Here is a 576,716-nt window from a genome sequence, read left to right as displayed (position 1 = left end):
CACCCCACGCTTCCAGAAGCAGCTCCCACAAGTTGGATTGGTTGGATGGGCACTTCTTGCGTACCATACGGTCAAGCTGCTCCCACAACAGCTCAATGGGGTTCAGATCTGGTGACTGCGCTGGCCACTCCATTACCGATAGAATACCAGCTGCCTGCTTCTGCTCTAAATAGTTCTTGCACAATTTGGAGGTGTGTTTAGGGTCATTGTCCTGTTGTAGGATGAAATTGGCTCCAATCAAGCGCTGTCCACTGGGTATGGCATGGCGTTGCAAAATGGAGTGATAGCCTTCCTTATTCAGAATCCCTTTTACCCTGTACAAATCTCCCACCTTACCAGCACCAAAGCAACCCCAGACCATCACATTACCTCCACCATGCTTAACAGATGGCGTCAGGCATTCTTCCAGCATCTTTTCATTTGTTCTGCGTCTCACAAACGTTCTTCTTTGTGATCCAAACACCTCAAACTTGGATTCATCCGTCCACAACACTTTTTTCCAGTCTTCCTCTGTCCAATGTCTGTGTTCTTTTGCCCATCTTAATCTTTTTCTTTTATTGGTCAGTTTCAGATATGGCTTTTTCTTTGCCACTCTGCCCTGAAGCCCAGAATCCCGCAGCCGCCTCTTCACTGTAGATGTTGACACTGGTGTTTTGCGGGTACTATTTAATGAAGATGCCAGTTGGGGACCTGTGAGGCGTCTGTTTCTCAAACTAGAGACTCTAATGTACTTATCTTCTTGCTCAGTTGTGCAACGCGGCCTCCCACTTCTTTTTCTACTCTGGTTAGAGCCTGTTTGTGCTGTCCTCTGAAGGGAGTAGTACACACCGGTGTAGGAAATCTTCAATTTCTTAGCAATTTCTCGCATGGAATAGCCTTCATTTCTAAGAACAAGAATAGACTGTCGAGTTTCAGATGAAAGTTCTCTTTTTCTGGCCATTTTGAGCGTTTAATTGACCCCACAAATGTGATGCTCCAGAAACTCAATCTGCTCAAAGGAAGGTCAGTTTTGTAGCTTCTGTAACGAGCTAAACTGTTTTCAGATGTGTGAACATGATTGCACAAGGGTTTTCTAATCATCAATTAGCCTTCTGAGCCAATGAGCAAACACATTGTACCATTAGAACACTGGAGTGATAGTTGCTTGAAATGGGCCTCTATACACCTATGTAGATATTGCACCAAAAACCAGACATTTGCAGCTAGAATAGTCATTTACCACATTAGCAATGTATAGAGCAGCGGTCGGGAACCTATGGCTCGCGAGCCATATATGGCTCTTCCGGTGACGGCATATGGCTCCCAGACAATTTTGAGTTGAAAAAAAATCAGTTTGGAACTGATTTTAAAATACTTGTGATATTTCTTAATAATACTGTGTCATTTTAAAGTAAACAGAAATTAGTTTTGAAGATAAATTTCACGGGTCACGGGTCACGGGTCACCCGTGGGTCGGGTCGGGAACCAATGGCTCGCGAGCATGTCCGGGTCATTGTAAAGGTGAAGAAATCAATTTGATCAGATAGCCAACTAGTTTATCCGCTTCAACCCTTGTAAGGGAAAAGAGGGCGAAAAGAAAAAAAGACGGTGGTTGCCGTGCATTCCAGGCTGCGTGCGCAGAGGAATCTGCATTTGTGGAGAGAGCAGGATCTGCCGTATGTCTCATATGCAATGATAACATTGCATCGATGAAACGGTCAAATATAAAGCGGCACTTCGATACGCCATGCAGCACCAGAAGTCGCATTAAAAGTAAGACATATTTCATTTATTATACGTTAAAAATACTATATGGCTCTCAATGAAATATATTTAGAAATATTTGGCTTTTATGGCTCTCCCAGTCAAAAAGGTTCCTGACCCCTGGTATAGAGTGTATTTCTTTAAAGTTAAGACTAGTTTAAAGTTATCTTCATTGAACAGTACAGTGCTTTTCCTTCAAAAATATGGACATTTCAATGTGATCCCAAACTTTTGAACGGTAGTGTATATATATATATATATATATATATATATATATATATATATAAACAGAAATACCAGTTCAAATTTGGTTAAAATTAATTGAGTGTGTTATTGAACCAATTGCACTGACAGGAAGAAGTGGAAACGGATGAGCCACTGAGGCGACCCCTAACGGGAGCAGCCGAAAGTAGTAGTAGTAATGGTAGATTGAACCAATTGCACTCTATGGCAGTGAGGTGTGGGGTCCACTTAAAAACAAGACTTTACTCAATGGGATAAACACCCCATTGAGACCTTGCATGCAGAGTTCTGTCAGCTCCTCCTACATGTCCAGAGAAAAGGTACAAACAATGCATGCAGGGCAGAATTAGGCCAATACCCACTAATACTAAAAACACAAAAAAGCAATTAACTTCTGGACACATCTAACACTAAGTGACCCCCTCTCATATCATCACCAGGCCCTGCAGTGCCAAGAGCTGAATAGTAATAAGAACCCCCTTACCCAACTGGTCCTGAGGCTGAGAGCACAAACCTGCTCTGTTAACACACCTCAGGGACAGAACACATCACCAATCAGACCCAATCAAATTACGAAACAGTTAAAAGAAAACTACATCACCCATTGGCACAAAAACACAAAGCAAAATGCAGTGCTATCTGGCTATAAATGGACAGTACACCATAGCAGATTATTTGAGCATGGTGACTGATCAACAACTAAAAAGAAGCTTGACTGTGTGCAGACTGAGTGAGCACAGCCTTGCTGTTGAAAAGGGGAGACACAGGACGACCTGGCTCCCTGCAGAGCAAAGGCTGTGCTGTCACGGCACCCTCAGTGAGCCTGAAACAGAGCTACACTTCCTCACCACATGTGGAAAATGTAAACATCTTAGAGAAGCACATTTTAAAACAATTCCAACTAATAACAAAAGGTTTTCTTAACCTATCAGATGAAGAAAAACTACCAGTCCTACTCGGGGAAGACCCAAAGAGCTGTAAGTTTGCAGCAGTCTATGTTGCTGCCTGCCATAAAGTGAGGGACAGTGAGTATAAGTTAGCAGCAGTCTTTGTTGCTGCCTGCCATAAGGTGACTGTCACTCACTGAGGGACAGTGAGTGACAGTCACCTGACACACATTATTTCTGTTCTATTTTATGACAGTATAGTCTTTTGTTTAGTACTATGTTTCCTTGCTGTAATATGTTTCTTCAAAGGTGATATAAAACAGTGTACCATGCTGGACAAACAGCCCAAAACGAAATAGAGCAGCACTGCACACTTTTTTTGTAGCTTAGGCTAAATTTGGAGGTTTGTGGGTTGGGTCGGGTTCGGGTGGTTAATTAATGCATAATTTAGTAGGTCAGGTGGTGCAGCTTGGTTCTCATAATGGGTTAGGTGGGTGTGGATATTAAAAAACCCTGACCCACGCATTACTACCACACATGCAACACCCCTTAAAAAACACTCGTAGACACTTGTAGACAGTGCTCAGGCCTGCTTACCTACATACTATTTCAAATTAAATGGAGGGGTGTTTATCCTATGCAAATTTAGTTGGTAAAAAAAAAAGAAGCTCAATGCGAGGGTGAAAGTCTTTTGGAGGACAGGAGAGTTGAGGGTGAAATTCTACACATTAATAGCATCCCACCAGAGGAGAATGAGGGACTGAAATCCTATTTGGACATTCAATACCGTTATCCCCCTTCCTTGTTTCTCGCTCTTTAAATCTACGCCTTCTGGTCTATTGCATGCTGGAGCTTGTATCATTAATTCTGCAGAATGGGGCGAAGAACAGAAAGGCACAAAGTCACAATCGTCATAGGCTCTTATATGGAGTCTAATCATTTTTCATCTTGCACAGACAAAACACAAAGATACTATATCCCATGCCTGAAACTCATTTCTCTGTAGTATTGGGATCTGAAATGGGGGTCTATCGGAGGAGTTTTGGGCAGGGAATAATCAAAGCCTGTGTATTACTGTGTGAAGAACCTACTGGAGTGTTTTCTGCTCAATCTGGGTGACAAGCAAAGAGGCTAAAAATAGACAGATCCCCAGAGACCAGCAACCCTTTAGGGTATACAGATAAGGTAGAATACGAACCAACATGAATAAATATATTTCAGGCTCATGCAAACCAAGTATAAAAGTAGAATGAAAGTGACATATACAAATAACATGATGTGAATTTCAACAGCCCAGTTTTGGCGGAGATATTATACCTGCACCTGCTCATTACAACATAACTTAAAAGTGTCACAACGGGAGGAGGAATTGAGGACACAAATGCAGATGCGGTAACAGGCGAAACAAAAGGTTTACTGTTGGGAAATATGAGAATATCTGGAACACACATGACAGAACCATGGTACAGACATGATGACATGGTACAGGTGTGGTGACATAGTACAGGTGTGGTGATATAGTACGGGCGTGGTGACATGATACAGCTGTGGTGACATGTTACAGACATGGTGACATGGTACAGGCGTCGTGACATGGTACAGATGTGGTGACATGGTACAGACATGGTGACATGGTACAGGCGTGGTGACATGGTACAGACGTGGTGACATGTACAGACATGATGACATGGTACAGATATGGTGACATGGTACAGATGTGGTGACATTGTAAAGACATGATGATATGGTACAGATGTGGTGATATGGTACAGACATGATGACATGGTACAGATGTGGTGACATGGTACAGACGTGGTGACATATTACAGATATGGTGACATAGTACAGATGTAGTGACATGGTAAAGCCATGATGAATGTGGTGTCATGGTACAGACATGGTGACATGATACAGATGTGATGACAAGGTACAGACGTGGTGAGATGGTACAGACATGGTGACATGATACAGATGTGGTGACATGGTACAGACGTGGTGACATGGTACAGATGTGGTGACATGGTACAGATGTGGAACACTCTGACAATGAACAAACTAAACAGCCAAACATGAATACACAGAAACTTAATTGAATAATGGGCAACATCTTTGGGGTAAAGGGGTAACAGAGAAAAACTGGACAGGAGTCCGGACTGGGATAGTGTTTCCAGAGCAGGATAGGACATGACTCACACCAGGGCTGGAGTGGCCATGACAGAATTCTTTAATAACGCTTTCATTTTTAAGAGATATTCTGCATCATAATTAAAATTATTAAAAGGGCTAATGGAACAAAAGTGTTTTCCAAGCCTACGTTAATCTGGGTTCTCTAAGCGTGACTGTTGCACTCATATGAGGCATTTCCCAGCTTAGCTGTAATATGAATATTCTGATACTCGTGTCCTCATTGAAGACCTGTCTATTGTGCACCTACACTATTTGAGCTTGATATGACATGCATGCTTGGTTATGATATGACTTGTATTCAGTGCACGAAGAGGCCCGTGGGTTGACATGTGAATATATATATATATATATATATATATGGTAATGGCTTATTCTCTTGTAAGTTGCTTTAAATAGAAGTGTATGTTAAATGAGAAAATAAAAAATGTAGTGGAACACGCCTCTACCTGAGCAGGACTCATGTAGACATTTATTTGTTAACTTTCAAATAGCAGAGAAAAAAAAAGAAAAAACACAAGACTTAATCAATATGTGGCAGACATAGAGGAAATTACTTGTTCTCATGGAGGGGAGGAGAAAGAGGATGGTAGTGTTTCATCCAGTCTTGGAGCCAGCCCTTTTTTCACTGCGGGAAGTGCTGCTAATGCTGTGGTGTGTTCCACATGACTGCCCACCTTCAGTGAACTGACAGCCATAAAAATGAGTGTTTACTGCTCTCTGGTAGTGTAGGTTAAGTCAACAGATAGGCCTACTCTGTCCAAATAGTGGAGAGGAGAACCATTTCCCAGTTGCAGAGAGCTGGGTAAGGACGGAGTGGGTAAGTCAGGGTGATAGAAGGGCAGGCCAAGGTAGAGGGAGATTCGGAGCATGTCAGAACTCTCAGAGGACTATATCTTGATGTTTCATCCAGTAAAGGATCGACCCAACAGCTGTGACTGAAACATCTACATCTTTGGTAATGTGCCTGGTGTAGCTGGACATTATTTGCACTTGCTGCCGTAATTTTTGTAATGCTTTAGTCATGCTCATCTACATCTGTGTCATAGGCATCATAAACCTCAAAGATTATACAATAAAAAAAGACATCAATTATTCTTAAAACATCTCAATGATTATGCAATGATAAACGGACCTTCAAAATTTTCAGACTTCTCGGCATATCGCCAAATCAAGCACAGCAGGTCTAAAGCTCTCCTTAGTATTCTGTTCATTAAATCTTGAGCACTATAGTTCTACATGACAATCAGCCTGGTAGATTTAAAGAAAAAAAAAACAAAAAACATCTAGTATAAATATCTCTTGCCAATCCTCAAGACAAATTTGGCTTTTTGCTTTACAGTTTAGCATTTCTGAGAAAGAAAAATATTGAAAACAAATGCTTTACAAATGTGTGAGGAGTCAGTAAATGCAGTTTGCACTGAGATGCACTCTTGCTCTCGAGGGATCAAGCGCTTAAGGAGTGTGGAATTTGAGTGAAATCAGTGGAGTGGAACGGAAGTGACTGTCAACACTTGACAACTTGGCGAGAGGAAGGATGAAACACTGACAATAAAAGACCTTTGATCTTAAGATAGGGGGGCATTGCTGGCAACAAAGGCCCTCAACAAAGAAAATAGACTACACGTTCTTCTGTTACATGGTTTCATTTTTGTTTCACCAGCTAGAACCGAGTTAAGCCTTGATTTCCCAAGAGCAAGTTTAATAACTGAAGCAAAAGAGAAGGAATGTCTGCAAGGATTAATCTTTTGGGGGGGGGGGGCAGGGAGAAAGAAAAAAAAGCAAACAAGCAAGTTGAATGTCCTGGTTGAATTGAAGCATCATCTACAAATAGTGGGCAATTACAGCAGTCTGGGTAGAAGCAGAATGCAAGAGGAAATATTTCAGTCCGATATGATTAAAACCCTCCCCCATTTGCAATCTGCATATCAGTGCAGTGACTGAAATATTTCAAATATTTAAATTAGGTCCACAGAGTGAGCAGAGATTACATTTGAATTAACATGGGGGGCGAAAGCAGAGGGAGACAGCGCAATATTTTTTGCTTTTGTTTGATAGAATCCTGTCTGTAGCAGTGTTTATTGTGCACAGTGGCTGGTACCTGTCTGTCTCATTGCAGTGGGAGACAAGCCAAACCAGCAGGACCTGGCTATCATTCCGACACATCTAGATAACCACAGCAAGCACTGATTCAGTTAGAGTTGGGAATGCAATCTTGCCACCTTAAGATCATCTTCTTTTTGCAAAAACAGCAATGATTGGAGAAAGCAGGTAGAGAAAGGGAGGCCTTGAAACCATGTTCTCAATGATGACCTCTGATTGCATTATTTCCCAAGGATACTTGCACACAATGTGTGTATGTATGGACATTAACAGGCTGTTCAAGAGACAGAACCCCTACAAAGCTGCTGGACCAGACTCTGTCTCTCCTTCCACCCTGAAGCACTGGGTCAATCAGCTGTCTTCGGTGTTCACAGACATTTTTATCACCTCACTGGAGACATGCCATGTACCAGCCTGCTTCAAGACCTCCCCCATCATCCCTGTTCCCAAAAAAACAAGGACCACAAGACTCAATGACTACAGAGCTGTCGCCTTGACCTCTGTAGTAATGAAGCCTTTTGAGCTACTTGTTCATTCCCACCTTAAAAAAATCACCAACCCACACCTAGACTCCCTGCAGTTCACCTACAGAGCCAACAAGTTGGTGGATGATGTAGTAAACATGGTGCTCCACTTCACTCTCCAGCACCTGGACTCTGCAGGGACCTACGCCAGGATCCTGTTTGTGTATTTCAGCTCTACCTTCAACACCATCTTCCCCGGATCTGCTGCAGGAGAAGCTCTTCCAGCTGCACATGCCTGTCTCCACCTACAGTTGGATCACCAACTCCCTATCTGACAGGAAGCCACACGTGAAGCTGGGGGAACATGTATCTGACTCTCAGACCATCAACATCGGTTCCTCTCAAGGCTGTGTCCTTTCACCTCTACTCTTCTCCCTGTATACATAAAGCTGCACCTCCAGTCACCAGTCAGTCAAGCTCCTGAAGTTTGCTGAGGACACCACCCTTAATGGGCTCATCTCTGGTGAGGATGAGTTTGCCTATAGGTGGTAGATTGACCATCTGGTGTCCTGATGCAGCCAAAACAACTTGGAGCTCAGTGCTTTAAAGACAGTGAGGTGGTTGTGGACTTCAGAAAGTACCCAGCCCCACACCCAAGACCTCAAGTGGTTGCTGAAAATCAGCTCCCTCACCAAGAAGGCACAGCAATAGATGTACTTCCTGCAGCAGTTGAAATTTTCATTCTGCCAAAGCCAATGGTGGTGAACTTTTGAAGTGCCATCATTGAATCCATCCTCACCTCCTCCATCACTATCCGGTATGCTGCTGCCACTGCCAAGGACAAGGGCAGACTGTGGTGTATCATTCACTCTGCTGGGAGGGTGATTGGCTTCAACCTGCCATCCCTCCATGACCTGTACGCCTCCAGAACAATGTGGCAAGCAGGAAAGATCATGGCCGACCCTTCTCACCCGGGCCATGGTCTCTTCAAAAAACTCCCCTCTGGCAAGAGTCTAAGGCCTATAAGATCCAGAACATCACACCACAAGAACAGCTTCTTCGGTACAACAGTAGGCCTTTCTAACAAGCCCCCGGACACCCACATATCCTGACATTGCCACCTACCCAGGCCCCACCCCTTTTTACCTTCCCTACTGTGTTCTGCCAATGCCAAGGACAATGGTAGCCTGCAGCATATGAGTCGCTCTGCTGAGAAAGTGATCGGCTGCCATCTGCCATCCCTCCATGACCTGTACACCTCCAGGACACTGAGGCAAGCAGGAAAGTTCATAGCCGACCTTTCCCACCCAGGCCATGGTCTCTTCAAAACACTCCCCTCTGGCAAGAGACTAAGGTGTATAAGAACCAGAACCTCACACCGCTAGAACAGCTTCTTCCCTACAATAGTAGGCCTTTCTAACAAGCCCCTAGACACCCACAGATCCTTCCTGACATTGCCGCCCACCCCCTTTTATCCTCCCAACTATGCTCTCTTTATATGGACACCCTGCATAAAACCTGCACTACCCTGTAAATAACTCGTATTCTTTAAATAACTTTTAAAAATTCTAATTAAACATTTTGTAAATACAGCTCCTGGCACCAAGTGCCAGACATCAGGGGCTGCCATGTGGTCTCATGTTGAACTCTGAACTGGTGTTGACTGCACATTACCTTCATTTTAATTTTATTCTATCTTGTATATATATACATATATATACACTACCGTTCAAAAGTTTGGGATCACCCAAACAATTTCGTGTTTTCCATGAAAAGTCACACTTATTCACCACCATATGTTGTGAAATGAATAGAAAATAGAGTCAAGACATTGACAAGGTTAGAAATAATGATTTGTATTTGAAATAAGATTTTTTTTACATCAAACTTTGCTTTCGTCAAAGAATCCTCCATTTGCAGCAATTACAGCATTGCAGACCTTTGGCATTCTAGCTGTTAATTTGTTGAGGTAATCTGGAGAAATTGCACCCCACGCTTCCAGAAGCAGCTCCCACAAGTTGGATTGGTTGGATGGGCACTTCTTTGAGCAGATTGAGTTTCTGGAGCATCACATTTGTGGGATCAATTAAACGCTCAAAATGGCCAGAAAAAGAGAACTTTCATCTGAAACTCGACAGTCTATTCTTGTTCTTAGAAATGAAGGCTATTCCATGCGAGAAATTGCTAAGAAATTGAAGATTTCCTACACCGGTGTGTACTACTCCCTTCAGAGGACAGCACAAACAGGCTCTAACCAGAGTAGAAAAAGAAGTGGGAGGCCGCGTTGCACAACTGAGCAAGAAGATAAGTACATTAGAGTCTCTAGTTTGAGAAACAGACGCCTCACAGGTCCCCAACTGGCATCTTCATTAAATAGTACCCGCAGAACACCAGTGTCAACATCTACAGTGAAGAGGCGGCTGCGGGATTCTGGGCTTCAGGGCAGAGTGGCAAAGAAAAAGCCATATCTGAGACTGACCAATAAAAGAAAAAGATTAAGATGGGCAAAAGAACACAGACATTGGACAGAGGAAGACTGGAAAAAGGTGTTGTGGACGGATGAATCCAAGTTTGAGGTGTTTGGATCACAAAGAAGAACGTTTGTGAGATGCAGAACAAATGAAAAGATGCTGGAAGAATGCCTGACGCCATCTGTTAAGCATGGTGGAGGTAATGTGATGGTCTGGGGTTGCTTTGGTGCTGGTAAGGTGGGAGATTTGTACAGGGTAAAAGGGATTCTGAATAAGGAAGGCTATCACTCCATTTTGCAACGCCATGCCATACCCAGTGGACAGCGCTTGATTGGAGCCAATTTCATCCTACAACAGGACAATGACCCTAAACACACCTCCAAATTGTGCAAGAACTATTTAGAGCAGAAGCAGGCAGCTGGTATTCTATCGGTAATGGAGTGGCCAGCGCAGTCACCAGATCTGAACCCCATTGAGCTGTTGTGGGAGCAGCTTGACCGTATGGTACGCAAGAAGTGCCCATCCAACCAATCCAACTTGTGGGAGCTGCTTCTGGAAGCGTGGGGTGCAATTTCTCCAGATTACCTCAACAAATTAACAGCTAGAATGCCAAAGGTCTGCAATGCTGTAATTGCTGCAAATGGAGGATTCTTTGACGAAAGCAAAGTTTGATGTAAAAAAAATCTTATTTCAAATATAAATCATTATTTCTAACCTTGTCAGTGTTTTGACTCTATTTTCTATTCATTTCACAACATATGGTGGTGAATAAGTGTGACTTTTCATGGAAAACACAAAATTGTTTGGGTGATCCCAAACTTTTGAACGGTAGTGTATATAATAATAATAATCATTACATTTATATAGCACTTTTCTAGACACCCAAAGCACTTCACAGTGAAGGGAGTAACTCACTTCAACCACCACCAATGTGTAGCAGCCACCTGGGTGATGCACGGCAGCCATTTTGCACCAGAACACTCACCACACAGCAGCTTGAGGTGGAGAGGGAGGAATCATTGAGCCAATTACATGGGGGGATGATTATGTGGCCAGATGGAGAGAACCAGGTTGGGCATTTTGCCAGGACACTGGGAGACCCCTACTCTTTGTGATAAGTACCATGGGATCTTTAATGACCACAGTGAGTCAGGACCTCGGTTTAATGTCTCATCTGAAAGACGGCATCTCCTACAACACAATGTCCCTGTCACTGCACTGGGGCGTTGGGATTTGATATTTGTTGTTTTTATTAGGACCAGAGGGAAGACTGCTCCCTACTGGCCCACCAACACCACTTCCGGCAGCAATTAAGTTTTCCTGGGAGGTCTCCGATCCAAGTACTTGCGAAGCCCATACCTGCTTAGGTTCTGTCGTTTGACAGAGCCAGGGTATATGTAGGTATGGCTGCTGACAAATTCCTTGTATGTTCTTGTACTTGGCACTAATTCTGAGTCTGATTCTGATTATTTAGCGTTGATATTTCAGACCCTGACAAATGCCAGCAGGGGCACTGTGATGATGCATGGCAATCCACAGGGCAAATGTTTGAAATGCGTCATTAAATACATGATATACTGTGGACTACCATTTTCCATTGTTGAAGAACAATTTCTGTTTTTAGTGTGATATCCAGGTGGATCCCAAGCAAATGAATATTTCAAAAATATTAACAGTACCCATCTCTGATAGTTAGCGATTTCCCAGTGTTGTGTGAATCAAGCATCATTTTAGTCATTGGGATTGTTAATCCTGAAGTTGTTCAGCTGTTCATAAAGTCTACATAAAAAAAAACTTTAAAAAAACCTTAAAATAACACAAAGAAGAAAACTGCCCTTTTCTTGCTGTCATATTGGTTTTTCTATACAAAAAAATGACCTCACATCAGACAATTTTACATTATGGCAACATGGTAATACTCTGCTACAATAGCAATCTTTCTTTCAAGCTGGCAAGTTTTGGGTCTGGCTCAAGAAAACAAACACAATTACTGAATCCATTATGCTCTGCTGATTAGTCTTGATTTATAATTACTGAGCTTGGAGCTAGTTTGCTTTTTAACATTAATTCAATAAGCTTGTTTGTGTGCGGCACTGGCTTGTGACTGCTGATTGGCAGTTGGGAGGCAGTAGGGTGCAGTGGGTCTTTGGCTCTGTTCCACACAGTCTTCTTCTGGCTGATTCACAAAAACCCACTTCAACTCACGCACAGTGTGGGCTGTGGGAAAAACTCCACAGCCCACACGGAGACTTCAGAGACACTACTCATGCTACATGTCTAAAATTTTAAAGATGAAAAATTAGCCTTGGCACAATAAGGTTGCTAGAATGAGGTAGGGAGATATCTTGATGAAATGGAGTGATGTGATGTGATGTGATGTGATGCGATGAAGGAGTGGTACGTGGAGCAAGAGAACATTACCTTATAGTTATTTCAAACAGCCTTCTGTTAATATACCCTTCAAGGCAGCATATGAATTTGCTGAAAGTTGGCGGTTGAAAATATGTGTGGATTGGATTAGATTAGATTAGATTAGGTTAGATTATATTAGATTTTATCAATCCACACAAGGAAAATTGATTTTTTAAAGTGGGAGAAAAATGTACATAGTACTTGGGATAAAAATAAAAAAAGAATACAATTCTAAAAGTGTATGAAATGAAAAAATATATCATGTGTTGGTGGTAGCAATAGTATGCAACATGTTGATCAGATGATGTTAGTTTAAGTGTGTGGACAAGGACGAGGATAACTCCTGTAAAAATGTTATCTTTTTGAGGCTGCAAACTGCAGCAGCATCACACCACCAGCATTATGGAAAAGTCTACTGCTACTACTACTACTACTTTCGGCTGTTCCCATTAGGGGTCGCCACAGTGGATCATCCATTTCCATTTCTTCTGTCCACTGCGTCTTCCTCTGTCACACCAGCCACCTGCATGTCCTCTCTCACCACATCCATAAACCCTCTCTTTGGCCTTCCTCTTTTCCTCTTCTCTGGCAGCTCCATATTCAGCATCCTTCTCCCAATATACCCAGCATCTCTCCTCCACACATGTCCAAACCATCTCAATCTTGTCTCTCTTGCTTTGTCTCCAAACCGTCCAGCCTGAGCTGTCCCTCTAATATACTCGTTCTTAATCCTGTCCTTCTTCGTCACTCCCAATGAAAATCATAGCATCTTCAACTCTGCCACCTCCAGCTCCCCCTCCTGTCTTTTCGTCACTGCCACTGTCTCCAAACCATACAACATAGCTGGTCTCACAAACATCTTGTAAACCTTTCCTTTAACTCTTGCTGGAACCCTTGTCGCAAATCACTCCTGACACTCTTCTCCACCCACTCCACCCTGCCTGCACTATCTTCTTCACCTCTCTTCTGCACTCCCTGTTACTTTGGACAGTTGACCCCAAGTATTTAAATTCATATGCTTTTGTCAGCTCTACTCCTTGCATCCTCACCAGTCTGATGTCCTCCCTCTCATTCATGCATAGGTATTCCATCTTGCTCCTACTGACTTTCATTCGTCTTCTCTCCAGTGCATACCTCCACCTCTCCAGGCTCTCCTCAGCCTGCACCCTACTCTTGCTACAGATCACAATGTCATCCACAAACATCATCGTCCACACAGACTCCTGCCTGATCTTCTCTGTCAATCTGTCCATCACCATTGCAAACAAGAAAGATGATGTAATCCCACCTCCACCTTGAACCCATCTGTCATTCCAACTGCACACCTCACCACTGTCATACTCCCCTCATACATATCTTACACCACTCCTACATACTTCCTCCTGACTTCCTCATACAATACCACACCCCCTCTCTCAGCACCCTGTCATATGCTTTCTCTAAATCCACAAAGACACAATGTAACTCCTTCTGGCCTTCTCTATACTTCTCAGTCAACATTCTCAAAGCAAACATTGCGTCTGTAGTGCTCTTTTGTGGCATGAAACCATACTGCTGCTCTCTGATCATCACCTCTCCTCTTAACCTAGCTTCTATTACTCTTTCCCATATCTTCATGCTGTGGTGGATCAACTTTATACCTCTGTAGTTGCTACAGATCTGCACATTGCCCTTATTCCTGAAAATCGGCACCAGTATACTTCTTCTCCACTCCTCAGGCACGCTCTCACTTTCCAAGATTGTGTTAAACAATCTGGTTAAAAACTCCACTGCCATCTCTCCTAAACATCTCCATGCCTCCACATGTATTTCATGATGGAATTATGGATCATTATGGAAAAATAAACAAGGGAAATTGAGGTATTATATATTGGATATCATAAAGCAGCAGAATTGCATATTATAGTATAAATATGGAAAATAGGTGTAAATAAGTATAAACAGTACAATATAACATACTACAGTCAATATAAAAATATAACAATATATCATTAATTATAAAACCTAACATTATCAATAAATGTGTAGGAAACTGCAGACCATGTTAGGCCAGAATACTAAATGAATGAAAAGGACCAAAGGGTAAGGGTATAATCTTAGAGCGTGAATAGAGGTGTGCACAATAGAACGGTAAAACCAACCACCGACATAGACCTGACTGTTGTTTCATTATATGCAACAGCATATGCAAATGAGTACCTCACATACTATATGCATTAGTATAGAGATAAAGTGATCATGTGCAATGTACAAACACGTTATGGTCTATTCAAACATTTAGATTGCCCATTTGCCGTTAGGATTATTCAACATTGTAAAGGCACCCTGCTTGGGAACCCTGTTAGTAGAAGCCATGTGGCAGAGGAACTGTGTGGTCTGAGGGCAGTTTGCACAAAGGAGTCCACCATTATGTATCTTAGTGAGATGAAAGTGTTCAGCAGCTGAATCAGTTCACTGGAGAGGAGATGTGAGCAGAGAAGAAACTACCATATATGCAGGTAATGCATACCTACTGTAAGAGTAACACTGGTATGATTACTTCACCCCAACAGTACCTTCCTGTATACATTATATCACATCATTCTGCCAAAGCAGCAGACATGAGCCCTTAAACAGTTTCTCTGAGAAGTTGGTTTTGCTTTCTCTCATCAGTATTGGATAGCACAAGCAAAGCACAAGAGATGCACGTCAAGTGTTGTTCATTTAGCGGCGTCCGGGTAGCGTAGCGATCGCTGGTTGGAATCCCCATGTTACCTCTGGCTTGGTCGGGTGTCCCTACAGAAACAATTGGCCGTGTCTGCGGGTGGGAAGCCAGATGTGGGTATGTGTCCAGGTCGCTACACTAGCGCCTCCTCTGGTCGGTCGGGGCGCCTGTTTGGGGGGGGGGAACTGGGGGGAATAGCGTAATCCTCCCACGCACTACGTCCCCTTGGTGAAACTCCTCACTGTCGGGTGAAAAGAAGCGGCTGGTGACTTCACATGTATTGGAGGAGGCGTGTGGTAGTCTGCAGCACTCCCCGGATCAGCAGAGGGGGTGGAGCAGAGACCGGGACGACTCGGAAGAGTGGGGTTATTGGCCAAGTACAATTGGGGAGAAAAAGAAGGGGGGAGAAAATCCAAAAAAACAAGACAAAACCAAAAAAGGTTGTCCATTTACAACTAATGTGAAAAATTAAGTGATCCTAGTCTACAAGACACAGAACACCTAATGTGGAATGAGAGAGAGAATACATTTTTTCACAGCAGTAATAAAGTAGATTAGGAATTAAGAATTAAAATAGTGGCATAAGTGAAGTAGATTTTATAATCCAAACTGACACAGGCGATTTGGAAAATTTCAAGACCAGTTGTTTTTATTTAATTTAATTTGATTTTTTTTCCCTTTTCATCCCTATTTGGCATGTCCATATTCCATATTCTGCTAAATTCCCACCATTGCATAAACTCCTATGCTGGATCCTAAGCTTCCTCATGCATCTGCTGAGCCACACAAAGCAAGCTGCTTCTTTACACCTTCCAGCTGCAGGTTTCTCTGGGGGATGAAAAGCGTGCAGATGCTCACGCTGTTTTCTGCAGAATCAATTATCTGGTCATGTGCAATCAAACAATACAATTAATTATAAGTTAGACATATATAGGGGATTTGAGGGAATATGAAATTGGGGGGGGGACTATTTCAGATTAATGACACTGATTTTGGCCAGTACAAGAAGGCAACGATTAATAAAGAGAAAGGCAGCTACTGTACAGTATAAAGAAAGGGCTCAGTACTGCTTTGCCAGCACAGTTTTTAACTTTAGATCAGTCTTTTAGCTGCTGCACACTAACATGCATTAGCTTGTGCAGAATTGTTTTATGAAAATATGTTTGCACATGCATGTAACTAAACAGACAGCAACCAAGGGCAGCCATACAATAATTATTCATGGATCTTGACAGGGGTTTAGCAAATGTATACACATTAAATTCTAATGTAAAATCTCCATGCCAACATCTGATTTTTACATGACCATGTAAATCATTCAACAGTGCACAAGACAGAGAAGGGAAAGAACAAATATTCTTCTGTGTGCCGCCCTCCAGAACACACTTTTCCCATTAACCATGTAACAATCCTTCTCCTCTGATTAAGCTCAACAGAACAAATGTTATTATTCTCATTGGCTTTATCAATTCTGTTATTGTATCAATTGCCACCCCATAAAGAAATGGCTGTATTAAAATATAAAAAGTCAGAATTTACTGGTGATGCTCAAAAATAAGTGTTCTTTGTGCGCCCTAGCAAAAGGTATACAGACTGGCACATCCATACACAAAGCCCATGTTGATTCATATTTAGACCTACCCACCAGCACAGCTCTTATGAGTATCCCACATTTCTAGACATATTATGCACTGATGGCGAAGATGGCGGCGCAAACTCATGTTTGCAGCAGCCTCACCCAGTGTGTCCCCTCACCGGTGTGGGAAGATGGCAGCCCGAACTTGGGTTTGTGGCGGCCTCACCCAGTGCTGTCCATGCAGTGTCTTTGTCCGCATCTGCGTCTGGGTTTGTGTCTTCATCTGATGGCTGGGAGAGCTTGGTCTGCTGCGTCCTGTGGGCCCAGGGACAATGGCCCTGCCCGGCAGGCTAAGCTAACTCGTAGTCCATTCAGACCAGCAGTTCTGACAGTCATCCTGGCTGGCGTTCACTCTCTTGGACAGTGATTTTTTTCTTTTTTGGATATGTTGGATATATGTGTTTTTGTAGTTTTGTAGTTTTTGTAGTTTTTTGTAGTTTGGATATATGTGTTCTTGTAGGTTTTGGATATGTGTTTTTGTCTTTGTGTTGCACTACTCTGGGCTGGGGGAAACAATATTTCATTTCATTTCATGTCCACAAGCGCATGAAATGAAATGACAAATAAATGTTCCTGATTCCTAATCGGTTCATGTGTTTTTGTTTTTACAAACTGGACCAGCAGACAGCATTAGACCAAGGTCTGAGATGTTCACACAGCATATCGAGTCAACCTTTCCCCTGATGCAGAACACTGGATATTGCAAGTTAGTTAGGGTTACAACTAAGCTCTGGAATCTGGCAAATTATTCGAATTCCAAACATGGCACAGCTCAGTGACCAAAGACCTATCTGCAAAGAATTTCATCTGCCAAACTCAGCACATTTGCACAATTTGATGGCCCCCTCCATTTATCTTGGTGCGATCTTCTTTCATAGTCGCTTAAAAACAGGCTGATAAATTTCAGGTCCCATCTTGAATTGCTTGATATGAGGGATTTTAGAGATTTGTTATTTTGCTTAAAGTCAAATATGAGACCAATCAATAGAGCATAGCCTTTTGCTTTCAAAGGTGTTGGTAAATTGTTGGATTTCTGGTGGAGGTTTTCAGATTGGTCAGATGGCCACATATTGTGGTGTGAAAATGAATACATTTATTTACATATTCATCAGTTCAACATTGCATCTTGCAGTAGGCTACTTAGCTCCCTAGCATGACTGCTATATTAGGGCATCTGAGGTAGGGCATCTCCCTACTTTTCAGCCTGGGTATGTTTTGATAGGCGCCAGTCCATTCTGACCCTGACAAGCAGTAAAAAGATGATGGATTGAAAGAAGATGGATGGATGGATGGATGGATGGATGGAAAGCCATCCAACTAATTTTTTCCAGAGAGCCATTCATTTCCATTCATTTCAGAACATTCAACTTGCAGAGAAATGAAGCTTGATTGAGATGGGTAATCCATCCCAGTGAACATTTAGTCACCTTTAACTTTGACAAAAAATAAAGGTTGGACTTTAGAGTATAAATGTTGGACTATAGAGTATGTTGGACTATAGAGTATGAATGTTGGACTATATGTTGGACTGTAGATAATGTTGGACTATAGAGTACAAAAATCAAATAACGAATTTCTACATTGGGTTTTTACTTCAAACAGTTCAACAACAGGCATGTATAGGCATAGGACAAGCCACAAGGAACAGGCCCATGTGGAAAAAAAAAATTCCTTCGACAAAAGAGCCCCGCACAACTGCATTGACAAAACAATAACAGAGATTTAATTCCTAAAGGTAAAGTGTGTAAAATTTTGTAAAATTTTGGGTTTTTTGTGGTGTCTGGCAAATGAGGCACATTACAACAATGATTAACCCGTCCACCCCATCCACCTCCTCACTTCCATAGTGCCTCTCCAGAAACTACGGTGACCTGCATAGTACATAAAGGATGGCGTTGTCATGCACAGTGTCAAGGGATGAGACAGCTTTAGACAGAAACATTTTAAGCTGACTCAAGACACATGTGGCTGCACCCACTCGCCACATGGAGAAAAATATCAAAACTCTATATAATGTTAACTACCTGCTAGCAACGTTATAGCCACCAAACAACTTTACTTCCCCCTGGTACTCCAAAATAAAAGAGTAAAGGACATAAGGCAAGTTTATTACTTTATTTTAACTAAATTAATTGTTTAACATTCATGATAAAACAAACTGCCAAAAATATTCGGTGATAGAAAGCATGGCCCACAACTGTAACTTGAACTTTCATACTACAGGTTTTATTTGTCATAAAATTCACTTCTGAAATAGCTTATGGCAAGAAATTAATAATTTGAATTTCAAAATGCTGCCCTATTTGGAAAAGTAATGCCAATTTGACAATTGCACTGACTTTTTCCGAGCTAGGAAGTCCTCCTAGGTCAAGATATTGCTCAATACTGGTGTTGTATTAGAATCTGTGACACATCATATCCTGTGACCCTTTAATTAACTAATGCTTCATACCTTGTTAATTATTGGATTAATGTATTAACCACCTATACATTTGAAAAGGTGTGTGAAATCATTATTGTGAAATATCCAGTTGGCTTTCTAGAAGGCAGACTGCATGGCAAAGATAGGCTCAGCTTTTACAAACCGTTTATTTTACCACATGACATACAGAGTAAGAAAGCTTAGGGTCTATGTATATTATAGGTCAATCTGACAATTAACATTACAGAAGGCAACTTTAATCATCTTTAATCATCTTTAATCATAGGGTCACAGAAGGCAAAGGATCATAGGTTTTGGTGTGATACCTCAGCAAGTCTCACATTGTAATTTGTAACGGTTTTTTTAGGGAGTTTTCCTTATCTGATGAGAGAGTCTAAGGACAGGATGTTGTGTTGCTGTTAAGCCCACTGAGGCAAATTTGTAATTTGTGATATTGGGCTATACAAATAAAATTGAATTGAACTGAATTGAATTAATTTTAGTAAATTGGGTGCTTACGAGTTTGTGGCCCCAAATACAATTAAAAAAACTAATTGCTAAAGAATGAGAGTTCATACTTAGAGCATACAAAATCAAGAAATGCCCAGTGTATGAGGCTACTGATAGTCATACACAGTGTGAGGAATGAGCAAAATAAAATGTTGGAAATTTCAGTATTTTTATTAACCCCAGCTCGACCAATATCTTAAACCTCAAAGAAGACATGTCCTGAAAAAAAAGAAAAGAATTATGTTCAGCCTACCATTCCTCTTTCTCACTACACAACAAGCGTTCAGGTTCAAGGATAGCTGCAGCAGCCTCCATACACAAGTGCTTTTTTTTTCAAGCACCTTGCCCCTATGCATGCAGCTTCGGCCTTGTCGGCCACTGCAGAAATATAGTGGTGCAACATGTGTTGCAAAATGATAATCTACAGAGGAGGGACCCCTCCTGTGCAGATATATTACTGTACGATCACATTATGAGTCTCTATATTAGGTGATTATACACTATAAAAAACATAGTTATGAATGTTGTATTTCATTTCGTTTCATTTTGAAACAAACTAAATCACACATTAAGTACCTTTAACTCTACGCTGAGTTTGCATTTCTAAAAAAGTGATTTAACATTTCAATTAAATGCTTGTCGCCCCTCATCTTAAGGGTCTTGGGTAAAACAGATGTGGTGGAATTTGTAGAATACTTGATGATATGTAATTAAAGATAATGGCCTATTTCTAGAAAACTATGTTGTGTTATTTTTGAATTGACTAAAACCACAATGGCTCAACAATGTTCGGATCACAAGCTAAACCAGAGGTTGTGATCTCACCAGTAACTTCAATGATGTCATTATTCTGCATTTGTGGAGCAGAGTGAAGACTTTTTACTCTGATATTTGTTCACAAGCAAACATGTTTGTTTAGCATGTCGATTGAGTTGCACTATAAACACACAAGAAAATTAGGCAGCTCGTATTGGTCATGTGTATGAGAGAAAGTGTGTACAGTGCTAAACATAAGCTGGTGGTGGGAAGTGGACTGAAAATAGAGACGTGATGTTCTTACAATCAAACATCAGAACTGTCAGTGAATTTTGTCATCGTTCTCTGCCAGTCTTTCTTGGTTCATTCAAGTCCTGGTTAAGCAGCTCATCAAACAGCATCCTCCTAATGCTGAAGGTGATGAAGTGCCTTTCAGTAAGAAAGGGTGCATAAGTGCAGTGCAGTCCTCTATAACAAAAATAAATAAATACATAAATAAATAAACTCAGGGTAGGTTAAAATGGAGGTTTTGGGCCTGCTCAAAGAGATTTACATAGAATTAGTGACTATATTTGGGACAAAAATTACTTTTAATTGGGATGAACTCCTCTTTGGACTATTACATGCAACACCCACAAACATTAATGCAAGTTACTTATTTGGAATATTGAGTGTAGCTGCCAGAAAAGCAATTACAAAGAAATGGCTTAAGTCAGTCAGCCCATCTATAGAGGACTGGTATGATGTCATTTATGACATTTTTGTGATGGAAAGAATCATCTTCTCCATGAGGCTTGGGGAAACTAAATTTGAGGACAATTGAGAGAAGTGGAAATTGTAAATTTTCCCAAAGCGTCCTTTTGTTTAAATTGGTTTATGTAAGTATGGATTTTGTACTTTTTTTTTCTTTTATCTCAAATGGAAAAACATCCCATGTTCTATTTTTGTGTTCCATAATTACTCTGTAACATCCAGAAAAGATGGATCACTTTGTAAACATATCTAACTAAAGATGGTTATGTAAAAATGCTGTTAATATGTGATTCAAAATAAATAAAATAAAATAAAAAATAAAATTGAGTTTTTATTTCAGAATGGCCAAATGTAGGATAATGCAAGTCAATAAACTCTTGCTGTAAATAATTCTGCATGACCTTTTGAGCAAAATATTTTTGCAAATACAAGTGCAATGCTTATAATTTGTTAGCCATCTAAAATACAAACTTAAGTGTTTAAGCCATGCAGAGGAGCCAATTGCTTTCAGTAACCAAGCTGAATTTATGTATTTTAATTTGCATAATTAATCTCCGATGAGTTCTATCTCCCAATATATTTATTTATTTATTTTATGTTACTCATTTATTACATATGTGCTGACAGCAGTGTGATCAATTTAACCTTTTTTATCCAGCTTCAGGGGCTGGTGAAACACACAGATTCATCTGAAGTTTAGCTGTCAAATGTATTGGCTTACATTAGCATCTTTGATCAAAACTTGTTATCTGAATGATGGGGCCTCACTGTAATACCTGTCAACATTTAACCGAACACACGTTACAATATTTGACTAGTTTCATCCTTTTCATTTCATTACATGGCCCTCAGTAGAGCACTGATATCAACACGTTTCATGCAGCCCTCGTGTCAGGAACAGAATGAGCATTAACACCTGCATTGATAGAAATAATGATACAAAGCTAATTGACTCAGCAATCCAATATTGCTATAAGTAACCACAAGTCTAAAAAAATATATTTAATTTTCATGTGACATTCATTGTTTGAATTCTGTCATATGATGAAACAGGTTAAAATAATATTAAGGAAATAATATTACAGCCAGTCAGCATAAATCCCAATTGCCATAAACATCTAAGTAAACACATGAAGCTTATTGGAATTTTACAATTATCCTCTGAGGACAGATACAACAAATCTCCCAACATCTCTTTGGGCAGGACTAGACTGTTAATAAAAGGTAGGCTTGAGATATTTGATGGAGATCTGACTCACGCTGAGAACCTTACTGGAGAAACTGATGGAGGGTCAGCATCTCTGTGCTCTCTGAACATGGAAATATATTTACCTCAACCAAAATGAGAAGCTGTCTGTCAAGATGTACAGTAGGAAAAATAAGAGGGTAAAGGTTTGCTTCTGTATTCACCTTTTTATTATATTTATGTGTCAACTTTCAGCATAGACAACTCATGTCCTTTTTATGGAATACAACAATAGAGACACTGATGGATCTCATAAACAATACATGCTTACAATTACACACCAGGTCTACTGTTTAGAGTAGCCCTCTAAACACAATGACCTGAATGTCAGAAATAAAACCAACAAAAGCTTTAACGTTTACCGTGGTATTTGTAATGATAATAATAATAATAATAATAATAACAATAATAATAAATAATAAACTGACCCACCTGTTCTACATTGACGACCTCAAGATGTTTACCAAGGACGACAGTCAGCAGAAAGGCCTACTCAACATCGTCAAGACCTTCAGCGATGACATCTAGATGAAATTCGGAATCGACAAGTGTGCCAAAGCCACTTTCAAGAAAGGAAGACTTACCAAGACTGCAGACTTAGACCTTGACACTGACATCGTAATCAAAGAGCTAGACCAAGATAGCACATACAAGTACCAAGGAGTGAATGAAGGAGATGGCATACAACACTCAACCATGAAGGAGAAGATCCAGAAAGACTACCACAGGTGAGTGCGTATGGTACTGAAGAGTGAACTCAATGTGGCTAACAGAATTGAAGCTATCAACACCCTAGTGACATCTGTAGTGACGTACAGCTTCAAGATCATCATTTGGAAACTGAACGACATCAAGAGACTAGACACCAAGACAAGAAAGATGCTGACCATGGAGAAGATGCGCCATCCAAAAGCAGATGTCGACAGGCTGTACCTACCAAGAGCTTCAGGAGGACAAGGCCTAGTCCAACTCGAACTGACCTTCAAGTCTACCGCTATCGGGCTGGATGCATAGCTGACTGTTACAACCCCTGGCTCTACAGGGTGCAACCAAAAAGGGGGACACACCAAAACCATTCAATAAATCACAATTTATTATAAAATAAAGAACACACTTAATACAATAAAGTATGGATGTGTGTGTCAGTAAGTCAGTGGTGTAAGGCAGTGCATGTGTGGGTGTATTGGCTGATGTGGTGCGTGTTGTCAAGTGCAAAACAAAACCAACACTCTTCTTGAAGTTTCTCCTATTTTTTTCTTGAAAGGATTTTTTTTTCCCTGTGGTGTTTTTTCCTCCTCTGAATCGAGGGTCTAAGGATAGGGAGTGTCATACATTGTACAGAATGTAATTGTGATTGTAAAGTCCTCTGGAATTGAAATGCAATTTTGGGCTATACAAATAAAAATTTGCTTTACTAAAGAATGGGTGTGACACCCTACTATGGGCTTATTTCAGTAAAATCTGATCAGAGGTAATGCACAGGAAACATGATAGAACAAAAAAACATAGCATCACTCCCTGAATAATGAATGTTATTTCAAACATCAAAATTTGCTGAAATGCATTATTTCCCCAATATTTGCAAATCCCCATTGGTGAGTGAGATTTGAAAACTTGGGCTAAAAAAAACAAGCAATTAATATATTGTAATGCTCTAATTGTGCCAATCAGTAGTATTTTAGAATTGTTATAACGCATAAAGATTCCTCACCCTCCCCATTTCCTTACCAATTGGCCAGTGTTGTCTGTGGTATTGCATGTGACAAATGACAAAACAAGTCAAGTCAATTTTATTTGCATAGCCCAATATCTCAAATTACAGATTTGCCTCAGTGGGCAACACAACATCCTGCCTTTAGACCCTCTCATCGGATAAGGAACAACTCCCTAAAAAAAAAAAAAAAAACCTTTTAACAAGGAGAACAAATAGGAAGAAACCTCAGGGAGAGCAACCGTCTCAAGATGGACAACATGCACTAATGTTGTGTTTACACAATTTACACAATACAACATTGAAAGAGGATAAACAGAATTATAATGGACTTAAATGGACATAAAATTTATGAAAAATATGATGCACAGGATGCCAAGCGGTGTCCAGACACCACCAGAACAGTCCAGGACCCAAGCCACACAACCAGCATCATCATGTAAAAGAAAAATTATATGGATTTATAAGATATATAAAAAGAAAATGTGATGAGGGGAATGCCAGCCAGCATCCAAGTGGCGACCACCATCACCACAGAGACCTGGGAGGAGAACCGACTGCACGTGCACACAAGGGAGACTCACATGACACCGTTCAAAGTCAAAGTCAAAGATAGCATCAGCACAACTGAAATCCAGTCAGCGGTATTGAGCTGTGTCTAGGTTGCTTCAGTTAAGCCCTCTATATCCATGTGACATGCAATGATTCTCTTTAACCAAAGAGTCTACTGAGCTTACTGGAGGCATTGAGAGATGCTTCACTGGAACCACTGAGCTCAGAAAGTCAAACATCAGCCCAAGTCAAATGTCTTTAGAATCAATGAGCCCAGACCAACCTTTTCCCAAGTAGCACCCAGTGAGTCTGGAGGGACTGGTCAGACCAATACTGAACCTGAAATATCCGGGTCCAATCTCTGCCGTATTAAACCACAAGGTTTAATGGCGGGTGAGATTAAGTTACACCTCTCATTCAGTTGCACCTCTCACTACCAGACTGAGGAGACTAAAGAGGCCTACACCCTGGTTTAATGATGAGACATGCTCTTAAACGGGCTTGCAGGAGACTGGGATGTAAACTGTGAAAATCAAAATTGGATGTGTTTAACCGATCTAGGCATGAGTGTTTATTCTCCTAAATTTATTTCTGATTTTTCCCTCTTTCTTCCAATTTAGTGGCCAATCGATCCCTATTTTAGTTCAAACACCCACCATCGTACTGCATGCGTTCACCAACTGCATCTCTTCGGCCGGCAGTCTCGAAGGAGACGCCTCACCACTTTCGTGACAAGGCGAATCCAGGCAGAACCACTGCTTTTTCCGACACATGCATTCATATGACGAACACAAGCCGACTCCGCCCCCCTCTCGAAGACAGCGTTGCCCATTATTGCTGCTACATCGAGTCCGGCCATAGTTGGATCTGATGAGACCGGGGTGCGAACCCTGGTCCCCAGGCATGAGTGTTTATTGAAATACAAACTTGCTTTAGCTGCTACTTTCGCAGCAGCTATAGCAGTTTTAGCTGACTCGCTTGCTTAGTCAATATTAATGAACATAATCCCAAATTTCTCTTTGACTCTGTAGATAAAATTTACTGAAAATCAGCCGTCTAAGAGCTACTCACCATTCACGACCCATGAGTTTCTAGACTTTTTCTGCAATAAGGTTGTTGAGATCATGAACAAAATTATGTCTTCAACTCCAGCTACTCCTGCAGATCCTGTCTTACCAAATTCATATATGTACAATGAGTCACTGGTAGTCCCTGTCAAAAGTCAGCTTTTGAGACTATTTCTCTTGATACGTTGACTAAGCTCATGACAGCTTCTGAACCAAATATTTGCCTACTTGACCCCTTACCAGCAAAACCTTTTAAAGACCTCTGACTTTTCTTGGGACCTACAATGCTAGACAATGTTAATTTATCACTTACGCCTGGCACTGTTCCCAGTAGTTTTAAGACAGATGTGGTCAAACCTCTACTTAATAAATAATAATAATAATAATAATATTATAATAATAATAATACATTATATTTGTGGGAGCCTTTCAGAGCACTCAAGGACACCTTACAGAGCACAGTTAAAAAACAAGCAGCACTGTATCAGTCAACATAAAATCAAAACAAAGCAGGGTAGACAATAAAAAGTTTAAGAAACAGCACCTCGGTCCAGGGTCTCTTAATAACTATCGACCAATCTCTAATCTTTCATTATTTTCTAAATTACTAGAGATAGTTGTGTATCAACAACTTTTGATCCATATAGAAGAAAACAACCTATATGAACCTTTTCAGCTGGCTTTCAGGGCCTGTCACTCCACTGAAACAGCTCTGACCAGACTGGTGAATGATCTTCTACGAGCTATGGACTCTGATACCACTTCTGTGCTTCAACTACTGGACCTCGGTGCAACCTTTGACACCACTGATCACTGTAAATGACAGAATATAGAATCAATATCGATATTATATATACTAGATATAGGTAACAGACAGATAATATATAATGACAGAATAAATTGTAATTTTGGTGTCTCTGGCTTATCTCTCTCTTGCCTCAAGTCCTACTTATCTGGAAGAACACATTGTGTCTGCTATAATAATATTACATCAAAATGATCTGCCATTAAATATGGCATACCTCAGGGCTCGGTTCTTGGCCCTCTACTCTGCTCTCTTTATATTTCACCTCTTGGCCAAATTATACGTAGTCATGGAAGAAATTTTCAGTGTTTTTCACTTACCAGCTTATACTTTTAACTTAATAGCTAAAAGTCAGTCTTTCCTGTCTATGGCTGATGCAGAGACTCTAAAACATGCATTTGTTTCACCCAGACTTGATTATTTCAATGTTCTGTTTTCAGGTCTGCCACATGCTAGTACTAACAGTCTTCAGATGCTTCAAAATACGGCAGCTAGAATCCTAACTAACACTAGAAAATTTGACCATATTACACCAATATGTTCTCCCTTCATTGGCTTCCTAGCCATATTAGATCAGACTTCAAGGTACTTCTGCTGACTTATGAAATCATAAATGGGCTTGACCCATCTTACCTGTCTGATCTCCTTAAACCGCACATTGCATCTCAAGCTCTTCACTCTCAAAATACAGGGCTCCTGTATGTAACCAAAGTTAAAAAGAAGTCAGCTGGCAGCAGAGCCTTTTCCTATTGGGCCTTGTTCTTGTGGAATAACCTGCCTGCTCCCGTCAGACAATCAAAGTCTGTTAAGTCATTTCAATCCAACCTTAAAACTCATATTTTTTGCCTTAAAATAAAATTATTTTCCTTTTAATTGAGTACTTCACAACATGTACTGCATAGCAGGTCGGTTTCTCTCTCAGTGAATTCACCAAGCACTGTTCTGCTGATGAGATTATAATGTATAATTGTCTTTTCTCTCTCTCTCTCTGAATGATGTCTTCTCCTTTCTCTTCCCGTGTATGTGAATGGTGTAATGTGAGTCTCCCCTGTGTGCATGTGCAGTCTGTCCTCCACCCAGGTTTCCATGGTGACGGTGGTCACCACCTGGACACTGCTTGGCATCCTCCTCATCACATTTTTTTAATATCTTATAAATCCATATCATTTTGTTATCCTGTTTCCATGTACTATATACTTCTCTCACTCTGATATGTGACTAATGTTTTGTTTTTTGTTTCTTTGTCTCTTCTCTCGTGTATGTGAATGGTGTGATGTAAGTCTCCTCTGTGTGCATGTGTAGTCTGTCATCCTGTCAAGTCTACATGGTGATGGTGGTCGTGTGGCTCAGGTCCTGGGCTGTTCTGGTGGCATCTGGACACTGCTTGGCATCCTCCTCATCATATTTTTCATATTAAATCCCATTATAATTCTGTTATCCCCTTTCAATGTTGTATTGTGTAAAGTGTGTAAACACAACATCCATTGCAAGTTGTCCGTCTTGGGCAAATTTGTAATTTGTGATAATAGGCTATACAAATAAAATTGACTTGACTTTATTTATTCTTTCAGGGTACAGGAAAACTGTGAAGACTGCTTTTTGGAGCTGACTATAAGCAAGACACTATTCAGACACTGCCAAGAGACAGTAAGCCAACAGGGAAATAGAAGGATGGTTTAACTTGCTATTGGGGATCAAGGAACATATTGTCAGAACCAGAGCATACTGCTTACTATCCCAGAGGATATGGATGAAACGGTGCTATGGCAAAGACATCCTTGTCTCCTTCAACCCACCCTGTATGTTTTAGTCAGTGTGGCCTCCAGAGAGACCGCTTGACATATTGAGTAGATTGAAATAATGTGTCGGCTTAAGGCCAAGAAGACATTTTACTTTTTTAATGCTTTTTGTGAGTAATGGTTGAGCATTACTCATTAATGTAAGTGACAGACATTAGGAAAGGGTTGATAGTGTCTCCTGCAATCTACTCTCCTAAACTGGTAATACGTTTACATCAAACATCACATACACATAATAGTCTGGCACAGATATTTGAGTAAATTTGCAAATACTTGTCCAGAGTGACTACAGCCTAAAGATTTCCGGAAGAAATAAATATCCTTGGAAAAAGGTTGCCCCCGAGTCAATGAAAATGATGACCTGTCCAACAGAGTGAGCTGATGGTGAAGCCCCCTCTCTTTCTCTTTCTATGGCACCAAGCTTGTTTCCAGTGCCAGGTGGAGCGCTGAGACAGGAATTTATCAGCGCTAATATGCCAGACCAAACTGATCAATACCAATGTACTGAATGTGAGCTAGAAGAAGGACTTCTTGAATCAGTGTAAGCCTCCTTGCAGCAAATGCCCCCAGGAAAAGGTATTTGATTTATATCTTATGCTTAGAGTAATTTTTGACTGAAATTCTTCTCTGGAGGGAATAAAGTCTAGATCAGACTAAAGCTGATCAAATATTTTCAAGGTATCAAAAGAAAACCTTCTGCGGAGCGTCCGAGTAGCATGGCGGGCGATTCCATTGCCTTCCAACATAGGGATTGCCAGTTCAAATCCCCGTGTTACCTCCGCCTTGGTCAGGCGTCCCTACAGACACAATTGGCCATGTCTGCGGGTGGGAAGCCGGATGTGGGTATGTGTCCTGGTCGCTGCACTAGCGCCTCCTCTGGTTGGTCGGGGCGCCTGTTCGGAGGGGAGGGGGAACTGGGGGGAATAGCGTGATCCCCCTATGCGCTACGTCCCCCTGTTGAAACTCCTCACTGCCAGGTGAAAAGAAGCAGCTGGTGACTCCACATGTACCGGAGGAGGCATGCGTTAGTCTGCAGCCCTCCCCAGATAGGCAGAGGGGATAGAGCAGAGACCGCAGCTCGGTAGAGCGGGGTAATTGGCTAAGTACAATTTGGGAGAAAAATGGGGGAAAATCCAAAACAAAACAAAAAAAGAAAAGAAAACCTGCTGCTGCAAATTGTCTAAGATGAACACACCATTGCTGCTGTAGGAAGTCGTGTTTCTGAGTAAGGCTCATCTCCAATCAACTTTAATGATGTTTTCCTCAAAACATCCAACAACAGAGTAATTTTAAGCCTGTAGCTATAATAAAGAGAATGGTTGATGGTAATTGTGATGGCATTAGCACCGCACCACCAATCATAATCAAGACGTTGCTGATTAACATGTGCTGTGCTCCTGCATAAACAAACACCTGCCCCTGGCCAAGGACAGAAAATGTTGTGGGACAAACAAAAGTCATGTTTATTCCCATTTGTTCAGCTGTGTTTTATAACTTTTCCAACATTATGAAATAGCAGGTTTCTACATCACAAAAACTGTTATATGACGTATCACATGTACTTGGGGACCGGCACTAAGAATGCACTGGCTTGTGGATCCTCAGTGGCTAGGTTGAAGTATCACATCTACTATATTTCATAATTGCTTCTCCCCTTACTTGTCTATTTAATCCTCAATTATAGCAATTCACCACTGTGTCTAGAAATAAATACATTTAGCTGTCAGGAGGTCCAGGAAATATAAATAAGCGTCTCACTTGGGCTCCTCTCCTAACTTTCACTTCGAAACAACTGACTGATTCTTTTACCTGGCTGATCCTCTCCTGCTTACAGCGAACTTTCCTTTGAAAAAACAGATCCAGGAGCAGGTACCACAACGAAAGATACTACAGGCACTACAATGAAATATACTACAGGAACTACAATGAAAGATACTACAGGTACTACAATGAAAGATACTACAGGTACTACAATGAAAGGTACTACAGGTACTACAACGAAAAATACGACAGGTCTTACAATGAAAGGTACTACAGGTACTACAATGAGTGCAAAGAGTAAAAGCTAAATCCCTAGTAGATACATTCAAATGTGTGTAAATGTTACTAATATATTGGGCGTCCAGGTGGCGTGGCGGTCTATTCCGTTGCCTACCAACATGGGGATCGCCAGTTCGAGTCCCTGTGTTACCTCTGGCTTGATCAGGTGTCCCTACAGACACAATTGGCCGTGTCTGCGGGTGGGAAAACGGCTGGGGTGTCGCAGCCTTGGGTGTTATGGGTGATGTGACGCCCGCACTTTCACAAAAACATGATTCCACCCCCATTTTTTCGTGACTATCCATCTGTTTGAAGACAGATCAGTGCAGTGTCAGCATCTCCACATGTCCGTAAGCCAATTCAATGTTTTAACGGTTGTGCTCCTGCACATGTACATGCATGCCCCTCTGAGTACTACAGAACAGAGTTTTACAAAGTTCTTGATGTGGTGGATATGCAGATTAGAGAACGATTTGAGCAGGAAGGAATGAGAATGATCAGAAATCTGGAGCAAGTCCTCTTAACTGGAGAGGTACACGATGTTGTGCAGAAGTACCCAGGGCTCAATCCTGAATGCCCGAAGACACAACTAGCAATGCTCAGAACCAGGTATAATTTCCAGTCCAGCAGTGACGTTGTTGGTATTCACCAGGGGATGTGTCCGGAGGTCCCCGGCCTCTTTGATCAAGTTGAAACACTTGTGAGTTTGCTTATTGTGGTCCCAGTGTCATCATCTGAAGCGGAGAGAGGATTCAGTGGGCTCCGGAGGCTCCAGAGGCTCCAGAGGCTGAAGACATGGCTCCTGAGCACTATGACACAAGCACGCCTGAACAGTGCGGCTGAGTGCCATATTCACAAGGAAACTCTGACATGTTGGACAGGAAGACAATTGCCAAAGAATTTGTTTCTCGTAGAGAAAAAAGAAGGGGCACCTTTGGATGTTTTGAGCAGATGTAGGCAATTTGGGCAATTTTTGCCTTTACTTACTTCAAAATTCAGGGGCAGGTTCTTACTAAGTCATTTTCCGCCATCATTGTGTTTTAAGGGTCAACAATAGGCAAAAAGGACAATTTTCCCTTTGTTATTTCTGACACTAGATTTGCGTATTTGTAATTTGTAATGTGAAAGGTGCTGCGTTCTTGCCAGTTTCACCCACTGACTGGTTTTAAGTATTGGGTACGGTCGAGTTGGACAGTGTAGCTCAGTTTTCATCTTGTTGTGTATCATGGATTAAATAAGAAAAAGGGGAATTGAAGTCTTATTCTTTATATTTTTGTGAAAAACGTGTTTTTTAACAGACACTTAAAAGCCTAAAGTCATTGCTTAAAACTATGATATGTGAATGCTGGTGAATATAGTATCTCGGGGTGAAGGGGGTGGTGCTACTACAATGTATGTTTTGAACTCAATATTATTTGCATATGACGATGAAGCAAATGTAGAAATGCATGGCATTCATTTTGATTTGGCATGTTGTGGAGACTGGAACAGGGGCCTAAGGCGGGGGGTTGCAGTGCTCATATCCCACCCCTAGAACACCCACACTTTTCAAATCGCTGCTCCGCCTTTGGAAGCCGGGTGTGGGTATGTGTACTGGTCGCTGCACTAGCGCCTCCTCTGGTCGGTTGGGGCGCCTGTTCGGGGGGGGGGGGGGCTGGAGGGAATAGTGTGATCCTCCCACGTGCTATGTCCCCCTGGCGAAACTCCTCACTGTCAGGTGAAAAGAAGCAGCTGGCGACTCCACATGTATCGGAGGAGGCATGTGGTAGTCTACAACCCTCCCCAGATCGGCAGAGGGGGTGGAGCAGTGACTGGGATGGCTCAGAAGAGTGGGGTAACTGGCTGGATACAATTGGGGAGAAAAAGGAGTAACCCCCCCCCCCCCCAAAAAAGTTACTAATATATCAAACAATGCAACGCATATGAATTGTATGCATATGCGTTGCACTCATAACATTATTCCAGTTAAGGTGAATTTCAGTCTGCAGCATATGGATAACATGTTTATGGACAACAGAAATGCTCATTTAGCAGTCAGAAAAGAGTGATATCGCTGGATTTACTGATAAAGCAACATCTTGTCTACCACTTCTAATATGGATAACAGCAACACTTCTGCTGATGTTCATTTGGTTTACCATAGTACTGTAGAAGAGCTGTTGAGTTGTCGCCAGCTGTACACAGTTTGAGTTGTCGCCAGTTGTCGCCAGCTATACACAGTTTAAGTTGTCACCAGCTATACACAGGCCAACTAACATGGAGGCAAGCAACACTTTATAATAGCTCTTGGCTAGAAAAAAAAAAACAATTTAATTACATCGCAAAAATTGTACCGTTTTTTCTCCTTTCCACGGTCATCCTAGCATGCGTATGATAAGCGGTAGTAACCGGGGTTAGACAGATCATTGGCTTTGGTCTAATGACATTTTAATGGGAAACTAATGGGGGCTCTTTGGGAATGAACTCAATGGGTTTAGGAACTCTGTGGGAGTGGATCCCTGCTGTGTCAACATGGAAGTAAATGAGGCATGAGAAAGAGACTAATTGTCGTTTCATATGGCTGCATGTATGAAAAAGTTATTGTTCAGCTCGATCTTCTCCAAGAAATGTTTTGCTCCAAGCTGCACACACAACACCAGAATGATTTCTACTGGTAAGGAAGTCAGTGTATTTTAAATAATACTCATGGTGTTAGCTGGGGACTGATTTGTTCTCATCTGAATGGCCGAGTTCTTTTAGCACAAACAGTTCTGACGGTCATTACGGTTGTGCAGAGTTGCTCTTACCTGTACCCGTATATGTTTATTCAAGAAATGTATATACCTTCAAACTGATCCAGAGACTCAGCACAACCCAAAAAATAATTACATTATGACAATTGATTCTAGCCTGATTCTAGCCATCACCTCTCTTTCTGACAAGGGCATACTAAAAAATAAATCACAGTTTTAAGAAGTTAGAAAGTAAAGATTTTGATATCTTAATAATTTATAGGAAAAACTATTTTGATCCCTTACCCCTAACTACTACTACTACTACTACCACTACTACTACTACTACTGCTACTACTTTTGGCTGCCCCCATTAGGGGTCACCTCAGCAGATCATCCATTTCCATTTCTTCCTGTCCTCTGCATCTTCCTCTGTCACACCAGCCACCTGCATGTCCTCCCTCACCACATCCATAAACCTCCTCTTTGGCCTTCCTCCTTTCCTCTTCCCTGGCAGTTCCATATTCAGCATCCTTCTCCCAATATACCCAGCATCTCTCCTCCACACATGTCCAAGCCATCTCAATCTTGCCTCTCTTGCTTTGTCTCCAAACCGCCCAACCTGAGCTGTCCCTCTAATATACTTGTTCCTAATCCTGTCCTTCTTCATCACTTCCAATGAAAACTGGGATGTATGTAACCCAGAATTCTTTCTCTCTCGCCCTCCTAGTCTATAGGGATCTCTCTTGCACGCCCTGGTTAAGATTAGTGTCTCTGCGTTGTGTTAAGGGTGGGTGTGTCTGGTGAGAGAGAAATGGAGCCAGTTTTTCTCGCTGCTGTAGAGACTTTTATGTCCAGCCACACGGGCATCACAGGTACGGAGCAAGTCTGATTTGAGTAGGTTTATTGTTAATAATCCACAAAAGGATACGACAATATATCGAGCTGGTCCACAGAGGAACTGAGGATACACAAGCCAGGGCTTGGGGGGGGGGTGCATCAAGAAGGGCATCCAGTGTAAAATCTTTGCCAAATCAAATATGCGGATCATAAATAAGATTTCCCTTGCCCCTGACTACACTTCCCATCCTTTCAGACTGCAGACAAGTTACGATGAGGGATTAAAGATAGAGTATATGAAAGAAAGCTCAAAGCTCAACCCACTGCGGCACAGTAGCTCTCACTTAATCCCTCAATACCAGGTCAGAACATGCAGAAGGTGACTGTAAAGACCACAACCGCCATATGATTAGGATGGAGCGCTGCTTTGCCATTAGGTTTCTAATCTTTCATTCAGTACTGATGCACATTAATATTGCTTGGGAGACACAGTGTCAAAGCAGTGTGCTTCTACATGCAGGTGATTCCATATCCGGTTAGATAGCGGAGTCATACAGCCATAAACTATGTGTCAAGATGCTGTGCTCTAAGTCCCTCCAACAATCCCTGATGTGAAAAAAATCCAAAGCACATCCCAACTCCCTGCAAAGTCTTATTTTACATGCAAATGTTAAACCAATCAATGGTGCATGAGCTAGAGAAGAGATAACATGAGCTTAATTCCTCAACAATGCTGCCCTGGCAAACCCAGCCCCCAGTATATTGTTGTTTTCCCCATAGCCTGCACTTCCTCAGCAGCTTTATAAATTGTGCTAGCATCCTGTTTGCATTTCTGTTAAGGCACCGCTGTATTCAAATGTAAAACGTATAAATACAACTGATGATATTTGGAGACACAATAGCATGTTTTAAATTTAGTATCTCTGTTTTTGGAAACATTCAGATTCATGCACATTTGTAGTCACCATCTTCAGTCTACCCAGGTGAAATTAGGGTAGTTTCATTGGAAGGTCATCGTTGCATTCTGGCATTCACAGCATAGCCTGTGGTACTTCCCTCTTCTATGAGAGGTCAATAGGTTTGACTCCCAGAGGGTGTGTGTGTGTGTGTGTGTGTGTGTGTGTGTGTGTGTGTGTGTGTGTGTGTGTGTGTGTGTGTGTGTGTGTGTTCTAGCATGCAGTACCTACTCCAGCCAGAAGATGCAGAGCTGGAGTGTGGGGTCAGAGGCCAGGTCATGGTTAACACTGCTCTAAATTGCCTCTCCTCCAGAATCTTCCATAATCAGGCCTCAGAGAGGGGTGATAAGGTCACGTAATAACAGGGTAAAGTTGTGCAGGGGTCTTAGAGAAACACTTGCCAGGCCTGTTAACCTGTCCCCTACCCTAAAAGACTGAGTTACTTTAGACTGAATCACAGTGAAGTGAACCTGCAGCATGTTCCTCAAATGTCAGTCCTTTGTGTAGGAGACACTCAAGGAGCAATGCTATTGGTCATTCTCACCTTCTTTACCTCCTACTTTGTCTCTGGTCCTTGAAAAAATTACGGCCTGAGGGTGAGTGCCCTCTCCATTAACATTAAAGGACAATTGTGGTGTTATTTTTGAAGATTTTGCCAGTGGGCGGTGCTCTTTCTGGTTGTTGCTTTGTTGTGTCAGTTAAAGCGATCACAAAGTAACAAGGCACTCGTTAGAATTCTGGAGTTCAAGCAACCGGCTAATTGTATGAAAGCTCGGCGGACCTATCCACATGGATCCACATCCATGCAAAGACAGTCCCTCCTGAACACAGCTGATACGTGTGAAAGCCTTGTAAGAAGTTGCATCCTGTGTGGGAAGGCATCTGAACCAATGTTCACCCTCGTCTTGCACCATCTCACAGACTTTGTTGACGTTTTTCAAAAGGCCAACCATGGCCAATCGAGCGGCAGGGTTGCACCCAGACACTCAACCTACATTTCTCCATAATAAAGTATAGAAAGCGTCTACAAACGCAACAAATATTCCAGTGTTTTCGACTTTAACCTTACTTCATCAAACAGGTGAATGTCATCGCAACTTATCAATATAAAAAGTTACTGATTCACTTTTAAAGTGGTCTATATTCCCGTTTGTTTGTTTCTGTCCTCAGTGTTCATTTGCTTTGATATTGTACCTCTCAGTGTATTTTGGGAGGTGTTGTGAGGGCATGAAATGGTTCACAGATTGCCTCCATAAAAGCATCGGCATGTTTCGGGGCTTGAGTGGGCCAGTGCTCCAATATTTTTACATCAATTGGAGAATCAACGTGTATTATATTGAAATGCAAAATTAAGTTCAGTTAGGGAATAAGACATTTTCTGTGGTTCCCATCTCACGATGATCGGCATTAACATCATTTTCAACAATCTTCTTAGCATTTGCAACTAACACATACATTCAGCTGCATTTTTTTTAATCTGCCATAAACAAGTAAACTACATTTGGTACCTTCTGCAGTTCTACACCCCAAAAAAAAAAAAAACAATGGTATATCATTGAACCAAACTAAGTCAGTTTTTATCAACAATAATACAATCATGTGTTACCAAATTGTTTGGCTTACAATGTAGAAATGATTGAAGCTATAATGGTGGGTGCAGATGTGTGGTGTCATATACTAAGTGGTGGGGCGATATAAAGGATAACAAAATGCTTAGGTATTAGAAGATGGGTAAATTATGGCCATGTAATGATGCACATGGTCAGCAACAATACTCAAATATGCTGTGGCATTCAGGTGATGATTGACTGGTATTAACGGACACAAAGTGTGTCAAGAAAACATTCTCCACACCGTTACACCACCACCAGCAGCCTGAACTGTTGACACAGTACAGGTTGGGTCCATGGTTTCATGCTGTTGGCACAAAATCCTGACCCTCCCATCTGTGTGCCTCAGCAGAAATCGAGATTCGTCAGCTCACCAAAACTGGACTGCCCAATTTTGGTGAGCCTGTGGCCACTGCAGCCTCAGCTTTGTGTTCTTGGCTGACCAAAGTGGAACCTGATGTGGTTTTCCAATGTTGTAGCCCATCTGCCTCAAGGTTCAACCTGTTGTGCATTCTCTTCTGAGATGCTTTTTTTCTCACCACAATTGTACAGAGTGGTTATGTGAGTTTTCATAGCCTTTCTGTCAGTGCGACGGAGTCTGGCCATTCTCCATTCTCTCATCAACAAGACGTTTCAGTGTGCAGAACACCCCCTCACTGGATTTTTTTTCACACCATTCCGAGTAAACTCTAGAGAATGTGTATGAAAATCACAGGAGATCAGCAGTTACAGAAATACTCAAACTGTTGGTACCGTCTGGTACCAACAATCATGCCACAGTCAAAATCACTGAGATCACGTTTGTTACCCATTCTGAAGGTTGGTGTGAACATTAACAGGAGCTCCTGACCCATATCGGCATGATTTTGCACATTGCACTGCTGCTGCATGATTGGCTGATTAGATAATTGCTTGAATAAATACAGGGGCACGTCCAATCTGAAAACGGTGTGCAAAATGTTGCTATGGTTCCCGGGTTGAACGTCATGTTTCCGCAACATGGTGTGAAATGGTGTGCAATGGGCTTTGAGGTGCATTTTCTCTCGTTTAGTGGGTGTGTCAGAGGTGTTACCCAATCTACAGTGACGTGTATATAAACACCACCATATTAAAAAGGCAGTGTGCACAATGGTGACGGGAACTCCATCTCTTTGTAGTGAGCCAGATCATTTGGCTCAGCTCAGCAATAAGAGCCAGCTCTTTTGGGTCGAAAATGGCTCTTCATTTAGTAAACCTTGCTTTCATAATTCCGCCAAATTTAGCAATATGATTGGTGTGTGTTCACATCTATCACTTAAAGTATTCAATATACTTATACTAAACCTTATAATTTCCAGAATACCATAATTTTACATTATTTTTGGTATAAAAACCTTCAATAATGTAAAAACATCAAACACTATTACACGTGAATTGAGCATTTTATTTATACTGAACTATGTTTTGTATGTTGGCAACCAGCACAACATCTTAGAGTCTCAACATGCTTGTTATTACCAAAGTTATTGGCAAAGTTGGACCTTTCTGGGTCATATTTAATAAATATTTTATAGGATCGTCCTATTATTCTATCCTGTCTTCATTTACAAAAGGAAAAAGAAAGAATAAAAGAACTGCTCTCAGGCGGGAGCCGGCGTTCTGACGATGTATGCTGCCTTGTTGAAAAATGCTACTGTAGTGTGAATCGATAGCAGTCTAACCTCAACCCTAACCTCTCCTACCATGCACTAACTGCTAAGTAGCACATCCTGATAGGCAGCACATATCGACACACGACTGGCTCGCGTAGTTCACTTAAGTGAGCTCATAGAGCTGACTCGTTCATGACCGACTCGTCACCAGGATCCAACTAAACTGAAGTCCCGTAGAGATGCACCCACTGCAGCTTGGTGTAGGCAACAACTGAAGACATTTGTCATAAGTACTGTATAGTATTGAAAATGTATTTAAACAGATTCATCAGACTCCAAACACTTTTGAAAAGAAAGCAAAGAATGGCCTTCTCAGCTGTCATAACTGCAATGCCTGCATAACACAAAGGGATGTTCAATGTGCCACCGTTCTGACTAAACAAATGTTTTGCTACATTTTTTCAGGGCTGAACACGCCCCAAATGTTCCTAATAAAGTGCTGAGTGAGTGTAGATGTGTGTGTGTGTGTGTGTGTGTGTGTGCCATTTATTTTTTCTGTTGCCGTTTACTTGTTTGCTTGTTCTCTTGTTTGTGTTATGTGTCTATTTGCAGTTAAAGATAGGTTTATTCAAAATCAGGGGAGAAACGTTGAGCTGTGAGACATCAAAATAAATCATTTGTTTATACAAGAAATGAAAATACAAGAGTAAATTCTTTGCAAACCACCTGTTGACAAGTTTGAATGCACCTGTGATAAAAATGTTGGGCATTTGCACAAGTGTCATATGCAAGACAGAAGAAAAAAAATTCGCAACACTCTATGAAGCTTGCATCTATAACGCCCTATAAGCATCTATAACGCCCTATAAGTGTAGCTATAAGTCATTGTAAGATTCATTATAACCATGTATACGCCCTCACAACACCTCATAACCACCTTTATGATACATTGTCAATTTAAAACGGATTTATGCATTATAAATGTCATCATTAGCCTGTTTATCTGTCAAATGTCATAATGCATTATAACCAACTTGTTTTGCTGAAGTTTGTAGAGATGTATAATGACACTTCAGTGCTATTTCACAGTCTTTAGCCATAGCCATTAGTCATTGTAATACACATTATAGGAAAGTATGGGCGTTGTAGATGCAATACTAGATGCTTATAGGGCGTTATAGATGCAAGCTTCATAGAAATTGTTATGCACAAAATGACACAATTCCTTCTAGACAATTTTATTCCTTTTGAACACCCACTCAGCCAATTATTGCTTCCTATTTCATGACTCATTCTGCCTCACTCTTTCCAGGGAGACACTGACTTTTGTAACATTGATTGAAAAGGCTGTCTCTCAACGGGGTTGATGCTGAATGATTGGCAGCACTACAGCCTATAATGACTACTGCGCTACAGCAGCAGGTACTTTCCACACCATTCTTCTCAACCTTTTAATTTATAATCTCCACAGATTGCACAAATGATCAATGTTAATGTCTGTTATTCATCTCTAAAGCTACAAGGTTAGATGCAATATCAGTTTGCAGTACTTTTGTAATCCACTGAGCACGTTGCCAGGTTTGTAGGTATATCTAAGTGTCGCCAGGTTTGCAGGTATATCTAAGTGTCACCAGGTTTGCAGGTATATCCAAGTGTCGCCAGGTATATCTAAGTGTCTAGGTTCTAAGCGAAGACTGGCCGATGATGAAGTAGTTGTTAGGGTTTGCACCCGACCCCAAGAGCACAAACACAGAAGGCACAATATAGCGGGACCAACAGGCTAATTTATTGAAGAGAAAACTCAGGAAGTCCACTCTCACCAGGAAACGCGAAGTCCACCTTTAAGCCGGGAACCGTGGAGTCGCCCTTTAATCCGGGAACAGTGGAGTCGGCCCTTAATCCAGGCAGGAGGGGGGGGGGGTAAACCGGAGGATACCAAAGGAGAACGGAAAATCACAGCAACGCTGGAGTGAAGAAATCCTCTTCGTAAACGGAAAGCAGCGCACAGGGGAGCAACGAGGAAGGTCCAACAGAGAAATCTCCAGGGAAGATCCAGGTAAGTAAACAAACTTCGATGAGCAGGACAAGCACAAGTACTCTCCCAGGGAACGGCACGAACTGGCAACAAGCTGAGAGTGACACAGCCAGATATAGGGAGGTGATTGCCAACAGGTGAGTGGAGGGGTAACGAGGAAACAGGCATCAGGTGGAGTTGGCAGAGCTCCGGGTACGCTTACACTGCAGAGCGGGTGTGGAGCGGGGAGACGTTGAGCCTTGGCCAAGGTTACACTGCAGAGCGGGTGTGGAGCGGCGAGACGTAACAGTACCCCCCCCTCTACGGGAGCCACCTGGCGACTGACCTGGCGCCCCCGGGTGGGCACGGTAGAAGTCGGCGAGGAGAGAGGGATCCATAATGAGCTTCCGCGAAATCCAACTGCGCTCCTCAGGTCCATAACCTGCCCAGTCCGCGAGATACTGGAACCCGCGGCCGCAGCGCCGGACTTTAAGCAGCCGGCGGACCTTCCATTGAGGATGACCATCTACAAATTCCGGAGGCGGAGGCTCAGGAACCGGGGGCATAAGAGGACTGCTGGAGACGGGCTTAACTCGAGAGACGTGGAAGACAGGATGAATGTGCATGGAGGAAGGCAGCTTCAGCCGAACAGCTGCCGGGCTCAGGACTTTCTGGACTTCAAAAGGACCAATGAAGCGGGGCGAGAGTTTCTTGTCGGTTGTCTGGAGGGGAACGTCCTTCGTGGACAGCCAGACCCTCTGTCCCTTCTTGTACTCCGGCGCAGGGGTACGTCGCCGGTCAGCCCCTCTGCGAGCGCGCTCCCTAGCCTTGAGCAGTGCTGTCCGGATGGTCCTCCAGACACGCTGACAGCGTCGCAAGTGGAGCTGTACGGAGGGAACGGCCACTTCATCCTGCTGTGGGTCGAACAGGGGAGGTCGATACCCCAGGGATGCCTCGAATGGAGAAAGTCCAGATGCAGAGCTGACCAGGGAATTGGTGGCGTACTCTACCCACGGTAGGTAGTCACTCCAGGTGGAGGGCTTGCTGTTACATACACAACGCAACGCTGTCTCCATGCTCTGGTTTGCCCTCTCGGTCTGACCATTTGTTTGGGGGTGGTAGCCAGAAGACAGACTTACTGTGGCTCCGATGCCTTTACAAAATGCACGCCACACTTGTGAGGTGAACTGAGGACCTCTATCGGAGACTACATCTGATGGCAGGCCATGAAGCCGGAAGACATGTTGCATCAAGAGGTCCGCGGTCTCAGCAGCCGAAGGAAGTTTGGGAAGGGCTGTCAGATGGACGCCCTTGCTGAAACGGTCTATGACGGTGAGAACCAGTGTTTCCCCGAGAAGGTGGTAGTCCGGAAACGAAATCCAAAGCCAGTGAGACCAGGGGCGGCTAGGAATAGGGAGTGGCTGCAACAGACCAGATGGCGCCTGGTGAGAGGCCTTGCTGCTGGCGCAAACAGTGCAGGCCGCTACAAAGCTCTTGACATCCTCCCGCATAGTTGGCCACCAGAAGCGCCGAGCGATGAACGACTGGGTACGACTAACTCCTGGGTGACAGGAGAAACGACTGCTATGACCCCACTGAAGAACTCGAGACCGAACAGCATCTGGGACGAAGAGGCGACGGGGTGGCACGTTACTCGGAGCGGGTTGAGCACGTTGGGCAGTGCGAAGAGCCGACTCAAGACCAAAAGGGACCACACCGACCACTCTAGCCGCAGGGAGGATGGGTTCAGGCTCTTCAAACGCGCCTTCCTTCGGGTGTAGCCGAGACAGGATGTCAGCCTTTACGTTGCGTGTCCCAGGACGGTAAGTCAGAACATAGTTGAAACGACTAAGGAAGCCAGCCCACCGAGCCTGACGACTGTTGAGACGTTTGGCTGCCCTCAGGTGAGTCAAGTTCTTGTGGTCCGTCCAGATGAGAAACGGGTGCTCAGCGCCCTCGAGCCAGTGGCGCCATTCCTCCAGAGCAGCCCCTACAGCCAGTAACTCCCGGTTTCCAACGTCATAATTCTGCTCGGCCGGCAGAAATCGGCGGGAGAAAAAGGCGCAAGGATGGAGTTTCTGGTCCTCAGCCGACCGCTGGGAGAGCACCCCCCCTACGCCTGAATCCGAGGCATCAACCTCTACCACGAATTGTCTCTTGGGGTCAGGATGGAGCAGCACTGGGGCCGAGGTGAACCTTGTCTTGAGGACTTGGAAAGCAGAGCTGGCAGCAGGAGACCAGATGAAGGGTTTGGCTGGGGAGGTCAACGCAGTAAGCGGTTCTGCCAGCTGGCTGTAGTTGCGAATGAATCTCCGGTAGAAATTTGCGAACCCTAGAAAACTCTGCAGCTCCTTACGGTTGGTAGGTTCCGGCCAGTCCACCACTGTCTGGACCTTGCGGGGATCTGCTCTGGTCCGTCCCTTCTCTACGATGAATCCCAAGTAATCCACAGAGGGGGAGTGAAACAGGCACTTCTCCGCCTTGACGTAGAGTTGGTTCTGGAGGAGGCGCTCCAGTACCCTGCGAACATGCTGGACGTGTTCCTCAAGAGAAAATGAGGATGTCGTCCAGGTAAACGACGACAAACACATCCAACATGTCACGGAGTACGTCGTTCATAAACGCCTGAAACACTGCTGGTGCGTTTGTGAGTCCGAACGGCATCACCAAGTACTCATAGTGGCCTCGGGGTGTTTTGAAGGCGGTCTTCCACTCATCGCCTTCCCTGATTCGCACGAGGTGGTAAGCGCTCCTCAGGTCTAGCTTGGTGAAGATGGTTGCCTGTGAGAGAGGCTCAAAAGTCGAACTCATAAGTGGAAGCGGGTACTTGTTCTTAATGGTGATTGCGTTCAGTTGCCGGTAGTCAATACAAGGTCGAAGTCCCCCGTCCTTCTTCTTCACAAAAAAGAACCCTGCAGCAACAGAGGAAGACGAGGGCTTGATGAGACCTGCAGCAAGGGACTCGGTGATGTACTCATTCATGGCCGCCTTCTCAGGGAGTGACAAGTTGTAGAGGCGGCTACTGGGAAGAGTAGCCCCAGGACGGAGATCAATGGCGCAATCATACGGGCGGTGAGGCGGGAGTGACTTAGCACGGGTCTTGCTAAATACCTCACCAAGGTCATGATACACAGGGGGCACGGAGGAGAGATCAGGAGGCAGGGGAGTAGGCGAGCTCAAAGGCGTAGCACTAGGAGCTGCACGAAGGCATTGGGCATGGCAAGTAGAGCCCCATCCAAGGACTGTGCCTGTGGACCAAGAGATGTGGGGTTCATGGTGTCTGAGCCAGGGGCGTCCCAAGATAACTGGATTAAGCGGGGAACGTATGATGTAAAATTGCATTGTCTCTGTGTGGTTACCTGCAACGGTGAGAGTAACGGGGACGGTCCGCTGTGTGATACAGGCTAATCTCCGGTCATCCAAGGCAAACGCATCAATGGGGGTCCCAAGAGACTCAAGGGGAATGTCTGCCTGCGAGGCAAAGTCAAGGTCCATAAAACTATCATCTGCTCCGGAATCAATCAGGGCTCCAAGGGAAAGTCTCTGGCCCGCCCAGACTAAAGCAATAGGAACAAGATGGCCGCGAGATTCGGACCCACGGGAGAAGGAAAGGCGGCTTACTAGGATCTCCCTTGGTCCTGGTAAGCCTAATCTTTTGGCCGTGAGGGACAGTCGCGGAGTCGGTGCCCCTTAAGACCACAGTACAGACAAAGACCTGCCTTGAATCGGCTCTCCCGTTCAGCAGGAGTAAGTCTAGCACGTCCTACCTCCATCCGCTCTTCTACATCCCCAGGTGGCGTTGTCGCGAAAGAGTCAGAGGAGGGATTGGCCGGGGAAACGGGAACAGCGGTTCGGTCTGACGCAGAGGTAGTTCTGGGATTGAAGGAAGTTCCACGCAAGGCCTTCTCACGCTTTCTCTCCCGGATACGTCCATCAATGCGGATAGCGAGAGCAATGAGGTCATCCAGAGATGAGGGTTCTTCTCGGGTAGCAAGTTGATCCTTCACCGCCTCGCTCAATCCTCTACGAAAAGTGGCACGCAGGGCCTGGTCATTCCATCCGCTCTCAGCGGCAGCCAGGCGGAAGTCGACGGAGTAATCTGTGACGCTGGCGCCGCCCTGCTGGATGTTATTCAGTCGTTAGTCAGAATCCCGACCGCTTACCGGATGGTGGAAAACCTTACGTAGCTCTGCGACAAAGTCTCTATAAGAGTTACAGTAGCTGGCCCCCATGGACCAAGAAGACGTAGCCCACTGCGCTGCTCGACCACTGAGCAGGTTGGTCACGTAAGCGATCTTAACAGCATCACTGGAGAACACGGTGGGCTGGTGTGTGAAAACAAGCTCACACTGCATAATGAAGGTAGAGCAAGTTTCAAAGTTACCGTCAAATGGGCGTGGACTGGTAATGATGGTTCCACGGGGTAAATAAACAGGAACCGGAGGATCTACTGGAGCGGCGGCCACAGGGGGCGCACTTGCTGGCGGTACAGGCTGGTTCAGCTGCTGGTTGGCAAGAGCTGCTGAAATGGTCTGCAGTTGTTGCATGATCTCTGCCTGCTGACTCGCCATCGCCGCCTGCTGGACAGCTAAAGCTTCCACAGAAGCTTGCAGGGGTTGAACTTGAGACTGGAGACCCTGCACAGCAACCGAAGCCTCTTGTAATTGCTGGGAATGGGCGTTGGTAATCTGAATTTGTTTTACTAGGGCTGCTTGCACCGGATTGGTTGTGGGTGTGCCGTCTGTGCTGGCTGGGGTCGTCATGGCCAGTTCGTACTGTTAGGGTTTGCACCCGACCCCAAGAGCACAAACACAGAAGGCACAATATAGCGGGACCAACAGGCTAATTTATTGAAGAGAAAACTCAGGAAGTCCACTCTCACCAGGAAACGCGAAGTCCACCTTTAAACCGGGAACCGTGGAGTCGCCCTTTAATCCGGGAACAGTGGAGTCGGCCCTTAATCCAGGCAGGAGGGGGGGGGGTAAACCGGAGGATACCAAAGGAGAACGGAAAATCACAGCAACGCTGGAGTGAAGAAATCCTCTTCGTAAACGGAAAGCAGCGCACAGGGGAAGGGGAGCAACGAGGAAGGTCCAACAGAGAAATCTCCAGGGAAGATCCAGGTAAGTAAACAAACTTCGATGAGCAGGACAAGCACAAGTACTCTCCCAGGGAACGGCACGAACTGGCAACAAGCTGAGAGTGACACAGCCAGATATAGGGAGGTGATTGCCAACAGGTGAGTGGAGGGGTAACGAGGAAACAGGCATCAGGTGGAGTTGGCAGAGCTCCGGGTACGCTTACACTGCAGAGCGGGTGTGGAGCGGGGAGACGTTGAGCCTTGGCCAAGGTTACACTGCAGAGCGGGTGTGGAGCGGCGAGACGTAACAGTAGTGAAATACACAATGACATTACTTAATACAATGATGGATGGGACTGTTAATGTTAGATTTGAAATTCTGTTTTAATGATTTTGTGTTCATGTTGCAGTTATTGTTCTGTTATTTGTTTGGGGTTTTGACTCGGACTAAGGGGGCGGAATCGTCATGTTGTTGTCGGTTTTGGCTATTGTGTGAATAAAAAGAGCACTCCCGGGGTCGTGTGGTGTATGGGGCATGGGTGCTGCCATTGAAAAGAGATCTCTGCCTCTCGACTCATTCTTCAACGCCAGATTGCCACAACATAAAGCATTGTTTCTGCCCGTAGCTGAATTAACGAACCACTAACTTAACATGTTTCCTAAATCCACAGTATTCAAAAAATTTCAAGTGAAACCATACCATAACCTTCATTAGGTTATTAGTCATCCCGACTGTTTTTTAAGATAATAATAATAATTATAATAAATTAAACTTATATAGCGCTTTTCTAACACTCAAAGTCGCTTTACAATAAATGGGGTGAAACAAGACAACAAATAAACATAACACATACTTACAGGGGTGGATGGGAAGGGGGGCTACGAGAGGGAGAAGCGGCAGCCACACACGATGTCAGCAGTACTCTCTGACTTAAACACATACAAAAGGGCAAGAAAACCAAAAAAAACAACAGCACTGTGGACGTAGATTTTATGTAGGAGTTGACTCCCGTAGCTTATTCCTTCCCCGAGCTATCCACCAGGCAGTATTTAAGCCATAGCTGGGGGCTGGTTCGTGAGCATCAGGGAATATCCACACACCGGTGGGCCTGCCTACCGCAGGTCTGGGGCCAGACCTACTCCAAGTCCCTTATAGATCAGCCAAGGTCCAAGGTGTACCCTGTTACCATGTGTGGCCATATTGTAACGATCCACCTGATTTGACTGTTATCAGTCCATTGAATAGGAGTTATTGAACGATCACGGATGGATCGACTCGCTAGCCCTTGGCTAAAGGGTCGGACCCTTTAGTCGACTGGTTAATGTAATTGCCCGTGGTGCGGGAGACCAGGTTCGTGTCCTGGGTGTGGCAGTTCCCGGCTGCCCAAGTGTACTGATGAATGTTATCAGTGCATATGCCCCGCAAGTTGGGTGTGAGATGGAAGAGAAAGAAGAATTCTGGAGTGAGTTGGATGACATGGTGGAGAGTGTACCCAGGGAGGAGAGAGTGGTGATTGGAGTGGACTTCAATGGGCACATTGGTGAAGGGAACAGAGGTGATGAGGAGATATGGTATCAAGGAGAGAAATGTGGAAGGACGGATGGTGGTGGATTTTGTGAAAAGGATGGAAATGGCTGTGGTGAATACATATTTCAAGAAGAGGGAGGAACACAGGGTGACTGAAGTACAAGAGTGGAGGAAAGTGTACACAGGTGGACTATATCTTATGTAGAAGGCGCAATCTGAAAGGGATTGGAGACTGCAAGGTGGTGACAGGGGAGAACGTAGCTAGGCAGCATCGGATGGTGGTCTGTAGGATGACTCTGGAGACCAAGAAGAGGAAGCGAGTAAAGGCAGAGCCGAAGATCAAAGGGTGGAAGTTGAAGACAGAAGACTGTTGTGTGGAGTGTTAAGATGGGCACTGGGTGGTAGTGAAGAGTTGCTGGATGGCTGGGCAAGCACTGCAGAAATAGTGAGGGAGACAGCTAGGAGGTATTTGGTGTGTCATCAGAACAGAAGAAGGAAGACAAGGAGACTTGGTAGTGAAATGAAGAAGTACAGCATAGTATACAGAGGAAGAGGTTAGCAAAGAAGAAGTGGGATAGTCAGAGAGATGAAGAAAGTAGACAGGAGTACAAGGAGATGCAGTGTAAAGTGAAGAGAGAGGTGGCAAAGACAAAGGAAAAGGCGTATGGTGAATTGTATGAAAGTTTAGACACTAAGGAAGGAGAGGCTCCAACGGGATGACTATACAACTCAGCACCCTAAATGGCCACCCAGTAGGCAGGAGATACATTAGGACAGACCACAACTAGATGAAAAAAATCCTACCATCCATGACAGCTGAAGCTATGGAGGTTCAAATAAGAATCATGGCCAGACTAAAGACAGGCACGGCTTCCACGACTCAGTGACTACCATCACGAACCCTGCTTGCAGATGTGAGCACAGCCTTATGCAATATTTCGACTACCACCATAACAGAGACCAACGAGCTTGTATATGCCACTGCAACTATAACCCTGGAGATGTTTGGGTACAGGATTAAAAACACAGGTTACCAACAGTACCCTCCATTGAAGAGAAAGCTGGAAGCCAAGATTTAAGCAGCACAGAGAGATTTTAGCCAGTTAACAGAGGTGCAGAAAGTTGTGATGAAAGACAGGTACTGGTTAAGGGACAACAGCAAGCTGTCCATAATTGAGGTCCTGGAAACTGCCAAAAAAAAGAGGCTCACAGCTCTGGCCGCCAGACTGGAGAGAAACACTAGAAAAGTAGAAGCAAAAAGAGTAAATGGCCTGTTCCTCAAAGAATCATCCAAAGTGTACTCCCAGCTGTAGAGTAACAAGGGAAAAACATCAGGCCCACCCAGAGAAGAGACCGAGCAATACTGGAAGGCTATATGTGAAAAAGAGTCATCAAACAACACCAATGCCCTGTGGCTGGTGGACCAAAGAGCAAACCACAACAATAACCCAGAACAAGAACCAGTTATGATCACAGTGACCAACATCCAACGACAAGTCTCAAATATGAAGAGCTGGACTGTACCAGGGCCTGACATGATTCATGCCTACTGGCCGAAGAAGCTAACGGTACTCCATGAATGCCTGGTGAAACAAATGAACTAGCTGCTAACATCAGGGTCTCACCCTAATTGGCTAACACAGGGGAGAACAATACTGATCATGAAGGATCCCCACAGGGGTACAACACATTCAACTACTGGCAAATAACCTGCCTGTCAACAACATGGAAGATCCTGTCGGGCATCATAGCAGCTAAGCTAAATGGGCACATGAGTTACTATGAGTAAAAATCAGAAAGGGATTGGGAGCAACACCAGAGGGTCAAAGCATCGGCTACTGGTTGATACAGCAGTCACCCAAGACTCTAGGACCAGACAGATCAAACTGAGCAAAGCCCAAGTTGAGTACAAGAAATCTTATGATTCAATGCCCCACACCTGGTTACTGGAGTGCTTGGCACTATACAAAGCCAATGGTACACTAATAGCCTTCACTGAGAATTCAATGTGACAGTGGAAAACAACACTAGAGGCCAACTCAAAGACAATCACAAAGGTAACATCAAATGTTTCATATACTAAGGTGATGCACTATCCCCACTACTGCTCTGTATAGGCCTGAACCCCTTCAGTCAGATCATCAAAAGGAGTGGATGTGTGTTCAGGTTCAGAAGTTGAGTTGCCGTCTGCCACCTCCTATGCATGGATGACATCAAGCTGCATGCCAAGAATGAGCGAGACATTGACTCACTGATCCACCTCACCAGGATCTACAGCAACGACATTGGGATGTCATTCGAACTGGACTGTTGAGTTACCAGATGGCAAGATAACAGACATACAGGACAGTTACAAGTACCTGGGTATTCCACAGGCAAATGGAAACCATGAGGAGGCAACAAGGAGGTCAGCATCAGCCAAACACCTCCAGAGAGTGAGGCCAGGTCCTGAGGGATCAGCTCATTAGGAAAAATAATCTCCAAGCCATCAACACATATGCCCTACCAGTCATCAGATACCCAGCTGGAATAATAAGTTGACCAAAGGAGGAGATAAAGGACAAAGTTATCAGGACACCTCAAAATGCACGGAGGGTTCCACGTTAAGTCAAGCAGCCGGAGACTGTACGATAAGCAAAAAGATGGGTGGGGTCCGCGGTGGTGTAGCGGTCTAAGTATTGGCTTTGTGTCGATGCAGTTGCCCACTGGGGACCGGGGTTCGCGCCTCGGTCTCGTCAGATCCGACTATGGCCGGACTCGATGAAGCAGCAATTATTGGCAACGCTGTCTTCGGGAGGGGGGCGGAGTCGGCTTGTGTTCGTCACATGAATGCGTCAATGGGTGTGTCGGAAAAAGCGGTGGTTCGGCCTGGAGTCACCTTGTCACAAAAGTGAGGAGGTGTCTCCTTCGAGACTGCCTGCCAGAGAGATGCAGTTGGTGAATGCATACAGTACGAGGGTGGGAGTTTCAACTAAAATAGGGATCGACTGGCCACTAAAATGGGAGAAAAAGGGGAAAATCAGAAATAAATGTAAAAAAAGAAAAGCAAAAAGATGGGGGCCGAGGGTCAGTGAGTGTCAGAGTCACTATCCAAGATGAAACAAGGAACATCCATGAGTATATCAGAAAGAGCCCCCCCCCCCAGGACAAACTGCTGAGTGAGTACCTCAGGCAGAAGAAGACAGAGTATGGAGGAGGAAGAAGAAGAGGTGGTATCATGGAAGCTCAAGCCACTCCATGGGATGTACCATCAACAGATAGAAGACATGGCTGATATTGAGGAATCCCTCCAGTGGCTAGAAAAGCCTTGACTGAAGGACATCACAGAGACTCTGATCATAGCAGCACAAGAACAGGCACTCGGGACCAGATCAGTTCAGGCAAGGGTCTACCACACCAGATAAGACCCAATATGCAGGCTGTGCAAAGATGCCCCCGAGACAATCCAGCACTTAGTAGCAGGGTATAAAATGCTAGCTAGGAAAGCACACACTGAAAGGCATATCTAAGTACCTGGGATAGTGTACAATAATATATGCAATGAATACAGACTGGAAGTCCCCAAGTCCAAATGGGAGAAACCACCAAAGGTGGTTGAGAATGGCAGAGCTAAGATCCTGTGGGACTTCAATTTCCAGAATGAAAGGCAGGTGCTGGCTATTGTGGTGGTCAACAAGGAACAAAAGACAGCAGTAGTGATCGATGTAGCAATCCCAAGCGGCAACAACATCAGAAAGAAAGAGCATGAGAAGCTAGAGAAATACCAAGGGCTGAAGGAAGAACTACATCGGATGTGGAAGGTGAAATCCACAGTAGCCCCAGTGGTAATAGGAGCACTAAGGGCTGTGACCCCCAACTGGGAAAGTTGCTCCAGCAGATTCCAAGAACAACATCTGACGTCTCTGTCCAGAAGAGTGCTGTCCTAGGAACAGCCAAGATACTGCACAGAACCCTCAAACTTCCAGGCCTCTGGTAGATGACCAGAGCTTGAGGAAGACACTCACAACCTGAAAAAGGGTGAGAGGGTGATTTTTTATCATATACACTACCGTTCAAAAGTTTGGGATCACCCAAACAATTTTGTGTTTTCCATGAAAAGTCACACTTATTCACCACCATATGTTGTGAAATGAATAGAAAATAGAGTCAAGACATTGACAAGGTTAGAAATAATGATTTGTATTTGAAATAAGATTTTTTTTACATCAAACTTTGCTTTCGTCAAAGAATCCTCCATTTGCAGCAATTACAGCATTGCAGACCTTTGGCATTCTAGCTGTTAATTTGTTGAGGTAATCTGGAGAAATTGCACCCCACGCTTCCAGAAGCAGCTCCCACAAGTTGGATTGGTTGGATGGGCACTTCTTGCATACCATACGGTCAAGCTGCTCCCACAACAGCTCAATGGGGTTCAGATCTGGTGACTGCGCTGGCCACTCCATTACCGATAGAATACCAGCTGCCTGCTTCTGCTCTAAATAATTCTTGCACAATTTGGAGGTGTGTTTAGGGTCATTGTCCTGTTGTAGGATGAAATTGGCTCCAATCAAGCGCTGTCCACTGGGTATGGCATGGCGTTGCAAAATGGAGTGATAGCCTTCCTTATTCAGAATCCCTTTTACCCTGTACAAATCTCCCACCTTACCAGCACCAAAGCAACCCCAGACCATCACATTACCTCCACCATGCTTAACAGATGGCGTCTGCATTCTTCCAGCATCTTTTCATTTGTTCTGCGTCTCACAAACGTTCTTCTTTGTGATCCAAACACCTCAAACTTGGATTCATCCGTCCACAACACTTTTTTCCAGTCTTCCTCTGTCCAATGTCTGTGTTCTTTTGCCCATCTTAATCTTTTTCTTTTATTGGTCAGTCTCAGATATGGCTTTTTCTTTGCCACTCTGCCCTGAAGCCCAGAATCCCGCAGCCGCCTCTTCACTGTAGATGTTGACACTGGTGTTTTGCGGGTACTATTTAATGAAGATGCCAGTTGGGGACCTGTGAGGCGTCTGTTTCTCAAACTAGAGACTCTAATGTACTTATCTTCTTGCTCAGTTGTGCAACGCGGCCTCCCACTTCTTTTTCTACTCTGGTTGGAGCCTGTTTGTGCTGTCCTCTGAAGGGAGTAGTACACACCGGTGTAGGAAATCTTCAATTTCTTAGCAATTTCTCGCATGGAATAGCCTTCATTTCTAAGAACAAGAATAGACTGTCGAGTTTCAGATGAAAGTTCTCTTTTTCTGGCCATTTTGAGCGTTGAATTGACCCCACAAATGTGATGCTCCAGAAACTCAATCTGCTCAAAGGAAGGTCAGTTTTGTAGCTTCTGTAATGAGCTAAACTGTTTTCAGATGTGTGAACATGATTGCACAAGGGTTTTCTAATCATCAATTAGCCTTCTGAGCCAATGAGCAAACACATTGTACCATTAGAACACTGGAGTGATAGTTGCTTGAAATGGGCCTCTATACACCTATGTAGATATTGCACCAAAAACCAGACATTTGCAGCTAGAATAGTCATTTACCACATTAGCAATGTATAGAGTGTATTTCTTTAAAGTTAAGACTAGTTTAAAGTTATCTTCATTGAAAAGTACAGTGCTTTTCCTTCAAAAATATGGACATTTCAATGTGATCCCAAACTTTTGAACGGTAGTGTAGGTGAAAACAGGTAGTGTTCTGAGAAAACGCTTAAAAGTTTCTGTTGAAGTGGCTTTTGTCAGTTCAAATGAGATGCTATTCCACAGTGTAGGACCACATACACAAAACGTTGCTTCACCATGAGCCTTCATTCACCTTCTTGGAATAGTTAGGAGAAGAATGACTGTGGATCTGAGGACCCTGCCAGAAACATATTCATGCAGGCTATTGTTTATGTAGATAGGAGCAAGTCCATTAAATGATTTAGAAATAAGTAACTTGAAATTTATTCTACCACTAAGTGGCAGCCAGTGAAAAGATTTCAGAATAGGAGTGATGCAGAATTTTTCCTTTGTTCCTGTTGTTACTCTAGCTACAGGGTTCTGGACCAGCTGTAGCTGTCCTATGGTTTTCTACTACTACTACTAATTTTGGCTGCTTCCGTTAGGGGTCGCAACAGCGGATCATCCGTTTCCATTTCTTCCTGTCTTCTGCATCTCCCTCTGTCACAACCGGGCACCTGCATGTCCTCTCTCACCACATCCATAAACCTTCTCTTTGGCCTTCCTCTTTTCCTCTTCCCTGGCAGCTCCACATTCAGCGTCCTATGGTTTTCTCGGGTAATCTAATAAACCCCTCCCTACTTGTTGAAAATATTGTGAAATGCATTATTTTCATAAAGTAGTTTTACTAGATGATTTGGAGGATTCTAGATTATATAAACACTTCGTAGACACTTTCAAAATGATTGAATTTTGAAAAAAAATAGGATTTTTTTTTTTTTTTTTTTTTTTTTTTTTTTTAGTCCAAAAGGGAAAAGGGCAATGTTGTCAATGCAATTGATGTCTAGTGGTTTGATTAATTCTGGCAGAACACAGAGGTCTGAATTACTGCACAGGCTCAGTGCCTAAACCATAACTGCAGTGTAAGGCTACTGAAGATGCTGTTGAGATGGTGAAAATTACACAAAATAACAACCTTGGAATAACCTCAGAAACCGAAATTAGTACTACACACACATTTATAGTGTGATGAAAAATAGCTGATCAAAGTAGCAATAAAGCCAACTTCTCCCTCGACAAGAATTTCAAGTAGATTAATAAAAGACAACAGAATCCTGGCTCTTTCTGGCAAGCATCTGTTATCGCTTTCTCTGTATTGCACACATTAACACACACACACACACACACACACACAAACACACACACACACACACACACACACACACACACACACACACACACACACACACACACACACACACACACACACACACAATTTAAGAGAACAAAAACTGAACGATTTCCATTTTTCCTGTTATTTTGGTTAGACAAAGAGATACAAGTCTTTTCATTTGTACAACTCCCACCCGACGCGAACGGCCCAGCAGTTGTGAGATGGCAGTCTAAAAAAGAGTCTGGCCTGTCAAAGTCCTAATCGTTCCGGAAAGGCCCTTGGCTCAGCATGCACAGCAGATGCCAGCGCCAATTAGACAGGTGTCTACAGTGTGCCAGTCCTTGAGAGGAGAGCAGATAAGCCACATTCACTGTGCTCACACTACTTCTGCACTGCTGCGTCTGAATCGATGGAGCTTTGGGACGATGGGACTTTGGGACTCAGAGAGTTGGAACAGAACATCTGCAGCAGGGGTTCTGCTGCTGAAAATAAGTCAAATAAAAAGGACTTTGTTGAGAGATGAGTTCCGAATAAAATGCCCTTTGCTGATGTCTATGTCACTAGCAAATGAACTGTGTTGTGTGACTCCTGTTTAGACGAGTGAAACAGAGAGGACGAGCAAAGGCACAGATATTGGTTATTGATTTGCAATGAATATCACTTGATCCTCTGGACAAGATGTTTAGTAAAATGTAATGCTTAATCATCAACCAATTTCATCATGCAAAATAATGATGTATGTCCTGGTCGCTGCACTAGCGACTCCTCTGGTCGGTCGGGCGCCTGTTCGGGGTGAGGAGGAACTGGGGGGGAATAGCTTGATCCTCCCATGTGCTACGTCCTCCTGGTGAACTCCTCACTGTTAGGTCAAAAGAAGCGGCTGGTGACTACACATGTATAGGAGGAGGCATGTGGTCTGCAACCCTCCCCGGATCGGCAGAGGTTGTGGAGCAGTGACTGGGATGACCCGGAAGAGTGGGGTAATTGGCCAAGTACAATTGGAGAGAAAATGGGGAGAGAAAAAAAATATTGACGTAATTTAATGCAACAGGCCTCAGCTTTATCTGCAGAATCAGGAAATAATTACTTTGTTGGCGAAAAAGAAAAGAACTGTCAAATATAGAGCCAGACAAGAGGTTGCATGTGTCTGTACGACAAACCATGTCAGAGAATGTCATGAAAAGATAAGAATACACAGGCTGAAAAGGTATCAGGAGATGCCACTATGTGGGATGCTGGTGACGACGCGTGAAGCAGGTGCAGTTCAAAGCACGTCAGATCCAACTTGTCCCTAATGCAACTGTGATGTTGTGACATGAACAATCTCAAAAGGAGAGGGGGGAAAAAAAGAGAGAGAGAGAGAGAGAGAGAGAGTGTAAAGCAGATGAATGCCACCTTCAGGGAACCAGCTTTATCAGCAGAAGAGAAGGTAAACACTTGACAACATATTGATTCAATGCAGAGAAAGTGCTATGAAGAAGAGGGGATGAATGGGAGAGAGACGAAAATGAGAATGTTCCATCCTCCACCCCCTCAGCAGCACTCAGGAAGTGTCAGAGGCTTTGTGTTGAGAAGCTGCGCCCTGTTCCTTTGAGATAGTGCGGCTGAATCTCGATAACACTCACTTCCAGCTGAGCGCTTCGAGAAGAGAAGGCCGGAGACAATAAAACGAGGGCGCTGCTGCAGCACGCCGAATAGCTGCGGATGAGAGTAAGGGCTGGGTTTGGGTAGGTTAATCAACCGTAATTGGAGAGCAGGTGCTGAACATATACACTGCTCCCCCCCTAAATTATATAATTGTCTTTTAATTAAGCAGCGCGTCCTCCGCCTTGTCTCCTCCTTTTTCAGGCGTGTGAAGCAGCACTGATTCCATCAGATCACTGACACCAAGAACAAATTGCTTTTCTACAGTGGCAAAGATGATGAGGGGCTGGAGGCTGAATGGGGAGAGAGCTTTGCTGCTCACTGGACAGCCACAATAATTACTTTAAACCAAAGACGAATGGTGAAATGACCAACAAGGTGCTACTGTGGTACTCAAGACAAACATCGTGTTTTAAAGGATGGAAAATGTACTCTAGTATTCATGATTATTTTTTTTAACTTTCAATTATACATATTTTGGAAAGATTCTATCAGTTTATCACCATTTCTGAATGTTTCTAAATCTATTTGACAGAGTTATGTTCATGCCCTTTTATCTTACACCAACATTACTATGACCGTGTACTTGTCTCGGATGATAGGGACACTTATTCTTCTGTTTGTTGTTTTGATATTCCTCTTAACGCAACCTCAAACACCATTCAGTTCTACACAAAGTCAAGAGGACGAACTGATAAAATGATTTTACGATATTTTTGGAAACCATTTATGTATGGGGATGGTATATATATATGTGTGTGTGTGTGTGTGTGTGTGTGTGTGTGTATAGGAAAATATATTGTATGTCTGCAACTGCTGCAGACATAGATATAAGCATCTATTTTGTAATTATAAATAAATCATGCCAATAGACAAATACCACACACACACCCCCATTGGACAGCTAGCGATCACGTGTTTCTGAATTTTTGAATGTCGCACCTCTCCCTTCCCCATTGGTCGTTGTGCACGTGATGTGCATGACGAGGCAGTAAATGGTATGTCCTTTCCCCGAGTAGCTTTATTGACAGCTGATCATTGCTTATGGCAGGAAACAGGCTGGTACTGTCTCATAAAGAATTTACTTGACTCACTGGATTGTTTTGCCCCTTATTTGTTGAGCACTTTCCCTACTGTTGAGTGTTTCTTTTAACAAAGTTATATATATATATATATATATATATGTGTTCACATTGTATCACACTGTATCACATCGTATCACATTGTATCACATTTGACCAGTGAGAATGGATAATTTTGTAGTGGTTCATCGGAGCTAAATTTTGCTCATCTAAATTGTATTTTAAGCTAAAAAAAACTGAAAAGTAAACAGACACATTAGAAGGACCTTTATCAGTTTTACCTTAGAGACACTGTAACCGGTTATTTTCTTGCCCGGTGCGTTATTCGATATGGCGTGTACTGCACCACAAGACGACGTCACTAACCGCTCGGCTAAAGGGTCAGATCCGTTAGCTCGGGGCTAACGTGTGTTATTAGTAGTTTACAGTCGTCACCCTCCCCGGAAGCGCGCCCTCGCGTTTTGTTATTCCCGCGCTCCGAAGAGACTTCTGAGGATCTGCACACTTCCGGATCCCACCGCTGCCACCAATGTAACCGGTTATTGTCTTGCGCGGTGCGGGATTCGATACGGATGTACTGCACCACAAGGCGACGTCACTAACCGCTCGGCTAAAGGGTCAGACTACTAATAAGACCCGTTAGCCCCTAGCTAACGGGTCTTATTAGTAGTTTACAACACTTTTGTCTGAAGGTTGATTTGTTTGAGCAGGTTAGAGGTGATAGAGGACGCCTCACTTCCATCTCTGTGAAACCCTACCTGGATGACGCCACACGGCCAGTGCCCAGTGACAGAATGCAAGAGAGAGGCTGAGAGGGAGTAGAGGTGGGGTGCGGTTTAACTATATTGTGCCATTTTCCTACCAGTGATAATTTTAACGTAAACAAGGGAAATCGTTCACATCCAACACCAGTATATAATTCTACATGCACTCACAAATATTTTCGGAGGAGTCGCAACCCCCCCCCCGCCCCCATCCAAATCTACACAATTGTACAGCTAAATATTAGACTATTGCTTCGTCCGAAATCACATACTAATTACTACATAGTACATATGAGTACTGTCTTCCAGTGTACTGTCAGTATATGAGTAAGAAGTACAACCGGATGTTCACGCATGCTAGTTGCTTGATAACACGCTGTGCATAAACGTCTACTGGTGTGGTGACCCGTATGTTGTTTTTAAGTAAAAAAAAAAAAACCCGATGACTTTAATTGGTTTGGGCTTAGCATGGTGAAAAGTAATAGTTACTTACATTTAAGCTGTTCCACTGTTCTGCCCCTTGGAGTTTGTATTGCCCTTTGCCTTTGTTGTCATGAAATATGGCAATGCGTTGTGGGATATTGATGCCAGCATCGTGTCCAGCGGTTGCACACTCTGAAATGTCTCCAGGATGACATCTGATGGGTATTTCTCACATACTCTTTAATGCATGGTTTCTGACATACTAAAACACTCACATACTAGTTCGGTCTACCAAATAGTATGTTAGTATGAGACCTCCGTTACAGCCCATATCACGCTATGAGGAAGTGCGCTACAAGCCAGGTTCCTGAAGTGCTTTGAATCTAAAAAAAATAAAAAATAAATCCCACCACAATCTACTCTTTTCTGAAAAACTGTCCCATCAGCTCAGCACAGGGTCCGGCACAGATCCAGGCCTAGATAAACCACCACCGTGGCCAGTTCCACAACCTCCCCTTGGATTTTGTGACAGAGATGTAATCTGGGGAGAGAATTTTCCTAACCCCACGGTGACCTGGACCCATATATAACTGTATTCAATTCCCCCTTTACCTTTCTAACAGCTCAGATGCCGGCATTCAGATGGGCTCTTCGTCGCTGTCAATATGAAAAACCTATTTCATGTGAAAAGCCTGCAGGAGGAAAAGGGGTCTCAGTGTTTTGGCGCACTAGTCGATGTGCCCCTCTCTCTTTCTATCATGTCAGGGGTTAAATGTAATGTACCACCCTACACCAAGAAGCAAAACAATACTAAAGAGCCCTGATTCCTACCAGTAGGATCCTCACATTACTTTTCTCCATCGCTCCTCAAGCTTGGCTTTTTAAAAGGGATTTGTGGTTGTTGGACAAACCGTCTCCCTGTGCTTTTATTTCACCAAGGGCTTCATAAGTCTTGGGGCTTCTTGAAAAGCTGACGCATGTAATTGATCTTGCCACTTCTACTCTTGCACCTGAAAGAAAAGTCACTGTCATCTTCAAACTAAAGAGGGCCATGTCTTACACTTTTCCAATCAATTCTCCCCCCCTTTTTTTTCTCCTCAGTTGTATCTGGCCAATTACCCCACTCTTCTGAGCCGTCCCGGTCGCTGCTCCACCCCTCCACTGATCCAGGGAGGGCTGCAGACTACCACATGCCTCCTCTGATACATGTGGAGTCGCCAGCCGCTTCTTTTCACTTGACAGTGAGGAGTTTCACCAGGGGGACGTAGCGCGTGAGGGGGGTCATGCTATAGTTCCCCCTCCCCCCTGAACAGGCGCCCCGACTGACCAGAGGAGGCGCTAGTGCAGAGGCCAGGACACATACCCACATCCGGCTTCCCACCCGCAGACACGGCCAATTGTGTCTGTAAGGACACCCGACCAAGCCGGAGGTAACACGTGGATTCGAACTGGCGATCCCTGTGTTGGTAGGCAATGGAATAGACCGCCACGCTACCCGGGCGCCTCCAATCAATTTTACATACATCCACATCCCCTCAAACAAAAATCCCACGTTGATCTAAATTTCAAGCAGCATTTCTGTACAGTGGAAAATGCTACACGGAAGCAATGTCCTTGTGTACAGGAACACATGTGTGTATGTGCCACTGAGAGGGTTGTGCACATCTGTGTTCATAGTCGCCCAGACATGCACATTTCTACCTCTGGCCAACATAACTGAGTATACAGTTGTACCGTTGCTGCAACCTTTGCTGACATTTCAGCACAATAGCCAGTGCCCCTTGCAAGGGCTGGGGATTTGAGGGAACGGCGACAGAAGACCTTTGCCAATAACATCACAATTGCAAATGCAAGCTGGCAAGGGCAGGGCCCCCGAGACACCTCTTCCTCTGCGTTAAGATAAATAAGAGATCAATAATCTAAAATAAGAGGACAGACAACTTGACACAGACCTCGGAGACATCATCAACAAGATTCTATTTCCAGCCTGCCCACGGTCCCTGGCGTCGCCAGCCGCACCACTCGTCAGCGGGACCACTCCTTCCTGCAGAAGTGGAGCAGGAGCAAGTAATGCATAACAAAGCAGCAGCAGCGTGGATGAGAGCAGTAAGGGTAAACTGTGGAGGGAATGCAAGATTGATCACATCTGGATCGGAAGACCCGTCTGGGAGAACACTTCCCCACGGGGATTTATATGACTGGAAGTGTCTTTTCCTTTTGGAGTTAATCACCTGAGCTTTTGATAACACCTGAAAGCCAAACATAGGTTTTATATACAGCTTAAGGCCTTAAAGCCTTTTTAAAACTTGCTTTGTATATGAGCATTGGAATAAAATCGGTCTGTATCAGGTTTTTCCATCTTTTAACCTCAAATGCAATGGTTACAAGCTCTAAAATGATAATTTTACATCTGCTAATAGAGCTCTTCAGCAATCAGGAATACTTTGTCATTTCACTTCATGCACTGAAATGAAACAAAATGCCGTTTTCCCCAGCCAGCCCACAGCAGTACAACACAACAACAAAAACACATCCAAAAACTACAAGAACTAACTAACACATATATCCAAAATAAAACAAAAATAATAATAATTAAAAATAAATCACTGTACAAGGGAACAAACGCCAGCCAGGATGACTGTCGGAACCTCCTGTCTCCATGGGCTATCAGTTAGCTTAGCCTGCCCCGCTTCCGCATCCTGTCAGAACGCTGTCAGCGTTTCCTCCTCGGATGCAGCTCCAGGCCTTGCCGTGGTCCCGGGGCCTACCGGATGAAGAAGACGAAGCTCTCTCAGCCAATCCAGGGCCAGCTCTCCCAGCCAGACACCCTCGACACACCTCCCTGCACTCCTCACGACCACATCAAAAACGCCACAGTCAACACCAGGTGAGACCGCCGCCAAAGCGTCTTCGGTGTTATCGGTACTGCCGGTCTGCATAGGCTAGCAGGTAGCTTAGCCTGCCCCGCTCCCGCAGCCGTCAAACGAACACAAAACGTAGACACAAACGTGGACAGACACTGCATGGATGGTACTGGGTGAGGCCGCCGCAAATGTGAATTTGCGCCGCCATCTTCCGACACCAGAAGCGGTGACAATATGTATGAGCTAATATCAAATTTAGAAGATCAAATGATTTTGGTTTTCCTTCTAAAAAAATCAATTTTACTTTTCTGATTCCTGTTGAGACCCTATCCAAGGAGTTCAGCACAGGATCGGCTAGAAAACAGCTCTCCTGCAACTGGTAGAGGATCAGCTAGAGAACAGCTCTTCTCTAGCTGGTAGAGGATCAGCTCCAGAACAGCTATTCTGTAGCTGGTAGAGGATCAGCTTCCAGTTGAGAAACACCTGAGCCTCATGCTTTTCATCCTGTGAGCCCAAACATGGCTCGTCTGGGTCCTTCTGCCTCTTCAAACAGACCATATTACTTCTGGTGTGTCCAAAGGAATTGAATCAAGTGCAACTGGACTTGGTATATATTCTGGTGTGTCTTACACTGGGTAAGGATGACTCTCAAAGTGCAGGTTGTTTTTGTGGATTATCAGAGCAACAAGATTAGCTCCCTCAACAGTATTGATATTAGTGAGACTTCAGAGAGCTCAAAGCTGTGTAGAAATGATAGAGTTGTTGGAAATCATGACTGTATTTTAATCAGACGGTGGCATTAGAGACAGAAGGACGTTATACTAGTAACAAAATATCATCCCATGTTGTATATTTTAGACATCTATGAAGATTAGCTATAATATTATCTCAAACTATGGATGATGGATGCAACTATAATAGTGACGAGCCAACCTACTGACTTGAATTTTAAAAAATATATATATATTTCAAATCAGATGCTTTACATACTCATAAATGTATCTCTAATGTCTCCAGTTGTAGAAAGATCAAGACCTTGAATGATCCATCTTAAATCAACAGTCTAGATTTTATTTAGAACTGAACTGTATTTTCTGTACTTACATAGGGCCTTATTGAGGACGTGTATGGAAAACTAAAGCCTGACCTACATACTTACTCCAACAGCCTACTGCTGTAAGTCTAACACAAGATCCAGGTCAACACAACACAAGGTCCAACACCTGTAGGTCTAACACAAGCTGCAGGTCAACACAACACAAGGTCCAACAGCTGTAGGTCTGACACAAGCTGCAGGTCAACACAACACAAAGTCCAACAGCTGTAGGTCTAACACAAGCTGCAGCTCAACACAACACAAGGTCCAACACCTGTAGGACTAACACAAGCTGCAAGTCAACACAACACAAAGTCCAACAGCTGTAGGTCTAACATAAGCTGCAGGTCAACACAACACAAGGTCCAACACCTTTAGGTCTAACATAAGCTGCATGTCAACACAACACAAGGTCCAACAGCTGTAGTTCTAACACAAGCTGCAGGTCAACACAACACAAGGTCCAACAGTTGTAGGTCCGACACAAGATCCAAGTCAACACAACACAAAGTCCAACACCTGTAGGTCTAACACAAATTGCAGGTCAACACAACACAAGGTCCAACAGCTATAGGTCTAACACAAGCTGCAGGTCAACACAACACAAGGTCCAACAGCTGTAGCTCTAACACAAGCTGCAGGTCAACACAACACAAGGTCCAACAGTTGTAGGTCTGACACAAGATCCAGGTCAACACAACACAAAGTCCAACACCTGTAGGTCTAACACGAGCTGCAGGTCAACACAACACAAGGTCCAACAGCTATAGGTCTAACACAAGCTGCAGGTCAACACAACACAAGGTCCAACAGCTGTAGGTCTGACACAAGATCCAGGTCAACACAACACAAGGTCCAACAGCTATAGGTCTAACATGAGCTGCAGGTCAACACAACACAAGGTCCAACAGCTATAGGTCTAACACAAGCTGCAGGTCAACACAACACAAGGTCCAACAGCTGTAGTTCTAACACAAGCTGCAGGTCAACACAACACAAGGTCCAACAGTTGTAGGTCTGACACAAGATCCAGGTCAACACAACACAAAGTCCAACACCTGTAGGTCTAACACAAGCTGGAGGTCAACACAACACAAAGTCCAACAGCTATAGGTCTGACACAAGCTGCAGGTCAACACAACACAAGGTCCAACACCTGTAGTTCTAACACAAGCTGCAGGTCAACACAACACAAGGTCCAACACCTGTAGGTCTAAGACAAGCTGCAGGTCAACACAACACAAGGTCCAACACCTGTAGGTCTAACACAAGCTGCAGGTCAACACAACACAAGGTCCAACAGCTGTAGGTCTAACACAAGCTGCAGGTCAACACAACACAAAGTCCAACACCTGTAGGTCTAACACAAGCAAGCTGCAGGTCAGCACAACACAAGGTCCAACAGCTGTAGGTCTAACACAAGCTGCAGGTCAACACAACACAAGGTCCAACACCTGTAGGTCTAAGACAAGCTGCAGGTCAACACAACACAAGGTCCAACACCTGTAGGTCTAACACAAGCTGCAGGTCAACACAACACAAGGTCCAACAGCTGTAGGTCTAACACAAGCTGCAGGTCAACACAACACAAAGTCCAACACCTGTAGGTCTAACACAAGCTGCAGGTCAACACAACACAAGGTCCAACACCTGTAGGTCTAACACAAGCTGCAAGTCAACACAACACAAGGTCCAACAGCTGTAGGTCTAACACAAGCTGCAGGTCAACACAACACAGGGTCCAACACCTGTAGGTCTAACACAAGCTGCAAGTCAACACAACACAAGGTCCAACAGCTGTAGGTCTAACACAAGCAAGCTGCAGGTTAACACAACACAAGGTCCAACAGCTGTAGGTCTAACACAAGCAAGCTGCAGGTCAACACAACACAAGGTCCAACACCTGTAGGTCTAACACAAGCAAGCTGCAGGTCAACACAACACAAGGTCCAACAGCTGTAGGTCTAACACAAGCTGCAGGTCAACACAACACAAGGTCCAACAGCTGTAGGTCTAACACAAGCTGCAGGTCAACACAACACAAGGTCCAACAGCTGTAGGTCTAACACAAGCTGCAGGTCAACACAACACAAGGTCCAACAGCTGTAGGTCTAACACAAGCAAGCTGCAGGTCAGCACAACACAAGGTCCAACAGCTGTAGGTCTAACACGAGCTGCAGGTCAACACAACACAAGGTCCAACAGCTGTAGGTCTAACACAAGCTGCAGGTCAACACAACACAAAGTCCAACAGCTGTAGGTCTAACACAAGCAAGCTGCAGGTCAGCACAACACAAGGTCCAACAGCTGTAGGTCTAACACAAGCTGCAGCTCAACACAACACAAGGTCCAACAGCTGTAGGTCTAACACAAGCTGCAGGTCAACACAACACAAGGTCCAACACCTGTAGGTCTAACACAAGCTGCAAGTCAACACAACACAAGGTCCAAACAGCTGTAGGTCTAACACAAGCAAGCTGCAGGTTAACACAACACAAGGTCCAACACCTGTAGGTCTAACACAAGCAAGCTGCAGGTCAACACAACACAAGGTCCAACAGCTGTAGGTCTAACACAAGCTGCAGGTCAACACAACACAAGGTCCAACAGCTGTAGGTCTAACACAAGCTGCAGGTCAACACAACACAAGGTCCAACAGCTGTAGGTCTAACACAAGCTGCAGGTCAACACAACACAAGGTCCAACAGCTGTAGGTCTAACACAAGCAAGCTGCAGGTCAGCACAACACAAGGTCCAACAGCTGTAGGTCTAACACAAGCTGCAGGTCAACACAACACAAGGTCCAACAGCTGTAGGTCTAACACAAGCTGCAGGTCAACACAACACAAAGTCCAACAGCTGTAGGTCTAACACAAGCAAGCTGCAGGTCAGCACAACACAAGGTCCAACAGCTGTAGGTCTAACACAAGCTTCAGGTCAACACAACACAAGGTCCAACAGCTGTAGGTCTAACACAAGCTGCAGGTCAACACAACACAAGGTCCAACACCTGTAGGTCTAACACAAGCTGCAAGTCAACACAACACAAGGTCCAACAGCTGTAGGTCTAACACAAGCAAGCTGCAGGTTAACACAACACAAGGTCCAACACCTGTAGGTCTAACACAAGCAAGCTGCAGGTCAGCACAACACAAGGTCCAACAGCTGTAGGTCTAACACAAGCTGCAGGTCAACACAACACAAGGTCCAACAGCTGTAGGTCTAACACAAGCTGCAGGTCAACACAACACAAAGTCCAACAGCTGTAGGTCTAACACAAGCAAGCTGCAGGTCAACCCAAGGTCCAACAGCTGTAGGTCTAACACAAGCTGCAGGTCAACACAACACAAGGTCCAACAGCTGTAGGTCTAACACAAGCTGCAGGTCAACACAACACAAGGTCCAACACCTGTAGGTCTAACACAAGCAAGCTGCAGGTCAACACAACACAAGGTCCAACACCTGTAGGTCTAACACAAGCAAGCTGCAGGTCAGCACAACACAAGGTCCAACAGCTGTAGGTCTAACACAAGCTGCAGGTCAACACAACACAAGGTCCAACAGCTGTAGGTCTAACACAAGCTGCAGGTCAACACAACACAAAGTCCAACAGCTGTAGGTCTAACACAAGCAAGCTGCAGGTCAGCACAACACAAGGTCCAACAGCTGTAGGTCTAACACAAGCTGCAGGTCAACACAACACAAGGTCCAACAGCTGTAGGTCTAACACAAGCTGCAGGTCAACACAACACAAGGTCCAACACCTGTAGGTCTAACACAAGCTGCAAGTCAACACAACACAAGGTCCAACAGCTGTAGGTCTAACACAAGCAAGCTGCAGGTCAGCACAACACAAGGTCCAACAGCTGTAGGTCTAACACAAGATCACTACTTTACTAGCGATTAGGCCTGTAATCACCTCCAAATCTGACTCCATACTAAGGCTCTCGTGTGTGTGTGTGTGTGTGTGTGTGTGTGTGTGTGTGTGTGTGTGTGTGTGTGTGTGTGTGTGTGTGTGTGTGTGTGTGTGTGTGTGGTCAGTAAAGTGCTAATGTGGAGGCACAGTGCTACTGAGTACAACCTACAGGAACCCCCAATCATTTAACTTAATAAGAACTAAAAGAGCTTTCAAAATTATGTCAAATTTGCAAACTGGTTATCAGTACTTGGATATTCTTAAAATTGTCATAATTTCCATTTGCTGACTGTAGTTTTTACGTTTTCAATACAAATAGTATGCATGCTAGTGCTGCCTTTTTACTTGCTATATCAGTTGTTTACCACTATTAGTGTTGTTGCAGATGACATGAGCACTTCACATGGCAGAGGCAGTAAAGACATGTTATATAAAGACATGTTAGATGGTGTCTCTGCATCCCAGGCTGCATATGCATGAATGTGCACGCTCACCAACACAAACAACCAAACACAACGATCCATCTGACGTATCCTACATGTCCGCACTTTTCTTAAGACATCATGCGAAAGTGGGACGGTAGGAATGATCTATTCCAAGCATTCATATGCAAGAAGAGGCGGGAAATTGTAGCTAAAGACACGTTGTGTTTTGAAATATCACTTATTGAGTGATCATGTCCTTCCTCGAGTCTTCTCGTGCAGACTAGTTGTGGTGAAACGACGCAGAGGGGATATGGAGGCTGCGCTTCTGGTTGGTGATAACTGCATTGTGTAGTGGGCAGACCTTGCGACGTGTGGGATAACTTGGTTATTTGGAGTAATGTGGCACATCACAACTGTTATGGCGAAAAGAAAAGACCGGTGGTTATAACGTGTCTAAACTATCTAGGTAAGGCAGCTCTCGGACATCGTTCATGTTTCCCAGCCTGGTCTGCTGTGCCAGGGAATGAAGGTAACGTAAGATAACGCAGAGAGGCTGCAAAACAGAAGCCCACAGTAGTGACGGGCCGACAGAGACGGGCAGCATCCTTCTGATGCAGCTGGAGGAATTTTTTTTCCCCCTCCGAGACCCTAAATTATGTTTTCAAAGTCTTTAGTCTCGGTGTAGTTGTGTTATCTGAAGACAAGGACGGTGAAGGTGTACGTGAGAACAACATGGGAAGTCTTAAACTATTCGCCACACTGTAGCACACTTCGTAACTTGTGTGACCGTCACCGTGAGATTTATGTGACGGTGTTCGCACATCTGAGTTGACTCTTCATCACCGTATGTGATGAAGACGCATGCAGACGCAGGGCACGGGCAGTTATAATCTCGGGTGATTTCTTTCAGAACTGTGTTTTCAGAAGACCATGCAAGGGTCTTTTCAGACCGCGGGCGGGGGACACGACTATAGCTGAAAGCAACCGAGACGTTTTAAAACGCTCGTTTAAAAAGCCTCCCCGACCAGCAAGGACGGCGCTGGGCACAACGCCGCGCAGTCGAGCGCTGGAAAAACGCCTCGCATATTATCCAGGCTCGCCAGGGTTGGACAGAAATGGCAGTAACTGTTTGAAATGATTTTAAAAAAAATACAGTCTTACCTTCGGCGTACACGTCCGCCGCCGCTGTTAGGAGACCCAGCAGGAAAGAAAACCCGCCTCCGGTGGGATTCATGTTGCCCGCTCTCCGTTTGGCGCCGCTCTGAGCGCGCAGATTACAGGACGTCCTTGGGATTCAACACTTTCTTTTCCGTCTGCGGAGTGAAACACATAGCCCACTGAGTCTGTCGTCAGACCCCCCCCCCTCAACACACACACACACTCACTCACTCACTCACTCACTCACTCTCTCTCTCTCACACACACACACACACGCACACACACACACACACACACACACACACACACACACACACACACACACACACACCGAGCCCCTCAACTCGCTCTGATTTGCGGGGGGATTTGTTGGCGGCTGACACAGTAGGCTTCACTTGTTCAGTTTCACTCGTCCGCCCCGTGCGTGTTGACGTGCGTGTTGTGGGTGTTGATGTGTGTGTTGACGTGTGTGTTGATGTGTGTGTTGATCTGCGTGTTGACGTGTGTTGATTTGGGTGTTGATGTGTGTGTTGATGTGTGTTGATGTGTGTGTTGATGTAGGTGTTGATGTGTGTGTTGACGTGTGTGTTGACGTGAGTGTTGATGTTCGTGTTGATGTGTGTGTTGATGTGTGTTGATGTACGTGTTGATGTGTGTGTTGGTGTGCGTATTGATGTGCGTGTTGACGTGTGTTGATGTGGGTATTGATGTGCGTGTTGACGTGTGTGTTGACGTGAGTGTTGATGTTCGTGTTGATGTGTGTGTTGACGTGTGTTGTGTGTATTGATGTGTGTGTTGTGTGTTGACTTGTGTGTATTGATGTGTGTGCTGATGTGTGTTGACGTGAGTGTTGATGTTCGTGTTGATTTGTGTGTTGACGTGTGTTGATGTGTGTGTTGACGTGTGTTGATGTGCGTGTTGACGTGCGTGTTGAAGTGTGTGTTGACTTGCGTGTTGACGATTTGCGTTGCTTTGCGTGTTGATGTGTGCGTTGACGTGCGTGATGCGCGTGTTGACGGAAGCCGTCAAACTGCTTCAGCACCACGGACAGCTCCTCGCGTCAGCGCCTGGAGCTTCTTGAGCGGCGCGATGGGAAGTTGTGGCCGGCCACCTCTCTATTTAGTAGTTAGCGCTGTTCCACAAACAAGCCAAACCAACACCCTGATGTGCAGCCCTGATGTGCAGCCCTGATGCGCAGCCCTGATGTGCAGTCCTTATGTGCAGCCCTGATGTGCATCCCTGATGGTGCAGCCCTGATGGTGCAGTCCTGATGTGCAGTCCTTATGTGCAAGCCCTGATGTGCAGCCCTGATGTGCAGTCCTGATGTGCAGCTCCCTCTGACAGCAATACACGTGTTTTAACTGTGCGTTGACTTGGACTTGGACGGACTGCGTAACGCAGGGAGCACGCCGTTTGATGTCATGGTACACGATGAATACAGCCTTCTGGAAAACCTGCATTGTTTGATAACACCATATATTTTGCTACTGCTTAAGAAGAACAAAAAATGGAAGGAAATAAAACAGTCCAGTGAGTATTTTACTGAGATTAACCATACAGTGACCTCGTCATAAACATGCTTGCCGCATGGAGGCAGCTTAATTTGCATAACAGAGAAGACATACTAATGAATCAAACATGAGGGTGGACACAGCTCCTTTGGACCATTATGTGGACTTGTTAAACAGGATTCTGTGCCGTCAAAAATGTTATTTCTTTACATTTGTTTTGGGGTTTTTATCGTCTGTCATATCCGTTTCTGAGTTAAATTTATTTGGCATAAGGTTTATTAAAACTGTTAAGGCAGCTGGTCATGAATTTACTGGATATACCAGCATGTTTTTACCCAACATATTTCATTGAGAATACAGGGTTGTAGGTATATAGCTCAGGTCAGTGAGATCCCAGGTTCTACTGGTTTTCTATTTTCTTCATTACATTCAGCTGCTGTGTCAGCTGTTGAACCAAGTGACTGTGATGAAGAATCTACCAGAAGATAAACCCTGCAGTAGTGCAGCTCCCTGAGGACTGGATAGAGATCCACTCTTCCAGATGACCGTTGTGCGTGATGGGTGGAGAGAAGGCCTCTGTTGGTGACTCATCTCACCAGCAGAGGCCTATAGAGGCATCACATCCACCCGGCGTGTGACCAACCCAGATATATCTATCCAGGACAATATCTAAACCCGAATACCAATAGCAAAGTCTCAGCTCACCACATCAGCGCCTCATTTATGTACATTTGCTTCACGGTCACCAAACTTCACAGTAAATGATGGCCACCGGTCACACAGTTTATGGTAGATGCATAATTCATCAAAATCAAGTCATATGAATAGCATAGCGTTCAAATTATGGGTTTGTATCATTTTCTGAATTCAGTGATGACGTCCAAAGGTAGCAAATAAATTACCCCCACGTTCCAGTTCCTCTTCCTTCCTGGGCACGGCCCAGAAAACCTGCATGTGGCGTCAACGCCTTTTAATACTCAAAAGGTTTCACCTGCTTCCCACTGAGCTGATTTATGTTTCTCTTTGGCCCTGATTTATAGCTGGAAACATCATGGGTACTTGTTTAATGTGTAGATGGAGATATACTGGAGAACTACAGGTTCCAGTGAAAATTGGGTTGCTGGGGGAGAAGCTCAGACTGGAGGTAAAGCTGAGCTTCATCTCTTACATCTGCCGATACGGGCCATGGGTTGGCCTTCGTTCAGGGATGTGATGAGAGCTTTCTCACAGTCAGTCGGGAGTCGGTGTCGTGTGTTATCTGCTGCGCCGAGGGTGAACGGTCTCAGCCAGCCTGCCCTCTGACTCCTGTGGAGGATTCTTCTCCTGAGGAGTCTCATGATGCCACCTTGCACATCGCACTTGTCCAAGTCAGACTGAGTTATGAAACTAGAACCAAAACAACACGACACAACAACTGGTTCAAAAAAAAAAGCTGCAGGGAAATTATTTTGCAGCCAACGCATCATAACCCAGTGTGTTGTCACTAGTTTGTTGTCTTGTCACTAGTTTGTTGTCGTGTCACTCAGGGCAGGGAAAGACAACAAACTGGATAATGGATAACGTTTGAGCTGGCTGGCCTTTCACGCAGATATGCGTTGGTGATGTGCTACCTGTTATGACTGGCAAATTTTCAACCCCCACAAAAACCAGCCAACAGAGCCGAAGATCTGTTGTGTTGCCCTTGATCAAAGTCCCCTTGGACAGATTTGGCAGTGACTTGGTTGGGGTGTTGGACTGCGGTGCACAAGATGTTTACTGTGGTTTCATCATGACTGATTATGCAGTGTAGTGTTTTAGACCAGGGGCTTTGTGTAACGTATCAAAGGGTATTTCAGAGGGCAAGTTGAATATCTCCCTCATCAGATTCCTGAAATAGTTTCTTGCTGACCAAGGAACATTATTTACATCTTGTACACTTCACAAACTACACGGGATCCAGGCCATTCAGACAGCAGTGAGAGAGGCTGCGTTTTGTTTACTGCTTTAAAAAAAAAACAAGGTTAGCTGGAGTTGGGTGTGGTGTTCTCTCCTGTTGTGTTGTGGTGTGGTGTGGTGTGGTGCGATGTGCATGGTACTTTCTCTTCTCTCATGTAGAGACTTCAACAGGCCTTCCAAGGGTTTTCCTCCTCTGAGCTGCGTGACAGCACAAATTGGCATTTCTTGGGTGTATTCAAACTTCCAAAAGAAGGTGAATGTTAATTCAATGTTTGTGAGCAGAGCTGTGTTCACTGTGGTGAGTTGCAGAGAGGATGTTTCTCCGGGCGTAAGAATCTAAACAACATATAACAAGCCTCCACTTCAGGAGATGAAGTGCTCGTACCTCTTCTTGCTCGAACTTACTTGCCGAGTGGTAGTTTGCCGTTCAAGGTCACACGGTGGGCAGGGGAGGTGATGCCATGTTGCAGGAGAGTTTTGTTTCCCAGTATTGCTGGGACACATGGATTATACACACCAACACAGTGGAGCTCACCCTGGGGTTGATATGTGAACTCTCCCTGGTCACTTGCTGGACCCACAAGTAAGACGTTGTACAGGTGGAACTGATGCCCATTCAGGAGACGAGTGTAACAGAGTCCACCAGTGACTTGGTCAAGAACTATACTTGGTCCGTATGGACGATTGCAAGGTGTGTGCAGTGGCAAACATCGGCACTGGATTTGACCAAAGGCTAGCTGGCAGATTTCATTGTCACCAGAATCCAAGGACGACATGACCATCCTCCTTCTATCCGAGCGATACCAGCTTCCTATAAGACTCGTTTGTCTTCTTACTTAGCTCCTTCATATCTTTCCGAACTCCTTCATATCCGCACGCCCTTCCGCACTCTCAGATCTTCTTCTGCTCTCCAACTCACTACATCATCGGCCCGCTTGACTACCATGGGGTCTAGAGCCTTCAGTCGTTCTGCCCCCCGCCTATGGACCTCTCTCCCCTGAGACATTCACAACACTGACTCTCTTTCAACCTTCAAATCCCATCTCAAAACGCACCTTTTCAAACTGGCATATTCAGCCTGATCTACGCTTCATTGAGTTTTGTGCAGATGGTGATTTTATACTTATTTGTTGTGTTAATTTTTGTCTACGCTGTTTTGTTTTGATTTTATGCTGTCTGATACAGTGCTGCTTGTTTTTTTGTTTTTTTACTATGTTGTGTAAGGTGCCCTTGAGTGTTTTCAAAGGCGCCCACAAATAAAATGCATTATTATTATTATTATTATTATTACTAGGAGGACATTGTCAACTACAACCATAGTGCAACCCTGGAGCCCTGGAGGTTGGTGGTTCTCATAGTTACTCTGAATAATGAATGAATGGTTTGTGACTGGATGCCTTGAGGTACAGTATCTGGGGTTCCACTTGGGCTGTAGACCATAAACTGTACAAATTCATTATTATGTGTTTGTGTGACAGTGTTTACATTGTGTGTGCGTGTGTGTGCGTGTGTGTGTGTGCGTGTGTGCTTATTTGAGATTGTGGAGTGAACGAGATTCAGAACTGGGTCTTTAGCAGCATGAGTACTTGTGAGTAAGACTATCTCTCTGGATAAGTTGGTGCTATTCTCCATCCATCCATCCATTATCCAAACTGCTTAGCCTGCTCTCAAGGTTGCGGGGATAATGAACTTTCTAACATACATAAATCTTATCAATATTGGAGCCAAAAAGCTTTAAACAATTTATTATTATTTGGATATTCTATATTATTCAGTGAACTCAGTTTTCCCAGCAGGCTCATTTCGTTACAGCGCTGATGGGAATGAGCAGGCGCGAGCCAGTGAGCAGGAGTTACCAGAAAACAAGAAAAGGGTAAAAAGTCACATACACACCAATTCCACAACAGTGGCTAAGACTTTAATGAGTATAATGAATATAATGCTGTGCAGGACATGTCTCAGCTCTCCTAACTCCTTCCAACAGCACCACACTGCCGCTGCTCCGAGGCTTCGCTCAGCTTTTCAGGCTCGTTTATTTCAATAAGCTGAAGTGTCCAGGCTGCTTCTATTAGTTCTATTAGTTCTATTAGACAATAAACCCCACAGCCGCCGTGCCACATCTCCCCGTGTTCTTCTGATTGTGTAGGTCTGTTTAACAGAACGGGAAAATTAGGAGAAATATCTAATCAAGGTGTTGTTGTGCACAGTGTACGCCAGTTAGAGCATCGCCAATTTGCTTTCTTTCTGCCTCAGCGGAAACTGTTGTCTTGTAAAATGAAAGAGGCTTGTGGATGGGACAACAGAGCGAGGTAAGAAAAAAAATTGTGCTTGTAGAGATGGTAATGTTTTTGGTCACGGCTTGCAAACCGAAACACTTGCTGTGCCTTTTGCTCAAACAGCACATCACCATTATAGCTCAACATGACTTTGAATTAGTTTCCCAGTGTATGCATATCTAAGCTACATAAATGAATTTTTGATAAGTTCTTATAAAAATGGGCTCCCCGCTGCATCCACAGCAGGCAACCAACCCGTGATGAGTTGACTTCAGACTCCCGCCACAATCAGCCACGCCGTGCTCTCGCTCACTGAAGGAGGATCCACTCAGTTGCGTCTCTCTTAGCATAAAGACACCAGCCTTCATATGCAAATTTGTCTGCTGACCTGCCAGATATCCACACCATCTCCAGGTGCAAATTAATCTTGCATGAGCTTTTCCCCCCCTGACTGATTGGTTGGTATCCCATGTAATTGCAAGTGGAAGCAGAAATCCTTTAGCCTGAAGGAAATAGAGTACCCGGATACAAAGCAACACATTTCTCAGAGAATAACTGGTTCACGTGGCGCCTACATGGGTTCACATCGTCCACATGTGTGAGGCTGCAACTTGACTGCCCAAACCTCTTCTGTGTTGCTTTGACCAATACGTCACAGGTAAACAATCTGCTAAAGGCTGTTTGACAATTATTTTACTTATTTGTTACTTCTCAGAACAGTTTTGTTTCACAATGCCATCATGATCGGCCCCTGATTAAGACAGAGCAATCTGGTAAGATTCTGCCCAGAAGCAGTTGTAAATTCAGTTGGTGAAATATGAAACCCAGGGATCTCAGTCATTGACACTTGCCATGTTTTTCCCCCCAATCATCTTTACAGTCGTCATCTGAAGATTAATTTATGACTACCCCATGCAGAAGTTGCACAATCTTATTTTATATATTACATCTTATATATTACACATATTTCAGTGGATAGATGGCACATTTCGCTTGTGTGCTTTCAGATAGAAAAGCAAGAACCACCATTAGAGTATACAGACTCATGGCAAACATAATAAATTCCAGCGTTAAAGTACAAAAGTCCTGCTTATAACAAACATTGCATCAGATCCATCCAGGTCTCCTGTGCATGATGTTTGCAAAGCCTGGATTGATCAAAATAGACATTTTTATTGTTGCTGTATTACATGTGATGGTTGGTGTAGGAGGCTCGCCTTGTAATAAATAGCCTGATGTCCATCAGAGTTTCTGCAATCACAGTGGAAGTCTCCTGGCAACCATGACTGCTGCCACCGTCAGAGACTTGATTGAAGAACTGATCATTTCTAATAATGTCTATCAGTATTGCACTGTGTGACGACCACAAGAGAGAGCAGTCTAAAAATGATGGGGGTGTGGATGCCGACCTACATGGTAATGATGTGGCTTGTGCCCTCCCCTCCTCCATAGCATGCTGGAGAAGCTTGAGAAGGGTCAGCTCAGTTAAGCTTCACACAAACCAGCTATTTTACTGAAGTCACGGTTTTGGGTTTGTGGCTCAACAACTAACCAAAGACACTGAGGATAACGTTATTCTATAATACTGGTCACCTCTACTTGATAGGTGCTTGCAAATGTGAATACAGTTCTTCATAGTTGTTTTCAATGCATGATGGTGAGAAAGCTAACTAAAATCTCACATGACCAAAACATGAAATTGTCTATATATATATAATATTAAAAAAAAAAGAAGTGATGTTCAAGGTGAAGAATCGTAATCAGCTGCCTTCATCTTCTGTTGAAGGTTGCTGACCTCCACCGTGCTCACCAGTGTGCCTGTTAGGTCATGTAGCAACTCTCTTAACCAATGCTGTACATCCTTATCTTGAGCAACTTCTCTGAGAATACATATGAAACTGGGCGGCACGGTGGCCCAGTGGTTAGCATTGTCGCCTCACAGCAAGGAGGTCCTGGGTTCGAACCCCGGGGTTATCCAACCTTGGGGGTCATCCCAGATCGTCCTCTGTGTGGAGTCTGCATGTTCTCCCTGTGTGTGCGGTGAGCGTGCTCCGGTTTCTCCCACCATCAAAAAGACATGCATGTTAGGGTTGCTACTCCTGTCTGTGCCCCTGACCGAGGCATGGCAAGACGAAATGGAGGTGGTCCCCAGGTGCTGCACGGCAGCTGCCCACTTCTCCTAGCTACACATGTAGGATGGATTAAATTCAGAGCATGAATTTCCCTGCAGGGATCATTAAAGTATATAAATAAATAAATAAAAAACAGCCGTACCACATGTGATTTAAGAAGTTCAGAATGGGTAGTACAATTACAAAATAAATCTAATTTGGTTATGTAAGTTCAAATAAACGTTCTGAGTACACTATATAGTTATTTCATTTAGTATCAACCTGGTGTGTCTTTGACATCATTATCTGGAGATGGAGAGAGAGAGAGAGAGAGAGAGAGAGAGAGAGAGAGAGAGAGAGAGAGAGAGAGAGAGAGAGAGAGCAAGAGAAAGACAAAGAAGGGGAAAGAAAAACCCAGAAAATAAAGCAGTCTGAGCCCTTATCCAACAATAACCTCCTGAGGTAAAAATAATCCTGTTCTCCCTCAGTGGGCCCACATCTATCTGGACAGCAAAGAGCAGCCAATGAAACTGGCAGCAATAGGGGCCACTGAGGGAAAATGAGCCACTAAATCCTCCCCAGCAATTCATGTGCAGAAGAAAGCAGTCAGCAAGAGTCATTAAAAAAGCAGTAGAAAAGTAGCTAGATTATTCTACTGGTCAGAAACCAGTAAAGATAGTTTACTATTGTCACTGCCATGTATGTTTAGTGTGTATTATCACACATACCAGGAGGCTGCTGTTTGGCGCTACTCCCCCACCTGCCTGGTAGAGCTCCTATCTGAGACTGAATCGGTGAGCCAAAAGAGGAAAAGAGTACAAGCTGTTCAATATTCATAAGTCCTCAGTTATTCGTTAGACCTTTTCATGAGCATACTCTTGTACTGTTGGTATGGGACATCATCTTGAATTTACAAGAGGTGCTTGATATTTAAACATGACTTACAATATTCATAGTTTCTAGCAGTAAACACCAGGTAAATAGCACTAGACTGGTACTTGAGGGTTGGAAGCGATGTTTCTTCTATGAGCTATTCCAATATGAAGCTAGCTACAGCTTCAGGCTTGGTTGTTGTGACTGATGGTACTCTGACCGCCAAAAGACAAAAAGACAGCTGTCCACATGAGGTATACAGATTAGTATAGATAGATTCAATGAAAGACGCTTGTGACTCATCATCTGCGGTTGAATTATGCTCTCGATTTTTTTCTATGCTGAGTTTAAGATAACCCTAAAACAAAATAAAATATCCATAAATTTTTTCTATTTGAAAAAAAATCATCAAAAACAGCTCAAGGTGAAATCTTGTTCTAGAGTTAAAACATTTTTTTTCTGAGTGTGCCCAAGATTTCTGATGTTAAGAGAGCATCTCTGGAAATTACCCAACACTATTTTATCCACTGCAGCAGAGAAGAATGGTATTTTAGAATGCAAGGAGGCACATTGTTCATCATTATTATATATGGGGGATGAAAACAGCCTTCTGGGGTCTCTGCAAAAATCCTTTGTCATGTATTCAGAAGGTAATAAAACTTTACTGCCAACAGATGGTAATTTTAGAGTCCCTATAAGCCTACTGAGTCATGCATATTACAGTGACATCTCATTTTATCTCTGCACAATGTATAGAATGGTCTTTGAACACTTCCATTTGTGCCCACACTCAAACGAAACGTGAACTGAAAGCATTCACCCATCTTAAGCAGTTTAACACAGATGTTGTCTTTCTGCAGGAGACACTTGTGCGTTCCTCAGAGCACTCCAGACTTACGGCAGGCTGGGCGGGGCAGCACTTCTATTCTGCTTTCCAGGCCAAGGCAAGAGGGGCCTCCATCCTAGTAGCTAAATATATACTCTTCGGACCAACCAAAAACACAGCTGATAAGAATGGGAGGTTTATAATTGTCTCAGGGAAACTAATTAACATATATGTTGTCCTGGCCAACGTATATGCCCTGAACGTGGACGATGGTGGGTTCTTTGATCACCTGTTTTCTCTTCTTCCTGACCTGGGCACACACTACTTCATACTTGGTGGAGACTTCAACTGTTGGTTGGACCTGATCCTGATTCCACCAAACCTGGAGTAGTGAGTAAACCTGCCTCATATATTCAGTCTTTTCTTTTTGAGCTTGGAATTTCAGATATTTGGCGGTTCCTTCACCTCAATGTACATCACACATACTCCGGAATAGACTATATTTTCATTGACAACAGATGAATCCCCCAAATACATTCCTGTACATACCGAATGTAACACCCGTCCCATGTAGTAGCTACATAAAAATCTGCTATGTGTAGTAGTACTGTGGGCGGGGCCTGGGTACGGTTTCAAACTAAATGGCGCTATTACCTGTATGCTTTTAAACTATTTTAATGCTACTCTATTTTAAACTAAAATAACTGGCGGTGCCTCCAAATAATTTTATGATATATAACAAAGATATATCACTTGGCGTTTGGTTTTGTTTCTTCTCCTAATTTTATCTATCCTTTTAACATTAATTCAACATGAATTACCTATGAGCTATGACACAACAATGTTTCTGTTATAGCTTGTAGTTGGTCCGCCGCCCACTGGGGGGGGGCAGTAGAAGAGAGAAGGAATAAAATGACGTAAAAAAGCAGTAAGGAAAATAAACAGAGCCGATGTAGACGGTTACTGAGTAGTCGTGTCATTTCTGCTGTCTGATATGTGGATAAATATAATAACATTGGCGAGGAGGTAAAAGCAACACTATGAAATAACTGACCATATCGTGAACTACGTGAGCGACGCGAAGGCAAAGTGACATCACGCGTGAGTAGGCGGCGTAGCCACAGAGAGTGAAACCAAGTGAAGCATCGACGACAAAACGATACTAACGATGTCGGCCTTTGGAAAAGTGGATGCATTTGATCCAACTTCAGAAAACCGGAGTAGATACATGGACAGACGGGTAACGGAAGGAAAGACACAACGGGCCATTCTTCTTTCTGCGTGCGGCAGCGCACTGCACGGGCTAATGGTGGATCTGATTGCGCCACTGAAACTTACTGAAGTCGCGTTTGCGGTCCTAGTTAAACCGCTGTGGAGATCCACACACAGCTGACAACCGCGGGTTTAAAGACTTACGAGTGCCATTACTGTAAAAAACGGGGTCATATCGCCTGTGTGTGTAGGCAGCAGATAAAGGGCAAAGGCAAGCAGACTCACGCTGGGCTCAAGGAAAGCTCATCTCATGTCACGAGTGTTCTCCATCGTCGGCTGTAGAGGAAGGGGAGGAACAGGCTGATTACCTTTTGGCGCTGAAAGAGAGACCACATAGTCCACTAGTGATAACAGTGGTGCTGAACAACTGCCCAGTGCATTTTGAAGTGGACACGGGAGCATCTCATACAGTCATAGGTGAGGAATGTTTTACCAGACTACAAGCCACAGTCCCAGGGTTGGAGTTGCAGCCTTCCGCAGTCGTGCTGAGGTCTTTCACGGGGGAGAAGGTCGATGTCCAAGGCAAAACTAAGGTGAATGTGCACTATAAGGGCCAGACATTGCAGCTGAACGTGCCGGTAGCCCGCAGCCGAGGTCCGAATCTGCTGGGATGGGACTGGATGGGTGTGTTGTGGCTTGACTGGGAAGAGCTTTTCAAGCCAATTTTCAGGGTCAGAGACGGCGAGCTGCAACATGTTCTCTTCAAACATGATGATATCTTCAAAGATTAACTTGGGACATTAAAAGGGATGGACGTGCGTTTCCATATTGATCAGACTATAAACCCTCGCTATTGTAAGGCCAGACCCATGCCATTTGCCATGCGATCAAAGATTGAAGCGGAGCTAGACCGACTACAAGCAACAGGGGTCATTGAACCTGTGACACTCAGACTGGGCTGCACCCATCATTTCTGTACTGAAGCCAGACAATACAGTCAGAATTTGTGGAGACTACAAGCTGACTGCAAACTTAGCTTCAAGACTGGAGCAATACCCCTTGCCACGAATCGAGGATCTTTTTGCCAAACTGGCAGGAGGCAGAAGCTACTCCAAACTAGACATGTCCCATGCCTACCAACAGTTGGTGTTGACGGAAGACTCATGCAAGCTGGTGACGATTAACACTCACAAGGGGTAATTTCAGTACTCACGTCTCCCTTTTGGGGTTTCATCAGCCTGTGCAATTTTTCAGAGGACAATGGAGAACTTACTGGCCGGGATCCCATACACAACGGTATACCTGGATGATATGCTCATCACGGGAGCAACAGAAGAAGATACTTTCGAAATCTGGACCTGGTCTGAACACGACTAGAGGAAGCAGGACTTAGGCTGAAAAAGCCCAAATGTGAGTTCATGGCTCCAGCAGTTGAATATCTTGGAAACAGGGTATCTGCTGCCGGTCTCCAGCCCCTGGAGAAGAAAGTAAGAGCCATCAAAGAGGCCCCAGAGCCCAAAAATGTGACAGAGCTGCGGGCTTACTTAGGAATGATTAATTACTATGGGCGGTTTCTTCAGGATTTGTCATCAGTTTTAGCTTCACTTCATTACCTCCTCAAGACAGGAGTAAAATGGTTGTGGGGATGTCAACATCATGTAGCATTCCAGAGGTCCAAGGACCTACTGTCAGCATCGACATGCTGGCACATTATGACCCAGAGTTGCCCCTGATCATAACATGTGACAGCTCCCCATACGGAGTTGGAGCAGTTTTGTCACATAGGATGAAGGACAACTCTGAGAGGCCCATCTGTTTTGCATCCCGCTCTTTGTCGCCAGCAGAAAAGAACTACTCTCAGCTGGAGAGAGAAGTGCTAGCTGTAATTTTTGCTGTGAAGTAGTTCCACCAATATGGCCTTAACTGCACCATCCAAACTGACCACAAGCCCCTACTGGGTCTACTAGGTAAGCTAAAAAACATTCAGCCAGCTGCATCACTGCGCCTTCAACGCTGGGCACTACTACTGGCTCAATATCAGTACATCCTCAGATACAGGCCAGGACCCTCCACTGCAAACGCTGATGGCCTCAGCAGGCTTACCCTCCCAGAAATGCCAAAGGGCACACACAGGCCAACCGAGCTGACATGCTTATTGAAACAGATTCAGACTGCTCCTATTGCCAGTCATCAGCTGAAGCAGTGGACTTGTAGGGATCCTTTGCTTGCTAAAGTGTGTTGCTTCATCAAAGAGGGATGGCCTGCCACCTGCCCAGCTGGGGTTTTACATCGGTTCTTCAGAAGGCAGGCTGAGCTCTGTGTAGAAGATGGTATTCTACTCTGTGGGCTCCGTGTTGTGGTGCCACCACAAGCTCGTGAAACCCTGCTGGAGGAGCTTCATGAACCACACCCAGGAATCTCGAGAATGAAGGCAACAGCCAGAGCTCATATGTGGCGGCCTGGATTGGATAATGAAATAGAATTTAAAGTGCAAGCCTGTACCACATGTCAACAGGTACGCAACACCCCTCCCCAAGCATCAGTCTCACCTTGGGAATGGCCTGGCAAACCATGGACACGCATTCACAGACTATGCAGGTCCATTTCTGGGGGAAATTTTCCTAATAGCAGTAGACGCGCATTCGAAATGGCTTGAAGTTTACCCTGTCCGAATAGCCATGTCAGCAGCAACAATTGAGCACCTAAGGGAGATGTTCAGCACTCATGGCCTTCCCCATATGGTCGTGTCAGTCAATGCAGCAATTTTCATGGCATAAGACACATAACATCTGCCCCCTACAAGCCTTCCACAAATGGGTTAGTTGAAAGAGCTGTCCGAACAGTTAAGAAGGCCCTGAAGAAAACCGTGGGATCAGGAGGATCGCTAAAGATGTGCATTTCAAGGTCCTTGGGGGCATACAGATCAACACCACATGCAACAACAGGCAGGTCACCAGCAGAGATGTTATTCGGCCGTCCTGTCAGAACCAGGTTTGACCTGCTAAGACCGAATGCCCATGCTAAAGTATTCCAGAACCAAGAGCACATGATCTGTAGAAAAAACAGCACCAGGCCAACCAGAATACTGGCATCAGGTGCAGATGTGTGGGTAAGGGATTTCACAAGCCATAAGAAATGGCTACCCGGGGTGGTGATCACCAACACAGGTCCTCTCTCCTACAGAGTGGAGGTGGAAGTCCAGTTGCTTGGATGTCATGTGGACCACCTATTATTAAGAAGAGAGTCAGACAGATGCCACCTTCTCAAGGAAGACCAGCGGCAAATCCCCGAGACCGACTGGGACACTGATGGCTATCGAGCTGAGCAGTCAACTCAACCACCGTATACAGAGCCTGGGGACCAGGTACAACGACCACAAGCTGTCGGGGGGGATGGTGGAAGTGAAGCTGAGCAGCCGCCTCAGCTGCCTGATACTGAGGCTGATGTTAGGGAGCAGGAAATAGGGTACGAGGGCCCTCACCATTCCTGTAGGTCAGTGTTACTCTTTACACGGCTCGCGAGCCGCATGTGGCTCGTGAGACTTTGTTTTGCGCCTCATATACTAGATCCACTGATAACAATAAGAACATAGCTATAACTTACTTCTATAGGTTCTGTTTGTGTCCTGATTTAGCGCATTGAAATGAATTATCCAGCAGATGGCAGCATACTAAAGATACGTCAAAGAACGTAGGCTACATAACAGCATGGGATCATGGGTAGACGTATAGCCTATGTGTGTAGCTTTGTATTTCCGAAACATTTTTTTCATGTTGATAATGCTTATGTATAATTGCATATGTACATGCATACATAAGATGGGTTCCACTCCCAGCCTTACAAACTCACAAACAAGTATTATATATTTTAATAATGCAATGTAATTATTAATTGAGAACAAAAAGAGATGGAAAGATGGAAAGCATGGTACTATATTTTTTTTTAAACATACACAAAGATGGTAAATATCTTGTGAGTGATGATAAAAAACACCTGCAATATCTGCAATCTCTGTGGCTCTTTGAGGAATGGTCTTACTCATAAGTGGCTCTCCTAAGAAAATTAGTGAGTACCACTGCTGTACGTAGAGGAAGCCCCCTGACAAACTTGGTTTGTAGTTAGAGTGGCCAGAACTTGTTGGGGCACAATAATCCCTGTTCTGAGTCCACCAGAGCTGGGGCAGTCTACCCTCACTCTGAGTTAGCTGCTTTCAGTGAATATGATGTTATTTGGTTAGATCCATATTTACTCATCTGTGAGTGCTCGTGGGAGTTTATTTCAAAATAATGGTTATGCTCAATGAGGGGTAGAGGGATGTTATATCTTGTAGTTAGTCTGCCGCCCACTGGGAGGGGGGCAGTAGAAGGGAGAAGTAAGAAAATTACATGTAAAAAAGCAGTGAGGAAAATAAACATAGCTGAGGTAAATGGTTACTGAGCGAGGTAGATGGTTACTGAGCAGTCGTGTCGTTTCTGCTGCCTGATATGTGAATAAATAACAGTTTCTTTAAATGTAATACCAAATTATGGTATGAATGCCTTTATTTGTCATTGCACAGCTGTACAATGATAAGTGCAACTCTCACAAATAAATAAATATACAAATAGTCAAAATACAAATAGACACACATATGCAGCAAAACCAACATATAATGTATGCATAAGTGTAAAAGTAAGTGTAATATATATTACACTAGATAAATTTGGTAGGCTATTTATTTATATAAAACCACTACTACTACTACTTTCGGCTGCTCCCGTTAGGGGTCGCCACAGCGGATAATCCGTTCCATTTCTTCCTGTCTTCTGCATCTTCCTCTGTCACACCAGCCACCTACATGTCCTCCCTCACCACATCCATAAACCTCCTCTTTGGCCTTCCTCTTTTCCTCTTCCCTGGCAGCTCCATATTCAGTATCCTTCTCCCAATATACCCAGCATCTCTCCTCCATACACGTCCAAGCCATCTCAAGCTTGCCTCTCTTGCTTTGTCTCCAAACCGTCCAACTTGAGCGGTCCCTCTAATATAATCGTTTCTAATCCTGTCCTTCTTCATTACTCCCAGTGAAAATCCTAGCATCTTCAACTCTGCCACCTCCAGCTCTGCCTCCTGTCTTTTCATCAGTGCCACTGTCGCCAAACCATATAACATAACTGGTCTCACAACCATCTTGTAGACCTTCCCTTTAACTCTTGCTGGTACCCTTCTGTCGCAAATCACTCCTGACACTCTTATCCACCCACTCCACCCTGCCTGCACTCTCTTCATTACCTCTCTACTGCACTCCCTATTACTTTGGACAGTTGACCCAAAATATTTAAACTCATATGCCTTCGTCACCTCTACTCCTTGTATCCTGACCATTCCACTGTCCTCCCTCTCATTCACGCATAGGTATTCTGTCTTGCTCCTACTGACTTTCATTCCTCTTCTCCCCAGTGCATACCTCCACCTCTCCAGGCTCTCCTCAACCTGTACCCTACTCTTGCTACACATCATAATGTCATCCGCGAACATCATCATCCATGGAGACTCCTGCCTGATCTTGAAACCTGTCCATCACCATTGCAAACAAGAAACGGCTCAGAGCTGATCCTTGATGTAATCCCACCTCCACCTTGAACCCATCTGTCATTCCAACCGCACACCTCACCATAGTCACAGTTCCCTCATACATATCCTGCACCAATCCTACATACTTCTCTACAACTCCCGACTTCCTCATACAATACCACACCTCCTCTCTCGGCACCCTGTCGTATGCTTTCTCTAAATCTACAAAGACACAATGCAACTCTTTCTGGCCTTCTCTATACTTCTCGATCAACATTCTCAAAGCAAACATCGCATCTGTGGTGCTCTTTTGTGGCATGAAACCATACTGCTGCTCGCTAATCGTCACCTCTCCACTTAACCTAGCTTCTATTACTCTTTCCCAAATCTTCATGCTGTGGCTGATCAACTTTATCCCTCTGTAGTTGCTACAGTTCTGCACATTGCCCTTGTTCTTGAAAATCGGTACCAGTATGTTTCTTCTCCACATCTCAGGCATCCTCTCACTTTCCAAAATTATGTTAAACAATCTAATTAAAAACTCCACTGCCATCTCGCCTAAACATCTCCATGCCTCCACAGGTATGTCATCAGGACCAACTGCCTTTCCACTCTTCATCCTCTTCATAGCTGCCCTCACTTCCACCTTGCTAATCCACTGAACTTCCTGATTCACTATCCCCACATCATCCAACTTTCTCTCTCTCATTTTCTTTATTCATCAGCCCCTCAAAGTATTCCTTCCACCTTCTCAGCAAACTCTCCTCGCTTGTCAGCACATTTCTATGTCTATCCTTGATTGCCCTAACTTGCTGCACATCCTTTGCAGCTCGGTCCCTCTGTTTAGCCAATTGGTACGTACAAGTCCTTTTCTCCTTCCTTAGTGTCTAACCTGTCATGTAACTCACCATAAGCCTTTTAATTTTCCTTTGCCACCTCTCTCTTTGCTTTACGCTGCATCTCCTTGTACTCCTGTCTACTTTCTTCATCTCTCTGGCGATCCCACTTCTTCTTTGCTAACCTCTTCCTCTGTATTATTTTGCTGTACTTCTTCATTACACCACCAAGTCTCCTTGTCTTCCTTCCTCTGTCCTGATGACACCCCAAGTACCTTCCTAGCTGTGTCCATCACTATTTCTCCAGTGCCTGCCCAGCCATACGGCAAGTTTTCACTACCACCCAGCGCCTGTTTTAACTCCTCCCTGAACTCCACACAACAGTCTTCCTTCTTCAACTTCCACCATTTGATCTTTGGCTCAGCCTTCACTCGCTTCCTCTTCTTGGTCTCCAAAGTCATCCTACAGACCACCATCCGATGCTGCCTAGCTACGTTCTCCCCTGTCACCACCTTGCAGTCTCCAACCCCTTTTAGGTCGTGCCTTCTACATAAGATGTGATCCACCTGTGTGCACTTTCCTCCACTCTCGTACATCACCCTGTGTTCCTCCCGCTTCTTGAAATATGTCTTCACCACAGCCATTTCCATCCTTTTCGCAAATTCCACCACCATCTGTCCTTCCACATTTCTCTCCTTGACACAATACCTACCCATCACCTCCCCATCACCTCTGTTCCCTTCACCAACATGTCCATTGAAGTCCGCTCCAATCACCACTCTCTCCTCCTTGGGTACACTCGCCACCACATCATCCAACTCACTCCAGAATTCTTCTTTCTCTTCCATCTCACACCCAACTTGTGGGGCATATGTGCTGATAACATTCAGTATACTCTTCCTTCAGAATTACCCCTACCCCATTTCTCCTCCCATTCGCGCCATGGTAGAAGAGTTTGAACCCATCTCCGATACTCCTGCCTTACTCCCTTTCCACCTGGTCTCTTGCACACACAGTATGCCTGCCTTTCTTCTTTCCATCATATCAGCCAGCTCTCTCCCATAGTGCCAAAATTCAAAGTTCCGACTCTCACCTCCACACTCCTACCCTCCCTCCTCTCTCGTTGCCTCTGGACATGCCTTCCCCCTCTTCTTCACCCAACAGTAGCATAGTTTCCACTGGCACCCTGCTGGTTAACAGTACCAGTGGCGGTTGTTGGTAACCCGGGCCTCGACTGGTCCGGTATGTAAATCTTATTTATGATCTGCATATTTGATTTGGCAAAGATTTTACACCAGATGCCCTTCCTGATCCAACCCTCCCCATTTATCCGGGCTTGGGACCGGCACTAAGAATGCACTGGCTTCTGCATCCTCAGTGGCTGGGTTCATCCCACTTCCCACTTCTGACACCAATGTAGCGAATTCGGGGGGCAGCCCGAGAACTGCCGCAGCCAGGATGCGAACCCGGATCTCCCGCACCACGGGCGACAACGTTAACCAGTCGACTAAAAGGTCCGATCCATTACCCAAGGCCTAGCGAGTCTGTTTATCCGTGCACGTTACATCAAGTTGCGTCCGAACATCTCACCCATTTGCTGGTAGGTGCAGATGAAAGTTTGTCGACAGTTCTGTGCATGTCGTTGACATTTATCCATGGTAAATCTTGCACTCATCACGAAAAATATGCCATTGTCAATAGCACACGCCAACAAACAGGAAACTTATGACCGCTGCAGTAGAAACCGGAAGTCTGTGGACTTACGCACAGGGCAGATTCTAACGACAACAAAGGATTAATTAGCCTACCAGTGGCATCGCTGTAGACGGCCAGCAAAGTGAAGCTCTCCCCACTCCAATTTTGGTTTAACTGGGACTAGTAGCACCAGTCTGCAGCTCACGTCACACTCTCCGTCTCTCCCGTCATTAGCGCCTTTTATCTTTCTTCTTTTTCGTGAATGATTTTTTTCTTCTTCGTGGCCTATACACGACAACCGCCAAACTCAACTTCCTTCCGTGTCAAAATAAAAGCCGTCGTTCATTGAGGATCTGGCAGCACACCCAACTATGATGGTTAGAGATTTGCCAGTGTTATGTGACTCAAATGTCATTTCAGTTATTGGGGGAGTATTAATACTGGAGATGTTCAGCTTTTGGCATAAAGTCTACATAAAAAAAACATTAAAAAATTTCTTGCAAAAAAATCTTAGAGCTTGTGAATATATTGTAGTTCGGAGGTAACAAACCTTTCCAATATCTCAGGGTAGGTTGTTGGGCCCAAAAAGTTAGGCTAATTTTAATGGAAATGATTGAAAATGCCGATGCAACCTTGATCAGTCTTTTGATTTTGCTGAATGAGACAGAGGCACTGCAGCAGACTAAAAGAAGTACGACCTCACTTGATGTCAAACAGACAATGCAGAAAATTTAGATGATCACAGTTGTAAAAATGGTACACAATTCTGGGAGAAACGAACTTTGTGTGCCGTTTTTCAGCTCTGCGTTTGATTAGTTAGTTATATACCTAAATCTGTCGCTATGACAGAGGGGTAAGACATGGCGTCTGAGATTAACATGGTGTGATATGGCAGGACGGAGGCTGTGGGGAGGCTCACACTTCATTTGTGTGTGACAGGGTAGAACAGTGAGAAGTGTGACCATCTGAGCCTCTCCAAATCTGCTAAGGCCCAGGATCCATCTGCTCTCCCTGCTGTCCAAGGACCCCTGTGGAAGATACAAAAGAAATATTTTATATCTATCCCTCATTTTTTTTCCAAAACCCATCTTATTACCTCTCAGCCTTGATGTTCTGTTGACAGTTGTAATCACATGCAATCAGACATCTCAGTAAGACACATGCATAGTAATGTGTGACATATACTGACCTGTTCACATTGGCAAACATTTGTACCACAACCACTTAAACCTGAGTCACAAAGCACAGCAAGACAAGATAAACTGAATAACTGAAGTGATTGTGTTGTTGCAGAAATCACATGTGAGAGGAGAGGGCAATTTAAAGGCATGGTGTCTGGCTGATTCTCTATAACTGGACAGCAAGTGCCCCACTTTCTTTGGTGGGGCACTTACTGCTTCATTTGGGTGTGCTCTTTTCCTCTCTGAGGTCGTCTTTCTCATCTGACATGGCTGAAATTCTTTCCTTGGCAGCAAAAGTGAAAATATCACTTGCTACAACAGTAAGAGAGTGGTTTGCACACATTTTACCTAGCAGCCAATAATTGTGAATTTGCATCCTAAATGTGCAACAAATAATTTAGCTCGCTGGCCTCTAATTCAATGGCATTTGAGAGCTGAATGTAGTTAGGACTGTTAAGTAACTGTATCTGTTCTTTTGGTAAAATTATCTTTTTTTTCTGTGTTAGTATTTGGAAAAGCCAGGTGTGGGCATAGCCTAAATCATAATTATATATTTGATGCTTTTGCCAAACATTTTTTACTTAACTGCACATGCAGTAAAAGTGAACCAAACCTAATATTTTCAAAATGTTTTAGCAACTTGAAATTTAAATGTTGGGAAAGCTATATCTATTATTATTTCTGGCTCCTCCCGTTAGGGGTCGCCACAGCAGATCATCCGTTTCCATTTCTTCCTGTCCTCTGCATCTTCCTCTGTCACACCAGCCACCTGCATGTCCTCCCTCACCACATCCATAAACCTCCTCTTTGGCCTTCCTCTTTTCCTCTTCCCTGGCAGCTCCATATTCAGCATCCTTCTCCCAATATACCCAGCACCTCTCCTCCACACGTGTCCAAACCATCTCAATCTTGTCTCTCTTGCCTTGTCTCTAAACCGTCCAACCTGAGCTGTCCCTCTAATATACTCGTTCCTAATCCTGTCCTTCTTCGTCACCCCCAATACTGGAATGCTTTGGAAATCAATATGTCATTAGAAAATAATCCCCTTATATAAGCTCTCTGAAACCAGACTACCTCAGCAGGGGGACACAGACCGATCAGGCACAAAGTGAAAGCCTGTTGGAGGAGAATGTGGCTGTTTAAAAAGACTAAAGGAAATTCTGCTGAAAAGTAGTAATTATTGAAAGACGTGTTTGTGACATGTTCAGGCACACTAGGAGGAAGGACAAAAAAGACTGTGCTCCATTAATTTGCAATGCCGCACTCAGTAAATGCACATAAAAAAAAAATCCTATATTATAGAAAACAGACTTTTCCTTATCTTTGCATTAAGTGAGCAGTGTGAAAAGATATCTATGTGTGCTTGGAAATCACAAAGTTTCGTGTCACACATGGGCCCCCAGTGAAATCAGCCAATCGCTATTGGATTAGTAATTCTTAAAAACTCACCCCTTGTACTACCAGCCAGATAATGCCTGTCATATCACATCTATCTTTAGCCTTGCTTTACCAATATGACAAGTAAAGTTGGTCATGTCAAATGTGTCATCTCTGGATGACATGTTTGTTGTCAGCAAACAAATATTAACACAGTAGGTTCTAATATGTATTAATATATACGGTGCTAGGAAGAAGTGGTTGAAATTTAGAACAAACACTATGCAGAAGTTATCCTGCACCCTATGGTTTTCTCAGCTAACTTCTCTCCTGACTGCCTTCTGAATGAGGCACAGTTCAACACATAGGGCTCTATCTTGGCGCTGGCGCAGAGCCGGCAGAGGTGCAAAGCAACCTGATTGGCAATTTCCTCCAGTGCAAAGTGCTTTTGTTTCCGCCTGCGTACATTTGGTAATTTCATGGCTCAAAAGGAACCCACCCTCACTAAGACGGTGTGGTGGTGAAGCTGGGGGTGTGTTGGTGTACAATTTTGATTTCCGTTTTGGCTTGAAATGTAGCTAACGCATACATCAGCTCAAACCACGTTTAAGCGCATCTGCCACCTTAAAGACGTACCACACAATGAAACGTGTTTTTTAAGGTGTAAAAATAGCTAAATAAGTAGATTAAAAGAACTTTTTTAAGATAAGGCGGAGGAACACTCCTGTCCAGGATCCCCCTCCCCTTACCCCTTATTTAAAGGTAGAACGAGTAGGATTTTGCTAAAAATCAATGTATAGACTCATACAAAAAGAATCCCTTTCAATCATCACTTGTGACACACGAGACATGTGTGGCGGTGTCTGTCTGCAGGGACCCTGTCCTCTGTCTATATTTTCTTATTTTCTGGGCATTAACCTTTGGGCAGCAGAACTCTATGAAAACGTAGCGACCAGGTGCCAGATCAAGATCGTAAGTACACACCCAAGAGGAAGCTACGACAATGGCGGACAGATGAAACGCCAGCGGATACAACTCGTTCCAAAATGGGAGTGACTCTGGGGTTGGCTTTCACCCGCTGGTGACCACTGAAGGACAGGATGGGGATGAAGAACGACGCGGAGTTGGCCTGTACAGTGGGCTGTGTTCTGGCAGCTGCGGTAAAGGGGCGTGGCCTTCTGGTTACATTGAGCCAGGAAGAAGAGGCCAACATTGAATGTTGTATTTACAAACCACAACTGCCATATCCTACTGTTCTACCTTTAAAAAAATCACATTTGTCCCAAGTAGGACATAAGCTTTGTGTAATGGTATAATTTATATAACATTTATCTATGTTATCATTGTACTTTTTATTTACTCTACACAGTGTACATGTACTACGACTACCACCTTAGGCTGTTCCCGTTAGGGGTCGCCCAGCGGATCATCAATTTCCATTTCTTCCTTTCCTCTGCATCTTCCTCTGTCACACCAGCCACCTGCATATCCTCTCTCACCACACCCATAAACCTCCTCTTTGGCCTTCCTCTGCTCCTCTCCCCTGGCAGCTTCATATTCAGCATCCTTCTCCCAATATACCCAGCATCTCTCCTCCACACATGTCCAAGCCATCTCAATCTTGCCTCTCTTGCGTTGTCTCCAAACTGTCCAACCTGAGCTGTCCCTCTAATATTTTCATTCCTAATTCTGTCCTTCTTCATCACTACCAATAAAAAATCTTAGCATCTTCATCTCTGCCACCTCCAGCTCTGCCTCCTGTCTTTTCATCAGTGCCACTGTCTCCAAACTATATAACATAGCTGGTCTCACTACCATCTTGTAAACCTTCCCTTTCAATCTTGCTGGTACCCTTCTATCACAAAGCACTCCTGACACTCTTCTCCACCCACTTTCACCCTGCCTGCATCCTCTTCTTCACCTCTCTTCTGCACTCCCCGTTACTTTGGACAGTTGACCCCAAGTATTTAAACTCATACACCTTCATCACCTCTACTCTTTTCCTCCTTACCGTTCCACTGTCCTCCCTCTCATTCACGCATATCTATTCTTGCTCCTACTAACTTTCATTCATCTTCTCTCCACTGCATACCTCCATCTCTCCAGGCTCTCCTCAACCTGCATCCTACTCTCGCTACAGATCACAATGTCATCCGCAAACATCATAGTCCATGGAGACTCCTGCCTGATCTCATCCGTCAACCTGTCCATCACCACTGCAAACAAGAAAGGGCTCAGAGCCGATCCTTGATGTAATCCCACCTTCACCTTGAACCCATCTGTCATTCCAAACACATACCTCACCACTGTCAATGGGTGGTAATGCGGTGCAAATCTCGAGACTGAGTCGAGTCTCAAGTCTTTGGAGGGCGAGTCTCAAGTTAAGTCTCAAGTTGCTGTGTGTGTGACTTAAGTGCGACTCGAGTCCAAGTTGCAAACTCAATCCCCATCTCTGAGTAGTAGTAGTATGGTATTTACAAATGGGTGGGGTACCATTGGTTTTCCTCTCTGTTGTTCATTTAGAAACATAACAGATGATTTATTATTTTTCACATTAAAACCAGAGAAATGTCCAAATTGACTTATCAACTTTAAGAGGGATGGTGTTGATTTTCGAAGACCTGATAGAAATATTATGGTATCATCTGCATAAAATGAGATATGATGCTCTAGATCCCGTCTTGATACCACGAATTGAAGGATGTGATCTTATTGCTATTGCCAATCTTTACATTAAACAGATATTTAGTCATGTACAAACATCACGAGTTCATGTCTGTCTTCCAGCTGGCTGGATACACAAATTGCCTGGAGTGAACTAGAGGTGGATATCCAAGGCCATGTTCAGGTGGACAGCACAGGAGCATCCTGAGCTGGAATTTAGCAGGGTTGACAAACATTGGCGGTATCCTTCACATGTGCCACTGAAGACCAGTAACCCTCCTCTGAAAATTGAGCTGAAAAAAATCTCTGGGGGAAATCACTTTGGCCATACCCTGCAGCTCTGGATGCCACGAACGCTGTGGTGAGTCCAGCTGACCTGTCCACGTCCAGACTGTCATAAAGAACCTCTGACCTCAGCTAGCCTCCATCAGAAGATCAGGCAGTTAGTTGCTGGATCTAACTCTAAATTTAAAGAGGGCTTAAAAAAAGAGAAAGAACACAGTAACATTAACTATTTACATAAATGGTGCGAAAAAGGGGTAGTATGGAAACACAAGAAGTGCAGAAGCTTAAACCAGGGGTTGGGTCCGTTTTGGTACACGTGTGTGTGTGTGTGTGTGTGTGTGTGTGTGTGTGTGTAGGGTGAGGATGGTGGTGGGAGTTGTTTTTAGGGTTTGTATGTGTATTATTGATTTGTTCATTTTGTTATTTGTCTTACACTATATTTCATTACATTCTTTTGCACTTACATCATTATTTATGTTGCACGTTATTATCATCATCATCATTATTCTCAGCAGAAGTTAAGGATCGAGTGAAACGGCTGCTTCTGACTATGCTGGAGGGTGAGACCGGACACGCACCTAAGGAACCTGTTTTTTCAGTGTATGCTACCCGGACGCCCCTCACATTTCTGTTATTTTATTGGCTGCCATGCATATCTATACACGCTCAGGCCTTGTTGGATTAATACAGTATTATTTCTACTACTATGCTGCTGCTACTTTTACTACTACTACTACTACTACTACTACTGAGATTCTCTTTATGCATGTTAGTATTGCAGGATCAAGTACGTGCCAGCAGCAGAACCGAAAAGTTGCAACCCCTTACCACAGTGCCATAACTGGAAGTCCATGCATGTCCATATTGATGTTTACTTTACAAGGGATTAGCTTGTTTTATAATAACTGAAAGACTAGTGTGTGACCAATGTGGGTAAAAGACGTTGCTCCTGCTCCCATACAATAGGATGTGTTAAATGCAGAGAACAAATTCATTGTAATTCGTTATAAGAACACAATATCAAATAAAGTGGCTTTCATTAATTCATTTGTTAAGAAGTTACATGCATAAATATTGTGATTTTTTTTTCAAAAGCATGATCCGTTAACAGGATTATGCATGAGTTATCCCTTGTTTGTGTCCAGTTTGGGCTTAAGGGGAGATTCTATCTCACCCCTTTAGGTCTCCTCGTGAGCTATATCAGTAGCTATTGATTGCAAATGACATCCATTTAGAGGGAGGCTCGGGCTATAAACAGAAAAAAAAGGGAAGGGGGGGGGGATCAGTCAGTGAATGATTGAGTCCCTGAACATACGTCAGAGATTAAAGCCTTTTTCGAGCAGGGAAGATGAAATGTTTGTACATCCACAAAAATGTTGAGTCACAACTTTCCCCACAATTTAAATTGCTGCAAGCAAACTGATAATCTACTGTAGTGAATTTCCACTTAGGATTTATATTGAATATGGGCTCATACAAAGCAACAAAAAAAGATGCATTTATTTGACTCAGAGGACATCTTTTGAGATGTACAATAAGTGCCTATTCTCACAGCTGTTTCTTTTAATTAGTCCCTGCAGAGTTCGACGTACCACATCCATCCCACACTGCTCCTTTGCTTTCATCACTGATCTGACCTACACTCTCGTACACCACACTTACGCTGAAATTGCACCGACACTTACACAGACCCCATTTCATGTTATCTCTCTTGTGGTTAAACAATTTATTGGTGAGGAGAATCTATGACACTTTTAGGCCGTTTCTAGATAGATAGGATGCCTTTATATTCATTGCACATTGTGCAACAAAATTTGCTGTGCAGCTCCTAAAACAGTTAATTTTACATTGCACACGCACACGCACACGCACACACACACACCTGCCCATACAAATAAAGAAGAGAAAAATGTACCAAATGCTATTGCATCTTGTAAAAATATTAGTGTGCATTATACACAAGTATTTACAGATGTTGTGATGATGTTGGGGGGGTAGTGTTTTGTGGAGTTCAGTTCAGTGATGACTCTTGGGTGAACGCTGTTTTTGAGCCTGGAGGTGCAGGTCTTTAAGGCCCTGTAGCGCCTTCCAGATGGCAGCAGAGAGAAAAGATGATGACAGGGGTGGGTTGCATCCTTCAGAATGCTGCTGGATCTGCGGAGGCAGCTTTATATGAAGGTGTCTTCCAATGAGGGCAAGAGCAGTCCAATTATTTTCTGGGCGGTGCTTGTGACTCTCTGGAGAGCTCTCTTTCTGCTGCTGAGCAGTTGTCATACCATGCTGTAAATACAATATGTCAGTACACTCTCTATCAAGCAGTGATAGAAGGACACGAGCAGCTCCACAGACAGGTTGGTTTTCGGAAGTGTCCTTAAAAAGTTGAGCCGCTGTTGAGCCTTTTTTTTTTATCAGAGCAGTGGAGTTGATTGTCCATGTGAGGTCTTCTGTGATGTGGGTTCCTAGAAACTTGAAGCTGGAGACCCTCTCCACCTCTTCTCCTTTGATGTTTAGAGGAGAGAGGCCATTGTGTGTCTCCTGAAGTCTATGATGAGTTTCACAGTTTCTTTGATGTTCAGTGATATATTATTTTCGGCACACCATCCTGCCATTTTGCAGACTTCGTCTCGCTAGGCTGACTGTGGTAATGCTAAGGGACCACTCCATGACACACTTCTGTTAGCATACACTTTACTTGAACAACCACGTCACACTCCTTCTCCCCGCTTACATTCATTTACATCCCATCTTGTCCTCTCGCTCCCCCTACTGTCTTCCAACTGCATCAACTCAAGACGTCACATATCCCCTTTGCAAAAGATAACATTTACATCACCAACTATACAATCACTGCGGTCCTTATGCTGAACTGTATAAGCTATGAACAGTCTTACAATAACAACAGAATGCCTTGACCACAAAAAAAAAATCAGTTTCGAAATAACAGCCTCATGCAGACAATACTACATCATTCAAAAAATAACAGTTTTGAAATAACCATTTCATACAGACAATACTACGTCTATAAGAAATATCTGTCTCGAAATAACAGTTTCATACCAACAATAGGCTACTCTTGTTTTAGTTTACCATCCTCACAACAACATAGTCCTGTGCCCAAGCGGGCGGCCTCCTGACCCTGACCTCTCGCAGAGGGGGCTGAGCATGTAGTGGGTCAGGCTGGACTCGGCTACAGTCTATGTCAGGCCCCTCGGGAGGAAGGGCCTGCCCAGGGTCCGCGTGACCCTGAAGGGGTAGGACTGGCGCAAGATAGGATGCATTCCATGTGCACCCATCAGACAGTCTGTAAGTGTACTGGCCTCTTTGCTCATGCACCTGAAGAGGGCGAGAGTACTTTGACTGTCTCTTGCATAGTATACCTGGTCTCCTAACTCTGACCCAAGATCCAGGAGGAAAGTGCACTGCTTTTGACCCGCTCTTCTTGTCTGCATACTCCTTCATCTTCCTCTGCTTCTCTTTCACTATTTGTGCTGTGTTTTGTGCTTGTAGGGATGTGACAGGCTGTGGTTTGTGGAGGCCTGTCACATGGAGTTTGGTGTGCATCTGACGTCCCTGCAACAGCTCTGCAGGGGAGCATTGAGTGGTGGCATGCCTGGTTGGCCTGTAGACCTGGAGAAAGTCTCTGGTTGATGCTGTCCACTCCTTTCCTTCTATTTTTGCAGTCAGTAGACTATCCTTCAGACATCGATTATATCTCTCAATTTCCCCATTGGCATGGGGGTAGTACAGTGAGGAGCGTTTGTGTGCAATTCCCCTGTCCTTGAGAAAGGATTCCATTTCCTGTGAAATCGGTTGACCAACATTGTCTGAGATTAACTCTTTTGGGTTTCCTTCCCTGCTGAACACTGTAGACAGGAAGTGGACCACTGATGCAGAAGTAACTTGGGACGTGAATGCAACCTCAGGCCACTTGCTAAAGTAATCTATGAGGGTAATAGCAAAACGGCAACCAGGGGCTGTGGACTCAAAAGGGCCTACAATGTCTATCGCTACTTTTTTCCCAAGCAGCATCTGGGAATGGAACAGGTTGCATAGGCATAGTATGTGTAACAGCTGTCTTGTCATGCTGCTGACATGTGAGGCAAGATTTGATTGTGGCTTCGACTTGTGCATTCATCCCAGGCCACGAGTAGAGGTCCCTGACACGTTGTTTTGTTCTGACGATGCCTTGATGTGTCTCGTGAGCCAGTCATATCAGTTGCGGCTGCAGTTGCTGTGGCACCAGTAGACGGTGGTCTCCCCGCAGGACACATCCATCCACTATGGACAGTTCTGCTCTCAGTCTGTAGTAGGGTGTCATTGTTGGATCCAGACCTGAGTGTGGCTATCTTGTGGCGATGAACTCACGCAGCTGTGACTGAACAGGGCATGTTTGACAGGACTCCTTGAAGTCATCTGCAGACACAGCTGAGAAGCTGCCAAAGAGTGCCACCACCTCCAGCTCGTCCTCCTGTCCCTGATCAGCAGTTAGCAACAGGAGCCTGGACAGACAGTCAGCTGTGACATTTTCTGTGCCAGGTCTGTACTGCATGTCATAATTAAATGACAGTAACCTAGCCGACCACCTAGCTATATGCATACCAGCTCTGTCCAGCCCCTTAGAGGAGAGTAGTGTAGTTAGGGGGCTGTGGTCTGTATGTAACGTGAAGCATCTGCCCCACAGGTAGGTCCCCCATTTCTCTGTAGCCCAGACACACCCCAAAGCTTCTTTCTCCACCGTGGAGTACTTCCACTCTGCTGATGAAAGCATGCGTGATGCGAACGCCACTGTTCTCTCGGAGTTGTCTGGGTGTATTTGAGTCAGCACAGCCCAAACCCCATAATCTGAAGCGTCAGTGGTTAAAATGGTGGGCAGTTCAGGGTCAAACAAGGTCAGTGCGGGACTGTGTAAAATCAACTGTTTCACTGTTTCAAAGCTCTGCTGTGCACTTGCGGTCCAGACATATTCAGCTTCTCCTCACAACAGGCTGCGCATAGGCTCCACCACTGAGGAGTAGTTGGGAATGAACTTTGCATACCATGAAGTGAGCCCCAGAAAGGAGCAGAGGCCAGAGGCATCCTTGGGTGCAGGTGCCTGCAACACTGCCTCCACATGACAGGGGTCTGCTGTATCCCTTGGGCTGACACCCTGTGGCCCAGAAAGCCAAGCTCTTCCTGCCTGAATTTTCACTTTGCCATGTTCAGTTTCAGTCCTGATGCATTGATAGCCTGGAGTACTGCTCGGAGATGGGCATCGTGTTGTTCACTGGTTTTCCCATGGATGATCACATCATCCAAGTAGCACTGGCACCCGGTAAGTCTTTCAGTATGGTCGTCATCATCCGCTGGAAGCAGCTAGGCCCTGAAGCCAGTCCATATGGGCCACGTTTAATCCTGAAGAGACCCTCGTGTGTGATGAAAGCTGTGAGATTTCTGCTGTCATCATGGAGCAGCACCTGATGATATGCACTCTGCAGGTCCAGTGTGGAGAAAACAGTTCCCCCTCTGAGCTCTGAAAACATTTCCTCCATGTGTGGGAGAGGGTAGCTGTCCACCGCTATAGAGGTATGCTGGTGCACATTTAAATGCTACTCAGGCAAACCTGTTAGCCTAAACTCTATTAGCTAGGAGAGTCAAACAAAGCATTGTTTGATTGGTTTATGTTTGAAAATTGAAAAACCCAGCCAGTGAGGATGCAAAAGCCAGTGCATTCTTAGTGCTGGTCCCAAGCTCGGATAAATGGGGAGGGTTGCGGCAGGAAGGGCATCTGGCATAAAACCTTTGCCAAATCAAATATGCGGATCATAAATCAGATTTCCATATCGCATCGGCCAAGGCCCGGGTTACAAAAACAGCCACCGGAACGGTTGGCCAGCAGGGTGCCGGTGGAAACTATGCTACTGTTGGGCAAAGAAGAAGAAGAGGGGTAAGGCATGTGCAGAGGTAGCGGGAGAGGAGGAAGGATAAGAGTGTGGAGATGAGAGTCAGAACTTTGAACGTTGGCACTATGACTGGTAAAGGGAGAGAGCTGGCTGATATGATGGAGAGAAGAAAGGTAGGTACACTGTGTGTGCAAGAAACCAGGTGGAAGGGGAGTAAGGCCAGGAGCATCGGGGGTGGGTTCAAACTCTTCTACCATGGTGCGAATGGGAGGAGAAATGTGATACGGGTTATTCTGAAGGAAGAGTATGTCAAGAGTGTGTGGGAGGTGAAGAGGGTGTTGGACAGAGTGATGCGTATGAAGCTGGAAATTGAAGGTGTGTTAATTAATGTTATCAGTGTATATGCCCCACAAGTTGGGTGTGAGATGGAAGAGAAGAATAATTCTGGAGTGAAATTGCGTCGGCCTCACTCAGTACAGTTGATGCAGTGTCTTTGTCCACGTCTGCGTCTAAACGTTTTGCCTTCGCTTGTTGGCTGCGAGAGCTTCTGTGCTGTGAGCCCAGGGACGACGGCCTTGCCTGGAGCCGCACCCGAGGAGGTAACCGAGGAGGATTTGATGCCATCATGTGGAGTGTGGGGAGGTGTGTCAAGGGTGTCTGGCTGGGAGAGCTGGTGCTGGTGGTGCTGGATCGGCTGGGGGGGCTTGGTCTGCTTCGTCCAGTTATCAAGCTGCGCCTGAGGAGGAAACACGGAGGGCAGTCTGACAGCACGTGTAATCGGAGCAGGATAGGCTAACTACTAGCCCATGCAGACCGACTGTTCTGACAGTCATCTGGCTGGTGTTTGTTCCCTTTGACAGCGATTTTTTAAAATTATTTTTTGTATATATGTCTTAGTTTGAATATATGTGTTTTTGTAGTTCTTAAATGTGTTTTTGTCTGTATGTTGCACTGCTGTGGGCTGGGGGAAATGACATTTCCTTTCACGTCTTGTGTGCAAGTACATGAGGTGAAATGACAAATAAAGTGTTCCTGATTCCTGAGTGTTCCTGATTCCTGAGTTGAATGAAGTGGTAGAGAGTGTATTCAAGGAGGAGAGAGTGGTGATTGGAGTGGACTTCAATTGACCTGCTGGTGAAAGGAACAGAGGTGATGAGGAGGTGATGGATAAGTATGGTGTTAAGGAGGGTAATGTGGAGGACAGATGTTGGTGGATTTTGCGAAAAGGATGAAAATGGCTCTGGTGAATACATATTTCAAGAAGAGGAAAGAACACAGGGTGCTGTATAAGAGTGGAGAAAAGTGCATACAGGTGGACTATATCTTATGTAGGAGGCGTGATCTGAAAGGGATTGGAGACTACAAAGTGGTTACAGGGAGTACTGTAGCTACGTTACTCCCTGTCACCATCTGATGCTGCCTAGCTAGGCAGCATCAGATGGTGGTCTGTGGGATGACTTTGGAGACCAAGAAGAGGAGAGTGAAGACAGAGCCAAAGAGCGAGTGGTGGAAATTGAAGAAGGAAGACTGTTGTGTGGAGTTCAGAGAGGAGTTAAGACAGGCACTTGGTGGTAGTGAAGAGTTGCCGGATGGCTGGGCAACCACTGCAGAAATAGTGAGGGAGACAGCTAGGAAGGTACATGGTGTGTCATCTGGACAGAGGAAGACAAGGACACTTGGTGGTGGAATGAGGAAGTACATGTAACCCAGTCACACAATGGGTTATTAATAATATCTGGTTAGATGTGATCCAGTTATCCCAGCAAAGGGTTAATATTGTGTTTTGATTGATTTGTGCAGAACTACTCAAGAATCGTGAAGCCTCTCACCAATCTCACCGCTGGCTATCCACCATCTCGAAAAGGATTCAGGGCAACACCGAGTGATGGCTACTACAATCCCAAGGAGCCGTTTGCTGAGCGCTGGACGACCGCCTGTCAGCAAGCCTTCGAACTTATCATCGATAAGCTAACTTCACCTCCTGTTCTGGGATTTGCCAACCCAAAGTTACCTTACATTCTTCATACGGATGCCAGTACTACGGGCTTGGGAGCGGCGTGGTACGAGGAACAAGATGGACAAAGTCGCGTCATCGCCTACGCAAATCGAGGATTGTCCCGTAGCGAAGCTCGATACCCCGCTCACAAGTTGGAGTTTTTAGCTTTAAAATGGGCCGTAACAGAAAAATTCCAAGACTACTTATACGGAAACACTTTCACAGCCGTGACCGACAACAATCCATTGAGATATGTCTTGACAACTGCAAAACTGGATGCCGCCAGCTATCGGTGGTTAGCTGCCCTTTCTACATTCAGTTTTGACATCAAGTACCGAGCTGGTAAACAAAACCAGAATGCAGACGGTCTTTCAAGACGACCCCATGGTGCCCTAGCAAATGACAGCGTCGCACAGGAGGAAGATGCTAGGATCCATCATTTCGCTTCTCATCACCTCATACCACCAGAAGACAGTCCTTTTACTATGGATGTAGTTAAAGCTACCTGTCAAAAGCACACTGTAAGTCAAGTGTCTGAGAAACTCCCTTCTTTCTGCTATGTCGAGTCTATAGCCATACATCCCGGGGCTATCCCTGCTGTATTTGAGGAAGAGGAGTATCAAGAAGGTCTCATCACCGTCCCAAAGTATAGTGATGAAGATCTAGTCAACTTCCAGAGAACAGATCCTGTCATCAGTCGAGTCATTAACCTGTTAGAGTCAGGAGAAAAGCCAGATGCCAGTCTCAAGGCCGAGTCATATGAGCTAAGCTTAATGCTCAAGGAGGGGAGCCGTCTAGAACTAACCGACCGCCTGTTGTACAGGAACCGTCAATGTGACAATCGAGCAGTGTGTCAGTTAGTCCTTCCCCAAGAACTGAGACAGCCCGTTCTTCAAACTCTTCATAATAACATGGGGCATATGGGGATAGAACGCACCCTTGAGCTGGTCAGATCGAGGTTCTATTGGCCAAAGATGGCCGCAGACGTAGAAAACAAGGTGAAAACCTGTGGAAGATGTGTACACCGAAAGAGGCAACCAGAGAAAGCAGCTCCTTCGGTTAACATCCAGACCAGCAGACCGATGGAATTGGTCTGTATGGACTTCTTGTCTCTCGAGTCAGATAGCCATAACACAAAAGATATTCTAGTTATCACAGACCACTTTACAAAGTATGCCATCGCTATACCAGTAGCTAAATGCCTCTGGGACCTGTTCCTTATCTTTTATGGTTTCCCAGAGCGTCTCCATAGTGATCAGGGTAGGGATTTTGAATCTAAGACGATCAAAGAACTTTGCGCATTAGCTGGTATACGTAAAGTCAGAACTAGTCCTTATCACCCTAGGGGAAATCCGGTTGAGCGCTTTAATTGTACTTTGTTAGGTATGTTGGGCACTCTAAGCGACAAAGAGAAGTCAAAGTGGCGTGATCATGTCAAACCCCTCACACACGCCTATAACTGTACACGAAATGAAGTTACCGGGTTTTCGCCATACGATCTTATGTTTGGCCACCAGCCAAGGTTGCCCATTGATATTGCCTTTGGTTTACCTGTCAGGGGGGACTGTTCATCAACATTACACTCACAGTATGTAAAAAACCTGAAGTCTCACTTAGAAGTGTTAAGGTTTGTAGAACGAACCCAATAGCGACAACACAAGACAAAGTAAAGCACCAACCTGGCAGGACTCGTAGAGGAGAGCCGGCCGGGCCTGGACAGAAGGGGGAGGCGCTTCAGGCGGAACTTGAGAATAGCTTCTTAAAAATGGGAAAACGTAAACTGCCCCCTTAATCCGAAAAGGAAAAAAAGTAAACTGCTCCTTTAAAGTCCGAAAGGGAAAAAACGTAAACTGCTCCTTTAAAGTCCGAAAGGGAAAAAACACAAACTGCTCCTTTAAAGTCCGAAAGGGGAAAAAACACAAACTGCTCCTTTAAGGTAGAAGTCCAACCGAGTAATAAGATCCACAGTGAGAGAGGAGAAATTAGAATATCAAAAACTTGATCTCAACTAGAAAATCACGATGGGAAAATCCAATGGGGAAAACACAAAGAGAGTTCTTCTCCGAACAAGCTCTCAAGGAGAACTGACACAAGGGAATAATCAAACAAGCAAAAACACGGAGAATACTACAATCTGTACTCCACCGGGAGACACAGAAATGTCACAAAACTCGAGACGAAGAATTTACTCACGGGACTGTTCAGGACGAACTCGCGACGAGTTCTGGAAAGCAAACAAACTTATACTAGAGTGGTTAACGAGGAGGTAGGCTGCAGGTGTTTCAGACGCGCCCTTCACCCGCTCTCATTGCTGGTTGCCAGGTTGGTCAACAGACCGAGCCCTAACAAGAAGAGAGCTATCAACTTGCTGTTGAAAATGCCAAGAAAGTCGCAAACAAGAACAAACAGCGTTTTGACAAGCATGTGAGAGAGTCTACTCTAGAAGTAGGTGACTGAGTCCTTGTGCGAAATCTCCGTCCCCGCGGCAAACACAAACTTGCTGACCGGTGGGAGTCTACAGTCTATATTGTAAAGAAGAGAGCAGGAGACCTACCCATCTATGTAGTGTGTCCAGAAGGTCAAGAATCACCCACACGGACGCTGCACCGTGATCTCCTACTTCCCGGTGGTTTCTTGTCTGAGACAGAAGAGGAGGAAACAGTCATACTAGTTCGCAAGCCTAGGACTAGGCAGGATCCTATCCAAACAGAGGAGGAAACCGACGAGTCGGATGAAGCTGACAACTCTCAGTGGTTCCACACTCCTGTAAATCCTGTGGAGGAGAGAAGATTTACTACAGAGTTCCATATCCCCAAGAGAATGGAAGAGACTAAGGACGTAGCCAGTCCTATTGAAGCGATGGAGTACTCACCTATGAGTTACACTACTGAGGTTGTCCAGTCTACTCAAGTCCTGCCGGAAACAGAGAACCTACCTGATGTGTCTTCTCAGGAGGCTGGAAAAGAAGAGCAACACGTTGAAAGGCCTTCTGACATATCCATGCCTGAGGAGTCTCCAACTGAGGAGGATGGAAATATTCCAAACTTCCCTGCAGAAGTGCCTACAGAAACTGTTGAAGATGATGATGATATTCCGATGCTCGACTTGTCCAGTCCAGAAGACGAAGTTCCAATGGAAGGGGTCACAACCAATGATATCCCTCCAGCAGAGATCGAAGCAACCAATCTTCAGTCCAGTGAACGAACTGATGATGATCCTCGGAGATCCGAGCGTTCTAGAAGAGCACCTGGATGCTTAACTTATCTAAAGCTTGGGAATCCACTTGTTTCCTTTGCTCATAGTCTGTTAGAAGGGTTCAGCAAAGTGCTTGTTGATGTTTTTGAGAGTCATGAAAACCCTTATCTTGAGCCGAAAGCACTTGTTTAAGAACATGAAGGGACTCATGTTAATTTAGAAGGGGAGGATGTAACCCAGTCACACAATGGGTTATTAATAATATCTGGTTAGATGTGATCCAGTTATCCCAGCAAAGGGTTAATATTGTGTTTTGATTGATTTGTGTAGAGCTATGCTTTCTAGCCAATGAGAAGCGTCTGCCTATCTGGAAGTCCCGCCTACATTGCAGTAAACTGCTGTGTGCGCGAGATTGTTAGAACGCACCATAGAAAACACACATGCGATCTCTCGAGCTAAAAGTGAGAGGGAAAAAAAGTGAACGAAAGAATTCGCCATTGTCCATCAGCGGGGAGACAATCGTCATGTCTTCTCGTGTCTTTTGAATGATTGATTGTTCCTGACGAGGAACTGGCGAGCCACCGCTCGGAAACAAGAAAAAAAGAAGATTCTCCACCTACTATCTTCCACACGTCTGGTGTGGTAGGACACTGAATCTAACCCCACAAATCTCCCACACGCCTGGTGTGGTAGGACTCTGAAAAACACACACACACTTTCATTTTTATTTTCTTTATTGAACCAAAAGCACTTACTGTATTAGGACCCGGGTCATTGAGGGATTATTGTATATTGTATTGTATAATTGTATGTGTACCTTTGAGTGTTGCAACTACAACACTAAATATTTCTACTTACCATTTTATCCTGGTTGTCCGGCTCCTATCATTTCTCAGTCCAGTTAATCACGACTCCTACGAACCTAGTAAAGAGGTGTACTTACCCTATGGTTACTACTACTTACCTTAGATCAGCGGTCGGGAACCTATGGCTCGCGAGCCATATATGGCTCTTCCGGTGACGGCATATGGCTCCCAGACAATTTTGAGTTGAAAATTATTTTTTTTTCAAAAAAATCAGTTTGGAACTGATTTTAAAATACTTGTGATATTTCTTAATAATACTGTGTCATTTTAAAGTAAACAGAAATTAGTTTTGAAGATAAATTTCACGGGTCACGGGTCACCCGTGGGTCGGGTCGGGAACCAATGGCTCGCGAGCATGTCCGGGTCATTGTAAAGGTGAAGAAATCAATTTTATCAGATAGCCAACTAGTTTATCCGCTTCAACCCTTGTAACGGAAAAGATGGCGAAAAGAAAAAAAGACGATGATTACCGTGCATTCCAGGCTGCGTGGACAGAGGAATTTGCATTTGTGGAGAGAGCAGGATCTGCGGTATGTCTAATATGCAATGATAAAATTGCATCGATGAAACGGTCAAATATAAAGCGGCACTTCGATACGCACCATGCTTCATTTGCATCGAAATATCCAGCGGGGGACAGCAGGAAAAGGGCATGCGAGGAGCTACAGCGGAGAGTGCAGACGAGTCAGCAGCAACTACGTGTGTGGACCAAGCAAGGTGACGGGAATTCCGCTAGCTTTGCGGGGGCTTTGGCAATAGTAAGTCTTATTTGGCAATAGTAAGGAATGGAAAGTCATTCACAGATGGCGAGTATGCCAAAACATTCATGCTTGATGTGGCCAATGAACTGTTTGATGACTTCCCAAATAAAGACAAGATAATCAAACGAATAAAAGACATGCCCCTGTCAGCAAGAACTGTGCACGATCGTAGCATCATGATGGCAAATCAAGTCGAGGAAACACAAATTAAGGACATAAACGCCGGGACATACTTTTCTCTCGCGTTAGATGAGTCAACAGACGTTAGCCATCTATCTCAGTGCAGTATCATTGCCAGGTATGCTGCAGGTGACACACTGCGTGAGGAAAGCTTGGCTGTTTTGCCAATGAAAGGGACAACAAGAGGAGAGGATTTATTCATGTCTTTCATGGAGTTTGCTCAAGAAAAAAAACTACCGATGAATAAACTTATTTCTGTCTGTACTGATGGTGCACCCTGTATGTTGGGGAAGAACAAAGGATTTGTAGCGCTTCTCCGTGAACATGAAAAGAGAGCCATCCTAAGTTTTCATTGCATCCTGCACCAGGAGGCGCTTTGCGCTCAGACGTGTGGCCAGGAGCTTGGCGAGGTGATGTCTCTGGTCATTCGAGTGGTCAACTTTATTGTTGCCCGAGCTTTAAATGATCGCCAGTTTAAAGCTCTGTTAGAAGAAGTTGGGAATCATTATCCCGGTCTGCTTTTACACAGCAACGTGCGTTGGTTGTCAAGGGGGAAGGTGCTCAGCCGTTTTGCAGCTTGCCTGAGTGAAATCCGGACTTTTCTTGAAATGAAAGGCGTCAAGCATCCTGAGCTAGACAACACTGACTGGCTCCTGCAGTTTCACTATCTCGTGGACATAACTGGCCATCTGAACCAGCTCAATGTGAAAATGCAAGGTATTGGAAATACAATCTCATCCCTTCAACAAGCAGTGTTTGCATTTGAAAGCAAGCTGGAAGTCTTTCTCAGGGACATTGAAACAGGTCGTCTTCTGCACTTTGAAAGACTGCAACAATTTAGAGATGCATGCTTAGCAAGTGACTCCACTCAACATCTGGATCTCCAGCAGCTAGCTGGCTTTACGTTCAATCTCCTGCAGTCATTAAAAGCACGTTTTGGAGAATTTCGTGCGCGCACTGGTCTTTTCAAGTTCATCACTCATCCACATGAGTGTGCAGTGGACAAAATCGACCTGACATGCATCCCCGGGGTCTCTATCGGAGACTTTGAGCTGGAAGTTGCTGACCTGAAGGCATCAGACATGTGGATGAGTAAGTTCAAGTCACTTAATGGAGAGTTGGAAAGTCTTGCGCGACAGCGAGCAGAGCTGGCGAGGGAACACAAGTGGACAGAAATTAAAAATCTTCAACCTGAAGACCAGTTGATTCTTAAAACTTGGAACGAGCTTCCTGTGACATACCACACAATGCAGCGTGTGAGTATTGCCGTATTGACCATGTTTGGCTCTACATATGCATGTGAACAGTCTTTCTCGCATATGAGGAACATTAAGACCAACCTACGCTCACGTTTAACTGATGGAAGCCTCAACGCCTGCATGAAGCTCAACCTCACCACGTATGAACCAGACTACAAGGCCATCAGCAAAACCATGCAGCACCAGAAGTCGCATTAAAAGTAAGACATATTTAATTTATTATACGTTAAAAATACTATATGGCTCTCAATGAAATATATTTAGAAATATTTGGCTTTTATGGCTCTCCCAGTCAAAAAGGTTCCCGACCCCTGCCTTAGATGGTTATTAATCATCCTTGCAGGTTATTCCTTATCCAAGTGGGTTACATACAGCAAAGTATACAGAGGAAGAGGTTGGCAAAGAAGAAGTGGGATAGTCAGAGAGATGAAGAAAGTAGACAGAAGTACAAGGAGATGCAGTGTAAAGTGAAGAGAAAGGTGGCAAAGGCAAAGGAAAAAGCATATGGTGAGTTATATGACAGGTTATACCATAAGGAAGAAGAAAAGTAGTTGTACCAATTGTCTAGACAAAGGGACAGAACTGGGAAGGATATGCACCAGGTTAGGGCAATGAAGGATAGAAATTGAAATGTGCTGACAACCGAGGGGAGCGTGCTGAGAAGGTGAAAGGAGTGATTTGAGGGGCTGATGAATGAAGAAAATGAGAGAGAAGGTTGGTTGATGTGGGGATAGTGAATCAGGAAGTGTGGTGAATTAGCAAGGGGGAAGTGAGGGAAGCTATCAAGAAGATGAAGAATGGAAAGGCAGTGGGTCCAGGTGACATACCTGTGGAGACATGGAAGTGTTTAGGAGAGATGGCAGTGGAATTTTTAACTAGATTGTTTAACATAATCTTGGAAAGTGAGAGGATGTCTGAGGAGTGGAGTAGAAGTATACTGGTAAAAAATAAGGGTGATGTGCAGAGCTATAGTAAATACAGAAGTATAAAGTTGATCAGCCACTGCATGAAGGTATGGGAAAGAGTAATAGAAGCTAGGTTAAGAGGAGAGGAGATGATTAGTGAGCAGCAGTATGGTTTCATGCCACGAAAGAGCACCACAGATGTGATGTTTGCTTTGAGAATGTTGATGGAGAAGTATAGAGAAGGCCAGAAGGAGTTACATTGTGTCTTTGTAGATTTGGAGAAAGCATATGACAGGGTGCTGAGAGAGGAGGCGTGGTATTGTTTGAGGAAGTTGGGTGTTGTAGAGAAGTATGTAGGAGTGGTGCAGGATATGTATGAGGGAAGGGTGACAATGGTGAGGTGTGCGGTTGGAATGACAGATGGGTTCAAGGTGGAGGTGGGATTACATCAAGGATCGGCTCTGAGCCCTTTCTTGCTTGCAACGGTGATGGACAGGTTGACAGATGAGATCGGGTAGGAGTCTCCATGGACTATGATGTTTGCACATAATATTGTGATCTGTAGCGAGAGTAGGATGCAGGTTGAGGAGAGCCTGGAGAGGTGGAGGTATGCACTGGAGAGAAGAGGAATGGAAGTCAGTAGGAGCAAGACGGAATACCTATGCGTGAATGAGAGGGAGGACAGTGGAATGGCGAAGATGTAAGGGGTAGAGGTGACGAAGGCATATGAGTTTAAATACTTGGGGTCAACTGTCCAAAGTAACTGGGAGTGCCGAAGAGAGGTGAAGAAGAGAGTGCAGACAGGGTGGAGTAGGTGGAGAAGTGTGGCATGAGTGATTGCGACAGAAGGGTACCAGCAAGAGTTAAAGGGAAGGTTTACAAGATGGTTGTGAGACCAGCTATGTTATATGGTTTGGAGACAGTGGCACTGATGAAAAGACAGGAGGTGGAGCTGGAGGTGGCAGAGTTGAAGATGCTAAGATTTGATTGGAAGTGACAAAGAAGGACAGGATTAGGAACGAGTACATCAGGAGGGACAGGTCAGGTTGGACAGTTTGGAGACAAAGCAAGAGAGGCGAGATTGAGATGGCTTGTGCATGTGTGGAGGAGAGATGCTGGGTATATTGGGAGAAGGATGCTGAATATGGAGCTGCCAGGGAAAGGAGAAGAGGAAGGCCAAAGAGGCAACCCCGTTAGGCGACCCCTAACAGAAGCAGTTGAAAGTAGTAATAGTAGTAGTAGTAGGAAGGTAAATGTAATTTTTGTGGGAAAGATGAGGAAACTATTTCACATATATTTCGTGAATGCAAATTTATTCAAGCTTTTTGGCATGGCCTTAATTGGCACTTCATTTTTTTCTGAAGAAAATGAATGTATTCACAATGAAAAATGTAATCTGCTATTTTATCCGTGAGAACCATTTAATATGTTATTAATGTCTTTCACCATGGCAATGGAGCTCGTCATCCATGCATCTCGATGGGTGGTGGGAGGCGAAAGGTCCAGGAATGGCCTGCGTCTTCCACCAATCCGGGCGTACATGGATGACTTGACCACCATAGCAACAACGAAACCATGCACCAGGCGCCTGCTGCAGAAACTCCAGGAGAACATCAAGTGGGCACGAATGGAGTTTAAACCAAGTAAATCTCGCAGCATCTCCATTGTCAAAGGCCAACTAGCAGATGAACGGTTCTGCATTGGTGATCAACCAATCCCCACAGTCCGGGAGAAGCCCATCAAGAGCCTCGGACGGTGGTACAATGCAGACCTCAAAGACACCCAGCAACTGGAGCAACTTCGCCAGGATACAATCAGTGGCCTCAGGCAAATCAACAACACTGCACTGCCCGGGAAGTTGAAGCTTTGGTGCTTTCAGTTTGGGCTGCTACCCCGACTCATGTGGCCAATAACCATGTACGAAGTCTCACTATCTCATGCCAATCGCTTGGAGAGGCTAGTGAACTCGCAGGTGAGGAAGTGGCTTGGACTGCCAAGGTGCCTCAGCAGTGTTGGACTCTACGGCAATGGAGCCCTCGCACTGCCAATTTCCAGCCTGGTTGAGGAATTCAAATGTGCCAAAGTGAGGCTGGACATGTCCCTCACAGAATCCCGAGACCCAGTAGTGAGAGGAGTTGCTCCAACCCTAGCAACAGGGAAGAAATGGACCCCGGCTGCAGCTGTACTGGAGGCGAAATCTGCCCTCCGCCACCGAGACGTAGTAGGCCATGTTCAACAAGGCAGGGAATATGCCTGGGAATAAAAACACCTACCTGGCAAAAGACGACTACTACCGAACGGCAGACTATGGTGGTTGAGGAGGTTCGCCGACAGGAAGAAGCAGCCAGATGTGCTAAAGCCGTAGCACAAGCCAAACAGGGTCGCTGGATGAGGTGGGAGGGTGTTGAAAAGAGGAAACTCACATGGAGTGAGCTCTGGAGCATGGAATCAAACAGGCTGAGTTTCATCATCAAGGCCACATATGATGCCCTACCCTCTCCCATAAATCTAAATCTCTGGTTTGGAGAGAATCCATCTTGCTCCCCGTGTACAGCCCCAGCAACCCTCAAGCATATCTTGGTTGGCTGCAAGACCAGCCTTACCCAAGGCAGATACACCTGGTGACACAATCAGGTGCTCAGGTGCTTGGCAGCTGAACTCGATTGCAAGAGGGTTTCCATCAATGCCCAACCCTTCAACAACCAGGAAGGGCCCCGGCGGTTTCCAGCTTTCATTCGAGAGGGGGATAAACTGAAGGCCAACCCTTCACTTCCCAACTTAGGCTCACTAAACTCAGCCAGGGATTGGGAAATGCGAGTGGACTTAGGCCAGAAGCTCATCTTCCCGACAGAGATCGCAACAACCACCTTGCGACCAGACCTCGTCCTCTGGTCCAATTCTAACCAGCTCGCTTACATCATTGAGCTCACAGTCCCCTGGGAGGATGCAGTCGATGAAGCGTACGAGCGTAAGAAGCTGCGGTACGCCAACCTAGCAGCCGAAGCAGAGGACAGAGGCTGGAAGGTGAAGGTGCGCCCTGTGGAGGTGGGTTGTAGGGGCTTTGTTGCCAGCTCCACAGCAAAACTCCTGAGGGAACTAGGAGTCAGGGGGCAGGCCCACAGGAGAGTGATCAAAGAGCTAGCCAACATTGCTGAGAGGACTAGCCACTAGATCTGGCTCAAAAGGAGAGATGCCGTCTGGGCTGCCAGGGTGAACAGCTAACCACAGGTCACGCACCCAGGACCGATCAACCTGTGGTGGGCCTGCCTCAGCGGAGGGTGTCTTGTGATAAAAGGCCGAAACACCCTGTGATGCTGAGGTACACAACTGATGATGTGTGCTGGTGGTGGCAATGTCACCTTGGCAGACATCTCCAGTTTGATCTCCACTGAATCTGTTGCAGTGCAAACACTAGGGATTTTAACAACCAGTCCTTTTTTGAATCTTGTGTGTGGCAGAATCTTTATACATAAAAACAGATACGGAAAATATATTCCAAAATGTAATGCATTTTTGATTGAATTATCTTAGTAAATCACTTAAAATAGTGAATAGCAAAAATATCTATTCCTGAAATATTACGACAATCTTTTGACATAACCCCTGACCCTTATTTACTTTTTTGTCATCTCCCTTTCTTTTCTTCTTCTATTCTTATATCTTATTCATGTATTGTATTTCTGTTATCTGCTTACACACTTTCCAGCGTAGCGATGTTTTATTTTACTGTTGTATGTAATGGCATGGTTCACATTTGTTTTTTGCCACTTACATATGTCAAAAAGTTTGTTTAAAAGAGAAGAAGAAGAAGAAGAAGAAGAAGAAGAAGAAGAAGAAGAAGAAGAAGAAGAAGAAGAAGAAGAAGAAGAAGAAGACCGGTCATCGTCGTTTTAGGTAGATCTTATCGTAATTTGTTTTTTTGGTTTTTTTTGTGCAATGGATCAAAAACTCAATTTAATGCAAATATATGCAACTTTAGGAGAATTAAGGGAGCGGCAGGTCTGTATTTTGTTTTGCCCCACAAAGTTATTAATTAAACTGAAAATCCAAGACGGGGAAAGGCTTAAGTCTGAAGACAAGTCATTACATGGCTGCGGCGCTCTCGCTCCCGCCGGCTGAGCTGCACGCCGTGTGTGTGTGTGTGTGTGTGTGTGCAGTTACGTAAGCGCATCGGCGGAACTTTGAGCCACGTCAGAGTAACAACGTTTGTAAAGGGGACGGGGTAAAGTGCCCGGCGAGCCTAACACACTGAACATGTCGACCACACAGGACTGGGACTGCATCGTGATCGGAGCGGGTGTTCAGGGGTCTTTCACCGCATATCAACTGGCATCAAAGAAAAAGAAGACTCTTCTGCTGGAGCAGGTGTGTAGCACACACACACGCGACCGGGCATCTGTTCTGTGACATTTAAGACTCGCAGTCAATGGCACGAGAGACTGTGTTCGAAAAAACACGTGGGCTATTGCTTTTTACACGTGAAACATCTGAATTATAGATTACTGACACGCTTGCGGCCACACTACCATGACCATCTATGAACATGTTACCATGCAGGATAATGACAGAATAATATATTTAAATATATCAACACGGATACAGGAACAAAGATTGTAATGCATAGCAGTGCAGGCCCGTTTTCGTGCGTCTCACACTCATCAGCTGCTGTTTTTTTTTGGCAAAGAATCAGACAGTTACGTTGCCAAGCGTCACGCCCCTAATTTCGGTTGGACGGCGACCAGTCGAGTGCGAGACGCGCCAAACAGGCCTGTACTGCACTGCTATGCGTTACAATCCTTTTTCCTGTATCCGTGTTGATATTCCGCTCCTCATTAGTCGAGCACTCACAACACCATTGACGGTTTCAGAAAAAAACTATACATATATATAGAGAGAGAGAGAGAGAGAGAGAGAGAGATAGATATAGATATATACATACACACACACATATACACTCACCGGCCACTTTATTAGGCACACCTGTCCAACTGCTCGTTAACGCAAATTTCTAATCAGCCAATCACATGGCAGCAACTCAATGCATTTAGGCATGTAGACATGGTCAAGACGATCTGCTGCAGTTCAAACCGAGCATCAGAATGGGGAAGAAAGGTGATTTAAGTGACTTTGAACGTGGCATGGTTGTTGGTGCCAGACGGGCTGGTCTGAGTATTTCAGAAACTGCTGATCTACTGGGATTTTCACGCACAACCATCTCTAGGGTTTACAGAGAATGGTCCGAAAAAGAGAAAATATCCAGTGGGCGGCCGTTCTGTGGGCGAAAATGCCTTGTTGATGCCAGAGGTCAGAGGTGAATGGCCAGACTGGTTCGAGCTGATAGAAAGGCAACAGTAACTCAAATAACCACTCATTACAACTGAGGTATGCAGAAGAGCATCTCTGAACGCACAACAAGTCGAACCTTGAGGCAGATGGGCTACAGCGGCAGAAGACCACACCGGGTGCCACTCCTGTCAGCTAAGAACAGGAAACTGAGGCTACAATTCGCACAGGCTCACCAAAATTGGACAATAGAAGATTGGAAAAACGTTGCCTGGTCTGATGAGTCTCGATTTCTGCTGCGACATTCGGATGGTAGGGTCAGAATTTGGCGTCAACAACATGAAAGCATGGATCCATCCTGCCTTGTATCAACGGTTCAGGCTGGTGGTGGTGGTGTAATGGTGTGGGGGATATTTTCTTGGCAAACTTTGTGCCCCTTAGTACCAATTGAGCATCGTGTTAACGCCACAGCCTACCTGAGTATTGTTGCTGACCATGTCCATCTCTTTATGACCACAGTGTTCCCATCTTCTGATGGCTACTTCCAGCAGGATGACGTGCCATGTCATAAAGCTCGAATCATCTCAGACTGGTTTCTTGAACATGACAATGAGTTCACTGTACTCAGATGGCCTCCACAGTCACCAGATCTCAATCCAATAGAGCACCTTTGGGATGTGGTGGACCGGGAGATTCACATCATGGATGTGCAGCCGACAAATCTGCAGCAACTGCGTGATGCTATCATGTCAATATGGACCAAACTCTCTGAGGAATGTTTCCAGTACCTTGTTGAATCTATGCCTCGAAGGATTAAGGCAGTTCTGCAGGCAAAAGGGGGTCCAACCCGGTACTAGCAAGGTGTACCTAATAAAGTGGCCAGTGAGTGTATATATATATATATATATATATATATATATATATATATATGTATGTATATGTAGTAGAGGATAAAAGAAAGGACTGAATACTCTCTCTCTCTCTCTCTCTCTCTCTCTTTATATATATACTGCTCAAAAAAATAAAGGGAACACCTAAAAACACGATATAGACCTCGATGAATGAAATATTTCAGCTGAAAATCTTTATTTATTAGACAGAGGAATATGTTTAGAGCAAAATAACCTAAGAATGATCAATGGAATCAAAATCATCAGCCCATTAAGGTCTGGATTCAGAATCATACTCAAAATCAAAGTGGAAAATGAGAACATAGGCTGATCCAACTTCTGTGGAAATTCTTCAAGACGATTCAAAATGAGGCTCAGTAGTGTGTGTGGCCTCCACGTGCCTGTATGCACTCCCTACAACGTCTGGGCATGCTCCTGATGAGACGACGGATGGTCTCCTGAGGGATCTCCTCCCAGACCTGGATCAGGGCATCGGTCAACTCCTGGACAGTCTGCAGTAAGACATCGCGTTGGCGGATGGTACGAGACATGATGTCCCAGAGGTGCTCGATTGGATTCAGGTCTGGGGAACGTGCAGGCCAGTCCATAGCATCAATGCCCTCGACATACAGGAACTGCTGACACACTCTGGCCACATGAGGACGAGCATTGTCATGCATGAGCAGGAACCCAGGGCCCACTGCACCAGCATATGGTCTGACAATGGGTCTGAGGATCTCATCCCAGTACCTAATGGCAGTCATGGTACCTCTGGCTAGCACGTAGAGGTCTGTGCGGCCCTCCAAGGATATGCCTACCCAGACCATCACTGACCCACCGCCAAACCGGTCATGCTGGAGGATGTTGCAGGCAGCAGAACGTTCTCCACAGCGTCTCCAGGCTCTCTCACGTCTGTCACATGTGTTCAGTGTGAACCTGCTCTCATCTGTGAAGAGCACAGGGCGCCAATGGCGAATCTGCCAACCAAGACGTTCTCTGGCAAAGGTCAATCGGGCTGCACGGTGTTGGGCTGTGAGCACAGGCCCCAATTGTGGACGTCGGGCCCTCATACCATCCTCATGCATTCCGTTTCTCACTGTTTGAGCAGAAACCTGCACATTAGTGGCCTGTTGAAGGTCGTTTTGTAGGGCTCCGGCAGTGCTCCTCCTGTTCCTCCTTGCACAAAGGACCAGATAGCGGTCCTGCTGCGGGGTTGTTGTCCTCCTGCGGCCCCCTCCACGTCTCCTGGTGTACTGGCCTGTCTCCTGGTACCTCCTCCATGCTCTGGACACTGTGCTGGGAGACACATCAAATCTTCTTGCCACAGCACGCATTGATGTGCCATCCTGGATGAGCTGCACTACCTGAGCAACTTCTGTAGGTTGCAGATACCGCCTCATGCCACCTCTAGTGGTGAGGGCAGTAGCAAAATGAAAAACTAACCAAATATCGGCCAGAAAAGATGACAGGCAAATGGTCTGTGGCCACCACCTGCAAATCCATTCCTTTTATAGGGGTTGTCTTGCAAATTGTCTAATTTCCACCTGGTGGAAATTAGACAATTTACCAACAGGTGAAATTGATTCACAAATCAGTGTTGCTTCCTAACTGGACAGGTTGATATCTCAAAAGTGTGATTGACTTGGAGCTACATTGCATTGCTTATGTGTTCCCTTTATTTTTTTGAGCAGTTATATATATATATATATATATATAGCGCTTTTTCCGAAACCGTCAATGGTGTTGTAAGTGCTCAACTAATGAGGAGCGGAATATCTATCTATCTATCTATCTATCTATCTATCTATCTATCTATCTATCTATCTATCTATCTATCTATCTATCTATCTATCTATCTATCTATCTATCTATATATATATTGTAACGATCACGGATGAATAGGCTCGGTAGCCCTTGGCTAACGACTCGGATCCTTTAGTCGAGCGGTTAGCGATGTCTCCCGCGGTGCGGGAAGTACGCGTTCGCGTCCCGGCTGCGGCGGTTCCTGCCCCCCCGAATTCGCTACACTGGTCGGACCCTTCATTCGAGCGGTTAAAGTTGTCGATTGCGGTGAGGGAGACACGGGTTCGGATTCGTGTCACCAATACTTCTGACACCGATGTAGCGAATTCGGGGGGCAACCACAGGAACTGCCACAGCCGGGACGCGAACCCGTATTTGTGCGTGCATGTGCGATTTGTTGAATCAAAGCAAAGTAGCGTTATCCGCTGTTTCCTGTTTTAGTTTGTCCTGCCTCACTCTCGAGGGAGCTCCCATGGTCAGACCCGTATCATCCGTAAGGCCTATGACCATGACATCTACACCCACATGATGGAGGAGTCCTATCAGCTGTGGGCTCAGCTGGAGAAGGAAGCCAACGTCAAACTCTACAGGTAAGAAAGAGTGAAAGGCGATAAATGGTCACCTAACAAAGCTTTCCGAGGTGATTGAGACATGTCAGACTTGATGGGAGATATGCACCAAGTAAAATTCCATGACTTTCTCCTTTCCCATCACTTGTGCCAATGAATCAGCCCAACTCCCATACCTTTGAATGGGGAGTGAGGATTTCACCGTGCTTCTGATTTGTATTCCTGTATCAGCGAGGTACACTGTGTATCTTTAAATACATGACAGTCGTATCAAGATGCGTGCAACACTTAAGGATTTCCACCAGTATCTGCATTGTGAGACCCCATTTGTTTCATTTTCCAACAAGCTGAACAACAAACAGTGCAATTGTGGAGCTAATTAAGGATACCCAGCCCATCCACATAATGTTCTTGAAGGACAATTCCAGTTTCAACCTGTCTTGTTTTTCATAATCCCTGTCGATTGTAGTAGTATTTTGCATACCTGCCTCAACGTGGAAGTTTTAGGAGATGGGTTAAGTCAAACCTCTTATTTGCAAGTGAAAACGAAGTTGACATTTTTAATTTATTATCCAAAATTAAAAGTATGATCATTTCATTTAAATAGCTGCACACAAAATTTGCTTTGGCTACACTGGTGAGTCTCAAGTGGAAAATACAAATGTTAAACCTGCAGTGCGTGCAGAATAGGTAAAGTGTGATACCTTGTTTCTGCAAGTTGTATTCAATTAAATATTTCTTTATGTAATAATATAGGTTAGAAAATCAAAGAAAGTTGCATCAGTTCATCTGGGCACAACATTTATTGACAGAAACGTTTCTGTCAATGACAGAGACAATCGTAACACTTTGATGAGGTAGAGACACAAAAAGGAACAATGAACAAACTGACACAGTGCAGCTTGGTCTAACTGACTCATAGACCGGATGTATAAATCAAAATATTTAAAAAATCTCTAGGCAGTAAACTGAGTAGGTGTCAAAAGCAATTCTAAGCAGATATAGAGAGATCTGGTAGCCTATTACAGAGACACGTTTCAAACCAACAGTCTGCATTTACACAGGAATATCTGAAGCAACTGTTTTTTTTTTTAATACTTGCCTTCACAAAGTCCATTGCAGTCTTTCGGTCCTCAAAGGTGTGTGCAGCACCGTTTGGCAGGGTAATCCGCAGAGTAGCTGGGAACAACAGCCCAAATTTGATGCCAGGGCGGCCATGCAGCTGATGTTTCACTCCCCCAAAAGTCGCTTTCAACGCAATTTGCGCTTCGCTCGCTACCGGGTTCGGCATACATCCTTCACATACTACAAAAAACTCACTGGCCACTCGCCAAGGTATCGGTACTCCTTAGCCGAGGGCGGTTAGCGATGTCGCCTTGTAGAGCAGTAAACTCCGGATCGAATCCCGCACCGGGCGAGAAAATAGCTCGGTTACATTTGGTGGCAGCGGTGGGATCGCGAGGGCGTGCTTCCGGGAGAGGGTGACTACTGTAAATCGACACCCTGATCCGTTGGGCTTGGAGGGGATACGGGTGTCCTCAATTCAACAAACTGAAATTTCACTAAGCTTTCTCTGCTAAGCAACATCTCCTCCTTTGAATACAATGCAATCATGGTTACTGCTCCTATTAAGCTATTCATATACCACCCACCAGGGTGTCAACTGGGGAACTATGTAGTCGAACTAGACATGTTACTCACAGCCATTCCTGACGATGACGCACCACTGATTGTCATGGGAGACATGATTATCCATACTGAAAAACCCCCAAGGGACTGACTTCCTGCCTCTTCTGTCCTCTTTTGACCTCAGACAGGTCCCCACCCCTCCCACACACAACGCGGGCAATACTCGATCTGATTTTGACTCGGAACTACTCCTACACAACCCTACATCTGTCAGACCACTTCCTTATTCAATTCACGGCCTCCTTACTGGAACATCCTTACGTTCCTCCACGATCTGAGTGCCTCTCCATCTTCAAGAAGAAGCTAAAGACCCAGCTCTTTCACAAACACCTCCACACCTGATGGTTTTTTTTTTAATAATTTTGCTTCTATGCACCCTATGTATGCATTGTCTTTGTGCTCTGTCTGTTGACACCTATATACTATAGGACTTGAACCTAGTTTTTTGGCGCTTACTTGCGTTGTTGCCTGCTGACTAGATCCCTGCTTGTGTTGTATTAACTCTTAGATGTACGTCGCTTTGGATAAAAGTGTCTGCTAAATGAAACAGTAACATTGTCTATAGAGCTATTGAGGGGGAACACTTTGTACGCCGTATAACAGACCTAAGCTATGTTTATCATATAGGCTACACATATTGCCTACCTACAAGCTACTATATTATACTGTATTGAAATATTAACTTTTCTTTGATTTTGCCTTCTGTGCCTGACTGGCTACCTCATATCTATTGGCAGTGTGGGTATCCAGCGCAAAGTTGGGCGCAGGCATTGCTCGATGCTGCGAAAAGCCATCATGGTGCGGCAGAAGCCATTGGAAATAATGGGTTTTGAGCACAGCGGTGCCGTTGTTGCGTTGTGTCTGAAAGTCCCTAAATGCAGCCCGCTTCCTTGCGATGGAGGAGGTGTAGTTCGGTGTGACAAAGAGGGTGAGAACACGCCATTTGTCCCATCATCTTAATCATTACCAGGTGTTGGCTTTCCCTGCCACAGTGGTGCAGCCTGAACTCATGTGCTGCTGATCAACTCCACGATTATTTAAGCAGTAGCTTTGGAGTTGTTAGTTGGATGCTTATTTCAGTTCAGTTGTTATATGAGTTGAGTTTTGTTCACTTGATGTTAATTTAAGCTCAAATATTGGGAGTTGAGTTTTGTTCAGTTAACTGTTAATTTGTTCGTTTGCTTTGTTTATTCTTTCGTTTTACATGTAGCGACACTCTGTAAATAAATCACTTTTATTTGCCGGAAACTGTTTTTGAGTCTGCCTTCTACATTTTAGTCACTCAGGCCAGGCTTCCCCACATTCGGAAAGATGAAAATTGTCTTATGTTATAGCAGAGGAGATGTGCAGGATGCTTCACTTGCCTGGTGCAGAATCTCATTGCTTCCTTCTCATTGCTTGACCATAGTGTCATCCGCAAACTTCACAAGTTTAACAGCTGGGTCCTTGAAGGTGCAGTCATTGGTGTAGAGGGAGAAGAGCAGTGGGGAGAGTACACATCCCTTGGGAGCACCAGTGCTGACTGTCCGTATACCAGAAGTGACTTTCCTCAGCCTCACCTGCTGTTTCCTGCCTGTCAGAAAGCTGGTGATTCACTGATAGATGGATTGAGTGAGCTGGGAGAGTTTGGATGAGAGCATTTCTGGAATGATGATGTTGAACACAGGACTTTTGCATATATTGCTGGGCAGTCAAGATGTTGCAGGATGTAGTGCAGTCCCATGTTTTCTGCATCATCCACTGATCTGTTTGCCCAATAGGCAAACTGCAGGGGTCCAGCAGTTATCTTGTGATGTTCTTCAGGTGGGCCAACACCAGTCATTCGAAAGACTTAATGACCATAGATGTCAGAGCAACAGGCCAGTAGTCATTCAGTCCTTTGGTGGAGTTTCTTGGGGACTGGGATGATGGTGGAGTGGTTGAAGCAGGAGGGGACTTCACACAGCTCCAGGGATTGATTGATTGATTTATTTATTTTATTACTTTATAGATCCCCATGAGGGAATTCTTCCTCTGCATTTAATCCATCCTAGCTGTGTAACTAGGAGCAGTGGGCAGCCACCGTGCAGCGCCCGGGGACCAACACCAGTTCGTCTTGCCATGCCTCGGTCAGGGACACAGACAGGAGTACTAACCCTAACATGCATGTCTTTTTGATGGTGGGGGAAACCGGAGCACCCGGAGAAAACCCTTGAAATGTTGAAGATCTGCATGAAGATTGGAGCCAGTTGATCAGCACAGGCTTTAAGACAGGATGGGGAGGCACCATCTAGACCCAGTGCTTTCCTGGTCTTCTGTCTCTAGAAAAGCCAGCTCACATCCTCCATCTTGAGTGCAACCTGAGTATCGGTGGGGAGAGTGGGGGGGGGGGGGTTGCCAGAGATGTGATGGGGGCTGTTTTTGTTGGGCTATTATTCCTCCTAACCCACCCCTGTCAGTGAACACTTTCACTTGGGTTGTCAGCATGTTCACGATAAGACTCCAATCCAGTTAGTTGGTTGCTGTGGTCTGTACATGTACGTTCCAGCTCACTAATTGTCTGGTTGTGGTTGCTGACTTTGTGTTGTAAGGACTCAACCATGTTTTTCATCTCTTTTTGGACTGAAGTGATCTCGCCACAGAGCTCGGACAGTAACGAGTCGATTTTTCCATAAATGTCATTTTTCAATAATTCCAGCATGGTTTGCGGTATTCTCAAGTGGGCCTGCACACGTGTTGTCTGTTTTCTGTGCAACAGCTGACATTGTCACTCCCCAAGTACAAAAAAATGTGCTCAATAGTTATGTTATGTAAAATATCCACTCAATAAATGTCATTAGATTGTGCCAGTAAATCTTAATTTGTCAGAGCTTCTCAGAGCAGCCAGGGGAACGCGTCCGCCATATTCTGTGCCAACCCAGAAGTCCCAGCTTTGTGTTTTTTTTTTTTTACCTAGACCTTGCCTTTTGTGTATAACTTTGTTTAAAGTCAGTCTGTCTTTCTAAATGATAAAGCCCAGAGAGAAAACAGGGTCTACTCTCTTTGACATGTTATAAGGGGGTAGCAAAAGCAACTGTGCTGAGCATTTGCGCAGTTTTTTTTACATCTATTTCTTGGACTTTCTGAGCATGCGGAGGCAGACCAAACAGGGATGGGAGGCGTAGGGCCAGGGCAGATCGTCTCCCACCTAATCAATCGGGGATGCCATTTTTACTCAGCTGGATAAAAAAAATTTTTTTTTTGAAATGGAACTTCAAATGTACCTATAAGCAACCCACAAATATCTACCCAGATGGCCCACCCATAAAGCCTATTTGGGGAAAACTGATGATTTTAAAAGGCTTGAACATTTGGGCCTTTTGGCTGCATTTTAGGGCAGCAAGCCTGAGGCAAATCCAAGATTGAAGCTTATTGAGTCCAAGTCACATCAACGACTTTAAGGTGGCAAGTTCAAATCAATACCAATGGGACTAAAATGTATGTAAATACTGACACTAGAAGAGTGCAAGTACAATTAAACACCATGGCTGTAACTGCAGTAGTCTACCATCATAATAAAAAGCAGAATTTCACTACACTGGATTGAAGTAAAAGTAAATGAACGTCTTGTACTTAACTGGTCTTCAAAAATGATCCCATGTCAGTATTGTCCAAAGCGAAGTAAAACCTGAGTCATTCCTGTGAAGTCCGTGACGAGACCGAGGCCTTCAAAATGTGGATTTGAGACTGGATCCATAGTACTGTAACCCTACACTGTCATCTGGGTTAAAAAAAAAAGTGAAAAAGATGAGAAGTGATCCTTAAATGAATACTCTGTTAATGGAAATTAGAACTTTCTCAAAACCCAGTCCTATTTATCTATGGAACAAGCATTAGCACAGGGCCATTGCTTCCCGAGTATGGCCCACAGGCTGATATGATTTTGACTCTTCTGTGATGGCCTGGCAGCCTGTCCAGGGTGTCTCCCTGCCTGCTGCCCAGTGACTGCCGGGATAGGCTCAAGCATCCCCGTGACCCTGAGAGCAGGATAAGCGGTTTGGATAATGGATGGATGGATGATTTAGGTTTTCACAGTAGAACCCTAGAAGTCTTTGCATTAAGCTGATATGTCCCCCATGATAATCGGGCTGTGCATCAAACTCCCGTTTTCGGTTTGGGTTTTTTTGTTGGTTATTTTTTAGTGTTTTTGCTAAGAATTCTTGAAGTGTATAAAAACAGGTCGAAGTATGCTTCTTGTTGGCTTTTTCACATACACATATTGGATATTAAGTCTGGAATTTCTACAGAGACTGAGAGCACTATAGTTCACAACAGATACTGCGTTTCTGCAATAAATAGCACATGGTTTTCAACTGTAGGTTGTAATTGGCAGGTTACAAATAATGACAACATTTTACTGCTACTGGTACAGTCTCTCAAGTGTCAAAGTTTATAGTATATGTATGTATGTATCCATGTTTGCTTGCTATGCAAGTGAGTTCAGTCAAGAGACGTGTTGATAGTAACCTCCCACTTTTGGGTGATTTTCAGGTAAAAATACATCTAGACGTCTCGGCTAAAACTAGGCTGTTGTTAGTTTAAAAGTGAACATTCTTTACTTTCGTTACATATGAGCGATGGTTCAACAGCATCTCAACAAAAAAATATTTCCATGTGAGGCAAGTTTAATAAAGGCAATTAATATACCTCATTTCAACGACCACGAGTCTGCATGTCCAACATCCCATCAACGCTCTGCTCTGATTTGGTGTAGTATAAAAAAGTACACGTCGCCCAACGTCTTTGCTCTCAAGCCACAGAGGCGGAAAACCAGGAGAAAATGTACTTTTTTGGACGTCATCACAACGTCTGCTTATAATGGAGGATTATACTTTTGCTGAAAATAAAAAACAAAACAAAACCATCATTACAGTGTGCCTGTGTGACTGATACGCCATAAGAACTGGAATGTTGTAAGGATTTTCACTGGATTTTCAACAAAAGTATAATCCTCCATTATAAACAGATGATGTGGTGATTGGAATAAGAACATTCTGTACTGTAGCGCTGATAACTGAGCCAGTGATGGAGTCAAAGTTTAAAAGAAATTAAGTAAGGCGATGGGCATAATGACCATCACAGCAATGACAGTTTGCTCATGGCTCAAAGTATCAACCCCAAGCTGTTGTGATGTTATCATATCTCATATGTCTCCCATCTGGATAGAGATTGATGAATCTAATGCACATTTAAGGTGGTTTCCAAGCGATTTTTGAATGAACTGAAGTCACTGGAATAGATCTTTAGGCAAATATTGTTTTCTCCTCCAAGTACACTAACCTGAAGCCCATGACTCATTGCTTCATACCTGAAGGCCACAGTTGCCCTGAGGCAAGCAGGGATGACTATGTGATACGATAAAGATGGCACAACATAGAATGTGTGTGTTTTTTTTTCTATCTTGGGGGTAGACGGGACATGACGACATGTGATAGAGTAAACCTTAAATCTATCCTTATTAACTGTGTGTGTGTGTGTGTGTGTCCCCGCAGCTAATCTCACAAACTACTTTTACTACTTAGTACTTTTCATTTTTTTATTTGTAAAAAATTTTTTAAATCGTGTAATTTTCTTTGTACTTCACAGTTGTGTGCCACTTTGTGTTGGTCTTTCACATAAAATTCCAATAAAATATATTTATGGTTGTGGTCGTAACGTGACAAAATGTGGAAAAGTTCAAGGGGTATGAATACTTTTGCAAGCCACTGTATGTGGCTGATGATCAAAGAAAGTTGTATCAGTTTAGCCGAACATAAAGTTTACTGACAGAAACGTTTCATCACTCCAATGAAACGTTGAAACAATGTAACATTGCTGTCAATAAACTTTGTATCCAGATGAACTGATTTTTTTTCAACCTTGTTTCTTCATGTTTTTCTGGGCAAAGCTTTAAACTGTCCTATGGTGTAACAGATCATATATTCTATAAAAATGTAAAAAGGATTTTTCTAAAGAAACCACACAGCATATTACATTCCAGTCTTGGTCTACTGAACTCAATCTTTTTATTTAGAATATTTATTTGTGCATGTGTTGTTTTTTGTTTGTTTGATAACAGCAGGGATTACATCAACATCACCATTCACATTCAGAATATTTTAGGTTAATTCTGACCGACCAAACTAGAAATAAAAGAAAATTCTTATGAGTGATGGTGACATGACTTCCAACAACACCATTAAGAATTAAATCACAATTAAAACCACATTTTGATTATTAATTTGAATGTCACAACAAATGGGTTTATATCACACCATAGGATAATATCAACAGAAAAGCAGAAAAACACCCTGGATACAAGAATTAAGCCAAAATGTTGACACTAATGAACAATAGGCTTCTGAAAACAGCAGTGCATGATGATGATGATGAAGAAAAAGAAAAAGAAGAAGTAGTAGTAGAAGTAGTAGTAGTAGTAGTAGTAGAAGAAGTAGAAGTATTAGTAGTAGTAGCAGCAGCAGCAGTAGTTTAGTAGTAGTACAAAGACCTGGATGCGGGGAATGAAGACCGAAACAACACCAGTGGTCATCGGAGCTCTAGGACTCATGAAGAAGGGAATGGAAAAGTTCACCAACCGTATCCCAGGAAACATCAACATCCATGCAATCAAGAAGATCGCCCTACTCGGAACGGCCCACATATTACAACAAGTACTGTCAATCAAGTGGCCTCTGCCCTATAGTGCCTCAGGTCCATAGTTTGGACCCGGCTCTACAGGATGTAAAACGGGTAACATGAAAGAAATAATAATAATAGTAATTTTATTTATGCAGCACTTTTCTAAAACAATGCTACAAAGTGCTTCACAAAAACATAAAACCAGACAAGGCAAAAACAAGAGTAAGAGCAAAAACAGCATAAATAAAAACAAACATTTGTAAAATTTAGTCTAATAGTAAATACATTATGAAATATAGCCTACAATTAGAAACATCAGCTTGCACTTTCGAGTCAGCTATATTTGCTGTCCTTTACCAATCTCTCTGATTGACTTCACTTTCTCCTTCTTTCTCTGTGGACTTCTCTCCTTGCAGGGTCGGAGTCGATTTTTTTCCCTGTATTTTCTTGTCATAACTGTACATGGTGTCTCTGCTTGTCTGTATCAAGCTGACAAAAAGAAATAAAAGCTGTAGAGTAGTTGAGATGTGGTGTTAATGCACTGTACATGTTACGGGAATTCTGTGAGGGGAAATTACGTCTAATATACAAAAACCAGGGAAGGTGTTGAAAACTTAACAAAAAATAATACCTATGTGGTTGAAAAAATATTAAATTAACACACTATTTTCTGCGTAGTTGTCTGAAATACAGTCTTTATACTACAGTGTGACTGATGTATCGTACAGTGTGACACACCATATGACACAGTGCTATGTTTGTTTCACAGTTAGGTCAGTATGCCACCTAGCTGAAATAAGCCTGCATCTTCTTGACATACCCACTGCCACATAATGACAATGCTTTTAATGCATTAATGACAAGAAAAACAATAAAAATGTGTTGCATTTTTGTGTATATTGTCACACCAATACACACGAAAAATTGACTATGAACTTGGAGCTCTGAAAGAGTCAATTAATGAAGACGTTAACCCTAACGTCAGCAGCCATACCCACATGTACCCTGGCTCTGCCAAATGACAGAACCTAAGCAGGTATGGGCTTGGCTAGTATTCTGGATGGAAGACCTCTCGGGGAAAAAAAAAAGAGTTGCTGCTGGAAGTGGTGTTGGTGGGCCAGTAGGGGACAGTCTTCCCTCTGGTCCTAATTAAAAAAAACAACAACAACAACAAATATCAAATCCCAATGCTCCAGTGCAGTGACGGGGACACTGTGCTGTAGGAGATGCCGTCTTTCGGATGAGACATTAAACCGAGGTCCTGACTCACTGTGGTCATTAAAGATCCAATGGCACTTATCACAAAGAGTAGGGGGTCTTCCGGTGTCCTGGCAAAATGCCCAACCTGGCTTTCTCCATCTGGCCACATAATCATCCCCCCATGTAATTGGCTCAATGATTCCTCTCTCTCCACCTCAAGCTGATGTGTGGTGAGTGTTCTGGGTAAAAATGGCTGCTGTGCATCACCAAGGTGGTGCTACACATTGGTGATGGTTGAAGTGAGTTACTCCCTTCACTGTGAAGTGCTTTGGGTGTCTAGAAAATTGCTATACAAATGTAATCATTATATTATTATTATTATTAACCCAAAAGTCATCAAATGGCCTTCAGACTTACTTCAGACATGTTATCTGTTCTCACCGGCTAAGCAAGCATCCTTCTAAATGATGGCGTCCAAATAATTGCCTGTTCAAACTTAGAATGTAGTGTCACACCAAATGATACCCATTTCTCAGACAAAAGCTATTTAACCAAAGTGAATCCCAGTATTATGTACATACATTTGAATTTTTAGTGTTGCTAAAAGATATTTATGTTCTAAACTTAAAAAAAATAGACAGTTTAGTTTTTCGCAATGTCTGCCACATAAAAAAATGTCATGTCAACCACCCATCACGTGGGCTCTGCACGAAACTTGAAGTAATGGGATCACACAGACCATTACATCAACCAGTTTTTTCACCATTTTCCTGTGCTAAAGGACACTGTAACTGTACATGATGCCTTCTGAGTCACTTTCCACCATCTTATCTGCAGAAATTGATTTTGACTTGTGCATTATGTCCTGTTATGAGTTTCTCAGTATTGAGTCTATGTGACAGTACACATCACTCTTTCGTCAGACCGCATGGCACCTTCTAGTGGTATTACTGAAGACATGCAAAAACACAGCTTTCACATAAATAGTCAAACATGCCAGTAACTTACAGGTTCCCACTAACATAAGCTACCAACCCACGCCTGTGTTCATGCCACAGTTCTGATCCCTTTTAAAGATAGAATATGTAATGTTATGAAGCAGTGGCTCTATGGTATTTTATGATGATTACAAAAACATCTCTTGGTGTTGGATGGGACCACCGAGTGGAACTCCTTCACCACGACTGAGCGGGGCTCTTACAGCAAGCTGGTAACGTTGTGCACACCGATTTGCCAAGATAAGTAAACAAAGCACACTGTTGCCTACCACTAATGTCAGGGGCAAAATTAAGCTGTAAATTACTTGCACCCTAAAAATGCTGCAAACGCAGCATCATTCATAAGTCCTTCTTTGGTTTTAACTTGATGAAGTTCATTAGGACTCCCTGCATCCAAGGCTGTCTGTCTTTTTTTTTGTGTCACGCCAGGTAAGTTATGGTTGACCAATGTAAGCACACCTAATAGCCCACAAAATGTGTCAAGACTGAGCTCCAGATGGTCACAGGAATCTTAGATATTTTGTTCAGTATATCTTGTGCAAAATATGTTAAAAATCTATCTAAATGGACTTTATTTCTGAGAAGAGGAAGGCTTCCCGAGTTCAGCATTGTCTCATGCGTCTATGTTGGTCTACTATAATTGACATAATAAGCACAACAATAAAAGAAAGGCAGCATTGGATGCCATCAGACCTAAGGCAGTTAATCAGGTTAGCATATTTCATTTCAGGAAAGTATATCCATCATTTTTATTATGAAGAGCAGTCGCGAACTCATAGTTTCGTGTCTGCCATTGCAAAAACGATCCTCCCATTATTGAGATATTAAAGCTCAAGCAAGCGCAATAACCTAGTGAGGCTCATTTGCCTAGAGGTCGCTGTTTGACATCACTACATAGTTTACCTTTAAACTGTTACGAGCGTCTGTAGATAAAATTTCATTTTGGTAATTTCATGGGACTTCCGCCCATCTAACCTCTTTGGATTAATAAGGGTACCCGGTGAGAGGGCTTGTTCATTAGCTCACATTCAGCTCACAATTCCCAGTTTAAAAAAAATCAAACTAACCAACAAACATCAAATAAAGTTGAATCAGTTCATCTGTACACAACACTTATTGAGAGAGAGACGTTTCATCACTCACCTGAGTGACCTCTTCAGTCTAAACTGACTGCAGGTATCCCCACCCTTACAAACAATACAGTACAGAGAGAGTGAAGTGGGATGCTCTGTACTGTCTTGCTGCGTTGGTGTAAGTTGAAGATGATTGAATAAAATACACAAAGAGAAATTGTAGACTGCTTATTAACCATACATCAGAAGAACTGGGGGAATGCTACCAATGCAGAAAAGAAGGGTTAGTCTCTTATGATGTTATGTCTCTCTTCACGTGTGATCCTGTTGATGAAGCAGTGGAGGTAGTCCATATGAAATTACAAAAAGACCCCTACCCTTAGCAATAGGACCACCCTTAACATTGACCAAGTGTGTCTGTTCCTGAAGCTGTGTCTTCAGTCCACGTACTTCACATACACCCGTACTTCACATGGGTCCCTTTTATATAGAGGAAATGGAAAAGAGGGATCTGATGTCCTATCCAGGGACACCACCTAGCCATTGGTTCAGATTTGTGGATGACACCTGGGTTAATATTAAATCTCAGGATGTACCACATTTCACCGACCACATTAACTCTGTGGACAACCACATGAAGTTCACCAGAGAGGATGTGAAAAATGACAGGTTAGCCTTCTTAGACAGTGAAATTGCAGTTGGTGATGGGGACATTTGATTGTTGATGTTTACTGTAAACTAACACATACTGATCAGTACTTAAGGTTTGACTCTCATCACCCACTGGAGCACAAACCAGGACTCATCAGGACGCTGTACCACCGAGCTTACAACATCCCCACTGACACAGCGGCATGGGAAGGGGAGAAATCCCACATTAAGCAGGCCCTGGTTAAGTGTGGCTATCCTAACTGGGCATTTATCAAAGCCAGGAAGACACCCAAACAGTGCACCAGCCGATTGAAGAGAGAAGGACAACAGCTGTCTAAGCATAAACCAGTGGTGATTCTGTATGTGGTGGGAGTGTTGGAACAGTTGATTTGTGTCTCCGTTGCACTCAAACTCCAAAACATGCTGCACCAGAATTGGTCCATCCCAAGGATCAGGTCCCCCGGCACAAACAGAGCAATATAGTGTATGCTGTTAAGTGACAGGAGGATTGCCATGACTAGTACGTTGGGGAAACTAAACAGACGCAGGCCAAGAGGATGGCACAGCACAGGAGAGCTAACACGTCAGGCCAGGACTCCACAGTGTACACCCATCTACAGGCCAGTGGCCACTCTTTCAAGGAAGAGGATGTGCACATCCTTGATAGGGAGGAACACTGGTTTGAACAGGGAGTCAAAGAGGCCATCTATGTTAAGAGGGAACAACCATCCCTGAACCGAGAGGGGGGTGGGGGTGGGGATTGGAGTGGGGGAGATAAGAGTACATCTGTCACCATCTTACAATGCTGTGATTACAACTATTCCCCAATCATCTGTGAAAGCACTAAAGTTTAATTTAAGGATTTGGTTGACTTCAAAACAATTCAAATCATGTCTGTGAATGTTCTCATTCATCCAGGTCATGGTTATCCAAAGGAGTTGAATCAAGTGCAACTGGACTTGGTATACACTCACCGGCCACTTTATTAGGCACACCTGTCCAACTGCTCGTTAACGCAAATTTCTTATCAGCCAATCACATGGCAGCAACTCAATGCATTTAAGCATGTAGACATGGTCAAGACGATCTGCTGCAGTTCAAACCGAGCATCAGAATGGGGAAGAAAGGTGATTTAAGTGACTTTGAACGTGGCATGGTTGTTGGTGCCAGACGGGCTGGTCTGAGTATTTCAGAAACTGCTGATCTACTGGGATTTTCACGCACAACCATCTCTAGGGTTTACAGAGAATGGTCCGAAAAAGAGAAAATATCCAGTGAGCGGCCGTTCTGTGGGCGAAAATGCCTTGTTGATGCTAGAGGTCAGAGGAGAATGGCCAGACTGGTTCGAGCTGATAGAACGGCAACAGTAACTCAAATAACCACTCATTACAACCGAGGTATGCAGAAGAACATCTCTGAACTCACAACACGTCAAACCTTGAGGCAGATGGGCTACAGCAGCAGAAGACCACACCGGGTGCCACTCCTGTCAGCTAAGAACAGGAAACTGAGGCTACAATTCGCACAGGCTCACCAAAATTGGACAATAGAAGATTGGAAAAACGTTGCCTGGTCTGATGAGTCTCGATTTCAGCTGCGACATTCGGATGGTAGGGTCAGAATTTGGCGTCAACAACATGAAAGCATGGATCCATCCTGCCTTGTATCAACAGTTCAGGCTGGTGGTGGTGGTGTAATGGTGTGGGGGATATTTTCTTGGCACACTTTGGGCCCCTTAGTACCAATTGAGCATCGTGTCAACGCCACGGCCTACCTGAGTATTGTTGCTGACCATGTCCATCCCTTTATGACCACAGTGTTCCCATCTTCTGATGGCTACTTCCAGCAGGATAACGCGCCATGTCATAAAGCTCGAATCATCTCAGACTGGTTTCTTGAACATGACAATGAGTTCACTGTACTCAAATGGCCTCCACAGTCACCAGATCTCAATCCAATAGAGCACCTTTGGGATGTGGTGGACCGGGAGATTCGCATCATGGATGTGCAGCCGACAAATCTGCAGCAACTGCGTGATGCTATCATGTCAATATGGACCAAACTCTCTGAGGAATGTTTCCAGTACCTTGTTGAATCTATGCCATGAAGGATTAAGGCAGTTCTGAAGGCAAAAGGGGGTCCAACCTGGTACTAGCAAGGTGTACCTAATAAAGTGGCCAGTGAGTATATATCCGTGAAGACGTTTCGCCTCTCATCCAAGAGGCCTCCTCAGTTCGTGCCTTTCTGACTAGACCAAGCTAGTCTGACTGGCTGGTGATGAGACTCAGAATTTATCCTCTAGGAGTCATTATCGGAGCTATTGATATGCGTGGCTCTCTTGTGCTCCGATGTCCAGCCACGCCCGTCGCCATCGGAGTTATTGATTTGCATTTGTCAATCAATAACTCCGATGGTGACGGGCGCGTCCAAACATCGGTACACAAAAGAGCCACTCATATCTATGGCTCTGTTAGCGACGGGCGTTGGTAAACATCGGGACACAAAGAGCCACGCATATCAATAGCTCTGACAACGACTCCTAGAGGATAAATTCTGAGTCTCATCACCAGCCAGTCAGACTAGCTTGGTCTAGTCAGAAAGGCACAAACTGAGGAAGCCTCTTGGATGAGAGGCGAAACGTCTTCACGGATATATACCAAGTCCAGTTGCACTTGATTCAACTCCTTTGGATAATTCAAATCATGTACAGAGTAAAAAATCAGCAGTTACCAAACAGTGTCCAAAAGTTGTTCCAAATGAGGGAAAGTAAACACGATCTCACAGGAATATGTATATTCAAAAAACAATAAGTGAGGACAAATACAAAACTTCATTGTATATCCACCAAATGAGTTAATCTGTGGAACAACTGTAGAAATGAAAGGAAAATGTGTACATCAATAAGTAAGTTTAAACAACTCTTTAAAAAGTACAGAGCATCCAACTTCTCTCTCTCGGAGTTCCCACTTTAAAATAGCACATATTACTGTCCCTCCTAAACAAGTGCGGGTAGGAAATAATATTCACTCACAGGAAAGGGGACGTGAAATCTACTACTACTACTACTACTTTCGGCTGCTCCCGTTTGGGGTCGCCACAGCAGATCATCCGTTTCCATTTCTTCCTGTCCTCTGTCACACCAGCCACCTGCATGTCCTCCCTCACCATATCCATAAACCTCCTCTTTGGCCTTCCTCTTTTCCTCTTCCCTGGCAGCTCCATATTCAGCATCCTTCTCCCAATTTACCCAGCATCTCTCCTCCACACATGTCCAAGCCATCTCAATCTTGCCTCTCTTGCTTTGTCTCCAAACTGTCCAACCTGAGTGGTCCCTCTAATATATCTTGTAAACCTTCCCTTTAACTCTTACTGGTACCGTTCTGTCATAAATCACTCCTAACACTCTTCTCCACCCACTCCACCCTGCCTGCACTCTCTTCTTCACCTCTCTTCTGCACTCCCCATTACTTTGGACAGTTGACCCCTAGTATTTAAACTAATACACCTTCATCACCTCTACTCCTCACCATTCCACTGTCCTCCCTCTCATTCACACATAGTATGTATTCCGTCTTGCTCCTACTGATTTTCATTCCTCTTCTCTCCAGAGCATACTTCCACCTCTCCAGGCTCTCCTCAGCTGCACCCTGCTCTCGCTACAGATCACAATGTCATCCGCAATAAAGTAAAATAAATCTGAAATAAAATAAAGAAATAAAACTTGGTTTTAAAATAGTTCAATATAAATAAAGTTTTGTGTCTATTGCTATTATTACTATTAATCTTATCAACATTATTATTACCTGAGAATAATGTAGGATGATAGCAATGTTATGCCAAGTGTCTATCATGTTTGCCCCATGTAGACAAACTGGACTCCTGGTAATGGGTGCCGAGTGTGGGCACGAATTCCAGCTCATCAAGAACACCCTGCAGAGGAACAAGGTTCCTACAGTGATTCTGCCACGTGAGGAGTTCGCCAAGCACATCCCCAATGTCAATCTGTCTGATGGGGATGGAGCCCTGGTTGATGTGACGGCTGGAGTGTTGTACGCAGATCGTGCACTCAAAACTGTACAGGTAGGACCATTTTTACCATGGATATTTAGTGACAAAACAGACCATGTATGGGCACTACACATACAGTGCATCCGGAAAGTATTCACACCCCTTCACTTTCCCCACATTTTGTTATGTTACAGCCTTATTCCAAAATGGTTTAAATTCCTTTTTTTTTTCCTCATCAATCTACACACAATACCCCATAATGTCAAAGTGAAAAAGGTTTTGTAGAATTTTTTGCAAATTTATTAAAAATAAAAAACTGAAATATTGCATGTACATAAGTATTCACACCCTTTGCTATGACACTCAAAATTGAGCACAGGTTCATCCTGTTTCCACTGATCATCCTTGAGATGTTTCTACATCTTGATTGGAGTCCACCTGTAGTAAATTCAATTGATTGGACATGATTTGGAAAGGCACACCTGTCTATATAAGGTCCCACTGTTGACAGTGCATGTCAGAGCAGAAACCAAGCCATGAAGTCAAAGGAATTGTCAGTGGACCTCCGAGACAGGATTGTATCGAGGCACAGATCTGGGGAAGGGTACAAAAAAATTTCTACAGCTTTGAAGGTCCCGAAGAGCACAGTGGTCTCCAACATTCATAAATGGAGGAAGTTTGGATCCACCAGGACTCTTCCTAGAGCTGGCCGCCCAGCCAAACTGTGCAATCGCGGGAGAAGGGCCTTGGTCAGGGAGGTGACCAAGAACCCGATGGTCACTCTGACAGAGCTCCAGCATTCCTCTGTGGAGATGGGAGAACCTTCCAGAAGGACAACCATCTCTGCAGCACTCCACCAATCAGGCCTTTATGGTAGAGTGGCCAGACGGAAGCCTCTGCTGAGTAAAAGGCACATGACAGTCCGCTTGGAGTTTGCCAGAAAGCACCTAAAGGACTCTCAGACCATGAGAGAAACAAGATTCTCTGGTCTGATGAAACCAAGATTGAACTCTTTGGCCTGAATGCCAAAGGTCATGTCTGGAGGAAACCAGGCACCTCTCCTCACCTTGCTAATACCATCCCTACAGTGAAGCATGGTGTTGGCAGCATCATGCTGCAGGGATGTTTTTCAGCGGCAGGAACTGGGAGACTAGTCAGGATCGAGGGAAAGATGAATGGAGCAAAGTATAGAGAGATCCTTGATGAAAACCTGCTCCAGAGCGCTCAGGACCTCAGACTGGGGCGAAGGTTTACCTTTCAACACGACAACAACCCTAAGCACACAGCCAAGACAATAAAGAAGTGGCTTCGGGACAAGTCTGTGAATGTCCTTGAGTGACCCAGCCAGAGCCCAGACTTGAACCCCATTGAACATCTCTGGAAAGACCTGAAAACAGCTGTGCAGCGACAATCCCCATCTAACCTTACAGAGCTCGAGAGGATCTGCAGAGAAGAATGGGAGAAATACCCCAAATATGGGTGTGCCAAGCTTGTAGCTTCATACCCAAGAAGACTTGAGGCTGTAATCGCTGCCAAGGGTGCCTCAACCAAGTACTGAGTAAAGGGTGTGAATACTTATGTACATGCAATATTTCAGTTTTTTATTTTTAATACATTTGCAGAAATTTCTACAAAACCTTTTTCGCTTTGTCATTATGGGGTATTGTATGTAGATTGATGACAAAAAAAGGAATTTAAACCAATTTGGAATAAGGCTGTAACATAACAAAATGTGAGGAAAGTGAAGGGGTGTGAATACTTTCCGGATGCACTGTACATGGTTGCATTATGGATTGACACCATTCAGTCTGTCTGTGTCTGAACCACCCAGGATACATAATTCAGTTTCATTGTCGTTATTGTTCTGAGCTGAAAAGACTAGGTTGGCCTTGTAATAGGAGATATGTGGCAGATATTGAATAATGTTGGCCCAGAAGTCTGACCTTGACATGGTTATATATATATATTTTATTCTTCTTTTTTTTTTACCTTTCTTTTACCAGGAAGTCCCATTGGGATTGAATATCTCTTTTGCAAGAGAGACCTGGCCAAGGTAGCAGCCATAGAAAATCACAACATATTAAATGCAACATATACAACATAATATACAAAAAAAATCACAATAAAACAGAAAGACAGCTGTTCAAACTCAGTGGCTTCTCAAGAAAAACAACTACATGCCTCCATCACAACATTCTTTATGATGCCCTTAAATCCATCAATGATTATAAATGTTTCCACTTTTAGAACGTTTTGCAAAGTATTCCATGATAGTAAGAAAATGCAGGTTTCCCCAAGTCAAAATCTGGGGCGCATTAAAAAGCAACAACTTGGAGGAGCGTAGCTACCAGAGCTGAGACAGAGAAAGGTACAGAGATAAGCTGGAAGTTTACCAAGTATCACTTCATAGATCTACTACTGCTACTTTCGGCTGCTCCCGTTAGGGGTCGCCACAGCGGATAATCTATTTCCATTTCTTCCTGTCCTCTGCATCTCCCTCTGTCACACCAGCCACCTGCATGTCTTCCCTCACCACATCCATAAACCTCTTCTTTGGCCTTCCTCTTTTCCTCTTCCCTGAGAGCTCCATATTTAGCATCATTCTCCCAAATATACCCAGCATCTCTCCTCCACACATGTCCAAACCATCTCAATCTTGCCTCTCTTGCTTTGTCTCCAAACCATCCAACTTGAGCGGTCCCTCTAATATAATCATTCCTAATCCTGTCCTACTTCGTCACTCCCAGTGAAAATCTTAGCATCTTCAACTCTGCCACCTCCAGCTCCACCTCCTGTCTTTTCGTCAGTGCCACTGTCTTCAAACCATATAACATAGCTGGTCTCACAACCATCTTGCAAACTTTCCCTTTAACTCTTGCTGGTACCCTTCTGTTGCAAATCACTCCTGACACTCTTCTCCACCCACTCCACCCTGTCTGCACTCTCTTCTTCACCTCTCTCATGCACTCCCCGTTACTTTGGACAGTTGACCCCAAGTATTTAAACTCATATCCCTTCATCACCTCCACTCCTTGCATCCTGACCATTCCACTGTCCTCCCTCTCATTCACGCATAAGTATTCCGTCTTGCTCCTACTGACTTTCATTCCTCTTCTCTCCAGTGCATACCTCCACCTCTCCAGGCTCTCCTCAACCTGCACCCTACTCTCGCTACAGATCACAATGTCATCCGCAAACATCATCGTCCATGGAGACTCCTGCCTGATCTTGTATGTCAACCTGTCCATTACCATTGCAAACAAGAAAGGGCTCAGAGCTGATCCTTGATGTAATCCCACCTCCACCTTGAACCCATCTGTCATTCCAACCGCACACCTCACCATTGTCACACTTCCCTCATACATATTCTGCACCACTCCTACTTACTTCTCTGCAACTCCCGACTTCCTCATACAATACCACACCTCCTCTCTCAGCACCCTGTCATATGCTTTCTCCAAATCTACAAAGACACAATGTAACTCCTTCTGGCTTTCTCTATACTTCTCCATCAACAATCTCAAAGCAAACATTGCATCTGTGGTGCTCTTTCGTGGCATGAAACCATACTGCTGCTCACTAATCATCACCTCTCCTCTTGACCTAGTTTATATTACTTTCCCAAATCTTCATGCTGTGGCTGATCAACTTTATACCTCTGTAGTTGCTACAGTTCTGCACATCGCCCTTGTTCTTGAAAATCGGTACCAGTATGCTTCTTCTCCACTCCTCAGGCATCTTCTCACTTTCCAAGATTGTGTTAAACAATCTAGTTAAAAGCCCCACTGCCATCTCTCCTAAACATATTCATGCCTCCACAGGTCCTCCATCAGGACCTTATATTAAACAACCTAGTTAAAAACCCCACTGCCATCTCTCCTAAACATCTCCATGCCTCCACAGGTATGTCATTAGGACCAACTGCCTTTCCACTCTTCATCCTCTTCAAAGCTTCCCTCACTTCCTCCTTACTAATCCACTGCACCTCCTGATTCACTATCCCCACATCGTCCAACCTTCTCTCTCTCATTTTCTTCATTCATCAGCCCCTCAAAGTACTCCTTCCACCTTCTCAGCACACTCTCCTCGTTTGCCAGCACATTTCCATCTCTATCCTTGATCGCCCTAACTTGCTGCACATCCTTCCCAGCTTGATCCCTCTGTTTAGCCAATCAGTACAAGACCTTTTCTCCTTCCTTTGTGTCTAACCTGTCATATAACTCACCATACGCCCTTTCCTTTGCCACCTCTCTCTTCACTTTATGCTGCATCTCCTTGTACTCCTGTCTACTTTCTTCATCTCTCTGACTATCCCACTTCTTTGCCAACCTCTTCCTCTGTATAATTTGCTGTACTTCCTCATTCCACCACCAAGTCTCCTTGTCTTCCTTCCTCTGTCCTGATGACACATCAAGTACCTTCCTAGCTGTGTTCCTCAATATTTCTGCAGTGGTTGCCCAGCCATCCGACAACTCTTCACTACCACCCAGTGCCTGTCTTAACTCCTCCCTGAACTCCACACAACAGTCTTCCTTCTTCAACTTCCACCACTTGATCTTCGGCTCTGCCTTCACTTGCTTCCTCTTCTTGGTTTCCAAAGTCATTCTACAGACCACAATCGGATGCTGCCTAGCTACATTCTCCCCTGTCACCACCTTGCAGTCTCCAATCCCTTTTAGATCATGCCTTCTACATAAGCTATAGTCCACCAGTGTGCACTTTCCTCCACTCTTGTACGTCACCCTGTGTTCCTCCCTCTTCTTGAAATATGTATTCACCACATTCATTTCCATCCTTTTCGCAAAATCCACCACCATCTGTCCTTCCATATTAATCTCCTTGGCACCATACCTACCCATCACCTCCTCATCACCTCTGTTCCCTTCGCCAACAAGTCCATTGAAGTCCACTCCAATCACCACTATCTCCTCCTTAGGTACACTCTCCACCATGTCATCCAACTCACTCCAGAATTCTTCTTTCTCTTCCATCTCACACCCAACTTGCGGGGCATATGCACTGATAACATTCAGCAATACACCTTCGATTTCCAGCTTCATACTCATGACTCTGTCTGACACTCTCTTCACCTCCAGCACACTCTTGACATACTCTTCCTTCAGAATTACCCCTACCCCATTTCTTCTCCCATTCGCACCATGGTAGGAGAGTTTGAACCCACTTCCGATACTCCTGGCCTTACTCCCCTTCCACCTGGTCTCTTGCACACACAGTATGCCTACCTTTCTTCTTTCCAACATACTGTATTAGCCAGCTCTCCACATGTAACATGTATATATAGGTGTTTTGGTTTTTTTTTTCGGAAACCGTCAATGGTGTTGATAAAAGTGCTCAACTAATGAGGAGCGAAATATCAATATAGATGTAGGAAAAAATACTTTTTATACATAGCAGTACAAGCTTGTTTCGTGTGTCATGCACTCATCAGCTACTAATGAGTGTGTGATGCACGAAACAAGTTTTTTTTTCCTACATCCATCCATCTATCTATCTATCTATCTATCTATCTATCTATCTATCTATCTATCTATCTATCTATCTATCTATCTATCTATCTATCTATCTATCTATCTATCTATCTATCTATCTATCTATCTATCCATATATACATATATAGATGGCCCTGTGATGGCCTGGCAGCCTGTCCAGGGTGTCTCCCCGCCTGCTGCCCAAGGACTGTTGGGAGAGGCTCCAGCATCCTGTGACCCACCCTCACAGCAGGATAAAGCAGTTTGGATAATGCATGGATGGATTTTTTTTTTTCCACACCACTTCTGGTGTGGGAAGATGGCGACGCGAATTCACATTTGTGGAAGCCTCCCTCAGTACCATCCATGCAGTCTTTGTCCACGTCTGCGTCTAACACAAGTGCATGAAGTGAAATGACAAATAAAGGTGTTCTTGATGATTGTTCCTATTTGTTTTTATTTACTCTCTTTTAATTATACTTTATATGGTTGTTCCTTTTCTGTTTTTATTTCTGTAGAGCACACTGAATTGCCCTTTGTATGAAATGTGCTATATATATAAACTTGCTTGCTTATGTACAAGTGATTGAACAAAAAGAACATTTTCACTATTGAACCACTGAACAAAAATTTCTTCAGTAATCCAATGTCTCGTCTCAAATGTAAGTCCAGTGTATGGCTTGAGGAAGTAGCAGGATCACAAACCCTGTGTGGTGGGAGGAACAGCATCACAAACCCTGTGTGGTGGGAGGAGCAGTATCACAAAGCCTGTGCGGTGGGAGGAGCAGTATCACAAACCTTGTGCGGTGGAAGGAGCAGTATCACAAACCCTGTGCGGTGGGAGGAGCAGTGTCAAAAATCCTGTGCAGTGGGAGGAGCAGTATCAAAAACCCTGTGTGGTGGGAGGAGCAGTATCACAAAGCCTGTGCGGTGGGGGGAGCAGTATCAGAAAGCCTGTGTGGTGGGAGGAGTTGAGGGCGTGGAAGTTTCCTTGAATCAAGACTTTTTGACTTGACTGCCATTCGAATGTCAGTCAGGCACAATCTGCCCTCTGACTGTCAGGATGGTCTGTTTTTAACTGTTTTGATATGGCTTACAACTACATGATATGAATATTCCATATTGAATAAATATGATAAATATTGCATGTATGTACAATGACAACATATCTAGGCATAGGCAATATTTCATATTGAATAAAAATGCTTAAACATCTTGTTTTTCAACGGCTTTGGCACATTGTTTGCGTTCTTTGTTGCCAGGGGCAGTTTCAGCAAATGGGTGGAGTTATAAAAGATGGACAGAAGGTCATTAACATTACGCCTGGCTCTGTTGTGACTGTGTCAACCTCTGGGGGAAATTACAAAGCCAGGAGCCTGGTAATAACAGCCGGACCCTGGACTAACACCTTGCTGGCCCATGTTGGACTACAGCTCCCACTACAGGTACAGAACTCAAACGCCTCTGGTGAAGACACCTCGTTCTTAACACGCCTTAGCCTCACAAGGGACCAACAGTTCCATGACAGCACTATGCCAACTCTGAGTGGGACAAGCCAGTGTCACAACTGTTGAAACTATTAAATTAGGGCCAGCAATTGGTGATTTCTCAATTTCCAGCAGCACAAAATTAGTGAACGCTAATAAAGGAGTTTAAAGTGACAACTGGCCAAGGAGAACAGGTGCATCATATTGTCCCTGTAGCTTTGTTGTAGGAGTAATGTAGTAAGAGAGTTATAACATTTATCAGTTATTATTTTTAATTTTACCTCCCAAAACCAAATTAGTGTTGCAACATTTGAATTTGTTATGCTGTAGCTGTGAGGATAAATCAGGTCATGGCTAAAAACAGAACTATGCCTGGCTAACTCATTAGCTTCTTAACTCTCTTGAGTAGGTACTGAGTAACGTCCCATGAAACACTCAATCTGACTCTCTACTGTATACCTTAGAATAAAGGGCACATAATTGGAAAATACATTCTAAACAGGCTTTATAGTTCTACTTTACTACAGACCTCTCTCAGTAACACAAATAACAACAAATGAAAGCAACCAAGACAAATAAATTCAATTATAAAGGTAGCAGATACACAAGCTTGGGTCCAGACCCCTGCATGACTATTCACTAATTATTTTCACCCATCCTGCCCACTTTTCAAATTTTGCTGAGTGAGTCATTATTCGATTGAGTAAAGTAGTGGTGAGGCGACAGATACACAGGATGTTTGCCGACATCTGTCATTTTTAATGCCCTCTGTAGGACTGCTGAGGATTTTGTGTAAGCTTTTTTTTTTTTTCGTGGAGGGGGGGGGTCAAACAACAGCACCACTGTCCCAGTATGTTTCATTTTGAATGCAGAAATCTGGGGTGCGAAGGTCTGTGAGCCATCTGTTTAATATATAGGTTTGGGTTTTGTGCATAGTATAGTGTTGAAATTTGTGTGTGCATACAGTGTCTTTGTCCACGTCGGTGTCTAAGTTTGTCTTCGTGTGATGGGTGGGAGAGCTGGCGCTGGATCGGCTGGGAGAGCTTGGGTCTGCTGGGTCCTGTGGGCCCAGACACCAGAGCCCTGCTTGGAGCTATGCCAGAAGAAGTAACACCGAGGGTGGTCTGACAGGTTGCGGAAGAAGGGCAGGCTAAGCTAACCGCTAGCCCATGCAGTTCTGACTGGTGTTTGTTCCCCTGGACAGTGATTTTTTTTTTTTTTGGCTAGGTTTGGATATTCTTGTAGTTCTTGTAGTTTTTGAATATGTGTTTTTGTCTTTTTGTTGTGGGCCGGGGGAAACAATATTCATTTCATTTCATGTGTGCAAGTGCATGAAATTAAATGACAGCGTTTCTGATTCTGATGCTGTTGAGACTTAAAGCTGCATTAAGCAATATCTTTGATATTAATAGTGAATCAGATCTGTAGGGTAAAAGGACTGCTAGTATTGCTGATCCAACTGAGAATCAACACCCCAGTCTAACATTTAGTAGCCATGTTTGGTTTTGCATAGTGCACCACCCTCTCTTGCTGAGTCGCTCCCTCTTTCATCCAACCCCCACCCCCCCACCCCCAAACACCCATAAAACTGTGGATAAACTGCTCACAAAGGTTGAGAATGCTATGACTGCTGCTGAGTGCAAAATGGTCAAGTCAAACAAAGAGAGTCCTTGGTGAAGAGATTACAACATCTACCAAGCCAAGAGATCTGTGTCTAAGGAACCTAACTCAATATTTTGGCTTGTTTTGTCTAACATTTGTTTGGTCAATGGATTTTTTTTAATATATTTGTTTTTCATATAGATATTGGTGTGAAATTCTAAAAAAAAAAAAAAAAGACATTTGTCAGGCAAGAGTTGGCAATGCCTCTGAGAAGCTTCTATTGGGAAAGGTAACAAAAGCTGTTTTTGAGATGAAACGTAGCAGCCCTGTTTTACTGTTACTGGAAGTTGGGATAATTGTGGTTACCATTGTGAAATATAGCACAGCCAAGGTGAGGGTGTGTGGCCTCATGCAAGAACGTTCTCAATGGACGACCAGGTAATGCAGCATACGCTAGCGACCAAATACTGAGGTTCAAATACTGCTCAGCCAAGCATTGCAGAGAGAAAATTTGACAGTACTCTTTGGCCAGAAGTCTAGGGTGCAAGTCATGTGTAATTGTAAAAAATGAATCCCACAAATGGTGGGATGACTGTACAGCTGGATCTGGAAGAGATAATGTGAGCCTTCCACAACTGTTATCTTCCCCCCAAAAAATCTGCAGCTGGCACATGAAAAGAATTAGTCAGCACATCCACAGGTGTTGGATGACACACACAGAAGCCTGTGCCCTCCCCAACCACTTTTGGGGGTCATACAATGGCAGGACCTCAGGAGAAAAAGAAATTAAGCATGTCAAATAGGGGATGAAAAGTGGAGAACATTTCCATTAACTTTCTCTTAAATCTGTTCTCTGTTCTGTTTTTATGAGAATTATGTAAAAGAATTCAATGTTCAGTGTTCGAACTATACCGTGGCCTTCGGGGAGCCCACTTTTTGTATTTTTTTCACTGACGGGGGGGCTTGTGCGTGCCTCAAAAAGAGGACTTACAATGACTTACCAAGATACAACAGCTGCAAGTGTATGGCCTACTTGCTTTATGCCAGCACATCGTATAGGCTATATAAATATATACTCTTATACTCCCTCTATATAAAATAGGATGTAAACAAAGCACATCAGGCTGCCTACAATCGAGTTCATCAACAACAGTTAAAGTTACCCGTCACAGGCCACAGAAGAACACCATAATTCCTCCATTCTATTAAGACATCGAGGGTCACGTAGACCTATAACAACCCAGCCACAACAGATTGGGAATAACATACCTTACCTTAATACAGAATTGACCAGAGAGACCTGGGGTCAGCTGCCTTTGCTGTTTGTCCAGAAATCCATGATGTGGACGGGCGATGACCTGCCTTAATCCAAGATGTGATAAAGGGCATTGGGTTGAAACTCTCCATTAATATCCAGAAAAAGGAGCAATGAGAGGCTGTTTTCATGCAACCTATTGTGGGTCTTGGTGTCAGTATAATTGATGGCAGAAAATCCCCTCTCACACTCAGCTGAAGTGGGAAGGTATGTTCTACTCACTGTACAAAGCTTTTCCAGCGTTTTGCCTGGTGCTCTGTCTTGTAACTTCCAGTCGCGGAACTCCTCGACCGCCTCTCTGGCTGGTTCTCCAAGCATTTTAGCAAGTGCCCGTACTTCGTTTTCTCCATACAGAATCAAAGCATTCCGATCCTGTGGCCAAAAGTTCTTGTCCAGGGGTTTCAACATCTGTAGGAGGTCTGATTCTGGCATTCGCCTTGTGAGATTGTCAATCACATTGATAAAACTGATTTCAGTTAACCTTGCCTGTGCCCTTAACTAGTTGAACGTCTTTAAACTGCCCCAGGGACGTGCGCTGTTTGGCCTTCTGTGTGGTTTTACCTCCACTTGCTTTCATTGCTTTCAGTATATCAATAAACTGCGGAATGTGGCGACTGGCATCCACTAGAGTGATGTCTCTTTGCTGACATTTCAGTGACTGGCCCTGTAGCTCACGGAGTATGTCTTTCATGCAAGCTAGATCAAGTAAAAACCCAGAGTTTGTGAGGTGTTTGTATAGCGCCAGGAATTTCTTCCTCTCGGGTGTCATTCAGAGATGCATCCTTGCTTGCAGTTTTGAAGTGGTGTGCTAAAGCAGGGCAGTTATTCCAGACTGCTTTTACAGTATTGAAACTCCTCGCCACCCATCTGATGGTGAATATATGTCCAATTCTCAAAATCTGCATATTTAGATTTGCAGCTGCTCCTCAAGCAATCTCACATTCTTTGCAGACTGGTGGTACAAAGAATACAGCTTGGCAATGAAAAACTCGAAATGATTACATCCAGCAACCACTTTCAGAGAATCATGGACAGCCAATTCAAGGCGGTGGGCCAAGCAATGTATGGACTGGATGTTTGGAAAGTCACGCTTAGGCCTTGCAATGACTCCAGTGGTTTTGCCTGTGAGAACTGAAGCCCCATCTGTGATGATGCTGATGAGGTGTTTCCCCAAAAAGTCATCATCTATTCCTGCTGTGCGAAGCACTGTCTCAAACTGTTGTAAATGGATTCTGCATCTGTGCCCTGTGTCAGCTCTACAATGTCTAAAAAAATTTTCCAAAATCTCCTTTGCCACTCATGTCACATCTCATGTATACGATGAGATAGACACGACCGTGTACTGTGCTTTCATCAATGGTGATGCTGATTTTTTAATTAAGCTCTTGAATATTCGAAACAAACTTCTTCCGCATTTGCTGTGCAATATGACCTATAATCTCAGCGCAGGAGTGATCTGATTTATGCGCAGTTCCCACCTTTGCGCCATTAAGCTCCTGAAGCTTCATTAGCTTTCTGTAAGACATGAGCTTTCTGTAAGACAGTCTTTCCTTAGCCACCATATAGGCGGACATGAATGATGCTGCAGTCTCCTCCATTAACTTGGAATTCACCTCAATGCCTTTATTTGGCAGAATCACCTTTTGCTTAGTCAATGCCACTTCAATAGCCCTCTTGTGTGATTCTGTCCCTATGTTTCTATACCTTTTTTCCGCAACTTGTTCTGAGCATTGCTGCTTACTTCCCCGTTAATCCACTCCTCAGACAAGAGCGTGCCAGGTGTCTGAAAAGGTACCTGCCAGGTACCTTTTCAGACAGAAGAAGGGTTTTTGCGTTCCTGCAAGTGGTGCACCCCAAGCTTCCATCCTTAACGAATAGCCATGTATAATGGCTCTTCCAGTCTCTCCATTGCTGGCTGTTTCAGTTTGACGGGAGACAGGAGCAAGAGGGGTTAGGATCGTGACCGGCCGCGGCCTCTTCCTCTGACGAGCTGTTACCTCCACCATCTTCAGCCAGAGAGGACTTTTCTTCAGCTTCTTCCTGCTGCGTTGGCACCCCGGCGGGCGGTGTGCTAACAGCGGTCCCAAGGCTTGCAGCAGGTGACTCGGCCATGCTAACGTCACTAGAACACACGATTTCTTAGTGAAACCAAAGTTAATTAAACTGCCTTGTTTTCTTTTTGACATGGCTATTGATGCTTACTGCAAAAAGAAAATGCTGAGGACTTCACGCGCAGATCAATGGGTCTCAGCCTCAAACGTTTATATTTTTTTCTACGTGAGTGGAGTTTGATTTGCGCCGCAGCGCCGCCACGCCTTGGTGGTCATGACAAGAATAGCATGTGTAGTTATCTTTACTGAAGTGAATTGGTGTTAAATCGCCGTCATGCATGAATGAATGACACATTCGCAATTTTACACATAATAATCCATGATGATGATACACAAAACTGAAATTGCATGTCAAAATAACACATTGTAAATATTTTAGAGACCCCCCAAAATTTCGCAAATCACATTTTAAGGGGAGCCCGTGTCTTATTAAGGGGAGCTCCCCCTGGATCCTCCGTAGTTCTCACCATGTCAGTGTTGGATTCATGAAATATTCCTAAATGACCAAATATGTTCTTTGTTGAATATTGAATGCCCCTTGTTTATAAACTGAATGTGTCTGCCAATGAACCATCAATCAGCATTTTTAATCCCTTAAAATGACCATGAAGGACAACCGTTTGAGAGTGTGTGCAAACGATTTGGAGGAATCTGAACAGCTGAGGCGACCCCTAACGGGAGCAGCCAGAAGTAGTAGTTAGTAGTAGATATATGAGCTAGTTTGGTAATATGTGTTCCTGTAGTTTTTGGACGTGTTTTTGTCTTTGTGTTACACTGCTGTGGGTTGAGGCAAACGATGTTTCGTTTCATTTGATGTGTGCAAGTGTATGAAATGAAATGACCAATAAAGTGTTTCTGATTCTTATCTCTCCTCCACACATGTCCAAACCATCTCAATCTTGACTCTCTTGCTTTGTCTCCAAACTGTCCAACCTGAGCTGTGACAGTACTATTTCAAACACACTGTTTCCAAGCATATGATACCCATCCGATGTCTCACATCTCATAATATGCCACATAGCCTGAAAGAAAAATGTGATGGGGAAAAAACAACTTAGCACTTTTTTGATTGAAGAATTGGAGATGGTATTGGAGTTGCATTATTCAGGCCAGCAGGCTAGGGGGCCTGGGGAATGCCATGCTGGAGTTAACTGGTAGAATAGCTTCCTCCATTCAGCTCATTGGTTCAGTGGAACAGTGCTGCCTGAATATTTATGGTCCCTTGGAATTAGAGTATATCCTGTGAGTTCATTACACCGAAGGCTCCTGAACACTGTATTTTGATTATAACCACTTTTAGATGATAGGATTTTCATGACCATGTTTATTTCTCATTAAATCCTTATTCTTGCCTCACTACCACAGGACTACTTTTTAACTGTACTTGTATTCAGGACCAAAATGATGCTAGATATACTTTGAAATTATGATCGGTTTAAATGTGTTTGCTCACACACACACACACACACACAAGTTTTTTTCATATTTACATGTGCATGTAAATATGAAATATCATCTTTATCGGGTGTTCATAAGAGTCTGATGGTGTTCTTACCCTCATTAGGTGGTTAAGATCAATGTCTGCTACTGGAAAGAGAAGGTTCCTGGGTCATATAACGTGAAACACCGCTTCCCATGCTTCATCCAAGTTGATTGTAAGGAGGGCAAACACCACATTTATGGGCTTCCATCTAATGAGTACCCAGGCCTGATGAAGGTGAGCTAATGAGTACCCAGGCCTGACGAAGGTCAGCTAAAGCCACAGATCTGTCCCACAGGACTTGGCTAGAGCTAAAATCTTCCAATTGATTATGGTGATGCACAGCAAAAAAAAAAGAAAAAAAAAAAACCTGCAGTCACTGCTCTACTTGCTCTGCATCCACAGTTCCAAAACTTGAGATGTAGTTTTGAGTATTAGTTCTGCTTTGGTTGCTATCGTTTGATATTAGATCTTGATTTTCAGTCTGAGCCAGCAGGCACTGGGAGACTAATGGCACCCTCCACACATGCAAAGGAGGGAGGGACAGATGGCGATGCCAAATTACATTATTCACCCTTAGATAGAGTCTTTAGTACTATGCCCTGCGCAGATGTCCACTATTAGGCCCTTTGAATTAAAACGATGAAACCAAACACTCCACACAAAAATAGCAGAATAAGTCAAATAAACCAGAGTGGTTAATTTTGATTAGTCTGCTGTTGTTAACTGCTTTTCTCACAACAGTACACGATTTAAACAGATATATTATGGGAATGATATATGGATCCATGTGTCCAGGTGTGCTACCATATGGGCAGTGAGACAGACCCTGATGAGAGAGACAGACAGACAGACAGATCTGATATCCACATCCTGCAGCGTTACATTGCCCGTTGTTTCCCTGGTCTGATGCCGGTGCCCGCTGTGGTGGAGAGCTGCATGTACACGGTTGGAATCTCTTTCTACCACCTTTCCACAAGCTACCCATTACAGTACTGTGTTACAGTAGTGCTTTAGAAATTGTATGGTTCTAGCTTCTCTACCAATTCCCCACATCACTGATGTTAAGCATTAAGAATTGCATTACATTTAGGACATTCTCCAAAAACTCTTTCTCCATTTAAGGCCCACAGTTTGTCTTTCCTGTTTCTTACCTGATTAGATGATGCTATGCCAAAAAACAGCTCATGACTGAGATAATACTAACTTGACAGAGATGAGAAAATAATTGGTCTTAAAATAATGGAGATGTCAACAGTCAAACATTTGTGTAATCTGGCTTTGTCACGTCACATGACATTCACAAAATTCCCAAAGCTATAATGTTTAGTCTTGTAAATGTGTGTTTCTGTGTGTGTGTTTATATTTACTCAGCATTTCCATGATTTTAAGAATAAAGATCCCAACTAAAGTATGACAGTAAGGTGCAGATGTAGAATCCATAGTTGGCTTAGTTTTTTTAATAAAATTTAAATTCATTTTTACATTTTTATAAGCCCAGGTAGACATGCTGGCATTGTGAACAACTTTAGGACAAGTGGTGATCAAACAGCACCAAAAATAATTGTTGTTTTCAAATGAAAATGCAACGAGTTCAACCTCTCACTCTTTAATATCACTTTCCTGGCTCCTTGTGTACTTTTTTGTTTTTTTGTTTTGTTTTGTTTTGCAGGTAACACCAGACCACCATTTTGTGTTGGACCGCCACCCAAGTTACAGCAACATTGTTATTGGAGCAGGATTCTCAGGTGTGGACATGGAGCAGTATGGTGCATATGATGTTTGATACCAACTGTTCCCTTCAAACAAGTTTTTGAACATTGTATGGACAGGTTTTAAGTGGCATATTATGTTAGAGTACGTTTCCGAAATATAAATCTCCATCAAAAGGTAGCGTAATCTTCTCCCAGTTCTATTGCTTCATCCTGAGAAGCACTAACTAGTAAAATAGAATGAATTAAAACCAAAGTCCAAGTGATTGTACCAGAGGTAGGGGACTCGAATCACATGACTTGACTCGAATCAGACTCGAGTCGCAAATTTGAGGGCTTTGAGACTTGCTTGACTAACAGAATCGACTAGACTTTGACTTGGTATTCATGACTTGAGACTTGACTTAGACTTGAGACAGATGACTCGGAAGGACTTGACTTTTTTTAAATTAAATATTTGACATCTTCTACATATTGAGAACCTACCTTTAAAAAAACGAAAAAACAAAAACATGATCGGATGATGACCGGAGGGTGTGCTCCAAATATCGGGGCATCAGATTGCTCAGCCTCCCTGGGAAAGTCTACTCTAGGGTGCTCAAAAGGAAGCTCCGACCAATTGTCGAACCTCAGATCCAGGAGGAACATTGCGGATTCCGTCCTAGCCGTGGAACAACGGACCAACTCTTTACCCTTGCGGATGCGCTGAGGGGGGCATGGGAGTTTGACCAGCCAGTCTACATGTGTTTTGTGGACTTGGAGAAGGCTTACGACCATGTACCCCGGGCACTCTGTGGGGGGTATTGGGGTACTGGGGCAGTTGCTACAAGCCATCCGGTCCTTGTACAACCAAAGTGAGAGCTGTGTCCGCATGCTTGGCACAAAGTCAAACACATTTTCGGTGAGTGTCGGACTCCGCCAAGGCTGTCCCTTGTCTCCGATTCTGTTTGTGATATTCGTGGACAGGATCTCAAGGCGCAGCCAAGGTGAGGAGTCTGTCCGTTTTGGGAACCTCAGATTGCATCTTGCTCTTCGCAGATGATGTGGTTTTGTTGGCTTCATCAGAACACGACCTCTGGCGTGCACTGGGGCGGTTTGCAACTGAGTGTGAAATGGCCTCACGGTCTTGCCATCCCACTTCTGACACCAGTGTAGCGAATTCGGGGGGCAGCCCGTGAACCGCCGCAGCCGGAACGTGAATCCGGATCTCCCGCACCACAGGTGACAATTTTAACCAGTCGACTAAAGGGTCCGAGCCGTTAGCCAATGGCTACCGAGTCTATTTATCCGTGCATGTTACACAACCCCCTCTTTCGGGAAGCGCGTCCCCATGCTTCAGCATATCAGCTCCTTATGCCTCTCACACCTCTTCCGATGGCCTCACGGTCTCACCATCCCACTTCTGACACCAATGTATCGAATTCGGGGGGCAGGGTCCGACCTGTTAGCCAAGGGCTACCGAGTCTATTTATCCATGCATGTTACACTACCCCCCTCATTCGGGCGCTTCAGCATATCAGCTCCCTATGCCCTCAGGCCTCTGGGCGTATGCGCTTCCGATGGCCTCATGGTCTCACCTGACTAACGGGTCGGACCCTTTAGTCAACTGGTTAATGTTGTCTCCCGTGATGCGGGAGATCTGGGTTCGCGTCCTGGCTGCGGCGGTTCTCGGGCTGCCCCCCGAATTCACTACAATATGTAGGGGCGATTGACTGTTCTTATCCGTTCTCATTACATTACGTTACATTACATTACGGTCATTTAGCCGACGCTTTTATCCAAAGCAACTTACAATAAGCGCATTTAACATAGGAAATCAGGAGAACTATTAGTCATCAGAGGTCATAAGCGCATCTTCTCTCTAAACAAGAATCTAAGAGCAAAACCAGTGCTAAAGTAAAAGCGCGAGAGAGATTTTTTTATTTAATGGGTGAATACAGCAAGCGTTAAGAGCAAGTAACAGGGTAGTAGTTCTTAAAGAGGTAGTTAGTAACAGGGTAGTAGTTCTTAAAGAGATGAGTTTTCAACCTGCGCCGAAAGATGGGCAGCGACTCCGCTGTCCTTACATCAGTGGGGAGTTCATTCCACCACTGTGGGGCCAGGACAGAAAAGAACCGTGACCGGGTCGATCAGCAGCAGGGGCCTCTGAGCGACGGAGCAATGTGTATACCGCCACCTAGAGGTTCTGATTTATTCTGTTTATAGGTTTCAGATCCTTATAGGGTCCATAGGGTTAGTGGTTGTGTCAGGAAGGGCATCAGACATAAAATTTTGCCAGATCATTATGCAGATTGACAAGACCACCATTGATGCTGTGCCCTCACAGGTACCGATGGAAACTATCAAATCCGCTGTGGCGACCCCTGAGAAACAGGGAACAAGCCGAAAGAAGAAGATAGGTTTCAGATCCTTATCATGACTTTGTCACAGCCTCTTGCCCTTGACATCAAAGCGTTTGCTGTCACAGCCTCTCGCCCTTGACATCAAAGCGTTCGCCCCTGACACCTGCTGACCCCCCCCCCCCCCGTCACAGCCTCTCTCCCTTGACTTCAAAGCAATCAGCCTCTCGCCCTTGACATCAAAGCGTTCGCCCCTGACACCAGCTGGCCATCAAAGCAGTCAGCCGCTCTCCCTTGACATCAACGCGATCATCACCCTTAAAAAGTCTCCAATGTGGTCCAGTCTTCGCTGGAACGTCACCATTCATGGACTTCTGCCTGCCTGCCTGCCTACCTGCCACTGAGCCGACTCCTGCTCTACCCCTGAGATCGGTTACTTCAATAAAGACTTGATTCTTCCCTTACCTGGTTGTCCCGTCTGCTTTTGGGTTCTTTCCTGATACGTGACAGTACGTTCCAGCCACTATGGTCCCAGCAGACCATTCCACCACAGACCTGGCCACGGTCTGCCAGGCTGTAGCCAACCAGGAATCAGTCCTCGGCCAGCACAGCCAGGTGCTACAGGGGATGGCTGACGCCCTCCGTGGGCTCAGCTCAAAGATCTCCGGAATCCAGAGCCAACTTAGTGCCTCTGCTAGCCCGGGATCCGCCCCTCCAGCTCCGCCACACCCAGCGCCATCAACTTCGGCTAAGGAACCATGAGTTGCCCCGCTCGATAAGTATGATGGAGATTTTGGACTTTGTCGCCCTTTTTTGATGCAGTGTGAGATTGTGTTTAACCAGCAGCCCCAGTCATATTCCACGGATGGAGCCAAAGTCGCTTACATCATGGGTCTTCTCCGGGGAAGCGCCCTGGATTGGGCTACAGCGGTGTGGGAAATGCGGGCCTCCACGTCCTCATCCTACGCTGAGTTCACCACTGCTTTTCGCCAGTTTTTTGATCATCCCGTGTGGGGAAAGGATGCATCAAAAAGACTGATCTCTCTCCGCCAGGGTTCCCGCAGCGTTGCCGACTACTCAGTTGCGTTCCGTACGCTATCAGCGGAGAGCGGATGGAACAACGAGTCCCTCCAGGCCAGGTTTTCCAACAGGCTAAGCGAATCCATAAAGGACGAATTGGTTTCCTACCCCGAGCCTGGAGGGTTGGAGGAATTGGTTACCCTGGCCATTCGTGTGGACAACCGTCTCCGGGAGTGGAGGCGAGAGAGGACGCGCCGCTTTCCTGGTCACAACAACTTACCACGGGCCACACCTCCAAACTCTGGGGGCCGAGCTCGCTCGCCTGAGGCTGACGTCCTCCGAGAAAGCCCGAGGCGTGACTCTTCCCCAGCTTCGGAGCCGATGCAACTCGGCCGCTTCCGGCTCAACCCGGAGGAGCGACAACGCCGCATCACCGAGAACAACTGCTTGTATTGTGTTCAGCCTGGTCACTTTCTCACCTCCTGCCCTCACCGTCCGTCAAAACTAGCAGGCTCACGAGGGAGGGGGAGGATCCTTGTGAGCCCAACTGTCTGCCCTCTGTCTCCTCGTCCACGTACCCAGTTGCAAGCTACCATCAGTTTTAAAGGTCAGTCCACTAAACTTTTGGCTTTAATTGACTCTGGAGCTGATGAAAGCTTTTTGGATGCAAGTGTTGTGAAGCAGTTAGGTCTTGCCACTGTGAGTCTGGACCAACCTCTTGAAGCTAATGCCCTGGATGGACGTCTCCTGGCCCGGATAACCTCTAAGACCGAGCCTGTGCGCCTCCTGTTGTCGGGAAACCATCAAGAGGAGTTAAGTTTTTTTGTTATCAATTCTCCATTTGCTCCCATTATACTTGGTCATCCTTGGTTGGTTAAGCATAGTCCCCATATTGATTGGTCATCGGCCAGAATTTTAAGTTGGAGTCCCGTCTGTCATGCCTTGATATGCCTCCAGTCTGCTCTGCCTCAGTCTGTCCCCTGTCGGGTGTCAAGCCCTGGCTCCAGGAATGCCAAGCCCGATGCTCTGTCTCATGTGCATGGGAAGGAGTCTGAGCCCAGGCTCCAACCTAACACCATCGTTCCCTCTACCTGTGTGGTTGCGGCTGCGGCTGTGGCTGTCACCTGGAACATTGAAAGGGAGGTCATGGCAGCACAACAGACTCAGCCTGACCCAGGTAACGGTCCCCCTGGGCGCTTGTTTGTTCCAGATGCTGTTAAATCTAGTGTGTTGCAGTGGGCTCACTCTTCCAAACTTACCTGCCATCCTGGAGTAACCCGTACCCTAGCCTTCCTCCGGAGGCGGTTCTGGTGGCCTTCCATGACGGAGGATACTGGGTCTTTTGTTTCTGCCTGTCCTGTTTGTGCCCAGAATAAGCCCTCCACTCGGGCCAGTGCCGGTCTGCTGCTCCCCCTGCCTGTTCCACACTGTCCCTGGTCGCATCTGTCCTTGGATTTCGTCTCTGGTCTGCCCGCCTCCGACAGTAACACCGTTGTACTGACGGTTGTTGATCGCTTCAGTAAATTTGTTCACTTTTTGCCCTTGTCTAAACTGCCTTCGGCCCGAGGGACTGCGGATCTGCTGGTCAGGGAGGTTTTCCAGGTCCACGTCTTCCCCGTGATATAGTGTCTGACCGTGGCCCCCAGTTCACTTCTGCTGTCTGGAAGGCTTTCTGCTCTGCCATCGGTGCCACCGTCAGCCTGTCATCAGGTTTCCATCCTCAGACCAACGGCCAGGCCGAGAGGGCCAACCAGGCATTGGAGACGGTTCTCCGCTGTCTGGTGTCTGCCAACCCATCCTCTTGGTCCTCACAACTCCCCTGGGTAGAATATGCCCATAACACCCTGCCATCGTTTGCTACTGAGTTGTCCCCTTTTCAATGCCTTTACGGCTATCAGCCTCCCCTTTTTCCTTCTCAAGAGGTAGACATTCCGGTTCCGTCTGTCCAGGCCCATGTCCGTTGGTGCTGTCGGACCTGGCGGTGAGCCCGTGCCGCACTGCTCAGGACCTCTGGCCGTTACCAGCGCTTGGCGGATCGTCATCGCACTCCTGCTCCGGACTACTCCCCCGGTGACCAGGTATGGCTCTCTACCAAGGATCTACCCTTGAAATCGGACGCTAAGAAACTGTCCCCCAGGTATATTGGCCCCTTTCCCATTGTCAAAGTCATTAACCCCTCTGTGGTCCGTCTGAAGCTGCCCCGCACTCTCCGGGTTCACCCTTCCTTCCATGTGTCCTGCCTCAAACCTGTCTCTACCAGCCCTCTAGTTCCCCCGCCCCCACCTCCTCGTATGATCAACGATCACCCGGCTTACACCATTCGTCGTCTCCTGGACTCTCGTCGCCGCGGTCACGGCCTGCAGTATCTCATGGACTGGGAGGGATATGGCCCGGAGGAGAGGTGTTGGGTCCCTCGTCGCCTGGCCCTGGACACGAACCTCATCCGGGACTTCCACAGGACACACCCTGACGGGTCTGGTAGGTCGCCCGGTGGCGCCCCTCGGAGGGGGGGGTACTGTGACAGACTTATTCAAACTATTAAAGTATAATGGTTTTAGTATGCCACAAAATGTCATTCTTCAAGCATGCCTTACTTTTATTGGACATGCTATTCATATTATTTTGTCCTGTCCATATCCACAATAGCTAGCACCTTTGTCACAAAGTTAAAGGGATATTTCACTTTAATAGAACTTGTCAAGTTTAAGCAGTCTTACCTCAATCTAAGTGCATCTACAAATAAGCTAGCAACCACTGCTGTCCCTGTGATCCGCCGTCAACACCACCATTCCTCCCAGGTGTCAAGCTCCTCATGGCATGGTCTGATGTAGTATTTAGTAATGTCAATATTTAGTGGCATACTAAAACTATTATATTTAAAATAGTTTGAATAAGTTTTCATGGTTTGATATAATGTCAGTATCTAAAGGCATACTAAAACTATTGTACTTCAATAGTTTGAACAAGTTTTCATGTTTTTGGAGTAATGTTTTGTAATTTCAGTAATGTTTACATTTTAGGCTATATATTCTTATTTATTTGTATATACTTGTTTTTATTTTATACACTATTCAGTTGTATTTGGCTTTGATGCAGAAACGGTTAAGTAGAAAAACAATGACAGTGTCATATGAGAAGCACCTTAGACAGATGCGTTAATAGGCCAAGGAGAAATGGTGTGGCCCCCCTGAAGGGGGTAAGTAAGTAAGTAAGCAATTGAAAGCAGCTTGCAATAGTTAAGCAGTTTTTGTTAATGTTCAAATAAAACTCAGCTTTGCATGACTATTGTCTTTTAACTGATATATATATATGTGGAAACTAGGGTAGATCATCAGAATGTCATATGACTTGACTTGTGACTTGCTTGACCTGAGCAATGACTTGACTTGTCTTGCTTGATTTATAGCAGGGACTCAACTTGACTTGCTTGATTATCACCACAGTAACTTGGGATTTGCTTGAGACTTGTAGGATAAGACTTGAGACTTACTTGTGTTTTGCACTTGTGTAACTTACTCCCACCTCTGGATTGTACTAACAAATTTTAAGGAATTGGTTTTCAAAAGGAATTTTAAAGATGTTGTGACCTTAATGTTCTCAAACAGTGTTGAGGGATGAAGAATATCTGCACAGCCCTGGCTGCACTAACCATTCCTCTAGAGATGTTCTTCAAAGTTAGGAAAGAAAGGCAGGCCACCCATCCACCATCCCTGCATAAACACACACACACACACACACACACACACACACACACACACACACACACACACACACACACACACACACATCCATCATCCACCATCCCTGCATAACACACACACACACACACACACACACACACACACACACACACACACACACACACACACACACACATCCATCATCCACCATCCCTGCATAAACACACACACTACACACCCCACATCAGTGGTTCTCCCCCTGGACTTGCCTTCAGGGTGTCCTGTCCATTTTTCATCTGCTCCCAGAGCCACCTTCTTCAGCTAATAATATCTGTAATTAATTTTTTGCCCATAACTTCCTCCTTTTAGAAGACCAGACTGTGCCTAACATGACAGGGAGTTTATGTTTGAAAAGTTGCTCTGCAGAGCTGGAAAGTCCCTGCAGGACCATGTTATTATCAATATTATTATTAATAGAGTGCTCATACATGTAAGTTTATGAATGAAGTGCCTATGAGGTTCTTTGAAGAATCGGTTCAGCCTCCACTTATGTTATTTATCTTTTTAATTGATTAGTTAGATTTTATCATAACATACCTGCGGCTGCAATATTTATTTTTGTATGCTTGCCTGGATCAGTGTAAATAACACAAGCTCTCTGCTTTGGTAGAGACAAAGCTCAGTGCCACGATGGAGCTTACAGAGTTTATCTGCCATACTTAAAAAATGCCTTCCACGCTGTGCTTCCCTTCTTGCATTTGTCGTCAAAGCTAGACACTAGTGCTTTCAAGCAACTCCTGGGGGGTTGCCATGGTGACAAAGCCACCCTGTGGGTATGGCCAGCTACTGAGATCTTCCCTTCTCCTTCTTCTGCAAAATGAAAACGAATGTGCCCAAACTGTCAGAGCCAAAGCTGTTCTGACTTCAAAGTTAGACACACTGCACACGAGTTCAGAAACCTTTGTCAAATGACAAATGTGCTACAGTCTTCAAGCCTGACTGACATGCAGTTTGCCTCCCATACCTTAGCAACAAAACAGATTATGTTACCTCTCAAAAACAGCTGCCAACTCCTTTCTATCATGGGCATGGGCACTTCCTGAAGTAGAAGAAGAAGAAGCCACAACCAAGGAAAGGGACTGATATCTCATAAATTTAGGCATTTGTTCTTGCTTAACTTATATAGTGTAAACAAATGCAGATGGTGGCTTCCTCAAGTTCAGTGGTATTCAACATATGCCTTGAGGAGCCATGTGTATGCAGGTTTTAATTCCAGCCCAACACTATACCATCTGAGTTCTCTGGTTAGTCCTCTGTCTGATAGATGGTGTGTAAATTAGTGAAATCATTTGGTGTAGTGTTAGGTTGGAATGAAAATCTGCCTACATGGTGGGACACCACTGCCCTAGCCTTTTTCCATGTGTTCACTCATGCAGTGTTCAGGGTCATTTACCAACTCAGACAAAAGGATGCAAGAAGTTTGCTATTTAAAGAGACTCTGGTGTGGATAAGCAAAAGATTGTGAGCTTATATTTCCTCACAATGTTGATTCAGCCAACATGTTTTGAAAAAAAGATACACCCATCATTGTGATTCTTCTCCTTAGGTCATGGTTTCAAGTTTGGACCAATCATTGGCAAGCTGCTATGTGAACTCAGCCAGGAAGAGGTGTCCTCCTATGACCTGTCATTCTTCAGAATTCGGCGCTTCCAGGCACCATCTAAATCAGCTCTGTAGAGGAAGGAAGGCTTGTTTTTATACTCAAATGGAGTACAAATCTATGATTCAAATTAAAAGATTACTCTATTAAATATTACAAATATCTGGCAAAGCCAAATTTAAGTTTTGGCCTTTAACTTAACAATGAACAAAGTCCATACCCTTGCAGGCTGCTTGTCCTTCTGCGGATGCTTATTAAGTCTAACTGGATTTTTAGATTTACATGCAAGTGCCTGCCAAGAAACAATTACTGGAGGAGAAATCTATCTTAGTCAATGGCAAAAAAAGGCGAAAAATGTATCAAGTGCCGATTAAAGGGCTCAAACTCATATGGAGAAAATACTTAGGAAGATGTGTTGAAAGATAAGTTGCACTCCTGACAGAACAAATATCAGTAAGTTGATATCACTTTCCTAATGAAATGCAAGTTCTTTCTTTTCAGACCTAATGCTAACCCAAGTAATTCCAGCCCCATACCTGTGGCAATAAAAATAGTCATTCATGTGTGCAGCGTTTGTGCTGATTTGTGCCACAAGACCTATTGTTTGTGCTGTAATTTTTTGTTTATGTTTGGGTTTTTTTTAGCTATTAAGCATTATATTCCATAGACTGTTACGTCACCAGCACCCCGGTTCGAATAACATGGATCAAATCCCGGTGTTACCTCCAGCTTGGTCAGGCGTCCCAACAGACACAATTGGCCCTGTCTGCGAGTGGTAAGCCGGATGTGGGTATGTGTCCTGGTCGCTGCACTAGCGCCTCCTCTGGTCAGTTGGGGCACCTGTTCGGGGGGGGAGGGGGAACTGGGGGGAATAGCGTGATCCGTTACGTCCCCCTGGTGAAACTCCTCACTGTCAGGTGAAAAGAAGCAGCTGGCGACTCCACATGTATCGAAGGAGGCACGTGGTAGTCTGCAGCCCTTCCCGGATCGGCAGAGGATGGGTAGAGAGGGTGGAACAGTGACCTGGACGGCTCGGAAGAGGGCATGGGCTAAACCAATTAGAGGAGGTGCTAGTGCAGTGACCAGGACACATACCCACATCCTGCTTCCCACCCGCAGACACAGACAATTGTGTCTGTAGGGACGCCCGACCAAGCTGGAGGTAACACGGGGATTCGAACAAGCGATCCCTGTGTTGGTAACGGCAACGGAATAGACTGCTATGTTACCTGGACGCCTGAAACTCAAACTTTTTCATAGGACTAAACCAAATACATCATTGGAAAGGGCTCAACCTGTAGAGTAACATTATGTCAGTCGGAAGATTGTAATGGAAGATTGGTGAAGATTGGTGGCGGCATGTGGCTCAGTAACTAACACTGTTGCCTCACAGCAAGAAGGTCCTGGGTTCGAACCCCAGGCCATCTCAGGTCCTTTCTGGGTGGAGTTTGCATGTTCTCCTCGTGTCTGTGTGGTTTTCCTCCGGGTGTTCCGGTTTCCCCCCACCATCAAAAAGACCTGCATGTTTGGGTTAACACTCCTGTCTATGCCCCTGAGCAAGTCAATAGAAAGAAGAACTGGAGTTGGTCCGCGGGCACTGCAGCTGTCCACTATAAAATAGTGGAGAACACATTTCATTGCATTACAAGCCTATTTTACTGAATAGTTATGAATCATCTTCAGACATGGTGTAAATGTTTTCATCTTGGGATGTCATCCAACATCTCAAGCTAAGATCAAACATTGCTGTGAAAATACTTAATACCCAACCCCTGCTACAAATGGGATTAAATTTAAAAGGAATATTCAGATCCTCATTGGCTTATATGACTTCATGCATTAGTTCATTTCCCTTCCTGCCCGTTTTTCTGAGTTGATCCTTTTTCAAGTTAAGAACAAGGTTTAATAAAAAGGGGCCATTTAGCTATTTATCCATGCGCAGCCTGCTGCATTTTCTGTCTTTACTGGTGAGCCATTCCCTCATGTAACAGTAAATATTTTAATCACTAATCACCATTTCAGAATGCAACGGAATCCATCACTGTGAATGGAAAAATTATGCATCAGCGCACCAGGGATCAGTGGACCATTTGCCCCCTTGCCTGTAAATGACATCATATGGATAGGAAAGGGCCATTATGCAAATTACAAGAATTAAAAGAACATTAAACATGCAAATTTAAGTATTGAGCCACCAATAATTATTGCCCATGGCTAGCTGAAAACAAAATGCACAACTTATATAAACCCCTGAAGTACTTTTCAACCCCCTTCTGTGGCCAAGTCACAATCTAAATTTATAGCAGTGCTGTTTGAATCCGCCACAGAAAAACAGGTTAAATGTTACCAATTCATGCAGTATAATGTTAAGCCGGAGTGCATAACACAAAGAGGCAATGCACTCTCATGTTGTCTTTATCATCAGAAACACAATCAGCTTGTGAGGTTTTTTAAGTGCTGACAGCATATCCACTTCCCTGGAGGGATGGCTTTCCAAGGTATGTCAATATATCCAAGATGTGAACACAGAGAAAAAAGTTACTGTATGGTTGAGCAGTCTTCCAGATCACACATTGCTTGATTGGTGGATTCACTCGCTGTTTTCCCATTCTGTTTCCAATACCACGCTCCTCCTGCTGTGCTGCTTCATGCTTATCATACTATTGTTGTGTTGTCGTGTAGTAATTGTGCTTTAATGGAATCACTGTGATTTTCATGTTATTGGAAAGGAAGCTTTAAGTCAAGTCAATTTTGTTTGTATAGCCCACAACTTACAAATTTACCTCAGGGGGCTTTACAGCAACACAACACCCCCCCCCTTAGAACCCTGCATCAGATAAGGAGCAACTCCCTAAAAAAAAAAAAACAGGAAGAAAACAGGAAAAGAAACAGGAAGAAAAAAATAGGAAGAAAGCTCAGGGAGAGCAACAGAGGAGGGATCTCTCTCTCAAGATGGACAATGAGCAATGGATGTTGTGTTTACACAATTTACACAATACAACATTGAAAGAGGATAACAATTATAACGGAATTACAAAATTTATGAAGAATATAATGAGGAGGATGCCAAGCAGTGTCCAGATGCCACCAGAACAGCCCGGGACCTGAGCCACATGACCAACGTCACCATGTAGCCCTGACAGGAGGACAGACTGCACATGCACACAGACTCACATCACACCATTCACACACACGGGAGAAGAGACAATAAAAAAATATTAGTCCCACATCGAAGTGAGAGAAGGATATAACATTGAAACAGGATGTGGATTTATAGGATATAAAAAAATATGAGGAGGATACCAAACAGTGTCCAGGTGGTGACCACCGTCACCATGGAGACCTGAGAGGACAGACTACACATGCACACAGGGAAGGCTCACATCACACCATTTACACACACACAGGAGGAGAGAAAGGAGAAAACATCATCCAGAGAGAGAAAAGACAAGAGAGAAGAGAACAGTTGCAATAGTCAATAATCTATACTCTATAATCTCGTTGGCAGAACAGTGGTGGGTAAATTCATTGAGACAAAAACCGACCCACCATGCAGTACAGGTCGTGAAGTACTCAACCTAAAGGCACACTGTATGTTAAGGCAAAAAGATGAGTTTTAAGGCTGGATTTAAAGGACTCGGACTCTGATTATCTGACGTCAGCAGGCAGGTAATTCTTTTTTGGGGGGGGGGGGCTTTTTTCTCCCGAATTGTATCCGGCCAATCACCCCATTCTTCCGAGCCGTCCCGGTCACTGCTCCACCCCCTCTGCCGATCCGGGGAGGGATGCAGACTACCACGTGCCGCGTTATTATGAATCCCACGGCACTTCTAGGCAAGACACGCCCCGCGCAGCATTCAAGCGCTAGGATTGGCCAGGCGATCGTGCACGCGCGAGTGTTCCTTATGACAGCCCTGCCACAGCAGCAGAATCACCGCGACGCCCGGCCGGTAGTGTCTACAGGTTCGCTCGTTAGCGCCGATGTTTCGTTTCATCAACCAACTGAATCAGCCTAATATTGATAGATTTTGAAATAAATCATGGTCACATACCTTTCTTAATGTAAAACATGTTAACGTGGTTTATTGGATCAATATCGATCGACTGTGCCTTCATGAAGCCACCATTCATTTGTTCAATATATAACGCAAACCTGAGTTGCTTAGGTGATAAGGTATGATTACCTTGATATGATCCTACCTGCTTGACCATTCCCGATAATTATTAGGAACGCAGGCAATACACTGTTTCAGTACAATCTGTAATCAAAGTAAAATAACCCAAGAATCTGTTTACACCTCCCGGCACAGGGCTGGGTTTAGCAGTTTTGTTTTCCTATAAAAGGATGAAACGTAGAAACAAAGCTTTCTGCGTGTCGTTCTCGATGGTTGTTCTCAGATCTCCTTTCTTTCAAATACAAAAATACATAGGCCTACCATTTCCATTCCATTCAAACTCACGTTTCGTTCTAAACACAATGGGGGGGGGGGCGCCCGGCCAATCCTAGCGCTTGAATGCTACGCGGGGCGTGTCTTGCCCAGAAGTGCCGTGGGATTCATAATGACGCCTACACAGGGGCGTCAATTCACCAGAAGCCAAGGTATGGCAAAGTCAGATGACATCACATCTGACATCACGTGGCATCAAATCAAGTCCCTCAAATTCTCATTCCAGCTTAACCATGTGGCACTGTGCCGGTAGTTACTTACAACCATTTATTTCATTTATACAATCGCATCACCCTAATACAGTCAGAGCCTTGGCTGGATCACCTAGACATTCCTCATCGCCCGCAACGCAATTTGTATCCCCCGCCACAGGTGTAATGCCTTGGCCCTTCTACAGATTATAATATGGCAAGTATGTATTACTGTTTTTCATGTTTTCAAAGTGAAAATTGTTTCCACAAAATTAAAGATGGCTACTAAAAATAAAAATTGGTCACCGGTAAATGGACAAAACCCCACTGGAGAAAACCACACAGTCAACAGTTTATTTTCCCAAGATTATCAACGTTTCAAAATTGCGTTGGAATAAGGGCTGTGGTTATAAATCTATGCCACTGGGAAATCCAACCACGTAGTTTGACTTTCTGATCGGGGGGGGGGGCAGTTGCCAAAAATAGATGATATAGTGAGCGAAAATACATGGCCTGCATGAACACTCTATTGTGCTCCTCTACCTATTCTGTTACAATTAAGATGTCCAATAACGTGCACAGACTATGTTTTAACATTTTAACTACACTTTGTTTACATTAGGCATGCTAATGGCAATTATTATGGAAGTATTTTCCTTTTGCGGTTGCATCCGCAATTAGGCTACAGTGTTATTGTTTGCATTAAATAAAGAACAGTGTAATGTTAGTTTATTGCATCCTCTTGAACACTCTATTGTAACATTTTATAGGTGAATAATAGGGTACGTTTTACTTATCAACCTACATTAATTACATAAATAAAAACAAAAGGCCTACTTGTTAGGGTTTGTGGAAGACCCCAAGCGCACGACACCAGACAGAGATGGGGTTAGCCGAAAACTGGCGTACTTTATTCCTTACGCGTACAAGTAGTCAAACATAGGAAGGCAATGAGCGACAAGGAAAAAAACGGAAAGTCCAAGGGGAAAAAGGCTCGCGGGTAATCCAAACGGGAACACGGCAGGATACTTCCACGGGGAAACTTTGCAAGGGAAAATCATGAACCAAGGGCTGGGATGAGTTCGTAGAGAAAAGGACTGTGAGAGGAGAGTGACCGCTACTGCGGGTGCGGGGAGGTTACAACACAAACTGACAACGGGTACGTGGGAGGCCACCAAACTTAAGCCCAGCCCTGATGACTAAGCCCGGCCCTGACGAGCCGATTGGCTGCCGGCGCGGGGTGGGCAGGCCACGGCGCGGGGTGAGCGAGCCATAAAGGTACCCCCCCTCCACGGGAGCCACCAGGCGACTTGCCCGGCTTGTCAGGATGGGAACGATGGAACTCAGTGAGCAGCCCAGGGTCCAGGATGAGCTGGCGGGAGACCCAGCTGCGTTCCTCCGGACCGTAGCCCTCCCAGTCCACCAAATACTGGAACCCCCGTCCTCGGCGCCGGACGTCCAGCAGCCGGCGGACCTTCCACTGGGGGTGCCCATCCACGATCTCAGGGGGAGGCGGAGCCGGAGGCATCAGAGGACTGTGGGAGACAGGCTTAACCCGAGACACATGAAACACGGGATGGGTCTTCAAGGAAGCCGGAAGCTTAAGACTCACTGCCGCGGGGCTGAGAACCTTCCTGATCTCAAAGGGCCCGACAAACCGCGGGTTCAGCTTCTTCACGGTGGACTGAAGCTGGAGATCCTTCGAGGACAGCCACACCCTTTGGCCTGGTTGGTACGTAGGTGCTCGGGACCGGCGTCGGTTGGCTCCCCGACTGGCGCGCTCAGCTGCCCGGAGCAAAGCAGCTCTGGTCACCTCCCAGACGTGACGACACTGGTTCAGATGGGCCTGCACGGAGGGAACCGCGACTTCCAACTCCTGCGCAGCAAAGAGAGGCGGCTGGTAGCCCAGGGACACCTCAAAAGGTGAGAGGCCGGTGGCAGAGCTGACCAGGGAGTTGATGGCATACTCGACCCAGGGGAGGAACCGGCTCCAGGAGCTGGGCTTCTTGGCAGCCACGCACCAGAGGGCAGACTCCACGCTCTGGTTCATCCTCTCTGTCTGTCCGTTAGTCTGTGGGTGATAGCCAGAGGAGAGACTAACAGAGGCACCCAACCCCTTACAAAAGGCCCGCCATACCTGGGAGACAAACTGGGGCCCTCAGTCCGAGACGACGTCCAGGGGAAGGCTGTGGAGATGGAACACGTGGCTCTTCAGGAGGTCCGCCGTCTCAGAAGCCGATGGGAGTCTGGGGAGGGCCACCAGGTGCACTCCCTTACTGAAGCGGTCCACCACTGTCAGGATTACAGTGTTACCCTGGGAGGGAGGCAGTCCGGAGACAAAATCCAACGCCACATGGGACTAGGGCCGGCTTGGAGTTGGGAGGGGCTGCAGCAGACCCGCGGGTGCCCGGTGAGAGGCCTTGCTGCGAGCACAGACGGAGCAGGCCCCTACGAAGTCCCTGACGTCGTTCCTCATGGTGGGCCACCAGAAACGCCGAGCCAGAAAGGTGAAGGTGCGGTGGACACCCGGGTGGCAAGCAAACTGACTGGCATGGCCCCACTGGAGAACCCGGGGCCGGACTGTGTCCGGGACGAATAGGCGGCGTGGAGGGACGTGGCTCGGGGCGGGATGGGAGCGCAATGCCTGCCTGACCACGGTCTCGATGCCCCAGGTAACCACGCCAACCACCCTGGCCTCAGGAAGGATGGGAGTCGGCTCCTCTGTAGCTGGCTCCCTCCTCGGGTGTTGTCGGGACAGGGAGTCTGCCTTCGTGTTGCGGGACCCGGGGCGATAAGTCAGCGTGAAGTCAAACCGACTGAGGAAGCTGGCCCACCGTGCCTGCCGACCATTGAGGCGCTTGGTTGCCCGGATGAACGTCAAGTTCCTATGATCCGTCCAGATGAACGGCTGTTCCGCCCCCTCCAGCCAATGGCGCCACTCCTCCACAGCAGCCACCACTGCCAGCAGCTCCCGGTTCCCGACATCGTAGTTCTCCTCGGTGGGGAGGAACCGGCGAGAGAAGAAGGCGCATGGGTGGACCTTCTGGTCAGATGCTGACCGCTGGGAGAGGACAGCCCCCAACCTGGTGTCCGAAGCGTCCACCTCTACGATGAACTGCCTCTTGGGGTCGGGGTAGAGCAGGACCGGGGTGCTGGTGAACCTCTCCTTGAGGGACTGGAATGCAGAGCGGGCAGCCGGGGACCAGATGAACGGCTGGGAGGGGGAGGTCAGCCTGGTGAGAGGTTCTGCCACGCAGCTGTAGTTCCGGATGAACCTCCGATAGAAGTTCGCAAACCCGAGGAAGCTCTGTAATTCCTTCCGTGATGTGGGATCGGGCCAGTCCACCACAGCCTGGATCTTGCGGGGGTCGGCCCGGGTCTGTCCCCTCTCAACGACGAAGCCCAGGTAGTCAACGGAAGGGGAATGGAACCGGCACTTCTCTGCCTTGACGAAGAGCTGGTTCCGGAGGAGACGTTCGAGTACCCGGCGGACATGGTGGACATGTTCCTCGAGGGTCCTGGAGAAGATGAGGATGTCATCGAGGTACACCACCACAAACTCATCGAGCATGTCGCGGATAATGTCATTCATGAGAGCCTGGAATACCGCCGGGGCGTTGGTGAGGCCGAACGGCATGACCAGGTACTCATAATGACCCCGGGGCATCTTAAAGGCTGTCTTCCACTCGTCCCCCTTCCGGATCCGGACCAGATGATAGGCACACCGGAGGTCCAGCTTAGTGAAGACTGTAGCCTGGGTGAGGGGCTCAAGGGTGGAACTCATGAGAGGAAGGGGGTACTTGTTCTTGACGGTTATCTCATTGAGTTGGCGATAGTCAATGTAGGGTTGGAGGCCCCCATCCTTCTTCTTCACGAAAAAGAATCCAGCTGCCACCTGGGAGGACGAGGGCCGAATGAGCCCCGCTGCCAAGGACTCGGAGATGTACTCATCCATCGCAGCCTTCTCGGGGATGGTCAGACTGTACAGACGACTGCTGGGAAGGGGTGCCCCAGAGTGGAGGTCGATAGCACAGTCATAAATAAGGCCAATGAGGAGGAAGAGATTGGGCCCGGGTCTTGCTGAAAACCTCACCTAACTCATGGTACTCAGGGGGAACAGAGGAGAGGTCGGGAGGCGGGGTACTAGGGGCACGTCGGGGGGATGGGGCGGGAGCCGCCTGCATAGGTTCCTCCCCCGTCGTGGTCTGGGGCGCGGGGGGAGAAATGGCCACAGGGAAAGTGGGGCGAACAGGAGTAGGGATCCTGTTGGGAGTGCTGGACGACTGGGAAATGGACGGGGATCCATGTAGGGCTTGCTCGCGCCTCCTCTCCCGGAGGCGTCCGTCGATGCGGATGGCGAGCTTGATCAGGTCCTCGAGGGAGGTGGGCTCCTCCCGGGTGGCTAGCTGGTCCTTGACAGCCTCGCTGAGACCTCTCCGGAAGGTGACCCGATGTGAACGGTCGTTCCAGCCGCTCTCAGCTGCGGCCAGCCTAACTCCACCGAGTAGTCTGTGACACTGCCACTGCCCTGCTGGATACTGCTCAGCCGAGCACCAGGGTCCTGGCCACCGACTGGATGGTGGAAAACCTTCCATAGTTCCGCCTCAAAGTCCTCGTAGGTGAGGCAGAAATTGGCCTTCATGGACCAGGAAGTAGTGGCCCACTGAGCTGCTCGGCCTGTGAGCAGGTTGGTCACATAAGTGACCCAGGCAGCATCAGACGTGAACATGCTGGGTTGGTGCAGGAAGACCAGCTCACACTGCATGATGAACGTGGCACAGGTCTCAAAGTCGCCATCAAACGGTCGTGAGCTGGAGAGGCAGGGCTCCCGGGGAACTGGGTTGAGCCCCACAGGGTTAACTGGGGCAGCGGGCCCAGGGGGCGGGTTACCCACGACTCCAGGGGCAGGCTGGCCCGGCGGCTGGATGGTGAGAGCCGCCGTGATGGTTTGCAACTGCCGCAGGATCTCTGCTTGTTGGCTCACCAACGCCGCCTGCTGCCTCGTTAGGTTACCCACACAGGCCTGGAGGGGCGGGACCCGAGTCTGAAGATCTCTCACCGCGGCGGAGGCCGCCTCTAGCTGCTGGGTGTGGGAGTTAGTCAGTTGGATCTGTTCGATGAGAGCCGCTCGAAGCGGGCTGGCCGGTACGCTCTCTGTGTCGGCTGGGGTCGTCATGGTCAGTTCGTACTGTTAGTTTGTGGAAGACCCCAAGCGCACGACACCATACAGAGACGGGGTTAGCCGAAAACTGGCGGACTTTATTCCTTACGTGTACAACTAGTCAAACATAGGAAGGCAATGAGCGACAAGGAAAAAAACGGAAAGTCCAAGGGGGAAAAGGCTCGCGGGTAATCCAAAAGGGAACACGGCAGGATACTTCCACGGGGAAACTTTGCAAGGGAAAAACATAAACTAAGGGCTGGGATGAGTTCGTAGAGAAAAGGACCGTGTGAGGACAGTGGCCGCTACTGCGAGTGCGGGGAGGTTACAACACGAACTGACAACGGGTACGCGGGAGGCCACCAAACTTAAGCCCAGCCCTGATGACTAAGCCCGGCCCTGACGAGCCGATTGGCTGCCGGCGCGGGGTGGGCGGGCCACGGCGCGGGGTGAGCGAGCCATAACACTACTAAAGCTATCCAATTAATGGATTCTGCGAGTTTCTTAAAACATCGTAAACATAGCTTCCTATCAATATGGAACTGCCGTAGCCTATGATCCTATAATCATAAAGCAATACAAACAAGAAATGTTCTAATAAATCAAGGCAATAAAGCTTGGTCAAAAGCTATGTTGCTCTTTGCAAAGCCCATTCTCCTTCACCAACTAAAATGGCTAAGTCAATAATAAACAACATATTATTCTCAGTAATGATATGTATAATTAATAAATTATAATAACCAAATTAAAGATGTATATTTTCAGGATTATGGCTCACCCTGGGCTGTTTAAAAACTTTCAAGACAACGCAGATACAGTCTACAATCAGTGGCGCTGCAAGATGGGGGGGGGGCGCAGTTTCACTCGCTCCATTCATTTTCCCAAGACAGGAGAGAGATTCACGCATTGGAAATAAAAAACACAAAGAAACAAAAATTAAGACTTTTTCATCATTTAGTTTCCTTTTTTTACTGGTCCCTGGGGAAGCTTGGGTTCTATGAATAATCGTCCATTCAATTAGATTCAAAAAAAACTTTATTATTTCTCGCTGAGGGTAAACTAACCACTAACCACAAATATGGCCACGACCAACAGCTATGACAAAATTGGCTTACCACAGTAACCTGGCCTCTTTGAACACAATTTTGTGTACCTTATGTTTATAACATAGTATAAGCAAGAACCGGAATACATGAACTGTCAAACATTTGGCATTGACACATTTTAGAACTTACTTGCGAAAGAGTCAAAAACTTTCAATCTTATACAGAATACATGTTTTGGACGAGTTGCAGTTTACGCCTCTGGACGCTAGGGGGAAGTGACCCCACTTGCCCTAGCCAAACTACGCCCATGAGTCCAACAAAGACCCAGGTTATGATATCAAGAGCGAAATTCCTAGGTGGGAATACAGACATCAAAGCTTCTAAGAGTATTACATTTTAGGGTTATATCAGAAGTTCTAATGCAAGCATTTGTGCAGTATAACTCGATGCATTATAGTTATATACCACTGTATTTTTTCTTGCCCCATTTATTCAAATCGGTGAAGAATTATACCTCGCAGAGCGCTTACAAGCTCCATTAAATAGACCAAAACCACAGCATTGACCCAAACAACAGTCACATATTGAAATAATTTCAAATTTTTCATCTGGCGCCGTGAACTGAACCATATCATATCAGAAGAGTCGTCATGCTCTTGAAATGTGACACTTAACGGCACGAGTTCACTTACATCTTGAGACAGGCTTAGCTAACTAACAACACCCACAACCAGCATACAGAAGTAAAAATAAATCACAGAAAACCAAACCGACTAATTAGGCTACTTCTTACGCAGTGGTCCAAATCAGGCTAGTAGTAGCCTACACACTGCTAGCTAGGCACGGCGGCCATCAGAACAACACAGCAGTAAAATAATAAACCACTTTTCCATCTTACCTGTTCGCAGCGATTCCAATAAAGCAGTGAAACGTCACCCACCGAATAACTTGACATGGCAACGGTTCAATAACCCAGTCTTTGCCAAATGAACATGGCTGAACAGTTCACAAATCATCTTCGCCAACTGAACTTGATCAAGGCAACAGTTAAATTCCATAAATTTCCATAACGACGCATCCCCCGACTTATTTGGGATTTTAAGAAGCTCTCCCTTTGTGAGTTTTCGTTTAATTTCAAAGTCATCCATTGCGTATGCTAGTTATTAGCTAGCTACACGGTACACACGCTCCTCTTCCTCTCTCTTTCTCGCGCCCGCGTCAGTTAGCAACACATGTGACACACACGCAGAGAGAGGGAGAGAGAGGGAGAGAGAGAGAGAAAGACAGCTCCTCTCACTATTGAGTCAGTGACGACCGAAAGACAGGAGTTGAGCCGAGTGAGGTGCCGATTCACTCGATTTTATTCTACTTCGTGCAATGTATGATTTTGCTACGGTAATATGATCATTTAAAACACTGAGAAATGTGTAATTGAAATATAATGTAACGTGCATGGATAACTAGACACGTTGGCCGCCGGTTGACGAGTCTGACCCTTTAGTCGAGCGGTTAGTGATGTCTCCTGCGGTGCGGGCGATACGGGTTCGCTTCCCGGCCGCGGCAGTTCCTGTGGTTGCGTTGTCCCTCGAATTCGCTACGATATTATTTCACGCTGACCATGCAGCCAAGGTATGACAGCTGACACACCTTGCCATACCCAACTGACGCCCCTACGCCTACCTGCCTCCTCCGATACATGTGGAGTCGCCAGACTCTTCTTTTCACCTGACAGTGAGGAGTTTCACCAGGGTAACGAAGCGCATGGGAGGATCACGCTATTCCCCCCGGTCACCCCCCCCCCTGAACAGGTGCCCCGACCGACCAGAGGAGGCGCTAGTGCAGCGACCATGACACATATCCACATCCGGCTTCCCACCCACAGACACGGCCAATTGTGCCTGTAGGGAGGCTCGACCAAGCCAGAGGTAACACGGAGATTCGAACCAGCGATCCCTCGATTGGTAGGCAACGGAATAGACTGCTACGCTACCCGGATCCTGCTGGCAGGTTATTCCACAAGAACGGGGCCTGATAGAGAAGGCCCTGCCACTAGCTGACTTCTTTTTTAAATTTAGATACACAGGAGCCCTGTATTTTGAGAGCGGAGAACTCGAGATGGAATGCACAGTTTAAGGCGATCAGACAGGTATGATGGGGCAAGCCTATTTAGGATTTTATTAGTCAGCAGAAGCACATTGAAGTCTGATCTAACATGGATAGGAAGCCAATGAAGGTAGACGACAATTGGTGTAATATGGTCAAATTTTCTAGTTTTAGTATTGTAGCTGCAGCATTTTGAACCATCTGAAGACTTTTAGTACTAGCATGTGGCAGACCTGAAAACAGAACATTAAAATAATCAAGTCTGGATGAAACAAATGCATTTATTATAGTCTCTGCATCAGCCATAGATAGGAAAGACCAAATTTTAGCTATGTTACACGTGTGAAAAAAGGCAGTCTTGGTGATTTCTTTAATGTGCTTATCAAAGGAAAGGCTGGGATCAAACGTAACACACCAAGATTTGTGTCTGCCACACTTTGTGTAATCACAGAATTGTCGATTGTTACTGTTACTTAATCAAATTGGTGTCTGTGTCTAGCAGGGCCAATGACCAGCATCTCAGTTTTATCTGAATTTACAGGAAATTTAGTGACGTCTATTTTTCTACGGCAGCCAAGCAGGCCTCCTAATTAGTTATATGAGTATGATCATCAGCCCTTATAGGCACATACAGCTGAGTATCACCCACATAGCAATGGAAATGTATTCCATGACTGCATATGATTAGGCCAAGAGGTGAAATATAAAGAGCTATAAGTAGAGGGCCAAGAACTGAGCCCTGAGGTACGTCATATTTAACGTCAGAGAATTTTGATATATTATTATAGCAGACACAATGTGTTCTTCCAGATAAGTAGGACTTAAGCCAAGAGAGAGCTAAACCAGAGACACCAAAATTATAATTTATTCTGTCTAATCGTATACAGTGATCAGTGGTGTCGAAGGCTGCACTAAGGTCCAGTAGTAGAAGCACAGAAGTGGAATCGGAGTCCATAGCTAGAAGAAGATCGTTCATCACTCTGTCAGAGCAGTGTCAGTGGAATGAAAGGTCCTGAAAGCCAATTGAAAAGGTTCATATATATTATTTTCTTCTATATGGGTTGAAAATTGTTGATACATAACTCTCTCTAGTGCTTTAGAAAAGAATGGAAGATTAGAGACTGGTCGATAGTTATTAAGAGGCCCTGAATCAAGGTTTTTTTTTTTAAGTAGAGGTTTAAGTAGACCACAGCTGTTTTTAAACTGCTGGGAACAGTGCCAGTAGATATTGAAAAATTTCTCTCAAAATGTATTTGGCATGGACAGAAATCTAGATTAAAGATGAAGACTTTACAAATGCCAATAAGGGTGGGGGGGTTAAGCCTTTCCCAACTTTTTGTATTATAACTGGGCTTGCCATGCCCGGATAATATCAGGCTGGCTCAAACATTTTCTACATCAATGAGCACCTCCCCACCCCCACACACACACCCTGTGGATGCATGGTATTGTGCCCCGTTCTCTCTTTTCAGCCTTATTTCAACTGACATAGGTGCATTTCCAGCAGAGATTAAAAACAATCATGTCATGTTGAGCATGAAGCCCCAGGTCTGTACTAAACCTGAAAATGATAAGGTTGGTGCAAAAGATACTATTTGGTAATTCTCGCATTAGTGTCATTCATTTGGTGACCTCATTGCACAATATGATGACCAGTCTGTAACACAGACTTTGCCAATAAGGTAGAACTTCAGTCAATGACCTATTGACTGCCACAGCCTCTTCTCACTGTTGAATACCTCAGTTCTATTGGAAGGAGCTTGATGTACTGCACTGGCCTCTGGTTGTCGCCTTCTCCCTGCAGAAAGAAAGGAAGGACCCCAGGAAGGCTTCAAGAACCACCCCAGAGGCTGTATTGTATAATCTGTATTGGGAGATTAAAATCTGGACAGTGCAGTACTGGTTCAATACAAACAGTTTTTCCATGTCTCTGAAAGCAGCCTCACATTCCAGAGTCTATTTGACCTTCACAGCACTGAATTCGTTGGTCAAATTGCTAAGAACTGCAGGTTGGACTGCAGGGGTCAGGGCTGTCCTACAGTCAAACCAGGAAATGCATGAGGGCTCACTCATGGACTTTTTGAGCCCTTAATAAGTACATCCACAGAGCTGCAGACTTTGGCTGAGGGAATAACCCACATTTCATTGCATTGTGACATTTAAAACAGGGATAACGAGGGAATCTGAAAATATATAGCATGTAAACAAATGGTACATGAGACGTTGCTTTGGAAAGAACTGGCAAGAAGAGATGTACATGTAAATATTCTGAAAGGTGAAATATGTTTTGACCTTTCAGTTGTTTTGAAGCTACAAGCATTACTAAATTATATTCATGAACAGGAAACAAACAACAAGTTTGTTTCCTTTATTACCAGTACTCCGGCCACACCACAGCACTGAGACAACTCTTGTTAAGGTCTTTAATGATATCTGCTTAAACACAGACAGTGGCAGAATCTCAGTCCTGGTATTATTGGATCTCAGTGATGCATTTGACACAGTCGACTACAGCGTATTACTAGCCCGATTGGAAAACTGGGTGAGATTTTTTTGAACAGCACTAAACTGGGTTGAATCCTACTTAAAGGACAGGGACTACTTTGTGTCTATAGGTCAATCTAAGCATACAAATGACCTGTGGAGTTCCCCAAGGCCCCATTCTGGGGCTGCTTCTGTTTAACATCTATACAGTCCCACTAGTTCAGATTATGGAAAAAAAAACTTAATATGTTACCATAATTATGCAGATGTCACACAGATTTACATAACCATTTCACCAGGGACTAGAATTAGAATCAGAATCAGAATCATGTTTTTTGGCCATGTAGGTTTGCACAAACATGGGATTTGATTCCGGTTTCATGGTTATCTCAGTTTACTTAACATTGAATCATAACACTACAACACAACAATCTTTCTGAGAACAATCTGTATGATTCAAATCAGTCTAGCTTTAAGTGGGGTCACTCTACCGAGACTGCGCTCCTGTTGGTAATAGAATCACTGCATTTGGCTAGAGCTACTGGTCAGTCCTCGGCATTGTTGCTAGTAGATCTGTCAGCTGCCTTTGACACGGATAAACACCAAATCCTCCGCTCCACACTCACTGAGCTTGATGTCTCGGGATCTGCCCTCCACTGGTTCATGTCCTACCACTCAGGGAGATCTTTTAGAGTACCTTGGAGGGGAAAGCGTTCAAACCGCATGGCTTATCCGCAGGGGTACCTCAAGGGTCAGTGCTTGGCCCCCTTCTCTTCTCAATATACACCTCCTCACTTGGTGCAATCACCTGCTCCCATGGTTTCTCATACCATTGCTATGCTTACGATACCCAGTTCTTCCTATCATTCCCGCCAGATGACCTCACAGTCGCGGCATGGATATCATCGTGCCTTGCTGATATCTCTCCATGGATGAAAAGAACACCACCTTCAGCTTAACCTATCTAAGACTGAGCTCCTTGTCATCCCAGTCAGCCCATCCTTACAGCAACAGATCAATATCCAACTCAGATCAACTCAGCTCATGGCCACAAAGTCTGCCCGAAACCTGGATGTCATGATTAATGACTAATTAACCTTTAAGGTTCACATGGCCTTGATTGCTTGGTCATGCCGATTTGCCCTGTACAACATCAGGAAAATTAGACCCTACCTGTCTGAGCATGCAGCATAACTCCTGGTACAGGCTCTTGTAATATCACACTGCTGCAACTCCTTACTGGCAGGTCTCTCTGCATGCACTTTCAAACCCCTGCAAATGATCCAGAACATGGTGGTGTGTCTGGTCTTCAATCAACCCAAAACAGCACGTCACTCCGCTGTTCATATCCTTCCACTGGCTCACAGTTGCTGCTGACATCAAATTCAAAACCTTAATGCTCGCTTACAAAACAGCAACTACAACGGATCCCTTCTACCTGAACTCCCTCATTCAGGTCGACACTCAGTCCTGCTCACTACACCCTGCCAATGAAAGGTGCTTGGCACTTCCACCACGATGGGGCCCTAAGTCACTAGCCAGACTCTTCTCTTCTGTAGTTCCCTGGTGGTGGAACGAGTTACCAAAATCCATTCGATCTGTTGAGTCCTTCTCCATCTTTAAGAAGAAGCTAAAGACCCAGCTTTTTTACGAACACCTTAACACCTGATGGTATTAATATATATATATAATATATATAGTATATTTTTTTAAATTGCTTCTATGCACCCTATGCATTGCCTTTGTGCACTGCCTGTTGGCAGCTATGTCCTATCGGACTTGAACCAAGATTTTTGGCATTTACTTGTGTTGTCGCCTCCTTGCTTGTGTTGTAGTGCAGTGTCACAGTTACAAATGATGAAGATTTATTCTAAGGATGAAATTTATTGGTCGCAAATCACTCAAGATTAATTACCCATTTACATAGTATTGATGACCATGTATATGGTCAGTTGAGAGTGGAAAATAGCTTTTCTTGCATGAGAGAAAGAGGGAGGCATTTTTATATATAAGACATGTCAACAATGTAAAAACATTTTCAGCCTTGGTAGGAAGACAAACACAAGTTTCATATTCAAATTGGACAATGACCACTGGAATCAAGGCCACACTATATTTCTATTGCTTCTTTCCACTTGTTGGGAACAAGACATTATCAAACAACTCACTTTTCAAAGCAGATAAGTTGCTGACAGTTTATGTAAGATAAGGGTCAGAGGCAACAGTTGCAAAGCAACCAAAAAAAAACAAACAAACAAAAAAACCCACGGAGAAACAACAAAACAAGATGGGCTGTCAGAGGAGCAGCTCACAGGGAAAGAGGTAAATAGAGGTGACATTTGAAAGGGTAATAAGCTCAGCGCGCTGCTGCTGGGAGAAAACACTGAAGGCATTGCATGTTTTTACAGAATCTTTTTGTCACCCCCTCTCTGGGGGAAAGGTGTGATTGCCTTCCCACTATTGTTTCCTCATTCCATCATCCCCATCTCTCCATCGCTACTTCTTTAGCAGCCAGGATAAGCTAGGGGCTGAAAAGGTAATTTTCATCATGCAGCTCATGAATACTGAAACAGCCTCAAGTAGCTTTCATTTGGATGGTTCAAAGGTTGCAGGCAGTCATCTTCAGCTGAGGATTTCTGGGATATCAAGTTGCAGGAATTACCTGACAGATTGGAATAATTCATGTTTCATTTTTTAGCAAAACTAAAAAGGGTAGACATGCTATTTAATACAGGATAGACTGAGTAGATTTTAAAAGGTCATTTTATTTCACTGGAGATCTGAGCAAATTTCTTGAAATTGTCTTTCCCTGCAGAGTTGCTGAGGCAGCAAAACAAATTGTGAAATCCTCAGCTGCCTTGAGCTACTTTGTTCAAGAGGAAATGCTAAATGAGAAATAAGTCCTGCCCTGTAGCAGGGAGACTACTGGGGATATTTCCCCATAGAGCACCCACCCTAAAGGAGGAATCGTAATCATTTGCCAACACTTTTGCAGATTTGACCTTGTCTCCAGTCATGTTCTACTGGCTTCATTGTAATCTGGAATATATCATTGGCAGGAAGTCTCAAACGAATAATTATTCTAACCCATGAAGACAACTTGATGAGACTGACCTCTCCAGCTCTCCATATTTGCCACTGATAATTCTAGGATGGAAATCCCACATGGTAGATTCTCAATGCGCCCTGATTTTGAAAATTGATGGGGTGGCAATTTGATGTATAATTACCTCTGGAAATCATTAAGTATGCAGATTAGAAGGGTGAAATTAATATTTAATTGAATCCATGACCAAGGAGCCATTGCATTACAAGCCAGACATTTTTTGATGAAGGCTATTTTTGATGAATGCCAGCATAACTAAAACCTAAACTAAAACCTAAAGTAAAGGTGATACTACTCTATCACCAGAAATGAGACGTGTTAAAGTCAATCTAACAAAACTACTGAGGAAACTGTCATCAAGTCCAACTGTTGTGCTATTTCAATATGCCCAATTTATGTTTCTAGAAGTGTAAGAATGACGTGAATTTGTACCTTAAGTTGTCTGTTTATTTCCCCACTGAGACAGAAATGAAAGGTAAAGTACATCCCTTATGAATATCTAAATAGGAGACTGAATATGTACTGGGGCAAAGATGAGACCCTGCCTTAAACCCCCCCCCAAAAAAACAACAAAAAAAAACTTTGATTTCAGTGTATCCAATTTCCCCTCAGGGATGAATAAAATATTCTGATTCTGATCAACAGCTGTCAGTGAGACCAAATTAAATAATGCTCCCCATGGATTCCACTGTCCCACGGCTTTCATTTCCAACCCTCACTCTTGTTAGAAATCTATTTTAAGTGTGGATATGGAAAGATGCCACCGCACATATATTAAAACTATGACTTTCACAGTTTGGAAATGAATGCATTTTTCTGTGTGATAGTTTAATGTTTAATGACAGTAATCCAGCACACTTGTGGACCATCACAGCTCTGCTTTCAAGTAGTGTTCAACAGAAAACATTTCTCAAAGTGTGTGAAACATCAAAACATCAAGCATGAAAGAGACAAAGTACAGTAAATGAACATTTTACATTGGCACATGGAAAAAAATCAATTTTGGAGGCACTTTGAAACAGTCACCATCATTTATTTACAATATATTAAATTGTAATGCAAAATTATTACTTGTAACAAGTGGTCAATTCAATGATGAAAATAAATGTGCACTACTTTTTAAGGTAGCATGAATCATACAGATTTTTAAATATAAATATTAATGTATGCAGTAACAGCCGTCTGCTTTTTTGCTTTAATAGCAATAAGTTTACTGGGTGAGGTTTATCAGGGATAAGGTCAAAAACACTCTTCCAAATTTATTTCAAAACTTGTGTTGACTGCATAGAGAATGAGAAGCAAAGACGAAGGTCTATAAAAAAAGCATATAATCACACGTCACCCCTCATACAGAGTGTCAGCAAAAACCATACAGGCCCAATACAATGGAAAGACATTACAGACTTTGGGTACATTGCTAAAATATTTCAATGGTACTTCATAAATACTAGAGAGCTAGCCAAAGGGTTAAATCCAATACTTCGACAATTGAAGAAATGTGGGCTTTTCTTTTCCTGCTGATTATGAGGCAATACTGGGTGGCCCAGGAAGGAAAAACCCACCAAAGTTAACAGGCCTCGGACACTGAACGTAGTTTCACAGTATCAGCTCTGACATGTAGTGCGTCCAATTAAGTAACATCATCCAAAAAGCACATGAACAAACTGACTGAGGATACTGTCTGCTGACTGGCAATACGTTTTGTCAGAAACCAAACCAGGACAGTTGCCAAATGCTGAGAATATTAAAGTAAAGCACAACCAAATCCAAAAATTGGAGCAAGAATGTGAACAACAAACACAAGGACACAGTAAATACAGCTGAGTTAAAGACCTTTTACTCTTAAAGTACTGTAGCAAGCACCAAGTCAAATCAAGTTGGAGCAAAAACAGAAATTTGAGGTATGCTCAAATTTCAATGAATTTCATTTCCTTTATGGCAGTACCCACCAAACAACTTATTCCTCTCTTTTAAACAAAATATAAAAAGGGGGTAAAAATGATTTGCTCTTGGTAGAGAGCAGTTAGTGTTGAAAACCGAGGGAACAAAAACCAAGCCGGTGTGGTGCATGGCATCGCAGTGAATCCCAAGTGCAGAAGCTGAGAAGTCAGTCATAGAGAAACCTACTTAAATAAAATGGCACTTGTTCCAGAAAGAAGTGAAAATAGTAAGTATAAAAAGGCATTCACTACACAGTGTACACAAGTAATTGCATCCAAGGCTTTTGGTAATACATTGTATTACTGTGCACTGATCATGTATAATTGCAACCTCAAGTTCTTTGGCTCAGTTCAGACTATAATGAAAAGCAAGAATAAGGGGAGGGCTGCTAAAGCCAAGCAATTGCTTGAATGCAACCACCAGAAACAAGTCATCATTTGTGAAGCAGCAGTTTTAGGGGTGGGGGTTGGTGGTTGGATGCTGCTGAAAAGAACAAAGGTCTTGCAAACCTGGATCTGATACCATGCTCAAACCCGTGCATGGTGAGGCATAGCAAGCTCTGCGCAAGAATTAGTAACAGTAAGTTTTTATAATGCTAATGCATTGCTCTGGGGCCCAAAGTGATATTGACAGTTAAGTATTTGTATGTGCGATTATTGTGTTTGTGTCTGCTTGTGCACAACGGAGATCAACTTCTCATGCAAAAGAATATTATGAAAGCTGAATGAGTAATTTATGCTGTGCTCTCAGAAGGCTTATCCTCGCCATCGCTATCACTCAGGTAGCTGCTATATTTATATTTTGTGTGATGAGACCCTCGGGATGCCCCCAAGTTTTTTTGCGTTTCCTCCTCCTGGTCAGATCCATCAAAGCAGAAGCGTCGTTGGCTGGTGGGGCTGGAGGAGGGGGGGAAAGCTCATGTTACAATTGTAGACATGATAAGGGCACAACTTAACAGTTAGTAATGATATAGGTAAACCTGACACAAAATCCACTGTTAGACATAACCATGACTGCTCCATTATAATCCATGCCCATGCAATGTTACAGCACAGAAGTACACAAAATAATGTGTTATGATAGGTAATCATGGCATGAAGCTACATCTTATATATATTTCATGGCCGATGAAAAGACAGAACTTCACTCTCTCCAAACAGTGATTTTGTCTGAGTAGGTTGATGGCACACTAGACAGCCAAGATCCAACTTTATATCAAAGCCTAAACCAAATACAATAAAAATACACTACACGTTTTTGTATTGTGTTTTTGATAACCATACAAATACAGTAGGTGATTTATAAATTTTAGTTGAATCAAAACTTCATTAATGTTGGCTTTGCTGCAATATGAACTAAAACAAAATTGTTGGGTGAGGTCAGCAAAAATTCCTACTCAGTCCCTGATCTAAATACAAACTATCGAGAGCTTTCATGTTTTTTTTTGGCTGGACTGTAACAGCGGGGCCAGCCCTACACATGCGGTTGTCCGTGAGTGAACGAGCGAGTGATGGAGTTTCACCATTGGTCGGCCGACCAATGATGTCACTGGTAAACACGGAAGTGGGAGTTTCCCTACCGGCTGCTGTCCAGTACAGCCGCTGTTCACAGAACCGATGTCAAAACAGACGCTTTCTAAATGTAGTCGCGGTCACGCCATATACTAGGTTTTAACCTCAGTCAAGCTGCTGAAAAGTAAGAATACAGGGTTAGTTACTGTTAATCGGCATCTTAAAATTAACTCACTAGTTGTAAATTAGTAAATCAATGCCTAGATTCTAAAAATGCCTGCAGTCTTGGTGCTGGAGGGATACACCTGTGGTGGCCCCTCTAAGTTGACAACTTGTTACTTTAATAATTTTTATCTCTGAATTACAGAGATGTTTGGGTAAAAAACAGTAGCAGTTGGAGCTCAGCTTTGCTGTGCTCCCGGTCCTGGGTGCTGTGTATGCTGGCCGCCTACAGAGGAAAGCCAGCAACATCAGCAAAGATGCAACACACCCAGGTCACTGTCTGTTCGTTCCCTTCCCATCGGAGAAAAGATACCGCACCATCAAAACCCGGACTACCCCCCCCCCCCCACACACACACACACACACACTCACATCTGCCTATAGCTGCTGAGGACTAACTGGTACTAAAGCTGCTGCAATATGGACAACTATGTGCAATAATCCTATGCACTATTTTGAACTTTAAAAGCCGCTGCTATCTTTTATTGTCTTATCATCATTTTAGCTACCTCATTTTTTTTACTACCTCACTTATTTATACTAAATGTTATTCTTGTTTTTTTTTTTTTTTAATCGAACGAAATTTCATTGTGTGTACACAATGACAATAAAGTATCTTATCTTATCTTATCTTTCCAAATGCCAGGCTAATTTGTATGGTGATGAAACTCACAACATGCGCCTACCCATTAGATTGGATTAGAAGTCCCAGATATTACAGAAGTCAAATACCAAAATAAAAGTCATTTAACGGACATAATCCCAATTGCATTAGAGCTAATAAGCTCCATTACCAGCATTTAGCTGGAAAAAAAATGAACTTAGGTATCGAAAAAATGTCCATATCTGCAAGATGATAAGATGAAACCAACACACTGCAGTAAGACTGAAAGGGAGGCATTCATTAATTCTTTGAAAAGATTAAGTTATTTCTTTAGTGGTTAGAATCACACCATGCTTAAAACACACACCTCTAATAAGCCCATTTCAGGCACCACCTACTGCCTGCCTTAGTCACTGTTTGGCCGATACAAGTACTTCATCATCAGGCTGTTTACTTTTTTCTGCCTCTTCTTATCCTTCTTGCCTAATGGCTGTCCTTCATTGAGTAACCCAGGTTCTATCTCTCCTGGGCTGGAGGCCTGTCGACTTGGGGCCCTCTTCACACTGTTGGAGCTACGGTAGGAGACAGTTGAGGCACCAGAACTTGAGTTGGTGTCTGACTCAGATTTTGTATCTGAAGATGATGAAGAAGAGGATGAAGAGGAGGATTCATTCTTCTTCTTGGACCTCTTCTTAGACTTCTTGGCCTTCTTGGAACGGCTCCTACTGTGATGGTTATCACTAGAGTTGTCTGAATCGGAGCTGTAATTCCTCCTCTTTTTCTTGCTCTTCATGCTGCTGTGGTTACGGCTACTGCATCTACTCATGCTTCTGGAGGATTTCTTGCAGTCTACAATAGATGCAGAGCGTCTAAGACTGCTGCTTCTCCCACTCTTTACCCCCTGCATGCTCTTGCCATCAACCCCATCATCATTCTGGGCTTTTCCTCCCTCACCCTCAGAATCTTCCAGGCTGGTGCGCTTGAATTGAATGGGCTTAAAGTTCAGCACCTCATTGATGGCTTTCTCCAGGTCAGGGTCAAGATAGTTGCGATGACTAACTGGTTTGACATCGGACATATCCACTGGCTCACCATCGTCAGCCGGTGATCTAGCTTGTGGCGGTGGCATGGACATGCTACGTCCTGAATAAGGACAGTATGCTGGCTTGTTGCTGGAGGCTGAATTTTCCTGATAGTCAACATCAACACCAAACTCACTGAGGCGGCAGCTGCGGGCTAGTGACATACGAGAATCAACACGGCTTATGCTCCCAGGGCTGTGACTTCCAGACAGTCTACTTGGACATGTTACATTGGAGCTGTGTCCATACAATAACTCCCCAACCCTTCCCCCATCTAAACGGGAGAGGTCTTTATGGCACCCAAGTGTACTGGACCGACCTATGCTAATGGAAGACTTAGCATCATCTTCAGGACTTAACCTACGATGTGAGGAAGACCGACTTGGTGCCATGGGGAAAATGACAGATTCTTTGTCAAAGTCAGCCAAGCGGCTATCCATGCCTTTCCTGGCTTGGTTTGTGGCCTCTGTATAAGCCTGGGAAATAACTGTGCTTCTGTCATCCCCATCTTCCTCAGCCTGTGACTTTCTCCAGCGAGTGACTGAATGGGAGTCCATTTGAGGATCTGAGGCTTTAGATTTAGGCTTACGGAAGGGAGAGAGAGGCTCCTCTGACTCAGACGTCTCTTTGAGGGCAGTGAAAAGAGAGCTGCTGTCCCTTTTGCCTCCAATGGAGTCCTTAAGGACGGAACGTGTTCTGTAGCTAAGGGAACTGGTCACAGACACAGGCCTGTTCAGCTCACCCTCCTTGCCATCTTTTTTTGCCTCTTTCCATTCCTCACTCTCCTTACAATCTTTCCCTTCTTTTATATCTACATTCACAGCAAATCTAGAGAGGAGAAGGGGATATAGAGGAAAGTATGGAGAAATGACAACAAAGAGAGGGCAAAGGACAAAATACAAGATGACATTAAGACATAAGCACAGAGTATACATGGTAAAGGAAGAGTATGAATGATGACCGAGAAAAACACAAATGTGACATGGAGGTATGTCATCAGAAATGTGGAAGAGTTGAAATTCAACATAGAAAAACAATTGAAAATAATTAAGGAAAAGGATTTGGGAATAAACTTTCATAAAGGCTACAGCACTGATTAAAGAAAAATTACACAAAAAACAAAATCATGTGAGAGCTTGATCAGAATTGACTTGTTTTGGAGTGCCTTTTTATGGTTACAGTGCATGCCACATGGTCGCAACTGTCGCCGGTACGCTTCTAGCTGGCAACCTTGGTTGCATGTCATACTCTCTCCCACATCTCTTGTCTCCCACATCACAGTCACTGCCCCCCCCAAAAAAAGAATTGGCTTGTTTTAATACTTCCTGTGAAACATACAGAATTGTGCAAATCTAAGTCCAAACTTATACTGAGGACTACAGTGAACTATGGAGTGGTCAAAATTTAACATAAAAATATATACATTTTAAATAAGTAGGCTTGTCGCAGTGGTCAGCCTTACCTGTGCCATAAGGTTCTGTGATGAATATTGCTGTTATTTACTCCACACCATCAATACCATTTTGTAATGGTATTAAGATAAGTAAATAGTCGAATGAATGAATGAATAAGAGCTTGGGTTTATCAAATAATTACCAGACTATTTCTCATAATTTCTACTGACAAAATTACATCAGTAATAATGTTGAATATTTACATAAATGAAAAACATCTTAATCAACAATGAAAAGCAGGAATAAAGGAATCGGTGGGAATTTGGTGGACTGAGTCACGCAGCTGCAGCAAGGTAAGTAATGACATCCTTCAACTCAAGAAGACTTGCTGGACATGAAGACAAACACGATTAGGGTGCTACTTGTATTTAATCAATGTTCTGAACTAAGCTACACACTGTTTGTTGGGGAAAGCAGGCTAAGCTAATTTCTCTTAAATGAATTTTCAATCTAGTTTGTCACTTTTCTTTCTACTGGTGCCAGCTGGAGGAGCTGCCTGTATGTAACTAGGCTTACGCACACCAGCAGTTTACCCCCACTCTGGAAATGATATAACAACCTCAAGACATTGTTAATTCTGAACTACCATGTTATTAAATGTGCATGTATGAACTGCCTGCACAACGTACGGTCCAAATTTGCAGCACTTTTTTGAATTTGTAGCATGTTGTGTTTTCAACTGCAAGCTACTTTTAATTTGACTTGCCTTGAATTCTATGTTACATTTTTTTATTTGAAAAAAGTTCAAGTCCTTGTGAATTGTGGTGATATATCAAATTCTGAATAATAAGTTGAAAGTTCTATTTTCCCACGTACAGCTATATGCAGTAGTACAGAGCGTCTTCACCTCATTATCCGTTTTGCCTTTGTTATTTTACCTTTTTTTAAGCCATACTCAACTCCACTGAGGACCTGTATGGTCCTAATTAAAGCCGTCACCTGCCAGGCACATCTATTAGTCTGGAGGGGAGGCACAGGTAGACTCTACCAGCTGGCCTGAGCATGTTGCTAAACTTACCAGGGTGGTGGTTCCTTTTTAGAAAAACACTATCCTGTCATCAAGTGACAGTAAAACAAAATAGCTAGAGTGCATTCAAGTAAAATCACCCCTTTAACTCAACCAAGGAACCCTGTTTTTATGTCTTAATGTCCTTTGGGTTGAACTATAAACCTTATCATGTGGTTGGGTTTAAATCCTAAAAGCAGCCAAACGTCCAACTTAACTGCGACCTAAACGTTCTTGAATAGACACTGAAAGGACCATAAACCATACTGTACTACTAACCTGGAGTTCTTGAGACTGCTGTCATCTGAGAGGTTCTTTGCACAACTCTTGTTTTTGGACAGCCAAAACTTCGTCCCATCCACACGGTCCTCTGAGTCTGTGTCTGAGTCCCCCTCACTGGGTAAGGACAAAAAGAGCAAATTAAAGGAAGCATGGGAAAATTACAACGTCAACAGCAGTTATAAAACAAGGATCATTGGAGTATTAGACATGGACAGACAGGAGGAAAGCAAAGAGTGAATTGCAAGAGACTGGAGTCAGCTTAGGAGGCAGAAAACAAGCGGACAGCACTGAGCAGGATTATTTGTTGTATTGAGCAAGACAGGAACAAGAACATATTTTGTAGTTTGAGGATCGAAGTGTTGGTGCCAGTTTGTAACATAGGAAAGAGCTGATTTTAATTTGGGTAAAAAGACAATGTGGGCACATGCAGCCAACTGGAAGGGCTTTCAGAAACCAACATCCAGCGAGTGTATGCATGAGAATCATACACCCATCCACACACTACATGACATCACAGTATTACTCTGGACTGTTATATGTTTTATTACTACTACGATAGCCAACTAACCACATCGGTATGCACCGAGACATACACTCACCGGCCACTTTATTAGGCACACCCGTCCAAATGCTCATTAACGCAAATTTCTAATCAGCCAATCACATGGCAGCAACTCAATGCATTTAGGCATGTAGACATGGTCAAGACGATCTGCTGCAGTTCAAACCGAGCATCAGAATGGGGAAGAAAGGTGATTTAAGTGACTTTGAACGTGGCATGGTTGTTGGTGCCAGACGGGCTGGTCTGAGTATTTCAGAAACTGCTGATCAACTGGGATTTTCACGCACAACCATCTCTAGGGTTTACAGAGAATGGTCCGAAAAAGAGAAAATATCCAGTGAGCGGCAGTTCTGTGGGCGAAAATGCCTTGTTGATGCCAGAGGTCAGAGGAGAATGGCCAGACTGGTTCGAGCTGATAGAAAGGCAACAGTAACTCAAATAACCACTCATTACAACCGAGGCATGCAGAAGAGCATCTCTGAACGCACAACACGTCGAACCTTGAGGCCGATGGGCTACAGCAGCAGAAGACCACACTGGGTGCCACTCCTGTCAGCTAAGAACAGGAAACTGAGGCTACAATTCGCACAGGCTCACCAAAATTGGACAATAGAAGATTGGAAAAACGTTGCCTGGTCTGATGAGTCTCGATTTCTGCTGCGACATTCGGATGGTAGGGTCAGAATTTGGCGTCAACAACATGAAAGCATGGATCCATCCTGCCTTGTATCAACGGTTCAGGCTGGTGGTGGTGGTGTAATGGTGTGGGGGATATTTTCTTGGCACACTTTGGGCCCCTTAGTACCAATTGAGCATCATGTCAACGCCACGGCCTACCTGAGTATTGTTGCTGACCATGTCCATCCCTTTATGACCACAGTGTTCCCATCTTCTGATGGCTACTTCCAGCAGGATAACGCACCATGTCATAAAGCTCGAATCATCTCAGACTGGTTTCTTGACCATGACAATGAGTTCACTGTACTCAAATGGCCTCCACAGTCACCAGATCTCAATCCAATAGAGCACCTTTGGGACGTGGTGGACCGGGAGATTCGCATCATGGATGTGTAGCCGACAAATCTGCAGCAACTGCGTGATGCTATCATGTCAATATGGACCAAACTCTCTGAGGAATGTTTCCAGTACCTTGTTGAATCCATGCCACGAAGGATTAAGGCAGTTCTGAAGGCAAAAGGGGGTCCAACCCGGTACTAGCAAGGTGTACCTAATAAAGTGGCCAGTGAGTGTATATCCAGGGCTTACACACATTAATTTAATAACAGCTAAACCAACTTCAGCAGTAACTAGCCCAAAAATAAAACGAAAAGGCCAACAGAACAGAACGAACGTGGGTGGATTTTATATTTCATACTTTACTTCACAACACACATGTTAACTAGCATGCTTGCCCCCCCCCCCCCCATCCATCCATCCATACAGAATTTCCATTCTTGACAGACTAGTTGGGTAAATAGTTGGACACTGTACTGTTTTATCTCTGTATTACCAGTACACACAGACAAAGCCACTGGAAGGCATAAGGAAATGTGGAGGAACTGTCATAAAATGTGACATGGATAGAAAGAGCATAAGTGCCAGTAGAGACAAGTGCCCCTGTACTGCTAGGATATGGAGTTGTTACTGCTAAATAGCTCTTCAGAGATACATATAAATGAGGGGAAAAATGTCTGCATTTGTTTCGGGAGCCACCTCATCTTAGGGTGGAAGTGGGATGAAAGGTTTTCATCTCCAAGACCCGTTTTAATTCTTCACAAGGCCAATTGTGACCTATGTATAAAATCTCTAACAGACTGTGACAAATGCTCCCAAGAACTGCAAAGGAGGGATACTCAACAATGACTTGACCTGTAAAGTACAAGGGCATACCTTGTTCCCTTTAACGGTGAACAATGATCTTGGACGGTGACGCCGGGATTGCATTTGGTCAGACAAGAAGAAAGGGTTAAAAGGAGGACTTGAGAGGACAGATGAGGGCACCCTCAATGGAAGCAAGTGACTCTGTAAGCCTTGCCTGCATTATTAAGACAATCTGAGGAAATATTGGTGATCACTGTAATGATGATAGAACAACCAAGCTTCCATATATAAACGTGTCAGATAGGTAAACATCAGCCAACAACGCTGCAGGAAAAGTGCAAAGAATAGCTAGCTGACCATGAAACCTTCAAGTGCACCCCCCCCATGATAACAAGATATTCTATTTTTTTTATAAATTTATTTCTGATTTTTCCCTTTTTCTCCCAATTTAGTGGCCACTCAATCCCTATTTTAGTTCAAACACCCACCCTCGTACTGTATGTGTTCGCCAACTGCATCTCTCTGGCCGGCAGTCTCGAAGGAGACGCCTCCCCACTTCTGTGACAAGGCGAATACAGGCCGAACCACTGCTTTTTCCGACACACACAGAGACGCATTCATGTGACGAACACAAGCCGACTCCGCCCCCCTCCCGAAGACAGCGTTGCCAATTATTGCTGCTTCATCGAGTCCGGCCGGCTATAGTCGGTTCTGATGAGACCGAGGCGCAAACCCCGGTCCCCAGTGGGCAACTGCATCGACACAAAGCCGATGCTTAGTGACCACTGATATTCTATTCAATAAAAATAGAATATCAGGGGTCCTACACCACCGCAGACCCCCGATATTCTATTTTTATATTGTATTTTTATACATATTTTTATAGTGCTTTTCCAGAGCCAAAGGAAACTACAGCTAAACTAAAGCATAGTAGCACATAAACCAAAAACAGAAGTGGGCAACAAAAGAATCTGACATTAACCATAAAAACAAAACAAAAATATAACAACAAATGGGCAATTAGATGACAAATTAAAAACACAGCCACAAGCTACAACCCCAGAGTTCAGGCCCTAATGGGAACTGGAAACTTGTGAGAGAACATTTGTATAGCACTATCTGGAAACAAGTTTTTTTGGGGGGGGGGGATTTTCCCCCATTTTTCTTCCTAATTGTATCCGGCCAATTACCCCACTCTTCCGAGCCGTCCCGGTCTCTGCTCCACCCCCTCTGCTGATCCGGGGAGGGCTGCAGACTACCACATGCCTCCTCTGGTACATGTGGAGTCGCCAGCTGCTTCTTTTCACCTGACTGTGACGAGTTTCACCAGGGGGACGTAGCGCGTGGGAGGATCACGCTATTCCCCCCAGTTCCCCCTGCCCCCGAAGAGGCGCCCCAACTGACCAGAGGAGGCGCTAGTGCAGCGACCAGGACACATACCCACATACGGCTTCCCACCTGCAGACACGGCCAATTGTGTTTGTATGGACCCCTGACCAAGCCGGAGGTAACACGGAGATTCGAACCGGCGATCCCCATGTTGGTAGGCAACGGAATAAACCGCTACACCACTGCAGCATCCGGACCCCCCCGCCATGGAAACAAGTTTTTGTAGTAAAAAGGGCTATGATTGTTTTTGTAGTTTTGTCAGCCAAGCATGTCAATATACTGTAAATGCTCTGCATGTATAACCTTTTACAAGTACGGTATCATTGAGTGATTTATGGTTAAGTACTGATTTCCGTTCATTTCAGTGACTGCCTAGAAGGTAGGAAACAAACATTCAAATATTCTCAACACTATGGTATGCTTCCGAACATGGTAAAGAGAAATGTAGTAATTTCAGTGCGGTATGAAAATCAACTTGCAGAAACTTGAAACTTGCTAAATTTGATAAATAATCTATCACAGTGAGGAACCAGGAATAATGCATAAACACTGGTATGGTACCTTAAGATACTTAAGCTCTAAGCATTTCATGTCCACAGCACAATATCAAAAACCAACACTACAGTACATTCACACGTTATGGAGCAAATGGACTTGTCAATGTGGAATAAATTGGTATCCAAAAAGTAAAAAAACAAAACAAAAAAGCCCCCCCCCCAAAAAAAAACAAAAACAAAAAAAACAAAAAACAACTCTGTATTATGGGATTTTGGATTTTCAAAGTTTAATAACTTTGTGGGAAAATAAAAAGATACAGACCTGCTGCTCTCTGAATTCTCCTAAAATTGTATATATTTGCATTTAAAATGAGTTTTAGATCACTTGCATACAAAAAAAAAAAAGTTATGGTAACATCTACCTAAAACGACCATGGACGGTCAACATGACTGTCTCGTAACTTGCGCATGATCGTGCGCGTCATGTCACGATTTATGACGTGTGTTGGTCGCATCACTTCCTTCGCAAAGTTCATGGCTCTGTCCTAGAAACACACTAGCATTCTCCAGGGCAGAGTAATAGTCTAAACTTGATTTTTGATTTTTGCCAACATGTCTGGTTACAGACGCCGTTACAGACGCATCATGGCTACCACCAAGACGTTGCAGTATTTACAGGCGTTGGACAGCGGCCATTTTAAATTGTTTGAAAAATAGTATTAACGTTGTTAAAACGTTAATTTTAGTGTCAGTTAGTTTCAAAACAGACATACTAACATATGTAATGCATTAATATCTCAATTGGGTATTTCTCTTGACAGAATATAGAGTTTAAAAACTGGCGGCCAAAATGACTGCCCACGGTCGTTCTAGTAGTTTTCAAGTCTCGGTCCTTGTTTGGGACTGTTTTAATATTAATTTTCAGTTCTTTCTTTCTTTTTTTTTTACATTTCACGTTTTATAGGCCTTGTTACGTTTGTTAGATTAGCAATATGGGTTTTATACTTTTTTTTTCTGGTAATATTTTCACTTTTTCAATATTACTATTCAAGTTCAACCATGTCTCTCTGGAGTTTAAATTGCTTAAAACTAGTATTACAGTTGTTAAAATGTTAATTTTGGTGCCAGTCGTTTCTTAACAGACATACTAACATGTTGTAACGTGCACGGATAAATAGACTCGTTAGCCCTTGGGTAACGGATCGGACCCTTTAGTCGACTGGTTAACGTTGTCGCCCGTGGTGCGGAAGATCCAGGTTCATGTCCAGGCTGCAGCGGTCTCGGCTGCAGCGGTCCCTGGGACCCCCCCCAAATTTGCTACAATATGCAATGCATTAATATCTCAATTGGGTATTTATCTTGACAGAATATAGAGTTTAAAAACTGGTGGTCATTTAGACGGCCCATGGTCATTTTAGGTAGGAGTGAAATCCCGGTCGTTCTAGTGTGCAACTTCTAAATTAACTGCGAGGTCTTCATGTGCGACTTCGGCCAAGTACATCCTGGCGGGTTAAACTGGCGGAGACGTCTCTGATTATCCCTGTTTCCAGTGTGCCAGCTGAGTAAGGATTCTCTCCAAACCAGAATAAAATTAGCCTCAAGATCGTATCTTCAAGAGGGCAATGTTATGATGCAGATGTGTATGAGGCAGATGTGTATGGGCCGGTGTGTATAGGGCAGATGGGTATAGCGCAGATGTGTATGGCAAGCTGCTCCAAGGAATTGGATAGTTTACATTTCATGGCAGCTGCAGATTATTTTGAGTAGGGACTGGAAGGTACTGTAAGTAAGCTGAAGTATTGTGTTCATTCTTTAACTGCTGTGTTAATAATTAATAATTGAACTAATCATTTCAATGTTCATAGGCCTATCATTTGACTGAAAATGTGTAATTTGAAAAATATATCACATGTGATGATAAAATAAAAAAGTTAACAAAAATATGTTTGGCTGGCATGTGACTGGCATGGGACTGGGCTTGCCAGAGATTAACTTCAACATCAAGTGTACCATTTCATGCATTCATGAGCAAGACAGTTATTTTTTCAGCCTTTAACATGTTTGCATGTTTAGGCAAGTGTCATTTAAAGATTGAGTAAGAACACACCCTTCCTTTTCTACTATCAAGAGGTTGTCGGGACAGAGCTATAGATGCAGTCGCATCTAGCCAAGGAAAAGGGCCAGTGAACAACCACGCATGTCCCGGAAAGAGCGGCAGCTCACAACGATATGTTGTTCAAACAACACTTCAAGTCCAGCAGGATCCTTTTTTAACATCATTATGGAATAAACAAAGCAGGATAAACCAGGTACACCTTGGAAAATGTGAAAGAAAATGATACCGCAAAGAACACTCACTACTTCCACTAGTCCTTTACAGCCGCTCTAAACAGTTAACACATAACTAACTTAAGAAGTTCTTTCATGCTTAGGTTGGAGAAACACATTGTCAATGTTGTTAGTGCAAATTGAGCATGTGACGTCATGCAATTAAAGTGGAGTAAATTAGGGTTATTAGGGAATTGCTAAAAACTGGATGATGCAGTATCACTAAGCCTTCCCAAAATTAAACACCAGTCTTTTTCCTAGGACAGTAAATACCATAGTACTGTACACAACAGCTAGGACAAGCGTGCAGTTTCTCACTAAACCCTCAGCTACTCTTGTATGTTTGAAGACTGTTAAATACTGCATCATTTCCAGAGTGATGAACAACATCAGACAATTCCAGTGTGTTTTAAAAACAAATTGAAAAATTAGTTCAGGTTTCTCACATTCTGTTCTTTCTTTTCTGATACTTAGTCACCATGTCTTGTAAGCTGGTCATGATGATGGATATAGAGGGACAGAAAAAAGACAATAACAGGAAGAAAGAAAACAAAAACATTAGATGAGAATCAGAAATAAAACACATGGATAAGACACTAAATAGTAAATGTTTCAGAAGTTGTAGATGTCTTGGGTGGGTGCTGAGATGACATCAGGTGTTGGACTACGTATATGAACTTGTCTCTCACACACAACATATGACAAAAATGGGCACAGTATAAAAAGACTGTTCACGTGAACAGCACATTATCTCAGAAAATTGGATTTGTTTGAAACCGGGGTGAACAATGCATTTGGCCCAGTCTGATAATTTGTTTGTTCGGCTGTAAGTCACATGCAAAATCCACCACTAATGCAATGTTGATAGAGCTGAAGTACATGATGCATGTCCACAGTCAATGTAGGCATGGTAAAAATATCATTGATTCACTATTCACTTGGTTGGTTCACATTGGTTCACTATTTTAGGGGATAACATATTTATGGTTGCATTGTTTTTGTTTTTTTCCCCCTTTTTCTCCCCAGTTGTATCGGGCCACTCTTCCGAGCCTCCCGGTTGCTACCCCCTCTGCCGATCCGGGGAGGGCTGCAGACTACCACATTCCTCCTCCAATACATGTGGAGTCACCAGCCGCTTCTTTTCACCTGACTGTGAGGAATTTCACCAGGGGGATGTAGCACATGGGAGGATACGCTATTCCCCCCAGTTCCCCCTCCCCCGGAACAGGCGCCCCAACCAACTAGAGAAGGCGTTAGTGCAGCAACTAGGACACATACCCACATCCGGCTTCCCACCCACAGACATGGCCAATTGTGTCTGCAGGGACGCCCGACCAAGCTGAAGGTAACATGGGGATTCGAACTTGCGATCCCTGTGTTGGTAGGCAATGGAATAGACCACCACGTCACCCAGACGCACGATTGCATTGTTTTAACTGGAAAAAAGCACTTTTATGTTTTATGTTTTAGGGGGAGAATGACTTAGCATGTTATCTTACCCTAGTTACAGTCTAACATGCAGGAAGTGGGGAAAAGGCCTCAGCTTCTATTCAAATGAAACCTGACTCAAAGCGCTGTCTGTTGTTGCAAACTCTCCCTACAGGACTGTGCTCAGAAACAAAGAAGACTCTGCAGGCATCAGAGTCAGCAAATAAGTATTCTTATATGCATATAACCGAGTCTGGGGACAATTCCCTTCTGATTGCTTTATCCAAGGATCTCAAACCATCATTCCTTACCCTCCTTTTTTCTGCCTGCTTTTATTCTGTTCTACATCTATTACCTTTCTTAGGCTGTTGCATAATGTTGACAATTGTTGTACGATGTGAAGCCTGATCCTGCAAGCTGGGAGGAGCTTTGCTGTAAATTTATTTGTACCTGTTGATTAGGTCTTCGTTGTCATCACTCTCCAGCTCATCCTCGATGGCTGCCTGAAGATCACCAATCCTCTTGAAGGCTAGTTTGAGGTCTGCCTGCAGGCTCTGGTTAGCAGCCTCTAAACTTTCAATGTCCATTTCCTGTTCAGCAGAAAACAAATGGAAGAAGCCCGTTCAGGCTGACCTGTTCCAAGTCTGAATTAATGTTAAGGAATGTTGTGCTGCCATGCAAACATAAATAAACTTCAGCTCCAGATGGAGTTTCAAATGGCAGCTATTTATAGTCAACACACACTTGCTGTGTAGCAATTACAATTATACACTGAACCATTATACTGCAAGTTACTTAAAACCATCAACTCAAGACTGTATTCTACAAATGCCAATAACATGTGTATCTGTTTCCCACTAGGGATATGCTGGTTTCAAATATCCAACGTACGATTACCAGGGCCAAACATATGTCAGTAAACATTATTACCCTGATCAGGGTTACCGGCAGGGTTATGTGACAGCAAATTTGATTATGTCCAGCCCAGAAGCAAACTGTACACTGTATTTACTACATATATAGACAAAATAACTGAATTTAACAACTTCAGCCACAAACTAGCACTGAGAAGTTTAGCAGCATATCTAATTTCAGTGCTGCGAATTCAAATGTTACTGTTTAATGAAACTAATCATATTAAATTTGCTCTCAATTTGCTGCAAAATAAAGGTAATACTGTCAGCATTTTAAACCTATGCTCATAAATACTCGTGCATACTGGGCATCATGAACTTGATTCTTGAGTAGGGTAGGTCTTAAGAAAATTAGGCCACCTAATGGCTTTATAGGCTGTATTAGTCGCAGTTCGGGTTGGGAATTATCCTGATAATATATGCCAGACATTTTGAAAATGGCCCAGTATCACATCACACTGTGGTAATCATCACAATATGATTTTTATCAACATTTCTCCAAGCTTACACATCTCTTGTTCTCATTGTAGGGTTAGTCTACCTATAGCCTAATAGCCTATGACAGCAGCATATCGGATCTTTTAAATCTGCAACAAACAATAAGCACAGTTATTCTCTATTTCAGCAATATATTGACCAAAGATTCAATCCAGGAGCCCAAGTCTATAGTATAGGCTACCTTTTATTCTAGCCTACAAAGCAGGCTAAATTTACGAGTTGCGGGGGATCAAAGCATTTTCAAAAAAGGATCTTTGAAATAATAAGTCGCAGATCAGCTGACATCTGTTTTCCAATCTTGGGTTCAGTTGCGGTTAGGTTCATTTAAGCTACAAGCAGGTTCGGATGGCTCCAGAATCGACACGCGCATCACTAGCGCAAACTGACCTGGCTGATAAAAATGACCGAAATTCCATAATGTCAAAATTGCAGTGATTGCTAATCAATAATTATTACACAGGTCCATACCAATTCATGTTTTTTGCGGCTGGCCTCTGCTTCCCTCTTGGCCAGTTCACCCATCTCCTCCTTATTGTCCCTGATCTGCCTCTGGAGACGTTTGTTATGTTCCTTCTCACGGTTCTCGCTGGTGCTGCGCTGGTCGCGTTCCTCTGTCAGCTTCTCCAGGTTTTCCTTGAGCCGGGCTACAAGGCCCTGGGGAGCCACAGAGAGGGGCGATTGAGGCTCCAAATCAAGAAGTGCAGATGGTGCACTGATAGATCATAAATAGCTTTGTAAATTCTATATTCATTAATGTTCTATTTCTGTATACATGAGGCGCTGCATAACACACACTACTTTAAAAACATACACTGAAGTATATAACTTTATTCAAAAGGGTAATCCTATTAGTATACAACCTATCCATCCTCAGCACTGATGAAAAACTGTCAGTAGCCTAGTTCCTCCATTAACCGATGACCTTCTCCATGTTTCAGAAGCTGAATGGGTATTGTAGGTTGCCTCCTCATATTAATGGAACTCTGCTATCTTCAGCTCTGATGATTTATACTTCTATGGCAACATGAAATGTTAAGATGTGTGTGTATGTGTGTGTGTGTGTGTGTGTGTGTGTGTGTGTGTGTGTGTGTAAGAAGTAAAGACAAAGCCTTTGAAAACCGTAATAGCAGATCTTTGTAAAGCAATGAACATTTCACATTAGAGAAGAGACACACTGTCGTTGTACTTGCAATAAATTTTATTAGCGATACCACAGAAAGTTGAATCAGTTTATCTGGACATGTTTACTGAAAGAAACATTTCATCACTCATCTAAGTGACTTCTTCAGTCTCGGATTTTTGGTTTCGACTGTATTGTTTATAAGGGTCGGGATACCTGCAGTCAGTTGAGACTGAAGAAGTCACTTAGATGAGTGATGAAATGTTTCTCTCAATAAACGTTGTGTCCAGATGAACTGATTCATCGTTCTGTGATTTTCTTACCTGGATTATTGCACATGCATCAATATACTTATTAGAGATACAACATTTCAGTTCTTAGACGTTCATCAGGCAAAGCAGAGGAACAAAGAACATACCAGACAGATATAGCCTTAATGATGTTCCAGATGATGCTATGCTATTAACCCTAGATGTGGCCAGCCTGCACATCAACATACCACATGAAGGTGGTCTTGAGGACCTTACCTTTTTTTTTACAGAATCGGGACAACACAACTAATCCCCCTAATGAGTTCATCCTTGAGTTGGCGGCTGTCGCTGTGAAAAATAATTACTCTTGTTTTGATCTCCCCATGCTGAGGCAAACAAAGACCTGGCTGACGACCTGTATGTCTTCTACTGCAGATTTGAGAGGGACGAATTCACACCCCTCATCTGCTCCAGCCCAACGACAACAGCCCCCATCACACCTCTGGCAACCTCCTACTCTCCCCCCCGGTACTCAGGCTGCACTCAAGACATGTGTAGAGGATGTGAGCCGGCTTTTCCAGAGACAGAAGACCAGGAAAGCACTGGGTTCAATCCGGTGCTTTCCTGATGTAGTGGTTGACGTAGTAGTTGATGTGTGAGTAGGGGGAGATGGTGTGTCTCCCTACTGTCTTAAAGCTTGTACTGACTAATTGGCTCAAATCTTTATGCAGATCTTCAACAGATCCCTGGACCTGTGTGAAGTCCCCTCCTGCTTCAATGCTCCACCATCATCCCGATCCCCAAGAAACCCTCCATCACAGGACTGAATGACCACAGGGCTGTCGTTCTGACATCTGTGGTCATGAAGTCCTTCGAACGACTGGTGTTCACCCACCTGAAGAACGTCACAGGACACCTGCTGGACTCCCTGCAGTTTGCCTAATGAGCAAACAGGTCAGTGGATGATGCAGTCAACATGGGACTGCACTACATCCTGGAAAATCTTGACTGCCCAGCGACATACTATGCAAGGAACCTGTTTGTGGACTTCAGCTCGGCATTCAACACCATCATTACAGAAATTCTCTCCTCCACACTCCCTCATCTCACTGTATCCTCTGCTATCTGTCAGTGGATGACCAGCTTCCTGACAGGCAGGAAACAGCAGTTGGGGCTGGGGGAAGTCACTTCTGGTATAAGAACAGTCAGCACTGGTGCTCCCAAGGGATGTGTCCTCTTCCCCACTGCTCTTTTCCCTCTACACCAATGGCTGCACCTCCAAGGACCCAGCTGTTTAACTCTTGCAGTTTGCAGATGACACTATGGTCATCGGACTCATCCAGGATGGCGATGGGTCAGCATATCGGTGGGAGGTTGAGCGGCTGGTGCTCTTTTGCAGTCAGAACAACTTGGAGTTGAACATGCTCAAGACCGTGGAGATGACGATGGACTTTAGGAAACACCGCTCAGCACTGCTCCCCCTCACAATATCCAACAGCCCTGTGTAAACTGTGGAGACCTTCAAGTTCCTGGGAACTACCATTTCCAAAGACTTGAAGTGGGAGACCAGCATCAACTCCATCTTCAAAAAGGCCCAGCAGAGGATGTTCTTTCTGCGGCAATTGAGGAAATTTGGTCTGCCACAGGAGCTGTTGAGCCAGTTCTACACCGCAGTCATTGAATCTCTCCTGTGCATATCCATCACGGTCTGGTTCGGAGCAGCAACAAAACAGGATAGGAACTGACGGCAGTGAAGAGTAAGGACAGCAGAAAAAAATCATTGGAGTGCTCCTGCCCACCCTGCAGGACTTGTACACCTCTAGAGCCCGGAAACAGGTGGGCAGAATCAGCATAGACTCCCAAAATCCAGGACACAGTCCGTTTGAACTCCTACCCTCTGGCAAGCGCTACAGAGCAGTGTGCACCAAAACCACCAGACACAGGAACAATTTTTTCCCCACAGGACATCTCTCTCATTAGCAATAATGGATGGATTAGTGCAATAATGGACACTTATTACGTAAATATGACACTTTGTAAATAGCCCCCTCTGGTCAAGATGTCTTACCTACACACCTACGATTTACACTACCTCTTTTTAAACCAGATGTGCAATACAAATGTACAACCGTAAATATACATACAACTGCTGTATACTGGTTACAAACTGTTATTGTTATAATTATAACGTAAGTATATAATATACTATATAATTATATAACATATAGATAAATATACATTACATATTTTAGTATATAATATACAAGTATCTAATATAAGCATACATTTTAAAGTTATATTAGTATATATAAGAAATATAATACATAAGCACAATAAGTTATTAATTATTCAGCCATAACAAAACTCTGATTGTGCATACACACTTAATATTCTATTTATTATTCCATTTATTTCTTTGTTTTTCTTTTTTGATTGTGAGTGATATATGCAAGGACAAGAAGCTGCTGTAAACCGGAGTCAAATTCCTCGTGTGCACAAGCACACTTGGCCAATAAAGTTGATTCTGATTTTAAATCTGATTCTGACGACTACACATTTTAGTCATCCACACACAGGCGAACGGTTCCGTATCAAAAGTGTGATCACCTGCTCTTCCACTCATGTGGTTTACATGTTGCGTTGTCCTTGTGATTTATCGTATGTAAGTAAAACCACTAGCCATTAAAGCAACGCATCAGTGAACACAAGTGCAATACGCAGAAATGACCATGATTATCCTGTTCCTGCGCACCTTAATGATATAAAGCATGCCATCTCTTCCTTACGATTTTATGTTATGTATAGAGAAGGTAAAGGTGCCACCTAGAGGTGATGACCACGACCTGTTACTGAAGAGACATGAAGCTTTGCGGATCTTCACTTTGCAGACATTGGGCTATATTTTAATGATCTAAGCACATGGTCTAAAGCGCATAGTGCAAGTGCATTTAGGGCATGTCCAAATCCACTTTTGTTAGTTTAACGGCAGATAATCTGAGTGCAAAGTAAGGTGCATGGGTTCAATGGGGTTGTACTTAGTCTCTCAATTAATCATAGGTGTGTTTTGGGCTTAACATGAAATAAACCAATTAGTGGTATCTCTCATTCCCTTTAAAAGCCAGGTACACTTGCACCTTGGTGGACTGCTATTATAACAGTGGATTTGCCAATTAGTAGAAAAGAACACTTCTCTCCAAAGGAAAGTGAAAGCATGAAAGTAAAAGCATGAGCAGAACGGTTAGTCTGACTAACCATTATGACATGTTTTTGTTAAATGTAACACGTCGTGCACCTGCCTATGTAGGCACATGTTACTATCTGAATAATTCACCCTTAAAATAACAGTAAAATACTGCACCATTGACTTAAGACCAGGTTTTTGTTGGTCAAGCCCGCAATTGCTTTCCGTTGCCTAAAGATAGCAATGCGCCTGACCACACCTCATTTTAAGACAGCACAAACAGGCTCTAACCAGAGTAGAAAAAGAAGTGGGAGGCCGCGTTGCACAACTGAGCAAGAAGATAAGTACATTAGAGTCTCTAGTTTGAGAAACAGACGCCTCACAGGTCCCCAACTGGCATCTTCATTAAATAGTACCTGTTAGAGCCTGTTTGTGCTGTCCTCTGAAGGGAGTAGTACACACCGGTGTAGGAAATCTTCAATTTCTTAGCAATTTCTCGCATGGAATAGCCTTCATTTCTAAGAACAAGAATAGACTGTCGAGTTTCAGATGAAAGTTCTCTTTTTCTGGCCATTTTGAGCGTTTAATTGACCCCACAAATGTGATGCTCCAGAAACTCAATCTGCTCAAAGAAGTGCCCATCCAACCAATCCAACTTGTGGGAGCTGCTTCTGGAAGCGTGGGGTGCAATTTCTCCAGATTACCTCAACAAATTAACAGCTAGAATGCCAAAGGTCTGCAATGCTGTAATTGCTGCAAATGGAGGATTCTTTGACGAAAGCAAAGTTTGATGTAAAAAAAATCTTATTTCAAATACAAATCATTATTTCTAACCTTGTCAATGTCTTGACTCTATTTTCTATTCATTTCACAACATATGGTGGTGAATAAGTGTGACTTTTCATGGAAAACACGAAATTGTTTGGGTGATCCCAAACTTTTGAACGGTAGTGTACATATACACATAGGCTATAGCCTATATATAATATTCTTTTTTTTAAATTTTATTTTAAATGAACTATGTACAAACGTCCGCGCTCCCGACGGGAGACACTTGAGTATGGCCAGAGCGCATTACGCATCAGTGCGCCTCGCTGTGCCAAGCACAGCACCGGTCACTGTCATAGCAGACTGGTCAGTTAAGTAATGATTAATGAACGAATGTGGCGAAGACCACATCGCCGTTGACATAATAGACTTCATCGCCACACCAGCATAGAGAGCCACCGAAGCAGCTGTGCCCCTCGTGGAGTGCGCTTTAAACCTGGGTACTTCTCTACCAGCCCCCACATAGGCTTGGGAGATCCCGGAGCAAATCCAATGAGAAAGCCTCTGGCTAGACAGCGCCTCTCCTTTCCTGCCTGTCGCCCCGTAGCAGACAAGGACCTGTTTAGTCTTTCTGAAAGGACCACTGCGCTCCAGGTAAACCCGTAGCGCACGAACTGGGCAGAGGAGATGGAGCCTACTCTCCTCCTCCGAAGAGGGAGAGGGATAAAAGGCCGACAACACCAATGGCACCCGCTGGTAACGCGCGGTGACATGTTTCGGACGAAATGACGGATTCGGGTAGACTATCACCTTTGAACTGTCCGTGGCAAATTCGATGCCCTCCGTGGAGAGCGCGCACAGTTCGCTGACCATACCCAAAGACACCAGGGCCAGCAGGAGCGCCACCTTGGCCGACAGCCACTTAACGTCAGCCGATTCCAAAGGCTCGAATGGCGCAGAACACATGGCGTAGAACACAACGCCGACAGAACCAGGGATAAATCCCAAGTGGCCGTGCGGTCGTTCCGAACACCCTGCCTGTTCCTCACCCCCTTGAGGAACGCCACCATACGGGGTGAGAGAAGACAGTGTCGCCACCCAGCCTAGGCATAAAGGCTGAGATCGCTGCCAAGTACCCCTTGATCGTTTCGTAGGCTAAATTGTCAGTCGATCTCTTGTATTCCAAGAACCCCGCAACGTGGGCCAAGGATGCAGACAGAGGTTCCACGCCCTCTCCCACGCACCACCTAGCAAAAACTCTCCACTTGGAGTCGTAATGCGCCGATGTGCTCGGAGCGTGCGCGGCTTGTATAGTGGCCACCGTGGTCTCATCAAAGCCCTCCTCTCTCAGCCTGGCCCTCTCAGAAGCCAGGTCGCCAGTTGGAACCCCGCTAGAAGGGGCTCCTGTTGGATAATCCCGTCTGCCTGCGTCAGAGCGTCCAGCCACATCGGGGGGAGGAACTGTGGCGCGCGCACCATGGAAACCATGTTCGGAAACCACGGCGCGCCTGGGTTGTTGGGAGCCACCAGGATCACCAACGCGCCCGTGCATCTGATCCGTTCCACCACCGCCGGTATCAGACCCAGAGGGGGAAAAGCATAGAGCAGCTCGCGTGGCCACGGCTCGATGCCCAGCGCATTCACTCCAGAGCGAATACCATCGTGCGCATTTGGCATTCCTCTTGGATGCAAACAAGTCAACCTGCGCCACTCCGAACCTCGCCCAGATCATCTCCACGATAAGAGGATTGAGGGACCAGTTGTCCCAGCTGGGACCGCCGCGCGACATGACGTCCGCTGCCTCGTTCTGGCTGCCAGGCACATGAACTGCCCGAATGGACTGCGCATTCTGATGCACCCAACTCCACAGGTCGTAGGCTAACGCACGGCACGCAGCCGTCCGCGTCCCGCCCTGCCTGTTGAAATACGCCACCGTAGTGGTACTGTCCGACCTGACCAGAATGTGTCGATGTCGTAGGAGAGGAGCGAAATGACGCACCGCCAACAGCACTGCCTCCAGCTCCAGCGCGTTGATGTGCGCATTGTGACTCACGGGCCATACTCCTCTGATTGTGCCGTGGCCACAGATCACACTCCAACCTCCCAGGGATGCGTCCGTGAATAGAATCACCTCCTCCGATCTGGGTCCGAGGGGAACCCCAACCCTGGATCTGCAGGCCTCTGCCCAGTGATCCAGGTCCAAGCTCACCCCCTCTGGGACCACTAACCTGTGCCGTTGGCGCAGCCGGCGGAACCGGCCCTCTCGAATAAGCCAACACTGGAGTCTCCTCATAAAAAGCAGACCCAGAGGCACCACCTGGTGAGCAGAGGACATGATGCCCAGGAGCCGACGCAGTTGACCTACTGTCACCGACCGGCCCGGGGCAAAACTGGCAAGAAGGTCCTCTAACCCCTGCCACCGCTCCTCCGAGACGGAAGCCAGAATCCTCCCTGAGTCCAACGCTAATCCCAGATAGGTGGTTTCGCGTGACGGCCAGGGAGCGCTCTTCTTCCAGTTTACCGTGAGACCCAGGTCTGACAGGTGCGAGACCAGGCGACTCGTGCGTTCCATAGCCAGCCGGTGATCTGGGGTTATCAGAAGCAGATCGTCCAAGTAGTAGGCTATAACGTAACCCTGGGAGAATAGCGGAGTGAGAGCCGCCTTGACGCACATCGAAAAGACCCGTGGGGCCAAACTGTAGCCGAACGGGAGGACTTTGTACTCGTAACAGGTTCCCTGAAACGCGAACCTGAGATATTTCCAGTGGTGACCCACTATCGGGACATGGAAATATGCGTCCTTGAGGTCCACAGATGTGAACCAGGCTCCGCTCGATATCATGGCTAGGAGCTGGGGGACCGTCAGCATGTGGAATGATTCTTTGCGCACCCAAGTATTGAACCACTTCAGATCTAGAATCGGCCGCATGCCCCCCGATTTCTTGGGCACGAGGAAATATCTCGAATAAACCCCTATTTCCTCTGTGCCTCTCTCCACCACCTGTATCGCGTCTTTGGACAGCATCTCCAATATTTCCTGCCGCAACACCTCTGCTTCGGCAGGTGAATGGATCAGCATCTGACATATGCCCGTGTAAGGGGGAGGACCCTGCTCGAACCGAATCTCGTGCCCATGCCTGACCGTCCGGAGGATCCACTCTGGTACACCCGGCAGCGCCTGCCAGCGTGCGTAATGGGGAGACAGAGGGCGCGTGACGCGTTGTGTCTGGCTGTCGAGAAATAGGCTGTATCGCTGCCATTCCAGTCCAACCTCCGAGCTCTCCACGGAAGTGTTTAGAGGCTCCCACGGCGGACCGCGTCCCATATGGGGAGCGAGTATGTGCAGGATTTTGCCCAACAGAAGGTGGGAGCGCGGAAAAATCAGCATCAGCATGTGCGCACCCAGCACCCTCTCCGACTGGCCACAGACAGCGAGTCATGCGCTCCGGTAACCCTGCTTTACGCACGGGAAAACCCAGTGCGTAACTCTGGATGCCTGTCTGATGGGATAAACTAATTTCATTCCCATCTGACAGCTCATGATTATCCGAGACAGGCATAGATACAGAGTTCAACAACCCATAACCTTGTGTACGGTTTGAAACAGAACTGATCTCAGCGGTATAATTCACATAGCCTACACCCTGTGAAGCTAGTGAACCCGTTGCCATATCTGGAACATCTTCGTTTCTTCTGACTTGCTTGCAGAGTCCGGTGGCATGGGACACAACATTACTCACTACACCATGTGCGTGTGGAATAAAAGTAGCATCGACATCACCAACATTATATGACAGACCATCCACCGTAGAATAATCTACAGACGAGGAACACGAAGGATAAAATGCAGAACTGAAATCTTTATTCATCAACATGTTCCCCTCATTGCATGGTAAAACCTTGCCACCAGTGGCCATAACATCAATACCTGCCATGTTCGAACAGGGGATGTGGGGGTCTGTCGCGCACCGTCAGCGGCAGCGCGGATCTCCCGAGCTGGCACCCCTGGTCCGGTGCTCGTACTTCCGCTTCACGTCGGGCTGAGGACCACCCGCGCCGCCTCCACCAGCGTGGTGGGACTGACTGTGAGCCCCAGGGGCTGGCGCGGGGCCAGCCGACTGTCTCTTGTCGGCGTTCTTGCGGTGCTTTGAGGCTCGACCTCGCCCCCCCTGCGGCTGGGGCTTCGGAGAGCCTTGAGCGCGTGCCGGAGGCTGCGCGGGATCCTTCTCTTTGAAGGTCTTAGCCAGCAGCTCCGCGTTGGCCAGGTCGTGACGGATCTTTTCCAGTGCTGGCTCATCCACACCGAAAAGGACGTCCGTGTTGATGGGGAGCTTGCGGATCATCTTAACAACCCCGTCCTCCAAGCGACAGTCCTTTGTCCAGAACTCGCGCCTCAGCAGGACTGAGGAGGACAGAGCCGCACCCAGGTTCACCGCGGCATCACGGAGGAACGTGCCGATGATCTGAGAAGCCCTCCAAGCCTCGTCCAGGCGTGAGGCATCGGTGTCATCATCCCCCTGGCTCTCACTGTCCACCGCCTGCGCCAGATGACCAGCTGCCAGACCAGCTGTGGAGATGGCCGCTGCGGAGCGGAGAACACTGAACCAGATTTGGCGCGCGTGGTCATCCATGGACACTATGTCTGGCGAGGGATGTTTGATCTTCATCGCCACCTCCTTGCTCTCCGGTTCGCGTAGCTTACCAGGGTAAAGCCGGGGAAAAAGAAATTTCTCCACAGTGGGGGGCGACATAGAAGCAGGAGACCAGCCGGCAACCGTCAGGTAGCTCTTGGTGTTCACTTTAACAGTTGAGCGCACCTTCTCTGGTTCCGGCTATGTGGCTTTGATGGACTCCGTGATGGGGGGGAAGGGCGGAATGTGCTTCGGGTCTTTGCGCACCTCCACCGAGGCAGAGAACGCCTGATCCATTCCAGGCGTCACCGAGGCATGGACTGGGGCAACCCTTGTGGTCCCCGTCGAAGCCAAGGCCCTCTCGAGGAAAAAAGGGAAAAAGTCATCGAACTTTGCCTCCTCCTCGGACCCTTCCTCAGGGACTTGGTAGGAGCAAGATCCGCCATCTTGAGTAGCAGCCTGCGGAACTGCCGGTGGGCACATGTGGTCCTGGCTCCCAGGTAGCACAGCAGAAACCAACGAGCCCGGCCAGGGAGGGATCTCGATCCCACCGGCACCAACCTGAGTGGAAAAGGCATGTGAAACCCAGCTCGTCCGTCGACTGAGCGGCCATGAAGCGCACACCATGCATGGTGGCGCCTCTAGGCTAGCTGCAGTCTCCCGAACATGAGCCATGCTAGGATGGTCGCTGCAAAAAGGATGGAAATCGCCAGCGTCCTTCTTCCTGTGGCAACAACTATAAAACTCGGCGAAAAGAACATCGACGTCGACGTTAACACCAGCCATAGTGACGGAGAAAACCGCACTATTGTCCAAATGGAGAAAATAGCTAAGCTAGCTAGCAATGAAGAAAAACCCCGCAACAGAGCTCAGCGCGACACGTCTTCCCTTGAAGGAGGCTCTAGTCGAACTGACGAGTGATGTGGTGACGCATGTCAAGCGCAGTTGTGGGCGGGGCTTAGGGGATGCTGTCGCATGAGCGGTGAATTTCAGAGCCTAGCGTCGCCAGAGGCGAGGTCAGAGGGCAATATGTAAATATAGCACTACGGAGTAGCGATAATAGAACAGTGAAATTATGATAGTGTTACCCTAAGATCTACCATTAGCCCAATATTATTACTGTCATTATGAGACGATGATTGGCCTCACCTGAGGAGGTGTTGGCTATATCTGCCTGGAATGTTCTTTGTTCCTCTGCTTTACCTGATGAAGGTCTAAGGACCGAAACATTGGTATCTCTATTAAAGTTTATTGCAAGTATAAGGACAGTGTGCAGGAGTACTCTCTTCTCTTGCCTGTGGATATTTCTACCTGTCTATAAGAAACTGAAGGTGTCCATGAGCCTTTACAGTCAAGACTTCAGGGTATTAAAAATAGAGCAAAATATCAAAAAACTGTATATTTATTATGTTTATCAATGAGGGTTGAGGGGATGAGAAAAAAAACACCTGCTTGGAAAAAAAATGCACATCTAATGATGAAAATGAACCCTGCCAGACTGAGCAGTCACTATCAGTAGGCAAGCTGTGCATTTCCTGGGAATGTGCAGATGGAATGTGCAGATGTGCAGAAGTCGAATGATGCAAAATTACAGGATAAAGCAAAGCAGAGATTTTAGAAGATAGAACATTTTCATACTGCAGAAACTAGAACAATATCCAAAAGATAATAATACTTAAGACCCTCTAAGATATGAAAGTCTGACCTTAGGCTGTGCAGTTCCCCCACCCAGAAACCCACTCAAACAACACCGATTTCCACAACTGTATATACACATTAAAGGCGGCAAGAACATCCATTCTTCAACATCTACTTCTAACACTACCTGCTGCTTGCTCTCACCTCCAGGCGTTTGACCTGAGTCTTTTCAAACTCCAGCTTAGTCTCCAGCTCTCGAATTTTTGCCTCCTGCCGACTTACAAGGGACTTCTCCACCATTGACTGCTCCTGGAAATCCAGCTGGCTCTGCAGGGCCTGCATCTAAAGAACGCACGTGCACAGGTATACATGCACACACACAGTAACAATCATGCACACAAACACACACACGTGTTAGCATGTGCTACTGAGGCATAGTGTCAAGCAGTAGCAACTTGAAATCTCAACGAGACACAGTGTCATAGACCTGAAACACTACTGTTTCTGGGTCCAAGCAAGTAAGTTCTTGGCGAATTTGTGTTTGGTAGACTTAGACCATGTCCCCACTGGAGTCCTGTAAAAAAGAGATTCCTGTATTTTTTTTTTTTTTTACCCAAAATGAAAAGGACATGCTTTGAATGCTCTGACCTCTTTTCAGAACCTAGAACTGAGTGCTCCATCTGGTTTTGATGCTGTGGAAACCAGTTATAGTGATCGTATCCGTCTAGGCCAATGAGATCACTATAACTGGCAATTACGCAGTTGTTGTTGTTTTTCGGGTTTTTCCCCATTTCTGTCCCCAACTGTACTTGGCCAACGAACCCACTCTTCCGAGCTGTCTCAGTTGCTGCTCCACCCCTTCTGCCGATCCGGGGAGGGCTTCAGACTATCACTTGCCTCTTCCGATATATATGTGGCGTCGCAAGCCACTTCTTTTCACCTGACAGTGAGGAGTTTCACCAGGGGGACGTAGCGCATGGGAGGATCACGCTATTCCCCCCAGTTCCCCCTCCCCCCCGAACAGGCGCCTCGACCGACCAGAGGACGTGCTAGTGCAGCGACCAGGACACATACCCACATCCAGCTTCCCACCCACAGACATGGCCAACTGTGTCTGTACGGACGCCTGACCAACCCTGAGGTAAGTAACATGGGGATCCCCATGTTGGTAGGCAACGGAATAGACTGCTCCACTACCCGGACGCCCTAAGCTGTTTCTTCCCCACCCCTGGATGACCATCAAGTTGACGTGTGTACACTTATTAAATGAAATTAATTTAGTTTAATGAACCAGTCAGCTTCTATATTTTAATGAATGTAACTGAGTGAAAGACAGTAGCCTACTGTCTAACTGTACTGTAACAAAGTATCAGCTGCTTCAAAAAGGAATTTAAAATTGACTATAGGTTACAGCAACACTGCTTAGCATTGCTTCAAGGCTTTTTTTCACCTAAAATAAAAAAAAAAAAACAGTTTTACTACTTACCGCAAGTACAAACGACCCATCCAGATAGTTTCTCTGTGATTGCTGGGATTTGGAGTTGTCCACGGCAGAGCCGTCTCCCTTTACCCCAATACAGGGAATTGAATTGTTGAAGTGATTGGTTTGTGGAGCTCAGAGCACCAAAGAAAAAACATTTAGAAAAATAAACAGCAATGTCTCCTTCCAGAAACAATGACATAGCTACTACTGAAAACCCACAGTTTTGTTGAGAACTATTTTCCGCTGAAGAAGACCTGCCAATTGTCTATCTGCCCAGCTTCTGATGGCATTTATCTGCATTTCTTACATGAATACCACCAATTTCCCAAGGTCATGGTATGGGTACAGGTTCAGCAGTTATCGGCAGCCGTAGGTTAGCTGCAGCAGTACCTACCACTTCTGCCTGAGCTCTCGCTGTCTCTGTGTCCATTTGCTGTAATTCTTTGTCTTTGTACTCTGGTTCAAATAAGTAAACTTTTGCAAAATAAGCTTCAGTTTATTCCTCAAAGTCTGCCAGTACTTTTTTGCAGAAATTTGTAGCATCCCAAGGTCATCAAGCCACACTAGCTCAGCCCAACACAATACCGTTTGTTTACATCCAGGTCCTCTTTGGGGGCACACGTCTTGGTACAGCAAGAACTAGCATGATTGCTTCTAGGCATATAGACAAAGTTTGCAGATGTTCTTCTGCAGAAAATAGTTCTCATAATTTTCACGAGGTCTGTGGATTATTGTGGATAACCATGTCATTTGTTTCTAGAAAGAGAAGTGGCTGTTTGATTTTTTCAAATGCAATTTTTTGCTGATTTGAGTGCCAGAAACTTATTTCTATTTTATCTTTATGTTTTCGGATGAAGAGGGACAGCTCTACCTCAGACAACTCCAAACCTTGCCAAATCACACCGAAAACTCTGGTTGGACAGGTTGCACTCGGGGTAGATGGGAAAGAGCTATTTTACATTTTGGGTTAAGTGACCCTTTAAAGCTAAGGTAGGCAAATGATTCTGAGAATTTTTTGTATTTCACATTTAGGTTGTATTTGCTGAAAATTTATTTTACCTCTTGACAGATATTAATCAATGAAATGCTCTTCGAAAAATAGTCCAACCTCTGTGATGACCCTAGGCCATGTAGCCTGAATCTTAAAGGCCCAATCTGTGCTTTATTTGACCATTAACAATTGAATTTACAAATCAATAATTTTCCATCAACAACTGAAGAGTTTGTGAGCAGACTGAAAATAAGCACGTCACATCTTTCTCAGTGGATTGTTATTGAATACATCCATGTCACTCGCAGCATCACACAGGCAGAAGTTCTTTGCCTACCTTCTCCTGGATCTCCTGCTTCTCCTTTAGGCCCTCCTCCAGCTGGCCTTGAAGATCACTAATCTGGGCCAGGTGCTGTGCAGACTACACCACACATAAACACAACGGGGAAGAACTCAGGTAAAAAGTTTAACTGCATTGTCTTAAGCAGCAAGACAGGTGGATGTTGAAAACTGTCTTTTTTACCATCTTGAGAAAAATTATTTGACAAGGAATTGACAGAGAACTTGTTTAATCTTGTTTTCAAGTATGACTTTGGACTCTACGTAAGGTCAGACACCAGACCCTCACCAAAAGGCACATCTATAATCTCATTTCATTGTCAATGTTGGTAATTTTTCTTCAACTGATGAAGCACAAGAAACTGTGGAGGCCAAAATGTCAACATTCTATTCGTGGTGGAGAAAAAACTTTCCAGCACTTTAAGTTGCACTTAGCGATCATCTGCACATATTGCCATATCAATACTAATGTGGGGTTTCAAAAGATGCAAAATACTCTGACCCTTTATCCTCTGACCTAAGGCTGTATATGGACATTTCTACAAACCAACATATGTTGTTTAATGATGGCATTTGCATGTGTTTTACTGTAGGAGTTTTCAGCATGAGACAGAAAGATTGAGAGACCTGGGCCACAGCAGATTTGTGTTTCTTCATCAGTTCATTGAGGTCCTCCTGATCTTCCTCCATCCGAGACTGTAAGTCATTTTTCTCCCTCTGCAGGCGGCTGACTTGCTCCTCCAGCTACGCGAAACAAGACAAAGGGAAAGAGAAGTGCATATGATTACCAAATAAGAATGTGAATACAGCAGTTTAAGTTGCATTTAAAAATATCTAAAACATTATAATAGTAATAATGTTTTAGATATTTTTAACTAAAACATTATTATTTATATTTTATTATATATTATGTATTTATTATTTTACTATATTATATTTTGTATATTTATTACATAATTATTACATAATTATGCAAATGATGATCGCGGTCAGGTCAAATAATCGCGATTAGGCGATTATGTAATAATTGCGACAGCCCTACGTAACAGCTCTTCTTAGTGGTTTCTGCCAGCCATAGTATCTATTGATCAAAAGGTCCCAGCCATTACCTTCTCTCCAGTTGAAAGTGTGAATGTGTCATAGCGGATGAGGGGTGAGAATGAGGTTGTAGTGAATGGAGAGATAATCCTATTTTGGTAATAAGTGGTACAACACAAGAGGGAGAGAGAGGAAGGGCGGGAGAGATCATTAATGCAGTACTATGGATTAAGAAAATTATGAATAATGTGGCTATGCAAAAACCAACCCATTAGCAAATAGCAAGTACGTAAAGAGATGGGAAAGCAGCAATGACACCAAGAATCCATCTTATTAGGATTGTCAAAGCAGATAGTGAATGCATAATGGAGCATGTCTAATGAGTAAAACTCACTGAAAGAAAATACTTGTTTTACCAGCAAAGAAAGGGATTAGCAGACAAGTGACTTTTTTTTTCTTCATTATTGACAATATCAGTGCTAAAGAGATTGCAGTATGCTGCGGAAGCTTAACATATCCATATCCATCCATTATCCAAAGCACTTATCCTGCCCTCAGGTTCGCGGGGATATCCATATGCCAAATTTCCATGAGAGGAGAGCCACTGAAATCTTGTTAATCTGGTTCAAATTGCAGCTTTAGATGTCACCTCGTCTCCTTTATATTAGACCATTTAGCCATTGAACTGTTTCCTAATGTTAACAGACACAATGAAGTTCCACACAATTTTACCCTCGAAAGTCACAATACGGCCAATCCAATTTCTTTAATTTTCAGAAATAGTCTAAACGGCTCTAGGCTGAGTAACTATCCACAGAAAGTAAACATACAGAAAAAGCATGAGACACATTGACAAACAAACAAACACACAAACAAACAAGTGTGGCGCCACCCTTGGGTCAATCTGTATGATTGTGAAAATGCCATAACCCAGTGGACTGATGCATTTTTCACCCAATTTTTCCATAATCCATTTGATCGTTTGAAAGTTACTGAATGCTACACATTGACAGTTAATACAATTAACCATGTGGCAAATGTTTATTCAGACAGGTAATAGTGATCAAGTTTGAGAGGAAATAGTGTTGAATTTATCTGGCAAAAAAAAGAAAAAATAATTAAGATCTTTTCACACGATCATGTTCTTATACACCAAATGAGAATATCTGAGCAAATCTCTGCATGTCCTGTAAGAGATTATACAAGCAAAAATTAATGACTTCCCAGATATATTATGACACTACAAATGCCATTCTTGTTGGTGTAAGTGATATTTTCTCTATGATACCCAGTGGGTCATTGATTCTGCCCCGTCAATTTTCAAAATTACATGTCTAGCCCCTTGGAGCACTTAACTCTTTTTTTTATTGAGATTTTCCTTTTTTTCTCCCACAAAAAATATACAATAAAAAAAAGATGCAATACAATCAATACGATATGATGCCATGAGAATACTGCTAAAAAGACCTAGATGGTGTAGTGCAAGTGAAATGTTTGTGGCTGCAGGAGTCAGTATCTTTCAGGCTCTTCTAAGAAATCTTATGTATAGATTTATTTGCCAGCTCAATGACTCTGATAATGTAATCATCAAGAGTTTGACTAATATAAGATTCAGTGCCACACGCTACCAATCCCGGCTGTGGGACCACTGGTATAGCTGCCTTCTTTTAACACACTGACTTGTTCCATTTATGTAATTTTATTGTGTTTACTCTGTGTATTGTCTAGGGTTTGTCTTTTACCTATTTGTCTTCGTCTACTATGGACCCTGAGTCTGCAATTAAGTTTGAATTTAATTGAATTGAATACAAACAACATCAGACCTCAATTCCTCCCTCCCCCCTCCAAAATGTCCACAATGAAAAAAAAAAAGAAGAAAAAAAACCCTGAAAATTTGTAAGTACAAGAGGTAGACATACTAGCAGGGCCAGCAAACGCCTAGAACCATCTGGACCAAAAGAGGCAGACAGCACGACCACCCCCAAAGCCCAACCCCATAGGCACCCACAGAGACGAACCCAGCCCATCCCCATGGATGCCCCCAAAACCTGGCCGCAGAGAACAGCTGCACCCCCCATCCCCAACAACCCGAGCCATCTCAAGCACAGCCAGCAGCCCCAGGGAGCACCCCAGACCCCCGCACACCCCTGCAGTGGAGCGTCAAGTCTGATCATGGACATCATAACGAAGAGAAGTTCTATTCTGTAAAAAGGTTACAAAGCCTCCCCAGCAAAGGAGCATTTAACTCTTAACAACTGAACACTTAACTGGAGACTAGTTTTTATCAAAACCACTTGAGAAAGGTGTGTGTCATCAATGAATGATTACCTGTCCAGCATGATGCTGGTGAATGCTGCATCCGTGTTTTAGTTCATCTTAATGCAGCCTAGCTCTGTGCGGACTTCGGAAGTATCATGAGCACTAGTGCTTACACTGGTCGCTAGTTGCTTGCTGCCGGTTGCTAGCAGTCATCAACAGTCATCAACAGGGCAGCACCTCATTAAAGCTGTGCTGCAGACACCAGTTTAGTTGAGTCCAACTACCCATCAAGTTTGTCATCTCTGTCAGGCGGTAGGCTGGAGGGGATTATATGTTTGGTCGTGCGCGCACGTGTGAGAGTGTGTGTGTGTGTGTGGGGGGGTTGTGTGTGTGTGTGTGTGTGTGTGTGTGTGTGTGCGTGCGTGCGTGCGTGCGTGCGTGCGTGCGTGTGTGTGTGCGTGCGTGTGTGTCTGTCCACGGCTGATCTCAAAAACTACTGGACATATCAGCCTAAACATTTTTTGCACAGGTAGGACTGTATGATGAAGAGCCTCCCATGGTCGCGGTGATTAAAAACCTTTGAAAAACCTACTCTCGCCATCGCCGCTGCCTCTCCTCATTCACTCTCTAGCTCACTCGACCAACGCTGCTCTCCGTCGCTGCCTGCTCTCAGTCAACCGTGCTCATGCACAACTCACATGAGTTGAGTCAGATCAGGCAACGACTGTCAAAACCAAAACATGACAAAACCGTTATGGATTCAGGTATGAGTCTTGAAAGTAAACGAGAAGTGGATCATATTTTGCGAGCCAGCAAATCACCTACTGCTGATCTCAGCACAGGAGAACTGGAGGATCACTGGATGAACCAAAAATAATTCACCATAGTCCAATGTTAAAACTTTAAAAATACAACTTCAAGAGTAGCATTTATCACAACACAGAGGACTGAATATCAGGGGCCAACAAGAATAATATGTAAGACATGTGGTCCAGAGGCGTGAGCAGTTATTACTTTGGGAGAAATTAGGGTTCCCAAATAACGTGTCTCTTTTAGCTTATAACAGTTAGAACAATGAAGAAATAAGCTAAAAGAGCACGAGAAAGAGACCAAGAGAATAAACAAGAAAAAAAGCAAAGGTAGAAAAGAAGTAATGCTGTATTCACATGGAATCTGCTAAATGGCAGACGGCAAACCAGAAGCGGCTACTGTGGATGAGAGCAAGATGTTAAAATCAGAGGACACTGGCAAATTATGGTGACAACGGCAGAGGGCACTGCCATCCAAAGTTAGAATATTTTAACTTTTTGCCGTCCTCCGCAATGGAATTTGCAACCGGACGTGACGTAGCACATCACAAAACAGAAAAGATGTCGGAGTGGGACAATGTAATTTTATAGGTATATGAATTGACAAAATTACTGTGTATAATTACACTCACTGGCCACTTTATTAGGTACACCTTGCTAGTACCGGGTTGGACCCCCTTTTGCATTCAGAACTGCCTTAATCCTTCGTGGCATAGATTCAACAAGGTACTGGAAACATTCCTCAGAGAGTTTGGTCCATATTGACATGATAGCATCCTGCAGTTGCTGCAGATTTGTCGGCTGCACATCCATGATGCGAATCTCCCGGTCCACCACGTCCCAAAGGTGCTCTATTGGATTGAGATCTGGTGACTGTGGAGGCCATTTGAGTACAGTGAACTCATTGTCATGGTCAAGAAACCAGTCTGAGATGATTCGAGCGTTATGACATGGCGCGTTATCCTGCTGGAAGTAGCCATCAGAAGATGGGAACACTTTGGTCATAAAGGGATGGACATGGTCAGCAACAATACTCAGGTAGGCTGTGGCGTTGACATGATGCTCAATTGGTACTAAGGGGCCCAAAGTGTGCCAAGAAAATATCCCCCACACCATTACACCACCACCACCAGCCCGAACCGTTGATACAAGGCAGGATGGATCCATGCTTTCATGTTGTTGACGCCAAATTCTGACCCTACCATCCGAATGTCGCAGCAGAAATCGAGACTCATCAGACCAGGCAACGTTTTTCCAATCTTCTATTGTCCAATTTTGGTGAGCCTGTGCGAATTGTAGCCTCAGTTTCCTGTTCTTAGCTGACAGGAGTGGCACCCGGTGTGGTCTTCTGCTGCTGTAGCCCATCTGCCTCAAGGTTCGACATGTTGTGCGTTCAGAGATGCTCTTCTGCATGCCTCGGTTGTAATGAGTGGTTATTTGAGTTACTGTTGCCTTTCTATCAGCTCGAACCAGTCTGGCCATTCTCCTCTGACCTCTGGCATCAACAAGGCATTTTTGCCCACAGAACTGCCGCTCACTGGATATTTTCTCTTTTTCGGACCATTCTCTGTAAACCCTAGAGATGGTTGTGCGTGAAAATCCCAGTAGATCAGCAGTTTCTGAAATACTCAGACCAGCCCGTCTGGCACCAACAACCATGCCACGTTCAAAGTCACTTAAATCACCTTTCTTCCCCATTCTGATGCTCGGTTTGAACTGCAGCAGATCGTCTTGACCATGTCTACATGCCTAAATGCATTGAGTTGCTGCCATGTGATTGGCTGATTAGAAATTTGCGTTAATGAGCATTTGGACAGGTGTGCCTAATAAAGTGGCCGGTGAGTGTAAATAAAGCAAACAAAAAAACACATTTGTAAGATGTCATTTTTTTTCAGCAAACAATACAACATCACCATAGCAACCCATGTAGTTGTTTATTTATTTATTACTGCCCTCTCGTTCCATCACATAATTTGTGGTTTTTCCCGTTCAGTTTTGCCAACTGCTCTTTACAATCTCACGGTTTTCATTTGAATGAACGCCATGTAAGTTGGAGCAGCTTTTACACATGGAAAGAAGAGGCAGAAAAGTGAGAAAAACATAAACATAAGTAAAGTCAAACAGGAGATAGAGCGGGGGGGGGGATACTAAACAGATGCTTAAGTATCATCAGGAGGAGATGGTCCTGATGCCTCTGCCACCATCAACCATTTCACCCCCACCAGCTGCAAACAACAGGCAAAGAAGATGTGTTCCTGACCAGAGGAAAGGTCCACCCAGACTCACCGCCCTATCCAGTGCTGCAACCTGGCCCATCAGATGCAGTCTACCTTGACCTGAGGCAACTACAAACAAGCAAAGAGGAAGATGATGATGAGGCAATGACTAACTATCAACCGGGATGGGAGGACAGTCCCATGTCAGTACACACCAGGGCAGGAGTTCACCGCAAGCAGTCTCTGCCGCCACAGCCACCCTAAAGACAGCTGTAGCCGCATCAGCGATGTCAGCGCCTCCAACACCAGGACAAATACTGCAGTCTACTGATAAAGACAAGGCTCCGAAGGACAAAGATGGCACAACGTGCACACTGATTCCCATGATTGAAGTCCCCAACCCAGTACTAGGCAAAAACGCAGCCAAAACCCTGATGTGGGTCTTTAGGCCATGGTCACTGGCAGAAATGCAACAAGTCGCAGAAGACCTGCCTAACATCAATATAATGGGAGGAGAAGAATATGTGAGGGTACTAAGAGACAAACATCACCCCACATCATCTGAACTGAGAAGGCTGCTGCAATCCCAGATCTGGTTGAGTGGAAACAGGTGCAAGGAAATTATTTGCGAATGTGTATGGAGAGTTATGTAACTGCATCTTAATCCCTGTGTACATAATCAGACTTGTAAATATGTAAAATCATCTCTAAATGCATACTGACATTTGTGAATGTGTACAGGAATCTGCAAATGTGTATTCAGAATCCTTGTGGCTGAAAGGTCTGTGGTCCCTATCTTACACCCAGCACAAAGTACAGTTCAACTGTCTTTGCTGGTTTCCAACTGACACAGTTGTCATTTTCCCTCCCCAGCACCCACACTGTTTAAATAGCAAATGTACTCGCACCCATCTAACGCCCATGGGTGTGTTGGTCTTAAAATGAGGTGTGGTCAGGTGCATTATTGGCGCATTGTTATCATCAGGCAGTGGAAAAGGATTGCACCATTGACCAACAAAAGTCTGGTCTAAAGTCAATGGCGCATTATTCAGATAGTAAAAAGTGCCTACATAGGCGGGTGACCAACGCTCGTACACGCTGTTTGTTATACACAGGGATGCGCAGCAGCACACAAATATGCAAAAGACTACAACTAAAAATATGACAATGTGAAAAATTATTATTGTGTTTATCACGATAATTAAAAAAAACAAATGTTAAAATGGAACCCGAGCTTTGGTGCATTCCTGCTGCTCCCACAGACGGTCTGCTCGTGCACTTTCGCTTTGCACCAGAGCAGATCTGTTCCTTCAACAGAAAACTGTTCATTTCTCCGACCTGCCGAATCCCGTCATTTAAATAGCAATATGCCAAGATGCAAGCACTTTTAAAGGGAATGGGAGATGACACTGACTGGTTTAATTCATGTTACGCCCAAAACATGCCTATGATTAATTAAAAGACTCAGTACAACCCCTTTGTGCCTTGCGTCTTACTTTGTGGCCAGATTATGTGCCATTTAACTACCAGAAGTGGATTTGGAAACAACCTAAATGCACTTGCGCCATGTACTTTAGACCATGCATTATAGATCATTTAAAAGGGCCCAAAGCATTTTGCTCCGGCAGCTTGAAATACAGACAAGTCATCAGCAGGCGGGCTTCTCAACTGGCTGTCTTTTTACATGTGACTTTTGCTACACTCCTGCCGTGGCAGATCTGCAAACATGTATGGAGATTTCTAACTTCAGGGTTTTGATTGCCCTGAGCTCACAGGCTCACACCAGACATTCTTACACTTAACCTGAAAAAAACATATGCAGCGCTATTAAGAGGCTAGGGGAAGCCTAGCTTCCCCAGAATTATCATTGGAAAAAATGAAACTTAAATCCTAAATATCATCTCTATCTCTCCTCTCTCTCTCTCTCTCTCTCTCTCTCTAGATATACGATATTGTAACGACCACAGATGACTAGACTCGCTAGCTTGGCTAACAGGTCGGACCCTTTAGTTGACTGCTTAATGTAGTCACCCGTGGTGCGGGAGATCCGGGTTTGCGTCCCGGCTGCGGCGGTTCCCGGCTGCCCCCCAAGTTCATTACAATATGGGCTTCCTCCGGGGGCTCCGGTTTCCTCCCACAATCCAAAGACATGTAAGTCAGGTGAACTGGCCGTACTAAATTGTCCCTAGGTATGAATGTGTGTGTGTGTGTGTGTGTGTGGGCCCTGTGATGGCCTGGCGGCCTGTCCAGGGTGTCTCCCTGTCTGCCACCCAATGACTGCTGGAATAGGCTCCAGCATCCCCACAACCCTGAGAGCAGGATAAGTGGTTCAGATAATGGATGGATGGATGGAGATATAATCACGACAGTTATTTAACTTCCCTGACATCATTCCAGTTCAGTTTAGCTAACATTTTTCACTGAGCTACGTAAAGAAATTTAGTATGCAGGAGTGATGCCATGACTACAAAAAAAAAAAAAAAACTCACATAATATGGGGTCAAAGGAGCAGGCTAAAATGTCAATCGAGGTGTAGTATATAAACTGACCTACATTGACCATAAGTTGCAAGACTTCTGGACCTTAATAGACTGGTGATCAGACTGGTCCTTTGCAACCTGTTCTCATTCCCAGGTCGTCAAATACCGATGCTTTGTCATGCCCCTCGGCGTCTGATACCAACGTATAAGGCACATAAAAAAGCATATAAATGTTGATTTATTTGGGATATTTTAGCAAGTATTGTAGAAACGCGTTTTTGGGTTGTGTTCAATGTCGGAAATGTTGCATTCCAACACATTTCTAGACAGACCTGAAAGAGTCTTTGTAACAACTAACTAAAGTTCATATGCATTCACTGAATGAAGATTATGAAAATAAAATGCACATTTCTCACTATAGATGTTACCAAAACACATTTCAATGCCGAAACTATATCAAATATTGCATTTTCCACTGAGAATAAAAGGAATAAAAGAATAAAAAGAAAAGCCCTGTGACTGCTGGGATAGGCTCCAGCATCTCCGCGACCCTGAGTAAGGATAAGTGGTTTGGATAATGACTGAATGAATGAATAAAAGGAATGCCAGCCTTTTTTTAAATCTTCACAGACAGAAACTTAGTCAAGTGACGTGGATGCAGGCTCCGCCAACACTGGCTATAGGCTGAAATGTTGATATGAAACATATTTTTGGTTCATAAATGTCAAGAACTTAATCTATCTGTGGTTTGCAGAAATGGAAAATGCCAACATTTTACTGTGGCAACTGGGTTGATGAGGAGAATACTTGCGGGCAAATTTCTCTCACACATCTCTTGTCATAAACACTTTCACATGTCAAAAAAATCAAACTGGAAATCCCAGGAATATGGTCGTTATCTTACATTAAGTGTTTTCCTTTCCATTGACGCCCATTATAAGAAAAACCTTAAAGTACCCTTCCAAATGCGTTGTAAAGTTTAAAACATTCTGAGATGACTAATATATTGTTTAACATGGGTTTCCGACATAAAAAGTAAAAGAAAAACACTGAAAAGGGGCTGTAAGCACAGCTTCTCTTTCTCCTTCATTGAGAAATTCAGTATCTATGAATATGCAAATATCACAGGCCTGGCGCCCCATCCACCACCTCTGCGTGACAGGTCAAAGACTGATGAGCATCAAGATGGCTAGCGTTAGAGCAAACATCGCAGAGATTCAGCCATGTATGTTTGAGCCTCAGTCAGACCCAGACTCACACTGTTGTGCACCAAAATTGGCGACTAAAATACATATCGGAATGGTATGTGTACTTTATGATGTTTGTTAGCTTATAAGACGCAGTGGCTGACACAGCGGTGATTATGAAACATACAATAATATCTGCTACAATGTTGGTGTGCTCACATTGTCACATTGTTATCACGTAATTACATACCAGAGGTCTAATCAAAGTTTGCAGAAAGATATATATATATATTCCGTCTGGCTGAGAGTTTCATATTACTTGTAATATCTGTTTATCTTGACAGCCAACCAAGTTTGCCTGGGAACTGACTCATTGGCAGTAGTGTAAAATTCAAAAGGACTGAGACATTGGGGCAAGACGACCCACACCAGAGGGGGAATCCCCCGCCGCAGACGGCTCCTGAAGCTGCTGGGAGGCACGGTGGCCCAGTGGTTTGCTCAAGTGCTAACTGGTAAGCTAATTGGTAGAGCGCAGTAAAGGTCACATAGCAGATCGGTAAGAGGATGGCATCAGGTCATCTTCTTACAATATTCCTGCACTGCCTAGGTAAGGATACCAAAAGGGTACTCACCACCTGTTTGGCTTTGGAAATGTCCTCCATCTGAACATGCAGGTCTTCAATCTCCACCTCCATGGATTTACGGGCCTTGACTGCTGCTGCACTCGTGAACTCAGACTCCTCCAACTGAAAAGTGTAGAGACAACAGGGAAGGAGAACATATTGTTTGAGGAAGAAATCCATATAATTTTCTTTGAATTTAATTTGATTATCCAACAAAGCCAAACACGCAGCCATATAATTAAGTGTAGTTACCATGTCTACATGTACAAGTCAATTGAAATAAAGATGGTAATCTGAAAGTATATAATGATGACAGTGAAAAGTGAAGCACGAACCGATGTAGGGTTTTTCCTTTAGCCCCTTTTTAGCCATGGCATGCTGTACAGTGTCACGATGAGTTGTGTTTCCATTATACATGTGTAGTGGGAGAGTCCTGTGCCCACACATGTCATGTTGTGCTCTTTAGGAAGTATTAATTTTGGCAATAATAATCTTGTTTTGGTCACTCATTTTACCTTAGTTTTACTCAAGTTTTAGTCAATGGGACTTAATTTCAAAGTTAGTCTTGTTTTACTAACACATGTTTTAGTCACAACTTAGTCAGAAGGCTTTATGTTGTCATTAGGATATTGATAATGTGCTTTCTCCCAAATAGCTATTATATATTAGCAGTTAAATCAAGATTGAATTATGCTTATTTTGACTCTGATCATGGGCAAGAGGCATGCCAACAGCATTACTATTGTCCTGCTCTTTTTCTGACAATTTACACAATCACTTTTAAAATGATGGCAACCTAACCTTAACCATAAACATGATCCAAACTTAAAACCAAACTTAGATCTTAATCCTGAACATGACCATTCATCGGTGGAATTTGTCGGAATATGGGTGGAGAAAAAAATAACGTGATCAACTCAATATAGAATATGATCATCTCTCATCTAATGACAAGGATACACTAACACAGTTCAGATTTTGCTGAATGGTAATGGTGCCTGCCTGGACCCCTTGTTACATTGATGAGCCAAAATATTATGACCACCTGCCTAATATGCGTTTGGTCATCCATGTGCCAGCAAAACAGCACCGCCCCACCAAGGCATGGACTCTACAAGACAATTGTGGTATCTGGCACCATCTTCAGTGGTCACTCGGGGTCAAGTATGACCGTCCTCCTTCTGGGTCCTCAAGTGAGCATAGAGGCTGATCCTGGAGCCACATAATGGGGGGACACCTGCGCATGACAGATTTTTATGTGGAATGGCTGATGCGCCTGCAGCCACCACACGGTCCTTGGCAGGGGGTGGCCAGAGTCCAATGGTATGGAGAATCAAGTTGATTGGGGACCACCCTCCATTGCAGCCTTCACCCACCTTCACTGCCATTGTGACCTGAAGAAATCTTCCACCAGTTCTGCTGTTAAGGTCTTTGTTGGATCACACTTCATCTGGAACCTCCCCCTTGACCTATCCAACTTGGGTGATCCTACCAGGAGCCAAGCTCCAGATGGCGCAGCTCTTGTGATCATTCGTACACACAAGCTTCTCCACCACAGCAAGGTGGCGATCCAGGAGAAGTATCTGGTACCAAAACAGGGAATACCTTTGCCCTGAAGGGGTGTACCTGGTCTGCAACAATGTTTAAGTAGGTGACACATGTCAAATTGACGCCCACATGAATGGCCAGACCCAGGGTTTCCCAGAAGAACATTGCCCCCAGAGCATTACACTCCCTCAACCGGCTTGCCATCTTCCCACAGTGCATCCTGATGCCATCACTTCCCCATGGCCATCCATGTGAACTAAACGAAAACAGGACTCATCGGACCAGGTGACCTTCTTCCACTGCTCCAAGGTCCAGTTTTGATGGTTTCTATGCCCATTCTAGGTGCTTTCGATGGTGGACAGGGGTCATCATGGGGACTCTGACTGGTCTGCAGGTATGCAGACTCATATGCCGCAGGGTGCAATGCACTGTGTGCTGTGACATATTGCTTCCGTAACCATCATTAAAATTTTCTGTGATTTGTACCACAGCAGAACGTCTGTCGGTTCGGACCAGACAGGATAGCCTTTGTTGCCCATGCGCATCAATGAGGCTTGGGTACCCAACACCCTGCTGCCAGTTTGACCCTCCTCGGCCATTTCAGAGATGCTCTGACCCAGTCATCTGGACGTAACAATTTAGCCCTTGTAAAAGTCGCTCAGATCTTTACACCTGCCTATTTCTGCTGCATCCAACACATTGACTATGAGAACTGATTCTTCGCTTACCATCTAATCTACCCAGACCTTAACATGTGCCCTTGTTTGGAGATAACCAATGTCATTCAGGTCACCTGTGAGTGGTCATAATGTTTTCGCTCATCAGTGTATGTTTGGAATTTGTCTGTCCTTAAAGCTCTGATGTTTTCTAGTAGTCATATTTTATCGAGGGAAATTAAAGAGATTTCATCAAAGTTTTTGCTTTCAAGAATCTACTCATTAATGTTATTGTTTCATCATCACCATGAAATAAAGGGTCATCGGCAAAAATGTATTGTCATTATTTTCATTGGAAAAAAAAAATTGACATTGTGTTTTGGTCCTGCTTGTGAGCAGGACCAAAGTCTGACAGTGCTTGCTCTTAACCAAGCTGTGTCAATGTCACAATGTGTCGACATTCAGGTGACAGGAGAAGAGAATGTACTCATATTTAAGAGGCTGCTCCATTCAGGATGCTGTAGCTTTACTGTGAGCTGCTGCCAATTTTGATTTGTTCATCTGCCTCCATTTCGTTGACTAACTTCATGTCTCATTTATATATAGAAAAATACCCGCTTAACAGAAACACCGCAAGTAATGCAAGTTCCATGCAGAAAAGCACACCTGTTCTATGGAAAATGACTGGAACCGTGCTTGCAGTACATGCATTGATCATGGTTGCTCGTGACATGGCAAGCCATGGGTAAATGGTGCCAAATGGAAAAAAACCCTATGGGGATGCGTCTGTATGGGGAAGAAGCCAGGAGCAGTCAAAGTGGTGATTGAGATATCCCTATGATAAATTACCACCTCTCCCTTTAATTCTGCATTGGAAGTAAACAGAGGGTTCTCCATGATGAACTTGTGCACAACTAACACCATGCTACTGGCTTGACATACAATGACCTAAAAAGGCTAGTTTTTATTTTAGATTGTTGAACTCATACCCAGCATGAGAATGTTAATTCTCTTGCTAGTGCCAATATCAGCATACTCCGTTTATGTTCCTACTATTGAGGGAGCCGTCAGTCACATAAGGCTGATGTACAGCAATGACCAGATCTGCTTAAATTTATTTCAAGTCTATTTACTTTATGTTCAGTGAGACAGTGAGGCATGTAAGAGGCTGTAGTACCTGGTTCTTGAGCTGGGCAATCTCCCTCTTGCTGGGTGCGTTGCTTTTCATGTGGTCTAACATGATCTGGGCATCAGCCAAAAGGACTTTAGTTCTCTTCAAATCCTTCCTCAATCTCTTCTCAGTCTCAATGTCAGTGTGTCTCACCTGGGAAACAGATTTTGAGAAGATAAATGCCAGTCCAACTTTATAACCCCTTGCAGTTCCTTTAACAGTGTGTCTTTGAATACCACAGACAGTCTGGATTTAAATAAGAATTGGAGCCACTATTCATCAATGATAATTTCAACAAGGCACAGGGTCACTGTAAGACTTGACTCAGTAGACTAATAGGAAAATTAGTGCAGAGTAAATATATAAGGAGGAAACAGATGGTATCATGTTTTTAGTTGTGCTCATTAACATCAATATTCAGGAGGATGCCAGGGTATTTTGTCACACTGTTAAGTTTAAGCACTTTAGGTGCAGCAGACTATGTTAAATCTTAACATTGAGTTTCAAGATTCCAGCCCAAGCATTGCCTTCAACTTGGCTAGGTGTCACAAGGAACACCACTGGCCATATTTCAAGGTGCGGAGTTGGTGGGAGGCAATTTGAGACTCCTACTGGTGGTAAGATACTCATACAACTAATGGTGTGAGTCAGTAGCTCTGATGGAAACCGAAAGTTTGTTCCACCATTTTGGAGCCAGGTGAGTGAAAGAAAGAGAGAAAGTTTGGACCTGGAACTGGCCACATTTGTAGAGGGCACAAATGATACACTACTAGAGACAGAACACAGAAGTCTAGCAGGAGTGCACATATTAATATGGATTTGCAGTTAAATCGGCACGGTTCTTAAAGCTGTCCGGAATGCCAGTAACAAGGTTTTGAACTTTATCAGAAGAGCAACAGGCAGCCATTGCAAAGACACAAGTGCTCCTCAAGGCAGGTTTAAAAATCAAGTGTACAGCTTCATCCTGGAAGCTTTGTAGTGGTTGGATTGGTCAGGTTGGGAGACCAGCCAGAAGTGCTTAGCATGTTCTCATAGGTACGATCTGATTTTTCAGATGTTATCTGAAGCAAAGTGGTAGGAGTGGGAGACAGCTGTAATGTGGTCAGAGAATGAAAGTTTGTTATCAATTGCCAGGACAGGATTATTGATGAACTGAATGTGATTGTTATGTCCCTGGGGATAAAGGAATTGGAAAGGATGACCAGTAGCTTTGTTTTAGGTTAGCCATTTATCAAGTAGAAATACCAAATATTTGCTGGTTACAGTGTCATAAATGCTAAGCTTTGCTTTCCTTCCTCCCTCCAGTTCATACCTTTAATGAATGAATACATAGGTAATTTTTCAGCTGTTGGTCAGACTAAGTAACTGATTTAAGACATCCTTTTAGGTTCTAGGAACTTGTGATTGAGATTTGTCAAATGTTTGACATTTTGCAGATTAAATTAATAGATTAATCTATAATGAAAATATTCAGTAGTTGCAGCAAATAATAAAAAACAATTATATAAAATATTTGTATTATATAAAATATTTACATAAATATCATGTAATTATATAAAATATTATAATTATATAAAATTATATACATATTTTATTTTATATAATTATGTATATAAAATATTTTTATTATCAATATAATTATATAAAATTATATAAAATATTTATATAAAATATTTGCAGCTAGTTGCAGTTGTTATAGTTACAAATCAATGAGATTGGTGCTCAAGAGAAAGTTGAGCAGTTATGTTTGCTGCTTCTAGAGTAACATTTATCCCTGTTTGCCAGCCAGGTATCGAACCCTGCAGGGATCTGTCTCTCCTGCGTCTCTCCTCTGTCCTCCTCTCAGTTTTCCTTGTCTAAATAAATGAAAATGAAAAAACTAAGGTAAATGGTGTACCCACGTTCCTTAGAAATAATTGTGAAGCAACGCTTCTCCTGTAAATATTTAGCTGAACAGTCCTCGTGCCCATAGAGCCTGAGCCTGAAACCCGACTGAATCCCCTGCAGGTTCAGCTGGAAGTTTGTGTCCAACTCCCAACTCCTTCAATGTTGCTTGACAAGGGAAAAGGGTTTTGTTTTATGATTTCTAGACTTGTTTCTAAGAAACTCATGGATGTTAATTATTTGGTAAAGCCTTTTATTCAAGTTTTTTTTTCTTCATTTTACTATTGAAGAAACAACAAGATAGCATTACAAAGGTAAGTCATACATTTCAATTTGCTCATTGAGGTCTTGCCAGGCCTCGATTATGTCAGGGGTGTCATCAATGAATGTCGACCAAATGGAATTTGTGGGTGACTGGATCAGTCTTTAATCAGTGAAAGCCATAAACCCCATGACATAGAACCAGAGCACCGAATTTTCACACTAACTGGTCTGCTGACAGTAAACTACCATCACAAGCAGGTCATCAAGGTAGTCAGTGATTGTTTGTACATGATTCTTGTTGTCTTTATAAACATCTTTGACAGACTATTCAAATCTAACTCACCAGTATCTCTATCATAAATAAAATGACAGAAAGACATAACAATCACTCCTAAATTTGTAAGAATACATTTTCTATGACAAACAATTCTACCTTGCACCTGATACAAAAGCACTTCACAGAGCACACCTCACTGGGTAAAAAAGCATGTTTAAAGTGGTATTCACACACACTGAAATCTGTCCAAACTGCACGCACAACGCTCCTGAAAACCATTTCCAGCCACCTGGCACTGCTCACCCATCACACATCTTGGCAAGAAGTCACTGGTAAACTAGCTCTCCTGCTGGGCTATCACATCCCGCCATCCCCCACACTTTGCTTACTTGGTTCCACTTCTGTAATGAACTCATGTACACAAATAAAGAAATAAATAATACTTCTGATAGCCTTAACCATCAGCAAGAAACCTTTCCTCATGAACTGGAAATCAAGGAATGTAATCACTACTACATACTGGAACAGCATACTCACAGACGACATTTCGATGGAAACACTGTCAAAAATCAAATCACTGAATTTGAGTGGATTTGGACACTGTATTACCTCTCTTTATTCCTGAATCTATTTATTTACTCACCTGTTGCCTGACCATAACCACAACAAACAAACATACATGCACACACGCACATACCCATGTTGCACCCCAGTTCCAGTATACCATATAACTCCACACACACACACACACACACACACACACGTAAACCCTCTACACACACAAAAACACACACACACAGGTAAACCCTCTACACACACAAAAAAAAACACACACACACACACACACACACACACACACACACACACACACACACACACACATACAGGTAAACCCTCCACACACACACACACACACACACACACACACAGGTAAACCCTCCACACACACAGCATGCGAACCAACTCCCCACTCTTGTACACATCACAACACTGCGATCAATAAATATTTTAAGCATACACACACTCAGTAACACACATATTCCATATTGAAAGATACCCAACCCCGGTCATAGTAGGCCACTTAACTGCTTTACATGTTTTAAACACAACATTACCTCGTCCTGAACAGACAGAAGCTTAGCCTCCAGCTCCCTCCTCTCTTTCAGCACCTTCTGTTTCTCATCATATTCCTCTTCTAGCTGGACCTCCATCTGCTTCAACTGGACTCACACACACACACGCACGCACGCACGCACACGCACGCACACACACACACACACACACACACACACACACACACACACACACACACACACAAACCACACAAACACAGAAGTAGGCAAATGTATCTCTGATAAGGAATTAATTAGTGTGAATATGCCTGTTGACCTTGGGAAATAATTAATAAATTATTTTCAAATGCACCTTTCAACATTTCCCATCCATCTCATTAGTTCTACTGAACTAAATTGTTACTGTAAATTACTCAATTGTATTTGACCCGATGAACCTTTATGCAATTCTGTTTTTACATATACAGTTAAACACAAAAGTATATGGTCCATCTACTAAGCATGTGTGAGCAATTATTATGCAAACATGTATCACAATGTATAAAATTAATCTTATAACCAAAAATGTAATGTACAATGCTGCAAGCCTCTATAACCAGTAACTATATATGAAAACGGGTAGAAAAAAAATCATATCAGATGGAAATAAGTCTATCAGTCAGAGAGAGTTGAACCAGTTCATCTGGACACAACATTTATTGAGAGAAATGTTTCATTACTCACCTCTTCAGTCTCAACTGACTGCAGATATCCCCACCCTTATACTCCAATCACAGCATTGTAAGATGGTGGCAGATGTACTCTTAGCCCCCCTGGTTCAGGGATGGTCGCTCCCTCTTAACATAGATGGCCTCTTTGACTCCCTGTTCAAACTAGCATTCCTCCCTAACAAAGATGTGCACATCCTCATCCTTGAAAGAGTGGCCACTGGCCTGTAGATGGGTGTAGACTGTGGAGTCCTGGCCTGACATGTTAGCTCTCCTGTGTTGTGCCATACTCTTGGCCAGCGTCTGTTTAGTTTCCCTGATGTACAAGTCATGGCAATCCTCCTGGCACTTAACAGCGTACACTATATTGCTCTGTTTGTGCCGGGGGAACCCATCCTTGGGGTGGACCAATTTCTGGTGCAGCTTATTTTGGGGTTTGAAAGCAACTGAGATGCAGTGTTTGGAAAATATGCATCTCAACCTTTTCAACACTCCCACCACATACAGAATCACCACTGGTTCATGCTTAGACAGTTGTTGTCCTTCTCTTCTCTTCTCTTCGATTGGCTGGTGCACTGTTTGGGCATCTTCCTGGCTTCGACAAACGCCCAGTTAAGATAACCACACTAAATTCAGGGCCTGTTTAATGGGGATTTCTCCCCTACCCAGGCCGCTGTGTCGGTGGGGACGTTGTCAGCTTGGTGGTACAGCGTCCTGATGATTTCTAGTTTGTGCTCCAGTGGATGATGAGAGTCGAACCTTAAGTGCTGATCAGTATGTGTTGGTTTGCAGTAAACATCAACAATCAAATGTCCTCCATCACCAATTGCAATTTCACAATCTAAGAAGGCTACCCTGTCATTTTTCACATCTTCTCTCGCGAACTTGATGTGGTTGTCCACAGATTTATTGTGGTCAGTGAAATGTGATACATCCTAAAATTTAATTTTAACCCAAGAGTCGTCCATAAATCTGATCCAATGGCTAGGTGGTGTCCCTGGATAGGACATCAGAGTCCTCTTTTCCACTTCTTCCATATACAAGTTGGCCACTACAGGTGAGACTGGGGGAACCATAGCACACCCATGCCTCTGCCTATAGTAGTACTGCCCCCCTGTATGTGAAGTACGTATACTGAAGACACAGATTCAGGAGCAGACACACTTGGTCAGTGTTCAGGGTGGTCCTATTGCCAAGGGTGGGGTCATCCTATAATATCATATGGACTACCTCTACTGCTTCATCAATAGGAATGCATGTGAAAAGAGACTTAACATCATAAGAGACCATTGTTTCATTCCCCTCCATAATGACATCCTTCACCTCATCCACAAAATCCATAGTGTTCTGAATGTGATGTTCATTACTGCCTACCAACGGGTTAAGAATAGTAGATTCAAGAAATTTAGAGATGTTATAGGTCACTGTGTTAATCATACAAACAATAGGCTGTAATGGCACATCCTGTTTATGTATCTTAGGTAAACCATGGTGTAGCTTACCCTGGGTATAATCTATGGTACAAAATTCTGTCCATAGCATTGTTCTGTTCTAACAGCTTCGGACAATCTATCACCTTTTTCTTATCAGAAATGCCTGGATCTCGTTTCAGGGGTTCACAAGTATTCAAGTCACTAAGTAACTTCATAACTTTCTCATGTTAGTCTGTCTGGTTTAATACACCAATGCATCTACCTTTGTCTGCTGGAAGGATGATGATGTTTTGTCCTTACTCAGAGTTACAGGAGCTTTCCGCTCATCTCTACTGATGTTGGACGGTGGCGCCTTGGCATTGCTGAGGCAGGCTGAAACTTTCGTCTGCAGTTGCTCCACTTCCGGGTCCATCATGTTGTTTTTATGGATCACTGATTCTGTGGCTGTGATCAATTCTACTAACGGGATTTGCCTCGGTGTGACAACAAAATTCAGCCCCTTCGCAAGGATGTCTTTCTCCGCCTGGGTGAGTTGTCTTGTCGGACATATTCTTTACCCACTTGTCCCACTGTCTTGTGTCAGGCATCCATCTCTGTCTGCTGTTGAGGTCGCCACCCGTTGTCTGCTGATGTCTCTGGTGTGAAGTAAGTAGGTTGAATTTCTTTTGCTGCCTGGTTTTTGACTTTCCGTGTTGTGCTGGATGAGCCTTCTCTGTGAACTCAATCACACGTTGGAAGGTGGTCTCATCTAGAAATGATGTGAGTCTCTGTTGGATATGTTCCTCTTTGGCTTTCAAAGCATTGACAGTAAAATTAGTTTGTCTCATCCGTTCATTCAACAGCTGGCTCTGTGCCTTCTGGAGGATCTGGTTAGCTCAGTGGCCCTTGACCGAAGGTTTAATATGCAGGCTTTGTAGGTTCTTAGGTGTAATCCCAGTCTGTCTGCACCTGAGGCTGAGTCTCAGGTGGTTCCTGTAGTCTGCTATCTTACATGCCGTTTGCTTGTACTCACGTACAAGTTTAAGGCAATCCTCACCGAAATCACAGAAAGGTGATTCACCTTTCTGTGATTTCCTTACCTGGTTTATTGAGCATGCATCAAGACAAGTCTATCAATGTAGACTTGAAGACCAACATGATAATATGCCATACATTTCCATACCTTCTTGCTACAGGACTGTCTGATTTCCTCCACCTCATCATCTTTGCCCTCAATATCCTTGGAGTGTGTTTGGCGAAGACGCTCCATCTCCATCTCCAAACGCAACTTGGCCTGAAAGACAACCAGACACTGAATGTACTCCATTCACTGTGTTTCAGAAAGATTGTGAAATTATTTAAATAACTTCAGATCTTATGCAACTTTAGGCTTACAAAAGACTGTCATACCATGTGGTCTATGTTAAACCTATGAGCACCTTCTTCCCTTTGTACATAAAAAGCTCAAGGGTACAATTGAGCTGAACTCAAGCTATAAATGGCTATGAAATTGAAAATCAAAAATAAATTTAGGTTGGGAGTGAGTAACTAGAAATGACATTGCAAGGATTCCAAACTGGAAGCGGAGATATTTTGTATGTCAAATTACACCAGCTGTATTCTGGGGTGGGTGTCCTAATAGTGGCATATCTTAATGTCATATGACATACTTAACCAGATATCTTGAGATACATCGTAAAGAATGTCACGAGTGTTTCCCAGAGGGTTGTAGAGGGGCAGGAGTACAAAGTTTCACCACAAGACACTCAATCAAGGACAAACTAATCCATGTGCCCAATCACTGTTTTGGTTTGTATTGTGTAGTATACACCCCCCACAAAAAAAGGGTGAAAAAAAAATCATGCATTTGAATTTGTGTTGAATTTGAATGTGCAATATGTAATCAGAATCAGAATACTTTATTCATCCCTGAGGGGAAATTGGGTAAATGTATTCATATCCAAACTCTGACAGACTGCATTGACATGAATCAGACCTGGTTCAGCTGCATTATCATGGAAGACCACATGCAGTACAGAAACCTCAACATTATGTTAAATTGATAACCCTACGATGACATTACCAACCTTCTCAATATCATATGGGCTTATCCGATAAGAACCAGGAACTGCTGGATTTCATGCCTTGGCAGCCTGTATCAATTAATTGCCTCATTCAAGTAATGGAGAACACCAGGCTATAGTCTGAGAATTCATTGTTAATGACATGGTTTTGCACAAGTGGCACCTCTCGTTTAACTATAGAGGGCTGGATTTGTACCTGGTAATTGTTTTCGCCTTGTTATCAAATAAAAAAATAAAGGTCAAGATGCAAACATGCCTAAAAATGAAGAGTTAACAAAGACTGAATATATTCTATTGCCCCTCAAAAAAGCAAACAAATAAATATTGCTCTTCTTTGGCTTTGCAAACCTTTAATTATTCATACAAGCTTCATAAGGACTATTTCATAGTTTGGGCAATTATGTGCTCAAATTAAAACAATCAAGATAAATAATGTAAATTTTAATACGTTGACAAAGAAGCACTATTAGTGTGCTGATGTAGCGATGGCTACTCTGATCTGCAGCCCGTTAAGCTATTACTTAATAAATATTACTGAACTAAGCCATTAAGACACCATTAGGAGTCGACTGACACGTACGACATGTCTGACCATGTCCGCAGCTTACCAGATACTTTACCAACTACACGGGCTATGAGTACTCTGGGAAACACTAATAAAAGTTTACAATAAACTTATAAATTAGGGCTGGGTATCTTTTCGAATTTATGGGTACCAGTGCCAATACTGGTACAAGGAATTTGATAACAGTACCATAACAATACTTTTCCCAGTAGCTTAAAGGAAGTTGTGACAGGCTTGTCACAGTAGTTGATGTAACCCCTGGAATAAGATCCCATGGTCAATACCAGTGTTATTTGCTCCATGCTGTCAATAATGTTTTGTAATGAAAACCAAAAAGCTTCTATTCACAGCTTTAATGGCAACCAGTGATTATCATATTTCTGAGAAATTACCTAGTTTCCAACCTCTCTCCCAGTTTTCCCAGGAGAACGAGATGGTTAACATTAACAGTTGAGGGAAGTATGGGCTGTTTTTGAGTTTACAGTTGGGCTTACTGTAGAATTATAAGACTATTTCTTTAAAAAGACAAAAATGCATCGTTAGTAATATTCAAATTTACAAAACTGAAAAGTGGCTTGATCAACAATGAAAAACAGGGATAAAGGAATTTGTGTGAAAGAATGAGTCACGGAGCTGCAGCCATGTTAAACTCAAAACATGCTGAAGATAGAAAAAAGAATTAAAACTATTAAAGTACTCGTTTTCTTGAATTAACTTTCTGAATTCTGCCATACTCTGTTAAGAAGCCAGGCAAGAGCTAATTCCTCTAATCTGAAATGTAGATCTATAGCTGTCTGCCACTTTCTATGGAACCAGGGTCATTCCTGCAAGCAAAAGATAACGCACACCTTGGAAATGATAGAATTAACCTTGAACATTGTTAATTCATAAATGTAGAGATTTTGCATGCACATGTGATTTTTTTTTTTTTTTGCTGCATGGTGGGCATTGGACCACACGCTGCTTTTCATGTTACTCGGCAGGGATAATGCTTTTCATCTTATTTGTCTCGTTCTACCACACAAATTGATTTACTCATGCTTTTGATTTGTAAATATTGGAACGCATTACTGATGCTTTTTTGTTTGTGTAGTACGAATTAAAAGAAATAGTCCTTCAATGAACTACAGCGTAAGTAACCTAGAACATAGGTAACTTACAATCCACACTAGATGTAACCAATAATGTTAATAGTCAGGGTTCCCAGGAATCCCGGGGGAGACATATCATCCTCACTACTTGGCATTCAAGCTCTCAATATAAGCTTTTACTTATTTATTTATTTTTTTTCATAATAACATGATATCGACGGTGTGGAGCTGCCATCTAAAAGAAGACTGGTGTTGACCAACGGACCTTATGCACCATGACAAGCCTACTTGGAAGTGTTACTAGATTTTGCAATATATTTTTGTTGCAAATATTGCTGGGGGAAAATCAGCAGCGACTCATGATGAGAAACCAAACCAGACTGTCTCATCTTTGGGATTCTCCAACAGACTCTTTCCTGCTCTGGGTCTGTAGTGAGTAACGGCTCGCATATGTGCAGCGAGCCAATCTGAGGTACTGCAATGTAGCACCAAATACTTATACAGATTTCGGTACTTGGTAGTACTAACGTAATTCTGTCACTATCCATAAAGTACTGGTACCCAGACCTATTTTCCATATTGCAAGCAGCACTAGGCCACTTTTTTGTAACCAACCCTAGATTAGTCAAAATACTGTTTTGTTTTAATAGATAACTGTATAATATGTCCATTTTATTTGTATAGCCCAATATCACAAATTACAAATTTGCCTCAATATATCGATATAAATTTTTATTTATTTTCCGTATTACACATATCTTGAATAAGATGGATTTGCAAATTATGGAAAGATAGTTCAAAACTATGCTCTAATTTTTAGAATTTTGCAGGTACTTGAGAAAATGTTGGTTAAGAAAAATTATTAACACTACGGTAACAAGTAAAAAGTATTAACAATTAGCTTCGGAGAAGATTTCCCTTCTTCTGAGAGGAGCTAATGATGCCAATAGAATTCCAACAATTGGGCAAACTAGGCTAAACTCACCATTCAAAGTACCTTCAAACTGCATACACAGACATAGAAAAAAAAAAGGTATCTGCAAGTTTCTCTGACTCTGTAAGTGGGACACACTTTTGTGACCTGAGGCCATATAATCCATTTCATACATGCAATATTTCTGGTTATACAACAGATCCGGTCGAACAATTTATTAATTTCTAGTTGGACAAGAAATATTCCATGAGTCAGGACATCCTAGAATGACCCCACTTGGACTCTTCACTGCGAATAATCACTCGCTCAACTTTTACAACATCAACATTTCAATCATTATTGGAAATCAAGAGTGAACAAAATGGCCGGTGACAATTTTTTTAACATTACGTTGGACATAGTTTATGAGTGTGATGAGGAGGAGAGGGAGTAAATGAGGAAGAGCAGTCATGCGTTAACAGCTGCAGCATCCAGGGGAATAAACAGATTAATATTTACAAGAAGCCTCTCTCGCTCAACGCGGCTACAGCGTATTTCATGCTTGGCAACGCTGAATGCCATCCGCACCACTCGGAACTATTTTTTCTTTTGGGGCAGACAATGAATTAACCACCATCATAATAAACGGGGGGGAAAAACAACATTCTTCTGTCTTCAAACTCAATTAGTTGGTAGTAGAACTGCTGTATGAAAGCAATAAGACATTGGTGTTCGTGGGGTTGGTAAAGGATAGCCTCACGGCTGTGATTCTCAATCATAACAGGAGAGACTGTTTTTATGAATTCCTGGCAAGCTGCCTTATAGGACACCTAATGTTTTTGTCTGACAAGAACCACATGCTTCAGCTTTACCTGCTCCAGCATTTGGATGGTGCCTGCCTGCTCATCCAGCTCCTCCTCCTGGTCTTTGACCTTTGCCTCCATGTCTCGGAGCTGCTTCCTGACCTTGGCCAGGGAAGCCTCATCTTTGGATTCCTGAGAGTTTAGGTCCTGCAACTCAGCCTCTAGCTGCTCCAGCTTCAGGTTGACTGCGCACCTCTCAAGGTCCTTGTCCTGTAGTAGTTGGTTTTATATATACATATGGGGGGGGGGTGAAAAATTCTATATGAAAACGAGACACCTGCCATTGTCAAACTGCAACAGATGAATTACAGAAAGAAATATAGAAGTTGTGGAATTATTCAAGACTGAGCACACAGGCACAGGTGCACATCCAAGCATACGCAAATACTTCCAGCTTTTTTTAAGACCAGGTATTATGCCACTGGGTGCACAGGCAGAGCCATACAAGCCATTTCAAAATCTAGCTAGTTGTGACATCACATTAGGAGGTGACTGATCAAATCCAGCCAATCAGTTTACACACTCACAGCCTCAAAAAACGACTGTGTGAACTGACTGGATTTGATCTATTACCTCCTAATGTGATCTCACAACTAGCTAGATTTTGAAATGGCTTGTATGGCTCGTTGCCTGTGTACCAGTGGCATAATACCCGGTTGAATCAGTTCATCTGGACACAACGTTTATTCACGTTTCATCACTCATCTAAGTTACCTCTTCAGTCTCAACTGACTGCAGGTGTCCCCACCCTTATAAACAATACAATGGCATAACGACAGCAAACAACTATCAGTTTCATATGCAAATATGCCTGACCATTAACTAGAGTTACAATGGCCATGTGTACTATTCACAGAGTATTGGGGAATGTTCGCTTGCTTACTTACTTACTTAGAATGTTTGCAATCACAGCATTGTAAGATGGTGACAGATGTACTCTTAGGCCCCACTCACACACATTAAACAGGCCCTGGTTAAGTGTGGTTATCCTAACTGGGCATTTGTCAAAACCAGGAAGATGCCCAAACAGTGCACCAGCCGATCGAAGAGAGGAGAATGACAACAGCTGCCGAAGCGTAAACCGGTGGTGATTCTGTCTGTGGTGGGAGTGTCAGAACAGTTGAGTGTATTTTCCAAACACCACATCTCAGTTGCTTTCAAACCCCAAAACAAGCTGCACCAGAAGTTTGTCCACCCCAAGGATCAGGTCCCCCAGCACGAACAGAGCAATCTAGTGTATGCTGTTAAGTGCCGGGAGGATTGCCGTGACTTATACATCGGGGAAACTAAACAGACGCTGGCCAAGAGTATGGCACAACACAGGAGAGCTAACATGTCAGGCCAGGACTCCACAGTCTACACCCATCTACAGGCCAGTGGCCACTCCAAGGATGAGGATGTGCACATCCTTGATAGGGAGGAACGCTGGTTTGAACGGGGAGTCAAAAAGGCCATCTATGTGAAGAGGGAACGACCATCCCTGAACGGGGGGGTACATCTGTCACCATCTTACAATGCTGTGATTGCAAATATTCCCCAATCCTCTGTGAATAGTACACATGGGCACTGTAACTCCAGTTAATGTGCACAGTAATTTGCATATGAAACCGATCGTTGTTTTCTGTCATAATGCCACTGTATTGTTTATAAGGGTGGGATACCTGCAGTCAGTTGAGACTGAAGAGGTCACTTAGATGAGTGATGAAACATTTCTCTCTAAATAAACGTTGTGTCCCGATGAACTGATTCAACTTTATGTGGTGCTGAGTAGGTAGTATAATATACATATTAAAAGTGAAGGTGTGTCAAATACACATTACATTTACCTCAAGCTGTTGTCGCAAGCTAAAGACTTCTCCAGTCAACATGTCTTTCTCCCTGGCCAGCTTCTCCTTTTGGCACCGCTCTCTCTGAACTTCCTCCTGCACCGTGCTCTGTTCACTGTCAAACCTACACACACACACACACAAACACACACAGTATAACACAGTTAAGTCACAAATGAGTAGATTGTTGCTCAGGACAGACAAACCACTGCCCTCTTTTAAGTAGATAACAGTTAAACGGTCCCTTGCAGGGAGGCAAATATAGTGGAGGCTCAGCAGCACCACAGATGAGTAAAGTATGATGCAATGAACATGCCTGGACATACAGACAGTACACCTTCATAACATGGCGTTGCCCTCACAACAGACTCAGTAAGTGTACCACAAGGATGCCGGCCTTCACTGACACCAGTGAGTGGTCCCCACAGTTCAAACTCCCAAATGACATTTTCCAACAGGATGTGGTGACTGGCCAGGCTACTGCACCAAGATGAATCCTTTGTCATGTTTGTCAAACCATTCCTGGATAATCTCAGCAATGTGACATGGGGCATTATCCTGGTGAAAAAAATCCATTCATGGATGCATACAATGCTGCCATGGACACGAGCACCTGGATAACAATCATGTCCAGATGTCCAGTGGCATTCATTTATCACTCCATTTTTATCAAGGACCAAAGTGTGCCATAGAAGCACACCCTGTACCATCAAAACACCACACCAGTCTGCAGTGTTGACATGGAGCACAATAGTCTTCTGTCTTAACACCCTGGTCCTCTCAGTAAAGGGAAACAGCAGGAGCATGTGGAGGAGGTACTATCTGGAGTCTCCTGACATGGTCTTTGCCTACAGCCCTGTAAAAGCCATAACTACCCATTTGTTCTAGCTTGGAATCCTGTACTTTCACATCTTCATCAGATCCATGTGAGGCTCTCCATAACACATCTGGACACCAGCAAACACTGTTATCCTCTCTCTCTATCTCTCACTCACACACACACACACACACACACACACACACACACACACACACACACACACACACACCTAATAACCATGTCAACCCTGTTTACCTGTACATTTTACAGGGCGTAGCCAGAACAGTATGGCAAGCTGTTGCAGCGTTTAATAGTTTTTTCCAGTATCACAAATTCAATTGTCACAAGTTCAAATATTCATGTTTGATAACAGAAATTGAAATACAAGTAGTTGTATTTCAATTTTAACTAATTAAAATATAAATTTTTACATAAAAAGGTTTTCCTAGTTTGATTACCACACATTGATATCAGAAATTCAAACCCTGAAATCACAAATTAGATTATAAAAAGTGAGAATCATAACCCTTATCCCCTATTTATTTCAGTGAACGTAAAATGTCAATTATTGATATCAGGAATGGAATTTTAATTGGTGAAAATGCTAAAAGTTGATTTCAGAAATGCCTTTTGAATATTGAATATTATTGAAAGCCACTTTGTCAATTACATTCTTGTTCCAAAAAAAAAAAAACAATTTCTGTTAATTTGCGTTCTAACTAATTAAACTGCCAACTCTCCACCAAACAATCCTGAAAATCTTACCACCATGTCTCTAATGAACAAACTATCAAAAAACTATATTTGTGCATGGGAATTCACTATTACTCACTTTTGGTCTTCTTCACAAGATGGTATTTCTTCTTCTGCTGCTGTGTTCACAGCGGCAAATTAAGCGTTATTTATTTATTTATTTATTTTAACCTTAGTCAGAGATGGTACTTTTTGGTGCTGACCTTTTTCAAGAATGTTTTGGTGAAAAACTAATATATTTCACAATAGCACTAATGTGTTTTCAGCAGATAAAGAAATAGAGAAAGAAATTTAAGAATCTATATTCCTCCCCCAAATATTCTTAAAATCCCTAAAATTACAGACTAAGAACTTTTCAAGAAGATTTCAGCAATAAGGAAACAATCTAACCACTGAGGATGGATAAGTCAGTGCATCCTTAGTGCCGGGCCCAAGCCTGGATAAATGGGGAGGGTTGTGTCAGGAAGGGCATCCGACGTAAAATCTTTGCCAAATCAAATATGCAGATCATAAATCAGATTTCCATACTGGATCAGCCGAGGCCCGGGTTACCAATGTCCGCCATCGGTACTGTTGGACAGCAGGGTGCCGATGGAAACTATGCTACTGTTGGGCGAAGGAGGAGGAGCAGGGCAAGGCATGTCCAGAGAAAGCAGGAGAAGAGGAAGGGTGGAATTCTGTAGGTGAGAGTCGTAACTTTGAATGTTGGCACTATGACTGGTAAAGGAAGAGAGAAAGCTGGCTAATATGATGGAGAGAAGGACGTGTGTGCAAGAGATCAGGTGGAAGGGGAGTAAGGCCAGGAGCATCAGATGTGGGTTCAAACTCGTCTACCATGGTGCGAATGGGAGGAGAAATGGGGTAGGGGAAATTCTGAAGGAAGAGTATGTTGGAGGTGAGGAGAGTGTCAGACATAGTGATGAGTATGAAGCTGGAAATTGAAGGTGCGATGATGAATGTTATCAGCGCATATGCCCTGCAAGTTGGTTGTGAGATAGAGGAGAAAGAAGAATTCTGGAGTGAGTTGCATGAAGTGGTGCAGAATGTACACAAGGAGGAGAGAGTGGTGATTGGAGCAGACTTCAATGGGCATGTTGGTGAAGGGAATAGAGGTGATGACAAGGTGATGGGCAGGTATGGTGTCAAGGAGAGGAATGTGGAAGGACAGATGGTGGTGGATTTTGTGAAAATGGACGAAATCGCTGTGGTCAATACATATTTCAAGAAGAGTGAGGGACACGGTGACATATAAGAGTGGAAGAAGGTGCACACAGGTGGACAATATCTTATGCAGGAGGCGCGATCTGAAAGGGATTGGAGACTGCAAGGTAGTGACAGGGGAGTACGTAGCTAGGCAGCATCGGGTGGTGGTCTGTAAGATGACTTTGGAGATCAAGAAGAGTAAGAGAGTGAAGGCAGAGCCAAGGATTAAATGGTAGACCAAATCAAGGATCAAAGGGAGGAAGTTGAAGAAGACTGTTGTGTGGAGTTCAGGGAGGAGTTAAGACAGGTACTGGATGGTAGTGAAGAGTTGCTGGATGGCTGGGCAACTACTGCAGATATAGAGAGGGAGACAACTAGGAAGGTACTTGGTGTGTCATCTGGACAGAGGAAGGAAGATAAGGAGGACTGGTGGTGGAATGAGGAAGTACAGCAAAGTATACAGAGGAAGAGGTTGGCAAAGAAGAAGTGGGATAGTCAGAGAGATGAAGAAAGTAGACAGGAGTACAAGGAGATGCGGCGTAAAGCAAAGAGAGAGGTGGTGAGGGCAAAGGAAAAGGCATATGGTGAGTTGTATGAGAGGTTGGACACTAAGTAAAGAGAAAGGATGATGATTAGCAAGCAGCAGTATGGTTTCATGCCAGGAAGAGCACTACAGATGTGATGTTTTCTTTGAGAATGTTGATTGAGAAGTATAGAGAAGGCCAGAAGGAGTTACACTGTGTCTTTGTAGATTTATAGAAAGCATACGACAGGGTGCCGAGAGAGGAGGTGTGGTTTTGTATGAGGAAGTTAGGAGTGGCAGAGAAGTATGTAGGAGTGGTGCAGGATATGTTTGAGAGCAGTGTGACAGTGATGAGGTGTGCAGTTGGAATGACAGATGGGTTCAAGGTGGAGGTGGGATTACATCTAGGATTGGCTCTGAGCCCTTTCTTGTTTGCAATGGTGATGGACAGTTGATGGAAAAGATCAGGCAGGAGTCTCCATGAACTATGATGTTCGCAGATGAAATTGTGACCTGTAGTGAGCAAGTTGAGCCTGGAGAGGTGGAGGTATGCACTGGAGAGAAGAGGAATGAAAGTCAGTAGAAGCAAGACGGAATACCTATGCATGAACAAGAGGGAGGACAGTGGAGTGGTGAGGATGCAAGGAGTAGCGGTGATAAGACAGATAAGTTTGAACACTTGGGGTCAACTGTTCAAAGTAACGGGGAGTGCAGAAGAGAGGTGAAGAAGAGAGTGCGGGAAGAGTGTAATGGATGGAGAAGAGTGTCAGCAGTGATTTGTGACAGAAGGGTACCAGCAAGAGTTAAAGGGAAGGTTTACAAGATGGTAGTGAGACCAGCTATGTTGCATGGTTTTGAGATAGTGGCACCGACGAAAAGACAGGAGGCAGAGGTGAAGATACTAAGATTTTCATTGGGAGTAACGAAGGACAGGATTAGGAACGATTAGAGGGACAGCTCAGGTTGGACCGTTTTGAGACAAAGCAAGAGAGGCAAGATTGAGATGGCTTGTACATGTGCGGAGGAGAGATGGTGGGTATATTAAGAGAAGGATGCTCAACATGGAGCTGCCAGGCAAGACGAAAAGAGGAAGGCCAAAGAGGAGGTTTATAGATGTGGTGAGAGAGGACATGCAGGTGGCTGGTGTTACAGAGGAAGATGCAGAGGACAGGAAGAGATGGTAACGGCTGATCCACTGTGGTGACCCCCAACAGGAGCAGCCAAAAGTGGTAGTATTAGTAGTTGTTGCTCAGCAATAAGGAAACAGAGTGAAACTTGGGTACAAATTGCAAAATGTAGCAGCTGTTTGTCTTAGACCAAACACAGGGAGCTCATTACTCCAGTGCTGTCCTCTGTTTGGTTAATTGCTATTCACTGTACTTGTTGCTCTTTTACGGCTTTCTTAGATAGACTGCCTTTTTCTTTCATGTGTTCTTCCGTCTTTATCCTGGCTATTCCATGTGTTTTCATGTGTTTAATTTTTAATGTCCTATTGTGAAGCAGTTTTTAACTGTGGCTTCATCATTCCATGAACTGAAAAAAAAACCAAGAAGCAGCCAGAGGGCTATTTTGGACAACTATTAAACTAACAACTATTAAAATAACAATTATTAAACTAAAAAAGCTATCAAACTAAAACTTGGGTTTCACTGTTATGTTGAGAAGCTGTATGGAAACTTTTGGTGGAATTGCCAGTGTTTTTCAATAGTTTTCAATAGTAACACAAGTCTTGTCTTCTGAGTGACCTCTACAGTGCATGTATGAATATATGGTTTTATGTGCACTGACTTTCTCTGCTTCTTTTCCAGGTCATGGTTACGGCTCTGTTGACCCTCCAGGTGGAGCTTAGTGTCTTGCAGCTCAGCAGTCAGCCTTTGGCACTTCTTTTTCAGTTGCTGGGTCATGCGCTGGGACTCTTCATTATCTGCCTGCAAGTCACCAATCTACAGAGGCAAAGACATAGGGGAAATCATATGTGTAATGTAAAAAATGGATGCCTGCATTAAATAGACAAAATCAATCTATATATGCCAACCATGGCCTCTCTATGCATGACTTCTCTAGGTTCTGTCTTAAATCTTGAAAATACCCTCTTATGCCTTAAATTTAACCTTAAAAATTAACCTTAAAATTGAGATGCAGGGGCTCAAGGATTATTCATATGCTGAGGTGGACCCCCCCCCCCCATTTTTCTCCCCAATTGTATCCATCCAATTATTTCACTCTTCCGAGCTGCCCCAGTTGCAGCTCCACCCCCTCTGCCGATCCGGGGAGGGCTGCAGACTACCACATGCCTCCTCCGATACATGTAGAGTCGCCAGCTACCGCTTCTTTTCATCTGACAATGATGAGTGTCACCAGGGGGACGTAGTGCATTGGAGGATCACGCTATTCACCCCAGTTCCCCCTCCCCCCTGAACAGGCGCCCTGACTGACCAGAGGAGGTGCTAGTGCAGCAACCAGGACACATACACACATCCAGGTTCCCACCTGCAGACACGGCCAATTGTGTTGTAGGGACGCCCAACCAAGCTGGAGGTAACACGGGCATTCGAACCACCGATCCCCATGTTGGTAGGCAATGAAATAGACCGCTACGCTACCCAGACGCCCTGAGGTGGATGTCTTGGGTCAAGATGAAACGATCTATATAGATTGTTGCCCATTTCTGGCTCACTAGGTTTTCGCTCACTTTGAATTTGTTTTTTGTTTTTTTCTCCTACTGGGCCATTTTTCTGATTCAAATGGAACCTGATGTGGGCATTCTAGATACCCTCTTCTGTAAAACTTAAAAGAGATTTTTGATTGGTGACATTCCATGTCCCGAGGACCAGTCTGTGATGCCAGAGGTCAGCATGCCCTGGTCCCCACCTTTGCCTGACACCTGGCTTGCATTGCACCCTACCCCAATGCTTATCCCCGCAGGTGGTGGGTCCACGGGGTGGTGGCTCCATGTTGCTTTTTCGAGCTGGGCCTGGTCAGGCCCCACGGGCCAAGACCTGGCCACAAGATGCTCGGCGGTGAGCTCCCTTCCCAGGTCTGGCTCCAGGAGGAGGCCCCAGTTTACCCTTTCCGGGCAAGGTGCTGTAGCTCTGCTGTTGTAATTTCATTGGGTTTCTTGGGAATCGCTCTTAGACTGGCCCCTTCCCTGGGACCAATTTGCCTTGGGATATCCTACCAGGAGCTATTGCCCCTGACAACACAGCTCCCAGGATCACTGAGACACCCAAACCCCTCCACCATGTTAAGGTGATGATTCTCGCAGGGGAGACCGATTGGACCGGAGGGTGTGCTCCAATTGGGGCATCACACTGCTCAGCCTCCCTGGGGAAGTCTACTCTAGGGTGCTGGAAAGGAGGCTCCGACCGATTGTCAAACCTCGGCTCCAGGAGGAACAATGGGGATTCCGTCCTGGCCGTGGAACAACGGACCAACTCTTTACCGTTGCGGAAGTGCTGAGGGAGGCATGGGAGTTTGACCATCCAGTCTACATATGTTTTGTGGACTTGGAGAAGGCTCACAACCGTGTACCCCGGGGCACTCTGTGGGGGCACTGCGGGAGTATGGGTACTGGGGCAGTTGCTACAAGCCATCCGGTCCTTGTATAGCCAAAGTGAGAGCTGTGTCCACATTCTTGGCACAAAGTCAAACATGTTGTCAGTGGGTGTCGCACTCCACCAAGGTTGTTCCTTGTCTCCGACTCTGTGTTATTCATGGACAGGATCTCAAGGTGCAGCCAAGTTGAGGAGTGTGTCCGCTTTGGGAACCTCAGGAAGCATCTCTGCTCTTTGCAGATGATGTGGTTTTGTTGGCTTCATCAGAATGCAAACTCCAGCGCACACTGGGGCGGTTTGGAGCTGAGTGTGAAATGGCCGGGATGACAGTCAGCACCTCCAAATCTGAGGCCATGGTTCTCTACCGGAAAATGGTGGATTGCGCCCTCCAGGTTGGGGATGAGTTGTTGCCTCAAGTGAAGGAGTTTGAGTATCTCGGGGTCTTGTTCACGAGTTAGGGTAGGAAGGAGCGAAAGATTGACAGGCGGATTGCTGTAACATAAGCAGTAATGCGGACATTGTACCGGACCATTGCGGTGAAGAGGGAGCTGAGCCGGAAAGCAAAGCTCTCAATTTACGAGTCAAACTTCGTTCCAACCCTCACCCTATGGTCATGAGCTTTGGGTAGTGACTGAAAGGGTGAGATTGCGGATACAAGGGGCTGAAATGAGTTTCCTCTGTAGGGTGTCTGGGTTCAGCCTTAGAGATAGGGTGAGGAGCTTGGACATCTGGAGGGAACTCAGAGTAGAGCTGCTGCTCCTTTGCGTTAAAAGGAGCCAGTTGAGGTGGTTCGGGCATCTGATCAGGATGCCTCCTTCATGCCTTTCTTTGGAGGTTTTCTGGGCATGTCCAACTGGGAGGAGACCCTGGGCTAGACCCAGAACTCGCTGGCGGGACCACATGTCCAATCTGGCCTTGGAATGTCTTGGGATCCCCCAGAAGGAGCTGGAGGGTGTTGCTGAGGAGAGGGACGTCTGGAGTGCCCTACTTAGCTTGCTACCACCACGACTCGACCTCGGAGAAGCGATTGATGATGAGATGAGATAAGATAGGATAATTGATCTCAAAAAGCTGGGATGGCAGCTGGTGCAGCTGCAAACTGCCCCAGTGCATGCTGGAGGTCACATTCTGATGAAGCCAACAAAACCACATCATCTGCGAAGAGCAGAGATGCAATTCTGAGGTTCCCAAAATGGACACACTCTCCACCATGGCTGTGCCTTGAGATCCTGTCCATGACTATCACAAACAGAATCGAAGACAAGGGACAACCTTGGCAGAGTCCGACACCCACCGAAAATGTGTGGGTGTTGAATGATCTTATATTCTTTATCTTAATATTATTTATCATATGAATTATCCTAATAATAATAATATATATGTTAATATTAATTATCTTAATTATATTACAAATTATCTCAACTTTTTAATATTTTGATGCCTGAATTTCATGTTTGATTGAATAAAAATATACTTTTGTTTTTCTGAAGTTAGCAGAGGCACTCTATAATTAAGCAGAGGTGTTGTGCTGTGCTGTGGCACTTTATAACTACTCAGTCTACCTTTGGTCGCCATCCCAGGCCTCTGGTCCAGCTACAGAGATGCAACTGGGATTGCCAAAATCAAGCAAAATCAAATAAAAGTGAATTTTGTTTCAACTAATTTTTATTTTATTTCAGTTTGTTTTGCAGCATTTCAGTTGTTCCACATTAGATTTTTTTTATTTTATTCAAAAAAATTATAATGAATGTTGGTTAAAATATACCATTATAACTAAGCAACCAACCAACAAAACTATTCTCAAAATGTTAGTCCACTTCTAAGTGTGCAAAGCAAATCGCAGAGAGTTGCAGTATGGTCTGTACTACAGAGCCAAGACACAATATTCCCTCTCAACGTTATTTCATTCAACATATTTACATGCAAACAAATAACCCAGTCATAAGTCACTGAGGGCATTAATCCAACTCCAATCAATTATATGTAAGTAGCTTTATCGGGTTATCGGAATAAGGTTGAACTCATGGAAATCATAACTCAATTAGAGCACCTATATTTTTGCATAAATCTTTTATTTAATAACAGGCCACCTCAACTGGCTCCTTTTAACGCAGTTGTTGAAATCTGGTTAGTTCAAAAATGCATTTCAAAACTGTAAAATATTGTTTTAACGGTTATCTCCCAGTAAGCAGGTAATTAGTTTCCATCCCAACATTCTTGCTGACTCAGTAACACCCATTCTCTAAAACAAAACTAATGCTCAAGTCAAAGAATCACTGAAAGTTGGTGGGGCGTCACTCGTATGTGAATTGTGAGCTTCCATCACAACAGAATCTATGTAAGATTCAATCTTTCTTCAAGCTCTGTTTTCTTTAAACTAGTAACTAGTAAAAGGCAGAAAAGAACAAATCTTAAATGTATTGAAATATTCAAATAAAAATGAGATGCATGAAGAAACAACTAAATTCACTGTCCTCTGCACTGAAATCAAACTGAATAGTGGGGTGCATGGAATTCCTGCCCTTCTCTATATCATTTGCTGTAAAACTGGTTAAGGTGCTGTGTTGACTTACCCTCCTCTCTAACTGCCGTTTGTTCTGTTGCTCCACCTCCAGCTTGTCGTCAAACTCCTGCTGGAGCCTCTTCTTGGTGAACTCGATCTCCCTGATCGCTCGCTCGTACTTCAACCTCCACTCTCCTCCTGTGGGACCAGTAGTCAGAACATCCATACGATATCATCAGTTAACTGCTCTACATAACCAAATTGTCTTGCTTTTAGTTCAATAACTAATTTTTGGTTGTTTTTCATGTACAACCAAGTTGAAACTGTGTTCATCCTTATTACAGCTTCGAGGTGTCAAAAAAAAAAAGAAGACTCAAATGGATCATCGGAAATATTCACATTGGAATTTGGACAGCTTCAAGGTAGCTGCACTTCCTGTGGGATACTGCCTGAGCTCCAACCCATACATTTTATGGACTGCCTAACTGTCTGGTTAAAAGATTGTATCCTAAATGTGGGAATTGACATTGTTTGGACATTTTGTGTCACATTTGTTGCATCACTGGTGCCAGAGAATGAGCACCTCAAAAACCTTGGTCCATAAAAAGTGTAAAAATCAGAAACACTGTCTGAGAACATGGTTTGTGAAACAACAAATTTGCTCTGACACATTAAACATCTCACTTACTCCCTACTCTTCTATATGTGTAACTTGTTTATTATGACAAGTTTCCTTAATTTTGCTTCCATTTACCCTACAGATTGACCAAACAATATCCAGAACTACAAAAATATTGAATTCATATCAATTCTATCAAAATCACTAACAACATATGAGAGGTTGGTTTGCACACAAGGAATATGGTTTGGCTAGTATTGCAATGACTGCATGCCAGCCACTGCCTAGATTTTATGGGCACAAAGGTGTTATGAATATAGATTATCTCCACCATTATTCTGCATTATCATTGCATAGCACTCACAACTTTGTATTGATCAGAAAAACAGGTGCAATCTACAAATCAGCAAAATGCTTGGGAAAACCACATCTGCAGTGTGATGGCAGGTGTGTGAGACTAAAGGCAAATTAACCACCCCAACCCCACCCCTCCCCACAACATCTGTGCCACATTCTTTTGTAGGCTCTTTATTCAAATGTAATTCTTGACATCATGTATTTCTTTTCTCTGGTTACATCATTTATTAGAAGTTATCATTGCAGTTTCAGCATCTTAACTGGAGAAAAGACAATGGATCTTAGGAAAAGTTTAGTCTTTCCTTGAGATCATATGTATGTGAGCTCATCTTTCTTATGCATCCATCCATCTATTATTCAAACTGCTTATCCTGCTCTCAGGGTCGCGGGATGCTGGAGCCTAAAATTTACTTTTAATTAAACTGTCACTTTAGCTCCATTATTATTATTATTATTATTATTATTATTGTCACCATTAGGCAAACACATTGTCAAACCTTGCACTTTTTCCATCTATCTGCAACAGCATGAACTGCAATAAAAAGATACCTACCTCTAAGTCTTGAATTATCAGTGTCTATGGCAACATATTAAGGTTATGTTAAAATATAGTCGCTTACAATTAGGTGTGTATGCATGTGCATGAACATGTGTATCTGACCTGTGTCATCATCGTCTACCTCTCCGTTGAGTTCGGACGCTCTGATGAGTCTCGCCTCCATCACTTCCATTTCCATTGACTCCATCTGTTTATTCATGTTGTCATACTTGGCCTGCCGCAGTTAGAAAAAGTGGGGGAGAAAGACTTTTGTTTCATATTTCTGCAACAACATACAACAACTTACAGACAGAAAACTAAACATGTAATTGCATGTCTTTCATAGTTAACAATTGGCTGAGATAATATCTAATGTCTCATCCATGACAGAAATTTTAGCTTCACTGACAGCTGTCTTGATGCATGCTCAATAATCCAGGTAAGTAAATCACAGAAAGTTGAATCAGTTCATCTGGACACAATGTTTACTGGGAGAAACGTTTCATCACTCATCTAATGCCCCTTTTCCACTACATGGTACCAGCTCAACTTGACTCGACTCGAGTGTCGTTTTCCATTACCGTAACAGCACCCCCTCAGTGTAGCTGGTCTGCGTTGATTTTGGTACCCACTCCAGTTTTTTTTTTTTTTTTTTTTTTTTTACCTCAACAAAGGTGGTACCAGAAAAGCGGTAAGTTACAAAATGCCAGTACTTTCCAGTAATGGAAAACAAAAAAGTCGAGTCAAGTTGAGCCGATACCATATAGTGGAAAAGGGGCATAAGTGACCTCATCAGTCTCTTCTGACTGCAGGTATCCCCACCCTTATAAAAAATACAGTGTTATAACAACTGAAACCAACGATCAGTTTCATATGCAAATTACTATGACCATTAACTAGAGTTTCAATGGCCACGTGAACTATTCACAGAGGGTTGGAGAATAGTTGCAATCAGAGCATTGTAAGACGGTGACAGATGTACTCTTAGGCATCTATGTGAAGAAGGAACGGCCATCCCTGAATCAAGGGGGAGTCTAGGAAAACAGAGTAGCATGTGCATGGTTGAACGGATGGGGTACAAGTAGCTCCAGGGAAGCTGTGCCTAAACTGTGTTATAATAATGATCCAGAAGATTAATCCGTGTGAAAGCAAGACGATAAGCTTGAAGCTGTAAAAGATCTGAGAGCTCTGACACGTTTGTTATAAGTGCAGACAAACAAATCAACTATGCCTCCGAAGGCCAGAGACCCAGAGAACCAAGAACAACACGGAGTGTATGTGTGATGTGTGATGAGTGTATGTGTGATGTGTGTATGGTTGATGTGTGATGAGTGTGTTTGATGAGTGTATGTGTGATGTGTGACGAGTGTATGGTTGATGTGTGATGAGTGTATGTGTGATGAGTGTATGGTTGATGAGTGATGAGTGTATGTATTATGAGTGTATATGTGATGAGTGTATGTGTGATGAGTGTATGGTTGATGAGTGATGAGTGTATGTATTATGAGTGCATATGTGATGAGTGTATGTGTGATGAGTGTACGTGTGATGTGTGATGAGTGTATGTGTGATGAGTGGATGTGTGATGTGTGTATGTGTGATGAATGCATGTGTGATGAGTGCATGTGTGATGAGTGTATGTGTGATGGGTGATGAGTGTATGTGTGATGAGTGTATGTGTGATATGTGATGTGATATGTGATGAGTGTATGTGTCATGAATGTATGTGTGATGAGTGTATGTGTGATGTGTGATGAGTGCATGTGTGATGAGTGTATGTGTGATGAATGTATGTGTGATGAGTGTATGTGTGATGAGTGTATGTGTGATGAGTGTATGTGTGATGAGTGTATGTGTGATGAATATATATGTGATGAATGTATGTGTGATGAGTGGATGTGTGATGTGTAATGAGTGAATGTGTGATAAGTGTATGTGGGGAGGCAGTATAGTAGGTCAGGGAAGAATGAGGGTGAGAGCTAAAAGCATGGGGTGTATATAGGAGAAGAGGTGGGGACAAAAGGAGAGGAAGGGGAGAAAGTTTAGAAGAGGTGAAGAGTGGGGAGGGCTGTGGGATTTAGTCAGGTGGGGAAGTAGAGAAAGAAGGAAAACCCAAAAGCCAGTATGAGTGTTAAAATAAAAGGCCTTTCTACTATAATGGAATGAATGAACAAACGAACGAATAAATGGATGGATGGATGGATATATGAAGATGATTAGGGAAAATAGGATGCACCCCTCCCTTTTTCTTCTTTTTTTTTTTTTATTGTATTTATTTTTGGAATGGGGGTGGTAGGAGCTGTACATTACATTACATTACATTACATTGGATATCTCTACATGTACAGGGATATCTCCCTAAGAATAGCAATATTAAGATCTGCAGGATTAGGCAGTGGGTGAAGAAGAGGAGTCTATTGTCTATTGTTAGATGTCTCCTCAACGCCTCTATTTCTGTTTGCAAAAAAAAAAAATCTTTATGAACTTTTTCAAGATACCAATATAACTGAGTTTACACTGGCATATATATGGTCCTCACTTGACAAGCTATTTTTTTAATACTCATATGGAATGATAGTAAATCTAGGAAAGGTAAATTTAAATTCTTCATCCGTTTTAACTAATAAAATCCATGGTTTACAGTATGGTGCAAAAACATACGGTTTGGCACACTTAAAATTCTTTCTTCTGATGTTGTTTTCCTACAAGAACTACTTTTTTTTTTAAAGGGCAAATTGAATATTTGGAGAGAGACTGGGTGGGAGAAGCTTATGCTGCCACCTACTGCAGAAACAGTAGGGGAGCAGGAATTCTGCTCAACAGAAATATACCCTTTTCGCTGATAGCACTGCACAAAGATCAAGATGGCTGTTTTCTTATTTTAACTTTTACTTTATATCTACACCATACTCAACAGCACTGTCGGCTGTGGAATCCTTCAGGTTCCCGGGTTCTACAATCTCCCTGGACCTGAAGTGGGAGTCAAACATCAACACAGTCATCAATAAGGCCCAGCAATGGATGTAGTTCCTGTGCCAACTCAGGAACTACAACCTGCTTCAGGAGCTGCTGATCCAGTTTTACACTGCAGTCATTCAACCTGTTCTCTGCACTTCCATCACTGTCTGGTTTGGATCGGCCATCAAACAGGAAAGGAAACGACTACAACGGACAGTCAGGTCTGCAGAAAAGATATCGGTGCTGACCTACCAACCATCCAGGACCTGTTATTACACTGTCTTGTAATGGGAGAATGGAGCCACTCCGTGCCCTGAACGCCTGTGCAATATGTAACTTGGGTTGCATGGGTAGGATCTCCCATAAGCAAATTTTTTGTTTTTCCTAGGATGGCGAAGTCAATGTGCCAACAAAATGATTTTGAAGCTGTTATTTTAAGGTCGCCAGGTACTGGTGGCCTGTGCATGGTGTTTCCCCACCTGCCACCCAATGACTGCCAGGATAGGGTCCAGCATCCCCGTGACCCTGAGAGCAGGATAAGCGGTTTGGGTAATGGATGGATGGATGTTTTAAGGTAAAAAGGTCGCATAATGTTGCTTTAAGTGGTGTGTGTCATGGTGACGGCAGCTGTTGAAAAGCCTAAAAGCCTTAAATTATCTTAAATTGAATGTCCAATACAGTTTATATTCATCTGGTCCTTTCTGTCCTACATTATGTAAATTAAACAGTGTCACCAACAAGAAGCATTAACATTTCTTTAATTTACTTTTAATGTGCAGAAGAAACTACATTAGCAGAGCAGCTAGCATCTAGGGAGGAATTTGACATTACAATGTTACAGGTTAAATGACTGAATATGGGTCACTTTCCCACTGAGGATTACGTTAAAAAATACAGCTGCACTGCCAGCTGCATTTTGTTCCCCACATTGTTACGAGAGATAAATGAGTCTTGCTGAGCACAATTTTATTTACATAAATGGTTAGCGTAGATATTAAGAACAGAAGAGTGTGTTTTTAAAATTGATTAAAGTAAAATTAAAGGCTTTTAGGACACTACGTGTGTTCTGTTCGTGTTTTCAACAGCTGCCGTCACTAAAGTCGCCAGTTAAAACAATCACACGTTAAACCAAAACTCAGGGATAGTGGGACTCTTTCCTTCTCTAAATACCATAAATTCTTCTTATTTAACATGGCGTAATGTACGAAATGATTGTTCAAACTAAACAAATTATTTTGGAACCACAGCGCCCCCAGCTGTATATCTGCTGTAGATGCCGCTGCTTTATTACTGCACAGTGCTAAAACCACAAATTAACAAGTCTACAATTATTGGTTTTGACAGTCGACTACTCAACTATTCTGTGAAACCCCTAATTTGCACTCAAGAAAGCCCGGATGGATGGACGGATGGATGGATGGACGGATTTCCTGTTGAATTTTATTCAACATTTTGGAACAAACTGGCTCCTTATTTATTCAAATGACAGGATACATGTCAAATAACTTAGTCCTCCCTAAATCTATGTATCAAACTATAATCAAGTGTTTCCCTCACAGACTTTACTTGGGCGGGCCGCCCACGTATATTATTGGCCGCAAACGTATATTTGGTGACCCATTTCAGCATTATTATTTTTTTTTTAAAATTGTATCTGTCCAAGAGAACGACACCATCTGCAATCGATTAACTACTGGACAATCTCTCCTCGCACTACCCCCTCATACCTGTTCATTTTGCTATCGCAAGACGGGTCTACTGACAATCTGGCACATGCTCCGCAGAGAAATAGACAGAGATTTTCTCTGGTATTACATTATAAGCTTAGAAGACGTAGACACGGTGGATATTTTACAAGCATTGACCAGGTACAGCAGCTCCTTTTCTGCTTAATGTGTAATTGTTCTCTCACTTTGGTAGCAGCTTCGAATTCTATGAAAGAAAGCAGCAACTATGCTGCGTTGGTAGCTACAAGACTCCAGAGTGTATTCAGCACATGTAACTTGACCATTGTGCAACATGCAGAAAAGTTATCTCCGGGCTATGGCAGTTAGAAAGACACAGTTAAGATCTTAGTTAAAGTTAGACTACTAATTTTTCATGCATTTACTCAACAGGGTAAGCGAATTTTATCTTTCAGCACTAAACAGTATATCCATCCATTATCCAAACCGCTTATCCTGCTCTCAGGGTCGCGGGAATGCTGGAGCGTATCTCAGCAGTCATTGGGCGGCAGGCGGGGGGGACACCCTGGACAGGCCACCAGGCCATCACACAGGGCCAACACACACACACACACACACACACACACACACACACACACACACACACACACACACACACACACATTCATACCTAGGGACAATTTAGTATGGCTGATTCACCTGACCTACATGTCTTTGGACTGTGGGAGGAAACCGGAGCACCCGGAGGAAACCCACGCAGACACGGGGAGAGCATGCAAACTCCACACAGAGTACGACCAAGACAACCCCCAAGGTTGGACGACCCTGGGGCTTGAACCCAGAATCTTCTTGCTGTGAGGCAACCGTGCTAACCATTGCGCCACTGTGCCGCCCTGCACTAAATATATTTTACATCTAATTTCTGTTAATTAGTTAATTTAAAGCCAAATGTCTGTTTTTCAGGTCAAGACTGATCTGAGAGGGGAGCACCTGGCTGTATGTCTACCAATATGGATAAATGGACACTAGAGGCGTTCCCCATATGCACAGGTATTGGCGCTCTTAGAAAATCCTAGAAAGATTAAGTGTGCTGACAAACAGTGCCATCTTTGTAAACACTAAATAGGGTTTTATTCTTCTTTTTTTTCTACTTTGTCTTACACCTCCCAAGATGGGGGTACTCATAAGAGAAGAATTGTATTCAAGTTATATATGCTGTACTATATGTATGTTTATTTAAACATATTTCATTTAAGTTGATTGGATATGAAGATACTGAGGTTGAGCTTGTTTGTTTGATGTGTGGAGTAAATACATGTTACGTTTGGCTTTGTTTTAGTTGATTTTGTTTTGTCTTCCTGTCTTGTTTTGCTTTGTTAATGCTGTAGGTCTTTGGTTTGTTAATGTGGGAAGTGGATATTGTATATACTGAGAAATCTAAACAAAATCTTAACAGAAAACCAGATAATATCAAAGATTTCACCAATGCTCCAGCAGCACAGTATGGATTATTTAAACAGTACACTGTAATAAGTACACACCATGTCCATCATGGTGCTTTTACAACATCTTTAGTATTTAGAAATAGTTTTACTATCAATGTGGGCTGGATTGATGTCATTTATAAAGACATTTATGTAAATGTGTGTAAAAGATGTGACAGTCCAGCGGTCCGTGCAGTGGACTAGGTGCTCAGGAGTTAATAGTTTGAATCACAGTATGATCAGTAATCCTCTTGTACTAATAACAACAATAATAATGTATTTTATTTGTGGGTGCCTTTCAGAGCACTCAAGGACACCTTACAGAACACAATAAACAAACAAGCAGCACTGTATCTCACAGCATAAAATCAAAACAAAGCAGGGTAGACAATAAAAAGTTAATACAACAGATACGTTTCAAATAATTATCTGCACAAAACTCAATGACGCGTGGATCAGACTGAATATGCCAGTTTGAAAAGGTACATTTTGAGATGGGATTTGAAGGTTGAAAGACAGTCAGTGTTGCAAATGTCTTGTGGGGGAGAATTCCATAGGCGGGGGGGGGGGGTGACTGAAGGCTCTAGAAGGCTCTAGACCCCATGGTAGTCAAGCAGGCCAATGGTGTAGTGAGTTGGAGAGCAGAAGAGGATCTGAAAGTGTGGGAGGGCGTGTGGATATGAAGGAGTTCAGAAAGATATTAAGGAGCTAGGTTATTAAGGGCCTTAAAGGTGAGAAGCAGGATCTTGAAGTCAGTACGGTATTTAACAGGGAGCCAATCGAGTTGCTATAGAACAGGAGTGATATGATCTGTGGAAGGAGTTCTGCTAATGATAATGGCAGCTGAATTCTGGACCAACTGAAGTTTATGAAAACACTTGAGGGGAAGACCAAAGAACATAGAATTGCAGTAGTCAATACAGGATGTAACCAGGGTGTGAATGAGTACGGTGGTGCTGTTAGGTGTAAGTGACAGGCGAAAACGATTAAAATTGCATAGGTGAAAAGTATGCAGACCGAGTAACATTGTTGATGTGAGCTTCAAAAGATAATGTGCTGTCCAAGATGACACCCAGACTCTTAACCTGAGGCGATGGAGGAACTATAGAACTGTCAATAGTTAGAGAAAAAACTATCAGGTTTAGCCAAAGTAGATTTAGTACCTACTAGGAGGACCTCAGTTTTATAACTAAGTTTGAGGAAGTGGTATGAAAACCAGGATTTAATTTCTAGTAAGCAGTCAGAAAGGGAAGTGGGTGGAAGAGTGGAGGTAGGCTTGGTGGATAGATAAAGCTGGGTGTCATCCGTGTAGCAGTGAAATTGAATGCCAAATTTCCTGAAAATGTGGCCAAGAGGTAATAGGTAAATAACAAATAGGAGGGGTCCCAATACAGAGCCCTCGGGAACACCAGTAGTAACAGGAAAGGACTGTGATCTCAAATTTTTAAGTTGGACAAACTGAGTGCGGCCAGACAAATATGATCTAAACCAATCAAGGAGGGAGCTAGTTATTCCAATGGAAGCTAATCTCTCTAGGAGAATGTTATGTGAGATGGTATCAAAGGCTGCACTCAGATCGAGAAGGACAAGAATGGTTAAGAGCCCAGAGTCAGCTAATGATCAAAGATCATTAGTGATTTGTGCCATACCCCATTGTGCCATATCCCAGAACTTTTTGAGGTCCACAGGCTCTTTTAAAGAGGTTCTGAAATTAGGCACACATGCTGCTATAATATTTGACAATTCTTTTGATATCATCTGTTTTGTTATTTTACTCATGAATCCCAGGAGTAATATCTGTCCTCTAATCAGCGACTCTGATCAGGACCAACTTCTTTACAGGAAGTTTTACTGCACAGGGCATTGCCAAAAACCTGAACAAGTAGTAAAATGTCTAATTTACATTCAATAAGGAGGAAGTATCTTCAGGAACCTATATAAAATAGAGAGTCCAATTCCAATAAGGCACAGAGTGTCCAGGTTTTAAGATTTCAATTTCTGACAGACTGTTACCCATAGGCTACATGCACGGTTTGGCAAAACTAGGCTTGTCTAGTCTCCGTATTTGTGCGTGTGTCTCTACCTGGAGGTCCTTCATTTCCTTCTCCAGTCGTAATCTCTCACAGGTCTCTGTCTCCAATAGCTGGGAGGCAGACTCTCCCGTGTTTCTCTCATCAGCAAGCTCTGATGAGAGCTCTGTAATCTGATGTATCACACAAATACAAACAAATATGTTTCAATTAAGAGTTAATGTCATTACAGATGCATAATTTACATCTAAAACTTATTTCATTTAAAATATGAGTAAGGCATATGCATGGTGACAAACAATTTTCCAATTTGACTTGTGTCTGCATGCAAGTGTGTATAGAGCATGTGTGTCCTCTACCCGTCGCTCAAGACGATCACTGTTGAGTCTCAGCTCATTCCTCTCCTTCTCCAACTTCTCCACCTTTTGCTTCAGCTGCTGGATCTCCTCCTGAGCATGATTAGAATGAGGGAGGAAGTAAAAAAGAGATGGCAAGAGAACATCCCGTAAGCAGGTTATTCAGGGGTGCAGCAGATGTTATGCATTAACCAGTATACAGAATAAAAGTAGTTTCTCCAGTGGGTTCAGGTAACTTTGACTTCCATAATTAATAATTTCAATAGCTTCCAGTGTTGTGTGTTTCTGCATATGTATGTGTGTAAAATTGTATGTGTGTCCCTGGATTTATACGAATACAAATACAAGCATATTGTGTGTGCTTGTGTGTAAGCATAGGCCTAATATAACTCTGTCCTTATCTGGACGTGTCTTACCACAACTTTACCATAATTTCAGAATTATTTTTGAGTAATTCACCCTGTATGCCTTTGATTGTTGTCTTGTGAAATAATCATGCCATATTCTTTGCACAGGTCTTATATAATTCTTACCATACCTTTTCAGTTATTTTCCACCAGAGTTCGTAAAATTATGCTAGTGTACATACTGTACTTCTGTGATCTCCAACTGGACAGTTCATAACAATTTCAATATGAAACAACTTCATACATTTCTGACTAAGCGCTACATGCTGTTATTTTCCATTTGTGGGCCAATATCCCTTTCTATTGCATTTTTTTATGCGCTCCTCCACTTCTTCAGCTGTGACTCAACAGCTGTTGACAACAGACATGGAGTTTAGTACCCAATTATGTTTTCCTAAACTCTGTTTCTGTCTAATCTACTACTAAAGATGCCATTACCAGTTTACTACATATTTTCATTTGTTAGCTAAGGCTGTGTAAAGCTAAAAAAATTAGAACTGATTTGAGATACTATGGGATGAAAGTAGTTCATGTAGGTGTCATTACCCATAATGCCATTTAAGGGTTCTCATCTCTTGTTTTTGTGTAAATTCATAACTGACTGCTTTTATTGGTCTTGTCTCTCCATCTAACTATGAAAATTGATATCAAGCCTCATAACTATGTATACATAACAGAAGTGGATTAATCTTGCTTTAATTATGTTGAAGTTCTTCAAAATAAAAAGTTAGCCAAGAGGTAAAAGGTAAATAATAAATAGGAGGGGGCCCTGGAGAACACTGGTAGTAACAGGAAAGGACTGTGAGAGCTCAAATTTTTAAGTTGGACAAACTGAGTGTGGCTAGAGAGATATGATCTGAACCAGGCAAGAGAGGTGCCAATGATTCCACTGGAAGCAAATATCTCTAGGAGGATGTTATGTGAGACGGTATCAAAGGCTAGACTCAGTTCAAGAAGGACAAGTATGGCTAAGAGCCCAGAGTCATCTGCCATCAACAGATCATTGGTGATTTTCACCAAGGCTGTCTCCATATTGTGAAAGGAGCAAAAACCAGACAAATTGTTTAAACAGATTATTGTCAGTCAAGTGAGCATGTACCTGAGCTGCAACTGTTTTTTTTAAAGTATTTTAGAGAGAAATGGTAAATTTGAAGCTGGGTGAAAATGTTTCAAATTGTTTGGGTCTACGCCATGTTTCTTGAGTATTGGAGTTACTGCAGCTGTTTTGAGAGCTGAGGAAACAAGACCAGAAGTAAGGGAGGAATGTATGATACAGTTATTAAAGAGGACAGAGAAGGCAGACAGACATACTAAATGAGTAGTAAAGGGGTCAAACTGGCAGACAGATGATTTGGACTGAAAAATGACATCAGATATTTCAGCAACAGTTGGGAGTTTAAAACTAGATATTGAAGAAAAGAGGGGAACATAGAAGGGCGAATAAGGTGAACTGTATGTAGCACTGTTTGAAGAGGTCAATGCTGGTGAATATTTTCCAGTTTGGCATTAAAAAAAAAGGTCATGAAGGTGTTACTTTGAGCAATATAATACAGGTGAGGTGCTATATTGTCCGGTGGCCATAAAATATTGTTTATTGTGGATTAAAATGACTCTTCTGTTCCCTTCGCCTGATCTAATTAAATTTGCATAATAGGAAACTTTAGCACTGGAAAGAGCCTCATTATAATGAAGTATGTGGTTGTCGTACATGTCTTTATGAACAGTAAGGCCAGTTTTCACACAAAGGTATTCCAGGTGATGGCCTTTAGCTTTAAAATGGCATAATCCTGGTGTAAACCAAGGGGCAGAGTGAGTTAAGTAAACAAACCGGGTTTTTAAAGGAGCAAGATTGTTTAAAAGACTGTAAAGTCCATTGTCGTAATGAGAGACCAGTTCGTCTGGGGTGGATAATTGTCTTTGCTGGGGAGGTTTTATCAATTCTACTAGAAAGAGCAAATAAATCAATAATCTTAATGTTCCAAAATGAGACGGAACGTAAAAAATTTGTTTTGGATAATATTACGTTAACACTGAAAGACACCAACTTGTGGTCGAAAATGGGCGAATCAGATGCAGTACAATTAAGGAGTTACACCAGAGCAGCAAATCAGATCAAAAATGTGTCTTTTGAAGTGTGTAGGAAAATCAATATATTGCTGTAATCCAAAACTCTCCAGGCATGATATAATATCCCTTGTGAGATTATTGTTGATATTATCCTTGTGCATTTTAAAATCACCTAGCAATATTACATTAGGGGACAATGAACATAAGAAGGTTAGAAAAACAAAGTTCATTTAAGCAATCATTATTGGGTTTGGGTGGTTGATAAACAGTAGCTGATAAAGGATAGTAGGAATTGGCCCATTCATTTGTAGGGCAACTGACTCAAATGAAACATGCGTAGGCCCAGCTATAGAAGACACTTTCCACTATAAAGTATCGCAAGACCCTCCCCCCTCCATCAGTGGCATTCGATTTGCAGGTGTACACATACCCAGGAGGAATAGTTTGATTAAGCAGTGAAAAGAAAAGAAAGAAGAAAGAAAGCCACTTTATTTTTGTCATCGTACAGGTTACAACAAAATTTGTTCTTTGCATTTAACCCATCCTATTGCATGGGAGCAGTGGGCAGCTGCAGCACCCGTGGACCAACTCCAGTTCTTTTTCCATTGTCTTGCTCAGGGGCACAGACAGGAGTATTAACCCTAACATGCATGACTTTTTGATGATGGGAGGAAACCGGAGCACCTGGAGGAAACCCACACAGACACGGGGAGAATATGCAAACTCCACACAGAAAGGACCTGGGATGACCTGGGGTCGAACCCTGGACCTTTTTGTTGTGAGGCTAACCACTGGGCCACCGTGCTGCCCCAAGTCATTTGGTTGCTGCCACATCTCAGCCAAGCACAAGAAATCAAAATTACAATCATTCAGTAGATCATAACGTGGAAGTCTCTTGTTGGTTAGTGAGTGGATATTAAATAACCCGATGGTGAGACTGTTTTTGCCGCATTTGACACTAGCCGACCTGGCTAGGTTAGCTAGTGCACTGTGGTCAACAGTCCATCCAGACTTTCTTGAGGGATGAGGAATGGAAGACCAGAAGGAACGTATGAATTCTTCCGTGATTGCTTAGTTGTCCCTTTTAGGCCTATTTTGGTATTTACTCCTTTTAATTATGATTGCCTGGCCCAGGTTTGGTAGTGACCAGTGGTATGTAAAAGTTTGCTACTCCGCTCCTTTTTCAATTTCAAGTACGAAAATCTGAGTGACAACTGAATCTGTATATACTGTGATTTTTAAATGTATTGTGAATGTTTAATTAGTTGCCATTACATGTTGAGATGGAGGTATGTACTAAAATAGATGTGCAGGCACTTGTACTCACGTCTTTGCCACGAATCTGCTCCTCAGTGAGCTGCACCTCAATGAGAGGCCTGACAACAGTGAAGAGCTTCCACCACGGCCAGTGCTTTACTCCACGGTTCTTCTTAATGTTCTTCTGGATGCAGCGAATGGCCAGGTCCTGAATCTGTTAAAGATATTAATAACGGGATTATGAGGAAAAAGTCAATGAATAGTGCACCATGTACCAGCTTTTCACTCGATCTTCATCCATCCATCCCTGCAAGCTCATAATAATAGCATCAATACTGACAAACATATCAATGATTTAGGTTTCTTACCTTTGAACAAATTAGCATATTGTGCTTGGATCCCATTCATTGCCAAATATGTCTATATCTGTCATCTTCTTTTTGAATCAAGGTCAACATGTTCATTAAGAAGATGAATGAAAACACATATTATAGAGCACCCTGTTATTGGCAGCAGCACTACATGATTGTGATACAATGGTGTGATGACCATCATCTCACTGTAAACACTAAGAAAACAGAAGCAATGATTTTTCATCCAGGACATCCACAGGATCATTCTCCACTACTGATTCATAAAGCTTGTACTACCCAGGCTCATTCTTACAAATACTTGGGTGTATATATTGACCCTACTGTCTTGGAATATCCATGTGAATTCTGTATGTACTAGGATCCAACAGTGTCTCTACTTTTTCCACAGACCAAGGGTGTTTGGGGTTGGAGGGTAATGATGTTATTTATCATGCTGTGATAGAGAGTATATTACGTTATGGAATTTCAGCTTGGTTTGGCATCATATCAGTTAAGTTAAAATCACAAACAGACTGGTCCACACAGGAATGAAAGTGATAGGGGTGAGGGAGCATCCTTACCTCCAAATGCTCTTTGAGAATACAACAGTTAAACAGGCTAGAAAAATTATCACTGACCCCGCTCATGTCCTGTATTCAGAATATGAACTGTTCCCATCAGGTAAACGCTACAGGATTCTAATTAAATACAGGAAAATATACCTGAACAGGTATAACAGCTCTTTCATCCCTCTATCAGAGCATCTCCTAAACTCAGGACATAAGGAAGGTGTGAAATGAGGGGTGGCGTTGCATGTATTTGAATGCATTTTATGTCTGCACATGTCTGTGCTATGCACTTTGTCTGTTACTGCAGTATAATGCATGCATTTTTATGTGGCAGCCTTTATGTCCAAGAAAAATTTAGAAATCTTGAATTACTTCTACTGATGCTCAAAAGGAGGGTCAATGCATAGAAGAAGAAAGAGCAGGAATGTTCACCACCTGTTTAGATCTGGTACCAACAGAAAGCAGCATCAGCCTCATTGTGAACAGAAGGTTTACACTAACACACAAAGTCTCTCTCGCTCTCTCTCTCTCACTCACACACACACACACTCACACACACACACACACACTCACACACACACACACACACACACACACACACACACACACACACACACACACACACACACACACACACACACACACACACACAGCTGCATCTGTCTGAGCCCTCTTCTTTCCAGTCAGGTGGGACTGAGTTCTGTCCTTAGGCAAGGATTTAATTAGTTAGTCTGCCTATTTGTTGGCTGGCAGTGAAGTTCCCTGCACACTCTCAACTGCTCCCTATGTAGATCAGAGAGATACGGAGAAGACAGCACAAAAGACATAGCAGAGAGGGACACTGTGTGGTTAAAAACAAGGTATAGGATCTGTTCTATCTTTTTATTCCCTTGTGACAAGACAGTTTCTGTCTTTCTACACCTTTCATTTCTTATTTCTTATCCCCCTCCACCTCATCACAGTTTCTTCAGACTGATTTGAACACTGCTCCCCAAAAGGCAAAGGCTGAGACAGGAAAGGAGGATTTCAAGTTGATGAAGGGGCTCCCTCAGAGTTGGCAAACACAAACGAAATGCTTTAATGTTTGGTAGAAGAAATAGAAGAAAGAGGCTACTTTTCAAGGTTCTTTCTGAGTCAGGTGTGCATTCAGTTCTGCACAGGAATTGACATTACAATGCAACTCAGCTCATAGCTCTTGTAGAAGGTACATAGATGGAAATTGTTCAAGAAAAAGGGTATTGAGGTAGGCTGATTTTAAGTGGGGACATTTTTTGTATGGTACACTAGTAACATTAGTGGGCATCAATGGTGCTTTAATCTTTTCACAAACCCCTCAACAGGCAGTTGATAACGTCAAACAATGTTGAGACAACAATTTCCTCATTTAAGGAGCTCTTTGGGGGTGTACATTTGACAGGTTTGCTGTCAAATGTACACCCCCAAAGTTCCTCGTCACAGTTTTACTGCTAATATGTTCAACCAGGAGCCTCAGAATTGACCAATAACAGGGCTAATCTACTCTGTATTGAGAAAAAAGATGTGACAGCAGTGCTTATTTGCAAATCATGAGGTTCTGGAACCAGGGGATGCTGAGCCAGCATCCAATGTATTTTATTCTTATTTCTATTTCTTATTTTATCTTCTATTCATTTCTATTTTCTTATTTCTATTTTGTATCTTGTTATTTTTTTCTGTCTGTAATAGGACCCAATTTCCCCTCGCAGACTAATAAAGTATTGTGATTTTGAACAGACTTTCTGGGCAGGACAGCAGTGGCAGGAGGCGTTGAGGGGGAAACTCATGTTGAATGAATCTGCAGAAACTGTTATTATTCATGCCTTGCCTTTATAATGCAAAATAATTTTTTTTAACTTCAAAACCTATGAAAATCCATGTCAACTAATAAATAAGCAACATAACTGAAAGCAAAAGAGTCAAATAATGGCAGTGGAGGTAGTTAGAGGCAATCAATTTAAAACTCCTATGCATTTTCCCACTGAGATGCAATGCACAACGATCCCGAAATGACAACATGTCTTTACAGATACCTTAAAAGACATACTTTAAATGTCTTTAAAAGGTGTATGTATGAACACTCCTCTTGGCCTGCTTTCAATTTCTATCCCAATGAGCAGAATTTTGATCCTACACCTTGCCTGCCCCACAAAAACTCAAATATCACCAGCTCTGATAAGGTTATTTGGTCATTCTTCTAAGACCATATCAAAAAAGACAAGAGGTCTGAATCGTAGTGTGTACAAGAATAGTGGGGTGGAAACAACCAACTTTCACCCTGTCGAGCCTCACATGTGCACGCTAGCCATTCAAACACCAACACATACACACAAGCTTCATCACATTTTGGGACAGGAACATGCAGACAACTGAGAATTAAATCACATTCATGTACACAATGTGCACACTGGCACGCAGCTCCAGGCACTAACTAGCTTAATGACATGGGGCCTCATTCATCAATCGTTCATACGTACAAATGTGTTCTTACAAACCCATGGGATTTTTTTTTTAGCTCTCAAGATTGTCTGAGAGTCAGAAACAAAGCCTGATGGTTATTTGTAATTGCTTATATTAACATCTATTGTCTACCTCCTGCAACAAGCAATCACCCAGGCTTGAAAAGACATCAGTGTTAGCCAACTGGTGTCTAAATCCAGGGGTTAGCCTGGCTCTGCGTTGGTCTCTGAGACAAACTTTGGGTCTAAAAAACCCTCTTTCTTTTTTTTTCCTACCTTTTTCTCCCCAATTGTACTTGGCCAATTACCCTACTCTTCTGAGCCATCCCAGTCGCTGCTCCACCCCCTCTACCGATCCGGGGAGGGCAGCAGACTACCACATGCCTCCTCCAATACATGTGGAGTCGGCAGCCGCTTCTTTTCACCTGACAGTGAGGAGTTTCACCAGGGGGATGTAGCGCATGGGAGGCTCACAATATCCCCCCCAAACAGGAGAGGAGGCGCTAGTGCAGCGACCCGGACACATACCCACATCCGGCTTCCCACCTGCAGACAGGGCAAATTGTGTCTGTAGGGACACCCGACCAAGCCAGAGTAACACGAGGATTCAAACTGGCAATCCCTGTGTTGGTAGGCTAGGCAACGGAATAGACCAGTACGCTACCTGGACGCCTTCAAAGCAGTTTTCTAATCTACCCATTATTTTCTACAAAATTCCATAGGTGGACAAAGAACAAATCTGTACGGACGAATGTTTGATGAATAAGGCCCACTGTGAATTACATAAATGACCAGGGATAAACAAATTTTGCTTTCCCAAGAAAACAAAAAATATTTGTGTTATCTTTAGAAAACAGAGCTGAATATATTTGCAACACCACGGGCTTTTACATCTTCTATAAATGACATCTTCTATCTAAGGATCTTCTCATTGTGTCATTGGTGCCTTGTGTGTTTTCTTAGCACTAGTTGACAACATGTTACTGGTGGAGGGTTGTAAGTTTTTGTAAAATGGAAATGACAGTTTCTAAGTATTATTACCCACAGGCTACACGATGGAATGCGATAAACAACTTGAAATACATCTCACATAATGTACTAAACTGTTTGTCTGAGAAAAGAAATCATACTGAACGTTGATTCCTGAAGATTTAATATTAATATAAATAGATTAAAACTCAACTCCACAACCAAACTGTCATAAGCTCACAATCAATTTTTTTTCACACAATAAAGCAACAATATTGTCACACTGTACAGTGCTGCTCAAAACCATTATTATTATTATAACGGAGAAAAATGCTCTGATGTCCTGGAGATGTGCTGAAGTGATGGCTGCTATGCGGTGCTCTTACCTTCCTCTTTTTGAATGCCTGTCTGGCTAAGTATCCACGACAAGCAGCCTGGAACAGTGTGATGTTCCTCCTCGTCTGCACATCTCGCTGCTCTTCCAACTTGGGCAAGGTCCCTGCTCGGAAGAAAACCTAGGAACAGTTGGACAGAAGGTAAAAGTTAGTGACAGATGAACGCCGAGCATCACATAGTATCTCCGTTTGTGCATGTTTTAGGTTTCCTATATGTTTATATATGAACATCCTATGTAAGAGATGTAAATTAAAAAAAAAATCCTTTGCCAATCACATCCATGGTTTCTCCACCTACATAGGCACTCTTGTTTCTGTGTGGGTGTTTTAAGAAAAATCATTTAAAAAGTACCGATGATAACATAAAAGTAGACAAAAGTGAGTAGTGAAGGAGAGAATGGGGAGATAGTTCAAGACTGCAGGGGAATAATCAAGAATTTGGTGACAGAAAAGGGAAAAACAATACTCTGAAATATACAATATGTTGCAATGTTAAGAGAAGCCAATTAGGTTTTGTCATCTAATACTTCTAGTCTGTAGAGGTTTTACATTTCAGTGATACTATTTATTTAAAGCTGTACACCATCATTTTGATCTTGTGTATAATTGTGAGCTTGACGTTTAGTTTTTTTTTTTGTTTTCTTCTCCTTTTTCTCCCCAATTGCACCCAGCCAATTACCCCACTCTTCCAAGCTGTCCTGGTCTCTGCTCCACCTCCTCTGCTGATGCGGGGAGGGCTGCAGACTACCACATGCCTCATCCGATACATGTGGAGTCACCAGCCACTTCTTTTCACCTGACAGTGAGGAGTTTCACCAGGGGGACGTAGCGCGTGGGAGGATCACGCTATTCCCCCCAGTCCCCCCCCCCCAAACAGGCACCCCAGCCGACCAGAGGAGGCCACCAGGACACATACCCACATCCGGCTTCCCACCCGCAGACACGGCCAATTGTGTAAGAACCTTGCCTTATGTGGTACGTGAATTTCTTGAGCTGGCAGGGAAAGTACATCCTCTGCTGGGCCTTTTTGATGATTGAGTCTATGTTGGATGCCCACCTTAGGTCCTGGGAGATTGTGGAACCCAGAAATCTGTATGTTTTCACCGTAGACACCATGCTGTTGAGTATGGTGGGGGGGGGGTAGTGTTGGGAGACTCCTCCTGAAGTCCTCTATCATCTCCACTGTTTTGAGCATGTTCAGCACCAGGTTGTTATGGCCGCACCAGAGGGCCAGCTGTTCAACCTTCCATCTATACGCAGACTCGTCCTGAATAAGGCCAATGATGGTTGTGTCGTCCACAAACTTCAGTTTAACAGACGGGTCACCTGAGGTGCAGTCATTTGTGTAGAGGGAGAAGAGTAGAGGAGAGAGCACACATCCCTGGGACGCAGGAGTACTAATTGTCTGGGTGTTGGATGTCATTTACCCCAGCCTCACCAGCTGCTTCCTGTCTGTCAGGAAGTTTCTAAACCACTGGCAGACAGGGGCTGGTACAGTGAGCCAGGTGAGTTTGGAGTGGAGGATATCTGGGATGATGGTGTTGGACGCTGAGCTGAAGTGCACAAACAGGACCCTTGCGTATATCCCCGAGGAGTCGAGATGTTGGAAGATGTAGTGCAATCCCATATTGACTTCATCATCCACTGACCTGTTTACTCGGTAGGCAAACTGCAGGGGGTCGAGCAGGGAGCCTGTCCAACACCAGTATCCACAGACATTAGGGCAATGGTCCTGTATTCATTTAATCTTGTGATTGTTTTTTTTTAATATACTTTATTAATCCCTGTGGGAAATTCTCGTCTGCATTTAACCCATCCTAGCTGTGTAGCTAGGAGCAGGGGGCATCCACCATGAAGCACCCGGGGACCAACTCCAGTTCGTCTTGCCATGCCTCCGTCAGGGGCACAGACAGGAGTATTAACCTTAACATGCATGTCTTTTTGATGGTGGGGGAAACTGGAGCACCTGGGGAAAACACACTGCAGACACGGAAAGAACATGCAAGCTCCACACAGAGGATGACCTGGGATGACCCCTGAGGTTGGACAACCCCAGTAATCGAACCCAGGACCTTCTTGCTGTGAGGCAACAGTGCTAATCACTGGGCCACAGTGCCGCCCAAAAAAACAAAAACAAAAAAAAAATGCAGTGGTGCTTGAAAGTTTGTGAACCCTTTAGAATTTTCCATATTTCTTCATAAATACAACCTAAAACATCATCATAAAAGTAGATAAAGAGAACCCAATTAAACAAATGAGACAAAAGTATTATACTTGGTCATTCATTTATTGAGGAAAATGATTCAATATTACATATCTGTGAGTGGCAAAAGTATGTGAACCTCTAGGATTAGCAGTTAATTTGAAGGTGAACTTAGAGTCAGGTGTTTTGAATCAATGAGCTGACAATCAGGTATGAGTGGGCACCCTGTTTTATTTAAAGAACAGGGATCTATCACAGTCTGATCTTCACAACACGTTTGTGGAAGTGCATCATGGCAAGAACAAAGGAGATCTCTGAGGACCTCAGAAAAAGTGTTGTTGATGATCATCAGGCTGGAAAAGGTTAAAAAACCATCTTTAAAGAGTCTGGACTCCACCAATCCACAGTCAGACAGATTGTGTGCAAATGGAGGAAATTCAAGACCATTGTTACCCTCTCCAGGAGTGGTCGACCATCAAAGATCACTACAAGAGCAAGGCGTGTAATAGTCGGCCAGGTCACAAAGGCACCCAGGGTAACTTCTAAGCAACTAAAGGCCTCTCTCATATTGGCTAATGTTAATGTTCATGAGTCCACCATCAGGAGAACACTGAACAACAATGGTGTGCATGGCAGGGTTGCAAGGAGAAAGCGACTGCTCTCCAAAAAGAACAATGCTGCCTGTCTGCAGTTTGTTAAAGATCACGTGCAAAAGCCAAAAGGCTATTGGGAAAATGTTCTGTGGACGGATGAGACCAAAATAGAACTTTTTGGTTTAAATGAGAAGCGTTATGCTTGGAGAAAGGAAAACACTGCATTCCAGCATAAGAACCTTATCCCATCTGTGAAACATGGTGGTGGTAGCATCATGGTTTGGGCCTGTTTTGCTGCATCTGGGCCAGGACGGCTTGCCATCATTGACGGAACAATGAATTCTGAATTATACCAGCGAATTCTTAAGGAAAATGTCAGGACATCTGTCCATGAACTGAATCTCAAGAGAACATGGGTCATGTAGCAAGACAATGACCCTAAGCACACAAGCCCTTCTGCCAAAGAATGGTTAAAGAAGAATAAAGTTAATGTTTAAGAATGGTCAAGTCAAAGTCCTGACCTTAATCTAATCGAAATGTTGTGGAAGGACCTGAAGCGAGCAGTTCATGTGGGCTAAAATTCCTCCATGCCGATGTGCAAAACTGATCAACAGTTACCAGAAACGTTTAGCTGCAGTTGCATGGGGGGGGGGGGGGTCACACCAGATACTGAAAGCAAAGGTTCACATACTTTTGCCACTCACAGATATGTATTACTGGATCATTTTCCTCAATGAATAAATAACCAAGTATAATATTTTTGTCTCATTTGTTTAATTGAGTTCACTTTATCTACTTTTAGGACTTGTGTGAAATTATGATGATGTTTTAGGTCATATTTATGCAGAAACATAGAAAATTCTAATGGGTTCACAAACTTTCAAGCACCACTGTATGGTGGTATTAAAATACGGGGGCTGATACAGGGTTTCTTAGGGACCGGGACAATGGTGGAATAATGGTCATTTAATCCTGTGATACGGAGTTTCTTGGGGACTGGGATGATAGTGGAACTCTTGAAGCAGGAGGAGACTTCACACAGCTCCAGTGATCTGTTGAAGATCAGTGTGAAAATGGGGTCCAGCTGGTCAGCACAGACTTTAAGACAAGAGGGTGACACACGATCCAGGCAAAGTGCCTTCCTGATCCTCTGTCTCTGGAAGAGCTGGTGCATGTCCTGAACACAGATCCTTAGTACAGGTGGGGGTTCGTGGGGAGGGGAGAGTGGCTAGCAGGGAGTGCAGTTGGTTGTGTATTGTGGCTGGAGAGGATGTAGGGTGTGAAAGTTTGCTTTTCGAACCTGCAGTAAAGCCCATTTAGGTCGTCAGCCAATTGGGGGATGGTCTCCTGTAGTTGGTAATGTAGTTGGTAATGTAATGACCCAGACTGAGAATGGGTCGTTGGCAGAAAACCTGTTTTTCAACTTTTCAGAGTAGCACCTTTTTGTCACTCTGATCTCCTTCGTGAGTGCATTTCTGGCTTTGTTATACCGGATCCTATCTCCAGTCCTGTAAGCTTCCTCTTTAGCCTGACGAAGCTGCATAAGTTTTGCTCTGAACCAGGGCTTATTGTTGTTAAATGTACAGAAGGTTTTGGTGGTCACATGTCCTCAAAAAGCTGATATAAGATGTCACAGTGTCAGTAAATTCATCCTGGTCTGTAGATCCAGCCTCAAAAACATTCCAGTCAGTGCAGTCAAGGAAGCCTGGAGCTCCAGTTTTGACTCATTTGACTAATCAGACTAATGGGGTTATGGTAATGAGGTTATGTTGAGATTTTTTGAGGTGCCAGGATTATGCTATTGAGGTTTTGGCTGTTCCTTCCATATTTGGGTTTTAGTATAGATCTGACCCTGACCTGATCTGATCCTGTTTACTGCATTTAAATATTGATTTTAGAATTTGCACAATTAATTACAATGCATTGCTGCTACTTGGTGTTGACATAATGTGATTATTCCTGTTTTGACAATATAATGTTGATATTAAATGTCTGATACAGGCTATGCTACCTAGCTACCTCTGTTACCCTGTTGATGTGACGTTGATGCATGATGTCTCTTTTTGCCTTTGCCATTATCTACGCCGTAATTTACCCCACGAAGATCGATAAAGGTTATCTTATCTTATCACTGGTCCATGTCCTAACAGTTTTAACCACAGGCTTTACAGATTTTAGTTTCTGCCTGTAGGTTGGGATAAGATGAATCACACTGTGATCACAGTCCCAGGGCTGCACGGGGGACAGAGCAATAGGCGTCCTTTAATATTGTGTAGCAATGATCCAAAGTGTTTTTGTCTCTGGTGGGACATTTAACATGCTGTTTGTATTTTGGCAATTTGTGGCTGAGGTTTGCTCTGTTAAAATCCCCAAGGATAATGAGTAGGGAGTCTGGATATTTGTGCTCCATGTTTGTAATTTGATCAGCCAGGTGTTTTAACGCCTCTTTAACACAGGCCTGGGGTGGATATAGACATCGACCAGAATAAATGGTGAAAATTCCCATGGTGAATAGAATGTTTTACAGTCAATGAAAAAGGTCTCAAGAAATGGAAACGGATGATCCGCTGTGGTGACTCCCAACAAGACCAGCCGAAAGTAGTAGTAGTAAAAAGGTCTCTAAGTGAGGGCTGCATGATTTCTTCAACACTGTGACATCCGTACACCAACCTTCGTTTATGTAGAAGCATATGCCGCCACCCCCTTTTTTTCCTGATAGCTCCGTATCTCGGTCTGCCCAGAGGAGTTTTAACTGCTGCAGATGTGAAGTGTACCGTCCGTGATAAGCTCACTAAGCCAGGTTTCAGTGAGACACAGGGCGGAAGATCTGGAATGGAAAAGTCCAAGTTTTTTTTTCCATTTAGCAGTAGCAGTTCATCCATCATGAGAGAGCGGACATTCGCCAGGTGGATTGACAGGAGCGTGGTTCCAAATTCCACTGTTGCAGTTTAACGAGCACTCCAGCTCACTTCCTCCTTCGGCATATTCGTCATAGTCTGCACAGGGCTGTACCAATCAAGACCTTGGAAAGACTTTCATTAAAATGTTCAATTAAAGTCAGTAAAAAAGTCTATTCAGTTTGTCCAGTCAACAGTTTGAGACTTAAAAGTTCTTCCTTGCTGGGCGTCCGGGTGGCGTGGCGGTGTATTCCATTGCCTACCAATAAACGGAGATCGCCAGATCGAGTCTCCATGTTGCCTTCGGCTTGGTCGGACGTCCCTACAAACACAGTTGGCCGTGTCTGCGGATGGGAAGCTGGATGTGTGTATGTGTCCTGGTCGCTGCACTAGCACCTCCTCTGGTCAGTCGGGCGCCTGTTCGGGGGAGAGGGGGAACTGGGGGGAATAGCATGATCCTCCCACGCGCTACATCCCCCTGGTGAAACTCCTCACTGTCAGGTGAAAGAAGCGGCTGGCGACACCACATGTATCAGAGGAGACATGTGGTAGTCTGCAGCCCTCCCTGGATCGGCAGGGGGCAGAGGAGCAGCGACCGAGACAGCTCAGAAGAGTGGAATAATTGGCCAAGTGCAATTGGGGAGAAAAAGGGGGGGGGAATCCCCCCACCAAAAAAAAAAGTTCTTCCTTGCTGTATGTGATCAGTGAGTGGGCGCTGGAAACAAAACCAATAAACACAAACAGAAAAAGTACAAGAGAGCACAGAGCCAAGGCTACCGTCCACGCCATCTTGATGACATACACAGGACATTCTGAGCGCTAATTAACAATCCTTCAGCCTGTCTCTACTTATGATTCATAATACATACCAAGATGTACTGCCTGAAACAAAGACGTTTTTGTTCATGTTTTTATGTTTTGAGGACTTTAACTGCAAAAATCTTACCTCTTCAAACTCTGCTCACGCCGTACTAGCTGTGAGCTATGAGCTAGGGGAGTAGATTAGTAGAATAGGCGTGGGTAGTAAATTTAAGTAATCTGTGAAACTGAGAATGTGTTGCTGGGTGAATATTACATTGTGGGCTGCAAAGAGTACGTTAAAAACCAGGAGTGTGCCTCAGTGCTGACAGATTCATAGTGTTATGGAGGAGAGTATGCTCGGGGGGGGGGGGTGAATAGCTGCCTCGGAGGAGATGTAGGGCTTGATTTGCCACGTGATTAATTTCAGTTTTCATAAATGTTCTAGCAACAAAAAAAGGAGAAAAAAAACAAGTAAAGTCTACAACAAACATTTAACACTCGGATTCTGAAAATACGGTAGCTGGCCTTTTTATTTGGCTATCTTTTGTTTTCCCTGGAAGATTCAGTCACCTTGGTCATTTGTAATACTGATGTAGGTTATGCAGTTGTGGGTTTTGGTGTGTAAGGGAGGACTGTATTTGAGCATACATTCTTTTTTTTTCTTTTGTGTCTCACAACTTGTGTATTTATGTATCTTATCCACACACCTTGCTCAATCCCATGTGGTAGCTTCTCTTATCCAGTTCCAAGGACTCCAACAACTCCTCCACGGCCTACAAAAAAAAAAAAAGTGACGTCAACAGATACACAAAAATACAAACACCGTCACCTTTCTCACATAACATGACATGTTCATAAAAAAAGAGAGCTGCACCATGGCAACAAACATCTTCCCCTCTACCACTAGCAAACATGCACGTCCACTATAGTTATAAAAATCATATAATTATAACCTTCCCTTCTACCCCGTAAGGGACGTCAAAGCACTATACAAGTCAGACAGAAAGGCCATTTCCACCAAGAGCTTCTAGAAAAAAACAATTTCAGGTATTTTTTTTTTAGGTCAGCTTTAGGTAAGTCTAACTCTTCTTAGACTAAAGTTATTAAGTATATATTTATCAGTTCAGGTTACTTTTAAATTCCCATAGTTTGACCCTCGTGACAATGTGAGTAAGACCAGAATGTGGCAAGACAAACACTAAAAAGGCAAAAAGCCATATAGCGAAGGGCATTTGTTTAGTTTTTCCTTCAACAAGGTAAATGCAACTTGTCCTTCCTTGACCTTTGCAAAATATTTGAGTTTTAAATGGAGACTGTAATATTAACAGAACAAGTAGTGGTCATTTCTGCAAGTTTCTTTAGAAAAGACATCCCCTTATTGCCAGACAATGAGCCATTCTGCAATAACACCAAGGTGTAGATGTGTTTTCCCTTCCTCTTCCAACCTGCTTTTATATATCAGTGATCACATAAGCATCTTCTACACCTTCAGCTGTAAAAGCTCACCTGACTCATCTGATTACCCACATGCACTTACTTACAGCACTAATGTGGAGAAGATTACTTCAGTTAAATAAATAAATAAATGGGGCTGTAGTACTTGAAGGTAACTCGCATTCTGTTTTGACAATGAGTGTGGGACTTGAAGCAAAAGGGACACACCACTCCAAAAATATTTGTTAGCAAGTGTATCTAAAAACATATGCTGGGGGCATTCTGTAACCACAACGTAGTCTTTCTCTTCAGAAGCAAATAGGTCTGGGGCGTCTGGGTGGTGTTGCAGTCTATTCCACTGCCTACCAACACGGGGATCTTCGGTTCAAATCCCCGTTACCGCCGGCTTGGTCGGGTGTCCCTACAGACACAATTGGCCGTGTCAGCGGTGGGAAGCCGGGTGTGGGTATGTGTGCTGGTCGCTGCACTGGCGCCTCCTCTGGTCGGTCGGGGTGCCTGTTCAGGGGGGCTGGGGGGAATAGCGTGATCCTCCCATGTGCTACGTCCCCCTGGTGAAACTCCTCACTGTCAGGTGAAAAGAAGCGGCTGGTGACTCTACATGTTTCGGAGGAGGCATGTGGTAGTCTGCAGCCCTGCCCGGATTGGCAGAGGGGGTGAAGCAGAGACCGGGACAGCTCGAAGAGCAGCGTAATTCGCCGGGTACAATTGGCAGGAAATGACAGAAGGAGAAACTTTACAGGACAAAGTCAGCCAACAAATATCCCCTTTCTGTAACTCCCTATCTAAAGGAAAATTCTTCTGTAATTTTCCTCCAATTAATACACCTTGGTATTTCTTCCATCTTAACCCACCTCTCTCCTCTGGTTCAGCCTCTCCCTTTCTCATGAGACAACAGAGGACTCCTTTCTTGTTGTGAATGAGTTTTCCCTAAGTTAATTTCCAAGGAGATTTGTGAGCTACAGTAGCTTCAGTGAATCATTCATTCATTCATCTTCAGCTGCTTCTCTGGGGTAGGGTCACGGTGGCAGCAAGCTAAGTAGGGCACTCCAGACGTCCCTCTCCCTAGCAACGCCCTCCAGATCCTCCTGGGGGATCCCAAGGTGTTCTCAGGCCATATTGGACATGTAGTCCCTCCAGCAAATTCTGGGTCTACCCCGGAGTCTCCTCCCACTTGGCTGTGCCCGGTAAACCTCCAAAGGAAGGTGCCCAGGAGGCATCCTAATCAGATGCCCGAACCACCTCAACTGGCTCCTTTTGACACGAAGAAGCAGCAGTTCTAATCCGACCTCCCTCCGGACGGCCGAACTCATCACCCTATGTCTAAGGCTGAGCCCAGACACCCTACGGAGGAAACTCATTTCAACCGCTTGTATCCATGATCTCAACCTTTCAGTCACTACCCAAAGCTCATGACCATAGGTGAGAGTTGGAACGAAGACTGACTGATAAATTGAGAGCTTTGCCTTCCGGCTCAGCTCCCTCTTCACCACAACAGTCTGGTACAACGTCGCATTACTGCTGATGCAGCACCAAACCACCTGTCAATCTCCCGCTCCATCCTACCCTCACTCGTGAACAAGACCCCAAGATACTTGCAATTCTTCACTTGAGGCAACAACTCATCCCCGACCTGGAGGGAGCAATCTACCATTTTCCAGTAGAGAACCACGTCCTCAGATTTGGAGATGCTGACTCTCATCCCAGCCATTCCACACTCAGCTGCAAACCGCCCCAGTGCACGCTGGAGGTCACATTCTGATGGAGTCAACAAATCCACATCTGCGAAGAGCAGAGATGCAATTCTGAGGTTCCTAAAACTGACACACTCCTCACCTTGGCTGCGCCTTGAGATCGTGTTCATGAATATCACAAACAGAATCGGAGACAAGGAACGACCTTGGCGGAGTCCGACACCCACTGAAAACATGTTTGACTTTATGCTGAAAATACGGACACAACTCTCACTTTGGTTATACAAGGACCGGATGGCTTGTAGCAACTTCCCCGGTACCCCATACTCCCGCAGTACCCCCCACAGAGTGCCCCGGGGTACACGGTCGTAAGCCTTTTCCAAGTCCACAAAACACATGTAGACTGGCTGGTCAAACTCCCATGCCCCCCTCAGCACTTCCGCAAAGGTAAAGAGTTGGTCCGTTGTTTCATGGCCAGGAAGGAATCCGCATTGTTCCTCCTGGATCCGAGGTTCGACAATCAGTCGGAGCCTCCTTCCCAGCACCCGTCATCGACTTGCCCAAAGAGGCTGAGCAATGTGATGCCCCGATAATTGGAGCACACACTCCCAATGATTTTAAATATCGGCGATACAAATATTATTGATCAATTTAAAGACAACATGAAATGAAAATGGACTGTTTTACCTAATACGCTCAATTCCTCAATGATATTGTGCACCTATTCAACAACTTGTGCCCAAAACAAAAAAAATCTTAACTCCCTCAAAAAAAAACAAGATTGTGCACACAATATTGCAACAAATAACACCATTAAAAGTATCTATCTATGTTTTACACGATCCAATCAAACCCCTAAGGATCATATCAATCCCTTCCTACAGTTTGTCCCACCCTGTTTTACTTGACAATACTTCACATTACAGAAGCAAGATATGTATTGAATGCCATTTCACATACTCTTTCACTAAAGACTTAAATTTCTTCTCATATCTAATCAGTTAAATGGCCTGTTGTGGATATTCTTATCCTCCTCCTCCTGCTACTACTTTCGGCTGTTCCCTTTAGGGGTCTCCACAGTGAATCATCCATTTCCATTTCTTCTGTCCTCTGCATCTTCCTCTGTCACACCAGCCACCTGCATGTGCTCCCTCACCAGTCACCACATCCACAAACCTCCTCTTCGGCCTTCCTCTTTTCCTGTTCCCTGGCAGCTCCATATTCAGCATCCTTCTCCCAATATACCCAGCATCTCTCCTCCATACATGTCTAAGCCATCTCAATCTTGCCTCGCTTGCTTTTCTCAAAACCATCCAACATGAGCTGTCCCTCTAATGTACTCGTTCCTAATTTTGTCCTTCATCACGCCAAATGAAAATCTTAGCATCTTCAACTCTGCCACCTCCAGCTCTGCCTCCTATTTTTGCGCAAATGCCACCATCTCAAAACCATACAACATAGTTGGTCTCACGACCATCTTGTAAACCTTCCCAATTAACACTTGTTGGTACCCTTCTGTCACAAATCACTCCTGATACTCTTCTCCACCCATTCCACCCTGCCTGCACTCTGTTCTTTACCTCTCTTCTGCACTCCCCGTTATTTTGAACAGTTGACCCCAAGTATTTAAACTCATCCACCTTCGTCACCTCTTCTGCTTGCATCCTCAACATTCCACTGTCCTTCCTCTTGTTCACGCATATGTATTCCGTCTTGCTCCTACTGACTTTCATTCCTCTTCTCTCCACTGCATACCGCCACCTCTCCAGGCTCTCCTCAACCTGCACCCTACTCTCGCTACAGATCACAATGTCATCCACAAACATCATAGTCCACGGAGACTTCTGCCTGATCTGCTGCGTCAACCTGTCCATCAACATTGCAAAAACAAGAAAGGGTTCAGAGCCGATCCTTGATGTAATCCCACCTCCACCTTTAACCCATCTGTCATTGCAACTGCACACCTCACCACTGTCACACTTCCCTCATACATATCCTGCACCACTCCTACATACTTCTCTGCAACTCCCGCCTTCCTCATACAATACCACAACTCCTCTCTCGGCACCCTGTCATATGCTTTCTCTAAATCCACAAGAACACAATGTAACTCCTTCTGGCCTTCTCTATACTTCTCAATCAACATTCTCAAAGCAAACATCGCATCTGTCGTGCTCTTTCGTGAAACCATACTGCTGCTCGCTAAGTCACCTCTACTCTTAACCTAGCTTCTATTACGCTTTCCCATATCTTCATGCTGTGGCTGATGAACTTTATACCTCTGTAGTTACTACAGCTCTGCACTTCACCCTTATTCTTGAAAATGGGTACCAGTTTGCTTCTTCTCCACTCCTCAGGCATCCTCTCACTTTCTAAGATTGTGTTAACTCTGTTGTTCTCCCTGAGGTTTCTTCCTATTTTTTCTCCCTGTTAAAGGGTTGGTTTTTTTAGGGAGTTGTTCCTTATCCGATGAGAGGGTCTAAGGACAGGATGTTGTGTTGCTGTTAAGCCCACTGAGGCAAATTTGTAATTTGTGATACTGGGCTATACAAATAAAATTGATTTGATTTTGATTTAAATAATCTAGGTAAAAACTCCACTGCCATCTCGCCTAAACACCGCCATGCCTCCACAGGTATGTCATCTGGACCAACTGCCTTTCCACTCTTCATCCTCTTCATAGCTGCCCCCGCTTCCCACTTGATAATCCACCATACTTCCTGTTTCACTATCCCCACATCATGCAACCTTCTCTCTCTCATTTTCTTCATTTATCAGCCACTCAAAGTAATCCTTCCACCTTCTCAGTACACTCTCCTTGCTTGTCAGCACATTTCCATCTCTATCCTTGATCGCCCTTACCTTATCGCACATTCTTCCCAGCTCGGTCCCTCTGTCTAGCCAATCGATATAAGTCCTTTTCTCCTTCCTCTGTGTCCAGCCTCATATAACCCACCATACGCCATTTCTTTTGCCTTCGCCACTTCTCTCTTCGCTTTACGCCACATCTTCTTGTACTCCTGTCTACTTTCTTCATCTCTCTGACTATCCCACTTCTTCTTTTTAACCTCTTCCTTTGTATACTTTGCTGTACTTCCTCATTCCACCACCAAGTCTCCTTGTCTTCCTTCCTCTGTCCTGATGACACATCAAGTAACTTCCTAGCTGTCTTCTGGGTTTTTCAATAACAACACCGTAGTCTAACTTGAAAGACATTATTATTTATCGACGTAACTTCATTCACATGTTTACAGGAGACACTGTCAGAATACTTGCAGTTCACCTAAAGCCTCGTTCTCAACTCATAGACGACCATACCTCTGTGCTGGCTCCATCCGACAGGCACACAAATGACAACAAGCAAACCTCCATTTGTTCCTATCATCACATCTCCCTCTCTTAAAAGTATTCTATTTTTATGAACATAACTCCTTTTTTCAACTTATTAAAATCAGCCTTAGCTCTTAACTAACTTAATGTATCCCCATTAGTACAAGTTACTCTTATCTTAGTCTGTTTAACTCAAGTGTGCAACTATAGTAAATCTTAACGAGAAATTATGACATAATAACTTTACAACTAAGCAAATGTCTTTAAAACTGTTCAGTGAGTCTCTCAGGTGGCTTCACATGTCTTGTGGATCTTCTGATGGTGTGTTCTTGAACTTGAGCTGGATTCTCAAGTGTGTGTTGAGGTTGTCTGGCAGCATCAGTCCTCTAATCTGATGTGACTAGTCCCATAAGAAGATTCCGTCTCAGGATCCCATCATTTTTTGTCTGAATGGTGTATGACCTTGGTTGGATTTCACTAAGAATGGTTGCTTTCTGTGCCCATGTGTTTGTTTTGTCTTTGAACCTCACCTGGTCACCAGTATAAAGTTCTGAGAGGTTCTGTGTTCCTCTGTCAAAATAGAACTTCTGCTTTGATTTTGCTGTTCTTTGAACCTCTTCACCTTCTCCCCCTCCTTTGTTTTCAGCAGGTTCTCCTGGATGGGTAGGTTTGATCTCAGGCGATGTCCCATAAGGAGTTGTGCTGGTGACATACCACACTCAAGCAGTGTTGTGTGGTCTACCAGCAGACTCTGGTAGAAATCCATTCCATTGTCCTGTGCCTTGTGCATCAGCCTCTTCACTGCCTGAACTGATTTTTCCACTAAACCAGCAGTGGCTAACCATGTGCCATGGAGAGCCATATGTATGCAGGTTTTCATTCCAACCCGACTCCATACCAGGGGATTTCACTGATACAATCTTCCTCTTTGGTTGAAGGGTTGCTAATCAGTGAAATCACCTGGTGTGGAGTCTGGCTGGAATTAAAACCTGTATACACATGGCTCTCCATGGCACATGGTTAGCCACCCCTGCACTAAACCATTGGATTGTGTGTAGTGAGGACTTGATGTTGTGTGCACAAAGTTCCATTCTTCTGCCAAGAGTCAGAAACTCGCACTGGAAAATTGTAGTCTATTGTCTGTGAAGACCTTGCCTGGCACACCATTTCTAGAGAATATGGCTTTCATTGATGTTATCATTGCTTCTGCAGTTGTAGTGTGCAGTCTACAGACCTCTGGATACAGGGAGTAGTAGTCTGTAAACACAATGTAGTCTTTCCCTTCAGAAGCAAATAGTTCTGTGCCTACCTTCTGATATGGTCTGTCTGGCACTGGGCGTGGCTTTAGTGGCTCAGCAGGATTGCTTGCTTGATATTTCAGGCATGTCGTGCAGTTTGACACCTCATTTGTCACATCTTGATTGATCTGCAGCCAGTACATCACCTCACATGCGCTTCTCTTGTATTTTTCAATCCCAAGATGTCCTCCATGGATCTTCTTGAGCATTTCTTGTCTCAGACTCTTTGGGATGACTATTTTACTTCCACCACTGACAGTTCCGCTCTGCGGTTCCAGTACTCTGAGATGTCAGGTGAGCAATCTTGCTTCATGTGGGGCCATCCATCTATGATGGTTTTGCTCAGTCTTCTTAGAGTTTAATCTCTGTTTGTCTTGGTTTTTATGAGCTCCATCTTCCCATCTGCTATGGGTAGTGCACGTGTGATCATATTCACATAAGCGTTCACATCATCATTTATCTTGGTATTCACTGGTTCTTTTGGGTCAATAGCTCTAGACGTGTCGGCTGTGTACATCAGCTTACCCGGGGTGTACATCACATTCAGCGTGTAGCGTTGCAGCCAGATCATCATTTTTTGGATTCTAAGTGGACAGTCATTGAGTGGCTTTTGGAACAACACAATCAGTGGCTTATGGTCAGTTTCAACACTGATTGCCTGTCCTGACACGGACTGGTGGAATCTTTCACAGGCATATGTTATGCTGAGTAATTCTTTTTCAATTTGTGTGTATCACGTCTCCGCGTCTGTCAATGAGTGTGATGCATATGCGATTGGTTGCCAGTCATCATACTTCTGCAGGAGTACAGCTCCAAGCCCACTCTCTGGTGCATCTGATGAAATCTTGATGGGTCTTGCCAGGTCATAAAACCTCAGAACTGGTTCTTCTGTGAGCAACATCTTCAGGTCACTCCATGACTTCTCCTGCTCATGATTCCATTCCCATTCAATCCTTTTTTTCAGTTAGCCATCTCAGGGGCGCCATCTTTTCTGAGAAATTGGGTATGAACTTTACCATGTAATTTAACATTTCATTAAACCTCTGTATGTCCTTTTTGCATTGTGGCCTTGGCATGTTTTCAATTGCTAACACTTTTTCTGGGATCCAGTATGATACCTTCCCTGTTCAGGATGTCTCCCACAAATGTCAGTTCTTTCACTCCAAGCTGGCATTTCTCTCTATTCAGCTTCCAGTTTTCTTTTCTTGTTGCTTCCAGGTCATTTTTCAGTCTCTCATCATGTTCAGCTTTTGTGCTTCCCCATACTATGATGTCATCCATTGTTGTGTCCACTCCTTCCAGGTGCTCATAAATCATGTGGATTGTCTTGTGATACACCTCAGGTGCTGAAGCGATGCCAAATGGCAATCTAAGGAATCTATATCTACCAAACTGACTGTTGACTGTGCACAATTTAGAACTTGTGTTGTCCAGCTTCAGTTGCCAAAATCCTGATGATGCATCTAGCTTGCTGAAGTACTTTGCATTCACAAACTGTGCCATTATTTCTTCTCTTGTAGGAAGTTTGAAGTGTTCTCTCCTTACTGCTCTGTTCTGATTTCATGGATCCATGCAGACTCTGAGCTTTCCATTCTTTTTGTCCACGATGACAAGGGAACTCGCCCACTCAGTCGGCTCATCAATCTTTTCTATCACTTTCAGGCTTTCCACCATGTCCAAATGACACCTTACGGCATGGATGAATGACTGGTGGCACACTTTTATCCATCCTGATTGTGTGTTCCCCAGGAAGGCAGCCGAGACCCTTGAATAGGTCATTATATTCTTTCATGAGTTCATCATAGTCTGTTTCTCCTTCACATTCTATAACGTACATTCTCTTTACTAGGTTCAGTCTCACACAGGCAGATAAACCTAGTATGGCCTGCACATCCTCCAGCACCACTATGAATGCAAGTGTATACTCTCTGTCCTTGTGTGTCACTTTCACCATGCATTTTCCTTTCACAGGTATTGCTGCTCCTGAGTATTCTCTTACTTTCACTTTTGTGTCATATAGTTTAGGTCTAGGTGTAATTTTCTTGAACTCAGTCTCCGATATCACATTGGCTTGAGCTCCAGTATCCAGTGTCATTGCATTGTGTATATCATTCATTTTCAGTGTCATTATCCAGTTCTTTTTTCACTTATATTTTCTGTCACTACATCCACATAGAATTCCTCCATGTCACTCTCATCCACTGTGTGGACTTTGCTTTGTAGGATTTGATTCCTACAGCACAGGGCATAATGATTGTTTTTGTTGCAGTTGTTACATGTTTTGCCATATGCTGGACTTTTTTTTTTTTTAGAATGCTTCATGCCACATTGACCACATGTCTTTCCTGGTCCGTCTCTGTTCATTGGTTTCGTTCCCTTTTTCACCTCGGGAGCAGTGTTCTTCTTTTTTACTGCTCTGTGTGCATAATTTCTCACTGCACCCACACTGCAGCTTTTACTGAACAGCTCTTTTGCTTGCATTTTCACAGTTTCTGCTGCTCTACACAGTGTTATTGCTCTTTCCAGGTCCAAATCATGCTCCCTCGATAGCCTCTCCCTTAGACTATTATTTGGAATCCCGCACACAACTCTGTCCTTTATCAATGAGTCTGTCAGCCCTCCAAAGTCGCACGTCTTGCTTCTGTTCCTCAGCTCAATCACATATTGATCAATTGTCTCTCCCATTTTCTGTACATGCGTGAAAAAATCTGTGCCTCTCAAATGTCACGTTCCTTTTAGGTATACAGTAAGCCTCAAACTTTGCAGTTATTTTATTCAGCTTCATCTTGTCCTCATCAGCATCAAAAGTGAAGTCATTATAAACCTCCAGTGCTTCATCACCCACAACATGCAAAAACACCCACACTTTAATTTTGTCACTTTTCTCGTCAGAGCCGACTGCAGCTAGGTACAGCTCAAAACATTGCCTAAATCTTCTCCAATTTTCAGCCACATTACCTGTCAGCTGAAGGTTGGGTGGTGGGTGTAATACTTCCATTTTAACTTCGTTAGGTCCTCTTTCTCCCACTGTAAAGAGGCTAACGATATCCTCTGCTGACTCGTTGATGTATATCGGGCTAATTCGCTGGGTGGCTAACACCGCTAGCATGATCCAACAATGTGGCTAGTCTTTGCTAACTCTGAAGTTCGTCTTTTCTCTTCAAGTCCATCTTCTGACACCATGTTTTGTTTGTACTGTGGGTTCTTCAACGACATCGTAGTCTAACTTGAAAGAGATTATTCTTATTGACGTAACTTTCATTCACATGTTTACAGGACACACTGTCAGAATATGTGCAGTTCACCTAAAGCCTCGTTCTCAACTCACGCACACAAACGACCACCTCTGCGCATGCTTCATCTGACAGGCACACAAATGACAACAAGCAAACCTCCGTTTGTTCCTATCATTACATCTCTCACTATTTCTGCAGTGGTTGCCCAGCCATCCGGCAACTCTTCACTATCACCCAGTGCCTGTCTTAACTCCTCCCTGAAGTCCACACAACAATCTTCCTTCTTCATGTTCTGACAGTAAACTTACTAAGTACATCAGTCAGACCGTCTCTGAGCTTCTAAACAGTGGTTAAAAGAAAACCAATTTATACCGCTTCTCGTCCTTTTTTCTTTCTTCTTTTGTTTAAAAATAAATTTAAGCACACGGGCTACTCAAAATTCAGATGCTCTCTTAATCTCAACTCTTTGTCTTCACTCAAATGCTTTGTTTACTGGCTGAACTCAACATAGAGATGAACACACATCACATGCTGAGGGATGTTCCTTAACTGTTCACCATCAGATACAGAAGATTATGAAAGACAGTGGTAGAGAGAAGGGTAGGGGGTGGTGATAAATTGGAGCAAAGAGAGAACCCCTCCCATTGCCAGTGATTTATAAGTAGCGTATGCCATCGGCCTTTTGGATACACTACAAAATGTCTCTTGGAGCATGAGAAAGACAGGAGACAGGAGTCGGGGAGAGTAGAGGAGGGAATGGAAGGTGTTCACATGGTTGGTTTGTGGTGGGGAGGGGGCAAGAGAACACGAGCCAGAGAAAGAAGTAGAAAGCATCCTGCTAATTACCCTCCTCTCATCGGTGACAATGTAGTTGCGGCTGTGCTTCTTGGTCAGGTTTGGTGCAAGTACATCAAAGCGTCGACGGAATTCAGAGAACACCATGTGGTCAGGATACCCTGAAGACAAGGGAGATGGGAGGTTTGAAGGCAAAAGAGAGAAGAGGAGCAATGAATAACAGACCCAGGCTATGTCAAGTTTTACTGTTTGTTGAGTTCCAAGCAAATGTCAACTGTCAATACATATTTTCAAGGGAGCACAGCAGAAAATAACTTCAAAGGACAGCAGAGCAAAAAACACAAAGTTCTGAATGTCAGGTTGTACCACAGAGCTAGCACAACAACTGACAAGGGTTCTCATGCGTATAAAAGAAATAGATGGGGACAATAGCTATGGACAGGGGTTTTGGGTATGGATAAAGAGCTCAAGAATGTAAAAGCAAACTGTCTTTATGCATGATCAAGGTAAGGAACTCACAGAAAGTTGAATTAGTTCATCTGGGCAGAAATGTTGTGTCCAGATGAACCGATTCAACTTTCTGTGATACAAACAAATCGTTTTTATGGCACATGCAGAAGGTCACAAGAACCCATTAAGATTAATTTTGCATTTAAAGGCACTATTGTACTCAAAAGCCTTGCACAATAAAATCATACTTAACAAATTTACTTACATAGTCTAAAATATATTAGATGACTTAGCTGAGAGTTTCAAACCAGAGAATACTTCTGTATCGTCTATATTATTTCCAAGACCTAGATGTACTTGAGCATGAAACCATCCACTCAACATAATTCCACTGAATGTCAACAGTTGAGCTTTACATAATTTCAAGTTCAGCTAAATAATGTGCTGCTGACATTTTGCCAATCTGCTGCATTCTTCAAGGGTTGATAAACATAGTCTCTACCTAACAACTATAAGAACTGCCTAAAAAAAAAACTCTTACGCAAACATACAAAGTTTCAATCTAGTGTCTTTATGCATGCGCAATAATCCAGTGAGGAAATCACAGAAAGTTGAATCAGTTCATCTGGATGTTTATTGAGAACACCAAACCCCAAAACAAGCTGTGCCAGAAATTGGTCCACCCCAAGGATCAGGTCCCCCCGGCACAAACAGAGCAATATAGTGTATGCTGTTAAGTGCCAGGAGGATTGCTTCAGACTTGTACATCAGGGAAACCAAACAGATGCTGGCCAAGAGGATGGCACAACACAGGAGAGCTAACACGTCAGGCCAGGACTCCACAGTCCACACCCATCTACAGGCCAGTGGCCACTCTTTCAAGGACGAGGATGTGCACATCCTTGATAGGGAGGAACGCTGGTTTGAACAGGGAGTCAAAGAAGTCATCTATGTGAAGAGGGAACGACCATCCCCGAACTGGGGGTGCCCTAAGAGTACATCTGTCATCATCTTATATGAAACTGATCATTGGTTTCAGTCATTATGCAACTGTGCTGCTTATAAGAGTGGGGATACCTGCAGTCAGTTGAGACTGAAGAAGTCACTCAGATGAGTGATGAAGCTTTTCACTCAGTAACCGTTGTGTCCAGATGAACTGATTCAACTTTGACTTCATGCATGCTCCACAATCCAGGTAGGAAAATCAAAGAAGGTTGAATTAGTTCATCTGGATACAGCGTTTATTGACAGACATCTGTCAATAAATGCTGTATCCAGATGAACTAATTCAACCTTCTTTGATTCAACTTTGTTTATATCAATCAAGTCATTTATATGTGAGTGTATGGAGGGAAAAAAAAAAGGAACTCGGGGTTCAAAAAAGTCTCAATAGTTACCTTGTCTGTAGATTCGCAATGCATCTAGTAGTTTGGAGCCACGGAGCTGGGCCCTGAGCAGGCCTGCATCAAGCGTCATGAGGCCAGCATCAGAACTTTCTCCATGGGCGACACGGGGATCACCTCCTGCACCCACTGCCTCTGCTTTGGGCAGCAGGCAATGAACAAAGTGTATCCTGGACCGACGCACTGTGTCAATCAGAGCATCCTAAAACAGACACAGCAAAGTCAATCAAAGATTAGCTTTAAAATCTTTCTGCAGATGGCTCCAACAAAGCAGGGGGACGAAACAGTTCACCATTACAATAGATTTTCAATCAACGCTTAAACTTTTACGTGTCTATTAGGTTTTGTTTTTTGTTTCATAGATCATTCTTTCTATCTTTCGGTATCGCTTCCCTCCTACAAAAGTAGACCAAATCAAAACAATTCATACGCTGTACCATCCCAGCACTCTCTTCCGAAACATACCACTTGCAGTTTGATCTGGATGCAGAGGCTCTTCTTTTTAACAGCAGCCATGCCTGTGGTGAAGGTCTTTCTCATGCTGGTGGCACGTCGTAAGGCTAGCTGAGAGCCGCCCTCCAGACCTGCGACGGAGCCTGAAAGCACTGTAGCCCCAGCTACTCTGCCCATGAACAGCCCGCTTATGTTCTTCCTGCAGTGTTGATTGTGGGTGCAGCATTGGGTTGGTAGAGCCGTGTAGATAGCGGAGCATCAGAAAAAATTAAATAGAACAGCATGGTGGGAAAGAAAGTGGGCATAACAGTGTACATAGAAATGGGTTAGATAGCGACAGAATAAATATATATATATGGTGAAGGGAGAAATTTAGAGATTGAGGAGCAGTAGAGTTCAACAAAGGGGTCAGAAAAAAAATATGGGGCAAGGGGGATGGCAATGGAAAGAAAGGGGAATTAAAAGAAATTATATTGGTGCATCTTAATTGTATAGGCCCATGTTTTTTTGTATATTAATGACAGCCAAGCACCTGCTGTTTCTCATAAGAATTTTAGACAGTAATTGTTACTCTATTTTATCAAGTTCATATAGCAAGTCTGAATGCACAATTGGCATATTGTATTATATCGACCTATTAACTGCTCCTTGCGTTGTCTTGTGGTCTCCTCAAAGCATTGTTTTCACTTATACAAAATTCATTTGAAACATCAAGCTTTTGACTATAATTGACAACTGTTAGTTGGTATTGTATAAAGTGATAACTGGATTATGGGCTAAAGTCCCCTGCTTATTTAGCTCTGCACATGATACACTTACTGATAGAACATACAGTGCATCCTGAAAGTATTCACACCCCTTCACTTTCCCCACATTTTGTTATGTTACAGCCTTATTCCAAAATGGATTAAATTCCTTTTTTTCTCATCAATCTACATACAATACCCCATAATGACAAAGCGAAAAAGGTTTTGTAGAAATTTCTGCAAATTTATTAAAAATAAAAAACTGAAATATTGCATGTACGTAAGTATTCACACCCTTTACTCAGTACTTGGTTGAGGCACCCTTGGCAGCAATTACAGCCTCAAGTCTTCTTGGGTATGAAGCTACAAGCTTGGCACACCTATATTTGGGGTACTTCTCCCATTCTTCTCTGCAGATCCTCTCGAGCTCTGTAAGGTTAGATGGGGAGCGTCACTGCACAGCTATTTTCAGGACTTTCCAGAGATGTTCAATGGGGTTCAAGTCTGGGCTCTGGCTGGGCCACTCAAGGACATTCACAGACTTGTCCCGAAGCCACTTCTTCGTTGTCTTGGCTGTGTGCTTAGGGTCGTTGTCGTGTTGAAAGGTAAACCTTTGCCCCAGTCTGAGGTCCTGAGCGCTCTGGAGCAGGTTTTCGTCAAGGATCTCTCTGTACTTTGCTCCATTCATCTTTCCCTCGATCCTGACTAGTCTCCCAGTTCCTGCTGCTGAAAAACATCCCCACAGCATGATGCTGCTACCACCATGCTTCACTGTAGGGATGGTATTAGCAAGGTGATGAGAGCTGCCTGGTTTCCTCCAGACGTGACGTTTGGCATTCAGCCCAAACAGTTCAATCTTGATTTCATCAGACGAGAGAATCTTGTTTCTCATGGTCTGAAAGTCCTTTAGGTGCTTTCTGGCAAACTCCAAGCGGGCTGTCATGTGCCTTTTACTGAGCAGAGGCTTCCATCTGGCCACTCTACCATACAGGTCTGATTGGTGGAGGGTTGCAGAGATGGTTGTCCTTCTGGAAGGTTCTTCCATCTCCACAGAGGAATGCTGGAGTTCTGTCAGAGTGACCATCGGGTTCTTGGTCACCTCCCTGGCCAAGGCCCTTCTCCCTCGATTGCTCAGTTTGGCTGGGCGGCCAGCTCAAGGAAGAGTCCTGGTGGATCCAAATGTCTTCCATTTACGAATGATGGAGACCACTGTGCTCTTTGGGACCGCCAAAGCTGTAGAAATTTTTTTGTACCCTTCCCCAGATCTGTGCCTCGATACAATCCTATCTCGGAGGTCCACCGACAATTCCTTTGACTTCATGGCTTGGTTTCTGCTCTGACATGCACTGTCAACAGAGGGACCTTATATAGACAGGTGTGTGCCTTTCCAAATCATGTCCAATCAATTCAATTTACTACGGGTGGACTCCAATCAAGATGTAGAAACATCTCAAGGATGATCAGTGGAAACAGGATGAACCTGAGCTCAATTTTGAGTGTCATAGCAAAGGGTGTGAATACTTATGTACATGCAATATTTCAGTTTTTTATTTTTAATACATGTGCAAAAATTTCTACAAAACCTTTTTCACTTTGTCATTATGGGGTATTGTGTGTAGATTGATGAGAAAAAAAAAGGAATTTAATCCATTTTGGAATAAGGCTGTAACACAACAGAATGTGGGGAAAGTGAAGGGGTGTGAATACTTTCCGGATGCACTGTATATGATGTGCTAATTTCTTTTTAACAATCTAATGAATGGGTGTACTTTTTAAAAAAATTTAAATCAATATTGTGCATGCACACACCTATGTAAAATTAACTGAAGGGGCAGTCTAGTCCATTTAATGTCAGTGTGTAATCCTACTTTTGGGAGTCTTGCAGCAGCATGGCAGCATTTTGCGAGGCAGGGTTGTGCTTGGCGTGGCTCAGCCAGCCCTGAGTATCATACTCCACCCAGTCTGTTCCACAGCTGTGGCCCAGCAGGAAGTAATTGGCCTTCTCCCCCTTCAGCAGCAAACCGGGACCTAAAAGTAAAAACTGGGGTTAAGTATCTATAATCAATATAGACTACATGGCTGTATGCTTGAGTTTTTGCACCTGTTAGCAATGGGTGTGGCTGAAATAGCCTACACTGATGAGCCAAAACACTATGACAGTGACTCACAAGTAAACTGAATAATGTTGATCATCTCCAGACAAGGGCACATGTCCTAGGTCTGGGTAGGTTAGACGGTAAGCAAACAATCAATTCTTGTAGTCAACGTGTTGGATGCAGAAGTGGGCAGGATTAAAGACCAGAGCGACTTTTACAAGGGCTAAATTGTTATGGCCAGATGACTGTGTCAGAGCAAGGCTTGTGGGGGGCTCCTGGTCAGCAGGGCGAGTACCTACTGACAGTGGTTCGAGGAGGGACAAATCACAGCCAGCGACAGGGTGTTTGGTGCCCAAGGCTCATTGATGTGCGAGTGCAACAAAGGCTATCCCATCTGATCCGAACCAACAGAAGCTCTACTGTGGCACAAGTCACAGCTAATTTTAATGATGGTTACAGGAGGAATATGTCACAGCACACTGCATCACACCCTGCTGCGTATGGGACTACCTAGCCGTGGACCAGTCAGTGCCCATGATGACCCCTTTCCACTGGCGAAAGTGCCTACAATGGGCACGTGAGCATCAGACCTGGACCATGGAGAAGTGGAGGAAGGTAGCCAGGTCTGATGAATCATGTTTTCTTTTACATCATGTGGACAGCCGGCTCCGTGTGTGTCTTTTACCTGGGGAAGAGATGGCACCAGGATGCACTATAGGAAGAAAGCAAACCGGCGGAGGCAGTGTGATGCAATGTTGTTGCTCTCCCTGAGGTTTCTTATTTTTTCTCCCTGGGTTTTTTTTAGGGAGTTGTTGCATATCTGATGTGAGGGTCTAAGGACAAGTTGTATTGCTGTAAAGCCCCCTGAGGCAAATTGTAAATTGTGATATTGGGCTATTTAAATTAAGAAAAAACTTTTTTTTTTTAAATTGAATGTTCTGCTGAGAAACCTTGGGTCCTGGCATTCATGTGGCTATTACTTTAACACGTGCCCTTCATGGCAACAGTATTCCCTGATGGCAGTGGCCTCTTTCAGCAGAATAATGTGCCCTGCCACACTACAAAAATTGTTCAGGAATGGTTTGAGGAACATGACAAAGAATAAGTTTAAGGTGTTGCCTTGGCCTCCAAATTCCCTAGATCTTAATCCGATCGAGCATCTGTGGGATGTGATGGGGGAAAAAAAAGTCCGATCTATGTAGGCCCCACCTCACAACTTACAAGACTTAAAGATCTGCTGGTAACGTCTTGGTGCCAGATACCAGAGGACACCTTCAGAGGTCTTGTGGAGTCCATGCCTCCATGGGTCAGAGCTGTTTTGATAGCACGAGGGGGACCTACACAATATTAGGCAGGTGGTTTTAATGTTTTGGCTGATCAGTGTGTGTGTGTGTGTGTGTGTGTGTGTGTGTGTGTGTGTGTGTGTGTGTGTGTGTGTGTGTGTGTGTGTGTGTGTGTTTTACCAGCTATTTTAAATTGTTAAATAATACAAATAATTAAATATTTCTTAACATTCATTTTCACAAAAATAGTTGAATCTAATTTCCATCCATCTATCCATCGTCTTAACATCACATCTTTTGTTACTAGAAAATCAAGCAGTTATGAATGATTAAGTTGTAAAGTCACAGGATGTTAAATATCATGTTCGGCCAACAGCGACGTTGATGGTAGCAAGTGCTGGTTGACAACACTGCTGCAATAGTGGCTCACAAGTCAGCAACATAATCAATTTGTCAGTCTGTTTGATTTGTTGAGTGATAACCGATTTTTATGCATGTGGTTAGCCTGGCATGCACTGAAATGATTAAATCTATTAGAACAGTTAACATGGAAACCCATTCGGCCGTGTTAATGTGCAAAGCCTGTGTACTGTTCAGAGGCTCTGATTCATTCCCACATGGTAATAATGGAAATGGCAATGTTAGGTGCAGGAAAATAACTTTGTAGTTTCTGGTGACCATTCCACTGCTGTCGACAATCCATTATCTGCATACCGACTAAGGTCGGTCACTGGTCTGCTTAATGTCAATAGTCTCAAATGGGCTCATGTCAAATCTTTTTGTAATACATGTGTGAATAAGTTAATCATTGTAAATCACGTTTCGGTAGCCTTACGCATACGAAATAGATAGCGATTGTATAGAAAACGGCTTGTAACAGATGTCTGAAATTCAGATTTGACCAGAAATGTAAAGCACTTTGAGTGGCTGTTGAATCGGATGTACTCCAATAGCTATGGTGTCCAAGCCGGTGATACCTGTTGTGTTTAGAGTGGTGGATACACATTACATTACACCATATATATACGTTATGGGTAATGTGAAAAAACGGTTAATGTGCAAACTACCCGGTTAATGTGCAAATTAGCCAACGGGGCGGTTAATGTGCACATTACCCGCCAGACCGGGTTATCTGCACACTACCCGCTTGGGCAGTTAATGTGGATAGAACGAACCACATTATCCACATTAACCGGGTAGTCTGCACACCACCCGTTTGGATGGTTAATGTGGATGGAAAGAACCTGCAACTCATCTTTTTACGATATTTTGATATTTAAATCAGCAATAGGCCTTTAGCCTAATGACTCATGAAGTGAGGCCATCTGAGGAATCACAAGTTGTGGTATATGAAAGAACAGACGTTGGCGATATCATTCTGTCTTTAGTGTAACGTTTTCCCCCACTTGTATAACTAGGCTATTAGCATCAAAGAACACAAAAATGAGCCCTCCTCCTCGCTCTCTATCTGATCCCTGATGTGAATGAATAGCCTACAAATTTGACAAGGGTGAAAAGACATATCAGTCTCGGCCATCTCCCATCAGGCTGCTATAGCCTACTCTCACTGGAGACATGCGTCATTCAACCAATCCGAAATGGCAATCACTCCGTGGACAGACTGGTAAATAAAACTTTATGGAAGAGGGGTACTGGCGGGGAAAAAATACTAAGACTAGATGATATAAAAACAGAACAAAATTCGTCTTATAAGCCCAGTATGTAGCAGCAGAAGTAGCGAAAAAATATGTCAAAATGCAATTCCTGTCTGCCAATCAGGCAAGAAAAATGAATGAAGGGGCGATACCTTTCAGATGCACTTTTACACAACCACCAAAAAAGACAAAAATGTGCCCGATCCCCTCCCTCGCCTGGCTAATATCCTACTAGTAGCCTACATATTTCATCGATCATATCCTAATCTAACCGAGAATATGGGAGGGAGCAAACAGATTGTCGATAGACTAGCTGTGCTGTGCAAGTAGCCTAAAGCAACCATGTGCACACGCATCTGCGCATCCGCGCGCGCGTGCACACGCACACACACACACACACACACACACACATTAACCATCCAAACGGGTGGTGTGCAGACTACCCAGTTAATGTGGATAATGTGGTTCGTTCTCTCCACATTAACAGGCCAAGCGGGTAGTGTGCAGACTACCCGGTTAATGTGCAGATAACCCGTTCTGGCAGGTAATGTGCACATTAACCGCCCCTTTGGGTAATCTGCACATTAACCGGGTAGTTTGCACATTAACCGTTTTTCCACATTACCCGTAACATATACACAAGGATTGACTTATACTGGAGAAATAAGAGGTGATAAGGTGCAATGGTGCAGATAATATATCACAGATGCTGAAATTGATGTTAGCAGGTTACTTACATACATGCCTGAGGTATATGGACATGTCAGAGTGTACCAGTATATGTACAATGAACAATATAGTATATACAAAATAGTTGCATTTATTGACAGCATTAAGCATTCATTTGAATGACAGCCCAAGGAAAGAAACTGTTTCTATATCTGGTTGTCTTGGGGTACAGTGCTCTGTTGTGCCTGCCAGAGGGGAGGAGTTGGAACATGTTGTGACCAGGGTGTGATGGGTCTGCAGTGATGTTGCCTGCCCGTTTCCTGACTCTGGAGGTGTAAGTCCAGAATGGAGGGCAGGTTGGCACCAATGATATACTCTGCAGACCTAACTGTCCGTTGTAGTCTGTCCATGTCCTGTTTGGTGGCTGAACCAAACCAAACAGTGATGGATGTGCAGAGGACAGACTGGATCACTGCAGTGTAGAACTGAATCAGTAGTTCCTGGGGCAGGTTGCATTTCTTGAGCTGGAGGTGAAAGTACATCCTCTGCTGGGCCTTTTTGATGATTGTGTCTATGTCGGATGCCCACCTTAGGTCCTGGGAGATTATGGAACCCAGAAATCTAGGTTTTCACCATAGACACCGTGCTGTTGAGTATGGTGAGGGGGAGCAGTGTTGGGGGACTCCTCCTGAAGTCCACTGTCATCTCCACTGTTTTGAGCATGTTCAGCTCCAGGTTGTTATGATGGCACCAGAGGGTCAGCTGTTCAACCTCCCATCTATATGCAAAGTCATCACCATCCTGGATAAGGCCAAAGCGTAATCGTCATTGTGTCATCTGCAAACTTCAGGAGTTTAACAGACGGGTCACCTGAGGTGCAATCATTTGTGTAGAGGGAGAAGAGTAGAGGGGAGAGCAAACATCCCTGGGGCGCGCCAGTGCTGATTGTCCGGGTGCTGGATATTACTTTCCTCAGCCTCCCCAGCTGCCTCCTGTCTGTCAGGAAGATTTTAATCCACTGGCAGATGGGGGCTGGTACAGTGAGCCAGACGAGTTTGGAGTGGAGGATATCTGGGACGATGGTGTTGAACGCTGAGGTGAAGTGCACAAACAGGACCCTTGCGTGTGTCCCTGGGGAGTCGAGGTGTTGAAAGATGTAGTGCTGTTGTCCAAGTTGACTTCATCCTCCACTAACCTGCTTGCTTGGTAGGCAAACTGCAGGGGGTTGAGCAGGGGGCCTGTGATTTCTTTCAGTTGGGCCAACACCAGTCTCTTGAAGGATTTCATGACCAGGGACGTTAGGGCAATGGGCTTGTAGTCATTTAATCCTGCGATACGGAGTTTCTTGGGGACTGGGATGATAGTGGAACTCTTGAAGCAGGAGGGGACTTCACACAGCTCCAGTTATCTGTTGAAGATCAGTGTGAAAATGGGGGCCAGCTGGTCAGCACAGACTTTAAGACAGGAGGGTGATACGCCATCCGGGCCTGGTGCCTTCCTGGTCTTCTGTCTCTGGAAGAGCTGGTGAACATCCTGAACACAGATCCTGAGTACGGGTGGGGGTTCGGTGGGGAGGGGAGAGGGGCTGGCAAGGAGTACAGTTGGTTGTGTATTGTGGTTGGAGGGGGTGAGGGGTGTGAAAGTTTGCTTTTCAAACCTACAGTAAAACCCATTTAGGTTGTCAGCTTGTTGATGGTTCCCTGCAGTGTGGGGGGATGGTCTCCTCCATCCATCCATTATCTGAACCGCTTATCCAGCACCTTTTTGTCACTCTGATCTCCTTTGTGAGTGTATTTCTGGCTTTGTTATACCGGATCCTATCTCCACTCCTGTAGGCTTCCTCTTTGGCCTGATGAAGCTGCTTGAGTTTTGCTGTGAACCAGAGCTTATTGTTGTTGAAGGTAAAGAAGGTTTTGGTGGGCACACACATGTCCTCACAAAAGCTGATGTAAGATGTCACAGTGTCAGTAAGTTCTTCCAGGTCTGTAGATCCAGCCTCATAAACACTCCAATCAGTGCAGTTGAGGCAGGCCTGGAGCTCCAGTTTTGACTCACTGGTCCATTTCCTCACAGTTTTAACCACAGGCTTTGACGATTTTAGTTTTTGCCTGTAGGTTGGGATAAGATGTATCAGGCAGTGATCAGAGAGTCCCAGGGCTGCACAGGGGACAGAGTGATAGGCGTCCTTTAATATTGTGTAGCAATGATTCAGAGTGTTTTTGTCTCTGATGAGACATTTGACATGCTGTCTGTATTTTGGCAGTTCGTGGCTAAGGTTTGCTCTGTTAAAATCCCCAAGGATAATGAGTAGGGAGTCTGGAGATTTGTGCTCCATGTTTGAAATTTGATCAGCCAGGTGTTTTAACGTCTCTTTAACACAGACCTGGGGTGGGATATAGACACCGACCAGAATAAATGTTGGAAACTCCCGCAGTGAATAGAATGGTTTACAGTCAGTGAAAAGGAGCTTTACGTGAGGGATGCATGATTTCTTCAACACTGTGACATCCGTACACCAACCTTCATTTATGTAGAAGCATATGCTGCCACCCCGTTTTTGTTTTTTTGTTTTTTTCGCGATAGCTCCGTTTCGCAGTCCACCCGGAGGAGTTTTAGCTGCGGCAGATGAAGTATACTGTCCATGATAAGCTCACTAAGCCAGGTTTCAGTGAGACACAGGGCGGCAGATCTGGAAAAGTCCCAAGTTTTTACCATTAAGGAGTAGCAGTTCATCCATCATGTTGGCCAGAGAGCAGACATTCGCCAGGTGGATTGACGGGAGCACAGTTTAATGAGCACTCCGGCTCACTTCCCCCTTCGGCGTCTTTGTCGTAGTCTACACAGGGCTGTACCGATCAAGACCTCGGCAAGACTTTCATTAAAATGTTCAGTTAAAGTCAGTAAAAAAGTCCTTTCAGTTTGTCCAGTGGACAGTTGGAGACTTAAAAGCTCTTCCCTGCTGTATGTGATCAGTGAGTGGGCACTGGAAACTAAACAAATAAATAAATACAGAAAAAGTACAAGAGAGCACAGAACCAAGACTACCGTACACGGCGCCATCTTGATGACAAAAAAAAAACATCATTTCACCATTTTATGACCGAATATTGCTTTTTCACAGGCATTGGGAAACACCTTTCATTTGTCTAGTAACAGTGAGGCAAACCCTAGCCTTAAAGGGGAACATACACATTCTGTTCCGAATTTGCAGACGACATCGTTTTCGCCTGACAGGTATGAGAATATGAGTAGACTTGTTCCGCAATGAGTCATCTTTCAACTTAAAGAAACTTTCACTTGTGTTGAATGTAAATCAATCGTAACAGTAAATGAATAGTGACTTTGAAATAACACAATGACTACATGTTGTAGTCATTGTGTTATGAAATCCACCACAGTTGAGTCAAAACCAAAATGCATCAAAACACAGTGTGACATCTGTGCCGTCAACAGTTCTGCAACTCTCCTGCATTGGTTTTTTATGAGACAGTCACATTTTGTGGTGAAAATAATAAGAGCTACAGATTACTCTTTTGAAAATCTGCAATTTATGGTACAGCAAAATGAACTTTTCTTGCATATATTTTCCTTTTCATTTAAAATGAAAACGTTCATTTTCACAATTTACTGGTGGGGGATTCATAGGCAGACCGCTCACAAATGGCTATGGTAGAGGAAGTACTGAAAAATAATTATGACGCAAAGAGGCAGAGAAAGTTTATAAGCTGGTTTGATGTTTTCCCATGGCTCGGTCATGAAAAACAAGAGGGAATCACGTTCTGCACCCCTTGTCAGGAGTTTCCCAGCAAGGAAGATCATATTGTCTGCTATTCTAATTTGTATGCTGTTGAATTCAATAAATCACAATAATTGTAAAAGTAGAACCATAAATTGTAGTTTGGGTTTTTTTTTTTTTTTTTTTTTAAGAACCATATTTTCTATTTTGGACAAGCATGTTCAATGATCCAACAAGGCAAGTAAACTTTTCATGTTTCATCTTTTTGGCATTAACAAAAAGTTAATGCCAAAGTCCTAATTTACGTGCAATGCTATATATATTCAAATGATTATTTTAACCAAAATCGCTGTGGCAACCCCTAAGAGGAGCAGCCAAAAGTAGTAGTAGTAGTAGTTGTAGTAGATTTCGATTAAATAAAGGCACATTTAGTTATTCCATTTTGAAAAATAGAGCTCTGCAACAATAAATAACGCATTAACCATTTGTCACCTTTGGTCCTCCATAGCTACTGCAGGCAGCAGGACATCGAGGCCATTTGTATCGCTGTGTCTAGGACGAAAGGCAGGAAATGATCATATAAATGAGTGACTGTGTTTACCTTTGTTTTCTCCCTGTGTGGGACCATAGTAGTTAAACAGTCTCTCCAGCAATGTTTCCTCTGATCCTGATGGCGAAACGGCTTCCTCCTCCATCAGCCACAGTAGACCCCGTGCTTCATCTGTCCTGGCAAGGGTACGCACCTGGTCCCACACACACAAAGATATGCTCTGAACAAAGATAGAAACACGTCACCCAAGTTCTGGTCCAGTATTTTATAATTTAAAGCAGTGATCCCAGAGGTAGTGTTGTCCTCACATCTGCCAAACCCAGATTTGTCAGTCAGATTAACAAATAGTGAAGTAAGATTCATCATTCTCTGGAATGATGAATCTTACTTCACTATCACTATCAAAGCGAAATCTAAGTAAAGCACACTTCTCCAGAGTCCAATGGCAGTGTGGTTTACACCACCTCCAGCCGACGCTTGGCATCACGCATGGTAATCTTAGACTTGTGTGCGGCTGCTCGGCCATAGAAACCCATTTCATGAAGCTCCCAACCAACAGTCCATGTGCTAACGTTGCTTCCAGAGACAGTTTGGAAATCGGTAGTGAGTGTTGCAACTGAGGAGAGATGATTTTTACAGTTCGCCACTTGACAGTCCCGTTCTGTCTTGTGTGTTCTACCGCTTCACAGCTGAGCTATTTTTGCTCCAAGATGCTTCCACTTCACAATAACAGACTTACAGTTGACTGGGGCAGATCTAGCAGGGCAGAAATTTGACCAACTGACTTGTTGGAAAGGTTGCATCCTATGACAGTGCCACGTTGAAAGTCACTGAGCTCTTCAGCATGACCCATTCTACTGCCAATGTTTTTCTATAGAGATCACATGGCCGTATGCTTGATTTTATGCACCTGTTAGCAATGGGTGTGGCGGAAATCGTAAATCCACTAATTAGAAGGGGTGTCCACATACTTTTGGCCATGTAGTGAAGTTGTGTGGCTGGGATTATCAGGTAAATTGTTTGCACAGCATGCATAACATCTGGTTTTCCTTTTCTTGGTTTATGTATCTCTCCTTGGTATGCTGTGGCTGATTCATTGTTTTTATAATGCTCAAATTCTGCTCATTCTAATGTGTTTTCTACTATACTGGTATGAACACTTACACAAATGTGCTAATCATCACAACCCCACAAAATGTATCCTTTGAATTAAAGCAGTTTTAATGTCGCTTTCTGGGGTATTTTTATGACATGCAGAGTTTTGCAGATGATTTGAATGAAATTAATTTTCAGCAAGAAGGCGACTGATTGGTGAATTAGAAGAGAAAAAAACATTTGACCTGATAGAAAAATTGCCATCAGTATCTCCACAGACTTTGATTAATGGCAGTACAAGTGCATATTATAATAACTGTATTATATGGGAAAATATCATCTCAAAGCTTTGCTGAACAACTAATCTACCTATCTATGATCACAAATGGGAAATTTGCTCTCCCTAAAGAGTATACATAATGATGAGCATTGTGACTAAAACTGTTACCATAACTGAAATTTTTATATCACAGGATGATGATTTTTATCATGACATTTACAGAAGTACTTTTATTGTCAATCAGGAATCAGAATCAGAAACACTTTGTCATTTCATTTCATGCACCTGTGCACATGAAATGAAACAAAGTACTGTTTCCCCCCAGACCACAGCAGCGCAACACGAAGACAATAACACATCCAAACTACAAGAACACATATATCCAAACTACAAAAAAACTACAAAAACATATACCCCACATATCAAAAATAAATTTAAAAAAATCACTGTCCAAGAGAGTGAACGCCAAGATGACTGTCAAGTTTAATATTGCTCCCAAATGAAAGATGGATAAATCACAGTTAACCGCTCTTAAAACACATTTTTTAAATTCCAGTTTATTGTATTTCCTGAATCTGTAATAGGGCAGTCACGACTGCTGCATTTTAGTAGTCATCAACTACTCCCAAAAAGTAGTCAAGTAGGCGATTAATTGAGGGATATATATATATATTTCCCCCAATAACAACAATCAATTCTTGTCAAAAAAGTCTCAAATACAACCAGTAAAGGGTTAATTAATGTAGGCGGGACCAACCTGGGGGTAGATGAAATAGAGTCCTCAACTGGCTTTGAGATGCTGTTTACAAAGGAGCTGCAAAATGATTGGACTAAACCCCCAGCAAGGTTGTCCTAGCAGGAGGTAATGTTTGACTGCAGCTATTTCTTGCAGGTGTGACCATTGTTCTGGTGACTTTCAACCGAATGTGTCCATGGTTGTCATGGTGACAGCAGCTGCTGAAAAGCCTAAAAGCCTCTTGAATTGAATGTTTAATACAGTATATATTGGTCTGGTCCTTTTTTATCCTACATTATGCAAATTAAATGGTGTCGCCAACAAGAAGCATTCACATTTCTTGAAGTTACTTTTAATGTGGGGGAAAACATAGATTAGCAGAGTGGCTGGCGTCTAATGAGGAATTTGACATTAAAACATTACAGGTTAAATGATTCGATATGGGTTACTTTCTGATTGATGATAATGCTATAAAATGGAGCTGCACAGTCAGCTGCAGTTTGTTTCCCACATTGTAAGAAATGTTACGAGTCTTGCTGTGCACAATTTAACTTACATAAATGGTTAGCGTAGATATTAAACATGGATGAGTGTGTATTTGAAATTGATTAAAGTAAAATTAAAGGCTTTTAGGAGGACACTACGTGTTCTGTTCATGTTTTCAACAGCTGCTGTCACAAAAGTCTCCAGTTAACACGACCACTCATTAAACCAAAACATGGGGACAGCGGGACTCTTTCCTTCTTTAAATACCTTAAATTCTGTTTATTTAACGTGGGATAAAGTAAATGATTGTTCCAACAAATCTATGTTGGAACCACAGCGCCCCCAGATGCAAATTTGCTGTAGATGCATGGCCACTGCACAGTACAAAAACCACAAATGAACAAGTAGTCTTACAACTATGTACATTGTTGGCTAGTGGTTTTGATAGTCAACCAGTCGACTATTCTGTGAAACCCCTAATCTGTACATGACAGGGCTGTTTTTAAATCTCTTGGCAAATGTTTCAAGTAAGTCTCAGGTCTTTTGTGGCAAGTCTCAAGTCTATCATGGCAAGTCTCAAGTTTCCATTATTGATGGCAATATAATCATCTCCATCTCTGCAGAAATCCCAACCAATCATACATCTTGCAGAATAGTGTTTAGTAGATTGATGATGTGATATGAGGGCCCCAAAAGCAAAGGGCCACACTAAATGCAGGTCTCAGCTCACCCACAACTAATGGGCTAAGGAGGGTTATTATTCTAACCTTCTTGTTATTATCAAAGAACAACAGTTCAAATTAATATAATTATATATAACTAAAACTGAAAATTGTCTAAAAAAATTAAAGGCAGATTAATTCCGTTCTCCATGATTGATGGGTTTTCTAATCTGTCTTGTCCTATGATTGGTCCACTGTATCTCAATATATTCGACCATGGTGAAAGTGCATCAGTTTCTTTTTTCACACTGATTTAAGTTGGTCAATCAAATATCAATCAGTAAGAAATATCACTACATAATGTGCATTTAGCCAACAATTTAACCCAAACTAGAGAAGGCAGCCCAGGGCCAGGAATAAGCAATAAAAGTCTGTACATTGATATTGGTAATGCAGGGCAAGAAGCATAGTGGTGCAGGCTAGAGGGTGCGAGCAAAGCCTAGTAGGATGAGCTATGATAAGTAAACATACAAAGTCTGTTTTGTGCTTACTTCAGATTAACAAAACTATCTAAGCACTACCGCTGCTGATTGTTCTTTGGTTGTAGCGCAAATGGGCAGAGGTTATACTTTCAGGTACAGTATACAAGTGATAATCCATCATAAATAAGCTATATTTCAAAATTTTTAAAAATAGCTCAATCAACACCGAAAAGTAGGAACGCTCACTAAGGTTGTGTGCTGGAGTCGTGAATGCAGGCACATACCAACAATCCATCAATCCACACATACTGAACACAAAGAAAAAAACTATAAAGCAACTTGTGTTATTCAATTAATTTTCTGAATTGAGCAACGCTTTTTGTTTCATAGGTCTATGGCCTGCAAAACATTGGAAAAGTAGGCTATTTCTCTAATCTGGTTTTTACAGCCACACTCTGCTTTCTCCCCGGAGCCAGCAGGAGTTGCCTCGGCTCAGCCAAGAACTTTGTCTCAAGATTTAACCACCATTTATTTGGAATAATTTACACCAGAGTTATTTATTGTTTGTTTAGTTCATTATGAAACAGCCACCAGCTTTGCATGAACTTTGGTGCGATGTGCACGAGGCATAACTGACCACAAAGTAGGCTAAAGTGGACATAATAGGGATGTATTTAAAATGCATTATTTTCAGAATAAAATTGCTCCATGGTTTACCGGTTCAAATGATTTCAAGTCTGGGCTTTCAAGTTTCCAGTCCCACAGCAATCCAGTCGCAAGTAAATCTGAGTCTCACAGCAGACGAGTCCAAGTCGATTCGCAACTCCCAATTTTTGTGACTGGAACCTGTCTCAAGTCTCAAGCCTACAGCTCTGGTACATGATTACTGCAACTGTGGGGGTCCAGCATGTTAGACTATTACAATATGAGGCAAGTACAAAGGACACACCAGTGTTGGCCAACTATGCCACTTCAGCCCCCTACACTACCATCTACACACCCTTATCCTTTTTTTCAATGTCAGTAAGCAGAGAGAGTTTATCTCTCTACCACTCTACCATTTTGATGTATACAATGCTAATATATCCTACTGTGCTGAAAACCCTCTCAAATGCTCAGCTGGGTAGCTATTGCTGAGTGAGCACAAGCTACCCAGCACCAAGTACATGCTTTAGAATTGTTGGGTTAGCTTTATTATTGAGCAATCATCACAAAGAAAACATGCAATGTGACAGACAGACACAGAACTGAGGTTTCTGCTGCTTACCAGGGTTTGAGTTGAGGGTTGGTCAACGACTGCTACAGTCAATGAGGTACTGGATTCTATGTCATCTAAAGCAAGCTCTATGTTTTCCTATACACAGAGGGATAAACGGTTGGGTTAGTCATCTACATTTGACTAGACAGTAGAGAAAGTTAGACCAAAGGTATATTTACAGTTCATTATGAAATTATTAATAGTGACACTGTAGATTGGGTTATGTGAGTTAATTTGTCTTAAATTTGGTGACATTATTTAAAATTCTGACAATCATACCTTGAATTTGAAGAGAAGTACAATAAAAAAGAAAAGAGAAAGGGGTTGGAATTCTAAGACAATCAAATGGATTTAATCTGTGTGTATCCTGCAGAGGTTTACTGTACTTGGGCAATTCTTCAGAATGAGAGTATAAGCAGTGTGTCGTCTGTAAATGCAGAGTGCATTTAAGTCTGTGCCAATGTCCATGTGGTTTGCCATATCAACACAAGAGCACCTCTTTGTATCGCTCGAGTTCCTGGACAAAGCTTCGCTCATGGAAGAGGGTCTGCAGCCTCTCCTGAGTGTAGTTATGACAGAGCTCCTCAAAGGTGGCCGCTCGTTGGCGCTGTGCCATGCGGGGGTTCTGGAAACCTGGTGTATCTACAATCAGCAGTGAACACAGGGAGTGCTGAGTGGACTTTAGAGCCCTGGAGCACATAAGAAAATGAACAGTGGAGATAGGAAAAAAAAAGACAAGGACAGAAACATTAGATATACATTCAGCGAGAAAATAAGAATGATTACACGACAAACAGAGACATTAAAAATAATCATTAATTGAATGGGTGAGTGGTTGACATTGAAAAGTCAGATTGGTACTGAAATACTCAGAAACCCTACTACCAAATAACAGTGGACTTAAAAAGCTGTAAGAGGAATGAGATGGACAGAGGTGCAGTGTTAGGGAACAGACCTGTTAACAAGGGAGATGACGAGGGTGAAGAGCTCTGAGTAGAGACCTGATGCCATGGCCTCCAGACATTCCAGGGCTGTGATCTTCAGACCTGAGAGCAGGGGGAGAGGATGGGAAAGAATGATACAGATGAGAGAGAAGAAGGGTAAGCGAGAAGGAAATGTCATTAGGAATGACAGACACAATGAGACAGAGAGAAAGAGACCAAGTTTGGAGGTTGTCAATCAACAGCTACACCAAGTTAAACAATGGTTTAAATACCTTAAACGTTCATGAGAACCACTGAACAAATGAACAACAAAATGATGCACTTCAAAATAATCTATAATGTTCTCTAGCTATAGTCAACCTCATTTTCTCATGCTGACAGGGTCTATTAAAGGCTGTGGTTGGAGACTAGAGGTTGACGTTCACCTGGGCCGTCACTTCTGTCGGCTTCCTCGGGGCCTCCTCTGAATGAAGTGGAGTGCTGAAGTCCTTTGGTGTGATGTTTGAAGATGGAAGAGGAAAGTTCCTCCAGGGTACAGCCCAACAGGTAGGCAGCCTTCTGGGCCCACTCATGGCGAGCAAACTGCTTTCTCCCAGCTAAGGAGGGTGTGGGATAGGGAGGCGAGAAGGACACATAAGCCTCTTTCATAAAAAAAAAGAAAAAAATCCAAAATCCTGTTATGTTCCTTGGTTTCAAATACTGGAACTGTTGATAAGCCCCTCTTTCACTCCCCCAAGTTGATTACAGCTTTTATTTGGAAAGTTTCCTTTCACATGGCATTCAGGTCCATCTAACCCTGGCTTGTATAAGCAAAACTTGTAAGCATGTGTATACTTCTGTGTTATATCATCTGATGGTACTTTAAGGCCTTCAAAGTAATGCCATGACCTCTCTAAAACCCAATCTAAGGCCTTGCTCAGACTGCCCGCCCAGATCCGTTTTTTGGCATATCCAGATTCTATCCACACTAATTTTAGAAAGTCTGGACAGCAAAAAAACCCATGAAATGCAACTTTTGAAAATCGGATCTAAACTACATTTAGTGGTGGTTTGAAATGTGATTCCAATCGGGTTTCTACAGATGTGTCTCAGTACGGAAGCTCTGGCCACCCAAATCGGATTTCAAACTGTCTCTTGCACAGTGCACCTCTTGTTGCGCAGTGAAGTCTGCCATGACTGCAGCAAGAACATGGCGGCGTACACCAGTCTCCTCCATCACTGAGTTTGTCTGGTGGGATAGAGGAGTTCTGCACCGCGACATGACAGCACAGTTGTTTGGATGGCGAGATGATGAATCTCCACTTCTCATACTTCTGCAGTGGCAAACCGCATCATTAGCGTATGTAGTTACTCACGGCTGTGACATTACCACAGTAACCCATACAGATGGTTGGTGATGTTTGGACACACAAATCCCATCTGATCACTTGCAAATAAAGGTACGGACAGTCTGTCTTAAAGATCTGATTTGAGAAACAAATCCGATTTGCCAGCAGTATGAGCAAGACCTAACATGCATTAGAAGGCATATACAGTATAAGGATACAAGCCATATTAGACAAATTATGGATTTTTTTAAGACATTAGTTGCAACTGCATTCAGCAAACACAAGTTAACAAAACAGCCTTGAGACACAAGAATGAAAGCAAACCGGGTAATAACCCTCAGCACTGATTGTAACCCTGCATTTTCATGCATGTTCATGTAAGGAGCACATTTCAGACTGATCTTGAGGAACTCAAAGACTCCCCATTGGAATCAACCAATGGGACATGACTATCTGCATAAGCACCCACTCAAACAGCATGTAGACAGCCAAAACACACAGACAAAGACAATCAGAGGACTCTCTGATATCCATGGGGTGGGCTGGGTGAATAAATTTAGGGTGAGAACTAAAAAGAAAAAAAATTAACTAGAGAAGTTCAAATGATAAAGCTCTACTTGTAAAGGCTTTTTGGAAACCGAAAGTGTGATATGAGCAGGCATCAGAAAAAGCACTTTGAATCGACAACAAAGTTCTGATCCCTATGATGTTCTTCTCAGAAGGGGGCATGAGGGTGTTGGGGAAGAACTGTCATGAGAACTACAGAAGAGCGTACATAAGAAGAAAAAAGATAATTGGAGGCTCTGGAAGACAAGGGGGCTGGAGAAACAATAAAAATGCTAATGACTTCTGGTCAGGATGGAATGAAAAAGGCATTTCAACAACATATACGAACAAGAAACTCGGGCTGCACTGACACCAAAGCCAACATAAGAGTCCACACCAGAGGACAATCAAAGGGCTTTCCATAGGTTAGGTCAACCCATACTGGATCTGATACTGTGAGGTTGCTCATGCAAGCTGCAGTCAAAGATGGTGCATCTGAACTATTTTAGGAAAGAGTGAATTAAGATAATTTTTGTTATCTATCCATCCATTCATTATCCAAACCGCTTATCCTGCTCTCAGGGTTGCGGGATGCTGGAGCCTATCCCAGCAGTCAATTTTTGTTATTTGATGTCAAAATGGTTATTGCTCTATTTAATTAAAAAAAACCTAATGTTTTTGAATTGGTGGCTGGTGCAGTGACCTGTTTTTAGACATTGTTGATGAAGTTACACAGTTTGTATGCATTTGGTTCTCTTTTGGTTCTCCTTGCCTGCTATGTCCTGTTGCTTTTTGTTGTCCATCAGTGACATGTCACTTCTGCCTTGGTGTTTGTATGTTTTGTTTGTGTGAGTTTTATATATACTGGCTGCAAACTAATTTCCCTGTAAGGGACATAAAGATACTTTGACTTTGTATACACACGTTGGTCCTCAGTATCAGTAAGTCAACAAAAAATATCCATTCTTACGTTTACTTTGTAAAAGAATGGCTATCAGTGCAACCCTAGAAGAATGGATTTCAAAATCCAAAGCAAGAATGAAAAACACTGACTGGTTTTCTGTTATGTTACCTTTTCCTGCCTCTGCATGGGGTAATGCATGGGATAAGGCGCAGCATGCAATTGCACAAGTGGAGAAAGAGGGTTAGCAGCAAAACAATTTATGTCATATATTACTACTACTTTCATTAAGTGAAATTCACTGGGTAAACAGACATTGGCAGTCTATTTCTATGCTTTGGAAATACAAACTGAACAGCCATTGTTACATACAGAAGTAAATGCACTACAAGACAGGGCAACAGGGCACATGCTCTCTGGTCACTGCTGTAGAGAAGCTAGCTGAATGCTTTCCATTTATTTCCACAAATGTACTCTTATAAGTCACATGTTTAAGTGTCTCTAAAAGCACTGTTGGACTGACAGCTCAAAATACAGTCGGGGTGACAGACTCACATGTACAGAGAGGGCTCAAGAACTTGGCTACACACACAAGCTACACACGAAGACACACAAAGCTGTTCACCTGCACTCGCGGTAAGGAATAACTGTTTTGATGGTAAATATCAAGGTGTGTTTTTTATGTTACCTAACATCCTCTCCACAATGTGTATAATGTTATAATGTTATGTTACCTAGCATCCTCTCTATAATGTATATAATATTATCATGTTATGTTACCTAGCATCCCCTCTACAATGTGTATAATGTTATAATGTTATGTTACCTAGCATCCTCTCTATAATGTATATAATATTATCATGTTATGTTACCTAGCATCCCCTCTACAATGTGTATAATGTTATAATGTTATGTTACCTAGCATCCTCTCTACAATGTGTATATGCTATGTTACCTAGCATCATCTCTACAATGTATATGTTATAATGTTGTTACTTAGCATCCTCTCTACAATGTGTATAATGTTATAAGGTTATGTTACCTAGCATCCTCTCTACAATGTGTATAATGTTATGTCACCTAGCATCCTCTCTATAATGTATATAATATTATAATGTTACATTACCTAGCATCCTCTCTACAATGTGTATGTTACGTTATGTTACCTAGCATCCTCTCTATAATTCATATAATATTATAATGTTATGTTACCTAGCATCCTCTCTACAATGTATATAATGTTATGTTACCTAGCATCCTCTCTGCAATGTATATATGTAATGTTGTTACCTAGCATCCTCTCTACAATGTATATGTTGTTACCGAGCATCCTCTCTACAATGTGTATCATGTTATGTTACCTAGCATAATCTCTATACAATGTACACTACCGTTCAAAAGTTTGGGATCACCCAAACAATTTTGTGTTTTCCATGAAAAGTCACACTTATTCACCACCATATGTTGTGAAATGAATAGAAAATAGAGTCAAGACATTGACAAGGTTAGAAATAATGATTTGTATTTGAAATAAGATTTTTTTTACATCAAACTTTGCTCTCGTCAAAGAATCCTCCATTTGCAGCAATTACAGCATTGCAGACCTTTGGCATTCTAGCTGTTAATTTGTTGAGGTAATCTGGAGAAATTGCACCCCACGCTTCCAGAAGCAGCTCCCACAAGTTGGATTGGTTGGATGGGCACTTCTTTGAGCAGATTGAGTTTCTGGAGCATCACATTTGTGGGGTCAATTAAACGCTCAAAATGGCCAGAAAAAGAGAACTTTCATCTGAAACTCGACAGTCTATTCTTGTTCTTAGAAATGAAGGCTATTCCATGCGAGAAATTGCTAAGAAATTGAAGATTTCCTACACCGGTGTGTACTACTCCCTTCAGAGGACAGCACAAACAGGCTCTAACCAGAGTAGAAAAAGAAGTGGGAGGCCGCGTTGCACAACTGAGCAAGAAGATAAGTACATTAGAGTCTCTAGTTTGAGAAACAGACGCCTCACAGGTCCCCAACTGGCATCTTCATTAAATAGTACCTGTTAGAGCCTGTTTGTGCTGTCCTCTGAAGGGAGTAGTACACACCAGTGTAGGAAATCTTCAATTTCTTAGCAATTTCTCGCATGGAATAGCCTTCATTTCTAAGAACAAGAATAGACTGTCGAGTTTCAGATGAAAGTTCTCTTTTTCTGGCCATTTTGAGCGTTTAATTGACCCCACAAATGTGATGCTCCAGAAACTCAATCTGCTCAAAGAAGTGCCCATCCAACCAATCCAACTTGTGGGAGCTGCTTCTGGAAGCGTGGGGTGCAATTTCTCCAGATTACCTCAACAAATTAACAGCTAGAATGCCAAAGGTCTGCAATGCTGTAATTGCTGCAAATGGAGGATTCTTTGACGAAAGCAAAGTTTGATGTAAAAAAAATCTTATTTCAAATACAAATCATTATTTCTAACCTTGTCAATGTCTTGACTCTATTTTCTATTCATTTCACAACATATGGTGGTGAATAAGTGTGACTTTTCATGGAAAACACAAAATTGTTTGGGTGATCCCAAACTTTTGAACGGTAGTGTATGTTATGATGTTGTTACCTAGCATCCTCTCTACAATGTGTATATGTTATGTTACCTAGCATTATCTCTACAATGTATATGTTATAATGTTATGTTACTTAGCATCCGCTCTACAATGTGTATAATGTTGTGTTACCTAGCATCCTCTCTACAATGTATATGTTACCTAGCATCCTCTCTACAATCTATATAATGTATATAATCTTATGTTACCTAGCATCCTCTCTACAATGTGACTGACAGTTTCTTTGTTTCTTCGAAACCATTTATCTCATCTTAACCGAATTAGAAAACAGAATGTAAAATGCAAGGTGGACACATCTAGTAGATTATCCTTCTGTTCCAATTACGACTGACATGCAACTGTTTGTGTTGAGTCAAAGATCAAGCCTGACACCTACTGGTGATTCAGAACGTGGTCCAAAGTTTCTATCTCAGACAAACTACTTCCTGCAGACTAAAGCTTCTCATTCTGTCTTAAGCTATACTGAGGATTTCAAATTAATTTCTGAACGAAACTATTCATTCAGTTAGATTTGGATTCTGTAAGGGTTTAACAAGTCAGGGGAGATAAATGGTTAGCTGTGCAAAGCTTCTCTTTGTCAGAGAAGTCAAAATAATATCTTCTGCCACATGAATCAAACTCATCCCAACTCAGCTTCCTGCGAGAGCAGCATGTATGTGGTCTGGTCCACATGCACTCATCAAGAAGACTACCGTTTTCTCAGCTACTGCACGCACACGCACACGCACGCACGCACGCACGCACGCACGCACGCACGCACGCACGCACACACACACACACACACACACACACACACACACCTTTTCTTATAAATTTATTTCTGATTTTTCCCTTTTTCTCCCAATTTAGTGGCCAATCAATCCCTATTTTAGTTCAAACACCCACCCTCGTACTGTATGCGCTCGCCAACTGCATTTCTCCGGCCGGCAGTCTCGAAGGAGATGCCTCGCCACTTTCGTGACAAGGCGATTCCAGGCCGAATCACTGCTTTTTCCGACACACACAGAGACGCATTCACGTGATGAACACAAGCCGACTCCGCCCCCCTCCCGAAGACAGCGTTGCCAATTATTGCTGCTTCGTCGAGTCCGGCCATAGTCGGATCTGACGAGACCAGGGTGCGAACCCCGGTCCCCAGTGGGCAACGGCATTGTCACAAAGCCGATGCTTAGACCACTACACCACCGCGGACCCCCTACACACACACCTTTTGATTGCAGGTAAGAACATCAGTGATTTTATTAAGACTGATAAAACGTGACCAATCGGCCTTCATTAAAAGAAATGTCTGCCGTGCATGTAACTCTCCGGATCCCTCAACTTAGAGCTTCAAGAGTTTTCTCTGGTATCCTCAAAACATCAACATTTTTATAACATGCCTAATTAAAAACTAGTTGAATAAACTCCCATCTAGTGACTCTGAACTGTTATTCTATTACAGGGCTTGAAGAAAGAGAGCCAGATGGATTTTTAAATCATCTCTGTACTTCTTTTGGCCATGTTGCTCCAATGGAATAGTGAAGATGTGGCCATATATATATATATATATATATATATATATATATATATATATATAAATGTTTTATTTTATGTTGGCGTCAACATTCTTCAATTGGCAAAAAAAATAATCAGTCTTTGAGTGATATTTATGGGGAGGCAAGTGAACACTGATATTTTAGAAAAAACAAAGGACTACTAAGGAAGGGAGAATGGGAGCTGAGGTATACCATACCTCTTGAGGTATACTTGCTGAAATCATTGAGGCAGCACCATGTGTCCATCTTGTAAAAGGCATAACTGGTACAATTATTCAAATTGTACAAGAACAATCTCTTTGAAAACAAATACTCTGAAATATATATGTGACATACAGCTGACAGTTCATAAAACAAATGAAGTCATGGTTGGTTTAACATCCTTATTTAAAAACCATTAAGAGGCTGCTCCTCAGCAGAATTAAGATTCAAGATTGTTGCTTGGTGGCATTTACCTTTAGTGGCCCCTGCAGCCCCAAGGTGGTAGATAGCCCCCAGAATGAGCCAGAGGGCCTTCTGCTCTTCAACAGAGATGCCTAGCACTTTCATGGCTGCCTGCAGCTTGATGAAATGCTGGGAGCCTCGCTGCTTGTCCTCAGGCTGGGAGGAAGGGATAAAAGAGGGGCCAAGAGCATAACTTTCATGAATGGGCATGTGTTTGCTTTATTTCAATGCACACTCGCACTCAAAATTTATATTTCAGACATGCTGCGCTCTTTTGTTACAATAGTTACATAAGGGAGATGCATGATAGATTAATTTTCTTTGCAGGCTTGCATATTGCCATTATTGCCATTATATCATGTAGTGTGATTACCTTGGACTGAGGTAGGATCCCAAAAGCACTGTTCTCAGCAAAGTGGTTTAAGTGTAGCTCCGTTCTGAGGATGCAGACATGGGGGAGAGTGAGTGAAAAAAGATTTGACAGAGAATGAATGGGCAAAATGACATAAGATGACAGGCTACTCCACCTCAACAATGAAGAAAAACTGGGTTATAATAGCATTCAGCCATCTATGGCAGCTTAACCAAAATCTACTTGACAACTGTACAGGACAAAATGTATACAACATGTCCACTTGAGAAGCTGAGAACCTTTGAAATCCTTAACATGGAGTATTGATATTACTTGGGCCCATTTTGCAACATGTAAGAAATGTTTTCACACATATCACAGCACTTTTTTCATCTCATAAAATGAGATTTCACAACTCATACAACTTCAGTTTGGTTGGTTTTAAAAATAAACCTGAGTGGTCCTCACTAAGGGTGAGTCCTATATTGTGAATATGATCAAAGTAAAATACAAATCCTTTAGGGTGTGTTCAAACTAGAGCTTTTGGTGCAGACCCGAGTCCGCTTGAGCCATTAGTTTATTTCATATTGTTGATGTGAAAGCTGTTTTCTGAACTTGGGTGCACACCAAGCGACCGTACTTGAGACCTCCAGAAAACAGGGGTGTGGGGTACAGTTCAGCTGAACTCCAGTGCAGCTCACATTTGGTGTGAAAGCTATCCAAACTCCAGTGCGGTTCAGGAATCTAAATTCCCAAAGTAAATGACAAGTAATTAACATGCAATTTTAAAAAAACGCTAACAATCTTAAAAATAGTGACTAGAGGACATCTAAGTGGTAATTCATGCTTGTCACATCTAAATATTATTTGCAAAATAATTGCAGATAGCCACACAGTTCTTTTCAATCGGCTTTCAGGGCCTGTCACACCAGTGAAACCACTCTGACCAGAGTGGTAAATGATCTTCTAGTTGCGATGGACTCTGGTTCCACCTCTGTGCTTCTACTACTGGACCTCAGTTCAGCCTTTGACACCACTGATCACTGTATACATGAGACAGAATTTTTCTTAATTTTGGTGTCTCTGGCCTAGCTAGCTTTTGGCTTAAGTACTACTTATCTGGAAGAACACTGTCTACTACAATAATAATAATACATTGAAATTTTATGAAGTTAAATATGGCATACCTCATGGCTCGGTTCTTGGCCCACTACTTTTCTCTCTTTATATTTCACCTCTTAGCCAAATTATACGCAGTCATGGAACAAATTTCCATTGTGTGCTGATGATAGTCAGCTGTATGTGCCTATAAGGGCTGATGGTCATACTCAAATGATGAATTTAGAGGTCTGCTTGGCTATTGAATGTCGCTGAATTTCCTGCTTTTAAATTTGGATAAAACTGAGATGCTGGTTGTTGACCCTGCTAGACACAGACACCAATTTGATCAAGTAACAGTAACATTTGACAAGTCTGTGATTTCACAAAATGTGGCAGCCAAAAATCTTGGTGTTACATTTGATCCCAGCCTTTCCTTTGATAAGCACATTAAAGAAATCAAAAAGGCTGCCTTTTTTCAATCAAGTAACATCGCTAAAATTTGAGCTTTCCTGTCCATGGCTGATGCAGAGACTCCAATGCATGCATTTATTTCATCCAAACTTGATTACTGTGACGTTCTGTTTTCAGGTCCGCCACATGGTAGTACAAAAAGCCTTCAGATGGTTCAAAATGCTGCAGCTAGAATCTTAAGTAAAACTAGAAAATTTGACCATATTACACCAATTCTTGTCTCCCTTCATTGGCTTCCTATCTATGTGAGATCCGACTCCAAGATGCTTCTGCTGACTTATAAAATCCTAAATGGGCTTGCCCAATCATACCTGTCTCAAAATACAGGGCTCCTGTGTGTACCCAAATTTAAAAAGAAGTCAGCTGGTGGCAGGGCCCTTTCCTATCTGGCCCCGTTCTTGATGAATAACCTGCCTGCTGCCATCAGACAGAGTCTGTTGAGTCCTTTAAATCTCAACTTAAAAGTCTTTTTTTTTTTGCCTTGACCTACAATGAGTTCCCTTTAAATTGAGGACTTCGTGACCTGTACTGCATGGTGGGTCTGTTTCAATGAATTTACTAAGCACTGTTCTGCTGACGAGATTATAGAGTACAGATTATTGACTATTACAAATTGTTCTCTTCTCTCACATGTCTTTTCTCTCTATTTGAAAGAATGTCCAGAAGCGGGGCAGGCTAAGCTAACTGCTAGCCCATGCAGACCAGCAGTACCAACAGTCATCCTGGCTGGCGTTCTTTCCCTTGGACAGTGATATTTTTTTTTTTTACTTTGGATATGTGTGTTATTTTAGATAAATATGTTAGTTAATATGTGTGTTATTGAAGTTCTTGTAGTTTTTGGATATGTGTTTTTGTCTTTGTGTTGCACTGCTGTGAGCTGGGGGAAATGACTTTTCATTTAATTTCATGTACGGAAGTACATTAAATGACAAATAAAAGTGTTCCTGATTCCTGAGTCTCCCCCCATGTGCACGTGTAGTCTGTCCTCCCAGATCTCCATGGTCAAGTCAAGTCAATTTTATTTGTATAGCCCATTATCACAAATTACAAATTTGCCTCAGTGGGCATGGTGATGGTGGTCACCAACTGGACAATGCTTGGCATCTTCCTCATTACATTCTTTACATATCTTATAAATCCACATAATTTTCTTAACCTGTTTCAATGCTGTATTCTTTTCCTTCACCGATGTGTGACTAATGTCTTTCCTCATCTCTTCTGCCATATGAATGGTGTGATGTGAGTCTCCCCTGTGTGCATGTGTAGTTTGTCCTCCCACCAGCTCTACATGGTGATGGTGGTCATGTTGCTCAGGTCCTAGGCTGTCCTGTCCTATCCTCTTCATCATATTCTTCATATATCTTATAATTCCATTATAACTCTATTATCCTCTATCGGTGTTGTATTCTGTAAATTGTGTTTTGGTCTGTACACACAACATCCATTGCACATTGTCCATCTTGGGAGAGAGCTCCCTCCTCTGTTGCTCTCCCTGAGGTTTCTTCTTATTTTTTCTCCCTGTTAGAGGTTTCTTAGGGGGTTGTTCCTTATCCAATGCAAGGGTCTAAGGAGAAGGATGCTGTGTTGCTGTAAAGCCCCCTGAGGCAAAGTTGTAATTTGTGATATTAGGCTATACAAATAAAATTGACTTGACTGTTCGCTCACCTTGAGGGTATTCGTATATGCTCAACCAAAGCTGCAAATTCACTTCGCATTGCTGCCTGTCACCACAAAAACCTCCTTATCTGAGCAGCTCACATCACTCTCAGACAGTGGGATGCATTTATGGCATAGTGAAAATGCTGAACACGGTTATTCTGGTGCTGACACCATATTAAAGAAAAGATGAATAAAAAATAAATAAATATAGTGTGGCTTTCCATTTTGCATCATTGCAGAGCAACATTGGTAAATGAAAGTTGCCCATTCCTCATGTGTTGATGACGTAAACGGGCCAGGGTTGGCAACAAAATGATGTAGTATGAAAAGAGACCAGCAGGGGCGGGGGGGGTCGCACTGGAGTTCGGACCAGCAAAACAGACCCAAGTGTGAAGACAGCTCAGTTTCAGAGCGCTATGAATCATTACTTCATCCAGTGCAATTTCCACTGGTAGAGGCCGGGGTAAACCGGTGGTTAAATATCTCATGGGACAGGCCATGCATTCTGAACGCAGTCTAGTAACCTATTTTCCTTTCATTTTCCTTTCTGTACACACATACATACACACTACAGCATAGGGATTCTTTTGGCTCTGGAGCCAAATGTCAGTCCTGGAGTGATTCCAGCTGTTCTAGTATAATATGTAATATTGTAATACCAACAAAATACACAAAGAACATGAACAACCAATGCTTTTGTTAAAACTGAACTGCAGAGTTGGCAAAAACTCATGTTATGTTAGTGTTTTTGTTTTGGTATGGGAACCCACTTTGCTCAGTAGTGCTACTAGTGGCAAAAAAACTCAGCTCATCATTAATCATGTTAATTTTAATCATGATAATTTTAATCATGTTAATTTTAATCATGTGAAAGCGTTGCTTAAATGTGTCACCTGAGAGCAGCGTCAGCTCCGGCCATCATGTAGTAGAAGATGTTAAAGGTGGACTCGGCCTCTGGGCGTTTGGTCACCCTCAGCTTCTCCAGCAGCATGGTCTGTGGTAGAGGTGGGACAGGGCTTACTGTGGACCTGTCTGCACTGTTATCAGCTCCAGTAAATGAGCTGATGTGTGTTCACATGGATTCACATGCATGTATTTGTGCCTTAAGCATGCACCAGTGCACGTGTGTGTGTGTGTGTGTGTGTGTGTGTGTGTGTGTGTGTGTGTGTGTGTGTGTGTGTGTGTGTGTGTTCGGGACGCAACGATACTGATACTGAATGGGATATTAATTAAGCCAACACCAGGTTAAAATGGAGTATTGCTATCAAAGATATCGCCAAGGGTGAAAATCAAGCCAAAAACTATGTTGTAAATAAAACTGATGGAAAAGCTCAGTTACTACTCAGTTATTCTGCACACTGACCCCAAACTAATGGTGTAAATTATCCCTATTCAGCAAAAGTAATGGATTGAATGAGGCCAAAATGTAAAGATCCATAATGGGAATTGGTATTGGCAGTGAAAAAGTGCCATCAGTGCATCCCTAGTGTGCGTGCGTGTATGCACATGTTTGTGTGTGTGCACACCTTTTTTTCCAGATATATCTGAGGACCAAATTGGGTTTTTAACCAAAAGAGTGAGGATATTTTTACACAGTGAAGATTATGACCGGTCCTCACTTCCTCATGAGTGTATTTGGGGTCAGGACATTGGTTTAGGGCTATGGTTGAAATTAGGATAAGGGTTAGGCTTGAGCGGTGGTTCCCAAACTTTTTCAGTCAGTTCCACTTGGGGAAATAGAAATACTTTGCCCCCCCCCCCAATCTAGCTTGATAGAATCAACTGTGATCAATACTTTTTCAAAAAAGAAAAAAAAAGCCATTTCTGTCAAAAAATTATTATGCAACGATAGTCAACTATAAGTCGTACTACTTTATTGTATTGAAAATGAAATAATACTTACATGTTGAAATAACGGATTGGGAAAAAAACTGTAACATTTATGCAGTCCTGACTGAATTCATATTAATGTGAGGTGTCTATTAGAAAAGCAATTTGGTTCCATGTGAACATCTTAAGCATCTTCTTGTGCACCCAGTATCGCCTGCATGTCCCAGGGGGCCTGGCCCACAGTCCAGGAACCCCTAACATACCACAGGGTAATACAGGGTAACACAGGGTAAGAGCCCAGGTTAGAAATGTTGTACAGACAGTTAAGATTAGGGGCTAGGGAATGAATGTAGTCAATAACAATCCTCACAAGTACAGAAAAGGTTTGTGTGTGTATGTGTGTGTGTGTGTGGGGGGGGGTACCTGAATAGAGGCAGAGGCAACCTGTCCAGCCTGATCAAAGTCCAGAGAAACAATGTGGGAGAAGCGACTGGCATTAGTGTTCATGGAAGTGGCACTGTTCCCAAAAGCCTCCAGGATAGTGTACACTGCCTGCCATTTCTCCGCTGGGGGAGGAAAGGTGGGAGAGGAGGACATCGCAGCTTCAGTTCTGACAACTAGTACTACGTTTGATTAGTTGAGGTTTTTAACGTATATTACTTATTATTCCGGAAAAAAAAATGTCTTTAAGAATGACTACTGATTGTTCCACCGCACTCACACTACATCAAATGTATACCCCTAGATGAAAAAATAATGATAAAATCTGACTATAATGACAAATTCTAAATGCACGCGTCCGGGTGGCGTGGTGGTCTATTCCATTGCCTAACAACACAGGGATTGGCGGTTTGAACCCCCGTGTTACCTCCGGCTTGGTCAGGCGTCCCTACAGACACAACTGGCCGTGTCTGCGGGTGGGAGGCCAGATGTGGGTATGTGTCCTGGTCGCTGCACTAGCACCTTCTCTGGTCGGTCAGGGCGCCTGTTCAGGGGGGAGGGGGAACTGGGGGGAATAGCGTGATCCTCTCACGCGCTATGTCCCCCTTGTGAAACTCCTCACTGTCAGGTGTAAAGACACGGCTGGCAACTCCACATGTATCGGAAGAGGTATGTGGTAGTCTGCAGCCCTCCCCAGATCGGCAGAGGGGGTGGACCAGCGACCGGGACAGCTCGGGAGAGTGGGGTAATTGGCCAGGTACAATTGGGGAGAAAAAGGGGGGAAAAAATCCAAAAAATTAAATATAAAAAAATCTAAATGCACATGATAAGCTGCACCCAACAGTCTAGCTTGTCTTGACCCTTACAGATATTCAGTGCTGGATGTCCCAACACATTCGTCAGTTAAATGATGCAAGTCTGAAAATGTTAACAGATTCAGTAAAAAAAATATATATACAGGTATATTTATCCTGTGAAGATCTGAACAAAGTTGATAATGCCTTCATGTCTTCTCAGTTAGAGTATTGTCATTTATTGCATCATAAAGCTAAAGTTCATTACATCAACTCTAATTGGTAAACGATGCAGCTGCAAAGCAAATACCTGGACCAAAGAAATGTGAGCACGTCACACCCATTTTAGTTGCCCCTCACCGGCTTCTTGTTGGTTTTAAAACTAATTTTAAGATTTGGTTGTTCACTTTAAAAAAAAGTCTTTCATAATCTGGCTCCTCACTACATGACTGGGCTGCAGGCGTTATGTGTGCAGGGCAGCACATGAAACCCTCAGAAGCAGTTTCAGTGGTTGGATCCCAATCCAGATCCGTGACCAAGGTGACCGGGACTGTGCAGGATAGCCTACCTGAGGCATTTAGGTCAGTCAACTCAGTCTCTTCTTTTTAATGTCTTGTAAAAACAAAACCACAGTTCAATGTTGCAGTTGTAGCATGAGTTGGTTGTTGTTTTGTGTAGTTTTTTGAGCTCCTTTCTTTTATTTCTCTTTTATTGATGTTTTTCCACTTTGTTGTATTTCATCTTTTATTAGCACTTGGGTGTTTTATTGGCTTATTTGTATTTATCACTTGTCTACTTTTTTCATTTCACTGTATAGCATTTTATGATTATGTTTCAGAAAGGTGCTAAGTAAATAAAGCTCATTATTAATCATTATTATTATTAATTTTATCGTTGATTGGCTGACTGATGCTTCCATGTTGCCCTATTACAGGGCGGCAGGAGAATTCAAAAAGCTTAGGTGATTATTCCTTTCCTTTGCAAGGCTTAATTAAACTCAACTCATTAAGACATTGGTGTAAACAGGCAATGACACACTGACTAGCATTTGTTACCCCCATCCTGATAGCAAGATGTAACATGGCAGTCATACATTGCTAATCAAATATCAATATTAGTAATAACAGTAAGACATCCAGGCAGTAGTGTTTCTTAACGGTTAGCTATGATGCTCACGTTATTTCTAATTCAATTTGAATACTTTAAGGGGAAACCTTGTTATCAAAACTTAGCTACACAAAGTACAGTAGCTCTTAATGTACGCATCAAATAAAAATACATTTTATATCAAGGTTTTTTTAAAATCAAGAAATATTAGTCATTTGAACCAAAAAATGTTTATGCCATCTTTAATAATCAGTTGTTTTATTTATTTTAAAGTGAACATTTCAACAATCCAGTTTTCTTGTGGTTTTTGGCCCTTTTGTGTGACCTGATGTCCGAAGTGTCAGGTTCCATGTTGCTCTCCTCTAACCACTCCATTCCACCAAGAGGCTCACCTGAGAAGATCTTGCCAGTGCTACCAGCGATAGAGACCAAGTACTGCACCAGGTGCTGACAGTTGGTGGTCTTGCCGCTGCCAGACTTGCCAAGCAACACAATGGACTGGTCTTGACGAGTGGTCAGCAAGTTGCGGTAGGCAGACTGGGCCACAGCATAGATATGAGGAGCCATGTCCTCACGCCGGCAGCCTTTGAACATGTGCATCACCTGAGCAGTGAGAGACGGGTTGAGCAGAGAGAGAGAGACAGTGGAGGAGAAGGGAGAGAAGTAAAGAATGGGAAATAAAAAAAATAACGGGCACAAAGGGATAAGAGAAAAATACACACACATACATACATACATACATACATACAAGTACAAGTCGTAAACTATTAAATTTAAAGGTAACTAGTTGTAGGTTAATGCAAAAAGATCAGTTTTAAGTTTGGATTTGAAGGACTCAACAGACTCTGGTTGTCTGACGGCCGCAGGCAGGTTATTCCACAGGAACAGGGCCCGATAGGAAAAGGCCCTGCCACCAACTGACTTCTTTTTAACTTTGGGTACACACAGGAGCCCTGTATTTTGAGAGTGAAGAGCTCGAGATTGAATGTACGGTTTAAGGAGATCAGACAAGTAAGATGGGGCAAGCCCATTTAGGATTTTAGAAATCAGCAGAAGCCCCTTGTATTCTGATCTAACATGGACAGGAAGCCAATGAAGGGAAGCAAGAATTGGTGTAATATGGTCAAATTTCCTAGATTTAGTTAGGATTCTAGCTGCAGCATTTTGAACCATATGAAGACTTTTAGTACTAGCACATGGCAGACCTGAAAACAGAACATTACAGTATATATATATATATATATATATATATATATATATATATATATATATATATATATATATATATATATATATATATCAGTAGTGTGGAGCTGCTTGAAGAAACAAGCACAAGATCCATGCTGGCACAAGGTGTACCTTACATCATCATGTACATCATAATGACACCAAATGAGCTGTGCGTCTGTATCTACTTGTGGGCTTGTGTGTGTATGACTGAGGTCTTGGAGCTAATAAATGTTACTCCCAAAAAGTTCAATCAGTTCATGTGGACACAACATTTAGTGGGAGAAAAGTTTCATCACTCATCTAAGTGACTTCGTCAGTCTCAGCGGACTGCAGGTATCCCCACATTTATAAACAGCACAAGCTGCATAATGACCACAACTGGCACAGTTGTGTCACCACCGAAACCAGCGATCGGTTTCATACACAAATAGGTGTGACCATTAATTAGAGTTAAAATGGCCACGTGTACTATAGTTGCCAACTTTTCCACTTCCTCCATAGACAAGTTGGCTGCTGAAACAGCCAACTTGTCTATGGAGGAAGTGGAAAAAAGGGCTCTGATGTCCTATCCAGGGACACCACCTAACAATTGGTTCAGATTTGTGGGCGACACCTGGGTTAAAATTAAATCTCGGGATATACCATATTTCACCGTCCACAATAACTCTGTGGACAACCACATCAAGTTCACCAGAGAGGATGTGAAAAATGACAGGTTAGCCTTCTTAGACTGAAATTGCAGTTGGTGATGAGAGACATTTGATTGCTGATGTTTACCATGTTGATGTTTCAGTAGTGATACAACTGTGCCGGTTTCAGTTGTTATGCAACTGTGCTGTTTATAAGGGTGGGGATACCTGCAGTCAGCTGAGACTGACGAAGTCACTTAGATGAGCGATGAAATGTTTCTCCCACTAAATGTTGAATCTAGATGAACTGATTCAACTTTCTGAGATTTCCTTACCTGGAGCATGCGTCAAGACATAATAAATGTTATTATCATGAATGGACAGATGCTGCAGGATTCGAGAGTCACCTCTAAAATGCATCCATGACCATATCTCCTCTTTCAATTGTCAAGTCTTTCAGTATTTAATAGCAGTGTATGCTGTTTGTCAGTGTGCCTGTATAAGAGGCAAGTCTTTTATTGAGTGATTTAGTGTCACACAGCAAGTATTAAACCACCATTTGGTTCTAAGTTCTCAGGCACAGACTTCCCAAATGCCTTATTAGCATGGCTTGCTTATGTGTACATGAATGTGTATGTCAGGAGCTATGGTTGTCAGGGTGCCCAGCTGTGTTGTCCTACCTTCTCTGAGTACATAGAAGGTGTGCTGAGGGGGTTGATCACCACCATGCTGGGTCCAGCATAGGTATGGATGAGGTTGCCTCCATAGCGCTGTCTCAGGGAATGCATGACACTGGACTCATTTAGGTAGAGCAACGAGGCCAAGTCTTCAGAGCGGTCATATGATGGAGGGTTGGCCTACGCAGTAAAAAAAAAAAACACATGAGACCAGCTGGGTCTAATGGCATATTCCCCAAGATTCAGTTGATGTCCTGATCAGGCAGCATAACTGAAATTACATTGACTGTACTTAATTCAAAGGAAGGATTAAACAATGAGAAAGTGTCTTAACATTTTAAATTTTTTATCTGTGTGACCAAAGTAGAAGACCTGGAGATCCAATCTAATCTTCTGTATTTCTTAATCATCCCAGCATCATGCTCATGAGGAACAAGCAGAGGGGTTCACATCACTTTACTGATACCAACAAGCTTCCCAAGTCAGCATTTAACGTGCTATTAGTAAACAATAACCTTTTCTCCAGATAATTGGCAGCTTAATTTAGCAAGGGAAAACCCCAAGTCTGTGAGCTGAAATTTATCAGCTGTGGCTGGGACTTCGGATGTCTTTTTTTCTTTTTTTTAACTTTTTATTGATTTTTGAACCAGTGTTGCATACAAAAAATTGTTATACAAAATGTCCAATTGAACTGGTTTCATACATATATAAACAGAACTTATTATAGTGGGGTATACAAACAGTAGAAAAAAAAGCAGCAACAAGAACAGTAATCAATCCCTATTCCAATTAATTCTTACCCAATCTTCATATACCCATGAGCCCAGTAATTCCTCCCACCCACTTGTTACAAGAGAAAAACACCAAGTGAAAGGCAAATAGGTACACTCATTAAACCTATTAACCAAAAAACATTTCCCACCCAAATTCTTCCCACTGGCTATTAAAAAAAAAACAACAAAACAAACAAACAAACAAACAAAAAACTAAGAGGGAGAAAAATAAATTAATTTCACACACACACACAAGCACGCAAAAAAAAGTGGGAGGGGGGGCATCTAGTTGTCATCTGGTTGAATGGTAGCCATCTTCAAATACTTGATCAAGGCTTCCAGGTCACGTCAAAGGATTGTATGTGTGTGTGTGTGGGGGGGGGGCATGTTTCCAATTAAATAAAATGAGGTGAATAGCTAAAACAGTTGTAAAGGCCAAGATGCACTCTTTTATCAAAGACAAATTGGGTGCTGTAGATGGTGGGACTCCAAATAGGGCTTTAAGAGGTTCAGGCTTAAGGTTCATACCTTAAACCTGAACACAACATTTTTAACACACTTGGGACTTACTGTCCCCCAATTGTGTTAAAAATTTGACACCAGAAATCTGTCAGTTTTGGACAGAACTAAAACATGTGAGTATGGTTTGCGGGTGATTGTTTGCACCTATTATAAGTATCATTGATAGCTGGGTAGATTTTTGCTAGTCGGGCATTGGTGTAGTGTACTCTGAAAAGAATCTTACTCTGGAGTAGACCATGCCTAGCACACATAGAGGCTGAGTGGACCAGATCGAGAATATGGTCCCACTGGTTGTCATGTATTGACACACCAATTTCCTGTTCCCAAATTTCCTTCAGATGTGCTGCTGGATCAGGGTTAAGGGAGTCAATGGAGCCATAAATTATGGAAATGGAGCGTTTCTGTGCAGGGTCCAGAGTAAGAAGGAAGTCAATAGTGGATACAGGAGGGTGATTAGGGAAATGGGGGTAATTGGTTTTAAGTAAAAGTTTAACTTGAAGGAAGTGAAAGAAGTGGGATTTAGGCAGGTCAAACCTGTCTGAGAGCTCTGTGAAATCAATGACGATTCCTTCCTTATAAAAATCTTTGATATTAAGTAAGCTCTTGTCACGCCAAATGCGAAAAATGGGGTCGGAGGAAGAAGGTGGGACTAAATGGTTTTTGAAGACTGGGGCTAAAGTAGACGGTTTGTCCAGTTTGAAATGCTTACGGAATCGTATCCATATCTTAATTGAGTTGGTAACGACTGGATTTTGGGAAATACTATGAATTTTAAGGGGGAGTTGTGCAGTAGTGACAGACTGGAGGGAGAGCTTTGAAGACAGTAGCTCCATTTGGGCCCATAGGGGACGTGTCTCAGCCCTGTTATCAATCCAACAGTGTAATTTGCCAATACTGCATGCCCAGTAATACTAAATAAAATTGGGCAGTGCCAGACCACCTGACTTTCTGGGGAGTTGTAAAATGGATTTTTTAATGTGTGGCAGTTTATTAGCCCATAGGAATGAGGACACCATCTGATCTAGTTGATGAAAGAAAGACTTTTTCATAAAAATTGGAATGTGTTGAAATAGGTATAAGAATTTGGGGAGGATTGGCACCTTTATAAGGTTGACACAGCCAATTAAGGACAAGTGGAGAGGGACCAGCGAATTATGCCATGTTTACATTTATCAATAAGGGTTTGAAAGTTTTTGGTGAAAAGGTCATTGGTTATAAACACTCCCAAGAATTTAAAGCCTTCAGGGACTACTCTGAATGGGAGGACAGACTCTGGTATTTTCTTGGCCAAAACATTGATGAGGAGGAGTTCACTTTTCTGGAAATTTAACTTATATCCGGAGTACTTGCCAAATTGAATTAAAATGTCTTTGACAACTGGGAGGGATGAAACTGGGTTGGAGGCATATAAAAGCAGATCGTCTGTGTATAAGGACAGTTTGTAAGTGATACTCATCCTGGTGATGCCCTGAAATCTCCTCTCCTCTCAAAGCCAAATGGCTAGGAGTTCGATGGCAATATCAAATACGAGGGGAGAGAGAGGGCACCCCTCTCTGGTGCCATGGTGGACAGCGAAGGGGGAGACCTCACGACATTGGTGAGAACACAAGCAACAGGAGCTTCATAGAGTAGTCTAATCCATGTTATACAGTCGGAGCTAAAAACCAAACCTTTCTAAGACATAATAAAGCAGGGGTCCCCAATTACTTTTCATAGCGGGCCACTTTTAAAACCACGGGCCACTCAACCTCCAGCAGCATGTTGTTCGTTAGTTTGTTTTGGTGTCGATACGTTGCAGGTATTATAATTTAAACAGAGATTTTTCATCTATTTTTCGATATATTACTAGTCTTACTTTTACTAAGAAATTAAATCAACCCGTCACGGGCCGGACGTGGCCCACGGGCCGCCTATTGGGGACCCCTGTAATAAATGTATCTCGACTCAACCCTGTTGAACACTTTTTTCCGCATCTAAAGATATTAACACCTCAGGAGTGTCAGGGTTAGGGGAGCCAATTATATTGAGCAGCCTTCTGGTGTTATAAGAGGAGCTCCTTCCTACCATAAAACCCGTTTAGTCTGTTGAAATCAAATTTGCTAGGGCCTGTTGTAAACATGAAGCTAAAACCTTTGCTAGAATCTTTTGGTCTACATTTAAGAGAGATATGGGCCTGTAACTGTTACATTCAAGAGGGTTTTAATCCTTTTTTAGTAAGAGACAGATGGTGGCTTCAAATAAACTCAAAGGTGATCAGCCATCAGTGAAGGATTCATTGTAAACATCCGCTAAAAGCGGAGAGATTAAATTTAAATATGCTTTATAAAACTCTACTATGTACCCATCTGGGGCTGGGGATTTACCATTTTACAGCAGTCTGACTATCTCCTTTACTTCATCGGCTGAAATCAGAACTCCCAGCTCATTGGTGAAATTGACACTAATTCTCGGAAACGTGATCAGCTCCAGCAGGTTGTGGCCATTCCAGACTTCAGGTGAGTATTCAGAGGAATAAAGGTCAAAATAACATTTTTGAAAAACATTATTCACCATTTTTGGGTCAGAGACAATAATCCCCAGTGGTGATTTCATCCTGGGGATCAGTCTTGAGAGAGCTGCTGTCCTGGCCTAGTAAGCAAGAAGTTTACCTGTCTTTTCTCCCATTTCGAAGTAGTGTTGTCTTGATTGTAGTAATTGTCTTTCAATCTTGGCGGTTGGTGGCTGGGATTTCTAATAAAGGTGCACTGACAAGGGTGCCCAAATTTTGATACATACCACATTCACTGTTTTATTGTATTGTTATATTGTAAAACACCTTGTAACATTGTTTTGAAAGGTGCTGTATAAATAAAACGTATTATTATTATTATTATTGTTTGCAATCTGTAAAATCCACCGAGTCAATAGCAATTATGATTCAAAGTGTGCTAGATAAATGTCAAGTTTAAGTTGATATCCTGCAGAGGTTGTTAATTTCTCTTCACTCTGAATTTCAGCAAAACACTAAATCCAGTCACTGTCCATTCTTTTCTAGGTCCAGAAAACGGTACAAATAATAGTTGTTTTGTGGAAGGAAACAGATTTTCAAAGTCCTCTCAGAGCTCTCCATGTCAGACCAGGCCAGGTACCACAGCTAAGTGACAGCTGACACCAGTTGCAGCTGCAGCTGTTAACTTCTGACTGGGCACGTGCTGGAAGCCTGGCAGCTGTCTGGGCTCCAACAGGCTTCCAGGACATCCCATCTTTTTTAAATTATTTTCTAGCAAATTTTTTTATTCAAACTTTCTCCTTCATTCTGCTCCTTCAACATGTCATTCCCTATTTAATGTCCAAATCTGATCCTGAGTATACCAAACATCTGTAATGACCAAGGCTAACTGTGAACGCTTACGCAATATACTCAAAAAGTTCCTACATTTCCAACACTATGTGTGTATTACCAATTCAATACCATAGACAAAAACATTACATATACAGGCATAAACAACAGCCATAATGAGATGTTTTTGAAAGTGAACAATGAACAACTATAATTAATACTCAGCATTTCCACCATATGAAAACCATTAAAATTCTGCTGCCATTTCCTCAAAATGATTTTGGTTGTCTTGTTTAGCCTATAAAAAATACAGCTAAATAACCAAAATTGACAGTACTATTGACAATTGTTAGTGCTGGCTCTGCCTCTGCCTGTCAATGCTGATAGATGTGCTGGCACACCTAAATCCAACAGATCTATTATTAATGTTATTATTAATGTTATTATCTACAGCTGTGTTTATCCTGCTATGCTAACATCACAGAGTACCAAGACCAGTCGGCCATGTTTTAACCTGTACATGTTTTTTTAACCTGTCAGTAAATGCACTAAAATGGTCTAAGGTTTGGTTACTCTTTAAGCAGTCACTACTGACACTACCTCTCACCTTTTCCGCATCATCTTCATCTACATCCAGTACTGTCCCATCATGTTCCAGTTTGATTCTCACCTTGCCCTCAGTCACAGAATCAGACTCTGTCTTTACTACAGTGCCTGGCCAAAGAGAAAAGAAGAAACAGTAGTTCACTTTTTTGCATCTTGCCCACACCCATCTGAGAAGCCACCTGCATGAATTCATCGATTCATTAATCTAAGAATCACACTCACTAAACTGAATATCATTAAAATTTGAACAAACTTTACTTGCATATTACATTTATTTTGTGGTTCAGCCAAATTTCATAAACCAGTATACAAGCTATTCCTTGAAATTTTGGTTTAAAAAAAAAAACACAATTATTTCAGTACATATAGCCCTCAAAGTGATGTCAGTTAAATAAAGGAGAAAATTAAAATAGAATAAATCATCAACATTAAAAATGATTACAGATGTCAACAGGATGGTGAAAGAAGGATGAATTTGAATTGACATATCTGGTGTTTTCATCTGATATGAATAGATGATGAATGTATATGCAGGAACTGGTGAACACTATGAAAAATCCCAATGTCTCACCTAAGGAGAAGCCGTCCTTGTGGACCAGCCACACTTTCTCTGAGCCATACCATGCCTGCTCTGCTGCTATCTGCTCCTCGGTCTTCACCTGGTGAAAAGGAGGGACAAGCTGGATTAGAGATGTAAATTACAAGCTCAGAGAAACCCAGTGATTAAGGATGTAATTCCCAAACTCATGAAAAAGTAATTATTAATTAAAACTGGTTCAGAGTGCATAGCCCTCAGAAAAAAAGCAATATTCAACAGACTCAGAATCCAACCCTTCTCACAACGTACTTTCTCAGTCTGGATATCATCTCACTGCATGTATGTATACATTTGAAAAAATACCAACATATATTTCAAGGCTATGAAGGATGATTAAAATGCACTGGATGACACTGCAAACATGTTGAAAATGAAAGAACACAGCGCTTAAGTGTAGAGACACTCTCAAGTGCTTTGTGCTCTCACACCTGGCTCTTCTACAGTCCTGAGACATGGCATGCTTCCTCAGCGTGATGTGTCTGGGTGATTGTGTAACAGAGGTGTGGCAGGCAAACTGTCAGTGATCCATACAAGATATTGTAGCCTATTTCAAAGCAAACCGCAACAGAGGTGAGTATGGGGGGCTGGATGGGTGAAAGGTTCTGTACACACTAATACCACAATACTCATCACGACATCATAAAAGCAAAATGCCATTGATTAACGTGATGAAGGGAATAAAACAAATAACAAAAACAGTAACAGAAAGGAACAGAAATAAATTCCTAATAAATAAATACATAAAAACTCCACCTAAGGACTGTTGCATGAGAAGAGTGTCATAAAAAGTGAATGGACGAAAAGAAAGTGGATAAGGAACACAGCAATCCACAAGCATAGGGACAGAGCTCTGCTAAACAAGCATAGAGACAGAGCTCTGCTAAATAAGCATAGGGACAGAGCTCTGCTAAACAAGCATAGGGACAGAGCTCTGCTAAACAAGCATAGGGACAGAGCTCTGCTAAATAAAGCACTCCAACATGGAGGGGACGAGTCACACGCAGGCACAGTGCAAGCCAGACCTTTGGCTGCTGAGCTGCAGCATAGGACACCTGAAGGTTGGCCACAGGGTCATCTTCTACTGCTCCCTGGTGATTGGCAAGCAAGGAGGAGGAAGAGGTCATAGATCACAGTTAATTATGAGAAACAGGTATACATGTAAGGACTGAACATCACGCACCAAATAGTAAAGTTTTTGGGTTTTTTTTTAATTCATTTGATTTGGTGTTGCCTGGATCACTGGATAAAGAAAAGAACAGTTGGGATGGAAATACTTGCATTTATCTGGCAAACCTGAAAAAAAATTGTTTTGTCATAATCCTAACCATTTTGAATAAGACATCATGCAATTAAGCCAAGCCTTATGGTAGCTGGGAGCAGAGACTGCTATAAAAGCTGAGCCCACCTGGGAGATGAGGTTACACAGACTGACAGAAGTCTGTGCTGAGAGCAGAGATGGAAGAACCTCACGATATTTCATCAACAATGCCACCACACAAAAAAACACAGCTTAGAGCAAGACCATGGCCAAAAACACAACAAACAGTTCATTCGGGGGGCCTCATTACCTTGCCAAATGTAAAAGAAGAAGCAACACATAAGCAAACTCTTAAATCAGCTTGATGGAACTCCAAATCAAACTTTTCAGTATGACATCACAGAAGGTTGAATCAGTTCATCTGGTTACAACGTTTATTGACAGTTACGTCTCATCACTCAACTAAGTGCATTCTTCAGTCTCAACTGACTGCAAGTATCCCCACCCTTATAAACAATACAGTTCCATAACGACCCAAATCAATGACCAGTTTCATATGCAAATACGGGTGTGACCTTTAATTAGAGTTACAATGGCCATGTGTACTATACACAGAGGACTGGGGAATGTTTGCAATCACAGCATTGCAAGATGTTGACAGATATATTCTGCCCCCCCCCCCCGGTTCAGGGATGGTCGTTCCTTCTTAACATAGATGGCCTCTTTGACTCCCCGTTCAAACCAGCGTTCCTCCCTATCAAAGATGTGCACATCCTCATACTTGAAAAAGTGGCCTGTAGATGGGTGTACATCTACAGAAGAAGAGTACATCTGACACCATCTTACAATGCTGTGATTGCAAACATTCCCAAATCCTCTATGAATAATATACATGGCCATTGAAACTCTAATTAATGGTCACACCCATACTTGCATATGAAACTGGTCATTGGTTTCGGTCATTATGTCACTGGATTGTTTATAAGGGTGGGGATACCTGCAGTCAGTTTAGACTGGAGATGTCACTTATTTGAGTGATAAAATGTACCTGTCAATAAATGTTGTATCCAGATGAACTGATTCAACTTCCTTTGATTTTCTTACCTGGATTATTGAGCATGCATCAAGACATTTTCAGTAGGGCAGTTGCATTGCGGAGAGTTAGGTTGAAGCATCACAACTCAAAGGGCAATGATGTGGTTCAAATAAAGAAAAACCAGTTAAAAAGGTATTGTGAGGCTAGTTCAAACAATTTACAGCAAATAAAGGTAAGAGTAAAACAATCACTTCAGTCATCAGCTACTGGGCATAGTAGACATAATCCACACTGCGCCACACAGGATAGAAAGGAGACTACCGTGTTGTAGCAAAAACAGTTACAAGGTTAGTAGTGGAATAGGAGCATTGACCTCTGGCACACTGCACAAACCCAGTTGGGACACCCAAAAAGTTTGGGTTGGTACCTGAGGGGGAGACTGAAGCTCTGGGGCCACAGGGATAGGCTTGGTAGAGGCCGACTCACTGACTGGCGGCTCCAGCTTAGCCACACAATAACCACAGAGACACCCACAGCCAAGAGGCAACGTGAGTAAAAGATAGAGTAAGAGAAAGCGAGAAGGGGTGATAACAGACATGGAGATGGAAGTCAAAAACAAGAATATGAGAAACTTGATATGAGGCCCTGAAACAAGAAAGTGAATGTATATAAACACCTCGTGGAAATTTGATAAAATAGTGATTATGAAAATTCAATGGGGGAGCTTCTGACATTTCCATGTTGACAAAGTGAACGTATTCTGTGTTAAAACAGAAGCTAAAAATGGAGTAATGCAAGGATTTGTTTTTTTGAAAAAATTTCCCCCTTTTACTTCCCAATTGTATCCAGCCAATTACCCCACTCTTCCGAGCCATCCCAGTCGCTGCTCCACCCCCTCTGCTGATCCGGGGAGGGCTGCAAACTACCACATGCTTCCTCTGATACATGTGGAGTCGCCAGCTGCTTCTTTTCACCTGACAGTGAGGAGTTTCACCAGGGGGACGTAGCGCATAGGAGGATCACACTATTCCCCCCAGTTCCCCCTCCCCCCGAACAGGCACCCCAACCAACCAGAGGAGGCGCTAGTGCAGCGACCAGGACACATACCCACATCCGGCTTCCCACCCGCAGACATGGCCAATTGTGTCTGTAGGGATGCCCGACCAAGCCGGAGGTAACACAGGGATTCGAACTGGCAATCCCTGTGTTGGTAGGCAACAGAATAGACTGCCATGCCACCTGGATGCAGGATTTGTTTCTTAACTGAAATGCAGTATAAATATCAGAATTAATGAGTGCGAAAGGGAGATACTGTTAGCTGCAAACTGAGGAACCTGTTTGAATTAGTCTGGTTGTGTGGTGTAATGTGCTGCGGAGATGTTGAGATTGGGTAAGTGATACAAGTAGGGCCCTATGAAATCCGTTTTATTTTTCCCCCATTTTCTCGTTTTATTTTTTTCTAAATTTGGATTTTCGTGTTTTTACTATTTAAAGAACATTCGTGTAATTAACCACACGGGCATTTTGAGCTCAATCGGATGAATGTGCTTGTATAAGAGATCGACAGTATAAATAAGAACAGGAATTAAAGTGTATTTTCATTACCAATGAACACATTCTCGTCACACGCAAGGTATACTTCTTCATCTGTATAGCGATACATCAGGTAGTGAAATTTGCCAGCTACCAATGTACTTAACAATAGTCTGATATTTCACTGCTCTCCAACCTTAACCACTACCTACATTGTATGTCAACAATATTCATATATTAAGCCTAACCATCCAAGGGCAAAAACTGTCGGCGCCAGAGAAAAAAGCTCTAGGCATCCACCACTGCCAAAGCAGGTTTAACATTGGAGTGTGTTGTCTCTATACAGACAACAAAAGGCTACCTTGCGTGTTCTGCCTGAATTTAGCTGTTAATGCAGTTTTTTAGGTTATTTTTTACATCATTGTTCCCTGTAATGCTGGTCCTGTGACAATATTTTGTCCATGTGGATTTATTAATGTATGCACACTGTGATCATGGTGATGTGCACACTCACATGCACAAAAACACACAAGTGTGACAGGGTTTATGTGAGGGAGAGCGACAGATGGTCTAAGAACAAATTACTTGAAATTCCAAATACATTCACATATTTGTTCATAATCTCCCCCAAATTTCACGCACTTCTAATGTGTATGTCTGAAATCAGATTTCTATGATTCCATTCCATGATACTATCCATGTTTTTCACATCACGGAAATCATAAGGCCCTAAAAGGGAGACATATGGAGAGAGAAACAGGTGGTGCAGAAGCAAGAAGGACTACGGTGACCAAAAAAAAAAAAGTTAGAAGGAATTTTACTTCAGAACAGGTCACTGGACAACAGCACCTGTTCTGTCCCACTTGGCATCCCCATTCAGAACAGCAAGACATGCATGTATTAGGCAAAAGTCCTCCTGAACTCCAACAGTCTGCTTGACAAAGCAGCACAGCATACTGGCTAACAGTTATGAGGATGCAAACAGCATTAACAACCCTTGGGCATCAAGACATTCCTGGGAAATCCAGACGGAGACGTTAAAAATGTCGAGAGAAGAGTGCGATAAGGCAGAGGAACACACAGAACACAGTTGAAGGAGGTAGAGAAAAGTAGGTATGGTGGTCCAAGAGTGCAAAACAAACCAAAAAAATAAACAAATAAATCTACAACAAAGCAACAAGGGATGTGCATTTGACCTCATTTCCTTATTCTGAGTTCTTAAACAGTTCATGAATTTAGAAACAAGTATTCAAGGCTCACAGCAGCACCACACAGTGCTGGTAGATAATGATGCAAGATTGCTTTTCGTCTATTACTGTGCAATGTATATTATTGTTATTTTAACAATAATTTAATCAATCAGTCTCAAATATAAGTATATATTTTATGCAACTACACTGACTATTTTGAAATACCAAAGCTCTGAAGAAATACTCAAGTACTCAGCCCATCCCTACAGGCTACGAACAAAGAACTGGTGCAAACAAGTTGATCTCCCACTATATTGTGCAATGACTTACATCGTGTTATAGCCTAATGCAATTGCGTTGTGAGTTAATGTATTTGTGTTTTGACACAATGTTGTGTTGCTTAATGTCATTTTGTTGTGAGTTATTGATGTTGTATTGTCAATATTTGTTTCTGCTTCATAAATGTTTTGCATTTCTGGGCCACCATAGGTACGGCGGGTGAACTAGAATCAATAGGAGAGACACAGAGGGACACACACACTGTCAAGGAAACGCATCAATGATGGACATAGACACCAGTCTCATTACAGAGGCAGAAAAGATCCTCATCAGGCGTCTCTGAGCCTCCTCCGTAGGACTGAGCGGCGCTTCCTACAGGTCAGAGCAGCAAAAGGTTGAGTCAGGGTTCCCACAAATAAAGAGGAAGTTGTCTTTTTAAAGGTTTGTTTATGATTGATTACTCAACACTGAACAGCGTAACATTTTTATTTAGTTTGATTAAACTGCATCTAACTAAACGGAAGAAATCTCTGTATCTCAGTCCTTCGATTTTCTTGACAACCGTTCATGCGACCGACTTCACACTTGGTGGGTATACTGCTGAGGACCAAAGGAAGCCCAGTGTCGAGTGTGAAGTTGTTTGGATGAGCGGTTGTTGAGAAAATTAAAGGACAGACAGAGACCATCTTCCCGTGGCGACCGGATGAAAAGCACCACTCTGCTTTCGCAACTCACATTGTGGTTCCCACATTGTGGTTCGAGGGGGGGTTACGCCTGAACGGGCACTACAACAGTATTTGGAATGTCAAAAGCATTTCTAACATGGACAGCATCTTGTACCTATAAAGAAAACATAAAATTTCTGCAAAGTACTACATGTCGCTGGACACTTTTGTGTGTGCGAGTGGAGTAGAGCGGCTTTTATTGGAATTCTCAAGCAACCAAGCACAAGTCAACCAGAAGTCTATGGCTACCAGTGCACGCTGCTAAACTAAAACTATGAATGAAGTTATTAAGACTACATGACATGACTTAAATATAAATTAGAAATATACTGGTAATAATAATCACAGTAGAAAAATACAATATGTAAGCCGTAACACAAATAATACACCCACTTCTAATCTCATTAATAGACACACAAGGTCAGTTAGCTGGTAGGAAAGACACACAAAAACACACCCGCAATGTGCATTCAAACAAACACAAAAGAGCAGTTATTAGAGATACCATGTATGAGCAGACAAAAGTAAGATAAGCCATGCTCTGACTGAGCTAGTGAACAGATTTGTTGTGAAACTACACCTACTTAGATGATGTTTGCTTCCATGTGATGAATTTCGTTAAAGCTGCTATGTGTAGAACATCAATGTGATTGCATCATCATCAAATATCTTGTGGTCACACACTCGTTTCATCTGTAGAAAAATGAGTCGCCGGGAAATTTGGTTTATTCTGCATTTAGTTTTCACTCTGTGGCCCCAGGCTCAAAACCCCGCCAAAAGGGCCATAGTAACAACAACATCTAAGACAGCTACTCAGTTTTGTAGCTAATTTAGCTAGCCGAAGGTGAGAATTAAACTGAGCCCCAAACTTGTCAACCAGAGTCATCCAAAGGAAAAACTTTACTACATCACGCAATGTTGTCATTGGCAATAAAACTAAAAGTGTGGTAAAGTGAGCAGCAGGATTCAGACGGTTTCAAGCCTGAGAACATAAAGTAGAACCTAAACATAGAATAAATCAATTTTCACAATGATTGTCTCATTTTTCTACAGACAAACATATGTGCGATCACAAGATATTCAAGGATGACACAATCACATTAAAATTCTACACATAGCAGAGATTCAAGACCAATGTAGTTCAAGACTGACATGGAGCTGGCTTACTTTTTCCTAAACACTGATGAGGGTATTAAACTCTTACCAAAGGCTTGTAGTATTTTTTTCTGGACCAGTATGACAACAGCCGCGTTCCTCTACTTTACTTTGTTTTTGTTCTTAGAACTGGGCTATATTATTTATTTTAAAAGGTACAATTCGTAGTGGTATGCACAGCCATGGCTATGTGCAAAACTGCAACAACATGAGTGCTCTGCTGACAAGTAAAACAGTACATATCACACCATCAGGTTAACATTGTGTATTTGTTTCAGACATGGAGGAAACGAAAGCCTCAAAAAGAATTGAAAGTGATGCAGCATTGGGTGGTTTTCTCATTCACAAGTAATAAAGTAATAATGAACAACATTGACAAAGTCTGACCAAAACAATGGCAGATGTCTAACAACTGCTGTTATGTGCATCAACTGCAGATTGTACCTTTAAAAATAGCAAATTATTTTCATCATAGCAAGTATTAGGTAAAATCTACAAGTATTTCCACTGATGCTTTGTTCTTCTGGTATAGTGCATTCAAGGCACAGATGACCGGAATTTTCCCCATTTGTCCAACATTCTGGAATCTCCCCTGACATGTTGGCAGGCACCAAATTTTCATCGTGGAAACTCTGGGTTAAATGAGATTTTAACAAAGAGCTAGTTTCATAACCTTTTGAAACAACTGCTGATGTTCTATACTCTGGGCTATAGCCCCAAGACACACACACACACACACACACACCCTAAAATAAAAAATAAAAAAGTGATAATGCCAAGATGGCTGTAACACACCTTACAACAGCAAATGGGTGAACTCCAACATCAAGCAACTGACTAACAAAGTTAGCATGAAAGTTAGTGTGGTGAGGGTTAGGCATAAACAAAGACCTGATTAGGTCCAGGATTGTCAAAGTGCAGTGAGACCAATAGGAGACAGCTTTCACAATAACGACCATCTGTAAAGTTTCTGGATAGCTCTGTTTTCTTGAGATCCTACAGGGCCTGCTTGGAACTGTAATCCCAGATTACAGTGTTTTCTCCAGTAACTGGCTCTGCTGGGGTTGCCAAGGAACAGACGGGAACTGTAGGCAACCAAAAACAATTTCATCCTTGGGAAAAGTCCCATACTGATCAGCCTTGATGAACATAGCTTGTAAGCTATGCTCTGCAATGGAGAATTGCAGGCCAATTATAGGGTGGCTAAATGAAGCATTTATTTGCTTTGATGAGAGATGACTTGTAAATAAGAGTGTATCAGGGAAGGGGATTATCTGCCCAAAAAAACAGCATGAAATTAGAGTTCAAACTTCAGAGGAAGCGGCAAAAGAGCTCATCTGAAAGCTGTAAAAAATAACACAAATTTGCCAGTAAATACAAATGAATGAGGAAATTAGAGTTGAGAGAGACAAGCTTCACTGTGAGTTTAGAGCGATTAGTGTCAGCGAGCTACTTGTTTTGCAAGGTTTAACGCAAAAGTTTGTTCATGTTAACAGTGTCCCCATATTTCAAACACATGCATCTATGAAAGCATCAACTTTTCAAACCAAACTCCCTGATGAAAATCATACAAGTATAAATGTGTGGAGTACCTCTTTTTCTATAGTAGGTTGTTTTTGTTGGCAGATGGATGCTGGTGGAGAAGACAGAGAACTAGTTTTTGGAGGGGGGCAAGCAAAGCCCAAAGGGAGAGAAAGAGGGGAGGGAGCTTTTGAGGATGGGATGTCATCTGCAGGTGGAGAGAGAGACGATTTGAGGTCTGTGTTTGTACATGAAGGGGGACTGCAATGGGTAGATTCAGTAGCAGGTGTGGCATCAGTCAATTTGGGGCTGGGTGTACAGTAAGAAGGTGGAGACAAGAGCGAAGGTTTTAGTGCTGGAGTAAAGCCTGCTGGTGGACTAAGTGTTGAGGACTTGCATGTTGGGACACAGCCTGCAGGTGGAGAAAGAGGGGGAGACTTCGACTGAGAAAATTTGGAGAGCGCTGTAGTTGCAACTGAGTTCTCAGGTGTAGATTTTGGAGGTGGAGGATCCACAGGGGATTTGACCCCCCATTTTCTATCTGAATGTTTATTATAGGGCTTAGACTCAAGTGCTGAGGACTTGCATGTTGGGACCCGGCCTGCAGGTGGAGGAACAGGGGAAGACTTTGACTGAGAAATTTTGGAGGGAGCTGGAGTTGCAGTTGAGTTCTCAGTCGTACATTTTGGAGGTGGAGGATGCATGGGGGATTTGACCTCCCGTCTTTTATCTGAATCTGTACTTTTGGGCTTAGACTCAACAACAGCTGGCTTGGAGAGTTCCAGTCCCTCTCTCCTCTCTTCCTTTGTCTCTACTGAATCAACATTTTCCTTACGAATTTGTGGCCGAGGCTCCCTCGTCTTGCCCCTGCCCATTAGGCTTGCCAATCCGAGTGAAATATCCTCTTTCTCCTCAGTCTTGATGGACTCATGTTTGAAGGAAAATCCAGTCATTCTGGGGCCCTTGGGCATTGAGTCTGGTACTGGTTTGAATAGTTCAGGAGCCAGTTTTGCCAATTCTTGGGTCTTGGCTGAGCTTTGTGTAGGCATAGTGGTCTCCTCCTCTGTGGGAAGAACTTTCCTAACGACACGTCGTACAACCTTCACCACCTTTTTCCGAGTGAGACCCTGGTCATCTGTAACATCTAACTGGCTAGCAGCATTACCTCCAACTGTGACATTATTATTGGCACGTTCAGCACTTGTGTTGATAATGCCTTTTTGAGTGCTGTCACCATTCAAGACTGGCTCTGGACTCTTGGGAGACGGTGGTAATTCAGCATGCTTAATACATGCCAGGCCCTTTGGTGGTGGCTCAGGGCTTTTAACATGGTCTGGCACTTTGATGGGCATCCTAACTTTAGGTGGTGAGGAACTCCTGACCCGGGCTGTAGACTCTATGTGGGTCACTGAAGGGGGACTTTTTTCCCTGAATAGTCTTCTGCCAGGATCCAGAGCTGGCACTGACTGTGCCCGGTTGTGGAGACTATCACCGCCTGACTTTTCAGAAGAACAACGAAAGATATGAAGCAGTCAATGCACAAAAATATTATGAATGATAAAGCAAAATTGAGTGTCATGCCTAGATAATGAGAAAAGACATTTAATTTTCAATGATCACACAAGGCACATTGAAAATCAGTGTTACTAAATTTCTCTCAATTATTTTGTCATTTAAACAATCAAATTGTTGTGGCATGTAAAGTAGGCCGAACTGTGTCATGAGGCAAAAAGTCAACTTGCTCGTGCAATAATAAATGCGGAGATATGTAAGGTGATGACCCTGTGACTTATAAGATATTATAAGCTGTAATACTGAGGAACCGGATATTAATAAAAAATGTGTACCCTTAAACTGTGTCAAAGATATTAGATCATCACCAGTTGAATAGTAATGGAGTGTACATTTACTCAAGGAGCAACAGATTATGAACAGAGGTGTCTCTCATCATAGTTGACTAATTAGAAAATTACACAATTCTCCAAAATACCTCCAACCCATTCAACGAGCTACTGGTAGACCCCTGGAGTGACAACTGAATTCCATCTGACCCAGATTTACACAGTACTATATAAAGTACTATATAAAGGCTCTGAGACGGACAGCCGTTAGTGTGCTGAGCTGAGCAGTGCTTTTGGCGTGTCTGACAAGCTTGTGAAATAATCCTGAAATAGCCCATGACCAGTTTGTTTGGAGAGGGAGTGGTGAGATACCATAAACATCTGGCAGAGACCACAATATCTGGTCATTGGGCAACTCTACATATAGTCTCTTCATAACATATAGTCTCTCTATAACATATAGTCTCTCCATAACATATAGTCTCTCTGTAACATATAGTCTTTCCATAACATATAGTCTCTCTATAACAGTCTTGCTATAACATATAGTCTCTCCATAACATATAGTCTCTCTATAACAAATAGTCTCTCCTTAACATATAGTCGCTCTACACCAAAGTCTCTCCATAATACAGTCTTACATAACATATAGTCTCTCTATAACATAGTCACTCCATAACATATACTCTCTCTACAACATATAGTCTCTCCACAACATATAGTCTCTCTCTATAACATATAGTCTCTCCACAACATATAGTCTCTCCACAACATATAGTCTCTCTCTATAACATATAGTCTCTCTACAACATATAGTCTCTCCACAACATATAGTCTCTTGAACATATAGTCTCTCTATAACATATAGTCTCTCCATAACATAGTCTCTCCTTAACATATTCTATCTGTAACATAGTCTCTCCTTAACATATAGTCTCTCTATAATATATAGTCTCTCCATAACATAGTCTCTCCATAACATATAGTCTCTCTATAACAGTCTCGCCATAACATATATTCTCTCCATAACATATAGTCTCTCTATAACATAGCCTCTCTACAATATATAGTCTCTCTACAACATATGGTCTCTCTACAACATATTGTCATTCCCTATAACATACAGTCTCTCTATAACATATAGTCTCTCTATAACATAGTCTGTCGAACATATAGTCTCGCTATTACATATTGTCTCTCCATAACATAGTCTCTCCATAACATATAGTCTCTCCATAAAAGACAACTAGTTTCTATAAGAGACATATAGAATCTCCATAAGAGACGACTAGTTTCAAGTGACTGGCTTCAACCAAATGAAAATGTACACATGTTCAAGTCTTGATCTAACTCTACACCACTGTCTCATTTCCTCAGGACTAACTTTCATTGATGTTTAATGTGGGGTATATGCAATAAAATATGCCATGTATATGTCTGTACAATGTGTATGAATTATGGTATGAAAACAAACAGGGACAGATAGGTGAAAAATCATTTAGTCCATTAGTTGTGAAATTAAACAAGGAAATGTCTGAGACTGACACTTTATAGCATACCGGTAAAAACTATTATCTTCACCAATTTTGTGACTTTTGTAAAAAGCGCTTGTTAAGGATCAGGTTTGTACAGTAACAAGACCCTGTGGCGTTTTGCACTGTTTCACATGTAGTTCCAATTAATCAATTAATCATTGGTTTTTAGTTGCAAATAGATGCTTAAGGGAACGTCCATAGGAGAAGGAAAACCAATGTGTCAATTAACAGAATCTGCAATAAAAGGGGGGAGACTTTTCAAATTTCTTCAATGGTAATTTATAGTTGTCAACCCTTCTCCCATTTTTGTTTACAGCATGTTTAAATTATGTAGTCTTGGAATGCCTTGTGCATAAAGGAATTGCTCACTAGCTTACAACCAATTTAGGAAAAAGGACCGGATTCACATTTTGACATGAAAATTTGCTGTAAATTGTATAAATATGGCTTTAAAGTTAGATGGGCACATGGCTACTGACATATTTTCACATCTGAATCGTCAAAGACCATTTTGTCAAGGAAAGTTTTTCAAAGATTGCTTCAGATTAAGGAGGGATTGCCTCTCAAATCATCCATCGCCAAATATGTCTTTCTGTGTAATCTGATCTGACTGTGTACGGTGTGAAACATTCACTTTAGATCTGTCCAGTTCTATTACATCTGCAAGACATAAGAAAGCAGAGACTTGGACATGGTGTGTGATGTGAGACCGAGCAGCATGACCAGTATGAGGCCTGGCACACATCTGACCGCTGGTAGGAACAGCACGTACCGTATAGGACCTGAGCTAAGACTAAGACTACCCTAACAGGATGACAGGATGACCAGTAGGGACACTTACACTTTTGCTGCCTGGCTTGTTTTCTTCTTGGACCTAAAGGTATTGATAAAGGTATTGACATGAAAAAGTGAAGGAGATCAAAGCCTTGACACCACACAAGTGGTCACCCACCACACTGTGCAGATAAAAACCATGCAAAACTCAGCCTTATTTTAGAAAGCTATGTTTAGGGCTGCACGATATTAGGAAAGCATGCGATATGCGATAACATTGTTGAATATTGCGATGACGATATGACTCATGATAAATAAACAAATACTGAAGTATAAAGTTTTAATGTCTTTCTGCTTTAGGTTTGCTGCTAACACAGACCCCAGACAATGAACAGCCTATGCACACTGAATAAAAAAATGAAATGCATTATTTCCATTCCAGCAACATGGTTTTATTGGGAAAAAAATGCACCTGGCTACAGCCGCTATATTGACAATGAACAAATACCACCAACTTCGTTGCATGGCAATACAGTTTCTTCATCACTTTAACAAAACATCTAGGCCTAGTTAAAGCTGCTACTAGGAGTTTATATTATAAATGATTATGTAACAGTCTTAATTTAAAACTGATGTCTTACCAGTTTTGTAGAGTGAGTAACTAATGTTAGAATTTTATTTTTTACATTATATTTTGTTGTTACTGAGGCAGAATCGAACAAGTGACACTACCGCCTTATTTCCAGAAGGCGACACCAAAGTCAACACAAACTCCTAGTAGTATGCAGTGTAAATGCATGGCACGTGCATATACCATTTATCGTAGTTCAAGCAGTCTTTTGCGATACGTATATCGAGCATGTTGATATCGCGATGAAGATAAATTTTCGATATATTGTGCAGCCCTAGTAAAGATGATTCATAATGTTTCTCATTTAAAAGAAAATAAAATGCCTTTTTGAAGAGAACCGTTTAATGTGTGTTGTACAAGTCTAAAATGCATCGTACTGTAAGCCGCTTTGCTTCCTATTGTTCACCAAGTGTCATATGTTTGGCAAAACATAGAGAGACAGAAACTTCTGTTGTGTCTGTAAGGTCACAGATATAAAGGTGTACCAAGTTCATCTTAAAGTGGGGTACATGCACTGTGTGCATCATATAGTGGGGTACATGCACTGTTTTCATCATGTAGTGGGGTACATGCAAAGGCAAAACCAACCCCAGAGACACGTGCCATCATCAACCCTTAAAAGGCACACCATGCATAGTGAAATATCCAAAAAAGACTTCCCTTTTGCTCCCAGAAGGAAAAGCGTGATGAGAAAGCCATATTGCCAGCTTTTATGTCATTAACTATATACTGGGAGGGGGGGTCGGGGGGAGGGGTAAGAAAGAGGGAGGGTAGTAACAGACGGATTACGAGACAGATGGATGAAGATGGGAATCGTCACGGAACAGGTAGAAATCGTTGATTCCTCGATGTAAACGTCAAAAGTCGTTGAATTGTATGAGGAGCCACTTCATGAATGAGGTGAACAAAGTCTAGGATGCAGAGAGAGATGTAGGAAGAACAGGATATCACAGCCAGCACATAGCAAACAAAAGAATAAAAAAAAAATCTATAAAAGTATCTTAACACCCCCGTAGATATAATGAAGGCTTTCTTTCCACCAAGCTTTTCAAAGTCAACCACCTGAGAAAATTTAAACCATCACTGCAATAATAATATTGTAATAATAATAATAATAATAATAATAAACCAAACATATAGTGTTTTTCTAACAATCAAAGTCGCTTTACAATAAACGGGGTGAAACAAGACAACAGATAAACATTGCACAAACATACAGGGGTGGATGGGAAGGGGGGGCTACGAGAGGGAGAAGCGGCAGCCACACACAACACCAGCAGTACTCTCCCACTTAAACACATACAAAAGGGCAAGAAAAACAAAAAAAAACAACAGACACTGATTTTCTGTAGGGGTTCACTCCCATAGCCTATTCCTCTCCCGAGGTATCCACTAACCCATAGCTGGGTTAACAATAAATAATAAGAGTTAATAATAAATTTTATTTATATAGCACTTAGCCTACTGAGAGCTTAAATGTAAAATATGAAATTTGAGAAAACCCTGTAAATGTTATCAGCACAGCTGAAGCCATGAATCATATGCCTTTTAAATATGAGCTTGCTATACTAAAAATAATAAAAAATATATAATCCATCCAACATTATCCAAAGCAAAATATACAATAATAATAATAATAATAATAATAATAATAATAATAATAAATGCTGAGCACCTCAGCAAAATAATTCAGGGACCAGGCCATACATTTGTGAAACTGTGGTTTGAGTATGGCGCCTCTGCACCAAGCTGATGAGGTCATTTGTATGTCTCCCCCTAGTGGCGCTCAGAGACAATGCTCTGTGGCTAGGCAGAGGAGCCCGCCACATCCATACTCCTCTAACAGAAGAAAGACCCTCACAGAGTGTCAGACAACACTTGGGCCCTGCTGACAAGGTGTATGCATCTTTTATTGTTAGTGACATTCAACGCAGGGCACAAGCAAGGAGGACGTGTCTGTGAGGAGACGTTAGTGTTGCAACCTGGGTCACAAGTGACCATCTAGCTCTGGGCAGGACGTTTGTCATAATCTGACCTGTAAGTCTCAAATCAAACAGATTCTGGATCATTTCACCCAGACTCTAGTTTAAATCCTCTTAATGATACCATTGTTGAAACATTTGAAACTCCTGGCTTTGAAATGTTGACACAAAGCATGTTACATTTGGTAATAAAGTAAAATGTTTCTAAACGTCGTTAGGGGAGGAGTGCATTCTGCAGGTTTATTTTCTCCCTCTTCTAGACAGAAGCAGAACATGCATTTCTTTCATGCAAATACTTTGCCTGGTTTAAAAAATTGATAGCGATAGCAAACATTATTACCATAAACATATTTTTATTGAAATATTACGAGTGTACTACACACCAACACATAAATGGAAGAACCTCGAAAAAAAGGAAAACGTGCACTTCAAACAGTATTTAAACCATCCGAGAAAAAAAAATGTATAAAACACTGTCTGAGGACGGCTTTCCGGTTCAAGTAATGCAGTAAGAACAAGACAAGCAGAGTCCGTTAACTGGAGGCACTCAGCAATTCATTCATTACATCTTATTCCCTTTATTACAAATACTGAATGACTGCACAAGTCTAACAGAAAAACTTATTCAAGTCCATTATCTAACCAGAAATGTCCGTACATTATTTCAGACTTATTGATTTACTAATTTAATGGGTTGTGTTCAGTTTACAGTCGATCATAGTTAATTTAGATAAGTATTAAATGTCATGCTTGGTCACACTAGTCTGCAGTTGATGCTTCAAATAGTATTCTGTTGAGAGCACAAGACAAACAACCAGTCATCACGTACTGGAAAGCAAATAAAGCACCTACAGGAAACTATTTCCTTCAGCGCAAATGTTGATAGTCAATTATTCTTCCCCATATCGGCTTTCAGAAGTTTAAATATTAGATAGTGTGTTATTTAACCACCATTCAAAACAAATCTTTCGTTAGTTCAGAAATATGATCAAAAATAAAATGATTCATTATGTTGTACTCAAATGTTCAACAGCCAACACCATATCTGACAAACCGCATTAGAAAAGACCGGAATCGAACTGCTAAGAAACAAGGCCATAATGTGCCATGCTAACCTCACACCACCATTCCCACTGGCAAAGCTAAGCAGCACAGCTAGCAGTGGTCAGCACTAAAAATAGTGGCACCAGCTGAGGGGCTGAAAGCCCACATTTTTTTCTAAGGTTCTCCTATGAAGCCCGCCTGGTTTGCCTCAAACCCCTGAACCAAAAGTTCCTCCCATTACTTCTATACCTGTTCTCATTCACTCAGTGGAAGAGTTACCGGAGAGGGTCCCAGACTGTCATGTCCCATTTATTCCACACAAGTCAGTGAGAACTCAGGAAGGGAACACACATTGTGACAGCCCACAGAGTCGCTCCTCCTATCACACACACACACACACACACACACACACACACACACACACACACACACACACACACACACACACACACACACACACACACACACACACACACACACGTGAACATGCAAGAGACATGGTGAAGCAGGAGGCTGGTTATTTCTGCTAGGGGGAGGACGAAAAAGAAGGGCGGGACAGCTGTCATGATAGGACAGTCACCAGCTGGGTTAAAAATAGGAGCCCCCCTCTCCAACTCCTGAACCTAACCACTGTCTGTTGCCCCTGATACCTACAACTAACCCACCCCCAAGAATTTGACTGGCAGATCTTCTCAATCTCTCAATGTTACCCTGCTGTTGGTCTGTTGCCTCGGCTGCTCTTTTTAAGTGTGTGAACATCAGGTAATTTCACCAACCTGAGCTTTAGTGAAGCACAACTTGTCACGGATATTTGTTGACATTACATAGAGATCAAGCATTTACCAATAAACAAGTCTTCATGTAGTCAATCAATCCTTGCACTATAATCCAGAGCGAGCATTGTAACTGATGATCAACTCATTTCACAATGAAAACACTACTACTACTACTACTACTACTACTACTACTACTACTACAACTACTTTTGGCTGCTCCCGTTAGGGGTCGCCACAGCGGGTCATCCATTTCCATTTCTTCCTGTCCTCTGCATCTTCCTCTATCACACCAGCCACCTGCATGTCCTCCCTCACCACATCCATAAACCTCCTCTTTTGCCTTCCTCTTTTCCTCTTCCCTGGCAGCTCCATATTCAGCATCTTCCCCCCAATATACTCAGCATCTCTCCTCCAACACATGTCCAAACCATCTCATTCTTGCCTCTCTTGCTTTGTCTCCAAACCGTCCAACTTGAGCAGTCCCTCTAATATACTCATTCCTAATCCTGTCCTTCTTCACTCCCAATGAAAATCTTAGCATCTTCAACTCCGCCACCTCCAACTCTGCCTGCTGTCTTTTCATCAGTGCCAGTGTCTCCAAACCATATAACATAGCTGGTCACACAACCATCTTGTAAACCATTTCACAATGAAAACAGAGTCAAACAAATTAAATTGTGTTTACATTAGCATACTCTTTCTATTCCAAGTGTTTCCAAATTTGTGACCAACTAAGACTTTGGAGAATCTCTAACGATCCCTAGTGGCAGCCTCTTTTAGCTTTTGCTTGTTTGTGGGATTTTCTGTTTTTAGTTTCCTCTTCAGCAAGTGAAATACATTCTCAATGGGATTTAAATCAGGACATTGATTTTGCAGGTTTAAAAGTTTATTCAATTTCCTCCTGATGGTTACATTTGAAGCACATTTTAGGTCTTGGTGTTCTTGAATTATGAATATCTGCCCAATGAGCTTGGATACATTTTTTGAGAGGACAATATGTTTCTGTACATTTCTGAAGCCATTGTGCTGCTGCCATCATCTGTTAAATCATTTTATTATTGTGTGTTGATGTGACTGTGGGGCTCCGCTGCAGACTCCGGGGGTATCTTTATACCAAAATAAGAGCTCTGCCATAGCCTGCTTCCACCTCCTCAAAACTGTCCCTGCGTGTTGAGGCTACGCAGGCTATGTGGCCGCCACAAGAGCTGTGACTGGTTTGTTTGGGCTGCTTACTTTGCTACGCATTTACAGTACTGCTGTTGGGTCGACATATGCTACCTTTTGAGATTTGCTACTTAACGGTTCCCACAATCTTGGACTGTTTCCGCGCCCATAAATCCATGCAACCTTGGTGAGCTATATCTTGAAAATCTTTTTTTTTTTCACTGCGTCTTTTGACCTCTAAGCATGTAAATATTTGCATGTACACACTGACTTTGCTGCTGAATGTAGAAATAAGATGATAATAGCAAGTGTTTTATCTTTAAACAAAAGTAGCTAGCTCCTTATAACATGCGTATGTTATAACGAGCTAGCAAATATAGCTGCTAGTGTAGGCTGATTTACATATTGTAAATAATGAGAAAGAATGTAAGTGTGATATGTAAGTGTGATACCTTGTTTACTTTAGGGCCTGATTTGTCTGCATGTTATGCCACAGCATATTACAGCGCCGTGTACAGAGAGTCTGGCCAACTGGCTACACGGGCGCCATATTGCCTACCAGCTGGTAGGCAGCCCCATGCACATACTGTTCAAAAAATCGCACTCACATCATATATTTTACATCATGTTATGAAGAATGCCAGAAATTATGTATATTATATCACTGAGTACCAAAGAGTATCATTAATTTTGAATTTTCCAACATTCAGTCAAGTATTCAGAGTATCAAAAATTATGTATTTTGCATCACTCATTATCAGTAGTCAGAGTGCCAAAAATTATCTTTTCCATCGTTCAATACCAGTACGCACCAGAAATTACAGTGCCTCTCAAAAGTATTTATGCAGTGGTATGCCAGTCTTAAAAATGCTAATGACAGCCTCAGAAAAGCTCAAAGTGTCAAAATACTGTCTAAATTATTTAATCTAATAAATTTATGTTCCTGTAAATTGGGGTCACAGATCAAGTGCAGTAATAGAAATCAGGAGGACAAATGAAGCACTCCATATAATAGGGTAAGCTATGAGCCTTGTTATGTCATGTGACCAGCTTAATGAGATAACTGACCGAAAGTCGCCTCAGTTTTCCATCCATTCCATTCATTATCTTAACCGCTTATCCTTACCCAGGGTCGCGGGGATGCTGAAGCCTATCCCAGCAGTCATTGGGCGGCAGGCGGGGTGACACCCTGGACAGGCCACCAGTCCATCACAGGGCCCACCCACACACACACACACACACACACACACACACACACACACATCTAGGGACAATTTAGTACTGCCGATTCACCTGACCTGCATGTCTTTGGACTGTGGGAAGAAACCGGAGCACCCGGAGGAAACCCATGCAGACACGGGAAGAACATGCAAACTCCACACAGAGGACGACCCGGGATGACCCCCAAGGTGGGCCTAACCTGGGGCTCGAACACAGGACCTTCTTGCTGTGAGGTGACTGCGCTAACCACTGCCGCCCACCTCACTTTTGACTACTGTTAAATAAGAATTTAACATGACTATTGTATCTGTCACCTTATAATTGGTCACATGGCAAAATGAGGCTCACAGTTTACCCTGTTTTGTGGGTGTAATGTACCATGAATGGATCACTCTGCTAATTTCTATAACTAGACTCTGACCCAAACTTAGAGGAAACAAGAATTTATTAGATTAAAATTTTAGACAACATATTGAAGATATTGAGAAGGGGTTTGGCCTTTTAAGGCCACACCACAGCGTAAATAATTTTGAGCGGCACTTTATGTATTTTAACAATGTTGAGCCACGTGTGTAAAACCATTTTGAAAATGCTCAATATTAAAGGGTGCCACCAGTTCAGAACACGTGCATGGGCCTGGCACAAATATGGCCATAAATCAATGACAGTTATGACATGACAGTTAGAAAAATGTCACCAAACTTGATGGATATGTTTAATTAAGCTGTTGAAGCTTTAAACTTCTAATGGTCTGTGTTGGCTTGAACCCCAGAACCACTGTTTGCGGCTGTATTTATTTCTTGTTTTGACGTGTTGTAAAGTGATATCAAAAAACATGTAAATGGCAGTTTTTCTATATCTGTAGAAGTAATTCTTTTGTGTCAAATTAGCATTCCCACTCATTTTAGGAAATCACTTTCCTTTAGATATATATATATGTTTGTCAACATCTTCAGAATCATGCCAAAAATTAAAACCTGAAAGTTGCTTTTTATTTTGTTTATTAGTATTAATCTCATTAAGTGATAAGTCCCTTTGTATTAATAAATTAGGCTGTTTCTAATTTTATTGAGATAACTAAATATATTACAAGGGTTATCTGTGTTGACTTAAAACTAATTTGTGTTCATTTGCATAATAAGGCTACACAATAAATAACACAGAGTGAGACTGAACTGTAATAGCAACTATGATCGGTACTGCTGTCAATAAGACCAAGGAACTGCCTTTGAAACTTCCAGAGTAAGTTGTTGATGATGAAGTGTTTGAAGGACACTATAAAAAAAAGGGGGGGGGATACTGCACAACCATGGATCAGGCCATCCTACCAAAGTAACAGACAAAAACGGCAATTGTCAGAGAAGTGACCAAGACATCAGCTACAATGCTCAAAGAACTGCAAAGCTCATAGGCTGAAATGGGAAACACGATCCAGAAATCAACAATCTCTTCAGTACTTAACAGATTAGGCTTCTTTAAGAGAGTGGTGAAAAGGAAGCCACCTATGAGTAAGGCTAATTTTAGGTCACCCTGGAGTTATCTAGAAGCCATGTGAAAAAAAATCTAAGGCCTTCTGGAGAAAGATTTTGTGGTCTAATGAGACTACAGTTGAACTCTGGCCTGAAAGCAAAGCACTGCTTGGTATAAACCAAACACAGCCAAACAACCAGATAACATCATCCTTAACATCAGGAATGGTGGTGGCAGCATCATGCCAAGGCTGTTGTTTTTCAGCAAGAGGAACTTTGAAGCTGACTGTCATCCACCAAGGACAAGATGGATAGAGAGTACAAGCAAATCCTTGAAGAGAACCTGTAACAGTTAGCAAGAGCACTGAGGGAAAAGATTCATGTTCCGACAGGACAATGATCCAAAGCACAAAGCAAAAATTACTATGGAATGTATTTAAGGGATCCACCCATTGGTCTCTTATCTACTTTGGCAAAACTGAGAGAGATTATCCTAGAGGAATTTGAAAAATGTCTAAAATCTAACAATGAAAAGTTCATACAGACATCTCTACACAGCATCTATTCTGTAGGTGTAAATACTTTTGTACTTAAATGTCTTATTTTTGAAGAATAATGTTAAAAATATTTTTAAAAAATAAATAATACTCCTGAATAAAAAGATTTTTGCTTCACAAATGTGTTGATTTTTTTTGTTTCATAAATGTGTGAAATTAATTTGTAAAGGAAGAAAATTACCTAAATGTATTTAAATTTGGCAGTTTAAAGGGAAATTTTGCCGGTTTTATGTGGCTGTCCAATCAGTGTTGAGTGTATATATAGTCAATTGAAGCAATAAATTCCTCATCGCATGCTGTGTTGACAGAAAAGTCTGAGTTGTCCTGGTTGTGGAGCCTAGCCGGCAGTGCCTACAGGACCAGGATGCATTGTGCACAAACTTCTGACAACCAAACCCAAAATCATTCCAAAGCCCACCCAGCTGCTCTGGTTCTTGAAAGGAGGAGGACAAGATGGAAGCTTGGGAAATGGTGTTGGAGACTGAGAGCGAAATTAGAAATGAGAATGACGACAAAAGAGAGTTTGAAAATAAGAAAAGGAGGAGGAATACATTGGACTGCTCAAGCCATTCTGGTCAGTCATTGGGAATAGATGAGATGTATCTTGTTGGGATGGTAGTCGTGACAAGGGAAGAAAGGATTTTCAAGGACCCACATGAGGTCAGAATGTTTGTAGGGGGAAAACTTGGCGATGTATGATCAATCAGGATAACTAGATGTGGGATGGTTATCATTGATTGTATATCAAAGTGCCAGAGAAATAGAGCCCTTAAGATCAAGGTACTAAGAAGGTGTCTCTGTGACTTGCTTCTCACTCAGATTAAAAGCAAAGAAGAAAGGAGTGCCACTGTCAGTACAGGCTGAGTCCTTTCAGGATGTTGCAGGTGTATGTGAGGAAAGACGAATGACTACATTCCAAGAAGGGGAGGAGGAGGACAGTAAATCTGTGTTTGACTTTTAAAGAGAATTTCCGGAAAGAGTGTACCTTGATTATGTGAGCTACAGGGTGAGGCCATATGAGAGACCTCCTCTCAGATGTTTTTGCTGTCAAGAATATCATCATGTTGCAGCAGTATGTAATGGAGGCAGAAGATGTGGGAGATGTGAGAAAGAAAAAAGCAATGTGGAAGATTGTTAAATTGAGAAAGCGCAAGCAATGTGCCTGCACTGCAAAGGAAATTATGATACAGGGTCAGCACAGTCTCCAAAAAGAATTAAGGAAGAGAAAGTGAATAGGATGACAGCAGATAAAAAGGGATTGTCATATGCTGAAGATGCTAAAAGAATGAAGAGAAACAATGAGAATGATGTGAGACAAGAACCTAAGGCAGACAAGTCAATCAAAAAGCATGCTGAGTTTTGCTTTTGTAAGGACGAGATGAGTTTTTGGCCTTTTTGGCAACGGTAATTAACTGTACTGCTGGAATAGAAAGAAAATCTGAGAGAACTGACATAATTGTAGATACGGCAAGGACATTTCAGGTAGTTGTAGGAGTTTCTGGAGAAGGTGTGCAGCAGCTGCTGAGAGATGATTTTAGTCCCTCTCAGAAACCTGTGAAATAAAGCCTTTTTTAAGTAAATAGACATTAATAATAACAATAATAAATCAATGTTATATAGCGCTTTTCCAACAATTCAAGTCGTTTTACAATAAACGGGGTGAAACAAGACAATAGATAAATGTAACACAAACATACAGGGGTGAATGGGAAGGGGGGGGCTACAAGAGGGAGAAGTGGCAGTCGCACACGACGCCAGCAGTACTCTCCGACTTAGACAGATACAAAAGGGCAAAAAAAAAAAAAACAACAGCACTTTGGACGTTGATTTTCTGTAGGGGTTGACTCCCGTAGCCTATTCCTCCCCCGAGGTATCCACTAGGCAGTGGCACTATTTAACCCATAGCTAGGGGCTGGTTCATGGGCATCAGGGAATATCCTCACACCGGTGGGCCTGTGTACCACACATCTAGGGGCCAGACCTCCTCCGAGTCCCTTGTAGTTCAGCCAGGGTCGAAGGTGTACCCAGTTACCATGTGTCGCCACGAGGAGGCTTGCTGTTGGAGAGGCTATGTACCGGCAGGGAGAGACTTACATGCTCGGCTCTCCTGTTTGCATTTCTACTAGCCAGCGGTGAAGGTTGAGAGTGAGACGTGACAGGCACAAAACACTACACTAACACACTAGACGCTTCACAACAACCCCACTTATTACACGAGAATGTCAGACATTTTGATCCACTCTCCATTCTAGTTGGTGGCGGTAATGCACCAAATCGTTGTTTACCAACCGCCAATAAAGCAGCAGCAGCCCAACTAGTGGAGACGGGCATTTCTTGCGGCTCTATGCACCAAGATGTTAAAATATTCACACTTCAATCAGAAAATCGAAAAACGACAGATTGAATTTTTATTAACAAGCATGCTTTCTCGTTGTATCATGCATGGAGGCAACAACTACAGAAAAAAAGAGAGGAGGAAGTAAGCATAAGCTACCACTGATTACCAATAGATGTTTAAGGTGCAAAGATAAAAAGCTCCATATATGACGGGAAGGCACCAACATCAGTACTGGGAAAGCTTGGGGTATGCTCTTTGCATTTTGCAGAAGATGACTACAACAGGGCATCAAGAATCAAGAAATCCCTGAAGACATCTTCTGAGCCCACCCTTTCTGGAAGCTATATTTGCCATGGTGATGGAGAACCCCTGGAGAAGCAAGGTCAAATAGAAGAAAGCTGTTTTTAGCTAACGTTAGTTACACTGAATGCATGGCATGCAGTGTCTGCTCTATTTACTTCTGATATGCTAATCATAGTTATTTTCACTCTGTCACCGTAGATTCAAAAACAAACTGTCTCTACTTCTACCACGTGGTACTTGTCTGCAACATGCAGAGGAAACACACAAGTAAATGAGATGACATCACTGACTTGTCGATTCATTCACTGATTTACTATATATCAAATTACATACTGTGAGACAAACTGTGTGTGTGCACAACAGCAAAAATGCTATCGTAACAATGGTATAGACCACATATTCTAACCTGTACATTCGTTAGCTGTGCTAGCGGTCCAAACAATCCATTCATGCCAAAGCTTTCTATGTAACAGGTGAAGATTTCACACTCAGCCATGCTGATTTTGAAAACATGTGTCCAGCTGATTTTCTCTGAAAACACTTTGTCAAGGGACTACCAAGGCTTTTCCACAGAGCCCAGCTGGACTCTTTAGCATGTGTGCAAACAGTACATTAATCTATAAGCATCTTAATTGTTCCATTTTGTCATACAGAAAATGAAGCACCAGTGGGTATCAATACTACACCATATGTCAAGGAAGGTTGAATCAATTCATCTGGACACAACATTTACTGACAGATACGTTTCATCACTCATCTAAGTGACCCCTTCAGTCAAACTGACTGCAGGTATCCCTACCCTTATAAACAATACAGTGGCATAACAACTGAAACCAACGGCCAGTTTCATATGCAAATATGGGTGTGACCTTTAACTAGTGTCAAAGGTCATGTGTACTATTCAAAGAGGATCGGGGAATGTTGTAATCACAGCATTGTAAGATGGTGACAGATGTAATCTTAAGCCCCCCTCTCAGTTCAGGCATGGCCGTTCCTTCTTAACATAGATGGCCTCTTTCACTCCCCGTTCAAACCAGCGTTCTTCCCTATCAAGGATATGCACATCCTCATCCTTGAAAGAGTGGCCACTGGCCTGTAAATGGGTGTAGACTGTGGAGTCCTGACCTGACATCTTAGCTCTCCTGTGTTGTGCCATCATCTTGGCCAGCGTCTGTTTAGTTTCCCCAATGTACAAGTCACAGCAATCCTCCTGGCAGTTAACAGCATACACTATATTGCTCTGTTTGTCCCGGGGGACCCGATACTTGGGGTGGACCAACTTCTGGCACAGAATGTTTTGGGGTTTGAAAGCAAGTGAGACACAGTGTTTAGAAAATACATGTCTCCGTTTTTCCAACATTCCTGCCACATACAGAATCACCACTGGTTCATGCTTAGGCAGCTGCTGTCCTTCTCCTCTCTTCGGTTGGCTGGTGCACTGTTTGGGCATCTTCCAGGCTTTGACAAGCCCAGTTAGGATAACCACACTTAACCAAGGCCTGTTTATGTGGGATTTCTCCCCTTCCCACGCCGCTGTGTCGGTGGGGATGTTGTCAGCTCAGTGGTACAACGTCCTGATGACTCCTAGTTTGTGCTCCAGTGGGTGATGAGAGTCAAACCTTAAGTACTGATCAGTATGTGTTGGTCTATGGTAAATATCAACAATCAAATGTCCCCCATCACCAATTGCAATTTCACAGTCTAAGAAGGCTAACCTGTCATTTTTCACATCTTCCCTGGTGAACTTCATGTGGTTGTTCACAGAGTTAATGTGGTCGGTGAAATGTGATACATCTTGAGATTTAATTTTAACCCAGGTATCATCCACAAATCTGAACCAATGGCTAGATGGTGTCCCTGGATAGGACATCAGAGCCCTCTTTTCCACTTCCTCCATATACAAGTCAGCCACTACAGGTGAGACTGAGGAACCCATAGCACACTCATGGCTCTGCCTATAGTACTGCCCCCTGTATGTGAAGTACGTGGACTGAAGACAAAGCTTCAAGAGCAGACACTTGGTCAGTGTTAGGGGTGGTCCTGTTGCTAAGGGTGGGTTCGTTCTGTAATTTCATACAGACTACCTCCACTGCTTCATCAACAGGAACGCATGTAAAGAGAGACTTAACATCATGAGACACTATTGTTTCATCCTCTTCCATAATGATTGTTCCTCACCTTATCCACAAAATCCATTGTGTTCTGAATATAATGTTCATTACTGCCTACCAACAGGTTAAGAATAGATGCAAGAAACTTAGAGATGTTATAGGTCACTGAGTTAATCATACAAACAATAGGCCATAATGACACATCCTGTTTATGTATCTAAGGTAAACCATACAGACTGGGTGTAGCTTCCCCTGGGTATAAAGTATGGTACAAAATTCTGTCCATAGCATTGTCCTGTTCTAACAGCTTCAGACAATCAATCACCTTTTCTTGTAACCACTGCCTGGATCTCATTTCAGGGGCTCATAAGTATTCATGTCGCTAAGTAATGTCATATCTTTCTTGCAATAGCCACTACACACCATACCGCCCTCACTCACCTGGAGAAAAGGAACTCCTGTGTGAGAATGCTGTTTGTAGACAGCATTCTCACATAGAGATGTAACAAATAAAGAATCTTGAATCATGATAGTCTGTCTGGTTTAATACAACAGTGCATTCCTCTCATCAATACAACATTCCTCTCGTCTCTACTGATGTTGAATGGCTGTGCCTTCGCATTGCCTAAGGGGGGGGGGGGCTAAGAGTACATCTGTCACCATCTTACAATGCTGTGATTGCAACATTCCCTCATCCTCTGTGAATAGTACACATGGCCTTTGAAGCTCTAGTTAATGGTCACATGCATATTTGCATACGAATGTGGTCGTTGGTTTTGGTCATTATGCCACTGTATTGTACTGTATTGTTTATAAGGGTGGGGATACCTGCAGTCAGTTTAGACTGAAGATGTCAGTTGAGTGATGAAACGTATTTGTCAATAAACGTTGTGTCCAGATGAACTGATTCAACCTTCTTTAATCTTTTTTTTTTGGGATTTTTTTTCCTCCCCAATTTAATCCGGCCAATTACCCCACTCTTCCGAGCCATCCCGATCTCTGCTCCACCCCATCTGTCGATCCGGGGAGGGCTGCAGATTACCACATGTCTCCTCCAATAAATGTGGAGTCGCCATCCGCTTCCTTTCACTTGACAGTGAGGAGTTTCACCAGGGGGACGTAGCATGTGGGAGGATCACGCTAGTCCCCCCAGTTCCCCCACTCCCCCAAACAGGCGCCCCGACCGACCAGAGGAGGCACTAGTGCAGCAACCTGGACATATACCCATATCCGGCTTCCCACCCACAGACACAGCCAATTGTGTCTGTAGGGACGCCCGACCAAGCCAGAGGTAACTTCTTTCATTTTCTTACCTGGGTTATTGAGCATGCATCAAGACACTACACCATATGGTGGATGTCCACAGCTGCACTGATTAAGATGGAGTAGAGCTGCATTGCCTGCACGAACCACTGAGCAAGGAGGCCATGAAGAAGGAGAAGTGCTAAGAGGCGGACTCCCTTGCCTATGAGGACTTGTGTGCTCTGGTCCATGACAAGCATCTTCTGAAGGACTTCGAAAACATGGGCGTCTGTCAAACATACAGGTGAGCGTTGTACTTTGCAACAGTCACTTTTTGAAAGCAACATTGTTGTAGAAATCTCATTTCTGAAACAATGTTTTTTTACAGGTCCGTTGGAAGTGTTCCACTCTGCAATGTTAAGTACATACCCAAGAGACAACGCTTCTCCTACATGGGCATGAGGGAAAGAGGGTCACTTGCTGTGTTGGAAAGCAACAAAAGTATTGTGGATAGGAAGCCTGCCACTAACAGCAAAGATAGAAAACACACATATTTAGTTGGTATTTTTCTCTATAGCAACAAAACTATGACACTTGTTGCCAATGTAGACATAGATGTGGACAATTTACATTGTCAGCTACATCCCAAGTTATTCTCCTTTTTTACGTTTTTAAATAAAAAAAACTTTTAAACCCTTTTAAAGTCATCTGCAAATGGCACATTTGTGTAACTCAGCCCTGTGCTCTAGAGAATATCTGATTTCTTGGTTAAAATGTTGAGGGCTTTTTTTACATAGCTCAAATTATTCTTCTGTCATCAGCTGTGGCCTTCTCCTTCACGGTAACTGCTCACTGCAGATTAGTTACACTTCCAGCTATTTCTTTCTACTTAAAGAAAATACCCATCATTTATTTTCCAATGCCTAATTGCATTACACCGGTTCTACTTGGAAATGCTTTAATCTTATCTTAAAAATTATTGCTGTGGGGCATCCAGGTAAGATACCAGTCTATTCCGTTGCCTTCCAACACCGGATCGCATCGCTGGACCGCATCCCCGTGCTACCTCCGGCTTGGTCGGGCGTCCCTACAGACACAATTGGCCATGTCTGTGGGTGAGAAGCCAGATGTGGGTATGTGTCCTGCTCGCTGCACTAGCTCCTCCTCTGGTCGGTCAGGGCGTCTATTCAGGGGCAAGGGGAACTGGGGGGAATAGCATAATCCTCCCACGCGCTATATCCCCCTGGTGAAACTCCTCACTGTCAGGTGAAAAGAAGCGGCTGGCAACTGCACATGTATCAGGGGAGGCATGTGGTAGTCTGCAGCCCTCCTCGGATCGGCAGAGGGAGTGGAGCAGTGACTGAGACGGCTCAGAAGAATGGGGTAATTGGCAGAATACAATTGGGGAGAAAAGGGAGAAAAAAATCCAAACAGAAAAAAAAAATCTTGCTGATTTAGACAAAGGTGCTTACAACTTGTGTTGTTGCTCCCACTTAAAATTACTACTGATGAGACCCATAAAACTACGCCATATTGGACAGGCATACATTTGTGTACAAAATCCCTATCTTTTGGTTCAGAAGCTCAGTAGTGATAGTTTCCTCCCACTATACATTTGTAACAATTAAAATAACAATTACAGTCCTTTAATACACTGATTATTGAAGACAACGATCTCTTCCACAATAAAGTCATAACACAGCCACCCGCCTCATGTAACAGCACATGTCCCCAGCCTGCAAATGTAAATCACGTGTCTGCGATCCTATTGGTTAAACAACATCCCATATCCACCAACAGAGACCGTCAATTCCTTTTCCCTGCAGTTGATTAATCTCACCTCTATCCATTTACCACAAGAGGGAGCCAGAAGATCAACCAGAAGATTACGTTCTAACCTCCCTATATTTTGACAAATTATTAACTGATGAAATTAGGATTTTTTTTTGTCATTGATCAGCACAATAACAAAATGCAACAACGTATTTTATTTTCAATTTACAATTTTTCATCCATCCATCATCTATACCCACTTAATACAATTCAGGGTCATGGGGGGCTGGAGTATATCCCAGCAGGCAGTGGGTGGAGAGCAGGGAGACACCCTGGGCTGGTCACCAATCCATTGCAGTGCCCATACATACAGACACTCCTATGAATAATTTATAGACTCCAATTCAACTAAAATGCATGGATGTTGGAGAAAACTAGAGGAAACCCACACAAGCATGGGCAGAAATTTAAAAAGCACAAATGGAGTCAAAAGGATTTCAAGCCCTTTACAGCAAAGCTCCAAATTAAACTAAGGTGCATAAAAATACCCTTAAACAGTCTTAGATGAAGTTCTGTGGCTAATGACCCAACTGATAAGATATAATTTATTTCAGCTTTAGTTGCCTAGTACCTCATCCCAGAGAAAAGACAGAAGAGATTGAAATATCTGGTGGCTAAGTGGGACGGGGTTGGTAACGACCTTACCTGTTCACTTCCTGGACTTGGATTCTACGAGGCCTCGGGGTGGTCAGGAGCTTGCCGCTGATGACGAAATGATGTGCTGTAGTCTTACTTCATCCCATAAAATGTCTGACCCTACCCAGATGGTTAGGTGTTGGGATCATTAATGGCCATATCAACCTGGAATATCACTGTCTAACCATTTTGAATTTTTTTTAGCTAACACAGATATTGAATCCAAGGGTTGAATAACTACTTTAAAAGAAAATGTCTGCATTTCATTTTAAGTGCAAATGGGGAAATTCTAAATGTTGTTTTGTTTATTTCTGAGTGTTTTGGGCAATTTGAAAGAAAATCAAATTGTCCCCATTTTCAGGTCATGCTTCCATGCAATGCTGAAGACACTACACACCGGCAAACATCACATAGAGGAATGACCAAAGATGATTAAGATATGCAATAATGTGCAACCAAACCTGGCTATGCTATATAAACATCAAGCTCTATAGAAGATTTAAAAGATAACTATAGTTCAATTAACCACTGGAAAGAGAAGTCTATGCAGAATTGTTGTAGATGTGCTATAGGCAGTCAGATAAGACTTTATAAACAGTAAGGACTAGTAGGTAGAGGGTGTGCTAGAATGAAGGACAAATAAATGTGTTTGTACTCACTGGAATGCTAAACGTTACGTATGATATACAAATATAATATACTGGCAGGATGGAGTGGAACCACAACAATGATGCGAGAAGTGCCCAGAAACATTAATCAAGGCTGCTTCCAGTCTATTGGTGATCCCCACTACAGCCTAGCTAAGTCAACAATCTTCAGATTGTATTTCTGGTCACAGCGACTTATTAAATTCATCTAAGAACCTAATTTCTTCTTCTTCTTTTTTTTCGATTTTACAAATTATGCTGCATTGAGTAAGATTTTTCCAAATCCCCAAATATTCTATTTTAAGGAGAGGGCAAAAGCAATTAATGGAAGCTGCACACGGGGTTGTACTCTACTGTCCTCAATCTATCTATGAAAGAAAACAAAGACAAGTTCATCCCTGATGAACCTCAAATTTGATCTGATCAAATCAAGCCAGAGTGAATACATGAGATAAGTGGGTGAGCACACTCTTTGTGGAAGGTATCAAATTCAGAGATGGAGAGATTGTGCTGACATGCCGGAGCAAGCTCATCAATGCTGCAGCCCTGCTGCTGTGAAGTGGCAGATCCAGGTCACTGCCAGCAGACAGTGTGTGAGTGAGGGAGTGTCACATGCATCTAAACACACACCTGAGATGTGGCAACTGACTGCAGAATGATGACTGCGGGGGACAGCAACAATATTACTGATTCTTTCAGAAATCACAGGTCAACAGAATAGGGGGAAGGGGGCTTTTAAAGCTTTACATTTTTTGAGGCTTCATTGTGGCCTGAACAAGATAATGGGCCTCAGATAATGTGTTATTGTTTGTGTTTCTATTAGCCCGGGAGCTGACTGGAACCAGGACTAGAAAGTCCCACAGAAAAACTGTTATGACTGCAACAATGAACGAATGATGTAACGGTGTCCTAAGTAATGCATGGAGATTGGACAAACAAACTGATTTGGATACGCATCATGATTTCTTTTTTTACTTGATTTTTATACAGCCATAATGACTGCAAAATCGATATTTTAGTCAGTCTACGTATAGGGGCGTGAAATTTTTCTTTTCATTAATATGCTCAAAGCAGGTGAAATGCCAAAAAGGGTGGGCAGAAACCCATTCAAAAATTCCTTTGTTTCTACGAGTATGCACACATGGGTCAAATATGTAATGTAAAAAAAAAGAGATGAAAAACAACAATTCAACCCCAACAGATTTGAGAAACACCTGCCCAGCTTAAATCCAAGGTCTAGTGCTACTATGGATTTTGCAATTTAAAAGGTGCAGCAAAGCTTCACATGACGAAAATAGTTTGTAAACTTGATCATGGCAAAATCCGCCCACTAAGCAATTTCCTGTCAATTAAATATCTAAAAGAAGTCTGAATGATATGCACCATTTAGGCTAAAACCAGGCTAAATTTGGTTGAAAATTGGAAGACTAGCTCATGTCTAAATCTTGGCCTAAATAGCCATTACTATAACAAAGGCAACTAGAAGAGTGCACTCAGTGGAGAGCAGACCACCCCCCCACCCCCCCAGGCATATCTCGTTTTCTCTGGTGCTCAGACTTAGTGACAACCCATCCTTTTTTTCATCTACTAGGAGAACGGAAAATACTGGGGCACCGCCTGCAGATCTCCCCTTCTCCAGTGCTCGGACTTAGGTGAAAGCCCAGCTGAGGAGTTAGCGCTCAATTGCAGTATAAAACAGGTTTTTCAAAGGTTTTGAATCACTGCAATCGATCATACAGTCATAACTGTGCACAAATAATTTAGGTTGATTGGTCCAGTAGTTTGCGTTACACTAGCCGCAGACAGACACACACATGCACATTTTTTCTTTTTTACTTTTTTTTTTGTATTTTTCATACCTTTATTAGATAGTGATGGAGCAGGCAGACAGGAAATGGGGAGTGGGGTGAGACATGCAACAAAGGTCGCTGGCTGGATTCGAACCAGCAACCATTGCAATCATGCGGCCATATTGTATGTATTCTAATAGTTTGGCTAGGGAGGTGACCAGGGGCCTCAACTTTTCTAATATGTATACAAGTTGGACTTCAAGAAAACAAGGTTGGAAATCACTGTGGTAAAGGGTGCATGCTACAGCAAACAAGAAAGACATGCTAATACACAGACAACACAGATCTTCAACAGATCACTGGAGAGCTGTGAAGTCCCCTCCTGCTTCAAATGCTCAACTATCATCCCGGTCCCCAAGAAACCTTCCATCACTGGACTGAACAACTACAGGCCCATCGCCTTCAAGTGTTGACCCACTTGAAAGAAATCACAGCCCCCCTGCTGGACTCCCCTGCAGTTTGCCCATCGGGCAAACAGGTCAGTGGAAGACGTAGTCAATATGGGAGTGCACTGCATCCTGCAACAATTCTACTCCTCAGGGACATACGCAAGGATCCTATTTGTGGACTTCAACTCAGCCTTAAACACCACCATCTCAGAAGTCCTACTCACCAAGCTCACAGGTCCCCACCTGTCAATGGATAACAAACTTCCTGACAGACAGGAGGAAGCAGGTAAGGCTGGGGAGAATCACATCCAGCACCCGGACAATCAGCAAAGGCACACCCCAGGGATGTGTCGCCCACCCCCCCTCCCCCAATTAGGATTACCTTTTCCACACTCTCAAAGGATTTGGTTTTGGCCCAAAGATTATCTGGATAAAAATCCTCTATTCCTTCCCAATGGCTACGGTGCATACCAACAATAATCTCTCCACTTACATTTTTTTATCTTTTATCAGACAGAAAGAAGGCAGGCTGAAAATCAGTAAAGTGGTCCTTTAGCTTTATCGATAAGCTTTTATCAACCTTTATCTGGAACAACAACAAAAAATGGTATACAGAAATGCATACTGCAGAGATCTCATCTCCAGGGTGGTATGGCATCCCAAATTTTTTATATTGGGGATTAATTTGCCAACATCAGGGCATTAACATACTGGATTAGTGATATAGACAATTCTGATACCACTAAATGTCTAATCTTGGAGAATACATCGGGAATCAGAAATCAGGGAACACTTCATTTGTCATTTCACTTCATGTACTTGCATACATGAAATGAAACGAAATATAGTTTCCCCTAGCACACAGCAGTGCAACACAAAGACAAAAACACATATGCAATAACTAAAAGAACACATATATTCAAACTGCAAAAACTACAAAAATCACTGTCCAAGAGAATGAACACCAGCCAGGATGACTGTTGGAACTGCCGGTCTGCATGGGCTAGCAATTAGATTAGCCTGCCCCACTTCCATGTCCTGTCAGACCGCCCTCGGTGTTTGCCCTTCGGGTGCAGCTCCGGGCAGGGCCGTGGTCCTTGGACCCACCGGAGACAGCAAACCAGGCTCCCTCAGCCGATCCAACACTTGCTCTCCCAGCCAGACACCTTCGACACACCTCCCCGCATTCAACACGATGACACTAAAAACACAGTCAACACTCGGAAAGGCCACCACCAGACTACCCTCGTGTTATTGGAACTGCTGGTCTGCATGAGCAAGCATTTAGCTTAGCCTACCCCGCTTCCGCATTCTGTCAGACTGCCCTCGGCGTTTCCTCTTCGGGCACAACTCCGGGCAGGGCCGTGGTCCCTGGGCGCACAGGACGCAGCAGACCAAGCTCTCCCAGCCGATCCAGCACCAGCTCACCAAGCCATCAAACGAAGACACAAAGTGTCTTAGATGCAGACGTGGAAAAAGACACTGCATGGACGGTATTGGGTGAGGCCACCGCAAACCTAAGTTCACACCGCCATCTTCCCACACCAGTACTGGGTGAGACTGAGTACTGAGTTTGTGCCGCCATCTTCCCACACCGGAAGCGGAAAGAAATACATCCTGCAGATACGCCTCCTTACCAGCTTGATTGTGCTCTTAACTTCCACTGGTAAAGCCCATTTCTTATTTTACCACAAACCCTATCGTTGCACAGTTGGTAAAAATTTGTAACCAGTTTAGGAGGTAATTTGCCCACAACAATGCAGCCTTATCTCTCAGCCTTGACTCTCTTGCCCTCCTCAAAACCCAGTCTGTCTCCTCCCATCCTGTCCCCTGGTTCACCACCGAACTCTGCATCATGAAGGCCACTAGTCGTCGACTGGAGAGGCTCTATAAAAGGTCTGGCCTCATTGTCCACCTCGAGGCCTTTAAAGATCATGTGAAGATCTGTAAAAAACTCTCTCCCAGGCCAAAATGCATTACAACTCCACTATCATTTGCAACCAACAAAATCACCCCAGAATGCTGTTCTCCACTATCAACTGACTACTTCACCCCCTTGATGCCTCCCGCCCTTCAGGTATCCCTGACCTCTTCTCCAAGTTCCTGAACTTCTTCCAGGACAAACTGGATTCTATCCACCAGCAGCTTCTGGTACCCGACCCCCCCACATCCACCTCAGTTGCAGGATTTTGCTCCCCCTGCTGCGTGCCTACCTAAGTGCTGCCTCTCCTATTTCTCCCCTGTGAATGCTGCTCAAATTGCTAAGTTGGTCACCAAGGCCAAGGCTTCCACCTCTTCCCTGCACCCCCTGCCCACCGTCTTGGTCAAGGTATGTTTACCTACCCTTTGCCCCATAATTGTGGACATTATCGACTCCTCTTTGGAATCTGGCATGGTACCCTCCAGCTTCAAAATGGCTGCAGTCACCTCAATCCTCAAAAAGCCAGGCCTAGACCCAGATGACCTCACTAACTACTGGCCAATCACCAACCTTCCATTTCTCAGTAAAATCCTAGAAAGAGCAGTTGCTGCCCAACTCCATCAGCACATGTCCAACCATGAGCTCTTTGAACCCCTCCAATCTGGCTTCAGAGCACACCACAGCAATGAGACTGCCCTTATCAAAATTACCAATAACCTCCTTATATTGCTGTTGATTCTAGCTACATCAGTGTTCTCATCCTCCTGGACCTCCCTGCAGCCTTCAACACAGTTTCCCACACCATTCTCCTCAACTGCTTATCTGAATACCTAGGCCTCAGGTGTAGTTCTCTCCTGGATCTAGTCATATCTCGCCAACAGGAAACAGTTTGTCACCATCAGAGACTCCAGTTCCACCCGAGCCCCAGTCAACCAAGGCATGCCACAAGGCTCCCTCCTTGGACCCCTCCTCTTTATCATCTACATGTCCCCCCCTTGGTCAGATCATCCGCCACCACGGTTTTTATGCTGATGATACGCAGCTTTATCTCAGCGCTAGACCATCCTCTCAGCTCCCCCCACAATCCCTTGTCAAGTGCCTCCACCAAATAAAAATATGGATTTCATCAAATCTACTCAAGCTTAATAGCAATAAGACTGAGCTCATGGTTGTGGCTCCCAAGGTGCTGCTCTGGAAGGTTGGAGATCTTCTCCTCGACATGGATGGCTGCTCCATCTGCCTATCCCCAGAAGTCTGCAACATTGGTGTCATTCTGGACTGCATCCTCTCAATCCAGTCACACATCAAATCCGTAACCAAATCTTTCACCACAAAAACATCTCCAGACTCCAGCCACTACTCTCAGACTCCGTGGCAGAGACCCTCATCCATGTTTTCATCACCTACCATCTGGATTATTGCAATGGAGTCCTGTCTCGGGTATCTAGCAAAGCCCTACACAGGCTTCAGTATGTGCAGAATTCAGCTGCCAGGGTGGTCACCCGCACCAAGCCCTGGCAACACATCACTCCCACTCTTGTCCACCTTCACTGGCTCCCAGTCAAATCCTGCATTTCCTACAAAAATTCTCCTCCTCACCTATAAATCCCTCCATGCCCGTACCCCCCAGTACCTATCAGACCTCCTCGATCCCCTATATTCCATCCCAAAATCTGCGGTCTGCAGACACAGGCTTGTTTTCCATCCCCCACACCAGCCTGCAGACCTTTGGGGATAGAGCCTTTAGTGTTGCAGACCCCACCCTTTGGAACTCTATTCCAGCAGAGCTCCACAATGTTGCTTCTTTGGACAATTTTAAAAGACTACTGAAAACCTACCTTTTTAATAAGGCCTATGGTCTGTAGTCTTTGGATCTTTGTTTTAATCTTCTTTTTTTCTTTTTTTTTTCTTATCCAGTGTAAAGTCGCCCCTGTGATGGCCTGGCGGCCTGTCCAGGGTGTCTCCCCACCTGCCACCCAATGACTGCTGGAATAGGCTCCAGCATCCCCATGACCCTGAGAGCAGGATAGGCGGTTCCGATAATGGATGGATTCAGTGTAAAGCATCCTTGGGTTCCTTGAAAGGCGCTATACAAAACTAAGTTGCAGTTGGTGTTGTTGTTGTTGTTGTTGAATCAATCAAGAGGGCAGTGGCCCAGTATGGGAAGCAAAGCAGCGTGTTTACAAACCTGTGTGATGGCAAAAACCAAGCTGCAGACGACTGCTATAAAGTCGCGCAGTGTATTGCTTAACATGGGCAACCATTCTCCGAGAGTATATAAAGGAGGCTTTCCTCAGTATTTTGCAGGTCATATTTGATGGGTTACCAAACAAAGACATGATCATCAACAGGACCAAAGAAATGTCCATTTCTGTGAGAGCTGTAGAGGTGCAGTATAGACATGGCTGAAAACATAAGGCATCAGCAAACTCTTGCATTGGTGTTGGCATTGGCAGGATTGGAATAGGTACTGGTAGGATGCATCGGTATTCAGCGTAGTAGCTCTTGACGAGAGAGTGGATGTAAACGACGCTCTACATCTAGCAGCGGTTATCAGATATTGTGACAACCATGGGAAATCAGTAAGACTGAATCTTATTTTTTTTGGCCCAGTAATTTTCATACATTTGCACAAATAATAGTGTTTGTGTGTGTGTGTGTGTGTGTGTGTGTGTGTGTGTGTGTGTGTGTGTGTGTGTGTGTGTGTGTGGGTAGAGCGCAGATCTTTTGGCATGTGGAATCTAGACAGGGAGACAAGCAGCAGCACTAAATAAATTAATAGATAAATACTAATTTTGAAAATGAACTAGCACTCAGGTCTGTGATTTTTTTTTTTTTTTTTTTTTACTTTGTAAAGTGGCATGGGACATCCAAAAGGTTGCTGACTCCTGTTCTAGAATATGCCATAAAACACTGATACAAACAGGCAAAAAAAAATGTTTGGGAAAGGATGGTATGAAATTGAAACCTCTAAATATTTTGTTTGCGTACCATTTCCTTTCATTTCCTCAAAATGTTGCTACACCTTGTTTTTCATTCAGATTTTGGTCAGTGTAAGCACAAGAAAAAAAAGTAAATGCAGCAAATGAAAAAGCACAGCCAACACTAAAAACATTACTCCATCCTGCAACAGCTTCCACATATAGACTAGTGTGTTGATGCAGCACAGTGGATTTTCTACCCGGAAGCTCTTGTATACACAAAAATGTAAACATTCTGAGTATGTGGATATTTGAGTGCTACTCTCTCCACTCCCCCTAGTTTTTAATTGCCAGTGGTAGAGAGGCAGGAAGTGGACATGCTAGACCTCCTGACCTCCTACAGATTGAGATGGAAGGTGGCGGCTACTTTTCCTCTTCCTGTGTTTGGTGACTTGAAACAAGCATCCTGCGCGATTAACAGTGATCCAGAGATGGACAGAGGAAACTGAACTATTGTACTAGAACAGGAATTGTACATGTTTAACTGGCTCTGGGTGGAAGGCCAGCTAAGATCAGTTAAACCTTTCAGATCAGAATGTCACACTAATAAGGGGGACTTGGCCCCTGAATCAAAGTCAGCATAATGGTTCCACTGCCTGTATGACGCATGCACACCCGACCTAAGCACTAACTGCTTATGCACAGTCTTCAACAAGCAAGAAAGTAAACCCTTGGCTAAGAGATGTCTCTGAAACGTATTGAATGGCATCTTTCTACAAAGACATTAAAGATATTAAGCTGTGGGGCATCCGGGTAGCGAAGCAGTCTATTCCGTTGCCTGCCAACACGGGGATCACCGGATTCAATCCCCGTGTTACCTCCGGCTTGGTCGGGCGTCCCTACAGACACAATTGGCTGTGTCTGCGAGTGGGAAGCCGGATGTGGGTATGTGTCCTGGTCGCTGCACTAGCGCTTCCTCTGGTCGGTCGGGGCGCCTGTTTGAGGGGGAGGGGGAACTGGAATAGCGTGATCCTCCCACGTGCTACATTCCCCTGGTGAAACTCCTCACTGTCAAGTGAAAAGAAGTGGCTGGTGACTCCACATGTATCAGAGGAGGCATGTGGTAGTCTGCAGGCCTCCCCGGATCAGCAGAGGGGGTGGAGCAGCGACCGGGATGGCTTGGAAGAGTGGGCTAATTGGCCAAGTACCATTGGGGAGAAAAAGTGGGGGTGGGAGGGGTGGTCAAAAAAGAAAAAAGATATTAAGCTGTGAAAATGTTTTAAATCCACATGAAACAACAAGAAAACAGCCATGAACTAACATTCGAAAACTGAAGGAGTCCATCAGTTTCAGTTTTGACACAGTATGTGCCCAGATAGACAGGCGGTCAGCCACAGTGAGGAGCGCTGCCATAAAACAGCTCGGCAGGCTTAGCGCTGCTGTACAGGCAGTTTGCTCTCATTATGCTGCTGTGTCATTGTACTCTATAGAGTCGCCAGGAGAAAGCAGACAGTGTGGTCAGCACACCACACGAAGTGGTCAACAGTGGTCACCACCACTCAGGGGCGTGACATACCATCTTCCTTATGGAAATAGTGGCAGTGATATTTGGCTAAGGCCATGGCGATGTCACTGTGCTATTATAGCACAATTATAACACGACAAAACAAGGGTTTAAGGCTGAATCCCTCTCTGCCACATAATTTTTTCTTTTTTTGGGTGAGGGGGGTCTCCATTTTTCTCCCCAATTGTACCCATCCAATTGCCCCACTCTTCCGAGCCTCCTGGTCACTGCTCCACCCCCTCTGCCGATCCGGGGAGGGCTGCAGACTACCACATGCCCCCTCCGATACATGTGGAGTCGCCAGCCACATCTTTTCACCTGACTGTGAGGAGTTTCGCCAGGGGGACGTAGCACATGGGAGGGTCATGCTATTCCCCCTAGTTCCCCCTCCCCCTGAACAGGCACCCCAACTGACCAAAGGAGGCGCTAGTACAATGACCAGGACCCATACCCACATCCAGCTTCCCACCCGTAGACACGGCCAATTGTGTCTGTAGGGACGCCCGACCAAGCCGGAGGTAACACGGGGATTCGAACTGGCGATCCCCCTGTTGGTAGTCAACAGAATAGACCGCTACACTACCCAGACGCCCCTCTCCCAGACAATTAAGGCCACTACTTTCCACTTATTAGCGTTCTTTCTAATAACATGATTTAGCCCAATACAAAAATGCAGTCTTTCCTTCCCCCTCATTATGTATCACAGAGAAAAAATAAACACTTCATTACAAATTATTTATTTCTCCTAACTTTCCCTTCTTTCTACCCTCTGTCTGACAAGCATGTCCTCTTCCAAACAGCCTCTCTCTCCTTCATTTGGCCTGTAGCATATTTTTGTACATATCACAGCTAGGAAAGAGGAGGGATGACACAAGGACTGCTGTAGCTGTGTCCTTATGCAATGCATCAATGTGTCAGCCACACTGACAACATCAAAAAACAGACAGGAGACAAGAGAGGCCGACTGACAGGTTTTCTACCAGATGAAAAAAGATGCACACTGTCTGAAAAAGTTTATAAAAATTAAGAATAAGGGTCGATGGACCACAGGCAGTTAAGTCCAGGGGTAGGAAGAATATATAAATATGTATACAATACTGTTGAAGGCACATTACAGACACACTACAGGACACAGCAGACCATGTGTCTGCTGTATCCTGTGGGACCAAGGACTATGGCCCTGCCTGGAGCTGCACCCGAAGAGGAAACACTGAGGGTGGCCTGACAGGGCGCGGAAGTGGGGCAGGCTAAGCTAACTGTTAGCCCATGCTGACCAGCAGTTGCGACGGTCATCCTGGCTGGCTGGCGTTCGTTCTCCTGATTTTTTTTTTTTGTGGGGGGGGAACTTACCTCTTTTTTCTCCCCAATTGTATCCGGCCAATTACCCCACTCTTCCGAGCCATCCCGGTCACTGCTCTACCCCCTCTGTCGATCTGGGGAGGGCTGCAGACTACCACATGCTTCACCGATACATGTGGAGTCGCCAGCCGCTTCTTCTCACCTGACTGTGAGGAGTTTCGCCAGGGGGACACAGCGCATAGGAGGATCACGCTATTCCCCCCAGTTCCCCCTGAACAGGCACCCCGACTGACCAGAGCAGGCGCTAGTGCAGCGACCAGGACACATACCCACATCTGGCTTCCCACCTGCAGACACAGCCAATTGTGTCTGTACGGATGCCCGACCAAAGTAGTTTTTTTTTTCCAGTTTAGCTATGGGCGGCACGGTGGTGCAGTGGTTAGCGCGGTCACCTCACAGCATGAAGGTCCTGAGTTTGACTCCCTTGCCCTGGGGCTCGAACCGCGGACCTTCATGCTGTGAGGCGACCGCGCTAACCACTGCGCCGTCCTACTCTTCTTCAATTTAACAAAATAAATCCCCTTGAGATCTTTGCTAAGCAATAAGCTGTAAAGACAGGCTAAACAGTTGTCTTGACACAATCTGGATTAAAATACGCCTCCACGTGAACAAACAGGTTGAGCTGAGATAACTATGCTATTACAGATTTTGGGTCTAGTTCTCAAATATAATTTATGAATTGACGTTGCTTTTCAACGCCAATTGACTGGACAACAACCACTGAAGACGGCCTAATTGTCATTTAGTCACTGCCTTGTTTTGTGAAAGACTCGGGGGGAATCAGTGCAACAGGAACATGCATATGGTCCACCTCCCACGGCCAGTTCATATTCACACACACTTTGCATTGCGTTTTATAGGTTAATTGTTTACAGAGTTGAATTCTCAAGGAGGCAAACCATTAAATCAGAAAAATAAAAGGACAAACATAGCCAAAAAAAAAAACAATCAGCCAATCGCCAATTCCCAATATATTCGTCCAATCGCCCAGGTCTAATGGCCATAATGTGCAGCATAAACTGATGCTAACAAAGCATTCTCCATTTAGACGAGGGATGCCAGAGGTCACCGAATTTAAAGAAAACTTATGAGGTCATCTCACACAAAAATGAGCCCAACCACCAACAGCAAGGGCTGCATTTCCTCTATTTACTGTAGTAGACATAGTTGTGAATAATCTTTTCATTGTTTGGGTGGAATCAAGCAACAAAGCAAAGGTCAGTACATGGTGTATATGAAAATAACTGTACAACCAAAAGCACCAGTTAAATGGCTCTAGTCATGTGACCAGCTGAGCGACTGGAACATGAAGCTTGATGTTTTCAGCAACCATCTCAATTCAGAAACACAGCACTGACCACAAAGACGCTTTCACAAGTACAACTCCAGCATGATTCAATGTTTTCTAGGCAAAGCAGCATATTTTACTAAGAATAATTGCATAATTTGGGTGGTACGTTTGGCTAGTTTCTCGTCTTAAGACTGACTGAATTTATCTCACAAGTTCTGAATTTGTTTATTTAACTGGTAATCAAAGCCTGGGACATGACATGAAATGCAAGCGATGAAACACACAGGTTGAAATGACACTACAGTCGAGAATCAGTCAAACACAATGCTAAAAGCGGAGAGAACATGTGGCAGTCTGCTGTGTTTTGTAAGACACCGAGTAAATGTGTTCTGTCTTTCAAATTAACTTAATCAGCATTAATTTTTGAACATTTTGCAGATCTGATGCTAAATGTTTTGCTAAAACTGTATATCAACGGCTTGTCTTCCAAAGGACACTTTCCATCTGTTTCCAGCTGTTCCATCTTGGTTGCCCCATGGAAATTCCAGATGTCAAAGACCTTCTGTCGACCGTCAAAGTCAAGCCCTGGATTCTGAGATGTGTAACAGTGCTGTCCAGGGACATCATTACAGATTGTGACATGGGGAGATTATGACCCTAGATACTGAAAACTCACATAGTACAAGAGGCAGTTATTTGAGTTAAGATCAGGGTGACATGGAAATAAATGCATCTGGGCTCTGTGGTTTCTTTAAGAGGTAAGAGCTGGAGAGAAAGAGGAATGTTAAAATGGGTGCATGTACATATATGTATGAATTTAACCTTCATCTTGCCTTTTTTCCAAACATGGATGGATGAACTTCCAATTTTGTTTATTTGCAATTTGGTTGGCCCTGTGATGGCCTGGCGGCCTGTCCATGGTGTCTCCCCGCCTGCCGCCTAATGACTGCTGGAATAGGCTCCAGCATCCCCGTGACCCTGAGAGCAGGCTAAGCAGTTCGGATAATGGATGGATGGAGGGTTTGGTGCTGCCCCTTGTATTCAACTGCACAGTATGTTTTTTGGGTGGGAAATGGCTTCTCCCCTATAGCTCAACCCCATCCAAACTTGTTGTCCCATCAGGCTAAACCAGCTCTCCTAATACAGGTTCATATTTTAAAATATGACAAGAAAGCAGACAGTCTCAAGACTACCACAGACACTCAATTGTCTATGGTACAGCAACAATATACCATAATAGTGGTGACCAATCATGCGCAATGGAGGGCCATGTGTATGCAGGTTTTCCTTTCTACCAATTGCAACACCAGGTGATTTTGCCAATTAGCACCCCTTCAACTAGGCATCCATTCCATCCATTATCCAAACTGCTTATCCTGCTCTCAGGGTCACAGGGATGCTGGAGCCTATCCCAGCAGTCATTGGGTGGCAGGTGGGGAGACACCCTGGACAGGCCACCAGGCCATCACAGGGCTCCTTCAACTAGACAGTGGAGGAATAATCAGTAAAATCAGCTGGTGTAGTGTTGGGATAGAATGAAAGCCCAAACTGTGCTCCATGGTCCACCACTGGGCAAGACTGGTATACAGGAATGGTAGTCAAAGGTAACTAGTAAACACTATGTCCATTTACACAATTTAGAGACCTTTATTCAGTCCCCCCCCCTTTTCTCCCAATTGTACTGTGCCAATTACCCCATTCTTCCGAGCTGTCCCGGTTGCTGCTCCACCCCCTCTGCTGATCCAGGAAGGGCTACAGACTACCACATGCCTCCTCTGATACATGTGGAGTTGCCAGCCACTCCTTTTCACCTGACAGTGAGGAATTTCGCCAGGGGAATGTAGATCATGGGAAAATCACGCTATTCCCCCCAGTACCACCCCAAACAGGCGCCCCGACCGACCAGAGGAGGCGCTAGTGAAGCGATCAGGACACATACCCACATCCAGCTTCCCACCCGCAGACGCGGTCAATTGTGTCTTAGGGACGTCTGACCAAGCCAGAGGTAACACAGGGATTCGAATCAGCGATTCCCATTTTGGAAGGCAACGGAATAGACCGCTATGCTATCTGGAGGCCTTATTCCAAGTTTTATAATTAAGTCCACCCAAAAGGGAAGAATTTGCTTTTTGACAATCTGATACAAGAGACAGTGTAATATGTGTACATCTGCTCAACAAATGGCTGGTATGGACACTGGACTACCACTAATACAAATCCCTAGAGATAGACATTTTTGTATCATCTGTGACTCTTTATGCTGCTCCATCGTTTTACCTTTAAATTTGGCTCCTCAGCTACAGAAAGCTATGGGTAAGGGAAATTAAGATGGGGGGAGGATTAAAATGACCTGAACTGAATAGCATATCAAGTGCCATGCTCTGAGTCTGATCCAATTATGGACAACAGTGTTTGAGATTCATGGCTGATAATTTTGTGAGTGGGGAGGGAGTGGGGTTTGTCAATAATACCACCACTGTGACTCATGCTTTTGCTCACTCCCCATCTCATCGTATTTGTATATTACACAAAAGGGGTCTTTCAAAGCATGTCCTATCATCTGAACCACCATGCTGCATGAAAGGGACACCATTGTTTTTTACTGCAAACATGACAGATTAGAGGAAAATCACACACAGTTGGAAACAACGAAAGTGAAATAAGTACCCATACCCAAGAGAGAGCTGAAATGCATAAGCGGGGTGCTAGAATATTAACAGTATTGTGGACAGAGCCCAGGGTTGATATTTCCTTCTTGTCACCATCCCTATCTATATTTGGTTCTGAACTGATGGAAATATAATGAAGCCCTGGACAAAGACAAGTACCACCATTTAACCTTGGGCAATTTAACAGCAACCCAATAACACATAAAATGCAAACGGCAAATGCATCAGACCCACAAAGGTGACAGATTATTATCAAATTGTTTTGACCACCTCTAGAGGTAGTCATTTGCTTCTCTTCTCAGAAGGCAAAAAAAGTAGGCTACATTCAGAAAGAAGAATAATCAAATCATGCATGAGAGTGCTAAGAATCTGCAACCTACTGGAGACAAGTTTCTCATATGTATAAATGCAATTTTGATTTTAAATGTCAATTTCAGAAAGTAAAAAGAACCGTTCATTGACACATAGTTAACACTACACAGCCCATAACCTACTTATATCAATGGTGAGACTGTGGAGATGGCAGAGTGATCCAAGTATCTTGGGCTTAACTTGGATGATAAACTCAGTTTCAATAAACACACCGGTGACATCCATAAATGCTGCCAGCAAAGACTGTTATCCACTGACTCCCAGTATCCATTGACTCTGTTGCCCCCTACCTTCTGTTACTACTTTACAAGAGCATAAATCCATCCCCACTACTGTGCTTGCTACATATGCTTCTTTACCATGTCAACTGCTGCTAAAAAAAATCCCAGAAAGCTGAATCAGTTCATCTGGACACAAAGTTTAATAAGAACAAACTTAACTGTATCAAACACACTGCCTCCAAAACCTTTGGGCTTCCCATCCCAACCTCTCAGAACTCAATAGCAAAACCATCACACGCAAACCACTCACTAAAGCACATGACCCTCTAAATCCATCCTTCACTTTACTCCCAGCTGGTCACAGGAGCAGTTCCATAGCCTGGAGAAAAATCTGCTTTGGTAGTAGTTTCAATCCCCTCTGTCATAGCAGTCCTAAACAAAATATCCAATTGAAAGTCTGCCCATGTCTGTATACCCATGCCCCAATGAATGCCAGCTAGGCTATCAGCATCAGCCAATAATTGCTTAAAAGTGTGTTATCAGTCCAGGGAAGATATCAACATTAAGCCTGATATGATGAACCAACACAGTAACTATGTGCCAATGGCAAAAACGGGTGATGATGGAAAGACAGGTGGCACTACAACCTAAAAGAAATGTCTGCAGATTGGGCTATTTCTGTCACTATGAAGCAATTACTAGTCTAGTTTGAATGTTAATATCTAACTGTATGTGCATTTTCTAAAAACTTTGTGATGACTGAAGGGACCAGATTTCCTGCTTTTGATATTTACAACAAATTGTTTTTTTCACTTGAGGCGACAGTGTGATGATCAGCATTTTTACAAGGAAGCTTTAAGGATCGACCTGTTGTAGACCAAATGTAAGAGCAAATAGGTTTGAAATATTATGCCAAAATAAATGACATTTTTCTTCAGTTGAAGGAATTTGTGCTCACCTCCTTTGGTAACTATTTCAGACATTTGGAAACTGTAGTCTCTGGTAATAAATAACCCAGCCACTGAGGATGCACAAACCAGTGGATTCTTAGTGCCAGTCCCAAGCCTGGATAAATGGGGAGGGTTTCATCAGGAAGGGCATCCAGCGTAAAATCTTTGCCAAATCAATTATACGGCTCATGAATCAGATTTCCATACCGGATCGGTCGAGGCCTGGGTGACCAACGACCGCCACCGGTACTGTTGGCCAGCAGGGTGCCGGTGGAAACTATGCTACTGTTGGGCAAAGGGGAAGAAGGCATGTCCAGAGGCAGCGGGGGAGGAGGAAGGGTACGAGTGTGGAGGTGAGTCAGAACTTTGAATGTTGGCACAATGACAGGTAAAGGAAGAGAGCTGTCTGATATGATGGAGAGAAGAAAGGTAGGTATACCGTGTGTGCAAGAGACCAGGTGGAAGGGGAGTAAGGCCAAGAGCATCGGGGTGGGTTCAAACTCTTCTACCATGGTGCGACTCGGAGAAATGGGGGGAGGTAATTCTAAAGGAAGACTTTGTCACGAGTGTGCTGGAGGTGAAGAGAGTGTCAGACAGAATGATGCATATGAAGCTAGAAATCAAAGGTGTATTGATGAATGTTATCGGCGTATATGCCCCGCAAGTTGGGTGTGAGATGGAAGAGAAAGAAGAATTCTGGAGTGAGCTGAAGTGGTGGAGAGTATACCCAAGTAGGAGAGAGTGGTGACTGGAGCGGATTTCAATGGGCATGTTGGTGAAGGGAACAGAGGTGATGGGTAGGTATGGTGTCAAGGACAGGAATGTGGAAGGACAGATGGTGGTGGATTTTGAGATAAGGATGGAAATGGCTGTGGTGAATACATATTTCAAGAAGAGGGAGGTACACAGGGTGACGTACAAGAGTGCAGGAAAGTGCACACAGGTGTACTATATCTTATGTAGAGGGCGCAATATGAAAGGGATTTAGACTGCAAGGTGGTGACAGGGGAGAACGTAGTTAGGCAGCATCAGATGGTGGACTGTAGGATGACTTTGGAGACCAAGAAGAGGAAGCAAGTGAAGGCAGAGCCAAGGATCAAATGGTGGAAGTTGAAGAAGGACGACTGGACTGTTGTGTGGAGTTCAGGGATGAGTTAAGACAGGCACTGGGTGGTGGTGAAGAGTTGCTGTATGGCTGGGCAAGCACTGAGGAAATAGCGAGGGAAACAGCTAGGAAGGTACTTGGGTGTGTCATCTGGACAGAGGAAGCAAGACAAGGAGACCTGGTGGTAGAATGAGGAAGTACAGCAAAGTAAACAGAGGAAAAGATTGGCAAAGATGAAGTGGGATAGTCAGAGAGATGAAGGAAGTAGACAGGAGTACAATGAGATGCAGCACAAAGTGAAGAGAAAGGTAGTAAAGGCAAAGGAAAGGTGTACGATGAGTTGTATGAGAGTTTAGACACTAAGGAAGGAGAAAAGGACTTGCAACAATTGACTACATAGAGGGACCGAGCTGGGAAGGATGTGCAGCAGGTTGGAGTGATCAAGGATAGAGATGGAAATGTGCTGACAAGCGAGGAGAGTGTGCTTAGAAGGTGGGAGTACTTTGAGGGGCTGATGAATGAAGAAAATCAGAGAGAGAGAGAAGGTTGGATGATATGGGGATAGTGAATCAAGAAGTGCAGTGGATTAGCAAGGAGGAAGTGAGGGCAACTATGAAGAGGATGAAGAGTGGAAAGGCAGTTGGTCCTGATGACATACCCGTGGAGGCATGGAGATGTTTAGGAGAGATGGCAGTAGAGTTTCTTAACTAGATTGTGTAACACAATCTTGGAAAGTGAGAGGATGCCTGATGATTGGAGAAGAAGCATACTGGTACAATGTGCAGAACTGTAGCAACTACAGAGGTATAAAATTAATCAGCCACATTATGAAGATATTGGAAAGAGTAAAAGAAGCTAGGTTAAGAGGGGAGGTTATGATTAGCGAGAGAGCACTACAGATTTGATGTTTGCTTTGAGAATGTTGATTGAGAAATATAGAAAAGGCCATAAGGAGTTACATTGTGTCTTTGTGAATTTAAGCATATGACATGGTGCCGAGAGAGGAGGTGTGGCATTGTGGATTATGAGGCAGTCGGGAGTTGCAGTGAAGTATGTAGGAGTGGTGCAGGATACATATGTATGAGGGCAGTGTGACAGTGGTGAGGTGTGCGGTTGGAATGACAGATGGGCTCAGGGTGGAGGTGGGATTACATCAAGGATTAGCTCTGAGCCCTTTCTTGTTTGCAATGGCGATGGACAGGTTGATGGACGAGATCAGGCAGGAATCTCTGTGGACTATGATGTTTGCGGATGACATTGTGATCTGTAGCGAGAGTAGGGTGCAGGCTGAGGACAGCCTGGTAAGGTGGAGGTATGCACTGGAGAGAAGAGGAATGAAAGTCAGTAGGAGCAAGACGGAATACCTATGCGTGAATGAGAGGGAGGACAGTAATGCAAGGATGCAAGGAGTAGAAGTGACGAAGGCGTGTGAGTTTAAATACTTGGGGTCAGCTGTCCAAAGTAATGGGGAGTGCAGAAGAGAGGTGAAGAAGAGAGTGCAGGCAGGGTGGAGTGGGTGGAGGAGAGTGTCAGGAGTGATTTGCGACAGAAGGGTACCAGCAAGAATTAAAGAGAAGGTTTACAAGATGGTAGTGAGATGAGCTATGTTATTTTGGAGACAGTGGCACTAACCAAAAGACAGGAGGTGGAGCTGGAGGTGGCAGAGTTGAAGATGCTAAGATTTTCACTGAGAGTGACGAAGAAGGACAGGATTAGGAACGATTATATAAGAGGGACAGCTCAGTTTGGACGGTTTGGAGACAAAACAAGAGAGGCAAGATTGAGATGGCTTGGACCTGTATGGAGGAGAGATGCTGGGTATATTGGGAGAAGGATGCTGAATATAGAGCTGCCAGGGAAGAGGAAAAGAGGAAGGCCAAAGAAGAGGTAAATGGATGTCATGAGAGAGGACACGCAGGTGGCTGGTGTGATAGAGGAAGATGCAGAGGGCAGGAAGAAATTAAAATGGATGATCCACTGTGGCGACCCCTAACGGGAGCAGCCAAAAGAAGTAGTAGTAGTAGTCATCTCTGGTAATAAATCAGGGCAGATACTAATAAAGCAGTGGGTTTTTTTTTTAGATGTTTGCATCTGCTCAAAGCATCACAGGTTCAGTGTATTATTAATTATCATTATCATTATAACCGAGCAAATTTCCACCTGCTGCAGGATTCGATCCACGGTTGCACTGCACCACAAGGCAACATTGCAAACCGCTTGACTAAGGGGGGCCGACCCATATAGTTGGCACGGTAGCGCAGTGGTTAGCACGGTTGCCTCACAGCAAGAATGTTCTGGGTTTGAGGTAGTCCAACTTTGGGGGTCATCCTAGGTCGTCCTCTGTGCTGGTTTGCATGTTCTCCCCGTGTCTGCGTGAGTTTCCTCTGGGTGCTCCAGTTTCCTCCCACAGTCCAAAGACCTGTATGTCAGGTGAATCGGCCGTACTAAATTGCCCATAGTTATGAATTTGTGTGTGCGTGCGTACGTGCGTGCGTGCGTGTGTGTGTGTGTGTGCGTAGGCCCTGTGTGATGGCCTGGCGGCCTGTCCAGGGTGTCTCCCCGCCTGAGAGCAGGATAAGCGGTTCGGATAATGGATGGATGGATTATTATTATATAATAGGTAAACGCCAATGGTGGAAACTAATATACATGGTGGGAGCGCAATTAAACAGAAAATATCAACATCATTATCGGTGAAAATGACTGTGGAAATTAGTGGTTATAGGCAAAAAATTCAATATCGTGCATAGTTTATCAGGACATAACTTGAATAAAATACCAAGAGAGCATTCTATCCTTTTAACAGTTTCAATTGTTTATATTTTGCAGGAGCTTGAATTATTAAGACATGAGCTCCCTATGAGGGCTTTTAGTAATTAGGAAAGCCTACACCTGGGGCAGCAGTAGCTCAGGAGGAAGAGCAGATCATCTGGTAACTGGAGGATTAACGGTTCAATCCTCAGCTCCTCCTGGCAAAAATGTTGCGGCGTCCTTGAGCAAGACGCCTAACACCTAATTGCTCCCGATGAGCTGGCTGTTACCTGCATGGTTGACACCACCATCGACGTATGAGCATGTGTGTGCATGGGTGAATATGAGGCATTAATTGTAAAGTACTTTGAGTAGCTGTTGAAGCAAGAAAAGCACGATATAAATGTAGTAAATTTTAGACTGAATATGTTATATGACGGCCTGTCCAGGGTGTCTCCCCGCCTGCTGCCCAATGACTGCTGGGATATGCTCCAGCATCCCCGCGACCCTGTGTAGGATAATCAGTTTGGATAATGGATGGATGGATGGATGTTATACGGTATTGTGTGTATACTAGCTTTTATGAGTCACTCATAGCATTTATAACCAGAATATGTGTTGTTTCAAAATGCACACAGAAAGAAACAAACATCTCATGGAAATATCATACCTAACTAAATATACAAGCAACAAGCCAAAACAGTCCAGCAAAAGGGAAAAGGACAAAGCTTGACCATCTTTCATCAGGAAAAGATAATACGGAATTTCTGATCGTATATGTTTGTTATTTGGTCTTAAGTACACTGAGGTCAGCCTGGGTGTCAAATACTTCACATTCCTATCTGTCATGCCATTAACTCAAAGTTTACTTCCTGTAGGCCAAAATTTCAGATGCCATTGTTAATATCTAAGTTAAAATGCATGACCAAAGTTCTGAAGCTACCCCACACACACGCACGCATGCACGCGCGCACGCATTTCTTCAGTGTCAGGCACTGATTCTTGTTCGCTCCTTCTCCATAACAGCACCTCGAGGGAAAAGGATCAGGAAGTGGTCTATTTGTTTGGAAGCAGATTCCACTAATACCAGAGTGGGACTTAAAGAGGGAGGCCTTCCTCCCCTTGTTTCCAGTTAGCTTGTCAAGACCAGAAAGAAAGCTGCATTCCATTTTAATTTAAATTTTCTTGCTCTCGCTCTTCCTCGCCCCGCTGTCCCTCTCATGGCCTCTCTTCTCCCGATATCTACCCCTCTGAGTGGTTCAGGGCTACAAAGTTGGGGCTTTTACTCTTGGGACTTAACAAAAGGTTGACATGCCTTCCCAAAACATTTCACAGTCCACAATGTGAAATATATCATAACTCAAAGGACTATTTTAAGCATTTAGTGAGGCAAAGATATACATCATTCAATCAACGCCACACAAGTCCAGTGTGAACTTTCAGTTTATTATTTGGTAATAACTGAGTCAGCAAAAGCTTTCCTCATGAAAAGTGTTTGGGATAATTTATAGTTCATAGGGGATATGTAATACAATGAGCTATTAGCTACACATCACTGGTATAGCTTCTTTATGTTAAAAACAAATCGGTGGGAATAATCTGATTTTGACCGATCATGCAGTTTGACCATAAATACAGTATTCTGATTCTGATTCACAATGACTGGCTCACAAGTGAAAGTTTGTGTTTGATGAACCCAGAAACCAAGTACATGGAGTATAGTTTCTTTTAGGAAAATAAGAGAGAAAGTGCATTAACTGAGATATACATGTACGATAGACCCAATATAGTATTTGAATTAAGCAAACTACACCATTGGGTACCAATTAGTGTTAACCAAATAAAAAAAGGGGTATTAAGTGAGAATGGCTACACAATAGATACTGTAATACTAATGAAGTATTTACATCATGAGAGGATTTGACCTACTGACAAATGTGAGTTGTGATCAAGGTATGTGAGCGGGGGGGAGTGGAAGCAGAGCTGCCCGATTTTACCTGGAGTGACGAGCAGCTTTTGTGAAAGTCCACACTCTGAGATCATTCCGACACTTCTTCACCCCGGACCCCTCAATCCGTAAAAAAATATCCTGACATATCTTTTACAATTCCAGATTAATTCATTCATTATATATTGTTACTAAAGTGGCCTAATTAACGAAATTCTGTGAAATTCATTACAGAATCAGACGGCAGGAGATGCGTATACACAGCAGGGTTTGCCTCGCACTATGCAGTCTATGTCATGCCAGTCTGTTTGGGTTGCATGCATATTCACATTCCAATGTTGTAAATATAAGATATTTATAGAAACCAAATAAACATTTTTTGACTTGTGTAATCAGTTCATGTGTAACTGTGGGGGTTGTATAAGATATTATATGTAAACGATAGCCTATAGCCTACATCAAAGTTGGTAAGTGGTAGACAAACAGAGGCTCAGGTATCACTGGAAATACATTGGCATGGTAATGGTAAGCGTTGTTTATTGTAAGCACTGGTCTGTGTAACGTTTTAAGTATATATTTTAAGTATATATCCGTGATTTCAAGCCCTGGAACAGCTATGGAGCGCGGTTTCTCTCATGTGCGAGCACGGAGCAAATAATAGAAAACCTGGAGTGGAGTTGGAGAAAAGTGTCTATAGAATGCTTTGAGTGAGGAGTTGAAATTGCTGCTGCTCCACTCTAATGCTCTGGTTGTGACGATTTCCAAAGAAATAATTCTCATGAGTACTGAAATACTATAAATTAACCTAAGCGCATAATATGAATTCAAGATTAATAATACAGAGTAGGTGTCAAACAAATACCTTAATTCAAATCAGAAACACTTAAATTCAAATGTATTTTTCAGCAATAACTTTTTTGTTCCATTCAATTCTAAGAGCTTCTTGGGAGGAACTATAAAAGAGCAAAAGCTCTCACAATAATGAAGCCTCATTAAGGAGAAGTCTCACTAATGGTTGCCAGTAAACAGTGGCATTCAAATCAAAGACATCCAATGGGGGGGTTGGGTACAGGACAAAATAACAGGGAGCCTCACTGCTGTGACACCTCTAAGAATTTGCGATACTGAAAACCAAACATCAGGTTTACTTAAGACATTGTGTGACCTGGCCCAGATATCTGCTCAAGATCTAGCTACACTTCAGAGAAAATTGTTTCCACTACAGCATGTACACACTGGTAGGTGGCAGAACGAGAATCCTCTTTGCCATTGACCCTAACTTATGAACTCCGCACAGTTAACCAAAATGAGACAGGTGGTTCAGCTGACGGTTGGTCTGTAGCTCTGCTTGCTTTTAACTTTTTAACTTTACTTTTTAAGCTTTATAACTAATAACTTAACAACTCCTTGGTGGATTTTAGTCGATCATTGGCTCCTGCACTGACTTGGTCACACTGAAGCCTCCAATTCTGTAGTGCTGGGACTGTATGTGGCCTGTTTCTAGCCTATGGCTAAGCTAACCAAACAATTATGCCGATTTTGTCCTGTGAGGACTGTGTGCTACTAAAGAAAGCAAATAGAAAGATCGCTGACCTTGAAGAGGATGTTCGATGGCTTTCTGGTGAACTCCATAAGAAAGACTCCCTTTTGACATCACTTCTGGGCAGTCCAAAAGGATTGCCTATCTCAGGGCAACCATCTAGGACACAGTTCTGTGGGACCCCTCCACTTATCCACGGCTTACCTCCTGCTTGACACCTTACCACCAGTCATCCTGGGCTGAAATGGTGGTCCGCGGCTGCAAGAGAAGCTTGGATGGGGCTTCCTCCCCCCCTCGCCTACGCCTCTCCAAACACTCTAGTGGTTGGAGAGACCCTGTCTGACAACACTCCGGTCCACCCAGCTGATGCTCCTGCAGTTCTGATGCATCTCAATCTGGGCCCTGCTGAAAAAATGGCGCCTGCCGACACTGCAGCTACCCCGTTGGTGGCTAGCGGTGTTTAGGTGGCTCACCATCCCACTGTGAAGCCAAAACAACAGCCCTCATCCTGGGTAATAACCTCCTCTTCCCATCATAAGATCCTGAAAAGAAAGGGTGTCCAGGGAGTGTAGAGGTCTATCCATTGCCTACCAACACAGGGATCACCAGTTCGAATCCCTGTGATACCTCCGGCTTGGCCGGGTGTCCCTACAGACACAATTGGCCGTGTCTGTGGGTGGGAAGCCAGATGTGGGTGTGTGTCCTGATCACTGCACTAACACCTCCTCTGGTCAGTCGGGACACCTGTTCGGGGGGGAGGGGGAACTGGGGTGAATAGCGTGATCCTCCCTTGCACTACATCTCCCTGGTGAAACTCCTCACTGTTAGGTGAAAAGAAGCGGTTGGCGACAAAGACTGAGTAGTCAGATGCTAGCAGCCAACCTGCAGCACACCATACAGTCCTCTCCATGTCATTGACTGTTTACATCCCACACCCACACCCCCTGGAACCTCCACTTCCGCCTATGGTGGCACCCCACAGTACTGTTCTGCCCACTAGCTCCCTCCACTAGCCTCATCTGTCATTAACCCTCTCACTGGGAGTTTTCCCCATACAGACTATTAGGCACTGGGTCTCTCATCCACACGATAGTTCTAATAGTAGAAACAACAACAACAACCGAATATCTGGAGCAATTATCTGCAATTTACGACCTATTTGCTGTACTCCCCCATTGGTTTTAACTATGCTTTGACACCAAACAATTTTGGCCTCTTGAATGTGAGATCTCTTGGTTATAAGTCCTTTCTTATCATTAATGATTTTATTGTTTCTAATAATCTGGACTTTTTTATGATTACAGAGACAGGACTGTCCCCAGGGGACACTGTTCCCCTGATTTTCATATTCCAGGCCCTCTGGAACATGGGGTGACCTAGCTGTTTTTTGTACATTGGGTCTTAAGTGCCATCCTGTTACTTTTGGTAATTTTATCTCCTTTGAGGTTTGGTGTTTTTTAATTACTAGCCCTCCCCCTTTACTCTGCATCTGAATTTATAGGCCCCCTATTCAGTTAGTTTTATTTCTGAGTTTTCTGACCTATCTATTGTCATGCCAAAATATGACAAGGTGCTTATTCTTGGTGATTTTAGTATTCATGTGTGTTGTCCTTCCCATTCCCTGACTTCCTTTTTTTTTGGATCTTACAGATTATTTTAACCTCATTCAATCTGTTAAAGGGGCCACACATTCCAAATGTCAAATTTTAGACCTTGTACCCTCATCTGGTTTATCTTGAGTGTCTCAATCTGGTGGATATGCCTGTATCTGACCATAAAGCTGTAATTTTGAAAGTCCCACTACAGCTCGCTACTCCTAGTCACTATCCTAAAACATGCTCTCGCATTCTCAACGCTGGCTCAGCAGTTAAATTCTGTAATGCTTTTAATTCATACTTTAATCCCACTATATGCCCTTTCAATCAAGATGCACTGTTAAATTCATTCAATGATCAGTGCCTATCCATCCTTGACCAAATTCCTCCATTTGAAACGAGGAAACAAAAATCAAATAACCTCCCCTGGCTGAACGATCACACATGCCCTTAGAAGACTGTGGAAAATCGGAACAACTGGAAGGTCAACAAGTCCAAATTAGCACGTAACACCTTTAAAAACCAAATGTTAATTTACCTGAAGTCAGTTAAGTATGTGACATTAGTGTACTTCTCTGAACTGATATCTAGAAATAACCACAATCCTAAAGTTCTCTTCGGGGTAATTGATTCTGTTATTAATGGTCCCGCCACTTCTTTTTTTGAACCTGATGCTGAGCTGTCTGGAAAGTTTCTCACTCATTTTGTAAATAAGGTGGAGAATATGAGGTACCAAATCCAGGCTTGCCCTTGCATTCTTTCCATTCCCCATGTTAATTCTGCCTCTTTTACACAGTTTCAACCATTTACAATTTCAGTGTTAGAGTGCAATCTCCAATATGAACTCCTTCCCCTGTATCTTAGACATCATTCCCACTAAGCTGCTCAAGGAGGTATTTTCCACTGTTAGCCCTGTTATTCTGCAAATTTTTAATAATTCTCTGGCCTCTGGTTTTTTTCCAGACAGTTTTAAGCATGCTATTGTTCACCCATTGCTGAAGAAACCTAATTTAGATCCCCTGTCCTTAAGTAGCTACAGATCCATCTCCAAATTGTCTTTTTTTATCTAAGGTTCTGGACAGAGTAATTTCATCTCAACTGCTTTCTTTTATGAACACGAGACAGCTCTAGTTAAGGTTACTAATGACCTACTGCTAACTGCAGACAGAGGTGACTGCTCGATTTTAGTTCTTTTAGACTTAAGTGCTGCCTTTGACAGTTGATCACAGTATCTTCTTACATAGCTTAGAGACTTGGGTAGCCAACAAGGGCTCGGATCTTAAGTTTATTACGCTCTTACCTCTGCAACAGAACTTTTTCTGTTGTACTGGGTAACCCTACTTCCTCGATAGCTCAGTTGAGTAGTGGTGTCCCTCAAGGGTCAGTTCTTGGCCCCCTTATGTTTTCTATATGCATGCTGCCCTTTGGTCAGGTCATTCAAAATCATGATGTGTTTTACCACTTTTATGCTAACGACACTAAGTTATACATGCCACTAAAACCCACAGATCCTAGCGCCCTAGCAAATCTCACAACTTGCCTCTCTGACATTAAATCCTGGATGTCCGGAAAAAAAGTTTAAATTTAATGATGATAAGTCTGAAGTCGGGTGGCACGGTGGTGCAGTGGTTAGCACGGTCGCCTCACACCAAGAAGGTCCTGGGTTCGAGCCCCAGGGTTGCCCAATCTTGGGGGTTGTCCCGGGTCGTCCTCTGTGTGGAGTTTGCATGTTCTCCCTGTGTCTACATGGGTTTCCTCTGGGTGCTGTGTGTGTGTATGTCGGCCCTGTGATGGCCTGGCGACCTGTCCAGGGTGTCTCCCTGCCTGCCGCCCAATGACTGCTGGGACAGGCTACAGCATCCCTGTGACCCTAAGAGCAGGATAAGCAGTTTGGATAATGGATGGATGGAAGTCTGAGATCATTCTGTCCGGTCCCCCAAATTCCATCGGCCTTTTTGGTGGTCTTGGTGGTTTGTCAGGTAGTCTTAAGCAGGCTGCTAGGAATCTTGGGGTAATATTTGGTGCTAACTTCAGTTTTGATAACCAAATCAAACATGTTGTTTAGTCATGCTTTCTCTAGCTTATAGTAATCTCTAAAATTAGGTCATTTTTATCAATTGCCAATCCGCAAAAAGTTGTACATGCTTTAATCTATTCTTGGCTTGATTATTGCAACGCAATTTACTCAGGTATCAGCAAGGCTCCCTCCACTGTCTGCAGTTGGTACAAAACACTGCTGCTCGGCTCATTACCAAGACAAAAAAGGCATGACCACAGCATTCCTGAGCCTCCATATACTGGCTCCTGTTATATTTCAGATTGATTTTAAAATCGTATTGCTCACTTTTAAGGCCTTAAGCGGTCTTGCTCTTACTTACATTTCCAATTTATTGAAATGTCAAATTTATTTATACGCCCTCTTGACCATTGCGATCTGTAGATGGAGCCCTGCTGGTTATTCAGGTCTCAGTTTGTCACAAAGGGTGATTAGGCTTTTGCTGTTAGTGCCCCCAAACTATGGAACTCTCTTCCTATTCAACTAAAGCCTCCTATGACTGTGCAATTTAGGCTGTCTCAGATGAAAAATGAATAAACGTGGTGATATCTTTGGTTGTGGCTCCAAAACTGTGGTCCTACGTCGCACTGAGACAGGTTCAAAGACAGCCATTATTACAGCCTTGCGACCAAAGTGAACCTGGGACAAAAATTCTAACGGTGTCAGAAATTTAGGATGACCATCTAAAAAATGTGACTGCTGCTACGACCTATGTCTACTAACCAACCAACAGAAATGCAGCACGAAATGACGCACTGATCAACGCGATGCAGAATCTTTGCTGGCACTAAACACATACAGACTGTTAGCATCTGTGACCCAACTGCGATGGATTCAACAAAACGAGCAGCAAAATGAGCTGTGGCAACTATTAAAGGACTCAATTCCTGCTTGGCGTCATGTTTTTTTTTGAGGGGGGGCGTTTGTTGGGGTTTTTTTTTGTTTTTGTTTTTGTTTTTTTTGCTTAGTTTCATGTTGCTCTACCAGCGGCGTAGATTGATTATGCGCACTGATGCAGCACGCATGCTGATGACATTTTTATGGACTTGCGTCATAGGCTGCAATTCAGTAGGTGTTATCGTACAGTCTACATACATCAAACTTGATGTCATACCCAGGTTTATTAGACCCATATCGCAGTCTGGCTTGCAATAAACATAGGATTGCTAAAATCGCACAGTCTGTAGGAGGCTTAAGACAAACCAAGTCTCTAGCTTCTTTTAAATCTTGTCTTAAAACTTTTCTTTTTGTGAACGCTTTTACAAACTTTTGATATTTGTTTTTATATATTTATACTGTTTTTATTGTTTTCATGTCATTTTAAAAATTTTATCCTGTTCTGTGAGAAATTTTGTAACCTTGTTTAGAAAAGTGCTATATATAAAGTTTATTATTTTCGCTAATAGGGAGTCTTGCCAGGTCATCTTCTACATGTTTTCAACCTTATTACTAATGATCCTATGTTGAAACCTATTGAAGTTCACACCTCTCTTCGGCCATGTCTTTTCTAGTCTTTATTTGTGATGAAAAATAGAGAGTTGTTCACTTGTTTACTATTCTGATCGCTGACACTGCCGAAGTGTATGGTTAAGGGGGGGGGGTTAGACAGAAAATGCCAGCTACCCACCCCTTCCACATTTTTTAAAGGATCGTGGATGGTGCACAGGAGGGAGGGGGTAGTGTGACTGACAGTAAGAACCACATCCCAAGTCTCACGCATGCAGCTTGTTGCTTAGCCTACTCCAACATGTATTGGAGTACACACGAGAAAGTCTTTGCCCTCCCCAACTATCATAGGGGTCAGGCAATGGTGGACCCAGGAGCAAAGAAATTGCAAATGCCAAACTGGTGATTAAAAAACGATGTTCTGCTTCTGCGGTACTTTTCTGCATATCCAGTACAAGCACGCATAGCTTTACTTTGCCCTATGCCAGTTTTCATACCAGCCATTCCTGGGCCAGCGACGACACTACACACATGAAGTGAAATTTTACACTTCAGGTCCATGATTTCCATTGAAAATCAAATTTTCACACCCCTCACCCTCTCCAGCCACAATACACAACCAACTGCACTCCCCCCTCCCCACTCACCCCCCCCCCACTCAACCCCCACCTGCACTCAAGATCTGTGTTGAGGATGTGCACCAGCTCTTCCAGAGACAGAAGACCAGGAAGGCACCAGGCCCAGATGGTGTGTCACCCTCTTGTCTGAATGTCTGTGCTGACCAGCTGGCCCCCATTTTCATACTGATCTTCAACAGATCACTGGAGCTGTGTGAAGTCCCCTCCTGCTTCAAGAGTTCCACTATCATCCCGGTCCCCAAGAAACCTTGTATCACAGGATTAAATTAAATGACTACAGGCACATTGCCCTAACTGTCTGTAGTCATGAAATCCTTCGAGAGACTGGTGTTAGCCCACCTGAAAGAAATCACAGGCCCCCTGCTCAATCCCTGCAGTTTGCCTACCAAGCAAACAGGTCACTGGAGGATGCAGTCAGCATGGAATTGCACTACATCTTCCAACACCTCGACTCCCCAGGGAAATAAGTAAGGGTCCTGTTTGTGGACTTCAGCTCAGTGTTCAACACCATCGTCCCAGATATCCTCCACTCCAAACTCACCTGGCTCACTGTATCAGCCCCCATCTGCCATTGGATTTATTTGACAGTAAAACTTCCTGACAGACAGGAGACAGCTGGTGGGGCTGGGGAAAATCACATCCAGCATCCGGACAATCAGCACGGGCACCCCCCAGGGATGTGTGCTCTCCCCTCTACTCTTCTCCCTTTACACAAATGACTGCACCTCAGGTGACCAGTCTGTAAGTCTGCGGACGACACAACCATCATTAACCTTATCTGGGATGGTGACGAGTCTGCATATAGACGGGAGGTTGATCAGCTGGCCCTCTCATGCGGTTATAACAACCTGGAGCTGAACAAACTCAAAACAGTGGCGATGACAGTGGACTTCAGGAGGAGCCCCCTAAAACTGCCACCACCACCACCCCTCACCATACTCAACAGCACTGTGTCTATGGTGAAAACCTACAGATTTCTGGGTTCCACAATCTCCCAGGACCTAAGGTGGGCATCCAACATAGACACAATCATCAAAAAGGCCCAGCAGAGGATGTACTTCTCCGCCAGCTTGAGAAATTCAACCTGTTGAGTCAGTTCTACACTGCAATAATCCAGTCTGTCCTCTGCACATCCATCACTGTCTGGTTTCATTCGGCCACCAAACAGGACAGGAACAGACTAAAATGGACAGTTGGGTCTGCAGAGAAAATCATTTGTGCCAACCTGCCCTCCATTCAGGACTTATACACCTCCAGACTCAGGAAACGGGCAAGTAACAGCACTGCAGACCCGCCACACCCTGGTCACAACCTGTTCCAACTTCTCTCCTCTGGCAGGCACTACAGAGCACTGTACCCCAAAACAACCAGATATAAAAACAGTTTCTTTCTTCGGGCTGTCATTCAAATGAACGCTTAACACTGTCAAATAAATCCAAACATTTTGTTTATACTGTACATTGTATGTATACTGGTACGCTCTGTCCATCTACCTCAGGCATGTATGCAAGTAACCTGCTAACATCTATTTTCAGTATCTCTAATATATTCTCTGCCCCATTGCACTTTATCACCTCTTACTTCATCTGCATAAATCGATCCTTGTATGTGTATATATATATATATATATATATATATATATATATATGAAGACTGTTGTTATTCTATGTTAAGTACACCGGAGTCAAATTCCATGTATGTGCAAACCTGCAGTGCCAATACACATGATTCTGATTCTGATTTTGATTCTGAACACAAGTTGGCTGCCTGTAGTAACATGCAAAACACATACCTTCTGTGCCATATTCTAAAGTTAATGAGAACCACAGACACATTTTAACAGGGACCTATACAGTTCCATTCTCATGATTTGAATTTTTGTTTTTCGTTTAGGATTTTTTTTGGGGGGAGGGGTACATTTTAAGCCTTAATAGGACCATAGAGAGAGAGAGACAGAAAACCTAAGGTGAAGAGAGCAGGGAAAAACAAGCAGCCGGGGTTCTGAGCAGGATTCCAAGTCAGAACGCTGAAATCTGGCATGTACTACATTGCTGTGCATCACTGGTCAAGCCAACAGGATGCCACCATCATTTGAAATGTCAAACAGGCTCAAAGAATATGTTGCTCTTGTTATTCTAGCCTAATTTAGGGTAACATTGATTACAATTTTAGATACTGTCACAGCAAAACTAGACAATAGGCCTATCATATAACTTTTAGTGATTTTCAATTCATGTAAAAGGTCTATGAGGCAATTCATTTTCAATTTACATCCCTAAGAACACTGATTTTTTTCCCCCCTCATTTATGGAGAAATTATTGGGACTTTTGGTCCTTGCCAATCACTATACCCTTGTAATAGGTTGAATACAATAAGGGTAGATGACACAATGATCTATTAACTAGTATGCCTTACTGGGCGGCATGTGACCCAGAGGTTAACACTGTTGCCTCACAGCATGAAGGTCCTGGGTTTGAACCCCAGGCCGACCCAGGTGCTTTCTGTGTGGAGTTCATGTTCTCCCCGTGTCAACATGGGTTTCCTCCGGGTGCTCTGGTTCCCCACCACCACCACTATCAAAAAGACGTGCATGTTAGGGTTAATAATCCTGTCTGTGCCCTGACAAAGGCAAGAGTAAAAAGAACTGGAGTTGGTCCCCGGGTGCTGCAGCTGCCCACTGCTCTTATTAAATAGGATGGGTTAAATGCAGTAGACAAATTTCATTGCAACCAAAAAAAAAAACTGTACAATGACAAAAATAAAGTAGCTTTCTTTTCTAACTATTGCAAAAAGAGCTTATAACAACAAAAAAACTAGGCTACAGCCCAGGTGTTGAAGTTGCATCCTCCCTCTCTGACAGACATGACTGAGCCTGTAAACCAACCAGCAAAAATTTTCAATTTTTCTTCATGATCAGATAAATAGTGGCTTTCACTCTTCTTATGGCCTCCGTTTTCATCGTAAAACTAAAGATGTAATGCCAGCAATGCCATCCATGACAGCACACAATGCAGGTGGGAGAACAACGTTGGGGAGCAAAGTCAACAGAGATACTCATACAACTTCGACAAATTAGGCTAACCTAGGTCATGCTACTATCTTTTTTCCAATTATTTCATGACAACTTCCAAGCCCCCAGCATTCCTCTCAAATAAACACACAATAGTGATATGACTGGAAGCAAAATAGCCTAAGAATACTATAGGACATTATCGTAGGCCACCTTTTTACACCCTTATGTGAATACCACCGAGTTGAAGTACAGATGGATCTGGAATCCCATACATGGGCAGAAAAAATTACATGCTATATGTATATATATATATATATAATATATGAGTTTTTGTGAAAATGTTATGCTTCAGTTTTGCGACACCCCCAATGTGAAATGCAGATAAGTACTGAATGAAAGACTTTCCAGGTCATCAACTTCCACTAAAAACCCCAAATTGCAAGCACAAAACCATGTCCAGACCAAATCTGATTTTTGTCAGTCAAAATGCCCACTCTAGTGTCAGAAGCAGCTAACAGTCATCAAGTATGAAGCCTTTAGCAGCCAGACTTTCCTGTTTACACGATAGAGCTGTTACAGCTAAAAATAATGGCTCCTCACAAGACAAGAAACAAGCTCCCATTCTGTACTGACACAAGGTGGAAGTCTTCCAAAGAAACAAGCCTGTTGGGAGCAAGGGCTTTGGGGAAGCTCATTCAGTCTACAAACAGGAAAAGAACAACATGAGGGCTGATTCAGTCACTCCCTTCCTTAGTAGAATGGAGAAGATCTTAGTAGGGCAGCAGCAATGTGCTTTCCATTCTGACTTTGTGTCCAGACACTTGAACTTGTACCAAATGAAGCAAACAAACAACGCCTAAAACTATCACCCATATGTTACTGGTGGTGGTCAGGGATGAGGGGGTGGAGGTGTTACACTCCAAAAGAAAAGTAAGTCCTTCTTCACGGTAAACCAAACCATAACAATTCTGCGGCTGTGTATTTTTTCCCCCCACATCATATCATTTTTTGGAATTTTGGCCCAAACACTACTTTGTGTGTGATATATATCTCACACGCACACATACATATTACTAACTGCAGATGGCAGATGCCAACACAGAAGCTTTACTTAAATTGAGGAATGTTTTCTTCAAAAAGCCAAAATAAACCTCTCCATATAACTTGTCTGATAAACACTTAAAGCTGCTATGAGGAGTTTTTCCACTTATTATCAGTCTCAATGTAATGTTGATATCTTTATATAATAATGAATGGATTACATTTACATAGCGCTTTATCTACACACCAATGTACTTCACATTGCAGTGGGAAAACTCACCTCAACTACCACCAATGTGTAGCACCACCTGGGTGATGCACGGCAGCCATTTTGCACCAGAACGCTCACCACACATCAGCTTGAGGTGGAGCGGGAGGAATCATTGAGCGAATTACATGGGGGGGATGATTAGGTGGCCAGATGGAGAGTGTGGCAATACCAACATGTACCCTGGCGCTCTGCCGGATGACACAAGCTAAGCAGGTGTGGACTTGGATGGGAGACCTCCCGGGAAAACTGAGTTGCTGCCAGAAGTGGTGTTGGTGGGGCCGTAGCAGGCAGTCTTCCCTCTGATCAAGTCAAGTCAATTTTATTTATATAGCCCAATATCAAAAATTACAAATTTGCCTCAGTGGGCTTTACAGCAACACAACATCCTGTCCTTAGACCCTCTCATCGGATAAGGAACAACTCCCTAAAAAAAAAACCTTTAACTTTATTAGGACCCTCTGGTCCTAATAAAAACAACAAATATCAAATCCCAATGCCCCAGTGCAGTGACGGGGACACTGTGCTGTAGGAGATGCCGTCCTTCAGATGAGACGTTAAACCGAGGTCCTGACTCACGGTGGTCATTAAAGATTCCATGGTATTTATCACAAAGAGTAGGGGGGTCCCTGTTGTCCTGGCAAAACTCCCAACCTGGCTCTCTCCATCTGGCCACCTAATCATCGCCACATGTAATTGGCTCAGTGATTCCTTCCTCTCCACCTCAAGATGATGTGTGGTGAGCATTCTGGTGCAAAATGGCTGCCGTGCATCACCCAGGTAGGGCTACACATTGGTGGTGGTTGAAGTGAGTTTCCCCTCTTCAATGTGAAGCACTTTGGGTGTCGAGAAAAGCGCTATATAAATGTAATGATTATTATTATTTGATATATTCCTTGTTCCCTATCATGACAGTTACTTAAGAAATGAACACACAAACACAGGTTAACAACACACATGCACATAAGCAATGTTTAGTAGACTCAGGTGTGTAACTGCTTGGTTGGAAAAAAAGCCTACACTGGGCTTGTGCCAATTGGAAATCGGATCGTTTATATTGATGATTGAAGGGATGATTGATGATTTGTTTTTCCTATGCCAATATTAAGCAGAACTAAGACATTATAAAAATAATCTCTAGAATCTGCACCCTACTGTTCATTTTGGGATGTTTCTGATAGAGCAGCATGTCCACCGCTGAGCCCTGTTACTTGGCACAAGTAAGGAGTGAATCTTAAATCCTTCATTACAAACCAGTTTGCCGTCTTTTCCAAGGATCTGATGCCCCGTATCTCCGTTCTCTACATGCTAGCTCACCAAAACTTTGCTCTGTGCTCCGGATGAGTAGTAACATTATGGATATGATTTAGATTGTGATATTAAAGATAAGAAAATAATGTTCAATGGAGCATGATGCTGTGATATTGTCACACCAAGCATAGACACAAATTTTTAAAAGGGAACTGCTGTTTGAATAGAAGAATTGCTATTAAATAGATTTTTCTTTTTATTGTTTAAACATCTCTCCATCCATTATCCAAACCGCTTATCCTGCTTCCAGGGTCGCGGGGATGCTGGAGCCTATCCCAGCAGTCATTGGGCGGCAGGCGGGGACACACCCTGGACAGGCCGCCAGGCCAGCTCACACACACGCACACCCACACACACATTCAAACCTAGGGATAATTTAGTACGGCCGATTCACCTGACCTTCATGTCTTTGGACTGTGGGAGGAAACCGGAGCACCCGGAGGAAACCCATGGAGACACGGGGACAACATGCAAACTCCACACAGAGGACGACCCCCAAAGTTGGACTACCCCGGGGCTTAAACCCAGGACCTTCTTGCTGTGAGGTGACCGCGCTAACCACTGCGCCACCGTACAGCACAAATGTTTAAATATTTTAAATAAAATGTTCAGCCATGTGGGTGGTGCGGTGGTTAGCGCAGTCGCCTCACAGCAAGAAGGTCCTGGGTTCGAACCCCGGGGTAGTCCAACCTTGGGGGTGGTCCTGGGTCGTCCTCTGTGTGGAGTTTGCATGTTCTCCCCGTGTCTGCGTGGATTTCCTCCGGGGGCTCCGGTTTCCTCCCACAGTCCAAAGACATGTAGGTCAGATGAATCGGCCATGCTAAATTGCCCCTAGGTATGAATGTGTGTGTGTGTGTGTGTGTGTGTGTGTGTGTGTGTGTGTGTGTGTGTGTGTGTGTGTGTGTGTGTGTATATGTGTGTGGGTGGGCCCTGTGATGGCCTGGCGGCCTGTCCAGGGTGTCTCCCCACCTGCCGCCCAATGACTGCTGGAATAGGCTCCAGCATCCCCGCAACCCTGAGAGCAGGATAAGCCGTCCAGATAATGGATGGATGTTCACCCACACGTGTGCAAATAAACTAGTGGTCTGCATGTCCTTCACTGGCAAACACCTTACATAGCTTGCAGATAAGCTGTGTGATCATATCCTTAGCATCTTAGCCTTTGGCATCCAGGTAAAACCTATAATATTCCCAAATAGGAGATGTTATGTTTTTCTTTGACACTAAGGCATTTCACTGGCATGCTGTGACGTATCTCGCCCCACCCCCTCCTACTGCCACCACCCCGTGCCGATCGGATCACCTATCGGCGATCTCAAGTAGCCATGATTGGGCAATATGAAAATAGAAATGTATCACCCAACCCTAGCCTGCACCCAACCTGACCTTTTATGGATAAGATTGCTCACCCCTGCCATAGTAGAGCCCTACCAAGTCTATGTGTCTTCAACTTGATATTTGGCCCTAATGATGGGGCTGAGCATCAGGATGCACTGTGTTTACAGTCTTCACATGTGCCTTGACAGTGTTTGGCTTTCCATTAACTTGTTACATTTGTTATAAAAAAAAATAAAAAATAGGCACATCAGCATTGCGTACAGCTAGACGTAGTGTACTCATTGGTGCAAAAAAATGGGTTCTGTGGAAACACTGGCAAAAGCGTGCCTTATTGATTTACTGCAAAGTCAAGGTGTTTTCAAGCAAGTTTTGAACAAATTTAAGTCACTGGTATGGGCTTTTAAGCTTCATCTAAAACAATGGTGCCCAACCACAGTGGGCAATGTGTATGTGGACTTTCATTCCAACCCCACACTGCCAACAGCTGATTTTACAAATTAGCTTACGCCTGTCTGGTCGAAAGTTTGCTTATTTTTGAAATCACCTGGGGATGTGATTGATAGAAAGGAAAATCTGTATACTCTTGGCCGTCCATGACATGATTGTGCAACTATGATCTAAAAGGAGGGTGTATAGTGGAATTGTGCACACACACACACACACACACACACACACACACACACACACACACACACACACACACACACACACACACACACACACACACACACACATCCATCTAATTGCTGCTAGGACAGTTCCTCATTAAATAAACAGGTGGTGCATAAAACAGAAAATCAGATACAACTGCTTCCTTCTGAAGCCAAGAACAGAAACACCTGGATGTGTCATCTTGATTTCACCAGCCTTCAACAGGTGTAATTTCCCATATCGTGTCATAGCCACACACTTACACAGGAAGATATAAGAGCTGTGCATTATAGTTTCTGAATGAGAAGGATAGAAGAATACCTTCGGAAATAAAAAACAGCCACCAAAAATCTTATGGGAGAAGGCCCCATGATGTCTTTTCAGTTAATATACTCTGTCAAGTTTCTCACATGGCACAGTGTGGTCGAGAAATGTCAGAGAACAATGGTACACTGTTGTGGCTGGAGCAGCTGTAACAAGGCTTTGAAAGGAGAAAATGTGTTAGAAGAAAGCTGACAGCAGTAAGACAGTTCTAACTTTCCCAGTCATTGTCAACAACGACCAAACCAACTTGAACACTGTCCCATCACACATATGTGCCTAGCTTAATCAAGATGCATTTACACTCAGTTCAGAACAACTAACTCATAGCCACCATTTACTGAATCTATGTATAAATAAAAAAAAGGCTGCTTACTTCTCTAGCCTCCCTGTAGAGCCCCTCAGTGTTCCTCTGCCAGCAGCAGCTCAACTCGCTCAGCTCCAGGATGGCCTGCACTTTGAGTCGGACTGTTTCTCCAGACTGGCGGATCATCTCCACTATTTCATCCCGGCTCTTGCTCTCCACATTATGACCATTGATTTCTACCAGCCTGTCACCTGGCACAAGCCCCAGTGCGAGGTCCTTAGTGCCAGCACCGGGCTCTGCAAAGTGAACCACACGTCTGTATACTCCTCCATCCATGCCACGGTCAAGCATAGTAGTGCGGCGCAAAGAGAATCCAAAGTCACCGGTGTTGCGACGCTGGAGTTCAAGTTCACGCGTTTCAGGTGAAGTTGGTGCAATGACAGCAGGAAGTCTTAGATCTGCAGGAAAGGTCTTGTCCACTACTTCAGGGATGCAGACCTTTATAGCCGCTGGTGCTCCAAGCTGTTGCTTGAGGCTGTGCTTGCACTGTGAATCAAACACCTTGGCCTCTACCTGAGGTGAAGGAGCAGTAGAATTCTGGCCTGAGGGTGTAGAACCATCTAAGGGGCTCTCCTCTTTGCCCCTTTGGGAAAAAGAGAAGCGCTTCATCATCTGACCAACTTGTGAGGAGTTCTGCTTAGCCAGCGAACCAAAGTGGGCAACACGGTCTCGCACTGAGCTACGGTGTCCATCTTGTCCTCCCCCACCCTCTCCCTTCAAGTCATCAGTAGAGCTGGCAGCGCTGAGCTGGTCATCCAGAACCATACTGCTGCGGTTGCTTAAACCATCCGACTCGATGTCAGTGAGGCTCAGCTCATGGCTACTGGCCACTTTGATAGGGATGGGGTTTGAGATCTCAACCTTGTGCTTTGACTCCCTTTTAGCTTCCCTTTTCAGGTTGAAGAAACCACGGCGCATACTCATTTCTTCCAGACTGCGTAGCTCTGCTGCAGACATCCTCTCTTTCTTTTCTTTCTTTTCTTTTTTCCCCCCATCCCTTTCCTTATCCTTTTTGATCAAATTGAACATGTTGTGGCACTCAACAAAGTGTGTCCCACTGGTGTGGCTTTTGTTTTCTCAAACGTAAGTCTTCATACAGAGCAAGAGGTTCACTTGACTGGACAAATGTTCCTGAAATGACTTACAGGAATCTGAAAGGACACCAGAAAAAAATGGAGCATATGAATTCGGAAACCTAAAACTGTTCATCTCTTATATTCCATGATTTAACAAACTGACCCAAATTTCTGGTAGCCAGGCCATTTGATGCACTGGTTCTCCACTGAAATCTCAGTAAGGAAATTTGTGAGTTGTTCGGGGGTGCAAATGATTTATTTTACCAGATGATTAACAGCCTGCTTGCAAGACAGTCACTCGGGCACTACTCATATTTTTTAATTTGCCTCAAACTGCAACTCAAGACTTACAGTCTAATTTGGGTTCAACGCGCAACATAGAACAAAGCGCACAAAGTAAAAAATTCCCTGCAACAGCCCAGTGAGGCCCATTAAAAAAAAAAAACATGGAAAAGAGACAAATCATTCCTGGTTTGCATTTGCGCCGTGCCTCTACAAGTCTCCATTGACTGAAGGCTTAGACAGCAAGGCTGGCAGGTAGCCATCCCTTAGCATACATTTGTAATATATTGCTGATTTTCTTATGTAGTGCCACTGAGAGAGGTGCTCTAACACAAAGCGCAACACTGACTAAAACCCCAAAACATCGGTCAGTCGTACAGTTAAGAGCAGCTGGCCCTGGCTCTTCCATTAGCAGTGATGGAGAGACTAGCGCTCCTGTTAAAGGGACACGGCGCTGCTCAACAAAGCTACGGACACTCCAAACTAACAGCAAGCTAGCAGCAGCAGCTTTTTTTTTTTTGGCTAGCTAGGTATGTAGCTATCTAGGCTAACCATTTAACGCTTGCTTAATGCTAAGATAACCTCAGGCGGGGACGCGTGATGTGCAATTTTGTCAGAAATACGTATGCATTATGGCAGTAAACAAGGCATCACTGACAAAGGCGGGGCAGTTACTTTACCCTGACCGTTTTTCTCCTATTTCCGGTTAGCTTGTTGTAGCCGTGGGTCAACCCAAAGCCTTCATTCTTTCCCATCACATTTGGTGCAACGTCAAATTCTAAAACACTACTGGAACATTAGGTGATTATCCAGTTAAACCCAGTAACTGCCTCGGCATCGGTTAATTTTTTGTGCTTAAACAAAACGTGTCCTATGCAAGTTATATGTTTGATGACTATGTCAAAAACTCACCGTCTCTAGCGCTGCCGTTGCTGGGTGCAGCCCAGTTTGGACTGGCGTAAAAAACGTGTTGAAAGCAACAGCCCGCCCCGGTCTGACCAGCTAGAGTCTACTCAAGCCGCTGCTCCCACAACACGGGGGCTTGGCGACAGACAGGTAACCAGCGCCTCCTATGGGCTACTTTGAATAACTGCAGCCAATTTACTTGGCTTGACTAAAGCACTGCTGTCAGGATGCCGAGAAAACCATGGGACAACTACGGCTGGTACAGACCCTGTGGCTAGACGCTAGAGTACGAACAGGAGCAAAGCAAAAATGCTGCATCACTCCTCTTCTGAAATCTCTTCAGTGGCTGCCACTTAGTAGTAGAATAGATGTTAAGTTGTTTATTTCTAAAACTTGCTTGTCTACGTAAACAATATGCTGCGTAAATCTGCTCCTGTCAGGGCCCTCGGATCCACAGTCAATTTCTCCTATTCCAAGAGGATGTAAAGCTCATGGAAGCATGAAGCATGTGTATGTAGCCCTAAACTGGTATAGTCTCCCACTGGAACTGATGGAACCCTACGACAACCAGTTCAGCAAGAAACTTCTAAGCATTTATTCAAAACATACGTTTTTGATTGTGCTTTCCCTTAGAGTAACTCCTATTCGCTGTTAATCTGCTGTTCATCAATTAGATTCAGAATCAGATTCAGACAACTTTATTTATCCCAGAAGGGCAATTCAGTTTTTACAGTCTACCCAGACCATACACAAACTCACAGGCAAGTAGCAATCATCGTTATGTCAGAGACAACAGACAGATCAGTACATGGGCAAGAGATGCACACTGTCACCCTCGTGTTGTTTATGCATTATTATGTTATGCGTTAATTATGCGTGAAATCTGTTTTAATTTATATAATTTCATTTTGAGTAAAGTTTCTACGACTATACACACACACACACACACACACACACACACACACACACACACACACACACACACACACACACACACACACACATACACACAACAGCCAGCTACCTCAGACATGAGTGAGAGTCACATGAATAGAGTCATACCAGCTTGGACGTCGCCCAGGTCATATTAAAACAATTATAACTTCTTTTAACTTTTTTTGCATTTGTGAAAAGAAGCTCAACTCCTTTTTGAGAAATATTCTTAAATTTTATTTTAGCTCATGAGTTCTGAGAGGAAACCACTGACTAATGATTATTCAATGAGAGCTCTCTGAGTAACAGCCAAGGGGCCATGATGTCCAAACCCTCGGCCAGGAAGTCCCACACATTATCTTTACTAGCAGTTATCAGAGAAGTGGAGCTGTCAGGGCATGGTGTACTGCACTTCATGTTATGTTTCACTGATTTGTCACTGAATTGTGGTTGGGAGAGTCAGGGTAGCATGTAATTATCAGCTCCAGGGCCAAAATTGCTATACTGGCTAGTTTTGGGGTAATACCCAAATAATTACTTTGTCATCGTCATGCCAACAGGAGAAGACAGTCATTGGCCATCGAGCCTTTGTTGCCCTTAATGCACATAAAAAACTGTATCCAGTTCTTAAAAACTAGTTTATTAGTTGATAGTTGTTGTTACATGTGGGAACCAATAAGTCTGGTTGACGTGCATATTGGACTCAGCATATTTCAAGTACACATGCTCGTTGCAGCTTATAAGAACATTGCAGGGCTCAAGCAACTTACGAGGTACTCATTTGCTAAGCAGATAAGTTGGAGAGACTGGTTAGCTCATATGTCAAATGGATAGAGGTACCAGCTTGTCCCAGTAATATAACATTATATTTTTTTAAAAAGGGGATTCTGAAATTCCCTATATTCATTTACTAATAGAGGAGTTCAAGTGTGCAGAGGTAGGGAGGAGGTGATACAGTCTTCCCATCAGACTTATTTTGGGGGGACTTTAGCCCTCTAATTAGGAATTACCCAACTTCTCATTCCTCAAACATCACCGGAATCTGATATTTGTATGCAATCTATCTGGAGACCCATAGTTAAGCAGTCACATAATCCTGCATCCAAGCAGGCTTCCTTCTGACTCGTGGACAGTCTGGAGAGGATAGAAGAGTGGGTGGAGCAGGAGTGTCCTGTGGATTTTGGAACTGTAGAGACCTCAAGAGCTATAGATGGCAGGAATTCCATCTTCGACCATCCTCCAGTAGGTATGTGCTTTGGGCCACCTTTTACTTGATTCGTTGAGGTTTGCCAAACTTCGGGTACACCTTGGGCACATGGAAAGGTGTTTTCCCTCACACACTATCCCCCTCTTGAAAAGACGGAGTTTGTGCACCTCGATTCTGATCAGCGAACGACTTCTTCTTGTTTTGATGGCGTGTGACTCTCCTTCATACTTGCCCCTCCTTCATACTTGCCCATCCAAGACACGGTCAGCACATGTGGGTGGCAGAACACTCAACTTTGTATGCATCATCCGGCATTGCAGAAGTTGAAAGGGAGAAACACCAGTAACTGCATGCGGTGTGGCACGATAAGTCATCAGGAAGGCAGTAATGGCAGGTTTCTACGGCTCAGACTGTGAGATTGCCATTCGCACACTCTGTTTCAGGACACAGTTGAAATGCTCGATGGCGCCATTTGCAGCAGGGTAGTACACTGAAACTCTGTGGTGTGCAATGTCACGTTCAGCCAAGAAAGTAGCAAAGTCAGGAGATACAAACTGAGGACCATTATCCATTACTATGGCTTCAGGGTTGCCATGTCTGTTGAAGACAGTGGAGAGGAAGGACGTAACATCCTTTGTTGTGACATTCGCAGAGAAACCAACCTCTGGCCACTTGCTGTAGTAGTCGACCAGGGTGGTGGCGTATTGACAGTCCCATGTAGCTGTCTCAAAAGGCCCGATGATATCAGTTGTCAGCTTTTGCCAGGGCCTATCTGGGAAAGGCACTGGCTAAAGTGGAGCAGGGCGAGGCATCGCAGTCTTGTCATTAGACTGACAGGGCTCACATGACTGGATTGTAGAGTGGACCAGGGTATCCATCTTTGGCCACCAGTAGTACTCTCTCGGGCGTTGCCTTGTGTGTACCACCCCTTGATGCATTTCATGTGCAAGGGATACAAGAGTAGTGCGTAAGAAGACCAGCACAATCAGACACGTTCCTCAAAGCACAAGTGAGTCTTTCACTGACAGCTCAATTCAATTCAATTTTATTGTCATTTAAAAACATGTGCAGGCACATGTTAAAAATGAAATGAGGGCTGTGGCTTCACCAAACAGTGCAAGACAGACACAGTATAAGATATACACACATGAAGACCAAAGCTAAAAATAAGTTAAAAAAGAGCTGGAGTACAAAATATTTAAAAATATCTACAGACATTCAGTGGGTAGCCAGGTTCAGGTGGGCAACAGCTTGTGGAAAGAAGCTGTTTTTGAGCCTGGTAGTGTGGGCTCTGAGGCTCCTGTAGTGCCCCCAATAGCGCAGGGGGGACAACAGTCCATGGTTGGGGTGGATAGGATCTCTGCTGATGCTCAGACCCCTTCGAAGGCAGCGTTTGTGATAAATGTCTTTTATGGCTGGGAGCTGGGTAACGGTGATATGCTGGGCCGCCTTGACGATCCGCTGCAGAGCTTTCTGGTCTACTGAGGTGCAGTTGCCGTACCACACTGAGATGCAGATGGTCAGGATGCTCTCTTTGGTGCAGTGGTAGAAGTTGGTGAGAATTTTGGGGTAGACGGGCGCTCCTCAGCCTCCTCAGGAAATGCAGGCGTTGTTGGGCCTTTCTCACAAGGGCCTGGGTGTTTAATGTCCACGAAAGGTCCTCACTGATGTGGACTCAAAGGAATTTAAAGCCGGAAACATGCTCCACTTCCACCCCATTGATGTGTATGGGGGAGTGGCTGCAGTTTCTAGACCTCCTGAAGTCAACAATCAGTTCCTTTGTCTTCTGCACATTAAGGACAAGATTGTTGGTAGTACACCATGATGTGAGGTGCTCAATCTCGTCTCTGTAGGCCATCTCGTCATTGTTGGTGATACGGCCAATGACTGTGGTGTCATCTGCAAACTTAACTATAACATTTGAGAGGTGAGTTGGCAGGCAGTCGTGGGTGAAGAGGGAGAAAAGGAGGGGGCTCATAACACAGCCTTGAGGGGCACCTGTGGTGAGGGTCAGGGTGGAGGAGGAGTGGTCACCTAACCTAACAGACTGAGGTCTGTTGGTCAGGAAGTCCAGGATCCAGTTACATAGGGAGGGGTTGAGGCCAAGGGAGAGGAGTTTGGTGGTTAGTTTGGCGGGGATGATAGTGTTGAAGGCAGAGCTGTAATCTATAAACAGCATCGGGATGTATGTGATGTTAAGTTCAAGGTGGGTCAGAGCAATGTGTAGGGCAGTGGCAATGGCATTCTCAGTAGACCTTTTGGGACGGTAGGTGAACTGATGTGGGTCGAATGTGGGGGGATAATGTTTTTGATGTGAGCCAGAACCAGTCTTTCAAAGCACTTCATGGCAATGAGGGTGAGTGCTATGGGTCGGTAGTTATTCAGACATGTGGATGTTGGTTTCTTGGAGACAGGAATGATAGAGGTGGTCTTAAAGCATGCCGGGACTTTAGATTGGGACAGTGAGAGGTTAAATACAGGTGTGAAGACCTCAGCCAGCTGGTCGGCACATTCCCGGTAGACCCAACCCAGTGTGCCGTCTGGTCCGGCAGCCTTCCGTGTGTTCACTCTGCGCAGTGATTCTTTGACCTCTGCAACTGATAGAGTGAGCACCTGGTTTTCTGGGTGGCTGGGGATTTTTGTGGCTGGGTCAGTATTGTCCTTGTTGAAGCGGGCATAGAAATAGCTCATGACATATGTGGAAGTATGGAGCAATGTCTGGACTCAACGCTTTCACTTTCCTTAGCCAGCCCCGAGCAATCTGTTCACGGATTGCAGAAATCTCCCGGCACGAAGCAGCAGCAGCCTCAAAGTCAGCAATGGGCAAAGCACTAAGAGCAGCAGTGATGTGTGCAACCAGTTCTGGCTCAGCATCCAGAGCAGGTTTGGCAGGTATAGGTAGAGGAAGACGGGAGTGGCAGTCAGCAGTGGAGTTCTCAGATCCAGGACAGTAGACCACATCGTAGTCATAGGTCAAAAGGCTGGCAGACCAGCGTGCAATTCGCATTCCAGCATGGCCTATACCTTTCGTGGCAAGCAGGGTTGTGAGGGCCTGATGATCAGTACATAAGGTAAATCTACGACCTCACAAGTATGTGCGCCACTTCTCAACTGCCCAGACACATCCCAGCACTTCTTTTTCTACAGTGGAGTATTTACATTCCGTTGTGGTGAGGGTCCGGGGGGCAAAAGCCACCGTGCATTCTTTGCCGTCAGGGTAAAGCTGGGTGAGCACAGCTCCTAAACCGTAATCTGAGGCATCGGTGGACACCACTGCTGGCAGGGATGGGTCAAAGAGGGCAAGGGCGGCACTGTTCACCAGGAATTACTTCAATTTCTCAAAGCTTTTCTGTGCCTCAGCTGTCCATTAAAAATCAACCTCTTTTCTGATGCATGCATGCATCGGCTCCGATTCTGTCGCATAGTTTGGGATGAACTTTGAGTACCATGACAACAAGCCCAGAAAAGAGCGCAGTGCAGCAGTGTCTGTTGGAGCTGGGGCGTTCAGAACAGCTTCAGTGAGTTCTTTGTCAGGCACGATGCCTTCGGCAGACACCACGTGACCCAGGAAGCGTAGACTCGACTGATTAAAGCAGCACTTTTCTTCATTCAGGAATAAACCTGCCTCTTTCAGATGGTGCAGGACTTTCTTCAGACGAGCATCATGCTCTGTGCTGTTGGCTCTGTAGATGATGATATCATCGAGATAATTTTGCACTCCTGGCAGACCTTCCAGCATGGTAGCCATCATTTTTTGGAATGCAGATGGTGCAGAGGAAAGGCCATATGGCACACGGCAGTAGCGAAAGAGACCATCATGGGTAATGAAAGTGGTGAGGTTCCGACTTTCCTCATGTAGAGGCACCTGATGGTAGGCGCTTGCCAGATCAATCGTTGAATACACTGCAGTTCCCCGCAGAGTGGACAGCAGCTCATCTGTGTGTGGGAGTGGATAGCAGCCTGTGACGACAGCCTTGTTTGGCTCCCGAAGATCCACGCACATACGAATGCCTCCTTTCTTCTTCTGTGTAACTACGATAGGAGACACCCAGGTGGAAGCATCGATTCTCTCAATCACACCAGCGGCAAGGAGCCTGTTTGTCTCTTCTGTGACAGCACCTCTCACATACTGGGGCAGTAGGCGAAGTTTTTGTTGGACCGGGGTTACAGATGCAGAAACCTTGACTCGGTGCACAAAGTTTTTCACACAGCCAATGAGCAGAGGAGAGGCACACAGGTGTATGACAGGGGCATCTGGAACAGCAGCAAGAGGACAAGGAGACATTACAGCACCGTCTACTATGTGGAAGTTCAGTGCTTTCATCAGATCCATACCCAACAACGGCGTTCCATTCTTCCCAATGAAGAGGACTGCTGGAGTGATGACGTCATATCTGGACACCGTAGCTGAAAGGCATCCCAACACAGGTATGTGTGTCTTGGAGTATGTGACCAACCGAACAGTAGGGGGCGCTAACTGTGACTCACTGAAATACTCTTTAAACACAGAGCTGGGCAGTATGGACACCGAGGACCCTGTGTCAACAACCAGGTCCATGACATGGGTTGGTGAGTCTGATGGCTGGATTTTGACATTACATGTTTTTTATTAGCTGTGCGGGCAGACCTGTGAATGCATAGAACAGTCAGTTCCAGAACCTCCACTTCTCGCACTGGATGGGTGGGAGCAGAGCAACACACTCTGGCAAAATGTCCCTTCTTGTGGCAGTTTTGCAGGTTGCTTTAGCAGCAAGGCATGAGGGTGCATTCGCTAGATGGTTGTCAGATCCACATCTGAAACATGTATGAGAGGACTTTGCTGTCGTAGTGGTAGGTGCATGTGTAGACGGCTTATTCTGGTACTGTGGTCGACGTGATTTCTTTTGCACAGCTTGTACTTGTAAACTGAGTTTTTCTCCAACGTGGCATTTAGCCTGTTCAGCCGCAGACTCATCTGTGTGGCAATTGTGATAGCTTTGTCTAGAGTGAGGTTAGGCTCTAGCAGCAGCCTTTCTCTAATGCGTGCATTCGAGACATACATACTCAATAAGCTGATCACGCAACATCTCATCACTTTTATCTCCGAAGTCACATGATGAAGCAAGCTCTCGTAAAGCAGCCACATACTGAATAACAGTCTGATGTGGGCCTTGAACTCTTTTTCTGAATGTGTGGCATTCCACTACCACATTAGCATAGGAGTGAAATGTGCTTGTTGTGCAGCAACAGCAGAATCATAATCATCACCTGCATCTGGCAATGAGTAAAAGATCCTCTGACCTTCGGTTCCAAGGCAATGGAGCAGGACAGCTCTTTTTCTTGCAGCTGGCCACGCATTCCCTGTTGCATTTATGACTAGGAGATAGTTGTCAAACATTCGCATCCAGGTCTTGAACAGGATAGCAGGTTTCCCAGGACAAGGCAGAAATGGGGCATGACTGGGTACATTTATAGTCATCTTTTCAAAAAAAAAGTCATCTATACTCGTAGTATAGCAGGTGGGTTACCTCGTCACCGATTTGTAGAGGTGGATGGCATATAAAGCACGCAGGAGAACATGGATGACTTATCCAAATGAGTTGAATCAAGTGCAACTGGACTTGGTATATATCTGTGAAGACGATTCGCCTCTCATCCAAGAGGCTTCCTCAGTTCGTGCCTTTCTGACTAGACCAAGCTAGTCTGACTGGCTGGTGATAAGACTCAGAATTTATCCTCTTTGGAGTCGTTGTCAGAGCTATAGATGTCCATGGCCCTTTTTGTTCCGACGTTTACCAACGCCCGTCGCTAACAGAGCCATAGATATAAGTGACTCTTTTGTGTACCGATGTTTGGCCGCGCCCGTCGTTATCGGAGCTATTGATATGCGTGGCTCTCCTGTGCCCCGATGTCCAGCCGCGCCCGTCGCCATCGGAGTTATTGATTTGCATTCGTTTAGCAGCAACGGTCGTTGGGGGTGTTAGTTTCGACTTCATTATTCAGTGGTCATGAGAGTCGTTGGAGCCGTTGGTGACCGACTGTTGTTCTTGGAGGCTAGGCTTCTTGAGTCTCCTGGGTAGAGATGAAAGAACGGCATTGTAAGTGGGAGATAGGTGGTGTCGCAGACCTCCTCCTCTGTTGAGGGATGTTTTTTTCCAGTTTCACATAGATGGCTTCTTTCAACCCTCTTTCAAACCCTCTATCTTCTCTGTCCAAAATGTGTACGTTGCTGTTCTCGAAGGAGTGTGTCTTCTCCTTTAGGTGTAGATAGACTGCTGAGTCTTGTCCTGAGGAGTTTGGCCTTCTGTGTTGGGCCATCCCTTTGTGTAGTGGTTGTGTGGTTTCTCCTATGTATAGGTCAGTGCAATCCTCATTGCATTGTACGGCATACACCAGATTGCTTTTTCGGGTGTGTGGTACACGGTCTTTGGGATGAACCAGCCTTTGTCGGAGTGTGTTGCTGGGTTTGAAGTATACCGGGATGCAGTGTTTGTTGAAAATTCTCCTGAGTTTCTCGGAGATCCCAGAAACATACGGGATGACTGTGCTCTTCCTTCTGTTCCTTTTCTCCTCGTCACTCACCCGGTTGGTCTTTTTGGAACGTGTTGCAGTTTTCACAAAGGTCCAACTGGGGTAGCCGCAGGTTTTTAAAGCTCCCCTCAGGTGTTTGTGTTCTTCTCGTCGGGCCTGAGTGTTGCTGGTCACATTGTCAGCTGTGTTGCAGAGTTCTAATGATGCCCAGTTTGTGTTCCAGAGGGTGGTGTGAGTCGAAAAGTAGATATTGGTCTGTCTGTGTGGAGGCTCCTGTCTTCCCCAATGTGGACGTCACAGTCCAAGAAGGGCAAACTGTTGATAACCATGACCTGGATGAATGAGAACATTCACAGACATGGATGACTTAGTTTATGGTTGAATGAACATCTTGCAGCATGGATGACTTCCAGGCTCTACTTCCTGTTTTCCTGTATGTCACTTCCTTTGTACTACACAACAACACGTTTGGTGAAAACAATACTCAAAAGTTAGCAGTGACATCTAATGGTTTAAATCAAATTACAACTAAATAATAATACAAGCACTAGAGGACACAGCAAGTCCCACACTAGAATAGTTAGGTAGTCCCCATCTACAGGACTGCATTGGGATTGGGGATTCAACACAAATCTCGCGGGAGCGGGCGGTTTTAAAGAGCAGGGTAACCAAATTGACAGATTTGCTTCAAAATACTTTATAAATGTGGGAGATGTATTGCTGTTGGCATGTTAAAATGTGTTGAATCGTGTTGAACCGTGTATAGAACTGATTTGCAGCGTTAGGCCGTTTTGGGGTATTTTTCCCGTTTTCCTCTCTTGATTTTTTGGCCGGCTTCCTTGGTGACGTCGCCATCTTCCTTTCGGTGCCACGCCCCCAGAGCCTGAAACCAGTGGACGCTGCAGATTTTTACACGTTTTTGAAGCTTTGTTTTATATACTTCGCAACATTTTTAATCATACAGAATTGGCTGGGTGGTTACTGATATGTTTTCCTGGGGTATGGGTATCCCAAAACACAGATTTTAGCTCAGTTACCCGCCACTTTAACTTTGCTGCATGTGGTCAAAAAAATAAACTGCGGGTCCCGCGATTTAGCTAGCGCTAACAAGAGAGACGGAGTCCACAAATGAAGTTGAAAGAAACTCAAAGTTGGTTATTACAATACAAAAACAAAGCAAGGAAGTCTGTGACAAAGATGGAAAAGAACTGGACTTGGTCAGCTGCGACAAATGTGCAACGCCAGTATTGGTTGTGGTTGCTATAGTTACCAAGCCTCCCCCTCCGGTCTGCCTTCCGGTTTTAACTAAATGGCCGCTGCCGCACGTTTCCATCTGCGTTGTGTGATTCATTGATGTCGTCTCTCATTACTGGCGTGGTGGCAGCGCTTACCAGACTTACGTCCCGAGGACTGATATTTACCGAATTAATCGCGGTAGCCCTTCCAGGGGAATCACAGGGTAGTTACGTCTACCACCAGATGCAGCTGGGCTAGCTCAGACACAGTTGTGCTAGCTAAGTGGGCAGCATGGCGACACACAGAGCACCGACGCAGTGGTGTTTAACAAAGACCGAGACGGCGAACTCTTATGAAAACTGGCGTCAGAACCTGCTTTATATACTGTCGCTCGACGCCGGGTTTGCCCCCTTCCTGCACGATGGCGTGGATTGGGAGAAGAAGTCTAAAACGTCCCCTGTCCGGGGATTCACAGATGACGCTGAAGATATTCCCTCGCCCCGACGTCGCAATAAAGAACAGAAGGTAACCATGTTAGAGCTAATGTTGGGACAGATAGCCAATTATTGTCCTGTAATCTCTCGTCACAGCATAGTCAGGAACTCCACATCTATTGACGGCATATGGCAAGCTATTCGTCTACATTATGGCTTTCAGTGCACCGGGGCTGTGTCTGAACTCCCCAAGTCAAAGCAATCCATCCCTGTCCGGACAAGGAGGTCATGTCCCCTTTGTAAATGTGCCGGCAGGCCTGATAATCATTTCCTCAGCAAATGTTCCTTTCTGCCCCCCCCCCCCAAGATAAAATGTACAAGGCAAAGTCGCGCCAGGTTTTGGGAGAGCAGGTCGAGACTGATGACAAGGTAGAAGAGTGCGTAAGTGGGGAGCCAACGCCATCTAGTGGTGTGAAACGTGTACTTATCAAACAGTCCCCTTACCTCGATGCCTTCCATGGACGTGTGCGTCTCACCGTTGATAGTGGGGCAACAGGCAACATGATGAGGGCCTCATGCGCGACCAGGCTGGGCGTCACCGTCACAGGAAGTACGCAGTCCGCATTCCAAGCAGATGGCTCGTCCCTTGTGAAAGTATTGGGAGAGACACGGACACACTTCCAGAGAGATGGCCATGACCTCTATTTTGAGGGCCTCGTCGTTGAGAATCTCGAATCTGACACCCTGGCTGGAATTCCCTTTATGGAAAAAAACGACGTCTCCATCAGACCAGCCAAACACCAAATCTGCATGGGCGAGGATATATATTGCTACGGCACCCTCCAAACACCGATGGACAGGCATGCCGTACGGCGCACGCACGTGCTTCGCGCTACTGTGTGGCCAGGGGAGTACATCGAGCTCGAGCTGCCTCCTGAGCTGTGCAATGTGGACAGTGAGCTGGCTGTTGAACCACACGTCGATGCCTCATGTGACCAGTCTGACACACAGCAGTGGCCTGCCCCAACTTTGCTACGGGGTGTGTCCGGAAAGATCCATGTCCCAAATCTCACTGGCGAGCTGCGGCTGGTCCAGAAAAGCAACCGCCTATGCCGTGTCCGCACCACATATGTCCCGTCACTCAGTGGCGCCGCCGTGCCAGCTGATCCCCCCAAACCGGCCCCGACGACCATGTCAGCCTTGTCCTCTGACTTTGTCGCTCTGGATCCAGATAACATCATGCCTGCTGACATCAGAGGTGAGTTCCGCGCCCTGCATAGAGAATTTGATGTAGTGTTTGATCCCCACTTTGAAGGATATAACGACGCTGTGGGTCCGTTCCAGGCCAGGGTGAACATGGGACCTGTCCTACCTCTGCCCTTCACCATCAGGTTGGCCTGGCTCGCCATACAGGCAGGGTGCGCTGACCTCGGACGGACCCGGGCTCACCTCCGTCAGGGTACGCGTCCATCCAAGAAGCTGACTAACATTCGTGATGTGAAACGTTACCTGAACGTCACCACAGTGGCTAAGGACGGCCTCCTAGTTGTTCGCCGGCACACACCCCTCGCAGCCTCAATGGACTGCATTGTTGTGCCTCGGTCTGTCCTCGATGGCCTACTGACCTCTCTCCATATCAAGCTCGATCACCCCACCGGCACCCAGTTGAAGACAAGTGTGCAACGCTACTTCTACACGTTGGGTATGGACTCTGCTGTGCAACATGTCTCCAGTGGCTGCCACCAGTGTGCAGCTCTGAAGAAAGCCCCTGCGTTCGTATCTGACCAGTCTACAAGTGAACCTCCGGAAGTCATCGGGTCTTCTTTTGCGGCTGATGTGTTCAGGCGGGACCGCCAGTTCATTCTGATTGTCTGGGAGTGTGTCACGTCTTTCACGCTGTCTTGTCTCATCGACGACGAGTGCAGAGACACTCTCAGGGACGGTTTAACCCGCTTATGTATGAATCTGTGCCCTCTCAACGGCCCCTTTGTTGAGGTGGGCAACGCCAAGAATGTCAATAAGAACCCAGTGGCAGAGAAGGCTGTTCAAGAGATTCAGGGGGAGATTCTTTGTCTCGAGCCTAACTGTGGGGCTGTTACTCCCCTGTTACTCTCTGTCGCTACGGCCAACCTGAACAGTCGTGTTAGGTCACGTGGATTGTCTGCCCGTGGAATGCTGCTTCAGCATGACCAGTTCTCCCATAGGCAGTTGCCTGTGGTCGACCAGGACCTCATCTTGAAACAACACTCGGAGCGTGTCACCAACCATCCATACAGCATGAAGTCAAAGGTGCCCTCTGGTCGTGTGGCCGTGCCTCCCGCCATTCGACCTGGTGAACTGGTGTACCGGTATGGTGACCGGAATAAGTCAAAGGCCCGTGACAGGTACCTCGTCACGAGCGTGGATGGTTCATGGTGCAATATCCAGAAGTTCACGGGGTCTCAACTTTGTCGCACCTCCTACAGGGTCAGGCTGGGTGACTGCTACAAAGTGGAATGTCCCTCTACAGCCTCTGAACCCCTCGCGGACGATTTCGTGTCTGATGAAGACTTGGACAACCCTGCCCCGCACTGCCCTGACATACCGCCAGCCATTGCCGAGCCCCCACCTGCACATTGCCTGCCTTGCGATAACGATATGAGGCTGGGGGATGGGACTGTTCCTCCCGTCGAGGTCGAGCCTGGGGGGGAGCTCCCCTGGTGAGTGTGTGCCTGCTCTTGCACCTGATGCTGCACCTCGACACTCGGAGCGTCGCCGGCGCTTGTTGCGCCATTTAGAGGACTTTGTACTTTAGGCCTGTTGTTTGTGTGTACTGGTGATAATGTTTTGTCTTACCTTACAGGTCTAGTTATATAGCCTGAGCTGTGATGTTGCCTGGTGTTCTGTGGTGTTATTGTTGTACTGTGTGAAGGGGGGGGTTGCTATAGTTACCAAGCCTCCCTTCCGGTCTGCCTGCGTTGCAGTCTGGGTTTTTCTTCCGGTTTTAACTAAATGGCTGCTGCCGCATGTTTCCATCTGCGTTGTGTGATTCATTGATGTCGTCTCTCATTACTGGCGCAAAAGTGTTGATGTACCACGGGCACAAGCCCGGCACCTCTGGGCTGAGGTGACACCTGCTCCGCTCCCCCCGGTCAGAGCAAGCTGTCTTTCAAAGATTAAGCACTTCTCCCTGCACATATTAAACAAGATATAATCCAGATATGTGTCGCACTTTGCTGTAGAGACATTCGGCCGTACGACTTCGTCGCTGGGAAAGGCTTTGTTGACATAGTTCAAGACGTTGTTAATGTAGACGCGAAATATGACAAATTTGATGTAAAATATGTTTTGCCTCACCCAGTGTCCTATCCAGACATGTGGAGGGGAGAGCTCGGGCGCCGCAGACGTCATGGCAACGGAGATAGAGCCTATCATCGAATCATATGGACGTGCCATCACAACAGATATATGGACTGAGGACTACCACAAAACATCATTCGTACCCAGCACCATCCATTACGCAAACAACGATTTCGGTCTCGTTTCAAGGGTGTTTGCGGCTCCCTTCGAAGATGGTGTGTCAAAACCAGGAGAGAACATCAGGAACCCGCTGTTTGGGAAACTCCGTGCGTTAGGAACAGACGCGTCAGTGCTAGTCGGCCGTGTTGTGTCTGTCACTGACCGTGGAGCCAACATAGTTGCTGTCCTCATTCATTTTTATTTATTTTATTTATTAATTTTATCAGCTGAATAAAAAACTCTGTTGCAAAGCAGTACATTCGTTTTTCGGTTGCGTTTAATGGTGCAATGTTTTTGATAGCACATCAACGTGTCATGTATGACTGCAGAGGAGGAGAACAGAAAAGAGGAGCGCTACTCCTGATCGGTGCGTTAAAAGACAGGGAAACTTAAAACAACCTCAGCAACACAAACCACATAGGTCCTACAATGATAAGTCGAATAAATACAGTTTAATTTTTTAGAGCATTTGATTAAATGATTGTGCTGTTTGTTCACCACGAGCCACCGTACACAAATTCTCACACAATACAAAGACTTGTTCAGTGATGAGCTTGGTGGACTTCCAGTCACATATCCCATGATGCTGGATCCCAGCATACAGCCTGTTGTCCGGCCAGCCCACCGCATCCCCGTAGCGATGCAAGGAAGAGTTGAAGCGGAACTCGAACCAGTGTCGGCGCCAGAACAAATCTGACGGCCGGGCCTACGGTTTTCACGGGGGGGCATGAGCATTAGGGCTGTCAAATTTACATTCTATATTTGAATATTCTTCGATTGTGATTTTTTTATTAATTATTAATTATTTGCCAAATTAACCTTCGAATGTGCGCTTAGAATCCTTACTTGTGCTCTGCTCTTTTCCCCCGTTGTTTTCCATTCGCGCACAGACGCTACAAGCAACGGCACTAACTTGGCTTGTTGCACCGCCGCGGCCCCAACTGTTTTCTCGGGTGTTGTTGCAGCATCTGTCCTTTCTCTTTCTGCTGGTGTAGACTTGTTATTTGGACCACGAGAAAGCCATTTTCTTATATCCATCATGATTTTACAGTTAGCTAGCTAGCTCAGTCGATTTTGCCACGTTTTTAAAGTATTGTAGCGAATTCGGGGGACAACGCAACCACAGGAACTGCCGCGGCCGGGACGCGAACCTGTATCGCCCGCACCGCAGGAGGCATCGCTAACCGCTCGACTAAAGGGTCAGACTCGCCAGCCAGCGGCTAGCGTGTATTTTTATCCATGCACGTTACAGTATCCTTTTCCTGTGTGTCACACGTAATTATCACCTGAATGGACAAAATCACACACTGATGTTCCGCTCCGGTGTCCTGCTAACCCCGTTCCTCCACAATCACATTGATTATTATTATTATTATTGATTATGTATTTAAATGTGCTATGTGCATTAATTAATTTCAATTTTTACATGAAGTTTAAGTACTCATTTTCACATCATCACTGGGTAATTGGCGGGGGGGCACAACTTTCATTTGGGGGGGCGAGGCCCGGCCAATGCCCCCCCGTAGCGCTGACACTGACTCGAACGCATGCAAAGCATAGGTGTCATAACACCTGTCTCTGAGCCTACAGACTGGGTTTCCTCCATGGTAGTGTAACCCTTCTTTAATAAGGATATAATGTTACCTCAAGGTCAGGTATAGTATGAGTTGACTGTGTGTGAATAATCTGGACGAGGCACAAGGTAAGTAGAGTTGCATGGAATTATATTGTAGATAGATGTAGATAGTGAATAACAGCATGTGCCAATACTCATATAATGGTATATATGCAAAATACAAGTATGAATTATACACTGACATTTTGCAGCGCTGCAATACCCCTGTTGTGCACAACACCCAAATAAACAAAATAATAAACAAAGGGAAATATCGCGTTGGGGCCCTTAACTGGAAGTTTTACTTGAATAAATCCAGGAAGTGAATGGCTACTGGAACACTCTTACTTGAATAAATCCGTGAAGTGTTTCCTGGCTCACAGTTCATCGAGTTCGCCAACAGGGGGCGCTACGCAGTCAATGATGGACGATTTAAGACGGATGAATCTGCTGACCACATCCGGTCCCAAAGTGGAATAGCGGGAAGACGCCACCTTAATGGCTAGGTTGTGGGCCGTGTCCAAAACACCAGTTCGCTAATATAAGAAATAAAAATGTTCAGGCTTGCAATCAGGGTAACGACTGGTGACCTGCCAGCTCGCATAGAATGTAATGCAGAAGAGTACAAGTTTAACTGCTATTGCAAAATACATACTACGATTGAAATTAACATTAAGAAAATTACCACCTACAATATTTTCAACTCACAAACCTAATGTGAGCATTTGTAAACATTTCCGAAATATATCAACCTCTAGAAGATATTAAAACCACGGTATAGCAAAGAATTATATTCACATTTCGTGGCTAATGCTAGCTACACATAGTGTGGTGAAGGCTAGTAATCACAGGCTAGTCACATCAACTTTGCAAATGTATTTATGAACAACGATATTTAAACTTTTACTTTGCAGGGTACTTAAGATATTCAACACAAAATATGTTACACGTGGTACTGACAGGTTTACACATGCTTACCTAATACAAGAAATAAAAATGTTCAGGCACTTGCTTGCAATCACGGTAACGACTAGTGATCTGCCAGTTTGCACAGAATGTAATGCAGAAAAGTACCGCCCAGCAAGCCTGACCTGTAGAATTACGATCTCTTAAAGTGACAGTACCGAATTAGGCATAAGTGCCCATAAATGTAAATGAATTATTGTAATATGATAGGGGGTTACAGTAGCAGCGCACAAGAAGGACAAGCAAGAAATAAGACTGTGCATCAATCCAAAAGACCTCAACACAGCATTGAAAGGCCCCATCACCCCATGCGTAGTGTTGAAGAGGTAGCAGCACAGATGTAAGGGGCAACAGTGTTTTCTGTTGCCACCGTACCACTAGGCATGTGTGTGTGCGTGCGTGCGCGCGCGCGTGTCTATTGGTGTGCTCTGTGATCGACTAGTTCGTCCTTACCAGGCAGACTAGGCAAGATTATCGGTCTCGTGAACACACTATTTGGTGTTAATAAACCAACGGTTTTGGTACAAGTCGGTGTGATCATTGACTCACACACACAACAGAACAAATAACAATTTTGCCCTTGAATATGTGTACTTATTGCACTGGAAGATCTGTAATTATTGCACTAGTATCAATGTAATTATGCACCAGTATCAATGTAATTATGCACTAGAACGTGATTTCGCTCCGTTATTACCGACATGTATGCATCCCTTTATTAATAGTACACAGTATAACAATGTATTTTCCCTGTGTGACAACACAAAACACCAAATCAATTGAATTCTATCGTGCGGGCCTGAATGGTCAGAATGTTTAAAATGTCTGATAAATGCCTAATTCTGATTAAATGGCCTAATTTTGAACATTTACATTTAAATGAACAATATTTCATACGGGGATAAATAGTTTATAAACATAGCCACATCATACGTCTGTGTTAAAAACTTTATATATTAGATAAGAGATTAAAATGTATTAAAGTTTAAAAAGTTATGTATTAGTTATTTGTTATTTAGTCCACTTTTCAGCTGCAGTTTGCTTTCATTAATTAAGCATTTAGATTTCATTAAGGTTATTTTGAACTTCTGAGCACAATAAATTATACATGGATGCACACACGCGCACGCCGTGCCTGAGTTCCTTCTCTCGGAAGTGCAACCCTGCACGAGAGAGAGAGAGAGAGAGAGAGAGAGAGAGAGAGAGAGAGAGAGAGAGAGAGAGAGAGAGAGAGAGAGAGAGAGAGAGAGAGAGAGAGAGAGAGGGAGAGAGAGGGAGACAGAGATTCTGATTTTTAAAAGTAACTTTTATTTTTAAAAAAATCATATTCAAAACACAAACAAATAAACAGATACCTAAAAATAAATAAATCACATAATTTCTCCAGAAAAAAATCAAATTGGTTATCTTTTACCGAGCACAACACATCCCCATGAGCCCAGATAACACTGGACTGCTGGATATCTTTCATTTCTGTGTAATAATTAAAATCAATCATCATCCTGGCTTTCAACATCCTAGTAAACAGCAGCTTTACATCAGTGTCTACTGAGTTGTCCATCTTCCTCTTTCTGCTTACATCTATATATACACTCACTGGCCACTTTATTAGGTACACCTTGCTAGTACCGAGTTGGACCCCTTTTGCCTTCAGAACTGCCTTAATCCTTCGTGGCATAGATTCAACAAGGTACTGGAAACATTCCTCAGAGAGTTTGGTCCATATTGAAATGATAGCATCATGCAGTTGCTGCAGATTTGTCGGCTGCACATCCATGATGCGAATCTCCCGGTCCACCACATCCCAAAGGTGCTCTATTGGATTGAGATCTGGTGACTGTGGAGGCCATTTGAGTACAGTGAACTCATTGTCATGTTCAAGAAACCAGTCTGACATGATTCGAGCTTTATGACATGGCGCGTTATCCTGCTGGAAGTAGCCATCAGAAGATTGGAACACTGTGATCATAAAGGGATGGACATGGTCAGCAACAATACTCAGATAGGCTGTGGCGTTGACACGATGCTCAATTGGTACTAAGGGGCCCAAAGTGTGCCAAGAAAATATCCCCCACACCATTACACCACCACCACCAGCCTGAACCGTTGATACAAGGCAGGATGGATCCATGCTTTCATGTTGTTGATGCCAAATTCTGACCCTACCATCCGAATGTCGCGGCAGAAATCGAGACTCATCAGACCAGGCAACGTTTTTCCAATCTTCTATTGTCCAATTTTGGTGAGCCTGTGCGAATTGTTGCCTCAGTTTCCTGTTCTTAGCTGACAGGAGTGGCACCCGGTGTGGTCTTCTGCTGCTGTAGCCCATCTGCCTCAAGGTTCGACGTGTTGTGTGTTCAGAGATGCTCTTCTGCATACCTCGGTTGTAATGAGTGGTTATTTGAGTTACTGTTGCCTTTCTATCAGCTCGAACCAGTCTGGCCATTCTCTTCTGACCTCTGGCATCAACAAGGCATTTTCGCCCGCAGAACTGCCGCTCACTGGATATTTTCTCTTTTTCGGACCATTCTCTGTAAACCCTAGAGATGGTTGTGTGTGAAAATCCCAGTAGATCAGCAGTTTCTGAAATACTCAGACCAGCCCGTCTGGCACCAACAACCATGCCACGTTCAAAGTCACTTAAATCCCCTTTCTTCCCCATTCTGACGCTAGGTTTGAACTGCAGCAGATGGTCTTGACCATGTCTACATGCCTAAATGCATTGAGTTGCTGCCATGTGATTGGCTGATTAGAAACTTGCGTTAACGAGCAGTTGGACGGGTGTGTCTAATAAAGTGGCCGGTGAGTGTATATAGTATAGCCATTTTTGCTTGTCCCAAGACACTTTTCTTTTACATTTTGTTTATAGTTAAACCCCAGAATCAGAATGAACATGTGCTTGGAGAAAACTTCCCCCACCTTGCTGAATAAACTCTCCAACAACATGTACAGTGATACCAGGCGCACACACTCCAGGTAACAGTGGAAAACAGTGTCTTTGTAAGAACAAAAAAGACATTTATCACCCACACCTTGACTAATAACGGAAAGAAAAGCATTAACTGCTACTATCCCATTTACAATTCTCCACTGTAAGTCAGCAACCTTTTTTTTTGTTGTTAATGTTGGTTTGTATAAACCCCTCCAAGCAGGTTTGACATCAACTCCCAAGCCCAGATGACTTCGCCAAGTCGTGTCAACACGATTGTTTAGTTTACCTTTGTTTAGACACTCAACCATCATTCCATATAGTAATTTGCTTTTTACCTCTTCCAAATTTAGAAAAATACTTATTTCCTCATCTAAAAAAGAACCGGAATAGTCGTCAAAACTGGGGCGAATACCTAAACAAAGAAAAGGGATCATCTGTATGAGGCACGATCAAACCACTGCTGTATTCATGTAACAGGAGGGACTCATGTCCCGTCAGACAGCGTCTCCAGTGTTCAAGCAGCTTGTTGATGATCCTCACAGAACGCACTCCCAGACCAGCCGCTAAAGCAGCTGCATTGTCCAAGTCAGGTCCAGCAGTGTTCACCACGATCCAAGGGTTAGAATCCATGCTCTGCAAAACACTTCTGTGACTGTCTGTGAATGTTCTCATTCATCCAGGTCATGGTTATCCAAAGGAATTGAATCGAGTGCAACTGGACTTTGTATATATACCAAGGATAACTTTGGATAACTTCTGTAACTGTTGATCCTGCCCAGCAGGAGGTGTCCAGACGTTCTCCGTGCACCACAGGCTCCCTCAACAACCAGTATAGGGGGTGACTGCATTTTCCTCTCTTTCACAATCATTTCCCACACTGTGAAAACTCTGCGGTAGAAAGGTGGCAGGGTTTGGAACTTCAGAGTCTTTAGATCCACGAGGAACAGTGAGTCGTGCAGTCCCAGACCACCAAACTTCTGCAAAACTGTGCGTGCCAGTGGTCTCCACACCAAGTCTTTTGGGCCATAAAGCAGTCTCTGGATAAACTGAAAGCAGAATGCAGCACCTCTACTGGCCAAATGTATAAGTCCTTGTCCTCCTTGCTCCTTTGGAAGAAAAAGAATAGCCTGGGGAATCCAATGCAATTTACCCCCCCCCCCAAAAAAATCAGCTAAAACAGCTTGAATTCCTGAAAGTAAGTTTGAAGGGGGATCAACACAAACTAATCTGTGCCATAATGAAGAGGACACTAGATTGTTGATCACAAGTGTCCTCCCTCTGTAAGACATGCTTGGCAAGAGCCATTTCAATTTTCTACGCCAGTCTTCGTTATTTTTTCTAAAATATTCTCCCAGTTCTTTTCTAGCACAGCTTCGTCACCTAAAAATATTCCCAAGTACTTTACCCCTCCTTTTTCCAAGTTAGCCCTCCTGTAGTCTAGTGGCCTTTTCCCAACCATTACAACTTCACTTTTTTCCAGTTCACCTTAGCAGACGAAATGTTATTAAAAAGATCTACAGTCCCCTCCAAGATATCGATATCTCTGTTTGTTAATCATTACCATAACATCATCTGCATGTGCTGAAATTTTTACAGCTGAAGTACAACCTAAAAAAAAACACCTGAGAGTTCTTTTCGGAGTTTGTGAAGAAAAGTCTAGATGGAAAGGGAATACAGCATCCCAGAAAGTGAGTATCCTTGACGTACTCCTCTCTGTACATTAAAAGGTGCAGCCAAACCACCATTAATTTTTAGTATACTCACAATATCATAGTACAGTACCTGGATCTTGGCTATGAAGCCTGGGCTGAACTCAAAAGCATTTAGCATCTGCCACAGATGTGTTCAACCTGATCCAAAGCCTCTTCCTGGTCTATGGAAATGAGACCAGTATCTATACCCAATGAGCCAGAGATTTCCAAAAGATGCCCAATTAGGATGATACTATCACTTATCAACCTGCCGGGCACACAGTAAGTCTGGTCAACATGAATGGCCTTACTCATCACCGCTCTAAGTCTAGAGGCTAAAACTTTAGAGAGGATTTTATAGTCCCCACACAGCAGAGATACAGGTCTCCAGTTCTTGTAGATCTCCCTTTTTCGGCAGCAAAGTGATAATTGCCCTTCTACAGCTCAGCAGTAGTTGTCCTTGGCAAAAACTATCCTGAAGCACCTCTAGCAGATCTTTACTGATCATGGACCAAAAAGACATAAAATTCAACGGGCAGTCCATCAATGCCAGGTGCTTTTCCATTTCCCAGGCTCATGAGAGCAGTATACTCTTCATTCAGAGACAGTTCTGCATCCAACACCGCATTAGTATCAGCATCCAACTGATGTAGCCCAGCATAAAAACATCTAGCCAACTCTGAATCCTCCACATATTCACTTTTAAAGAGTTAATCGTAGAAGGAGATGGCATATCTACGGATCTCAGAGCTTCCCATTATTGGGATCCATCTTCGGAGCACAATGAATGAATGATCTTCTTCTGACCATTTTTTCGCTCCAAAAAAAAACTGTGATTGGGCATCCATTTGAGACATATTCATGAAATGTGAGTGGACCAGAGCTTCCTGTGCTGTAGTGCCCAACAGGTTAGATAAGGCAGCCTTTTTAGCTTTAAGGGCTTCAATATGCCCTTGATTTCCTGTAGAATCCACTAAACTCTGTAATTCTACTACTTCAATCTCCAGTTCTTTAAGAGATCTGGTAATGTGCTTGGTGACATTGCGAGTATACTTGCTGACATAATTGTTTTATTTTGCTCTTTCCTATATCCCACCATTGCTGTACTGAAGAAAAAGTAGATCTGTTTTTGAAAAAAAATATTTCTTTGTAAAGCCCATAGAAATTCAAAAGCCTCTCTGAAAGATCTATCATGTAAACGGTCAGTATTAAAATGTGAATATGCATTCTGTACCTTAACATTTTGAATGAAAAAGGAGCACTGAACACGACAATGGTCAGAAAAACCAACAGGGATTATCTGACATGTTTAAAATATGCCAAAATTATTTTAAAACAGTAAAAACGATCAAGTCTGGCCAAAGATAACAAATTGTCCTTGAAGTAACTCCAGGTGTAATGCCCGTCATTCCTGTTAAAACCTCTCCAAACATCTTTTAGGCCATGGGTTTCAATCAACCGCTTAAGTTTGGCAGATGAAGCAGGATGAGGTTCTAGACGATTCCTGTCTAGTTTGGCATTTTCTGTACAATTAAAATCCTCTCCAAGAAAAAAACAAAAAAAATCAGTACAATTGTGAATTACATCATATATGATGTTCAACAGTCTTGATCTCTCAATGCCCGAAACTGGCACATAAACATTCACAAAAATCATTTTCACACCTTCATATTGTACTGTGACTTTTAGAATATGATCACACATTATTTCTTCAACCTCAAAAGAGGGACTAAAACTCTTTGAGAAAAGCACAACAACACCACCACTGTTAGCTAATTTATGGTTTAGAATTACTTCCCCAGGCCACTCCTTCTTCCCGTAACTTTCATTCACGGTGTCACTGTGAGTTTCTTGTATAAAAACCACATCTAACCTTTTCATGTCTACCAATTTGAAAAGAGAAGCTCTTTTCACATCACTCTTTGCTCTGTTTATATTTAAAGACCTTATTTTCAAATCAGCCATGAAAAGGAAAAAAGCTGTCTCTACAACAAGAAAAAAAAATACAAATATGTGGAGATTCAATTTTGTCTTAATCATCATCAATTAGTTGTGCTTTGACTTTTGTCGAAATTTTCTTGAGATAGTAAATCTCTTGGTCACTAAAAGCCCCCACTTCCTTCCTCAGCCATGCCACAGACCTGACAAAAGATCTTAAATCAGGACAAAACTTTTCAGTTTTAACTGCCCTTTGCCCTTTGGTTTCAGTTCTTTCTTTTTTTTACATTTTCTCAAGGGGATAGAAAATGGTTTCATCCTCTTGTGATGGCATCCACTCACATTCCTCATCAGATGAATCATCCAACACTTTCTTAGCCTTGGCACCACCCTGTTCTTTGTCAGACATTTTCCTTTTACTACATTTAATTGTTAGATCATTCTCCCCTGCAGACATGTTTTCATCTATCAGTTCATCACTGATAACACTTTCCAGACGTTATCTGCAGCTTTTTTTAAAAATCTTTGTTACATTTATTTTCCTCTGTCTGCTTGTGTTTTTCTGATTTCTCTCTGGTCTGGGCATTATCGACTTCATTTCTACTATTAGCTTGATCCTGTTTCACAATCTGCTCCCTATCCTGCGTGACTGTCTTGGTTTCCTCTATTTTCTCTGCAGACTGCTGTACATCGGGTGAGTCAAGACTCAGCTGCAGTCTGCGGCGCTTCAGGCTGGCTCGAGCTGGCCTGCTCTCCAGCCTCAGGGCAAGACCGAACCAAATGTCCTTCTGCACCGCAACCGAAGCATTTCATTGTTTCGGAAGTCACAAACACATTGTAATTAAATCCATCAACTCTGAAAGTGAAAGTCAGGTTTAAATCACTCGTGCTATCCTTGAGGATCATAAAGACCTGTCTTCTGTGACACACAACGTGTCTTAGCTTTGGTGAGTTAGACCCCAGCAGAACCAATTTAATGGGAGACTCCAGCTGCCCGAAATGTGACAGCTCCATGGCCAACACTTCATTTTCAATAAACGGAGGTGCATTTGAAATTGTTATCTTCTTTGCTAGGTTCACCAACGGGAGAATAGGGGTGAAAGAATCACGAATCACTACGCCATTTTTGAAGACTTTTTCAACTTTGGCCATCGTCTAGGAAAATGACAATAGTTTTGTTCATGCAAAAAGTAGAGTTTACACTTTCAAAACTGACAACCTCTCCAACAGCAGATCTGGCCTCCTCCACCGAACAGCCGACACTTGGTAAGTGCTTCCAAGGATGTTTTTGTAAGATGGCCCAGTTTGGTAATGCCAGCCTCAACAAACTTAGTCCATACCGTAGCAGAGGAGAAGGTGGTATTCGCAAGGAAGTCATTGTGAAACAGCAGCTCCTCAAAAAGCCACATTCCTGGTCTAGGGTCAGGAGTTCGTGTGACCTTCAGCATCTGCCAGGCTTTGACCACCGAGCTGTAAAAAGGTGTGAGTCCAGTTAGCTCAGCTTCAGATTATCTCAGTAAAAAAAAGCTGTTTATCCAACCCAAGCCAACAAGCTTTCCGAAGAAGCAGCCGAGCAGGAGCCAACCAACAGTGATCGCAGCTGTACAGCAGCCTCTGCACTGTCTGTAGTCTGAAGGCCGCAGTTCTGGATCGAATGTCTATAAGTCCTTGTCCTCCCTCTTACACAGGGAGATACAGGGCCGATGCTCTCAGCCAGTGCTGACCAGACCAGAAAAAAATCACCAGGAGCTTCTGCATCCCCTTCTACAAGGCCTGGCGGTGGCACCAAAACAACGAGTCTGTGCCATAGAGATGAGGTGACCAGGTTATTAACTATCAGAGCTCTTCCCCTGTAGGACAGTTGGAGTAGTATCCAATTCCATTTAGACAACCTGGCTTCCACCTTCTCCAGCACTCCCTCCTAGTTCTGCCTCTGAAAGTCATCACTTCCTAAGTATACTCCTAGGACTTTATCTTTCTCTCCACCTAAGGTTCCCAGGAAGACTAGGAGTACTCCCCAAGTCCCACTGACCCACCAAACAAGCCTCACTTTCCCCCCAGTTAACTTTGGCTGAAGAAGCCTTTTTATATAAGCCCAGGCTTTCTTTCAATTCCTGGACATCTCCCTCTCCCTGGACAAACACATTAACATTATCCGCATATGCTGATACAACAGAAGGGTGTTGAGCTAGCTCTGGCAGAGAAAGACCCCTTAGCCTGCTCCTCAGCCTACATAGGAGAGACTCAATGGCAATGCTGTAAAGCTGGCCTGAGATGGGGCAGCCCTGCCTAATCCCTCTCCTAACTAGCACAGGACAGCTTAACCCTCCCCCCACCTTCACTACACAACATGCACCACTATATAACAGCTTTATCCAGGACATGACCCCTCCCAACACCAAAGGCCTGCAAGGTAGAGAAAAGAAATTCGTGATCTACTCGGTCAAAAGCCTTCTCTTGGTCAATAGATAAAATACCAACATTTATATCATACAATTTACATACATCAAACACATCTCTAATTAAAAACAAATTACCTATCATAGACCTGTCTGGAACACAATAGGATTGATCCACACCAATCAACAGTTCAAGAAACAATTTCAGTCTGTTAGATAAAACGTGGGAGAGGATTTTATTATCTGTACACAAAAGAGCTACTGGTCTCCAAGGGTTTTGTGCTGGATATGGGTGGGCGTAGGGCGAGTGTCACGCTTGATAGGCTTAAACCGGCGCACAGGGTGGTAGGCGAAGTTGTGTTTCCGGCCCAGGTTCCCCGTCGGGGTCGTCCTCCTTCCAGGACCCCGGCAGTGTCTTCACGGGTTCAGCGTTCTGCTTCTCAGCCGACTTTGGACAGTGTTTCACCTACTGTTTCGGCTGAGGGACGGAATAACGGCTGCTTAAGCCTCCAGTGAGACACTAATTTTCTTTCTAGGACTCCCTTCTGGGTGTTCGGGGGGGGGCTGTGTGGCGGACACTAGGGGCTATGCCTCTCACCCAGCAGGACTGTGAGCTGGGGACGTGGTTTACGTTCCCGGGCTTGCTGGTGCAGGGTTGTTCCTGCTGTAGTTTGGTTTTGGAGCTGAGGAATAAACAGCAAACTCGCCTTCGTCTCCTGTGTTTTTTCCTCATCCTGCCACAACATAAACATTAATAAAATTAAACTTAAACACCTATACTTCCGCTGTCACCATAAGGACCCTGCCCTTCACAATCTCTGTGCTGGACAAGATGTTCACATTTAAGGCAGAAGAAAATAAAATGGCAACTCCAGCACTACAATTTGTCCCATGGCTAAGGACATGCTGCCCTGCCCACCATAAGCCCCAATCTATTTCATTTGTGCCGTCACTGTGTGTTTCTTGTAGAAAAACCACATCCAGTCTTTTCTGCGTGATTACTTCTGTTACTAAGGCTCTTTTCTGTGCATGTCTACCCCCAGCCATGTTTAATGGAGCCACTCTTAAACCCTGGATAGGACGAGAAGACAGAACAGTAAGAAATCAGACAGAAAAAGACAGATGAGAAGAAACATCAAGTGTTGTACGATCATGGTACATCTAAACTGAGTTTCATTTTCTTTACTATTTTTGCCATAAGCACTTTCAAATCTCTCCTTAGACCAGTGACATGTTTCTTGAGATGGTAACGTTTCTTGTTATCCAGTACATCCAACCCAACATCCTGCCGCACTGTAGTAACTGACCGAATGAATTTATCAGCGTCAGGAAAATAATCTATGACATTTACCGATTTGCCATATGTCTCATCTAGAAAACTGTTAATCTCCTCCAATGAATATAAGTTTACACTCTGAGAATTACTGTCCGCTACAGAAACACTATCAGATTCAGCTTCATGCTCCATACCAGTCACATTGTCACGCCAACCTGCAGGCTTCATCACCTGCTCCTTTGCCCCACTGTTCATTTCAACCTGCAGCATTTCTGCCCCCTGTACTGAAACCTGCTCCGACCTCCCCCATGTCGTCTTTCCTCTGCACTGTTCTGACCACAGGGTCAGCCTCCCCCGCGCTAATTTTCTGTAGACACAGAGCCGCACGCACCGGTAGACCACGGAGCCACCAGCCTCACTCGGCACAGGGGGAGCAGCCTCGGGCGGCAGCCGCTTCTCCTCTCCCCATTGTCAGACACAGCAGCCTAATGCTCGCCACTGTCAGCCACAGCAGCCCGCTGCTCATCCCCGTCAGCCACCTCGTCTGCAGCGGCCTATTGCCCGCCACCGTCCGCTACATCGGCCGCAGCAGCCCGCTGCTCACCACCGTCAGCCACATCGGTCACAGCGGCCCACTGCCCGCTGCTCCCCTCCCCACTGTCACACACATCAGCCGCAGCAGACGCCGCTGTGGGCTGTCTAGGTGGACAAGCAATCCGCTTGTAACCCACATCTCCACACTCAAAACACTTCTTACCCCCGGAGCTAGCATATACCATATAGAAACCCTCCTCATGCTTAACACGGAAAGAGACGTTCATTGTTTGAGTCGGAGAGTCCAAATACATGAACAGTTGTCTCTGAACATGCGTCAATCTGGTGTCCTCACAACCCAGATTCACCGCCCGGAATCCAATCGCAAGCTTCCCTAAGGTCATCAGTTCTTGCGCCAGGATATGGTGATCCGGGTGGAAGGCACTGCCAGCGGGGAAACGAGTGTAAACTCTTCGTTTACGAGCAAGCCGTTTTCGATCAGCTGGTTGACCAAACCCTGTTCCTTCAAAAATACAACCACCGCTTTATTCATTCGTGACGCAAACGAGATGTTTCCATGCCCCACCTGTTCTTCTGGACATGCATGCTTTCAACACCGCTAATCAAAAGCCTGGCGAGTCAGTTCAAGTTTACATCTCCACTTTGAAACTACTGGCTAAGAAATTTGATTTTGGCGTGTTCCGCGACGAATTGATAAGAGATCGCATCGTGTGTGGCATAGAAAGTGACTCTGTCAGCAAGCAGCTACTCTGTGAAAATAATCTCACCTGGAATTAGCGACAAGTACCTGTATGCTCCATGAACAGTCAGAAAAGAACTGGCAAGGAATTAAAGAAAGAAGCGGATGTGTGTGCTTACAAGAGTTGGCCTGTAGGTGGCAACACTGTTAATCTTACGCATCTGTGATCTACTGGACAAGCGAAGTAGAATTATTGCACCAACGTAAAAGGCATGTTCTGTAATATGTCCCAGAGTTATAAGTAAAGCTTCATAAGCCCACGTATCTGCATCAAAGAAGGGAAAGAGATAAATCTGTATATATATGTATGTATATATGTATATATTCACTAATCTTTCAATAGTGGATAGCTCTGTTCTGACACATCATCTTGATAACAGGAAAATGTGTGGATTTATATTGCTTCCCACATGTATGACATATCCTCATGTGTCCAGTGAGGTTTGGGCGACTCTACCTGATCATGGCTGCGACGAGAAGCCCCTTTCTGTGGAAGACCAGCTTGACGCAGTAAAGAAACGCATCGCTTTCCTGGAGGACGAAAATAAAAAGCTGAAAAGTGAGCGTTTTGGTCTGGAACACTTCCGGTGTGCGCCCAATCTGATCAGGTTTTACACTGGTTTTAAGGATTACCACACCCTCAAAGCACTCTTCCTAGCTTTACAGCCTACTGCAGAGTCCATGGTGCGATGGACTCAAATGCAAAGGAACAGCCATAACCTAGAACACATTTCTGTGTCTGGCTTCCATGCAGAGCATTTATCGCTGATTGATCAGTTTTTCCTGTTCTTGTGCCGTGTGAGGCAGGGCTTTTTTGCTCTGGATTTATCTGTACGATTCAATGTGTCGCCGGCCACAGTCAGCAGGAACTGTACGACGTGGGCCAACTATTTGCTCTTTATGTTAGGGACCCTCCCAATATGGCCTAGTAGAGCAGCAGTAGACGAGCTAATGCCACCAGTATTCAGGGAATTCTACCCAAACACAAGAGTGATACTAGACTGCACAGAGATCCGCATCGAGACAGCTAGTTCGAAGGTTTTGAACACCATGACATACTCCCATTATAAAAGTAACACTACACTGAAATCCCTAATTTGGGATCACTCCCTCAGGGTCAGTTAGCCTGGTAAGTAATCTATACACAGGAAGTATTTCTGATAAGGAGATAACTAAGAGGTCAGGTGTTCTGGACCTCTTAAGAGACAGGTGATGAGGTCATGGCCGATAAGAGCTTCCTTATCAAAGACCTGCTCGATGAAATAGATGTAAAACTTGTCATCCCTGCATTTTTAGGTCCAAGTGGACAGTTTAGCTGTGATGAGCTCACAGACACAGAGTATTACTGGCTTGAGAATACACGTCAAACGGTCAATAAGACGCATAAAGGAGTACCACATTTTTGATGGAGTCATACCCCTTTCACTAAGTGGAACAGTCAACCAACTGTGGACTGTGTGTGCTCTCCTAACAAATTTTCAGGGACCACTGTTTTAAACCTTTGTTAAATTCAGCTGACAAGAAAATAGTGCACACAAACCTTAGATAGATTGAAACATATTTAACTTCATTTCAGTACAGTCCCATTTTTAGCCCACACCTTGAGATGAGCAATCACTATCTTAGTTTAGTAAACAATTGATGATTTGAGTTGATAGCGAGATCCAGTTTATTGCTACAACAGAATGACAGTTGACCGAACATATTTTAGTTTAAAATGAACCAACAGTTTTGTTAAAGTTAAAGGACAAAGAATGAAAATATTGTAGATGGGACAATCTAATGTATAAATATTGAATGTACAGTATAAAAATTAAATGTATCTTATTTTATATTTTATTGTGATTAAACAGCTTCTTTGAATACAGCCCTGTGTGTGTGTGTCTCTCCTCACTGGCACAGGAGAGGCAGAAAGTACTCGAAAAAGAAAAGATCCAGCTTAGTTTTCATATCGTGGTAAATGACGGTAGGTGCTCGAGGTTGGTAGTCCAAACCATGTTTACTGCTGGCCCCGGCTGCATTGATTTCCGACTGAGTAAGAAGGGGGCGTGGCTAAGTTCCCACCACTTTTTTTTAATCCAAGATGGCCGCGGCGTGAAATGGGCGTATTGAGACAGCTAGCTGGCTAACGTTGCTGCTGAGAAGGACCGCGCTAGTTACAATGGCAGAAGCAAAAGCTAATTTCCCGGCGATTCCAGTGCCGTAACGGATGGACATAAGGAGACGTATTCAACAACTGTACATTCTTTAGAGCACAATGGGAAAACTACGAGATTGCAACTGGACTTAATCAAAAGGATGACAAAATCCGCGTGGCTACTCTGCTAACCGTGATGGGTAAGGAATGTTGTAACAATAGGAACTATTGTTAGGAACCATTGTTTAGTTCCTTGTTTACACAGGGGTCGTTTAGGTTGTTGCACCTGGAATAACGGACCGAGCATGATGCATAACCTTACGTGCCGAAGTTATTATTAAAGTTTATAGCCCCGTGGGGTTGAAACGAGTTGTAACGTCTCATTAGTAGAAGGTAACAACACACTTTAACATGGTGGCAGCGGCGGACGACTCGGTTTGAAGTTTGGTGCGGAAAAGTTTCTAGGAGCGGGAGAGCGGTTAGTGTTCCTAAGCAACGTTCAGTATATGTTAGCATTAGCTGCTAGCGTGAGACTGCTGTGTGACATGGATGGGCTAAAACCACCGCAAACGTTATGTCTGGACTCAAGCAACCTTTCGAGGACATGGAAGACCTGGAGGGACGAGTTTGCTCTGTATGTGGATTTAGCCATGGCTGACGCCGATGACAAACAGAAGGTGAAACTGTTCAGCTATCTTGTCGGGGAGAGCGGCAGGGAACTTATGGACACGTTACTGGGCGTCACACCGAAGGATGCATGGACGTTAGATGACGTTATCGAGAAGTTTGATGATCACTGCGACCCCAGCGTTAACGAGACTGTGGAACGTTATCGTTTTTTTACAAAAAAACCAGGGCACCAGTGAAAATATAGACCATTATGTCATGGAACTGAGAGTGTTGGCAAGAACATGCAACTTTGGGACAGTGAGAGACTCGCTCATTCGGGATCGGATTGTGTGTGGAGGTAACAACACAATCGTAAGAGAAAGACTGCTCCGAGAGAAAAACTTGACACTGGACACATGTTTGCAGCTGTGCAGAGCCGCTGAGCTCTCAAAGGACAATGTGAAAACCATCTCGGGATCGATGGTGGAAGAGGTACATGCAGTGCAAGGAGCACAGTATCGGAAACAGACGAGCAACACTGTGGAGTGCAGATATTGTGGAAAGACGCATGAGAAAAGTAAACAAAAGTGCTCAGCGTTTGGGAAGAAGTGCACAAAGTGTGGAAGAGAGAACCACTTTGCAGCAAAATGCAGAGTAAAACCGGAACTAAGGAAAAAGAAATATGTGAGTAAAATAACAACTGAATCTGAGAGTGATGAATATGAAGATATTATCACCTGTGTAAAAGAAACTGAGAAAATGAAGAAAACTCAGCTTCTCTATGCTGGCATGCTTCTAGGCAAGGACATGATCAAATTCCAAATAGACTGTGGTGCCAGTTGCAATATCATCCCAATTAACCTGCTGAATCCAGATGACAAATTAGAACACACGAAGAGTGTACTAGTATTGTACAATAAAACCAAATTAAAACCACTGGGAAAATGTAAAGTGAAAATAAGAAACCAGAGAAACAACAAGCTATATCGTTTAGAGTTCCAGGTGGTGAATGCAGCTGGTACAGTGCCTCTGCTGGGTAGGAGAGCCAGTGAGGCCATGAAATTGATAAAAGTGCAATATGAAAACATCATGACAATAGACAGTATTGTCACAACAGAAACAACAACAGGACAGTGGATAATGGGACAAATTAAAGATGAGTATGCTGATGTGTTCATTGGCGATGGCTGCCTCGAGGGAAAATACAAAATAGAGGTGGACAGCACAGTGAAACCAGTACAGCTGCCAAAGAGGTGGGTCCCAGTCGCCATGATGAAACCACTGAAGGACGAGCTACAGGACCTACAGCAAAGAGGGATCATAACACCTGTGGAATGCAGTACAGATTGGATCAGTGCAATGGTGGTGGTACAGAAACCAAGTGGGAAACCAAGAGTGTGTATCGATCCCAAGCCTTTGAACAAAGCTCTAAAGCGCAGTCACTTCCCACTGCAAACCATTGAGGACATTTTACCGGACTTGTCAAAAGCAAAAGTGTTCACAGTGTGTGATGTCAAGAGTGGATTCTGGCATGTGCAGCTGGAGGAGGAGTCCAGCTATTTAACAACATTTGCCACTCCATTCGGACGTTACAGGTGGCTGAGGATGCCAATGGGGATAAGTCCGGCCCCAGAAATCTTTCAGAGAAAGCTCACACAAGCGCTGGACGGTGTACCGGGCTTGTACATTATAGCTGACGATGTACTGATCACAGGCCAAGGGGAAACACAGGAGGAAGCTGAGCGTGACCATGATGGAAAACTGAGACTGTTTCTTGAAAGATGCAGACAAAAGAACATCAAGCTGAACAAAGACAAATTCAAGCTGAGACAAAAGGAGACCACATACATTGGACACCGCCTGACGGCTGATGGACTCAGGGCGGATCCAGAGAAAGTGCTTGCCGTTGAGAAGATGCCGGCACCGACTGATGTGAAAGGAGTGCAAAGGCTGCTAGGTATGGTAAATTATCTAGCCAAGTTTTGTCCCCACCTCTCAGACCAGTGCATAGTGTTGAGAGATTTGACACACAAAAACAGGGAGTGGAACTGGACAGCACAGCATGAGGAGGCTTTCCTCAAATTGAAAGAGACTATAGCAAAGGTCCCAGTACTGAAATATTACAACCCAGATGAGGAACTCACAGTGCAGTGTGACGCTTCAGACACAGGTTTAGGCGCAGCGCTCATGCAGATGGGTAAGCCAATAGCATTTGCAAGCAGAGCACTCACTCAAACAGAGCGTGGGTATGCACAAATAGAAAAGGAGTTCTTAGCAATGGTTTTTAGCATGGAAAGATTTCACCAGTACACATACGGCCGAAAAGTGACGGTGCAAAGTGATCACAAGCCGTTGGAAACAATAGTGAGAAAACCTCTACTAAGTGCACCCAAAAGGCTGCAGGGAATGATGCTGCGCATACAAAAGTATGATCTAGATGTAGTATATGTGCCAGGTAGAGACATGCTGCTAGCAGACACTCTGAGCAGAGCTTATCTTCCTGAGAGTGCACCGGATGCAGAACTAGAGACTGTCAACATGGCACAACACTTACCTATCGCAGCAGACAGGCTACATGATATACGATCTGCCACAAAAGAGGATGAAACACTGCAGCTTCTCATCAGAATGATGCAGCAAGGATGGCCTGACGATAAGTCAAAAACACCAAGGGAAATCAAGCCCTACTTCTCATTCCAAGAGGAGTTAAGCCACCAAGATGGAATAGTGTTCAGGAGTGAGCGCGCTGTCATCCCTGATGCATTGAGGAAAGACATCACTTGCCGCCTACACGCATCACATCTGGGTGTGGAAGGATGCCTACGGAGGGCTAGGGAGTGTGTCTATTGGCAGGGCATGAACGACCAAATAAAATCATATATAGCAAAGTGTGACATCTGCAGATCAATGGACATTAAACAACAAAAAGAAACACTAATGTCACATGATGTGCCAAGCAGGCCGTGGGCAAAGGTGGGCACGGATCTGTTCATGTTTGAAAACAAAGATTACCTCATAATTGTTGATTTTTTCTCAAATTTTTGGGAAATAGATTACCTGGCAGATACCAAGTCAACCACAGTGATACGGAAGCTGAAAGCTCATTTTGCCCGTCAAGGTATCCCAGATATTGTAATCTCGGACAATGGCCCACAGTATTCGTCACAAGAATTCCAGAAGTTCAGTCGACTGTGGGGATTTCAACATAAAACCTCATCACCAGGTTACCCGCAAAGCAACGGCAAAGCTGAGTCAGCTGTTAAGACAGCAAAAAGACTCTTGCTCAAAGCCAAGGCTGCTGGACGGGATCCTTATCTCGCCCTTCTGGACCACCGCAACACACCATCACAGGGTACTGATACCACACCAGCACAGCGGCTGCTCAGTCGCCGTACCAAAACACTACTGCCAACCAAGGCAAGCCTGTTACAGCCAAACGTTGTGCAGGTGAAACAGGATTTACAAAATAACCAACAACGGCAGAGGGCATACTACGACAGGTCGGCTAAAGACTTGGACACGCTTGCCCCAGGTGAATGTGTGAGAGTTCAGCCTCTCGCACCCCACACTGGCTGGAGAGTGGGCAAGGTGCTGAGGCCGGTCGATAGGAGATCCTATGAGGTCCAGCTGCACACGGGTGGTGTCATCAGGAGAAATCGCAGACACCTCAGGCATGCACCAGGGGCAATCTTCACTGACACTATGGACATGGAGATCAGCAGCCCCAGTCAGCCAGAGAGTGTTGAACCCGGACATTCAGAGAGTGTTCCTTCTCGCAGTGTCTTAGCAGGAAACAAAACCAAGGACACTGGTGACAGGGCCAACCCTGTTACCACCAGATCAGGCCACTCTGTTGTGCAGCCGCAGCGATACAAAGACTTTGTGACCTCACATAGATGAATGGATCTGTAGCACTAATGGACTTTGGGGGGGGGGCATGAATGAAAAAGAAAAAAAAGTGAATCACAAATGTTGTGCAAATGTATTAAAGGTTCTAAAAAAAAAAAGAAGAAACTGAAAAGAGAAAGGATGTAACAATAGGAACTATTGTTAGGAACCATTGTTTAGTTCCTTGTTTACACAGGGGTCGTTTAGGTTGTTGCACCTGGAATAACGGACCGAGCATGATGCATAACCTTACGTGCCGAAGTTATTATTAAAGTTTATAGCCCCGTGGGGTTGAGACGAGTTGTAACGTCTCATTAGTAGAAGGTAACAACACACTTTAACAAATGTCATATGCTGCAACGGCACCTTCACATGACAGATGTAGACAGACGCAAACCTGATAAGATTCTAGATGCACTTGAAAAGCCCTTCGAACCATCCAGGAATGTGATTTATGAGCGCTATATATCCCATACCACTCAACAGAGCCAGTGTGAGTCAGTAGACCAATATGTTGCAAACTTGAGGAAGTAAGCACACACCTGTGATTTTGGCGCTTGAGTGAGGAAATGATACGTGACAGGCTTGGCATCGGGACAAAAGATGTTGGCACTCGCACGCGCATGCTGAGGGAATCCAACCTCACGCTAGCGAAAGCCATAGACACTTGCCGGGCAAGCGAACAAGCACAGATCCAAAACAAGAGATGGAGCGGAGGGGAGCAGGAGACCGTGAACTATGCGTCACGCGAAAGACGTTCAGAGGGGCAAAGCTCTGCCCGCCGCCACAAGCCTACAGAATCCACGGGCGCTGCAAACAGAGAAAGGAAGCCAGAAGGCACATGCCACTACTGTGGATCCACACATGAGAGACTGAAATGCCTAACATATGGAGCCATCTGCAAAGCCTGTGGTAAGAAGAACAATTTTGCCAAAGTATGCAAACAAGCACAACACAAACCTCATGTTAATCTAATGCAGGAAGACAGTGAGCCAGATGATGAATCAATAGATGAAATGTGGTACATCTCACATGTAAACTCTATACAAGACAAGGCTCATAAACTGTTTGTCAATCTGAAGGTGACCCCACCAATTCATGGAAAAGTGACATATGACCCCAGCCACACAGTGAAATGTCAATTGGACACAGGCTCAACTGTCAATGTACTGAGCTACCAAGACGTACAATGCATAACACAGGACGGCAACCCAGCTCTCCATCCCAGCAAAGCCATTCTCAAGCTATACGATGGATCACTGATAAAACCAACAGGAGAAATCAAACTCTAAGTGGAACATGATGGACAGACACACAAGCTCAAGTTCCAGGTCATAGAATCATCTCAGATCCCTCTTCTACCAGCCGACACGTGCCAGAAGCTGAACTTGCTCAAAGTAAATCAGAGACACATCGTTCATCATGTGGACACTTCACAAACGCCTACTGAAGCGCACACAGCACCCACAACAGAGGAGATACTGTCCAAATATGAAGATGTGTTTGAGGGGCTTGGCTGCCTACCTGGTGAGCTACACCTGAATGTCGACACTGACATACAGCCAGTACAACAACTACCGCGGCGGGTTCTTATCCCGCTAAAGAAAAAAGTCACAGAAGCAATACTGTCGATAGAGAAGCAAGGAATCCTTGCTAAAGTCACTGAGCCCACACAATGGATCAGCAACATGGTCATTATCGAGAAGCCAGGGAAACTGTGCACCTGCATCGACCCGAGCGCGCTCAACAAGGTCTCTGCTGAGGTCTCACTATCAGATGCCCACCATAAAGGAGATACTACCATACATAGTGAATGCCAAGGTATTCTCAGTGCTAGATGCAAAGGACGGATACTGGCAGGTGAAACTAGATAAAGAAAGCAGCCATATCACCACATTTTGGACACCTTTGGGAAGATACAGTTGGTTAAGAATGCCATTTGGGATCAAGCAAGCAGCTTAAGAATACCAGCGCAGACATCATGAAGCACTACAGGGACTGACTGGTGTTAGTGTCATAGCAGATGACATTCTTTTCTATGGCTGTGGAGACACACAGGGGATGGCATTGGCAGACCATGACAAAAACCTTGCAGCCCTATTGCAAAGGGCGAGAGAGGTCAACCTGAAGTTAAACTAGAAGAAACTCAAGCTGAAGCAATCTAGCGTGCCATACATGGGTCATCTTCTCACCACAGAGGTCCTGCTCCCAGAACCAGAGAAGATAACGGTGGTGCAAAACATGCAGATGCCTAATGATGTCAAAGCGCTACAGAGACTTCTGGGGTTCGTGAATTACTTAGCAAAATTCCTTCCCCACCTATCTGATCTGTGCAAACCACTCAGGCGGCTGACGGACAAGGATATCCAATGGGCGTGGCTACCGTTACACGAAACAGCCCTCAACACTGTGAAGGATCTGGTTACGCCATCACCCAGTGCTCAAGTACTACAACATGAAGGAGGAGGTGACACTTCAATGTGATGCCAGTGAAACAGGCCTCGGTGTGGCTCTCATGCAAAATGGACAACCTGTTGCATTTGCCTCCAGAACTCTTAACTCCCACTGAACAGAGGTATGCTCAAATTGAGAAGGAATGCCTCGCCATTGTCTTTGCACGTGACAAGTTTGATCAATACATCCATGGCAGGGAGAGCATTACAGCGCACAGCGACCACAAGCCACTGGAGGTGATCTTCAAAAAGTCCCTCCTCACGGTCCCCAAGAGGCTACAGGGAATGCTACTATGGCTCCAACGATATCAGCTGCAGGTACAATACAAACCGGGCAAACTACTGCATGTAGCGGATTTTCTCTCCAGAACGGCTCAACCAAATACAACACACACACAACCACAGTCTATGCCATGGGCCTGACCACAGAGGCCCTCGAAGGTGTGGATCACAGCAGCTGTACCAACATCTCCACAAAAACGCTGGAGTCCATCAAAGCCACCATGCTCAAAGATCCCTTATGTCAGGCTGTGTGTGCCCAAATCTCTGAAGGCTGCCCCATCTCTAAGCGAGCAGTAGATCAAACACTGAGACCATTTTGGACATTCAAGGAGGAGCTAGCCACTGACAATGGACTGATATTCAAAGGAGACAGAGTGTTCATCCCAGAGCTACTACGTGATGACTTCCTATTAAAGATTAACTCAGGGCACTCCGGCATTGAAGGCAGTCTCAGGAAGGCACGGGACACAGTATTCTGGCCAGGAATAACGAAGGAGGTGAAGAAGTATGTGAGCAGATGTAGCACGTGCAACACCCTTCTGGGGCAACAGCAGAGGAATCACTCAATCCCCATCATCTTCCCAAACTCCCATGGTCTAAGGTAGGCATGGACCTATTCACTGTGAACCAATCACACTACCTCATAACGGTTGACTACTACTCAGACTACTGGGAGCTGGATGAATTGGAGGACACGACAGCATCTACCATCATCGATCGCTGCAAACAGCACTTCAGCTGACATGGCATCCCTCACACTGTCATCTCAGACAACGGCCCCCCCTTCTCCGGACTTGACTTTCAGACCTTCTCAAATGACTGGGACTTCCGACACGTAACATCATCACCATACCACAGCCAAAGCAATGGCAAGGCAGAGTCAGCTGTCAAAATAGCCAAAACAATACTGAAAAAGGTGGCGCTGGCAGGAGAGGACCCATGGAAGGCAGTGCTAGCATGGAGAAACACTCCAACGGAGGGACTTGACAGCTTCCCGGCTCATGTCCAGACACACGCGCACACACCTGCCCTCCAAAGATGTTCTGCTTCAACCTCGGATAGTGCAAAATGTGGTCATGGAGAAGCACAGAAAGGGGCTTATTTCCAAGCACCACTATGATACACATGCCCATGACATGTCAGTGATTATTCAAGGAGAGACAGTCCGAGTCTTGCTACAACCCAACGTGCCCAACAGTGCATGGTCCCTTGGAATCTGCACTGACCAGAAGTGACAGATCATATGAGGTGCTGGTACATGGTAAAACATACCGAAGAAACAGGAAACACATCCACCCAGTGGACGAAACACTCAGACCTTCACTGCCTGAAAACCCTGAAGAGGATTATGACTGGGGGAGTTGGGGTGGAGCTGTAGTGGCTGATGATCCAGAGGGTCACACTCCAGCACTGGCTGAAAACACAGTCCAGGCTGCAGACCCTGAGCCTCAAGGTCTCCGCCAAACCAGGACCAGGAAGAACATCAGGCCTCCTGAGAGGTACACCAAAGACTATGTGACTTGAACATGGACTGAAAAAAAAGAGAGGCATGAGAATGTAATCTTTATAATCTGATTTACTGTTCATTGTTTATTGAGTAGCCACTGCAAGGACTGAAAGTTTGATAAGGTAAAGTTTATCATCTGAGTTACTGTTAATTGTTTATTCAGTAGCCACTGCAAGAACTCACTGTTTAAGTTTTACATCTCTGAGAGAATCACTTTCATTTGTTATGTGAAGGAGTTGGCCTGTAGGTGGCAACACTTTGTTAATCTTACGCATCTGTAATCTACTGGACAAGCGAAGTAGAATGATTGCGCCAACGTACAAGGCATGTTCTATACTATGTCCCAGAGTTAGAAGTAAAGCTTCATAAGCCCACATATCTGCATGATCATTTCACCACTATTCAAAAAAACTCGCTGTTGCAACTGCAATGGACAACATGCTATACTGGTCATAGTAAATGTTATGCATTCAATAAACAATGCAATAATTGTGGCAAACTCAATCATTTTGCTAAATGCTGTAGATCCACACCAGCATGGCCCATAGTTAGTGCCAAAGCTCCCAGTCAATACAGAAAAAGACAGCCAGATAGAGTGAACAAACTAACCACACAACCAGACAGTGCTTTGGATGATACTTTTTATTGTGACCCAGTTGATTCACCCACTCAGAAAGGAGAAATCTTCACAGCACTGAAACTGAAAAGTGGAAAGGGGCAACTGAAGGTAAAAGTGGACACTGGAGCCAAATGCAATGTGATGTCCAAACGCATGTTGCATGCAGTTGACTGGACAATCCATGTGAATGCAGATGAAAGAGTCAATCTTGTGGCCTATGGGGTTGAGACAATTAACAGAGAGGGCACATCGATACTACACTGTCTGCAGGGGCAGTTCAAATTTCATGTGGTCAGTAGGGATGTGAGACCATTGCTAGGACTAAAAGACAGTGTTGCCATGGGACTCATACACCTTAGACCTGACATCCACACCCTACAACAAGAAGCACCAGAAGTATGGGAATACAAAGACCTGTTTGATAGCAACACTATAGGTAAATTGCCAGTCATATATCACATGAGGCTAGATGACACTATTGCTTCTACAGTGTGTGCGCCTTGCAAGGGTCCAATAGCCATGAAAGAAAAGGTTAAGGCAGAGCTTGATCGAATGACTGCACTTGGTGTCATAGTGCCAGAAAATTAAGCCACAGAATGGGTGTCCGCCATGGTTGCAGCCAAGAAAAAAGATGGAAATGTGAGAATTTGCATCGACCCAGTGCACCTGAACAAGGCCCTTCTCAGACCACGTCACCCCCTGAAATCTATCGAACAAATCCTTGCAGACATGCCTGATGCTAAAGTTTTCAGTATTCTGGATGCCAAATGCGGTTTTTGGCAGATCCCTCTTGATGAAGTTTCCTCAAAGCTTACAACTTTCATGTCACCTTATGGCCACTATAGTAGGTTCCTGAGAATGCCATATGGCATCTGCACAGTCAGCAAGGTGTTCCAAAATGTGATGGAGCAACTGTTTGCTGGACAACCCTGTGAGATTGTAGTCGATGATATTTTAATCTGGGGATGTACACTGCAAGAACATGATGATCGTCCGAGATGGGTATTGAACAGAATTCAGGCCATCAACTTGAAGCTCAACCCTGACAAATCAAATCAAATCAATTTTATTTGTATAGCCCAGTATCACAAATTACAAATTTGCCTCAGTGGGCTTAACAGCAACACAAAATCCTGTCCTTAGGCCCTCTCATCGGATAAGGAACAACTCCCTAAAAAGAAAAACCTTTCACATGTAGAAAAAATAGGAAGAAACCTCAGGGAGAGCAACAGAGGAGGAATCTCTCGCCCAAGGCGGACAACGTGCAATGGATGTTCTGTTTACGCAATTTACACAATACAAAATTGAAAGAGGATAAAATGATTATAACGGACTTGTAAAATTTAGGAAGAATATGATGCACAAGATGCCAAGCAGTGTCCAGACGCCAGCGGAACAGTCCAGGACCCAAGCCACATGCCCAGCATCATCATGTAAAAACAACAAATATATAAAAATTATATGGATTTATAAAAAGAAAATGTGATGAGGGGAATGGCAGGCAGCATCCAAGTGGCGACCACCATCACCATGGACAGGAGAACCGACTGCACGTGCACACAAGGGAGACTCACATGACACCATTCACACAGAAAAAGAGAAAGGAGAAGACATCATTCAGAGAGACAGAAAAGACGTGAGAGAAGAGAACAGTTTGCAATAGTCATTAGTCACAATCAATTAAGTCATCAATTAATTAGTCATAATCTATACTCTATAATCTCATCGGCAGAACAGTGACAGAACAGATTGGTAAATTCATTGAGACAGAAAACCGACTCGCCATGCAGTACAGGTTGTGAAGCAATCAACTTAAAGGCAACTAATTGTAAGCTAAAGCAAAGGATAAGATTTAAGTTTGGATTCAAAGGACTCAACAGACTCTGATTGTCTGATGGCAGCAGGCAGGTTATTCCACAAGAACGGGGCCTGATAGGAAAAGGCCCTGCCACCAGCTCACTTCTTTTTAACTTTGGGTACACACAGGAGCCCTGTATTTTGACAGCGAAGAGCTCGAGATGGAATGTAAGGTTTAAGGAGATCAGACAGGTAAGATGGGGCAAGCCCATTTAGGATTTTATAAGTCAGCAGAAGCACCTTGTATTCTGATCTAACATGGATAGGAAGCCAATGAGGGGAGGCAAGAATTGGTGTAATATGGTCAAATTCCCTAGATTTAGTTAGGATTCTAGTTGCAGCATTCTGAACCATCTGAAGACTTTTAGTACTAGAATGTGGCAGACCTGAAAAGAGAACATTACAGTAATCAAGTCTGCATGAAACAAATGCATGTATTAGAGTCTCTGCATCAGCCATGGAGAGAAAAGACTGAATTTTAGCTATGTTACGTAAATGCAAAAAGGCAGTCTTGGTGATTTCTTTAATGTGCTTATCAAAGGAAAGGCTGGGATCAAACGTAACACCAAGATTTTTGACTGCCACACTTTGTGAAACCACAGAGTTGTCGATTGTTATCATTACTTGATCAAATTGGTGTCTGTGTCTAGCAGGGCCAATGACCAGCATCTCGGTTTTATCCAAATTTAAAAGCAGAAAGTTAAGTGACATCCAGTTTTTCACAGTAGTCAAGCAGGCCTCTAAGTTAATCATTTGAGTATGATCATCAGCTCGTAAAGGCACATACAGCTGAGTATTATCAGCATAGCAATGGAAATTTATTCCATAACTGCATATAATTTGGCTACAAGGTGTAATGTAAAGAGGGAAAAGTAGAGGGTCAAGAACTGAGCGCTGAGGCACACCATATTTAACGTCAGAAAATTTTGATATAATATTACTATAGCAAACACAACGTGTTCTTCCAGATAAGTAGGACTTAAGGCAAGAGAAAGCTAAGCCAGAGACACCAAAATTACAATTTAATCTGTCTAATAGTATACAGTGATCAATGATGTCAAAGGCTGCACTGGGGTCCAGCAGTAGACGCACAGAAGAGGAATCAAGAGTCCATAGCTAGTAAAAGATCATTCACCACTCTGGTCAGAGCAGTTTCAGTGGAGTGACAGGGCCTGACAGCCGATTGAAAAGGTTCATATAGATGGTTTTCTTTTATATGGGTCAAAAGTTGTTGATACACAACTCTCTCTAGTATTTTAGAAAAGAATGGAAGATTAGAGACTGGTCGATAGTTATTAAGAGACCCTGGATCGAGGTGCGGTTTTTTAAGTAGATGTTTAACCACAGCTGTCTTAAAACTGCTGGGAACAATGCCAGTAGTAAGTGATAAATTAACGATGTCTAGCATTGTAGGTCCAAGAAAAGGCCAGAGGTCTTTAAAAGTTTTGCTGGTAAGGGGTCAAGTAGGCAAGCAGTTGGTTTAGAAGCTGACACGAACTTAGTCAAAGTATCAAGAGAGATAGTCTCAAAAGCTGTAATAACTGGAACTGTCAGTGACTCATTTTATAGATATGAATTGGGTAAGACAGGGTCTGCAGGAGTAGCTGGAGTTGAAGAACTAATTTTGTTTAGGATCTCATCAACCTTATTGCAGAAAAAATCTAGAAATTCATGGGCTGTGAATAGTGAGCAGCTAACAGACGGCTGCTTTTTAGTAAGTTTAGATACAGTGTCAAAGAGAAATCTGGGGTTATGTTTATTAATATTGATTAAGTGAGAGAGATACACTGTTTTTTCAGCAGATAAAGCACGCTTGTATTTCAATAAACACTCATGCCATGATAGGTTAAAAAACTTCCAATTTTGATTTTCGCCATTTCCGTTCCAGTCTCCTGCAGGTCTGCTTAAGAGCACGTGTCTCATCATTAAACCAGGGTGTAGGCCTCTTTAGTCACCTAGCTCTGGTAGTGAGAGGTGTAGCTGAATCGAGGAGACTACAAAGGGCCACATTTAAGTCACTAGTGAAATTTTCAACAGAGTCAGTTACCACAGTGAAAGCAGCCAAGACTTCAGGCAGCTGCTGGCCAAATGCAGCTACAGTGGAGGGACCAATGTGGCGAGTGGCAATTACATCTGTGCTGACATTAACTGGACAGGCCAATAAAGCTTCAAATTTGATGAGAAAATGATCTGACACAGCAGATGTGGTTGGCAAGACATTCAAATCAGAAATAGCTATCCCTTTAGACAAAACCAAATCAAGGGTGTTACCACTGCAATGAGTCAACTCTTGAACAAACTGAGTAAACCCAAAAGTATCAACTAGTGTCAGAAAGGCTTTACTTAGAGGCTCAGCAGCCTTATCCAGATGAATAGTGAAATCACCACGAATTAGAATCTAGTCAGAATGAATAACAAGACCTGAGACAAATTCTCCAAATTCTTCAAGAAATAACGAGTAACAGCCAGGAGGCCGATGGAGTATCACAATTTGGACTGAGCCGAGTCTATTCATGGCTGAGGGAGATGGACCAAGACAAGAGCCTCAAAAGACTGGAATTTAGATTCAAGTCTAGAAGTCAGATTGAAAATAGATTTATATATTAAGGCAACACCCCCACCTTGTTTATTTGCCCAAGCTACATGGGTATAAGTATAGTCAGATGAGGAAGCTTCATTTAAGGGAAGGAAAACATTTGGTTTCAGCCATGTTTCACATAACCCAATCATATCGAAACTATGTTCAAGAATCAGATCATTTATTAGCAAGGCTTTGATAGACAGTGAACTGATATTTATGAAACTAAATTTAAGCATCTTGTGGAAGTGATCAGTAGTAGGCAGAACTGTAGAGCTACCAATAGGTGAAAGATTAACTGGAATTAGACACCTTGTTGACAGTTTTGGAAACCAACGCTTTGGACGATATGTGGTCACATTCTAGATAACATTAGCTGTTTGGTTCTGTAGATTATTAAGTACTTTGTTGCACATTTCACCACTACCAGTGGTAGGAATGATTATTAGCTTATTGTGATTCACACATTTAGGAGAGGAGAGCTTGGGAGCAATACAGCAGGGTAGGGAGACAGTCTCAATGTTGTAGACCAAGCTATTAGACTGATAATCTACACTATGAGAAATTTCCTGACTAATCATATTAATTAAACTACCTAACTCCACATCCACACTAGATTTAAACCTAGCAGGCTCTCTAATCACCTGCAACCTGGGAATGATAAGTCCCTAGTGTCAAACTAAACATAAACAGCTATCTATATTGCTAGACAAAAGAGCGGCGCCATCCCCAGTAGGGTGAGTGCCGTCCCCAGTAGGGTGAATGCCGTCCGCTTTCAGCAGGTAGGGGCGGCCCCAGAAAGAAGGCCAGTTATCAACAAAGCCGAATCCCTGTTCATTACAGTAACGAGCCAGCCAGTAGTTCATTGAGGTGAGTCTACTGTACATCTCATCATTACCCTTCACAGGTAAGGGACCAGAGACAATTAATCAATGCCGACACATCTTTTTGGCAAACTCACGCATTCTGACTAGGCTGGCTTTTGTGATCTCTGATTAATTCATCCTAGCATTACTGGTGCCGACATGAATAACAATATTGCTGAAAGTAGTGGTGCTGTGTGCCTGGGTTCCCTGACTCTCCCTCCGTGATGCCAGCACCCTAAGATTATCCTCTATGTCGGAGACTCTGGCCCCGGGTAAACAGTGAACCAAGGCTGGCGAAGCTAATCTAACATTGCGGGTAATGGAGTCTCCTATCACTAGCGTGCGTTGCTTTACTCTGTCAATAGCGGGGGAGTAGCATGCTGGCCGGTAGGACTACCAACAGGGCTGGTGAGTGGTGAAAACCGGTTTGCAGTCAGGAGAGGTGACTGCAGACCAGGCCACACGACCGATGGCTCGCAGAGACAAACTCCGCTGCATCTGCCGACGAAGCTGAGCTAGTGCTATCAATAGCAGGTCTGCTGTCAGGCCCGGGGCTAAGGCTACCTGGAGTGCCCATCACATCTAATGTAATCCTAGCCGAAATCAGCTGCTCTAACTCACGGAAACGTCTCTCTTGTAGAGACAACCTATTTGTAACTACGGACCAGTCACCACAAACCATCGTTTTAACGAGGCTGCTTTGACTGTGAATGTAATAGAGCTAACTGCTAAGCTCAGCTAAGCTCAAAGCTAGTAACAAACTAGGGACGAGAAGTTGCCTAATAAACACAAGATTCGTGTAAGAAAGAAAACTACAGAATCTAGCGATAAGTGAACTAAGCACAGAAAATAGCTAAATCAGAACAAAATGAAGAGATTAGGGCAGAATGTAGAGAATAAATAGTAAAAAAATAAAAGTTGTCGATCTCACGAAGCCGCCGCTCACAAAGACAAATGCAAATACAGAGTCCGTTGTGTCCATTATGTTGGCCACCTGCTAACCGTTGATGGTGTCAAGCCAGACCCTGAAAAAACTAAAGCAGTGTCTGACATGGCAAAACCGCAGGGCAAAAAAGCCCTGCAGCAGCTCTTAGGCATGACAAACTATCTGTCAAAGTTAACTCTCAATACAGTGAGGTTACTGGTCCCCTGAAACAACTGATACACCAAGGTGTGGAGTGGACTTGGTATGAAGCCCACGATGCAGAATTCAACAAGCTGAAACAAGCCGTGACAAACCCACCAGTTCTACAGTTCTTTGACATATCGAAGCCAGTAGTCATATCAGCAGATGCATTACAACATGGTCTGGGTGCAGTGTGTCTGCAGCAGCGGAGGCCTGTGGCACTCGCATCACGTGCCCTCACACCCACTGAGTCAAGGTACACACAGATTGAAAAGAAATATTGGCTCTCATCTTTGCAACCAAGAAGTTCCATGATTTCATCTATGGGCATCCTGTCACAGTTGAAACCGACCACCAGCCTTTAATAACAATTCTGAGGAAACTGCTTCACACAGCATCACCTCACCTGCAGGGCATGATGTTGAAATTACATCACTACAACCTGGATGTGATTTATAAATGTGGTAAGAAACTTTTTGCTGCGGGTGCTTTATCACGTGCACACCTACCGATGAATGAGCCTGCACTTACTGATGACCTTTTGGATGTCATGACGGTCCAAGTGCTCTCCTCATGTCGCACAGAAGGACTGAGAAATGCTGTGGAGAAGGATGTAATGTGTCAACAGCTCTCTGACATTATCCTGCATGGCTGGCCTAACACCTCAAAGGAATTACCCCATGCGCTGCGTCCCTTCTTTTCAATGAAGGAAGAGTTGACTGTCGAAGATGGACTTCTGCTCCGTTGACAAAGACTAATAATACCCCCTGCACTGCAAAAGTTCTATGTTGGCCACCCGCACCAAGGCCATTTCCGTATTGAATAGATTCCCACCCCTGCTGTAAATGTAGCCATAATGGTGCATACAGTTTATATTGTAGCGAATTCGGGGGACAACGTAACCACAGGAACTGCTGCGGCCGGGGAGCGAGCCCGTATCGCCCGCACCGCAGGAGACATCGCTAACCGCACGACTAAAGGGTCAGACCCGCCAGCTAGCGGCCAGTGTGTCTTCTTATCCATGCACGTTACACTACCCCCCCCCCTCCTTCGGGAAGCGCGTCCCAGCGCTTAAGTATATCAGCTCCTTCACGCCTCAGGGCGCATACGCTTCCGATGGCCTTAGGTCGCTCCATCCCACTTCTGACACCAATGTAGCGAATTCGGGGGACAACGCAACCACAGGAACTGCCGCGGCCGGGAAGCGAACCTGTATCGCCCGCACCGCAGGAGACATCGCTAACCGCTAGACTAAAGGGTCAGACCCGCCAGTCAGCGGCCAGCGTGAAAATGACCATGGGTGGTCAAAATTAATTAAAATAAACTCTATATTCGGTCAAGATAAATACCCAATTGAGATATTAATGCACTGCATATGTCAGTATGTCTGTTAGGAAACGACTGACATCAAAATTAATATTTTAACAACTATGTTTTTAAACAAATTAAACTTCAGAGAGACTAGCAAGAGAGAATAGCAAAATTGAAAAAGTTAAAATATTACCTTAAAAACAAAATGGAAAATTATTGCTAATCTGACAAACGTAACAAGGCCGCGAGTGGTCCTTTTGACTGCCATGGTTTTTAAACTCTATTTTGTCAAGATAAATACCCAATTGAGATATTAATGCATTACATATGTTAGTATGTCTGTTTTGAAACTGACACCAAAATTTAAATTTTAACAACTTTAACACTATTTTTCAAACAATCTAAAATGGCCGCTGTCCAATGCATGTAAATACTGCAACGCTTCGGTGGTAGTCACGGTGTGTCTGTAATGGCGTCTGTAACCAGACATGTTGGCAATAATAAAAAATCAAATTTACACAATTTCTCTGCACTGGAGAACGCTAGTCTCCCCCCAGGACAGAGCAACGAACTTCGTGAAGGAAATGATGCGACCAAAACGCGTCATAAATACTGCCATGATGCGCACGATCATGTGCAAATTACAGACGGTCATGTTGACTGTCCATGGTCGTTTTAGGTAGGTCTTAACTTTTTTTGTGTGTGTGCAATTGATCTAAAACTAATTTTAAATGCAAATATATGCAATTTTAGGAGAATTCAGGGAGCGGCAGGTCTGTATTTTTTTCCCACAAAGTCATTAAACTGAAAATCCAAAACGTAGCTACACAAGTCCAGCAAAGGCCACGCTTCATACAGATGTCTTTGATGGTTTATTTTCTTTCACAGACGACACCGTGAAAACGATAAAGAAATAGACATAGCAAACATAAACTTGTGTCCAACAGAAATACCATTCTAAACATTACTCAATCAAATATCACGTTCAGAAGTACATAAAAAACAAAGAATCAAATCAATAACATTACCGTGTGCACCTTAGACAAGTGTAGAATGTGGGTCCCTCTTGTTTCCTTGACCCAAAATGACCCATACTGCATTATATCAATGAATTCTGAACTCACTGTGAAATCATGCGACCCATACTTTTTTAACCAATATTATTGTCATTACGTTTGAAAAGCCTTAAACTCAGATAATCATGTATATTTTTTAACAGAACATAGAATAAAAATCACAAAAAAATGTCTCACTTTCTGAGACCGCTACACTCCCACTAAATTACTGATTTATGATGCCACTATTAACCAAAATTAGTAATTTCCAGACCAACTTACTATTTATGACAACTCTTGTTCAACTCTTGTTAAATCATGAACTCGACCCTTTCTGCTTACTTAATTGGAGACACAGGTACTATTGTGTAGTTGTGTAAAGTGTATGAAGTGTTTAGAGTCTAGTTAAATTGGAACTAGACTTGGCTGTTTTCTACAAGTATCGCCAACTTATGTATAGGACGTTCAAGAATGGATGGATTAATGAGGCATTGACCTTCTTTCCCTAGCTTTCTATTTCCTATTTGTATGGTGGCTTTTCTAACCAGTCCGTCGTCAATTTTTGGCAACATCAAGTACTCTTCCTAGTTTCCACTCATTGCGGGGGTTCTCATTTTCTTTGACAATGGCACCATCTCCAATCTTCACATTTCGTCTTGGTGATTGCCAGCGTTGTCTGAGGGTGATGTTCGCAAGATATTCCTTCCTCCATCTGCTCCAGAATTGCTCTGTTAAGTATTGTACTCTGCGCCACCTTTTTCTGGCACACAGATCTTCCGCCACAAACCTTCCTGGTGGAGGCAGCGGGACCGAGGCCTTCATGGTAACTAGATGGTTTGGGGTAAATGGCTCTAGGCTTTTGGGGTAATTGACACTGTCAGTGGTGAGTGGGCAGCTATTTACAACTGACATGATTTCATAGGAAAATTTTCTCAACGAAGCATCATCTAATCTTCCAGCACTCTCTGTGAGGACCAAGCTCAGCACGCTCATTACTGTCCTAATCTGCCGTTCCCAAACACCTCCCATGTGACTGGCATCAGGTACATTCATAGTAAAGTCACACTGCTTTTCAGCTAGGTAAGCAGCCAGTCTGTCTTCGTCCACTTCCTTTAATGCCTTTGTTAGTTCGTTCTTTGCCCCAACAAAATTTGTCCCTTGATCCGATCTGATTTGTCTTACAGCTCCACGGATGGCGATAAAACATGGCAAGGCATTCAGGAAAGCATCCGTTGTTAGATCCTCCAACATTTCTATGTGAATTGCCCTCGAGGATAGACAGGCGAGTATGAGACCATATCTCTTATGCTTTTTACGAACTTGCTTTGTGTGAAACGGTCCAAAACAATCCATTCCACAGTAGGTGAATGGTGGTGAGGGATCAACATGATCAGCGGGTACATTTGCCAGTTTTTGTTCTTGTGCCGACCTGCGAACTTTCCTGCATGTAACACATTGTTTAATGTGGTTTGCCACAGCTTTGCTCCCACCAACAATCCAATAACCATTTGCTCTTAGTTCATTTAATGTTTGTCCTCTGCCTTGGTGCTGAGTTTTGCCATGGTAGTGCTCTAGGATCAGACGTGTGAATACACCATCCCGTGGCAGGATTACTGGGTGCTTCAAGTCGAGGGGTAAGGAAGCATTCTTAAACGCCCTCCCACCCTGAGAACACCATCTTTCAATACTGGATCAAGCTGATGCCATTGATGGCTGTGTGGCAGTTTGCCATGTCTCAGGGCCCGTATTTCGTCTTTGAAGGCATCCCTTTGTGCTAATTTCACAAGTACAAGGCTGGCATTTCAGCCGCTCTGATGGCTGAGCGGAATAAACCGCCATTCTTGCAATCCGCTCGTCATGTGGCTGGGAGGTTCGTATCCCAGACTCGCCGTAACCGGCCACGGCCAGAGCGTCCACGGGGTAGGGCATTCATTGGGCCACCCTTACCCGAGGGATAGTGGGTGTAGATTGGTGTAGTGTTCGGGGACTCGTCATTCTCCAGCGACCCCTCTGGCCCACCCAGGCGCCTGCAGCCAAGCAACTGAAAGCATTCTCCCTATGTCTCCTTCACGGCCTGAAGGTAATGCAATCCCTGCGCAGCTTCAGCGTGTAAAATAGCGAGAGCAGCCGACACGAGTTTGAAGGAAGCTGGTGTTATGACTATCTCTTTCCTGTGGAAACGTGAGCCAGGGGAGTTATTTGACAAGAGCCATATGCCATTGGGTTAATCGGGTGGGATAAGGGGAAAAACTAGAAATAAATGTATAAAAGAAAAAGAAAAAAAGACTGGCGTTTCTTCTGTCTTCCACATTTATGGGCTCTGCTGTTTTGTCTCTTTTTGCTAGATGCTGGATCCGGACAACAACATTCAGTGCTGAGTGCCATTTTGAGAACCGTTCAAATCTCTCCAAAAAATGGTCCTCTTCTACTACTTCAGTTTGTAGTACTTGTGTCGATTTGACTTCAGGCTCGCCCATCAGAAGTTCTGGAGTTGCTTTTGGTGTGATCATCTCCCTTTCCCACCTGAACTTGGATCCAATGAGCTAGTTCGAGTGAATCAACTCTGTCACCTTTAGGTCTCCGGAGGCGTGATCTGCCGGATTTTTTTTTTTTTTTACAATTTATTTCTGATTTTTTCCCCTTTTTTCTCCCAATTTAGTGGCCAATTGATCCCTATTTTAATTCAAACACCCACCCTCGTATTGCATGCGTTCGCCAACTGGCGAACGCATGCAATACGGCAGTCGGCAGTCTCGAAGGAAAGCGCCTCCCCACTTTCGTGACAAGGCGAATCCAAGCCGAACCACTGTTTTTCCGACACACACAGAGACGCATTCATATGACGAACACAAGCCGACTCTGCCCCCCTCCCGAAGACAGCGTTGCCAATTATTGCTGCTTCATCGAGTCCGGCCATAGTCGGATCTGACGAGACCGGGGCGCGAACCCCAGTCCCCAGTGGGCAACTGCATCGACACCAAGCCGATGCTTAGACCGCTACGCCACCGCGGACCCCTGATCTGCCGGATTTTGACTAGTGTCGATATAATACCATTGTTTTGGGTCAGTTGTTTCTCCTGATTCTTTGGACTCGATTTTCAACAAAAACGTGAAACCTTCGGGCATCATTGTTGATGTAGCCCAAGACTACTTGTGAATCGGTCCAAAAATGCTCTTGGGCGATTTTGAGATCCAGTTCCTCTCTTAACATATTGCTGACCACTGAAGAGGCCACTGCAGCTGTTAACTCCAACCTTGGTATGGTGACAACTTTTGTGGGTGCAACCCTTGCCTTACCCATGACGAAGGAGCAGTGCACTTTTTCTTCACTCACTACTCGCATGTACAAGCACTGACCATACCCTTGACTGCTTGCATCGGAGAAGTGATGCAAGTCAACTCTTTGGATCTTCCCCAGGTTTTCAGGAGCAAAGCATCTTGGAATCTGGAGTTTTTGCAAATTCTCTAGATCATTCAGCCAGCTTTCCCATCGTGGCTTTAACTCTTCAGGCAGCGGTTCGTCCCATCCTATGCCTCTTTGGCACATTTCCTGCAGTACTTTCTTTCCCTGTAATAAGAAGGGTGCCAGGAATCCTAATAGGTCGAAGACAGAGGCTACCATCAAGAGGATTGTGCGCCATGTTGCTGATTTCTCATCCAGGGTTACTTTGAATGAGAATGTGTCACTGTTCACACTCCAGTTTACTCCCAACACAGTCTGGACTGGAAGTTCATCATGATTGAGATCTACATCCTGAACTCCCCTAGCTCGTTCACTGTCAGGAATTGACTCCAAGAGTTCTCTGTTGTTGGATATGAACTTGTGGAAGTGCAATCTCCCATTTGCACACACATGTTGGGCCTCTCTCACCAGTTGGATGGCTGTATCAACATGTTCTACACTGATGAGGCCGTCGTCAATGTAGAAGTTGTTTTTGATGAAGTTGGCTGCCAAGGGATACTCTTTCTCATTCTGATTTGCAAGGTACTTCAGTCCATAACTGGTGCAGCCAGGAGACGATGCTGCTCCAAAAAGATGGCCCTTCATGCGATATTCCTTTGGCTCTGAGTTTGGAGCTCCATTTTCCCACCACATGAACCATATGTAATCTCTGTCTTCTTGGTTTACATGGAACCTGTGGAACATTTTTTCCACATCGCACATAACTGCGATTGGGTGTTTGCGGAATCTGCAGAGTACTCCTGTCAGCCCATTTGTGAGATCAGGTCCAGTCAACAAGTGATCATTCAGAGCCGTGCCACCATACTTGGCCGAGCAGTCAAACACAACCCTGATTTTCTCTGGCTTTCTAGGGTGATAAACACCTTAGTGTGGGATACACCACTCGTTTCCTGCTTTAGGTTGGTTCTCAGCTCTCTGCGCCACCGTCCTTGAAGACACCTTCCATGAATTTGAAAGAGTCGTCCTTGAATTTGTGATTTTTCTCAAGTTTTCTTTTCAGGTGCTTCAGTTGCACTAAAACCAGCAGCTTATTGTCTGGCAGTTGTGGGCGTGTCTTAAAGGGGAGGGGCATTTCCAGGTGACCATCAGTGTTCTGGTGTGTTCTTCCATTCAGGGTCTGTAAGAACTGTATGTCATCTTGTGATATGCTTTTTCCCCCAGGGTTTGTGTCTTTAAAGTCTGATTCTAGGGCTCCGATGACAGCGGCTGGTGTCATCGGTGGAAGTTCCTTAACAGATATACGATGACACAGACCTGTCACATCTGTTGACTTCATTTCCTGTGGTGTGCCACCGACAACGCTCCAACCTAGGTCTGTCTTAATAGCATATGGCTCATAATCTCCTCCCATGGTGACTTGTCTTGGTGCTAATGATCTGAAGCAGTCATAGCCTATTGGCAATCCAACCTCACAACCCATCAGCTCTGGTATCTCATGTGCTATGCTGTCCAGATGTTTCCACTTTTTGGCTGTGTCAGGGGTAGGAAAGTGGGAATGTTTAAGTGGGATGAAATCCCTGGTGTAGGCAGGTGGCAAGTTGATAAAGCTTTGCGAGGAAAACCCTCTAACTCTGAGCCCACTAACTCTTTCACTCTTAACAATGGAGTCTTTTCCCATCATAGTGGAAAGCTTTAACTTCACTGGTTCCAAAGCAGCTCCCATCTGCTCACACAGTTCCTGGTCTACAAAGGTGTTCCTACTCTGGGTGTCTAGTAGGGCATACACTAAGGTCTCTGTTTCAGAAGTGGTGTCGTTCGAGGAGATCCATACAAGCAATGTCATGGATGTGCTCCCACCATCACCTTGGTTTACACAGCAAGAAAGGGAAGATGTTTTTTCTTCTGCTTGCATGGCATGAGAAGATGATTCATCTGCAGAAGGACGGTCTTCGTGAAGTGGTGTTGGATGTTGTTTCTTGCATATGCCACAAGTAGCTCTATTCTTACAGTCCTTTAATTGTGTCCTCTCCTAAGAAAGCCGAAGCACAGGTTATGGTCAAATATGAACTGTTTCTTGTCCTCCATAGGCTTGTCAACAAAATCTGGCATTTGTGGATGGAGTGGCTCTCTCCACCGTACATGCATTCTTTCTTGAATCCAGAAGAGTCCTTTGAGCTGCTCTCCACTGCCTTTGGTTCATCTTGTGATTTTATGTTTGTGATGAACACATTAGCCTTTTGCCGCTTAATATCTCTAGATAGCCTTTCCTCAGTAGGCTTCAACGCATATTGGAGCATCTTTTGATTCTCTTCACAGTCATTTAACACTTGAAGTTCTTCTACATGGCGTTGCTGCAACCTGTGAGAAAATCACTGAACTGTCTCAGTTTAACTGACTACCTCAAACCAATCTTTGGCCAGATATTCAGCTTTTCCCTAAACATGCGCTGGCTTACGAAGAGATGACCATACCGGGTGTTCAGTGCCACCCATGCTTGGTCGTAGGCATCATCATCCTTTCTGAAAAAGCTTCCTTCCAATACAGATCGTGCCTCACCACTGATGTATTTTTGTAGGTAAAACAACCTGTCAGCTGTATTTGTGCAGCAGCGTTCAATCAATGCCTTGAAACTTATGCTCCACTCTAGGAAGTTCAGTGCATCTCCTGAGAAGACGGAGGGCTCGGGTGCCGGGAGTCTGGTGAGAACCCTCGTGTCATGAAGGGCTTGTACTAATGATGCTTCATTAATAGTACTGTTTGTTTGTTCATTGTCATTGTTCTTACATGTTTGTTCCCTTTTAATCTCTTTCTTAGGTACTGGATGGGAGATGGCCATCTCATAGTATGATGATCTACTTGCTTCACATCTCTCACTTGAGTCAGCTTCAGTAATAGCTTATCAGCTATTACTTGAAGATCTCTCTGATTTTCTAGCCTCTTGAGCTCTTGTTTTTGTGTAGCAATAGCATCCTCCATCTCAGTTTCAGCCCTCTTTGCAGCAAACTCTGCAGCACATTCTGCCCTTTTTGCTGTGATGCTTTTTTGTTTTGATGAACGGCTTGAGGGGGCGCTACGAACAGTAGGTTTGAATATTCTAGTCCCAAATATGGACTGGGCATACTCTATGTCTAGCACCTTATTGAGTCTCGCTGCTTCTCCTTCAGCATCAAACTCCTCTAGTCCTACTTCACTCATGCATACACTCATACACTCCATCAACCTCCTTGTTGCTGCTACACAAGAATCTGTCTTTCTTCTAATCTCAGTATAGAAGGTGCCAATTCAGATCATATATTTTCAGATGCATGTTTCAGTTTTGTCTCCAGCCTTTCAACAGCATCCATCATGTTGGCTAAATCTCATTCAGCGCACTCATCTTTCAGTTTGGCTCGTGTAGCTCTAACTTCGTCTTTCCACCTTTCATACAGCTTGCTGAATTTACTCTCCATTTTTGAAGCCTCTTGCTGCTTCAGCTCCAGCATTTTTGGCGTTAACTTCCTGTCCCGTGAAGATTTCCTGGTTTTCTTTAAAGTAACGGAGGTAAGCTCCTTCTGTGCTGTTTGGTGTGTTTCTACTTCAGCATGAATCTCATTTATAAATGCCTCTAATCTCTCACTCTCTCTTTTCAGTTTTAGTTTTTAACTGTTCACCTAATCTGGTAGATTCCAATTGAAGGAACTCAATTTGTTTCCTAAATTCAGCACCTTGTGAATTTTCACTATGAGCAGACATGTTGTGTAATGTGCTGGATCGATTACCATGTTATTGCAAAATATGCAAATAAACCTATAACTAGGCTATGTAGCGCTATAGTTGAGAGATTAAACCAAGTAGGCTAACATATAGCTACTTACTCAAGTAGACCTTATCAAGTAGGCCAATGTAACCTGTAGCAGCAGCTATTTACTCAAAATCACCTTGGCTTTGCATTTCAGCTCCCACTATCAAACCATTATCTTTCAAAGCACACAATAGAACATTCACAACGCAACATCAGTAAAGAAAAAATAGAAAGTAGGCTACACTCTTACAACTTTTTTTTTCAAACTTTGCAAATGTTCATAATACAGCCTATGTTTAGCGGTAGCAGTCAGACCTGACGCCTGGGGTGATGCAAACTCGCCGTTTTCTGTCCGGAGACGCCAGGGACGAGGTGACTCCGACTCTTCTGCACGCTGAAGCCTGTACAGAGCTGTACGCTGGGAATCGCTGCCCTCTCTTGGCGAAACCGCGGTACTGCACGGTGATTTATCCCGACAATCTTGAACAGAAGCCAACCCTCTGCTTCTACCCGACGGTATCAGAGGCCGTTCCACCGCGTCTCCCGGCGAAACGTGCGCTGCTCCCGCGATTCCTTCTCTCTTCCTCTCTTCTCCTCGGCCACGTTGGCGGTACGTTTTCACTGTAGCTACACAAGTCCAGTAAAGGCGACGCTTCATACAGATGTCTTTGACCGTTTATTTTCTTTCTCAGACGACACCGTGAAAACTATAAAGAAATAGACATAGCCAACATAAACATGTGTCCAACAGAAATACCATTCAAAAACAATTACTGAAACAAATATCACGTCCAAAAGTACATAAAAAACAAAGAATTAAATGAATAACATTACCGTGTGCGCCTTAGACGTGTTTAGAATGTGGGTCCCTCTGGTTTCCTTGACCCAAAATTACCCATAATGCATTATGTTGATGAACTTTGAACTCACTCTGAAATCATGTGACCCATACTTTTTTAACCAATATTATTGTCATCACGTTTGAAAAGCCTTCAACTCAGATAATCATGTATATTTTTTAACAGAACATAAAATAAAAATCACTCAAAAAAAGTCTCACTTTCTTGAGACCGCTGGTCATAATGACCGTCTTCGTATCCAAACTTAAAACTCATCTTTTTGCCTTAACCTGCAATTAATTGCCTTTAAATTAAGTACTTCACAACCTGTACTGCATGGCGGTTTGGTTGCTGTCTCAATGAATTTACCAACACTGTTCTGCCGATGAGATTATAGCTTATAGATTATGACTATTGCAAATGTTCTCTTTTCTCTCATCTTTCTCTCTCTCTCTCTCTCTCTCTCTCTCTCTCTCTCTCTCTCTCTCTCTCTCTCTCTCTGAATGATGTTTTTTTCCAGTCTCTTCTTCCGTGTATGTGAATGGTGTGATGTGAGTTTCCCCCGTGTGCACGTGTAGTCTGTCCTCCTGCCAAGTTTCCATGATGATGGTGACTGCCACGTGGACGCTGCTTGGCATCCTCCTCATCACATTCTTTACAAATCTTATAAATCCATTAGTTATCCTGTTTCAATGTTGTGTCCTTCCCCCTCTCAGATGTGTGACTAATGTTTTTGTCTTGTCTCTTCTCTCGTGTGTGTGAATAGTGTGATGTGAGTCTCCCCTGTGTGCATGTGTAGTCTTCCCTCCTGCCAGGTCTGCATGGTGATGGTGGTCACATGGGTCAGGTCCTAGGCTTTTCCAGTGGCATCTGGACACTGCTTGGCCCCTGGCATGGCCATCATGGTTGACAAGGGTTTTATCATCGATGACCTCGTCCCCTGCAGGGTGTACCGGCCAGCCTTCTTGTCAAAGAAGGACTCAGATGCTGGAGGAAGACGTTCGAGAGACACAGTCAATCGCATGGCTGAGGGTCCATGTGGAGAGGTGTATCAGGAGGGTGAAGGAGAACAAGCTTTTTGATACCATCATTCCCCTCTCTGTCACTGGGAGCATCAATCAGCTGTTTAGTATGGCCTGCTCTTGGTTAATTACCAAAACGGATCTCTGGTGAAAGCATGGACCATACAGTAATGGAGAAATGTCCCAACCTGGCCCGCAATCCCCACTACCCTTCTGACAAATGTTTTGAACCAATTCGTTTAGTATACCCTCAGCCAAAATATAAATTAATTCATGCTCTCGAGGTGAACTTTGCCTGTACCCAGTGATATCGTTACAGTTTTTGTGTTTTATGTGATTGAGATTCATGATCACATCCAGTTTGATCATTACCAATGTTTTTCACCTGTTATTTAAAAGGATGATCTTTGTATGTTAAGACTAAATGGAATGTGAGACAGTAAATGGTGGAATAAAGAATAGCCGGCCCTAAAAAAAAAGAAAGTATTTTTAAACAAATTTTTTTTTTTAGCTCACTCATGCCTCCTGATGGTTTATACCACTCATACCATGGTCATCATTACACCATATTCAACCATTTTTAACAATGTTTAGTTTTTACAGAAAGTGATCTACCACTTTCACGTGTCCACCAGAAAAGGACAGTTAGATCAGCCAATCAGAACCAAGTATTTATACAAACCATGGTATAATTGCAAATAAACTGTGATCCTCTCTTTACTTTTTACAATGATTTGCAGGCAACAGCCCATTTGAGGTAACTGAAATGCACAGAATGCTGAGATGAGATTAGAACAATGGAAATGTTTATTACATTAACAACCAAACACACTTCATAACCAATTGAATTGATTTTAAGGAGGACCTGCAAACAGTGAGTGTAAAACAAAAGCCATCTCTTCTCTCAATAAATCAGACCGGAAGTTCTTGTGCAAGTACTCGTACGTCGGAAGTCGAACGACGCCATTTTACGCACCCAGGCTATTGGCCGTGTCTGCGGGTGGAAAGCCGGATGTGGGTACATGTCCTGGTCGCTGCACTAGCGCCTCCTCTGGTCGGTCAGGGCGCCTGTTGGGGGTTGGGGGTTGGGGGGAATAGCGTGATCCTTCAACGCGCTACGTTCCCCTGGTGAAACTCCTCACTGTCAGGTGAAAAGAAGCGGCTGGCGATTCCACATGTATCGGAGGAGACGTGGTAGTCGGCAGCCCTCCCCGGAGCAGCAGAGGGGGTGGAGAAGAGGAGACCAGTATGGCTTGGAAGAGTGGGGTGATTGGCCGGATAAAATTGGGGAGAAAAAAGGGGGAAATAAATAAATAAATAAATAAATAAATAAATAAATAAATAAAACTACTGCAGATTGACCCTCCTTTTGTGCACTTTCCAACACACTTGACTTTGTATGAGTAGGCCCTATATACAGGTAGCTATTGAATTTTTTGGAATATCAAAATGTATGAAAAATCAACAAAACATTTTTTCAAAAATGTAAGTGCTGTGGACTAACCCACCTGTCATGTACACACTTGAGTTTGTATGAGGTGCACATTTATATCGGAAACTATTGAAGTTTTTTTTTAATTAAAAAAGCTGTACTTTGAAGGCATTTCCTTAAACTCCCTTGAATGTCCAATATCCAAATGAAAGAACATTTAACTCCGGTCTTCATCCTAGCGTTATTGGTACAGACATGAATGACAATGTTGCTGAAAGTAGAGGTGCTGTGTGCCTGGGTTCCCTGATTCTCCCTTTGTGATGCCAGCACCCTAAGATTATCCTCTGTCAGAGACTCTGGCCCCGATTAAACAATAATCAAGGTTAGCGAATCTAATCTGATATTGCGGGTAATGGAGTCTCCTATGGCATGCATTGCTTTACCTTGTCGACAGGAACAGGAGAGCACGCTGGTCGGTAGGACTACCAACAGGGGCGGTTTGCAGTCGGGAGAGGCGACTGCCGAGCAGGCCACACGACCGGTGGCTTGCTCTTGCTAGCCTTCCCACGCCAGTGTTACGCCAAAATCTGTGACCCATTAGATTGTGTGACCCTGCCCATAAAACGCTCTATTCGGGCCACGCTCCAGATGCTAATTCTAAACTTAACTGTAATATATGTATTGTTAATTAGATTAACAATGAGGCGACACAATAACTCAGACAGATAGCACGTTGATTCAGCTTGACCGTCTTTTTACATCTAACCCACATCTAATAACTACTGTCTCCAATCCAATATCTAAATTTAGCCATCTTGAACTTTACACCTAAACTCAACCTCTTCTAAACTGCAGTTTCTTGACTGAAAGAGTGTTTTAGTGGAAGGGTCACAAATCTTCTTTTTTTACCCCCCCCCCCCTTTTCTCCTCAATTGTTCTTGGCCAATTACCCCACTCTTCCGAGCCATCCCGGTCGCTGCTCCACCCCCTCTGCCGATCCAGGGACGGGTGTGCAGACTACCACATGCCTCTTCCGATACAAGTGGAGTTGCCAGCCACTTCTCACTCACCTGACAGTGAGGAGCTTGGCCAGGCAGATGTAGCACGTAGGAGGATCACGCTACCCCCCAATAGGCGCCTGACCAACCAGAGGAGGCGCTAGTGCAGCGACCAGGACATCTGGTTTCCCACCCACAGACACGGCCAATTGTGTCTGTAGGGACACCCGACCAAGCAGGAGGTAACACGGGGGGATTCGACCCGGCGATCCCCGTGTTGGTAGGCAAAGGAATAGACCGCTACGCCACCTGGATGCCCAGGAAGGATCACAAATCTGACGGGTCACAGAATTTGGTGTAACACCGATCTGCGACGAGGCCGAGCGATTCGGGGGGCTTTTTTCTTAGTGCTCAGAATAAGAATTGAGCTCCTCGGAAATACGGAAGGTGAGATGTCGAGTTCATGGGATGTAGCGGCAGAAATGGTGTCGGAGACGGGGAGCAAAATTGGAAATGAGAATCAGGACAAAAGAGGGTTTGAACATAAGAAAAGGAGGAGGAATGCATCGAATTGCTCAAGTGATCAGTCACTGAGAACAGATGAGACGTATCTTGTTAGGATGATAGCCATGACAAGATAAAATTGGATTTTCAAGGAACCACATGAGGTCGGAAAGTTTGTAGGGGGGAAACTTGGAGATGTATGATCGATCAGGGTAACTAGGAGTGGGATGGTTATCATTGATTGCATCTCATAGCGTCAGAGAAATAGAGCCCTTAAGATCAAGATATTTAGAAGTCTCTGTGTGACTTGCTTTCCACTCGGATTAAAAGCAAAGAAGAAGAGAATAAGTGGCGTGCCACTGTCAGTAGAGGCTGAGTCATTTCGTGATGTTGCAAGAAGAATGACTAGATTCTGAGGAGGACAGTAAGTCTGTGTGTTTGACTTTTGAAGAGGAGTTGCCACAAAGAGTGTACCTTGATTATGAGTTACAGGGTGAGACAATATGAGAGAGCTCCTCGCAGATGTTTTTTCTCCAGTATGCAATGAAGTCAGAAGATGTGGGGAGGACAACTGCAATGTGGGAAAACTGTAAAGTTGAGAAAGCGCAAGTAAAGTGCCTGCGCTGCAAGGGAAATCATGATACAGGGTCAGCAAAGTGTCCAAAAAGAATTAAGGAGGAGAAAGTGAATAAGATGAGAGCAAAAACGAGATGGAGATGCTAAAAGAATGGAAAGAATGGTGTGAGCCAAGAACCTAAGGAGGACAAGTCAGACAGGAAGCATGCTGAGTTTTGTAAGGATGAGATGAAGTTTGTGGCCTTTTTGGCAATGATAATTAACTGTACTGCTGGAGCAGAAAGAAAATCTGAGAGAACTGACATAATTGTAGATATGGCAAGGACATTTTTGGGTGTTTTTTGAATTTTTTTTTTTTAATTTTGATGTAATTCATTGATCCTCATAGGGAAATTACGCTCTGCATTTAACCCATCCTAGCTGTGTAGCAGCTAGGATGGGTTAAATCGGCCGAGTTGGTCCCTGGGCCGAGTTGGTCCCTGGGCCATGTCTTGGTCAAGGGCAAAGACAGGAGTATTAACCCTAACATGCATGTCTTTTTGATGGTGGGGGAAACCGAAGCACCTGGAGAAAACCCACCACAGACACGGGGTGAACATGCAAACTCCACACAGAGGACGACCTGGGATGACCCCAAGGTTGGACAACCCTGGGGTTCAAACCCAGGACCTTCTTGCTGTGAGGCAACGGTGCTAACCACTGCACCACCATGCTGCCCAAGTTGTAGGAGTTTCTGGAGGTGTACATCAGCTGCTGAGAGAGGCTTTTAGTCCCTCTCAGAAACCTGTGAAATAACTAGTTTAATTGAGAAGACATGAGTCTTTTTCAAGTAATTATACATTCTAATCCACTATCCATTCCAGTTGGTGGTGGTAATGCACCAAATCGTTTTTTTGCCAACTACCAATGCCCGCCCCCCCCCCACACAAAAAAAATGATGAGGCTGAGCTAGTGCTAACAATAGCAGGTCTGCTGTCAGGCTTGGGGCTGACTACCTGGAGTACCCATCACGTCTAACATAATCCTAGCCAAAAGTAACTGCTCTAACTCACAGTCACATCTCTTTAGTAAGATAACCTATATGTAACTGCAGAACAGTCACCACACACCATCATTTTAACAAGGCCACTTTGACTGCAAATACAATAAAGCTAACTGCTAAGATAGGCTAAGCTCAAAGCTAGTTAACAGACAAGGAATGAAAGGCTACTCACTAACATGAGCTGTTTGAGAAAGAAAACTAGTGAATCTAGTGACAAGGAGATTTAAGTACAGAAAATGGCGAAATCAGTTTGAGAAAAGGTTAAAGGAGAATATAGAAGAGGGAGGAGAGTAAGATAATAAACAGCAGTTATCGATCTCACGAAGCTAGAAGAAGCCTATGAGTGTGGAAAGGGATTTAAATAGATCTCCAAACAATTGGAAATCAATCATTCTACTGTCCCAAAGATCATCTAAAAGTGGAGATTTCAAACAACTGCCAACTTGTCCAGGCCAGACTGCACCAGCAAGTTCAGCCCAAGAGCAGACTTTAAGATGCTAAAAGAATTCTCTAAGAACCCCAAAATGTCATCACGGGACCCACAGGTAGCTATTGCCACTGTTGACGTCAAAGTGCATGAATCTACCATTTGAAAGAGGCTGCACAAATTTGATCTACATGGGAGGTGACACCTTCGCTGTCCAGGAAGAACATCAGGTCAAGACTAAAGTTGCCAACGAGCACCTAGGCAAAGACCAGGACTTCTGGAACAATGTGCTCTGGACAGATGAGTCAAAGATCATTATTTGGCCACAGTACCAGAAGGCATGTTTGGCAAAAACAAAAGACAGCATTTGACCAGAAGAACCTGATACCAGCTGCAAATGGATGTGGTGGAAATGTTAGGGTTGCTTTGCTTCACCGGGGCCTGGGCAGCCCACCGTCATGGAATCCACTATGAATTCTTCATTGTACAGAGGGTACTTGAGGATAATATGGACCATCTGTCAGAAGATTGGAGCTCAACTGAAAGTGGGCCTTGCAATATGACAATGATCCTAAACATTCCAGTGAATCCACCAAGGAATGGCTGAAAAGAAATGGATGGGGTCTGGAATGGTCAAGTCAAAGCCAGGATCTAAATCCCATCAAAATGCTGTGGGGGGGATTTGAAACGGGCTGTGCATGCAGGAATCCCCTCAAACATAGCACAGCTGAAAGAATTCTAAATGGAGGACTGGGCAAAACTTTCTTCCAATCAGCGTCAGAGACTGGTAGACAGTTATAAGCAACAGCTAATTGCGGTTGTTTCTACCAGAGGGGGCAATACCAGCTATTAGAGGGAAGAGTGTACTTACTTTTTCCAAATGCAAAGTTTGCATTTTTGTTTATTCAAATTATATAATAGACTGCAAAATGTACATGTTACATGGTATTTGTTATATCACCTTACCGATCAATATTATTGAAATGAAGATCAAATAGCTCTCTGTTAAAATATGCTGAAATATGGGGCGGGGTGGCACGGTGGCGCAGTTGTTAATGCGGTCGCCTCACAGCAAGAGGGTCCTGGGTTCGAACCCCAGGGTAGTTCAACCTTGGGGGTCATCCCAGGTCGTCCTCTGTGTGGAGTTTGCATGTTCTCCCCGTGTCTGCGTGGGTTTTCTCCAAGTGCTCCAGTAACTTCCCACAGTCCAAAGACATGTAGGTCAGGTGATTTGGCCGTACTAAATTGTCCCTAGGTGTGAATATGTATATGTTTGTGTGTGTGTATATATATGTGTGTGTGTGTGTGTAGGCCCTGTGATGGCCTGGTGGCCTGTCCAGGGTGTCTACCCGCCTGCTGCCCAATTACTGCTGGGATAGGCTCCAGCATCCTCGTGACTCTGGAGAGCAGAATAAGCAGCTTGGATAAGCGATGGATGGATGGATGAAATAAGTTAAAATGTTAAAACTTTGCATGGGTTGTACTTAATTTTTTATGACTGCATATAGCGTTTTGAGTATTTATTTTTTTCGGAAACCGTCAATGGTGTTGATAACAGTGCTCAAAAAATGAGGAGCGGAATATTATTGAAGTTTTTTCCCTACATGTATCTTTATATATATATATATATATGCAAACCACCAGCCAGCATGTAATTCCTACTCCACCTGCAAGAACAGAACAGTGAGACTGTGAATGAAGTGTATATATATATATATATATATATATATAGTAGATAGATAGATAGATAGATAGATAGATAGATAGATAGATAGATAGATAGATAGATAGATATACACACACACACATATTCAATTAAGGTAACTTCTTTTGTTTACTTTGGAAAATGAACGGTAACAACTAGCCAAGTGTTTTGATTCATTATTTTATTGAAGAGTACATGATTATTTCCTTACCTTTGCATTAAAAAATTGAAAAGTGCAATTAGAGCATTGTCACAATCAAAATGAATAATAAATTACCATCACAGCAAAAACACTTAGAAAAAAAAACCTTAAGAACACAATCAAAATCAGTTTTCATGAAATGCATTGCACTTCTTTTAACCTAAACATCAAGCAAAACAAGTAAAAAAAATACCACTAGGCTTCCCTTGTGAAGCTTTAGACAACATGTAGTTCAACCAGTTCCTCAACAAACGCATTTATTTGCTCTGGGAATACTGGAGGATAAAATGGAACACAATGGAAACCCCTAGCTGATGGAATGCAGACCAAGAGTTACGACTTTGTTGCAAACCACCAGCCAGCACGTTATTCCCACTCCACCTGCAAGAACAGAACAGTCAGGCTGTGAATGAAGAAGTCGCCAGCAGGGGCTTGACTTTAGTTTTCACTCAAGATTGTGTGTTTTCAATGAGCAGAAGGGTATACTCTATCTATTTTCCTGATCAATATGAAATGTACAACAAATATAAAAAAGTACACAAACATCAGTGATTAAAACTGCACTGGCCCTTTAGAGAGAGATACTTTATTGATCCCCATGGGGAAATTACACTCTGCATTCAGCCCATCCTAGCTGTGTAGCTAGGAGCAGTGGGCAGCTGATGTGCAGCACCCGGGGACCAACTCCAGTTTGTCCTGCCATGCCTCGGTCAAGGGCATACACAGGAGTATTAACCCTAACATGCATGTCTTTTTGATATAAATTACCTGCTACTCCAGTTGGAAAAGCCACAAGGCGCTCCACAGGGGCTATCCATCTACTAGGGACCACCGTCACTGGATCAGAGTAATACTTCCAGATCAGCGAGATCATCAGCGCACCCTGATAATTAACACCAAGACGGTTTCATTCAGCTGTCCATTTCATTGTATTGAGTATATTGTACATATAGCATGATCCATAGCTTTCATCGATGGGGAGTGCCCAATGGTCCAGGTTCAGTAAGACAATGACTTGGGTCAATTAAATGTTAAGTCACAGACACATCAGAAGTTTGCTGACTTACTATTCCTCCCCCTGGTATTAACCATTTGTCCAGCTCTCTGGTCCGCTACCAGACCACTCTCTTTATTCCCCTTTCCTTTTAGACCCATGTCACTTCTGACTGCATTTACACACAACTGTACCACTTAGACTACAATCAAGCAACATTTCCACGTCTCCACTGTCATTAGTGTTTATGATTTAAGGTTTATTATGTGGTCAGGCAAGAAGATTGATACGAGACCAATAGCATCTATGGTAAGCTAGATCTCATCTCCAAGGTGAGCCACACTTTTTCTTTATGATAATGAAGTAGGTCTTTGCTTGCAAATCTGGGCTTCTTTATCATGTTTTTCACCTACCTGCAGTATATAAAAGGTTATGTTCACGACCCACTTCATCTTAGCTTGCTGGGCTGTTCTTGAGTTTACTACAGAAAAGGAAAAAAGTGCAAATGTTAAGCTGGCAAAGCTAACCATGAATTTTAACCACGTAATAGGGAAACAATCCAAATAGTGTATTCCACGTTCAATACTGGGCGAAAAGAGCAGCTCCAGTGAAAAAAATATTAATTAAAATGCAAATGTTTGACACAGCAATTACAGCAAGGCTTCAGAGAAATGAAATACCATACTAAAAATGCCTGTCATTTAAAAATAGAGAAATATTGCTCCTGATGGGACATCTAAGAGAGTATAAGACAGCTGTTCTGAGGACCAAGTACAGTTTGAAGCAAGTCAGGAGAAACTGGAGCTTGCACAGTCAAACTACATAAAATGCTGTACTTGCTGCATAGCTAAGTCATTAGCATTGTCATTTATTCCGACATAAGGTGCACGTGTGAGCCTACTACACTGGTTAAGAAAAGGATTAGTGTGTTTTGTGCAAATAATGTCAACACTGAAGCAAGAGAGCTTTATTAAAGGGTCTTTTAACTTCTGATGAAAGCAGAGCTCATTAAATGTTGTCAGGCATTACTGAGAATTGAACAGACAAAAACTTTACCGACCACTTCAGTACAATGAGAAATGTTCCACTTTGCTGAATCTTCTCACTGGGCTTCAACAAACTTCGATGGGGGAATCATTTAAGAAACTGTGATACATTTCATTTTCATAAAGGGGAAGCTCAATGTACAATCAATCCAATCTTCCAATTATTTTATGTTTATTAATGTTCTGAAAAGGAGCAAAATCTGATCTGATCTGGAACTACTTCTTGCAGTGGATGCAGTCCATCCCAACCATCTGCAAACCTTCTTGTACTTCCAGAGACTGGAGCTTGTGCAGTATGGTACGGATGTAGCAAGGAAGACACATTTGTGGGATGTGCAAAATAACATCATTTCAACCCAACAGGAAGCATGGTTTACATCTATTATTTCTTAGTGGAACAAATTAGGGCATGTCTGATTGGAAGGTGCGCTTCCCATTATTGAAAAGAAGATAAGTCATGGATTTTCAAGGCTTAAATTAGTCCTCATCTGTACTTTGTATAAGCCAAGTGGTAACTCTCTATACTGAAGTGTTCAATGATTTGTTTTGTTTTGTTTTGTTTCTGTGCAATTCTATATGATACCCAACAATGTCTTAACGGGTCAAGGTTAAAAAAGAAAAAAAAGTGAACCTCCCCTTTCAAAAAGCTCTGAACAGATAGTCACGCTCATATGTGTAAAACAGTAGCAAAAGTATTCAATATTTAGAAATATGAGCTGTGAAAAACCACACTGTCAAAGGTTATTCTTACCTTTTACTTTTTTCAACCTTAATAGCACAGATAGTTTTCTTGCTGCTGGATTTGTGTGCAAGGGGGGTTATGAAGTTCTAGCAGGTTGCTTCTTGTGTGTGTAGAACATGACTGAGAGTAAAGTGACCACAACAGACACCAGCACCTCGCAAGTCAACACTTGGGCTGATGTCTGCAGCCCACCGGCCACCACCCACACTTGCTGTTTTCAGTGTATAAATCTGACACTGTAGAAGGCACAGGGCAGTTTAACGTTTAGGTGTGGAGGACACTTGCCCGATGGAGAGGTGCTATAGATTGTGAGCGAGGGAGCAACCGTAACATTGGCCTTCATCTGCTCGAGGTAGGTATAATATTGTTTTACCTTGTGCTCTCCTTCTATGAGCATGTCAGTATCGTGAGCTAATTGAGAATCTTACCATGTGTCTTTAGCTTGTCTGTCATCTTGTTGATTTTGCGCTCCAATCTGGCATATCTTGCAAACTCATCCATCATGCTGATAGAGGAGTGCTCCTTCTTCATCTCCTGGATCTCAGCTCTCATCTCGCTCTCTTGCTCAGCATCCTTCTGGACCATCCTGGACAGCTTCGGGGAAAAAAGAAAAAGCATTGATAACGCATGTATGTGTGACAGGGTCTACTGTTTGTGCAATAGCAGACATACAGTCATTAAGAGCAATGTACATAACAAAAGCCATAGTAAGACAATAGCTACTGATAAGTACATCCAAGGGCAGTCTAGTGCCTTGAGCTTGCTCAGGGACGACAGATAGCTGCTGGAGATACTACTATATAGCTGTTTAGGTACCTGGAGAATAAAGTGACACAGTAATCGACAGCATGGGAAATAAGGCCAATATACAGTGTTCTCCTTGTGTAAACTAGTACGTAGACCAACCCGCACCCTTAAACAACTAGCAGGAGCTCCTCACATCACACAACCATGGAGTCGCGTTCAAGCAGGCGTCACCCTGAAATGTCTCCCGTCGTTAACACGGGCGAAACCGCGCTGACGTCCGCTAAACACACACCCCGCAAAGCAACCGAGCCATACATTACAAATGTCCTCAGAAATCTTACTTACAAAGGAGGCTATGCTGGGCAAGAGCGTTTTCACGAGATTACACAAAAAGACGGAGCCCAGCACCAGGAACCACGCGCAGCCGGCCGCCATGTTGTGCCCCCCTCCTTCCATCCCCCTGGCTGATGCTGTACTGCGGAACCAGCGCCAGGCTGGAAGGGAATAGCGACGACGTTCATCCCAAGGTTTACATTACAGATATGATAAAACCAACTCATAATATCTAACATTAACATCTCGTAACCCACTGGGCTTTATTAGAATTCGATATGGTGGGGATCGGGTTCACATTTTTACGTGTGGGTAGCTATCTACAATCCGTGTCTTTACGCATGCTCAATAATCCATGGTACGTATCTGCAATCAGACAAGTTCTACTCATTACATAGCGCAAGTATAGCGATTTGAATAGCAAATTAATGGGAAGAAATATGATCGACTGGATCTGTTTAGCAAACAGACCTACCCACACACAGGTAACCTGCTATGGTTTGAAATCGTGATGCCTCGACCCAAAGCCAATCAATGAGAGCAATGGGCGGAGAATGAGCCTCCTTGCCCGTGAGGTTGGTAGGATAAGGAATACAATGTACAGAAGGGATCCAATCCGGTTTAAGCTAGTTTTGGTGCAGATGGAACATTTATGTTCGTAAGTTACAGTGTGTTCTGTCGATATACTGCGGAGGCTGGCATTGTCCATTCTTAAGGCGAGCGCACACTTTACCGTGACCGCTGAAGACTACGTTGTTATATAGTAGACCACAAAAGCTAAGCAACCATGGCGAAAAGAAACAAAGTAAGTTTGAAATGTGTACATTGTATAGACTTGGGACTATAAACGACATTTTACAATGTATCATTTCACACAGCATCGTTAATATAAATGCTTGTTACAATATTTCATGTGCATGCATGGTTGAAATGTGACTTTAGTACGCCGTTAGAATACCTTCGATGGCCTGGAGTATCATGTCTGCCCTGCTGACAGGAAAGTGGCGCCTTTTTACTTAGTGCGGCGCAACACTTGTCTGCCAACGACTTTGTGCCTTGCACTTTTCCTCTGGCGTCGTCACTTTTGTCTTATTCTTACTTCATATGTACAGTGCACGAAGGATTTCCAGGAATAAATCGAAAATGGGATTTCTCAGTTATGAGATCAGACAAAGGGGTGGAACCGCTGGCAGATCTGCATGTGAAGATTGGAGACGCGATGCAGGGCATTGTTGACGCGACGTCGTGGTGTGCAAGCGTGCCATTTTCCACGTAGATTTGGCGGTTTTTGTTCTACATTCGGTCATAGTCCGTACAGTCCACGTTTGGATTTAGAAGTGCGCCGAGACACGAGGGGGGGGGGTCTAGTTTCTTTCCTTCGAGTGTCATGGTAGCGTTCCACCTCGTCGGCACAAGAGGAATTGTTTATAAGGAAGTGAAGGAGTTTTAAGTCGGTTTACGCACGTTTAAGAGACTTCTAGTACTTCTGTTATTTGTCATTCTTTGGGAATCGTTAGTACAGTGGAGACCTAACTAGTCCAGGAACTAGTCTTGATCACGGACGCCTCATTGTGTACAGCTTGTCCTCAGAGTCACAGGCCCCCTGCGCTCGGTGCTGGAGCGCAGGCGGAGGCGGGGCAACCACGGTCCGCCGGAGAGTTCTGTCTACCCCGGAGCTCCAGTTTGGACTGACATTCGTGTTTTTATTCAAATGTGTGGTCAACTCAGATCGTCTACCGTGTTTACCAAAACGGGTTGCCTCAGCCATAAACTGTGAGCGTCAGCTTCCCCTCCCCTCTCGGAGATTGCATAATTCTTTAAATTTGTAGGTGTGTGAGTGTGTGTGCGTGGGGGGGGGTGCACAGAATGTGTGCCCCATCCCCCTTACCATCACACACCCACTTCTACCCATTCAGGATGTCAGCTTGTTATTCTTGGTTTACCAACATATATTTTCTTTGCTCCCGCAGGCTAATGATAATGCTGAAGTGGAGGTTAGTATTTCAGGCTTTAAAGATTTTGTTTGTATTCCATTTCTAGTGTTTTGTGTACAAACTTTTTAACTGACGGCTGATTGAACATTTTGTTCTTTTCTCCCCAGCCCAAGAGACGATCCATCCGGTTGTCCAACGTAAGTCCAACAGAGCCCCTGTTGCTCTTGCCTTATTAAAAGCAGCATTATACAGTACTCTGCAAGTGTGATACGACACTAACAATTGTGTTTCCCCCCAGAAATCACAGCCAGAGCCCAAGGCGAAGGTAAGGAGAGGGGAGGTGTTGAGTTGGTTTGTCACTGAATCATTTAAGCTGCATGTTCTTCATACATTTCACTTGTAGGAAAACTATCACACCTCTCAAGCCTGTTTGTCTGGTGTCTTAGCCACAGAAGGCTGCTCCTAAGCCCAAAAAGGCTAAGGATGTAGAAAAGGCCAAGCCAGAGGAGAAGAAAGAAGAAGTGGAGACTGAGAAGGAAGAGGCAGCACCAGAAAACGGAGAGGCCAAGGAAGAAGCTGAGAAGGTATCAGATGTTTGCTGGGGTATTATACCTCGCTTGTCCAAATTTGCTAAATATCTCTATGGTATAAACCAACAGGTGCATTGACATTTACAATATGAAAATATTTTCTGTTCCCTATGATTGTAGAAGGTTCATTGTGTTGTTTCACACTTTTAGCCATTTTTCATGGTTGAGGCCCTGATTGGGGAACTGTTTAATGTATTGTGCTTTTATCAGTTTTTTTTTAAAACTGCATTTTCTTTCTGTCCTCCAGGAGGCGCCAGCTTCAGATACGGCGGATGAAAAGGGAGACGAGACTGAGGCAAAGGATGAAGCAACAGAGTAGTAAAGACCATAAACTCAGGCACCCCCTGTACCTCCATTCTTGTATAATGCAGAGAGTATTTTTATCAACTATTTTCTTAAGAAAAGACAGTGAGGTTTAAGTGATATGATTGCAGAAATGCATTTTAAATACTAAAAGACACACTTGAAAAGAGATTCCTTTGTATTCATGGTTTTTGGGATTTATTTCTGGTTTTAGGCTAATGTCTTTTTCCTTTTGCTCTTATTTTGTTTTGCTCTTATTTTGTTTTGCTCTTACATAGCGCTGAAATGACTTCTTTAAGAGGGAGGGGCAGGTTGCAGTTATCTGCATGACATGTAATCGAGCCTATATCAGGAATGTAATGTTGACCGGCACAGTTTGCCTGAAACATTGCAAAGGCTACATGAGGGATTTTGTTTGTACCATGAATTGTGAATTCTTACATGCCATTACGTTACTTTCATTTGTCTGATAGGAATTAAGATGGTTGTGGCTGTTAAAACTGTGCACTACACCACGTGATTTCTTTCGCATACATTTGGTTTCTTGAATCCACAGTTCAGTGTTATCATCATGCCCACTCAAACTGGAATTGATCAGATGTGTCCTTGACTTCTGTCAATCGTTAGGCAACATTGTAGTAACATTTGTATAGCTGCTGTGAAACGGCTTTCTTTCTGAATCATAATAGCTGAATGCAGTATGTGACGGTACATTGTGAGGATGGGTCGGTGGGCGAGTGTTTTCTAACCATCGCATTGTGCATTACATTGTTAATCATACTGGCCATACCTTATCGTTTTAGCATACTAATAATCAAAATACTGTAATTAACTTTATCCTACCAGTGTATGTGCCACAAGTAGCTGCCATTGTACAGTTTTCAGTTTTTTGTAGTTCTCTCATGACTGGCATAAAAGGCTTATTAAAATGGGCATAATTTCTCATAAGTGTCTTTATCCCGAGTCAAAATGTGCTCCAGCGTACTTGGAAAAATTGCAACTCAGAAAATATAGTGCTACCTCGTGGCATTTACCTCCGGAAGGCTTTACGCTTTTTTTAACCACTCGGAGAGCTAGTTGTGTGGCGTGAAGAGGCTAAAAAGTAATTCTAATAAAAAAAAAACCACAATGTTTTCGCACACTGTTGATATCAAATGAGATAGAAAACAAGACGCAATTCAGTCGTTTTGGTTTGGCTTAATAAAAGTGAGCAGAATTCTGTTCTCGTTCTTCAAATGTCGCTTTTGAAATGCAGACGTCGTCAAAATATGCGTGACAATATACGCTCGCGACGTGACGTCATTTCACCAGGTGAAAACGCTTAGTCATGAGCTGTATTACGGATTGATTCGGCCGCGAAGACGGATTGATAAAACAAGTTGGCAATCATCACATATTACGTCATCCGCGGAGCGCTCGACCTTGAAGAATAAAGCGGGGACTACCTACATTTATTTCAGTTTCACATGCACCGCTGCCGTACGAGCCGAGGGCTAAATGACTTATCACCGAGATCCATTCAAAAGATTTTAGAGACCGCACAAAGTAATCGACTTTCTGCATTGTCTTTGTTGTAGAGCAGCGAAACGGCCGTCCTTCCCCACCCCCTATTTCCTCTGCTGTGGCGGAAGTAACTCGTATCGCTGAGGCCTCATCCTTCCAATGGCGACCGAAAACAGGCTGAATAGAAAGCGGGAGCAACCGTGGAGGGGGTCAGAGCTGTGTAACCGAAATTAAATAAATATATCACACTCGCTGTAGTCATAAAGTTAGTCTAGGTTTCTTCACCCACCAGGTCACGGCCGTTTCAATGGCCAAAAATCGGAACGTGTCGCTCCTTGAGTCGGGTAAGGCGTACGAGTTGATTGCTAAATCTACAACGATGTTGCTCGGGTTGATTGGTGTCTAAATGGTGTCTTACGATGTCCCTCTCTTATGTGCAGAGCTCTATTTCTTAATCTCCCGGTTTCTATCGACGGGTCCGTGTCGAGGAGCGGCTGAGGTGAGCTAGCGTGCCCGGTTTTGCTTCACTGTCTCGGACTTCAGAAATTGCTCAATAGATGATTGCGTTTGAAAGAAACCACTGATCTGAACCCCTTTATTTGAATTCACTGCAGGTTCTAGCGAACGAGTTAGAGGAATATCAGGTGTGTATGCCGTCCACGAAAAGCCACCGACTTCGTTGCATGTATGTGCAGGCTGTCGCCGGTTGGACCGTCTGCTGCATAACTTGTTTGGCACAGTCGACTTTTAATGCCTCTGCGAGCGTCTCATCCGTTTGACATCACGCGTTTTCACTAACTCGATTTGAAGCTGCATTTTTTTCCCTCTCTCTCCCGAGATCGCGTAAAGATTGTTCTAACTAAACTCAAATTTCGACAGCTTTTGCCGAGCAGATTGGACTGGCAGGGAAACGAACACCCAAGAACATACGAAGATTTGGTAAGAACTTCATCAGTTAAAGTCCATTGTCTGTGGTCTGTTATTGTCTTGTGACAGGGACTCGAGTCCATGCTTGGGATTGTTTACTGTCTTTGTTTCCCCACTTGTCGAGTCGTTGTTGGATTCAGGGGAAATCGGATTGTAGATATGATAGAAGCACATGAACTGCCCCCCCAACACACACACACACATCCCCACCACACACCAAATCTTTAAACATCCACAGGGGGATAAGATTAGATAGAGTTTTTATATTATTTAGCCCTAGTGTTGTACTGCAGATAGGGTGGGTGCTTTGGTTTCTGGGTACGTCAAGATGGCTCTGCAGACCAATCGGAACTCGCCATAGCCTGTCTCTGCGTTATTTTGCGTGTGATCTGTGATCTGATTGGACCGTGTGAAGACTGTTTTGCATACAAAGTCCTGCCCCCCTAGAATACAGCACACCGGTGACTGAGTTCATATGCCCACGAAACTATGAAAACCCCATTATCTGGTCAATGACATTGCATTACTGATATCACGATTAGTATACTGTTATTTTTTGAGCACATCAGTTGAAGGCTCTCTTAATATGAAAATATGATTCTTATATACTGTGTTCTTGTATGCTAACACAAGTTTCATTGTGATCGTCCCTTAAGGTTGCATCCAACAGACATATTGCACCAGATCATTTGCTTCAGATATGTAAACAGATTGGACCACTTCTTGACAAAGAGGTGCCATCATGTGTCCCAGGTGTACATTCTTTGCTGGGCTCTGGGAAGCAGTCTATGCTTCGGAAAGCAAAAGGTACAATGTTTTGATTTATTCTTATGTCCCCTCCCCCCAATAATTTCTTTCTTAGGATGATTGAACAAGCCAATTATACCACTTAGTAACACTTTGCAACAGTATTGTTTTTGTGGTGATGCATGAAGGTAAAATCTCGAAGATTCTCACCTCAGTGTTCGTTAAGTTGAACGAGGGGACACAATGACGAATCAGCCTGTAAACCACTGATAAAAGCCACTGCATTTGCAGTAATATGGAGGAATACAAACACGTCTGTGGCGACATTCCCACCTAAAATCCCAAGTGTTGCACAGCTAGTGACGTGTTTTGTCAGCCAGCAGCGGTCGGTCCACCACAGAGGATAGGTGGAACAAATGCTCCATGTTTTGGTGTTGTGGCAGACAAACTAGTTAGCGGTTTAATAGTGACTCCAGGGAAGTGTATGCCAAAAAAGAACACAATCTTCGAGATTGCCACTTTGATTTAGGAATAGTTTACATTGCTTTTTTTCTTTCTTGTGCTACAAGCAAACCCTTTTATGTTGACTTTTGTTACACAGCTGATGAGCATCTTAATAATTGTAATGACTTTTGTTTTTCAGACTGCAACACTGTCTGGTTGAAGTCTTCTTCATATGCAGCCCTTCACAGGGGCAGACCACCAGAGAGGCCTTTGAACTGCAAGAACCCTCGACACATAGGTAGGCCCCGTCTTTTTTTCCCCTAGTCTGTAGGTAGAAGCTTTAGCAAGTTAATAGACAAGGTTAGACTGCCAATTAGCAGTATTTGATATGGATGTTGAGGGAAACAATGATACTCTGTGTATTAGTCACTATTGTATTAATCACTACTGTATCTGTGTATTTTACACTTTTGCCATCAGACATTTTTCAGAAGATTTTTAATATCTGTTTTGTTCACTGTCATGTCAACCTGAATGGTTCAACTGACACAGCCTGTAATATCACAATCTCTCTTATTAGCTGATAAATGTATACAGCATGCATCACATAATACTCGCGGTTCTGTTTTTTTTTTTTTTTTTGGGATCTTTGATACGTTATTAAAAGTGGAGGTCATCAGAGGGAGAGCGCTAACAGGAACTCAACACTTCGGATCCATCAATCCCGTTGGCAACTATCAGCACATGAGACTGCACAGGCGAATCCTGGGGCATCTCTCTGCAGTGTACTGTATTGCATTTGATCGGACTGGTCTCAGGATCTTCACCGTAAGTTAGAATGTGTTAACCTTCCTCAACTCGTTGAAAGAGAATGGCTTATTTACTCAAGTTCTCTTGATTCTTCAAACCAGTAATTTTATTTTCTGCGTGTCTATGCCATCGATGCACATGCGTACAAAAGCAACAAATCTTCTGGCACATTTTTTTAATGTTTAACTGACCCCCATACCCTGGGCAACTTAAAACAAGGGATCAAGGATAGGGCAGGTGTGGTGTTCAAGATCCTCGACCGGACATAGTTGATGATGCAGACATTAACTTTTACCAGGATGGAGAAAGGTCACTAGCCTCTCATCCACATGCTATACTTGCATTCTATGCTCCCCATCTGTCACTTTCAGACGGCTGTGCCTACCATTTTCTTCCCACTGCCTCAAAACAACTTGCAGGGGTACACTGCTTGCTTTAGAGGATTTATACAACATCCTAAGATATACATGCCTTACCTGTCACTCTGTTGTAGGTAAATTAATTGTATTTTTTTTTTCTACTCAAGAATTGGTCTAACTAATGCAACATTTTACTGGCCTTGTCCTTCGAGTTTTTGCCACCTGTTTTATGATGTATTTTGGACAAAGGTAAGTTGTATAACAGGCACAATGCCTGACCCACACATTTGCCAATACACCACAGTTTTTTCATTTTGGAATTTTTCAGGGCTCAGATGACTGTTTGGTGAAGATATGGTCTTCGTTTGATGGAAGGCTCCATTCGACACTGAGAGGACATTCGGCAGAGATCACAGACCTGGCGGTTAGTTACGAGAACACGCTGATTGCTGCTGGTAGCTGCGACAAGACCATCCGTGTGTGGTGCCTTCGTACCTGTGCCCCTGTGGCTGTACTTCAGGGACACAGTGGATCCATTACCTCCCTACAGGTAATACCCAAGCAGTCTTCCCAAATAATAGTCTCATTTTTAAGGGAGGGCCAACTTGCACTTTGAAAGACAAAATTTGTTTTTCTCCAATTTATTAACACAAAATTTTGCCAGTATTTTTCAGACGTGCAAACTGATCATTTTTTTGGCGAAATTCACTGTTTTGATTACAGAATATGCAGTCCATGTGAACTCTGTAGAGCCAGAGTTTTAAAGTTTGCAGGGAGGGGGTTCTGCTGCATGCCAGCATTTCTGACTGTATGGGTATTTCTTAATACTGTGTACCCCCAAGTACAAGCTTCCCTTCTTGAGGAGTACATGTCTGGTACATTGAATTTGGGAGTACAAATTTCTAAGATCGCAGGATGTAAAAAACTCAAGGTACGGTTTGAGATGAGGGTGACTTGCTGATGTTTTCTAATACCCTGCGCTATAGTGGGGCTTCCTAGTACAGAAAAGCTGGAGCAAAATTTCCATTTGGTGTTAGGAACATAACTTTTCCACTAGGAAAAATATTGGAAGCTACACCGATTTCTTGCCACAGATCTTCTCAGAAGTGAACTTGGTGACAGATTAACATTTGTAATACAAAAATTATATTGCCTTATACTTGTGGGTGTCTTTATGCATGCTCAGTAATCCAGGTAAAAAAAAAAAAAACACAAAAAGTTGAATCAGTTCATCTGGACACAACGTTTATTGAGAGAAATGTTTCATCACTCATCTAAGTGACCTGTTCAGTCTCAACTGACTGCAGGTATCCCCACCCTTATAAACAATAAAGTGGCATAACGACCGAAATCAACGATCAGTTTCATATGCAGATTGCCATGACCATTAACTAGAGCTACGATGGCCATGTGTACTATTCACAAAGGATTGGGAAATGGTTGCAATCACAGCATTGTAAGATGGTGGCAGATATACTCTTAGCCCCCCCCCCCCCCCCCGTTCGGTTTAGGGATGGTCGTTCCCTCTTAACATAGGTGGCCTCTTTGACCCCCCCCCCCCCCCGTTCAAACCATCGTTCCTCCCTATCAAGGATGTGCACATCCTCATCCTTGAAAGAGTGGCCACTGGCCTGACATGTCAGCTCTCCTGTGTTGTGCCATCCTCTTGGCCAGCGTCTGTTTAGATTCGCTGATGTACAAGTCATGGCAATCCTCGTGGCACTTAACAGCATACACTATATTGCTCTGTTTTTGCCAGGGGCCCCGATCCTTGGGCAGGACCAATTTTTAGTGCAGCTTGTTTTGGGGTTTGAGAGCAACTGAGATGTGGTGTTTGGAAAATACGTGTCTCAACTGTTCCGACACTCCTGCCACATACATAATCACCACTGGTTTATGCTTGGACAGTTGCTGTCCTTCTCCTCTGTTTGATCGGCTGGTGCACTGTTTGTGTCTTGTTGGCTTTGACAAAGCCCAGTTAGGATAACCACACTTAACCAGGGCCTTTTTAATGTGGGATTTCTCCCCTACCCACGTCGCTGTGTCGGTTGGGACATTGTCAGCTCGGTGGTACAGCATCCTGATGACTCCTAGTTTGTGCTCCAGTGGATGATGAGAGTCAAACCTTAAATACTACTACAACAATCAAATGTCCCCCATCACCAATTGCAGTTTCACAGTCTAAGAAGGCTAACCTGTCATTTTTCACATCTTCCCTGGTGAACTTCATGTGGTTGTTCACAGAGTTAATGTGGTCGGTGAAATGTGGTACATCTTGAGATTTAATTTTAACCCAGATATCATCCACAAATCTGAACCAATGGCTAGGTGGTGTCCCTGGATAGGACATCAGAGCCCTCTTTTCCACTTCCTCCATAGACAAGTTGGCCACTATAGGTGAGACCCATAGCACATCCATAGCTCTGCCATGGGTGTGCTATGGGTTTCCACATACTACACATACAGGGGTGTACTGCCCCCGTATGTGTAGTATGTGGACTGAAGACACAGCTTCAGGAGCAGACACACTTGGTCGGTGTTAAGGGTGGTCCTATTGCTAAGGGTAGGGGTCATTTTGTAATTTCATACAGACTACCTCCACTGCTTCATCAACAGAAACGCATGTGAAGAGAGACTTAACATCATAAGAGACCATTGTTTCATCCTCCTCCATAATCGCATCCTTCACCTTATCCACAAAATCCATTGCGTTCTGAATGTGATGTTCATTACTGCCCACCAATGGGTTAAGAATAGGTGCAAGAAACTTAGAAATTTTATAGGTCACTGTGTTAATCATACAAACAATAGGCTGTAATGGCACATCTTGTTTATGTATCCTAGGCAAGCAATACAGATGGTGATTTGCATATGAAACTGATCGTTGGTTTCGGTTGCTATGCCACTGTATTGTTTATAAGGGTGGGGAACCTGCAGTCTATTGAGACTTGAGAGGTCACATAGATGAGGAATGAGACTTTTCTCCATAATCGTTGTGCCCAGATGAACCGATTCAACTTTGTGATTAAGCTTGTGGGCTTTTCTCTGCCATGGATGTCAAAGGTTTTTGCATTTTTTTAGCCCCTTGTCATCAAATTGTATGAACTTTTCATTGCACCTGAACATTTTCTAAAGCATACCGTAGTTTGATTTTTCTTTTGGAATGTGTTTTTCCTATCTTCCTGGCTGCCATTTTTTACCATTTATGCAAGTAGCACATGAAAATTAAGTTACAGAGACTTGAAACTTGCTGTAGAGAAGGCGTCCATCACAGTGAACACTTAACATCCTCCATTTTTTTTTCAAAGTTAAGTTATCATTGCAGGATAACCGTTAATATGCAGCTTGATTTGAGAGGTTTTCTGGAGCTTTCAATTACATTATCCCACAACGGTAATGTATCTAGGTTGTTGTGAGAAAGGTGGTGAGAAAGAAGAAAACGTCTAAGCTGCAGTTTACAGCCCAACCAGGCCAAAAGAGAGAAGAAATAGGCCAATGATGAACTTGAATGTAATGTAATGATTTACTTGAATTGAACTACTTAGTCACTGTCTGCTCTGTGTTGGATGGTTTGGCAGGATGGTTGGCCACTGTATTTCTTGTTTTATCGCGTGCCAGAATGCCTTTTTTTTTTTTTAAATTATGTTAAATTCGCTACAGTTAACCCCCCTACATGGGATTGGTTTTGAAACTTGTCACCCTTTTCATCTAAAAAAGAAATTGCTGATCTTGTCTATGTAATTACAGTTTCCATTGATTTACTTTTATTTCTTAAGGATATTCAGGCATGGGACTGTTGTATTTCAAATGGGAGAATTCATTTTCATTACCTATTCCTGATATATGTTGCTAATTGATTACATCCCTGAATAAAGATGCAGCTCTTGAATTTTTGTTTTTGGGACCTATTTTTGAACATGGGATCTGTGTGCTATCTGTTCAATGTCTTCCTGTAGTTTATGTAGTTCCAACATTAAAGATGGGCCCATGGTCTGTAAAATGTTATGAAGCAGTCACTCATGGCCCTGGTCAGGCCAGCACTTGGCAAACCTCTAGACCCGAGCAGTTTGCTTGTATTTTCCCATAACATTTCTTACATGAAACCAAGAAATTAAGTTTAGCCCTGTTCTCATACATTTTGGCTTGCAATTTATGTCCTGTAACATATATGTAGAGTGTTTTGAAAGTTAACCTTTCATTGTAGGTTAAACAATATGAAGTTGATCAGATTTAGTAATTCACATTTCAACGTAGTATCCAAAGGAATTGAATCAAGTGCAACTGGACTTGGTTATATATGAAGACGTTTCGCCTCTCATCCAAGAGGCTTAATCAGTTCGTGCCTTTCTGACTAGACCAAGCTAGTCTGACTGGCTGGTGATGAAACTCAGATATTTAACCTCTTTGAAGTCATTATTAGAGCTATTGATGTCAATGGCTCTTTTGTGTTCCGATGTTTAGCAGCGACGGTCGTGTTAGGTGTTAGTTTCGACTTCGTTAGTGCTCCATTCAGTGGTCATGAGTTGTTGGAGCCGTTAGTGACCGATTGTTGTTCTTGGAGGCTAAGCTTTTGAGTCTCCTGGGTAGAGATGAAAGGACGGCATTGTAAGTGGGAGATAGGTGGTGTCGTAGACCTCCTCTGTTGAGGGATGGTTTTTCCAGTTTCACATAGATGGCTACCTTCAGCCCTCTTTCAAACCATCTATCTTCCCTGTCCAAAATGTGTACGTTGCTGTCCTCGAAGGAGTGTGTCTTCTCCTTTAGGTGTAGATAAACTGCTGAGTCTTGTCCTGAGGAGTTTGGCCTTCTGTGTTGGGCCATCTGTTTGTGTAGTGGTTGTTTGGTTTCTCCTATGTATAGGTCAGTGCAATTCTCATTGCGTTGTACAGCCTACACCAGATTGCTTTTTTGGGTGTGTGGTACACGGTCTTTGGGATGAACCAGTTTTTGTCGGAGTTTGTTGCTGGGTTTGAAATATACTGGGATGCGGTGTTTGTTAAAAATTCTCCTGAGTTTCTTCTGGGAGACCCCAGAAACATACGGGATGACTATGTTATTCCTTCTGTTCCTCTTCTCCTCATCACTCACCCAGTTGGTCTTTCTGGAATGTGTTGCAGTTTTCACAAAGGTCCAACTGGGGTAGCCACAGGTTTTTAAAGCTCCCCTCAGGTGTTTGTGTTCTTCCCATTGGGCCTGAGTGCTGCTGGGCACATTGTCAGCTCTGTGTTGCTGAGTTCTGATGACGCCCAGTTTGTGTTCCAGAGGGTGGTGTGAGTCGAAAAGTAGATATTGGTCTGTGTGTGTAGGTTTCCTGTAAACCCCAATGTGGAGGCTCCTGTCTTCCCCAATGTGGACGTCACAGTCCAAGAAGGGCAAACTGTTGTTCTTTACGTCTTCCCTTGTGAACTTAATGTTCTTGTCCACTGAGTTGATGTGTTTGGTAAACGCTTGTACCTCGTGTCTGGATTTTGACCCATGTGTCGTCCACATATCGGAACCAGTGGCTCGGAGGTGTTTCTCTGAAGGAGTTCAGGGCCCTGTGTTCTACCTCTTCCATATATAAGTTGGCCACAATGGGCGATACTGGTGAGCCCATTGCACAGCTGTGTTTCTGTCTGTAAAACTCGCCCCTGAATTGGAAATATGTAGTGTTCAGGCAAAGGTCCAGTAGTTGGCAAATCTGGTCTGGGCTGAGGTTGGTCCTATTGTGGATGGTGTTGTCACATAGCAACAAAACGTCTTCACGGATATATAACCAAGTCCAGTTGCACTTGATTCAATTCCTTTGGATAAGTATGACCTGGATGAATGAGAACATTCACAGACATCACAACTAGTAGATAGTAGATAATTAATAAGACAAGTAGTAGATAGATAGACTTTTTTTGGTTGAGGCCAATACAACACAAAATGTTTGGCCTCACAAGCACAATGAGTAGAAATCATTCAAACATGCAAATAACTGGGTCAGGGTGGTGTGGCGGTCTATTCTGTTCCCTACCAACACGGGAATCAGTGGTTTGAATCTCCGTGTTACCTCTGGCTTGGTCTTGCGTCCCTACAGACACTATTGGCCGTGTCTGCGGTTGGGAAGCCGGATGTGGGTGTGTGTTCTGGTCACTGCACTAGTGCTCCCTCTAGTCAGTCGGGGTGCCTGTTCAGGGGGGAGGGGGAACTGGGTGGAATAGCATGATCCTCCCACGTGCTACGTCCCCCTGGTGAAACTCCTCACTGTCAGGTGCAAAGAAGCGGCTGGCTTACTCCACATGTATCAGAGGAGACACGTGGTAGTCTGCAGCCCTCCCTGGATCGGCAGCGGGGGTGGAGCAGCGACCGGGACGACTCGGAAGAGTGGGGTAATTGGCCAAGTACAATTGGGAGAAAAAGGGAGAAAAAGAAAAACATGCAAATAACCTTGGTGTTTATATGTAGGATTCAAGTCATAAACATGAATATTCTTCTGGTGGCTGTTTTCAAACCTTTTTTTTTTTTTTTGTCAGTTCTCACCATTTGCCAAGGGCTCAAAACGTTACATGCTGTCCACTGGAACTGATGCTACCGTCTGCTTCTGGCAGTGGGACGTCAATAACATCAACTTCAGGTGAGGTGGGAAGGGGACAACATTCTTGGGAGAGCATTTTATCTTGGGCACCAAAAAAGACCCATGGCCTATACAATGACATTAGATGAAACGTTTCCGTCTCAGATGTTGATGAATGGTAGAAAACAGTCAGACAGTAGTCATACTTGCAAGAGGTGTTAAAACCAGATTTTATTGCCAACATAGCCAAACAAAAGATGCCCATGATTTACAACAAGAACACTTCTCTAGGGCCAATGCTGATCCAGACAATTCTTTGGCATGCATCCTCATATGAAAGTGGCTTTTAGAGGAAGATGTATCTGAAACTTTTTTCTTCTCCTCCTCAAGTGATCGTCCTCATAAGTTTACTGAGAGACCAAGACCAGGAGTTCAGACTGTGTGCTCCTCCTTCAGTCCTGGTAATGTATCTAGAGCTGGGCAATATGTTGATATAGTTTTGATATCGTGATATGAGACTAGGTATCGTGTGGAATGTTTGTTCTGGTAATATGGTGATATAGTAACTTAAATATTGTCATTCCTTGGTCTTAAAGGCGACATTACAGTACAATGACACAATTTTCTGAACTTATTCGACTGTTTTAGCTGAGTGAAAGGAACAATGAATGTAGCTGTTTGGTCATCATATCCACATTACTAATGAATATTTCTTGATATTATGTGTAAATATTTTATGAAAGCAGTAATAGTCATACCCAAAATATTTTTTGCATAATTGATATTGAGATATTCAGTCAAAAATATCATAATATGGGGTGTCTGGGTAGCGTGGTGGTCTATTCCGTTGCCGGGGATTGCCGGTTCGAATCCCCGTGTTACTTCCGGCTTGGTCGGGCGTCCCTACAGACACAATTGTCCATAACTGCGGGTGGAAAGCCGGATGTAGGTATGTGTCCTGGTAGCTGCACTCCGATACTGCCACATGTATCGGAGGAGACGTGGTAGTCTGCAGCCCTCCCCGGATCGGCAGAGGGGGTGGAGCAGCGACTGGGATGGCTCGGAAGAGAGGGGTGATTGGCCGGGTATAATTGGGGGGAAATTAAAAAAAATAAAAAATCATTATATTTGATTTATATCAAACTCAGGTGAATCGGCCATACTAAATTGTCCTGAGGTGTGAATGTGTCGGCCCTGCGATGGCCTGGCGGGCTGTCCAGGGTGTCTCCCCGCCTGCCGCCCAATGACTGCTGGGATAGGCTCAAGCATCCCCTCGACCCTGACAGCAGGATGAGTGGTTTGGAGAATGGATGGATAATATTTGATTTTTTGTCACTATAACCGAGCCCTTGATGTAGTTTTATCGAAATGGATCTCAAAAAGATTATCAAACATATCAGCTTACATTTAGGAGACCCGTTAACTTTTTTTGTCTTTTTTTTTTTTAGGTGGTATGTTCTTGGTGACAGGAAGTACTGATGATGTTATCAGAATATATTATCTAGGATGTGGAAATCCAGAAAAGATATCAGAGCTTCATGACCACACGGTAAGAATTCAGGTGTTCTAAAAGCTGATTGATTCTTAAAATGTGGAAGATGAGTGCATTCACTTGGGTGTTAGATTTAACTCCATACTCCTTCAAAGTATCACAGTAATGCAATGCCTTTCTTCATTGTCCATATTTCTGCTTTTTTGCTAGGACAAAGTTGACAGCATCCAATTTTGCCACTTCGGAGAAAGGTAAAATGGATCCATCATAATAACTTGAATACCCCAGCCACGTTTTTTTTTTTTTTTTCTCTTTAGCCATGTTAGAAATAAACTGTGAGATGATTGCTCTGCATATGTCTCTTCTCAGGTTTGTGAGCGGCAGCCGTGATGGAACAGCACGGATCTGGAGGCTCCATCAGCGTCAGCAGTGGAGGTGCATCGTGCTCAACATGTCCTCCAGTCTTCCAGGGTTAGTGCTGTCTTCAGTGCTGTACACAACTATCAGCAAATGTGGCCCAATTGTAAATTCTTTTTATTTATGTCCTACTTATTTATTCATTTTTTCAAAGTGTCTTCATTTGATAGTCTTCCCAAGAGGTCCGTGTCCAAAAAGCAAGGGGCCACTATGTGAATGTTTACTAATATCCCAAATTCCACCATCAGTTTCTTAATTGTGATGACGCTTAAATTCTGCCGCTTGCAGCTTGTAAACACAATTTGAAACCCTGGCCCGTCCTCCCCAGCTCAGCAAGATGCGAAGCCCATGGCCTCTGAACATGATTATCGCATCACGGTGCAGCGGCAGCAATAAAGCCGCTGAAGCAGTTTATAAAGATCTCTGTAGTATTTTCAAAGCCCTGAGAGCAGGGTAAGCAGTTTGGATAATGGATGGTTGGATGCTGCTGTTGCACCAAAATCTGTTACCCACCACATTTTGTGCCCTTACAATTAAACATTGCCTCCTGCTTTGTTAATGTTTGGATTTATCTACTAACCATTTATATATTTCAAAAGCTGAGATCCAAACTTGAGATCCAAACTTGCATGTGGTTAAACAAAAAGATTTGTAAAGATGCTATTGTGAAATATCCAGCTGGCTTCCATATGGTGCAACAGTAGTATTAGGCTTTTACAAAACTTTTTTTGTTTACTATATGCTACACATGGTTATAAAGCTTATTTTCTCAGCTTTTAAAAAATGTAAATGGTTGGTAGGTTTATTCTCAGTACCGCCTGGCTATATGTTCGCTTTTGAGGTGCTTTGTCCGCCATTATGAGTCATTTTAGCTGTCACAATCTAGCAAACTTGCTAAATGTTAGTTTCAAAGAACCCTACCCTCACAGGCAGCGCTACTGGTTGCAGGCGTTGACTGACAGACCCAGTGCCAAAGAGTTGATGCCCAGATACATCCCCAACATTCAGGAAACAAGAAAGCCAGGCAGAAGTCAGGGTCTCTGCAGACACTGACACAGACTACCAATAATAAGTAATGACCGAGTTCGATAAGTTTATGCTATTTGGGGGGAGGGGGGTATTCTTGTTGTGCCTTTTAAGCTAGTGCTGGGTAATAGGAGAAATATCACGGTAAAATTAGGGAATTGTACATGGTGTCTATATTATCTTTTTACATATGCAAAAATACTGCAATTAAATATATCCAACTGAGGCTCATCACATTGAACTGTTTGGTAACATAAAGTGTAATATCAAACCAAAACTAGTTATCAACTGTTACTCCCTCAAAATATTATAATACTCATTTAGTGAGAAATTTTGGGCTATAGATTTTCTTTATTAATTTAGAGAATAAAATGATATCACGCTAAGAAAATATTGAAATTGCATCCCCAACAATACCAGATGAAATTGATGATATTGAATTATTGCCCCACTCAATTTTAATCCTGTGCTCTTAATTCATCTAAGTATTTAAACTAGATCGAATGGGTGAAGTTGTCAAGGAATCTTTCTTCTCATCTTGCCTGTCTTTTTCATAGTACATGGTGTCAGGTGGAATATATTAAAGGGATGTTAATAATAATAATAATAATAATACATTTATATAGTGCTTTTCTAGACACCCAAAGTGCTTCACAGTGAAGGGGGTAACTCAGTCCAACCACCACCAATGTGCAGTGCCATCTGGGTGATGCATGGCAGCCATTTTGCACCAGAACACTCACCACACATCAGCCTGAGGTGGAGAGGGAGGAATCATTGAGCCAGTGATTGAATAATAATAATAATGAAATACACTTTAAGCACTGAAGTGTAGCTTATCTGAAATATAACTGAAATATAATTTTAAAGAGCTGCTATTTGTTCCTGTTGTTATTTTATCTGCTATTTGTTTTGTGCTTTGTGCCTCTCTCCTTAGTGCTGAACAAATGACTGAAGAAGAGAGCTACTTCAAGCCCAAGGTCACCATGGTGGCCTGGGACCGCCATGACAGTACTGTCATCACAGCTGTCAACAACCACCTCCTCAAAGTGTGGAACTCCTGCACAGGACAACTGCTTCATATACTTAAAGTAATATAAACCACCTTAAGGTGGCTAGATACGATATAATATGAAATAGATACAATTCTGTTCCAAGACTGATGGGCAGATTTTTTTTTTTAAATTAGCGCTGTGCTTACCATTTTTTTCTCTTTGCAGGGCCATGAAGCTGAGGTGTTTGTCTTAGAGCCCCACCCTTTTGACCCCAGGATTATTCTCTCGGCTGGTCATGATGGGAATGTCTTTATATGGGACCTGCAGCGAGGAACAAAGACACAGCACTACTTCAATATGGTAAACTAATTACCAATATGGAGCATTGCTGCCCCTTGGCAAACTAACTACCGGTATAAAGCTCAATGTGAATTTGTGTGTCAGGATAGCCTTGTGGTCAAAGAAGACTGGCCCTAAACACACAGGACTTGGGTCACAGTCTTTGTGTCAGCTAAGTCCTGCTCTGCCAACAGTGTTATTGAGCAATACACTTAATCCCCACCAGCTCTAGTGGTGGGGATTAAGTGTATTGCCAGATCAGCTACAGAACTGATCTGGAGTGCGAGATCAGTTCTGTAGCTGATCTGGCACTTCGAATCTGTCTAAAAAGGGCCAAGCCTATAGAAATTCCCAGCAGGGTATCAGTAAACGTATGTCAGTAAAGTAAAATTTGAGTGTGAAAATTAATATTCGTTTGTGGCTGTCTGCCTCACGAGTTCTGGCGAGGGCCTTGGCCGCTGCACTGAACACGCTGCATGACAGACAGGAGTCACACAACGTCACTTTCATTGGTTGAAAATGAAATTTAGCTCAAGCTGAAATGAGCAAATAATTCAACAACTGTGTGGTAAAGATGGCAGAGTTTATTTTGTAATGCGTAGGTATGTAGATCTTTTAAAAGACACGTTTCCGTTGAGATAAATATACCTATACAAGTAGTTGTGTCTCTCATACTGGTTTGCCCTCTTATGGACATAATGCACAAAAATATATTTGAATGGGTTCGAACCTATGTTTTTTTTTTTTTTTAGAAGGACTAATTGAATGTAATTTTTGGGCAATTTTGACAGCCCCACTGTAGACTTGGTGTTCTGTTTGTGTGGAATTATCTACTCAAAGTTTCACAGGGGTAATTTAATAGTGTAATGCATTGACCAAAAGGGGAACATATTAGAAGGAAAATTTAATGAAGGAAAAGTAACTGCCTTCAAGCACATTACCTTTCTTTGGGATGATAAGAGCTGCTTTTATTCTTGTTTTACAGTCCATCCCAATTACTTTGTGTGTGTGTGTGTGTGTGTGTGTGTGTGTGTGTGTGCGCGCGCGTGTGTGTGTGTGCGCGCGCGCGTGTGTGTGCGCGCGCGCACGTGTGTGTGGCTCGCCCGCTCGCTCGCTCTCTCTGTCTGTCTTCTGCTGTTTGTTAAATTATTTCTGTTACTTGTCCCAGGGACCACTTTTTTGAAGGTGCTGTGTCCCTGCACATGTCACTTAAAAAAACACCTTTGAGCTGAATATGTGAGTGTCTCACTGATAGACCGTTGGTCCTGGGTTTGGTTGTGTGTCTCTCCATTCAGATCGAGGGACAGGGTCATGGAGCCGTGTTTGATTGCAAGTTCACCCCTGATGGGCAGCGCTTTGCCTGCACCGACTCCCATGGCCATCTGCTCATCTTTGGTTTTGGCAGTTCCAAGCCCTATGAGAAGGCAAGAATAAATCCCATAAATGGATTTCTGTTACACAAAGCATGCATCACTATTTTTTTCTCTAGTTTTGGTTATGTAGAGCTGAAATGTTGGGTTCCAGAAATGAAAATGCCATTCATAGCCACCATATGGAATTGATCATTAGCCATAATGTATTGACTACAAGGTAGGCTTACCACGAGCTACAATATTGTGAAACAATGGTATATGCTCCTGTTGAAGCCACAAGTCAGTCTGATTTCAACTTTGTTTTTAAGAATCCATGTTTCAGGCATCCGGGTAACGTAGCGGTCTATTCCTTTGCCTACCAACATGGGGATCGCCGGTTCGAATCCCCGTGTTATCTCCGGCTTGGTTGGACATCCCTACGGACACAATTGGCCGTGTCTGCGGGTGGGAAGCCGGATGTGGGTATGTGTCCTGGTTGCAGCACTAGCACCTCCTCTGGTCGGTCGGGGTGCCTGTTCATGGGGAAGAGGGAGCTGGGGGGAATAGCGTGATCCTCCCACGCGCTACGTCCCCCTGGTGAAACTCCTCACTGTCAGGTGAAAAGAAGTGGCTGGCGACTCCACATGTATCGAAGGAATCATGTGGTAGTCTGCATTCTTCCCTGGATAGGCAGAGGGGATGGAGCAGCGACCGGGACAGCTTGGAAGAGTGGGGGAATTTGTCAAGTACAACTGGGGAGAAAAAGGGGGACCCCCCCCCCAAAAAAGGAATCCATGTTTAATTCCTTGTGAAGTAATACACTACCCACAATCCTTCACTGAGTTCTGCCAATCACAAACGTTGCTGTTACCGTGGAGATGTAAACAGCTGTATGGTTGAAAGGTGGAACGTAGTGAATTAACATATACTCTGTCAGCTACCAACCTGCTCTCCACCATGTTTTCTCTGTGATTCATCTCGTAGTTGGTTAGATCTGCTCAAAGCTTTGAACTCTTGATATAGGGTTTTTTCTGAAATATCTATGGAGAAAATGAATGGGGAAATTTACTTCTGGAACCCAGGCTGCTGAAAAAGTGAGCAGTCAGCTCTGTTGCTCGCCAGCCCCCCAAAAACCTTCAAATGCAATGAGCCGCCCACAGGTGCAAATCATTATTATACTTTTTGAAACCTAACAAAGTCCATGTATTTCTTGATTCCTGAAAAGTTGAATTTTTGTAGGTGTGAGGGCTTTGACTGGCAGGGTGTAGCTAGTCTGTGCTGCAGAATGCTTCTTGAAAGTCTTCTCAATCCCTCACTGGTTATATGAAGAGCAGTGGGAATCCTCAAACTTCTTAAGCTGAAGTTTGGTCAGGCAGCCTATCAATGTTTTTATTCTGTAAGGTTCAGTCTGTGAGTTATTTGACCTTATAAAATTGAGGTATATTTACATACATAATTGAAGGGTTTTAGTTATAAATAAGCATTTTGTGTCTTAACCAATGATAATTGAAAATATTGGTCTGTTTTACTCCAATAGTTCTGAATATTACTCATGTAAAAAAACCTTTTATAGCATCAGAAACCATTACGATTTCAGATGTAGTTGTTGTTTAGTGTTGGTCCTTGTGTTAAGATACCTGTGAGTAAATTTGAGAGTGATAGCAGCTTCCAGTTCTGTGTTTTGGTAACAGGCTGGTTTACATTTAAATGAATGATTGCCTTGAAAACTACATTGCAGCTCAGTTTATGCTGGCTTTAAAGCCTGTGTACTAGGGCTGTCGCATCACATCACACCTCAAGATTCAAATCCAATTCAAAGTAAAAAAAAATCAGTGCACAAAACCTAAATCATGCTTCAAATGATGTATGTAGTAGCTTAAAATCTAATTTTAATAAAATATCTATTTCAAAGATATGGTAGTGGATCCATTGATTATGAATTATATTCATATTAGTACATTTCCAGCCTGTTGTATTCAACATGTTGTAACCTTGTGTGTCTGTTCTTAGTTATGAACAAGCTGTTCTTATCCTTTAAAAATTCAGGATCAGATGGCTTCCTCATCTTTTTTCTATTTATAAATCGTCAACAAATATTTGAGATGGATAAATTATGCAAGCTTTGTCTGTAGTAATGTGGTGTGCAGATTGTATTGTTCCGTGACAAGTCCAGTAGTGTCAGAGCAGAGCCATTTGTGTAATGCGACAGCTGGCCAGTATTAAACTTATTAATGACCAAAATAATGATTTAAGATTTGAATCTATTTGAATTTTGACAATTCTAATAAGTCTGGTCCTTCAGTTCTAGTAGTTCAGATTTGATGTCATGAGATAATTGACAGCCTTGCTATGGACGCGGGTATGGTGTGGCTAATTAGGGAAAATGTGTTATGAAGCCTAAATACTCACCCTCTGCTCACAGGCCCCCAGACAAATCATGATTCTAGTTTGTTTTCGTCAAATATTTGATCCCTTCAATCTCTCAGGTTAGCACACATTAAAATAAAATAATTTGAATCTTTGTAATGCTGACAGGCATAGAGAGAAAACTGGTCATATGGTTTTGTTTCACACTGCAAGAAGCTGGATGGCCTGTGTGTATGGACAGAGAATGACTTTGTCCCCTCTTTCTTTCCAAAGCTTCCTGACCAGGTGTTCTTCCACACTGACTACAGACCGCTGATCCGGGATGCTAATGGTTTTGTGCTGGATGAGCAGACACAGCAGGCACCACACCTCATGCCTCCGCCCTTTTTAGTGGATGTGGATGGGAACCCCCACCCACCCGGGTAAGGCTGATTCAACGATGCGACTGTCATTTTTCTGTGATTCTGATGCAGGCCTTTTGATAGTTGAAATTCAACTCTGAGATACTTTGTTTTATTAAATGGATTCACTGTCGCTCTGATTTTGGTTAATGCTCTGGCCGACTCAACTATTAGTTACTGACACTACATATTAAAATATTGGCAGCTAAAATGATCAGTCCCATTGTTGGTTCTGTTTTTGTTTTTGTTTTTTCTCTAAGCAATCTGACTTTTTTTTTTTCAGTATTTTTCCTGTTTGTTATGTAGAATGGCAACCAACGAATGAAACCACTTTAGAATATAGTATGTTTGAAATATATACATGATAAACTTTTTTTTTCTTTTTTTTTCTTATATAAACCCAATCTCCAGGTTCCAGCGACTCGTCCCAGGCCGGGAGAACATTTCAGCGGAACACCTGGTACCTCAGCTGGGATATGTAGCCACCAGTAAGGATGAAACTGCACATGGGCACTTTTTGATTATATTTAGAGCTTTGCTCACTAGACTGATGTTGTTTGCGTTTCTGTGACTTGTAGGATTCTGATAGTTCTTGGTGGGTAGGGTGTATTTTGACCGATTTCAGAGAGAATAAAATACCGATTTTTGGCTATTAGTGCACAAAGCAAATTAACTGATTAGCTGTTGCACTATATCTTTCCTTTTCCTACTTCTGACAATGTTGCGTGTTCAGCATAATGTCTTTGGCATATTTTTTCATTGATATCTTCTACTATTTTAAAGATAAATCATCTTGAAAAAGCCTTGAAGATTTTTGTAGTTCATTTTAACAGTTGCTTTCAGGTAGGACCTATATGGCCAGAGTTTTTATGTCTTCACTGTCACAGCCAAATGCAGAAGAAAAAGGGCAGGTCGTGGCAAGTTTGAGGAAGAATCAAAGTTGTTTTTGGCTAACAAGTGAACAAGGCCCAACAAATTCCTCAGTTTGGTTTTGAAACCAGTGTTGATTTCTGGCTAAAAACAAACTATTGCTGGCTGATGTAGAAGCCATATTACCAACCACAATCAAAACTCAAAACTTACCAGCCCTATTAGTCAGTCAGTAGTTGGAGTCAGTTTCCATCCTGCCTGCGTTGATTGTGCCCCCCCCCCCGTTTTTTTCTCCCCAATTGTACTTGGCCAATTACCCTACTCTTCCGAGCCATCCCAGTTGCTGCTCCACCCCCTCTGCCCATGCCGGGGAGGGCTGAAGACTACCACATGCTTGCTCCGATACATGTGGAGTCACCAGCCGCTTCTTTTCACCTGACAGTGAGGAGTTTCGTCAGGGGGACATAGCGCATGGGAGGATCATGCTATTCCCCCCCAGTTCCCCTTCCTCCCGAACAGGCGCCCTGACCTACCAGAGGAGGCGCTAGTGCAATGACCAGGACACTTACCCACATCCGGCTTCCTACCCGCAGACACGGCCAGATTGTGTTTTTTGTGTATTTGGACCCAGTATGATTCCATCATCTGTACTCTGTCTTCAGGTGACGGTGAAGTGGTGGAGCAGGTCATCAGCCAGCAAACAGCAGAGCATGAAGAGGCTGCAACCAGACGCAACAGCATTCTTGATGAAGCCATCAGACAGCTCCAGGAGCGGCAAGACCGCCAGAACCGGACTGGGGCAGTTGTAGAGGCTGCAGCAGGGGTACAAGGGCAGGCTGATGCCCCAGTCCCAGCACCAAGTACCCCACGCAGAGGTACTGATGTTTTCAATACAATTATGGATACTTTATCTGCACAATTAGATGCTTTTTATTTCCACTTTCTGTATCAATAAACTTGTCATGTAAGTTCAAGCATGATCAATATTTTAATTATTTCATGAACTTGTATTTTCCAGGAAAATTCTTTAGCCTAAGTAGCCATTAAACAATTTTTTTGCATCCCTTCCATTGCAGTGTCTGTGAATGATCGTGCTGAAGTGCAGTCTCCCCCAAATGTGGGTCTGCGTCGCAGCGGGCAGGTTGAGGGTGTACGGCAAATGCATCAGAATGCTCCTCGGAGTCAGATGGCCACTGAGAGAGACCTGCAGGCCTGGAGACGCAGAGTGGTGGTACCAGATCTCCCACTCAGCAGTTACAGGTTACAACCTAGTTTGATTTTTTTTTTTTTTATGCCTTCTTTCCTTACATTTCACAATGCAGTTATTTGCTGTGCAACGCTAAAAAACGGCAGGTTTTTTTTCCACTAAAAATACGTTATGACTGTAAAAACACAAGATTTTAAAGGTTTTACAAAGCTTTAGGTGACTGTAATCTGACATTGATTAAAACTTTGCCTGATACCAGACAGAACTGTCGGTTTGTTACATTGTTTTCCATCTTCAGTCGGACATTGCCTCCACTCTAACTGATTTCCTGGGGGAGGCGGATTTGATTTCTCTCTAACCACTAGAGACCAATGTATCTGCCTCAATCTTACGTCCTTTTAAGTTGACAGTGATGCGTAGTCGTGCCAACATACTGGTTTTTCCAGGCTTTTAAGGGTGGAGCAAAGCAAAAACAAATTACGATGTCGGGGGATATTGTGAAGAAGTGCTGTCTAGTGTTTGGCAACAGTGTTAGTCCCGCCTGTGTTGCTGATTGGCTGATCGTGAGTCCCCCTGTGGTGCTGATTGGATAATCCCCTTTTAAACCGAGAAACTGCTGTTTCATGTAATGATGCCAGACCAGAAGAATCAGTCAACTCAGTGGAGTGGGCAGATTCAAAGGTCTGGACCCCGGCAAAAAAACCCCAACTTAAGCTGTGAGTTTAGAGTTGGATATCTATTCCTGTTAGTTCCTCATATGGTTATTAGCTTCGCATATTTGCTATAAGGGTTAAAGATAACTGATGAAGGAAGGATTTAGGTGAATTCTATTGCAGCCATGTTTCCTTATTGGAATCCGTGAATGGACCAATAACAAAATGTCATAATACCAATTTGGGTCTCGAGTTCTGTTGTACAATCTGATAGCTGATGGGGAGAAAAAAATAGACAGAGGTGGGTTTTATGAAGAAACCTATTGCAAGTACACAGACCTAACATTTATTTTTTTCAGGTATACTTATTTTATTTTCCACGAATATGTTGTCTTCCAGGAATCAGGAGGATTTTCGGACTGCAAAAGGAGAGGAGGAAATTGTTCTCTACAATGCAAAGAAGAGACGTGTGACCTATGGGAGTTGCCGGGTAAATCTAAAGCTCAATCCCAAATCAGGAACAATTTATTGTCATTTCTGTCATGTACCTACATACACAAAAGAAATGAAATTTTGTTTCACCCAGCCCACAGCAGTGCCAACACAAAAGATAAAAAAAAAAAATATCCAAAATTTCCAAAAACGACACCACCAAAAATCCATTCAGTGCAACACAGTCCAAAAATTCCTCTGTCCAGAGAACGCACGCCAGCCAAGATGACTGTCGGAACTGCCAGTCTGCATAGGCTAGCAGTTAGCTTAGTCTGCCTCGCTTCCACGTCCTGTCAGACCACCCTTGATGCTTCCTCTTTGGGCGCAGCTCCAGGCAGGGCGGCGGTCCTTGGGCCCACCAGACGCAGAAGACCAGGCTCCCTCAGCCAAGCCAGCACTAGCTCTCCCAGCCAGACCCCTTCGAAACACCTCCTCCGCACTCCACATGACGACACAAATGCAGACGCAGAGAAAAACACTGCACAGTCGACGCTTGGTTAGGCCACCGCCAGACCACCTCGGTGTTTCCTCTCAGGCGCAACTCCGAGCAGGGCCATGGTCCCTGGGACCACAGGATGCAGCAGACCAAGCTCTATCTGCCAATCCAACACCAGCTCTCCCAGGCATTAAACGAGAGAAAAAAAAATCGAAGATCAAAATAAACACTTCACATGATGACACAAACTTAGATGCGGACGTACACATGGACAAAGACACTGCATAGTCGGTACTGATTGAAGCCTCTGCAAACGTGAGTTTGTGCTGCCATTTTCCCACACTGGAAACCCCCTGTACCCTTCCCCTATGCACTTGGCATTTGTTTGCATGATGTACCCACCATATGAATGGTATCCTTAACCACTTAAGAGAAGGGAAGTGGTTTATAAAACCCTCCATCAGTCTCCATCAATGCTGACTTAGGAAATGTGCCTACCCCTTTACTGAAGTGGAATGCTGAAGTACGTAGAAAACTTCAAGTGTAGGGTACTACTATTTTTTTATTATGATTTTCAGTATATATGCATATATCAAATAGAAAAGAATTATTATTTTAATAGCCCATGGTTATTTTGGTGGATTTATATGGAGTGTTGAAAAAAACTTGACAGTTAAGTTCATGAGAAAAAATTAGAGCATGTTCTCAAAAAATAAATTCTGCAAATTAAGCCTGGGAGTGAGTAGTGGCTGTTCTGACAATAACATTGGAAATGATTTTATTATACAGTAGGTCTCGCTCAAGCAGTCTGTAAATCCTCTCTTTGCCTGTATAATCACATTTCGTCAACTTTGGCCTTCTCCAAAACTTTGGAAACTGTGTCATTGCTGGACATGAAATGAAACAAAGCCTCCAATCGGTCTGCATGGTTATTAAGGCTGGGGTGTAACTAATGATATACCTGTCCTTCCATTATCCCCTTGCCTAGCGTTCTCTCAATACTAATTTACTGGACTTTCCATTGATTGTTGGTGTGTAGTAAGCGCATTGAAATAACTGAAATTTCTACAATGATTGCTAATGAAAAAGTAAATTATCACTCACAGATGTTTTCTACATTGCCTTTTGAAGGTACTTGAACATGGGAAGACTGTGAAAAGTACTAGTGCAGCATAGTGAGGTGTTCTCTTGAGAGCCATGGCAACGTTTGCATCCTGCTTCTGGTGAATGTAAGGGGGGGGGGTGGTTACCAGTTGTTTTCATACACTTCCCCTTTACTGGAATTGCCCTCTATAACTGTCACTTGATTTGGAGGGACACGTTTGGTGAAGTGGTCGAAGGTAGGGAGTGGTTTGGGAAAGGCCCTTGGGATACATTGTCCATCTTTTTAACTTAAGTTTGCACCCTTGGCAGTTACTTTTTATAAACTTGGAATTGTCTTTCTTGAAAAGATTTTTAGATGCTAAACAAATCATGAACCTGGTTCTTAATCATTCAATCATTCATGCCACTCACAAACTGACATTTAGTTTTACATTAAATTATCATCTATGTGAATGCAGTCTCCAAAAATGAGTGAATGGATCCAAAAATATATACTGGTGTAAAATATTAAAGGATTTTCTTTGCTTAAATCAAATCCCTCATTGGTAAGAAGTTGGTTTATTTTTTTTCTGTACCCCCACCACTAGCCTCTCTCAGTCCCTGCTTCATATTCTATCACTTAGTATTGCCCATGTGGTTTCATTTGAGGTAGAATTTCACAGAAACACCATTGACAGAGATGAAATTCACATATGCTGTATTACCTTTAATGTGCTCAAACAAATCAATCTTTTGATAAAAGTTTTTAAGTGTTTCTGATGTGTCTGCTTGCTTTTCTAGGTTCTTGGTTAGCTAGAAATGAACTTGGATGAGCTAACTTTAGCTCTGTTGAATTGGTGCAAAAGCATCTGTTTTACAATGTCAATTACAGGCATCCAATCAGGGCATATCATAAATCCCATATAGAATACTTGGTATACATGACATTTTCTATTTTTAACCCCCATGTCCTCTTAGGATGATTCCGATGATGAGCTCCCCATGGTGAAGAGAGCCCAGGCCCACAAGAAACAGAGACATGAAGCTCTTTCTGGCTCGCAGAGTGATTTTTTGGAATTTATTGACTTGTCATGTGAAGAAGGAGAGGAGACGGCAACCTCAGAGGTACAGCCCATTTTACATCTCCTATGGGTAGTAAATCAAACAAGGTTACTCTTATCAGGGCAAGTTTATTTAAAGTGCATTTCACAGAGCTGCCTCGATGCTATTTACATTAAAAGGAAGAAAAGATCAACTGAAAATATACAGATCAAGAACTACACAGCAAACCATAAATGACAATAACAGAAATAATGGTGACACGTGATTAGAGAGATATTCACACAATGACTGTCAGACTGAAGTGAGGCTAGTCTGGGTAAACTAGAAATATGGGAAGAGATGGGGTTTCATTTTGATTTGAAGGTGTAGGAGGAGTTTACCTCTGATGGATGCAGGAAGTTTTCTGTATGAAGGAAATCAGTGTTAATATCTTTTAGGGTTACGATCCCTTTTTTACTTAAAAGTCTATACTTGTTTTGAATAACTAAATCGATTGAGAGTGACTGATTATTGATGTTGAGCTATGGGGCAGCTAAGACAGGGTTTTTCCTGGCCAAATTAAGGCAGAGCTGGTACCATCCTGATCATGCGCACACACGTGTATGTGTACCATGCCTTCAACTGGCTCAAGCAAACACTTTTTCTTTTACAAGCAACGTATTATAGGAGTTCTAATAATTTTATGATTGAAGAAAATGACAATTGTCACGTTAAAGCATATTTTATTTTAAAAAAAAATAAAGGTGCCCTGTTCAATATTAAATTAAATACAACATAAATGATAATGTGTTAAATTTACACACTTAACAGCAAAGTTTTTTTTTAAATTAAATCGAATATTTTGTTTTCATTTTCCTGGCAGCTCCATATTCAGCATGAATATGGAGCTGCCATGGAAGAGGAAAAGAGGAAGGCCAAAGAGGAGGTTTATGGATGTGGTGAGGGAAGACATGCAGATGGCTGGTGTGACAGAGGAAGATGCAGAAGACAGGAAGAAATGGAAACGGCTGAGCCGCTGTGGCGACCCCTAACGGGAGCAGCCGAAAGTAGTAGTAGTAGTAGTAGATATTGTTTTCATTTAAAGTTCACACGGGCCCTCTTGCAGTGTAGTTGAACATAAATATAACATAAAAGCCTTTGCTTTAATTTAGACTTTTCACAACTGGAAACTAATGGAAAATTGCAGCTCCTTTCCCCCCCTTTCCAGGTGCACTGTGCTGATTATGATACAATGCCACCACATCAGCGATGGCGTAATGCCGCAATTGCAGCTAAAAATGACATCCACCGAGTGCAACGCTCATTAGAAAATTGTGTTTTTCATTAAGACATCCATTGAGAGCTGGAGGCGGGACGGAATTTGACGGAGGCGGCCGCCTCGTAATTCTCTATGCAGGAAAAGCCCTGTAAGATCAGGAGCAGCTCTTTAAGGAGTTTGGTAGAGATAGGATCAAGCATGGAGATTGTGGATATGGAGACTAACTATTTTAATGTAGATCTCAAGGTTTTCTCAAACTGGTAAGGAACAGATAATCTTGGTCAATGTTCACCAGTGACCTGTAGCACTTCCTGTGTGCAGCTGGTGGTATGTGCATGGGCACATTAAGTGGAGGACCACAGGGACTCCACCACAGCCACATTTACCAGTTAAACCTGCTGTAGGTAAAACACCATTTCTTTAAACACCATTTTGTCATATTTGGGGAAATTTCCATTATCTACCAATGGATAGCCATCAAGTAAACGTCCGTGGAAAAAGTCCTGTCTCTATGGCTGCTCCTTGGGGTGCATTCCAAATCACAAAAAACAAAATCCTTCGGTCCAAATGAAACAACCATTCACTGTCAAATCATGTTGTCTGCACACACAAGGCAGCCCGGTACCTTGGAAATGGCATTCTTGTTGGAGTAACAAAGTGATTTGCCGAAAAAAAAAAATTTCTGCATGCATAGATGAACAACTGGCCTACATTTTACTATCTTCACTGCATTAATCTTGGACAGAGGTCATCACACAAGATGCCGGCAGTGCTTTGGAAATAGCGATCTTTATAAAAATGTCACCGATAAGTAAAACAGTGCCTCACAACAACAGTGTTGGTGTAAACTGAGCGATTCACTGAAAAAATGTTTTTATATGCATAGATTAACAACAGTATGAATTTTGCCAGTTGTGTCGGGCAAACTCGTGTATGCACATAAAACTGGTTTGGAGGGAGGGGTTATGGGAGAGAAGGAGGACATGAAGAGGGGGGGGGGTTGGCTGAGTTTTGAGGGGTTGTTATATCAAAATAACTTATCTTTCCAAAGTTAAATACAACAGCTTTTAACCGTGTGTCCTTAAGTATGACATTGAACTCTAATATTTCTCTTTGATAATGAACTGCTCCTGGAGTGTCCTGGCTGCCCTTCTTCTCTGACATTTCTGCAGTGCATAGTACGTGTACTTGACATGGATACTGGGGAAAATGTGTTCCTAATTAGAATGTGGGCTACAGTGTAAATGTATTACTCCTAAAATTGAACTTTCTTGTACCCTGGAATTTTGAGCAGTTTTTTTCCTTGTCGCTAGGACAATGAGTTGGATGGTAGCGAACTGGACTCATCCATAGATGAGGAGGAATGGCGGAGTGACTCCTCAAGGTAAAAATCTTTTGACGTCCTATATTTTGTCTAGTAGTGCTTCTGAATGATTTTTAGCATTTGCTTTTAACTTGAGTGTATTAAATTGGCTGGGGTTTCCTGCATCTGCACAAGTACTCTATATTTTAAAGTATTTGTAACATGTTGTATTGCCGATAGGCACACCTTGCATATTGTGTGCTCCTGGTAGGTATAAACAATGAACAGGAATTACTCTGAAACAGTTTTGGCATGTAACTTAACATAGTAATTTGTAAGTGATTTTATTTTGGACAGCCACTCATCGAGTGAATACTCGGATTGGACGGCAGATGCTGGTATCAACCTGCAGCCTTCCACCCCCTTATCGTCAAGGAAACGGGCACGCCGCCAACTCAGCAGCTCAGAGGAGGAAGAGGTCGAGGAAGAGGAGAAACAGCAGAGTGATGAGGAGGAGCAGCCAAAGAAGAAAAGCAAGCAGAAGGCCAAGAAAGCAAAAAGCAAGACTCCCAGGGTTAGTTTAATAACAGAGCATAGATCTGAATGTAAAACATCTGTGTAACTTATCTATCATGCAAATTTCATAGTGTGAAACCCATATTGATTCAACCTGTGTGTTCAATAGTGTCAAAAGCCTTTACTTAAAGAAAAAAATTCTTTGAAAAGTCTGCCAAATCGTCAATTGTCAGGATGATCATTAACAATGACCAAAAAATTGTTGTCTGCTCAATAACGTCTTCTATTTCCGTTCTCTATTTAGCGTCCTAAGGCCAGGCCATCCATCAACAGAGAGGTGTCCAATGAGTTCCGACCCTCACCGTGGATCACTGATGTCACTCCCCGCAAATCTCCTTTTGTTCCCCAAATGGGTGATGAAGTACGTAAAGCCATGTAATAATGCAACAAATAATTGATGGTGCTGAACGGAATATAGGTAGAATACAAGATGTTGCGGTCCGCGGTGGTGTAGCGGTCTAAGCATCGGCTTTGTGTCGATGCAGTTGCCCACTGGGGACTGGGGTTCGCGCCCCGGTCTCGTCAGATCCGACTATGGCCGGACTTGATGAAGCAGCAATCATTGGAAACACTGTCTTCGGGAGGGGGGGCGGAGTCGGCTTGTGTTCGTCACATGAATGCGTCTCTGTGTGTGTCGGAAAAAGCAGTGGTTCGGCCTAGATTCGCCTTGTCACGAAAGTGGGGAGGCGTCTCCTTCGAGACTGCCGGCCGGAGAGATGCAGTTGGCAAACGCATGCAGTACGAGGGTGGGTGTTTGAATTAAAATAGGGATCGATTGGCCACTAAATTGGGAGAAAAAAGGGAAAAATCAGAAAGAAAAAAAGTTCCACAGCAAGCCTCACCCTTCTAAAGCTCAAAGGGGGAACTGCTGACTGTCAATCAAACTTTGTGCACGCGATGGATTGACATGCCCCGCAGTTTTGAGTAAAGCCTCATTCAGAATATGCTTGTTTCCCTTGGCAAAATGAAAATATCGATCTTTGTCTTAGTAAATGCTTCACCTATAAGTACACAAGTGTGTTACAACAAGCAGAGATTTGCTTTATTTTTTATTTTTTTACATGTGTAGATTATAAACGACAATATGAGTTTTGCCATTTATGACTGACAAACTACAATTCCCAAGCATTAAGCTGGTTTGGAGGGAGAAGTTAGAAGAGGGAAGGTGGATCCAACAGTAGAATTTAAATAACTACCTGGCTGAATAGAAAACCAGTTGTGCCCGGGGTCCCTGAGGACTAGATTGAGAACCACTGGACTAAGGGGAAATATTTTGTAAGACATCCCAAAAGATGGGAGAATATCTCTAGCGAGTTTACAAGTTAAGTTAGCGAGTTTAGGCTCTGGACATTGTTGGGCTGTCTTGGCTGACACATCTCTTCATTGTCGCATGAAGGTCGGGGACAGTACCTGTGGAGTGGCAGACAAGGGTGGTGGTTCCCATATTTAAAAAGGGGACCAGAGGGTGTGCTCCAATTATCGGGGCATCACATTGCTTAGCCTCCCTGGGAAAGTCTACTCTAGGGTGCTGGAAAGGAGGCTCTGATCGATTGTCAAACCTCGGATCCAGGAGGAATAATGCGGATTCTGTCCTGGCCGTGGAACAACGGACCAGCTCTTTACCCTTGCGGAAGTGTTGAAGGGGGCATGGGAGTTTGATCAGCCAGTCTACGTGTGTTTTGTGGACTTGGAGAAGGCTTACTACCGTGTACCCCAGGGCACTCTGTTGGGGGTACTGTGGGAGTATGGGGTACCGGGGCAGTTGCTACAAGCCATCCGGTCCTTGTATAACCAAAGTGAGAGCTGCGTCCGCACAAAGTCAAACGCGTTTTCGGTGGGTGTCGGACTCCGCCAAGGTTGTCCCTTGTCTCCGATTCTGTTTGTGACATTCATGGACAGGATCTCCAAGGCGCAGCCAAGGTGAGGAGTGTGTCCATTTTGGGAACCTCAGAATTGCATCTCTGCTCTTTGCAGATGATGTGGTTTTGTTGGCTTCACCAGAACGTGACCTCCACCGTGCACTGGGGCAGTTTGCAGCTGAGTGTGAAATGGCCAGGATGAGAGTCAGCACCTCCAAGTCTGAGACTGTGATTCTCTTCCGGAAAATGGTGGCTTGCTCCCTCAAGGTTGGGGATGAGTTGTTGCCTCAAGTGAAGGAGTTCAAGTATCTCGGGGTCTTGTTCACTAGTGAGGGTAGGATGGAGTGGGAGATTGACAGGCAGATTGGTGCAGCATCAGCAGTAATGCGGACGTTGTACCGCACCGTTGCGGTGAAGAGGGAGCTGAGCCCGAAAGCAAAGCTCTCAATTTACCAGTCAGTCTTTGTTCCAACCCTCACCTATGGTCATGAGCTTTGGGTAGTGACCAAAAGGGTGAAATTGCGGATACAAGCGGCTGAAATGAGTTTCCTCTGTAGGGTATCTGGGCTCAGCCTTAGAGAGAGGGTGAGGAGCTGGGACATCCGGAGGGAGCTCTGAGTAGAGCCACTGCTCCCTCCCATCGAAAGGAGCCAGTTGAGCTGGATCAGGCAATTGATTAGGATGACCCTGGGTGCCTTCCTTTGGAGGTTTACTGGGCATGACCAACTGGGAGGAGACCCCAGGCTAGACCCAGAAGTCGCTGGAGGGACTACATGTTCAGTCTGGCTTGGGAATGCCTTGGGATCCCCCAGGAGGAGCTGGAGCGTGTTGCTGGGGAGAGGGATGTCTGGAGTGCCTGCTTAGCTTGCTGCCACCGCGACCTGACCCTGGAGAAGCGGCTGAAAATTAATGAATGAACTCTAACGAGTATTTTTCTACGATTGTTAGATCTGCTTACTCAGTCACTGATTTTAACTTGCGTCGTAAGATTCATTTTTATAGGCTTGCCTTCCCTGAAGGTTTAATTACTTTCGATCTTGTATTCCTGTCATCGCTGTATTTGTATTTTATTTGCCTTATTTTTTTTTTTTTGCTGTCTGTTGTTTTCTTTTAATTTTATTCCATGCCTTTGTTTTATTTTGTGCAGCATGCTTGAGTTTATGTACAAATGTTGTTGTATTATCAACAAAATTATTATTGCTACTACTGCTATTGATTATTACTACTGCTTCTAACACTTAACCAGGAATGGTCATTCCCTACAACAAAATAATCATTGTGTCTTGCTGTACCTTTAGCAGAAAGTGCAATGTCCCACATTGCAACACTTAGTTTGCTGTGTATGCAGACTGAAGTTATTTTCAAAATGCAGTCATGAAAAACTTCTTACGTGTTTCAGGCCACATAACTTAGTTTCTTATGGTTCGCTTTTAAACATGATTCATAAAATGATGGCACATTGAACTTAATTGGTAGTGCCTTTGTTCATCTTCACTCTGTGAACACAGTTAAAATCCCTGCAAAATAACAACTTCCAAACTTTTTTCTTTATCTCAAGAAGCACCCCTGGGTTTGTTTGTTTTTGTTTTTTGTTTTTTTTAAACATTGGGATGTGACTAAGTTTTAAGTCTACCCAGTTGGGGGTACCATAGAATGCTGTTAGGAGGGGTCTAGTTTTTGGACAAACCTCCATTCATTTCTTAAGAGATGAATACGATTTTGCTGCCTGTTCTGTTTCTGATCCCATCCTCAGTAGCTGTGCTGACTTCTGATTCCTTGTCTTTTAACTTAGGTGATCTATTTCCGACAAGGCCATGAGGCCTACGTGGAGGCTGTGAGCAGAAGTGAACTCTACCCTATCAACCTTGACAAACAGCCCTGGAAAAAGTTGGAGCTGAGGGTAAGGCTAAGCCACAAGATGGGCAGGGTTTTCTACACTAATCTACAGAATGCAGTCAAAAGAGAATGTTTTAATTCATACCCAAACTTCAAATTTCCAATCTAATGGTGGACTTGGGACAGGGATAGAGTTACAAATCTCATTCTGTATGCTGAAAATAATGGAATTTAAAATGGAAATGTTAAACAATTGGAAAGGGCATTCTTGTTTGCTTGTTCATACGTTGTTTGCAGTCACGTGATTCCAATGATGTGTGAAATTCAGATGGAGGGCAGGAAGTGAAAAGTAGAATGGATGAGATTGAGGAAAACCCATACTGTGCTAGTTTAGACGATATTACAAGAGGAATGTATAAACAGAAAATAAGATATGTTGGACGTGATCCATATGTTATGAAGAGGAGCAATTTGTCAACTGAATTAAAAGATTTGCCTGAGGAAGTAGATAATGAGTAACTACCTTGTTCTCCAGACATCCTACCACTCAAGAAAACAAATGAAACATACAAAAGTATGGAGGCATGCAACTTTTTTTGTTAGCGGTTGGGTCCATGGCCTTGGCACCAAGGTGTTCCACAATAGCTGTCGTTTGGTTTTCGCCAGGATGAGTGGCTTGTCTTTTATGGTCCTGTGGATTAACCTAGCAACAAACCGTAAATGCCATGGCACCTCTCGATGTTAACGTTACGGTTGTTTACTTAACGTTACTGGATTAACCACTCTCAAAATCCCAGTGAAACATCACTAAATTAATTGCTTTTGTTTTTGTATAAGATGTATGTACATGTTATTGTAGCCTACCCTACCCAACTAAGGGAAATGACAGTAACTGTCAGTTTCTAAAACGCGCTTCTGCAAATCCCAACACGGGAAAGCTAAGATCCAACCCGGCAACTATAATTTCTAAGGTTTGTCTTAGACTAAGACAAACAACACAAATTGTAGTTGCAATGTCATATCTTAAAATTTTCCATGTTATGGACCAACAGTTAGCTACATAAACATAGCCACATAAGTTATATTACCTTTGGCAAAGTGGTCACTGCATACATAAGCCTTATCTGACTCTGCTAGACCAAGGTTTTGCAAGCCATTTTCTCTGGCATTTTTTGGTCAATTTCTTGCATCCCCCCTCCATGAACAACTTTTGCTACTCAATAAAAACTCCTTGTGGTTTCTCAGTTTGATCAATCTGAGCAACCATAAATGATGCCAAACATAGGCATTTTGAATGTTTGTGATAGTGCTTCCTATGTAGAAAATCACTTCCTGCCCCCCATCTGTAGTTCGCGCCACAGCAACACAGTGACGTGACATCATATGCGAACAATGTATTGATGCAGTGATGCGGAGTCTGTGTTACTCTTACTAATGTAATCTCATGTTTGTTTTTTATGTTGCACCTTATGCGGCAATACTAATTGTCTTTCGGGGACAAAGTTGAAGTTATGTGACGCACACTTGATTATTGAATTAGATAGGTAGTTCATTTTAAACAGACCGCAATGTGCAATGTCTCTAACCCTTTATTGAGAGATTTAGCTGGGTGAAAATGAAATGGAAGAACTGCTATGTGCTTCTTAGGACCAAGAGTTTGTAAAGATCACTGGTATCAGATATGAAGTGTGCCCACCAACACTGTGCTGTCTGAAACTGACCCTTATCGACCACGGTACTGGCAAGATCACTGACAAGTCTTTTTCTGTCAAGTAAGTAGCCCAGTTCAAATTGTCCCACTTTATTTGTCTCTATTCACAAACCTTTTATCATATTTTCACTTTTAACTTGTGACAATTGATGTAGTCTTGTTTAAACCATTTGGGTGAGGTTGAGTATCAGGACTAAATCCTGCTGCTAATAAATGATTTCTGGCATAGAATTCAATAAGATTGAGTTCCTGTTAAATTTGAGTCATTTTCAGGCTTTGAAATACAAACTAGGAATGTATACCAATCAGCCAAAACATTAAAACCACGTGGGGAGCCAAGGCTTGCCTGTCTGGTCCAATCCCACAGAAGAGCTACTGTAGCTCAAATTGCTGAAAAAGTTAATGCTGGCTAAGATAGACAGGTGTGAGAACACAGTGCATTGCAGCTTGCTGCGTATGGGGCTGCATAGCCGCAGATTGGTCACCAGAGTGCCCATGCTGACCCCTGTCCACCACCAAAAGCATCTACAATAGGCATGTGAGCATCAGAATTGGACCTTGGAGCAGTGGAATAAGGTGGCCTGGTTGGACGAATCACATTTTCTTTTACGTCATGTGGATGGCCAGGTGCGTGTGTGTCATTTACCTGGGGAAACGATGGCACTGGGATGCACTGTGGGAAGAAGGCAAGCTCGCGGAGGGGCAATGTTCTCCAGGGAAACCTTGGGTGCTGGCATTCATGTGGACATCAATTTGACATGTACCACCTACCTAAACATTGTTGCAGACCAAGTACACCCCTTCATTGCAATGGTATTTCCTGATGGCAGTGGCCTCTTTCAGGAGGATAATGCGCCCTGTTATGGTACAAAAATTGTTCAGTTCAGGAATGGTTTGAGGAACATGACAAAAAGTTCGAGGTGTTGCCTTGGCCTCCAAATTCTCTGGATCTCAATCTGATTGAGCATCTGTGGGATGTGCTGGAAAAGCAAGTCTAATCCATGGATGCCCCGCCTTGCAATTTACAAGTCTTAGAAGATCTGCTGCAAACGTCTTGGTGGCAGATACCACAGGACACCTTCAGAGGTCTTGTGGAGTCCATGCCTCGACGAGTCAGAATTCTTTTGGCAACTTGAGGGGGACCAACACAATATTAGACAGGTGGTTTTAGTGTTTTGGCCTATCAGTGTATGTAGGGAATCATTATTTTTGAAATGTTGAAAAATGTAGGTTGCAACATTTTTCAACAGCACAGGATTTTACAAAGAACTTTAATATATAGAGAGAAATTTATAATCTACCGTTTAGTGATAACTTAAATTGTGTGTGATATCATTGTCCCTGTACCATGTGTATATACCACAAAACTGTGACCGGTCTATACAATTCTGGACCATTGTGACCAAGACTAATTCCTGTGCACTTACCTTACTGCTTGAGAACTGAAAATAACTTGGATTCTGAATATTTTCCAACAGATACCATGACATGCCAGACGTGATAGATTTCTTGGTGCTGAGGCAAAGTTACGATGAAGCTCTGCGTAGAAACTGGCAACCAAGTGAGTCTCTTAGTTCTTAATAATGTTGTCATCCTTTGACGCAAGGCCCAACTGCATGTCCTGTAGTAACGTCTGTTTCATTTGAGTCACCGTTTGCACTGTCTAAACATGTTTCAGCGAATCACAGGTTTGACATGTATTTTACATATATTGCAACCAATGAAAATGCTTGTTGTTGATGATGATGCAGGCAATGGCTTCATGTTCTCTAGTGAATATTCCTCTTTCTGCAGGCATGTAGCTGCAGCATAGACCTAATCTAATTACAGATGTAGCAAGTGTCTGCATGTTGGGCATTTTCTGGCAATGTATGGATAAATGGCAACACCATAGAATAATTTAATTCACCCAACACTTAAGTTTAATTTAAAGGAGTTAGCGTTGTGGAGGTGATTTTTGGATGGGAAGCGGTCTGACAAACCTAAAATCTCTGGATTTCCTGGGTATATAGTTTACCTTTCCATAAAAACTGGAATTGACTTTGTGTTCCGAAAGGAGGTCTTGACAACAACCCCAAGATCTGAAACCCTTGAAATGTCTAGGATTTTGTTCTGTAATAGGCTTTAGATGGCCTGTCAAGACCTATGTAATCCCAGTTTGTATGCAATTTCATAATGTTCAGTCGACTGCCTCGTTTCATAAAGTATACCAGTTAGTCACAGAAAGGTAAATCAGTTCATCTGGACACGTTTATCAAGCGAGACATTTCATCACTCTAAGTGACGTCTTAAGTCTCAACTGGCTGCAGGTATCCCAGGGAATAGATGCAATCGCAGCATTGTAAGATGGTGACAGGTGTATTCTTAGCCCCCCCCCCCCCCTTGGTTCAGGGATGGTCTCCCCCTTTGATTTGACTCCCTGTTCAAACAATCAAAGAGGCCATCTATGTGAAGAGGGAACGACCATCCTTGAACTGAGGGGCAGGGCCTAAGAGTACATCTGTCGCCATTTTACAATGCTGTGATTGCAACTATTCCCCAGTCCTCTGTGAATAGTACACATGGCCATTGTAACTCTAGTTAATGTTCACGGTAATTTGCATATGAAGCCGATCGTTGGTTTCGGTCATTATCCCACTGAATTGTTTATAATGGTGGGGATACCTGCAGTCAGTTGAGACTGAAGAGGTCACTTAGATGAGTGATGAAACATTTCTCTCAATAAACGTTGTGTCCAAATGAACTGATTCAACTTTTTGTGATTTCCTTACCTGGATTATTGAGCATGCATAAAGACATATACACAGGTATACTTTTTTTTTAATCAAATGTAAACAATTTAGTCCTGGGTACGACGTTAAACTGCAACCATCGGGTCATCGGCGACTAAACCGGCACCCCCACTTGAACCCTTTGGTTGTTGTGAGGAGGGTGTGTGGACACCCAGCAGGACTAAAAACAAAATCTGTCAAAAGGCGTGTGAGTTCCTCTCTGAACCAATGGCCATCCATACCTGGAGAGGAGATAGGGACCACCAGGTACTCCGCCTACTAAAACACAATGATGACTCAACCTGTTGAGGCACTCCTATGACCTCAAAAAAGGTTATAGAACTGATGATGATGATGATGATGATGATGATGAAACAATTTAGCTCTCAAATGTGAGAGTTAAGGGTTCGAGATGAGCTCCCCAAACACCAGATTAGAAACCAAATTTGTCATGGCTTGTATAGAAACACATTATACCGATTACCTCTACAAACAAGGCACCAAGGAATTAATCATTTGGCATTCGTCCTAATAGAATCGCAAGTGTTGTGAGGGTGTCACCAAAATGTGACAAGAGAAGTCCACGCGTTTATGTCCATGATGACTAATTATGATGATAATTTGCCCTGAGCAGATGACAGGTTCCGTTCAGTGATAGACGACGCATGGTGGTTTGGGACCATCGTCTGTCAGGAGCCTTACCAGCCAGAGTACCCCGACAGTCACTTCCAGTGCTTCAAAGTAAGGTGAGGTAGAAAAAGATGCATTCTTTGTGCACTGATTGTAACTTTGAAATGCTGGTTCAAGTTTTCCAACTTCTGTTTTTCAGACACTTACTTTATCAATACCTTTCTTTGCTAAATGGAAAGCTTGTAAATTAATTTTTATTAAATATGTTTGCAGAAAAAAGTAGGTCATTGGTTTTTTTCCCAAGATTATGGTTCTTTTTGTCAATTATTGATTGTCTCTTATTCAGTTGATGATATAGCATTTTAATACCTTGACTTTGATATAAGCACGTGAAATATGTACCATGCCAGTTATCAACCTTTTTTCAATACCCAGCTTTAGCCTCACCATTTTCCTCTATTTGTTTAACATAATGGTGGTGCCAGGAATTTTCTCCAATTATGTTGCTGTGTCATCCATGCCAAACTAAAAACTTGTACATTTCTATCATCACCAGATGGGACAATGGAGAAACTGAGAAGCTCAGTCCTTGGGATGTGGAAGCTATTCCAAATGATGGTAATTATGAATGTTTGACTCTGATTTATTGCTGTCCCTTTCACAAACAAATTACAGATGGAATGGCCGCAATGTCACATTTTCATCATCTCATCTCAGATGCAGAGAATAATACATTAGTACTCATTCATCACATTTTGTTAATGATGAGAGTCAGGAATTGGTGAGGTCATTGTTCATGCATGCTAGTATTCACAGAATCATAGACCCCCAAATATATCAGATACACTGAATGCTTCTCCCATTGACCTTAAATTATTTGATCGTCACTGAATGGCAATCCTGGCACCAAGATTTCAGTGTCCTGCTATACAAATTTGTCTTTTTGATGTGTTTTGCAGCTCAGCAGCCAGAGAAAGAAGGAGGGGGCATCCCAGTGACACCAGATGAAATGAGTGAGCTTATGTACAAGCCCCTGCCAGGGGAGTGGGGGGAGAGGAGCAGAGACGAAGAATGCGAACGTATCATTGCTGGCATCGACCAACTTGTCACCGTTGGTGTGTACTTGTACAGCTCTCTCGTGCTTTCTTTTTCTTTCTTTTTCACTTGCTTGTTAGTGCTCAGTTTACACATGCTCGTTTATTAAAACAGTCATTCTTTAGCTTATACTCACACAGACATGCTGTCATGGTCTATTTGAGGCAGAGATTTCATTGTTTCATGCCAAAATTCTTTGTTGTTTCTGCAATAGAGATTGCAGCTCCATTCGCCGGCCCTGTAGACATAGTCCAGTACCCAACCTACTGCACTGTGATAGCCTACCCCACTGACCTGGCCACCATCCAGCTCAGACTCCGTAACAGGTTCTACAGGTCAGTCCCATGTATCCAAGAAATGTCTTCATTTGTCCAGTAAAAAGAACCCCTCAAACAAAAGCAGAAAGAAACAGTTTCTGTAAATAATTCACATCATTTGTTTTAATTGCCTTGAGTATCAAAATGGTGCAGTTAAAAGAATTAGCTGTATGATTAATTTTATTTGTCATCTTGGCTCTAAATGTTGTCCACACTGTCACACAAAAGAAGGCTACACAGGAAGTTGAATCAGTTCGTCAGTCTCAACTGACTGCAAGTATCCCCACCCTGATAAACAATACAGTGGCATAAACGACCGAAAACAGCGATCGCTTTCATATGCAAATTGCCGTGACCATTAACTAGATTTATGCGTGCATATGAAACCGATCATGCGTTTCTGTCATTATGCCACTCTATTGTTTATAAGGGTGGGGATACCTGCAGTCACTGTATTGTTTATGAGGGTGGGGATACCTGCAGTCAGTTGAGAGTGAAGAAGTCACTTCGATGAGTGATGAAACGTTTCTCATAATAAACGTTGTGTCCAGATGAACTGATTCAACTTTCTGTAATATTCTTACCTGCATTATTGAGCATGCATAAAGACAGAAGAAGGCTGCATTGAATTGAAAATAGTTGGTGATTTTGTTTTAATTTTTCATTACTCATTCAGTGTGGCAAACCCAGCTCATTCAGATCTCCCCCAACAGGCTAAAACGAAACATAAGATTTACTGTATGAGTGTGTATATATAAAGAATAGTTTGCCACTCTTAAAGTATGATAGTTTATTCTCTGCAAGGTTGAAGCATAGTTAGGTCATGGTACATGATGCATATGTTTAATCACTTCTGATGGTGGTCCACAGGCGCCTGTCAGCATTGATATGGGATGCCAGGTACATCGCCCACAATGCCCGCACATTTAATGAGCCAAGGAGTAAGATCGCCCATTCAGCAAAAATTATCACCAATGTCCTCCAGAAGTTTGTTAAGTATGTTCTACTCACATTTGCTTATTTTCTGGATGAGTCTTCTTTCAAATCTAGCTCAGGGTTGATGTGTTGGTGGTGGGCAGATTCAAATGGATCACAAATATTTAAGTGGAAAAATTGGATGGAATTTAATTGAGCTCCATCAGTAAAATACTATATGCTCCAAAAATTTTATTCCGATACCGTATAGTAAGATGAATTTAAGTCTTTTAGCTAGTAAGTGAGTTTCTTAAAACATCGTGTTTTACTTTTGTAGACTTGCATAAGACTGTTAAATAAGTTTATAGTAGTTAATAAATGTGGAGCCCTATATAGAAACAAAACAGCCCTGAATGAATCTGCCATACTTGGACAATTGGCGGATATTCCCCTCTGTCTTTATATTGCAATTGTTTTCCTCTATTTTTTCAGTGATCCAAACTGCACAGTTATCATGGAGATTTACAATGCAGTAGAAGAAATGGATGATGAAGACGATGAGGTAAATTTGGCTTCATTAATTACCTTCATTAATGATTCTTATGTGCTAATTAATTAAGAGTCTGATAATCAATTTGATATTGACTAAAGCATGGAAGACTATTCTAAGCTATAACGGGTTTTGTGATTTCAGTGATCACTCTAAACAAATGGCACAGTAAAACTACTAAATGCTAGGAATGCCTGCTCTTTTCATGAATAAGACTGCTCATGTTAATCTAGGTGACAGCTATGGTCACTAATTGATTTCACCTTTTAAATTTATTTAATCATAAAGGGTGGTGTAGATGGAGTTACTACTAATGTAGGGAATTCAGGGGGCAGCCGGGATGCGAACCCGGGTCGCCCGCACCACGGGCGATTGAGCTAACCAGTCAACTAAAGGGTCTGACCCGTTAGCTAACGGGCTAGCAAGTCCAGTTGTCTGTGGTCATTACACTACTCCCCCCTCCCTCAGGAAGCCAAACCCGCGCTTCAGCATATCAGCTCCCTCACGCAAGGGGTAGCGAGTCTACTTATACGTGGTCATTACACTACCCCCCTCCATCGGGAAGCGCATCCCTGCGCTTCAGCATACCAGTTCCCTCACGCCTCTCTTCAGCATACCAGCTCCCTCACGCCTCTGGGTGCACGTTTGCCTTGTTGAGGCACAAAATGAAAAAGGGAGTCCAAGTTGTTTTTAGGAAGGCATAGTTTCCTTAATAGATTTAACTTTCATGTGACCCATGAGCAGGAAAATCCCCCCTCAAACTATGAAATGCAAATCCATTATGTTTGAATCTGGCCTTGTTGCACTCAAACCCCAAACCACAGGACTTCAGCGCAATAGTCGATGCATATTGATATCAATTCACAAATAGGAGACATTCAGAAGGGGCTGGTACAGACCAGGGATTCGGGACCACAATTACCACCACTCCCATTGCTACAAAAACATGATAGAGGATATATTGGCATGTTCATATATGTTTGATGTCCATTTTAAAGGATATGGTCCATTAATCTTGATTTGCTTATGCTCTTCAGGATGATGATGAGGCAGAGGCACCAGGCACCTCCTCCGCACACAGACTGCGTCAGGTAAATGGAAAGAAGCAGGCCCATAATGGTTTTACTGTGAAAGGGTTTTAAAAGCAGAAGTGTTTCTTAAGCACTTTTAAAAGAGAGCCTGCGATCAACATAAAGACATGAAGTTAATGACCAATCAAGAAGCGCAAGATATTGTCTAGATAAATATAGTCTTGTTTTAGGGTTTTTTTTGGTTTGACTGCCTATTTAAACATACTCTCTGTTTTGGTCTCGTTAGACATGTCCTCAGGTCATCAAACAGTTGCTTTAATTGTGTACTTCAGTTCTTGCCTCTCCCTTTACAACATACAGTTTAAGGTGTAAATGAATGTATTTTAGTCATTGAAAAAAAACCTCACTTGAATCCTCTCTGACTTTGTTTATCCTAGATCAAGTGCTGTGTATTTGTTACAAGGGGCAATAAAATATGGTTATGCTGTGTCATGACTGCCTTTCTCCTGCCTTGACTTTGCCAGCGCTCCGTAGAGGTGGTGCCAGACAGAGATGCTTGGAAGGAGCAGTGCAGGAGACTGCTGAACTACATCCTGGACTGTGAGGACTCAGAACCGTTCAGGCATCCTGTGGATCCAGAGAACTATCCAGTGAGTCAACTGGTACAGCATGCAGTGGGGTTCTGTTGATTTGGGAATGCTTCTTTTGAATCACTGTTGGCCAGGAATGCAAGCTTTTCTAGCCATGGTGTCTGGTGGTTTAAGCCCTTCTTAACGTCTTTTATCAGTTTTTTTGTTGTTTAAAAAACACTTTCCTAAATTGGCCAAAAGCTCCCCTGCTGCATTAGTTGCCAGCCTTTGGCTGTGCAAATCCCCCACCCTGCCATTACTTGTGTATTTATCAATATTACAAGTAAAAAATGGCATAGACATTAAGTGCAAGGCCCACACAACTGTGAGTCTATTCATGTGACCATAAAATAATGTAAGATATCGAACATATATCGCAAGAAAGAGCAGAACCGGCGCTTTATAATGATGCTAGTCACATATTTGTACATACCAAAGTAAGCACGGTATGAAGACGGCTCAAACTTCTTCACAGTAATATCTCTACTAATTTCTTCACCCGTTTTCACACTCTTGCTTCTCAGTTGAATAAGTCACGAAGTCCCTATCACTTCACAATTTACTGCATATCAAAATATATCAAAATAAACAGTGGAACTTAACCTTTCGAGTGATGCTAGTTTTCTGTCTGTGCGATAAAGTGTTGTCAAGTAATCCAGATTTGAAATTACAGAAAATTTCTGCATTGTCTCCAACATAGGGCTGACATTACATTCCACTTTGTATGAAAAATAAACACAAAAGAATGTATTTGCTTTTCATTGCAGTGATTCAGAAGTTGTGGTCAAAAGACTTGCACAGGTCACCCGTCTGCAAGCAGGCTCATGTGCACATGACAAGACTTCACTGAATAAAACAATGATATTCGTTTCCATTAGACACTAAGCACATTTTTTTTTCAAATTGCTAAGTCATGGAGTATCCCACCTTCATGGTTCTGATATTGCCAGATCCCAGACAATGTCTACCACACAATTATGAAAAGATATCTCTACTGCTAGCACATTATGATGAGATACATGTAAAAAAAATAAACATTTCATAGACGCGATTTTCCCCCCCTTGATATAAAGGCTAATATAAAAAAAATCTGCAAGTATTATCATATCAAATGATGGAAGATGTGGATAGCCTAGGCCTCTGAATCTCAATAAGCGGCCCATGGGCTGGATGTCTGGCCCGCACCGACCCATTGGCATGAACTCACCTGTCATAACGTGAAATAAAGTGTGTGCTGCTCTAATTTAGTTTGACCTCACCCCACACCATACACTCGACCCCTCACCAGCTACGTCACCGATAATCAATAACTGATTAACCAACTAACTAAACCAAGAACATGGCATGCGCTAAAAAGTGGGAAGTTGACCAGGAAAACCATCAGTTCTGACTGGGCTGATCAGTTTTGTTTTCTTTTACCGGACCACGCCAATGTTAAACCGACGTGCTTGATATGCATGCAAGCTGTAGCTGTCTGCACAGTAGATAATCTCAAGTGGCACTTCAACACTGTACATGCTGCCAGTTTTAATGCCAACTACCCTACAAAATCAGATCACTGCAAATATGATAACCCCATACAAGCACTCTGTTTCTACTGTCTGTAAGTCAACATCGGCATGAGAGAGTGCAGCAGCTGCATCATTGCATGTTTCATGGACCCTTGCTGACTTTAAGAAGCCATTTGCTGATGCTGAGTTAAAATGTGTCTAATTGATATGGTTGGTGAAATTTTAAGTCATGATGATTTTATTTTATTTTTTTTGTCTACATGGTGATGGTGGTTGCATGACTTGGGTCCTGGGCTGTTCTGGTGGTGTTGATACACTGCTTGGCATCCTCATATCCTTCATCTACTCATATATTTTCAGAATGTGTGTGTGTGTGGTGTTAGTGTAGATAGCGGGACCGAAAACTAAAGCATTTATGATCCTAATTCTTTTTGGAGGTGGTAGGTATTGTCGCAGAGAGTAAGGGAAAAATCCCAGAAAATTAAAATTATGCATAATTATGCATAAATATGCAAAATATGCTTTTTTCTAAAAATGGCTAAAAACCACTTTTCTCGGCATTTCAGATGATTCTGAGCATCTTTGATTTTTTTCACCTATAAAAAAAATTTTCTGGGACAAATGTTTTGGCATTATGCAAAATATATGCATTTTTGCAAAAATGCACTTATGATCCTAATTTTTTTTGGAGGTTGTAGGTATTGTTACAGAGAGGACCAGAAAAATAGCGGAAAATTAAAATATAATTATAATAATTATGCATAATTATGCAAAATATGCATTTTCTAAAAATGGCTAAAAACCGCTTTTCTCAGCATTTCAGATGATTCTGAGCATTTGGGGGGAGGGAGTTGGAGTGGGGGGGGTTTAGGGGCAGTGGGAAGGCGGTTAGCTGGCAGGATGAAGAGGAGGGAGATTTAGACGGGTGGATAACCAAACCGCTACATTGTAGCGGGGTTCTTCTAGTATATTTTATAATTCCATGATAATTCTGTTAACTTCTTTCAATGTTGTATTGTGTAAACACAACATCCATTGCACGCTGTCGATCTTGGGAGAGCGATCCCTCCTCTGTTGCTCTCCCAGAGCTTCCTTCCTATTTTTTCTCCCTGTCAAAGGGTTTTTTTTAGGGAGTTGTTTCTTATCTGATGTGAGGGTCTAAGGACAGGATGTTGTGTTGCTATAAAGCCCACTTAGGCAAATTTGTGATATTGGGCAATCCAAATTAATTGACTTGATGAGGAAAAACAAAAAAATGGTTGTGGGGCTATTAAAGCAAGTGCCATTGTCTGCTAAGACGGCAACAACAACAGTAGAACTTTTTAGCGGAGGAGTGTTTTTCCAATCAACTCACCGATTTGAAGAAAGCAGAAGCCACTGGTCATAGACTCGTCCTGTGACCAAACCGATGTGGAACAGCTAGCAAGATTTTTTTGATAGGAAGAGCTTCCTCTGCCTGGGCGCACAACTGGGGAAATCTTTTTTTTTTTTTGAGGAGGGGGGGGATTTTCCCCCATTTTTCTCCCCAATTGTACTTGACAAATTACTCCACTGTCCCAAGCCGTCCCAGTCGCTGCTCCACCCCCTCTGCCGATCTGGGGAGGGCTGCAGACTACCACAAGCCTCCTCCGATACATGTGGAGTCGCCAGCTACTTCTTTTCACCTGACAGTGAGGAGTTTCGCCAGGGGGACGTAGCGCGTGGGAGGATCACGCTATTCCCCCCAGTCCCCCCCCCCCAAACAGGCACCCCGACCATCTGGAAGAGGCGCTAGTGCAGCAACCAGATCACATACCCATATCTGATTTCCTACCCGCAGACACAGCCAATTGTGTCTGTAGGGACGCCCGACCAAGCCGGAGGTAACACGGGGATTCGAACCAACGATCCCTGTGTTGGTAGGCAACGGAATAGACCGCTACCCGGATGCCCAAGGGGGAAATCATCTTTAATGAATTAACACAGTTCTTTGAGACAAATGGCTTGGATGTGAGAGAAATTGTGTCCATTGTCACTGATGGGGCTCCATCAATGGTGGGACAACACAAGGGCTTGGTAAGCACGTTTGCCGCTGTTAACCCAGCGTTCTTAGCATTTCATTGCATTATTCATAAATCAGTGTTGTGCACTGAACTGTGTTGGGGAAATGAAAGAGGCGATGCATACTTTGATGAGACTGGTGGCTTTCGTTCACGAGACTTCTAGTCTGCAACATCCCCTTTTCAGAGCATTGCTGGAGGAAATGTCAGCAGAACACAAAGATCTTTTGCTGCATAATGATGTTTACTTGCTGAGCAAAGGCCATGTTTTGGAGAGGGTGTGTGACCTGCGTGATGGGCTTGTCATTTTTATCTGGACTGTGGAGCCAAAAAGCTCAAGAATATCAGAGCAGAGGTTTTTTTTGTTTGTTTTTGTTTTTTTTGCCATTTTTTCCCATCTTTATTTGAAATGATAGTCAAGAGAGACAGCGGATGACATGCAGCAAAGGGCCTGAGCCAGATTCGGACCTAGGCCGCTGTGGTAACGACTCAGCCTTATGTGGTATATACTCTAACAGGTGAGCCACAAGGGCGCCCCCATATCAGAGGTTTTTAAGTGACAGTAAGGTGATGACATATGTTCTTTTTTTGGTGTGAGATCATGTCTCATCTAAATCACCTTAATGTGCAATTACAAGGCAAGAACCACACTTTTGCAGACATGTACAGGGTGGTTGAAGCTTTCCAGTCAAAACTGAACCTTTTGGAGAGAGACATTCACGAGAGACGCTTGCACTTTCCATGTCTGCGGGAGCATTGCGAAAAGAACAGAATGCAGGATGATTCAGTGATGAAGGATTTCGTGATGAGCCTGGCAGAAAACTTCAAGGAATGAACGATTTGAAAGCTCCCCTAAACTCTCAGGTGACATCCTCCTCTTCCTGAGACGGCCGTTTTCCATTTTGGATGATGGCCAGTGGACTGCAGAGGCTAAAATGTTGGTATCTTGCATAGATGTGGCAACTCTTCAGATGGAGATCTTGGAGATGGGAACATCTGATTTGCTCAAAGCACAACACAAGGACGTTTGGGTGAGTGACTTTTTGGATCAACATGGTACCCCAAGCTTGATTCAAAAACATGACCTATCGCAGTGCTCCTACTCACAATTTTCCCCTCCATGTACATATGTGAGTCATCATTTTCTTCAATGAACTGGATCAAGAACCAGGAAAGAGAGACTCTCCAATGCACATCTTGGCTAGTGCCTCAGGCTTGTCACAACAGAGTACAGGCCCGACATCAGAAGGATTGCCTCATCCCATCGCTCTCACTTCTTTCACTGATTGGTGAATGAATATCCATTTATTTTTGTCCATGTGTCCATAATTAAATGGTTGGTTGTGGACTTAACTGGTGTTCAACCGCCCTAAGTTCTCCCACACAACTGCCCTTCTCATGTCCCTACACTGGCTCCCAGTAGCTGCTCACATCCAGTTTAAGACTCTGGTGCTAGCCTACAGGGCAGTGAAAGGGACAGCTCCTTCCTATCTCCAGGCCATGGTCAAGCCCTACACCCCCGCTCGACCACTTCGCTCTGCTGCCTCGGGACGCCTGGTTGCCCCGTCGCTCAGAGGCCCCTGCTGCCAATCGACCCGGTCACGGCTCTTTTCTGTCCTGGCCCCACAGTGGTGGAATGAACTCTGCACTGATGTCAGGACAGCGGCGTCGCTGCCCATCTTTCGGCGCAGGTTGAAAACTCACCTCTTCAAGAACTACTACCCTGTTACTTGTTGTTAGCACTTATTGTATTCACTTATAAAATTTTTTTTAAAAAAAACTCTTTCTTGCGCTTTTAGTTTAGCACTGGTTTTGTTCTTAGATGCTTGTTTTAGATGCACTTATGACCTCTGATGACTAGTAATTCTCCTGATTTCCTATGTTAAATGCACTTATTGTAAGTCGCTATGGATAAAAGCGTCAGCTAAATGACTGTAATGTAATATTATGTTTCAAGAGTGCCCTTTTTTTCTTGTCACCCTCAACACAGGCTTTGAGAATCCCAGGCCTAAAATATTACAACTGCTGCTACTACTACTACTAATGATAATAATCGTAATAGCAGCAAAAACAACATCTGCACAAAAGACGTTTGCTGGTGCAATGGGAAAAAAAAAACCTGGGTGGCACATTGGCCCAGTGGTTAGCACTGTTGCCTCACAGCAAGAAGGTCCTGGGTTCGAACCCCAGGCTGTCCCAGGTCCTTTCTGCGGGGAGTTTGCATGTTCTGCCTGTGTCTAAGTGCATTTCCTCCAGGCACTCTGGTTTCCTCCCACCATCATAAAGACATTTATGGTAGGGTTAATAATCCTGTCTGTGCCCCTGACCAAGGCAATAGGAAGAAATAACTGGAGTTGGTCCCTGGGTGCTGCATGGCGGCTGCCCGCTGCTCCTAGCTACACAGCTAGGATGGGTTAAATGTAGGGAGTGACTTTCATTTGTATGTACAAATGACACTATTCTATTTTGTTCATTTAAAAACCATGTAAAGGTTAAAACATGCCAGTCTGGTCTTGGTACTCTGATGTTAGCAAAGCAGGATAAACACAGCTGCACCTAATAACATGAATAATGGCTCTGTTTGATTTAAGTGTGTCAACACATCTATCGGCACTGATGGATGGACAGACAGAGCCAGCACTAACAATTGTCAGTAGTACTGTCAATGCTTATTGGTGTGCTGATACACCTGAATCGAATAGATCCAATGTTGTTAGCTGGGGGACTGTGAAGACTCGCGCCAATTCCCCCAGATTCAGTCTTAGCTGGGTAGGTGCCACCTCCCCTGTAGGAGTTATTAATTGCAATGTTAGGACGTTACCCCTACCAGTATCACCTGAATACCCCCACATATAACGTATTCCTTGGGGCAATTTTAGGCCAAGACAAGTTAGGTAGGAACTCTGCTGTTCAGTGGAGTGAGCTCTTGCTGTGTTTTGTGTGTTATACTTATTCCAAAGTTTTATAGAAGATGATGCCTAAATCATGATCTGTCTGTATCTTTAGGATTACTTCGATATCATTGACACTCCAATGGACTTTGGCACTGTGCAGAGGACCCTTCAGGATGACCACTACGAGAACCCTATCGAGCTCTGCAAAGACACCCGGCTGATATTTGCCAATGCTAAAGCCTATACTCCCAACAAACGCTCCAAGGTATAGGAGCCTTTTGAGTCAGGCGAATTGAAATAGAAATTTCTTTAATGTACTACTGGGTAGAATGGTAGCTCTGAATACAGTTTTATAGAATATTTGATTCTCATATTTTTGCTTTTGAGTGTAATTTTGCCTGACATCTATGTTTCTTAAAGATTTACAGTATGACCTTGCGACTGTCTGCCTTCTTTGAAGACCGAATAAGAACAATCATATCAGAGTACAAAAGCGCTGTTAAGAGCAGTGATAGGCTCCGCCGTAGCCAGAGGTTCCGAAAGAAAATGCAGCAGGTGGAGCCCCTGCCTCCCAACACCAACAACGCAACAAGGTCTGCATCAATTCTCTTCCTTTCCTCCTGAAGCTTGGGTGGCAGTTGAAATTGGTATTGTCAGTGATAACTGGTTTAAGGTTAAATACTGGATACTCTTGGGGTTGGGGAACAAACTCATGTTCTCATGTGGTTTATGCTGTTGTCTGATTGAAGGTTACATTCTTTTTCCTCGCGTCAAAAAAGGGCTGCTGTCAAAACTCAGGAAAAAGTTGAGTCCATGTCGGTGACCAAATCTACCTCAACCAAAGTGTGCACACCTGAGAGAGCCAAGAGGAGCAGAAGCAGCATCTCAGGTCACACCTCCTCCGAGGACTCGTCAGGCTCCAAAGCTGCTTCATCAACACCAGGTACAGGGCGAGCCTTGCCATGAGGTACTCTTGTAATATTTTTTGACCAGGTTTTCTTGATAACATTGGTTTACTAAGTAGGATGGTTATGGTCTTACTGTGCTGCAATCTGTAGTATCTATATCACCACATTAAAGGCAGTCAGCTATTGCAGTCTAGTTCGATGTTGACTTGTTGTTCTTCTACCTACAGAGTCTGAGAGTGACAGTGAGGGTCCATTGAGTGAGTCAGAGGAGGAGAAACAACCAGGATCCTTAAGGCAGCATCGAAGCAAAGAGCCCAGGAGGAAAGCAAGAGCAACATGCTATAATGGGGCCAAGAAGAGCAAAAAAGGTCAGATAAAACAGACAGGTAAAACTTGAGTTTTTTATTCCTCCTCTGATCAGAAGATGAAAACTGCAATCTCCCATTTAAAAGAAAAAAGAAAATGAACATGAGCAACCAAAACAACTTGGGGAAGAAAAAAAAACACTGAACAACCATATTTCTTTTACTGCCAGTTGCCGAGAGTGACAGTGAAGAAGAGGAAGATGAGTACTCCAGTGAGGGGGAAGACAGTGAAGAGGAGAGGTCATCCCACTCCTCATTTCGTCGTTACCCTAGCAGGGTGAAGGGCAGCAGGACTACCCGGTTGACTAGGAATAGTGTTGCTACAGACAAGAAAAAAACGGGTAAAACACATCACACATCACAAGACTTGTCACAAACAGTACTGTCATTACTCAGTCTCACCCCCTCCCCGTTTTCCCCCCCATTATTCTAAAATGGATCGCAAATAATTCAATTCAATTTATTGTCATTAAAAACAATGTGCAGGCACATGTTAAAAATTAAATGAGGGCTGTGGCTTCACCAAACAGTGCAAGACAGACACAGCAAACACAGTAAGATATACACACATGAAGACCATAAGCTAAAAATAAGTTAAAAGAAGAGCAAGAGTACAAAATATTTAAAAATATCTACAGACATTCAGTGGGTGGCCAGGTTCAGGTGGGCAACTGCTTGTGGAAAGAAGCTGTTCTTGAGCCTGGTAGTGCAGGCTCTGAGGCTCCTGTAGCGCCTCCAAGAGCGCAGGGGGGAGAACAGTCCATGGTTGGGTTGGGTGGGATCTCTGCTGATGCTGAGACCCCTTCGAAGGCAGCGTTTGTGATAAATGTCTTTTATGGCTGGGAGCTGGGTACCGGTGATATGCTGGGCCGCCTTGACGACCCCTACAGAGCTTTCTGGTCTATTGAGGTGCAGTTGCCATACCACACTGAGATGCAGCTGGTCAGGATGCTCTCTATGGTGCAGTGGTAGAAGTTGGTGAGAATTTTGGGAGATAGACGGGCGTTCCTCAGCCTCCTCAGGAAATGCAGGTGCTGTTGGGCCTTTCTCACAAGGGCCTGGGTGTTTAATGTCCAGGAAAGTTCCTCGCTGATGTGGACTCCAAGGAATTTAAAGCCGGAAACACGCTCCACTCGACACCCCATTGATGCGTATGGGGGAATGGCAGCAGCTTCTAGATCTCCTGAAGTCCACAATCAGCTCCTTCGTCTTCTGCACATTGGGGACAAGATTGTTGGTAGTACACCATGATGTGAGGTGCTGAATCTCATCCCTGTAGGCCATCTTGTCATTGTTGGTGATACGGCCAATGACTGTGGTGTCATCTGCAAACTTAACTATAACATTTGAAGGGTGAGTTGGCAGGCTGTTGTGGGTAAAGAGGAGGGGGCTCAGAACACAGCCTTGAGGGGCACCTGTGCTGAGGGTCAGGGTGAAGGAGGTATGATCACCAGACCTAACAGACTGAGGTCTGTTGGTCAGGAAGTCCAGGGTCCAGTTACAGAGGGAGGGGTTGAGGCCAAGGGAGAGGAGTTTGGTGGTTAGTTTGGTGGGGATGATAGTGTTGAAGGCAGAGCTATAATCTATAAACAGCATCCGGATGTATGTGTTGTTAAGTTCAAGGTGGGTCAGAGCAAAGTGCAGGGCAGTGGCAATGGCATCCTCAGTAGACCTTTTGGGATGGTAGGCGAACTGATGTGGGTCGAATGTGGGGGGGATAATGTTTTTGATGTGAGCCAGAACCAGTCTCTCAAAGCAATTCATGGCAATGAGGGTGAGTGCTATGGGTTGGTAGTCATTCAGACATGTGGATTTTGGTTTCTTGGGGATAGGAATGATATAGGTGGTCTTTTTCTCTAAGCGGAGCTGTTTAATTGTCAGGGATATTTTACCCAAGGTAGATTGATTTTACTAACTTTAACCAGACGCAGCCCGTTCATATGGGCAGTTGAGGCAGAGCCCAACTAAAAAAAATCATCCACTCAAAACATAGTTCTTCCTCATAAACTGTTTTTCCACATTAATACATCATAATTTACATTGCAGTACATATTAACTAGTTTCTGTGCAGTCAATGAATCAAACTAGTCAACAACTTTTGATCTTTGAAAGTTAGAATTGTCATTTCATTGATTCGGTCTCAATTTAGTGTGTCGTGCAATATTGGGGCAGGAGACCTCAGCAACCTGCTTTCGTTGACAGATTTATTATAACCCCTTGTGGTCAAAGATGGGACCTGCAATGAACACATATAGCTCAATGGGGCAGCAGTGAGTCTGCCCTACTCTGCAGCCCTCTATCGTTTTCTTGAGTTAGTCCCATTTGGACTACTGCAGAAATGGCGATCAGCATTGCTGCGCCTGCTGTGTCTAACAGTGAGTTGATTTTAGAAAACCCATTTGAACGACTACAGTCTGGTATGTTTACAGGTATGTACTGTCTATTCTCTAATAAAGTGATTATTATACTTAATTGTTATATTAAGTATTTGATATACTTATTATTAAAATGACTATCAAAAGTGGGCTTGACTAGCATTTCAGGCACTAGAGCAAGTGTCCGCCTCACTAGTATTTATGGCCGCGGGCCACCGCTGACTTTAACATATTGCAAGTGTGCTCTTTGCAGCTTTAATATGTAGGAAATATGAATATCGCATTGGGATTCAGTGTTGGAAGATACTCAATATCAAATGACTTGGATTGAATGGGGGGCGTTCCATATACACAGTCAAATAGTGTGCGGAAGGCCGAGAATCATTATCCACTGTTATGCTAAAGATTTTCTCTGTTTTATCTGTCTTTAGAGGGTCAAGCTCAAATGAACGGTCACAGCAGCAGGCCCTCTCGTAGGGAGACGCATCGTTTTGGTAACTCTGACAGATCTACATCCCAGGGCTCTGATGAAGAAGAGGAGGGGGACAAAAAAGAAATTGTGGGTCGGAGGTTGCTGAAAAGAAAGACAGCCAGGGCAGCCTTCAACAAGATAAAACAACTTGAGGCATCTGATGATGATTTTGAGGAAGAGGAGAGGCTGACGAGGAGCAGCAGCCGCCTCCGCCATGCAACCCGGGCTGTCAAACGCACTGCAGTAATCCAGAGCAGCTCAGACTCTGAAGAGGAGGATTCAGCACAGAGTAGGCAGAAACAGTTCCTCTAAGTACATTTCAGAGTACATTGGAGGTTCAAGCTTCCATTTATTCAGCCATCCACATTTCAACAACATTATGTCCATATACAGGTCTCACTGCAGTTTTGTAGAGATTCAAAAATGTGAATAAGTTTTCAGGAGCCTCAAAATACATGCAAAATCCATGTTGTGGCTTAGGCACAACATCCTAATATTTGCCACCCACTCAAACAGAAGCTGCTGGAGAATAGATTTTACTGAATGTTGCCTGTCTTCTCTCTAGCTTCTCAGAAAACACAGGCGTCATCCAGTGAATCCAAGGACAACGAGGACAGCAATGATAGTGATGCCTCATCATCTTCCCAGCATCAAGAGAATGGAAACAAGAGCAGGATGAGACAAGTTACTAGGACCAAGGAAAAAGGTGAGAAAATAAGGTTTTTGTTACCTGTATCTTGATTTCCTTATTGCTATTGGCCATTTTTGTGATATCTATGCTTTGTTGCTCTCATCATTCTCTGCTCCTCTCATGTCCTTCATTTGTGTTTTTCAGATGTCTCATCCCATGTGAATGGACACAGAGCAAAACACCATAAGTGTGACAGCAAGTTGGAGAGTGAGGAGGCAACAGAGAGGAGCACAGGTGAAGCAGAAGAGGAGACTAAAGCAGATGAGATGGTTTCTGGCTCTCAGAAATCCTCCAAGAGCACAGCAACGGCATCGGGCAAGAAATGTAAGACTGCTTTCGGTGCAAGTGACGAGGAGGAAGAGGACATTGTGTGTAAGACCACAAGGCACAACCGTTCTATTAGTTCTGATGATGAGGACAAAGAGTACAATTCCCAGAGACACCCACATCAAAATGGGAGAAAAGTGAAGCGGGAAATTCACAAGAAGTCTCGGGAACTCAGAAAAGCTCCATTATCAAAAAGCCAAGAACAAGTGTCAGCTTCAGCTGACAGACTGGAGGGCACAGAATCAGAAGAACTCAGCGACACTCCAAAAAGATCTCGCTTGTGCAAGAAACGACTAAAAGTGGACTATGAAGAAGAGGGCAATTGCTCCAATGAGGAATCGGAGGATAAAACGCAGAAACGAAGCTCAAGACAAAACAAGAGCAGATCTAAACGCCAACGTGGCAGTCTCTCTGCTTCAGAGAGCTCTGAGAAGGAGTTTAAACCCAAGAGGTCACGGAGGAAACCCTCTACGGGCTCATCGGAGGGGGAATCTGGAGATGAGTCGAGTGACGAAGCATTGGATAGACGACCATGCCTCAGAGTCCTGCCAAAAAAGAAATATATCAGTGATGATTCTCCTTCTGAGGAAGACTCTGATTCCAAGAGTCTGAGTAAACGTAGGAACGGCAGGAGCATCACAGCAGCTGCCTCTGGACAAGATATCCATAGATCTAAGCCCAGGGAAGCATCTCCCACTGAAAGCAAGCATCAGTCATCTTCCAAGAGAAAACGCATCAACACCTCAAATTCTGAAGATGGGGAGGAAGAGAAAGGGCGGGCGTCCAAGATCAATAAAGAGATGAGGGCAAAGTCTGGCTGCTCTAAGAGGCCAAAAAGGGAATCCCGCTGCAAGCTCAAACCAGAGGAGAGTAACAGTCAGAAGGAGGATGCCTCGTCCCAGCCCTGTTCAGATGATGAGCTGAAGGAAAATGTCGGCCGTTTAAAGGCAGAAAAGAAAAAACAAAATCAACGACCAAAACGTAAACGAAAGGAAAGCTGCAGCAGTAGCAGCCACACTTCTGTCTCGGAAAGTGAGCAGTCTTCCTCTGCTTCTGAAAACTCATTTGCCAGCTCAGGGTCCCACAGCAGTCCAAAGAGGAGAGGTCACCAAGGACGGTCCAGGAATGGTAAGGGCACTGCAGCCCACCGCTTAAGGCCGCACCGCCGGCAGGCTGCCTCCGAGGTAGCAGACAGTGACGAGTCGTCATATGGTGGTCAACAGCGGAAAACTCGTGTGAACACCCGGAATAGGGGTAAGCGGACAGTAATATATCATGATAGTGAATGAAGGACTTGACAGCTGGAACTACAGACTTAAGAGGATAAGACTAATGGGAGACAGTGAAGACACTTGATGGCCACGTTATGGTAGAAGCACTGGAGTCCTCTCAAGTGAAAATGCTGTGAATCTGTTTCATTCAGGGATATTTATATTTTCTATGAAAAAAAAAAACACGTTTATAAATGTAATACGACTTTAAGCATTTGAACTGCTGGTTTCACAAGGATTCTAAGAAAGATCCTCCTCCCATATTGCTTTTTGTGATTTAGCCAGCAGGGTAAGCATTCTTTGGAATATTGTCAGCTTGGGTGCTATCAAATATACCTCCGTTTAATCAACCATATTGCTGGCTTGCACTAAGACACACTGTAATGAGGTATTTCATACACTAGTTTTGCATTAGAAACTCAGGGGTTAACTAAGTTTACTGTAGTCTCAGACTTGCAGTCAAATTTTGTAAATTGGTGAGCTAGGGGAATGACAAAAAACTATAACAGGATTGCTGATGTCCAAGCACACTCACTGGGACAAAACTAAATCCGTGTTCAGAATCTTTTGACTACAGCACTCATTTGAAAATCCACACAACTTATGCTTGACTATATTGAGAGTTGTTGATATGAGCCAAAATGTACAAATATTATTCCCCCCCCCACATTTATTTTTTTTTAATACTTTTTGTTGTACTTTAGTCAATGGATGTAAATAATGTGATTGAGAATGGAATCATTTTGGTTTATGATGGCCATTCAGTAGCAAAGTGTCTAATTTTGACACAACTTTTTTTCTTCTTAAAACATCTAGCTTCATTGTCTCGCCATATGTCATAAATTGGTACCTTTTTGCCAAGTACAATAAACCAAAAAGTACTTATTGCAAAATATTGTGATTTCTCATATTGGGAAGACAATTTACTATTCTGCGTTACCTAATTTCAGTATTAAATTGTTTTTCTGACTAAACATTTTGCAAGTCACACGGTTTAGTTTTGTGATGTCTAGGAGAAGTTTCTCAGTACAGTTGCATTATGACATTTTGCTTAATGTTTTTCATACTACACATTTAATAAACAGTTTTCACAGTAAAAACTAAAACTCAGACGTTGTGGAGTGAAATGAATGAGCAATTCCACCTATCAATAAAGATATGATTTCAAGGTTTAGTCTCTGTTTACTTACTTAACAGTTCTAGAATCTTAGACTTTGTTTCACTAAGTATAATATTGAGCTTCGGTAAGGTAGTATGCAGAGATTTGTTTTTGACAGATCCAGTTGGGCAGCAAATAATAGGTGAATTAAGAGGGGGGCCTCTGGCACTGTCCTCATGGCCTAATTGTTATACATTTTATTCCATTGCAGGGTAGAACTGGAGGAATGTTTACGCTGTCAAATTTTGCTTTAATTGAATTAAAGTGATGGCGGCACATTGGTGTGTGTGTGTCCTTGAAAGGTGAAGTAACGAGAGGAAACCCTCCTCATTCACTGAGGTGTGGTTGCAGCGACCTCGAATTTCGGCTTGTAGAGTTGTAAAGGTAAAGTTGTGAGGCACCACAGTGTCGGCTCTGGGTAATAATGGCGTGTTGTATCGGAGAGACCCCCCAAAATCCAAACATGATGTTGCTTTAGTGTCGCCATGAAAGAGGTGGTTTGCTCTGAGAATGTTGATGGAGAAGTATAGAGAAGGCCAGGAGTTACATTGTCTTTGTGGATTTAGAGAAATCATAAGTAAGACAGTGTGCCGAGAGAGGAGGTCTGGTATTGTATAAGGAAGTTGGTAGTGGCAGAGATCTGTCATTCCAACCGAATTACAGATGAGTTCAAGGTGGAGGTGGGGTTACATCAAGGACAGATAGACTCTGATCCCTTTCTTGTTTACAATGGTGATGGACAGGTTGAGGGACGAGATCAGGCAGGAGTCTGTAGACTATGATGTTTGCGGATGACATTGTGATCTGTAGCGAGAGTAGGGTGCAGGTTGAGGAGAGCCTGGAAAGGTGGAGGTATGCACTGGAGAGAAGAGGAATGAACGTCAGTAGGAGCAAGACGGAATACGTGTGTGAATGAGAGGGAGGACAGTGGAATGGTGAGGAAGCAAGTAGAGCTGACGAAGGTGTACGAGTTTAAATACTGGGGTCAACAGTTCAAAGTAACAGTGCAGAAGAGAGTGCAGGCAGGGTGGAGTGGGTGGAGAAGAGTGTCAGGAGTGATTTGCGACAGAAGGGTACCAGCAAGAGTTAAAGGGAAGGTTTACAAGATGGTTGTGAGACCAGCTATGTTGTATGGTTTGGAGACCGTGGCACTGACGAAAAGACAGGAGGCGGAGCTGGTGGTGGCAGAGTTGAAGATGCTAAGATTTTCATTGGGAGTGACGAAGAAGGACAGGATTAGGGACGAGTATGGACAGCTCAGGTCGGACGGTCTTGGAAACAAAGCAAGAGAGGCAAGATCGAGATGGTTTGGACGTGTGGAGCAGATATATACGCTGGGTATATTGGGAGGAGGATGCTGAATATGGAGCTGCCAGGGAAGAGGAAAAGAGGAAGGCCAAAGAGGAGGTTTATGGATGTAGTGAGAAAGGACATGCAGGTGGCTGGTGTGACAGAGGAAGACGCAGTGGACAGGGAGAGATGGGAACGGATGATCCGCTGTGGCGACCCCTAACGGGAGCAGCCGAGAGAAGACTGTCGCTTTAGTGTGACGACATAGCTACAAAGTGATTACAGTTCGTACTTTCTACCCGAAGGGAGCTCTATGTTCGTTAAATTTTATCGAAAACAAATACATCATAGCTAAAGAACGGCATCCTTAAAAAAATTCTATATTTCTTCAGATACACACAACACTATCCTATGTGTTTTTGTGAGGCTGTTTCCTCTGTATTTTGCCACTTATTAAATGACGAAAATGCCGCACTCATCAGTCAGCTAGATTAGCGCAGATAGCTAGTTCGTAAAGCAGCGTGAACGCAGCACAGATGCAGGGCATTGGGCACCAGCCGTACCGAAGAGCAGTTTTGGGTAACCAACGTTAATTCGCATTTTACGATAACATAATGGGAAGCATTGGTCGTATATGCTCATTGAGCTTTTGAAAGCAAGCTAAAGTAGCTGAAGCTGAAGTTTGGTATATCTGCCAGCTTCGTTATAAATCCGAATCAGAAACTAAGCAGAAAAAACAGCTTTAACTTGGCTCACGATGCTGGCGTGTAGACGTTTGCTCTCCTGTGTGAAGCACAGAGGGACATGGACATCTATATGGAGGAACGTCACAACATGGTCACCTGTCGGGGCTGCGTTCAATACCAAACCTCACAGAAGACTGGACTTCTTGGAAAAAAACGTGGTGCGTATTTTATCAACTGATCGAAACGTGGGTTTCAGGACACGATACTGTAATGCTGCTTGTGTTTATTGTTGGCACAACGTCACCAGTTCCATGTTAGTACGGCGTCTCCACACTTCCAAAGCGACGCTGACCCACCTCTCACCATACATTCAGTTATCGTCGTTCTTAGTTGTGTGTGACCTCTGATTTCCAGGGGTTGTTTGGAGTGCCGGAGCTGAACTCCCCTGCTGGCTTCGAGGTTGCTACACAGAGGGCTCTGAAGGACACCCAGCGCCTGGTGGACAATGCACGGAGTGGTCCCGCAGGACTCGACACCGTCCAGGCGTTTGACCAGCTCTCAGATGGCTTGTGTAAAGTCGCAGACCTGGTTAGTTCTCACTGTGACCAAGAATAGTATGGCAAGATGGCGTGAAAGGAGGTAAGACGCAGAGATCTCGTTTTTAATGGCAGCTCCCGTGTCCCATACATCCGCGTTTCTCAAGCCTCTCCTCGCGGACCACTTGTCCTGCATGTTTTAGATCTCTCCCTGCTCCAACACAGCTGATTCAAATGACCAACTCGTTATGAGCTCCCGAAGCTGCCTAATAACAAAACTGATGATTTAAATCAGCTGTGTTGGAGGAGGGAGAGATCTAAAACATGCAGGACAAGTGGTCCGCCAGTTTAGGTTTGAGAAACGCTGCCATACATCGCACGACCCCGGGAGTGCTCTTTTATTTTGCTCCTAAAATGGTTGCCGAACAATGCCCCCCCCAAGGTCAGTATTAAGAACAATGCCCCCCCCCCCAAGGTCAGTATTAAAAACATCAGTCATAGTCACGGTCCTACAGTCAGTCACTCAGTCGGTAAAATGGTCGTCTTTAGCTAGTCTTGAGTCGAACCCCCAAACAAACAATACAACAAACATGAACTAAAACACAAACACAGTTGTAACCCAAACATTAATAGTCAGTCCATGAGCCGCTGTGCTCACCAAGCTGCAGTCAGTCAAGTGACTGCTTCCTCCGGTCACTACATACCCCCGATCTGAGGGGTCAGTGGTCCTCGACAACCCCATCACCCAATACATAGTCCCTCAAATGTCCGGCGTGCTATCACTGGTGAACAGGCCGCCTGGGGCTTGCAGGAAGCGCAACTGGGGGAGAGGCACACTGATTTGTGCATGGGGTGCCACTGTCACCCCTGGCCCCAACAACAGGCGGAACAGGGGGGCGATATGAGGAGAGTCTGTTCTGGTGCAGCACCACCACGGGCTCCTGGTCGGGCATGCACACCCGGTACACCACCTCAGACAGCCAGCCCATGACCTTGCCGGGCCCCTGCCAATGGCTGCGAAGCTTGTGGGAAATTCCCTTCTTGTGAATAGGACAATGCACCCATACCATGTCCCCTCGCACGAAGGCCTGCCCAAAGCACCTTGTGTCATAGGCCCTCTTTTGCCACACTACAGAGTTGGCCTGGGCCCAGCGGGTGTAGTCGTGGACCACCTGCAGGTGATCCCTCAGTCTCCGGAGGTAGTCCATTTCTTTTCCCCCAGCAATCTCAAGCTCAGGCAGGGTCCTGAACACCAAGTCCACCGAAGTCCGGCGCTCCCGCCCAAACATGAGGGCAGCAGGTGTGCACTGGCTGGACGCCTGGACAGCAGTTTGATAGGACCACAAGACCAAGGGCAGGTGACGGTCTCAGTCCCGCTGTTTTTGGCTGGTGAGGATGGTAAGCTGGGTGACCAGGGTGCGGTTGAACCGCTCCACCAGCCCATCACTTTGAGGATGGAACAGTGACGTCCTCGTCTTTTTCACCCCCAGCCGCCGGCAGACCTCACTGAAGACCTGGGAATTAAAGTTCCGCCCCTGGTTGCTATGGAGCTAGGCAAGCGCTCCGAAGCAGGTGAACATCTCCTCCACCAGCCTCCCGCTGTCGTGGTGGCACTCTGATCTGGCACCGCATATGCCTCTGGCCATTTTGTGAAGTAGTCCATAGCCACGAGGATGTAGCGGTTGTTGGAGTTGGTGAGAGGGAAAGGCCCAAGGATGTCCACCCCTACTTGCGCCATTGGGGTCCCCACCAAGTACTGCTGCAGTGGGGTGTGGGAGCGCTGGGTCGGTCTCTTCTGGGCGGTGCACGAGTCGCAGCAGTGCACGTGAAGCTCCACGTCTCGCTGACAGCCATGCCAGTAGAACTGTCCTCTTAGGCGGTGGAGGGTCTTGGCATTCCCATAATGCCCCAGCTCCCACCAAGGTATAGACCCTCTGGAGAACCTGGGGACGGAGCACACAGGGCAACAATAGCTGCAAGAGGTCACACCATTGTTCGGGAGCTTGCCACCTCTGGTATGCCGACCCGTCATGGAGCTAGAACTTGCCCCATTGAGAGTGGTAGGCCTTTACCTCGGGCCCCAGTGCTGACACCTCTGTCCACTCAGGGTGCCGCCCCATCTCCAGCCAGCCCCTCGCTAACGCCACGGTTACGTCTGCCTCCTGCTGCTGCCTCAGTTGCTGCGTGATCAATGGGAACCACCTCTCCTTGTTGCTGTCGGTCTCGACTGCTGCCACTGTCAGCGTCATCTGTCCCCATTCTTCTTGCTGTTGGCAGTAGCAGCACTCCAATGCCACACAAGAGCGCCGGGAGAGCACATTGGCATTGCCATGATGTCGCCCTGCCTGATGCTGGATTTCAAAATCATACCCTTGAAGGGCCTCCAGCAACTGGGCCATGTGGCCTTTAGGGTGCTTAAAGTTCAAGAGCCAGGTAAGTGAGGCATGGTCGGTGAGGATGAAGTGGCTGCTGTGCAAATACGACCAGAAGTGTTGTACTGCCAGAATCACTGCCAGCAGCTCACATTGGGTGACGCAGTAGTTCTTTTCCGCCCGACCCAGGGCATGACTGAAGTAGGCCACTGCACCCTCCCCATCTCCTCCCCACTGGGAGAGGACAGTTCCGATCCACACATTACTGGCATCAGTGTCCACGATGGAGGACTGTTGGAAATTGGGGTAGGCCAAGACTGGGGCTTCAGGGAGAGCCTCCTTGAGCCGGGTGAAGGCTGCAGCACAGGCTTCGTCCCAGTCAAATGGCTGGTCCTTGTCGGTCAGGCGGTGGAGTGGACTGGCGATGGTGATGAAGTCCCGGACAAAGCAGTGGTAGTATGACGCCAGGCCCAGAAAACTTCGCAGCTCGCTAATGTTAGCAGGGGTTGGCCAGTCTCGGGCAGCAGCCATCTTAGCTGGGTCGGTGGCTACACCATGTTCATTGACTACATGACCCAGGAACTTCATCTCCCAGCAGGTGACACTTGACCAGGTTCAGCTGCAGCCCGGCCTGACGGATGGCAGCGAGGACCTCACGGAGGTTGGTCAGGGCTCCATTGAAGTTATTGGCATGTACCAGCAGGTCGTCAAGGTACACGAGGCAATGGCTCCAGGGTACATCAATCGGCACCCTCTCCATCAGCCGCTCGAATGTAGCTGGCGTGTTACAGAGCCCAAACGGCATGACGCAGAACTGCCACAGACCTTGCCCGATGGTGAAGGCAATCTTCAGTCTCGTGTCAGAGGCCAGCTCCACCTGCCAGTAGCTGCTGCACAGATTGAGGGAGCTGAACCAGCTGGACCCCGCAATGTGTTTGAGGGCATCATTAATTCGAGGGAGAGAGTAAGAGCCCTTTCTTGTGATGGCATTAAGTTATCGATCATCCACACTGAACCACCAGCCGCCGTCCTTCTTCCTCACCAAGACAACCGGAGCTGCCCATGGATGTTGGAGGGCTCAATCACCCCAGCAGTAGCCATCTCGCAGATTTTGTCCTCCGCTACATGTCGCATAGCAAGGGCCAGCCGATGGGGCCGCAGATGGATGGGCTGGGCAGGTCTGGTCTTGATAGCATGCTGGACCAGCCCAGTCTGTCTGTAGTCTTTGTCTCTAGCCGCGAAGATGTCAACGTAGTCATCAATGAGGCATTTTAACTGGTGGTGCTGCTGTGGGCCAAGGCTGTTACTGCTGCGCTGCCATAAGTCGCATATGGCCTCTGTCATCCCAGCGGAGGTTAGGACGGCAGGCTCAGCTGTCAGGGCTGAGGCAGGGTGGGATGATGCAGGGCTACTGGTGGTGGGCATGCTGGCGGGCGGCTTGGATGGTGGTCTGGGCCACTGGGGCGAATAAACACAGGAGTTCTGTGCCTGCTGGGCGGTGGTTGCTTGGCAACTGGCTTGTTGGTCTTTGGGTCTGTTCCTCCCCTGACTGGACTGGAGCATCACAGTCTTCGTGCAGAAGGTGATGGTTGCCCCTGACATGTCAACACAGGCTCCCCAGTGGATCAGCAGGTCCAGGCTGATGATGCATGGGTCCTGGATGTTGGCAAGCCAGAACTTGTGACCTCCTGGTCTCCAGCTTGGACTTGCAGTAACTTTTTCCGTCTCATGCCAGCCATTTCCCCTGTCACCGTTAACTTCCATCTTCCATCTCTGGCGGGCTCCATCTTTTGTCACACCTTGTTTTCCAAGTACCCAGGGGTCTGCTCAATGTCCCGCTCCAGTCTCTGGATCTCCCTCTCCATTTTTCAGCGAGATCCCATGTCTGACACCAATGTGGTGAGCTGGCGTGAAAGAAGGAGACAAGAGGCAGAGATCTCATTTTTAATGGCAGCTCCCATGTCCCATACACCTCATGACCCTGGGAGTGATCTTTTATTTTGCCCCCAGAATGGTTGCTGAACAATGGCTTTCCTCCCGAGGTCACTATTAAAAACATCAGTCTTAGTCAGTCCTACAGTCAGTCAGTCAGTAAAATGGTCGTCTACTCAGTCCGAGTCGAACCCCCAAACAAACAACACAACAATAACCAAAACATGAACTAAAACAAAATTGTAACCTGAACATTAACAGTCCATGAGCCCCTGCGCTCCCCCAGCACCAAGCCACCATCAGGCAGAGCGACCGCCTCCTCCAGTCGCTACAATACATTATGAGATTGTAAATAATCCAAGTTGAAGCAGAACTGTACGAACAGTCAAATAACCTTTATTGTCACATTAATTTTTACACGTGTAAAAAGCTAAGTGAAATTCTTAGATCTCCTCTGGCAGTACAGTATTATCAGCACAAAAAAAACATACCGGGGACATCCGGGTGGCGTGGCGGTCTATTCCATTGCCCACCAACATGGGGATCGCTGGTTCGAATCCCCGTGTTACCTCTGACTTGGTCGGGAGTCCTTACAGACACAGTTGGCCGTGTCTGCGAGTGGGAAGCCGTATGTGGGTGTGTGTCCTGGTTGCTGCACTAGCGCCTCCTCTGGTCAGTCGGGACGCCTGTTCAGGGGGGAATAGCGTGATCCTCCCACATGCTACATCCCCCCTGGTGAAACTCCTCACTGTCAGGTGAAAAGAAGCGGCTGGCGACTCCACATGTATCGGAAGAGGCATGTGGTAGTCTGCAACCCTCTACGAATCAGCAGAGGGGGTGGAGCAACGACTGGAACAGGTCGGAAGAGTGGAGTAATTGGCGAACTACAATTGGGGAGAAAATGGGAAAACAATCCCCCCCCCCCCCCCAAAAAAAACATACCAAGAGCAGGATAGTAGTAAGTATAGAAAAAGTGAAATTAGTAATGAAATAGTAATAAAATAGTCAAATACATTCAACATGAACAAACTGGCCTATTTTAGAAGCTTACACCTAAGGTGACCTATTGTGACAGTAAATGTTGGAATGTAAGAAGCCAGTTTACAGTATGTCGACTTCTTTAGAATTGATATAGGAACCTACTGCGTATGATGTGTGCTATACTACTACTACTACTATTACTACTACTACTTTCGGCTGCTCCCGTTAGGGGTCGCCACAGCGGATCATCCGTTTCCATTTCTTCCTGTCTTCTGCATCTTCCTCTGTCACACCAGCCACCTGCATGTCTTCCCTCACCATAGCCATAAACCTCCTCTTTGGCCTTCCTCTTTTCCTCTTTGCTGAGGAAAGGGGATGTGTGCTATACAATTACTATAATCAGCCAGTTAAATAGCATGTCAATAACTAGTTCACTAGAAATGAAGATTTATCTGTTATTGTGTTGTAATTAGTTTTTCTGTCTTTCAACCAGGCCGACTTTGTCAAAGTAGCACATCCAGATCCAGCGTTCCGCGAGGCCGCAGAGAAGACCTGCATAGAAATTGGCACGGTAGTGGAGAAGTATGGCACATCCGATCAAAATGTCACTCTGGAATTTGTCTTTTCAAGCTTTACATCAGAAATGCAGACCATAACACACAGCAAATGCTCAACATGCACAATAAGCAGACCATAATAAAACATGTTGTAACATTCACTGTATTGGGAGAAGGTACTTTAGGCATAAAGATAATATACAGCAAAGCATTTTTTTTTTTTTATCAAGTTGGGTACTGAGTCCAAATTGGCAGGTGCTCAGAGTCAATTTTTTATCTTTCAGGCTGAATACTAATGTTGAGCTTTGCAAGAGCCTACAAAACCTTTTGAATAACCCAGATGTTATGGATAAGATGGACCCTGATTCAAGGTGAGCGGGTTATTTTTGTTATATCTGTAGTCATCCCATCAGTTCTGTACATCACTGCAAAAGTAATTTTAAATGCACACATTTCTCAAAAACATCACATGGTGTGTCAACCTGACTGTTTCCTAAAATGTGATGTAAGGGCATCCTGTGCACATTGATATGAATACATTCAGGAATTTTTCTTTTCTTTTGTTTTTCTTCTTTTTTTACTACTTCTTCTTTTGGCTGCTTCCGTTAGGGGTTGCCACAGAAAATAATCCGTTTCCATTTCTTCCTGTTTTTTTAAAAAAAAAAGTTTTTTTTACTACTTTTATTAATCCCTGTGGGGCAGTTCTTTCTCTGCATTTAACCTATCCTAGCTGTGTAGCTAGGAGCAGTGGGCAGCCGCTGTGCAGTGCCTGGGGACCACCTCCAGTTCGTCTTGCCATGCCTCGGGCAAGACAGGAGTATTAACCCTAACATGCATGTCTTTTTGAATTGGCAATGTCAGCCTGTGAGGATTCAGTAGGACAGTGTAGCCACTAGCAGCAAGATTGGGGGGGAGGGCTGTTAAACCTGCAACCAGCAACATGGGGGGGGAGGCACGCACTCTTAAACACATAACCAGCAACATGGGGTGGGGGAGGGGGTAAGCCTGTTACAAGCCACAGATGCTTTTGGTCTGTTGTATTTTGAAAGTGATAGATGGTCACTGAGTTATCTCCATTAATTATGATAAACATTCTGAAATTCATCGTCTCACAGTTTTGAAAGTTATTGGGGGATATAGTTCATACCAAGTATGGTTAAGTACACTAATGCTAAATGGTGGACTTTTATGGTCTTTGGCATACATGAGTGGATGCTTCAAGGGAATCCTCACATCAGATTTAGGATGCATTGGACAAAACGTGTGGAAATTTTAGGCCTTTAAAAGTGGTAAAAAATGTATAGTGCATTTATGTGGCCAATTGAGACCATATTTCACAAGTTTTTTATTTCATCGACTTTTCAAGAAGTTTATCCGCAAAGTTTCAAGTCTGATTCAACATCTTACAGGAAATTTAGCAAATATAGGAAGAAAAACAGCAAGAATCCACAGGAAAATGAAAGGGTTTCAGTCTGTAAATATAGTTGTATTTACAGGCTTTTTACATGCAAGGGGCATTTCCATGGTACCAGCACTAATTGCTATATGAGGTATGAGCCAGTTTTGTGAAAGCCACATGTATGGATATGGACTATGGGTCCAGGCAACATACACTCACTGGCCACTTTATTAGGTACACCTTGCTAGTACCGGGTTGGACCCCCTTTTGCCTTCAGAACTGCCTTAATCCTTCGTGGCATAGATTCAACAAGGTACTGGAAACATTCCTCAGAGAGCTTGGTCCATATTGACATGATAGCATCACGCAGTTGCTGCAGATTTGTCGGCTGCACATCCATGATGCGAATCTCCCGGTCCACCACATCCCAAAGGTGCTCTATTGGATTGAGATCTGGTGACTGTGGAGGCCATTTGAGTACAGTGAACTCATTGTCATGTTCAAGAAACCAGTCTGAGATGATTCGAGCTTTATGACATGGCGCGTTATCCTGCTGGAAGTAGCCATCAGAAGATGGGAACACTGTGGTCATAAAGGGATGGACATGGTCAGCAACATTACTCAGGTAGGCTGTGGCGTTGCCACGATGCTCAATTGGTACTAAGGGGCCCAAAGTGTGCCAAGAAAATATCTCCCACACCATTACACCACCACCACCAGCCTGAACCGTTGATACAAGGCAGGATGGATCCATGCTTTCATGTTGTTGACGCCAAATTCTGACCCTACCATCCGAATGTCACAGCAGAAATCGAGACTCATCAGACCAGGCAACGTTTTTCCAATCTTCTATTGTCCAATTTTGGTGAGCCTGTGTGAATTGTAGCCTCAGTTTCCTGTTCTTAGCTGACAGGAGTGGCACCCGGTGTGGTCTTCTGCTGCTGTAGCCCATCTGCCTCAAGGTTCGACGTGTTGTGCGTTCAGAGATGCTCTTCTGCATACCTCGGTTGTAATGAGTGGTTATTTGAGTTACTGTTGCCTTTCTATCAGCTCGAACCAGTCTGGCCATTCTCCTCTGACCTCTGGCATCAACAAGGCATTTTCGCCCACAGAACTGCCGCTCACTGGATATTTTCTCTTTTTCGGACCATTCTCTGTAAACCCTAGAGATGGTTGTGCGTGAAAATCCCAGTAGATCAGCAGTTTCTGAAATACTCAGACCAGCCCGTCTGGCACCAACAACCATGCCACGTTCAAAGTCACTTAAATCACCTTTCTTCCCCATTCTGATGCTCGGTTTGAACTGCAGCAGATTGTCTTGACCATGTCTACATGCCTAAATGCCTTGAGTTGCTGTCATGTGATTGACTGATTAGAAATTTGTGTTAACGAGCAGTTGGACAAGCCTAATAAAGTGGCCGGTGAGTGTATATCACTATGAGTGAAGATGATTAATACCATGTCCACACCAACATGGATACCTTTGAAAGGGCATCTTTTATTTTCCTCCATTTTGGCCTTACACCCACACCGAGCCTGCATCTCAGACTGGTAAAAACAGAGCTTTTTGAAAACACCCGCCAAAGTGGATAAATGTTAAAACGCTGGCGCCCCATTTTAAAAAGCAAAGAAACTGAGCTTTTCCATAACCCTCAAGCCAGGCTACTGGCTCCAGTGGCCTGAAAACAACCAAAGGGTCACCCTGCTCCCAAAACACAGAACTGGAAGCTGCTATCACTCCCAAATTTTTTTTGACAGGTCCCTTAATACAATTAACACTAAACAACAACTAAATCTCAGTTTCTGATGATAGACCTATTTTTTGGAATGAAAACAGCGTTTCCAAATCTCTCAAGATTTGTATGGATGTCTATCTACAGCAGTCAAAAATGGATAAAGCCTACTATTGAAGAGTCATTTCTTTATTTATATATTTCCCAATATTCAAAATAGAAGAAAACCCTTATGGTGTGCTTGGTTGGTCTCAAGGTAAATTTATGAATCGTGGATGGTTTGTGAGTAGGACACGGTGCGAGGACACGGTGCGAGGACACGGTTCTAGGACATGGTGCTAGAACACGGTGGGAGGACACGGTGCTAGGACACGGTGCTAGGACACGGTGCTAGGACACGGTGCTAGGACATGTAGCTAGGTCACGTAGCTAGGTCACGGTGCTAGGACACGGTGCGAGGACATGGTGCTAGGACACGGTACTAGGACATGGTGCTACAGCATCTACACCAGATGTCATGTAAATTCATCAAGCAGATTAAGGAAATAGTATTTTTTTTTTAACTTTTTGGTGCTCCGTATTGGTTAATATAAAAATGCCATTGCCAAAAGTAATGAAATGCTTATCTCATTCTTTGTACTTACCAAGTTGAATGAAGATTGTGCTTTAATAATGCCTAGAAGTATACAGCAGAAGTTGATATGGCTCATTGACATACATGTACTCATACATGTACTCATCCAACCTTAAGATGGGTTTATCCATTAGAATAAAATATTTTTTTTAAGTTTGCAAATTAAAAAAAAAAATCAGACTTTGGATGGGCAAGCATTACAACATTGTCATACAATACATTGTCAACAGTCAATAGTTTTGTCAAATCAAATGATGCTGCAAGATTTATAAATGTATAGAAAATAAACAAAAGCTTGTCCAGATGTGTGACCAGAAGTTGTCTAGCTGTGGTTGTTAGGGACCCAAGATTTTCAAATTCCCTCCATGGCGAGCTGAAGTTCTATGTCTTATGAACTAATTTCTACAGACTAGCATTTTATTTAAGTCTGTAGTTTTCATGTCCTTTATCTTTTATTTTTCCTTTTTTTTGATATTTTATTTTCAGTTTTTCAGTTTTATATTCAAGACACACGCAAATAAGATAAAGCAAAAAAAAAATTAACAGACAAAAAGGAAAAAAGGAGCTGCTAGACATATATAGTAGGTATATAATATAACAGTTCACAACCGTTTTCAAGAAATTACACGGGTTTACAAGACTACAGATAAAAGGTAAAGTGTACCAAGTTGCCCTTTTTAAAAAAAATGTTTTGGATTATCCATACCTCTATCTGTCTCTTTCTCTTTATTGCCTTTTTTTTTTAAATCAATGCATTTTGTGTTCTGTATTTTGTACAGAACTTTGTATAATTTGGGTTTAAAAAGTGCTCTTTATATTTCATTATAAATATTGTTAATACATTGCTATAAGAATTATAATAATTATATTAGTAGTAATAGTAATAATAGTGTTGCAGTAGTTGTAATAGGAGTAGTATTACTATGCTGTAGCATTTACGCATTTTATTATTGATAATGTAATCTTTATTTGTAAGTTTTAACACAGATTCTTCAATTCCTTATCCAGGCGAGTGGCAGAGCTGTTCATGTTTGACTTTGAGATCAGTGGAATTCATCTTGATGAAAAACTGGTAAATGTTCCAATAGATTGGTCTACAGTTTACATCAGGGTTTTGCCATGCTTTTCCATAGCCTGCGGGGCATGGATGTAAACAGACACTAGTTATCTACGGACAGAACATCTTGTGCTTTACTGGTCCTTTTCTGCTTGGCATAACTCATCTACACATGATTCTTCTTACTTTTTACAGAGGAGAGAAGCAGTGAAACTTCACGTGAAGCTCTTGGATCTAAACAATGAGTTTCTGGTAGGGTCTCACATGCCAAATCGAATTGCGAGGTCAGCAATTCCTGAGCATCTGCAGCTGCACTTTGCAAAAGAGGGCAGTTTCATCCAGGTTGGGGGATTGCATGCAGATTCCCCGGATGACTTGGTAAGTGTGTAGGGGGAATAAAGGAACAGTTCTTACATTGGGCAGCAGGGGGCGCCCGTACCACATGGCAGAGGTTAAGACTGGCTCAAACAGTCTTGGGGCTTACCGGTTGAGATGTGGGATTTTTAGTAACCCCAACTATCCTGATCAACAACTAAGCCCCATTCTCAGCTTTTATCAGAACGTTTCCTGAAGATCTTTGCTCAGAATTTGTTAGCAATGACTGAGCAAGTCGAATATTATGACCCTTTTCATTGGGTGTATTTTTTTGTACAGTTACTAATCAAGTTTGTTTGTATAGCCCAAAATCACAAGGTTACTAATTAAGATTACTAATGGTACATTGCATGATAAGTAATCAGTAAGATTGTTCTTTTCAAATACGGACCTCATCCTTAAGCACTGACTTAGACTCTTTTTACAATGAATAATTTATTTTATGCCATTTGATTTTATGATGTGTCCTTTATGTTGTTCTTCTCTCTCTTTCACTTTCAGGTACGAGAGATTGCTTATAGGATTTACCTCTATCCAAATGTGGACCTGATGAACTGTCTTGAAGAACTGCTGAAATGCAGACACAAACTGGCCAAACTGGTGGGCTACGAGTCATACGCACACAGGGCTTTAAAGGGAACCATGGCCAAAGCCCCTGGTAATGTATCCCCTCTGTTCCCTCCCTTGTACTGCATTGAAATATTGCTTTGCTACAGAAGACTATATTAGGTTGAATGCTGTGATTATGGTTATCACAAGTCCTTCCAATAACTAGTATCTGGTCTCTTGAAGTTTGTGTTATATTAAGGATTTTAACTTATCTTATTTGAGAGCCAAATTACATATTCTTGTGAATGTCCACTTTGAATTTTTATATTTAAAGTGTATAACAACAATTTTTGTCATTATTTCAACAAAGGTGGTTCAAAGATAGTTTTCGCTGAAGAGTTTATTGCAACATATACACTCACTGGCCACTTTATTAGGTACACCTTGCTAGTACCGGGTTGGACCACCTTTTGCCTTCAGAACTGCCTTAATCCTTCGTGGCATAGATTCAACAAGGTACTGGAAACATTCCTCAGAGAGTTTGGTCCATATTGACATGATAGCATCACGCAGTTGCTGCAGATTTGTCGGCTGCACATCCATGATGCGAATCTCCCGGTCCACCACATCCCAAAGGTGCTCTATTGGATTGAGATCTGGTGACTGTGGAGGCCATTTGAGTACAGTGAACTCATTGTCATGTTCAAGAAACCAGTCTGAGATGATTCGAGCTTTATGACATGGCGCGTTATCCTGCTGGAAGTAGCCATCAGAAGATGGGAACACTGTGGTCATAAAGGGATGGACATGGTCAGCAACATTACTCAGGTAGGCTGTGGCGTTGCCACGATGCTCAATTGGTACTAAGGGGCCCAAAGTGTGCCAAGAAAATATCCCCCACACCATTACACCACCACCACCAGCCTGAACCGTTGATACAAGGCAGGATGGATCCATGCTTTCATGTTGTTGACGGCAAATTCTCACCCTACCATCCGAATGTCACAGCAGAAATCCAGACTCATCAGACCAGGCAACGTTTTTCCAATCTTCTATTGTCCAATTTTGGTGAGCCTGTGCGAATTGTAGCCTCAGTTTCCTGTTCTTAGCTGACAGGAGTGGTACCCGGTGTGGTCTTCTGCTGCTGTAGCCCATCTGCCTCAAGGTTCGACGTGTTGTGCATTCAGAGATGCTCTTCTGCATACCTCGGTTGTAATGAGTGGTTATTTGAGTTACTGTTGCCTTTCTGTCAGCTCGAACCAGTCTGGCCATTCTCCTCTGACCTCTGGCATCAACAAGGCATTTTCGCCCACAGAACTGCCGCTCACTGGATATTTTCTCTTTTTCGGACCATTCTCTGTAAACCCTAGAGATGGTTGTGCGTGAAAATCCCAGTAGATCAGCAGTTTCTGAAATACTCAGACCAGCCCGTCTGGCACCAACAACCATGCCACGTTCAAAGTCACTTAAATCACCTTTCTTCCCCATTCTGATGCTCGGTTTGAACTGCAGTAGATCGCCTTGACCATGTCTACATGCCTAAATGCATTGAGTTGCTGCCATGTGATTGGCTGATTAGAAATTTGCGTTAACGAGCAGTTGGACAGGTGTGCCTAATGAAGTGGCCGGTGAGTGTAGATCTAGTCTTTGCCCAAAAAGCCACTTAAGCTCTTCCAGCTGGTAGTCCGCACTGTGTTGTTGTTGTGTAATTTTATTTGCCCCCTTAAATTGTGTCTTTAGAGACGGTGATGAAGTTCCTTCAGCTGTTAACAGACAAGCTGGCAGACAGGTACAGTCCTCTTCAGACTATCACATGTTGAACAATTCACAGGTCTATCTTGAGTTTGGATAGGAAACTGATAGGTTTTGATTACCTTCAAATTGAATCAAACCTTTATTTGTATACCACATTTCATGCGACATGGTGGTGTAGTGGTTAGCACCTCAAAGCAAGAAGGTCCTGGGTTCGAGCCATGGGGTAGTCCAACCTTGGGGGTTGTCCCGGGTCGTCCTGTGTGGAGTTTGCATGTTCTCCCCGTGTCTGTGTGAGTTTTCTCCAGGTGCGCTGGTTTCCTCCCACAGTCCAAAGACATGCAGGTCAAGTGAATCGGCTGTACTAAATTGTCCCTAGGTGTGAATGTGTGTTTGTGTGTGTGTGTGTGTGTGTATACTGAGAGCAGGATAAGTGGTTTGGATAATGGATGGATGGATTTCATATTGGTTAGTGCAGTTCAAAGTGCTTCACAGATGACTGACAAGCTGATAATAAGACAGAACAATTTGAGACAATTTGAGAATAATGAAAATAGAGTTAAATAAAAGCTAGACAAAAACTAAATAAAACAGATTAAAAAGATAAAACAAAACAATGACAAATATAATCAACGAGAGATAACAATATTGGAGAATATTAATAATATTAAAATAACGATAATAAAATAAAATAACATTTCACAACATAAATGCAATAAAAAAGTGAATAAGTTATAGTAAAAGATTTTTAAAAATTAATACGGAAACTGACAGGCAACCAATATAAGGACTCACAGGGCTGCAGAATTCTGAATCAGCAGTAGCTGATTTATGACTTTTGGGTAGACCAGATAGGAGAGCATTACAATAGTCCAGCCTGCTTGATATCAAAGTATGCGTTGGTCTCTCTGTGTCACTCAGGGAGAGAAATGGTCACACTTTACCAATCTTTTTGAGAAGATAAAAAGCAGATTTGGTGACAGACCCAACATGAGTCTTAAAGTTCAGGTCTGAGGCAAAGACCAAACCAAGGTTTCTTGCTTGTTGCCTTGGGGTGAGTCCGAGGGAATTTAATTTTACGACCAGTTTTTGTCTCTGAGCTTTAGAACCTATGACTAAAATTTCAGTTTTATGCTGGTTTAGGTGTAAAAAGTTTTGGAACAGCCAGACATTAATATAATAATACATTTTAAAAGGAATCAATAGGTCTTATGTCATCAGGAGACATAGTCACATAAGGTTGTGTGTAATTGGCATAACTATGGAAAGAGATGCAATGTTTCCTGATGACATCACCGAAGGGTTACATATATAGATTAAAAAGAAGTGGCCCTCGGGGATCGCCGGTTCGAATCCCCATGTTACCTCCGGCTTGGTCGGATGTTTCTGCAGACACAATTGGCCATGTCTACGGTTGGGAAGCCGGATGTGGGTTTGTGTCCTGGTCGTCGCACTAGCGCCTCCTCAGGTTGGTCGGGGCGCCTGTTTGGGGGGGGGCTGCAGGGGAGTAGCGTGATCCTCCCACGCGTTAAGTCCACTTGGTGAAACTCCTCACTGTCAGGTGAAAAGAAGTGGCTGGCAACTCCACATGTCGGAGGAGGCATGTGGTAGTCTGCAGCCCTCCCCGCATTGGCAGAGTGGGTGGAGCAGCGACCAGGATGGCTCGGAAGAGTGAGGTAGTTGGCCAAATACAATTGGGGAGAAAAAGGGGGAACCCCCCCCCCCCAAAAGTGGCCCTAAAATTGATCCTTGGGGAACCCCATGGGTTATTTTGGAGGTTTTGGAGAAGTTATTATCAATTTCAACAACAAACTCTGTACCAGAAAGATAAGAGGAAAACCAGTTACAAACCGTTATTTGTCATTTCAATCACTCAGTGACAGTGCAAAAGTGTGTAATCATATATTTCTCTGTTGTAATGATGATTTATTAACTGTTGTTTTCTAGCTTAGTGCTGATGCTACAGCCTTGTTCAACTTAATTTCCTCTCTACAAACACAGTTGCTCCAGTGAGGAGATAAAACTAAGAATACAACTCTCTGCTGTTGAAATTGTATTTGAATATGAAATCATAAATCTGTCTCAAGATTTATGAAAATGATGATGTTTGCCACCTCTGTAAACAGCTGTTTTTGCTTTGCTATATGAGACGGAGCCCTGAAAAATACCATTAATTGAAACTTGTATATAGTTAATTGAAAGGTGGGCTGGGTAATGGCAGTGAATGGTGCCCTTGAAGAGTAATCTTACTGTAGCACCTGCTTTAAGATATACCATGTGGACTTCTTTTGTTATATTGGGAGTTAGTGGATTCTTAAACCTGTAGATGCTTCCACTTATGATTAATAATACATTGAATATCTATTTGATGCAGCATGATATTGTATTTTCTGTACCAAGCAAACCAAGAAGCTGTTTCCCTTTTTTTTTCTTTTTGTCAAGTAGGCTATGCTTTGAGAAGAGAAGAGATTTTATTTGTCTTACAACTGACACACTTAACACACACACACACACACACACACACACACACACACACACACACACACACACACACACACACACACACACACACACACACACACACACACACACACACACACACACACACACATCCAGGCAGTGTTGGATGAAGATATGTTTCTTTTGACTTTTCCCATCCTTGTTGTCCTTCCTCTAGGGGCAGCCAGGAGCAGCCAGCCTTTGAGTGCTCCTTTCCAGTTATTTGTTCTATTTATCTTACAGGACAGCAAAAGACTTTCAGATGATGAAGGACATGAAGAAAAAACTCAATCCTCATAATTCTGTGAGTGTTATATTATTGCCAGTTCCACTAAATATTCTGACATGCAGTGAGATAGGGCACATTGTCCTATTTATCCAAGGGTGATTTTTCCCTTTACTAATGAAATCTTTGGTTATCTGTGTGTATTCGAAACTGGACCCCCAACCATATATTCAGATTCATATATCACCATAGCACAACTCTCATATTGAGTCACGTTTGAATTCTCAGTGATTTGGTTGTGATATTAATCAGTGGCCCTGTCGTGCAGGAGCTCATGCCTTGGGATCATCCATACTTCAGTGGGGTCTTACGTGCTGAAAGGTGAGTATGTGACATAGTGTGTTTTTTTTTTGTTGGGGGGCTGTGTGTGTGTGTGTGTGTGTGTGTGTATGTATATATATATATATATATATATATATATATATATATATATTGGATTTTGCATTTTACAAATCACAGAATCAACATATGTAGTAAATCCAGCATTATTCCCATCCCTCCCCTGCTCCCTAACATGTCTCCAACCCCCCCCCCCCACACAACATCCTCCGAAATGACATCAAGTACAAATAAATATACGACAGATATACAACGACCTCATTCACATAAACACGGACAAGGGAGAAAAAAACTACATATACATATACATACATACATATATACACACACACACACACACACACACATATACACTCACCGGCCACTTTATTAGGCACACTTGTTCAACTGCTCGTTAACACAAATTTCTAATCAGCCAATCACATGACAGCAACTCAATGCATTTAGGCATGTAGACATGGTCAAGACGATCTGCTGCAGTTCAAACCGAGCATCAGAATGGGGAAGAAAGGTGATTTAAGTGACTTTGAACGTGGCATGGTTGTTGGTGCCAGACGGGCTGGTCTGAGTATTTCAGAAACTGCTGATCTACTGGGATTTTCACGCACAACCATCTCTAGGGTTTACAGAGAATGGTCCGAAAAAGAGAAAATATCCAGTGAGCGGCAGTTCTGTGGGCGAAAATGCCTTGTTGATGCCAGAGGTCAGAGGAGAATGACCAGACTGGTTCGAGCTGATAGAAAGGCAACAGTAACTCAAATAACCACTCATTACAACCGAGGTATGCAGAAGAGCATCTCTGAACGCACAACACGTCGAACCTTGAGGCAGATGGGCTACAGCAGCAGAAGACCATACCGGGTGCCACTCCTGTCAGCTAAGAACAGGAAACTGAGGCTACAGTTCACACAGGCTCACCAAAATTGGACAATAGAAGATTGGAAAAACGTTGCCTGGTCTGATGAGTCTCGATTTCTGCTGCGACATTCCGATGGTAGGGTGAGAATTTGGCGTCAACAACATGAAAGCATGGATCCATCCTACCTTGTATCAACGGTTCATCCCTTTATGACCACAGTGTTCCCATCTTCTGATGGCTACTTCCAGCAGGATAACGTGCCATGTCATAAAGCTCGAATCATCTCAGACTGGTTTCTTGAACATGACAATGAGTTCACTGTACTCAAATGGCCTCCACAGTCACCAGATCTCAATCCAATAGAGCACCTTTGGGATGTGGTGGACCGGGAGATTCGCATCATGGATGTGCAGCCGACAAATCTGCTGCAACTGCGTGATGCTATCATGTCAATATGGACCAAACTCTCTGAGGAATGTTTCCAGTCCCTTGTTGAATCTATGCCACGAAGGATTAAGGCAGTTCTGAAGGCAAAAGGGGGTCCAACCCGGTACTAGCAAGGTGTACCTAATAAAGTGGCCAGTGAGTGTGTGTGTGTGCGTGTGTGTATATATATATATATATATATATATATATATACGCACATAGGGCTTTTTTTCCGAAACCGTCAATAGTGAGTGCTCAACTAATGAGCGGAATATCAACACGGATACAGGAAAAAAGATTTTAATACATAGCAGTACAGGCCTGTTTTATGCATCTCGCAGTCATCAGCTGCGAGACGAAGTTATATATATAGTTATAAAAAAATATATATAGTTATATAGTTTTATATATATATATATATATATATATATATAGTTTCTTTTTTTCAGAAACCGCCAATGGTGTTGATAAAAGTGCTCAACAAACGAGGAGCAGAATATTAAGATAAATGTAGTGAACAACTTCTAAGTTTTTTTCCCCACATCTGTCTTTATATATAAAGTTTATATAGATAACTTTGTTAAAAGAAACACTCAACGGTAGGGAAAGTGCCCAACAAATAAGGAGCAAAATAATCCAGTGAGTCAAGTAAATTCTTTATGAGACAGTACAAGCCTGTTTCATGCCATAAGCAATCATCAGCTGTTGATTGTTGATTGTTTTTGGCAGCTGATGATTGCTTATGGCATGAAACAGGCTGGTACTGTCTCATAAAGAATTTACTTGACTCACTGGATTTTATATTTTTATTTATTTATTTTCCGATAAATTTAGTGGACTTTTGATAATGCCATACAGAGTTATATATCCAACATGGCTTGAGCAGTTTGTAACTTCATACTCAGCAAGTTATAAAAGGATATTGTGTCGAAAAATGTGTTCCTCAGCTATCAGGTGGAACTAGATGTGTTAAGGAAGAAGCATGGCAACTGTAAAAGTTTTTTTTTTTTAATCTACCTTCCTTCTGATTCAGGCTGATACAGTCTTGCCTTCTCAACTTTTCTTCTCTGTGTCTACAGAACTCTTTTTCATGTCGTCTTTTTAATGCTTTAATGTAATTGTAGTTTTGGTGTCATATCAATGTCCTATGTTTAATCCTGTTTCCTGTGGTAGTGGCTTTATCAAAAAATTATACACTTAAGGAAAGTTTTTTTCTGTATTTTTATAATCCAATTTGGCAGTTACAATCATTAAGATTGTAATTTTTGTTTAAGTTGCTGACACGTCTAGTAATCGCAGTATTATGTGACCACTCCAGATCTCAAAGATATATTTGAAATGACAGAATTGCCATTGCTGTTGTGTCACCGCTCCCCCATCTTCTAACAAATAAAGTATGGCTGGTTGAGTCTGGGCTTCAGCTGTTGATGTTGTCATGTCTGCTGGTGAAGGCCCTCTGCCAGCATGGTCTGCTATATTTGCTCATTAGCTAAAACTACTTCTGTTTGCCCTCAAATTTGCCACTTCCTCCTTTATTCCTTTGCATTTGGCTGCTATATACGAGACATAAAATACCTTGCTATTTCATTTTTTTCAACAAAGCCGTACCTGACAGTAGAAGACATTACTATCTCAAACTACTCTCATACTGACACTTTTGTTAAAGCGCCAACATGATTGGAAAGGTACCCTTCGCTGTCTGTGTGAAGTGCAAGTGGGCGTTCCATAGACTTAAACGTGAAGCTTCCAGCCTGATTTATGACTATTAGTTCCATACAAGTTAGGTAGTGGTTAGGGTTAGGATTAAGGTTAGATAGTGGTTAACCTGGCGCATGTCATCATTAACTTGTCATGTCTCACAAAGACGCTGAAGGGTACTTTGTGTGTCATACATTCTGTGACCAGAAAAATAGAAACTGCTGTTCAGTACTGCGTTGGACCACCTTTGGCCCTGATAACATGCCCAGTTTATGCCAGCTGAATGCCCCTCAAACCAGAAAGTGTGGTAACGTACTTGCTGTTGCAGACACCTGTTGACGTAGTAACACATATGCAAATGGAAAGAGAGGGCTTCTGTTCTTCTGCAGGGGCTTGTTCTTCTGGTCCCTTCTTCTGCAGGGGCAGGGCTTCTGTACTTCCGGTCACTTTCTCTGCAGGGCTTCTGTTCTTCTGGTCACTTCTTCTGCAGGGGCAAGGCTTCTATTCTTCTGGTTACTTAGTGTGTATTGCCACTTTATATGACACCATGGGATGAGAATGGACCTGACTGTAACTATTAAAATGAACAGCTACTAAACCTTTCTTGATTTGGATTTTCAGAGATGAGCTGTTTTCTTATCTATGTCAGCTGTGGAAAGTATCAAAAAAGCAATTCGTTTGCATGTAAATCTTCAGCACTGAAACTTAAATTAAACTGGTGCTGCTATTTTCTATTTCCCCAGATGATAAACTGGTGTCCTCAATGCCATCAATGAATGCTTAATTGAATGGTTAATTGGTTGATGTGAAGTCACCAGTGTGCTCCATTAAAATGTTAACAAAGTGATCCATGTCAACCACAGCCTGGTGATAGTTTTTTTTTTTCTTGTGCCACTTATTTCAAACTGTAGTTAGTCATCCATCGATCCATCCATTATCCAAACCGCTCATCCTACTCTTAAGGTCGCGGAGATGCTGGAGCCTATCCCAGCAGTCATTGGGTGGCAGGCGTTAATTCTTTAATTTCAGTTCCTATACGTAAAGATAAAATAAAATGTTCACCTTAAAGTAAATAAGAACTAAAAGGTTTAGTTGTCATTTGTTTTTAAGTCCTAATTTTAGAGGCATTTTTCCAAAGTTCAGTTTTGTTAAAAGTTTACCTCTTGCATAATTAATATTGTCCTGGTTTTTGCAGACAGATAGTTTTATCCTTTATTTCTTTGAAGAAGATTTTCCTAGCATGCATGGTGTTTTTAACTAATGCTAATCAAACTTCTTCTCTTAGAGAATGTGTCAGTCTCATCAATATAACACTGACAGTGATAAAAAAGTGCCATCAGGTGAACAGCAGGAACAGTCAGGAACATCCCGGATCATGGAAAAGCCTGACCCATTCCCGGTCATGGAAAAGCCTGGCCCAGTAATGGAAATCCACAGCCATGTTGACTTTGTCTCAGATTTGTAAGCAGGATAGTCCCACACACGGTTAACCTCCCCATGGTTAACATTCAGGCTCAGCATCAACATTTTATGGTTAAATAGGAGGCCCAGTTGGTCCTGCTGAGTATCTCTGGACATGTGCTGGCCTCACTGGGTCTTTTTACAGATAGCCTGTTTTAATGAACTGCTCACTTCCTCCTACTGCTCACCAGAGGCCCGTAACACCAAGTGCCATAGATGCCAGATGCAATTTTATTAAAGCTTTATGGCAGATTTCTTGGATCCCTGGTGTGTGTGTTTTAGATTAAAACATCCACCAAAGTGTGTGTGTGTGTGTGTGTGTGTGTGTGTGTGTGTGTGTGTGTGTGTGTGTGTGTGTGTGTGTGTGTGTGTGTGTGTGTGTGTGTGTGTGTGTGTGTGTGTGTGTGTGTGTGTGTGTGTGTGTGTGTGTTGCTACTACTGTGGCTGTTTCCACAGTGCGCCTTTGGCAGGCTGACTGACTGACTGAGCAGTGGAAGGAGTGAAGAGTCTTTCTTTCTCCTATCTCACATGCTTTCCCTGCCTCCTTAAACCAAGGACAGTCTGTTTCCGTTTAAGCTCCTCACACACTTCATACTGTGTTGGTAGTGTTGATCTCTGCTGGTTGTCCTGCAGAGATGAGTTCAGAATGCATCCATCTACATGGAGAAGAGGCCCTCTGCCCAGAGCTGCTGCCACCACTGAGCTGTATATGGATATGGATACACACACACACATGCACACAAAACACCTTCTCACTCAGACAGTGTCTATCATTCCTTCAATCACTCAGCCCTCTCTTTCACTCGCTCTCACACAAACACACTGGTTCGTATTGTCTCGTTCTCTCTCTCTCTGAAGTTGGCGAAAGTTCAAACCACACAGCAAATACACACAGATTGTCTATGTGGGGGAAAGATATGGAAGATCTTCCCAATACGCAATCTGTTCTCCATCAGATGTCATTTAGATGTGGGTTTAAAACAGCATCTAATTTTGGTTGACCTTATGACATCCTTATTACATCCGTATTCTATACCTTAACACATCCTTATTACATCTGTATTTCATACCTTATTACATCCTTATTACATACCTTATTACAGTACTATGACAATAGGTGCAGACATTTTTGCTATGAAAATATCCTCCCTAGCCCTTGTACTGTGTGTTCATATACATACGTACATATACATCAGCTGCATAGCAGCTGGTGAGTGCGAGACGCATGAAAGAAGCCTGTACTGCAATGTATTAAAATCGTTTTTCCTGTATCCGTGTTGATATTCTGCTCCTCATTAGTTGAGCACTCATACACACACACACACACACACACACACACACACACACACACACACACGGTATATATATATTTATATAACTTTGTTAAAAGAAACACTCAATGGTAGGGAAAGTGCTCAACAAATAAGGAGCAAAATAATCCAGTTTTTAGTTTACTTGACTAACTGGATTTTATATATATATGCGTTCTGTGATGGCCTGACGTCTTGCCCAGTGTGTCTCACCCCCTGCTGCCCAATGGCTGCTGGGATAGGCTCCAGCATCCCCGCGACCTTGGAACAGGTTAAACGGTTTGGATAATGGATGGATGGCTATATATATATATATATATATATATATATATATATATATATATATATATATATATACTTGGCACAAAAACTAAGGAAATGTGTGTTTGGTAGATGATATCTTTGTTGTAACAATGCTTCTTAGCAATAAATCTTATACTGTTGGAAAGCCTGTTTATTTCCCTTTCAATTGGTGCCACATTTGTAAGGAACATGCATTTGTGGTATGAACAGCAAAGCTGAGTATGTGGGTTGCGCCCATGAAAAATTTGCCAAATCTTCTCTGCCAATGCCAAACAGCTTATTTTGCTGTTGCTATTGACTCTTGTTTTGAGTTTCTGGTACCCCAGGTGCTGACAATCAGATGCCTGATATAAGATTTATTGCCAAGAAGCATTGTTACAACAAAGAAATAATCTACCAAACACACATTTCCTTACTTTTTGTGCTAAGTTTATACACGCATATATATATATATATCACCCCGTGGACCCACCACATGCGGGGATGAGCATTGGGTAGGGTGCAATGAAGAGAAAACTTTGTTAAAAGAAACACTCAATGGCAGGGAAAGTGCTCAACAAATAAGGAGCAAAATAATCCAGTGAGTCGAGTAAATTCTTTATGAGACAGTGCAAGCCTGTTATATATCTATCTATCTATATATATCTATATATATATCTATATATATATCTATATATATCAACATGGATACAGGAAAAAAGATTTTAATGCCTAGCAGTTTTCCTGTATCCGTGTTGATATTCCGCTCTTCATTAGTTGAGCACTCAACACCATTGACGGTTTCGGGAAAAAAAAACGCGATATATATATATATATATACATACTGTAATGTGCATGGATAAGTGGACACGTTGGCCGCTGTCTGACAGGTCTGACCCTTTAGTCGAGTAGTTAGCGATGTCTCCTGCGGGGCGGCCTCAAAAGTTCCTGTGGTTGCCCCCCGAATTCGCTACAATATAGTATATAAATATGTGTGTGCGTGCGTGCGCGCGCACTTTTTGTACTTAAGTGATTAATGTAAATGCACACTTCTAACAACATTTATGTGTTGGTAAAACAACACAGGAAAAGTTCTATACTCATTTTCCAAGTCTCGTAACTGCTTTCGTTAAAGCCAGTGGTCTGCAGGTTGGGCCAGTCAGATGGGTGTGAGGTGTAGTTGTGTGACCTGAGGACAGGTCGAAGGTACTACTGAACTTTTCAAAATACTTAGGATCCTGTTATTTCTCTTTTCTTTTCTTCTCATGTGATCAGCCAGTAAGAGCTCAGGGGCAGTTCCACTCAGTCTGGCTCCAGCTGCACCCAATGTTTGTGATGGGGGGAAACTCCATAAATCAAAACAGTTTCAGTTAGAAGTGTCTGATGAATAAAAAAAATTGCAACAAAATAAATGTCAGCATACCATTTGAATCCAAGAGGAAAGACTGGAGTGTTTAAAGGGTCTCGGTTAATTTTAACTTCAAGAAATTATGTGCTAACATTTTTGATATAATTTTCAGAAAAAGTCTGTTTTCCATCAAAGTAAATGTTTGATTTTTGATTTTTTTTTATTTGGTATACCCTATTAATCCCCGCGGCACAGTGGCGCAGTGGTTAGCGCAGCTGCCTCACAGCAAGAAGGTCCTGGGTTCGAGCCCCAGGGTAGTCCAACGTTGGTGGGTCATCCCAGGTCGTCCTCTGTGTGGAGTTTGCATGTTCTTCCCGTGTCTGCATGGGTTTCCTCCGGGGGCTCTGGTTTCCTCCCACAGTCCAAAGACATGTAGGCCAGATGAATTGGCCATACTAAATTGTCTCTAGGAATGAATGTGGGTGTGGGGGGGGGGCTGTGATGGCCTGTCCAGGATGTCTCCCCGCCTGCCGCCCAATGACTGCTGGAGTAGGCTCCAGCATCCCCACGACCCTGAGAGCAGGATAAGCGGTTAAGATAATGGATGGATGGATGGATGGCTATTAATCCCCATGGGGCAATTCTTCCTCTGCATTTAACCCATCCTAGCTGTGTAGCTAGGAGCAGTGGGCAACCACTATGCAGCACCCGGGGACCAACTCCAGTTCATCTTGCCTTGGTCAAGGGCATAGACAGGAGTATTAACCCTAACATGCATGTCTTTTTGATGGTGGGGGAAACCAGAGCACCTGGAGAAAACCCACTGCAGACACAGGGAAAAAATGCAAACTCCACATAGAGGACAACCAGGGATGCCCTCCAAGGTTGGACAATCCCGGGGTTCGAACCCAGGACCTTCTTGCTGTGAGGCGACAGCGCTAACCACTGGGCTACCGTGCTGCCCGTGATAAGATTGTGTTAAGAAAACCAAGTAATTGGGTGCTTTTTTTTGTTTGTAACAACAGTCAAACTGGCTTTCAATTCACTCCTGGCAGGTACAACATTGAGCCCAGTCTGTACAGTCCCTACTTCTCTCTGGGAGCCTGTATGGAGGGGCTAAATAACCTGTTCTCTCAGCTGTATGGCGTCTCCCTGATGTCAGAACACTCCAGTGTAGGAGAGGTCTGGAGTGACGATGTTCGCAAACTGGTAAGACGGGATAAAATGTGCAAAATGTGTACAAAGACATTTATTCAGTTGTGTATAATATGTTGTTTACTGTGGGGCGGCAATGTGGGGGGGGTTGTTCAAACAGACAATTTTTCACCTGATTAAAAAGGAACAGGTTCTACACTTTAATGCTATTCTGTGATATTCATTTCTCTATGACACGTTAAACAATAACTCATCCCTAGACTAAAGTAGTCTAGAGTTGTAAACCATGTAAAGGTTAAAACACGTCAGGCTGGTTTTGGTACTCTGCGATGTTAGTATAGCAGGATAAACACAGCTGCAGATAATAATATTAATAAACATTATATCCAGATGATCTGATTCAGCCTTCTTTGATCTAAATGTCTAAGTTTCTGTAAGATTTTTTTTTAAACCTTCTAAACGTTAAAAACATGTCAGGCTGGTCTTGGTACCCTGTGATGTTAGCATAGCAGGATAAACACAGCTACAGATAACAATATTAATAATGCTGATATACCTAAATCTAACAGAGCCATTATGAATATATTTATCTGCAGCTGTGTTTATCCTGCTATGCTAACATCACAGAGTACCAAGACCAGCCTGACATGGTGTAACCTTTACATGGTTTACAACCTGGAGATATCTGCAAACTCACTAAAATTGTCTAGGCTTTAGTTAATCTTGAATCTATGCTATACCATTTTTTTTAGTTTAATTACTGTGTGTGTGTGTGTTTGTGCGCGCACGCGCACGCTTGTGTACATGTGTGTGCATGCCTGGGTCTAGGCTGTGGTACATGAGACGGAGGGGTTGCTGGGATACATCTACTGTGACTTCTTCCACCGGACAGATAAACCTCACCAGGTATACACACACACTCATGTGAAAGCATGCTACTCAGGGTCAGCCAAGGGCAGGTCAACATATAACACAAACCTTGATCATAAATATTGATGGGTTCCATTCCTTTCTCTTCTAGAAATAGGGAATACCCACTGAAACAACCAAATGTTGTGAAAGTAATCTTGCTCTGTGGTTTCTTCTGTCCATTTCTTTCTGTCACCCAGTGCTCTCCGTCCATTTTTAATTCAGCTGAATTTCTTTACTTAAAGATTCTTAACAACATGACAGGAAGAAAGAAGACCCATGTTATCAGTGCAGTCGCCTCTGTGCATAACTGTAGTCCACTGACTTCCAGTTTCTGCTGCAGTGGTCATATCAGTTTCCTGTTTGTTGGCGTGTGCTATTGACAATGGCATATTTTTCACGATGCCTGCAAGATTTACCATGGATAAATGTCAACAACATGCACAGAATTGTCAACAAACTTTCACCTGCACCTACCAGCAGATGGGTGAAAAGTTTCAAGTTGTACATATCAAGTTACGTCCAGACGGAGAGATGGATTTATCCAAGGTAAATCTTGCAGGCATCGCAAAAAATATGCCATTGTCAACTGCACACGCCAACAAACAGTAAACTGGTATGACCACCGCAGTAGAACCGGAAGTCAGTGGACTGCAGTTATGGACAGAGTGGATTGAATGTCATTAATGCCTGTAATCCAATATATAAATTGCAATATACGACATGGCAAATGAGAGTTTATTCAATAAAAGGAAGATAAGAAAAACAAAAATTAAGCATAATAGGTGGTACCATTTTTACATAGGAGTTGTTTTTATTTTTCCTACTTACTGCAGCAGCAAAATCTGCAGCCAAGTCTGCAGTAGTCTCTTCTGCACTTCACAATCTGTCTCTCATTCCTGCACCTTGGTCTGCAAACCTCTCTCCTCTGTCCCTGTCATACTTGCTCTGTTTACTTTTTCCTTCTGTCCACATCCCACACTTCTGCTCCGCTCCCACCAGGACTGCCATTTCACCATCCGTGGCGGGCGTCAATGCCAGAAGACCGGCCAGTACCAGCTGCCAGTGGTGGTGCTGATGCTGAGTCTACCCCATCCCACCAAGAGTGCTCCCACTCTGCTCACTCCTGGCATGATGGAGAATCTCTTCCATGAGATGGGCCATGCAATGCATTCCATGCTGGGACGCACACGCTACCAGCATGTGACAGGTCAGTTTGTACACCTGTACACACACGTTCCATACAGTCTTGCTTTTAAAGTGACAAGCTTACACTTACACATGTGGGGATGTTCACATGAGCACACACCATATCTAACAATGCTCTCATTGTTAAAGTTACACACACACACACACTTTCACACAGAAACATACACATACACTATAAATGCTTTATTGGAATTCACACACATAAATTATATAACCCAGTCATTACAGGACAACTCACATCTAAATCACTTACTGCCTTCTTGGTCTTATATAAATTGTTTATCGGGCTGAAGGTTTAATAAGGTGATTATTAGAAATGGATTATTAGAAATGCATCAACAAACACAAGTTACCCTCACTATTTCATGGACAGTGATAGAACTATAAACAATGTGAATGATGTGGTAACTGGGTATAACAAATGTTTTCTAAGTGTGAGACCAAAACTGGCAGAAGAAAACAATGACCCACAGCCAAAAGAGGTGGGGGCAATTGAGGATTATGGAGATAGAATTCAAACTCAATCTTTCTGAGAGCTGTAGAAGGAAGGGAAATCATTGATGTTATTAACAAGAGTAAGAACCAGACGTCGACTGACTGGAATGGACTTGATATGGACTTTAGTTAAGAAAGTCATTGATGGTATTGTAAACTCACTGACTTACATCTGCAACTTGTATTTCAAAACTGGTACATTTCCATGTAATATGTAAATTGCTAAAGTTATCCCACTATATAAAGCTGGAGATAGACATCACTTTACCAATTACAGGCCTGTGTCCTTACTTTCCCAGTTCTCTAAGATTTTGGAAAAACTTTATATTGCAAGATTTGATAATTTTATTGAGAAACATAAATTGTTGTCCGAAAGTCAGTATGGGTTCCGATCAAACAGATTGACAGCTATGGCATTAATGGAGCTAATAGAAGATAACTAGTTGTATTGATAACAAGAAATATGCAGTGGGAGTATTTATAGAATAAAAAAAAGTGTTGATACAATTGACCATGAAATATTACTTAATAAAGTGATAAGGTATGATATCAGAGGGGTGGGGCTAAATTGGCTGAAAAGTTATGTGGGAAACACAACAATTTGTGCAGAGAGGTGACTACAAATCATCATGCATAGACATTACATGTGGAGTCCCACAGGGGTCAGTATTAGGTAATTTTATTTGCGGATGACACAAATGTTTTTTGTTCTGTGGAGAATTTACAGGAGCTTTTGGAGTTGATCACAGCTGAAATGAAAAAGTTAAAAATGTGGTTTAACAAAAACAAACTATCATTAAATCTGAACAAAACTACGTTTATTTTATTTGGAAATCATAAAATAGACACACAAGTAGAAGTAATGATCAACAATATTAACACTGAAAGAGTATATGAAAAGAAATTTCTGAGTGTGATACTTGACCATAAACTGCTGAGAAAGGCAAGGCACATTCTGGATCGTAAAGCATTGTACAGTCTGTATTGTTCACTTGTATTGCCATATTTGAATTACGGTGTGGCGGTATGGGGGAACACCTACAAAAGCAACCTACAATCATTATGTGTACTACAAAAAAGAGTAATAAGGATAGTAAATAATGTAGGATATAGGGAACACACAAACTTTTTAAATTCACGGGCTATGAAGTTCATGGACCTGGTAGAATTCAAGACTGCACAAATGTTGTACAAAGCAAGATATAATTTACTTCCTCGCAACATATAACATTTGTTCTCAGATGGGGGGGGGTACAATTTAAGAGGAAAATTAAATTTTAAGAAACTCTGTGTTCGTACCACTTGCAAAAGTATGTGTATTTCACGTTATGGGGTAAGTTTGTGGAATGGTCTAGATGAAGACCTCAAGGAAAGCAGAAGTTTAAATCAATTCAAAAAGAGGTCCAAAAAATATTTTAGAGGTACAAGGATGAGGAGGAGGTTTTGCTCCTCATGACTATGAGACCCATAGTGGATGTTGTTATTGTTGTTTCGTGGAAATCATTGTTGTTGTTTTCTTTTGTTGTTGTTGTTGTATTATTGTTTTTATTTTTTATTGCTTTTATTATTTTTTATTGAGTCATTCTGAGATAGTTATTTAGAATGACATACTGTGATGTGTGAAAAACTAAGTTTATTATTTAGGTTTATTAATTAAGCATTAGAGAGGGGGCAGGAACTTATAAGTAGTAACTTCCTCCTGCTCCTTTTCCAACATATAATTTTTGTTGGATTCTCTATTGAGAGTTCTTGTTGAATTCTTCTGGTTTTATTTTTATCATTTGTTGTTTGTTTATTTTATTTTATTTTATTTTATATTTATTTATTTTTGTTATGCTTGGTAATTTTTTCTTTTATTTTGCATGTTCGAAATAAAGACAATTGAATTGAATTGAATAACAGAACAGCAATCTGGGAAGCAATCAATGCTTGACCTTTTGAGAGCTGTGTCTGATAGTAATGACCATTTGGTTTCCAAATGTCACAGGTTAAAATTATTTCCCTGTTTTTGTAGACTAAAGGCTGTATTTATGCAGTTCATCATGGCATAGTGACTTGAGAAAAGAGGGTAAATCCAATTAAGAATTAGGCCTGAGGAGAGCTTCACATTTTATAGTAGGTGTCAGTAGATACCATTTTACCTGTCAGGTATTGAGGGACACACCTTCTGCCTGTAATCCAAGATGCTTCAGAATCTTAAGTTCAACATTCAGTAACAACAATATCCGCTTCCTGAAGTGTACTGTATCATGTGCTTACTTGAAGACTGTTTCTTACTTGAAGACGGTTTCTTACTAGAAGACTGTTTCTTTCGCAGCATCCATCAGCAGTGTGGCATGTTGACTAATCTGTCAATCTGAATTGCTCTGTTGCACTTCTTAATACCTTTTTTAAAAATAATATTTGTATTACACAAGTCTATGCTTTATCCTTTATGTTTCATATCATTCCTGCACATTTTACCAACTGCCTTATTTTTTTTTATGGTTTTATTTAATACATTTATACACATACTAGGTAATGCATTTATTTATGAGCTCCTCTTCTGCAGGGACTAGATGTGCCACTGACTTTGCTGAGGTCCCATCCATCCTCATGGAATACTTTGCCACTGACTATCGAGTTGTCAGCCAGTTCGCCCGCCATTATCAAACTGGACAGGTAAACCCCGCTACAACTGATTTGTGTGAATGATATGCTACCTTTGGTTATAATCAGGGTTACAAATACAATTATACTATGTTCAAGTCAAACTTGAATTGTTTGTTGTAGAGAGATGGATTTCACAGTATCACAGTAAGATTAGTTTTACTTTACTTATGCATCAGTGGGCCAAGATGAGTTAGACATTTTTCACCCAGGATGAAATGGGTTTGAGTCAAGTTTCTGACTTGTATGACATATCATCTCCTTCCTCTCCCTCTTGTAGTCACTCTGTGCTGCATAGCGTGTGATGTAGCATGTATGTTTAAGAAGTAAAACCAAAGGAAGCGTTCTCAAATTTATATGGATAGGCCAGGGAGATGGACGAATATTATAGCTTACCTGCACATTAATTCTTTCCTTATTCCTTGTGTGCTCAGCCTCTGCCTGAGAGTATGGTGGCCCGTCTGTGTGAGTCCAAAAAGGTGTGTGGGGCTGCAGATACCCAGCTACAGGTATCGTACCTCCTTCCTTCCACATGCCAATCACAACTACACTCAGGCTATATGTATATTATGGTTTAATTTCAAAAAGAATTGAGGCAACAATATGGACATATTATAACAGCTGCCCATCATATCTTTTCAGAGCATTATTCTCTCCCATCTAGCAACCACTTTATTAACAAATATTTTCTTTGGGAAATGTTTGTTAGTATTGGCAAACATGCTTTAGACATCCTTGGGGCATGTTGGTGTATTTATGGAAAGGTGAAGTGCTCTTGTCCAAGGAAACTAAATTATTATTATTTTTTTCCCCCTTTTTCTCCCTAGTTGTACTTACCTAATTGTACCAATTACCCTATTTTCCGAGCCATCCCAGTCACTGCTCCACCCCCTCTGCTGATCCGGGGAGGGCTGCAGACTACTACATGCCTCCTCCGATACATGTGGAGTAGCCAGCCGCTTCTTTTCACCCGACAGTGAGTTTCACCAGGGGGACGTAGCGCGTGGTCACGCTATTCCCCCACTCCTCCCCCCCAAACAGGCACCCCGACCAACCAGAGAAGGCACTAGTGCAGCAACCAGGACACATACCCATATCTGGCTGCTCACCCACAGACACGGCCAATTGTGTCTGTAGGGACTCTCGACCAAGCTGGAGGTAACACGGGGATTCAAACCGACGATCCCCGTGTTGGCAGGCAATGGAATAGACCACTACACTACCCGGACACCCAGAAACTAAACTATTAGTATACACTGTCAATACCTGACATCAATCTAACAACATTTTGAAGATCAGCTTCACCAGATCTCTCCCCTAACCAACATGCTAATCAAATGTGATTTGAATGGTGCTTTTTTGAATATTTTAGAAAGAAAGTGATACTAAACTGAGTTAAAAACATTCACATGGCATGGATGCTATTATTCACTGGAAAATATTCTCAAATTTAAGCTGCAGTATTACTGTACATGTATCTCCTGCACAGCAGCACATGCTGCCTGTGATATCCCTCTTTTCTTGATAGTTGTCTTCACAAGATGTCGCTATTGTTTCTACTGACTTATTAAGTCTCTACAGCACAGTGTGCAGAGGGCTAGTGTCCAGTGCTTTGATTTTAGTTATTCAGATAGAGATTAGGTTTGTGAATAACAATTTGGATTTATTTGCTCCCATTTTAATAAAAAACAATAACTTCAATGGGGATATATCTTAATAGTTTTAACATTCAATAGAAACTTTTTTTTTTCCGGTGCAGATATTCTACGCCGTCTTGGACCAGATCTACCACGGCAAACCTCAGAACCGCTCCACCACAGACGTCCTGAAGGAGATGCAACAGAAATTTTATGGCTTACCTTACACACCGAATACGGTATGCACTTGAATGTCTGTGCAGTTTGTGGACTTATTTTGAGTTGGTGGGCCTTTTTTTAATCTTAATAAGATCAGTTACAACTTTTAAAGTTAATGTTTTCAAGGATAATCCCACTTTAAAAATTTGAACCATGCTGTTGGAATTAGATACGGAGCACTGAAATGGCACAAACCTGATAGGTTGAGTTCTCCTTCAGCTTTTGTCTTCCTTCCTTCTCTCCCTCTGTCTCTCTCTCTGGCTTTATATCTTTTACCAGGTACAGCACCGTTTAAGGGATTAAAGTTTTTTAGGAGCCCCTGCTAAAATAACAAAGCAGAGGTATACTTTGAATGAGCTCTCCCTGGGGGAAATATTTGAAACTCTTTCTACTGGTCCTTTGATGAAAAAAGCGCCCTCCCCCTTCAGCTATGGGCGAGGGGATAAGGCCAAGAAGGAAGAGAGAAATGAAAACACAGTCATAATTTACCCAGAAATGGCCTCCATAAAACATTTATTCTGGGCTATAATTATTTGGGTGCCATCGGGAATAAAGAAAGCTCAGCATTGCTGTATATTTTCCCCATCTTTAAAAAGTCAGTTGAGTCCTGCACAGTTTCAGCTGCAGCCTGCCATGCAGCTAGCTCTTTGGGGGACTGTGGTTTATGTTATATACTTTCCCCGCTGTCGCAGTCACTGATCTTCAATTTCCCAACTGCTCTGAAAGTTCTAACAGACATGTAGCCTCAGATTACACATCTGACCAAAGCGGGATCATTTTCCTCATTTGAACTCCTCAGAAATGCTCTAATTGTATTGCCTGTGTTTCTGGGACTCTGTTAAGGGATCAGAACGAGTGAAAACGTTTTTTTTTTTTAGAATGTACAGTAACAGATTATATTTTACTTTTGGTATTTATGCGCTCTGTCTCCCATCCCTCTCATCATCATGGCAAAAGAGCTCAGTAAAACTTTTTCCAGGGAAAAGTGAAAATATGAACGGCTAATAGGTTACAGAGAGCTACAGATTCTAAACTTGAGGATGATGATGACCTCTGTATAATTTATAGAGCAAGGCTATTAGTTTCTGCTCTCCACCCAAGGAAAGGATCAGCTGTGAGTAACGCGGACCATGTGAGACCCTTGGGCTGAACATAATATTTAGAAATTAATGACGGCAAGCACAACATTCCACTAGTTCTGTTGACATTTCTCTAATCTGTGTATCTTGCTTTTGGAAACTTTAGGGCCTAGTGTCCTTGTCTTCTTTTTTTAAAGGAATAGAGCACATCCTAGCACATATAGATCTGAATTCTGCGCACAAAATGTCGTGGTGTGCCTTATCACCATGAACAAAGGCCCACCAGCCGTGTTTGGAGAGAACAAAAATGTCTTTTATCTCATACTCAAGAGAAACATAGTGAAAGCTTGTGCTGACTTTGTCTGCCTTTTATGTAAGGATCAAAAGGATATTCAGTTGACATGTGACCCACTCACATTCTTTCAAAAGAGTTGACATTAATCATTTGATGCGAGGTAAATGGGGTTGAAAACAAAGAGGAGCTTGGAGGTTTGAAAATCATTTTTGTGGCACGTTGTGACGAGTGCTTCAAGCATCACTTTAAGCCTTAGACAGCACATTAAGCTGTTCTTCAATGGATGCCATAGCTTATCTGTTTCCTTAATATTTGCAGCCATAAATCTTTTCATAACATTTAAGATACAGTATAATCATTATTTAGTTGGCCATTACTTAGTTACCTACAGTGCATGGATATTTTACTCTCCAAATTAGTGCAAACTTTAAATTGGGTGAAGTGAAATGTTATTCCGTTTGGCATACATTTTGTCATCTTAATATTGTTGATTGCATTTTTTTTGTGTCTTTTGCTACAAGTCGGTGTATATATTTATATTTTTTCATTTAGCAGACACTTTTTTCCAAAATAACTTACAAGCGATTCAGCATTTAGCATATATTTGTTTGTCAATCCACAGGTATTTTTGAGCACTGGATATTACTATCCATATCATAGCCAAGAGTGTATGTCATTTCAAGAGTCATTCACCAATATTGAATAGGAAATTCCAAAATGGTTAGACAATGCTGCAAACCAGTATCAAAGTCATGCTTATAGACCATCCATGACCTGGAAAAGGGATGTTTTAAACCTTTCTTGAATGAAGTAAGCAAGTCTGCAGCTCATTCAACCACTTTAAGGCCAAGTGAGAGAAAGGTTTGGACCTAGAGCTCAGCCATTTTGAGATGGTCATAGAATTTAGTCTACCAGATGTAAAGCGAAGAGGGTGAGGAGGAGTGTACTTCAAATATGGGTTTGCAGGTAAGTTGATGCAGTTTCTTGAGCTGCACAGAAGCCAGCAGCAGGCTACAGAACTTTATACAGGCAGTAACCAGGAAACAGTGTAAGGATACAAAAGAGAGGTGAGACGTGTGTGCATTTTGGCACACACAAACCAAGTGAGCAGTGTTGGTTCTGCATTATTTCTATGGATTGCAGGGACTGGGAAATAATTAAGAAGTGCATTGCAAAAGTCAGAGATGAATAGAGCCTGGACCAGAACTTTAGTGTCATGCTCTGATAAGTACAGCTGGATCTTTAAAAGGTTGCACCAAGCAAACCAGCAGGAACAGGAGACAGCCGCACCTCATTTTTGGACAAATCAAATTGGAGATGTTGCTCCCTCATTCTAGAAGATGATATATCAGCGAGGCAAGAAGTAAGCCATGCAGACACCTCAGTGTCTTCAGGTGAAAGGGGAAAAAATTATAGGAAAAAGAATAGTTGGGTGTCATCGGCATAAGAGTGGTAGGGGAAATTGTGTGCGGTTAATGGACTGAGTTAGGTGGTATGGAGTGTGAAAAGGAGTGGGAAGAGCACTTAACCTTGAGGGTGGCCCATTGTAACCTTTCAAGGGGCAGACACGTAACCCCTCAGTGATACATGGTATGACTTCTCTGACAGTTACAATTGGATCCACTTTAGTATTTAGCCAGCAGTGCCCAGGTCCATCAGTGTCGACAGTAGAAACCTGTGATTCACTCTGTTAAATGCAACAGGTAAAGGAGGATGACAACTTATGATTTAAAGGCCTTGACCTGGTTGGCTGATTTAGGAACTGCAAAAAGAGCACATCAAAGTAGACTGACCTCTCTTAAACCCAGATTGATTGAATCAAGTAGGTTATTCTGTGAGAAAAAAGTAGGAGAGCCCATGACATGCTGCTTGTTCAAGAGTTTTGGCTAGGAATGGTAGCAATGATACCAACTGATAGTTTAGGACCAGAGTAGGATCTAGTGATGATTTTTTGGGCAGCACGTTGGCCCAATGGTTTAGCACTGTTGCCTCACAGCAAGAAGGTCCTTGGTTCGAACCCCAGGCTGTCCAAGGTACTTTCTGAGTGGAGTCTGCATGTTCTCCCTGTGTCTGCATGGGTTTCCTCCGGGTGCTTTGGTTTCCCCCCACCATCAAAGACATCAAATTCTCTGACCAAGGCTATGACAAAGAACTGGAGTTGTTCCCCAGGTTCTGCACTGTGGCTGACCACTACTCCTAGTGTGCACAGCTTCCCACCGTTTCTAGTGTGTGTACAGAGGATGGGTTAAATGCAGAGAATGAATTTAATTTTATGTATGTGCAGCAGTGACAATAAATTACGTTCTTCTTCAGCAGTGGGGTGAACCAGTTATCTCAAAGTTGAATGGAAAGACACCAGATAAGAGTGTTGAGTTGAAAGTGGGAACCTCAGAATTGCATCTCTGCTCTTCGCAGATGATTTGGTTTTGTTGGCTTCATCAGAATGTGACCTCCAGCATGCACTGGGGCGGTTTGCAGCTGAGTGTGAAATGGCTGGGATAAGAGTCAGCATCTCCAAGTCTGAGGCTATGGTTCTCTACCGGAAAATGGTGGATTGCTCCCTCTGGGTTGGGGACGAGTTGTTGCCTCAACTGAAGAGTTCAAGTATCTCAGGGTCTTGTTTATGAGTGAGGGTAGGATGAAGCTGGAGATTGACAGGCAGATTGGTGCAGCATCAGCAGTAATGCGGACGTTGTACCGGACCGTTGTGGTGAAGAAGGAGCTGAGCTGGAAGGCAAAGCTCTCAATTTACCAGTCAATCTTCGTTCCAACCCTCACCTATGGTGATGAGCTTTGGGTAGTGACCGAAAGGGTGAGATTGCGGATACAAGCGGCTGAAATGAGTTTCCTCTGTAGGGTGTCTGGGCTCAGCCTTAGAGATAGGGTGAGGAGCTCGGACATCTGTAGGGAGCATGGAGTAGAGCTGCTGCTCCTCCTTGTCGAAAGGAGCCAGTTGGGGTGGTTTGGGCATCTGATTAGGATGCCTCCTGGGTGCCTTCCTTTGGAGGTTTACTGGGCACGGCCAACTGGGAGGAGAACCCAGAGTAGACCCAGAACTCGCTAGAGGGACTACATGTCCAATCTGGCCTGGGAATGCCTTGGGAACCCCAGGAGGAGCTGGAGGGCGTTGCTAGGGAGAGGGACGTCTGAAGTGCCCTACTTAGCTTGCTACCACTACGACCCGACCCCGGAGAAGTGGCTGATAATGAATGATGAGTTGAAAATGTGTTAGATAGGAAGTGATGGTGGGGTGATGGTCTGAAAAGGCAACGAGGGAATGTAATCAGCACAGGATGCGAGACAGTGAGGGAAGAGAAGTTTGGAGAATGGTTTTAGTGAGGAGACAGAAGTTGAATATAATAGAAGTCTAAGGAACAGTAGTAGTGGGGGGAGAAATGGCAGAGAAAGCAGGAGCTAGGCATTGATCACTGGTGGCTGTCAGTGGTGAGGTGTGCAGTTGGAATGACAGATGGGTTCAAGGTTGAGGTGGTATATCAAGGATCGGCTCTGAGCCCTTTCTTGTTTTCAGTGGTGATGGACAGGTTGACGGACAAGATCAGGCAGGAGTCTCCGTGGACTATGATGTTTGCGGATGACATTGTGATCTGTAGCGAGAGTAGGGTGCAAGTTGAGGAAAGCCTGGAGAGGTGGAGGTATGCACTGGAGAAAAGAAGAATGAAAGTCAGTAGGAGCAAGATGGAATACATATGCGTGAATGAGAGGGAGGACAGTGGAATGGTAAGGATGCAAGGAGTAGAGGTGACGAAGGCGTATGAGTTTAAATACTTGGGGTCAACTGTCCAAAGTAACGGGGAGTGCAGAAGAGAGGTGAAGAAGAGAGTGCAGGCGGGTGGAGTGGGTGGAGAAGAGTGTCAGGAGTGATTTGCAACAGAAGGGTACCAGCAAGAGTTAAAGGGAAGATTTACAAGATGGTTGTGAGACCAGCTATGTTGTATGGTTTGGAGACAGTGGCACTGATGAAAAGACAGGAAGTGGAGCTGGAGCTGGCAGATTTTCACTGGGAGTGACGAAGAAGGACAGGATTAGGAACGAGTATGTTAGAGGGACAGCTCAGGTTAGATGGCTTGGAGACAAAGCAAGAGAGACAAGATTGAGATGATTTGGACATGTGTGGAGGAGAGATGCTGGGTATATTGGGAAAAGGATGCTGAATATGGAGCTGCCAGGGAAGAGGAAAAGAGGAAGGCCAAAGAGGAGGTTTATGGATGTGGTGAGAGGACATGCAGGTGACTGGTGTGACAGAGGAAGATGCAGATGGCAGGAAGAAATGAAAATGGATGATCCATTGTGGCGACCCGTAACGAGAGCAGCCAAAAGTAGTAGTAGTGGTGGTAGTAGTAGTAGTAGTAGTAGTAGTAGTAGATTGTTATCTCTGGACTTGCACCATGTTCCCTCAGTCAGATGAAGCTGGGCCCTATCCTCCCTCAGGTCATCATTCAGCCATATGCAGGTAAACTGCTTTATTAGCAGGCGGGCAGAATTTGTCAATATGCAGTGCTCAGATTGAGCACTGCATATTAAAAACTTTGTTTTTTTCCATATTTCCCATTCAATCGAATTGGCCGCTGCGTAAAAGACTTCTAATGGCAGAAAAACACAGTTTTTTTCTGTCAGTGTGTGTGTATCTGTCCGCTGCTAATCTCGCATATTACTGGGCCTGTCAGCCCAATGTCTTTTTTTCTGGATTTTTCCCCCTTTTTCTCCGTCATTTTATCCAGCCAATCACCCCACTCTTCCAAGCCATCCCAGTTGCTGCTCCACCCCCTTTGTCGATCCGGGGAGGGCTGCAGACTACCACATGCCTCCTCCAATACATGTGGATTTGCCAGCCGCTTCATATCACCTGACAGTGAGAAGTTTCACCAGGGGGATGTAACATGTGGGAGGATCATGCTGTTCCCCCCGGTTCCCCCTCCCCTCCGAACAGGCGCCCCGACTGACCAGAGGAGGCGCTAGTGCAGCAACCAGGACACATACCCACATTTGGCTTCCCACCCACAGACACGGCCAGTTGTGTCTGTAGGGATGCCTGACCAAGCCAGAGGTAACACAGGGATTTGAACCGGCGATCCCCATGTTGGCAACAGAATAGACCACTACACTACCTGGATGCCCACCCCAGTATCTTTTGTGAATGGTTATGACTATATGATCAAGGACCTCTCGTGGTTGCGGTGATTGCTTTGAAAGACCTGTTTTATACTGCAATTGAGTGGTAACTTCTCAGCTGGTTAGCCACCAAGTCCAAGCATTGGAGAAGGTGAAATACGCCTGGTGGAGATCTGCACTCTACTGAGTGCATTCTTCTAGTCGAAAAAAATAATTCGAATATTGCTTTTAAGGTTTTTTTTTTCCCACAGTAAAGTATTTTCTTTATGTGGAAGATATTTTTAAGTCTCATATAGTTTACATATACAAGTAACATTGTCTTTGAATAAAGAATTCATTTTTGAGTTATCGTTTCCAAGTTATATACAAGTCATTTCTGCATCATTAAAGGGACTGACAGGAAGAGAAAACACAGGTTGCAGAGATTGCAGAGTTAAACGAATTGAACTGCCTTAGTCCCCTACCTTTTCATATTGAAATTAAAAAAAAAAGTTTTTAAACATTATTGTAACCCAAAACTGTTTTGTTTGGTAGTTTGATTGGTACATTAGAGTGCAATTTTTAATCATTAGCTGACAAACTTTAATTCCACCTATCTTGTATTTCAGAGACATGGAAAGGCTTTAGCCTCATAAAAAACCCAATGAATTTTGATTGAGATTTGTCCTGAATAATTGTTAGCACCTATTTGAACTCGTGACCAATTATAGGATTCCTCATTAAACAGTGATGAGCTATGGCCTCATTAAATAGCATTCAACTTACTCTTAGGAAGTTCTTGAAGTCAACTTTTGATAAAATACAATGAGATTACATACTGCCTGCATTTCAGAATTCACCCGTCAGTGTTAGCCAAAACCAATAAGAGAAATAAAATGGGAATTAATTTGACTCAGTTTCCAGTGGTCCTCAAGCCAACCTCAAAGAGATATTCTGATTTAATCTCAAGCAAGCTTCTAAATGTGTGTGTTCTTTTGACATTGCTGCTAAAGATGAGGTCCAATGGTAAAAAAATAAAGTGTGTGTGGGGGGTCGTCTATGGACCTGTTTAGTTCTGCTAACTTTGACAGCTGGAGTCCTCTTAACTGGCTGACTGTTTGAATGTTTGCCAGCTGAAATTCCCTGGAGTCCTCATATACTAAGATCATAAAAGATCTTGTTTCAACAGTCCAACCCCTTTCCTCCTCAAAAAGAGGAGAAGCGATAGGGATTTTCTACCATTTAGGAATTTCCTTTTTTATTCTTCAAAAGAAGAAAATGGTAGGTTGTAGACTCGTGTTTTGTGAGAGAACTTTAGTGGAGGAAGGCTGCAGCTACCTTCCTAATACAGTCATTGCATTGAAGGTCATAAAAGCAATATAACTGTATGACTGATGGAGATGGGCAATGCCCACCATGATGATGACCTTTTAGAAGTGTCTATCCATTAACCCATTCACCCAGTAATATATTTTTGCAGAGTTTTTATTCTATTAAGACGGGGGTTTTTTTCTTGACGTTTGAGGTTAATTTCAGTTGGTCTGGGTCCATTCCACTGTCACTTAAAAACTTTAGAAGAGTAAACTGGATGGATTTTCAGTTAAAATGCCTAATGACCTTGCTCTGCAGCTTTTTCTGAAATGGCTAGCCACGGTAATGAAACGGCTATATTTTTCTCGTCCCCTCAGCAGGTCTAACAAGCAGGAACGCTTAAGGAACACTTAAGCCTTTTGAGGCTCTGTTGGCCTCCCTTCCCCTCAGCTACACCCTCATCACACACACTGCTTCAACAAACCCATTAAATGTTTAATTTTGTAAAAACGAATACATAGTTACAAAAGATAATTGCACAGTCCCTGTGTTGAGCACAGCTTCTTTATATGATAGCCAGAGTTCTGTTTCTAGTTGTGCCCATACTTAGGTGTTCTGTCGCATCCAGCCTGATGTAGTAAAATCTGCTGACGGCTTGATTAATTTAAGCTTTTCCACCATATTGCCGGGTGAAGGATCTTACGAGCATGGTTTCCCTTTCATTTCCTAAATAGGCATGGCAGCTGAGATTCAGCCATTTAATTGGCTATGGGGCCAAGTATTATTCCTACCTCATGTCCAGGGCTGTGGCCTCAATGGTGTGGAAGCAGTGCTTCATCCAGGATCCCTTGAACAGGTGAGACAAACGTTCAGCTTTATTTTAAAATGCTTATTAATTGTGGATTATGACAACAATCCTGCAACTTTGTAAAATATCCCCAAAACATAGGGGCATTTTAGGGACATGCAAGACCGGTCTTATGTGTTGATCTCACTGGTCATTCTAGAGGAAACGGTCTGGTCTCGCTCCTATCATGCAGTTTTGAAATGGCAGGCCCATCCAAAAAAAAAAAAAAGGGTGGTTCAGTAACAGCTTTGGAGGCAAATCCAGGGGACAAAGTAGTCGAGACATGATGCAGCAAAATTCTCTTAAAGAACCATATCTATTTGATAGACTGGTCTGACTGGTCTGACTTCTGAGGTTAAATTAAATTGAGATTCAGAATGGAAAAAACCTGTAGAAAAGATAACTGCTGTAAAAATGAGCACAAGTACAGTTTCATGTATGCTATTTGTCACATGTCTGTCTCTTATAGGTATGTAAGTATGTATGTATTTCTCTTATATATGTCCAAACACATGCAGATCAGGTGACTCGGCCATACTAAATTGTCCCTAGGTGTGTGTGTGTGTGTGTGTGTGTGTGGGAGGGGGGGCCCTGTGATGGACTGGTGGCCTGTCCAGGGTGTCCTCCCCGCCTGCCGCCCAGTGACTGCTGGGATTGGCTCCAGCATGCTGCGACCCTGAGAGCAGGATAAGCGGTTTGGATGATGGATGGATGTCTCTTATAAGAAATTAATAAATAACCCCGTGACCGTTCAGAAAACTCTTCCTCCAAAGTAATTTAACTTGGCCAAAAACTGCCCCCTGTCTGAGATGATTTCATACCCTACTTAAATCCCTAATAATAAAAAGACCATCACATTTTATTTCCCAGCATTGATATTGGAGAGCTGACGTGCACTGAACATGGCTAATCATTAGTCTGTTTTGTGAAGAGTATCTGAGCTTTGTGATGTAGGATGCAACTTGTTTATTTTATTAGTTAACTTTTATTAGTTACTTTTTACTTTTTCACATCAAAAACAGTCTTCATCAGATGCGTTTTCTTAAGTGACTAAATTTCACACTTTCCATCTATGAAAGCATTTTGAACTGGGCCAAAGAACAACTCACGTTGCTGAGGCGGCATTATTTCATTATTTCAGAGAGTGTGGAAGCAAGTTTTCTGTTGAATGATTCCCAGTCCGTCCTGTTCATTTCAGGAAGAAATACACTTAGTTCCTTTTAATTAATTACTTATTTTCAATAATTGCTTTGATATGCTTATACCTATGTGGCAGCTGTTGGATGTAAGAACAGTCCGCTTAAGTAATAAAAAATTCTCGGGGACGTCCCGGTAGCGTAGCAGTCTATTCCATTGCCCTACCAACACGGTGATCGTCGGTTCGAATCCCCGTGTTACCTCCGGCTTAGTTGGGCGTCCCTACAGACACAATTGGCCGTGTCTGCGGGTGGGAAGCTGGATGTGGGTATGTGTCCTGGTCACTGCACTAGCACCTCCTCTGGTCAGTCAGGGCGTCTGTTCGGGGGGCTGGGGGAAATAGCGTGAGAAGAGAAACGGCTGGTGACTCCACATGTATTGGAGGAGGCATGTGGTAGTCTGCAGCCCTCCCCGGATCAGCAGGGGGGGATGGAGCAGCGACTGGGACAGCTCAGAAGAGTGGGGTGATTGGTCGGATACAATTGGGAGAAAAGGGGGAAATAATACAACAACAACAAAAATTTCCCCAAATTCAGTCGCCTGCTTTCATAGGACAGTGGTTTTATTCGTACTTGAGGCTTATGGAACAGTGGATATGTATTTGTCACTAACTCAGAACTTCTTGTGCTGTAATCTGATGTTTGAATATGTTTGTAGTGTGACACTACCTTGAATGGACTGTCTCCATGTGTTTAAAGACCATGGTGAATGCTAGTGAAAGGTTCATGATAGGACAAGTACATTGATAGGGAGGGCTGAGATGAACGCCTCTTGACAGGCAGCTCTCTCCTAGAGACTGTCTAAGTCTCGACTGCCTGACATTGAACATGACATTAATATGAAACCTACACCGACGTTGGCAGGTGTCTGCTTTAATCTGCAGCCAGACACCATCATCCACATCACCAGAGCCCAACTTGTGCAGTCAAAGGTTGAGCAAGTGCTCAACCTTTGACTGCACAAAAACCTTTGTTAGAAAAAAAAGAAGCTCCTACCACATCTTAAGTCTGTGCAGCGCTGAAGCTTTTTATATCCTTCCCTCACAATTTTGGGTTTTCTGTCCCTAGCCACATGTCTTCCCTTTCCCACCAATATTGTTTTCGTTCCACCTGCAGTTGTCAGATCTCCATCTCCTGTCACCTGTGTGGTGAAGAGTGATGGTTTTGCAGACTGGGGACTTGGCCCCTGGGCTCAGAAGAGCAGGTGGTGGGAGGAAGCAAGCATGAATACTAGTGGATGTAATCTCATCTCTTTCTTCTGTCTTTCACTAAGGGACATGGGCGAGCGCTACCGCCGGGAGATGCTGGCCCATGGAGGAGCAAAGGAACCCATGCTGATGGTGGAAGGTAATAGACCACATGTCAGAAATAATACATCTCAGCATGCACCCATTTAAAACTTTACTCCTCTACGCCAAATGTGGGCAGGATCATGTTCTTTGCAACCATTTTGTATTTTAGAACGCTTAAAAAGTCAGTGAATTCATGGTTTAAATGGCATGATCAGTTTTTTGTATTAGGTAGAAAATTCTAAAATGATTAGATTAAAACAAGCAAGGGACTTAACCCCAGCCAGCTGATGTGGAGCTTCTCAGTGGCCAGCAGTAGGCTACGCTTGTATTGATCAGCTCTCAGGAGTCAATATCTGTAACTGTGTTGAATATGAAATAGGACATGGTTAGGGCACTCAGCTGACATTCTCTGGATAAAAAAATAATGTCATAAAAAAGATTAATGAATTCACTGAGCACCCACCAGACCCCGGGTTCCCACAGACCTCCAGGGCTTTGTTCATCTATACTGAACAAGTTCTGTAATTGCTCATAGTTCATCATTAGTTGCCAGCAATTTAGGAAGTCAGGTATCAATCATTTTCCAGCTTGTAACACCAGTAAGTAGGTCATATATAATTGCAATTATGCAATCTTTCTTAAATTTTTTTGGCATACTGGACAGCCCACAAGATCAAAATGTTTGGTTTTTTTTTTCTTCTTTGGCAGGTCTCTTTTTATTGGAAGTGCTTGGTCTTGTCCCTAATATGAGAGTTACACTGTCAGTTGGAAGACAGTCCTTAACACAGAAATCTATTGTACCTAAAAGCTGTATTGAACAGCACCTGAGATTTTAAGTGTGTGTTGCTTGGTGTGTCATGAATGACAGAAGAGGCAGTAAGTCTATTAGTCAGGTTGTAATTCTCTCAGGAATTCACAGCTGCTGCTGTTGTGGTTTGGCCCGCTGGCTGCTGCAGACCCTACAATACACCGTGTTCACCATTTCAGCATGTCTCACAGACCTGTACAGGGGTTTGATCCCTGATAACCAAAACCCAGCGTAATGTAGATGGCTAACAATTGTATGACTACCTCTGCAGCAACTGCACACTCAGATCGATGCTGGTCGGGGGCTCAGCTGAGGTCACATGTCTGACCTCTTGTAAAACCTGAACTATGAAGGTAAAAATGTGTTTTGCATTCCAATATTTTTTTTTTCAGAGACAGGGAGTCATTTAAGAAGGAGACAAAGAAAGAAATAGCTCATAGTGGCTTACATTGCAGGGTGGAAATACCAGGAGGGAATGATGAAGAACCCCAAACATATACTGTACCATTCCCCATCCCACATTTCCTGGGCACTGGAGGGCACCTGAGATCACCCCTTGTTGTTTGACCCTTGAACTTCGGTGTCAGGTGATGTAATTTCTGTAGCAGCTGTGGTTGCTGATGGATGCCTGACAAATCAAAAGCTGCCGTAAGCATCTGCTTCTTCTCATCCCTTCATCCTCCCATCGCTTCCTGCTCTTCACCCAAACTCTTTCTCTCCCCCACCCTTCTGCCCCCCCCCCCCACCGCTCACCTTGAGCAATGGAGGAAGGGGTGCTGCGGCAGGCTTTTTAACTATGACATGCTAGGACACAACACCAGGAGGGAGGGAGGGGATAGGAGAAGAGAAAGAGACCGAGAATTAGGTGACAACTAGTGTGCTGTAAATCTCTCCCTCAGGGATACTGCCTCCTACCATTGGATTGCCCCTCCTGACAGTTCCATCCAGGGCCAGGCCCAGCCTCTGAGATTACACCCGCTAGGATCCCCACTCCCTGTCATTAGATCCACTCTGCAATTAACTGTCGTTAAACCGACACTATTTACTTTCACAGTTCACTTTGAAGTGGATGCTGCCCTGAGTATAGGCCAAGGCCTTACATGCAGAACAGCGATCAAGGTCACTCCCATCCGTCTGCTTTTCTTAGTCATAAATACAAGTCTCATGACTATTACAATACCCTCAAAAAATGTGGACAAGGCACTGTCCTCACATCATCGGAAATACATAGAGAATAATGTCTAGCTGAAAAAAATTCAGTTTATTGCCAAAAAACAAAACAAAACTCTGAAATCAAAAGCACCTAATCTTGAATTTGTTGGCAAGACATGAGATCAGGTGTGTTTTTTTTACATAATGCAGACAGTTCCATGAGTTAGGTCTTCAGTTGCTGTATCTGGTTTTACCCTGGGCACCTGCATATGCTCCTCTCTTTCAGATCACAGTATCATCTCTCTGGATGGAGAAATGCTTAACCTGGGGACCTGATGGGATCAGGGTGTCATCTGGCCCCCTCAGTGTTTTGATGGCTACATCTGTCCTCATGATTTAGAAGATCATCATGAATTCAAACTACTGAATAAGAGCATGTGCTGAAACGTTTAGCTTTTCACTATTGTTTTCTATGGGGTTGTCGAGTTCACCGCATCCATCTTGAATGCCTATTGGGAGATGGAAAGAAAGAATATGGAGCAAATCAACCATGAGTTTTTATGTCCTTAGCTGTATTGGAGCCAAACTATTACATGAAGCTCAGAGTATCCAGATTCAGCCCATCACAGTAGACCCTTTCTTAACAAAGACCTGTGTGGATGAGAGTGTGTTACAGTTCCTTCTGACAAAGTGGTTTAGAGAGCAGGAGGTTTAGAGGGCAGGTTGTTTCGAGGGCAGGAGGGCACACGGGGGATCGTAGCAGGCCAGGAGACACTAACCAGAGGTCAGCCATTCATCTGTATGGCCCCATGCCCACTTCTGGATATTTCCCAGGAAAGGTGGTACTGAAAGGTAACCCAGTATGAAATAAGAACAGCAGCACAGAGAGAGAAAGCGAGGCAGTCAGGGAGAAAGTGAGAGAGTGAAAAAAGCTGAGAAGGAGAAGAAGGGAATGAAAGGTGATCGAGTGATGGGGCCTCTCTGTTCAGGAGCCCAGACTGCCCAAGGCACCGCTACAGAGACGGCTTTCATCGGCCGACCCATTCCCATACCCCCACCACCTCGCATAGACCAGGAATCACACCGGGGATAATGGATCTACTTGGGCTAAGGAGCCGGGTCCCAGGACCTGTGGTATAAAGCGGTTTGGCCCCACTGGCTCTTACAAGTAGACATTTCTAGCAACTCTACATAGAAGCTGATGACCCCCCCCCCCCAGAGGAAAATCTATAATTTGTTTGTGAGACATAGTGATAACAAGGAAGGCATCGTTTATTTTGTTCTGACGGCGTGTGGAGGGTTACCCATGTGTGTTGAGCATGTCTTCAGCTGTACTGACAGTCTTCAGTTGTTGTTTTTTTACACTGCAGAGGAGATGCATGTACTTTCTTTGCACATTCCTATAAATATGTGATCCTAGGCACACAATCATAAAGCGTCTCAGAATGGATTTACGTTCAGGCAAGTTATTTCAGCCAAACATTTCAAGTCATATCTAATACTAGTACTTTGTATATATGTACTGTAACTATTAATGTCAGGTTGAAATGTGAGGCAGTTGTATGTCAGAAGGCCACTAACCGTCTGACTAGCAGAGCTGCCTGGTGGAATGTGTGTCGGTTGTTGGGCTTCTTTAGCCGCTCTACAACACGGTGTGTAGAGAAAGCAGCTTCCTCGGCTTCAGAGGGGTAATTATAGAGGCAGCGAGGGGATGGTTTGCCTCAAGGTCTGGCAGAGGTAATTACTTTCCACACACTGACATGTTTCAGATGGTTAGGAGCTGAAGCTAAAGTGCTGCCGGAGCGACCAGCAATGTGTTTTGAAGTGTATGATTATAGGAATATTAGTTAAGCTCATAATGACCCGAGCTGTTTATGGTTTGAAGAAAGTCTGAATAGTCTTACCTAGATCTTAAGTGGTTATGATGCTGGTTATGATGAAATATGATTAGGATAAGATTCTTCCTTAAGTTACTGTTGGAAAAAAATAACTAATGCTCTCCGGAGACATTTACACCACAGCTCAAGCTGCTGTTGTTATGTTTTGGTCTGTTTGTTTGTTTTTAGTTTAGATATAAAGTCTGACATAGCGGCGCTCGTTCACAGTTGTGGGAGCGTGCAGTAAGTCTGTCAAGTCAACCAGTCAGACCATGCCTGTGTTTGCCCCACATTCTGCAGCTCCCACAGTGAAGGAAACCACTAGGTGTGGCTGCCCCGAGCACACAGCACACCACGGCACCACGGGACCAGCATCAACTGCTGTTGTACAGCCGTGACTGTTGCAAAGCAGTCTGACTGTTCAAAGATTAATTCAAACATGCCAGTTTCACCCCATATAAGCAAAGCTTACTTCCTTTTGGTTCCTGCTAAGTTTGGGCAAGCAAACCAGCCGATTGTAGTGGCAGCTTGTTACAGTATGTATTTCAACTAGGCATTTATTGATCTGCTTTGCTTTCAGCTATTTTGCATTTCTTGTTCTTGTGAGTATGTGCAATCTGAAGCAAACTGTTCAAACATTATATGTGCAGTTTGGCAAATGTTGGGGGGGGGCTCAATTCTTTTATGGGTATTTTCTTTTTAGTGAAATGGCTATCAAAGCTATTTCACTGACATCATCCCTGCTGCACAGCTGTGCTCCTTCACAGCGAGGAACATCCTTCTCAGGTGTTACTGCCATGGTATGCTGTCTTTCTGCAATGTCTGGAGAGACAAACTGATTTCAAAACTGCGACTTCAACTCGGCAGTCAGGCTGCCGGTCCCCGCTGGACTTTCTATCATCAGGGCTGAGAGCTGTTAGCCCACCACACAGGCCTTCATTTACCTGATACCAATCTCCCACCACCCTCCTTGGGTAAATAAACAAGCAATCTCGTAGACGAGTCCCGCTGCTCATGCTACCCTGGTATAGGAGGCATCGCCCTGAATACTTGGAAGCTGCTGGTTTTCATTTTGAATGTAGATCCCCCCTTCATGAGTGCAATGGATCTAATAGGTTAAATCAATAGAGATTGTCAGTCAAAAGGCCATAGCTTCATAGCTTTAGCCTGTTTGTACCTGGTCTCAGACGTTTTCATGGCAGGTGCAGTGGGTGGTACTTTGTATAGTACACACAGTACAAAAGGCAACCATTATCCTCGGATACTGTTTCATCTTTGGTGACAATTTATAGTGTGGTCAATGCCCTAAGCAAGCCCCTCTCTGCTGTCTGTTCAGAAACCGATGAGCCAGTTGTGTCCTGTGTATTAACCTATTATTACTCACCATCTTTTTAGGCTTTTCATTTTCATTGATTTATTAACATTTAATAGATCAAGGCTTTTGTAAGTTATATACCTCCACTTTCCCAGCATACAGTATTGTTCCTTTTTATTTTCTCACACAAAATGGATTTGACGTGAGATTATTTGGCCGAGGCATGCTGGGGTGTACCTGCACAGGACCGTGTGCCATGTGCCCACACACAATAGCCATTGTAGGAGGGCTAAAGGTACCTATTGCTGAAGCCTCTCAGAATCAGAACGTTGATCCTCACCATCCCAATCTATTCTGGAGTCAATACTATTGTTTCTGTGTGCAAGCAAGCAACATTTTATTTATATAGCACTTTTAAAAACATAGTTACACTTTTGGAGCTTGTGCCATGTCTTTACCTGCTCTGCTCTCTTAAGGTGGGTGGCAGTGGTCAGGTCAGCAAAACTCGCTTGTGACCAGAGGGTTCCACATCAGCATGGACAACTGGAGCAGGGAATGTGCCAATGTACCTGTTTAGTGGCTATTTTAATGTGAAGCGAGCTGTTGCTGAAAAAGAGCATTCATGATCAGCTTACCGTAGTTGCAGTTTTATTTTGAAGAGATGGTCATATCTTTTAACCTTTTACCCAAAATTGTTTGCTAGCTAACTGTGTACTGCTGGCATGGATGATGACATATAATGGGGGCAAGTCTTGTCTTTAATTGACCGTGCCAGTGTCATTGTGAATGGAAATGGAAATTCTACAGTCTAGATGACTCACATGGCAAATCCTCAGTCCTAGGGCTCTTGCCACAATACACACAAAGTAGAGGCAATCCTTAGTTTGGCTCAGGGTTTTCCTTTGTGTATAGCCACAATGGACAGACAGTTTTACTGTTATTCAAGATTGAAGATTTAGTTTATTGTCATTTCATTATGTACTTGTGCACATAGATAAAAGGAAAATGCCGTTTCTCCCAGCCCATAGCAGTGCAACAGAAAAAAATAAAAATACACATACACAGCCATACACAAAAATACACATCCAAAAATTCCCTGAAAATGATACCACTAAAAACATTAAAAAAAGAAAGAGAGAACACAACAAAAATAGCACAAACAATTAACAACAAAGTCCATTCAAGTGCAGCACAGTCCATTAAAGTGCCATTCAGTTAAATGTTGACAGCCGGTCAACGAGTGACCAGCACTGATGGGGGGGCGGGGTTAGAGGGTAGGTGGATGGGCATGACCGTGGGGGAGACACAGTTTGCTAATGATCCTGACTGCTTGTGGGTAGAAGCTATTTAGCATTCTGCTGGATTTAGCACAGATGCTCCTGTACCTCTTCCCCGACGGCAGGAGGGAAAACAGGTTGTGAGAAGGATGATGGGGATCCTTAATGATGCTGGAGGCTCTGTGAACACAGCATTGACAATAAATCTCCAACAGGAAAGGGAGAGGGGCACAAATGGTCTTGCTACCTGTCTTCACTATCCTGTTCAGCTGGTGTTGTTCGATCACTTTGCAGTTACCGAACCAGGAAGTGAGACCGTAGGTTAGAATACTTTCAATGGTGCCCCTGTAGAAGGTGGTGAGGGCTGGAATGGGGAGGCTTGCTCTTTTAAGTCTCCGGAGGGTATGGAGCCCACTATTGGGCCTTTGTAATGATGGCCAAGGTGTTAATGGATGAAGTCAGGTCGTCCGCCAGGTGCACTCCCAGGAACTTGATGTTACTGACCCTCTCCACAGTGGTGCCATCGATAGTCAGCGGCGTATGATGGTGCCTGCCGGCCCTCCTGAAGTCAATCATTATGCCTTTTGTTTTGCTTATATTCAGGGAGAGGTTGTGGGATTTGCACCACGCCAATAGCTGCTGCACCTCCATCCTGTATACAGATTCATCATTATTGCTGACGAGACCCACTGCTATTGTATCATCTGCAAACTTGATGATGTTGTTGGTGTCAAATTTGGCAATACAGTCATGGGTTAGCAGGGTCAACAAGAGGGAGCTCAGAACGCAGCCCTGGGGTGAACCTGTGCTCACTAAGATGGAATTTGATGTGTGGCTGCCCACCCTGACTGTCTGCTGCCTCCACGTCAGGAAGTCCAGGACCCAGTTGTAGGTACCAGTGTCCATGTCCAGCAACCTCAGCTTCTCCACCAGTTGATGTGGTATGATGGTGTTAAATGCCAAGCTGAAATCGATGAAGAGGATCCTTGCGTAGGTGTTCTTCCCTTCCAGATGTGACAAAGTGAGGTGGAGTGTGGTAGATATTGGGTCTTCTGTGGATTGGTTGGCTCTATATGCAAACTGTAGGGGATCCAGGTTTGCAGTGAGGCAGGCCTTGATGTGCTGGATGACAAGCCACTCAAAGCACTTCATAACTATGGGAGTGAGGGCCACAGGGCGGAAGTCACTCATACTGGCTGGATTTGACTTTTTGGGCAGGAGAATGATGGTGGCACTTTTGAGGCAGTTGGGCACTACTGCTTGATTGAGCGAGGTGTTGAAGATGTCTGCAAAAACATCTTTCAGCTGTTCTGCGCAATCCTTAATAACACGCCCAGGTATGTTGTCCAGCTCCGCAGCTTTGTGTGGGTCGATGCTGGCAAAGGCCTTCTTTACCCCAGCTGTAGATAGCTAGAGTACCTGGTCACGTGGTGATGGTGGAAGTTTCTGTGCCCACCTGTTGTTCGTTACCTCAAAACGTGCAAAAAAGTCATTTAGTTTGTCTGGTAGGGAGGCATCTTTATGGCATGCCTGCGGGGGTGGGGGGTTGTAGTCAGTTATTGGTTGAAAACCTTGCCACAAGCGCCGTGTGTAAGTGTGTAAGTTAGCAGTCATTAGGGCTGACTAGTAGCATTGCTACGGCATTAGCTGTGCTTTAGCACTATAACAATTGTTGTTGTTTTGTAAAGTTTGTGTTATAAATAAAATTCATTATTATGATTGTTCTTATTATATGTGCATCGCAAGTCGCAAGATGATCAATGTTTATCTTAAAAGCAGAGCTCACTTGTTCCTGTTACCTGTGCAACAGTCCTGTCAAGTCTAATCCTTTTAAATCCAAAACCCTTCATTCAATACACTGTAAAGTATGAAAACACCGTTGATACAGCACAAACAATCCAGTGTTGACATTTTTATGGCCCAAGCAGGTTATGATTGGATTTCCGCACTTGTTTTAATGATTCACCGTCTCGCTTGCTGCAGAGTTTAAAACTGCCTGTCTCTCGATGCTGAACACATGGGCCATCTGTTTACTTACATGGTGCAGCTAACTCGCCATTTTCTCTCTAGGCCTGTCATCATTACAAAGTTTTTACAGCTCACCAATTTACAATCTGTTGACAGTGAAGACGGATGAATATTACCACATGAATCACTGCCAAAAATATAAAATGCAATGCAAACACTAAAATTTGGTGTAATAACAACCTAAAAAACATGTTTGGCTCAATATCTGTGAGCAAGGAAGGAGTGTTTCTAACCTGTTATGGCGTTTTCACACTGGCCAAAAAACCGGCTAACATCCGCCTTTGGTCAATGTAACATTCACCACCAAAGGCGGATGTTAGCGTGTTTTTTTGGCCAGTGTGAAAGGGGTTTTAGTGTGTGTGTGTGTGTGTGTGTGTGTGTGTGTGTGTGTGTGTGTGTGTGTGTGTGTGTGTTTAGGTGGTGGTAGCTGGGGTTGTACTCTGTTACCCCCCCCCAGCAGCCTCTAAGATCAGATACTCCTCCACAGACTTGTTATGGCTTTCAGGTTATCTGTACATTCCTCTGCAACACTCCAAGAGAATTGGCCTGAGAACAGCCACCGTTTGCTGTTCTGCTGCTGTTGAACTTCTCCTCATCTGCCCTCAGTGGTCATGTGAGATCACACTGAGCTGTTGGCCATGAGGAGCTGACTAGACAGACCCCTGTGCTTCACCAGACCCTCCTCTCCCATGATCAGAGCACACCCCTGTTCCTCCCTCTTCTCTATCAGCGCTGTACTCATGGTAGTCTTGTACGTCTTAACGCACAAACCCGGGGCAGCTAATGTTCCAGGCATCAAATCCTCTTGTGGATAGGTGGCCAGGAAATTGCAGCTATTAGAGAAAGTGCTTGTGATGCTGCTGACAGCTTGTGCAATAATAACCAAACCAGTAGCCAAGCCTAGACTTCTATGAGCTTGTATCACGACTGAGAATCAAAAGAAATAAGCAGCCAGACAAGTAGCATCGCTGAGTGTGTGCTGCACCATGTTGTCTTCATTTAGTGCAACAGGATGGTGTGGTGATCTGCGATACTGTCTTGCAGAGGCTTTTTTTTGGGGAAGACAATTAATACTTTGGTATTATTGCTGTTGTGTAGTCAATCCTATGCTCTATCCTAACTGTAGCAGGACACCTTAAAACTTTCCTTTTTCCAGTTTTCCACTGGGATTCAGTAACGTGTCACCATGTTTTGTCTCTCGCAGAGGCAGCATGCTCAAGACTTGCTCTTGCTTCTTATATCCACACAGAAGACAACAACACAAAAAATTATAAAACCGTGTGATGACAGTATGTTAAGAGATAACACGCTTATTCTTTGCCCCACTAAAGTTTCCTCTGGTCCAGTACATGTGTGTAATAGACAGACTGAGGTTTCGGAGGCCAAGCGGGATCGATGGGCTGCTGCACTGCGACATGCCACTTTGCTGTGACATCAAAGAGGATTAAAAATTCTGTTTTAGCTACACCAAAAATCCCAGGAAATCCTATCACCTTATAATGTCAGCTTTCTGTGAGGGTATTGCTGAAGTGCAGAAGAACACAGTGCCCCGGATATCCTCGGTATGGAAAAAGTCAGTGGGTTTTCTACTCTACTTTAAAAAGGTCATCAAACGCCATCCACATCAACAGTGGTCACAACAAACCTATCAAGCAGCTTTCTAATGATGTCTGTCATCTGTGCCTGGAACTCCCCACTTTCATGTGGCTGGTGTGTGTACTCGGATCAGTTGGCTGAGTGGTTGCTGTGTGTATGGGACTCCTGCATGCAGGGATCATTTGTAGCCAAGGGGCAGGGTGCAACTAGTGGGTAAGAGGAGATGATGATTCCCACTCTGGCTCTGTCTTACAACATGAGACACCTCACTGCAGGTCTAACATGAGACACCTCACTGCAGGTCTAACATGAGACACCTCACTGCAGGTCCAACATGACACCTCACTGCAGGTCCAACATGAGACACCTCCCTGCAGGTCCAACATGAGACACCTCACTGCAGGTCCAACATGACACACCTCACTGCAGGTCCAACATGAGACACCTCCCTGCAGGTCCAACATGAGACACCTCACTGCAGGTCCAACATGACACCTCACTGCAGGTCCAACATGAGACACCTCCCTGCAGGTCCAACATTGAGACATGACACGCCTCACTGCAGGTCCAACATGACACACCTCACTGCAGGTCCAATATGAGACACCTCACCGCAGGCCAGTCCACACCAGGGCTCACCTTTTATGTGCTGAGCCACTTCCAGGACAGCAGCGTTTATGACATGGCTGCATTTTGTGTGTGTGTGTGTGTGTGTGTGTGTGTGTGTGTGTGTGTGTGTGTGTGTGTGTGTGTGTGTGTGTGTGTGTGTGTGTGTGTGTGTGTTTGTGCGTGCATGCGTGTGTGCATGCACATGTGTGTGTATGTTCTAGGCTGCTTTGTTAAACTCTGTGTTTCCATCCATGCTTGCTTGTGCAGACATGCTTTTGTGTTTACGTGTGTGTGTGTGTGTGTGTGTGTGTGTGTGTGTGTGTGTGTGTGTTGGAGGTGACCCATGCAGGAAAGAGGGGGAGGGAGAGAGCGCCTATTTACATTGGCTGCTAGACAAGGGGAAATGAACTGACTTCAAAGCCGGAGTTCAGTGGAATTGTAAAGCGAGCAAGGGAGCCCTCCACGCATGAGCTAGCAGACAGGCTCTCCAAACATAGACAGATATTCCCAGGGCTTCACAGAGCAGCTTGATGGCGGTGCACTCATATATTACATCTACAGCAATAGTCATACTTTGTGTGTGTGTGTGTGTGTGTGTGTGTGTGTGTATTGTTTGATTGAAGTGCAGTACTCAGTATTATCACAAGTTGTATGTCAGATAACTTCACCAGACTTTGTAAGGGTGTCTGTTGTCTGGGCATCTTTCTGCTGAGCCTCACTGCCTTTTCTTTTCCTTAGTTGTTTTCAACAGGGGGCAACTCGGGGGTGGGGTGGGGGGGATAAAGGTGGATCTTTTTTTTTCCCTATCCCTCACTGTGCTCAGCCTGTTTTGTGTGGCTACGTAAAGCTCACCAAGGTGAAAATATTTCAGCATCTCAGTAAAGTGCCTCCTTTCCCCAGTAGATGTGTGATGCGAGATGTTGCTGTTGAGACAAATACCACGCTGGCTGTGTCCTTACCACAGCACTTTCTGTTTCTGCCTGAAGGACACATTCCACTAAGACGGTGGCTCAGTGTTTTCTTTTTATTTATGGGACAGGGATGCTGCAGAGACGGCCCACCATTGAAGATTTTGTGGACGCGCTGGTGTCAGAGCTCAACCCGAACTTTGAGACCTTCCTCATGGACTCTGAAGGCTGAGACCTTCGCTCAGCATGGGAACAGACTCCTGCGTCCACAAGAAAAGGATGAAAGTAGCCAGAGAAGCAGGGCCAGGCAAGAACAACACCATGCCAGCAGGAAACACACACACACACACACACACACACACACACACACACACACACACACACACACAGACACTACAGATACCAGTGTGTCTTGTTAGGTCGGCGCTGTGTATTGTAAGAGTGTGAATCGTGTCCCTGATATCAGTAAGGTTGAGCTTTGTTTTTTGTTTTTTTTCCTTTTTGTTTTGTCTCCACTGTCAACTGACTACTGCAAAATAAATAGCAAGATGTAATGACTGCATCCTAACAGACATCAGAACAGAATAGGCGACATTGTCAGTGGGTTACCTATGTCCTGCAAGCGTCTGCATGGATCTGTTGATGAGTATCTGTACAGATGTTTTTAAAACAATGTTCCATAGCCCTGTTCCATAGCTTTTAGTGTTCTGCAATCCTTTGAGATTAAAACACACATTTATGATTTCAAAAAGAATCAATAATAGTTTATTACAAATGAATATAGTGTCTAAAAGATATACTTTAATATGAAACCTTTGTGGCTTGTGGCATATTTAACTGACAGATGTTTGTACATTTCTATTCACTGTGTAAATCTCATTTTTGAGCTGATGGAAAACTGTAATTTTTGTGTAAAGCAAAATGTCACTGTACACTTCACTGACAGATAAAATTCTTATTTTGTGAATTACCTCATCATTTTGTCATTTTTGAGATATGGAGCTGTGGCCTTTATTCAAACGACTGTCATTTGAATACACAAAACTCTGATGTTCTCGGGCTGCTGCTAAACAACCCAAGCTGTAAATGTTACTTTCAGCTCCTGCACAAGCTGCACATTATTTCCTGATTTAATCAGGCTGAGGAGAAATCTGCTCTTCCTGTCATTGGCACAGTGTTTTGACTTTAAAACCAATACCGCTTCTTATGTTTTTCATTGGGAACACGGAGGAGTGAAGGTAAAGTGGTATCCAGCCTGTCTGGGACCGTTGGTTCTCCTCACTTCTTTTTTAAAGTTTGATAACATTAATTTTATCTCACAGTATGCGCCACACCATAAACCTTTCTGAATATTTGTTTGTTTATTTGTCGGGGT

At 43.6% G+C, this 576,716-nt stretch overlaps 6 protein-coding genes across 10 annotated transcripts; 4 read left to right on the top strand and 2 right to left on the bottom strand.

Moving 5' to 3' along the window:
• Positions 1 to 110,680: 110,680 nt before the first annotated feature.
• Positions 110,681 to 155,703, top strand: pipox (pipecolic acid oxidase). 2 transcript variants are annotated; one of them, XM_056283904.1, is made up of 8 exons: positions 110,681 to 110,809; positions 114,862 to 115,010; positions 131,103 to 131,316; positions 137,996 to 138,178; positions 144,813 to 144,965; positions 145,527 to 145,676; positions 146,401 to 146,476; positions 155,086 to 155,703. In XM_056283904.1, exons 1-8 carry the CDS (start codon positions 110,699 to 110,701, stop codon positions 155,214 to 155,216), a joined length of 1,167 nt encoding a protein of 388 aa, XP_056139879.1. In that variant the 5' UTR covers positions 110,681 to 110,698; the 3' UTR covers positions 155,217 to 155,703. The 2 variants fall into 2 exon arrangements, with proteins under 2 accessions (XP_056139879.1, XP_056139880.1); XM_056283905.1 differs by lacking the exon at positions 137,996 to 138,178.
• An 18,814-nt stretch (positions 155,704 to 174,517) lies between these two features.
• On the bottom strand, positions 174,518 to 391,237 carry myo18ab (myosin XVIIIA b). Of its 3 annotated transcripts, none has more exons than XM_056283064.1 (41): positions 391,162 to 391,237; positions 388,901 to 390,042; positions 321,167 to 321,254; positions 320,597 to 320,703; positions 315,379 to 315,555; positions 313,232 to 313,442; positions 310,921 to 311,063; positions 309,561 to 309,661; positions 305,458 to 305,521; positions 305,096 to 305,240; positions 298,148 to 298,318; positions 297,734 to 297,824; positions 297,275 to 297,467; positions 296,788 to 296,874; positions 291,831 to 291,972; positions 283,659 to 283,818; positions 281,057 to 281,243; positions 280,586 to 280,793; positions 278,790 to 278,899; positions 267,641 to 267,706; positions 260,431 to 260,559; positions 255,750 to 255,893; positions 251,952 to 252,041; positions 251,646 to 251,765; positions 243,559 to 243,670; positions 241,992 to 242,119; positions 237,653 to 237,807; positions 232,566 to 232,689; positions 230,749 to 230,949; positions 226,407 to 226,517; positions 223,147 to 223,251; positions 219,613 to 219,759; positions 216,241 to 216,354; positions 206,247 to 206,363; positions 205,618 to 205,701; positions 203,011 to 203,148; positions 191,686 to 191,871; positions 190,256 to 190,395; positions 188,824 to 188,868; positions 181,778 to 181,894; positions 174,518 to 176,515 (listed from the first exon to the last, which is right to left on the bottom strand). In XM_056283064.1, the coding sequence occupies exons 2-41, from the start codon at positions 389,918 to 389,920 to the stop codon at positions 176,353 to 176,355; spliced, it is 6,141 nt and encodes a 2,046-aa protein (XP_056139039.1). In that variant the 5' UTR covers positions 389,921 to 390,042; positions 391,162 to 391,237; the 3' UTR covers positions 174,518 to 176,352. The 3 variants fall into 3 exon arrangements, with proteins under 3 accessions (XP_056139039.1, XP_056139040.1, XP_056139042.1); XM_056283067.1 differs by lacking the exon at positions 174,518 to 176,515 and adding an exon at positions 178,363 to 179,866; XM_056283065.1 differs by lacking the exon at positions 188,824 to 188,868.
• A 64,035-nt stretch (positions 391,238 to 455,272) lies between these two features.
• On the bottom strand, positions 455,273 to 460,238 carry get1 (guided entry of tail-anchored proteins factor 1). Of its 2 annotated transcripts, none has more exons than XM_056283299.1 (5): positions 460,124 to 460,238; positions 458,514 to 458,679; positions 456,711 to 456,778; positions 456,072 to 456,186; positions 455,273 to 455,684 (listed from the first exon to the last, which is right to left on the bottom strand). In XM_056283299.1, the coding sequence occupies exons 2-5, from the start codon at positions 458,668 to 458,670 to the stop codon at positions 455,611 to 455,613; spliced, it is 414 nt and encodes a 137-aa protein (XP_056139274.1). In that variant the 5' UTR covers positions 458,671 to 458,679; positions 460,124 to 460,238; the 3' UTR covers positions 455,273 to 455,610. The 2 variants fall into 2 exon arrangements, with proteins under 2 accessions (XP_056139274.1, XP_056139273.1); XM_056283298.1 differs by lacking the exon at positions 460,124 to 460,238 and adding an exon at positions 459,178 to 459,273.
• Positions 459,746 to 463,180, top strand: LOC130115584 (non-histone chromosomal protein HMG-14A-like). Its single transcript, XM_056283300.1, has 6 exons — positions 459,746 to 459,970; positions 461,136 to 461,159; positions 461,267 to 461,296; positions 461,398 to 461,424; positions 461,546 to 461,683; positions 461,937 to 463,180. Exons 1-6 carry the CDS (start codon positions 459,953 to 459,955, stop codon positions 462,006 to 462,008), a joined length of 309 nt encoding a protein of 102 aa, XP_056139275.1. The 5' UTR covers positions 459,746 to 459,952; the 3' UTR covers positions 462,009 to 463,180.
• A 511-nt stretch (positions 463,181 to 463,691) lies between these two features.
• Positions 463,692 to 518,008, top strand: brwd1 (bromodomain and WD repeat domain containing 1). Its single transcript, XM_056284133.1, has 44 exons — positions 463,692 to 463,839; positions 463,936 to 463,994; positions 464,110 to 464,139; positions 464,375 to 464,434; positions 465,079 to 465,229; positions 465,813 to 465,911; positions 466,281 to 466,441; positions 467,111 to 467,332; positions 473,283 to 473,383; positions 473,714 to 473,784; positions 474,772 to 474,872; positions 475,026 to 475,066; positions 475,185 to 475,286; positions 477,196 to 477,349; positions 477,479 to 477,613; positions 478,888 to 479,016; positions 481,585 to 481,733; positions 482,124 to 482,200; positions 483,245 to 483,457; positions 483,659 to 483,842; positions 484,842 to 484,932; positions 487,432 to 487,578; positions 490,087 to 490,157; positions 490,434 to 490,650; positions 490,897 to 491,013; positions 494,304 to 494,411; positions 495,995 to 496,119; positions 497,537 to 497,619; positions 499,464 to 499,575; positions 500,016 to 500,077; positions 500,419 to 500,574; positions 500,769 to 500,889; positions 501,742 to 501,867; positions 502,279 to 502,348; positions 503,374 to 503,427; positions 503,892 to 504,017; positions 510,553 to 510,705; positions 510,861 to 511,033; positions 511,220 to 511,383; positions 511,576 to 511,716; positions 511,884 to 512,054; positions 514,520 to 514,849; positions 515,126 to 515,266; positions 515,396 to 518,008. Exons 1-44 carry the CDS (start codon positions 463,803 to 463,805, stop codon positions 516,865 to 516,867), a joined length of 6,807 nt encoding a protein of 2,268 aa, XP_056140108.1. The 5' UTR covers positions 463,692 to 463,802; the 3' UTR covers positions 516,868 to 518,008.
• Positions 518,009 to 519,824: 1,816 nt separating this feature from the next.
• On the top strand, positions 519,825 to 576,302 carry LOC130115662 (mitochondrial intermediate peptidase-like). The gene is made up of 19 exons (XM_056283428.1): positions 519,825 to 520,202; positions 520,399 to 520,572; positions 526,299 to 526,387; positions 526,647 to 526,733; positions 531,137 to 531,200; positions 531,381 to 531,563; positions 532,062 to 532,218; positions 533,850 to 533,898; positions 536,604 to 536,664; positions 536,915 to 536,967; positions 545,425 to 545,578; positions 546,353 to 546,430; positions 547,436 to 547,643; positions 550,689 to 550,798; positions 551,221 to 551,295; positions 552,546 to 552,662; positions 561,171 to 561,292; positions 563,753 to 563,826; positions 575,473 to 576,302. Exons 1-19 carry the CDS (start codon positions 520,056 to 520,058, stop codon positions 575,571 to 575,573), a joined length of 2,103 nt encoding a protein of 700 aa, XP_056139403.1. The 5' UTR covers positions 519,825 to 520,055; the 3' UTR covers positions 575,574 to 576,302.
• Positions 576,303 to 576,716: the final 414 nt, after the last annotated feature.

Source organism: Lampris incognitus, chromosome 7 (assembly GCF_029633865.1).
Source record: "Lampris incognitus isolate fLamInc1 chromosome 7, fLamInc1.hap2, whole genome shotgun sequence".
NCBI classification, from domain to species: domain Eukaryota; kingdom Metazoa; phylum Chordata; class Actinopteri; order Lampriformes; family Lampridae; genus Lampris; species Lampris incognitus.
This window is presented reverse-complemented; position numbering and strand designations above follow the sequence as displayed.

Excerpts from the sequence above, each read along its gene's own strand:
- myo18ab (XM_056283067.1), bottom strand. The coding sequence starts at position 389,920 with ATGTTCAATTTGATCAAAAAGGATAAGGAAAGGGATGGGGGGAAAAAA. Across the intron at positions 305,522-309,560 it reads GGAGCTGACGCTGCTCTCAG|AACGGAGCTACACTTAAACC; the intron begins GTGACACATTTA and ends CTGCATCCTCAG. Across the intron at positions 191,872-203,010 it reads CTCAGGTCAAACGCCTGGAG|GGCCTTGTAGCCCGGCTCAA; the intron begins GTGAGAGCAAGC and ends GTGGCTCCCCAG.
- LOC130115662 (XM_056283428.1), top strand. The coding sequence starts at position 520,056 with ATGCTGGCGTGTAGACGTTTGCTCTCCTGTGTGAAGCACAGAGGGACA. Across the intron at positions 520,203-520,398 it reads ACTTCTTGGAAAAAAACGTG|GGGTTGTTTGGAGTGCCGGA; the intron begins GTGCGTATTTTA and ends TCTGATTTCCAG. Across the intron at positions 563,827-575,472 it reads ACCCATGCTGATGGTGGAAG|GGATGCTGCAGAGACGGCCC; the intron begins GTAATAGACCAC and ends TTTATGGGACAG.
- brwd1 (XM_056284133.1), top strand. The coding sequence starts at position 463,803 with ATGGCCAAAAATCGGAACGTGTCGCTCCTTGAGTCGG. Across the intron at positions 481,734-482,123 it reads GGGAACCCCCACCCACCCGG|GTTCCAGCGACTCGTCCCAG; the intron begins GTAAGGCTGATT and ends CCCAATCTCCAG. Across the intron at positions 483,843-484,841 it reads CTCCCACTCAGCAGTTACAG|GAATCAGGAGGATTTTCGGA; the intron begins GTTACAACCTAG and ends GTTGTCTTCCAG.
- LOC130115584 (XM_056283300.1), top strand. Across the intron at positions 461,297-461,397 it reads GATCCATCCGGTTGTCCAAC|AAATCACAGCCAGAGCCCAA; the intron begins GTAAGTCCAACA and ends GTTTCCCCCCAG. Across the intron at positions 461,425-461,545 it reads AGCCAGAGCCCAAGGCGAAG|CCACAGAAGGCTGCTCCTAA; the intron begins GTAAGGAGAGGG and ends CTGGTGTCTTAG.
- get1 (XM_056283298.1), bottom strand. The coding sequence starts at position 459,267 with ATGGCGGCCGGCTGCGCGTGGTTCCTGGTGCTGGGCTCCGTCTTTTTG. Across the intron at positions 456,779-458,513 it reads AGACAAGCTAAAGACACATG|TAAACTCAAGAACAGCCCAG; the intron begins GTAAGATTCTCA and ends CCTTTTCTGTAG. Across the intron at positions 456,187-456,710 it reads TAACCTTTTATATACTGCAG|GGTGCGCTGATGATCTCGCT; the intron begins GTAGGTGAAAAA and ends GTTAATTATCAG.
- pipox (XM_056283904.1), top strand. The coding sequence starts at position 110,699 with ATGTCGACCACACAGGACTGGGACTGCATCGTGATCGGAGCGGGTGTT. Across the intron at positions 110,810-114,861 it reads AGACTCTTCTGCTGGAGCAG|TTTGTCCTGCCTCACTCTCG; the intron begins GTGTGTAGCACA and ends TTCCTGTTTTAG. Across the intron at positions 146,477-155,085 it reads TATTGGAGCAGGATTCTCAG|GTCATGGTTTCAAGTTTGGA; the intron begins GTGTGGACATGG and ends TCTTCTCCTTAG.